Source organism: Mustela erminea, chromosome 7 (genome assembly GCF_009829155.1).
Source record: "Mustela erminea isolate mMusErm1 chromosome 7, mMusErm1.Pri, whole genome shotgun sequence".
Classification (NCBI taxonomy): domain Eukaryota; kingdom Metazoa; phylum Chordata; class Mammalia; order Carnivora; family Mustelidae; genus Mustela; species Mustela erminea.
Genome location: NC_045620.1, coordinates 115,226,220 through 115,710,086, shown reverse-complemented (window position 1 = coordinate 115,710,086; position 483,867 = coordinate 115,226,220). Strand labels below are relative to the sequence as shown.

The 483,867-nt window shown below is 40.6% G+C and overlaps 10 protein-coding genes, 1 long non-coding RNA gene and 1 pseudogene across 29 annotated transcripts; 6 read left to right on the top strand and 6 right to left on the bottom strand.

Annotated features, from left to right (window-relative positions):
• Window positions 1-21,585: 21,585 nt before the first annotated feature.
• On the top strand, window positions 21,586-22,463 carry LOC116596408 (uncharacterized protein C2orf16-like). The gene has a single exon (XM_032353708.1). The coding sequence runs from the start codon at window positions 21,603-21,605 to the stop codon at window positions 22,461-22,463; it is 861 nt and encodes a 286-aa protein (XP_032209599.1). The 5' UTR covers window positions 21,586-21,602.
• On the top strand, window positions 22,165-24,972 carry LOC116596041 (uncharacterized protein C2orf16-like). Its single transcript, XM_032353027.1, has one exon. The coding sequence runs from the start codon at window positions 22,857-22,859 to the stop codon at window positions 23,673-23,675; it is 819 nt and encodes a 272-aa protein (XP_032208918.1). The 5' UTR covers window positions 22,165-22,856; the 3' UTR covers window positions 23,676-24,972.
• A 28-nt stretch (window positions 24,973-25,000) lies between these two features.
• LOC116596048 (intraflagellar transport protein 172 homolog) lies at window positions 25,001-36,304 on the bottom strand (the record flags this gene model as incomplete). Its single annotated transcript, XM_032353038.1, is given in 22 exon segments — window positions 25,001-25,949; window positions 27,739-27,868; window positions 27,982-28,091; window positions 28,338-28,518; window positions 28,702-28,766; window positions 28,879-28,972; window positions 29,849-29,991; window positions 30,315-30,431; window positions 30,516-30,651; window positions 30,795-30,892; window positions 31,477-31,566; window positions 32,093-32,152; window positions 32,155-32,200; window positions 32,202-32,228; window positions 32,404-32,524; window positions 32,719-32,797; window positions 32,979-33,227; window positions 33,450-33,527; window positions 34,054-34,146; window positions 34,434-34,518; window positions 35,891-35,998; window positions 36,165-36,304. Coding segments are annotated over 22 exon segments (2,541 nt in total), but the record flags the coding sequence as incomplete, so codon positions are not given.
• A 4,599-nt stretch (window positions 36,305-40,903) lies between these two features.
• On the bottom strand, window positions 40,904-42,620 carry LOC116596045. 2 transcript variants are annotated; one of them, XM_032353037.1, is made up of 3 exons: window positions 42,198-42,620; window positions 41,880-42,024; window positions 40,904-41,806 (listed from the first exon to the last, which is right to left on the bottom strand). In XM_032353037.1, exons 1-3 carry the CDS (start codon window positions 42,291-42,293, stop codon window positions 41,520-41,522), a joined length of 528 nt encoding a protein of 175 aa, XP_032208928.1. In that variant the 5' UTR covers window positions 42,294-42,620; the 3' UTR covers window positions 40,904-41,519. The 2 variants fall into 2 exon arrangements, with proteins under 2 accessions (XP_032208928.1, XP_032208927.1); XM_032353036.1 differs by having other exon boundaries at window positions 40,904-41,799.
• Window positions 42,621-46,070: 3,450 nt separating this feature from the next.
• LOC116596407 (WW domain-binding protein 11-like) lies at window positions 46,071-49,914 on the bottom strand. Its single transcript, XM_032353707.1, has 3 exons — window positions 49,825-49,914; window positions 46,290-47,111; window positions 46,071-46,176 (listed from the first exon to the last, which is right to left on the bottom strand). The coding sequence occupies exons 1-2, from the start codon at window positions 49,912-49,914 to the stop codon at window positions 46,338-46,340; spliced, it is 864 nt and encodes a 287-aa protein (XP_032209598.1). The 3' UTR covers window positions 46,071-46,176; window positions 46,290-46,337.
• Window positions 46,657-78,051, top strand: EIF2AK2 (eukaryotic translation initiation factor 2 alpha kinase 2). Of its 3 annotated transcripts, XM_032353024.1 has the most exons (17): window positions 46,683-46,745; window positions 48,981-49,118; window positions 51,823-51,954; window positions 52,332-52,452; window positions 53,946-54,103; window positions 55,851-55,977; window positions 56,518-56,600; window positions 57,114-57,207; window positions 59,383-59,417; window positions 60,876-60,938; window positions 62,443-62,565; window positions 66,126-66,245; window positions 67,826-68,006; window positions 71,582-71,710; window positions 75,370-75,471; window positions 76,448-76,501; window positions 76,578-78,051. In XM_032353024.1, the coding sequence occupies exons 3-17, from the start codon at window positions 51,836-51,838 to the stop codon at window positions 76,698-76,700; spliced, it is 1,632 nt and encodes a 543-aa protein (XP_032208915.1). In that variant the 5' UTR covers window positions 46,683-46,745; window positions 48,981-49,118; window positions 51,823-51,835; the 3' UTR covers window positions 76,701-78,051. The 3 variants fall into 3 exon arrangements, with proteins under 3 accessions (XP_032208916.1, XP_032208914.1, XP_032208915.1); XM_032353025.1 differs by lacking the exon at window positions 48,981-49,118 and having other exon boundaries at window positions 46,657-46,745; window positions 76,593-78,051; XM_032353023.1 differs by lacking the exon at window positions 48,981-49,118 and having other exon boundaries at window positions 46,657-46,745.
• Window positions 78,052-86,235: 8,184 nt separating this feature from the next.
• On the bottom strand, window positions 86,236-96,403 carry GPATCH11 (G-patch domain containing 11). Of its 5 annotated transcripts, none has more exons than XM_032353029.1 (10): window positions 96,225-96,365; window positions 95,830-95,949; window positions 92,611-92,682; window positions 91,835-92,061; window positions 90,996-91,037; window positions 90,227-90,347; window positions 89,969-90,059; window positions 88,987-89,103; window positions 87,783-87,864; window positions 86,236-86,303 (listed from the first exon to the last, which is right to left on the bottom strand). In XM_032353029.1, exons 3-10 carry the CDS (start codon window positions 92,667-92,669, stop codon window positions 86,248-86,250), a joined length of 795 nt encoding a protein of 264 aa, XP_032208920.1. In that variant the 5' UTR covers window positions 92,670-92,682; window positions 95,830-95,949; window positions 96,225-96,365; the 3' UTR covers window positions 86,236-86,247. The 5 variants fall into 5 exon arrangements, with proteins under 5 accessions (XP_032208920.1, XP_032208922.1, XP_032208923.1 ...); XM_032353031.1 differs by having other exon boundaries at window positions 96,288-96,365; XM_032353032.1 differs by lacking the exon at window positions 95,830-95,949 and having other exon boundaries at window positions 96,318-96,403.
• A 40-nt stretch (window positions 96,404-96,443) lies between these two features.
• On the top strand, window positions 96,444-201,896 carry HEATR5B (HEAT repeat containing 5B). Of its 5 annotated transcripts, XM_032353019.1 has the most exons (37): window positions 96,450-96,526; window positions 97,143-97,222; window positions 97,486-97,633; window positions 100,664-100,875; window positions 103,662-103,770; window positions 105,471-105,620; window positions 109,053-109,224; window positions 110,738-110,895; window positions 111,864-112,113; window positions 115,866-116,021; window positions 116,610-116,860; window positions 118,415-118,526; window positions 120,089-120,241; window positions 121,279-121,378; window positions 121,695-121,804; window positions 123,337-123,500; window positions 124,531-124,706; window positions 127,279-127,384; window positions 129,958-130,148; window positions 139,773-139,932; window positions 143,485-143,674; window positions 145,751-145,920; window positions 153,456-153,600; window positions 156,962-157,201; window positions 157,719-157,970; window positions 163,434-163,615; window positions 166,408-166,476; window positions 173,095-173,274; window positions 179,136-179,373; window positions 180,542-180,796; window positions 182,478-182,605; window positions 185,214-185,358; window positions 186,263-186,529; window positions 187,666-187,890; window positions 194,245-194,396; window positions 195,627-195,840; window positions 200,986-201,290. In XM_032353019.1, the coding sequence occupies exons 3-37, from the start codon at window positions 97,508-97,510 to the stop codon at window positions 201,288-201,290; spliced, it is 6,213 nt and encodes a 2,070-aa protein (XP_032208910.1). In that variant the 5' UTR covers window positions 96,450-96,526; window positions 97,143-97,222; window positions 97,486-97,507. The 5 variants fall into 5 exon arrangements, with proteins under 5 accessions (XP_032208912.1, XP_032208909.1, XP_032208913.1 ...); XM_032353021.1 differs by lacking the exon at window positions 97,143-97,222 and having other exon boundaries at window positions 96,444-96,526; window positions 194,248-194,396; window positions 200,986-201,896; XM_032353018.1 differs by lacking the exon at window positions 97,143-97,222 and having other exon boundaries at window positions 96,444-96,526; window positions 200,986-201,896.
• Window positions 201,897-204,520: 2,624 nt separating this feature from the next.
• LOC116596046 lies at window positions 204,521-205,027 on the bottom strand (annotated as a pseudogene).
• A 12,646-nt stretch (window positions 205,028-217,673) lies between these two features.
• On the top strand, window positions 217,674-320,194 carry STRN (striatin). Of its 3 annotated transcripts, none has more exons than XM_032353006.1 (19): window positions 217,674-218,148; window positions 255,380-255,483; window positions 263,465-263,538; window positions 271,803-271,881; window positions 275,022-275,189; window positions 277,136-277,271; window positions 282,709-282,844; window positions 286,434-286,544; window positions 288,630-288,716; window positions 289,186-289,329; window positions 294,403-294,536; window positions 302,524-302,699; window positions 304,596-304,643; window positions 305,445-305,566; window positions 308,635-308,802; window positions 310,439-310,579; window positions 315,988-316,092; window positions 317,277-317,363; window positions 317,460-320,194. In XM_032353006.1, the coding sequence occupies exons 1-19, from the start codon at window positions 217,915-217,917 to the stop codon at window positions 317,627-317,629; spliced, it is 2,424 nt and encodes an 807-aa protein (XP_032208897.1). In that variant the 5' UTR covers window positions 217,674-217,914; the 3' UTR covers window positions 317,630-320,194. The 3 variants fall into 3 exon arrangements, with proteins under 3 accessions (XP_032208897.1, XP_032208896.1, XP_032208898.1); XM_032353005.1 differs by having other exon boundaries at window positions 217,675-218,148; window positions 294,400-294,536; XM_032353007.1 differs by lacking the exon at window positions 288,630-288,716 and having other exon boundaries at window positions 217,677-218,148; window positions 294,400-294,536.
• Window positions 320,195-330,261: 10,067 nt separating this feature from the next.
• On the top strand, window positions 330,262-366,550 carry LOC116596034. Its single transcript, XR_004287983.1, has 4 exons — window positions 330,262-333,082; window positions 333,728-333,821; window positions 354,558-354,696; window positions 360,332-366,550. It is a non-coding gene; the product is annotated as an uncharacterized LOC116596034 (long non-coding RNA).
• On the bottom strand, window positions 345,874-443,289 carry VIT (vitrin). Of its 6 annotated transcripts, none has more exons than XM_032352999.1 (16): window positions 443,202-443,289; window positions 442,734-442,839; window positions 420,680-420,749; window positions 412,750-412,815; window positions 399,359-399,515; window positions 393,930-394,063; window positions 389,245-389,322; window positions 383,969-384,160; window positions 379,026-379,082; window positions 372,288-372,332; window positions 370,763-370,825; window positions 366,932-367,079; window positions 354,630-354,733; window positions 351,281-351,507; window positions 349,258-349,771; window positions 345,875-347,907 (listed from the first exon to the last, which is right to left on the bottom strand). In XM_032352999.1, exons 3-16 carry the CDS (start codon window positions 420,729-420,731, stop codon window positions 347,729-347,731), a joined length of 2,016 nt encoding a protein of 671 aa, XP_032208890.1. In that variant the 5' UTR covers window positions 420,732-420,749; window positions 442,734-442,839; window positions 443,202-443,289; the 3' UTR covers window positions 345,875-347,728. The 6 variants fall into 6 exon arrangements, with proteins under 6 accessions (XP_032208894.1, XP_032208895.1, XP_032208892.1 ...); XM_032353000.1 differs by lacking the exon at window positions 443,202-443,289 and having other exon boundaries at window positions 345,875-347,114; window positions 347,718-347,907; window positions 442,734-442,960; XM_032352998.1 differs by lacking the exon at window positions 443,202-443,289 and having other exon boundaries at window positions 442,734-442,960.
• Window positions 443,290-483,867: the final 40,578 nt, after the last annotated feature.

The window sequence follows — 483,867 nt, the reverse complement described above, 5'->3', positions numbered from 1 at the left end:
GGCCTTGGAAAAGGCAGTAAAGACAATTGGTCTAGTGGTTAAACTCCTATGAAGTCTTCCAGTACAAATATAAACTGCTTAGATACCACTGTAGCATTAAGGCCAATATTGTCAAAGCCCGACAAATCTAGAAAGTACTATAAAAGTTTTTTGATGTCCTGTAGTTTGGTTTATGCAGGGTGAGGTGGGTGAGGGTGAGATGTTGTAGTTCGCGTGTCTTAAACTGGTGGAGAGTAAGGTTCTTGGTTGTGCCTCCTTTCCATTAGAGAAGCACACCTTGTACAATACAATAAAAAGTTTGCATTTTGTCACACTGCTTCTTCTCACTTTCCGAACTTAGACCATTGCCGACTGGGAGCCAACTGGAGCATGACCTGAGCAGCCCTATGCTCAGCAGCTCAAGTGAGGCTGGGCCCCTGGCCAGGCTGTTCTCACTGGCCATTTATTCCTTAAACTAAAGCTGATGATCTGAGTAGACAAATGTCCACAGTTGCATTTTTTTTTTTTTTAACCAGGCAATGTGCACACCTCAAATGAGTACTCTGGCATAACCTTGTGTAGATGCTGGAATAATATTTTGCTGAAACAAGCCTTGAGTCTTGGGAGGTGTGAGACTGGTTAGAAAGGCTCCAAGATGGAAACAGACCTGCCCACTGGGTCAGCTGAGACAGGTACAAAGCCAGTTGCAGACCTTGAGGGAGCAGGCAGCCGGGGTACCAGAGGACTGGTGCTTCGAGCCTGGCCCAGGTTGCTCCACGAATTCCTCCAGTCTTGGGCAAGGTGGTCAGGGCGTGGCAGAGCTTTGGGTTTATCTGGTTTCATAATACTATGAAGTTTAAAAAAAAAAAAAAAAACATTTTTTTTTAAGATTTACTTTAGAGACAGAGCATGAGCTGGGGGGAGGGACAGAGAGAGAAGGAGAGAGAATCTCAAGGAGACTCCCCGCTGAGCATGGAGCCTGATCCAAGGCTCCATCTCATGATCCTGAGATGGTGACCTGCGCTGAAGTCAAGAATTGGATGCTTGACTGGCTGAGCCACGCAGGCATCTTTATCTTTGTAAAGATAAAACTCAATAATCACTTTTCCTTACATATTTTAACTGCAATTTTTTGCTGTTGTTTTTTCCTTGGTTGTAATCTTTTGATCACCTCTTCATAGATCACAATCCTTATATTGTCCAATTATTAAATAGGAAAACAATTCATTATTCCAGCATGGTTGATTAATTTTGTTTTTTATTATTGGTGTTGGGATGCAGAACCCTAACCCTAACCTCACCACGGACATACACCCTGTTTATAGTATTCCAACAGGTTGGTGTCCCACCAACCCATAAATTCTAGGTTTCATTATTCCTATTAAAAAAAAAAAAAAAAAAACCAGGGCACCTGAGTAGCTCAGTTAGGCACGTACCTTCGGCTCAGGTCATGATCCCAGAGTCCTGAGATTGAGCCCCACATTGGGCTCTCTGCTCAGTGGACAGTCTACTTCTCTTTCTGTGTCTCTCCCCCTCCCCCTGCTCGTGCTGTCTCTCCTGCTCTCTCTCTCTCAAATAAAAAAAGGGGCGCCTGGGTGGTTCAGTGGGTTAAGCATCTGCTTTCAGCTCAGGTCATGATCTCAGGGTCCTGGGATTGAGCGCCACACCAGCTCCCTGCTCATCAGGGAGTCTGCTGCCCCTTCTGCCCCTCCCCCTGCTCATGTTCTTTCTCTCTCTCAAGTAAATAAAATTTAAAAAAAAAAAAAAAAAGGAAAAGAAAAATGGGGCACCTGGGTGGCTCAGTTGGTTGGGCGACTGACTCTTAGTTGCAGCTCAGGTCGTAATCAGGGTTATGAGATTGAGCCCTACATGGGGCTCTGCACTAAGCATGGAGCCTGGGTGAGAGTCTCTCTCCCTTTCCCCTCTCACGCTCTCACTCGTTCTCTCTCTCTCTAAAATAATTTTTTTTTTTTTAAGGAAAGACAGGTGGTTTTGTAATTCCTTCCTTCCTTTCATCTTTCCTTTCTTCCTTTTATTTATTTATTTATTGGTTAATTAAGATATTTTAATCCTTTGGCTTATTTTAATTTTCTCTCATACTGGTTTAATTTTTAAATACTTTCTTGTCAGTTAAAAAAAAAATGATTTGAGGCAGAAAAGGCTCAAAGTGTTGTATTTCTATGGACACAGTGATGAACAGATTGACTAGCCCTCCGCGCACGGTGCCCCAAGTCTGGGTGGAAGACAGACCCTAAGCACGGAATTCGAGGTGATGGATGCCTAAAGAACCGCGGGGTCGGAGCGCCTGGGTGGCCCAGTGGGTTAAGCCTCTGCCTTCGGCTCAGGTCATGGTCTCAGGGTCCTGGGATCGAGCCCCGCATCGGGCTCCCGCTCAGCGGGGAGCCTGCTTCCCCCCACGCCCCCACCTACCTCTCTGCCTACTTGTGATCTATCAAATACATAAATAAATAGATAGATAGATAGATAAATAAACAAACAAACAAACAAATAAATAAATAGATAGATAGATAGATAGATAGATAGATAGATGATAGATAGATAGATAGATAGAACTGCGGGGTCCCTGACGGGGGCCGCATTTCCTCCCTGTGGGAAACTTGGTCCAGCATCCGACCAGTCAAGTCGGTAGATCAGGGACATTGCTGATCACTGGTTGTATTCTTTTTAAACTTTTATCCAGGAATCCCTCCAGAAGAGATTGGGCACCAGACTCTGCTGGTCTCTTGAGAAAAGGTCACTGTCTGTCCAGGAAGAACCCAAGCTTCCTTTTGTGTCCGGCGGCCACGCAATGGGAGTGAGCCCAGCGCTCTTCTCAGGGACCAGAGCCTCCATCTGCTTATCAGCAGGATCCGCCGGAGCTTCTCCACCGCAGGGCACGGTCTCATCGCCCTTTCTCAGCCCTCCTCCGTCTGCCAGGCGGTCACTGAGAGCGGCGCTTACAGGTACTGCGCTGAGGGGCGCCTGGATGGCTCAGTGGGTTAAAGCCTCTGCTTTCCGCTCAGATCATGATCCCAGGGTCGTGGGATCGAGCCCTCCCTGGGGCTCTCTGCTCAGCGGGGAGTTGGCTTCCCCCTCTCTCTGCTTGCCTTTCTGCTTACTTGTGATCTCTGTCAAATAAATAAATGAAATCTTTTTTAAAAAATGGGGTTGGCTAGATAGTAAAGATTTTAGTCATTGCAGACCCCCTATGGTTGTCATTGTAACTGCTTGCTGTTGTAGCACGAGAGCAGAGACAGGAAGTAAAATGAGTGTGGCTGGGTTCCAGTAAATCTTTATTTACAAAACAGGCATGAGGCTAGCCTTGACCCACAGAACAGTTTGTCAACCCTTGTACCGAAAGAACAAAAACAGAATCGAACTTCCACATAGTAAAGGAACAAATGGAGTAATTAATTAAAAATACTTTGTTATCCAACTAAAAGGCAAGAAATGAGAGAAAAAGAAATATAAAACAGGATGAAATAGAAAGTGCCCCGTAAAAGGGTAATTTTGATCCCAATGTTTTAGTAACTGCGTTAAATAGAATGGGATGCGTAGTGGAACTGGAAATGGAGGGCGTGCCGTTTGGGGTGGGACAGTCTGTGCTGTGTGAGGGGAGGTCTTGGCTCTTGGATTCCCCACGAAAGATTTCCGTGCGGATCCGTGCTCTCATAAAGACAGCTGGGGTTGGGGCGGGGGATGGGCATTAAGGAGGACAGTGATATAATGAGCGCTGGATGTTATATGGGACTGATGATTCACTAAACTCTACCCTGAAACTAATAATACAGTGTATGTTAACTAACTTGAATTTAAATAAGGAGAGAAGAAAGCAGCAAGCACAAAGCAGTTTATTGAGGACGGTACACTCTCAAGGCGGGAGAAGGGGGAAGGCTCAGAGAAGGCAACTGCCCTGAGGCTGCAGGAGTGTGTGTGTGTGTGTGTGTGTGTGTGTGTGTGTGTGTGTGTGTGTGTGTGTGTTGGGTGGGGGGTGGAGGGGGTCTTGCATCATACTTTGGTCAGCCTCAGAGGCTGTGTCCAATCCTTTGAGAGAGTCCTCCCACAGGTTGAGAGAGGTTAGGTTTTTGTTTGTTTTTTAAGATTTTTATTTATTTATTTGACAGAGAGAGCACAAGTAGGCAGAGAGGCAGGCAGAGAGAGAGGGGGAAGCAGGCTCCCTGTTGAGCAGAGAGATGTGGGGCTCCATCCCGGGACCCTGGGATCATGACCTGAGCTGAAGGCAGAGGCTTTAACCCACTGAGCCACCCAGGCGCCCCGGGAGGTTAGTTTTTGATCCTACAAAGTTTGTCCCTGAACCATCAGGGCAGGTTTCCCCCATGGGGAGTGAGGGGCTAAAACCCCTTCACAAATATATTGTAATGAGTCTAGGGGTTACCCTGGGGCAGAGCTGGAAGAGGAGAGTGGCTTGTTCTGCACCTGTGGCTCTTGGTGGGTCAGCCCAGGGGACTTGGAAGCCACAAAGTCAGGGTGTCGTGCCCCCAGGCTTCTAATGTGTAACCTACTTACCACCATCCCTGCCTCCAGCCCCTGTCCAGCTCATTGCCTACTCTTGTCAGTGCTCCAATAAAATCTGTTTTAGACGTGTCTCTTGCCAATAGCATATATTTAGATTTTTTTATTTATCCAGTATTAAAAAGGTATAGAAAGGTTGAAAGAATGGGAAAAGATACACTATACAAGTACCAATCAAGAGAAAATCGCTATAGCAATACTAGTATCAGACAAAAGAACTAAAGGCCAAAAGTGTTGTTAGAGATAAAGAGGGTCTTCATAGTGGTACCAGACTTAATTCACCAGGAATAAGTGATGATTTTAAATAAAACTTACAAATACATAAAGCAAATATTCTCGCTATTCAAAGGAGAAATAAGCAAATCCACAATCATGATGAGAAATTTTACATACTTGTCTTAGTAATTGGTGGACAAAAAGCAGACAAAAGTTTAGGAATAGTATAGATTTGAACATGGAGATGAACAGAATTGACCAAATGGTCAAAGAGACATCCCCCCAACCCCAGACAGAAGAGGAAACTCTGAAGAGACTTTTTTTTAAAAGGTTTATTTCTTTGAGAGAGGGGAGAGAGAGAGAGAGAGAGAGAGAGCGTGCACGCACACACACACAGGTGCAGGGGGAGGGGCAGAAGCAAAGGGAGAGACTCCCAAGCGGACTCCCCACCCAGGACCCTGAGATCCTGACCTGAGCCAAAACTGGAGTCCAGCGCTTAACTGACTGATCCACCAGCTGCCCCCGGAAGGGACTATTTTCTACACCTGCAGAATTTTTAAGTGCACAGAGAATTTTTTTTTAACTGACCATAAATGGTGAATAAAGTCTTAGAACAATTTAAAGGAGTGAAATTAAAGTATATATTCTGGCCACAGTCCACCTTTGTTAGATAACTGAAAAATCCCCATATGTCTAGAAACTTAAAATGAATTACTGAATGGATGCATGGATCAAAGAAATCACCATAGAAATTAGAAAATAGTTGGAACAGAATATAAAAATTCTATGTGTCCTAACTTACAGAACGAAACTAAAGTAGTATTTAGGAGAAAATTTATACTCTCAAATACCTATATTAGGGAAAAAGGATTAAAAGTGAGTGATCTCTTGGGGTGCCTGGGTGGCTCAGTGGGTTAAGCTGCTGCCTTCGGCTCAGGTCATGATCTCGGGGTCCTGGGATTGAGTCCCGCATCGGGCTCTCTGCTCAGCAGGGAGCCTGCTTCCCTCTCTCTCTCTCTCTCTCTCTGCCTGCCTCTCCATCTACTTGTGATTTCTCTCTGTCAAATAAATAAATAAAATCTTTAAAAAAAAAAAAAGTGAGTGATCTCGACATTAATCTCAAGAAGTTAGGGAAAAAAACCCAGCAAAATAAATCCAAAGAAAGTAGAATTGTCGATTATATCTCAATAAAACGGGGGCAAAAGAGAAAGGAGAAGTGAGGAAATAATAAAGACGAAGGGAGAAATGGTTGAAATTGAAAGCAAACATACAGAAAGTTGGCTCTTTGAAATTATTAATTAAAATCTACAGAACATGGGGCACCTGGGTGGTTCCGTTGATTAAACACATGCCTCAGGCTCAGGTCCTGATCCTGGGGTCCAGGGGTGGAGCCCCACAGCGGGGTTCTCTGCTCAGCGGGGAGTCTGCTTCTTTCTCTCCCTAAGCCCCTCCCCGCCCCTACTCACTCTTTCTCTCAAATAAATACAATCTTTAAAAAAATAAAATAAAATCAACAAATCTCTAACAAGATCAAAGATAAGAGAAAAAAGAAGACTCAAATAACCAATCTCATAAAAACAAGAAGACAGTACTGCATTTGAATAATTTTATGTTAATATATTTGAAAATTTAGATTAAACAGAAAAAATTACTAGGAAATATAACTCACCAAAGAAGATTCAAAATAATTTACAAACTCTTGGGATGCCTGGGTGGCTCAGCTGGTTAAGCTGCTGTCTTCCGCTCAGGTCATGATCTCAGGGTCCTGGGATCGAGTCCCACATGGGCCTCCTTGCTCAGTGGGGAGCCTGCTTCTCCTTCTGCCTGCAGCTCCCCTGCTTGTGATCACTCTCTCTCTGATTTAAAAATAAATAATAAAGTATTTTAAAATATGTATAAATTCTCGATAGCACTATAACCTTCAAATAAATGAAATCTTTGGTCAAAAATCTTCACTCAGGGGTGCCTGGGTGGTTCAGTGGGTTAAGGCCTCTGCCTTCAGCTGGGGTCATGGTCCCGGGGTCCTGAGATCAAGCCCCGCATCGGGCTCTCTGCTCAGCAGGGAGCCTGCTTCTCCCTCTCTTTCTCTGTCTGCCTCTCTGCCTACTTGTGATCTCTGTCAAGTAAATACATAAAATCTCTAAAAAAAAAAATCTTCACTCAAAACTCCAAGCTTTGTTGACAAATTGTACCAAATGTTGAAGAATCAAATAGTTTCGATCTTTTATTTTTTAAAGATTTTTTTTATTTGGCAGAGATCACAAGTAGGCAGAGAGGCAGACAGAGAGAGAGGGGGAGGGAGGCTCCCCACTGAGCAGAGAGCCCGATGTGGGGCTCGATCCCAGGACCTGAGATCATGACCTGAGCCGAAGGCAAAGGCTTTAACCCCCTGAGTCACCTAGGTGCCCCTCAAATAGTTTCAATCTTATGCAAACTTAATCAGGCATTTAAAAAAAGAGAAAATATTTTCCAACTCATGAGTCTAGCCTGATCTTGATACCAAAAGCCTGACAAAGACAGAACAAGAGAGAACAATCACAGGATGGCCTCATTCAAGAAAGTAGGGAACAAAAATTCTAAACAAAATATTAGCAGCTGGAATGCAGCAATTAACTCATGAGATGAGTTAATGCCCGATGAGAAAAATGCCCAATTAACTCATGAAAATGTGTTCACAAGTTAGTAATTATTAGTAACCGGAGAGATTTAAGTTAAGCAATGGAATACTGTTACCACATACACCAGATTGGCTAAACGGAAACAGCCTGCCGAAACCACACGTTGGCAGGAAAATGGAGCAGGAAGAACTGCCGTTCACCACTGGGGGAGCTATTGACACGGCCACTCCGGAGAAAGCAGTTCGGCACTGTCTCCTAAAGCTTAAGTTACACATACTCTAGAACCCAACCATTCCACTCCTTTGCTGATACTATAGAGCAGGCGTCCTTAAAGTGTGGTCCTTGGTCCAACAGTACCAGCAACAGCTAGAAACATCTTAGAAATGCCAAATTCCTGCGCTTTACTGCAAACTCAATCCATCAGCAACTCTAGGGGTAGGGCCCAGCAGTCTGTGTTTTTACAAACTGTCCAGGTGATTCTGATGTATGTTAAAGCTTAAGAGCCATGGCCATAGAGAAACAAGAATATATATCCATGAAGATACAAGGACATGGATGTTTTTAACTGCATTGTTTATAACAGCCAAACATGGAAAACAAATGTCCTTCAATATCGTAATAGATAAATGAGTTATGCAATGACTGATGAACACTACATCTGAAACTTATGATGTACTATATGTTGGCTAATTGAGTTTAAATTGAAAAAGAAAAAAGTGAGTTATGCAATGGTTATACCATGCAATGAAGTAATAAAAATGAATCCCCGAGGTACAGAGTAGCGTGGATAACTCAAACATAATGGTGAGTGAATATTCAAGACACGAAGAATACATTTTTTAAAAGATTTTATTTATTTGACAGAAATCGCAAGTAGGCAGAGAGGCAGGGAGACAGGGAGGGAAGTAGGCTCCCCACTGAGCAGGGAGCCCGATGCGGGGCTCGATCCCAGGACCCTGGGATCATGACCTGAGCTGAAGGCAGAGGCTTAATCCACTGAGCCACCCAGATACCCCCAATGAATACATAAACACACAGAGAAAAAAGTGGGGCACCTGGGTGGCTCAGTTGCTTAAGCGTCTGACTTTGGCTCAGGTCACCATCCTGGGGTCCTGGGATTAAGCCCTGTGTCTGGCTCTCTGCTCAGTGGGAAGCCTGCTTCTCCCTCTCCCTTTGCCCCTCCCCCTGCTTAGAGACTCCTGTCTCTCTCACTCTCTCTCAAATAAATAAATAAAATCCTTTTTAAAACGTGTTTGTCAAACTGTACACACGTGTTCTTCGAACCAAAACTGTACCTCCACCCCTAACCTTAGAACTCCAGGCTGGCATATACTAGTAACCTGCCACGGAAGGTGTGCTCAGCCTATCAAGTATCATTCTTTTTTTTTTTTTTTAATTTTTTTTATAAACATATATTTTTAACCCCAGGGGTACAGGTCTGTGAATCGCCAGGTTTACACACTTCACAGCACTCACCATAGCACATATCCTCCCCAATGTCCATAACCCCACCCCCCTTCTCCCAACCCCCCTCCCCCCAGCAACCCTCAGTTTGTTTTGTGAGATTAAGAGTCACTTATGGTTTGTCTCCCTTCCAATCCCATCTTGTTTCATTTAGTCTTCTCCTACCCCCTTAAAACCCCCCATGTTGTATCTCCACTTCCTCATATCAGGGAGATCCTATGATAGTTGTCTTTCTTTGCTTGACTTATTTCGCTAAGCATGATACCCTCTAGTTCCATCTACATCATTGCAAGTGGCAAGATTTCATTTCTTTTGATGGCTGCATAGTATTCCATTGTGTATATATACCACATCTTCTTGATCCATTCATCTGTTAGTGGACATCTAGGTTCTTTCCATAGTTTGGCTATTGTGGACATTGCTGCTATAAACATTCGGGTGCATGTGCCCCTTCGGATCACTACGTTTGTATCTTTACAAGTATCATTCTTTATAATCTTTATAGTGACTGCAAAGTCTGTCATCATATGGACATATCATGTGTTTTTTAACCACTTCCTTGATGATGGGCTTACTGAGAATATTACTTTGGCTGCCCCAGTGGGTTGAAAATTCTGTAAGGTGAGATACTATCATTGTCTTTTTCAAAAACAGTGCCTGCTATTCAATAGTTATTTAATTGAATTGATCTTCCAAATTAACGTTCCTACAAGAAAAAAATATACCCTGGCCAGTTTTATTCATCTTTAGTATAGCATAAGTTGATTCTTTGGAAATTTTGTTACAGCGAATTAACCATAGAGAATCCAGTTAACTCTGAGTGTAATGACATAATAAATCTTCTAGAAAATGAGACTATGGATTTTGGAGTTGAGTGATCCTCTAAGAACATTTAATTTCCCTAAGTGACATCTCATCTCTGTTTCAATGCTATAGCAACTAAGAAATGTGTCAAACTTTGGAGTTAGGAAACCATATATAATCACATTTCCTGAGAGTAACTGTACTTAAAACAGCCTAGCTTTCCTAAATGTACTTGCCTCAGTATTCTAATTAGTGATTGGGAACATATGACAGCAGACCTGGACCTCTAGGGAGTGAATGGTTTCAGAGAAGATGCTTATAGGATAAGACAAGCCCTTTGGAGGGGCTGCTCCTTTGAAATCTTGCCTCCATACTCTCTATGCCAACTTGTCCAACCCAATCCTAGTAGAATGCTAAAGGAGGTCTTCCCTGAGCATTGGCTGCCAAGGCAGAGCCCATGGGCAGCTGCAGGAAGGGGCGTCTGATGGACACATCTCTGAGAAGAGACCCAAGCAGCTCACACATTGGCTGGGCCCTGTCAGGTTGACCTTGCAATGACCATTGTGATGTCATATGGAGTCACAACCTTGAGGGGTAATAGTGTTTGGCTGAGAGGGGCAGGGTGTTGAGAAATGGCACCCATCTGGGGGCTGGCCATACCTCCTCCATCATGTGTCAGCCTTCTACTACTAAGTGGTTTCCTCGTTTGGGGGCTTTGGCTGCTCTTCTCTGGGAGACAGAGCAGGGAACAGATGGCAGCCAAGAGAGCCTCAGAGGTATGTGATGCAACCTTCCCTGGAAATCCACTGCTCCCCATCCCTGCCTCTGAAGCACTGGAAACGCCTACCTCTTGGGCCAGTGGAGGAACTGGGTGGGGGAAGAGGGGAGTTGAGACAGTGCCTACGGATGTCTTCCTAGAAGTGTCAATCATGCTCAGTCATGTTCCTTTCGGTTTATTTCAGCAAACCTTGAGCTCCTATTATGTATGGTGGCGCACTAGACATTGAGGAGAAATAAAACCCCAACCCCACCCTCTAGGAGCTCTAGGTGAACCTGGGGAGAGAGATGGATATATACATAATGAAAGAGAAAATGATAAGAGTTAGTAGAAGTATAAATATTGCTGAAGAGGTTGGAGGCTGTCTTTTGAAGCAGGGGGATCTAGAAAATGCCTCTGGGGGAGCTCAGGATTGACTTGTGCTTCAGAAGAAGGGAAGGGATAGGGTGGATGGAAGAAAGTAGGAAAGACTCTCAGGTTGGAAGGAATGGATTGGGGGAAAGCAGGGGAAACTGAACAGTGCTGGATATGTTTGAAGAGAGGACACCTATGTGGTTGGAATGTATATTCATTCATTCTATATGCAATGGGAAGATGTCAGGGGGCTCCTGGGTGGCTCAGTTGGTCTGTGACTCTTGATTTAGGCTCAGGTCATAATCTCAGGATTGTGAGATCAAGCCCTGTGTCCTGCCTTGCGCTCAGCAGGGAGTCTGGCTCTCTCCCTTCCTCCTTTCTCCCTCCCCTCCCCCTGCTCCACGCTCTCTCTCTCAAATAAATAAGTAAATCTTTTTTTTTTAATAAGTACATCTTAAAAAAAAAGATGTCCAAGTTCTTTTTTTTTTTAATTTTATTTATTTATTTGACAGAGATCACAAGCAGGCAAAGAGGCAGGCAGAGATAGAGGAGGAAGCATGCTCCCTGCTGAGCAGAGAGCCTGATACAGGGCTTGATCCCAGACCGTGGGGTCATGACCTGAGCTGAAGGCAGAGGCTTAACCCACTGAGCCACCCAGGTGCCCCATCACATTTTTTTTTTAAGAAAGGAAATTTTTATCTTATTTTATTATTTTAAAATGTTAATTGCAGTATAGTTAACATACAGTGTTATATTAGTTGCAGGTGTACAGTATAGTAATTCAACAATTCTATACATCACTCAGTCCTTATCCAGTTAAGTGTACTCTTAATCCCGTTCACCCATCCCCCACCCCAACCTCTCGTAACCATGTTTGTTCTCTGTAGTTGAGAGTCTGTCTTTTGGTTTCTCTATTTTTCCTTTGTTCATTTGTTTTGTTTCTTAAATTCCACATGTGAGTGAAATCAGGAGGAATTTGTCTTTCTCTGACCAGCTTATTTCACCTCGCGTTATATTCTCTAGATCCATGCACGTTGTTGCAAATGACAAGGTTTTATTCATTTTTTTCAAGATTTCGTTCATTTTTATGACTGAATAATATTCCATTGTGTATGTGTATGTATGTATGTATGTATACATGTACATTTATACATGTGTGTATATATATATACCACATATCCTTTATTTATTCATCTATCAATGGAGGGCTTCCATAATTTGGCTATTGTAAATAATGCTACTCTGGGGACACCTGGGTGGCTTAGTTGGTTAAGTGTCCGCCTTCAGCTCAGGTTATGAATCTGGGGTCCTGGATCAAGCCACACGGCAGGCTCCCTGCTCAGGGGGAGCCTGCTTCTCTCTCTCCCTCTGTCCCTCCACCTCACTCATCCATTCTCTCTCTCTCAAATGAATAAATAAAATCTTTAAAAAAAATAATGCTGCTATATACATAGTGGTACATATATCCTTTTGAATTAGTGTTTTCAAAGTTTCTGGGTAAATACCTAATAATACAATTACTGGATAATATAATTCTATTTTAAAATTTTTAAAAGATTTTATTTATTTTAGAGAGAGAGAGAAAACACGGGTGTGGGGGAGGGGCAGAAGGAGAAGGAGAGAATCTCAAGCAGACTCAGCCCTGAGTGTGGAGCCCAATGTGGGGTTTGATCTCATGACTCTGAGATCACAACCTGAGCTGAAATAAAGAATTGGACACTTAGCTGACTGAGCCACCGAGGCACCTCTCTTCTGCCCATTTCTAATTGGATCATTTGGTTTCTAGGGTGTTGAATTGTGTAATTTCTCTCTATATTTTGGATACTAACCCTTTATCGGATATGTCATTTGCAAATATCTTCTCCCATTCAGTAAGTTGCTATTTAGTTTTGTTGGTTGCTTCCTGCACTGTGCAGAAGCTTTTTGTTTTGGTGTAGTCCTAAGAGTTTATTTCTGTTTTGCTTTCCCTTGCCTCAGGAGACATATCTAGAAAAATGTTGCTGTGGCCAATGTCAGAGATCTTACTCCCTGCGCTCTCTTCTAGGATTTTTATGGTTTCAAGTCTCACATAGAGGTCCTTTACCCATTTTGAGTTTATTTTTGTGTATGTTGTAAGAAAATGGTCCAATCTCCTCCTTTTGCATGTAGCTAGTCAGTTTTCTCAACACCATTTGTTGAAGAGACTTTTTCCCATCACATATTCTTTCCTCCTTTGTCAAATATTAATTGACCATATCATCATGGGTTTATTTCTGAGCTTTCTATTCTGTTCCATTGACCTGTGTGTCTGTTTTTGTGCCAGTACCATACTATATTGATTGTTATAGCTTTGTAGTAGTAGACCTTGAAATCTGGGATTGTGACACCTCCAGATGTGTTTTTCCTCCCCCAAGATTGTTTTGGCAGTTTGGGGTCTTTTGTTGTTCTGTACAAATTTTATGATTGTTCTACTTCTGTGAAAAATGCCGATGATTTTTTTGGAAGGGATCACATTAATCTGTAGATTGCTTTGGGTAACATGGGTATTTTAACAATATTTGTTGTTCCAAGCCAGGAGCATGGACTATCTTTCCATTTGTGTCATCTTCAGTTTTTTTCATCAGTCTTTTCTAGTTTTCTGAGTACAGGTCTTCTACCTCCTTGTTTACTCCTAGGTTAAGTTTATTTCTAGGTCTTTTATTATATTTGGCGAAGTTGTAAATGGAATTGTTTTCTTAATTTCTCTTTCTATGGCTTATTAGTGTATAGAAATGCAATGAATTTCTGTGTATTGATTTTATATACTGTTACCTTCCTGACCCAGGACTACAGTTTGAAAGTGAAACTTTAAAATCACGCCAGTACATGTCTGTGGCAGTTGTCTGGGTAGCTAAGCCAGTTGGAGACTGTTAACGAGGTAGTGGGAAGGAGGGAAAGGGAATTAAAGCTGGATTGTAGGAGAGGCGCGGATTCGGTCCTCGGATGTTGACCAGCCACCACCACCACCCTGTACAAGGCACTCCTTTAGGCTCTATGGATACAGCAGTAAATGGAAGGGACGAAAGTCTTTGCCCTCAGGGAGCTATTGAGACAAAAGTTTGGATGTGAAAAGTAAAGTAGAGAGAGAAGGGACTGAGTCTGGTTTTTTTTCCTGATCGGGCCTCAAATACAAGAGTTCATTATAAATATTATCACTGTTTTCCTACAAGGACTATATTCATCTTTGTATTCCCTACGCCTAGTATCCTGCCTGGCATTTAGTAAGTGCTCCCTCCATCTGGTCTTTTAAATGCCATTTTCTAAGGGCACCTGCCTGGCTCAGCCAGTAGAGCATGTGACTCTTGATCTTGGGATTGTAAGTTTGAGCTCCACACTGGGTGTAGAGATTATTTAAAAATAAAATCTTTTAAAAAAAGTCATTTTCTAAATTATGTCAGTACTTCAAAATAGGGTACCTGGGTGGCTCAGTTGGTTAAGCAACTGCGTTTGGCTCAGGTCATGATCCTGGAGTTCCGGGATCGAGTCCACAGCTCCACAGGGAGTCTGCTTCTCCCTCTGATCTTCCCCCTCTCTTGCTCTCTCTCACTGTCTCTATCTCAAATAAATAAATAAAATCTTTAAAGATTTTTTAAAATTCATTTATTTGACAGACAGAGATCACAAGTAGGCAGAGAGGCAGGCAGAGGGAGAGAAAGAGGAGAAGCAGGCTCCCCACCGAGCAGAGAGCCCGATGTGGGCCACCATCCCAGGATCCTGAGATCATGACTTGAGCCAAAGGCAGAGGCTTAACCCACTGAGCCACCCAGGCGCCCATAAATAAAATCTTAAAAAAAACACCTCAAAATAAAATGGACTTATCAAAAAAAAAAGGGGGGGGTTCTATATTGACCTTTTATCTAAAAATCTCGATAAATTTGCTTATCAATCCTGAAAATGGATCGGTAGATGCTTTTCCAAAAGCATATTGTGATTCCCCACACAGTCCCATTGTCTGCATATGATAACTTGATTTCTTCCTTTCTAATCCTATGACTTCTGTTTCTTTTCCTTGCTTTATTGCATGGAGTAGGATTCCCAGTACTGTGTTCAGTAGATAGTGGGGATTTTTATCTTTATGTAGACGAAGGTTTTCTTTAATTCACCATTTATGCATAATGTTTACTGTGTGGTTTTTGTATATGCTGTTTAGCAGATGAAGAAAGCTCCCTTTTACTTCTGGTTGCTAAGAATTTTAGCATGAATGGGTGTTGAATTTTATCAAGCACGTTTTCTGCCTCTACTTAGATGTTCATACGATTTTTCTTGTTTATTCTATTAAAGTACTGAATTACAATGAATTTTTAAAGTATTAAACCAACTGTGAATTCCTGAAACAAATATGTTTGCGACACTGTTCATGATCCTTTTTATATATTGTTGGATCAAGTTTGCCGATATTAAGTTTAGGAATTTTGCATCTGTTTCCATGAAAGAGACTGGCCTGTGAGTTTTCCTTTCTAGTAATGTCGTGATCAGATTGTAGAATCAAGGTTAATTCAGCCTCCTAAAGTAAAGGGAGAAGTAACTTTTCTTTTCTACCTCATTAGCATAACCAAGGCATTCCTATCGCTCAGGAAATTCCCACAGAGTTTTTGAATCTCTGTGTCAGGAGTCTGGGACAAACACCAGATGTGTTCTTTATTATAACACCACATAGACACACACACATATAGACACACACACACACACACACACACACACACACACACACACACAGTGGAGGGGGGATTGAAAAATTGGCTGATATTAATATATTTGTGGAGGCTGATAAATCCCAACTTTCTTGAGGCAGGCTGGAAACTTAGGCAGGGTTTCTATTTTCAATCATTTTTTAAAAAAATATATTAAATTATTTATTTTTAAAATATTTTATTTATTTATTTGACAGAGAGAGAGAGAGACAGTGAGAGAGGGAACACAAGCAGAGGGAGTGGGAGAGGGAGAAGCAGGCTTCCAGATGAGCAGGGAGCCAGATGTGGGGCTTGATCCCAGGACCCTGGGATCATGACCTGAGCAGAAGTCAGACGCTTGATGACTGAACCACCTAGGTAACCCTAAGCATCCAACTCTTGATCTCAGCTTAGGTCTTGATATTGATCTTTATCTTGATCTTAGGTCATGAGGTCAAGCTCTCCATTGGGCCCAGTATGGAGCCAACTAAAAGAAAAAATACAACTGATTTTTGTGTGTTGATACTGCATTCTGTAACTTTGCTAAATTCATTTATTAGTTCTAATTGGGTTTGTGTGTGTGTGTGTGTGCGCGTGTGTGTATTCTTTACGATTTTCTGTAAATAAGATTATGTCGTCTGTGAATAGAGATAGAGATTGTTTAACTTTTCCTTTCCAAAGGAAAGGATGGCTTTTACTTTTCTTACCTAATTGCTCTGGTTGGAGTTTCTAGCACAATGTTAAAGAAAAGTAGTGAAATTGAGCATCCTTGTCTGTTCACTACCCTAAAAGAAAAGCTCTCAGGCTTTCACTATTGAGAAACTATCGATGAAAAACTATTGGTTTTTCATTAATACCCCTTACTAAATTGAGGAAATTCCCTTCTATCCCTAGTTTAAGTGTTTTTATTTTTTTAATTAAATCATGAATAGGGGTTGGATTTTGGCAATCCTTTTTCTCCATCAGTTGAGATAATTGTCCAGTTTTTTTCCCCTTTGTTGTTATTGATGTGGTGTATCATATTGATTGACTTTCTTATGTTGAACCACCATTCTTGGGAGAATTTTTGCTTTTAACACTTTTATTCAACATTGTTTAGCTAAAACATTTGGCAATACTATGAATATTATGTAGGCTTTTATAATACACTCTCTGAGAATGATGTCATGATTCAAAAGGGAGAAATAAAAATTGTTTTATTTGAAATGGTAACAAATGTAATTCTGCCTTTAAAGTGACTTGGAACATGCTTGCAAAAAATTCAGGAGTTTACATTACTGATCGGAAATTCTGACCTAAAGGATAAAATAAAAATTCTATCATTTGGCAAAATCTGGCTTCCACTTCTATTTTCAGCTTTTGTCTTAGCAAATGTGCACCTGACACTCATGACTTTATAATCTTCTTGAGGATGTTGCTTTTGACTTGCCTGGAATGCTCTTTTTTCACCTAAAAACTTTCTGCTGATTCTTCAGACTCCAGTACAAATGGCCACTTCTTGAGTAACTTTTCCCATCTCTCCCAGGCAGTGAATCCCTGTCCTTTTATTCTCTAACACTTATATTTCTGTTATATATTTATTTATTAATATATCGATAAATTTTTATTTATTAATATATTTAGATGTTTCTGTTCTATATTTATTTACATAGGATTTATGTGTTCTATATTTACCACACTGTATTATAACTTAGCTGTTTAGACATCTGTTTTCCCCATTAATGTGAATTCCCAGAATACAGGGGTCATATTTATCTTTGTAGTCCTAGCACCCAAGCTAATGCCTAGAACTTAGTAAGCACTCATTAAATGATCTATGAATACATGAATGGGGTGCCAGTTGTGCTGTGGTTATGGACACCAACTGGATCAATATTTGTGTCTGTAAGAGGAAATGTGCTCTTGATTCTCTAACCCAGAACATTTTCTGATTTTATTTTTTTCTCTTTGTGCCTCTCTAGACTTCAAAGCATCATAAATTGAAAGATATCCAGAAACTCACAGGTCAGAAAGATCCTATCCTTTATTCTTCAGCTCAAGGCTAATGACAAACCAACTGTGGGTCTGCTTTAAGACTCCAGACTTTAATAACAGGTTGAGGGAGGGAATTTGAAAAAGATTATGTAAATGAAAGAAATGTGCTTACTCTTTCTAGCATCTCCAAAGATGCTAGATTCTTTTCAGCAGCTTCCAGAGAGCTGTAAACGGATTGATAATTCTTCCTATGCTTCCTTTCCCCCATGCTTTCTTGCCTAATTTTCCTTTTGTGTAGAACTCAAAGTATCAGGAAAGAAATTCGGTGAGATTAATGTTTGGTGCAGGAAGTTCCGATAACTTTTTCCCTAGGCACTGGATAGACTCCTTTGGTGGGAAAAAATATGTGTTATGAACTTTGGCTCTCTTACTCCAACTCCCTACTCGCATGATTGTTCCTGCTCTTTCCAACAGCTTCATCTACTCCATGGCGAAGGCAGCATAGTAGAGTTCAAAATATAAAAACTTGAGCCCTGGGTTAAGTCTGAGCTCTACCACTAATTAACTTAATGATCCTAGGCATGATTTCACCTTTGTTTTCTTATCTGTAAAACAAGGGGGTGGAACAAGGTAGAGGTGGTATCAACAATTAGGGTGCTAAAAGCTTCTTTATCTCTGCTCCCAGCTTCCCAGTGGGAAGAAAATCTTAGGATGAGCTGCTCGGAAGCTAATGGGACACAGTGAGTAGAGTTGACCTTCACTATCTATTCCTCCTCTCTTCAGCTTACTCTACTGATAAACTCTGTAGGAGTTAAGAGAAAGGTACCTAGTACTGTTTTACTTCCTTCAGAATGATAGCTGTTCCTTTTCTAAGTTAAGTCACTATTCTTACTGGTTTCCTTACTAGTACTTTAATATCACTTCAGTGACATTGACCTACTCTTGTATCCAGATTTTCAGGTCTCCCTATGGGATGGGCCCAGGAGTACGTACTCTGGTCAATGGAGAGAAGTCTTCAACAGATCTTCCAACATCTGGAATGTGCAAGGTCAGGGAAGGTCGTTTCTGGGAGGAGGTTGGGTGGTGGAAGTTTTTGTTTTTGTCTTAAGTAAACTCTACTTGAATTGAATTGAATTCTCGAGATCAAGAGTTGCATGCTCTACCAACCGAGCTAGCCAGATGCCCCAAAGGTGGTAAAACTTTTAAGAGGGAGGGAGGAAGAGACCGAAGAAGGGAGGTAGTAAAGAGGGAAAGAGGGAGGGAAAAAGAGAGGGAGAAGAGAGATTGTTCGTTGGTTGCTTATTTACTTAGTTTGGGCAGTGGGGACAAATTCTGGGTCCAAAGGTTTAGTCCATGAATCATTTCTGATTGGAATGGAGGCCCATACCTTCCTCTCCTCCTCGTAGAGGAATTCTTTACATAAGTAATTGAGATTGGGGAAGACAACCTCTTTTGTTGTTATTGTTCTCCCTCAGGACAAAATATTTCACATTTGAAAGAGCCATTACCTTTCCCTTTTCCTACTTTTTCCTGCCCCAAAGCAAATGGAAACTTTTCTTTATTTCCTAGATCAACTCTTAGAGAATTCTGTTTGCCTGAATCACAGGATATGATTTCTTCCTCCACCTCCTCTGTGCTTGTGGCTCACGAGCCTGTTCTACCCCATTGTGGCTGTAAGAAGGCAAAACATTCTCCTAAGGACAGCAGCTCCTCTGGATCATGATGCAACAACTCCAGCCTGTCCCACCTTCCCGTCTTTTCTAAAGGAACAACCCGGCAACTCCAGAGTCATAGTTTACCTATTTTACCCAAAAACCAGTCTTCCATGTTCAGGAACCAAGGCACAGCCCTGCCTCCTTTTCAGCTCTCAGAGTTTGGGAAATCAAAACTTTTACAGAATTTGGCAGCTCTTTCACCCTTAAGATCCCAAAACTCTTTTATCAACTCTGTGTTTGAATCCCCAGATCTCTGCCAACAAGAAAAAACAAAGAGTGGGGGAGAGAGCAAGAGTCATTTGACATTGGATCATGGACCAGATTTTATTTTCACCAAGGGAAGACCACGATTCTTGGGGTGGGCTCCAATCCTGCTCTCTCCTTTGGCTAGGTGGGAGTTAGAGGGACATATGGCTTGGAAGGTTTATACTTTGAGGGAACAAACAGTGCCTCTGCCGGTGAGGGAGTCATGGGCAATGCTGAATTATTTAACTGAGGCACAAGGAGGAGTTCCCGAACCACAGAAACCTCAAATCTAGGTATCTATGCCCATTCATCAAAGCACTGAACAAAGTCTCTACAATAAATTCCCAAACTGTCCATCATTTCAGCTCCATGTGATACTGGAGTGGAATCTGGATTAAATTGAACAGAAACAGAAATTTCACAGTCACTTATCCCAGGTAAGCAGTCACAACTTGGGGATGGCCCGCAAATCCTTGAATCCAGACCCTTAGTTACATCATTGGGCACTCCGCTTCCCAAAAGTTTAGGAGCTGACGTAATTCCAGAGAAAACCACTGGACTGCAGAAGGAGCCAAAACACGTTCTAGAACTTAATATAGAACAGAAGGTCATAGGTCTTCTGGAAAAAAGGATTCAGCAGCATAAGTCCCACATGACTCACGTTGAATTGATCCCAAAGCTACCATGTCAAGTTACAGAGAGCATAAAGGTAACTCCTTTAGCATTACTTCAAGTCATGGCTTCAATGGGGATGATCCCAGAATCACATTCAGAAGTGATAAAATCTTTGGGTTTGTTCCCACAGTCACCAAAGTTGGGAAACCAATGGAAACAACAACAACAACAACAACAAAAAAAGTGAGTGTAAGCACTATAAACCATCATATCAAGTCACTAAACCAGTGGAGGTAACATCAAGTGTTCAGCATCAAGTTATGGAATCCAAGAAGACCTCCAGACCCCTGAATCAAGTCACAGATAATGTGACGGTAACTCCTGCAGCACTGCTTCAAGTCATGGATTCTATGGGGATGGTTAATGAGGCAAAGCCATCAAATGGTGGAAACTATGGGGTCGGCTTCTGACCCCATAATCAGAAATGTGACTGAGTCAAAACAGTCACATCATCAAATAATGGAACATTTAGGGACAGTACCAAGATCACTGGGTCAAAGAACAGCATCTAAGGAAATGAGCCAAAAGCCACTGCATCAAGCCACAGAATCTGCAGTAATGACCACCACATCTCTACTTCCAGGTGCAGAATTATTAGGGGGTGAAGCCAATGCCACAACTTAAGACTGGATCTATGATGTTACCCCCAGGATTGCACAATGTAACATCTGTAGACATGATTCCAGGTTCAGTCCCACAGACGGTGAAATATGGACAGCTGATCCCAACTGTGAGCCCTAGAGAACTGGCCACAGAACTTCAACTGCAGATTGCAATATCTAATGAGTTGGCTTCTATTTCACAGCTGGAAAGTGGGATTTCTGTGCAGTTAGCCCCACGGTCTCAGCTTCAAGGTGTGAAATCTGTTCATTTTACCCTAGGAACATAACAACAAAGTGGAAAAGCTGCTGAGTTAGCCCAGGCACCACAGTTGCAAAATAGGAAATCGCTATATTTGACCCACAATTCACAGTTGCAAGGTCTGGAATATGTTCATTTGGCCCTACCACTGAAGTTTTCAGATACAAAAGCTGTGGAGCTGATCCTAAGATGACAACAGGAAGAGAAGAAATCCATGAAGTTTGCCCCAAAGCCATGGTTACAAGATGAACGATCTAAGGAGACAGCCCCAATACTATTGCTTAAAGATGTGAAATTTCCTCAAATGGTAGAATGTAGAAATGTGATTCCTGAAACACAGGTGGAAAGTATGAAATATGAGGAGCCAATCTCAGGGGCACACATTCAAGCAGTAAAATCTGCAGAGCTGAACCTCAAGCCAAATCATCAAGCCACAGAACCTGAAGGATTAACCCGATGGCATCAAGCTTTGGAATCTTCAGGAATGATCCCCGAGCCAGGATATCAAGGAGCAGAAGTAGAGTTGACTTCCGACCCTTGTCACCACAGGAAAGAATCTCTGGAGTTGACACAATCATCTTTAAGAAGTACTCCAGGGCCACTGAACCAGACTTCAGAATCTATGCAGGCGAACTCAGTGCCATTCCAAAGGGCTCTTGAGACAATGCTCCAAGGCATAAAAGCCTTGGACACTTGAATGCCTCAACACATAATACAAGAATATCCAGAGTTAGTACCAGGATCAGAGATGCAAGGAATGAATCCAGAAGTGTTGAACCCAGAGTCCCAAAGTATAAACTTTGTTCATCTGAATCTAGGACCGTATTCAGAACTTACGAACTATAAGAAATTGACCCCAGAACCTCAATTTCAAGGTGTGAAATCTGTGCCGCTGACCCCAGAACCGCAGCCCCAAAGTACAAAACCTGAGGAGTTAACTCTAGGTCCGTTAATGCATGGCAATAAAGTTGTGGATTTACTGTACCACTGGAAGTATCTAAGAGGTCGATTCTCTCCGTCATGGCCTCAAGTTAAGGACTCGGGGGAATCCTATACAAGTCCAGTGCAGGAAGTTACAGGATCTGAAGAGATGACACCAGAGCCCAAGCATCACACTCCAGAAACTATGGGGTTGACCCCCAAAGCAAGGCCAACAGAGAAGGAATTCCTTGGCATGACCCCAAAGCCAATAAGTAAAACCACTGGATATATAGAGAGCGCTCCAAGGCCCTATCCTCAAGCACTAGAATTTGCAGAGATGATCTCCGAGAAAAGACTGCAAAGGGAAGAATCAGAAGCACTGACTGCAGAGTCATTACATCATGTCCCAGAATCTTCAGAGATGACACCAAGGCTAAGATATCCAGCTCCTGAATCTGTGGGCTCAAACTCTAAGCAGTGCCTTCATAGGGAGAAATCTTTAGATTTGTCCCCAAGGCAAACAGGTCAAGCTACAGGACATGCAGAATCTGTAGAGCTCACATCTGGGACATGGCAGCAAGGGGATGGACCAATGGGGCTGACACAGTCACAGAATCAAAGTATGAAATATTCATAGATAGTTCCAGGACTACAGGGTCAAATTACAGAGCTTATGAGGATTAGTCCAAAGCCACTAGATCAAGTCACAGGATCTACAAAGACACAGCTTCAAGCTGCTCAACCAATAGGAATAACCTCAATAGGCCCCCCAAAAGTTATTGAATATGTGAAAATGACACCTGGGCCACCACTTCAGGTTGTAAAGTCTGTAGCATTAACACCAGGGGGTACCTCTCAAATGGTAGACTATGTTGAACTGACTCCAAAATTACAAGATGTGAGACCTTCTGAGTTTACCTCAGGGCTATGGTTGCAAAGTGTAAAATCAAAGGAATTAACCACAGAGCCAACACACCAGATTTTGGATAGAATGTAGTTGACAGGCTTTCAAATTGTAAAGACTGTGTTAATGCCAGGGCCACCACTTCAAATTGTAAAATCTGAGGAATTAGCACCACTACCCATTCCTCAGATTGTAGAACCAATAGGAGTCTCCTTAGGATCAGCTACTGAAGTAATGGATTGTTTGGATTTCTTCCCAAGGCCACATCTTCAAGAAATGGTAGAACCTGTAGAACTAACTATGAGGCCAAATACCGAAGAGAAATCTTCAGAATCACTCTCACAGCCAGCATTTTCTTTGGAGGAATCGACAGTGTTTACTCATGAACAAGGGCTTCAGGCTGTGAAAGGAATGGGGGTAAAAATAGGGCCTCCTCAAATCATGGAATGTGAGGATTTGAATCTAGTACAGGTATATCAGAATAGGGAATCTGAGGATTTTATGTCAAGAGAGGAGTTACAAATAGGGAATTCTTTCTCTAGACTTCTACAGAACTCTTCAAACTCACTCATCTCAAGCTCTGTCGAAGCATCTGAATTAGGAAGCCTTTGTGATCTGGAGATGCCAGAAGTGTCAAGGGCCTTGGATATAAAAAACTTTGGGACAGATATTTTGCAGTCTGAAGAATACTTTATAGACCCTACTGTGATACGAACGTCAACCCTTCCCTTGTCCCTTCACAATCAACCCTCTGATAAGATAGCTAACAGTGTAGAAATCCCACATTTTGAGATCCCAGGAGTGGGTGTCGTATCTAAGAGGACTGTTAAGAAGCAGGTGGAGAAGCTAGAGAATTCACTCCAGCGCCTATCCCAACATCCACTGCAAAGCTGGAGATCACCATCTAGGACCTTCCAGTCAGGATCAGGAACTCAGAGGCCTTAACTGGTCTGTCCTGAGCAGACAACAGAATGTCTGGGAGAATCACTCCTGGAGACAGCAACTACCCAGAAAATATCTCTCCAAGATGCTAGTGATAGGGAATGTCTTGGCTACCACTATGGAAAGGAACCTTTGTTCTCAAACATCTTTAATGGAAAGAGCCACTGCAGATATCTATCTATTCAGAATTTATTTGGGGTTCCTGCGGAACTGATGGAACTTTCCAAGAGTCTGCTAGAGAAGAGTCGAAGTATTATTTCTCAGACTTCAGTGTCCAAAAACTACATTCAGAGAGACACTTCCTATCATGGTCATGAACAAAGAATAGCCTTAAGGATGTGGACACGTAGCTCCATGTCCTCCATAATACAGCAACACTCTGGGGCTAGTGTGAAAATAAAGAAAAGTTCGAAGCTTAGTGATATATCCCAGGAAGTCATTCAGCACATGCCTGTTTCATGTACAGAGGGTCAGCCTCCTGTCCCAGTAAATTTAGAGTCTTCCTTCAATATAGTTTTCACTAGGAAAGATTCTGTTCCAATGGAAGAGAGTGAGAACTCACAGAGTTCACAGACAAGGATTTTTGAGTCCCAACACTGTCTCAAGCCAAGTTATCTTCCCCAGGCCAAGACTGACTTGTCAGAACAGTTCCAGTTGCTACAAGATCTGCAGCTAAAAATGGCAGCAAAACTGTTAAGGAGTCAAATACCCCCCAATGTACTTCTACCTCTAACTTCAGGTCTGGTTTTAAAATACACACTGCCTACAGTGTGGCCTATGTGTAGATTTTAATTGCTGTCATAAATTACAGGGCACTTTGGAGCCTTACCTTCTTACAGCTCTACCTTGTAAGCACTCCCGAAAACCACGGAGAGATTAAGGTGAGTTTTGGCTTTAGGTTGCAAACTAGGAAAAGATCCCAAGTCCCAAAGTACCACAGAAGAGACAGAACCATCACACTAAGGAGTTCTATATCACCATCACCAAGAAAAGCTAAAGTCTATACTCGAGCTTCCAAGAGTCCTACTTCTACAATGCATTTCCAGTCCGTATCTTCCCAGTCTCCTGCTCCTGTACAAGTCCACAACAGGCAAAGACAGTATAGGAGCCCTGCCCTAGCAGGAAAGATGACAATTGGAGGGCTAGGGCACTATGAGTTTACTCAAGTTCACTCTCTACCAGAGAGTGACTCTGAAAGCAGTAAGGATGAAAAATGGGCTAAAAGGAGAATCAAAAAGACCCGTAATTCAAAATACCCAAAGAAAAGAATCACTACAGGAGGCAGAACACAAAACACAAAGTTCTAAAAACGGTAGAACCACAATATGGAGTTCTTCTCAGGATTACGAGAACAGTTAAGAAGGAAGAGGAATAGAGCATCTCAGACAACTACTGCCTCTTCGAAAAGACAACCTAAGAAATCCTCCCAACCCAAATTCATTCAACGGTTTTTTCAAGGCCTAAAGCAAGCATTCCAGAGAGCACGAAGAATAATGGCTTTTGCTGGACAGAAGCCTAAGGACAGGTCAAGACCAGACCATTTGTGTTCAAGCAAAAACCACCAACCAAAACAAAAAGCCAGAGATGATTCCTCATCAAGAGATATCAAAAGAGATAGGATGTCAGTTGGTAAGCTAAAGCCAACAGACATAACCACTAAGCAGGAGAAGATGTTATGGGAAGAAATACAGCAATTCAGATCAGCTCATCAACCAAAAAGAGGTAGCTCTTTCCAACGTAGACATACCCAACGACCCAAGCCCATAGTTTCCCAAAGAAGTGCTATTTTCAAAACCACTTCAGTCGGACAGGCTGTGGTCATTGTTCAAAACGACAAGAGCAGCAAAGATAAGAGAAACTCCTACAGATGTGAAATCTCTAGCCAGGAGTCCAAGAGCTCCAAAATAGGAACCAGAGTTCAGGCCAGAGGGAGAAATCTACATGGTTCACTTAAGAGAACCTCACACAGTCACCTTACAGAGAAACTCACACCCAAGAAGCGAAACCGCCATAGCTTTGTAAGGGAGAGAACCCCAAGTAATTCCTCTGAAAGCCATTGCAGTCCCTCCGAGAGGTGCCATCGAAGTCATCCTCGGAGGAGACATCACAGTTCCTCTGAAAGGAGCCATCAGAGTCCCTGTGAGAGGAGATGTCTCTTTCAGAAAACTCATCACAGTCCCTTAGAGGTGAGAGGACACAGCCCTTCTGAGAGAAGACAGCATAGGACCTCTGAGAGGAGTGGTCGCAGTTCCTCAGAGAGAACTCACTGTAGTCCCTCTTAAAGAAGTGGACGCAGTCTGTGTGAGGGGAACAGACACAGTCATTCTGAGCAGAGCCAACAGAGCCACTTTGAAAGGGGCCAGTACAGTTGGTGTGGGAAAACCCATCTCAGTCCCTCTGTGAGAACCCATCACAGTCCCGCTAAGGAGAGACTCCAACACAGCTGCCCTAGGGAGAGGCTCAGACATGGTCTGTCTGAAGATTGCAAGGGCTCCTCAAACACGTCTCCTGGGGACCACACACAAAATACTCCAAAACAGGCCAAGTTTAGAGGCCTGAAGCTAACAGATGAGAAGAGATTCGTCCCCATTATTCACTGACTGGCTCAAGCCTTCACCAACCTGCCTCTTTTCTGGCTTCTTTCCTGCTCAGCCACTGCCTCGGATACCTGCACCCTCAGCAATCCAAGAGCCTCTGTGCCTCTCTACCTGGGGGGAGGAAGGGCGGGAATGGGTCTGTCATTTCTCTAAGATAAATAAAGGGGCGATAATTGATCTCCACCTAGAAAGCCCACTCGTCGTGCTGGAGGGGGGAACGGAGGGTGAAGGGATATTGGGTGTCGCGCAAACGGATGGAACGCGAGGAAGGGGCCCTGAAGCCACCTTTGGGGCTCTAAACCCCACCTACAGCTTCCCGGGGCGGGGTCTCAGAGGAGGGAGTCCTGTCACGTGACTCACTCCAGCCCCAGCCCCCTCGGAAGCTGCCAGGCAGAAGTAGAAGTTCAGACCTGGGATCAGAGGCTCTGACTCCACATCCCCCTCAAACTCCTAATACCATATTTCTCTGAATCAAAGATGCATCATTTACTTATTTTTTTGTTATTTTTTTGTTTTAGACAGCATGAGTGGGGAGGGGCAGAGGGAGAAGAAGAGCGAATCTAAGGCAGATTCCGCACCCAGTGCAGAGCCCACTGCAGAACTTGATCTCACAACCCTGAGATCATGTGCTGAGCCAAAAATGAAGTGTCAGATGCTTTACCCACCAAGTCACCCAGGTACCCCAGATACATCATTTAAAACTTCACATGCAGGGGCGCCTGAATGGCTCAGCGGGTTAACCCTCTGCCTTCGGCTTGGGTCATGATCTCAGGGTCCTGGGATCGAGTCCCGCATCGGGCTCTCTGCTCAGCAGGGAGCCTGCTTCCCCCTCTCTCTCTGCCTGCCTCCGCCTACTTGTGATCTATCTCTCTGTGTCAAATAAATAAATAAATAAAATCTTAAAAAAAACAAAAAACAGAAAACTTCACATGCAACCCAATTTCTAAGATAATAAAATGTGATTATATATATGTTTAGGAATTGATGAAACCTACTGACTTGGCTTAGCCGGCTAGATTCTTCTCTTTAGGAGCTTCTATGTAGAGGAGGAGACTCTGCTTTCTTCCTGGCTTCCTTCTGGCCCCAGCTCCGGCCTCTGGATTTGCCCTTCCAGCTCTGGTCCCAGGTCTGCCCCCTCCCTCACAAAGCCTCCCTCCCTCTCAGTCGAGACCTCACCCGCCTCTGAACTCCACTTCAAATCACAGCCTTTATCTTCACCGAGGTACTCAATTAGCTGAGCCACAGTGGTGTCCAGCTTCCCCCAATTTCAGGCTGTTAGGCGTTCTGCCTCAGATCCCCTTTTATAGTTTTCATAGTTCTGGCTCTAGCATCTAGCAAGCACTCAGCAGGTACCTGCCGCCTGAGCGAAAATGAGAGGCCCAGGAGGAAAAAGCAATGTCTGAGGAGGTGTGCTGGCTGTGAGGGCGGTCCGGGAAGTGGGCGGCCAGGAAGGGTGGAGCCCGCCTCACCTTCATCCAGCACTTTTCCACCAGGCTGCTGCTGCCTGAGCCCCGCACCTTGAGGTAGCAGTCGACGGCACGGCTATACTCTCCAGCCTGCTCCCACTGGCGAGCTTGGTCCACGAGCCCCTCCATGCCCCTGAGATGAGAGTACACGTGACCAGGACAGGCTGGGCAGCGTGGCCTATCCCGTGCACACCTTGTGACCCAACCTCCAGACCTGCCGACACTTGCCGCCTCCTGGCGTCATACCTGGCCCCTTTCTTGGTAGCCTCCCGCTCACACTCTTCCTGCAGAACCTCCAGCTGGCCCGGCACATAGTCCTTGCAGATCCGCAGGGCGTCGCTCCATAATCCAGCGTCCTGCTCGGATTTCCAGGTATCAGGAAGGCAGAGGCCGGCGTGACACCTTCCCACTGCCACACAGGTGCTCTATACTATGGGCCACGGATCCCTAGGTCCTTGCACCTCTCTTCTCCTCCTTGTCTCCTTCCCTCTCTCCAGTGCTAACTCTCTGGATCTTTCCCAGTAGTATTGGTTAGTGTAGTGCTCTGTGGGTTCTTACACTCTCTCCCCCTCCCCCTCATGGTCCTGAATCCGGTGCCCTACCTTATAATAATTGAGGGCCAGGCCCGGTCTCTGGGCCCGAAGCAGCAGCCCTTCTGCTTTCTGAAAGTCCTTCTCCTCCAAGGCCCCCCGGGCCTGCCCCACAAGCACCTCGGCGACAGTGTCAGGATCGTGGGCCTCGGCCACACGCTGAGCTGCCTCCCAGTCCTGGTTATGGACGAACCTGCTCCCAGAAGAGGACACAGGGGAGGCTCAGCACAGGACTGAGGCCTCAATAGTGGGAGACAGACAGCCATATCAGAGGGGGTAGAAGATTTATTGGTACTAGGTTCAGGTGAAGGTGGCCATGCCAGGTCCTGGGGCTGCGATTTGAAGGACGGGTGTAAGGAATTGATGGGTAACTCACATGAGGACTGCTTCCTTGGGCTTACCAGCCCTGATGAATTCAGCTTCGGCCTCTTCAGATTTAACCTGCAGGGACAGAAGGGCAGCCGCACACGATCAGAAGCAGATTGCCATCACGGCAGCCGGGAGACAGGAGGAGGTCCAGGTTAAAAGCAAGGGAGGAGGAGCACATCCATACCTCATCCTCCAGGTACATAGCATATCGGAGATGCATCTCAGGGGTTTTGTGCTTGAGGGCCAGCCGGGAGAGTTCAAAAGCAAATTCAAATGAGCTGAAATGGAAGGTGTAGGTAAGGTTTGCCTACTCAGTACTTTCATTTTATAAGAGGCGGAGCAGGGCAAGAGAAAACAAATAGGGTAGCGACGGGGCCAGGGGAGGGAAAGGACAGACTGAGAAGACAATCCATGTGAAGTGACACAGACACACACAGACACGTAAAGGAGGACGGGGGTCAGGGGACACTTGGAAAAGCCTGTGCTTCCTGTGACCAGTGGGCATAAAGGAATGGGATGGGCGCGAGGCAGGGGACCGCAGTGAGCCTCACAGCACTACTCTGCCTCGGGAGCGAGGGCTCCGGGTTCTCCACCACTTCCTCCTGAGCCACATTTATACTAGCAGAAAAACTCTCTCTCTAAAACATTAAGACTACTGTCAGCCATCTGACTCGATGCAGGATTATTACTGGTCTTTGTAACATTTGCTTAAGAAAAGCTCTTTTTGCATTTAACAGAAGCCCACTTCTGTTACTCAGAAGTCAATTACTGGCTTAGTGCACCTTCGCTTTAAAAGCTCTTCTCTCTGGGGCACCTGCCTGGCTCAGTCTGTAGAATGAGGGACCCTTGATCTTGGGTTGAGTTCAAGCCCCACAATGGCTATAGTAATTACTTAAAAAGGTCTTTTTGAAAAAAGAAGGAAAAAAGCTGATCACTTTCCATCTTCTTGGAAGAGCTAAACACTGTTCTGAGCCCCCGGGGAACAGGGGCAGAGCTACTGATTCATTCCTTGCCTCTCCATCACGTTCTTCCAAGGATTTCTTCACTCCTGCCCCCATTTTCAGAAACACTTCTCAGCTATACAGCCGTTTTCCTTGTCTATGTAGAGGCTCTGTCTCGAAAGGGGCCAGTGGAGAGAAGCCGTGGGGCCTCACCAGTTGTCGGCAGCGTGGTCCACGGCAGCTGCCAGGAGTCCGAGCTTAGTGAGCAGTCTCACTGCGGACGCTCCTCCCAGGCTCTTTGCCCACAGATAGGCCACGTGCTTGTGGGCATCAGCTCCTCCGTGAGCCTGGGCCACCTGTGAAGCAAAGCCATTTGGCAATCCTCCCACGCAGGGCCACAGGGCTGCTCCCTTCCCCCGCTGACCGGACTGCAGCTTTGACAAGGGTCAGGTCTTTCTACTAGAACAGGGAGAGGGCTCAGTTTTGGGGTCTGTTAGCCTTAGCCTGCTCAGGGTCCAAGGATGGACTTCGGGTAGTCCACAGACCCCTCCTACTGCATGTGAAATTTTGCCTGTCGGTATGGACATTTTTCAAAGAGACCCACGACCAGTTCAGAATGTGTCACTTGAGAGTGGGGAAGAGGCACGGGCGTGTCCCCAGAGTGACCTGGACTCCTTACCCGGTAGGCCTCCTCCCAAAGCCCATTGGACCGGTCCATGTTCACTGTTGCCTTCCACTCCTGAGCCTCGAGGTAGTGATACTCGGCCTCCTGCAGTCGGCCTTCAGCCTCCAGCTCCTGGGGAAAGGAGGGTCAGGATGGGGCGAGGGGGACGTGGGGCCTGTTCGGGGAAGAGATGGCCGAGACCGGAGAAGGGCTCACCTTGCCCAGGTGTAGGTGTGTGTCACTGAGGAGATCTGGGTGGTGCTTCCCTACTGGGCAGATCATATCATCATCCAGCTTGTGCTTTTTGAACATGGTGATGGCAAGATCAGGCTCTTCCACTGTCACGTAGAGCCTGGGGAGGGGAGAGACACCCGGGGCCTCCTCGACCCAGATTCCTGCATCACTGCCCTCTAGGCAGACGTGCGCATCCTCAGACGCATCCCTCTCCCCGCACCATCCCTCTCCCCACACGCTGCTTCTGGGGCCGTGGCTCACCTTTCAGCCTCCAGGTACTTGCCCTGCTTCTCCGTCTCCTGAGCCTGGCTGATGTACAGCACTGACACGTCTTCCGGCCTCATGCACTTCATCGCCAGCTGTGCAGACACACAGAGCCCCTGTCACCTCCAGCGCACTTCCGAGGCAGGCAGGGGGGCTGCGGGATGGCCAGGGAAGTGCGACTCGGGGGTGACCTGTGTTCCCAGCAACTCTGAACCTTCCCAACAACCACAGGGGTTTGTGTACGGATGCTTTCCTGGTCAGTCCAGGGAATTCCAAGACCATAAGGAGCAGAGTCAGGACTATATTCTGCTCAGGCAGAAAGGCCAGAGATGCCCTACGCTGGGGCACGTGTTCCCACTCCCGTGCTCCCGCCATAACCACTGGGTTCTGGGCGCCGGCAGCGAATGAAGTTGCCGCTGTGACTACAGCTTGGGGAGGGGCATTTGGGGCTCCCCAGCTCCCAAACCCTTCTGCTCGCTTCGGAATTACGGGTTTGGAACAAGGGCCTCTTCATCCTTGCCTTTCCCTGCGGCTAGGTATCCAAGCGCTCCAGACTTTTCTATCTTTTGCTTTTTCTCAGCTTTCAAGGAGGCCGGTGAAGAGGGGACATCAGAGCCCAAGGAAAGTGGGGACAGCCCAGAGAGGTGGAGCCCTCGGAGAACCGGGCCCTGCTCTCTACCTTGTGGGCTTGCTCCCAGCAGCCGGCCCGAGTGTACATGTCTACTGCATCTTCTGTTCAGTCTCCCTTAACGTAGAGCTCCTCCGCAATCTGTGCTCGAGACAGCAGATACAAAAGGCCGGGAGCAAGAGCGTTAGAGCAAGAGCATTAGAGCGGCCTGCAGGGGGAGAGCAAACCTCAGCTAGGGTGGCGTGGAGGAGACGGGTCCTTAGTCCACAACACAGAAGAAAAGAGGGCTATGGTGTCTCACACCCTCCACTGTTTTGAAAACAAAAACAAAAACAAAAAAAAAAAACAGCCAAAACCAGAATGGGGACAATACAACAGAGAGTTTAAAAGGACCGAAAAGGACCCCGTACTTCTGCAACACAGGGCAATTCCACATTGGAACAGCTCCACAGGAAGAGAGCTGGAGACTCGCTTTATAGGTCTGGGAGAGGGCTCTATGTTATGTTGGAATGAAATAAGGGAAGTAAACTGCTTTCTTCTCGCTCAGGGTGGCTGGTGCTGCTGGACCCAGAAAGAAGGATTTGGTGAGGGGCCCCACTTCCGGTTCCGGGTTCTCTTCTCATTCGGTACTGCGTTGCCTCCAGCTCCAGCAAGGGACTTTCCTCACCTCATACTCCTGCAGAGACGCATAGTGTTGGGCCCCGCGGGGATAGTATGTGGTGGTCCAACAGTGTTCCGGTCCGGTAGATCTAATACATAAATGGCCTTCTTCCAGGGCAGCTTCAATTGCCTTAATGGAGCACCTGGCAGAACTGGGAAAGGCATCCGTGCGTATGAGGCAAGAGGAAGACAGGTAGAGGTAGGGAGACATCTCAAGCCTACTCCAACCTACATGGTGCCATCTCTCTTGGAGCCTCAGTGCCCTTACTTGCCCCATCACCTTGGACCTCACACCCAGTCGCCTTTGCACCCCTCTACCTGGCTTCAATGTAGTGATGAATGGCTGCATCGAGCTGCTTCTGCTGCACCAAGTGATCCCCCCAGGCCTCTTCCAGTCTCATCACCTCCACTGGGAATGCCAACCGAGCCAGCTCCACCGCTGCCAGGGACAGAGAGGGCACTCAGCTCAGCCTTCCAGGGATGGGACTCCGGGAAATCGGGGTGTGGAAAATAGGTGACAAGTGGAGGGATGGGGAACTGAGCCGATCCACCAGAACAGGTGCACAAAATTGGTGCAGGGGGACTATTCGGGCAAGACTCTAACAGGGAAGGCTGGGTTGTCCGGGGCAGTACCTTTCATGAATGCGCTGCCTTTACAGTAGCACTCCAGGGCCCGCTCTGGGTTCCGAATCTTCTCAAAGAGATCACCCGCCTGTTGACACATACCACGTGACTACAACAACAACCCTACTACACTAAGAATCAAGTAGCAACCCCCAAAGGTGGAGACTCAGCCACCAGTTCTTGGGGGGCTATGCACTCCAGGACTCTCCTGGGTAGGAGGGAGCGCTGAGTCCTGGAGAGGAGGGACAGGAACGGGAAGCCAGCCATACCCTTTCATACAGCTCCCCCTTGATTAGGGCTGCAGTGATGTTTTCTATCAGCTCGGTGTTAGCTAGCAGTTCCTCCCGGGCCAGCACCAGTCGGGCAGCTTTGGCAGGGAGCCCGGCTTTGAGGTAGAGGCTGATGGCTGCTAGTCCATCCCCCTGGCTCTCCTGTAGCTCACCGGCTTGCTCCTCTTGCTGTGTGTCCATCAGCCACTGGTAGTAACTCCGGCGCAGCTTCTCCAGGGCTGGGTGGCCCTGGACATGCAAGAGAGGCAAGACAAGTCACCTCCCTCCTTCCTGTGCTGCTTCCCAAGCTTCTCCAATCCCACTGTAACAACGGAAAGCCTCCCGGTCACCAATGTGCCAACTCCCAGCCCAACCCTGTTCCAGCTCCTATAGCCTCCTTGGTAAGAAGAGGCTTCAGATATTGGTGGAACTGAGCTGCGAGCACCATGGAGAAGACAAAACTGCTAGTACCTTGGCCTGAGCCACAGCAATACACTCATCCCAACGGTGCAGCACATGCTACATATCTATAGCCTTCTCAACGGCACTCTAGGGGAACCCGGGCAGAGGAGAGAGGGACACCAAGAAGTGAGAGGAGCATCAGGGATCGGCAGGCTGTCCTCAGCCCGGGTATGATGCCAGCCCGGGGGGACTGAAAGCCTCACCCTTGACTCATGCACAAGCAGTGGCTGGATTTATCATGAAAGCAGAAGGAGGTTAAGCCCCAGGGCACCTCATTTGTATAGGCCCCTTCCAAGGCATTATTTCTTAAGGAGGGCTCCTCAAATTCTATCCGCTTCGGGCCCCACAAACCCTGGATTTGCCTGTGTGCACAAGCAGGGCCAGGGCAGGCTCTGGGGTAGGGGGGAGGTTGGCAGATGGGGAGGCAGCAGAGAGCTTATAAAGACATAACTGTAAGGACTAACGCAGAGCAGAGCCAGAAGGAAGGAGTGACATTTTAGCTGCATCAACCTTTCTAGAAGCTCTCCCCCGGAGCTCTCTCCTCCCCTCAGGCTGCCTCACTCCCCCTCCCGCCCAGCTCCCCTCTTGAATCTGGCCCCTCTGCTCCCATCACCTGCTCCAAGAAGATCATCTCAGCCAGCTTGTAGTTCTTCTCCAGCATGGCTAGGCGTGCTCGGACCTGGTAAAAGTCCGTTCCTTCTCCACCCTGTGGGAGAGGAAGAAGGCTCTGGTTATCCTGTCAGCACTGCAGGAGCCATTCTGACTATGTGAGCTTATTAGACAGGAAGGCCACAGAGACGACGAAGCTAAAGGACCAGAAAGCTGAAAACCTTCATGGGGCTTAAAGGATGAGGTCTGGCAAGCCATTCCAGCACGGTCTGACTCGAAGGTGGAGGCGCGCAAGCCATGGCTGGAAAGCCAGGGGTGGTGGGGCTGCGTGTGAAGAGAAATCTCAGCTTGAGAGACTGAATAATTCAGGAGGATAATACTTGCATATTCCTGAGACACTTGGTCTGCAATCTCCTTGGTCTCATGCAGGAATCGAACTTTTGCTACATGGCCCCAAGCAGAAAAGCACCTACAGGGCGGAAGCAATCATAGTAACAGCAGCATCACTGCAGGATCAGCGCGGACGCGCCGGCCCAGCAGCCGAACACTGAGCCTCGGTGAAGTGCCGCGCGCGGTTTCTGCCCCTAGAGACACAAGGGGATAGGGCGGATGAGGGCCTTGCTCTCAGGGAACTTACTTTCTGGGGGAAACAAGTAGTTAGTACGCAAACAAAGATATTCCAGAGAAAGAAGAGTGAAATGGAATAGCGTGACAGTACATATAAACTGTAACGGAGGGGGCTAGTTCAGCTGGAACTCAGAGAAGGCCTATCTGAGGAGATGACATTTGTGCCAAGACCTAAGTACAAGAAAAAGTCTGTCACGCAAGATGGGGAAAAATTATTCCAGGCAGAGGGAACAGCGCATGTAAGGTGCCATGGCAGGAATGAGTCTGAGATACTCAAAGGGCCCAAGGGGTGCCAGTGTGGCTGGAGACTAACGGGCACGTGGGTAGCTGGAAGATGAAGGGGGCAGAGGCCAAATATTGTAAGGAGTTAGGACATGCCATGGGCTGTGGATCTTATACTAAGTATAACAGTAAGCTACTGGAAGGTTTGAGCAAATAAAGGACACAATCTGATTTATGGTGTAACACATGATTTCAGCTATTGTGGGATGAATGGATGGTAGGTGTGTAAGAACAGGATCCGTGAGACTAAGAGGCTTTTGTGACACTGCAGGTAGAGGTGTGGTCTGTTCTGGGCTGGACAGTAAGAGCTTCAGGATGTGTTCTGAAGACGCTGGGTCAGGGCCCTAGGACAAGCTGGTCGTCTACCTGTGGGGCCATGGGAAAGGAAGCATCCAAGAGGACTCCTGGCAAAACAGCAGCAGCTGACATTTACTGAGCACTGAGAATTCTCCTACTTTCTTCACTGCCCCTGTGATTCTTCTTTACCACCCCAGGAGGTAAATGCTATCATTCCTCCCATTTACAGAGAGGAAATTAAGAAACCAAGGTTTGGAAAGGTTCACTTAACCCACGGCTATACAAGCTGTTAAATGGAGCCAGGTAACTCGAAAGAGTCTAAAACCTCAAGACTGTCCTACTAACTACACCCCTATGCTGCATTTGGAAATACACATCAACACCTGGACTGGAGGGCATGGGTGTTAAAACTCTGAAGGGGGACCTACATAGGGGAAGCAAAAGCAAAAAAAATCTTATAAAGTGGGATGGAAGAATGTTTGGAATAACTACCTGGAAGGTATTACTGGTTGTAAGGGCATGGGACTGGTGCCTCAGCACTGGGAGGAGCCTCTCACACACCCCGCCCCCCACACCGAAAATGGCCTCTGGCCATCCTTCCTAGCTGCCCACACCTCACTTCTGGTCTGCCTCACCTCTCCGCGATGCGGAGCTGCCTTGCCTCGAGTGCCAGTTTGCTCAAGGTGTTCCACATTGCCTCTGTTTCTGCGGTCATTTCCAGAGTCTCCAAGAAGGCTGTGGCCCTGAAGACAGAAGGAAGGAAAGCAACAGTGCAGGCGCAGCAGGGCGCAGAGGAGTACTGGCGATGGGCAGGGGTGGCGGGGCCAGTTGTCTGGCCCATCCCAGCTGCTCCAGCCTCAGAACCAGCCTCTCCCACCACCTCCCGGGGCTGTCAGCCCAGCCCCTCACCGAGTGTAGTTGCCGTCATCAATGGCCGTTCCAAACCCTATCAGGCCCTCATCCAGCGTGTAGGCAACAGTTGTCACACCTTCGGTCACCATCACCTCCGTCTTCCCCCCCTGCCCCCGCTCCGCTCCAGACCTACCACATCACCCTGTAAAATTTCAGTCCCCCCACCCCACCCGAATTCCAGGTTAGTGTCTCCACCGACTCCACTGCAGAACGGACCCGGCCTTACCCCACCCTAGCGCTTACACGCTGAGGGAATCCCAGTGGCCCTTGTTTGCCCGGCGTTTAGTTTCCTTCAAGCAGGTAAGAAGCCCTTCTCTACATGAATGCCCTCAGCTTCCTGGACACTCAGAGCTGTGCCCGCACTAATGCCTGCAGGTAAACTGACAAAGTGGGCAACCACTTCTGCTTCCAGCTTGAGTCCTGTTAAAATACAACTTTAACCTGGGCCGTACTTTTGCATACCTTCGTTGCTTAGGTCACCTGAAGAAATCACTAGGCTTGCTTCCTAGTCTCCCACGGGGAGGAAAGGAAAGGAAAAGCAGGAGGGAGGGAAGAAAAGGCGGTAAGGAGGGAAGGAAGGGAAGAAAAGGAAGGAAGGAAGAAGAGAAAGAAAAGGAGAAAAACAGAAAAGGGAAGGAAAACATAAAAAGGAAAAGGCCGGTAAGCTAAAACCCGAGCAGGAAAAAACAGGGGAGCAAGCGGAAAGGGCACAGTTGCCCTGATGCAAACACAGCAGCGGGTGAATAAAGCAGGGGTCCTCCAGCAGGATGAGGGGGCGATTCTGAGAATGTGTTAGTCATGAAATCTGGGATCCTCTCTTCAGGAAAGGGAACAAAAGTCATTAGTATGCCCGATTCCTGCAAAAGCAAACACTGATCATCTCTAGAGGAAAACATGCCCATGTTAGGCCCTTGAGATTCTAAAAATTATATCCAATGTAACGTCAGCCCCCCAATAAAAAAAGGTCCCAAAATAGAAGTTAACCACCATAAAGGAGTAAACAATAACAAGAACTACAGCACTTGTGGCCCTCCAAGGATTTCCAATATTAAAAATAACAATTACAGAAGAAACCAGTTATGGAATATGAAAGAACTGTAAAATGTTTAAAGACCTAAGAGATGGAATGAAACATTAAGCAAGAGACAAGAGACTCTAAAAAATGGCCACATTGTGTTCGCTTCAGCAGCAAATATACTAGAAAAAATGACCAGGCAGACCAGAGAAAGAACCAAATAAAACCGTATGAAAAATTCAATATTTGAAGTAAGAAAACTCAGTGGGTGATTTCAATAGCAGATGGGACGATGGTGAAAGCGAACCCCTGACTTGCAAGATGTTTTTTTTTTTAATAATCTTTTAAAAATTGTATTTATTTATTTATTTGACAGAGAGAGACAGAAACAGGCAAGGGGATGGGAGAGTGGGAGAGGGAGAAGCAGGCTTCCTGCTGAGGCTCGATCCCAGGACGCCGGGATCATGACCTGAGCCAAAGGCAGATACTTAAGGGCCAAGCCACCCAGGCACCCCTTGCAGGATGTTTCTTAAGGAATTATCCAGAATGTAGCACGGAGCGAGAAGGAGGAAGGAAGAATAAGAGGTTATAGAGGCACAAAGACAGGACAAGAAAGGGAACACATACCTAATTAGGAAAACCCCTCAGGTTGCTATTATTGTTACTCCCATTTTCCAAATGAAGCCGCTGGGTGGGCGCTCAGAGACTGTGTGCCGAGGGCTTCAGGTCAGCGGGATTGGACCATTTACTGAAAGTGCAGCTGGCACTAGGACTTGAGTGCTGGTCTCCTGGCTCCAAAACCCAGCCTCTCGTCAGCATGGTTCCTCTCCCGGTGCCCAGCCTTTTCCGAATCTGAGATCTTCACCATCAGAACGAACGTGGGAGGTTTTCCGCACTCCGTCTTGGGGGCTTTTACCTAAAGCGCTTGTTCATCCGGGCGCAGACTTAGGTTCGCTGTTTCCATGTGCGCCCAGCACGGGGCCTCGTACACAACTGATGTCAAACGAAACGGAACGAAAGCTACCGCGGTTAGCGGTCCGTCCTGCTACTGCACACTACCGACCGAGCAGAGATTCCGCATACAGTAGGCGCTCGCCATCGTGAGATTTCAGTTCCCCCACTTCTCTGGGAACGTTAAGGCTTGCGGGGGAGGGAAGAGGCACGCAACTCCTCACCTGAGGGCTCAGCAGGGTCCTCAGGTGCTTCAACTGCCAGACGAACACCTGTCTCTCCGATGCCACCAATCAGCGACAACTCCCTTGGTTACCTGGACAACCCGTAACGCTGCCGCAGCGACTGCCGCTGACACGCTGACGCGGACGCTCACGCTGACGCGAGTACAGAGAGACACACTTCGCAAAGTTACCACAGAGCTTCGGGGTGAAGCCGAGAGAACGTGCGCAGGCGCAGTGAGGTTTAGGGCGGGACCGACAGGACTCGAATCCTCTCTTCAACCAATCCTGTCGTCGCTTGCAAACTCAAGCTCAAGCCACGCCCACGAGCCTTCCGCAAACTCGAGGTCCTATGGCATCGCGGTCTTCCTCCCGCCTGGATTGTGAGTGAAGTGTGGCTGAACACTTCTTTTAATCCTTACAACCCTGGAGGAAGGCAGGGCGGTTGCTTTCATACGTTTTGCAGCAACCCGGATTGAACCCAGATAGGCTCTATGATGTGCACGGGGTATCACAAGGCTAATAATGATACCTAACCGAATACTCAGGATGCGTCTGCCAGGTACCGTGCAAAAGGTTGTAGATGCATTATCTCATTTAATCTCAAAGACAGCTTTTGAAGGGGATGGCATTATTAGTTCCATTTCACATGCCAGGAGACTCGGGATTAGAGGGGTTCCTTAACAAATGAACAGTAAAGGATGTAACTGGGATTCAACCCAGAGCTGATGCATTGAAACAGCCTTTATATTCTGAACTCGTAGCTCCCTATATCTATGCCATGCTTCTATACCCCGTGCCACTTCCATCCCAAGAGATGAGGTGTCCAGAGTCCGAGATGTGAGTGTTTCCGGGCCAGTGGCCAGTGGGAGGTACTACTGCAGAACTGGGTAGCAGTGGATCAAAGACAGCTGCCCAGATCTGGATGCTTTTGTGGTTCAAGGCAGAGGGCAAATGAGAACTGGGCTTATCTGATAGGATGAAGTTAAAGTCTTGTGATACCTGGGGTTGGAGCTTGGTGAAGTAGAAAGGATAATGACTTCTTGATCTGTTTGGGTTGGGGTCCCTTTCAGAATTACTGGTCTAAATTCTTGGAACATGCCAGGGAGACTGGGATGCGGAAAAGGAGCGTTCATACACCTCCCCTGTAAAGATCCGCAGTTGAGAAGACCTATAATTCTCCAAAGAGTATAGCATATGATGTCCAGATTCTGGGTTCTGCAGCTTTTCCCCCACAGTGGTATTTCTCTCACGGGCACCATCCCCCCACCCTTGGAATTTAGGAAACAGTAGAGGAAAGCCTCTATTTTCACAGGAAGGAAGTAGCCCCAGAGCCCAAAGTATAAGTCTTTTGACAGGGGAGTTCCAACCCCTCAGTTTTATTTCCATAATCCTCCTCTGGATATAGTGGCAGAGAGTGAATATAATAAACGCATTTACACTTTACAGTTATTATTGACTTTGACCGAATCAGCAGAGACAGAGGCAGACGAAACAAAAGGAAAAGTGAGTGCGGGGAAGACTAGAAGTACAGGAGTGCACAGGATAGGAGCACGTGGCACTGAAGGATCCATTAGTGGAGCTGCTCTTTCATTTGTCCCAAAACACTGTTCAGTCCTTTTCTGGAAATTAACTCGAGGTTGATGGAGGAGTCAGAGGAATCAATGGTAAAAGCTTGGGTGTCAATGTGGGCAGTGAACTTAAAAAGGTTACCGGCCCCTCTCACGTGGTATAACCTTCGTTTCCACGGATGCAGGAGAATTTATATCCCCCCCCCCTTCTTTCTCCCGTTCTCACTGAACAAAACAAAAGGAACTAGGGCTCTAGTTTACTACACCCATTTCTGTCCTCTCCCCACCCATTCAAGGCTACAGAATCAAAACAAACACCTTAAAACAATGTTAGTGCTCCTGTCGAGTTGGTGGTGGTGTGAGAGGCCCTTGTGGTCAGGGGAGAGACAGTAGGGAGGTGTCTTCAGCGTACTGTACAGTATCCCATAAGTCATCTCCAGTTTGTCCAAGAACGTTTATTGGAAAAATGTCCAAGGGATGAGGTCATCAGCAGCTGGGGGGGCTAGCAGGTGAGGGGGGAGCCCCTGAGGCTCCGTGGAAGACATTGGAGTAGTGCAGTGCAGCATCTGCCTCCAGACCCAGACAATTCCTTTGAGTTGCTGGGGGAGGGAGGAGTACCCAAAGAAACCCCACTGAGACCTAGAGGCAAGATGTGGGGGCAGCTGGGAATGCTGAGAGTCCTGATGCAGGTGCAGTGGGGGCCCCATCTGGGACCTAGTGGCATACAGTTGAACAAGTGTCTCTCCCCCGGACCTGGGGGATGGAAGGACATTTCCCATCTGATAGCCATTCCCCAGGTCCAGGGACACAGACCCCAAGAGACCTACCTTCTGGCCCTGCTGACAGTGGAAAGAGGATGGGTACCAGGCCTGAGATTGTGGGAGTGTCATTACCCTCTAGAAGATCACGGGATCCTTCACAGTCTTGGGCAGATCACCAACTGAGGCTCTCCCTGACCCTATCCCCATCCCCAGGGTGTTGAGAGAGTCTGGGGCCAGGGTTGCCCCTGAGAGCCCCTCTCTAGGAAGCTGTTGGTGGACAGGTAGGTAGAGACTAAAAAAGCAGGACTGTTGCAGGCAAGTATTCACGCAGATTGCGGCGGCTGGGAACAGAGGGTGGGGAAAAGGAAGCTTGAAAGCCCTTCTCCCAAATGATTCATTATCAGCCTGTTTATACCCAGTCCCCTGCCAACCTTTTCCTTTCGTTTCTTGGCAGTATGATGAATTAAGTCATCCTTTTATTCATCTAAGCTACACTGTAAACAAGAGGCTGAAGGGCAGGTAAAAAGCCAGAGAATCCAAAGCTTTCGGGAGTGGAGGATGGCTGAGCCTCTCACCTGGGCTTGAGCTGTTGGAGGGTAGCCGGTCAGAACCCTTGAGAGCTCGGAAGTGCACCCGAGGCCCTGGGGGGCTCTCTCCCCGAAGGCCGATGATGCTCCGGACTTGCACGGTGTAGTCGCTATCTTCAGCCAGTCCCCAGAGGGCACAGGCCCTGGTGGCGGTGTTCACCTCCTGGATCACACGCTGCCCAGGGCCATTCTGTCCCTGCAGGGAGATGATGGGACAGGAGGGTGGTCTCACACCAGTCCCAGGACTCAAACATCCAAGCACTCCACGGAGTAGGATGACAAGGGCAACTTGAGCCAGGGGACACCAGCTCCCTGATTCCCCCACCACGGGGAGGGGAGCTTTGGTCCCCGGTGGGGGTAATGGAAGATAGGCTCAGAGTTCCAAGGACACAGGCTGAGGGAGCAGAAGGGTGAGTCGTACTTGCTAGGAAATGGAGTAGCCGATGACGAGGGACATCCCAGTACACCGTGGCCGAGTTGGCTCTGAGGTGAGTGACTGTCACATTCACAGGAGACCGAGGCTGGTCTGTTGGCTGCCAGAGTGAATAGGTTAACAGGTCCCATGTACGGACTAGCTCTGCTCGACCCCACTACCCCTTTACTCACCTGCTCGCACAAAGCCCAGGTCACAACTGACCAGCAGGAGGACCGTAGGGCTTAAATATGGGGAGAGGGGCATCAGCGAAGCCATGGTCCCCACCGAGTCCGCTGTGAGGCACTGGGGCATCCGCTTGACATCCAGGCGGGGCTCCTGGAGGTGGCAGGAATTGTTGGGGGGGGGGGTTGTCCAGGACTGCCCAGAACGTACGCGTGGCAGCAGCTCTCCCCGGCTCCCCACCGCCCACAGCAGCCCCGGATCCCCCCGCTTCTCCCCACGCCTTCCCTGGTGTCCCCAGTGCGCAGCTCTGCCCGGCCCACGCCCACCCCCGCCGGTCCTCGCGGTGGGTCAGGCCTCGGGGGGCTGCTCGGTGCCCAGAGGGCGGCCCATCGCCCGGCTCCGTGGCGCTGCCCCTGCCCCATCCCGGCGCGGGCCTGGCGCGGCGGGCAGCGCGGGACCGAGCTGCGGGCCGAGGGCAGGTGGAGGCGCAGCGGGAGCGGGCCGCGGGGCTGCGGGGGACCCCAGAGCTCGGACGGGCTGCGTAGTCTGTCCCTGAGCGGGGGGCGGTGCCGGCGCGGCCTGGCCGCTGGCCCGAGTCCAGGTGCGGGAGGCAGTGCGGCTGCTCCGCCGGCCCCTGCAGCGGGATGTGACCGTCCCGGCTAGCTAGCCGCCGCCTTCTGCAGAGCTGGCCCCGCTCGCTCCGCCGCAGCCGAACCGGGACGTGCCGGCCCGCCCCGCCGGGGTTCTCGCCGCCGTCATCCCCCTCACCCCCACTCCCCCGACCCGGTTCTCCCGGGGCTCCTCCCACGACCCTCCCATTGGCAGCTTCCGGGTCCCCTTGCCTCTGATCCTGGCTCCGTCCAAGGGGCCTGCGGGTGGGGGTGCGTAGGGAGAGGCGCAGGTGCGAGGGTCTCGGGCACCCAAGAGGGCCCCTCCCTCCCCGGGTGGAATTAGCCAAGTTGGGAGGAGGAATCCCACTTCCCCTGCGGGAGGGGACAGAGTGGCGAGATAATTGTTCTAAAATCAGTGAGTTCAGGATTCACGGCCGCTGCTGCCAGTACTGCTGTCACCACAGATGCCCCATACCCTTGGAGAATTGACAAGGGAAACTGGAGTCCAGCTCGTGTACATACCACTGAGCACAGACGCTTCCTTGTCAGTTCGTTCGGTCACAGAAGGATGATGGCCTTTTCCTCCCTTCCATGTTCCAAGTCCTGTACCACAGTTTATCAGTCGCTGCAGAACTCAAATTATGCCCAGAATCTTAACTCCGTAGAAATCTGGAAAATGTGATTTTACCCTTCCATACATTATAACCCAGGGGATAGGGAGACATTAGAAGGGAGTGAGAATGAAAGCTAAATAAAAATTAACAATATCTAGTGCAGCCCACTGCTTTGGCTAATAAACTTTCAAGCAAACAACAGAACTATGTTCCCACTTAAGACTGCCGTTCCTTCCTTCAAATGAAAACATGCTTATCCTGCCCTCTAATCTTTACACCCATTGCGATGTGATGTTCCTTCCTCTTCTCTTTTAGTCACAAATTCCACTTTAAGACACTCTAACCTAAGGACTATCTTATAACATTAACCACCGGCAGCAAATCTCATATAGAAGGAAAGGATAAAGCAATGAAAAGAAGCTCATTAATACCCACAAAAACAAAGCAAGGAAGAAAAATGCATAGCTTCTATGGTCCTTTATTCTGCAACAGAAAATGAGACCGTAGTTGGTGTTTATTACTTCCTTATTCATTGTTCTCTTTGCCCTCAGAAATCTTCCTAGCCAGCACGGTGGCACATCCTGAAGGACTTGAGCCCCAAACAGTCCTGCCTTGTTGAACAGCTATAGATTTCCATTAACATGTAACACTGAGCAAGGAATTACTAGAAGCAACTTTGGAGGAACTCCAAAGATATGCTTGTCCCTGATTCTGTTGTATGGTTGCATCACTATTCTCCCTTATCGTTCTGCCCAGCCACTTGGGTAACCCCCTTATTTCCTTGCTGGCCTGATGACATCATGATCCTTGCAATATCCAGATGCAGTTTCAAATTTCTATTCAAAGAATTGTGTGTCCCCCTAGTGGAAACAGAGCCATATATCATAGGAACAGGAAGCACTATTTTGCAAGTACATAGCAAGGTTTATTTTTTATTTTATTTTTTAAAAGATTTTATTTATTTATTTGAAAGAGAGGGGGCATGAATGTGGGTGCACAAGCTGGGGGAAGGGGCAGAGGGAGAGGGAGAAGCAGACTCTCTACTGAGCAAGAAGCCTGACGCTGGCTGACCCCAGGACCCTGAGATCACGACCTGAGCCAAAGGCAGATGTCTAACCAATTGAACCACCCAGGAGTCCCGAACTAGGTTTAATTGTGGGACACAACCTTCTCACTTTTACTGTTTCCGGAGTTCATGTGTCCCAGCCATGAAAAAAGTAGCAATTTGGTTTAGAACATACACTACCCATGAAGGGCAGCACACCCAGCTTGGTAAGTGCTGTCTCCTACTTGGGGCTGTAGCTGAGTCTTCATTACTCTACGCTACTGTCCAATATGGCCAGTTGCTTGGGGTAATGAGGTTCATAATAAAGTCATTGACTCGCATGGCAGTCACTTTTTCCTCTGTAAAATGGGTATCTTAGTGAGGGATACCATGATGGTGAGCAAGGTATTAAGAATGTCCACCAATGTTGATGCTGGCAAAAGCACTGCTGGAAGGAAAGGCAAATCTGTATTTGCATTTAAATGTTTACCCCCCAGAGGGCAAATCCCTGCGCACTCCCTGATGGAAGGGTCCTGGCATTACCTGTCTGCCACAAAGTGGCTGGTCGGTCTCCCTTGGTGTCTGGTCTTCTCCACAGGGGCCCAGAGTTGGTCCCTGATGTGAGAATGTTGGGTGCTCAGCCCAACATCTGACTCTGATCAGTCAGATCAGCCTTGATGAGAATTTCATGTTGATAAACTCATGTACATCATATGTTCCTACTGCCACAGTCTCCTCATTCCTTGAAGAAGCACCGGTGAGGCTGGGGAAAAGACTGACCAATGTCTACAGAAGTCTTCCTGCCCACTGCTTCTCAAAAACTTCCTCAGAAGTGGATGCCTTCCATGAACATTCACAATATGCTTCTATTCTGTGTCCAACTGGTCTACCCACATCATTTTCCTCAGGTCACCTTATCACCAATCCTCTGATGTTGTTCCTTCCAAATCTCTGACTATCCAGCTAACTTGGTTTTATCCAAGCCACTAGCTTCCTCTCTTTCCACATGACAACTACTACTCAAGGTTTTGTCCATGGGGAGGATTTCCTTTCTTCCACTATACTTTAGGGCCACCTCGCAGAGGGGCTGGTGTAGTACATCAGTCCACTTTTGATGAGTGCCAGTGTACTGTGCTACGTGCAGCTTTTCGTTTCTCAGTCACCTGGTCACAGGGAACCTTCCACGAGCTCAGTGATGTGGGTTGACAGAACTTGTCTTTTCCTTTCTTTAAATGGCAACTTGTCGCTGATACTGCCATTGCTGCTGCCACAGCCACCACATACCCACAAAACCGGCAAATGGTCTCTTGCAGATTCCTGCATTGCTGGAGTTTTTGTCATCTGGAAATTCCCCAGAAAGATGGCTCTACCTCCTATCATCCTTACAAAACTTCCACCAGTACTTCACATTTGCGAAATTTAAATCATGCCCAGGACATGAGCTATAAAGAAAATAGAGTGTTGGGGCGCCTGGGTGGCTTCGTGGGTTAAAGCCTCTGCCTTAGTCTCAGGCCGTGATTCCAGGGTCCCAGGATGGAGCCCCGCATGGCATCGGGCTCCCTGCTCGGCTGGGAGGCTGCTTCCCTTCCTCTCTCTCTGCCTGCGTTTCCGCCTGCTTGTGATCTCTGTCTGTCAAATAAATAAATAAAATCATTAAAAAAAAAAAAGAAAAGAAAAGAAAGAAAGAAAATATAGTGTTTAGCCATTGATAGCCTGAAATTCCGGCGGATGTCCGCGAGAAGTGGAGAGGGACTCCTAGAACCGAAGCCAAATACTGAACAAATATCCGAGGTCTATCTCGGCACCACTGCACTCCCTCACTCTAGCTAAGACGCTGAGGGTACAGATTTCTGGTTCTAATCCTAGTTCTCCTGCTTCCTGACTGTGTTAACGGCTCTGTGCCTCAGGCCTCAGTTTTCTCGTCCGTGTCTGTTTCTTACAAATCGAGGACTACTTAGTGGGGCTTTGGTAGGCAAACTCCACGCGGTCCCACAGGGAGCAGGTGGCTGGTGCTTAGAATGGCGCTGGCAAGTACCTGTTGAATGGATGGATGGCTGGACACTGACCTAAGGAGGGCTATGTCCCCAGGGCTCTTCGCCCCGCAGCCTTGTAAAAGTGAGGAGGTAGCAGGGTGAAAAGGGGACATACTTTGGTGTTTTACAGGCGTGACCTTGAGTTGAATCCTGGCTTTGACACTTACGAGCAGCAGGACTGTGGGCGAGTTAATTTACTCAGTTTCTTTGATCGTGAAACGGAACGGATAATATCCACCTTGGCCGACCGCGGGCGCTGGGGGCCCTGGGTGTGTCCGGTTTCTTCCCGCTGACGGATCTCGCACACGGGGGCGGGGCAGAAACAGACGCGGGAGCCCGGGTCGGAGGGTAGGAAGGTCCTTGCGCGCCTGGTGGCCCCCGGACGACACGTGGGTGCCAGCGCGTCCGGCGCGAACTCCGAGCGCGGTTCCAGTTTCGCGCGGTTCCAGTTTCGCGCGATCCAGGAGCGGGAGGGGGCCGGGCGGCCGCGGCGGAAGGCGGAGCCCGCGGGGAAAACGAAAGCGAGAGTGAGCGGTCCGGACCCCGCAGGAGCTCGGCGGCGGCGGTGCGGGTGAGTAGGGATCTGGGCGTGCGGGGAGCGCGGGGGGCTTCGGGGAGAGGAGACAGCGCGGGCGCGGCCAAGGGCGAGTCCCGGCCGGGGACGTGGACGCGGGTGAGAGGCCCCCGACCCGTGGCCCGGCCGCGCGGGAGCGCTGTCCGAGGCCCGCAGCCGAGGTGCGGGGCCCTTGCCAGAGCCCGGGAGACGATCGCGCAGCGCAGTGGGGTCTGAAAGCCATTTCCCCCCCGCCCGCGAGGAATTTCTATAAGAGCAAGTAACGAATTTCCCCGGCTGGAGTGGCGGGGGATCTCGCGGAAAACATAAGTTGGGAACTGTGACAGAAGGGAAATACAGAGGCCTGGATTTCCCATAGATTGACTAAATAGGCCCTGGCTAAAAATCTCCTGCCTACACAGTTGCTGTTGTTTCCCAATTGCCCTGCCTTAGCGCACCCCATCCCACCCCTTAGCCCCGCCCCAACCTGTACCACCCTGTCCCCCATATCTTTTCTCAGCGCTGCAGCAGAGGGGATCCTTTAAATCAGAACAGGACCCTCTGCTCGGATCACCCCAATAGCTCACCATCCCATCAGAATTCGGTCAGTGAGGGTGCCAGGGTGGCTCTGTTAAGCCACGGATTCTTGGTTTCTGCTCAGGTCATGATCTGGGAGTCCTGAGATGGAGCCCAGACCCCAGTCATCTGGAGCCTCCGTGCCTCCCACCAAGTAGGGCCAGGAGCCTGCTTGAGATTCTCTCCCTCTGCCCCTCCCCCTAGCTCATGCGTGTGCTCTCTCTCAAATAAATAAATTAATCTTAAAAAAAAAAAAAAATCAGTACATGGCGCAGACCAGGCTCCTTGCTCTCTCCACTGTGACCAGACAGGCCTCGTTGTGTTTTGGGATACAGGAAAGTACATGCCTGCCTCTGGGCCTTTGAACGCCTGTTTCCCCTTCCTGGAAAGCTCTTTCTTCCCCCAGATGCCTGCATGGGTCATTCTTTTGCTTTACCCTGTACTTCTGGCAGTGACATCAAATCAGACCAGCCTTCTCTGAACAACCAGCTGTGTAAAAGAAACCCCGCCTTTCCCTGCCTGTTCACCCTTTCTCTGCTTCAGTTTCCAGCACAGTAGTTATCAGCCAGTGCCATTGTTTTATGAATTTGTCTGTATTCCTCCTCTAGTAAGTTTACAAGAGCAGGGTTTTGTGCACCGGTACCACGCCAACCCCTAGTAGTAATAGGTTCTCATTAAATATCTGTTTAATGAATGGCAATTTCTAAATTCTCTTTTGAATTAGAGAATAGTGAAACTTCCTGTTGAATTGATTTCTTTAGTACTCGAAACAGCTCCCAAAGGAGAGCTAAAAGGTAAAACTCTGCTGTCAAGAGCTTAGAATTTGGGGCAGATTATGCTCTTCTTCACTTTGCTTAGTTGAACCTGAAGATCCATAACCCTGGACCTATAGTTCATTCATTGAACAATCAAGATCCTAGTTGTATGAATGTTGTAGGCCAAGCTTTGTGCAAGACCTGGAAGGGGCGGGGTCCTCAGGGAGCTGGTAGTTGGCCAGAAGGGACAGAGGCCACAAAGTAAGATGAAGAAGGTGATTTTTGCTGGAGATTTCCTTTAGGAAAATGAGAACAGAGAATCAAAACAAGATTTATTGACAGTAGTTGAAAAGAAGCCTGATTTTTTTTTTCCAGACTTGGAAGTATTTTTTCAAACATGTTAATTCAGCACTTTCTTAGTTTGCACATATATTTTACTTAAATTTGAACTGGCTTGTCCTTCTGATGATGGGTAGTTACTTAACATTAAAAGTGCTGGGGGCTTAGAGTGGATGATAGAACTTCAGGATATAGTTGCTAAGGGTTCTTCCATGACTGCTCTTCTGATATCTGTGGTCCCCTCCCCGCCTCATGTATGGTCTCATGGTGTGACCAAAGTAAATGACACTGGTTCCTAAAAATAATGGTACAGCTAAAGATCCTTATCAATGACCCTTGGGCCAGGCATGTTCTGGTATTCAGAGAGTTTTGGATTTTAGCGAGGTAAGCCAGCGTAAATCCTGTCTCAGGAGAATTGGGGGGCAGCCCTCTAGAATAAAACCATTTATGTAGTGAAATGTATACGTGAGTAACAAAGTATCATGAAAACTATAAATAGCTCATGTCCACTCAGGTCTAGACAGGGGGCTACAAACTTATCAAAAACAAAATGAAAGAAAAAAAAATGCATCTCCGTTTTTAGAGCTTTGTGGATTTCAGAATTGCAGACCAGGAGCACCATTTGTTGAGGGGAGGACTCTGCTGGATGTTTTTTGTCTGATTTCTCCCCCACAACAACCTCTGAATCTGCTGTTTTTGTTCCTGTCTTCAGGTCACAAAGGTAAGGTTCAGAGAGAGTCTAGCCCAGAGCAGTGTGACCTCTAGTCTGACTATCTCCATGACACTGAGCAGTCACGTGACAGCTTTGCCTTTGCGCAGACTCTAGATACTCCCAGCACGTGCTTCCAGCCACCATCATCGCTCACCCAAACAATGGCAGCAGCCTCTGCTGGGGCTCCTTGCTTCTGCCTGTGCTCTGCTCCACTACCCACACCTGTCCCTGCCCCCAGACTCTACTTTTCCCATAGTGTCAGAGTCATCACCTAAAACATAAATCCACTCACATCCCCCCTCTATTTAGAAAATGTCCAGTCCAATGCAATGTCCAGGTATTGCAATCAGAATACCATCCATTGGTTCTGACCATGACCTACAAGGTCTGTGTGCATGGCACTGACCTCTCTGACACATTTCCTACTCTTTCCCCTTCATTCACTGGGCAGCAGTCCCCTTCTTTTTGTTATCCCCTCCAAGGCCATGCTGGTTCCTGAGTTACACTTCCCCCATATCTTGATATAATGGACTTTCTCATCATTCATTCTTCATTTAAAATTGCCTCCCAAGAAAGGTCTTTTGTGAACACTATGTTTAAAACCGCCTCCCCCTTATCTGTCCCTGCCTACCAACTCACCCTCCTATGCCACACCCCTATTTAATTTCATTATAACACTTCTGGCCATCGGGTCATCATATGTCCAACCTGTTACCAGTTTCTGTGCATGGTCATTTTCTGTCTTCCTCAGTGGAATGCAGGTCAGGTGTGAATTTGTCTTGTCCACATCCGGATGGATACTCATTGTCACAATAACGCCTGGCACTTGCTAGCCATCCATTGAACAAATGAAGAAAGAATGCACGGAAAGCAGCAGATGAAGAAAAGGGAGAAGACGAGGGGGTTTCGAGTAGAATATTTAATTTTAATGAGTCGTTCTTTCATTTTCCTATGCACCATCCAAGTGTTCAGCATTTCCTGCTTGCCACTAGGTATTGGTGATACAAAAGGAGTAAGACATAGAACTGCTTCCCAAATTGCTCACTGACTGGGCTGTTATGGGAGCTGGGCAAGGTGGAGTGGTGGGCCCTTGGAGGAGGACTGGCTGTCCCCCCAACATCAAAGAAAATGTGGGAGCCTCACAGATGAGTGGGAGTTGCCTCGTGGACTGAGGGTGCAGATACTGCATTCAAAAGCAAAGAGACAAGTATGTGACAAGTCATGCAGGTGGGGAAGGTCTGTAGATATTCATTCATTGATTATGGAGCCCCTATTCTAACAGCCTGGCCCCATCGCTGTTATAGGTCATGGTCTCTTTTGGAAGACAGTCAGTTATATAAGCAATTGCAGGTAAGGGGACAAGAGCTGTTGTGGAGCACGGGACCACGACCTCTTCCAGGGTGTCTGGGAAGTGACATCTGAGCTGAAACCTATAGGAAATAGGAATTGACCAGAGGAAGGCAGTGCATGGGGTATAGTCAAGAGCGTTTCAAGGAGGCAGCCTCCTGGACAGAAGCAGTTAGAGTTAAGAAGTAGTCAGAGTTAGAGGTGTTCTTTTGATAACTATCGTTGTGTAGGTGGAATTTAAAGCCTTAAGTCTAGAGGGAGTTTGTGTTAATAGAGCAGAGAGGAGATCTAAAACAGGGCCCTGGGGCACTAGACTATTTAGAAGAAATAGTCTGTTCAGGTCCTTTGCCAGATTTTTACTTGGATAGTCTTTTTATTGTTGAATTGTAAAAGTTCTTTATATATTCTGGATACTGGACTCTTATCAGATATATGAACTAAGATATCTCTTTCTTTAGATTTTCATTTTTCTCATAGTGTCCTATGTGACACAAGTGTTTTTATTTATTTTTAAGATTTTATTTATTTATTTATTTATTTATTTATTTATTTAAGAGAGAACAGAGAGATCCAGGACCCTGGGATCATGACCTGATCTGAAGGCAGACGCTTAACCACTTGAGCCACTCAGGCACCCCTGTTTTTACTTTCAATAAAGCCCAATCTCTCTGTTTTATTTTGCTGCTTGTGCTGTTGCTGTCATTGCAAAGATTCCACTGCCAAATCCAAGATTCTGAAGATTTGCCCTTATGTTTTCTTCTTAGAGTTTCATAGTTTTGGCTCCTATATTTAGATTCTATATTTTTTTAGATTTTCATTATGACTTAAATCATTGCTACCCTCTTGGTCTAATGAGACCCATAAACTAGGGTCATAATTTACCCAGGTAAATTTACCTACAATTGACTAATGCAAATTTTAAAGGGAAGATTTTTGGGATTTCATAGGGGAATCTGTTTCTGTATAGAGAAATCATTAATGATCTCCTAAACTTCACCTTACATATGTACTCCTGACCTTTTTCTTCTCAGCATGAAGAATCCTGATTCTACCCATGTAGCTCAAGCAGGTGAACAAACCCGTGTCTGACCCTCACTGGAAACAGAGAGCAGAGTAGAAGAGAAAGACCAATTTCCTTTTTTGGCCAGTTGAGTTTTAAAAGTAGAAAGTTTTGGAGAAATTCAATTGGTGTGCAAATCATGAAGGAAAAGGATTTTGTAAGAAAGTCTTCTCTGGATTTATGTGGGGCTGAGATGAGCCTTAGAAAGAAGATTCTTCTTATCCTGTTTTGTCTCCTACATTGGATTGGGAAAATCAGGTAAAATATGTTCTGTGTCACTTTTTTCAAACATCTCTTCTGTTCTAGGTTACTAGAAGAAATGGCCAATGTGCGTCCACCAAGTTTTTCTATAGAAGAACTTAATACATACTGTCAGAAGCACAACTTGGTACTTAAGTATTATGAACTGTCTAAGAAAGGACCTGCACATAACTTAAAGTAAGTTGCTATTTTTTTTTTAAAGATTTTTTAATAGTATTATCTCCACCCAATGTGGGGCTGGCTCTTAAACTCCGAGATCCAGAATTCATGCTCTACTGAGTGAGCCAGCCAGGCACCCCAAATTGCTTTTTAAAAAGGTATATCTCTATAAAATATGAACTGTAAGAATGGCAACTCTGACACAATTTTGGAGTCAATAATTTAGCTCTATAGCAAAGATGATGTGCTATTCTGCTGTTTGTGTGTCACTGCTTAAATTCTATTTTGAACCGGTTAAAATCTTCAAGGTCACAGGAGGCAGTGTGATTGGAACACTTGTCCTTAGACAATGCATGAATTTAATAACATTTTGTGAATATTGTCTTTGTAATCAGGTTTACATTTCAAGTTATCATAAATGAGAGAAAATATTCAGAAGCTGAAGGTAAATCAAAGAAGGAGGCCAAAAATGCTGCAGCCAAATTAGCTATTGAAAAACTTAACGAAGAAAGCAAGGTGAGTAAATGCCCTTTTAAACTTTACTCGGGGAGAAAACACCCACAGACAGAGTAAAGCCATTCACAGGTTCTCTTCCATTCAGAAGTTCAGTTCTTTTTCCCCCATCTCCATTTCTGTAGAGCCCTGAGTGAGAGGTTCATCTAGGAAGTAGTGGGCAAAGCCTGCCAATATCTATTTAGAGTGCCAGCAGTAGCCACTGTCTCTGAAGTTGAGTGAGTGGGAAAGGCAAAAGCGAGAAATGAGCTGGCAGGAGCCCCCCCCCGCCAACCACTGGGGAATGGAAGGACAGTGGGGAGGGTGACAGATGAGCAGGACAGGTCATGGAGATCCAACATTCGTGGAATGGGTTTCCCAGAGGCTGAGACCAGAGTAAAGAGTACAGAGAAAGCTATCTGAAGAAATTCCAGTGTAAAGTGTTTCTGAAATAAAGGAAAACCTCGATGCAGATAAAAATAACTCAACAGATACACAAAAATACAGATCTGCCAAGAATGTCAATCATTGGGAAAGTCCTGAACTCTAGGGATGATGAAAAAATCCTATAAGCATTGAGGCAGATAAAGGAAGTTATTTAAAATGTAAAAATGAAGAAAAAAATATCTTGCTGTCCACAGCATCGTTTCAAACCACAGGATAACAGAGAACTGGCAATAAAATGAGACAAGTAGTCATTTACATGTGGGACCAAAGAAGATCTTTTCTCAGATACTGAAAATCTTGAAAACATTGACTTTTAAGATACTTGCCTGAAAAGTCTTCCTCAAGGATGTCACCCTTGTGACAAAACTGGGAAAAGTAAATCTGGCAAAATTACAAACTCACAAAATGTTAATGAGCCTGAGAAGTTAGGAAAGGAACAATAGAATGCCTTCCCCCCCACCCCCCCAAAAAAAAGCAGAAGAAAGAAAATAACAGCAAGGCCAAACGTTAATGTAAAAGAAAATCAAGAAATAATAAAGAAGGTCCATAAAGCCAAAAGTTAGTTCTTTGACAAGATCAATAAAGTAGAAAAACTTTGGACAGGGTTTTGTCAGATTAGGAAAAAGGTAGAGATAAGAATGGAATGAATGGTGCTGTTATATTACTTTTTCCCAATAAGTTGTGATCCAGGATATAGCTTTACTTGTACATCGGCTATCTTGTTTTTTGAGATTTATAAAATCTAACATGAGGTAGACAGTGTTACAGTATTTTGGGTGGATAAATGAGGAAGTTGACTACTTTGTTTTTCTGTAGGAAACTATAAAAGGATGGTTCCTTTTATAGTTATAGTTATCTAGTTATAGTTATTGTTATCTTTTTTTCTCATGGGTTTTTTTCTGGTAGAAAAAGACATATACTTAGACTTTTACTCAAGAAGATAGTAGACTAGGGCAGTACATGAAATCTAAGTTGTCTTTCAAATTGTTCATAGTAATTTTATTAGAGGAAATAAAATGGTTAAATCTTTGTTTTCATCTGTATTAAACAAGATTTTTTTTTCTTTGTAGGCAGTTAGTTCTTTATCACTGACAACAACAGATACTTCAGAAGGACTAGGAATAGGATCCATTGAGAATTTCATAGGCCGCTTGAATAGGCTTGCCCAGAAGGAAAAACTATCTGTAAATTATGAACAATGTGAACTGAACAAATCTGGGCCAGAAAGGTGAGATGTAGTTCATCTTTTCCTTCTGTCTCATTGTATCTAAGCAATAGAATGGGGTTGTTTTCATGTCTAATTTTCCAGAAATATTTGTCCTCCTTTTTGGGGCCTTTTGCATGGAAGGTTTTATATGACTTACACACAATTGGTCATTTTTATAATTAAAATATTTAATTGCTGAAGATGGGACCCATATACATTAATGGATTGAATATGGGGAATCCTTTATTTCTGAGGTATATCTGGATGGTTTAGTCTACAGGAGATCTAAGAGAGAATGGGGTGCCCTGCTGGGGGAGGGGTGTGTGGAGATGGTCACAGGTCACAGGGGGAGTGGCTGTGTGACAAAGACTGGACCACAGGTGTAGGTAAAATGACTCTTTCACCATCATCAGATTAGAGAGCCATTTGTCTAGGTGTTTGTCCTTCAAATTCAGTTAAATGGTGTCACTCTCTAGACAAATATCATATCTTAAGAGAAACGGGTTTTAGCCATAGGCTGTGATTTAAGAAATATGAAGGGTGAGACGGAGGAGAGTTTCAGAATTGCCAAGACTTTGGAAGTGAGGATAAAGAATGGATAGGAACTGGTAAACGCAGAAAGTAAATGAGCCTGAAGGAAATTGCTTCTTGGCTACAACCAAAAAAAAAAAATCTAAGTGGCAAATAGTCCAAATAACCACCTCAGAACACCGGCCTCTGAATTGACTCTGAAAAGTTACGGACTTTGAAAACTCTGATGGCTTTTAGGCCAGAACCAGGAAGAGGAAAACAGAAGAGTATTCTTTGGCATGGAAGAGTCCACAGTGAATTGTGTGAGTGGATCTCAGTAAAGTAGGAGGCTGTTCTATTGTCTCAGAGCTCACCCTGTTTGCTTCCTTGGGATTAAACACTCTAATATGAGTTACCTAAAAGAGAGAAGACATCTACTTAAGGGTACCTGGGAGAATAGGGGCCGTACACACCACCCAGTCACTCAATCTAGTTCTGCCTTCAGGGTCCAGGAGGGAAGACTCACCCTGGTTGGATGTGTTTGCCTCCATGGCCAATAATACTGGAATAATTTTGAAGTAATATATAGTAACTCCCTGAGGCTTACCAGGTCCATTGCTTTTCCACCTTAACTAGAGTTCTTCTATAATTGGATCCTTGCCTCACCACAAATATTCTTACATCTCCTATGAGGAGGGCATGGACTTCATGGAGCTCTTGCACTATGGGGATTTCCTTAGGTCTGTGGACACATGAACAGGGAGCAGAAAATCCTGAAGTTAGAACCAAATCTCTGATTTGCCGATTCCCTACAAAACACTGTAACCTTATTGTTTCTCCTGTAGAAGTCCTACTTTCCCAACGTAGGCTTTTTCTTTCCATTTGAGCATCTCTGAAAAATTCCCCAGATCTCTCTTCCTTCTCTACCTCTGGATCTTTTGACCTTTGAGGAATTTTTTAAAATCCCCATCAAGTTCCTTTTTCACCAGATCTTTCGGTGAAGCAACAAAAAGAAGTTGCCTGAAAAATGCGAGCAGAGACATCAACCAGTCCTGGTTATTCTAGCAAATCGGCCAGCCGTCTTATCAAAAATTTATATGCTACAAGATAGAAACTGTAAACCTACCCATTAAGTTAGGGGGATTTTAAGATCTTTGTTCATCTGTGTTTGTTTCCAAATCCTGAGTTAGATTTACTGTTTTTGTTTGTTTGTTTGTTTTTTGATATTTGGGTGAATATTCTTTATCGTTTCTCCTAGATTTTATTATAGATGCAAGATTGGACAGAAAGAATATGCTGTTGGTGAAGGTGCTACTAAGCAGGAGGCAAAACAGATGGCCGCGAAATTTGCATATGAGCAGATAGAGTCAGAGAAGGCCTTCATGGTATGTACTGCCCTTGGATTTAACTTATAAATTTTAAGATTCTTTTTGAAGTGGATTTGACGTAAGACTGCATTTAGATGATGCCAAGACAGCCAGTCACAGAGCAAAAGGATTCCTCCATTCTGTGTTTCATCAATGAGCCACGAGCCATGGGGCCAGGAGACCCCAGAGAGCAAAGTTCTGTTGGCAACTCGGGGTTGTTGGGTGCTTTGGGTTTTTTGAAGGTTTTATTTATTTGAGAGAGTGAGAGGGAGTGAGAGAGAGAGTTTGGGGGGTGCAGAAAGAGGGCGAGAGGGAGAAGCAGACTCTCACCCTGAGCAGGGAGCCTGATGTAGGACTTGATCCCGGGACCCTGAGATCAGGACCTGAGCCGAAGGCAGACACTTAACCCACTGAGCCACCCACGTGCCCCCAGGGTCGTTTTTTAAATCTAGATCAAGCATCCATAAATAAATCTGGTAGTTAGCACACAGAGACTGAAACGTGTGGAGAAGTGATGTAATTGCTCTTAAAACTCCTAAGGGGTACTCTTTCTTTCAGAAAGAGGACTCAGCAGCATCCAGTGATTCTTGGACTACTTTGTCTAGTGACTCCGGAAACAGCACTTTGGTGAAAAACATATCGTAAGTGTGGACAAATAGTGGTGATATTTAACAAATTTAGATTGCTGCCTGAGAGGTCACATTTTTTTTTTTTTTTAAAGATTTTTTATTTATTTATTTGTCAGAGAGAGAGCGAGCGAGAGCGAGCACAGGCAGACAGAGTGGCAGGCAGAGTCAGAGGGAGAAGCAGGCTCCCTGCGGAGCAAGGAGCCCGATGTGGGACTCGATCCCAGGACGCTGGGATCATGGCCTGAGCCGAAGGCAGCTGCTTAACCAACTGAGCCACCCAGGCGTCCCGAGAGGTCACATTTTTATGAAAATGCTTAATGTTTAAGGAGAATTTAGAGAAAGAATTCTTTTTTTTTTTTTTTTATAAACATATATTTTTATCCCCAGGGGTACAGGTCTGTGAATCACCAGGTTTACACACTTCACAGCACTCATCAAAGCACATACCCTCTCCAATGTCCATAATCCTGATCAACAGAAGATAGGCAGCATTGACCAATTAATAATGATCCCCTTTTCTTCTAGTGCCTCAAAATCACCACTTGAAAATGATTCCTCACCAAATGCACCGGAAAGAAATTGTAACAGCAACAGTGTCAACACCTCTTCATCTCCTCTGGTACAGTATTAGCCTCTAGCTTCCTGATCATCTTTTTCTCTGTTGGGTTTCCTCATTTAACAATTGCCTCCAGTCCTCATCCGTCATTTTCCCACTTTTATCTCATACACTCTAGTTTCCTATTAATATGTGGCAGCATTTTGGCTTTCTCCTTTCTTTCTTTCTTTTCTTTTCTCTCTCTTTTTTTAAGATTTTATTTATTTATTTATTTGTTTGTTTGTCAGGGAGAGAGAGTGCGTGAGCACACAAGCAGGCAGAGCAGTGGGCGGAGGCACCCAATGAGAGACTCGATCCGAGGACCCTGGGGTTATGACCTGAGCCGAAGGCAGCGCCTTAACCAGACTGAGCCACTCAGACATCCCTCCTTTCTTTATTAACCCCCGCCCCTCACATGCAGAATTCTTCCACTGATCGCTTGCATCTTCCTCTCCCTACTCGCTTTTATGTTTCCATATGTTCCTGTGATCTCAGACAGTACTTCATAATGTCCTTTAATATTTAGTCTGATTTAAACAAAAGTCAGAACTAAACTTAAAAACCAGATAATTTTTGTGGTGACAGTTCATGTTGCATAAGTGCCGTATTTATAACAAACTTGAAACAAATCAATAAGAAAAAGAAGGGCAGCTCAGAAAAATGTGGAAAAGGATCTAAACAGAGCAATTCAGAGAAGAGATACCCAGATAGGCAACAAAAATATGAAAAGATGCTTTACTGCATGGTAATAGGGAAAATGCAGATCAAAACAGCAGTTAGGTACTTCTCTAAACCCATCACCGTGGCAAAATTTGAGCCTGGCGATACTAAGTGTTGCAGAGTGGTGTTCCTGATTGTAACGACCATGTGCTGTGGGTAGAAGTATAGGTTGGTACAACCATTGGGGGGAACAGTTTGGCCATATGGAGCGAAATGGAGGGTGTGGATGCCATGCCTTCAAGCAGTTCCATTCCTGGGGATGTGTCCTAGAGAAGCACTCCTACGTGTGTACAAAGAAACATATTTCTTGCAACCTCATTTGTAACAGGAAGAGACTTAAGAAACATTGTCCATTAACAGCATGGCTACATTAATATACTGTAGTCATCACACAGAGGGAAGTGTTCTGAGCTCATAAACTCAGAGTTTGATGCTCCCCCCTCCGTGTCAACATATTCAGATTGGTAATACTACAAAACCTACCAGAATAACAGTGAATATGAATAAGGTATAGCTATGTGAAATTAACTTTTGAGATTTTGAGAGTGACGATTCCTCTTTTTTTGCTAAATATTAAAATTATTAATTTGTGCTAAAAATGAAATTATTAGCATTGCCATTTTTTCTTTTTCTTTTTTTTTTCAAAAATTTTTTTTTAAGATTTTATTTATTTATTTGCCAGAGACAGAGGGAGAGAGAGCGAGCGAGCACAGGCAGACAAAGAGGCAGGCAGAGGCAGAGGGAGAAGCAGGCTCCCTGCCAAGCAAGGAGCCTGATGTGGGACTCGATCCCAGGACCCTGGGATCATGACCTGAGCCGAAGGCAGCTGCTTAACCAACTGAGCCACTTATTTGTTTGGCAGAGAGAAAGACAGCGAGAGAGGGAACACAAGCAGGGAGAGTGGGAGAGGGAGAAGCAGGCATCCCACTGATCAGGGAATCTGATGTGGGGTTCCATCCCAGGATCATGACCTGAGCTGAAGGCAGGCGTTTAATGACTGAGCCACCGAGGGGCCCCTAGCATTGCCATTTTTAACTGATAACCAGATAAGAAGCACTTGGGGAATTATTTTAGACTGGATCCCTGAGCTCCATCTGAGTCTTTAGCACTGTAGAGGACTGTGATGTACGCCTTCTTATTGACACCCACCGGCCCAGGGGGATCACCAGAGGGTCTGTGGTCTGTCCTGGGGGAATCAGTGCTTCGGCTGAACTTGCCCTGATTGCTTTTTTGTCCCCCTCCCCTACTGACTTATCTGTCTAGTTGCTATAACAGTGAGAACTTTGATCTAGCCAAGTAAACTGAGAAGCATCTAGCCAAGTAAACTGAGAAGCAGGGCTTTATGAGAATACCTAAGTTGATGAGGCTCGTTCATCTAATAAGCCAGAAATATCACAGAACCATCTAGAAGCACAGGAGGATAAAGCAAGATAACTGATTTAATCATCTCAAACTGTTTTTCATTTTCTTTTGTTCCAGAGCAATGTCAGAAGTAGTGAAAAGAAGGTGAAAAGGTGGGTATCGTGATGCAGTGCCTGTATTTGGAAATGAAGTTTTGTTTCAGACTTAGGCTGTTAACTTTATTTACTAGGTCTTCAATATTTGGAGAGTACTATATACCCTTCTTTGAGTGGAATTTCAGAAGTAGAAAGCATGGTTAAGGATCCCCCAAAAGCTTGAAATCTATAAACAAGTGATTTTACATACGTAGAGAAGTCTTCGAATTTATGTACACACTGCACTGTAGAGGAAAGGGCCTGTGGGGGTATCACTAGAGACATTGGTTAAGGGCATTATTTTGGACGAGGCTGACAGAAGTGACCCTTGGAGAGGCACTTTCCAGAGAACTGCATTATTTTGCAGATAGCAGGTAGGGTGGGGTTGGTATAATGACTTGGGTAAGAAAAGGAAAAGATCAAAGGTTCTATTCATAACGATGGATTGGCTTCTGGAACAGAAGAGAAAAACAAAGATATAACTCTGAGTCATCAGTGAGGATGGGACTGCAATAGGGGCCATAATGGGCCACCAATATATTCTGAACCAGAGGCGATGTGTCAGGGAGCGATGATTCCTGATGTGGGTGTTTGGGTGGAGGAGGCAGGAGAGGTGTGTGGAAGGTGATCCGACATCTTGGTTATCATGGCAGTGACGAGGGGTGAGGAGAATTTGCAAGACCGACTGTACGGGAAGAGAGGACAGGATTTGAGGGAATAGAGTTGCAATAACGGGGTGAAGAAGAGGCAAAGGAGAAAGGATTTGAAGATTGGTCCTTGTGGATGAGACACAGATGGGAATCATGGGCACTGATGGGGTTAAGAAAGTTCAGGACTTGAGGGCTTAGGGGGAAGATAGCAATTTGAATATGTTTAGTTTTCACTGGGGCTTGCACTTCCCAGAGCGCATGGCTCACCACCCTCCAGGAATAAAGTACAAAGACCAGGAGCAAGGAGATCTGTTTTCTTTGGTTTTGAGTCTGTAGGGGAGAAAGGAGAAGCGGGTAGATCACCAACATTGAATGTGGTAAGGCAAAAAAAAAAAAAAAGGAATCAGGAAAGGAATGAAAAATTATTAGTGGACAGAGGAGAACTGTCAGTATACTGTTTTATAAAAGAAAGGTTAACACGTTCTGCCCTGTAATTTTATTTTATTTATTATTATTACTTTTTAAAGATTTTATTTATTTATTTGACAGGCAGAGATTACAAGTAGGCAGAGAGGCAGGCAGAGAGAGAGAGAGAGGAGGAAGCAGACTCCCTGCTGAGCAGAGAGCCCGACGCGGGGCTCGATCCCAGGACCCTGGGATCATGACCTGAGCCGAAGGCAGAGGCTTTAACCCACTGAGCCACCCAGGCGCCCCTGCCCTGTAATTTTAATAGTGGATTCAGAATATAAAAAAAACTAGTGCATGACATAAAGTTCTCTTTTATTTGAGTTTTACTTGAGTTTTATATTCTTCTCTTAAATTTTAGAACTTTGGCACCTACCTTTAACTCTCCTGTGAGCAAAGAAAACAAGTACACTGTGGAAGAAAGGTAAGAGGGAAACCTGTATAAAAGATCTGTTTAAGGATATGTTTGCTCATTTGACAGATCTTCTGAAGGGACTATTGTACACCAGCCAGATTAATTCTATTTCTCTCTGAACAGTTAACTTTTTTTTTTTAGTGCAGTCAGACCCCGAAAGGATCATTGTCTCTTGGAGAAGTAATGTTTAGATGAATCCAAGTGGAGTGTGGTAAATGTAGAGCTGTGTGATGCTTACGTGAGTTTCTCTGACATCCATGGAAGTTTTTAATATTGAAGATATATATTTCTTTAAGCCAGTGATTTTTTTTTTTCCAAAAGACCCCCAAAGGAATTGAAGTAGATCCACTCGAATCTGTTTTCCATTTTCCAGCTCCATTCCAGATTTCATGTTGAAAAGAGTTTCCTCTTGTGATAGATTATGTGTTTGGGTTTAAACAAAATATCAAAAACAAACGTGAAACCTCTTTGCAACAGGAAGACACTGACCTCATATATACCTGGCACTGTGCTGGGCATTGGATCTAGAGCGGGAACAAATAGAAACAGCTTCCACCCTCACAGAGTTTTGTGGGGATGATAATTACATGAAAAATCTGTAATTATAATCTCTGGTCAGAGGTGTGAAGGGAAAGCAATGATGAGGTACAAAATGGAAATAGGACCCTTGGGTTTAGTGTGAGGGATGAGGCAAAGGCTTTCTGTGGGGTCATCCATGTGGGGGCGCCTGGAGGATGAGTTAAGCACGGGGAGATGGGGTCTGTGGCTTCACAAAAGCAGAACATGCGGAAAAGTGGAGGTAGGAGAGCTGTGTGAGTGTTCAAGGGGGAGAGGCTGTGTGCTTGGAGTGCGGTGAGCAAGGGCGCCGTGCCACCGGACAAGCTGCGGAGGGAAGCTCGAGACCCCTTGTAGGCCGTCTAAGGACTTCCTGGGGTTTGCTGAGAGCAAAAGGAGGCTGTTGGAGCGTTTAGGCAAAAACAAAGAGACATGCTCAGAATTTCTCCCCCTGCTTGCTGTGTGGCTCATGGATTGGAGTAAAGCAAGGAGAGGGAGTGGAGTGTTCGAGCCAGGACGGTTCTGAAGGAGCCTGACGGGATCTTGAACTGGTGTGAAGATGTTGGAGATGAGCAAAAGTGGGCACACACCTGTGATGTGTTTGGGGAGTAGAACTGCCAGGGCTTAATGACGGAATGTGGGGCTGGAGAGAGAGGGGAAGACCAGGTAGTTACAAACGTAGGTAGGCTCAGAGACCATGCTCATTTCTCTTATGATAGCTTGGTGGTAGCTGGGGAACCAGCATGACCATGAGATATGTTATGTTGGGAGCAGGAGCGGGAGAGAAACTAAGACTTGATGCTTGAAGAGTTTCACTCTTCTTATTTAGAAGGGAGCGCCATGTTTGTTATACAGTCTTCCTGCTGGTGACCTTAAGGGGGAGTGGAAGCGTGGGGTGGGGGCGGGGAGAGGGCCAGGACCACAGAACTCAGAGTAACAGTGGCGTTTCTCTTTTCAGGTTTGTTAATGATTTTACAGAAATAACACCGATTGGCTCAGGCGGATATGGTCATGTTTTCAAAGCAAAGCACAAAATTGTTGGGAAGATTTATGTTATTAAACGTGTTAAATATGATAAAGAGTAAGTACATGTTTGTTTCTTTGAATGAGAAGGTTTGTGAACCTGCACAATTCTTTTTTTAATGTCTCTCATCTTCGTTAGCAGATTATTTACTTTTTTCCTAGTCTTCCTTAAAAATGTCACTCTCTCATCAGGAGCTTGCCTTCCTCTAACATAATAACCCCATTTTACTGTGGTTATTTCACTGAAAAAGAAAATGAGTAGACCATTGTTCATTCCTTCAGTTCTGTCTTGATGAAAACTGAAGTTATGGAATCATCTAGGAAACGGTGACCTTTGAGATTTTCTGGTCTCCTCTCCTTACTTTACGAATTAGGAGACTGAGACCCAAAGAGGCGAACTGATTGGTCAGAGGTACAAGCTAGTTGGTACCCGTCCCATTTGTCTATTATTGCATTATACGCCATGTCAAAATGTAGTGGCTGAAAAAGAACAGGTATCATTATCTGTCACTGTCCTGTGAGTTGGATGTGTTCGTCTGGGCCATCCCCACACGGGACATGGGATCTGTTATGCATTTATAGTCAGAAGTCATCAGAAAGCTTGGGGATGCCTGAGTGTCTCAATGGGTTAAGCATCTGCCTTTGGCTCAGGTCATAATCTCAGGGTCCTGGGATCGAGCCCTGCATCGGGCTCCCTGCTCAGCAGGGAGTCTGCTTGTCCCTCTCCCTCTGACCCTCCCCCTACTCATGCTCTCTCTCTCTCTCTCACTCTCTCTCTCTCCCTCTCCCTCTTTCACAAATACATAAATAAAATCTTTTGAAAGAAAAGAGTCCTCAGAAAGCTTGGCCAGGGATGGGAAGGGGACATGGGCTAAGGCAAACGATGTGAGCAACCTAGCCATTCCTCCTCTCCGCCAAACAAACCTACTTCCTGTGCCATGGACAATGCCTTGCAGTTGAAATCCCTCCATATCCACCTGGCATCAAAACAAGACTTTTTCTTTCCACGTTGGGGTGTGTGTGTGTGTGTGTGTGTGTGTTAAGGATTTATTTATTTATTTTAGAGAGAGGGAGAGAGCGAGAGAGAGAGAGCACACATGGGTGGGGGAGTTGGGGGAGAGAGGGAGAGGGACAGAGAATCTCAAGCAGACTTCATGCCGAGCATGGAGTCTGACACAGGGCTCGATCCCATAACCTTAGCTGAAACCAAGAGTCAGTCGCTTAGCTGACTAAGCCATCCAGGTGCCCCTCTTTCCACATTGTTTTGCTTGACAGGAATGAAGTGTTATTCCGTACATTCAGTAGCATTTTTTTTTAACGGTAATACTTAACGATGATAAGGACATACTATCTTGGACATTTTTAGTGGCTTCATAAATTAGTATAACACAGTTATGAATATACTTGGAATATTTATTCACCATGACACATGGGTTTCCTGTGTGGGAATCTATTCTAAGGATATTATCCAAGTGATGGAAAAAGTTGTACAAGAGGATGTAAATCACTGTTTCACAGTGAAACATTAGAACAAATCAAATGTCAAACAATGAAGAAGTGATTAAGTATGTTCTGTTCTCTCCCCTGCTCAATGGCAAAACAGGGTGGCTCAGTGGGTTAAGCCTCTGCCTCCAGCTCAGGTCATGATCTCAGGGTCCTGGGATTGAGACCCGCATTGGGCTCTCTGCTCAGTGGGGAGCCTGCTTCCCTTCCTCTCTCTCTCTGCTTGCCTCTCTGCCTACTTGTGCTCTCTTTCTCTCTGTCAAATAAATAAATAAAATATTTTTTTAAAAAAGTGAGGCTTATATACTGAAAGTATTTACACGTGAAATGGTATGATGCTGGAATTTGCTTCAGAATAATCCAGGGAAAATGAGGAAGTGAGTCAGAGCATAGATGAAACCAGATTGGCCAGGAGTTAACAACTGTTTCATCTGGGTTATGGCTAGGTAGCAGGTCATGATACTATTTGTTCTAATTTTTTGTACTTTTGAAATCTTAATGAGAAAGTTATACATGATATGTATAGATTACATAGATTGTGTAACAAGGAAAATGTAAAGATGACCTGTTATGTGAAAAATAGGATAAAAATTATATACTAGGGACGCCTGGGTGGCTCAGTTGGTTAAGCAGCTGCCTTCGGCTCAGGTCATGATCCCAGCGTCCTGGGATCGAGTCCCACATCGGGCTCCTTGCTCAGCGGGGAGTCTGCTTCTCCCTCTGCCTCTGCCTGCCATTCTGTCTGCCTGTGCTCGCTCTCTCCCCCTCTCTCTCTCTGATAAATAAATAAAATCTTAAAAAAAATTATATACTATAATTATAAGTATATAAAAATATGTATGAAACGATCTCTCTGATATGAGGAATATGAGAGACTGGGTGGGGGGTCATGGGGGTAGGGAGGGAAAAAAATGAAACAAGATGGGATCGGGAGGGAGACAAACCATAAGAGACTCTTAATCTCACAAAACGAACTGAGGGTTCCTGGGTGGGGGTAGGGAAAGGGTAGGGAGAGGGTGGCTGGATTATGGATATGGGGGAGGGTGTGTGCTATGGTGAGTGTTATGAAATGTGTAAGCCGGATGAGTCACAGTCCCGTACCCCTGGGGCAAATAATACATTTTATGTTAATAAAAAAGTCATTAAGTTATCACCAAAAAAATGTGTATGAAGAAAGACAGTAAGAAACAAACCAAAATAATCACTGATTCTATTAGGACTATTAATTATGAGTACTTTTTCTTCCTTTAGTCTTATAAATTTTGTGACATGTAGGTATAGAACTTTTCAAGTTTAAAAAATGGGATTATAAAATGTTTGCTTACCCTCTCTCACCCTTGAAATCTCAAATTTATTAATTCCTTATAGCACAGAATTTTGCTCTTGATCCCATATCCATGTAAAGCTCCTGCAGTCTCCCTTTCTCGGCATAGGAGATCTCCTTTGTCTGTTTTTACTAAACACTGAAAATTCTGATTGGCGTTCTTCAAGTTGCCTGGGTTACCCTTGCAGCCCAAACAGGGTTGGCTTGTGAAATCCAAAGTGATTTTAACACAAGTCTAAACAAAATATGACGTGTGAATTAGTTACCAAGATTTGCATGACTGGCATTTTGAAGACCACCACGAATGACTTTTAAATTATCTGATACTTGCAATGAAGTCACCGCTTCTTCTGTTATGTTGAGAATGAGAACAGCTGTGTATGTTCTGTGGGTTCAGTCTTTCCTTTGGTGGGCTCGTGGGCTCCTGGCTTCCATTTATTTTTATTTTTATTTTAAAGATTTTATTTATTTATTTGACAGAGATCACAAGTAGGCAGAGAGGCAGGCAGAGAGAGAGAGAGGAGGGGAAGCAGGTTGCCCGCTGAGTGGAGAGCCCCAAGCGGGGCTCGATCCCAGGACCCTGGGATCACTACCTGAGTCGAAGGCAGAGGCCCAACCCACTGAGCCACCCAGGTGTTCCTCCTGGCTTCCATGTTAAACACTCAGGGTGAGTGTTAAACAACCAGGGCGACTGTTGAATAAGGAAGCACACGTAGCTGTCTTCTGTTACTGGACTTGTAGTTTTTACAGGGATGTATAATGACACTTTTCTCTTCCCTGTTTCTTTAAAGGAATAAGGTAGAGCGTGAAGTAAAAGCTTTGGCAGAGCTTCATCACCCAAATATTGTTCAGTACTGTAATTGCTGGGCTGGAGAAGATTACCATCCTGAGGACAGCGTAAATCCTTCAAGGTAACTACAAAGAATTCTCGTAGCTCTAATAGGATGGAGGAAACTGTTATTTACGAGCTGTGGGCCACCAGTTAAGGCCATTAATTAGTAATATCACAACCACAAATTCTGTTTTGGACGCTGTTATGTCTCTATTCAACAGATAAGGAAATAACTAGCAATCTTTTCGTGGCTCCTATTCCTTGCTCCCAACTTGCTTAATTTTTTTTTTTTTTTTAACTGTCCTCAGCTATTTTCAGAACCTCAATGTGAAGGCTTGCTCACGTGCCCCAACCTCAAGCCAGGCTGTAAACGCAGCTTCATGAAGAAGCTTTCAATGTGTTGTGGATGCTACAGCTGGAAGCGTGTCCTCAGCTTCTAGCACTTTCCTGTCCTTCTGGCCCCTGGTTGGTGGAGTGCAGTCAAGTGGGTGGGGAGTCTCTCTCTTTCTAAAATTTAATTTTTTTTTTAAATTTTAAATTTTAAGTAGACTCCATGCCCAACGAGGGGTTTGAACTCACAATCCTGAGATCAGGAGTCACATGCTCTCCCGACTGAGCCAGCTAGGTGCCCCAAGAAGTCTCTGTTGAATACAGTTACACCACGTATGGTGGAATGGTGGACAGTGAAAATAATTGTAAGACTATGAGCTGTGATAGGGGTACTCCACTGGGTATCACTCATGTTTTGTCTCAAGCCCTTAACAAAGGACTGGAAGGTTCTAAAAACCTGGCATGTCCCTCTGAAAGCCAGCCAGTGTTTCTTGAGGACTATCCTCACAGAAATCCCAAGGACATTGAGGTCCTGTTCATTTATTGACTCCCGACTCCAGCCCCAGCCACCCCATAGTGGAGAGGTAGTTGAGAGCTTTATCATTAGTTTCAGGAGTTACGGACCATCAGCATACAGACAGGACTTCTTCAGCTTTTAGCAAATTCTTGGCTTTCTCTTCCTATTTTCTAGCCAACATAAGTTCAAAGAATATAAGTTAATATTAAGGCCAAGCTAGTTGAGAAAGCAACATAAAAGCATGGTTAGCAGACTCAGTCCTCACAGGTATGTCATAGGAATTTATTGGCACTACTCTTTGAGAACATTTCCTTATGCTGTTTTCAATTTGTTTTGCATGTATTTCTCTCACTAAACCGTAACCCGCATGACAGCAAGGATGGCATCTAATTCATTTTTTCATCTCTAGGTGCATGTTCTAGGCCTTCCACAAAACAGAAATCAGTAGGTTGATGGTAAATTAAAATGTTCCAGAATTCTTTTATGTAGTGATGAACTTTGTTTTTCTTTAATTCCATCGCGTTTATGTTCTTATTCCTATTAGCAAAGGTGATCCAGGATCCTTTGCCATTAAAGAATGGTCAGACTCATACTTTATAGTTCACAAGTAAAGCTCTGGACATTTGGGAACTTACCATTTAAATAAAAAGATGACTTATTATATTTTGGTCAAGTTTGTTATATTTAGATTTCTGTTTTGAGACATATTTGGGGATTCTTAAGGAGATAAAGTACAATTTTAAAAAGAAAGGTTATTTTTTATGAATTTATTTTTATTGCTAATTGTAACGTACTGTGAATTTTATATCCAGGTCAAAGATCAAGTGTCTTCTCATCCAAATGGAATTCTGTGACAAGGGGACATTGGAGAAATGGATTGACGAAAGAAGAGACAAGACACCAGACAAACCTTTGTCTCTGGAATTATATGAACAAATAGCAGAAGGTGTAGAGTATATACACAGCAAAGAGCTAATTCACAGAGACCTTAAGGTAAATGGAAAATGTACTGTTCAGATTTGATAAATATGATATAGTCATTTTTAAATTTACCTTCTCTAGTTTTAGAATTGATGGGCAGTCCTGAAAAATCCTTAAATCCTTTAAAGTTAGAATGGATCTAGAACTTGCCCCAAATACCATTCCATCGCAGCACACAGAAGACCTCTAGGACAAATGAATTTATTGAGACACTCAGAATGAGCCCTATAGGCAGGAGCTCATTCACTTCTGCTGCTATCTGGCCGCTCGTCACACTCAGGGTGCAAGCACCAGTAGCTTTCGGAAGCTGAACATCAGTGTGCAGATGGTTACTGTGGCTTGCACACCAGCGGGCCGCTCTGTCCCTGCCTCTACCGCTACTCAGGCTTGTTTGGGAAGCAGAAGGGACTCCCGTGACTGGCTTTGGGAAAGTGGTTCTCCTAATTTCTTAAGTCATTACTCTTGAGGGCAGTCCCAGATACTGGGTCCAGAGTCTAGAATTTTCTTGGGATTTGGTTAGACATTTCTACCCTGCGATTGGAAAACTAGTAATCCAAAACTTGGAACACATAGCATACCTTTGTATTTTTGTTTTCTGTGGACTTCCCTCGCTTCTTTCATAGTCTAGATGAGCTGTTTTTCCATTTTACCCCTTCTCGTCAAAATGAAAGAAGGGACAGGAGAGCTTTACACGCTGTCCCCCAATCTCTCTTCCCTGTAACCTGCCTCCTCCCATTACAAACTAGCTATGCGGAATCCTAGCACTGAGGCTTTGTTCTTTGTGCTCGACCCATTTTTCTGCTTGTCTTCTTTGGTCTCAGTTTCATTACATAGCCCTTCCTGATCACTCTGGATCCCGCAGAAGCACCTCGTCTCTATGGATCTTGGCTGTCTGCTTACCCTGCTCGTCGATAAGCCAGGAATGAGGAATGAAGCAAAAAGTTTCTTGAGAAAAAGAAGCTCCTGGGTATAGAGTTGTTGGGCTTAGATGGGAATAATTGGCCCATGAAAGTGTGTCTTTGGTCTGCCCCCAGGAGCTGGAGGCTTGAGGCCTTTGTGTTGGAATCCACCTGGTTCCATCTCTTTTGCTTTCTTTCTTTTTTTGAAGATTTTATTTATTTATTTGCGAGAGAGAGGGAGAGCACAAGAGAGAAAGCATGAGCGGAGAGAGGGAGAGCAGACTCCCAACCAACTGGGGAGACTGACTCGGGGCTCCCTCCCAAGACCTCAGGATCATGACCTGAGCCGAAGGCAAATGCTTAACCGACTGAGCCACCAGGTACCCCTGGTTCCATCTTCCTTTAACAATATCTTAAAGGTACATTTTAAAGTTGGAATGTTAGAAGAACTATGTTCAAAAGAAGACATGTAGAATGGCTATATCTCCACCTTGGGATAAATCATATATATAGTTAAATAAAAAAATTAGGCAAATTAATTATAAAGTAATCTGCAAATAAATGCAGACATTTGGGCATTAAGTCCCAGGCCCGCTTCTGGATGAATCCATGAAAATGACAGGTGCTGCCTGGCTCTTCCTTTCCCTAGCATTTCCATCTCCCATGTTGCCTGTGCCCTGGTCACCGGGTGATCTTTCCTTGGGTCTGTTTGCAGACAGTGTTTGCTCCATATCTGCAATTGCTCGAAGGTCAGACTTTAATACTCCTCAGCCTTCTCACCTGCCCTAACTTTTCTAGCTTTGCTGCTACATTTGCTACTTTATCCCATCTGAGAGAAGAGGCTGACGAAGGCAGGCACCTTTCTCTGATGCTTCACACGACACCAGCTGTGGGTGGTTTTTGCCAGAGGATGGTCTTCACCCTAGGAAGTCTGTATTGCATAGAGTCTACCAGCATTTACCACCTTCTGTCAGAATCTGAAACATTAGACCATCAAATCATTACATCATATGTCGAAACTTATATGTCAGTTATACCTCAATGATAAAATATATTACAGCAAAATGGAGGTGGGGGGAACTAGTTGAACATCCTGCTGAGGGACATAGAGTTTTCTAGAGTAAAAGCTTCTGGGGGTTCTTTCCCTCTGCAGGCCCAGGCTCTTTGGTCAGCCTCGGCCTGTGGATTCAGCCCTTTTTCCCTGAACTTCCTGTATAAAGTTTACACTTTTTTTTTTTTTGCCTTATTGTTACCATAACTGATTAGACAAAATGTGACTTTATTGTTTTTATTTTTTCTTTTTAATGAACTATAACAAGCGATCTGCTATTTTTATTAGTCTCATCCAGCTTCTGGATTTAGAAGCATCGTAAATACAACCTCAGGGTTTAGACCTCTGTGGGAACAGCAGTTGCACTTGCAAACCCAAAACATTCCTGCATGGTAACTTGAATACCGCATTGGAAGGTTTTCTCTCTGCACCCACCCCACACACATCTGCAGCCTTCCATCTTTATGACTGGCACTGGATTCCAGCCTCATTGTTAATGGAGCTAATCTGACTGCTAATTTCCGCCTGAGTCTTTGTAGGAGGGCTTCTTGGAAGCTCCTCTGTCAGCCTTCCTGGCTTTATGGTCTCTTCCCTGTCAGCTCTTCCGCTAGGCCCTCTCGTGAGTATTATTACCTTCCAGATTCTGCATGTGCACGTAAAGCCTAACACTTTATTCACAGTTGCCTTTTCAAGAATGACAAAATATATATTTTTAAATATTATATTTTTAAGCAATGTCTACACCCAACATGGGGCTCGAACTTACCACCCTGAGATCAAGAGTCTCATGCTCTACCAACTGAGCCAGCCAGGCACCCCAGGAAGAGCAAAATATTAATCTCCTTATCAACAACATTCCTGTTTTCATGGTCTTTAGAATGTTGGTCAGTACCAGCTACAGAATTGTGGAATAGAATGAACAGTCCCCATTCTGTCCCCTCCCATTTTCAGTCTGCTTAGAATATTACGTACATAGACAGAAATACTTAAGTGCTAGTTATCAGCTTTCAGTTAATGTGGCCTGCCCTCAAGGACAGAAGGGGTATGTTTGTCAAGAAGATGTCAGGGGCCTGGAGAAATTGACATCAAGGAAGCCCCCAAGAGAAATTCTGCATAGGATATCTTAACAGCTTTATCGAGAAGAGACTCATTCTGAGACTCTCAAACTTAGAGATCTGAAGGGCTTCTGCTTCAATCCCCAACAGATTCCTGGACTCATATTTGCAATACTTCTACCAAGTCGATGTCCAGCCCCACTCCCTGAGATGGAGACTCTCAAATTCGCATTTTTTGGACCACACTGTTAGTATATTAGGATATCATAAGCAAGCCTTTTGGTGGTTTCTATGCTCTAGTACTGTGCAGAGTAGAATCTACCTTCCACTAAGCATCTCTTCAGATATTGGAAGGCAGTTAGGCCCGAAGCCTTCTCAGGTGACAGAAAAATCCTTATGTCCTCAGCTGGTACTTTAAATACCATTGGTATTAAGTATCCTGTTTTGGGCTACCCATGTAAGGGTAAATGCCTCATAAAGAAATATAAAAACAGCCGTTGTTAAATATGATTTGGAGATGTGACAACAGTCTGTTGAATTGGTACTTATAAATTAAATATTGGGTTGTTTTTTTTTCTGTAGCCAAGTAACATATTTATGGTAAATACAAAGCACATAAAGATTGGAGACTTTGGACTTGTGACATCCTTGAGAGATCATACAAATCGGACAAGTAATAAAGGAACTCTTCGATACATGAGCCCAGAGCAGGTGAGATCCCTTTCCTTTGTATGTATTTTTCACTTCCTTTGAATTTTTAATTCTAGAGATAATAGGTGCCTCTTGTAAAATTAAAACAACACAGAACCATGTAGAATAAAAATGGGAAATTCTCTTTAACCTTCCCTTCTACTCCTGCTCTTCTCATAGAGTCTTGTTTATCTTTTCAGATAATTTTCTCTGAATTATAAACATATATAAACACAAATATGTATGTATATAGAGACTTTTTTTTTCAAAGATTTTATGTATTTATTTGACAGAGAGAGGGAGATCGCAAGTAGGCAGAGAGGCAGGCAGAGAAAGAGATGGAGAAGCAGGCTCCCTGCTGAGCAGAGAACCTGAATCGGGGGTTGATCCCAGGACCCCGAGATCATGACCTGAGGCAAAGGCAGAGGCTTAACACACTGAGCCACCTAGGTGCCCCTAGAGACTTTTTGCATAAAGATATAAGAACACACTTTTACAAGTTACTGTAATGTTGTTTTGTGACTTAATTTTTTTCACTCAACAGTGTATCCTAATCTTTCCATCTCAGCACAGGTGGATCTGCACATTCATTTTACTAACTACATTGTATGCTGACCTGTACCATCATTAATGTAACTTTCCTTCTTAATGGGTATTTAGTTAGGCTGTTAGCAAGTTTTTACATGTTTTCCCCTTTATCTTTGACTCTAAAAACAAGTATTTCCATCATTATCTGTGATAGGTTCCTTCAAGTAAAATTATTGAGTTGAATGACATTTCTTGTTTTCTTTTTAAAGATTTTATGTATTTATTTGACAGAGAGAGCCACAGTGAGAGAGGGAACACAAGCAGGGGAAGTCGGAGAGGGAAAAACAGGCTTCCTGCTGAGCAGGGAGTCCGATGCAGGGCTCCATCCCAGGACCCTGGGGTCATGACCTGAGCCAAAGGCAGCTGCTTAATGACTGAGCCACCCAGGTGCCCATGAATAGAATGACATTTCAAGTGCATTTCAGAATTGGCCAATACTGTGAAATTGGCAGGCTCCTTCCCCTTGTTCAAGTCCTCTTTCAAGTCAGCCTTTCTGGGCAATCCTATGGTAACCGGTGACTCCCAGTCCCATAGAGGCATACAGAATATCAAAGATTTATTTCTCGCCCCCGTAATGTGTTGGCTGCAGTCCGGCTGTGGTTTGGTCCCACGTGTCTTCTTCATTCCAGAGCCCAGACTGAAGGAAGCATCCTATCCATATTATTGCTCTCCTCATAGCAGGGGGCCATGGCAGGATCTCGCGGTGTTTGGGCAGGCTCTGCCCAGGAGTGGCGTACATTACTAACCATCATGGCCCTGTGCAGATTGCATGGCCCAGCCCAAGGGGAGGAGATGGCAGGTGTCATCCTCTCACTGTCCAGCTGGGAGCAATGATAGACCTCCCCGAAGGCCATTTTTATATTCTTCAATGAAGTTTCAAAATATTTTTTTTCTCCACCAAGACCACTTATATTTTTAAAGCATTTCCCTCAATATGTATAGTGTTTTGCTGTGAAAATGGGCCTCCTTGTATCTAATTGGGCATTAACAAGGCTATTGATTCTAAGACATATTTATTTTTAATTTTGGAAAAATACACAACGTAAAATTTACCGTGTTCTCCATTTTTAAGTGCACAGTTGAGTGGCATCAAGTATATTTACATTTTAGTGCAATCACTTCTACCATCCCTCTCCAGAATTCTTTTCATCTTGCAAAGCTGAAACTCTGCACCTCTCAAATAGCTCCACATTCCCCTCTTCCCCAGCCCTGGCAACCACCATTCTGCTGTCTGTCTCTGTGAATATGTCTGCTCTAGATACCTTGTGTAAGTAGAATCATGCAGTATTTGTCCTTCTGTGACTAGCTTTTTCCATGCAGCATAATATTCTCAGTATTACCTATGCTGTAACATATGTCAGCATTCCCTTCCTTTTTAAGGCTCAACAATATCCGTACAACAAATTGTATGGATAGATCACAGCTTGTTTGTCTCTTCATCCATCAGTGGATACTTGGGTTGCTCCACCTTTCGGCTCTAGTGAAAATTGCTGTTACAGACGTGGTTGTACAGCTATTGATTGTGAACATTTGTATTCTATGTAGATTTCATTCCTCTAGGAGCTTATATATTTTGGTTGATACTTTATTATCTATTTTTCATCTTTTTGATGTTTGAGAGTCTAGATTGAAGAGCACATTCACCTGCTCTCTTTGGGGACCATGTGGCACAGAGATAAAATTTTTTGGTGGAATGTGAAAATGGAAGATAACAGGTGGCTGATGGCTCCCCTTTAACTCCCACTTTTTTTTTTAATTAATTAATTAATTTATTTATTTTTATAAACATGTATTTTTATCCCCAGGGGTACAGGTCTGTGAATCACCAGGTTTACACACTTCACAGCACCCACCAAAGCACATACCCTCCCCAATGTCCATAACCCCACCCCCCCTTCTCCCAACCCCCCCCCCCCAGCAACCCTCAGTTTGTTTTGTAAGATTAAGAGTCACTTATGGTTTGTCTCCCTCCCAATCCCACTTTTAAAAATATCTCCTGCATCCTATGTTGCAGTCCTAAATATATTTTTTAAAAATTCGTTCATCATTGTGCTTTTCTTTTTCTTTTTTTTTTTTTAAAGATTTTATTTATTTATTTGAGAGAGAGTGAGAGAGAGAGTGGGGGGAGGGTCAGAGGGAGAAGCAGACGCCCCACTGAGCAGGGAGTCTGACCTGGGACTCGATCCTGGTACTTCAGGATCATGACCTGAGCTGACGGCAGTCGTTCAACTGACTGAGCCACCCAGACTCCCTGTGCTTTTCATTTTCTTAGGGGTTTTTAAATTGAAAATCATTTTGTTAGGGGATGATTTATACCATAAAATATATATCTTAAATGTACATTTTTGACAAAGGCACATTCCTTTGAAACCCATAAGCTTATGAAAATGTAGAACCCTGTCCTCACCTGGGAAAATTCCCTCTGGCCCTTTCCAGTCCATCCCTCCTTCCCAGAGGAAATCAGTGCTCTGATTTCTGTCACCACAGATTAGTTTTCCCTGTCTTGAGCTTCATATGAATGGAATCATACTTTATGTATCTTTTTGTATTTGATTATTTCACTCGAAGTAATGTCAATTGGAGAACTTCTAGTCGTTGCTGATGCCAACAGGTTATTCCTTTTCATTACTAAGTACTATTCCGTTGCCCTGATAGACCACGATGTGTTTATCCATTCTCCCATGGATGGACATTCACATTGCTTCCAGTCAGAATTTTAGAAATACATCTCTATGAACATTTGCATGCAAGGCGCTTAGTGAGAACTGTTTTAACTATTTTACCTGCTGCATCTTATTTATTTGTTTGTTTGTTTATGGTGCATCTTATTTAACACTGTAGTTAAACTCTGAGGTTGAAACTTTTGTTATCCCCATTTTAGGGTTGAGATTATTCTACCCTTGAAAGTTAATTTACATGGTTGATGCAGCTCTTAAGTGACAACATTGAACCAGGGTAGTTGGGTGTTGCTAACAAACAATGTCTTGTTACATGATATAAGATATCTTGGTCAAATAATTTTCTTGGCTTCAGAAGACATGGATCTTTACATTGCGTGAGTAATGAGTGTAAACATATCTTGGTCTCTTTAGATTTCTTCACCAGAATACGGAAAAGAGGTGGATATCTTTGCTATGGGGCTAATTCTGGCAGAACTTCTTTATATATGTCCCACTCTTTCAGAAATGATACAGGTAAATAATCTCACAAAAGGAATTAAGCAACAAAAATTATTTGCAGTCATCTCCGAAGTGCTCTACGGTAATTACCCTCATGTGAGGATTGGCTTGAATATATTCATGTTGACTGAAAAAGAAATACAGATTTTATCTTTTCCATGTTTGGGCAACCAAAGCTTTTTGTTTAAGACAGAAACCTTTGGTCTTCTTCCAGAGGTGTGTACACCTCATAAAATGACAGCTGTTTCTTACATGAGTCAGTCAGTAAACTTTTATTGATTGCCTGGTTTGTATAAGACATTGTGCTAAGTGCTACAGGGTTATAAAAATGGATGAACCTTGCTCTAAAGGAGCTTATATTCTAGAAAGGAAAAGAGAATGCTATACATGTTTTGGGAGAAGACATGACGTTTTGTGGAGATGGCTAGGACAGAGATCTTGCTAGTTATAGGGATTTCGGTTTTATGGGGGTATTTAATCTGGGCTTTGAAGGATTGGTTCACTTCTAATGACCCCAAATAGAAAGAAGGCAAGTCCAGCCTTCAGATAGCAATGTGAAGAATGTGGGGACAGAAAGCAGTGGCGTTTTTATTGGAGTATATAAGTGACAAGGAAGGGATGGTTGGTGGCCCTGGAAAGACATGTTGGGGCTGGACGAAGGCAAGATGATGGTCTTTCTTATGGAGGCAATGGGTTGCTCCTAAAGGCATTAGGCAACTGGATAGCTTGGTCTGAGGCTCAATAAAGGGAACTTGGCTGGAGCCAACAGCCTTCTCTGTACAACTGGGTAATGAAACACCTATCACATAGGATTCCAAAAAGGATGAAGGGAGATAATGCATATGATGTCCTTAACACTTCAACATATCATGTTGTTAAGGATGGAGTAAGGTGGGGAAGGGAAGTCCTGCATGCTTCTTGGCTGAGAAGCAACTTTGGTTTTCCTCCCAAGTAAAGAATTTCCTAACGATTTTATATGTTTTATTTTCAGATTTTTAACGCGCTAAGGGATGAGAAGTTCCCAGATGTGTTTGATGCCAGAGAAGTAAGCACTTGAAAATAATCATAATTTTATTTATTGCAATGTTCTATTTCTTAGTATTGACTCATTATCATTACAGAAATTTCTTCTGCAGAAATTACTGTCACATGATCCCACAAAGCGACCTAATGCTTCTGAAATACTGGAGACTTTGAAGGAGTGGAAAAATGTTGCAGTGAAAAAGGAACGAAGCACGTATTAGAGCCCTTCTAAAAAAAGTATCCTACTTTGGATATTCAATTTTTCTGTAACTGTCTAAAATCTTCTAGGGACTACTGATGGTATTTACCTTCTATTTTAAATTTTCCCTTAATTTTTCACTACATTTTAGGAAGATTTGAATTTTTTTTAACTTCAAAAGCATTTGTACATTTGCCTTATTTTCCTGTTTTATCTCCTTATTATAAACATAGGGAATCTCTCAAATTTTTTCTATTAGTGAATCAATCAATTAATAAATGTTAAGTGTTCATTCTTTCTGGGCCAAAAAATATAAGAAGATCTTTCCCTGTCTTAGACAGCTAACCAGCTCATTAAAGAAATATGATATCCATAAAAAGATAAGTGGTTTTTTGATTTTGGAAAACAGTTTGGTCAAATTTGGTTAGGCTGAAGGTTTATATACCCTCAAAGCCATCAATTCCATTCCCATGTGCATGCCTACAAGAATGTTCATAGAAAGTCTGTTTGTAACAGCCAAAAGAACAAAAAAAATGTCCATCACAAGAAGAATGGATAAATAAATCGTATTTTTTCACACATTGTAATACTATATAGCAGTGAAAATGAATGAATGATAAGCTAAATATAGTACCATGATTTATCTCATAGGAACATAATGTTAAACAAACAGCTGGTTACAGAAAATATAGACAGAATGGTTCTTTTCACATAAAGTTCCAGAGAAGGCTAAATGAAATAATTTTGTTTAGAAATGCAAACAAGTGCTATCCAACAATAAAGGGAAAGAAAGGAATAAGAAATATTAAATCCCATAGTGATTCTCTGAGAAGGGACGGAAGTGTTGTGACCCGGGCGGTGGGGGTGTGAACTGCAAAGGTAACAATTCACCATTTTTTCTTAAACTGACTGTTGAGTTTACTACTGCTTACTGCCTAGTTATTCTTTTTTTTTTTTTAAATCTTAAATACATTTTGTATCTGTTAGAACACAGATATAAAGATACAGCTGCGCTGGAAGGCAGGAGGTAAGCACAGAAAATAGTCACTGTGGAGGGGCTCATGTGAGACTCCTTTCTACTAACGTACCATGGTGCAGGGCTTAGGCCTGGCATTCCAGTGAGACTTCAAGTAGGGGAGGGGTTTAACTGAGTAGAGAGGAACCATATGGGCAGTAGTCTGGGCAAGAGGCTTGGCTTGAGTTCTGAAGAGATACACCTGAGGAACACTGGATATACTCATTTTTTCCCTGGATTGCTGGAGGGAATAGCAGAAGATAATTTGGGTGGCATTCTGGAAGAACCTGAAAGTTGATTTAAATTTTAGAGCAACCAACTACCATTCTAAAATTGTCATATAATTTCACAGTTTTTTTTTAAAGATTTTATTTATTTGACAGACAGAGATCACAAGTAGGCAGAGAGACAGGCAGAGAGAGAGAGTGGGGAGAAGCAAGCTCCCTGCTGAGCAGAGAGCCCGAGGCGGGGCTTGATCCCAGGAGCCTGAGATCATGACCTGAGCCAAAGGCAGAGGCTTTAACCCATTGAGCCACCTGGGTGCCCCAATTTTACAGTTTTTAAAATGAGCCAAATTTAGGCTAAGCAGAAAACTATAGAGAAAATGCTTTTATAAAGGTTTATGGCTATTTAAAAAAATTTTTTTTAAAGATCTTATTTATTTGACAGAGATCACAAGTAGGCAGAGAAGCAGGCAGAGAGAGAAGAAGGGAAGCAGGCTCCCCGCAAGCAGAGAGCCCGATGTGGGGCTCGATCCCAGGACCCTGGGATCATGACCTGAGCCAAAGGCAGAGGCTTTAACCCACTGAGCCACCCAAGTGCCTGGCTTATGGCTATTTCTAAAAAGTTACTAAAAGCAGTTAATATGGTTTTCAACTCCCAAAGGAGTATGTGACAAAGGGAAGGTTTATCGATGAATGCTAAAGCTATTGGTTGAAAAGGCTTTGGGGAACAAGATCTTCACAGGAATTAAGCATAATCCCACAGATGTTATATCAGAAGGGGAAGAGGGGAAATTCACCTTTGCAATGGAAAGATCTCATCCTCTCCTCAATAACCACTTGGTTAAATCTAGCATCACTGAAGGTGGGACAAACTAATATTATGCCTCTCCTAATGTGATTGGTGTAAGAATTATACACTATCACGTATTTAGTTTTATTGCCCAAGCATTTTACTGAAATTCAATCATGAAGAAATTATTAGACAAACCCTGAATGAAGTCATTCTATAAGATAATTACTTCGGGGTTTTGAAAAAAAAAAGCCAATATCATAAAAAAAAAAAAGTAGAGGAAGTATTCTAAGTAGTAAGAGACTCTCTAGAGAGATAGCATGACCAAATACAATGCTTGAATCTTGATTGTATCTTAGATATTAAAAAAAAAACAGAACAGCATGGGCACCTGGGTGGCTCAGTCAGTTAAGCAGCTGCCTTCGGCTCAGGTCATGATCCCAGGGTCCTGGGATCGAGTCCCACATCGAGTCTCTGCTCAGCGGAGAGCCTGCCTCTCCCTCTCCCTCTGCTTGCTGCTCTGCCTGCTTGTACTCACTATCTCTCTCTCAAATAAATAAATAAATAAATAATCTTAAAAAAAAAAAACAACAAAACAAAACAGCCAATAGCTAAGTTGTTTTGGGGACAATTAAGAACATTTGGATATTGACTGCATATTAGATGGCATTATAGATGATAATTTTTGTAGGTGTGGTAATGATATTGTCTTGCAGGAAAATGTCTTATTCTTAGGTAATGCATGAGAAAGTACTTAGGGGTGAAGTACTTAGGGGTGAAGTGCATGATCATGGCAACTTTCTTTTTTTTTTTTTTTTTTTAAGATTGCTTATTTATTTATTTGAGAGAGAGAGCAGGAAGGGGGTGGGAGGGTAGTGGTGGCGGAAAGGCAGAGAGAGAAGCAGACTCCCCGCTGAGCAGGGAGCCCAACGTGGGGCTCGATCATGACCTGAGCCAAAGGCAGACACTTAACTGGCTGAGCCACCCAGGTGCCCGAATATTGGCAACTTTCAAATGTTCAGCAAAAATCAATTATGTACATGAAGAGAAGGAGAAAGCAAATGGGGTGAAATGTTAATAGCTGAACAAGTGATAAATCTCTTTGGAGGATATAGAAGTTGTTAATGCGCCTAAGTGATTTAGCTTCTATGCATATACGTGTGTGTGTGTGTGTGTGTGTGTGTGTGTCCAGATACATAATTTGTGGGACCCAGTGAAATCAAAACACAAGGACTTTGTTCAAAAATCAAGCATGGGGCACTTCTTGAACACAGAATTTTGTGCAACTGCACCAGTTCCACATCCATACGGTCAGATACATATGTGAACATAAGACATATCCATGTGCACACACATATAGGTGCACACTCACGTAACTGAGATGAAATGTTTAGAAGTCTAAATACTAGCTTCTCCAAGACTCCATTATCCAGGACACTGACTAGAAACATAAACTCACAATATCCATTCCCTACTTGAGTGTTCATAACTTGAGGTTCCTGGCATGTTCATTTTTTATTATAGAATAATGAATGATTCTAATATTATTCGTATTTTAATAAATCTTTATGTTAAAACATATGTCAAAACAGAGAATAACCGACTGGGTGGCTCAGTCGGTTAAACATTCGACTCTTCATTTTGGCTCAGGTCATGATCTCATGGTGGTGGATTGAGCCCCCAGTCAGGCTTTATGCTCCCCTCGGCAGGGAGCCTGCTTCTCACTGTCTCTTTCCCTCTGACCCAACCCCTGCTATCTTTCAAATAAATAAATAAAATCTATAAAAATAGAAAGAAAAGTAGAGCGATACTCTGTGTACCCATCACCCAGTTTCAATAACGATCAATATTCTACCTTCTTGTTATATCTGTCCCTTTTTTAAAAAAATTTTTACTGTAGTATTCTAAAATGAATGTTAGGTGTTATATAATTTCACTTGTAAATACTTAAAAGCGTATCTCTGATATAAGATCTTTTGAATTTCAACAAAACCACGATAACATTTTCATTCAACAAAATTAATAAGATTTCTTTGATCATCACACAATAATCTTAAATGTATTCAGTTTTCTTCACAAAAGAAATATTTTTACTGGTTGTTTAAATCAGGATCCATCACTGTCTCTTATCATAACACTTACCTCTGTTTTCAATGTTTTCCTCTTGCCATTCATTTGAGGAAGGAGCTGGATCACATATCCTGTAGAATTTCCTTCATTCAGGGTTTGACTGATAACATCCCATGGTGTCTAGTTAGAAGTAGAAGATTGATTTGATTCTGGTTCTGATTTTTTCCCCCAAGAATGCTGCATTGGTGAAGCTGGATACTTTTTTTGGCATCGCTTTGGGAGGAATATGTTTGGTTGTTTCATTTTGGTGATCTGAAGATTGATTGGTGGGCTCCGGGGGTGTCATGTCCTATCAGGTTTCTTACCCATCTTCCACCTAACAGTTTTGGCAACCATTGATGATTGTTGGTTGGATCCATTATTTCTTTAGGGGTTGCAAAACAGGGATTTTCGGATCCTATCAGACCTCTTTGTCATCTGTGATTCTTCTATAAAGAACTTAAATGGGACAGATGGGATATTTATTTTTAGAATGAGTTGGTGCCCTGGCAACCTCCAAAGGTGGCAAATGAGGTCTTTGTTTGCTGAGCAAGGGTGTGACCCAACCGGTTCTTTAAAACAGTATGCTCAGAATGGGTTGAAGCAGGAAGAGACTATATTTGAAAGACCAGAATGCTGAGAGGCTGTGTCGGCCTGGAAAAAATAGTGGGGTTAGGACTAAGAGGAGTTGGGAACTAATTGTGAGGATTAAGGAGAAGGTATGCAGCAGACATTGCCTCCAGGTTTGCTTGAAGGCATGTGGCTGGATTAGGATGCCATGACAGGAAATAGAGACCTCAATCATATTAACCCCTGAAGAGCCACACATACTTGAGAGCTATTTTGTCTCACACTTTTATCTATTACACAGTTTTTTGTTGGAATTTAAGCCAGTCGCGAGGCCACTGTACATTTGTCTGCACAGTGAGGTGAACACTTAAGGGAGGTAACATGGGAGCTCTCATGTGGAGATGCTGCCATGTTTGTGTTGCAGTCAGAATATTCAGGTGAAAATGTAGAGCAGACTGTAGGAAACGCACGATAGAAACACATGCAGAATGAGGTGTATGTTGTCTGGAAGCAACCCCTGCAGCTTAACTTTGAATCTAGGGGATTGCCCAGGGAGATCATATAGAGGAAGGCAGGCTGAGGGACAGAATATGACGGACAATCCATTTAGATATTTACTCTTTATGCCCAGCCAATCTGTAACGTCTGTGATTCTGTATCTGTGACTATGGCCTATCCCAAGCCTACATTTCTGCAGAAAGGTCTCAGATGGAGGCACTACAGCTGATTGATGTACAGTGGCCTCACTAATGGTTTAAACTCTGACTGAAAAGTGTGTAATAGGTAAAACTGTGAGGTAACAATCTCTCTCAAATATGTGTGTCTCTTCGGGGGTTAATTTAAGACCTGTATCAGTTTTCTATGACTGCTCTAAAAAATTACCACAAACTTGGAGGCTGAGCACAACACACATTTATTCTCTGACAGCTTTGGAGGCCAGCAGTCTGAAATGAGTTTCACTGGCTGAAATCGGGGTGTTGGCGGGGCCATACTCCTCTGGAGGGTCCCGCTTCGTGACCTACATTCACTGTTACTTGAATGAGCACCCACCACACAGGCTCGCTGTGTTACTTGAATAAGGTTTTGCACTCAGTGGCTTTCTACTACGGTTTCTATCTAATATTCACTTCAAATCTTTTTTTTAAAATAAAATTTATTAAGATATGGGGCTCCTGGGTGGCTCAGTGGGTTAATCAGCTCAGGTCATGATCCCGGAGTCCTGGGATCGAGTCCCACATCAAGCTCTTTGCTCAGCAGGGAGCCTGCTTCTCCCTCTCTCTCTGCCTGCCTCTCTGTCTGCTTATGATTTTCGTCTGTCAAATAAGTAAGTAAAATCTTAAAAAAAATAAATAAATAAAATTTACTAAGATAAAATTCACATACGGTACAATTCACCCATTTAAACCATAACAGTTCAGTGTTGTCAAGTATGTTCAGAGTCGTGCAGCCATCACAATTTTAAAACATTTTTGTCACTCGAAAAGAAAACCCAGGCCCATTAGCACTGATTCCTCATCTTCCCCCAAAGACTGATCTATCATGGATTTACTTCCCATCTCTATAGAATCGCCCACTCTGGACATTTCATTTATACGGAATCTTACAACATTTGGTCTTTTTTACTTAGTATAATATTTTCAAGGTTCATCCATGTCATGGCATGGATCAGTATTTCATTCCTTTTTATTGCCAACAATTATCCATTATATGGATAGATCACATTTTACTTATCTATTCATCAGTTGATGGACATTTGCGTTTTTTCCACTTTCCTGCTATTACGAACAATGCTACTGGGAATATTCATGGGCAAGTTTTATGTGGACTCATGTTTTTGTTTCTCTTGGGCGAATACCTGAGAGTGGAAATGCTGGGTCACATTGAAACTCTTGTAACTTTGTGTTCCCGGGTTATCGTCAGGACCAAATTCTGTGTTCCATCATCCCCACTCACAATGAAACCTCTCCCTAGTACTGCTGCTGTTCAGTATTATGCTCACCAATTTGCCTTGCAGTAATTCCTATGTGACTCTTTGTGACTTTCTGGAAAGCAGGGACAGGGTCTCTCAATTTTGTATACCCCAAGGCAGTGAGTGTACTGCCTTGCATAAAACAGAAACTCTGTATGTGCTTTTGAATTGGTGGGAAGTAAAAGTATTAAGAATTTCATGTGCTTGATCCTACAAAATGTGTCTAAAACTAAATAATGTTCACTTTATTTTTAATAAAGTGAGACCTCGCTTTATTAAATGTGTCTAAAATTAAATAATGTGTCTAAAACTAAATAATGTTCACTTTCAAATTTCAACAATTAAATGGCAAATAACACTTCAAATAAAAGTGTCTAAGGCAAACCAATTTCGTATGTTAAAGTCTGTTTATTTTGAATTATAGAAGCTCTGGTATTTTGGATTTATATTAAGAAAACGAAACACTTTAGAAATTATAGAACTTTGAAAACAAACTTAGCACAATACAAACAAAAGTAAATGACATCATGATGTGTTAAAATTTAAGTTCCAAATTTCACATAAATTTCACTGAAGCAAATTCAAATTCACTAAAGCACATTAAAAAATTCTTTTTAATGATGTGCTTCTGTTGGTTTTCATTATTGTTTTTACAAGTCAACAAAGACATATTAATAAGAATAAATTTTTACTATGTTGAAAGGCTGTATTTTTCTTTGCCAATGTTAAAGAATGGAGGGGTATTTCCCACTCTCCAAGATAGGCCTGTTTCTAGCCTTTGACCTGGAAATGCAGACCACAACTCTGGTGGAGTCACAGATTCCATCAAGGTTATTTGCACATTCTCAGCCTAATTATGCATGAACATATTAAAAATATTCTTGTCACTAGGCAGGTGGGAGCTTTTCTCCAGAGTCAGTAACAAAAAAAGAAGCTGGTGCCTAACTCTGTTTTCTGTCTAAAGCAGTCCATGTGGCTTTGAGAATGTCCGCATGAATGTCAGGATATTGGCTGAAATGACAGGAAAATATCTGACTGTAATTCCAAGGAAAGATGAACTCCTTTGTTGTGGCTATTAATTCAATTTTATTGTTTTTGAAGTGAAAAAGTAAATATTAAATAGTATTATCCAAGTGTGTAAACGCTAGTATTATATATATATATATATATATATATATATATATATATATATGTATGTATATATATATATTTTTTTTTTCATAAAAATAATGACTCATTTTCTGAAGAATGGAGGCCTAGGGCTAACTAGTGATTTGCAAGCTCTGCTGCATCGTAGAATGAAGCATAGTAATGCTCAGGCCACACTGACCAATTACATCAGAATCTCTGGAGGTACCACACTGTATTTCCTTTTTAAACTCCCCAAGCTAAACTTGAGAACAAATGAATTAGGTCATATTAGGTCAGAGGCTGATACAACTTGTATTACTGATTATCTTAACACAAATACAAGTTGGTTTTTGCTGTGTTTTTGAGTGTGTGGTTTTTTATAAGAGGAAGGAGCGTGATCTCTTGCTCAATGGTACTGAAAGGTGAGCTGTAAAATTGTACCCCAGAAGATAATAGTGCTCTACATTTAGCCTGCAGCACTAGTTCTTATCCACAGGTGCTTATCAGACTCATTCTTAACACTTCAAAATAAATACAAATATCCAGAAATTCTCCTAGACCAGCTGAATCAAAACCACTTGGGAAGCACCTGAGTTTGTGAACTTTAAAAAAAGTTCTGTGATTTTTGATGTCATATTTTGGTTGAAGATCTTTAGAGGTGTGCCACGTAGTATGTCCTTAGTTGTATTTGATTAAATTACAGGGAAGCAGATTTTAGAATAACTTTAAAAAATCACATAGAGCTACGCAGCAATGGAATGACCCATTTTAAGGCAGTCAGCCCTCTGTGTCTGGAAAAATAAAGGCAGAGGTTGGATTAACACCTGCTGGGAATGTTGTCCAAGGGCTCCCAAACAGTAAGTAGTTGGATCAACAGATAGTTAAGGTTATGCCCAGTTTTTAAGTTTCGTTGGCCAAAACCTGCAGTTGCTCACTTACAATGGGTATTCACATTTTCATGAAAAGTCATGACTTTGCCAGAAGTATCTTAATTATTTTGTTTCTAAAATTGGCTAGATCGAAGTAGCATTAACGGAATGTTGCCTCTGATAGCAGTCTTACCGAGGGAAATATCCTTCCCTCCTTCTCATGTTTGCATGGAGGGATGGAACTTTTTCTTGCTCCTTGGGAGACAGAAGTGCGGGAACAAGCTCCATGAATCCTCATTCATTCCTCTCGACAGACAGGTGTCTCATCTGATGAGCGATCTGGGAGGCAGGAAGCCAGCACGTGTGGCCCAGCCCCTGGTGTGTTCTCTCTCTTGAAACCATTCTCTTGAAAGCTGAATGGGTTTCCGAATGCAAAGGTGGGCTCTATCCCTGGCAAGGCAGAGATCTGCAGTTGTGTCCAGGCAGAGATATTTTAGGGAGCCTGATAGGAGAACAAGCCAACCTTGCCCTCTACTCCAGCTTCACTGATAATGAAGCTGACACTTTGACTCTGACTCCCATGTCTTATTTCTCAATTTGTTCCAAAGTGAAGAGGGGAATAAGAGAGGTATTCTTAAGCCCCAGAAGCATCACAATCGAGTCATGAATTGTAACTACATGTGTCTATAACACTTGTGTTCTAAAATAGCATTGTTTTTTTTAAGTCGATGAACAACTATAAAATACAAAATACTTCCCAAGTTACAAAAAGAACACAACATATAAAAGGCCCCTTTTCTTTACTGGCATAATTTGGGAATTCTAACTGCTCAATTGTCTATTTTTAGGTAAAGGCGACATTTTCCAAGTTTTTACTTTATTGAGAATAGTCTTAGTCGTGATCTGCAGAAGTTGGTCCTGGGCAATTTGAAGAGAGGTCTTCTTTATCTGTGATTTATGTGGAGAAAATGAAAGATTAGTATGACTTATATGGTAAACTATTGCAGAAAATTATGTTAACATAACGTGTTTTGTAGTTGTGTTTGCTACTTACTCCGCTAAACCAGGGAGATACAATAAGAACTAACCAGTCTTAACTGTCAAAAAGTCCTTAAATTCAAGTTAACAAAGGCAACTTGGGTGAATGTTTTAAAAGGGAATGTATGTGGCTCTATAAGACATCTGGCCAGGTTTAAACCCCTTTCTTTCCTTAAAATAGAATAAAATTTTAAAAAATGGAGTGGATTTCAAGATTCTGATTTTTGTAGTTCAGGGACAATAACTACACAAAAGCTAGTTTTAAATTTATTTATTTATTTATTTATTTGAGAGAGAGAGAGAATGAGAGAGAGAGATTAAGAGAGAGCATGAAAAGAGGGAGGGTCAGAGGGAGAAGCAGACTCCTGCTGAGCAGGGAGCTGATCCCAGGGATTCCAGGATCATGAACTGAGCAGAAAGCAGTCGCTTAACCAACTGAACCAACCAGGCCCCCAAAAAGCTAGTTTTAAATTTTTAAATAGGGGTGCCTGGGTGGCTCAGTCAGTTAAGCATCTGCCTTTAGCTCAGGTCATGATTCCAGGGTCCTGGAATCGAGTCCTGCATCAGGCTCCCTGCTCAGAGGCGAGCCTGCTTCTCCCTCTCCCTCTGCTGCTCCCCCTGCTTGTTCTCTCTCTCTCTTTCTCTCTCAAACAAAGGAATAAAAATCTTTAAAAATTTTTAAATATCTTTCAAGTACTATAGCTCAAGAAAGACTCTTTATAAATAAAGCATGAAAATAAATCATCCCCAAGACTCAAAAGTTCTTTCTTTTGAAATAGAAGACTGAAAAAATTCCCTTCTGCACATTTAGTTTCTGAAAAGTTAAAAGCATCTTTAATAAGGCCTCAGTTAATGGGATGCCTGAGTGGCTCAGGTGGTTAAGTGTCTGCCTTCAGCTCAGGTCATGATCTCAGGGTGCAGGGACTGAGCCCTCAGTCAGGATCCCTACTCAATGGGGAGGCTGCTTCTCCTCCACCACCCCAATTCATGCTCTCTCTCTCAAATAGATTTAAAAAAAAAAAAAAAAGACCTCAATTATTTCTATATCCACTATTGCTTTAAGACACTGATTCCACATTGTCGTTTGGATAGAATAAGAAATTTCCATTGTCAGGGCCGCCTGGGTGGCTCAGTTGTTAAGCATCTGCCTTCAGCTCAGGTCATGATCCCAGGTCCATGTAGGGCTCTAGGGAGCCCGCTTCTCTCTCTGCTTGTGCTCTCTTGCACGCGCTTTCTCAAATAAATAAAATCTTTAAAAAAAGAATTTCCATTGTCTTTGGGGAATGTGACTTTTTCACACACACACACACACACACACACACACAAAGTTCAAAAAAAAATTAAAGAACATTTGTGTTCAATATTTTGAAAAAGTGCCAAGTATCTTACCTTCATAGGCTGTTCCACACCAAATACAATACAGATGTTCTTCTCTTAAATAACCAGTCAATATCTGTAATTTTTCCAGTACCTAGACATAGGACACAGGCACATGAATAGTTCAAACTGAACAGAATCTTGGTTTCCTGGTCTTTTGGATCCTGCCAAATTAGCCCAAGGCCATAAATCTTCTGCTACTCTCTTAACCAGGTAGAAGTGTAAAGGGCAGAGTATATTAGAACATATCCCAGTTCATCAGCCACCCTGATATTTTCACAAGTCTGCCAGACACAAAGAGACCACTTGTTAACATTTAGAAAATGAGGCTTGGGCTGTTTTAATCAGCCTCCTTTAAAGACCCCTTCTACTTTCAAAGAATCTTCCTCCCCAGTGGGATGAGAGTGAACACTGTCTCCCTTTGTCCTTAAAGTTCTTACCAATGTTCTCCCAGCTAAGTGGAACACTGGTTTTTCAAATTAGGAATGTTTCCTACAAAATGCTCATATATAAATAACCACAGAAATAGGATTCCTTTCTTGAATAATCTCTACTTCCTTTGAACTTTTTTTTTTTTTTTTTTTTTGCTTTGTGGGTAGAGGAGAGAGGTACTCCTATAGAATCGCTTCCAGAAATTTAACAGGCAATAAGGTAGAAATTAAAATAATTTACATTTGCAGTTTATCCATCATCCAAACTAGAGCTGAGAGTGTAAACTGAAGCTAAAGGAAGAAATTATATAAAGTTTTGGTAAACTTATAATGTCATGGTTCTCAACAAGGGCTGATTATTCCCCACGGAGGTGTTTTGCAGCATCTGGAGACATTTTTGGTTGTCACGGAGAGATACAACTGGCATCTGCTGCGTGGAGGCCAGGACTGATGCTACGAGGCACAGAACAGCAGCCCTTGCCCCCAAACAATCACTGGGCTGAAAGCCTTAATGGTGCCAAGGCTGACGGGGCGCCTGGGTGGCTCAGTGGGTTAAAGCCTCTGCCTTCGGCTCAGGTCATGATCCCAGGGTCCTGGGATCGAGCCCCACATCGAGCCCCATATCAGGCTCTCTGCTCAGCAGGGAGCCTGCTTCCCCCTTTCTCTCTCTGCCTCTCTGTCTACTTCTGATCTCTGTCTGTCAAATAAATAAATAAAATCTTAAAAAAAAAAAAAAGGTGCCAAGGCTGAGACCCCCTGATCAAACAACTGGTGGCAAAACATACACTTAAGTCTTCACTCTTATATTCATCTTCCTCTGGCTCTTTTTCTTCCTCTTCCTCTTCCTCAGTCTCCTCTTCAAGCCCCAACCAGTACCACGCTTCCCTCGGAACCTGAATGTTCTGAAAATGAGAAAATTATTCCCAGTTAAACACAAATATGTTCATGTCACCATGAATTCGTATTCTTTCAATTCAACATTTTCTGAATTGCCTCGAGAGTCAAGCATTGTGCTGCATGAACCATGGGAATAAAGACCCAGTTGGAATATTGTCCCCAAGTTGCTGCCGGTCTAGTGGGGACAAGAAGCCTTGGGTATATGTAGCCTAATGGGTATAAATTAATACATATAAGCTAGAAATGTTAAGTGTCATGACACAAACACAAAATAAAATGCTATGAGAATACAGAAAAGTGAGAGATGGCTTCCAGAGATCTATTTACATATGAGGGAAATTTGACAAACGTTTTTGAGACTTCAAATGAAGTCATTTTATTTTGGTGAAAACATCAAAATAAAAAATAAGCGCAAAGCAAAATAAAAATAAAAGAAAAAACAGAATTGTAAAAACCACTGACATCTAAAATAGTAATCTACCATGATTTTACTAGTTAGGGATGCATGAGGTACTGAATATGGACTAAAAATAGGTTGTTCTGGTTAATCAAATATTCTGGTGAACAGGATTTCCACACGCATCAGCTCTGAGTTATCGATACTCAAATAAGTAGAGAACAATTAAATATAAAAACGCTATCTGAGGCTTACCGGGTAATTCAGACCACCCCAGTTCCTGCAGCGGACAAGTCATCTGAGTATCAGTCATCAAAGATCAGTAGTGCCCATTAAATGAAAGCTTTATGGGGTAGCAGGCTAGATACAGTGGGTTTGGGAGTTCTTTTCTTTCTTTTTTGGGTCTAATTAGAGGGCAAATTACACTGGGTGCAAAAAAAGTGTTCCAGTTGGAACACAGCTGAAAGGCTTGCCTTCTGAGTATCCAACTGGCGGCAGGCTCGCTGGCTTCTCCTCAGGTCTCCTTCCAGCTTCACTTCATCGTGCTTATGTTTAAATCGCAGTCTAAAAAATAAATCAAATCCAATCAAACAATCACAGTCTCACTGAAAGAAGAAAACAGTCCACGAGAGTCTGTACTCTCTTCGCCCATTCTATGTGCCCAGCTTCCAGAGAACATACCCCAGTAAAGACAAGATGAAACCCAACCCAGCACAAGTACAAGGTGTTACCGAAACTGCTCTGCAGCTGTTTCTTCAGCTTGGTTTTGCATGTGAATCTTTCTCCTGTAGCTTTCTAGTTTTTCCTCTGCTTTCCGCTTCAGCAATGCCTCGTGACCAAGACCACTTTTCCCTGTTTAAAAAGCAAACTCTGCTGAGGAGGCTGCTGGCTTCACACTTGAAAACATGGCTACTGACATATTTGTAAATGACACACAATTTCAATTGGAGGACAATCACTTAAAATCAATGAACATGAACGATAGGAGAAAATAACAGAGATTTTTTTTTCCCCCTAAACCCAAACTCACAATTTGATTTATACAAAGATCATTAGTCTGATCTCCTAAGATAGTCACGCTATATAAAATTTTTTAAATTGGGAAAACAGGATCAACTGTTATACTTTCATATAAATATAATGAACAAATAAAATATTTATTTTTCTCTTTAATTCATCCAAAGTATTAAGAAAAACACTAAATGGATAAATCTGTCTTAGAAAATTTTGACGGATTTCAATGGAGAAAAGTAGCTTGGCATTTTTAATGGTCACTACAATTTTTTCCCATATTTTTATGATTTAAATTTTATTTTACACTCAAACTTTTATTTTTTAGTTTAAAAGACTTAGAAGTTTAAGAAACATCTTACAGAGGGCTTCCTTTGACAAGAACTGTAACAGTGCTACCATAAAAAAGTATTTAGTAAGCAAATACATGTGCTAGATCTAAGTGTAAGTTATTATTACTGGTAAATATGCTCAAAAATAATTATATACCTGTTTTGACGTTGAGAGGAATTGGCTCAACAATACCATCCCCTAAGAAAAGAGAACAAAACACACAAACTACTTTAGAAATTCTTCCGCAAACTATAGGCGAACCTGGTATGCGATATTACGATGTTCTATACATACCCCTCCGGCTTACTGAATATACCCTATCATCAACTACCTCCCTGGCCTTCAAATACCTGCTCCTTAGTAAGGATGACCCACAGCCCCCTCTGCCCTGAGAAGGTAGGGTTTCCAGAAGTGAAAACACAGATACTCTATGTCCAAGAGGGCGGCAGCCTCCAGAGAAACCAAAGCCTTGCTGGGTGAGGATCAAAGCCATTATAATAAAGAAGAGAAAATGAGAAAGACAGTTTACTACAAACATCTGACCTCTCCATCTTACTAAACAGTCTCACTTTCTAGAAGGGAAGCAGGAACTGAGCTTGTCCCAGCAGGTGCTCATTGAGGCAGCTGCCACAGGTACAGAGCAAGCGGGGAGAGTCCTGCCATCCTCCTCAATGTCACTCCACTGTCCTTTGGCCCTTGCTCTCCTCAACCCTTCTCTTGTCACCATTCTTAGCTGCTGCCTTCATTCTAAGTCTTGCCCATCCCAGATGTTAGCATCTTCAAGGCTAAGCTGGGCTAATAAGTAGCTCTTGATGGCAAACGTTGTCTGAAGTGGTGAAGGAAGATGAAAGTTGTCCATATGCTTGTGAGCACCTAAGAGACTAGCTAAGTTGTTTAAAGTTCGGTGCAGCTGGATAAAGAGTCGTCTCTGGTACTCATCAGTAGATCAGCATTTGGTGGTTAGGAACACCTGCTTCTGTCTAGATGGAACTTACCACTCTTGCCAAGGGCCTGACCGCTTTTATATCCCATCTTTTGGAGCAGAGCAAACCCTTTGTTTTCACAGCCTAATGCATTCTTCAGCCCAATATCACGTCTTTCTTGTTCTTCTTCTTTTAAACTCTTCTGCCTATTTTTCAAATTAGCTTCCTGCTGCTTTTCTTCTTTTCGACGGGCTTCTCGGATCTGCCTCAGCATTGGCAATCCCGGTCTGATGTCTTGTCTGAAGAATAAGGGAAAAGGGGATTTTGGATGAGTACATGAAGTTTTCTCACAACTTTGCTACTCACTCGTTTGACACTGCTTAAAAGTTCAGTAGCACTTCTATGATCACCTTTGTTATTATTGGTTATTATTGGTATTAAAACATAATCAGTGACCTCTAGAATGGCGGTCTTAATAAAAATAATGAAGGCTGGTGCCAGATTGTAGGAAACTAAAGGAAGTAGAGAGTTGAAATAGTAATTTTACACTAATTTTTCTAGGAGGTTGGACATAATAAAGAGCAAAGCTGAATACTAATTAGAAGAGACAATAAGATAAAATAAAGCAGAAGAGAAATTTCCTTGAAAGAGAAGAGTAACAAGAACCAAGGGCAGAAGTCAATGTTTAGCATTAAAAGGGAAATAAAGGCTCCTAGTATATTTGTATGAAAATGTAGGAGATGTTCCCATAAAGCAATAGAACTAACCTTCCAACTTGCATTTAAAATCAATGCTATTACTTAGGAATCTCCTACATACTATTACATGAGGTATACATCTTTACTTACTGGACATTAATGAAGGAATCAGACATGTAGTCCTCTTCTTCTGCCATGTTCAACTTCATATGGCAAAAGTATCTACAAATCAAATAGGATAAAGTAACAATACCTATTATTTCAGTTTATGATGGAAATAGACCTTTCTCTGTAGCTCTCCCACACATTCAAGTGCCTCCCAGCAGCTTTCTGTGTGAAGCTCCCCAATAACTCATTCTCTTCTACCCCAAGCTTCTTTCATCCCCTATTATTTCCAAATGAATGTCACTACAATCTGCCCATTCCTGACCTCTTACAAACCTCTGCCAAGACTTCCTCTATAATACCCCTCATTTTTCCTATATTTAAGGCATTTCTTTCTCACCTAAACTATTACAACTACTTCCTAACTGTTCTCATTGCATTTGGCCTCTCCTCTCCCAATCTCTTTCCTACATGCTCTCCAGAGTGGTTTGTTTGTTTGTTTTAAAGACAGCTATTTTTTCAAAGCTCATTTTATTTTAGTAATCCCTACACCCAACGTGGGGCTCAAACTCACAACTCCAAGATCAAGAGTCCTGTGCTCTTCCCACTAAGCCAGCCAGGTGGCCCCAGAGTGTACTTTTTTTTTTTTTTTTTTTTTAAATAAGTCAGGTCATTTAACCTGTTTCAAATCCTTCAATAAGCTTTACTCTGTAGGCACTGGAGGACCAGTCACTTAAACACAGTAGCAGAAGGGATCCTTCATTGTCTGACCCCTGACGCTCCCTTAGGATTCAATGGTCAAGTCATAGGGGCTTCTCATTGGCCTCTGAACATACTACAGACATTTCCTTCCTTCTGGGCCTTGGCGACCCTCCTTCGGTCTGTGCTGACCATTTCAGGCATTGCTCTACAGCACTCCACGTCCAAGCTGCTCCTTTGGAACTCGATACAGTTAACGTCTCATGTATATGGAAACATTTTTTGAGGAGAGTTTCCATCCAAAACAGTTAAAATCATGTAACTATTTTCCCTTACAGGGATAACATAATTATCAAGAAAGGTGCATCTTAAACTTTATTATGTACAGGAACTGCCTCAGGAGCTTCTTAAAATCCAGAGTCTGATTGTGAGCTAGAGCCTGAAGTTTTGTATTTCCAATAAGCTCCCAGGTGATATCAATGCGGCTGGTCCAGTGGCTAGTTACAAAGGGAGTCACCGGTTACAGTGCACACATGCTGTTTTTACCTGTATCCTTTCCTTTGGGAACCTAGCCCTCTGCTCTCCATGTGGTTCTAGTGGAGGGTGGCAATCTCAGTACTCGTACCAGGGACTCCCAATTCTGGTATACTATGTCCCAGCAACAGAGGAGGTGATGAACTAACCAGGGAAGATAAGCGTCTATTTCCTTACATGATAAGAATATACAGATTTGGGGCGGGGGGAGAGATACCTTCACATACTGGTATCTTCACATACTGGAAGTATGTGAAGCTGGGCTTCAGATGGCCACCTTCCTGGCCATATGAAGAGATTCTATTCTGCAGAATGAAACCAGATAGAAAAAATGGACAAAAGTAGTCCTAAAAGCAGTGAGTCTCTAAGTCTAGTTCCTAAGACCCTGATTTTTATAGCACTTTCTTTGATGTTGGGATCTAACATTCTTCCAAGCTAGACGGACTGATAAATTTCCTCACGACTTAAACTTGGAATAGGGATTCTGTCAACTGCAACTGAGAGTCTGGACAATTACACTGGATGGGAAAACTATTACTGTACTGTTTTTGTTTGTTTTTATAGTTTCTTAATGTATTCTTCCTAACTGGGCTGTAAACCCCAAAGACAAGTTCCCTACCACTGTGGCCCAAACACCATAAATTCTAAATGTCTAGCTATGGTAAGAACAAGAAGAGTCTTTGTGATTTTGTAATAATAGAACACTTTTCTCCCTAGGTCATCATGTCTTAAAACAGATGTACAGATAATGTACTTTTATGAAACAAACACTCTTGTAACCAAGCAGTGGCCTCCAAGATGGCCCCCAATGATTCCTGCCTCTTGGTTTTCCACATCCTTGCACAGTCCCCTTCCACAGTGACCAGGATTGACCTGTAACCGATAGGGTACTGTGGAAATGATTGGTCATAAAAGATACTACAGCTCTTAGATCACTCTAACTCTGGTTAGATTACTCATTTTAAAGAAAGTCAGCTGTCATGTAGTGAGGACACTTCAGCAACTCTATGGAAAGGTCCACATAGGAAGACCTGAGGTCCCCTGTTCACAACCATTACAAAGTTGGGACATGTTTGAGACATTTTAGACATGATTGAGACATCTTAGAAACAGAGCCTCAAGTGCCAGTCAAACCTTCAAATGATTCAGCCCGGGCTACCATCTTCACTACATCTTCTTAAGAAAGTCTGACTTAAGTTAAACTACTAACAAATTCCTGACCCATAAAGCTGTGAGAGAATAAGTGATTATAGTTATTTCAAGCTGCTATATTTTGGGATAAATTATTATACCGTAATAGATAATATAATCCATCACCCATATCACGACCCTTGTCAGCTACCTAGGAGTCCTCTTTGTCCCCTACCAATTGTATAATTTTCTTACTTCTAGTTTCATCAGCCATGTGTGCATCCTTAAACATTATCATTTTTTATTTTTATTTTAATAAGGTAAAAATACATGATTATACATAGCATTTGTGGTAATTCACCCACTGTCTCTAAACTTCAACAAAATTTTCATTTTTAATAATAGTACTTTTACACATAATGGTTTAGCGCCTACCCGGTATCTCAAACATTTTTATTCCATTTAACCATTAACAACTATATAAGGTAGGAATAGTTAGTCCAGCTTATTAGTTGGAGAAACTAAGGCTCAGTATGGCCAAACACAAAAAACTCCAGGTCTCAGTGCTCTTGCTTACTGCAAACCAGGTCAGATTATTTTTAAGGGACCCATTTAGCTCTTAACTGTTAGGCAGATCTGAATGGAGGTTCCAGTTTTTTTTTTTTTTTTTTTTAACTTTCCCTTTGTGGGTACAATATACTTTAGCATCATCCATTCGCATCAAGCATAAGGACAAACTTCGTAAAGCGATAATCCAGGCACTGATGACACAGTAACAGCAGCGGAAGTGGTTTGGAGCGGTCGGATTCTGGGTATACTTTAAAGGCAAAGCTAATAGATGGGAAGCAGTGTGTCAAAGAGCGAGGTCACCGATTGCTCCAAGGCTTTTCGTCTGAATACCTGGAAGAATGGAGTTAGCCAGTTTGTTAGACCGTAGTAGGTCTGGTTCGGGTAAGGTTTGTCTTGTTTTGTTCGGCAGAGAGCGGGCAGAGAGGCGGCAACACGAAGGCTGCTTCAGACCTACGGAGAAATCCATTACACATCCAAGGGGAGAGAAGGGCTACGCAGCTGGACGTATAGCAGAGACCTAACCAGAAAAGCCTCAGTCCTCCCCATCCCCACCCCAGGGACCCGATTCCTCCCTTCTCGCGTCCATCCCAGCTGCAAGCATCCCGCAGACGCAACGACTCCCGAGCGGGTAGTCAGTGATGGTGTGACGGGGTCGTCAGAAAAAGCGCAAAGCCCAACACCTTTTACTATTCCCTCTGGGGTCCCCAGCGTCCCCACCCCCGTACCTGGCAGCTCTACTCTCGCCCGGCCAGCTCCAGCGAGCGCGCGCTGCGCATGCGCCCACCTACACCGTGCGACGTCTGAACCTCAGGTCCCACCTGAGTTTCCAACAGAGCCATCAATTGGAAACCTGTGGCAGGCAGGACTAGGAGGATGTGATTAGTACGCTTGCGCAAGACTAGGCTTCCGCGCATGCGTTCTACATTCGTTTCCTGCCGGCCGGAGCGCGGGAGGCGGGGCATCCGGGTCGTTTGGCAGATGCTTCTCGCCCCGGAACTCAGCTGTTCAGCCCCTGCCAGAGTAGGAGGTGAGGCCACCCGCGTCTGCCGCCAAAGCATGCACGGTGACATGCACACAACCCCCTGCCCCCCGTTACGTTTTCAGAGGGCTGGAGAGGAAAATCGAGTTTGTAATGAACATTTTCCTTTCTCAGTCTCCAGGCTCGGTTCCGGGCCACCGTCACCTACGGTTGACAGCCCGAATGGCCCTGTTGAGGCCTGCGGCGGGCTCTTGCATTTCCCCTAGGCCCGGTACTGAGCTACGGTGGTCCTCCGAGTAGCCGGGTTAACCCGGACCTGCAGCGCGCACAGCCTCTGCGGGCTGCATTTCTCGCAGCGCCCGGGGTTGCCACGGGGATGTGGCTCCGTCACCCCATCCCCGTAGGAAGGCTTTTGGAGACCTCCAGTTTGACATCTTTATGCTGGGAGTTTTGACGTCCTCCTGGGCCAGGGGAGGGTAAGGGTGCTGTGCACCGAGCAGTGGGCTGGAAAAGAGGAGGATGGATTGTCAGGCCCAGCTGGTGTTTGATCTTGCCGAAGTTTTACCATTTGTGGAATAAGTTAATGACATGCATTTTTCTACGCATTTTTCTTCTGGGATAATGCCTTATTTGCCATATGTATTTATATATTTTATATTTTAAGTAATCTCTATGCCGAACGAGGGACTCGAACCCACAACTCCAAGTTCAAGAGTCATAGGCTCTACTGACTCAGCCAGCCAGGTGCCCTGCTATTTACAAAATTTATTTTAACTATTCCTTTGTTCATTCTTCCTCACCACGCATGACTTTCATTTATGTTTGTTTTCGTTTTACGCTGGTCCTTTAGAATTCGGTTTTTGGGTTTAATCTCAAAGAAATTATGTAAATTTCCCCCAAATGAAGTGAAAAGTAAAGCCCTACTTTTCATTTTTTAAGTGGTTACATTCATTAAACTTGACTTTTAACATTAAAAAATCCTAACAAGTATTTTTTAATTTATTTAGGTGTGACTTTTAAACTTCAGTAATGGAGCTAGCCCACAGTTTATTGCTAAATGAAGAAGCTTTGGCTCAAATCACTGAGGCAAAGAGACCAGTTTTTATCTTTGAATGGTTGCGATTTCTTGATAAAGTCTTGGTTGCTGCCAACAAGGTATGGTATTTTTTTTTTTTTTCTTTTCCAGCTGGGTTTACATAACGAAGCATATTATATGTTCATGATTTGTGATAAAACAAACATTATGTTTTGGGAAAGTTGTGAGGTCACTTATGGAATTGAGAATGTAGCACTGGAATACAAATTGTTGTCTGTCCTTTTTCTGTCTTGTTGCAAGACCTGAATCTCATTTTAACTTTTGCCTACTTCATGTATCTGCCTGGACAACTGAATGTGACTGGAGAAAAATATGATATGACTGCTGTCATTTTATATTCATTTATCTCCAACTTCAAGTGGTCCTAAAGTGCTGCCTAGCAATCCCAGTATCTTCACTTATCTCTCTGAGGAATTATAATAGGTTTTTTTCCCCTTTCTGTTTTCTTCTGCCTACACAATCTCTTTTATCCTAGTTGCTTTTCCTTGTGTGTACATTTTATTTTCTGTCTTTAATATTAGATGCTTTCCTCAAATACCTGATGATGTTTGGCATCTGTTCAAATTTAAGAGTGAGTAGGGGGTGCCTGGGTGGCTCAGTGGGTTAAGAGTGAGTAGTAAGTTCCCTGGGCAGGATGAAGTTCATTAACTGTGCTTCACTGTAGCTAGTCCTATTGTTTGAGGAACTCCTGACATTGGTATCATAGGTTTCTCGTAGCTACTCATTCCCTGGAATGGACATTTCTACTCTAGTGTCCTAGAGTGTGTCAGCGGCTGCCTAGATTCTAGGAATTCGGGATGGCTAGGAGCTTCAACGTCCAGTATGTAAACTTCCATTTAATCCCCCTGTCTTCAGTGCAGTTTTCCCAGCTCACAGCTGTGCTGAGCTCCCTAAGTCTGGAGTGGAGGAGAGATGCAAGAGAGTCTTACAGCATCTAGACTCTCAACCATTTCCTCTAGCTCTAGGCGCAACTTCAGTCTCTCCTCCAAAAGTGCCTAGAGCTTTGAACAACAACAAAACAAACATGAGCTTTATGGGATTCTGTGATGTAAGTTGGGTCTCTTCTCAGCTTTCCCTATTTGAGATACCTGGCCTCTATATTTTCTGTTGATTATTTTACCATTTTCTTTGCTCTTGTAGATTTGGGCTCTTTTGGGGGTGGGGGCAGGTTGCCCTTTAGTATCGTTTTAGTAGTATTTCTGGAGAGACAAATTTAATGCATAGATTCATTTACAGTTCTTAGCTCAAAGTTTCTATTTTCTCTTAAACTCCTTCTAAGTGAGAATTTGTTGCCTACATTTCACTGATATGATCTTGGTTAGTCATCAGTGATCTCAGATTCTTCCAGCCAGTGGTCAGTGTTCTGTCCTAGTTGACCATCAGCAGCGTTTGATATAGTTGATCCTCTACCTTGAAACACTTACTCAATTTTTTGTTTTGTTGTGCAGTTGAAAAATACAAAAGTACTTGTAGGTATTTATTCCTTCAATGATATCATAATCTCGTGATTTTTACTGCCATCTATACAATAATAACTCCCATATACCCAACTACCTCTTCCTTAAACAGCATCTCAAAATTAAGATACTCAAAGCCAAATTCTTGATTTCCCCATCCTAAACCTGTCCCTTCCCTAGTGCTCATCTTCTCAGGAAACGACCATTTCTTCCTTCTTGTTGCTCAGGTCATAAACCTTAGAGTCATTCTTGACTTCTCTCTTCTTCTCAAACTTCACATCATGCACATCAGCAAGTCCATTGGTTCTACCCACCCAGTATGTCCAGAATTCAGTTATTGGTCATCACTGCCATTGTTCCCATCCTCATGTCTCATCTGGGAACTTCCCAAGTGCTCACCATATTCCAGCCATATACCTTGTAGAGTATTCTTTGCTCAGTATTCAGAATGTGCCTGTTAAAACGTTCTGATCGCATTCCTCTTGTGCTTCAAGTTCCTGCTTAGAATGACATAGAAAATTCTTACAGTGGTGTGTAAGGCGCTCGCTATACAGTTTGGTCCCTTCTACCCTTCCAACTTAATCTAGATCCACTACTTCCTCTCTCTGACAATGCTCCAGCCAAACTCGCCATCTTGCTGTCCTCAACTAAACATGCTTCCACCTCAGGGCCTTTGCCCTTGCTCCCTTTGCTTGGAATGTTTTTCTCGCAGATATATGCATAGCTCACACTTTCAGTTCTTTTCAGGGAGGGCTTTTCTTACTAATCTGTACAAAACAGACTTTACACTATTCATTTGTATATTTGGTAAACTCTGTCTTTCCCCACTAGACTGTAAGTTCACAGGAGCAGAGACTTTGTTGTGTTCGCTGTTCCATCCCAGTGCCTAGAAAATAGCGCATGGCATCTAATAAGTGCACAACTGGCATTTCTTGAATGAATGAGTGAACTCTCAGTATTGATTATGGTGTATCTGAATTTTTCTTTTTGTGCTGTCTATGGCTCTTGAAGTTTCTTTCAGTTTCCTTCAATGACCTATAATTTATGAACTACTGACTTTGCTTTTACAGGGCAGCATTGCTAGGTTCTAAGACTTCAGTTGTCCACATGCCCGGTATTTTACATCCTTTGTTGGTTTCTTAGTAAGTTGGTGTGGAAACTTTTTGGATCTAGAGTAGTCACTTTAATTGGTAGCTACCTTTTTGGCATTGGAGGGGAATGAAGGATAATACTTAATCTAGGAAAGAATGGTTCATTTCTTTATTTTTTTTTTTAAGATTTTATTTATTTATTTGTCAGAGAGAGAGACAGCACAAGCAGGCAGAGTGGCAGGCACAGGCAGAGGGAGAAGCAGGTTCCTTGCTGAGCAAGGAGCCCGATGCAGGACTTGATCCCAGGACCCTTGGATTATGATATGAGCCGAAGGCAGACGCTTAACAGACTGAGCCACCCAGGCATCCCAAGAATGGTTCATCTCTTGCCAAAGTGTTCCTTATCTTGAAAATTTTCATGTATGGTTTTATGCCTAATGTAATCTAGATTTTAACTGTTCAGTATTTTTTTATTTTTATTAAAAGGTAACAAAGGCATATATAAGAAAAAACTGATAATATTCTTTATGTTTTGTAACAGACTGATGTAAAGGAAAAACAGAAAAAACTTGTTGAACAATTAACTGGATTAATAAGTAGTTCGCCTGGACCACCTACACGAAAACTGTTGGCTAAAAATCTTGCAGCTCTTTATAGCATTGGGGATACTTTTACGGTTTTTCAAACGCTTGATAAATGTAATGACATTATCAGAAATAAAGATGACACTGCAGCCTACTTACCAACAAAACTGTAAGTACTTACTGTGACATTTTGTTTTTTTTAAGAATAATTTATCTTAATAAGGGACCACTGACCATAAAGATGCCCAGGTGAGTGGAACCTGCGGTGTGTTGCTTGACAATGAAAGATCTAAGTAGGTCTGGGGAAGGGGTTCTTTTTCAAGCTGTTTCATCACGCTTGGGACTTTTAGAAACGACAGAGAATTGGTATGTCAGCAATTTGCACAGAGGTCTTTTAGTAAATTTGGATGGAGAGAATATTCTTGGCTGGGATAGAAAGAAAAGTAAAGCATTTCTAGATGATGGGATTGAGGCAGGACTCAGCAAACTAGCCAGTAGGCCAAATTCAGGCTGCCGCTTATTTGGTAAATAAAGTTTAATTGGAATACAGACATGCCCATTCATTTAGGTGGTAGCTGCTATCATGCTCTAGTGGCAGAATTGAGTAGCTGAGGCAGAGACCTTTTGCTTGCAAGTTTACTGACCTTAGATTAAGGCCTTCCCAACTCCTGGCTCATACTTGTGGCTTGGGTCATGGATAGACATTTCCAGAGCAAGCCTTCAGGTTAATGGCTATAGGGTGCATCCTATGAGAGGGTCAACTAAGAAAACCAGCAGTTGTATACTGGTAAGCCTACTACTCCTAGTGAGGAGTATCGTCAAGGGGAAAATAACTCATCTGTGGCCTAAGGGGAGAACAGGGTCAAGGAGGCTTCCCAAAGAGGTATCAGCCGAAGATCAACAACAGGGAACAACACATGGTGGTTAGTCAAGTAAGTGGTTAAGATGGGAAGATGGATGTGATAGGCCAGGGATTGACAGACTTTATGAAAATGTGCCAGGTAGTAACTTTTTGGCTTTGTGGACTGTCCATCTCTGTGACAACTGTTCACCTCTGCCATAGACTGTGTGTAAATAAAAGAGCTGTGTTCCAGTGAAACTTTATTTGCAAAAACAGGTGCCAGGCTGGATGATGGGCCAGATTCGGCCTACAGGCTGTAGTTGGCTAACCTGTTTTCTAGGTGAAGGAAACTTCTCATTGGGAGCAAAAGTAGGTTCTTTATACTTTACTTACAGTGCTTTTCAGAAAGATGCAAAATGGAAGAAACAAGTCATGAGGGGAACATGAGAAGTTCAGTTCTGGGTGCACTGATTTGCAGTAGAGGAGGGAACATCCAAGGGACAGTGTGTAGTAGCTAGTTTGAAGTTGTGGTCCAGATTTCAGAGCTCTGAATTGAGAATGTAGTTTTGGCAAGTGGAGCGGAGATTAGGAACCCTTTGGTATACATAAAGTTACCTAGGAAGGTTCCTTTTGGGGACTAGAGGATGGCCAAGGACACATCTCTAGAATGCCATGCAAGGGGCCTGGACCAGTGAAATAGCTTAGAGAGGAAACGGGGAGATTATTCTGACCCTGGACACTGAGTTTTAGGTCTTTTCTCAACTGTACAGGTATGTTGTGATTAGATTTTGTGTTGTTTTGAATAGATGTAGATCTCAGAAGTTTTAGAAGAGGTTAGAGAGTCCTAGTGTTTTCCAGTTTATTTTGGAATTTGAAGCTATGTTAATACTTTGATGGTTTAGTTCTCCACCACTTAGCAAATCCACACATTACCTTCTCGTTCTGCTTAAGTAGAATTTACTATATATTCCTTATTATTCATATGTATTTCCAGTGGATTCATGGGTTTTGTTTAGGAATTCTCTAAATATTCTGGCATGTGACCTTGGTCCTTTTTAGTTTTGTTAGCAGCCTGGAGAATACTGAAAGAAGCATAGGATTTAGGGTCAACCAGGTGAAGGTTTCCCTGATTCTCCTATTTATTACATATGTGATAGTGAGGTATATGTATTTAATATCTCTGCCTCAGTAAACTTGCTCAGGATACGTAGCTATTATTAGGTGGCAGGTTCTAGGACTTAGTCGCAGATCTGCCAGACTTCTAGGATGCCACTCTTTACTTCTGTCCTGTACTCCTGCCTGTACACTAAACTCACAGCTACTCACTTCTCTGCTATTCATAGAACTGATGATGGAGTGGTTTCCTCTGTCCTGAAGAGATGGGCTTTTGTTATATTTCTTCTTCTGTGTAGCCAAATGTTCCATGAAAGCCATAAAAATAAATTTTAAGAGTAATTTTTACTATTATTTATATATTAAGAGGCAGGAACTGTGTGCGATAAAAAAATGTGTAAGATAGATTCCCTGTTTCCAGATTTTACATTTCCACTGGTAGGATAAGATATAACATTACTTATATTTATTTATATTTATTTTTTAAGTAGACTCTATGCCCAATGTTGGGGCTTGAACTCATGACCCTGAGGGGATCAAGAGTCACATGCTCTACGGACTGAGCCAGCCAGGCCCCCCAAGATATACACATTTAAATAGTCAAGTTAGAACACAGTAATTAGATTAATTTTTATCAAAATGAGTGGTTAACTTTAAACTTTATATGTAATGAGAGAAGAGGAGGAATCATTGTAGATTGACATAATTTAGGAAGTCTTCGTGAAAGGAATACTTGGGTTTCTTTCCAAAGGAAAGGTATGATTTAATATGTGAATATATATTTATTCTCTTATATTTCTAACAAGAATACAGTTTGATTAGCCATAGTTGTTGGAATTATAAAGAATAGATAAACAAGGTATTTTTGAAAGTTGAGAATTAAGGATTTGTAGCTGAAAGCATCCTCCACCAATACAAATTGATTTTTGAAAATCAAAAAGGTATTGTGAAATTGTATTATTAATCTGAACAATGACGGGTGCAAACATCACTTCTTATAGGGCTGCAGTGGCTTGTGTTGGAGCATTTTATGAAAAAATGGGGAGAATGTTAGGAAGTGCTTTTCCAGAGACAGTGAATAATCTTCTGAAATCTCTAAAAAGTGCAGAGGTAAGTTTTATAACAAATATTATTTAAATGTTTTGCTTGTGGCAGGAGTTAGATGTCAGTATTTTTTTTCTGTCACTGTGGTACTCATACTGCTTAGTAAGAAGGTAATTTAAGATTATTACTTGCACAGAGTGGCTGGGTTATGGACATTGGAGAGGGTATGTGCTGTGTTGAGTGCTGTGAATTGTGTGAGACTGATGATTCACAGACCTGTACCCCTGAAGCAAGTAATACATTATATGTTAATAAAAACAAGATTATTACTTGTAAAAGAGTTTACCTGTCCCTTCTTTAATGTATATTACCGTATATTTCAGTGAGAAGGGAAAGAATGCTTTTCCTTGGCAAAAATAGGTTTACCTATTGTTTCTTATTTAGCCCTATGGATATTTTTGCACTGCTGTTTTATTTTTGTGCCATAGCTAATGTATTAGGTTCCTAGAGTTGCCTAGGCCATAAATGACCACAGTGACTTAAAACAACAGAAATTTGTTTTCTAACAATTCTGGAAACAAAAATCCCAAATCAGGGTGTTGGTAGGGCCATGCTTCTGAAGACTCCTGGGAAGAATCCTTCCTGGCTTTCTTCACCGCTGGTGGTTGCTGGCAATCCTTGGTGTTCCTTAGTATTCCTTGATTTCTAGATGCACTTCTAATTTCTGCCTCTATTGTTACACGGTGTTTTTCCTGTGCATCTGTAGTCTGCCTCCATATTCTTCTCATCTTGTAAGGATACCAGTGATTGGATTAGGGCCCACCTGAATCGAGTATGACCTTTTCTTTATTTAATTTCTTATTTCCAAATAAAGTCACATTCACAGGTAATGGGGCTTAAGACCTGAACGAATCTTCTTGGAGGACACTTCAATCCACAGCAGCTAATACTGAGTAAAAATAGTTGTGTTTTGTCATGTCAATTTGATGTTACTTTTGAAGGTTCCTTATCAACTTGGTGTTACTAAAACTAGACCAAGCCCTGGATTCTCACAGTTCAATTCCTCCATCTCAGAAAACTGAAAATTTCTTGGACAGCATTTCTTCTGGGTACTACTTGCCTAGTCATTTATTATAAAACAGTGATTGAGGACATATTGTCAGCTAGTAAGCATAAAGACGAGCAAGACATGGTCCCTGATCTCTTAAAAGCTTTCAGTCTAGTGGAAGAGATCTGTGTTTGAATGAGTGTACTCCAAGAAATATGAACCAAGTACTGTAAGAGTATGAAAACAAATTTGAAATAGTTATAAGATGAAAGCTTACTATATCTATGTAACAGGTTTTTTAAATGTGTTGGATGGTTCTTCTTTTAGATGGTTTATATTACTACTTAACTACTTTTGGCTTACCCATTCACATCTGAAAGTTTGGACCCTTGAGATATTGATATTGAAGTTTTTGAAATTGTTTCCATGTTCTCATTAAGTTGTACTTTATGTTGTGGGAACATTAGAATATGTTTTCTTGTGGTAACCATATTTCTCAGCAAGATATTATTTAATTGAAGTTAATAATTATTCTTACCTTTCAGGTACTTTCTAGGCTACTTTATTTTATTTTGTTTTTCATTACTTACTGTTTACAGTGTAAAGGTAAGACTACAAAACCATGAAGCCCAGAAAACTTTTGTGTTTTGGTATGTTCTTTAATCATGGAACTTGTTTTACAACATAGTTTTTAGTTTTGATTTATGTTCATGTCTAGTCTCAAGGGCGAAGTGAAATCTTAATGAGCCTACAGAAAGTTCTGAATGGACTGGGAGGTGCAGCAGCTTCCTCTCATCGTGATATTTACAAGAATGCCAGGTCCCTCTTGACTGACAGGTCGATGGCTGTTCGATGTGCAGTTGCCAAGGTTAGTACTTGTCTGATTTATAAAGCTATTCCTTTTCTGGCTTCCTCTTAAACAATGACTTTTTTTTCTTTTAAAGTTTTAAAACGTGATAGCATACTTTTTGTTCCTATGGATTATATTCAGTTTGTACAATTATATACAAATGAATCATGTGGTATGGGCCCTCTTTCTTTGGTCTGGTTTCTTTTACTCAGCATATTAACCTTGAGACTCATCTATATTGTTATATGTGTTGCTAGTTCATTTCTTTTCTTTGCTGAGTAGTAGTATGTCATTGTGTGGGTGTACCACAATTAGTTTGTTCCTTCACCTGTTAAGGACATTTGAATTGCTTCCAGCATAGGCTATTGGGAAAAAAGCTATGAACATCTGTATCCAAGTTTTTGTGTGAACGTATGTATTATTCTACCTGGGTAAATACCTAGGAATGGAATAACTGGATTGTACGATAGATTCATTGTTTAACTTTTTAAAAAAATTGCCAAACTGTTTTCCAAAGTACTTGTATCACTTTAAATTTCCACCAGCAATGTATGAGGTTTCTAATTCCTCCAGATCCTCATTTGGTATTGTCTGTCTTACTCATTTTGGCCATTCTCATAGATATGTACCCATATCTCATTGTGTGTTTAGTTTATATTTCCCTAATGACCAATGATGAGCATATTTTCACATGCTTATTGCCATCCATATCTTCTTAGATGAAAAATCTATTCAAATCTTTTGCCTGTTATTTTATTGAGTTGTTCGTTTTCTTATTACTGAGTTTTGATAGTACTATATAGAGTTTTTATGTATCTCTTTATCAGATAGACGATTTGCAAATACTTTTTCTCCACTGTGGCCTATCTTTTCATTCCCTAAATAGTGCCTTTCTAAGGAAAAAAAGGGAAGTTTTGAATTTTGTCAAAGTCCAATTTACCAATTTTTTTATATAGACTGTGCTGCTTGTATTGTATCTAAGAAAATTTTCCCTAACTGAAGGTTTCTCTTATGTTTCCTTCTGGAAGTTTCATAGTTTTATACTGAGATATATGATCCATTTTGAGTTAATTTTTAAATATGGTACAAGGTATGAATTAAAGGTTTTTTTTTGTTTGTTTTGTTTTTTTTTGCACATGTATATTCACTTGTTCTAGTACCACTTTGGAAACACTGTCTTTTCTTCACATAAATTGCTTTTGCACCTTTATTGAAAGTTGGTTGTCCGTATGTGTATGGGTCTATATTTGGACTCTGTTATGTGCCATGTCCATAACATTTGATGTCCGTAACACTGTTTTAATTACTGTACCTTCATAATAAGTCTTGAAACCAGGAAGTGTTAACTTTCTAACTTTGTTCCTTTCAAAGTAATATATTCTAGGCTCTTTGCATTTCCATATGAATTTTAGAATTAACTTAGAAATTTCTAGAAAATTAGCATGCTGGGATTCTGATTCATGCTGGTATTTTACAATGAATCAGTAGATCAATTTGGGAAGAGTTGATATCTTTTTTTTTTTTTTTAATAGACAGAGAGAGATCACAAGTAGGCAGAAGGCAGGCAGAGAGAGAGGGGGAAGCAGGCTCCCTGCTGAGCAGAGAGCCCGATGTGGGTCTCGATCCCAGAACCCTGAGATCATGACCCAAGCCGAAGGCAGAGGCTTAAACCACTGAGCCACTCAGGCGCCCCGGGAAGAGTTGATATCTTAACAATACTAAATCTTCTAATCTTTGAACATGTTCTATCTTGCCATTTATTCAGGTCTTCTTTATTTTCTCTTAGCAACATTTTGTGGTTTCGATTTATAGGTCTTAGACATCTTTTGTCAGATTTATTCCTAAGTATTTAATATTTTTCAGTGCTATATTAAATCGCATTGATTTTTAAGATTTTAATTTCTAATTGTTCATTGCTAACACAGAAATCCAATTGATTTTTGTATATTGATGTTGTATATGCCGATGTTGTTAAATGGCTTACAAGTTCTGTCAGCTCTTTTAATAGATTCTATCAGATATTCTACATAAACAATCTTGTCTAAGAATAAAGACAGTTTTACTTCTTTTCCAGTATGGGTACCTTTTGCCGTGGCTAAATCCTTCAACGCAATGTTGAATTAAAAACATGAGAGCAAACATCCTTGTCTTACTCCAGATCCTTAAGGAGGAAGCATTCAGTTCTTTGCCATTTAGTGTTAAGTATTGGGGCTTTTTTTATGACTTTTATCAAGTTGAGGAAGCACCTTTATATTCCTAGGTTGCTAAGAGGTTTTATCAGGAATGGATATTGGATTTTGTTAATTGTCTTTTGTTTTAATATTTGATTTCTTATGTTGTTTTTGTTGTTGCTGTTTTCTAGTTAAATTTCTTAAAGATAGTTGTAGATTTGCTTGCAATTATGAGAAATAATGTAGAGATGTTTTTATAAACTTTTACCCAGTTCCTCCCAAAGGTAATATCTTGCAAAAGTATTATACAGTATTACAACTAGTATAATAGTGTTGACATTGCCATAGTCCATTGATCTTGTTTAGTTTTCCCCAGTTTTATTTGTGTACAAATTCAATTTTAAGATTTATTTATTTATTTGAGAGAGAGAGCACTCACATGAGTGAGTGTATAGGGTAGGGGTAGAGGGAGAAAATCTCAGGCAGACTCCCTGCTGACTGAGGAACTGTTCATGGGGGCTGCATCCCAGGACCTCCCCTTCCAAGGTCATGACCTGAGGCTAAACCAAGAGTTGGATGCTTAACCAACTGAGCCACCTAGCTGTCCCTACAAATTCAATTTTAAAAATCAATGCTGGGCTATTTAGGTTATCTTTCTTCTTTAGCGAGTTGTCTGTTTCATTTTTCAAATTTATTGGCATAAAATTGTTTATGATATTCTCTTTGTTCTTTTAATATATATTGAATCTGTAGTAATGTGACCTCTCTTATTCCTAATTTTAGTAATTGGTATCTTTTTCCTTTATCTGTCTGGCTAGAGATTTATCATATTTATTGGTCATCTCAAAGAAGCAGCTTTGGGTTTTATTTATGTTCTTCCTCAGTTCTCTATTTCAGCTCTGTTATCTTTATTATTCTCTTTTCTCCCCTGATTACTTTGTGCTAAATTTGCTCTACATCATCAGTTTCTTAAGGTAAAAGCTGAGGTTATTGATTTGAGACCTTTCTTCTTTCTAGTACAGAAGTTCAGTGTTAAGTGTCTTCTCCTAAGTACTGAAAACTCTCTAGAGGCCATAAGCTGGGACAATTAGAGTTCAGTTTGTTTCCATCTCCTAAGGATTTCTATCCTTCATTGATGTCCAGTGTCTTGAAAACTGTTGTTTGATGGATTTTAATTTTTTGGTTATTTCAGGAGACAGAGTAAATCTGATTCTTGTTGTTATATCTCTGGAAGTGGAAGTTCCCGGATGTATTTATTTATTTATTTTTTAAATTTCAGTGTCTACTAGAACTGCAGAATGAAGCTGTGTTCATGTGGACTGCTGAGTTAGAAAATATTGCCACTCACTGCTTTAAGGCTTTGGAAAATTCAAATTATGGGGTTCGAGTGGCAGTGTCTAAACTCTTAGGAACAGTCATGGCTACAGCGCTGATGCCAAAACAAGCAACAGGTATCATTTACCAATCCCTGATGTAGTCTGTAACAGGTATTTGAAGGTATATGAAATCTATCTAAATAAGCTATTTGTTATAGGTAAGTCACTTGAAAGATTTAAATTGTTAAGTGTCTTTGTCTACCTTTTCAGGGAATGGAACTACCCAAATGGTATTTTCCTTGATATAGACAAGACATTTTTTTAAACTAAATTTAATTTAATTTTTTTTCAGTGTTCCAAAATTCATTGTTTATGTATCACACCCAGTGCTCCATGCAATACAAGACATTTTTTTATGGTTATAATATACGAGATGATATATATCAAGTATACTGAATATATAAACAAGCAAATTTACATAATGGTTTTCTATAATCTTCAAGGGACTGGAATCTTTCACTTCATATGACTTTCAATCTCTGATGAGTAGATCCTTTTTATAGAACAGTATTATTTTTCTTTTCTTTTTGGCCATTACTGTAAGCAGAATCAGAGACATTTGTCATGTGGTTTCTGCTGTGTCTCATAGTTCCATAGAGATGCCTCAGTGAGGATTGTAAGTGGACCGTAAGGGAGCCCGGCCATGTCTGCTACTGTCCCCACCCCTACTCTAGCTCTGTGTAGCAGGAGAATCAGAAGTAATAGATTCAAGTCCTAGCTCTTATGGTAATTAGCTGTGAAGCCCTTTGAGCTTTAGTCTCTTTATCTTTAATGATAATTATTTCAGTCCGTGCAATTAGATGATGATGATAACAGGTAACATTTATTAAGTGCTATGTGCCAGGCACTGAATTCAGCATATAACTGAGCTGTTTTATTTAGTCCTCACAAAAGCCCTATGAATTATGAATACTATTACTATTCCCACTTTATAAACAAGGAAATTGAGGCTTATGAGATTGTGTAATTTGTGTTCTCTTAAGTGTTCTATAAGCATCAGAGCTGAAATTCAAACCCAGGCAGCCAAATTCTGATCTCTACATACTTAATCATGAGCTTGATACCTCTCCTACAGATATCTTGTGAGGATTATGTTTGCAGCTATATGTGAAAGACTTTATAAAACATTTTCTGCACAAGGGAATGTCATTTCAGCTTCAGTCCAATGACATTTTAATCTGTTGCTAACTGTTGTCTAGAGAGCGTGAACTTGACAAAGTTTCTTTGCATCTACTCTGTTGAGAATGAGGGCTGTGAGTCACTTAGTATCTGCTGTGGATGTACTTTGTCCTTGTTGTGTTACATATGTCAAGGTTAACATTATTAGATGGTGTTTGGCATAGATTTAATGAATTGATTTTAATTTTTCCCTCTTCCATTTTTCCTAATATTTTTTTTGCTTCAAAATTGAATTTATTTTTACAAGTGCATTATAAATTTAAAGACTATAAGAAAATGAAAGGACCCTATCTTTGTAGTAGTTTAAGGATCCTTAGAAATAATTACTTGAATTTTAAGCTAGAGTTATTAGAAAATGTTATCTAGTAGCAGTATATATTGCTTATGGATTTACTTTTCTTCCTGAAAGTAATGCGCCAGAACGTGAAGCGAGCGACATTTGATGAAGTCTTAGAACTCATGGCCACAGGATTTCTACGTGGAGGATCAGGTTTTTTAAAGAGTGGTGGAGAGATGTTAAAAGTCGGAGGGTCTGTTAATCGTGAAGTAAGAGTTGGAGTTACACAGGTTTGTAATGCATACTTATGAAAGAATTCTGTTCACATTGCTGGTGAAATCTCATGGAAGACTCTTGGTACACACAGATTTTTAATATTGTCTGGTGTTTTTCCAAAGTGTTTATTTTACCAAATGAATGAATTACATTCAAATTCCAAATTACACACTTATATGGAAAGATAGATTCTTAATGATGTGTAAATAAGCCCGTGTCTGCTATATTTATGTAAGTATCCAACAACATTTTCCCAAATTTTACTTGGCAGAAAATCAGATGTAAAATAATTCAGTTTTAAATTCAGTATTTAAATTCAGTATTCAAATAGCTTGAGAAATTTAGATTTACTGTTCTCCAGTGACCCTGTAGCTAACCCTGTTTGTTAATATTTCAATTGGACTTATCATTAATGAGTAATAACCAATATAATTATGAAACTAATCCTGACTTGGAGTTAAAATTACAAAATGATAATTAAGCAACTAAGGTGTTATGGTTAATGATCTAAGAATAATTAATGCATAAAAAGATAAAATGTTTCTTTGTGATCTTAGGCAAAAATCACTCCAACTGTACATTGTTCCTGAAAACAATTGTAAAATAGAAGTAAACGATTTTTATCTTACAGTCACAAGCAGGGGTTTCTAGTCCTAGGTCAGTGTTTATTTAAGATGTGAGAGTTTTCTTATTCCTATAACCTGTTACCTTCCTCTCCATCAGGATAAATTCGGCTCTTTCCCTCCCTCCACACTATCTTTTTGCATTCTTCAGGAAACTGCTAAGAATGGTTTTTAGCCAAAAATACTTCTACCAGTAAATCCTATTCTAGAAGTACTAAAAAGGTCTCAAATATTAAATTTCCTCAATTTTAATCTCAACTGTAATTTATTTTGAATGCTATGTTCATTTATTTCTGTAGTTATATCTGTAATCTCAATTCTTTTATATAATTTATCTGAAATTATATCTCTATTTATAGGCGTACGTTGTTTTTGTGACTACATTGGGTGGTCAGTGGTTGGAGCGTAGCTTTGCTACATTCTTGTCCCATGTACTTGATCTGGTGTCCCATCCTCGGGCAACGCAAACGCATGTAGAAGCTGTGTACTCAAGGCGATGTGTCTCCTTTATCCTAAGAGCTACTGTGGGCAGTCTGCTAGGTGAAAAAGCCCAGATTGCAGCTGCCAAAGAAATATGCCAAGCTATTGGAAAACAAATGAAAGCAGTAGGTAAGAGTTGATGTGTGTTGCTGATTTCCTTAGTCATTTAGCTTTATATTATTATTCTTAATAAATACTAATGGATCTGACTATTAATTCATGGCATTTTCTGGACTGCATTTTACTAGTCACTTTTATTGAGTATGCTTATTTGTTATTAAAACAACATAATTACAGTGAAATAGAATTTTTAAAGATTTGAGTAGCACGTTTGAATTCTGTTTCATTTCTAGTATCTGTACTGATGTTCTAGCTCTCTGGGTATGCAACAGCATATTGCTTTCCTATCCTTAAGGAACAACCTATTGTAATTTTTCTACTTGGGCCTTTTGTTTTATAAACACGTGTTTGTTTGTTTCCTTTCGTTAATAGGCTTAATAAGAAGACTTAGGAACAATTGCAGGTGGTTATTAGCCCACTAGAGGATATCCTGTGAAACCTCAATTAATTCTTAATTAAAAGGAATATCCATTTTATAAATTTTTCAATTTAACAAGTAGTTACTGAGCATCTGAGATTGCAAAGCAGTAATTCAGGGTTTGAATAACAAGTGAAATAAACGTTCCTGCTTTCATGGAGCTTGCATTCCAATTAGGGAACTGAACAAGGTAAAATATACATTCCATAGGACAGTTCAGTTTTCTTAACCATTTTAATCAGGCAAATTATATTGCCTAATAGTGGGCTTTAGAAATAAGAATTTAATGGGATGCCTGAGTGGCTCAGTTGATTAAGCATCCTGCTCTTGACTATGATCCAGGTCATAATCTCAGGATGGTGGGATCCAGCCCCACATTGGGCTTCACACTCAGCAGGAGGTCTCTGCCTTTCTCCTGTTTGCTCTCTTTTTCTCTTAAATAAATAAATAAGTCTTCTAAAAAAAAGAAGAATTTAATGAATAAAGCATAATCTGTAATTTATATTTAAAGAATATATATTAAATATTTTATAAAATTAGTAAAAGTAAATTCACAAATGGAATTTTCATTGTTTATAATAGCTTATAGACTATGCTAAGGCATACCATTTTTTTTAATTTAAAAAAATTTAATTAAAATTTAGTTAACATACAGTGCAGCATTGGTTTCAAGAGTAGAATTCAATGGTTCGTCACTTACATACAACACCTAGTGCTCGTCACAAGTGCCCTCCCTAATACCCATCACCCCTCTAGCCCATCTCCCATCCACCATTCCTCCTCACCCCTCAGTTTTTCTGTATCATTAAAAGTCTCTAATGATTTATTTCCCTCTCTTCTTTTTCCCTTTCTCCTTCCAATATGTTTCTGTGGCTTTTTTTCTTAAATTCCACATGTGAGTGAGGTCATATGGTATTTGTCTTTCTCTGACTGACTTATTTCATTTAGCATGATACACTCTAGATCCATCCATGTCAAGCAAACCATTTTTGTTTTTTTATTTTTTTATTTTTATTTTTATTTATTTATTTTTTTAAGAAAGATTTTATTTATTTGTCAGAGAGAGAGGAGCGAGAGTGAGCACAGGCAGACAGAGTGGCACGCAGAGGCAGAGGGAGAAGCAGGCTCCCTGCCAAGCAAGGAGCCCGATGTGGGACTCGATCCCAGGACGCCGGGATCGTGACCTGAGCTGAAGGCAGCTGCTTAACCAACTGAGCCACCCAGGCATCCCTGTTTTTTTATTTTTTAAAGATTTTTTATTTGTTTATTTGAGAGAGAGAGAGAGAGAGAATGCACATGCGGGAGGAAGAACAGAGGGAAAAAGACAAGCAGACTCTGGTGTAAGTGCAGAGACCATTGCGGTGACCCTGAGATCTTGACCTGAACTGAATTTAAGAGTTGGCTGCCTAACCAACTGAGCCACCCAGGTGCCACAAGCCAAACATTTTTAAATGCATACGGCTAACTGGAAGTTAAGAATTGTGAATTAAAGGGTGTTTAAGTTAATGAGGTACCGTTCTTTAGTTACATTAAAATGGTAATCTCTCCTAGGTTCACAACTTGAAATGTATTTGTACAGTGATGTATTAAAGAAATGTTGAAGTGCCAGAGACACTGTGCCACACTGTGGGAATAAAATAGTAAACCAGATATAGAGAGTACCTGGTCAAGGAGCTGTGGTTTAGCAGTCAAAAGATGGAGTTCAGGGGCGCCTGGGTGGCTCAGTGGGTTGAAGCCTCTGCTTTCGGCTCAGGTCATGATCCCAGGGTCCTGGGATCGAGCCCCACATCGGGCTCTCTGCTCAGCGGGGCGCCTGCTTCCTCCTCTCTCTCTGCCTCTCTGCCTACTTGTGATCTCTGTCTGTCAAGTAAATAAATAAAAAATCTTAAAAAAAAAAAAAAGATGGAGTTCATGCATTTCCAAGTCCAGAAATAGCTAAAAATCAAGAGGTCCATAATGAAAATTACAATCTGTAATATATTATTGTATTCTGTTAGTATTTATTATATATTTTTAAATTTAAATTCAATTAACACATGGTGTATTACTAGTTTCAGAGGTATTGTTTAGTGATTCATCAGTCGTATATAACATCGAGTGCTCATTAGATCAAGTGCCCTCCTTAATGCCCATCACCCAGTTACCTAATCCTCCCACCCAACCCACCCCCCAGCAACCCTTCATTTGTTCCCTATAGTAAAAGTCTCGGAGCACCTGGGTGGCTCAGTTGGTTAAGTGGCTTCCTTCAGCTCAGATCATGATCCCAGAGTCCTGGGATTGAGCCTCACATTGGCTCCCTGCTCGGCAGGAAGCCTGTTTCTCCCTTTCCCACCACCCCCCCACTTGTTCCCTTTCTCACTCTCTCTCTGTCAAATAAATAAAATCTTTAAAAAAAAAAAAAGAGTATCTTATGGTTTGTCCCCCTCTTTGATTTCATTTTATAGTCTATTAATACACAATGAATGCAAAAAAGGTAAGGAAGTTTTACTGTAATATAAGGGTTATTAATATTAGGTCATAGATTAGTCATTTGATTTTTTAAAAATCTTAAAAGCAGAATTAAATATCCATCTGGGATTTATGGGGCAGAATATATTCTCAATTAGTAACTTGACAAGGAATCTTCAGTTGTCTCATGTTAAATACATTTCTGTTCTATTGAAAGGTCAGGGAAGGGGGCAGCAAAGCTAACAGGAACTTTGAGAAACATCTCAGTAAGAAATTCTAAAGCTAGTATCCTTTTAGATCTGCTTTCTGGTCAGTAATTCAACAGTGTTGCTATGAATATATTGCAGCACTTGAGGTAGCGACAATAATAACATAACAATAATGGCTGCTGACATTGATGCGTGTGTATTGTGGGCAACATTGTGCTCTATTCTTCATGTGAATTGACTTTTTAATCACCACAGTACTCTTTGAGATAGTCCCTTAACCCCCTGAGTGGATAGAGAAATTGAGACTCTTGGGGTGGCTTGCCCAGTGTCACGCGGCTGACATGACTGGTGGAGTTGGAATTGGAACCCAGGTGCCTTTCCGGGGAGCCAGTGCTTTTGTACACTGTGGTTTGCTGCTGCTTGCTGAAGTCAGGTGTATTCCTGGAAGCAGGCAAAATCCCTCAGTGTGTATTTCAGTACTTTCGTGATGTCATTGGACAGTGTTTTAAGTCACTTCAGTGTTTAGTTACACAGGTGTTCTGCTAAGAAGTAATTACAGTCAGAGTTTTTAATACCCAGGCATCAATTGGTGGAAATATTGGTATAAAAATGTCAACTGTATACATAAAAAAAATTATGTCACAATTTAATTCACCCACATCAAACACATGATTATGTGTTTCCAGAAGCAGTAGTGAATGATACTAGTGGTGAAAACAAATCTGGAGCAGCCGACATTGCAGCAAGCCAGCATGTGATGGTGTGCGCCCTCCAAGAACTCGGGAGCCTGGTGCAGAGCCTGAATGCTACCGCATCTCCTCTTATTCAGGAAGCATCTATAGGTATGATAATTCACTTACTTGCTGGAATTCTCTTTACCATTTCAAAAAAAGTCCTAAAAGTGTGATTGATATTTAACTCCTGATTAGTTGCTTGCAGTTATAATTAGTAAGTACTAATTATAGTATTATAATTATAATACTAGTATTATAATTATATAATACTAATTATATTAGTAACTACATTAGAATTAGAAAACAACTATAATTAGTAGTTTTCAGATTACTTGTTAAAAGCTGGGTTTTATTTAAGATTCACTAGGTTTGTGAATGTTGACTCAATAGTGAAATAAAGTTTAGGGAGACAAAAGAGTTATGTAGTTTGTTTCTAATAATTGGCTAAAATTTGTTGAATAAATATTTAATTTTTACATAAACATTTTTTGGGGATATAATTATACTATTTTGTAGAAAATGTTCCTTTAAGATTCTCTACTATTTCTGAGACAATGTGTTTTTGGCAAAGTTCTGAAAGTATTTGGGTAAAACCATAATGCTTATGATTTTAATCACTGTGTTACACATATTCTCGTAGTTTACGAAATCATTTGACTTGATTAAAGAGCCATTTGTTTTTGTATTTCTCTTTAGGACTTTTGGAAACTGTGACTTCCGTGCTGCTTCATCCAAGTATGGCTGCCCGGCTTGCCGCCGCCTGGTGTTTGCGCTGCGTGGCGGTGGCATTACCATTCCAGCTGACACCGTTTCTAGACAGGTGTGCAGAACGGCTCAACAACTTGAAAACTTCACCAGAAGCTGTTAGCGGATACAGCTTTGCCATGGCTGCTTTGTTAGGCGGAGTTCATCAGTGTCCGTTGGGCATTCCTCATGCCAAGGGAAAGGTACGAAAGAGACCATGGAATTTTAAGTGCTGTCATGTGGGGTTTAGTCTTCATTGGAACGCCTTCTGTGTTTAATGTTTAGCTGGATGATCAAACAACAGTTTTATTATAGTAATACAAAAAATAGTGTTTTGCCAATAATGATATTTAATTCTGCATAGGAATAGTACATTTTATTTGGGTACAGAGTCATTTTATTTTAGAGGGAAAAAACACTTACACTAATCATGATGAAATCAGAGCTTTTCTTTCAGCTTTTAGAGAGAAAAATTCATATTGTTGTATTCAAAGATGTCAGGAGAATATGTTATTGCATTTAGCATTTTGATAATAATAGTTGAATGGTTTTTATGAGTCGGTGTTTTTTCTTTCTACTATACCTACTAATACTATTACAGTTTTTTCCTCAAGAGTATTAAGTGTATATGTAAATATTATTTTACATATGTAGATCAGGGCTAGGTTTTTAACTTCTTATTCTTTCTGGGACATTGGGACTAGATTCATTCGTTCTTAGGAGTTCCATAGCTACTACTCGAATCTCGGCTTCCATCTCGTTTTGTTCTTCGACTGCCTCCTCCTGATTATCCTGCTTGCAGTGTTTCTCCCATCTCCCCACACCACTTCCATGTCTCACATTAGCTCGGAGACACTTTGGGACCACGCAGTGCTCAGAGAATAAATATAACTTCCTCTGTCTGGAAAACCGGCACCTCTGCGGTTCGCCCTCATTCTACCCATTCGTTCTCATTTCCCACTGTTCTACTTAGACCAGTCATCTTGCTTCCTTCCCATGCCTTTTTCAGCCTTCATGCCGTTATTCACACGTTAGAATGTCATCCCCCTTCTTGGTTGCCTGTACCAAGCTTATCCGTTTGTTTAGAAGCCTAATTGAAGTGCCATTTCTTTCATGAAGTCTCCTTAGAGCTACCCCATCTAGGATAACGTCCCTTTTGCAGACCACGACTACATCTGTCTTACTGTTGTGTCATTTAATCATGTGCTGCTTGTTACTTCCCGTTTTCCCTGTGACAGATTCTCTAAGACTCTAATTGCCATAAGACTGGCTTCATGGCAGAAACATAATGGGAGTTCAACAAATCTTTGAATATAGGATAACGGTACTACCAGTAATAGCATTTATGAAGTAGTTACATGGGCCAGCACTCTTCTGAGTGCTTTGCTATATTAACTTATTCAGTCCTTGCTGGAGTGTGGTTGGCATTCCTGTTATTCCTGTTCTACCATTGAGGGAACTGAGGCAGGGAAGTTAAGTTATCCCAGGTCAGAAAGCTGGGAAATGACAAAGTTGGGATATGAACCCAGGCAATCTGGCTCTGGAGCTCTCTCTTAACCAGTGTGCTGTGTGGGGTCTCCTCAGAGACAGCCGTGCCATCTGGATTAAGCAGGTCTTGATGTTGCCTCTTTAACATGTTAAAGCAAGAACAAAAAAGGACAACTCCTTTTTTAAATTAAGCATACTATCTATATATTTTCTTATTTGATTTCTTTAACTTGTTTCAGTTAAAATCCAATTGTAAACTTCTCTTGCAGATGGTAGTTAGTATTGCTGAAGATCTCTTACGAACTGCTGCCCAAAATAGCAGGCTGTCTTTACAGCGCACCCAAGCTGGATGGCTTTTACTTGGAGCACTTATGACTTTAGGTATAGTCATATTTGAGTAGGATCTTGTCTAACTGTATGACTGTCAGTAGACGCTAAAGAAAACTTAATTTAAAAGTATTCAACTTCACATTCTAGACTTTGAATGACATGATAAAATTGGTGAAGGTGTATTTCCTCTCATTTGGGCGTAGATTTCTATTTTTGGTAATTTCTGCTTAAGTACATTTAATGACAAATTATTAATGAAGTTTCATCTTCACTATCAGAATAGCCCTGGTCTAACTAATTGGCTTGGTGTTCACCAAATGAGATGAGAGTATGGGGCCACTTGCCATCCCCAGAGTGACATGTATGACATGATTTTGGTAGGGGGATAAAATCACATTTAAATGGTTTTTGGTGCTGCTTTTCTGGGGTACCCTTCTGCATTTCACTTTCCTAAGTGATATGACAAATCTGAGATGCAGGCAGAGTTTAGCACTGTACACAGAACAGAGACATGATGTCGTGGTGAAGAGATGTGTCTACCTTTTAATTCGTACATTTAACTTCTGTAAAAAGTATGTGTGTGTGTGCATGCGCTACAGAGTCACTCACCACTTTGAGGATCTACCTTTTGGAAGTTATACTTTGACCTAGTTTTCTAAAGAAAATAAAAAGTGCTAACTTTTCCAGAAATTTATGTTAAATATGTTATGTGGTATGTTAAAGAAATTCCTTTGCAATATAAATTTTTAGTTCTAAACATACTGCCCCTCTATAAAATAAAATTAGCCATATCAGTTGCCCCCAAATGGAGGAATATATAGATGTATATGTGTGGCACTGGGTGTCTATATTTATATGCATGTGTATTAATAGGAGAGACATCGTAAGATGTGACCCAGGAGTATTTCATGATTGACAGTGCATAATCCACCATTATGAATATAGGTTGATAATATATAATTCACCATTCTGAATATAGGTAATTTCTTTTAAAATACTTGTTAGGGATTTATGTTTGACTGCTAAAAATATTGATACTTTGTAGGTGAGTGTTACTATGCTTTAATAGATACGTTATTTTACTTCCTGACTAAGAAACATTTAGAAGTGGGGGAGGAGGAAGTGCAGGCTAGTAGTGAAAAGGTATAGCCTTGCAGTTCTGAGCTGAGTAAGTACAGGGCTGTGGTATACAGCCTGGTGGCTGCGGATCACACTGCTGTGTGACAGGACAGCTGGTGAGAGAGTTAGTCCTCAGAGTTCTCATCACAAGGAGAAAATTTTTAAAAAATTGTTTTTCATGTTATTGTGTCTATATGAGATGGTGAATGTTAGCTGCATCTTTGTGGTGCTCCTTTTACAATTATTTATAACCCAAAACATCATACTGTATGCCTTAAACTTATGCGGCAGTATATTCAATTATTTATCAATCAGACTGGAAAATAAAAGATGCATGTTGAAAATCTTACTTTTACAGATAAAGATAGAGGGAAACACTAGGTGTTGTTAAAGCCTGTGCGGGGCTCTCTGACTTTTGTTTGAAACATATGTTATATATATATATATATATATGGTTTATATGTATGTTTTCGCATTCTTGTTTTCTCCAATAGGACCATCTGTTGTTCGTTATCATCTGCCCAAGATGTTGTTATTGTGGAGAAATGTTTTTCCTCGTTCTCTGAAGGAGCTGGAGGCTGAGAAGGCCCGAGGCGATTCTTTTACTTGGCAGGTAACATTGGAAGGTCGTGCCGGAGCTTTATGTGGTAAGAACTGAAAGGATTGTACTCTCAGAATATTATTTTATTACTAAAATATTTGTGAGGGGAAGGAAAATCACTGCTTCAAATTTTTATTTTAGTGTGTAATGACAAATTCATAGACTTGTAGATTTAGAGAGAAGCCTTATAAATAACCTGTGCCGGTTTGCTAATTTTGCGATGGAAATGAAGCTGAGACTCTGAGAGGACGTTAGCATCAGGGGTAAGGTGAGAGCCGGAGCCCAGGCCTTTGATTCCCAGTGATTGCAGTTGTCCACCTGCCACAGAGGCACTGGCCACCAAGTAAACAGCCTGGTGGGTATTCAAAGAAGAAACTCAGTGATCTTCAAGGTCACTGAGTTGACAGTAAGTCTTAATAATGGACACAGCTAGCATTATCAAATCTGCAAATGCTGATGCATTTTTTTTCCAGACATCATTGTTACAAAAATTATGAATAAAGTTGTTTTTGTTTAGAAGCTAGCAACTTATGGGAAAGGCTCACGTTTGGTTTCCTCTGGGAATTAGAATTACACTGGGTGATGCTATTCTTTTTTGGTTTATCTCAGAGTGAAAAGTGCTTCTTTTTCCAAGTTGTGGGAGACAGATATATGCTAAAGCATAAGGGCGGCAGGGCAAGGGCTCCTTTTTGTTCCCACACATCTAAGAGCTGTTTTTGTCTTAGTTCTGTCACTAAAGAGGCAGCAAAGATATTCCCTCTCACTGAGCTATTTTGTGCACTCTTGGTTTTATCTTGAAGGTGCATTCTTTGTAGTTATCTGAATTTAGTGATATTATAAGACCTTTGATTTCCCACTCACAGAAATCTCCCTACTAGATACCTTCCCTCCCTCCACCTTTCTTCTAGGCTCTTCTAATGATTTTTTTCTGTAGTTGCAGTTAGTTCTTCTTTTGGTTTGACCTGATTTCAGAGCCTTATATTGTATAATAATGGAGAACTATAGGTATCTTTATGTAATTCTGTAATTTTTTTATTTTCACAAAAACTGTCCTAAATCTGTTCTTCTAAAAATTTTATCTAGCAATGAGGAGTTTTGTTGCACATTGCCCCGAGCTCCTAACTGAAGATGTGATTAGAAAATTGATGACTCCTATTGAATGTGCCATGACTATGATGTCACAGTAAGTAAGCAATTAGGACAAGTTAACATCCAGTTTTACATATTTATAAACAGTCATGTCTCGTACTTCCCTATATGTATCATATATGAAATGTATAAAACTTCACTGTTCTAAAATGACCTTAAAAATTATAGTAATGGTATGGATTGAAATAAAATTGTGTTTTACAGTGTGCCAGTAAAGGCCACAGAATAAACTAAAATGAGAATGTAATACTCACCAGTGTATTTTAGCGGTTCATCGATACATTGCTGAAAATGCTTTAAGTAACACTTACTCTAGTAAGCTGTTATCAACTATACTTTTGATATTTTAGCATTCCGTCTGTAATTAAAGCCCATGGAGCTCATCTGAAAGCCAGTGCTGCAATGGTCCGTTTAAGACTTTACGATATCTTGGCTTTGTTACCTCCAAAAACTTATGAAGGTAAATAAAATTTATGGTATCTAGTAAAAATTCTTCAATTTACCTCTCCAGTTCTTCACACAGTATTATAGAGTTCTGACCAAGGCTCTCCCCTGACTTTGCAGAGGAAAACAACTATTTTACTTCTCTTCATATGAAGAAACTAACACTTGTGGGGCATTTACTGTGCTCGGGTCTGTTCTAATCCCTTTATATGTATTATCTCCTTGACTCTAACCACAACTTTATGACGTAATTCAGCTGTATTTTATAGATGAAGAGCCTTGGGTACAGAGAGGTAATGTAACTTGCCCAAGTCTGAGATCTAGTAAGCGGTAGAGCTTAGATTCAGAGCCAGCTGGTTCAGCTTTAAAGCCTATGCTTTTATTTATTTTTTAAAAGATTTTCATTTATTTGTTTGAGAGAGAGATTGGGCACAAATAGGGATGAGGCAGAGGGAGAAGCAGACACCCCACTGAGTAGGAAGCCCGTTGTGGGGCTGGATCCCAGGACCCCAGGATCATGAGCTGAAGGCAGATGTTTCACTGACTGAGCAACCTAGTCACCCCTCTGTCCACTTAATTATGATCCTGAACTGCTTCATATATATTATAATATAGACAATAATTTAGGAATCTTGACAGAGAATAATAATATACTTTACAGACATCAAATATTATATAAAATGCTAATATTAAAGTAAGCCATTGATCTGTGTTCAGTTCAGCCATACCCAAGAATTCTGATGTGTTATGGTTCAGTGTTTGCACATCATTGCGTAATTATTTTTTTTTAAAGATTTTATTTATTTGACAGACAGAGATCACAAGTAGGCAGAGAGGCAGGCAGAGAGAGAGGCTCCCTGATCATGACCTGAACCGAAGGCAGAGGCTTTCACCCATTTGAGCCTCAGGTGCCCCTCATTGGGAAATTAATAATAAACAATAATTGTGTCATAATTAATTAATTAATTAATTAATTTTTAAAAAGATTTTATTTATTTATTTGTCAGAGAGAGAGAGAGCGAGCAAAGCACAGGCAGACAGAGTGGCAGGCAGAGTCAGAGGGAGAAGCAGTCTCCCCACCGAGCAAGGAGCCCGATGTGGGACTCGATCCCACGACACTGGGATCATGACCTGAACTGAAGGCAGCTGCTTAACCAACTGAGCCATCCAGGTGTCCCTATTTAAACAGATATTTAAATTATTACAATATATTTAATATATTTAAATTTATTAAATTTAAATGTGAACATTTAATAGAAATATTTTCTCTGTTTGAGTGTTTCTGTTACTTTAAATAATTTGGGCTAAAAGGCATAATACAGTAATACACTTGATCTTAGACAAAAGGCTGAGAAGCGGTAGAAAGGCATAATACCATTATTGTAGGTTAAAATCAGCATTAAAATATTTAATACAGATCTTTTTTTAAAGGGAACAGGGACTTAATTATTTTATCCCTGTAGAACATGTTGCTTCTTTTTGTGAGCAGTGATTGTAATTTTTATAAAAATTATTCTTTCATGTCTGATCTGAAGTTCTATTTTTTAGGATCTTTCAACGCACTTCTGAGAGAACTGGTAGCAGAATTCACTTTGACTGACAATTCAGCGAACACAACTACTTCCCTCCTCAGATCCCTCTGCCATTATGATGACAGCGTTCTTCTGGGTTCCTGGCTTCAAGAAACTGATCATAAATCAATTGAAGACCAGGTAGCAAGCCATACAGGGAACTGAAATACAACTTAATCAAAAGCAGTGGTGTTATTATACATTGTCATTTAAAAAGAAAATATTGCAGACTAAAGTTTAATTTTATTTTGGCTTTCTTAGACATTTAAGGATAGCTTCCTGATGGTAGATAAGTAGTGAAAAAAGGTAAATTTCTTATGTTCTTTTAAAAAAGTTACCACAGGGGCGCCTGGGTGGCTCAGTGGGTTAAGCCGCTGCCTTCGGCTCAGGTCATGATCTCAGAGTCCTGGGATCGAGTCCCACATCGGACTCTCTGCTCAGCAGGGAGTCTGCTTCCCTCTTTTTCTCTCTGCCTGCCTCTCTACCTACCTGTGATCTCTCTCTGTCAAATAAATAAATAAAATCTTTAAAAAAAAAAATTTACGACAGCTTCTTTTAATTTTTTTTTTGGTGTGGGTTTAAGTTATTCCTGATATTGTTTTGCTTGCACTTTTTAAGGTGGGCAGTATAAAAATGTTTTAGAATAAGTAAGCATTCAGGGCGCCTGGGTGGCTCAGTGGGTTGAGCCGCTGCCTTCGGCTCAGGTCATGATCTCAGGGTCCTGGGATCGAGTCCCGCATCGGGCTCTCTGCTCAGCAGGGAGCCTGCTTCCTCCTCTCTCTCTGCCTGCCTCTCTGCCTACTTGTGTTCTCTGTCAAATAAATAAATAAAATCTTTAAAGAAAAAAAAAAAAAGAATAAGTAAGCATTCTTAAAATTACATAAGGTATAACATTATACAATTTTATGTATGTATAAAATTGTACAATTACTGATGGCTTTTTTTCTGGATAAATCATACTTTTATCTATTTAAAAATTTTGTGATTCAGTCATTCTTGTGGGGTTTTTTTTGTTGGAAATTTTCAGATTGAGTCATTCTTATTTTTTTGTTGTTGATATTGTTAACCTTTTTTTCTGCCTCACATTCTATTTTTCTTGACTAATACTCATTCAAGGAGATTTTGAATGATTTTTACGTCATTTTTTTTTTTTTTTTTTTTTTTTTTGTAGCTCCAGCCAAACAGCGCGTCTGGAAGTGGGGCTCTGGAGCATGATCCATCCTCCATTTACTTACGCATACCTGCCGGAGAAGCTGTGCCTGGTCCTCTCCCGCTTGGGGTTTCAGTCATTGATGCTTCCGTGGCCCTTTTTGGTGTAGTGTTTCCTCATGTGTCTTATAAACACCGGTTAGTATAAAGTCTAACAGGTAATTTTAGTTAAATATAAATTCTACCAGAGGAGTGGTGGTTAGCAGGGTGGATGGGTTAAGGAGGGTCATGGGGATTGATGAGGGCACTTGTTTTTATGAGCACCGGGTGTTGTATGAGCACCGGGTGTTGTATGGAAGTGTTGAATCACTAAATTGTGCACGTGAAGCTCATATTACACTGGATGTTAGTTAACTGGAATTTAAATAAAAAGTTTAAAATATAATAAATAAATTTTAAAGTATTTAACATAAATAAAGTTATCTGTTAGGAAAAAAATACATAAATCATACTCAAAGATTTTCCCATCCCATCCAGTTACCTACAATAAAGTGAATTACTACTTAAATAATAGGCTTATAAATTTAATGACCTAAGTGACACATACATGATTGAAAAAAATTGCATGAAAATCCCATATAATTTGAAGCTGTTTTTAAGATTTGGCTCTGTGTACTAGCATCCAGTACCATTGTCTTGTGGACTGTGTCTTAAACAGCAAGATTTTCATTTCAGTAGTTCATTTGCCAGTTTATAAGTAGGTTTTCACTATATCTTTAATGAGGAATCATTAAAAAGTTTGCTAATAAGTCTTTTGTTTTTGTTACTGATGAAGTTAATGAGTGAGTTATTTGCTCTGTAATAAGGTTTGTCATTCCATTTGAGTCTGGAACTTGGGAAATTAAAATAACGGTTGTTTTTCTAAAAGGAGCATGTTGGTTTGCTATATTCTTTGTACAGACACTCTTCCTAACTTTATTAGACATTTTGTCTATGTATGGTGGTTTCTCAAACGGAAGAGTGAAAATGTGTGTACCATGTTTACATATGTACATGTATAACTATAAGAGTAGTTATTTCCGGTTAGTAACTTTTTGTTACTAGTCTTCAAATTAAATGAAATGAGTATTTTATAATAAAAAACTTTTTAAAAATAAATTATTTTAAAAGATTATGTACTTAAGGTCAGTTATAGACAAATGATGCTTAACAGTAGTGTTGGAGACATGGGTCTCTTATGTGTGTGCTTGAAGGCAGTGTGAATAATGTGCTGCTTCCTCATCCACAGAAGATATACATAGCATTAAAGTGGTCAGTTTCAGCCTCCAGTAACTCTAACTGGACCTGCTACTGGAGACTAGATGATTTCTTCCTCAGTGATTTTGGAGAATGCTCTGACCTGAGACCTGTGGACTCTTTTACACTGAGCTTAAATCCTTATCCTTAAATCCTTAAATCCTTAAATCCTTAGGGGGATACTGATTTCCTGCTTTAGTTCATAGTTAACTTTAGTACTAAATCCAACTTCCCAGCATTCCTTTGCCCAACCCATTTATTTTTAGAATCTGAAATGATCTCATTCTCTTTTATCAGAATAGTCTCAAATGGCTGTGATTTTTTTTTTGCTGTCTCATTTAAATAATTTGAAATAATAAAAAAAATTCACTTCTGATTTTCTACATTAAAAAAAATTTACCACAGCTAAATCTTTTTCAAAATCTCCCAGTTAGCTTCTGAGAATAGGACACGAGATACTGTCTTCTTCCATGTGAGGTATTTTATTTTGTATTTACTTATTTATTTTTATATGTTCAGTTAGCCACTGTATGGTACATCATTAGTTTTCGATGTAGTTTTCAGTGATTCATTAGAGTATTTTAAAAGAAGAGAAAAATTATGCCACATTTTAACATTTCTAACTTAAAAGTCTTCTACATAGATGCATAATTAATGATTGTTACTCTATTCAAGAAGACTTGAGCACCTACTATATGCCAGGCACTTTGTTAGATGCTGGGGTTAACATCAAAGAACATTGAAACTGTGACCTTATTTTGTTAATTGAAACTTAATGCTTAGTTGCTAGCTTTGTTACAGTTTTTTAAATTATTATGTTCAGTTAGCCACTGCTTTTTGATGTAGTGTTCAGTGATTCATTTGTTGTGTATAACACCAAGTGCTCATCATACCACATGCCCTCCTCGATACCCACCATGCCCACTCCATCCCCAAACCCTCAGTTTGTTTCCCAGAGTCCACAGTCTCATGGTTCGTCTCCCTCTCCCTCTCTGATTTGTGCCCCTTCAGTTTTCCCTCCCTTCCCTTATGGTTCTCCGTGCTATTCCTTATGTTCCACATGTGAGTGAAACCATATGGTAAATGTCTTTCTCTTTTCTCTGCTTGACTTATTTCACCCAGCATAATCCCCTCCAGTTCCATCCATGTCTTTACAAATGGTGGGTATTCATCCTTTCTGATGGCTGAGTAATATTTCATTGTCTATATGGACCACATCTTCTTTATCCATTCATCTGTTGAGGGGCATCTCAGCTTTTTCCACAGTTTGGCTTCTGTGTTAGTTAAAAACCACATGTCCCTGTATCAATTCAGGAGGAAGAGATCTGGTTTAAATCAGCTGCAGGAATGAAATAGAAATGAAACAGCATGGGGCATTATTTGTTATACACTTAGCTGTTGCTCTTATTTCTGTTTTCTGAGCCATATATGAGTGAAAAGTATTGCTAATGTTATCTTTATTCTATGATTATAGATTACAGATGTTGGATCACTTTGCTGAATGTGTTAAACAAGCCAAAGGTGTCCGCCAGCAGGCTGTGCAGCTTAATATTTTTACTGCTGTTCTTAGTGCATTGAAGGTATTTACTTTTAAAGCATAAGTATTCTGAAATAAGATTTTAATTAATGTCTTTAATAAGACATATATATCTAGACAATTATGATAATTATATGTGTATCACTTGATAACTATGTTTTTATATTAAATTGTTAGAAACTACTTATTGGGCTCATTGTAATTAAATAAGTGTTTTCTATTTTAATAATGTTCAAGTTCATGTTTCGATGTGACCTTTCAGATTTTACAAGTGCTAATAAGTTCTTTCAGAATTTTCAAAGATGTCTAATGCAATCTGATATTCTACTGGAGGTTGACCAGACAAAACTTAAGTTCAGTTTGTGGTTAGACCATAAATCAGGAGAGGCTATGTTGTACAGCTGAAAAAGGCTGTATTGGGAGACTCTGTTCTGGTTTAGCTCTCATTAGGTTTATGTCTTGTGCAGTTCCTTTAATCTTTTAAACTTTGGTTTCTACATATATGTAGTGGAATAACGTATTTTGCCTGTCTCTCAGAGTTCAGGTACTGTTCTTTGCAGCCTCTCATGATGTATTTGAAAACTTTTTATATTGCTCAGCACTAAGCTTATTACAAAGTTTTATTTAAATAAAATGGCAGCAAGTACAAGTGTTTAAATGGGCATGAATTAAATCATGTTTTGTAAACATCATGGAAGAGGGACATAGTTACTGATTATAGTAATACAAGTTTATATCATTTGTATAACTGTTAGTATATGCCCTATTTAAAGGCCATCAGCTAAGAGACCAACATCTGAGTTTTTTAAAAAAGAATTGAGTAGTCATGATCTCCCTTAGTGTTTGGAAGACTAGTGTACCAACTGTAATATTTGTCCACAGAACACTTGTCTTCATAGATTTGCTTACTAATGCCTCTCTTGTAGTTAACATTTCCCTTGGCACCATGAGTTGGATTTTGTTATCAAGTTCCATGACAGTAAGTGTACCTAGAACAGAGATAATTGACATTTAATATGACGAACAAACTTTATCAATATTCAGTTACTGATATTTTTACCCCATTTTATCATTTTATACTTATCGAATGTACTCTTTTTTTAAAAAAATTATTTATTTGACAGAGAGAGACACAGAGAGAGAGAGGGAACACAAGCAGGGGGAGTGGGAGAGGGAGAAGCAGGCTTCCCACTGAGCATGGAGCCCAGTGTGGGCCTCGATCCCAGGACCCTGGGACCATGACCTGAGCCCCGAAGGCAGATGCTTAATGACTGAGCTTTCCAGGTGCCCTGAATGTACTCTTGATGACATAATTATCTTCTCTGAAATTTTTATATAAATGAATCAAAGTTTTTTACTCATCAGACCTTTTCCTTACTTAAAGTTCGAATGATAAATGTCAATCAGTTGAATGATAGTTGATTTAATAGTAGAGTGTCCTTGGGGCGCCCGGGTGGCTCAGTGGTTTAAGCCTCTGCCTTCGGCTCAGGTCATGATCTCAGGGTCCTGGGATCGAGCCCCGCATTGAGCTCTCTGCTCAGTGAGGAGCCTGCTTCCCCCTCTCTCTCTCTGCCTACTTATGATCACTGTCTGTCAAATAAATAAAATCTTTAAAAAAAATAGTAGAGTGTCCTTTTATATAAAAACAATTTAAGAGCATAGTCTTTGGATAGAGACACTTCTAGGGATTGTTCATTTCAGGGCCGATTGACTGCAACTATGTTATGTATCATGTTCTGAATCATGTTTAGGAAAGTGATAACCATCGATCTAATAGGTATTGATCCTAGATGTAGTATATACATATGAAAGATGGTTGAAGAGGGGAATAGGTAAAATCGGTGAAGGGGATTAAGAGATACAGATTTACAGTTATAAAATAAATAGGGCACAGAAATGTAGCATGGGGAATATAGTTAATAATAGTGTAATAATGTTGTGTAGTGACACATGGTGACTGCACTTATGATGAGTTAGCTTAAAGCACAAAATTATCCAGTCACTGTGCTGTACAGCTGAAACTGATGTTGCATGTCAACTATACCTCAGTTAAAAAAAAGATGGTTGACACATGCACCCCTTTTTATAGAGCATTATTTATAATAGCAAAGACATGGAAGCAGCCAAAGTGCCCATTAGTAGATGAATAGATAAAGAAGAGGTGGTATATATATGCAGTATTACTCAGCCATAAAAGGAATGAAATCTTGCCGTTTGCAATGACATGGATGGACTTAGAAGTACGATGCTAAGTGAAATAAATCAGAGAAAGACAAATACCATATGATTTCACTGATAACGTGGAATTTGAGAAACAAAACAAATGAGCAAAGGGAAAAAGAGTGATAAACCAAGATGCAAACTCTTTAACTATTGAGAGGAAACTGGTTATCAGAGGGGAGGTGCATGGGGGGACGGGTGACATAGATGATGGGGATTAAGGAGTGCACTTGTCATGATGGGCACTGGGTGATTAAAACAAAAACTTAAAAAAATGAAAAGGTGGTTGGAAAAAAGTGGGTGAAGAGGATATATTTACAGAGATTGCAGCACATTTTTAAAAAAATTTAATGTGAATTTTGAATTGCCTTTTTTTTTTCTTTTAAATAACTATAGGGCCTGGCTGAAAACAAAAGTACTTTAGGACCTGAGGAAGTTCGTAAATCTGCTCTGACTCTGGTTATGGGTGCTCTGGACAACCCAAACCCCATCTTACGATGTGCAGCAGGGGAAGCTCTTGGAAGAATGGCTCAGGTGGTTGGGGAAGCAACCTTCATTGCCAGAATGGCCCAGTATAGCTTTGACAAGTAAGTGGGTCTGTGTACTGACAAATACGTTTCTTATAGGGGCAAAGATGTCTTTTAAAGTAATCAGTAAATATAGTAATTGAATGATAGGTTTTCCACATGGTATAACGTATGACAAAATTTCGTGTTTTTTTAAATGATCTTAATTTTTTATTCAGTAATTGTTTAAACTCTATAATCTGGGAAAGTCATTATATTGTAGATACTTTCAGCGTGATGAGGTTTCAGCCTTTGAATGTTACATAATGGAATCAAGAGGATTGTTAATAGGACTTCTCTCAATTAGTTACATGTATTCTTCTCTGAAATGGTGCTCTGTAGTCCCTTTCTCTCTCCGCCCCCACCTCTTTTTAAATTCTATTTTATTTTTTCAGTGCTCCATGCAATATGTGCTCTCCTTAATACCTACTACCAGGTATTATCCCTTATCCCACTCCCCTCCAAAACTCTCAGTTTGTTTCTCAGAGTCCACAGTCTCTCATACTTCTTCTTCCCCTCCAATTTCCCCCAATTCACTTCTCCTTTCCTTCTCCTAATGTCCTCCATGTTATTCCTTATGCTTCACAAGTAATCATTTGATAATTGGTAGTCCCTTTCTCTTATCTCTGCTCCCCACATTATACTTCTTGTTAATTAGTCACTTTTTGGAATAAGCCATTCTTTTCCTAACTGCCAGCAAGTTTATCATCTCTTAAATCATCCCTGAAACGGGAAAGGTTAGTGTTAGGTTTTAAGGATTTCTTTGCTGTTTTAATTAAAAAGAGTGGTCTCAGAGCTCCAAATAAGTGATTAAGTTGATGCAGTTATTAATGATTCTTGGTTGTTAGGCAAGTACTTAAGTAGAGAAGTTGAAAATCAGGTGTGGTCAAGAACTGATACTTGAGTTAGGTAATAACTATTCTCAATGGTTATTTATTTTGAGTACTAATTACACTAAAATAGGACATAATCTTTTTTTTTTTAAGATTTTATTTATTTATTAGAGAGAGAGAGAGCATGCACAAGAAGGGGAGGGTTAGATGGAGAAGCAGACTCCCCACTGAGCAGAGAGCCTGATGCGGGACTTGATCCTAAGACTCCAGGATCATGACCTGAGCTGAAGGCAGTCGCTTAACCAACTGAACCACCCAGGCGCTGTAGGCCATAGTCTTTAATGAGAGGGGTGGGGGGAGACTATGGTGGTGAAGCAGTAGTCCTGAAGAAAATGTATTTTCTTTCTTGGTTATGGGAGGATGGTTTTCCCTGTTGTCAAACGTGAACAGCAGTTTGTCTGGTTATAGGATAATGCCCCAGTGTATTGTTTGAATCACTAAGGATAATACGAGCAAGCAGAAGATATCTATTCCCAGATACTTCCTCTTCTGCAGGATGACTTCTGCCATTTTCTAGCAACAGAGCAGTTTTGCTTTTCCAAGTATATGTCATTGATTCTAAAAATCGTTTTTTGTTAAAGATGTTTTTAAATACACAACTGATCTTACCTTTTAATGGTTTGTGCTCTGTTAGTAATAGGTAAAATAAGAATGTATTTGTTTGGAAAACTTAAGAGTGGTAATTTTGTTTTGTAGTTCAAGGAGTTTTAACTTTATAAGTATTTTCAATACCTGTAGGAGTATTTATTTTTTACTTATTCTGGTGAAACACAAAGACTTTCATTCATACCTGTGTGGTTAATGCTTTACAAGTATTTTCAGTGCCTAGTTTCATTAACTTTTCCAAATCATTGATTATGATTTAAAGTTAAGTATTACATGCATTTAAAGTTACCCATTTTTCGCAATTCATCTGACATTAGAATTTGTTTTAAATTCTCTGTAAAACATCATAATTAATTGGCGGCATTTTTTGTTTTTTTGGTTTTTTATTTAAATTCAATTAATTAATATACATTTTTTCTTCATTTTATATTACCATATAAAGTAATGGTATGTTTAAAAATCTGTGGTATCTTTTTTTTTTTTTAAGATTTTACTGATTTATTTGGCAGAGATCATAAGTAGGCAGAGAGGCAGGCAGAGTGAGAGGGGGGAAGCAGGCTCCCTGCTGAGGAGAGAGCCTGTTTCGGGGCTTGATCCCAGGACCCTGAGATCATGACCTGAGCCGAAGACAGAGGCTTAACCCACTGAGCCACCCAGGTGCCCCAAATCTGTGGTATCTTAGGGGCACTTGGGTGGCTCAGTGGGTTAAGCATTGGCTCTTGATCTCAGCTCAGGTCTAGATCTCAGTATCATGAGTTCAAGCCCCACATTGGGCTCTACACTGGATGTGGAGAGTACTTAAAAAAATAAATAAATAGGGGTCCTTGGGTGGCTCATTCGGTTAAGCCGTCAACTTTTGGTTTCAACTCAGGTCATAATATCAAGGTCTTGAGAACAAGCCCCTATGTGGGCTCCTTGCTCAGTGGGGAGTTAGCTCACCCCCTCTCTCTCTTTCTCCCTCTCCTTCTGTCCCTCCCCCTGCTCGTGCACTTTCTGTTTGTAAAATGAATAAATGAATCTTTGGAATAAATAAATAAATAAAAGTAAAAATAAGGATCTGTGGTATCTTAGATTAGCTTAAAAAAGTTTCAGTGTCCTCCTGTTTCGTTATAGTAGAGTGTTTTCACATACACACTATCTTTTGTTGATTTAGTATCTATGAAAAGCCAAAAGTACTTACACATACAGATCTGTCAGCTATATTTACACACTGAAGTGTTATGCCATCTTAGCAGTTAAAGAGGAATCATTCCTATAAACCGTTCTCGTTAACAGGGAGCTACTTCAACTGCTTAAGTTCAGAGGGAAATAAAATCATTACTGGTTGAATTTGTTTCCATTCAAACTGAAAATCACTTTGAGACCCCTGGGAAATATATATTCTTACAGCTTAGAATATTCGCTCTATATTGAATAGATGATTATCACTGAGAGAAGTGACCCAGCTTTTTATCTCACTGAAATGTTGCCTTTCAAAAAGTACCAACATGAAAGCAGTTTTGTAATCTATGTAATGCTTTAGAATTCACAGATTGCATTCATTCTTAACCTCTTTCATTCCCCAAAATGACTGCAATGGAGAAACTGAGTCATAGAGAGGTAGAGGTTACTTATCCAAGGACGTAATATGTTAGAAATACTGCTAAAAGCAGACATAGTTTCCTTCCTTCATCACTACATTTCTTCATATCTGTTTCATGATAGCCCTTTGGATTTTTCTTTCTTCACCATAGGCAAACTGACCAACCAGTCTTGGTGATGGATTTTTAATCTCTTGGCTTTATTTTACTTTTATGGGTTGAACAGAAATTTGGTCATCAATGACTTACTGAGAGTTATAATACAATTCTGAAAATGCAAAGAAAGTTTCTCTCTAGACATCTTTGTTATTTTAGGTGTTCTGTTTTAAACTCTCTACATTGCTACTTACATATGAATAAAATAATGAAATCTATTCTTTCAAGTAAACATTAAAAATATTTACAGGACTTGCACTGCCAGTCATGGTGGAAGAACAGGGGCTGGGTTTTTTGCTGCAGTCTTAAACAGTTGGAAAACCAGATAAAATAAATGAAAGAATGGTTTTCAGGTATTGGACAACAGCCAGCATAGAGCAGTGATCCCTGAGAAATGGGAAACAAACAAGGGGAACACTATAATTGCTCCAGATTTCTGCTTGGAAAGAGTTTCCAGGTTGAAATGCAGGGATAGGAACCCTAAACCTAACCGAGGTAAGGAGAAAGAACTTGGAGTTTTGAGAAATCAACATAGCTAGAAGGTGTGGAATAGAATATGTAAGAGGAGAGAGCTGCGCAGAAAGAGAGCTATGAGCAGAGTCATCTGAAATCTTCAGCTGAGCGCTGCTATGTGCAGGAGGAAACTGCCCAAGACCGGGAAAACAAACAAACAAACAAACAAACAAACAGAAAAGAACAGGTGAATAGGTGGACAGAGTATAAAACAATCCCCAGGACTCACACATGATTCCTACTGTCCAGATTGGAAAAACCTCCTAAAATGGAATTGTCAGAAGGATACTGCCTTAGTAGTGAAGACAATATTGACCCACTCTAAAACAATTTAAAAGCAGGCTTTGAAAGGATCAAACTAATTCTAATGAATAAGAATATTCTAGAACAAAGCCCAATAGTATTTAAAGAAACACCGCTAATGTAGCACCTACTATCGTAAAATGTATAGGACCCACTATCCAATCCAAACTAAGATGTATAAAGAAGCGGGAAAGTAAGATCTGTTACTAAGAGAGTATATCAATCATTGGAAACCGGCCCAGAAATGGAAGAGATGATGGAATTAGCAATGAAGAATACTGAAAAATATGCACCTATTTTTAAGGAAGTATAAGAAAAATCCAAGCATGATGAAAAACAAAATGAAATTCATAAAACAACCCAGGGAAAACTACAAGAACTGTAAAACACTTCAAATGAAAAAATGCAGTGGTTGGGATTATCAGAAGATTAGAAATTGTGGTAGGAAAAAAAGTGATGTTGAACAACTGGAAATAGAAACTGTTCCACAGGAACAAGAGTCTCAGTGACTTCTAGAATAATGTCAAGCTTACATTCATATAATTGAAATCTTATAAGTAAGGGTAGGTCAAAAATTATTTGAAGAAATAGTAGACAGAAATTTTCAGTTTTGATGACAACTATACATTTACAAATCCAGTGACTTCAACAAACCTCAGATGGAAGAAAGACAAAAGAAAAGCGTATCATAAACAAATTCCTTAGCCATGGTAAAGAGAACATAAAAGCAGCCAGCGGGGAAAAGACATCATGCAGAGGAACAAAAATAACAATTTCAGCAGGCTTCTGATCATAAACTGTGAAAGCAGAAGACAGTAGAATGACCTAGAACGTTATACCCAGTGAAAATGCTTTTCAAAACTGAAGTTTTAATAAAGACTTTCAGGCTGTGAAAAGTTGGGTAATTCGTTGCTTACAAGGTATACCATAAGAAATTAAAAGAAGCTTTTTGCACACATACAAAAAAAGATGATACCAGATGGAAATTTGGATGTGTATATAGGAGTGAAGAGTGCCCAAAGTGGTAGATATGTGGATGAATATAAAGATGCATTCGTTTATAAGTCTATTTTAAAATGACCTGTTATTTTTATTCTCATTTTAAATTTATTTCTTATTGTTGTTGTTTGGTTTTTATTTCATAATCACATACTTAACTGTGCAATCCAGTTAGACTTGGAGGGGAATAAGGAGAATATGGTACTCAGAGAACTGCAGCGAGAGCATAAAGATTTTAGGATATTTTGAAGAGATGAGAGTGAAGGGGTGCTCTCCTGAGCTACAGAAGTAATGGTCTGGCAGTTAAGATAAAAGACAAGTCAAATTTAATAGATTTGTCCACAATCAGCCATAGTGATCTCTTTGCTGGTCTTGCCATTCCTGGACGCAGAGCACTCTATGGCTTCCACAGTATTCATGCCTTCTTTCACTTGCTAGAGACCACGGCCTTGCCATCCAGCCGCTCACTCTTGGCAGTGCAGGTGAAAAAGCTGGGAATTGTTTGTGTTGGGTCTGGCATTTGTTATAGGCTAGATGCTGGGACCCATATGCTTCAGGATAAAATTCTCAACATCATATTTTTCCCCATAGATGGACTTGCCACCAGTGCCATTACGGCATGTGAAGTTACCACCCCGGCACAGAAATCCCCGAATAACCTGTGAAAGCAGGAAGTTGTATAACAGAATCCTTTTTCCCCAGTGCTCAGAGCATGAAAGTTTTCTGTTCTCTTTGAAACTTTGTCTGCAAAACAGCTCAGAGGAGATGTGACCCAAGGGGTCACCAACCATGGCAATGTTGTACATGGTAGGATTGACCATGACTGGGTGGCATGGGCAGCTCCTGGGCAGCACAGTCTGCAAGCTATTTTTTTTTTAAAAGATTTTATTTGTTTATTTGACAGACAGAGATCACAAGTAGGCAGAGAGGCAGGCAGAGAGTGAGAGAGGGAAGCAGGCTCCCCTCTGAGCAGAGAGCCCGATGCAGGACTCGATCCCAGGACCCCGAGATCACGACCCGAGCCGAAGGCAGCGGCTTAACCCACTGAGCCACCCAGGCGCCCTGCAAGCTATTTTTATTCTCATTCTTTTAAAATGTCTTGGAAAGATAATTGTCTCTTTAATGCAAATAGAACATATGGTTGTATTTTAATATATAGAGAAGTAAAATACCTGACAACAGCACAGAGAACGGGAAGAGGAAATGTAGTATACTCTGGTTGTGTATAATATACATGAAAGAATATGATGTTCTTTGAAGGTAGATCATAATGACTTAGTAATATACATTATAAGGGCGCCTGGATGACTCAGTCCGTTAAGTGTCTGCCTTAAGCTCAGGTCATGGTCCTGTGATTCTGGGATCCTGGGATTGAGCCCTATGTGGGAGCCGCCTCCTCCCTCTACTCCTCCTCCCTGTTTACTCTCTCTCTCACTGTCTCTCTCTTGCAAATAAATAAATAAAATCTTTTTAAAAAAAAGAAATATATAACTAATAAACCAATAGTGGAGATAAAATGGAATCATAAAAAATACTAAATCCGAAGAAGACAGAAAGAGGAAAAAGGGAACAAACCGATGTGACAAATAGAGCACAAATAATGATATGGTAGACTTAAACCCAGCCATACTGATAATTGCATTAAATGAAGTGGTCTAAACCTTAAAAGTAAAAGTTAGGGTTTGTTAGATTAAATAAAAACAAGATCAGGCTCTTGGGCATCTTAATTGGTTAAGCATCTGCCTTCAGCTCAGGTCATGATCCCAGGGTCCTGGGATCAAGTCCCACATGGGGCTTCCTGCTCAGCAAGTAGTCAGTTTCTGCCTTTCCCTCTCCCTCTGCCCCTTCCCTGGCTTGTGCTCTCTCTTGCTCACTCTCTTTCAAATAAATAAAATCTTTAAAATAAATAAAGAAATAAATAAAAACAAGATCTAGGAGCTCTTGGGTGGCTCAGTTGGTTAAGTGTCTTAACTCTTAATTTTAGCTCAGGTCATGATCTCAGGGTTTTGGGATTGAGCCGCATGGTAGGCTCCCTGCTTACCGGGGAGTGTGCTTCTCCCTCTCCTTCTACCCCTCTCCCTCCCCTTGCCCCCACTCATGCTCTCTTCCTTGCTTGCTCTCAAATAAAAAATAAAATCTAAAAAAACAAAAAAAAAACCCCAAAACAAAAAGAAGATCTAACTGTATGCTGTCTACAAGAAACCCCTTTAACTAAAACAGAGAGGTTAAAAGTAAAAGGTTAGGAATAATATACCATGAAAACACTAATCCAAAGAAAGCTGAAGTGTTTCTGTTATCAGAAAAAGTAGATTTTGTAATAAAGATTATTATCAGAATAAATGAGTGATTTCATAATGATAAAAGGATGTACTCCTCAAGAATCCATAGCAATTCTCTGTGTTTATGTATCTTATGATATAGTTTTAAAATACATGGAACAAGGAGCACCTGGGTGGCTCAGTCTGTTAAATGTCTGCCTTTAGCTGACGTGATCTCAGGGAACAGGGTTCGAGGCCGGCTCAGTCGGAAGCCTGCTTCTCCCTTTTGCTCTGCCTCGCCTGGCCAGCTCCTATTCTCTTTCTCTCTTTAAAATAAATAAATAAAATCTTTAAAAAAATAAAATAAAATACATGGAACAAAATCTAATAGAAGTGAAAGTCCATAGTTATAGCTGGAGATTCAGCATTCCTCTCTCAGTAATTGATAGATGCTTCCAAATTATTAAAAATGGATTTTGCCAATATAATCATCTAACTTGGCCTAACTGACATTTAAAGAATACTTTACCCAACAGCAGCAGAATGTACATTCTGTCTTTCTGTCTCTCCTTTTCTTAGGCAGTTGAAGGAATTATCAGTGTTAGTTTTTTTTTTTTTCCAAAAACCAGCTTTTGGTTTCATTGAGTTTCTCCATTTTTCTGTTTTCTCTTCCACTGATTTCTGCTTTACCTTTTTAACTGCTTCATGTAAGTAACCGTGATTACTTTTGGTTCAGTTTGCTTTTCTCTTTCTAGGTTCTGAAGGTGGAAGTTTAGGTAATTGATTAAAAACCTTTTTTTACTGATGTAAGAATTTTAATGCTATAAATTCACCTTAAAACAATTTAGCTTCATACCATAATTTCCATTTTTTGAAATTAGTTATCTGTCTTTATAAATGTTCTATGTAGGGGGCGCCTGGGTGGCTCAGTGGGTTAAAGCCTCTGCCTTCAGCTCAGGTCATGATCCCAGGGTCCTGGGATCGAGCCCCGCATCAGGCTGTCCGCTCCGCAGAGAGCCTGCTTCCTCCTCTCTCTCTCTCTCTCTCTGCCTGCCTTTCTGCCTACTTGTGATTTCTGTCTGTCAAATAAATAAATAAAATCTTTAAAAAAAAAAAATAAATGTTCTATGTATACTTGAAAAGAATTAAAATTGGTGAATTTTATTGTATACAAACATCTCAATAAAGCCTATTTTAAAGAGTAATATACAGTATCTCCTTTTTATATTTTTTAATTCATTGGGTAGATTTCACAGGGAAAAATGCTTGATGCATTTTAAAGAGGTTCAAATCATAATTAGAGATAATTTCTTAAGTGAAAGTTAACATTTTCTTCAGTTCTGTGACTAGAGATACATTTTTTTAATATTTTTAAAAATAGTTATAAAAGCAATTCTTTTATCTAAAACACCAATAATAGGGGTGCCTGGATGGCTCACTTGTTAAGCGTCTGTGTTTGGCTCAGGTCAGGAGCCCACAGTCCTGGGATCGAACCCCGCATCAGGCTCCCTGCTCAGTAGGAAGCCTGCTTCACCCTCTCCCACTCCCCCTGCTTGTTTTCCTACTCTTGCTATCAGTCTCTCTATCAAATAAATAAATCTTTAAAAAAGTAAAATAAAAATAAAAAAATAAAACACCAATAATAAAAATATTTTTCAAATGATTCTTGACTTTTTTTTTTTTAAAGATTTTATTTATTTATTTGACAGAGAGATAGCACAAGTAGGCAGAGCGGCAGGCAGAGGGAGAAGGAGAAGCAGGCTCCCAGCTGAGCAGGGAGCCCCATGTGGGACTCAATTCCAGGGCCCTGGGACCATGACCTGAGCTGAAGACAGCCACCTAACCGACTGAGCCACCCAGGCGCCTGATTCTTGACTTTTTAAGGAATGATGTTTAAAACTGAGAAATTGTGGGGTGCCTGGGAGGCTCAGCGGGTTAAGCCTCTGCCTTCGGCTCAGATCAGGATATCAGAGTCCTGGGATTGAGCTTCACATTGGGCTTTCTGCTCAGCAGGGAGCCTGTTTCCCCTCTCTCTCTGCCTGCTTTTGATCTCTCTCTGTCAAATAAATAAATAAATAAAATATCAAACCAAGAAGTTGCAATTCTTCCTTCAAATTTTCTCTAAAATAAAAGTAGGCTTTATGCCATGAAATACATGACTTTCACCAACCATTTTCATTAATCTTTATCTCTTGGTAGGGAGTGGAGAAAGAAGTAATCATACCTGTAGTCTTTTCTGATTTCCAGAATAAAGCCCTTTTATGGTGTGACTTATAAGCTTTTAATTGCCATAGGGAAATAGGAAAACCAATTCCTGAAGCATAACTTTTTTTTCAGGTTGAAATCAGCCCGTGATGTTGTATCCAGAACTGGCCATTCATTGGCTCTGGGTTGCTTACATCGCTATGTTGGTGGTATTGGCTCAGGACAACATCTGAAAACCAGTGTCAGCATTTTATTGGCTCTAGCACAAGATGGAACATCCTCTGAAGTTCAGGTATAATGTTGATTTTTTTCTTTATTATGAAGTTTTTAAATAATATTTTTAGAACTATTGTAAAATAGTAATGATTCTGCTGATTTGTTTAAAAAATGTATTAGAGTCTTTATCATTTTATGAGTCTTTTTAATTGTAAAAGTATAAACAGGATTTTGTATTTTAATCTAATCTTAAATCTGTCTTATTCTGGGAATTTAACCCATTCATATATATTTCTTGAAACATAGTTTCTTTTTATTACTTATTGTCTTTTGTACTTGTTTTCTCTTCTTTTGCATTTCCTTACATTTGCTAAATTGATCTAGTTTCTTTTAATAACCATTCTGTGTCTCTTCCCACTCATACACCATCCCAGCTCCAGTGTTTTTGATTGAATCTTCAAGTATCCTCCTGCAATCCTTTGTTTGTTTCTCTTTAAACATTTTAGTTATAAAGAAATACAACCACAATGAAAGGCAGGAAGTTCGCTTGTGTGAAAATATACTACACGGTTAATTTGCCATCTCACACTGATGTACCTGTGAAGGTCAGGAGTATATGAATCCAGTAGCATTCAACTTACCAGCTTTGTACTGGGACTGCAAATTGGGAAAAGAGACAAATTCACTGGCATTAGGGCCTACCATTAGTTTATTAATGAATTCGTTCCTTCACAATTAGATAAGGGACAATAAATCCATCAGAGGCTTCTAGTCTACAAGCTTATTTTGCCTTTGACTTCTTGGCAAAAGTTTCCAGCTGTGTAAAGCTCAAAATTCCCCAAAGGGATAGAAACAAAAATCAAGTAAGCTTATCCCTTAATAGGTGCTACTACTTTTTTAAAAATTCTGTTTTCACAGTAGACTAGAAGAAAACTATGCCTACAAAGTAGCTGCTTTATTTTGTACTTTAAATTTAATTTACCTTTTTTTTAGAGAGAGCATGCAAGCAGAGGCAGGGTGGGGGCAGAGGGAGAGGGAGAGAGGATCTTAAGCAGGTTCCACGCTCAGTGCAGGGCCTGACATGGAGTTTAATCTCACAACCCTGAGTCATGAAATCAAGAGTTGGACGCTTAACTGACTGAGCCACCAAGGTGCCTCTCCGCTTTCTTCTTTTATGTCAAAGAGCAGGGTGGCAGTTTTGCTTTCTTTTGTCTTCACCTTCTTCTCAGCTTTCTCTTGCTTTTAATTTCTTAAAATCATATTCCTTTAAGCGACCACTCTGCACAGTTCTTTTTGTATGACAGGACATTTTACTGTAATTTATATCAATTACATTTCCTCAGCACTACAGTATATCTGCACAAGAAGAATATAATAGATTTTCTTAAGTTTTCCCTAATGTGTCTTCTTTTTTAAGAATTCTAACTCAAAAATTGATACTTTGGGGCACCTGGGTGGCTCAGTGGGTTAAGCCTCTGCCTTCCGCTCAGGTCATGGTCTCAGGGTCCTGGGATCGAGCCCCATGTTGGGCTCTCTGCTCAGCAGGAAGCCTGCTTCCCTTCCTCTATCTCTCTGCCGGCCTCTCTGCCTACTTGTGATCTCTGTCTGTCAAATAAATAAAATCTTTAAAAAAAAAAATTGATACTTTACAGTCCTAGTATTGGCTACATCTGTTTAACTATAATCACTAGAGATTTATTTTTCAGTAACTTTTTTCTTCTTTTATCCTCAACCTCTGTCTTGAGATCTCTGTTCTTTTTTACATTTTTATTTGGTACGAAAAATTCCTTCAACAATCATTAGTTTGCATGGTATACTTTTTGAATGCTTGCGTATCTAAAACATGGCTTTATTTTGCCTTCACATTTGAGTAATATTTTAGTTGAATGTACTTTTCCCGGCCCACAGTCCTTTTCTTTCATTATTCATAAATGTTCAGTGTTTTCTGTGTTGGGTATTGCACATAAGAGGCTAATAGTAGTCTTTTTAAAAAGTTAAATTACAGTAAATACTAACATCTCAAATTTTAATCATTTATCTCTAAAAGCATTCAACTATGTTCTTTAGGAAATAAAAGGCAATATAGTAGTCATAATCAAAGCAACTGGTGTACAAATGTGTTTAAAGTTTCTCTGCAGTGTGGCTTCGAGTATCCAGAAATGAGACTTCAGTGACGAATTCATTTTCCTTTATACTGCACATGCATTTCACACTTGCAAAAGACAGTGGCTTATGTGATAAACTTCTGAATTAATAGATACTTACAGACATCACAGCAATCTGTATTCCCCATCTTTTTGTTGCTTTTGCTAAGGAATTTTTCTGAAAGATGTCTATATGTCTGTTACTTTACATTCTTGTTTGGCAGTGTCTAAGAATTTTCCTGCCTGTGAAGTTCAGGCAAGGAGCCTGATGTGGGACTCGATTCCAGGTCCCTGGGATCATGACCTGAGCTGAAGGCAGTGGCTTAACCAACTGAGCCACCCAGGCATCCCATAATTATTTTGGTTTTTAGCAATAGTTATTTTGTCCCAGTTTTCCATTGCATCTTTAATATAAATCCTGGTTTTTTAAAAAACACTTCAAGAATCTCCTTTGTGCTTTAATTATGTGGCCTAAAAAATTCTTATTATAGTTTCATTAAAGTGCTTTTTGTTTCTTACTCTTTTTTTTTTTTTTTCCAAGTAATCTCTACACCCAAGGCGGGGCTTGAACTCACAACCCTGAAATCAAATGTTGTATGCCCTACTGACTTAGCGAGCCAGGCGCCTCTGTTTCTTACATTTAATCATTTTCTCTGGAAAGTTTGCTCTAGTCTTCTCCGATAAGGTGCTATGTCCAATTATTTTTTGCTAGCTCAAGTCAGTAGATGTGGTTTCTGTACACACCTATCCAAGTCAGGTTGCTGAGTTCTCTAGGATTATTGTAGGTTCACAGGTAGTAGAAGCTGAGGTATGGATTTTTTTTTTTTTTCCTCTGTTGGCAAGTTGAGATCTCTCTGTCCTTGGCCCCGTAGTGTAGCTGCCTACAGCAGAAATTAAAGGTAAGTTCTTCTACAGCTGGATATAGGCAGTTGAAAGGACTTTTCATTTTCTCAGGCCTATGCTGATTACAGTATGCTGCTCTGGGATTAGTTTTGTAAAGGCTATTAGCCAGTAGGATTACTTTGTGTTTAGTAGGCATAAATAGGGGCTTGAAATGGTTCAGTGCACTTGAAGAGCTGATTTATGAATATCATTGCTATAGAATTGTATCTGAGTACAGAACATTGTCATGGTCATTATTTAATTTCAGGCTCGTTATTTAGCAAAACTCCACAATACAGGCAATAAAAATATATTTGATGTCCATAAGCATCCACTAAATCAAATGGTTATTATTTGAATTTATGAAATAGATGTACCTTATAGTAGAAGAAAATGAATTCATCATTGAAAATTTTGACACGCAAAGCCATGCTGCAGAGAAACTTAAACAAAACATTTGTACATCAGTTGCTTTGGTTAAAGTACTTTTAGATCATTGATTAAAAAGTAAGATGTTAGTATTTATGAACATTTAAGTTAAAAATCAATTCAGTATGCTCATATTATTCCTTATAACTAAATAAAACTATATTTCCTTCTAGACATGGTCTCTTCATTCACTTGCTCTTATAGTGGATTCTAGTGGCCCAATGTATCGCGGATATGTGGAACCAACATTATCTCTAGTTCTTACCTTGCTGTTGACTGTTCCACCTTCACATACAGAAGTTCATCAATGTTTGGGTAGATGCTTGGGTGCCATCATAACTACTGTTGGCCCTGAGCTACAAGGTGAGTAAATTCATCTTAAATTAAAGGAATTAGACATTGCTATCTTTCAATTTCCTGACTGTCACTATCAATGAAAACTTGTAATAATAATAATTACTGTGTGCTGAATGTTTCTTATTTACCAAAAGCCTACAATTTCACTTTTTTTTTTAGATTTATTTATGTATTTGAGAGAGAGTGAGAGAGAACGCACAAGCAGGGGGAGGGGCAGTCAGAGGGAGAGGGAGAGGCAGACTCCCTGCTAAGCAGGGAGCCTTTAATTCTGGGGCTTCATCCCAGCACCCTGGGACCATGACCTGAGCCAAAGGCAGGCACCTGGCAGACTGAGTCACCCAGGTGTCCCTCAGCTCTGCTTTTTATATATGCTATTTTATTTAATCCCTACAACATACCTATGACTGACTGTTACTTGAAGTTTTGAGCAGAGAAAGCTTTATTTTTCTCCTTTTCTTTCTTTCTTTCTTTCTTTCTTTCTTTCTTTCTTTTTTTTTTTTTGAGAGAGAGAGAGAGAATGTGTAAACTGAGAGGGGCAAAGAGAGGGAGACTCTTAAGTAGGCTCCACACTCAGTGCAGGGCTCAATTTCATGATCCTGAGTTCATGACCTGAGCCAAAATCAAGAGTTGGAGACTTAACCCACTGAGCCACCCAGGCGCCCCCAGAAAAGCCTTTCTAAATTGAATTTTACCTGGAGTCTCATGAAGACAAAGGTCAAAGTGGAGTTCCTTTGTCCTGGAGTACCATACACTTGTCTTCATGGACTTCTGCTTCACTGTTTTTTTGAGCTCTAAAGATCAGGAACATAAATTGAAAACGCACTCCCATAAAGGAGGTAATATTATGTAAGATTTCTGTGAGGAACCAAGCTCAGAGAAGATAAGTGACTTTGTCTGAAGTTATTTAACTAAGTGGCAGATTTATGATCCTGAGGCCCATGTTCTAACCACACAATTCCACAGATATAATTTTACTAAAGGCTGAATGAAACACAGAAGGCAGAAAATCACTGTGAATTGATCCTGAATGTATCACTCATTTTCAGTTTCCCCATTTTCCCCCTATCATTTAGTAAATGCTTTCAGTGAGTCAAAATTTTTTTACATATTATCTGTCTCATTTAATTCTAACATTATCCTCAGATAGGTGCATCTCTCCATTTTACAGATGAAACTCCAAAGCTAGGAGAGGTTAAGAGCTTTTGCACCGTTTTGTATAGCTAATGAGTGGTTGGAGCCAGAGGTGAAGCCCAAATCAGTTTCCTTTGCATGCATTCTAACCACTGTGCTGTCTTGTCTCCATCTGGACAGATATTTTAAAAAAAGAAAGAAGCCAAAAATGAAAAGATCTTAATGAAGAATGTTACAAATTGGAAAATACTTGATTTAGACATGTCTTTTTCTTACACTCAGTGTCCTCTTTGAGAAATTTGGTAGTTTTTCTTCCAGTATTATCACAGGATATGGACAAGATAAACACGTGCCTGATTAAACATAAGTGTATACCAGGTGCTTTCTGATGCAGTGATGATGAGGCCATGTGTATTTCAAACTAGAATGTGACGCTATATGACTATGATTTCCTTATTTCACATTATATGTATATAAAATTATTTTATTTTACATTTTACATTGGCAAAATTTTTAAATCACTTATATTAGGGAATTAAGATGTTTTTACAAGTATATACTACTACTGTTCTTTTTCCTGACTATCTCTGTAAAAGTTTTCATTCATCTTCTTAGGAAAATAGGATTTGAAGTATTAAATAATACAGTGATAATATTGAACATGGAATGAGGAATCTTCTGGCTCTTTCAAGTAAAATGGTGATGGCTTTAAAGGACAATATAGTTTCCTAGGTAATTTACATAAACCTAGCTAAATCTAGGAGGGATATATTATTGTCATACATAGTCATATTTTAAAGTCATTTCTATGGACTTCATAGACTTTTTTGTCTTCAAAACAATCTGAATAGTGATCAGAAAGAAGAGTTATTGAGAAGAAAATTGTGTTCTAGGAATATTTTCAGTAATACTAATAAGAGCTTTTTGCATTTTCTTTTATTTTGCTACCAGGGAATGGAGCAACAATTTCCACCATTCGTTCTTCTTGTCTGGTGGGTTGTGCAATAACCCAGGACCATTCAGATTCTCTGGTTCAGGCAGCTGCCATATCTTGCCTTCAGCAGCTTCACATGTTTGCACCACGACATGTCAATCTCTCTAGTCTTGTTCCCAGCCTGTGTGTAAGTATAAAGCTGCTTCATTCATTGATTTATTTAGGGAGCCCCACATTTGTTTCCCAAAAGATTAAACTAGATCAAAACAAAAAATGTAAGTTTTCTGGATTGTGCATTCTCAAGTTTCACTTTCAATAGTCATTTTATGACTTTTCATTTTATTTATTGGTTTCCTTTTTCACCTTTTTTTTTAACTTTGGTAGTTATATATATTTTTTTATTTTTAAGATTTTATTTATTTATTTGACACAGAGAGAGAGAAATCACAAGTAGGCAGAGAGTCAGGCGAGGGTGGAGAGAGGAAGCAGGCTCCCCGCTGAGCAGAGAGCCCGATGCGGGGCTTGATCCCAGGACCCTGGGATCATGACCTGAGCTGAAGGCAGTGGCTTAATCCACTGAGCCACCAGGTGCTCCTCCTTTTTCACCTTCTAAGAAATATTTTGATGAACTGTTTATTTCTTGAATAAAGAATGCATCATATTTTTAGTTTTTCCCATTCAGAATTTTGTGTCCTGAAGTTTGATTGTAACTTCTCAGGGTCTGTTGCTATCACCATAGTCATTAATTTGTTCACTTAATTAGTACTTATTGAGAGCGGCTATGTGTCACATACCATGCAAAGTTTTGGGAATAGATTTGTAGATGAGACAAGATGAAGCTTATGCCATAGTGAAATTTGTAGTTTACAAAGGAACAAGGTCAATAATAATTATTTACAAATAAGATTAAGTGCTAGGAGAGGCTTATAGGAAAACACGTAACAGGGGAGCCTGTCAGAATCCAGGCATTCTGCAAAGATTACCTGAAAAAATGATCTTGAAGGTGTGGTCTGCCAGATTATTAAGAGTTAGTTCAGGAGAAAGCATGATATTGCAATAGACAGAATTTATTTTTAGGCAGACAGAAAAATATGTGAAAGGCCCCAAAATGGGAAGGACCGTGACACAATTGAGAAACCATTTAGTCGTTATGATTAAGGCTGAGAGAGAAGGGGTGATGGAGCCCGGGCACAGAATGAGGCTGGACACTTAGCCAGGTGAGAGATCATGCAGACTTTCTAGATGTATTAAAACTTTAGACCTTAGGACTTTGAGAATTATGGTGGTCTAGGAGGGAGATGGTAATGTCTTGCTCTATATTGGCAGCAACGGGAATAGGGCAAGATAAATAGAATTGAGTGATACTTAAGAGGAAGAATCAGTGGGGGCACCTGGGTGGCTCAGCTGGTTAAGTGTCTGCCATCGGGTCACGTCATGATCCCGGGGTCCTGGGATCAAGTCCCATGTCGGTCGGGCTCCTTGCTCAGCAGAGAGTCTGCTTCTCACACTCCCTCTGCCCTTCCCCCTGCACTTGTGCTCTGTCTCTCGCTTTCTCTCTCTTGCAAATAAAATCTTAATTTAAGAAAAAGAGGAAAGAGGGGCGCCTGGCTGGCTCAGTAGGTTAAAGCCTCTGCCTTCGGCTCGGGTCATGATCCCAGGGTCCTGGGATCGAGCCCTGCATTGGGCTCTCTGCTCAGCGGGGAGCCTGCTTCCTCCTCTCTCTCTGTCTGCCTCTCTGCCTACTTGTGATCTCTGTCTGTCAAATAAATAAATAAAATATTAATAAATAAATAAATAAATAAATAAATTTTTAAAAAAAAGAAAAAGAGGAAAGATCAGTAGAATCTGTTGATTAATTGGCCATAAGGAAAAGAGAGAAGGATGTAATCCACATTCTGACTTGAGCATAGTAATGCAATTTCCTGAGACTGGTAATACCAGGAGAGGAAGAGGTTGGGAAGAGTGGGTATCATTAAATCAGTTTTAGATAATTGCTTAGTTTCATGGCCTGGAGCTCAGAAAAGAGAAATTTGGTTGGAAACATAAATTTGGGAGGCATAAGAATTTAGATGGAAAATAAAGACAGGAATAGTTAAGATCTCACAAGGGAGAGAATGCTAAATGAGGAACCCAGCATATAAAATTTAGGAAAAGAAAAAGAATTAGGAAAACTATGAAGCAATACAAGAGATTAAAGGAAATAAAGAGTTTGTAGTGTTCACAGAAGCCAAGTGGAGTAGACAGGAGTGGTCAGCTATGTCACACATTGTTGAGAGATCAAGATGAGAGCTGTAATGTGTTCTTTGACTTTTGTCACGTGATGTCTTTAGCAAGAGTTCATCTAGCAGAGTGGTTACAAATAAAAGCCCAAATACATTGGGCTATGAACAGAAACTTCATTCTGAAGTTGACTTTATAGGAGAGGACTGAGGTCCATAGGTCCAAGGGGTGATGGGGTCAGGCAAGACTTTTTCTCCTACAGTAGTGAGAAGTGAGGGTGTAAATGCTGAGGAGATGGAACCAGTAGGATGGGAGGTTTCGGGCAGAGAGTGGATAATTATCCAAGGTTTCTGGACACAAGTAAGGGCACAAGTAAGAGAATGTCTCTCCCAGTGCAACATGAAGAAAAGAGGAGAGGATGAGTATAGGTAGAGGTGGGTTTTTGGATTTGGTGGCTGGAAGTTGGGGAAGCTATCATCTGAAGACTTTTGCTTCTTAATCAAGTAAAAGGGAAGATAAGTTTTATGAGTGAAGGAGCAAAGAAGAGGGCCAGAAGTTTGAGGAGAGTGGATGCCGGAGATTGAATTAACTGGAGAAATAGAAGATTCTATGGTAGTTCTGAGGGTTTAGCAGAGGGTAGTGACCCTTTTTTGGATCCATTGTGTGATTCATGATGGTAGAAGTTTTCACCTTGTAAAATTTTTCTCCAGCATCTATAACCAACCATTGAGCGGCCAGATACTTTGAAACATTCATAGTTGGACTTTGGCCAATGAGATTCAAGTAAATGATAGCAGGATGAAAGAAATAAGGATTTTAACAAGACGTTGCTAAAATAGTAATGCATCATGAGGTCTCATTTGGATATAAGAGGAGGGAAAAGACAGTAGGAGCCTGATATATAGAGAGAAAGAAATCCTGTAGATGTAACCATGAGAAGATATCACCCACATAAAGGGAGGAGCAGGTTATTCAGGATGAGCTAAAGGAACTGAAAGGCCAGCATATTAGATGTTAGATCTGATGTGGTATATTTAACTTATGCAACAGGATTTTCTCTTGCTTCACCATAGACCAGGGGGAACTGAACCAGTCCTAGACCATCAAAAGAATCTGAGTATGCTGTAGGGCAGAAACCAGATGCACATAAAATGCATACAGGAAACATCCATAAAAAAAATAGTTGATGAATAGTTTACATCTGATTGTATTCTGCAGCAAGAAATGTGGCATCCTGCCAAAAAGCATGGCCTAATGCCTAACCTCTGAGGGCACTGGTGACATCTCTTGAGTAAGGTGGCTCTACATGAGCAAGCTGTTTCATGATACAGCTTAGGTAACTGACAAACGTGATGAAAACACACACACACACTCTTTAGGTTATCTGGTTCCTCCATTTTTTTTTCTCCTTAAATATAATTATACCATGGAGGTTGACCTTCTGAGATGGAACACATTTAAGAGGATCTGGTAAAGTAAATAATGTGAATTTCGTTACCTCAGTGGAGGTTATCAATAAACCATAGTCTACACAATGAGCTTCCTGTGTATTAACGTTAGAAAATGCCTCAAAACTCATTTCCTTAGCAGAATACCAAGAGTTTTATTACACAGCATGTTGGAGCCCTTTCCTGAACCCTCTCCAAAAGGCTAAGTAGTTAGATTACAGGTAGTTGGTTGGAAGGAGAGGGCATGGCAGGATAGAGATGAGAAAAGGGGCCACTCAAGGGGTTTTCTTATTTTCACATTGCTGAAAGCCCCCATGCAGTCTCTCTTACCAGATCTTTCGACAGTGAAAAATAGTCCACAATGGGTTCATCCAAATTAGTGAAATCAGTTCAGATTCTTATAAATTTCATTTTCATTTTTGCTCAATCATTGCCATCAGAAATGGCAATATTACGTGATACCATGTGTAATACCTCACACAAACGAAATGATTTTTTTTTCAGCGAATGTATTGAGAGGTGTTTCACCATAGTAATCTTTAAATGATATAAAAGTATTAAAATTTGATTTTAGATGTTAGAACATTCCAGATGTATCTTTGAAAGAAAAACAACCACTCTGAATTATTATTATTATTTTTTTTAGAAAGAATTGTGTGTGCTTGTGTGTGCACATGTATGAGTGGGGTGGGGGAGGGGCAGAGGGAGAGATAGAGACTCTTTTTTTTTTTTAACTTTTATTTATTTATTTGACAGACAGAGATCACAAGTAGGCAGAGAGGCAGGCAGAGAGGAGGAAGCAGGCTCCTTGCCGAGCAGAGAACCCATGCTGGGGTTGATCCCAGGACTCTGGGATCATGACCTGAGCCCAAGGCAGAGGCTTTAACCCATGAGCCACTGAGGCGCCCCTAGAGAGAGACTTTTAAGGTCAACTCATGCCCGTTGACCCTGAGATCATGACCTGAACCGAAATCAAGAGTCAAACACTTAATGGACCGAGCCTCCCAGGTGCCCCAGCAACTGCTTTTTATACCATGTGACCACAGTTACACGTTCTCTTGTCCTGACAGAAGTATTCTGCACATAGGCGCTTATGTCATCTAAGATAATTGTAGGAAATGTCAGTGAGAGAAAGACTTGAGCTGAATGTTCACATCATCACTGTGAGAGCAGGTGTGTCTGGTTGTCGGGGATGTGTATACAGTGGGCACAGCAGGAGATAGCAAGGTGACATACGGTGTAAAATAACAGGCATATTTACAGGAAGATGGAGCTCTACTGTAGGAGCAAGCAACACAGTGTTCCTGAGGTTTGTGGACTCTAAGAAAAACAAAGAAGCTCCTTTGGAAAACAGTTCACCATAATCTTAAATAGTTGAATATATGCATATGCTGTGACCCAGAAATTTCACTTCTAAGTAAACACCTGACAAATACATACTCATGTGTGCCAAAATACATGTGCAGGAATGTTCACTGCTGAGTTATTCATCATAGCCAAAACACAGAGCTGACCTAAATATCTACCAGTCAGCAGTGGGTAGGGTGATGTCGTTATTCAGCAGAATACTACACAGCAATGAAAATGAACAGTAAAGTCTAATCACATGGGTGAATCTCACAGACAACTTGCTGAGAAGAAGCTAGACACAGAAGAGAGCGCACAACATGGTTCCATTTATATAAAGTTCAAGAACAGGCTAAATGAAACTATAATGATGGATGTCACTATAGACTGTGATCATCCCTGAGAAGCTAAGAAGGGTCATGAGGAAGCCACATATTTTTATCAAATTTAATATGTTTGATTCTTTATTTTGTGGCTTTTACCAAAAAGTGTCAAGGGAAAGTTTTCAAGTAAATATGTCTTTATTTTCCCTGGTTTATAGTGACTCTATGACACCATCAATTATAATTTGCATCTCTAATATTAGAGATGTTAGAATGGAAAAAATATGCATCAGAATCATTAAAATGGAGTTTTTGAAAAGACTTGGTAAACTAAAGGGGTTTTTCCCCCCCTTTGGCTCTGCCAGTCAATATTCATTGAGTGTATTTTCTTAGCTAAAATTCCTTTTTTTTTTTCAGATTAAAAAATTTTTTTTCTTTTTTTTAAAAAATAGTTTCTATGCCCAACATGGGGTTTAAACTCACAACCCCCAAATCAAGAGTTCCATGCTGTGTGGACTGAGCCAGCCAGGCACCCCTCTTAGCCACAGTTCTATTCACTTGCAACTAAATTAAATTTTTATGGTGTTCTGCTTTATATATATTTGGTCATTTGATTCTTACCACAATTATTTAGGATAGAGCTGATACATAAAAACACATAAGTTTTTATGTGTACAGTGGAGATAGTATCAGCTCTATCCTAAATAATTGTGGTAAGAATAAAGAAACTAAGAAACTAAGTGACTTGTTCTTCCCCTCTCATATGACCATGCTTAAGATTTCTAAGTATAGGATATTTGAAAGTTCCAGAATGTCTCCTTTTTAAGGAGATGAAGTGAATAAAACATTTTATTGGAAAAAACTGTCAGGTTTTATTCCCTCAGTTTTATATATATATATAAATATATATATATACACACACACACATACATATATATATAAGTATGTATATATATATTAATACTTGGTATAAATTTCACAGGGTATAAATCTTATGCAAATATATCTTGAATTACAAATGCTATATTGGTAGCATAAAAATATGCTAGTCAGCATTGTGAAGAAGTGGTATATTCCATATATTTGTTCTCTCCTCTACTATTTCTGGATGACACTTTTTTTTTTAAGATTTTATTTATTTATTTGACAGAGAGAGAAGTCACAGATAGGCAGAGAGGTGGCAGAGAAAGGGGGAAGCAGGCTCCCTGCTGAACAGAGAGCCTGATGCTTTGTGGGTCTCAATCCCAGAACCCTGAGATCATGACCTGAGCCGAAGGCAGAGGCTTAATCCACTGAGCCATCCAGGTGCCCCTCTGGATGAGACTTTTTCCTAAAATATATTACTTATCTTGCTTAAAAAGCGAGTGCATGGAACATAATTTAATATTTTCTTGATGAGTCAGATTTATAGCAATAATGATAATAGCTAATATATATTGAGCAAGTGCTATGTCTCAATCACTGTTGTAGGGAAAATACTTGCATTAACTTTATTTTATTTTCACTATATTCCTGCAAAGAATCATTCTCCACGTTTGCATATGGGCAAACAAGGCACAGAGAGATTAAGTAAGTTGTCTAAGGTTACACAGGAGTCAGTGACAACCAAGATTCAAATCCAGTCTAGTAACCAGAGCCTGGGCTCTTACTCATTATGTTGTGCTGTGTCTTATACTTTACTTCATGTATTAAGGTGTACTACATTGACTCTTTCAGGAACTTTAGAGATGAAAAACAGGGCCTATTTTAGAATTCTTTCCAGATGTTTATGTTTGCTTGATTTTTTTTTTAAAGATTTTATTTATTTATTTGTCAGAGGGAGCACAAGCAAAGGGAGAGGCAAGAAGAGGAGGTAGGCAGAGAGAGAAGCAGGCTCCCCACTGAGCAGGGATCCTGATGCGGGGCTCAATCCCAGGACTCTGGGATCATGACTTGAGCCGAAGGCAGGTGCTTAACCGACTGAGCCACCCAGGCATCCCTGTTTTTTTTATTTTAATAAATACCCTTCTTAGCCTTCAATTCTTACTCTGTGCTCTGCCTCCCAACTTTTCATTGACTATATATAATCCCCATGCACTTAAAAAATTTAGATGATATTTAGTAGAACCATTTGTAAAATAAGATGTGCAAGAGATTCTTCTGGATTTTCTTGGAAATATATATATTTAGTGACCAGGTCTTGGGACAGTTATTTTGGCCACTAAAATATTCCTTGTCTACTTTAGTGGTATTATTTTTTCAAAAGTCGATTATTTGGCTATATATTTAACAACTGCTGCTGTTAAATGAAGAGTCTCTTCACAAGTAAGGTGTTAATACATATTCACTAGGCAAATGAGATTGCAGTTTTTAAAGAAACTTGTCTAATATGTTATGGTTTCCAGGTTCACTTGTGTAGCTCCCATTTGCTACTTCGCCGAGCAGCTGTGGCTTGTCTCCGGCAGCTGGCACAAAGGGAAGCAGCTGAAGTGTGTGAATATGCCATGAGCCTAGCAAAAAATGCAGGTGACAAGGAGAGCCCTGGTACTCGTAAGTTACTTAATCAGTCAGTATTCCACATTTCAAATGAGTATTACTCTTTAAATAACATTTTTGCTTTCAAGTATGGTCAATCTTCTTATTCTTTCAAGTTAAATAAAACCATTATCACTTTAAAAATTCCAGTATTGTTTTCTTGGTACTTTTACACTTTTACCTTTTTTAAGGTTTGGAGCTAAAAAGGAAAAAAGTGTAAATAGCATTTAGTGTCAAGGTACTCATGCCATTCCTTCTGGATGATTTAGCTATATAATGGATAACAAACTCTAAGGATATTGCTTTGTATCACAAGTAGATTTCTGGAAAGAGAAGTGATCTATTTTGGGGGTACCTGAAAGCTTCCAGTCTCTCATACTAGTTGACCCTTTGTGATGTAACTTTTCCTCAAGAAGGGAAAGCTAGGGTAACCAATAAAAGAAATGTCAGTAGGTGTTTGGGTACAAAAGGTAGATCTTTGCTTGCTTCCATTCTTTCTGCTTTGGTGGGGGAGTGGGGTTAAGTATAGCTTGAATTTCATAGCCGGCCTTTTGGTCTCTAGGGATAGTTTGCTTGAGAGCTTTTTCAGAGCTTAACTAACAGGTATTTCCCCTATTGTGAGAGAAAATTTTTACTTGTAAGAGCTTTCTAATGCAGAGAAGTTGCTTGGGTACTAAGAAGCAAGATAATAAAATAACTTCAATTTTAGGATAATATATGAGCTCTATTAACAAATATACTATATTGCATAATATGAAAGAAGTTACTTATACAGTAAACAGTATTGCTTTTTTTCTTTTTAAAGATTTTATTTATTTGTTTGACAGAGAGAGAGATCACAAGTAGGCAGGGGCGGGGAGGGGGGAGCAGGCTCCCCGCTGAGCAGAAAGCCTGATGTGGGACTGGATCCCAAGACCCTGAGATCATGACCTGAGCCAAAGGCAGTGGCTCAACCCACTGAGCCACCCAGGCGCCCCAACAGTATTGCTTTTAAGAGAGAAAACATAGCACCAAAAATAATTATAGAATTCTCCTGAGTACATAGAAAATTTAAAAACTTATACACATCAGTCACCAAAATCAAAATTGAAAGACAAAACTAAGAGGGGAAGTACTTGCAAATATTTTTTAATTTATTTAATTTATTGAAGTGTGCATATTTACATTTTAATGTTTTTAAAGCTTAATGTGTTGAGGGTTTTAAGACCACCCGAGGTTTGATGATGTACTTGGAGGACTTAGCAAATAGTCATGCTTATGGTTATGATTTACTATAGCAACTGGACACAAAGCAAAATGTGTAGAGGGAAAAGGCACTTGGCGTGAAGTCTGGAGCAAACCAGGTATAGATTTCCAAGAGCTCACCTGCCGGGAAGTCACACAGAAGCTGCTTGTGTCCCGACAACATATATGAAATGTCTATCACGAAAGCTTGTCAGGGGCTTGCTGCCCAAGATTTCTCTTGGGCGCTGGTTGATTAGGCATGGTCTGTCAAGCATATTCCAAAAGTCCAGACTTTCAAAGGCAAGCAGGTATTCAGCATAAACCATACCATTTGTATAGTTTTAGGCATAGTGAGCCACTTTGACCAGGAAATGGTGGGAACCGTCCTGAAACCCACTTCACTGGGAGGCTAGCTGAAGGCTAATATGAATTTCAGGCATCTCAAGCATCCTATGTTAACTCTCTTCTCCATCTATGGAAAAATCATGAGAACATAAAAAACACGTTTTATCAAAAAAGAAATATCAACTTATGAAATATTTTCAACCTCTAGTGATTAAATAAGTATAAGTCAATACAATCATAAGATAGAATTTTTCTTTTATAAAACTGACCAAATTAAAAATAATGGTTATAACCATCCCTGAGAGAGATATGAATAAAAGAGAATATCTTATACTACTGGTAGAAAGAAATGTAAAGTCGTACAAATTTTCTGGATTTTTCAGTGTTTTTTGTCAGCTTACCCTTTGACCTAGTGATTCCCCTTTTAGGAATTTTTCCTCAATGATCAAGCACAGTGTTCTCTCTCTCTCTCTCTCTCTCTTTTTTTTTAAGAGAGGGAGAGAGAAGCTGAGTGCGGCAGAGGGAGAGGGAGAGAGAAAATCTTAAGCAGGCTCCTTGCCCAGCGCAGAGCCCGACATGGCTCTCAATCTCATGACCCTGAGATCACATCAAGAGTGGGGTGCTTAACTGGCACCCTCAGTGTTTTTTTAATTCAGTGGTTTGTTGTATAGCTATGAAAATTCATGTTGTAGAAGAGTAATCCCTGATATGGAATGTACTACCAGGGCCTAAGTAAAAAATAGGCCTCTGTGCCTAACTTCTTGCTAATGTTCTCTTTCCTTGGAACTGAACCTTTTGACTTTTCCTACTATCTGAGTTCCTCTCACTGTGGCTATTTTCTGCAAACTTCCCCTTATTTTGTCTTTGGAGTGACTCAACTAAAAGAGCTGCTTTCAGTCTACACGCCTTTGTCTCACTCTCTTCAAGGTTCAAAGGGCTTCCGTCTTTGGAGCCTCAGTATTCCTTCTTAAGGTTGCCAGTTGTACAGTTTACACTGTTTCTAAGAAGGAAAAGATTTTCAGATAAAACAGGACCTTTAACTACTATTTTGTAACAGTATGACTTTTTTAATTGAAGTGTAATTGACATACAGTGTTTTATTAGTGTCAGCTGTACAATATAGTGATTCCACCGTTCTGTACTTGATGCAGTGCTCACTGTGACAGATATAGTCACCGTCTGTCGTCATATGTTCTTACGGTACTACTGACTATTCCCCATGCTGTACTTTTCAACCCTGTGATGTACCTTACAGCTTGAGGTTTGTGCCTCTTAATCCCTTCCACCTATTTTATCTATCTCCCCACTCAGTATGACTTTTTGATCGAATATTTCTTAGAAAATATTTTCCCAGTTTTTAAATGATCTTTTAGGATACAATCCATTTATAACTTGTATTCCAGCTTTATAGATTTTTAAAAACCTAAACTATAAGACTAAATAAATTCCAATTTGTTCTTCCAACAAAATAGCAATAATTCTTTTTTAGTCCATTAAATTAAATCTACTTAGAAATATGTCTCTTTCCCACACTTAATTTTTTTTGGAATGAAATATATATTTATGAGCATTCCCTGGAGATTTGTTTAAAATACTGCAGAATAATCAGTCTTAAGGATCTGAGTTTTACCCATATTGTCAGATTAAATTCTAAACCTAAGGATATATATAACCTGGAGAACATAAATTCTATGTGTAGCTAGTTTGTTTTGTTGTAATAGTGAATTTACATGTAAGTCTTGATCTTTATTACCTACAGTACACAACAAAACCCTATACAAATTCATTTGTAAAATTTGCTTTTCAGATGTCAATCCTTTTGCACCTGGAGTCAGTTCTCGAAGTGATATCCACTGCCGGCACCAAGGGGTTAATATAACAGAAACTGGTCTTGAGGGACTTCTTTTTGGAATGCTAGACCGGGAGACAGACAGAAAATTATGTTCTGATATTCATGATACTTTGGGGCATATGCTTTCATCACTGGCTGTAGAAAAACTTTCGCATTGGCTAATGCTTTGTAAAGATGTCCTGGCAGCTTCTAGTGGTATGTATTTAATATATAAAATATGTTCTTAAAATAATGACTCCTTTACCTCTGGTATATATCTGTATATGTACCTGTACATGTATGTATCTGTATATGAGAAAAGAAATATATACAGATATATATATATATATGTATTTGAGCTTACATTAAAAAATGCTAATAAATTTTAATCTATAAATCCCTGTATAAATGTTGAAGGTTAAATTATATTATAGACTAATGAGCTTTCTTTGATTTGTAGGAAATAACTAAATTCAAACTAAATTTTCATGTATAAAAACTCAGGTTACTCTGTATTCAACATAGTATGTAAAACTAGTGAAATATGTAAAAACACTTTTATGTTATCCTTTCTTTGCTTTCTGATTGACATAAAAAAGACCTGCCAGTTCTGCTGTTTCCAAAGGAGTGAGAATTTAGTCCTTTTTATTAGAAATCTTGTAACATTAATGCAAGTTCTAAAATATCATTTTGCTCTATGAGGTTGTCATAATGTGCCTTGTTTGTGTTATAGATATGAGCACTGCCACTCTCGTAAGTAGTGGAAAAGATGAGGAATCTGAGAAGAAGGATGAGATGGATGATGATACCATGTTCACCACACTAGGTGAAGAAGATAAATCAAAGCCCTTTGTGGCCCCTCGCTGGGCCACTCGGGTGTTCGCTGCAGACTGCCTGTGCCGAATCATCAATTTGTGTGAGAATGCAGACCAGGCCCACTTTGACCTTGCCATGGCACGTTCTGCTAAACTACGAAACCCTACAAGTAAATTTAAAATCAGTACTTCTTTTCCCCAGAGTATTTTTTTAGGTTTGTAATATAGGTTTGCTGCTATGGAACATGGTTTAGACTCTGCCTTTCATTTCTTACAAGTTTCTTTTACCTTTTTTTCTGTCGCCTAAGCTTACTACCTATCTTCTGACTTATATTTAGAAGATAAGTTGAAGAAAATGGTCCAAAGGTGTACTCCTTCATAAGGTAGATGTATCTTAATCATGTGCCCTAAAGATAACAATGGTAGTAATTTACACATCCTTTGTACTTTGTCCTAGTATAGCATTTAAGTATAAAAGAGATGGCAAAATGTTAAGGTACATAGGTAAAGGTTATGTAGCCCAGCTATGGAGAATATCAGAACTCGTGCATGCCATCATTTAATTCAACTCAAACTCTCAGATTTCAGAAATGCTGCTAGGTATTTTTGAAAAGCTGAAAACTCTTACTGAAACTCGACACTGTTTTTTATCTTTTGTAAGCTTTTTATATCCCATAATTCTCTGGATCAGATGTTACAGGGAGTTTACAAAGAGATCGTCAGATCCAGTATCCTCATTGTACAGATGAGGAGACCCAGAGAAGCCGAGAGCAGTGCAAGAGTAATAGACTCTCTGTCTTGTACTTTGTGGTCTCTTCATCACCCTGTCATTTTTTTTAACATATGTAAAAACAAATTGTGCGTACTAATAGTATTGAAATCTATACATTAAAACTCCTTTTAGTTTACTTGATTACAAATGCCTTTTAGTTTACTGGAACTCAAAGTTGGATTAAAAAACAAACAAAAAGGGGCACCTGAATGGCTCAGTGGGTTAAAGCCTCTGCCTTCGGCTCAGGTCATGATCTCAAGGTCCTGGGATCGAGTCCCACATCAGGCTCTCTGCTCAGCAGGGAGCCTGCTTCCCCTCCCTTTTCTATCTGACTGCCTCTCTGCCTACTTCTGATCTCTCTCTGTCAAATAAATAAATAAAATCTTAAAAAAAACAAACAAACAAAAAGTAAAACAGTGGTACTCCACATATAAAATGTGAGTCCGAATGTACAGTTGTCAGCAAAGCACAATATATCATGAACACAGTTTCCTTATTCATGCCATTGTTTATGAAATATTTACCAAACCCTATTCTTTGCTACACATTGGGGATGCAAAGAAGAAAAAAATATAGCCCATATTTTTGAAGAATTTCTAGTCTAAAAGACAGAAAGACTTTCTTTTAAACAATTATATGTCCAAATACTATTATGACAGAGTGTTTTGGAGGCATAAACAAGTAGTATGCATTTTCTGAAGAACCAAGGAAGATCTCACAGAAAAGGTGATTTTGAAACTGGATTTTAAAGGCAGACAAAAGATTTTCCAGGTAGAAGAAGCTGGTTGTATTTGTTTTCTATTGTTGCTCTAACAAATGAAGACAAATTCAGTGGCTTAAAACAATACACATTTTTTGTCTTATTGTTCTTATAGGTCAGAAAATCCAACATGAGTCTCACTGGGCTAAAATCAAGGTATCAGCAGGGCTGCATTCCTTTCTAGAGGCTTTCCAGGAGTCTTTTCTTCTCGTCTTCTTTGGCTGCCTGCATTCCTTGGTGGTGGCCTCCTCTCTCTGTCTCTTGGAGGTGGCCCCCTCAAAGCCAACACTGACTTGTCTCAGTGATCCTTCTGTAGCTGTCACGGGGCTGTGAGCACAGCCAGGAGCGGTACTCTGCTTTTCAGGATCCTGTGATTAGATTGGGCCCACTGTTAAATTTGGGATAATCTCCATTTCAGAGCCCATAACCTTAATCACAACTACAAACCCCCTTTTGCTATGTAAGTTAACATATTCACAGATTGTAGGGATTAGGGTAGAGACACATTTGAGCACCAGTGTTCTGGTGGTTTATTACAAGCAAGGAAAGTAAGATAATTTGCTTGCTTTAGATTTTATTTATTTGTTTGTTTATTTTAGAGAGAAAGAGTGTGTGTGTGTGCATGCACACCAGCAGGAATGAGGGAAGGGAGAGAGTGAGAGGGAGGGAGAATGTCGGGCAGACTCCGTGCTGAAGATGGGGCCCACCATGGGGCTCGATCTTATGGCCCTGAGATCATGACCTGAGCTGAAATCAAGAGTTGTACTAATTAAAATTAACCAACTGAGGCACCAGGCACCCCAAAAGTGAAGAGAATTTGTAGAGGCATGGAAGTATAAGTAAGCATGTGACATTTAGGGAGTAGAGCAGATCTTTAGGTTGGCTTTCCTTTCTTTGTATTTAATACTTTTTCTCTCATAATTTGTACCTTGCCTACATGAGAAGAGATCCTCACAAGTTTTTCCTTTATATCGTAATGTTTTACTGTTTTCTGCCCCCATACTGGATCTTGTCTTCTTTTGTTTTTAGTTTTCTTTTAATTTTTGTCCTTTTTCTACTTTCATTACATCATGTCCTTTTTTTTTTTAAGATTTTATTTATTTATTTGACAGAGAGAGAGATCATAAGTTGGCAGAGAGGCAGGCAGAGGGAGAGGGGGAAGCAGGCTCCCCGCTGAGCAGAGAGCCCTATGCGGGACTCGATACCAGGACCCTAAGAGCATGACCTGAGCCGAAGCAGAAGCTTAACCCACTGAGCCACCCAGGAGCCCCAGATCATACCTTTTGACTACTTATGATTTTCTGTTCTTATTCCATAGCAGCCATGATTTTTTGCATTCTATTGAAGTGCCAGGTGATTTTCTATATTTTATTCTGATTTTTATAGAAAATTATTTTTGAGATTAGCACTTTCTAAATCTTCAGAATCTTTATTTTGCCTGTATGTGTTTTCTTCATAGGCTTATTTGTTCATATATCCTTGAAAGAGGAGAGCATTCTCCATACTTGAAATTTGCTCAAAGTGTGTGTGTGGGGGGGTGGTGTGGATTGTCCATATTCTTGGTCTTTGTTTACTTCACATTGGTAGCTGGATAGTAAGCCGATATAACAGCTTTCCAACCTAGATTCCAGTATCTGACAGGCTTTGTTCTGCTGGGCTGAAACAGGATTCTTTCTACTTCCCATTGCCTGCTATTCTGGACAATCATGTCAACATGTATTTTTCAAAGTTATAGACCAAATAAATGTGCTATCCAGGCTCTTCCTGTATCATCCTTACCTCCCTTTGTATCCACTGAACTTTAGTTGTATGGAACTACTGCTTCTAGAATGTAATAAACCTCTAACAGCCCCCCAGTTCTCTCCCCATTTTAGAGTTTCTGCCTCAAGCCCCTTCCCACTCCCCTGCTTTAGAAGTTCATCTCCTTGGACTTGGAAAAAAGATATCTTGACTTTAGAAAAGTCAGAGATAGAGATTTGTGTAGAGAAGCAAAATACTTTCAGTAATAATTGCCTAGTTTTTGGTTGGTAGATTGGTATCTTTCTAGACCTTTTTAATTAGGAGGAGTAGTGGGTCTTTTTATTTACTTTTGGGTTGGCATAATATGAATAAGCTCACATTAGTCCAGTTCCATCTGCCTTGGAAATTTCCTCCCAACTTCTGGCAGTTCATTATGCCTATTTTTTTTTTTTTAAGATTTTATTTATTGGGCTCCTGGGTGGCTCAGTCTTTAAGCATCTGCCTTCGGCTCAGGTCATGATCCCAGGATCCCGGGATTGAGGCTCATATCAGGCCCCTTGCTTGGCGGGAAGCCTGCTTCTCCCTCTCCTACTCCTCCTGCTTGTGTTCCCTCTCTCCCTGTGTCTTTCTCTGTCAAATAAATAAATCTTTTTTAAAAAAGTTTTTTGTGGACCTCAGTCCCAGGACCCTGGGATCATGACCCGAGCTGAAGGCAGATGCTTAACAACTGAGCCATCCAGGAACCCCCATTATACCTAATTTTTATTGATGATGTGGTTTTGCCTCCCTTAGATGAGGAAGTATTGGGATCTTCCAGCTGAATTTTTAAGTCTCTTCTTTGTTCTTCTTCTCCAAACCAGTAGATATTCTTTTTTAAGTTTAAGATTCTAAAATTGGAATTTTAGTTAAGCACATGAAAAACTTAGAAGATACTTGTCTTATAACCTTCACAATAGCAATAGTCACAAAAACCTGTTTAAATAGGAACTGTTTGGGTATCCAGCTAAGCTACAGATTGCCGCTGCTTCAAAAAGATTTTGGGAGTCTTGCAGCCTCCTCAAGAATCTGAGAGTGCTTGAGCTTGATCATTTTTTTAATAACTTCAGTGGCTAGGTCTTTAAGGTCACCAGTATTTTCTTCTTCAGTATCTAATCACTAATAATCTTACCCAGTACATTTTTCATTTCAGGTATTTTATTTTTTTATTTCTACGAGTCTTATTTGTGACTTTATTTATAAGTTTTATTTATGATTCTCCCTGTCTTTTACTTCTCTCTTAAACATGCTAAGGTTTTTGTTTTCTGTCTTGAATATAAGCAACATATTTATGATAATTCTTCTAGACTTCCTGTCTGCTAATTTCATCACCTTTTTCATTTCTGAATCTGTTTCTGTTCACTAAGTTTGTTTTTTTTTTTCCTTGTTGCAAGTTGTATTTTCCTACTTCTTTGCATTCCTGATAGTTTTTATTACATACCAGATTTGCAAATTTTATAGTAGTAGTGCTGGATTTTGTTTTATTCCTTTAAATAGTGTTGGACTTCGTTCTGGGATGTAGTTATATTACTTGGTATCTTTTGAATCCTTTTGAGACTTGCTTTTAAGTTTTGTTTTGGCAGATCTGGAGTAGCCTTTACTCTAAAAGGAGGACGACTTCCCTTTTCTGCATCTTATCTGTATAAAAGTCTTTTCTAGTAGAAGTTGGGAAACTACTTCCTACAGTCCAAATCCAGACCGTAGCCTGTTTTTTAAAATAAACTTTTATTGGAACACAGCATACTCATTTAAATACATGTGATCTATGACTATGCTCATTCTACAAAAGAAGAGTTGAGTAGCTGTGATAGAAATTATGTGGCTGGCAAAACCAAAAGTATTTACCATCTAGGTCTTTACAGGAACAATCCGCCAGCCCTATTCTAAAAGATTACAAACTCCTTTTGGGAAATCCAGTAATGTCATCTGTATTACTATATTGTGTAAAGATTCACCAATATTCTTGAGAAATTATGATACACGAGTCTTACTGGAAGTGTATCTTCGTTATTTTAAAACATAGTGGAATTGTGAACATAAGTGCTTTTTAAAAATAAATATATATTTTATTTATTAGAGAGAGAGAGAGGGAGAGTATACAAGGAGGGGTAGCAGCAGGCAGAGGGAGAGAGAGAAGCAGGTGTGGGGCTCGATCCCAGGACCCTGAGATCATGGCCTGAGCGGAAGGCAGATGCTTAACTGACTCAGCCACCCAAGCATCCCAAACACAAGTGCTTTTTTAAAGAAGTTTATTTCATTTCATATTTTTGTGTTGTAATACTTATTTTTGGAGTTTTCCTTTTTGCCTTCTATTTCTATTTTTAGATGACCTGTTGGTACTTCATCTCTCTGACCTGATTCGCATGGCATTCATGGCTGCAACCGATCATAGTAACCAGCTGCGGATGGCTGGGCTCCAAGCACTTGAGGACATTATCAAGAAGTTTGCATCTGTGCCTGAGCCAGAATTTCCAGGCCATGTGATTCTGGAGCAATATCAAGCTAACGTGAGATACTCTGTTTTATTTTGTTTTGTTTTAAGAGATACTCTGTTTATTTAAAACTTAAAATTGTTCCTTTAAGGGAGTGAAGATTCCCTGGAGAAATGTATTTGGAACTTCAGCTGCATATCTTTATTCCCATCGTCTGTTACATAGTTGAATCCCACAGTTGAAGAAACAGTAGTATAAAACTTGTCACTATTTTTGAGTTCTGATAGTGTATTGGTGATAAAACCAAAATAGAATCGCAGCCTAGCTTTTCAGTCTTGTGTTTAGATGTTTAGCCATGCCATTTAAAAGATAAAAGGACATTCAAAGAGTGTTGTGGATTTGCTGACATTACTTTTATATGTTAAGACTTGATAAGCATTTTTAAAAATACAAAGGACAGCTTTGTAATGCTGAAGGATAACTTCTAATAACAGCAGTTAAAAATACTACTGAAAGAATTTCTTACCTTCAAAAAATATTTTATTTTATTCTGAACAGAGATACTTGTTTCCCCTGAAATTTATAACTTTATTTGTGTTCTTGAACTGAGGCACAGTAGATTTAATCCTCATAATGATGGGTTATATGAAGACAAACTTAAGTTCGCAAGGAAAGAAGATACATATGTGTGTGTGTATTATATATTCTATATATATATAAAATATATATTATACATACATAACATATATGTATAATTATGTATAATGTATATTATATAAATGTTATATATAATATATTTTAATATAAATATCATACATATATATATATATATATTTTTTTTTTTTTTTTTACTGTAGTCATACCAGAACCTTAGTTTCAGATACACAACACCTCATCTAAAAGCTATACTCAAGCATACACAAAATTAAAAAGGGTGAATAGTGTATGCTCCATTGTTTTTCCATCATAAGTACAGGTGAGGAAGTTATAGCTTCTAGCCCAGCTGCCTAAGGAACACCCATATACAATTATTTACTCCTAAATACCCAACCTGTAAGAATGAAGGTTTGTTGTTTTGTTTTGACTTTTTATTTAGGAATAGTTCTTTACTTCAGAAAAATTGAAAGAATAATTATTTAAATCTGTAGCTTTACCCTTGAATATTACAGTCTGTATTTCCAAAGAAAAAGGACATGTCTCATATAACCACAGGGCAGTTACCAACTTCAGGAAATTCAGCATTGATGTATTACTTCTATATAGTCTGTCATATTCCAGTTTTATCAGTCAACCCAGTGATCTCTTTTATAGTATATTCTCTTTCTTCTTCAGTACAGGGTCCAGCACCAGCTGTGAGATTAGTTGATGACTGTACTACCAATACTGCAATTAGCTGCCATGTGTTTTTAGTCATGGAGACGAACACTTGATTCATTTCTAAACTGCTATTGATATATCTCAGTGACCGACTCTCTTGTGCAAAGAGAGAAGTCTCAGAGTAGGAGTTGACTATATCTAACTCCTTATTCAGTTCATTCATGTTAAATCTGATATATTTAAGAATCTGTGACTGGGTTGGCTTATTAAAACTAAAGCTCACATTCCTTCACTTAATACTATGACAGTGGTACATAAACTAATATTCCTTGAGTATACTTTTGTTTTGTTTTGTTTTGTTTTGTTTTTTAAAGATTTTATTTATTTATTTGAGAGAGAGAGAGAGAGCATGGGCTTGGGGAGAGGCAGATGGAGAGTGAGAAGCAGACTCCCCACTGAGCAGGGAGCTCCATGTGGGACTCAATCCCAGGACCTCGGGACCATAACCCGAGCCGAAGGCAGGTGCTCAATGGACTGAGCCACCCAGGTGCCCCCTTGAGTATACTTTAAAAAAAAAAAAATTTAAGATTTTACTTATTTATTTGACAGAGAGAGAGAGAGCATACAAGCAGGGGTGTAGCCGGGAGAAGGAGAGGGAGAAGCAGTCTCCCTGCTGAGCAGGGAGCCTGATGCTTTCAGTCCCAGGACCCTGAGATCATGACCTGAGCTGAAGGCAGATGCTTAAGCAACTGAGCCACCTAGGCACCACCCCAAGCATCCTTCTTTTAAAGTTTTTTTTTTTTAATTTTTTAAATTTTATTTTATTTTTTCAGTGTTCCAAGATTAATTGTTTATGCACCACACCCAGTGCTCCATGCAATACGGGCCCTCCTTAATACCCACCACCAGGCCCTCCCAACGCCCCACCCTCCTCCCCTCCAAAACCCTCAGTTTTTTTTCTCAGAGTCCACAGTCTCTCATGGCTTGTCTCCCCCTCTGATTTCCCCCAACTCACTTCTCCTTTTCCTTCACCCGATGTCCTGTGTGTGTGTGTGTGTGTGTGTGTGTGTATTTTTAAGGTGAAATGGTCTCTGAGATCTTTCAGTGACTGTGAATTTTTAGTAATAGTTATTAAAGGAATTGATCCAGTTATATGAGATTCACTCATGAGGTAAATACTGTTAGAAATATATTCAGGAAAATATAGACGAAATTTTTTAAAAAAGGGTAGCAGTTTTCTGTTATGTCCAGGAACATGTGACTTTGTCAGAAAATCCTGTTTACTATTAAACAAAAACAAAAGAAAAAGAAGATTAATTTCCTGTTTTGGTATAGCATTCATATAGATTTGATAATGATATTAACCTCCTGGGAAGCAAAAGAAAAATGGTATGTTTGAGTTTATTGTAACTGAAAAGAGAGATAAAGGGATACGTGATTAAAAGGAAAATAAAAAGATGTGTTTTGTGTGTTTTCATCTCCAGAGACACAAGAGGCTTTATATTTACTACTTATCTTTAAAAATAAAATGCTCATATTCATTTTCTTAGGTGGGAGCTGCTCTAAGACCAGCCTTTTCACAAGATACCCCATCAGACATAATAGCAAAAGCTTGCCAGGTAAGAAGAAAAATAGAGTTTTCTATAGTTACCTTCTTTAAATTAAAAGATGCCTTAGAATTTCACTCCCAAGAAAGAGAGAAAAGATAAATATTTATTTTTATCTTGGAAATACAACAGTGACAGTTCCTTCTTCTATTCTGTATCAAATGATGACGTAGTAACTGTTAATTGCATCCCTTTTTTTGTCATAGCTGAGGAAATAACTTTGGGGTACATAGGTCTTTCATCAGCCAGAAGTGAATAATGGTATAAAAACCATAAGAGGGACTAAAAATAAAAAATGATTATAAAATAATTAAAGAATGCATATTAATGATGGTTGGGTAATAAAGGATTTTTTTTTATCACAGTTTGTGAAAATTTCCAAGTTTCTGGAGAATTTCACAATATGGAAATTTCATTGCAAAATTAATCCCAGAGGATTATTCTCACATGATTATATTTTTAAAAAGTCACAAAATGTTCCTACACTTTTAATAAGTTCCTCTTTTTCATGCCTCATTCTGAAAATGGACTCATGCAGTAAGCTCTCATCTTTCAGGAAACCGGATTCTTTATCTGCTTTCCTAAGGATAGAAGAGAAGCAACTCTCTACTTCCCAGTTTTCTGGAGTACCGGGCTGTGGTCCATCATTATTGCTTAGAATCCATAATCAAGCTACGTGTGGCCTCTAGACAGAGAATGTTCTGCTATTTGCAATGATAAGCGGGAAGTTCTTACTTTGTTCTCTCTCTGGCTGAATGGATTTGCCTCTTCCAGCCATTGTTAAGATTTTTCTTTTCTTTTTCTTTTTAATAGGGGGTGATGGGGTAGGGGCATTGGGAGAGGGAGAGAACCTTGAGCAGGTTCCACACTCAGCAAGGACCTAACATGGGGCTCAGTCTCACAACCCTGAGATCATGAGCTGAGCCGAGATCAAGAGTCAGGTGCTTAACTGACTGAGCCACTTGGGTGTCCCCCGTTGTTAAGATTTATTTCTCTGAAGTCTATGGTCCTAATGATGGCCTTCAGAGAAATCAACTCCTCTTACAAACAGCAGACCAGAAAGAAAAGAGGGAGTCTTGTTTAAGAAAGAGTTCTGTGGATCATGATACAAATCTCAGAGTTAGAGCAGACCATTTGGTAATGAGCTACTGATGCACAGACAATCAGAAATCATAGTCCTGTATAAATAAATGTCTTGTGATGATGTTTCAGAGCATAGTATTTAAGCAGAAAAAACTTATAAAGCTGTTCATAGAAAAGCAAAAGCTATCCGGGTTTCCTCTTGTGGATGAGTAGTATGAAAAATTCCTGTTACCGAATTTGCCTTCAACTTCTTATTCTTTATGTAGTTCTAGCTTTTTTTTAAAATTATAAGATTTTCTTCTTTTCTGCTGGAAGGCTTAAGTTTTTGACCTCCTGTCCTGTTTCTGGGAGGAAAACTAGTTTTGAAACAGATGGAACAGTAGGTTGCAAGTTCCTTTTTCCTAAAGGAAAATGAGGAGTTGGCTTTGGACAGATCATGAAACATTGCATCCCACCTTATTTGCTAGAATAGATGTTGTGTTAAACCGGAAGCTGAATCAGAGTAATTTTTGGATATTAGAGGAAGACTCTGAAGTGCAACACAACTGGAGACAGGAATCAGTGGTTTGATAAAAGAAAAATACTTTAAATCAGCTTAGGAATCATAACCATAATATATATTTTAAATATCATATTTCAGGTTAAATTGGTTAAGCGTACATTCACGTAACACTCTTGATGCAAGTCCAGGTCTTTTCTCTGAGTATGACTTTGCTGATTCAGTGCTGCTTTATCTTTTTTCATAAACCAAACTTATAATGCAGAACCTGCAGTTTCTAGTTTCATACTCTTTATCTTTTTAAAAATTTTATTTTCAAGTAATCTCCACACCCATCATGGGGCTCGAGCTCACAACCCCAAGACTAAGAGTTGCATTCTCTACTGACTGAGCCAGCCAGGCGCACCAAGTTTCAGGTTCTTTAAAGTGAGAACTTGTGATTGTGGAAGCAAGCTCACACCACCAGACTACACCTTTCTCCTCAACATTCTTCCTTTGGCTCCAGTGTCACTGCCCTGGCCTGGTTTTCCTTTTTCTCTTCTGGCATTTTCTTTTCAATTTCTTTCATTGTTGGTTCTTATTCTGCTTGTCCCTTGTAACTAAACTATCTTCCTTGTGTTCTGGTCTTATACCTTTTTTTTTTTTTTTTTTTTTTTTTTATAACTCAGTCCTTGAACAAATTTACCTGGTCCTTGAAGAAATTTACCTGGTAACATTGCTTTAGTTATTACCTGTTTATGGAGAGTTCCCAGGTCTCCCTAGTCATTGTTTTTGAAAATTTTAATTCCAGTTCAGTTATATTAGTTTTGGGTGTACAATATAGTGATTCAGCAGTTCTGTGCATTGCTCGTTCATCACAGTAAGTGTGCTCTTCATCCCCTTCACCTAGCTCCCCTCCCCTCTGGTAACCAACAGTTCTCCATAGTTCATAGTCTGTTTCTTGATTTGTCTCTTTCTTTCTTTTTTTTTCCTAAAGATTTTATTCATTTATTTGACAGACAGAGATCACAGGTAGACAGAGAGGCAGGCAGAGAGAGAGGGGGAAGCAGGCTCCCTGCTGAGCAGAGAGCCGGATGCGGGGCTCGATCCTAGGACCCTGGGATTATGACCTGAACCGGAGGCAGAGGCTTTAACCCACTGAGCCACCCAGGCGCTTTTTTCTTAACGTTTGTTCAGTTTTGCTATTTAAATTCTACATGTGAGTGAAAGTATATGGTATTTGTCTTAGTCTCTGGCTGGCTTATTTCACTTAGCATTATACTCTCTAGCTTTATCCATGTCATTGCAAATGGCAAGATTTCGTTCCTTTTCATGGCTGAGTAATATTCCATTTTGCAAATGTGTACACACACATATACATACGCACACATATATATACCACATCTTTACCCATTTATCTATTGATGGACACTTAGGTTGCCTCCATAATTTGGGTATTTTTTTTAAAAAAGAAAGTAAAAATAGAACTATTCTATGATCTAGTAATCACACAATAGGTATTTGCCCAAAGTATACAAAAATACTAAATCAAACAGATGCAAATATTCTGAAAATGTCTATGCTACGTAGAGTTATCTACATGTTTAATACAATTCCTATCAAAATACAATCAACTTTTTTCAAAGAAATGGAACAAATAATCCTAAAATTTATATGGACACCAGAAAAGACCCTGAATAGCCAGAGGAATGTTGAAAAAGAAAAGCAAAGTTTACAGCATCACAATTCCAGACTTCAGGCTCTCTGACAAAGCTGTATCATCAAGACAGTATGGTACTGGCACAAAAACAGAAATATAGATCAATGGAACAGAATAGAGAGCCCAGAAATAGACTCTCAACTTTATAGTTAACTAATCTTTGACAGAGCAGGAAATAATGTCCAATGGAAGAATGACAGTCTCTTCAACAAATGGTGCTGGGAAAATTGGACAACCACATGCAGAAAAATGAAACTGGACCATTTCCTTACACCACACACAAAAATAGACTCCAAATGGATGAAAGACCTCAATGTGAGACAAGAATCCATCAAAATCCTTGAGGAGAACACAGGCAGCAACCTCTTTGACCTCAGCTGCAGCAACTTCTTAGAAACATTGCCGAAGGCAAGAGAAGCAAGGGCAAAAATGGGATTTCATCAAGATCAATATCTTTTGCACAGCAAAGGAAATAGTCAACAAAACCAAAAGACAACTGACAGAAGCGGAGAAGATACTTGCAAATGACATATCAGATAAAGGGCTAGTATCTAAAATCTATAAAGAACTTATCAAACACGGGCACCTGGGTGGCTCAGTGGGTTAAGCTTCTACCTTTGGCTCAGGTTATGATCTCAGGGTCCTGGAATCAAGGCCTACAATCAGGCTCTCTGCTCAGCCAGGAGCCTGCTTCCCTCTCTCTCTGTCTTCCTCTCTGCCTACTTGTGATCTCAGTCTCTGTCAAATAAACAAAAATATTAAAAAAAAAAAAGAACTTATCAAACTCAACACCCAAAGAACGAATAATCCAATCAAGAAATGGGCAGAGGACATGAACAGTCATTTCTGCAAAGAAGACATCCAGATGGCCAAAGACACATGATAAAGTGCTCAACATCACTCAGCATCAGGGAAATACAAATCAAAAACCACAAAGATACCACCTCACACCAGTCAGAATGGCCAAAATTAACCAGTCAGGAAACAGCAGGTGTTGGTGAAGATGCAGAGAAAGGGGAACATACCTACACTGTTGGTGGAATGCAAGCTGGTGCAGCCACTCTGGAAAACAGTATGGAGGTTCCTCAAAAAGGTGAAAATAGAGCTGCTCTATGACTCAGCAATCACACTACTGGATATTTACCCTAAAGATACAATTGTAGTGATCCGAAGGGGCACATGCACCCGAATGTTTATAGCAGCAATGTCCACAATAGCCAAACTATGGAAAGAACCTAGATGTCTACCAACAGATGAATGGATAAAGAAGATCTGGTATATATTTACAATGGAATACTATGCAGCCATCAAAAGAAACGAAGTCTTGCCATTTGCAACGACATGGAACTAGAGGGTATTATGCTAAGTGAAATAAGTCAATCAGAGAAAGGCAATCATATGATCTCTCTGATATGAGGAATTTGAGAGGCAGGATGGGAGTTTTTGGGGGAAGAGAGAGAAAAATGAAACAAGATGGGACTGGGGAGGGAGATAAACCATAAGAGATTCTTAATCTTAGGAATCAAACTGAAGGCTGCCAGGGGTAGGGAGGGAGGGATAGAGTGGCTGGGTTATGGACATTGGGGAGGGTATGTGCGTGCTATGAATTGTGTAAAACTGATGATTCACAGACCTGTACCCCTGAAGCAAATAATACATCATGTGTTTTTTTTTAAAAAAAAAAAGACCTGAAGAAAACAATGAAAAAAGCAAAACATAACAATAAAAAAAGGGATGTATGCAACCCAGGTTTATTGCAGCATTATTTACAACAGCCTTCTGTGATTCCTGACAATTTTTCAAGTCTCTGGCCTCTCCCCTAAAAATATTTAATTGGTTTCCAAATACTGTGATTTCTGCCTCTAAGTCTTTCTCTGGTGACTCTCCCTTTTCATCCCATTCCCAGCTTGATCTCTATTGTTTCTGTCCCATAATACTGTAATAGTCACGTAACTAAACACATTGCTTACCATCTAAACATGTTCTTTCCTGGCATAAATACTGGAACAGTCTTCCTAAAGTACAGTTTTTGTTTTTTAAGATTTTATTTATTTATTTATTTATTTAGGGGTGTTGGAGGGGCAGGGGGAGAAGGAGAAAGAAAGTCCCAAGAAGACTCTGTGCTGAGCTCAGAGCCTGACATGGGGCTTGATCCCATGACTGCAAGATCATGACCTAAGCCGAAACCAAGAGTTGGACGCTTAACCAGCTGAGCCACCCAGGCACCCCAGGCACAATTCCAATTGTAATCTCCCTGTTCAGAAGCCTTGGAAACTGCCCATATAACAAAGTCTGAATTCAGTTTACATGGAATTTAAATTGTACCATAATCCCAGTTAACTTTGCTAATCTCATATCTTCTCCCATGTAACTCCTCTGTATTTATGCACACAGACCTTCCTGATAATTTAAGCATTCCCATTTCTTCTGCCGGAAGTAATCTCTCCCTTCTCTGTTTTTGAATTGTAGTATTACAGCCCTAAAATGTTCATTCAATTTGTGTTTTTTTTTCTTGAGGACAGGGACTAGATTTTTCCCCTTTATTTATTTATTTTTTAACCTCTTCCATAGCGCCCAGAATAATCCTTTGCCTGTGGTAGGCAGAAATGTTGAAGAATTATTCACAACTGAGGTGATTCAGGAAGAAACTTATTTTCTATTAAAATTTTTGTCACATTAGTCAATGGAAATACTTAAGTAAATACTGGTAGTTTTCCATGTAGGATATAATAAATTCCATCCTTGTTGTTGATTTGTTGTTAAAAAATAAAGTTGGGGGTGCCTGGGTGGCTCAGTGGGTTAAGCCGTTGCCTTCGGCTCAGGTCATGATCTCAGGGTCCTGGGATCGAGTCCCACATCGTGCTCTCTGCTCGGCAGAGAGCCTGCTTCCGCCTCTCTCTCTCTCTGCCTGCCTCTCTGCCTACTTGTGATCTTTCTCTGTCAAATAAATAAATTCTTAAAAAAAAAATAATAAATAAAGTTGGGGTGCCTGGGTGGCTCAGTGGGTTAAAGCCTCTGCTTTCAGCTCAGGTCATGGTCTCAGGGTCCTGGGATCGAGCCCCTCACTGGGCTCTCTGCTCAGCAGGGAGCCTGCATCCCTTCCTCTCTCTCTCCCTGCCTGCCTCTCTGCCTACTTGTGATCTCTGCCTGTCAAATAAATAAATAAAATCTAAAAAAAAAATAAATAAATAAATAAAAGTTGAAGCACAGCATTTGGGTTTTTTTTGTTTATTTTCTTCATTGATATTTTGTTTCTTCCCCCAAGGCGGGGAAAATCATATTTACTTCATACTCTTATAGTTAAATATTAGTTTTTTATAGAGAATTTAAAATTTCTTTCTTTGGCTAGGTGTGTAGTACATGGATTGGAAGTGGAGTTGTCAGTGATCTCAATGACCTCCGTCGAGTGCACAATCTACTTGTCTCTTCTCTGGACAAAGTGCAGGCTGGAAAAGGATCTTCGAGCCAGCTGTACCGAGAGAGCGCCACAACCATGGAAAAACTGGCTGTTCTCAAAGCGTGGGCAGAGGTAACCACAGCCTATTGTTTTTGTTGTTGTTGTTGTTGTTGTTGTTTATTAACATAAAGTGTATTATTTGCCCCAGGGTACAGGTCTGTGAATCATCAGACAGCCTATTGTTTTTGAACAATTTCTCCATCCATGAGAAAATGTTCCCCTAGTTCTGTAGGTGAAAAATTTTTGATTTTTTGCTCTTTAAAGTGACCTTTGGTATAAAATGCTTTTTGGAAATCTGTTATTTGCTCCATCTCACTGAAATATGTATATTTATGTCTCAAAGAACTCTTTTCAACCCTTTGAAAGTTATGTTTGTTTATTTTTTTAAAAAAAGATTTTATTTATTTGTTTGTCAGATAAAGAGAGCAAGCACATGAGGAGGACAACAGCAGGCAGAGGGGGTGTGGGCTCCCCGCTGAGGAAGGAGCCCGGTGCAGGACTCTATTCCAGAACCCTCCTGCAATCATGATCTGAGCTGAAGCAGACGCTTAACTGACTGAGACAACCAGGTGTCCCAAAAGTCTTTTTTAATCAGTTTTTTCAAAATTTCTATATTGAGAAAGGGCTCCCCTAACTAGTTATGTGGAAATTAGGCAGCACAAGGTTTGATGATCATATCGGTTGTCAGTCATCTAGCTCTTTGCTGACTTGCATTAATATGCTTGACTCACCTACCAGGAAGACTGGTGTAGTTTAGTATAAAAAGCATTAAATGCTGATTCAGAGGCCGTAAACAAGTTCTCTGTCTATAATTTACCATCTTCTTGACTTTGGGCAAATGGTTTGATCTCTCAGAGCCTCGGGTTTTTGGGTTTTGGGGGTTTTTTTTTATTATAATGTGGAAATAATATCATCATCTTTTTTTTTATTTTTAAATATTATTTATTATTTGACAGAGAGAGAGAGAGATCACAAGTAGGCAGAGAGGGAGGCAGAGAGAGGGGGGAAGCAGGCTCCCTGCTGAGCAGAGAGCCTGATGCGGGGCTTGATCCCAGGACCCTGAGATCATGACCTGAGCTGGAGGCAGAGGCTTAACCCACTGAGCCACCCAGATGCCCCCAAATAATATCTTCTTATAAGGCAATATTTATCAAAGGACATTGTAGCTGGCACTGAATGGAAGATAGATTATTGCTTTCAAAAAATAGATCAGGGCGCCTGGGTGGCTCAGTTGGTTAAGGAACTGCCTTCAGCTTGGGTTATGATCCTGGAGTCCCAGGATCAAGTCCTGCATTGGGCTCCCAGCTCCACGGGGAGTCTGCTTCTCCTCTGACCTTCTCCCTCTCATGCTGTCTTCCACTGTTTCTCTCTCTCAAATAGATAAATACAAATCTTTAAAAAATGAAATAAATAAGATAAAATATTAGATCAGAGTCTCACATAACTAAATTAATTATGCACATTTTTGTTGACACCTTTTTCTTTTTTAGGGTAGTTTGTACTATAATTTAAAGATGTGCACCTCATGCCTCAGCCTTGAAAGCCATCTCATAATTCTTTTACCTGTTTATCTGCCTTTCCTTCATCATGCTCTTCAGATGCCCAGCATATTCTAGATTTCTCTCCTGAAGACCTCTCTTTGCTTATACTCTTTCACTCAGAAAGCTGAGGATCTCCATTTTCCATCTCCTCAGATTTTTACTTTGAAATCTTTAGATTTACATGAGTTGGGAACTGTGCTTTCACCTGTTAGTTAATGTTAGTTAAATATGAGTGTGAAGGGGAGACTTTCTAGCTCAGTGCTATCAGTCATGCCCACTTCTGTATCTTCAGCCTCGCCCTCTATGTGCTAACTCTTCTTGCTTGTCTTCCTCCCCACCTAAGTGTGTCCTCCTCACTGCTTTCCCTCTCTCCTCTCATGTCTCAGTTCACGATGGAGTTTCAGTATCTTCACTACCTCAACTCTTGGTCACCTGCTTCTCAGTCCCCCACAATGTGGGGTCATTCTCACTGATGCAGGCTGGTTCGGCCTGAGGACCCAGAGGGGGTCCTGTAGGACCAGCCAACAGAGTCCTTGGGTTCGAGCAGGATCAAAGTCAAATGCAAGCCAGAAGGAAATGAGAGCAGAGCTTATTGAAGATGTAGAGACAGCAGATACAGACAGAGCATCTGGCAGACTTGAAAAGGAAAGGAGAGTGAATCTCGTCTTTGCTTGGGGCCTGGGATTTTTATTGAGGATGGTGGTCTGGTGTATGTGCCCTCTCAGGCATCCAGGAACTAGTCAGACAAGGAGTGCTCAGGTGTCCTGCGTAAGTCGCTTATGCGCTGGAACTATGGGTCTTGGTGTCAAGGTGTCTGGAGTCAGTGGTCTTGGAAAACTTACGTGATGGCCCCACCTGGTCATTCCTTAGGTGTTGTCTCTTGTGCTGAAAGACTCCGAAGAAGTCATTAAGTGCTTGACCTTTACAAGGAGGATATACAGCATGCTTAAGGGTGGGGTGTAGATCTCAGCAAGAAGAGAAGCAGGAAAAGGACCCAAAAAAGCAGTTTTTCATGAGGTCCCTTTGGTTTCCCTGTGTCATCACCACGCCATTGGAATCATTCTCACTAAAGTTACAAATGAGAGAATTATCTGTGTCACTGTGCACTCATCAGTCCGTGTTCCTTGGCCTCTCTGCAGCATTTGATATTGTCTCCTCTAGAAGCTCTTTGTTTTCCTTGACTTTCGTGACACTCCCCTCTTGCATCTCCTCTTTCCTTTTCATTGTTCCTTCTCAACATCGCTTGCTGGCCTCTCTTTGCCTGCCCGCTCTTTCAGTGTTGGTATTTTTCTTGTCCCTTTCCCATCTCTTCGTACTTTATGGGCAACTTTATCCATACCCATAACCTATTGCTTTAACTTGTATATTAAAGATTGTAATTCTGCTTTTCCACCCAGATCAAATTCCAATCCCATATTTTTAGATGTTTACTAGACATCTCCCCTTGGATGACCCATAAGTACCACACACCCAACAAGTCTTAAAAGAATACTGTGCTTTCTCTTACTTCTTTTATCTTCTTTATCCCAACTACTGGTTCTACCTTCTATCTTCAGGCCAGAGCCTAGTATCAATATTAACTGCTTCTTCTTCAGTCCCCTTTGTATTATATCTAGTAGGTATCTAATTCCTATGTATTTGACTTTGTTAATACTATTTTTGAAGATAATATAATTTTGTTCTGATAATATAAATACCAATTCACTGCACATATTCAAAATATAGAGAAGAGGTATTATTTAAAAAAAATCTATAATCTTATCCCTTCTGTAATCTTCTTATCATCCAGAGATAACTATTAATATTTTGGTGTATATCACTATGCATATGTGCACATGTAAGTCTTTATATGCCTTAAACTGTGTGTATCTACCTATATCTTTTTTAAAAAATGGAATTTTATTCAACATAGTGACTATTTTTTAAATTTAGCAATGGATTACATACACCTTTTGCATATCTATAAAAAAAATACTTCCTCTCTTCTGCCCCTGCCTTTCGTTTGAGTCCTCATCATCTGTTACCTGGTCTGTGCAGTTGCATCCTAATTTTCTTCTACTGTTAGTCTTCCCTGCCTCCACTGGCAGCTATTCCTGTACAGATTCTCAGCATAATCATTCTAAAATGCAAATTTTGGGCAAAGAATATGAATTGACGATTCACAGAGAGGAAACAAAGCTACACATAAACATATGGGGAGGATGAAGAAATATAGAAACATTTCCCAGCTAAATTAACATCATTTTTAGAATGATAGTAAAATTTTTCTAAAGAGTGAGGTATATCAAAACACTTACTTAATCCAGTTAATCCTAAGGAATATTAAGGATATACACAAAGCCCCTGCTGTGGTGGTGTTTATTACAATGTTTATTTTTCTCAGAAAAAATGGAAATAACTTAAATGTATGTCTTGATCCTAAGAGATGATGGAATTAAGTGACTAACGAATTTGGTTAAAAGTTATTCACGGGGGCGGTGGGGGGGCGGCGGCGCCTGGGTGGCTCAGTGGGTTAAAGCCTCTGCCTTCGGCTCAGGTCATGATCTCAGGGTCCGGGGATTGGGTCCTGCATCGGGCTCCCTGCTGGGCGGGGAGCCTGCTTCCCCCCGTATCTCTCTGCCTATCTCTCTGCCTACTTATCTTTTTCTGTCAAATAAATAAATAAAAATCTTAAAAAAAAAAAAAGTTATTCACAGGGGTGCCTCTGTGGTACAGTTGGCTGGGCATCCAACTCTTGGTTTCAACTCAGGTTGTGATCTCAGGGTCATGAGATTGAGCCCAGGGCTCCACACTCAGCGGGGAGTCTGCTTGGGATTCTCTCTCCTTCTCGCTCTGCCCTTCACTTCTGCATGCCCTCTTTCTCTCTCTGTCTCTCTCTCTCTCTCAAATAAATAAATCTTTAAACAAATTTTTAATTAAAAAAATAAAAGCTATTTACAACACAGTATTATTTAAAAGACTATGTATATACAACATGTTTAGAATGCTCATGGTATTTTCTTCAAGTTATTTACACTTCTGATTTTTCTATTTTTCTTGTGTAGTGTCTAATAAGAAAGATAAGCCAAACATTGCTTAAAAAGAAGTCTAAAAAATATATTCTCCTGTATTGCTAGTAGCAATATAAATTATAGAACCCTTCTAGAAAGGTTTTGGCAGTGTCTATTCAGAGCCATAAAAATATCTGTAGTCCCTGATGCAATAATTCCCTTCCTGGGACTTTATCCTAGGGAAAAATATCTAAAATACAGGAAGGAAATGTTTACAAAAAGCTTTACTTGGAACATTATAATGTGAAGAATTATACACCTTTTGTCTTTGAAAATTATATCTTGTTCAGATTCCCAAGGCTGAATCAAGAAACAGACGTAAATATGAAATTTCAATGTAGGGAGATTGTTAGATGTATTATGGCTTATCCCCTACAGCCATTAAGAGTAATGATTATGAAGATGGACATTCCATAGGTAGATAAAATTAAATACAAAATTCTTTGTACAACAGAATAATAATTTACAAAGATAAAATATAGTAACCTGGAAATTGGGGTAATTTTAAAAACTCATTTTCAAAACTTTTTGTGGTATCATTTTAAAATAAAATTAAAAGTTTAGGAAAAATACATAATATTTGATCTGTAAATTCTGCAGTTACCTCTTCCCTTCCCCATTGCCTGTAGAGTAAAACCTTCACCTACTTCTCCCTCATATTCTGTGCTCAGTCTATGCTAGCTGCCAAAGCCTAAATATAGGTACAAAAACAAAAATCAAAAATAACTGCAACAAAGAAAAATGTTTAAAGTTATGTTTTAGTAAGTTGCATTTATACATCTTTTTGGTCTACTAAGTGGAGAGAAAGGATACAGATAATATATATGTGACTAGTAAATTATATGCGTGGTTCAACTCTATTATAAAGGCCAGATTGCTAAGTGTCACTTAAGAGGCTAGAAGGATATTTATGGAAATCCTTTCTCTGGCCCTTCTCCCATCCCCCTCCAGCCTTTTTCTTTGAATGTGCTGTCTGATTGTGTCTAATAAGTCTGTGAAAGTAGAGGCAGTAAACAGGAAGTTATACCCTAGGACAAAAAAAGAAAAAAACACACATAAAAGGGGGCTTTGTAAAGTATAACAAGAGAAGCCAGAAACATCTCAGTGAACTCTACTAAAGGAATGTTTTGTGAGAGGAATAGTCAGCAGTCAGATCAATAAAAAAAGATTGTCTCCAAAGCAGGTGGAATTATTCTTTGGAGGTTGTCAGGAAACCATGAAGTTATAGACTTTCCAGGGTCTAAACTCAATTACTTTCAAAAATTCAGTTGTATAGCAACTTAGATTAAGTCATTTCTTAACACTATGCCTTATTATTTTCTCCTCCTGAATATCTTACTAGGTGTATGTGGTTGCTATGAATATTAAGAAGGAAGCAGAGTCAAAGCCAAAAAGAGCAATGAAAAGTACTGATGATGATGATGATGATTATGGTGCCATAGATGAACTACCACCAGATAGTTTAATAACACTTGTGCAGCCCGAACTGCCAACACTCAGTCGCCTGTGGTTGGCAGCGTTAAAAGACTATGCACTTTTGACTCTGCCGGCTGAGTTTGCTAGTCAGCTCCCCCCTGATGGTAAGTACTACATTCAGAGTTTTGCCTTTATGGACTTTAGAGTAGTAATTAAACAAAATGTAGTTGGTGGAAGCTAGCAACAATAATAATTAATAATATTATAGTGTAACTTACCCACCTTGAATTTATAAAGAGAGTAAAACCCCTTAAATTTAATTAATTATTAATAATGTAGTAATCTAGTTTAAGATGTGGCGATGACATTTTAAATTTCTGTAGATTTAAACGTGGCACTCTGTCCCTGAGAGCATGTTGTCCCTGATTCAAATGCAGCATTAAGCTCATTTGTTAACCCAAGCAAAAAGTTCTCACTGTCACAGTAATAACTGTATGAGCTAGAGTACTCTAAATAACCAGGCGTAACAAGTCATTATGCGTAACTCTGATGAAGTTGATTGCTGGGCTGGTCAATGTATGCAGGGATGGATGGGGGAGTCCTCAGTTTGGTAGTGAAAACAGGAGTTAAGGAAGAAAGGCAGAGGAAGGAGAAAGAAGAGACAGAGTTCCCTGGCTGGGGCAGGAAGAGAAGGTGACCAGGGTTTTGGGGAGTCTCTGGCAACAGTGAAGAGGAAGCCTGTGACCACCGGGTAGAGAAAGGTGGAGGATCCCCAGCGGCATCTGCAGTTGCGGAGAAAAAGCTGGAAACCCTAGCACTAGTGAGGAAGGCACAGAGGCCCTCCAGTTCTGCAGCTGCAGGAAAGACTCACTTTTGGTGGCTTTGTAATAAAGAGAATCTCTTTGGCCAGATTGCTCTTTAGTACGTGTTATGGTCTGAATTTTGTGTCCCTATTGTGATTAGCGTCAGAAGCAGGGCCTTTGGGAAGCGCTTAGGTCAGGAGGTGAAGCCCTCTGCAATGGGATTCGTACCCTTAGAGGAAAGACCCCACCCACACTGGCCACTAGCCCCTTCCACCAAGTAAAAATACAGCTATGAGTCAGAGACATGGCCCTTACCTGAGCATGGAGGCAGCCTGATCTCAGGCTTCCACCCCCTCCAGCACTGTGAGAAATAAATGTCTGCTGTTTGATAAGCCACCCAGTCAGTGGTATTTTGTTATAGCAGCCCAAATGGACTAAGAGTAAGTAATGAGGATTTTTAAGTTAGTCGTTGATGAATAGTTGACCACTTGCAATAAAAGTAATGGCTTCGATTGGCCTTGTTTTACAGGTGGAGCATTTTATACTCCTGAGACCATTGATACAGCTAGACTTCACTACCGGAATTCGTGGGCCCCGATTCTTCACGCGGTGGCACTTTGGTTAAATAGCACAGGATTTACATGTTCAGAGTCTACAGAAGCAGCAGCAATACCTGGCTTACAGAAACGTGCTACACCTGTCAATTTAAACCAGGCATCGGGAGCAATGCCTGGTTCTAAATCTTTGCCAGAAATTAACAAAGACAGAATGCATCTGATTTTAGGTAGGTGTGAACATTGATATATTTCAAGATATGTCACTTCTGAAATTCATTTCTGTAGGGAAGAAAAAATTTCCTTCTATCCTTTTAGGTTGTATGGCTGGCCTAAGAATTAAATTGACATAAGACAGATTAACAGGAGAAAAGCATACAGATTTAGTATTTTTCAATCTAAAGTAGCCAGGGTGCCTGGGTGGCTCAGTGGGTTAAGCCGCTGCCTTTGGCTCAGGTCGTGATCTCAGGGTCCTGGGATCGAGTCCCGCATCGGGCTCTCTGTTCAGCAGGGAGCCTGCTTCCCTCTCTCTCTCTGCCTGCTTCTCTGTCTACTTGTGATTTCTGTCAAATAAATAAATAAAATCTTAAAAAAAAAAAAAAGTGCTTCAATCTAAAGTAGCCATTAGGCCCCAAAACTTATATGCCATTTGACGCAAAGAACAATAAATTGTGGGGATGTGACCAGACAAAAGGGGTTTGGGCCGGGGGCAATAAATTGTGGGACAAAGATTAGGAAATATATGGGGGAAACTAATTTTAGTAGGTTTGTTTGTACAAGTCTATTTCAACATTGACTCCCAGTCTTCTCTTCCTGATAAGGAGAGGGCACATTTCTCATGAGAAATTTTGACTTGTTTTTAGGTGGAAAGGGGTCAGAGAACCCTTACTTCATCGCTGTTCATCAAGTACCTTCAGCTGAAAGTAATCAATATGTCAAAGAGGCATATTTTGGTGTGGCATGTTCTGAACTCCTTCAGATCTTCCATTTTAATGCTATAGAAAAGTTTTATATACCACAGTCCAGAGAAGGGATAAAAAGGAGAGGATTTTTTAAGCACATGTTCTAAATTGTTAACTGAATTTTTAATAGAAAAAGTTAATTATTAAAAACTATTCTAAAAATTTTAGCTGCTGTGTTCACTCACAGAGCAATAGTGAATAATTTTTAAGAAAAAAACTACATTTTTCTTTTTTCAATGGCAGATTTTCTTTTTACTTGACACTTAACAAATTGTCTATGAGGAAATAATAAAATGCAAAGTTAAAACAAATTTGAATAAATCTCAATTTATAATTGCTTTATAGATGCTCTTTTAATAATATATTATAGATTCTAATGAGGCTCTTAAGCAGTTTTATATTTTGGGGAGGGAAGAAGAACACAGTTGGTAAGGAGAAATTATAGAACTTGTCAGTAGATCTCATACATGAAAATATGAAAGACTTATAAAATAATGACCTTACCCTTATGCAAATTAAGAATAATTGTTATCCATGATATCCATTTTGTCTCTGTAGCTTGCCACTAAAAAATCCTTGTAGACATGAAAATTGTTTGACAACCATTTAATGAGAAGTAATTTTATAATTTACATAAGTTTATTTTTAATGTATTTTTTTTTAATTCCTAAAAATAAAAAATTGAGTATCTTCTTAATCAACTCCATGACCTTGGAACTGCCTCTCTCCCCCAACCTTCAACTTGATTATTAACCTAATGGCAAAGCTACAGTCTGTGTTATAAAGTTTGGCAGCTGCGTTTGGTAAGCATTTGACTCTATTTTAAGGTAGCATTAAATAGGTGTTAAAGTAATCTGTAAAAGAATAGAGGAAGAATAGAGAAAAAAATCTGATGTCAGAGCAACAAAGTGTTTTATAGTGACGTGTGTTTTTATTATGTACGTCGCAGGTGTGAGCATACAGTTCCTTTGTTCCCCCAGACCTGAGGAGCCCATTGAACATGTCACAGCATGTCTACAGGCCTTACACACCTTGCTCGATTCTCCTTATGCCCGAATCCATATTGCAGAAGATCAGGTACAGTATATTTCTATAACAGATAATAAATTATACGCTTTGTTTTCATCCTGTTTGTCTTAAGATAATTTTCTCCTGTATGAAATAAATATATGATAAGTATTTAGGATTTTGACTTTATCGTGAATGTTGGATGTCAAGGCACCACCAGCATAGAAATAGTCAGTGTATCTTCTTAGATGTGTTTATCGGTAATCAAGTAAAACTAAAAATTAAGGGATGCCTTCAACCCCAGCTAATGATTCTATTGATAAAGGCCTGAAGTAATTTATAAGGCTGTTAAATAAATTATACCACTTTTAAATGTTTGATAACGTTTTCTCTCTCATTTAATGAATTTTTTTTGCACTGGCTCAATTACTCATTAACAGTTTAATGAATTGCTTTTTCTAATTTCTATATGTAATTTTAGAGGACTTTATTCATGTTATAGAACCAAGCTTTTGGTGGATTTCTTATTCTTTTTAATTAGAAATTCTTTTCATAAGAACCATCTTTTTGGTCACCATCACACATCTACAATGTGGGGTAATTTTCCATAAAACACCAACAGATAAAGAAAGTTGAGAGCATTCATTATATCAAATTAATTGTGCACATGATGCTGACCAAAACCAAAATAAAACAAAGCACATGCTTTGTGATTACAAGATTCAGTCACTGATGAACTCTTCTTGTACCCTAGTCTTACAATCTGAAGCTGTTCCTCAGCTAAACTACAGCTTACTGCAAGAAACTTCTGGTTTTTATGAAATTTAAAACTTAATCTGTGAATGAAGAGAGAACACTATGTTTACACTCATTTTTTTTTTAACATAATATATCCCACACCCAACTACCTAGCTATTTTTTGGACTCAATAATGTTTTGTTTATCCAAGCACTGCTTTACACCTCAATGGATTATATTTTTCTTCCTGAGTTGGATCCTATAATTTCAAAATCATCAGTATTGTATTGATTTACCCAACAGCTTTCACTCTGTGCCTGTCCTGCATCAGGCACAGTTTGAGGCTATAGATATCAAAAGTACAGGTACCCCCGATCCAGGTACAGGGAGATCAGGACAGTATGACAAATGCTGAGCTAGTAAAGGTATGTAAAGTCTGAGGACAATAGAGGGAAGGAGCCCTGACTTCAAGGAAAGTAAGAAATGGCTTCTCAGAGGAGATGAGGGTTGGATTAAATCTGAAAAGAGAAATTAGTGAGGCAGCACAAAAGGGATGGGTTTTCTCCTCTGGGAGAAAAGCAAATCCAAAGACAAGGAGGTGTAAGAGAACGTGACAAGTTCAAGGACACTACTGTCATTTACTACAGCTGAGACAAATGGAGCATGTAAGAGTTGTTAGGAGACGAGGCTTCGCGACAGGGGAAAAGCCAAATCGTGAAGATTCCTGTACGGCCTGTGAAAGGGTGATAAAAATCTATCTTAAAAGTGATAGGAAATCATTAAAAAATGTTAAAATAGAGGAATGACCTGATTAAACTTGTATTTCAGAATATGGTATATATATAGAATTTGATCACTTTTATTGACCCTGTGAAATTGGTCTATAGGACATGACAAGGGAGGCAGGAAGGCCAGTTAAGAGGCTCTTTGCATTTTATTTCTAGAGAAATAGTGAGTTACACTGGCCTAGGAAAACTGAATAAAGGAAGAAAAAAGAGGGCGGGCACTGGAACGTGAGGGTGTGTTACAAATAGCAGACAAGGATGGAGATGAGGGAATAAGGAGACTACAGAGAGGCAGGAAGAGAACTAAGAGAACAGAGTTACAAGGGCAGAGGAGAGTTTCAAGGATAGACAACAGTCTCAAAAGAACCAGAATCCAGTATATGAAGACAGAAGAGGATCCAGGGAAGGTTACTAGCGATCTCGGATGGAGCATTCTATCTTAGGTGGAAGAGTGAGGGGTGAAGGAGGGGTGAAGGAACTGGAAGCCTCGGGGCTGGGACCAGAGGAAGCACAACAGAGATACAGGACATGGGGACAGAGAAGGTTCTGAGAGAATTGGGGGTTGGGGGGAGGAAATAAACAGCAAAGACCTGAGTGTTTTCCTTATACTGGGAAAGGAACAGACCTAGACAGAGAAACTGAAGACATATGGAATGCAATCAGGGTCCTTGAAGAATCAATCCCTGGGAGGTCAGATAAGATAGGACAGGAAGCAAATAAGGAAAAGATGAATCAGTCTTGGGTAGAGTCTAGACATTTGATCTTAAGGAGAGAGGTAAAGGTAGGTTTGGTTATTGTTAAGTTTTTTTCTTCCTCTTTAAAATATGAGACAGGTTCATTGGATGGTTTTGATGTGGATGATTGTAAGAGGCTTAAAGTGAATGGTGAAAGTTTGTAATAGTTGCTGAGATGAATGGGAGAGGGGCTTATGGAAAGTACCTAGTATCCACAGTAATTTGTTGAATGAAAATTTGTTGGGATAGAATATGACCAATTCTCAGGACTGTTAGATTGTTCTTACTTGTTACAGTCATATATATTAATTTTAGTTACCAAACTGATTTATTTTTATATGCATATTTTCTTAGATTGTAATATAATTTTGTTCTTTGAAATTAAGATTAATTAAATTTACCTGTATTAATTTATACTAGCTGATTGGTGTTGAGTTGCTAAGTGTTCTGCACCGCCTCCTGTTGACCTGGAACCCACCCTCTGTTCAGCTGCTGGTCACTGGGGTCGTACAACAGATAGTAAGAGCTGCTCAGGATTATCTGCAAGAAAAAAGAAACACTCTAAGTAAGCACTGGATATTATGCTAATTTGGAAGTAGATCTTGTTTGTACTCTAACTTTTTAAGTATCAGTGCCGGGAAGTTTTTAATTAAAAATGTAGTCAAAGATGTAGAAGATTGGCAATTGATTTTGCTTTCATTAGGAAAAACCAAATGAGGGGCACCTGAGTGGTGCACTCAGATAAGCATCTGACTCTTGGTTTCAGTTCAGGTCATGATCTCAGGGTCATGGGATCAAACCCTATGTCAGGCTCCAATCTCTGCTTGAGATTCTCTCTCTCTCCCTCTGCCCCTCCCACTTGTGCTCTCTCTCTCTCAAATAAATAAATAAATCTTTTTGAAAAAAAAAAGAAAAGAAGAAGGAAGGAACCAAATGAAATTGCTGCTAGTCAACTATTTTTCACCTTCAAAAGTGTCAACCTCACATGGTTCTACCTAACATATATGTCCCTCATAATATGAAATACATTCCTAATAAAAATATCCAATAAAAATTTATGAAGTAAGAAATGGATTGTCCTTTACTTTTAGAGAGAGGTCAGTAAACAGAATTATAGGGAGGCAGAGAATTATTGTGAGAAAGACATGTGTTGCCAGTTAGACATTCAGTTGTAAGTTCCTTTAAAAGAATTTCTCAGGGGCGCCTGGGTGGCTCAGTGGCTTAAAGCCTCTGCCTTCGGCTCAGGTCTTGATCCCAGGGTCATAGGATCGAGCCCCACAACGGGCTCTCTGCTGAGCAGGGAGCCTGCCTACCCCCCTCTCTCTCTGCCTGCCTCTCTGCCTACTTGTGATCTCTGTCTGTCAAATATATAAATAAATAAATAAATTTCTCAAATATACTTATAGTTTTATCTACTCAGTGCCATAATTTTTTTTCTGGAAATTTTACCAAATTTTCTTTCATCCAAGATGAAGATGATGTGGAAAAAGAGTCATGTCTTATAGTTGGAGAAGGCGGTGATAGCGGTGGTCTTGTTCCTGGAAAATCTCTTGTGTTTGCAACTATGGAGCTGTTGATGTTCATTTTAGTACGTCATATGCCACATCTCAGTACCAAGATGTCGGATTCACCCAGTCACATAGCCACCAAAACTCGACTGTCAGAAGAAAGTGCTCGTTTGGTGGCAGCCACAGTTACCATACTCTCTGACTTACCGTCCCTTTGTTCGCCTGCTGGTACGGTATTAATCAATGTTTGGAAATGCATTCTATTACAATAGACAAAGATGAGCTTGCCTTTGATTTTAAGTGCTATTATAACTTATCTTCTTCTTTAGTCTCAAGTATGGAAGGAGAAGTTAGTCTTTTATGGTGTCTTAACCTTTAGGAGCCTATAAAGATTAAGGATTCAAAAATTGAGATGCTCTTCAGATACATTTCAGACAAACTTCACAAGGGAGATAAAACCACAGCTTGAGGCAAGGCACTGGACGTTAGCAGACAGACATATGGTGGCATAACCAAACCTGTTAGTTTCTGATCTGTTTGCCACTCTTGAGTAACTGACCAACCATAAAAACGTCAGATGAGTATGATCACCAACTCTTAGGAAGAACTAAAGAGATTATAGCTACAAAGATGATAGTTGTCTGCAGATATCTGAAAAGTACTGGATGCAAATGTAGACTTTCCCTCTATTTATCTGGAAGAGAGAAATAGTATAAGGAGTATAAAGGTAAATTTCAACCCAACACGAGCCTATAGATAAGAGGTTCTCTGTTGCTGGAGCTTTGCAGGCCAAGCACAATGGCAGCCTGAGAAAGTGTTGAGCATTTTCCGTGAGGTGGGAGGTTGGATTCAATGACCTTAAAGTTCTTTCAGCTACAAATTCCAGGATTTTTTCGTTTCTTCTTTGCTTACCCATATAGTCCTTTCTTCACTTTCCCCCACTTGGTTAAGGCTGACTTGAGTACACTAAAGATTGATTACATGTCTTAGAATTGCTACCAGAGTCATCAAATTGCTCAGATAATTATCAAAGTATATATGGTAGTGCTTCCCTTCTGTTTTTCTATCTTCTTTTCTCATTTTCATTTGAAAGGCACAACATATTAAATAGGTGAAATATTAGAAATAATAAAAAACGAGGCTACTTGGAAAAAGAAAAGAAATATTTGTCTTCTTTAAAATAACTTGCTACTTTCTCACTTTCTTTTCCAAACATTGAATTATAGTAATAGTAATGCAGTAAATTTTGCATTAACAACAAGGGAAAAAATAGTATTAAATCAGAATCAATTGTAAAAACAACTGAAAGAACTGCAATAAGCGAACTGAGTAGTTATGAGGTATCTGATTTGTTTTCAATTCAGGGTGTATGACAATCCTGCCCACGATTCTATTTTTAATTGCAAGAATATTGAAAGACACAGCGATAAAGTCTGCAGATAATCAGGTTCCTCTGCCAGTCAGTGCAGCACTTCAGGGAATTAAAAGCATCGTGACACTCTCGATGGCCAAGACTGAGGACACTCAGAAACAGTGGACAGCTCTAATTCGCAGCACTCTCGCATGCATCCTGGAATATTCTCAACCAGGTAACCTAATCAGGGCTTCAAACCCATAATCTATATGTTTGTCAATAACTAATTGAATGAGCTTGTCCGAATCAACACAGAGAGGTGTTGTGTGTGTGTGTGTGTGTGTGTGTGTGTGTGTGTGTGTGTGTGTGTGTGTGTTTTAGTCACACCTTGCAGATAGGAACTTTAGTATCCCTTTCTGGGTATTCGCTGCAAGTGTCCTTGTCTCAGCACTTACATACATGTTGGATGTATCTAAAAAAGAGACAAAATTTCTGTCCAAAAAAGGACAGAAAATTTCAGAAAATATACTCAGAATCAAATTGATATGTGTTAATATATTTGTTTCATATGTTTTCTTTTTAATAAAAATAATATAATAGGAAAGTTGAAGTATCTTTCACCACCCCAGCTTATCCTCAAATGAAACCATAGTCTTGATTTTGATGTTTCATTCCAGAAATACTTATATATGTAAATAAATTACTTTCTGTATTAATAAATACAGGCATATATTAATAAATATTAAAAATACACATATATGTTAATTAAATGTATATATGAATTCTCTATCAACTGAGATAAATAACCATGAGCAATGTATATATATATATATTTTTTTTTTAAGATTTTACTTATTTATTTGACACAGAGAAGAGAACACAAGCAGAGGGAGAAGCAGGCTCCCTGCTGAACAGGGAGCCTGATGTGGGACTCGATCTGAGGACCCTGGGATCATGACCCGAGCTGAAGCAGACTCTTAACTGACTAAGCTACCCAGGCATCCCTCTTTTGTGTTTTTAAATTTACATAGGTAATGTCAGAGTATATCATTGTGCCTGCACATTCTCACTTAAGAATAAGGTTTTTTGAGCTATTAATGTACATATAAAGCCCACATATTTCCTTTTAACCTCTGTGTTGTTTCCATCACATGAAATTTTCAGATACTCATTCCCTTCTCAATTGATATTTCTGCTATTTCTGATTTTTTCCCCATTATAAAAATTGCTGCCGTGAAAATCCTTATAAATTCTTCATACATTTATACCATGAGATTTTCTGGGGTACCCCTAGAAGCTGAATTGATGGCAGATTTTAATTTTAATTTTATCAGACATGGCCAAATTACTCTCCAAAGTAGCCATATGAATTTACACATCCATTAGCAGTGTATGATAATATCTACTTTTCCACATCTCACCAATACTTGGTATTTCAGACTTTAGGTTCTGGTTGAATTTCTTCTGGTCTTTTAAATTTTGCTCTCTGATGGGTAAGATGTACTATCTTACTGTTTTAATTTGCATTTCTCATTTTCCTAATGAGTAAAAGCATTTTTCATGCTTGTGTTTAATTTGGGGGAAATGCTTTTTCACGTTTTTGTCCATTTTTCTTCTGTGTTTGACTTTTTCTTTCATTGTATTTCCATTTTAAAGAAAATGTCAGAGGACTGAAGACAAAGAATAATAATTAAAGACTTGCCATGTCACCTATCACCTATTAAAACATGTCTACTCTTAAGACTCTGGAGCAGGTCCATGAATCGAGATAGGGCAATGAAACACACAAATTACTTAAAACAGACATTCATCTACATGAGAATATAATACATGATAAGAGCACATTCATTATTCCTCAAATGGTTTCTGTCAGCTGTTTGAGATACCAATTCCAGTTAGGTCCTTACCTTCTATCATGACCCAAAATAAATACCAGAGAAATTGAAGTGGTAATGTATAGTTTTAAAACTAGTTAAAGAAAATATATGTAAAATTTTTATGTAAGAATGGCAAAGGAGTATGTAAGTGTAAGAATGGAAAATATCACATGGGAAAACTATCAATGTATTAGTCTATATAGAAATTAACTTCTACCTGTCAAAACATCTTACATTAAAAAGTAGCTGAAAAAAAAGTAGCTGAAAAATTGACAATAGTATTTATGTCAGTGTTAGTATCAATAATGCACAAATAACACCCAATAGAAGAAAGAGGAAAGGAAAGAACACACGTTGGTAAAAAGGAGATAGAGGTGACCACCACACATATAAAAAAGTCAGACACATTATTATGTAAGCAAAAAAATAAAAACAAAAACAAAGTAATATAAAATTTTTTCTTATAAAATTGATGTTTTTTCTTTTAATGTGACTGTACAGCTGGAATTGGTTCCAAGAGAACATTTTCATACTTTGCTGAAGGGAGTTTAAAAATGGTTTAAACTTTCAGGGAATCAGTTCTACAGAATGTACAAGGAGCCTTGAAGGATTCATAATGTTCAAGGTTATCTATCACAGTCTATTTTATAATAATGAAAATATGTGATAAATATAAGTACCTGGCAGTGGTAAAAATTATTAAGTATATGACTATATATTAATTTGGGTTATAAATCCATTATACTGATTTAAAATCATATTTGTAAATAACTATATATTAAAAAAAAAAAAAAACCTACCTCAGACCAGAAGAAATTCGACCAGAGCCTAAAAATTAAACTGTCACAGCGCCTGGATGGCTTAGTCTGTTGAGCATCCAACTCTTGGTTTGGCCCATGTCCTGATCTCAGGATCCTGAAATGGAGCCCTGCATCAGACTCCACACTCAGCGTGGAGTCTGAGATCCTTTCCCATCATCTCCCTCCCCTCTACTCGTCCTTGCCCCCTGCACTTGCTCTCTCCTTTTTCTTTCTCTCTCAAATAAATAAATAAATAAATTTTATTTCTAATTTCTTTAGAAATTAAACTGTCACTGGATGGTAGAATTACAAGTTTTATTTTTTTCCCTAGACTATTTTTATATTGTTAAGCAATGACCATGTGTTACTTTTATTATTTGAATTTTTTAATACTAATTATTTGGAAGAGAAAACTTTAGTTTTATTAATTCTACTGAAACTATTTTAGCTTTATCTTGAGTTAATGTTTTGCTTTTTAAAGTAGGTTTTTTTTGTTTTGTTTTGTTTTTTTAAAGATTTTATTTATTTATTTGACAGAGATCACAATTAGGCAGAGAGGCAGGCAGAGAGAGAGAAGGGGGGAAGCAGCTCCCCACTGAGCAGAGAGCCGGATGTGGGGCTTGATCCCAGGACCCTGGGATCATGACCTGAGCCGAAGGCAGAGGCTTTAACCCACTGAGCCACCCAGGCGCCCCTTAAAGTAGGTTTTTAACAAACTAAAGAAATGTTAAAAAAAATGTTAAATGCCACATTTATATGTATGTATATGTGTAAATAGGTAAATAGATACTAATAACAAAGTAAAAAAATAGTTAAGAATTTGTTTAAGAATATAAATATTGTTTTAATTGTCATGAGGCAGTTCCAAAGTCAATAATCACACATTTTTCCAATTGTCAGTTATATGGGAAGGTTTTGATATTTTATCAGTCTTGTTCGTTAATATTAAGTTAATTTAAAGGTATGATAAAATTAACTTGCATAAAATATTCTGTCCAGAACTGAATTCTCAGTAGACAGCCAGTATCAAGTGGGAGTTAAGGCCACAGGTGTTACTTGTGTAATATTTGTAAGTAAGGCAAGTAAAATCCCTTGCTTTACAAGGAAAATTTTATAATAAGGAATTTTTATTTAGGAAATCACATTTCCTAGTATGAAATCCGAGACTTCCATTTAGAAAAAATGTGCATGCATGTGTACATGAGCACAGACATATGTATATAAATCTCCTTGAAGGTAGTTTGTACTCTTTTTTTTTTTTTTTAAGATTTTATTTATTTATTTGACAGAGAGAGATCACAAGTAGGCAGAGGCAGGCAGAGAAAGAGAGAGGAGGAAGCAGGCTCCCTGCTGAGCAGAGAGCCCGATGCGGGACTCGATCCCAGGACCCTGAGATCATGACCTGAGCCGAAGGCAGCGGCTTAACCCACTGAGCCACCCAGGCGCCCCGGTAGTTTGTACTCTTAAGATTGCTGCCATTTTTCTTCATTTTTAAAAAGTTTTCAATTTTGAAATATATTTCAAACTTTTTAAAATGTGAACTACAATATACCCATCTAGATTCACCAACTGTTAACATTTTGTCACACTTTATTTCTCCATAATCTGTATGTTATTGTTAATGTCATTGTTTATTTTGCTGAGCCCTTTGAGAATACACTGAAGTCATCATGACTCTGTACTACTAAATGCTTCAGAGATGTCCTATGAACAAGGACATTCTCTTACATAACCACAGAAGAATTATCAAATGTAGGCAATTTAACATCAATACAATGCTGTTACTGTTCAGATGCAAATTTTACCAATTGTCGTAATAATGACTTTAATACAGCTTTTTATTTTATCAAAGATATAGTCCAGGATCATGCATACTTAGTTGTCATACTTAGTTATTGTAATGATTTAGTCTTCTTTAGTCTAAGGCAGTATCTTGGCTTTTTTTTTAATCTTTCATGATATAAATGTCTTAAAAGTGCAGACAGCTATTTTATAGATTGGTTTTCAATTTGGAATTGTATGTTTCTTTTTCTTGTGGTTAGATTCAGGTTATGCTTTTTTGGCAGAAATACTGTATGAGTATTGTTATGTCTTTCTCGATGCATCTTGTAAGGAGGCATATAATGTTGCTTCATCCCATTATCGGGAATATTAACTTTAATAACTTAAGATGGTATCTGCCATATTTCTCCACTACAGAGTTGATGTTTTCCCCTTTTACAACTAATAAGGAATTTGTGGGGAGATAATCTGAAACTCTATTATCTGTTCCCCATCAAGCTTTCACCCAATGGTTTTTGGGGTTTTTTGGTTTGTATTTTAAGTAAACCCTATCCCCAGCACAGGACTTGAACTCGTGACCCTGACATTGAGTCGTATGCTCTACTGACTGAGACAGTCAGGTGCCCAGTGGTTTTAACATCTGTTGTACTTGAACCAGTTATTACTGTGATGATGTCAAAATGATAATTTTCTAACTTCCTCCTTAATTTTCTTCCTTGTACATTTTTTAGCCAGCATTTCATGGGAAGAGCTTGTTCTTTGCCCTTATTTTTTATTTTCTTATGTTTGTTATTACTATCAGTACAGACATGATCCTTTTTTTAATTCAGTAGGTCCATTTTTATCATTTTAACATATTCCCATTATTTCTTGAGGACATTTTTACTTTCTTGCCCCAAAAATATAGCAGGCTTACTTTGTATTTTTCCTGTTAGTGTTCTGGTTCCATCACTTCTCCAAAACAGCCCTGGTTTCTTTTAGTAGAAAACAGTATTTAAATGGCAAATCTTAAAGTCACAATTTTAAAATAAAGTGTTAATTTTTGAATAAAAAATTGTTTACAGTGTCACAGACTCTGAGTTACAAATTGTTTTCATTTCACCTATGATAATATTCCTGCTATGGAGTTCTCAGGTTTTTAACAGGTATGACTTAGATTATTATAGATTGGCTAACTCCTTCAAATTTTATAACTTTTTTTCTTTATGTTAATAGGCATCTTTCTATTATTATTAGCTCATTCTATTTTATGTCAGTACCCTAAATACTAGATGTTAGCATATCAAATATATATGTTCATAATTTTGATAAATTACTGATTATCATTGAGTATTTGCAGTTTCCAAATTAGTCCAAATTCATACTTAAAGAATGTTAATAAGTTCAGCTGTGGAAGAAATGAGAATGGCAAAATAGTTTAGGTCTCTTACTTTATATGTTTAATAGTAGTTTTCTTTAGAATAAATATAGATATTTCTGGTATTTCTAATTATATACTGTATTTTTGTTAGGTTGTATTTATTCTCAAATAAATGATTTCAATAGAAGTTCTTTAACATTATAAGAATACTGTCTTGAAGAAATTGTGCAAAATTTTTTGATTATGGTTGTATAAAATGTGTAGGTTTCATATTTATTGAATAGAAAGGTGTTATCACTAAGAAAGTCTGCTCTGGATTTTTAAATTACTTGGAATATCTTATAATCGGTTAACTTTGTTGGAAGGAAAGTATTTGGAAATTTTTGATCCATCTTAACTACAAAGAAGTTACATAACTTTTAAGTAATTTTATATTACTATGTTATCTTTCATTCAAATTTGCTTTCCCTTAATAGAATTCTTGTTAGGACTTATGCCTGAAATTTTTTCAGTTAATATTATACCATCCAGAAAAACAAGGAAAAAAGGACTTCAATACAGGACTTATGATAAAGTATCCCTTTTTCCTCAGTAGTAATTGATTTCTATTCATACAGTTGTTTATGGATTATATTAGATTGAGGAACACACTGCTATAAATGTCACTGGGGGAGAGAGGGTTATTGTTCAAGATTGGAATTCCAAAATATGTTGGAAACAGCACATTGCTTTCCTTTTTCATGTATTTTAATATTATTCATGTATTTCAGAAGATTCCATGCCTATGCCTGATGAAGTAAGCATGCTAACAGCAATTGCACTCTTCCTGTGGTCTGCTAGTAGTGAAATAATAGGAGTCCAGTCATTACAGAATGGCTGCATGAACAGATTTAAAAATGCACTGAATTCATGTGACCCCTGGGTAAGTTACACTCAAACAGAGAGGTAAACATTCCATATCATCAGTAAAATTTCAGATCAATTCATTAAAATGGGTGAGGCATTATTTGAAAACCTAAATATTTGTTATATGGGTTTTAAGTAGAAAATCTGGAAAAGATCACTCAGTTTAAGCACTAGGAGACACGTGTATGTGTGTATTTACACCTGCAAAAAATTCTCCAGTATCTAAAATATTTGATTAACTCTTCCTTATAATGGTAGAGACTTTGCATGAGTCTATGGTTATTATCTTTCACTGTTTACTTAATGACACCAAAAGCATTAAAGAATAAATTTATATTATTACGTGTTTTGATGAACCTGTTGGAAGCCAGTTTTTCTAGAAAATAAAGTTTTTTGGCTTCACAATGTCAAAGTCTAAACTAATGATTCTCAAACCTGCTGCACATCAGAAAAAAAATACAAACAAACAGCTTAATAACATGATTCCTAGACTCTGCCACTGTCTTCCTAAATCATAAATCTGTATTTTGAAAACATTGCCCAATATTATGTCCAGTAAGGTCTGGCAACTTCTCGTCTACCAATGTGCTGAAACAGCTTTATTCCACTATTTATCCCATATAGTGATGGGCCTTCCTTTTATCTTACCTTCCTTCCTTTTTTTTTTAAATTTTTATTTGGGGTTACTATGAAGTCCTTTCATGCTAAAGTGAATGAGATTTTACTCATTTTACCAATGAGATTTTACTTTCTAGGCCTGGAAAAGTTAAATAAGCATAAGCTCATTTCCAGAGAATTCAAATGAATTTGAGTTGTCTACCGGGGGTATTTTTATAGCATTGTTTGACATCATTTAGATATTAGCCTTCCTTACTAAATATGTTAGGTTAAAATGGAAGGGACAATTTTCAAACAAAGGAAAAATTAAAAACATAAATTGGAGTTCCTGGTTTATAGCTTCTACCATACTATAGAAAGAAATGAATTATGTAAGCTTGGTAATTTGGCAGTTACCATATAAGGAATATTTATTTAATTTCTTTTCAGTTTTTTTTTAGTTAGCTTATTAGAAGTTTCGTTATTCTAACTTTATTTCTATAAATAGAAAATGGTATTAATTCATCCCACAGTTCTATTTTCATCATGCAGTATCACATCTTTTCAGCATATATTAAGTTGCAATGTGATTGTACAGCAAATGAGAACTATCACACATGTTAATTAATAAAATTATTTTCTTATATAGGTCCAAGCCAAGTGTTATCAGCTTCTCCTCTCAGTTTTCCAACATTCCAATCGTGCCCTTTCAACTCCGTATATCCATTCCTTGGCTCCAATAGTGGTTGAAAAGCTGAAAGCTGTTGAAAGAAACAGACCAGCCAGTAGCACAGAACTTTTAGCTGTTCAAGAAGGAATCAAAGTTTTGGAAACATTAGTTGCTCTTGGGGAAGAACAAAACAGTAAGTATTCTTATAAAAAGCCAGCAGTCCAAAATGAACTGTATTTTATATATATTTCATATATATATATATATCTTACTTGATATTAGATACAGGCCATTGCAACAGTAAGTTTACTAAGGAGTGGTTACTATAGAAAGCTTAATATTTTGGTTATGCTACTGACATAATATATTGAGTTATTTATATTCGTTTTTTTATGAGCAAGAAGTTAAATTACTGATGGCCTTTCAACACACTGATTTTTTTTTCTAGGAATGTACTCTTTAAAAATTAGGAAAATGTGGGTATTTAATAAGTTTATAAAAGTAATTTAGTATGGTGTTCATAATAGAAATACAGAAGCTTTATAACAAATAGAATCAGATTAGTATTAGTACCAAACATCATTATTAAAATACCTCCAATTTTTAAACTTAAATTATTTTTATTTGGGGCGCCTGGGTGGCTCAGTGGGTTAAGCCTCTGCCTTCGGCTTGGGTCATGATCCCAGGGTCCCGGGATCGAGCCCCGCATTGGGCTCTCTGCTCGGCGGGAAGCCTGCTTCCTCCTCTCTCTCTCTCTGCCTGCCTCTCTGCCTACTTGTGATCTCTCTCTCTCTATGTCAAGTAAATAAATAAAATCTTTAAAAAAAATTATTTTTATTTAATGAAAAGTTACCACATACGTCCATTTAATCAGAGACTTCCGCAGCTTAATACCTATTCCTCTTTATTCCCTTGATTTCATCATAATATAAAATTTCTTTTTAAAAAAATGACTTAATTGCAGCAGAAAGACTATATTTTTTAAGCTAATACCTTATGATTGAACATTAGGTGTTTCCAGTTTTTCAAAATCATAAATAACTGAGATGAGTATACTTGTACAGATATGTTTGCACACATTATTTATTATAGCTATCAGATAAAATACTTAATATGAAATTACTGGGGGTTGAAAGGAATGTACATTTTAAAGACTTTTACTATATATTGCTAGATTACTCTCCAGATAACAATGACATCCATTTTTTTTCTATTGTAAGTTTTTTCTTCTTCCCTTGAAAAAATTTTTACAGGAAATTGGAAAGGTAGTAGAGACTTTGAAAAGTTACTGTAAGAGCTTCACTATAAAACAACAATCCAGAGGTGCCTGGGTGGTGTCTGACTCTTGGTTTTGGCTCCATTGGTGGTCTTGGGTCCTGAAATTGAACCCTGAGTCAGGCTCTGTGCTCTGTGCTTGGAGTCTGCTTGTCCCTCTCCCTCCCCCTTTACTGTTCCCCACCAACACACACATATGTGAATGCTCTCCCTCTCAAATGAGTAAATAAAATCTTTTAAAAATAGTAATAATCCAGAACTATGATAGTGGAAAAGGAGAAATGCAGAGGTGATGATGAAAAAAAAAATTCATCTTACTTGATGAATGACTAGTTATAGGGAGCAAGAGAAAGAGAAGAGCCGAACAGGACTATGTTACGTGGAAGAAACATGGAAGCAGTGTCAGAATTGGGAAAGTCAGGAAGAAGGATTGTTTGGGAGTTGATAAGTTTAATTGAAATTAGATATTAATAGATTATTTGAATAGAAATGTTGTGACTGACATCATGGTCTATGTTTGTGGCCATGATGGCGAAAACCAAAGGTAAATGGTGGCCATCACATTATTTCGTATATGCTCATTCATTTATTCATTGATTTGACGTTACCTTCCTGACGAATGCCATCATACCCTCTTTTTTTTTTTTTTAAGATTTTATTTATTTATTTGACAGAGAGAGACCACAGTAGACAGAGAGGCAGTCAGAGAGGCAGGCAGAGAGAGAGAGAGGGAAGCAGGCTCCCTGCTGAGCAGAGAGCCCGACGCGGGACTCGATCCCAGGACCCTGAGATCATGACCTGAGCCGAAGGCAGCGGCCTAACCCACTGAGCCACCCAGGCACCCACCATCATACCCTCTTTTTTTCTTTTTTTTTTTTTTTTAAGATTTTTTTTTTTTTTAAATTTATTTGTCAGAGAGAGAGAGAGTGAGAGTGAGCACAGGCAGATAGAGTGGAAGGCAGAGTCAGAGGGAGAAGCAGGCTCCCCGCGGAGCAAGGAGGCCGATGCGGGACTCGATGCCAGGACGCTGGGATCATGACCTGAGCCGAAGGCAGCTGCTTAACCAACTGAGCCACCCAGGCGTCCCCCATCATACCCTCTTAATAGGACTCATTTACCTTTGGTTTTTGTATGCATTTGGCCTTATATTTATCTTAATTTTTTTAATGCCAATTTTATTATACTTAAAAGTCTTTCTATAATACAAAACATCTGTTGTCTCAGTGAAGCAGTCTATTAAAAAATGAAGAAACCAGAATAATGCTTATTGCTATTAAGATATGTCTGAGGTATATCTCACTAACACTTAAAATTATAATATATAGTTACGTAAAATATAGTAATGTAATTCCCAGAAGACAAATTTTCAGCTTTTAAATTTGTTTTATCACCCACCTTTCTTCACAACAGTTACAAATGCTTATTTTTTGTTTTTAACTTTATAGTATCCATTACAGAAATAGGCAATGAGTGTTTCTTCACCCAGCATGACCAGGGTGATAAGCTAAAGACATCGGAATTATATTTGAATCTTAATTCTTTTTTTTTAAGATTTTATTAATTTATTTGACAGACAGAGATCACAATTAGGCAGAGAGGCAGGAAGCAGGCTCCCTGCTGAGCAGAGAGCCTGATGTGGTGCTTGATCCCAGGACCCTGGGACCATGACCTGAGCTGAAGGCAGAGGATTTAACCCACTAAGTCACCCAGGTGCCCCTGAATCTTAATTCTTGTTCATATTCTTTATTCAATCTGTTACTCAAAACTTGTCCTATCATTTTTGGAAACTTCTCTGGGATTCAGGAGAATCTTGGTTCCTATTCTTGTACCTAATCATCTCAATTAAATAGCTCTAATAGTTTCCTAACAGTTTTCTAATAGTTTCCTAACAGGTATGTTTCTTCCTCTCATTTCTAATTACACAAACAGATTTAACCTGCATCAGATCTCATTTTTTCAAGAAATGTTGCTCAATTACTCAGCCCACTCTCATCTTTCCCTTCATACAATTTCTTTGGCAGTTATAATCAACCTTATTCTATGGCTTTGTGGTTTTAAGATAATAACTAAAACTATAAAATCCTAAAGTATTCTTCCACTTTATGAGGCTTTTGAGGAACTATATCTCAAATGTTCCCTATAGGTTTTTAGCATTTAGTTCTCTAATTGTTTGATGTGCTGGATACCCTTTTCAACTAGGCACTAACAGCTTTAAGTTGAAAGCTGTTGATGAATTATGTATTTCCTAAAATTCCTAGCACATTTCTAGATACTTGATGGGTACTTAAATAATTTATATTTTTTCCAGTTAATTAACTGTTAAAATCAAAACCTTGCTTTTCAACCTGATGTTGAAAACCTTGTCTGCTTTAGTATGCACAGTATACTGAAGATAATTTCATATTTATTTGGTGATTCATTATTATATCTTCTGTAGAAGTTCTTATTATACAATACTGTTATAATTCTGTGTGAGGGAAATTGAGTTAAGTCTAGCTAATTGGAGAATTCTTGGGACTTTTAAAATATCAGCTTGCTACCTTTCTTCTGAAACTTTGTCATGGAATAATATCCAACTGATAAAAACTTCTGAGGGGTTTTCAAGGCAAAGGATGTATGTGTTTGTTCATTCATTCAGCAAGTAGTTATTGAGTGCCTGCTGCATACCAGGTATGTTCTAGTCATGAAATAACTACACAAAGATCCCTGCTCTCATGGAGCTTATATCATAGTGCAAAAACAGAGACAGTGAACATTCCCCCCCCTTGGGTATATCTGTATCTATATTATATATAAACATAAAATTTTGTATAGATAAACATTGTCTACATATATCTATATACATAATTTTATATAGAAGTGAAAGTGGATATAGCTATATTAATTTTGGATATAGATATAATAGATGATGAATTAGGAAGATGCTATGCAGAAAAAAAACACAGCAGGGAAAGAAGATGTTGAGGGACAGAATGGGATTAGGGTTCCGGAAAGGTCTAATGATTGTTATCATTGTATTTCTTGACGTCAGTGAATGTTGTATTCCACATTCTGTATCAGATGTTTCCTGCTCCCCTGCAACCTTGGCTACTGTCATTCTACAAACGTTAACAAAAGTGGAAAAAATTATTATTCTCAGTGTTGATTATCAGATACATATGTATACATGATCACGTTTTTTAAAGAAAAATACCAGCTTTAATGAAATTTATATTCCAGGATGGAGTTGTTAATATGGGAAGACAGAGAGACTAGTAAATGGGATGGGATTAAACTTCCAAATAAATCTTGAAGGGCTTAGAGTATATGTCAACCAGACACAGGCTCTTGGGTTTTTTTAACCCTAAATTCTACATATTTGCTTCTTTTTGAGATATTTTTCCTTCACTTATTGTGGAGTTTACTGTTGGGGGGTGGTGATAAAATGGGAAATAGTTGTATTTCTATTTTTAAAAGAAGGAAATACCTAGTTTTAGTTAAATAATAGTAAATTGATGCTGTTCAGGTTTATCTTTCCTATGCTCTCCTCCCTATTCTGAAATACCCTGAAAAATGTCACGATCTTACTCTCAGAATACATTCCACCAGATGGTAGTTGTAAAGTATTTACTCCTTTTTACCCTTTTAGCCAGTATTTTTTCACTTTTTTTTTCTTTTTTTGGTAAGTAGGCATCTCACCCAGCATGGAGTCCAATGGGGGCTTAAACTCATGACCCTGAGATCAAGACCCAAGCTGGGAAAGAGTTGGACACTTAACCGACTGAGCCACCCAGGTGTCCCTAGCCAGTATTTTTTTTTTTTTAAACAAAACAAGATAAACTAAAATATGCAGTCTTAATAAACTTGGTCTCCAAGCCAAACATAGCCTGGCATTAAGTAAATATTTAATATTAATATTAATTAATATTGAATATTTAATATTAATTGTTGTTGAAGTCTAAGACAGATTCTATTTGATAATGTCTTATTGTGACCGAGACTACTGTGGTAATCACCTATCTTAAAGTTTATTGTAATTGACAGATTTGTGATGATCTTCAGACCTTATCATTGTTCCTTGCAGGAGTCCAGTTACTTGCCCTTTTAGTTCCCACTTTGATCTCTTACCTGCTGGATGAAAATTCTTTTGCCTCAGCAAGTACAGTTTCCAAAGATCTTCATGAGTTTGCACTCCAGAATTTAATGCATATTGGACCTCTGTATCCACATGCTTTCAAGACAGTAATGGGAGCGGCTCCTGAGTTGAAAGTACGTTTGGAAACTGCTGTTCGAGCAAGCCAAGCCAGCAAAGCTAAAGCAGCCACCAGGCAGCCAACCCCTGCTGTACATTCTGCACCAACAATTAAGCTAAAAACCAGTTTTTTTTAACTTGATATTCCATTCATTTTTATTTATATTGTCAACTGGCAACTAATTAGTGATCGCCATTGTACCTTTCTGGGCTATAGGTTCTACTTCATTTGTATATGAGTATTGTATGCTTCTAAGTAGGTTAAGTAAAATGATGCTCATGCCATTTTCTGATTTGAAAGGGGTAATTGTTTTTATCATGGGGTAGATGTGCTCTCCTTTTTTTCCCTGTAATATTTCTTTTTTATTAATTTATTTTTTAAATACTGAGCCATAGTCTCTTAAATTTAAGTGCTAAAAACAATTGTATCATGTTGGGCAGCCTATTGGTATTGTCAGGAAAAAATAAGTCAATATTCAACATCTGTCATGAAAAAATTTAATTGAGAAACAAGCAGAATTTAGATTTTGAAGTAACTCAAATAATGGAAAATGTTTCATGGTGTATATAATATGAATAAAGTCACACTTTCTTAGCATTTCTCAGAATGTCCTTATCTTTCTGATAGATCTTTTTACTTCCATGTTAGATAACTAAATTATGCCTGTATTTTAGGTGTTAGCTGAATTAAAGCTCTCATTGAAAGATCCATTAAAATGTTTCAAATGTGGAATAATGTTCTCCTTTTTTTTTTTTCATGGCTAAAATTTGGCCTTGGTTATGTTTTATAATTATAGAACAGAGCATTGAGTTCTGACTGTGATGGTTAGTTTCATTCATCAAATATTTATTGAGCGCCTACTGTGTATGAAGCTTCAAGCTAAGTCCTGCAGGGCATACAAAAATGTATTTGTCATAATTATGATAAGGCCAGTCTTTTGTGAATCGGAATTTAATTTTACCCTATCCAATAGATAATTGATGAGATGAGTGTTTGCCACATTGTTGAGCAACTCTTAAACACCAGGTTTTACCAGTATACCTAGACTGCAGTATCAACAGCAAGTCACCTTTTGGAATATTCCAGATGCTTACCTGTTTGTCATCTGCTGCCACCGACTCACTCTCACGCCCTCACCAGCTGGCAGCTCCCATCCCCTTGCTCCTTTTCCCAACCAAACATTTGTAGCTGGAGGAGGTTGCCCATAAAATGGTTCTGCCTTTGATAAGCTCTCTTATTTATTGTCTTTTTGGAAGGCCCGGGTGCAAAGAACCTGTCCACCCTTTCCCCTTTTGGTGGCAGAAGTATAATAGGGGGGGAGGACTGGACCAGGGGATTGTCAGTCTTTAAAACTGGGAGAGGTGCTTTCACCTGTTGTCTCACTTTCCTTTGTATCTACAGGGTTGTTTTTTCATTTCTGAGTTGCTTTGCTGAAGTTACTCTCCTTATTTCAGAGGTGGTTTTTGGGTCATAGTTGTATTGAGATGTAATTCAGACATATATATCACCCATTTAAAATGTACAATTCAGTAGTGTTCAGTTTATTCACAGGGTAGAGCAACCATCACTACCATCAATTACGAACATTTCCATTACTCCCGAAAGAAACCTCACGGGGGGCTCAGTGGAGCATCCAAGTCTTGGTTTCAGCTCAGGTCATGATCTCAGCATCGTGAGATAGAGCCACGAGTTGGGAATCCACACTCAGTGGGGAGTGTGCTTGAGATTCTTTCCATCTCCCTCTTTCTCTGCCCTTCCCCCAGCTTGCACACTCTCTCTTTCTAAAATAAATAAATCTAAAAACAAATAAACCTTAAAAAAGAAAGAAAGAAACCTCACACCCTTTACCAATCACCCCACAATCTTTCCAATTCTCCCAAGCCTTTCACTACCATGGATCTACTTTCTGTTTTCATCAATTCTTCTGTTACAACCATCTCATCTAAATGAAATCAGAGAATATGTAGTCTTTTGTAACTGGCTTCTTGACTTACTGGTTTGTTTTTTTTTTTTATTTTTTTTATTTTTTAAATTTGTTCGGGGTTTTTTTTAGCCTTCAACCTTTATTGGAGGATAAACCTAGTTCTAATGGAAAAAGCCCACCTCTGAAAAAGAGTTGTGGGTATGTAAGCCTGTCTGATGGACATTCATGACTTGTACATTCATGACTTGTACATTCATGGCTCAAAATAAAGACCCTCAAACACAAATGAGTCTAAAGCCGTTACAACCCCAAATTGTGTGATTTGTTTACATGTGCTTATCTTAGCTCTTAAAATGTAATCTATGTAAGAAGAGCTGTACCTTCCTCATGATTCACAGAAGTACGTGGCCATTAAAAGGGGGCGTGGCCCCCCAAAATGACGATTTAGAGTATAAGGTTCTCCTCTCCACACTATTCAGTCCACATATATCCAGGAGGAGAATGAAATACAATCAACGCCCAGGTGCCTCTCAGAGAGGCAAAGGTGATTTGGAAATTTTTAGCATAATAGATCTCAACTACTCTAGCTGCACATGAAGCCAGGATGCCCTACATGAGATGCAAAGGGATTCTGCCCACCACAGTCTGCCTCTAGCTCCTGTGCAAGATGCAGCTCCACTGTAGTCTGCATCATGTCACTTAGGGAAACGAGTGCCTCATTGATACCAGTCTATGGCCCTCACTGACTCAGTGGTGGGTTTTGTTTTGTTTTGTTTTGTTTGTTTGCTTTACTAAAAACATCTGAAGAGGGGCAAATGGTTGCAACTGCCATCAGGTCACAGCAATTTCAAAAGCTGAAAAGGCTCTCCATCCCCTGGTCCAGTCCTCCCCCTCCATTATACTTCTGCCACCAAAAGGGGAAAGGGTGGACAAGTTCTTTGCACCCGGGCCTTGCCAAAGACAATAAATAAGAGAGCTTGTCAAAGGTAGAACCATTTTATGGGTAACCTCCTCCAGCTGCAAATGTTTAGTTGGGAAAAGGAGCAAGGTATGTGTACAAGAAAGAGGAAGGAGGTCCTTTGTCAAGGGTTTGGTGACCCAACCCCAGATGCCCAGCTTGGTGCCAGCAGACCAGGACCTACCAAACCCACTATTCAGACAGAAATGGAAGTGAAGACACCAAAAAATTAAAGTCAGTTCTGAAATCCGCACAGTTGACATTTGTTCTTTGTAGCAGTAAGGCCTTGAATGAGAATCATGGAACTTGAGGAACACATTCTTTTCTTCGGGATTTAAAAAATTTTATCATGTACTGGAAGACTACATTCAGTGTGGGTCAAGTCTAAGAGCATTTGCTAGAACTCAGTTGTTAGGCACACCTAGCACTGGGAGGAAACTTCGTCTAAGCAGAGTGGCTGGTGGGCAGGCCAGAGGCCTCTCCTTCATTGGTCCCCAAGCTGAAAGTCCTGTCCCCAGTGGTGTCTTCTACCTCTACCATTCAGATCAGCAGCTCACCTCATGCTAGCAGGGGACACGCTGAATCCTGACATCCTCCTCTCCTGCTGGACAGCCAGCAGTACAAAAACAGGTGTGGATAGACAATGTCTTCATCCTAAGTCATTGGGTATCTGAATACGAGGAGAAATTAAAGATGTCCCACAAGATTTCCAATGAGCTCATTCATTACCGAGCCTCCCATGATATAGTTGAGTCCAAGGATAACCATGATAAATAACAGGCCTTAACTTGTGTTTCAAACCAAAATGATACAATCATGTCTCTGTTCAGCTGGGCCCAGACATAAAGTACTGACACGATCAGAGGAATCATCAGCAACTGCATGTTCGTGGCTAAGCTGGTCATCACGATGCAATTCCAGTTAAAGAGGAGCATGAGTAAATTGGTGGCTGACCTCCTATCAAAAGCTCCTGTTTCAAGTCCTGTAAAATTCTGATACAAGAAAGAGGGCACCTGGGTGGCTCAGTTGGTTAAGCAATTGCCTTCGGCTCAGGTCATGATCATGGAGTCCCAGCAACGAGTCCTGCGTGTGCCTCCCTGCTCCGCAGGAAGTCTGCTTCTCCCTCTAACCCGCTCCCCTCTCGTGCTTTCTCTCTCTCTTTTAAAGATTTTATTTATTTATTTGAGAGAGAGAGAGAGAAACTGACCAAATAAAGAAATCTAATTCCTAGACAAACAGGGAAATACAAGGTGGCAGCGATTGCCCTTCAAATCTGAAAGTGATAGAGGAAGGCTTCAGGCTAGAGGAAGAAGGAGGCGAGCTGATGAGACAAGGTTTGCCAACAAGGGCACCGCGACAGTGGTGACCAACCAACAGGGCACGATGGCCAGGATGCTCCTGAAGCAGTCCCTTATGTGGGACACCTTCACCTTTTTAGGTGGCTGGGATGTGCACAGCCGCCCAACTCCCCATCCCTGGCCTCTCACCACACTGTGACCTCTGTGAGTGAAAGGTATGGAGGAGGAGGCTGCCCAAGCTCAGGAGAAGAAGGCGGAGATCCCCAGATGTGCGCCACCATGGACTTAAAATGTTTTTCATCTTCATCCATGTGGTAACACACACATCAGTACTTCCTCCCTTTCTGTGGCTGGATACTACTCCACTGTGTGTGTACCACATTTTGTTTATCCATTCTCCAGTGGATGGACACTTGGGTTGTTTCCCCCTTTTGCCTATTAGGAATAATCCTGCTGTGAACACCTGTGTGCAGGTTTTGGGTAGACATATGTTTTCATTTCTCTTAGGTATACACCTAGGAGTGGAATGGCTCACTCAATGATGACTAACTCTTCAGCTTTCTAAAGAACTGCCAGATTGTTCTTCAATTGCTTATTTCTTGTTTTTTTGCACAGTAAACCCCTTTTCACTCACCTATTTATGACATATAAAGTTTATTTCTGCCTTGGCTACTTCCTGCCATTCCAGACTTCTCCCATCATTTCCCACCTTGAGATAGACTGCATCACGCATTAGCAATGATTCTCTTTTGTTTTCCTCCCTCTCTCCCTTCATTCCCTCTCCCCAGAACTACTCTGTACTTGCTCTAAACTCTTCTGAGCCACTGACAACCCAACTTCTAGTTTTCTATGATAATATTTATAAAAGAAGCTGTTTGAAGAATTATATTTATGAATTTGGTTCACTGCCCAATCCTTGAGATTCTTCTCAACCCAAATAATCATACTTAATTGGTTCTAAATATCCAGTATCAGGAAACTAAAAGGAATAGCATCATGACAGCTAATGGATTCTTTCTGAAGCTTAATCTGAACAGTTTTAACATTAAATAAAGTATTTTCTATTTAATTTCCAGGTTCTTGTTAATACTGTCCATTTGAATTCTGAATTCAATTAGAGAAAACTTAATGGAAGTCAGGTTTCTCTTTTCCAAATAGATTCTCCTATCAACTAGGGATAGAACTTCAGAAAACCTAACTTTTGGGGGCTTCAGTTCCCTCATCTATAAATTAGAGGAAAACTTGCTAGGTATTCTGTGATCTTCTGCAAATCTAAAAAGTACATGACTGTGGAATAATCCTCCTTATTTTTATCAAGAGAGTGAGTCTTTGGCCAGTCCTATAGTATTAACATAACATATTATTTAGTCTAATTAACAGTTTCTACATGTGTATAAAATACACTAAACAGCATAAAATACACTAAATCCAAAGAGCAGTTAAAATACAGCAGATTATCATGGTCAAGAAGAGCTGCCCTTTCTGCTGTGTACCAGGCACTGTGCTAGACACTTTATATCCATTCCTACTTTTCATTCAAACAATGCTGACTGAGGTCTGCAATTAGCCCAATTTTTGAAACACATTTAATTATATGAATCACTATGCCTCACATTTTCTTCATTCTTAATTGGAATTTTTAGGTTGTTGCCAGAAATGGCTAGAGTACAGCTATAAATAAAACTCTTGCCTTAATGTTTTTCATCACATGGATTATTATAAAACCTAATTTCATCATTAAAAACTACTTCTAAATTCATAATAATAATTATGAAATATAATTAAATAATTATGAAATTATTCTTTATGGGCTTCACAAAATTTTACTTAAAACTTCATGTCTTAATCATAATTTCTTAATCATAAGAAAAATTATCCTGAGCTAAGTTTTTGGCACTGTTGCTAAACAAATACATGAGAACCATGCATGCATAAATGACCAGTATAACTCTTTTTTCTTTACTTTCAGGAGAATTTTTCACAGTTTTCATCCCGTATCCACAATTCTCAATCTCTTTTTGCCATTGGAGTGCATGGGTTTCCATTTCAGACATTGTTTCCCTCAAACACATATTCCCAGTTTGCTCTTTCCCCCCTTGACTTTCAATGTAAGTCAAAAGAATCCATGAAAATTTAAGTAAATTGTTTGGCTTTTCCAGCTTGTAGTTTTGATTGTTCATTCTTTCTTTAAATATCTTCCTTCATTCCAACTTATTTCCATTTATATAGGAAAATACCTCTCTTATTTGTGACACAACAACAACAACAACAAAAAGGCATGACTGTAATCTTATCCAATGAACATAAATGTAGAGTTAGAGGAGGAAGGAAAATCATTTTATACATCATTGAAAATAAATTTTAATTATAAAATTTGCATTTATTAAATTTTTGGGAAAATTATCACAATTCACTACACAGACCAAATTACTGTTGATATTTTAGTCTAGTTCCTTCCACATTTGCAATCATCCTAAGGTAGAATGTTGTATCTGCTTCTGCCCACTTATTTTATAAGCATTTTCCTATAGAATTGCTCTAGTAATACTATGGGATAGATTTCATAACCATCATTTTTTATCACTACTTAATGTGGATGTACCACTATTGACTTAGCCATTACACTTTGCAGGGCGTACTTGGTTTCTAGCGCTTACATTTTCATAAATAATGCTGCATTGACTTTTAAAAAATGAAACTTTGTAGATTATTTCCTTGGGACAGATTTCTTTTCAAAGGGGTTATAAAAATATGACACATTTTAAATTTTACGACACATGGCCGAATTTTAGAAAGTGATGCTTTTTGAACTGACAGATGTGAAAATGAAACTGGGTCATTGTTTTCCAAATTCCAAGAAAATACCTGAGAATGTCATTAAATCACAAATATTTGGGTATACCTAAGCATTTTTTTATAAACGTCATTCTAGCTGACTGTACATCATTATGAAGCTAGCTTAAATCATCATGAGGCTTAATGAAATTTGGCTTCTTTTAGTAAAAATACACTAGTTAAAACAAGGAAGGTGACAGTACTACTCTATGCATTGAACAACCCAGTCTTTATGTGTGAGGTCAGGGCTGAGGGCTGGACGATTAGTTTCAGGTGCCACATACCAAGAACAATGATAGACTGGTGTGTGTCCAAGCCAGGGGATAAAGAGGAACCGAGAATCAAGAAGGGCAGGCAGCCTGGTCATTCCTCTTCAGATGGGTAGACCAGATAACTGATTGCACCAATAGGTCAATGTCTCAAGTGAGTGGTCTGCAATCAAATGTAAAATGAGAATTTCCCAAGAGAGCTGTTGAAAATGATTGCCTGATGATAGTGCATTCCTTGACGCTGGACAAGGAAAACTTGAATTCTTGTTTGTCAAAGAGTTGGTGGTAAGATAGTCTAATGCTGTCTCGTTCATTGGACATTTATGTATGAAACACCTATATGCCAGACACTGGGAATAAAAAAATGAACAGCCAAGCAAAGAATCTGCCATGATATATTTGCACCTTACCTGAGAAAAGATAAGAAATAGTCACAGGTTGTGATAAGTAGTTGGAGGGAATTTATGAAGTATGGTTTGATAAAGAATAGGCAGGGATTTCTTCCTTTTTTAAGTTTTTAAATATTTAATTAAGTAATCTCTACACCCCATGTGAAACTTGAGCTCAGAACCTTAAAATCAAGAGTCACATGCCCTTCTGACCAAACTAGCTAGGTGCGCCAAGGCAGGGATTTATTTCTCCATAAGATAGATCTACAGACTCCCATCTGCTCTTCACACCTGAAATGTGACTACCTACCACTGGTTGTCTCAGAGATTCCTCAAACTCAATTAATTTAAAATCAGATTCTTCACCTCTATATTTTATTTTATTATTTTTTTAAGATTTTATTTATTTGACAGACAGAGATCACAAGTAGGCAAAGAGGCAGGCAGAGAGAGAGAGGAGGAAGCAGGCTCCCTGCTGAGCAGAGAGCCCGATGCAGGACTCGATCCCGGGACCCTGGGATCATGACCTGACCCAAAGGCAGAGGCTTTAACCCACTGAGCCGCCCAGGCATCCCCCTTTACCTCTTTATCTACAAACTAACTTTTCAGCACTCATGATCTTCCCAAGAAATCTCACAATGATTTTATCCTGTGGTGTAAGACATAAATCTTGGTGTCTTGGTATCCTGCTTGACACTTCCCACCTCACTGTGCTTAGTTCATCACCAAGTTTCCTAAATCTCTTGTCAGATCCCTCCAAATCTTTACTGCCATCGTCACCATCCTAGTCCAGATCACCACATCTGGTTGCACCGCAGCCAAGTGGTGGGTGTGGACTGCAGGGTCAGTTTTCCTGCGTTGGAATCTGGCTCCATTACCTACAAGCTGTGTAACCTTGGGGAAGTCACCCTTCCTCTCTGTGCCTCAGTTTCCACATCTGTGAAGTGAAAATAACAATACCTATTTTATAGAGTAGCTGTGGATAAAATAAACTGATATTTGCAAATGACCTTCAAATAGTGCCTGACCCTTAGAAAACAATTTAGAAATGTCAGTTAATATTGTGTTTTCCACACAGAAACTGAGATGATCTTCATAAATTTGAATCTGATACCTTGCTGGAAACTCTCTAGTTGCTTACCTTAGCAAAAAGACCCAGTTCCTTAAGGGGGCCTGTGAGGCCCTGCATAATCTGGCCTGTGCCTACTTCACCTCCAATGACCATATGTAGTGTCCCTTACTGTCATATGAAAATAATGTTAGGAGAGCCTGGGTGGCTCAGCCAGTTAAGTGTTCCACTCTTGATTTTGGCTCAGGTTGTGATCTCAGGATTGTGGGATAGAGACCTGCTCTGAGCCCCACATCAGGTTCCACGCTCAGCATGGAGTCTGCTTGTCTTTCTCCCTCTATTCCTCCCCTGGTCATTCTCTCTCTCAAACAAATAAAATCCTTTAACAACAACAAAAAAAGAATGTTAGTACTTACTTACCTCCAAAATGCATTTTTTTAAGTAAATGCTCAATAAGTACTAGGTACAAAAATAATAAGTGTTATTACTTCTTTCAAATGCACTATGGACTTTTCTTCCGCAGGTGTTTGAATTTTGCTTAAAAAGCTCCATTTCACCTTCTGCTAACTAATTTATACTCCTGTTTTAAGCTGGTGCATTCTCATAAAAATGTTGCAGCGTTAATTTGGTTATTGCCATATCCTAAAAATGGTATTATTTGAATTATTTAAGTGATCTTTTTCTCCTGTAAAAAAAAAAATGTGTGTATTGGTCCTTTAAGCCTGAATATAATCAGCGTACCCATTATAATGTTACACATTATGATTTCATGTGAAAGTGTATATGAGCTGAGTCAGACCACTCCTCCCCTTGTTACTTCATGTCCTGCAGCTGGGGGGAAATCTGGGAAAGGAGATAACATAGATAATGGTAGAATTTTCCATTACAGCGAACAACAGCAAGTGCTAAAATTAATGTGTACTGAACAACAGTGTCATACTGAGGACCTGTAGGGACGAGGGAGAGATATTCTACATGCAAAACACATCAGATCTTGTTTGGAAAAAGTTAAGAAAATAAGGGGTCTCCAAAACCTAAACCAAAAATGTATTGGACCTCTTTAACCTCATTCATCTTTCTTGTTTTTCTGGCACAATGCCCAGATTTTTCCCTGTCACGTCTGAAAAAAAATAATGTACCACGTTTGAATTCTTTTGAGAACTGACTTAGTTTATATTTCAGGGCAATCAGCTAGGAGTTTTGGGAGGGGGGAGATGCTGTTCTAAGCAATTCAAGTTTACACGAAGACTGGATGTCTTCTTCTGAGCAAAGGCTCCACCTAGAAACCAGTACATCTCTCTTGCATGCTTGGCAGGAAAAGTGAACTTATAAGAATGTTCTCTACCTACAATGGTTATTTTTATGCAAAGAAGATACATGAATTGTTTGAAATTCCATTTCTGCCTTAGAAATGGGGGCACCATAGTTTTTTTTTTTTTTAAGATTTTATTTATTTATTTGACACAGAGAGATCACAAGTAGGCAGAGAGGTAGGCAGAGAGAGAGAGGGGGAAGCAGGCTCCCTGAGAAGGGAGCCTGATGTGGGGCTCGATCCCAGGACCCTGAGACCATGACTCGAGTCGGAGCCGAAAGCAGAGGTTTAACCCACTGAACCACCCAGGCACCCTGGGGCACCATAGTTATTAAAGAAAAGATTGGAGGAACTCAAGAACCTGTAGAGGAGAGCTTCCATTCACTGGAAATGTTAAAAAAGAAAAGGGTAGAGAGGAAAGGGATGGAGTTGATGGGGAGAAAGAAAAAGCACGTGTTCAAAAACCTGCTGATTATCGCTGAGAGAAATAGAGCCTTAAGTTGGTCACCATCAATATGCTAAGGCAAGTCTTGCTACAGCTTGCCTAGCTGTATTATCATTTTAGTCTCCCGCAGTGTTAGCTATGTAGCTAGTGAAGGCAATCCTGATTTTAGATTTTAAGTATCTCTTCCTCCATGTATCAGTCACTACAAAATTAAAATTAATTTTAATTTTAAAATGAAATCTTGGGACGCCCGGGTGGCTCAGTTGGTTAAGCGGCTGCCTTCGGCTCAGGTCATGATCCCAGCGTCATGGGATCGAGTCCCACATCGGGCTCCTTGCTCAGCAGGAAGCCTGCTTCTCCCTCTGCCTCTGCCTGCCACTTTGTCTGCCTGTGCTCACTCTCTCTGACAAAACAGATAGATAAATAAATAAATAAATAAATAAATAAAATGAAATCTTATCTAACAGTTGATTTGGTGAAAATGTGTTAAATAAAACGAAATTTCATTTTGTTTGTTTGTTTGTTTATTTATTTAAGGTTTTACTTATTTATTTGTCAGAGTCCATGCGGGACTCCATCCCAGGACCCTGGGATCATGATCTGAGCCAAAGGCAGATGCTAAGGGACTGAGCCATCCCAGCGTCCCAGAAACTTTATTTTAAAATGAAAATTAGGCAACTCTCTAATTTCAACCACACTCTTCCAAAAGTAAATAATGGTAGTAATAATAAATAACAATAGAGGCGATTTTTCCATCCCATCATGTGACTGTGATGTAGGTTTAATTCTCGGACTCCAAAAACATTGTCACATAATGGGATTCTTTCACGTCTCAACTTGTTATTGGCTGTTTTCCCAACCACCCTTCAGATCTAGGAAGAAAGTTTGGAGGCTGAGGAGAGGTAGAAGCAGGGGAGGCAGCAAGAAGTGAGGGCAATCAGGGGGTGGGCAGAGAGTACAGAGGCTGATAAACAGTGGGTTACTGCATATATCTGTTCCCCAAAGTTCTCTTCATGCCAGCAGAGGCCTAGCTTCACTCAGGCCTTCCACTCTCTGGTCTCTGCCCAGAATTCCGAAAAGAGCTATGAAGTTCAATTTGAAACCTTTTCTTGGAGCAGTTAAAAAGTCAAAGACCCCAATCACTGGTCATTTTGGAGACTTTTTTTTTTTTTTTTTTCAATTTAAAAAAATTTTAAAGTAAACTCTACACCCTACAGGCTAGAACTCAAGACTCCTGAGATCACGAGTCTGAAGAGTCACATGTTCTACCACTGAGCCAGCCAGGGAACCTGGGACAGGGGTTTTGTTTTGTTTTGTTTATTTTATTTTATTTATTTATTTTTAAAGATTTTATTATTAATTTGACAGAGATACAACAAGAATAGGAATACGAGCAAAGGAACTGGGAGAGGGAGAAGCAGGTTTCCGGCCAAGTAGGGAGCCCGATGCAGGGCTGGATCCCAGGACCCCGGGATCATGACCTGAGCAGAAGGCAGACGCCCAATGACTGAGCCACCCAGGCACCCCTGTTTTGTTTTGTTTAAAGAGCCACTCATTTTAATGAAAAATACAAAAAAAAAAAAAAAAAAAAAAAGAAGGGGAGAGAGAGAGAGAGAGAGACAATGAGAGAGAGAGAGAGAAAGCGGATGAAGAAGCCAAGAAAGAGCAGAGAAGCCAAAAAAGAGCAAATGCCAAAAGAGAAAAAAGAGCAGAGAAGCCAAAAAAGAGCAAATGCTCCAATTACCTAAATAATCGTTTAGCCTTTCACTATTTTTCACTTTTTTTTTTTTTTAAAGATTTTCTTTATTTATTTGACAGACAGAGATCACAAGTAGGCAGAGAGGCAGGCAGAGAGAGAGAGAGAGAGGGAAGCAGGCTTCCTGCGGAGCAGAGAGCCCGATGCGGGGCTCGATCCCAGGACCCTGAGATCATGACCCGAGCCGAAGGCAGCAGCCCAAACCACTGAGCCACCCAGGCGCCCCTCACTATTTTTTACTTTAAACTGGTTATACCTACACATAAAACATTTAGACAGCTGCTCTCTGTGCTTGGAAAGGAAACTTTATTTTTTTGTGTCACACGTTTTATTAATTATAAAATGAAATAATCGGGAAATCAGCAACACCTTAAAGTCTGAAGCTTAATGGCAAGACATTAATTTTTTAAATATTATTTTAACTATGCTGAATTAAAGTTCTAAAGAGGGGATGGGGATGAGAAAGAAAAAATAATTACTGAGCCCCCAATATTTATGATTCTTTTGTGTTATTCAGTTAGTCTCGTGAACTCTGTTATAATAATAGCTATCATTATTTTGTTTATGTTATATGTCACACACTATGCTAAGGGACTTAACATTTTTCCCTCATCTGATCTTTTTTTTTTTTTAAAGATTTTATTTATTTGAAAGAGAGAACACAAGCACGCACGTGCTCATTTGCACGTGCAGTGGGGAAGGGTAGAGGGAGAAGCAGACTCCTCATTGAGGAGGGAGCCTGATGGTGGGGTCTGGATCCCAGGACCCAAGGGTCATGACCTGAGCCAAAGGCAGATACTTAACAGACTGAGCCACCTCTCTCATCTAATCTTCATGGTAACTTTATTAAGTAAATATTGTTCTCATAGTAAAAATGACAGAATTAGGACTAAAAAATGTTAAGCTGTCTGTCCAAGATTCCTAGATTTGGATAATTGTAGAGTGAGGAATAAAATTGAGGCTCTTCTTTCTCAAGACTGCTGTGGCTATTTGGGGTCTTTTATTGTTCTATACAAATTTTAGGATTGTTTGTTCTATTTCTGTGAAAAGTGCCTCTAGAATTTTGATAGCGATTGCATTGAATCTGTGGATTGCTTTGGGTAGTATGGACATTTAACGATATCAATTCTTCCAAACCCTAAGCACCGAATAGCCTTCCATTTATTTATGTCTGCTTCAGTTTCTTAATATCTGATATTTTTCAGTATACAGGTCTTTCACCTCATTGGTCAAATTTATTCCTAGGTATTTTATTCTTTTTGATGCAATTGTAACTGGGATTGTTTTAATTATTTCTCTTTCTGATAGTTCGTAATTAGCATACACAAATGCGACGTATTTTTGCGTATTGATTTTGTATCCTGCAACTTTACTGGATCCATTTATTAGTTCTAATTTTTTTTTGATGGCATATTTAGGGTTTTATATATATATATGATGTCATGAAGTCTGCAAATAGTTAGAGTTTTACCTTTCTGATTTGGATGCCTTTTATATCTTTCTTGCCTAAAAGTTCTGTTTAGGATTTCCAGTACTATGTTGAATAAAACTGGTGAGAGTAGGCCTCTGCGTCTTTCTCCTGATCTTACAGGAAAAGCTTTCAGTTTTTCACCATTAAGTATAATGTTAGCTGTTGTCACATCGTAGATGGCCTTTATTATGTTGAGGTGCATTCCCTCTATATCTGCCTTTTTGAGTGTTGTTGTTTTTTTAATCATACATGGATGTTGAATTTTGTCAAATTTTGTCAACATGGTGTATCACATTTATTGATTTACAGATGTTGAACTACTCTTGAATCCCTGGAATAAATTTCACATAACCATGGTGTGTGATCCTTTTAATGTATTGTTAAATTAGGTTTGCTAATATTTTGTCAATGATTTTTTGCATCTGTGTTCATCAGGGATATTGGCTTATATATATATATATTTTTTTTTTGCTAACTTATCTGGTTTTGGTATCAGGATAATGCTAACCCCATAAAATGAGTTTGGAAAACTTCCCTTCTCTTCTATTTTTTGGAAAAGTTTGAGAGGGATTGGTAATGTTTCTTTTTAATCTTTCTTTGAATGTTTGATAGATATCACCAGTGAAGCCATCTGGTCCTGGATTTTTGTTTGTTGGGATGTTTTTGATTACTGTTTCTCCTTACTAGTGATCAGTCCATTCAGATTTTTGGTTTCTTCATGATTCAGTCTTGATAAGTTTTATGTTTCTAGGAATTTAGCGATTTTTTCTAAGCTGTGCAATTTGTTAATGTATAATTGTTTATAGTAGTCTCTTATGATCCTTTGTACTTCTGTGATAACAGTTATAGTATCTCCTCTTTCATTTCTGATTTTATTTGAGTCCTCTTTCTTTCTTGGTCATCTAGGTAAATGGCTTACAGGTTCTTAAATAGCTATCATTAAATTTAATTATGTTTTATAGTGTGTTATGAATTTATTTCAGGGAATTGTCAGACATGTCTCTATTAGAGAGAGAGGAAAAAAACAACCAAAAAAAAACCCTTTTAACATTCACAACTTGTAGGAGTTCTTAAATCTCCTGGATGAAAAAAATATGCCATTGTGGCATTATCTTCCTCTTGGTATTCTGGTAGTTCTGATAAGTAAGAAAGGAAGCAACGTGTTAATGGAAAGATCAATGAACTAGCAGTCAAGGATTCTGGTTTCTAGTTTTGGCTGTGCCATTTACTCAAAGCCTCATTGTGGACAAGTCTCAACTGCTTTGCACTTAAGTTTCTTGAGCTGTAAAATGAGAGGACTGGGCAGTGTCTCAAAGGACACTTACAGCCAAACTAATTTATGACACAGGGAATTCGGCCAAGCTTGGATCAAACTTTTATTATAATAAAGAATGAATTCATGAAGCAGAAAGATTCAATAAGTGAGAAAAGAGAGCTTGCCATCTTTATTTGCAACCAGGACAGATACAGTGTGTTTCCTGTCCTTTCCACAAGTAGCCGTGGGAAGGGAGGGGTTGTTGGGGGAAGGATAGGAACAGGATGTCCTTCCCTGACATGTCAATAACCAGCCTAAATCTTTAAATTTTTTTCACGACCATCCCATCTGATATTCCAGAAGTCCATCCCACAAAAGAATTACTAATAACTTGTTATGAGGACAAGATAAGTGCTTCATTTCACTTTCATTTGTTAAATTTTTTCAGGTGCCTTCCTTTCATTATTGTTGTAGTGTGAATTTAGAGTGGCATAACTGCAGAGACTTTGAAGGATAATATTTACGAGAAACCTTTGAAAGGACTTCGGTGTCTTTGGTAGGCTAATATTGCTGTGGGTTTGCAGGTGAACCGCGACAGCAACTGGAACTGGGACAGGTGGAAAGGGAGAAGTACCTGGATACCTAAGACTTCTGGGGAAGAGAAAGGGACTTTGTTCTTTCAGGCGGTGTTGATGTAAGGCACTGTGAGAATTGATTATATACTTGCCAATCTCCCTTTGATGACAGGAACTGTGTCATTTATCTTTATATCCCCAGCGACAGAATTAACTGACAATCAAATATTTGTTGAGTGGAACGGAGTAAAAACTACGCGGGAAGAGGTACGAAAAAGGAGACCGAAATAGCAGTCTTGGATATCTGAAAGTTCACAGGATTTGGATCTTCTGCAAGACTGACTGCAAGAGAAAGGGACTTGAGGCGTAGCAGGGTTTCAGAAGAGGTGCCAACAACCCAGAATTTAGAAGCCGAAAGGGAGAGGTGATCAGAGCTCCTTATTAGTGAAAACTGATCAGGTAACAGGTTTGAACCCCCAAGAGAAAAAGAAAGGGAGGAGCGACAGCGATAAGCAGATTGCCAAAACTCAGGGGTGCCTGTGGCCAGAGAAACACTGAAGTTGGCGCCAAAGGGAAAGGGTTGTGTTCCAACTAGCTGGAGGATCCGGGTCCAGGAGCCTAAGCGCCGAACTTCGGTTTGAGGTCGCTTCTTAACAGAGCTACCAGGAAGCCCTCAAAGATGTGCAGCTCGGGCTGGTATCTTGGCGCGACAACTTCCGTGTGTGTGTGTGTGTGTGTGTGTGCGTGTGTGCAACAGGGCGCGCCGCCCGAGAACTTCCGTGTGCGAGAGGGACTGGCGCACAGCCAGCCTGCGCCCGCCGGGCGGACGAGGAAACCCGCGCTCCCGGCCCAGCCGGCCCCCACCGCCGCGGGCAGGGGCGGGCCGGGGCGGGGCGGGGCGGGCCAGGGGGCGGAGCTGCGGCCGCGCCTTAGCTGCTGGCAGCCCCACAGGCCGCCGCGGCCGCGCTTCTCGACGCCGAGCCCCGCGACTACATTTCCCAGCAAGCCGCGGGCCGCCCGCGCGCCGCAGTTGACCCATTTCCCGGCCCGTCCCGGGCTCGGCCGGCCCCCGCGCCCAGGCGGCTGCTCCCTGCTGACTGGGGTGTGGGCGGGGAGCGGCGGAGGCAGGAGGAGGCGCTGCTGGCCGCCGCCGTTGCCTCCGCTGCTGGGCGCCTGGGCAGCTCCCGGGGTTTCTGCGGCCGCCATGGACGAGCAGGCGGGTCCCGGTGTCTTCTTCAGCAACAACCACCCGGGCGCCGGCGGTGCCAAGGGTCTCGGGCCTCTGGCGGAGGCTGCCGCGGCGGGCGACGGGGCGGCTGCGGCGGGGGCGGCGCGAGCCCAATACAGCCTCCCTGGGATCCTGCACTTCCTGCAGCATGAGTGGGCCCGCTTCGAGGTGGAGAGAGCCCAGTGGGAGGTGGAGCGGGCGGAGCTGCAGGTAAAGACCCTCCCGGCCGGGCCCTCTACATCCCGCCTCTTCGGTCCCTTCCGCCCCGCCCAGGACCCTTCCCCCTCCCCACCCTTCAGCCCCCGCTCGTCCCCTCCCCCTTTGCTCTGCCCATCCCCTCCAGAACCGCGTCCCTTTACCCCCTTCACCTTTGCCTTCCGCTGACCCCACTTCCTTGACCCGGGTTCCCACTCCCGCCCTTGAAGCGTTGTTTACCCTCCCCGCTCCTTTTCGTCTGCTCCTTCCCACTCTTAACTCCGTCTCTTTTCAACTCTTTTTGCCGTCCCACATTTTAGGTCGTCCCTTTCAGTTTACTAATAGGGCTGACAGTAGTTGTGAGAGACGTCGAGCAAATCATCCTCTGCCTTAGTAACATCGTAGGTCTAGAGATGGTCCCTGCGAAAGGTATTGGCTCCTCTCTCTGAAAGGAAGGTGATTGAGACAGAAGTTGTGTCCGTGGGGCCTTGACTTCAGGCGAGAAGCTGATGTTGGGCGAAAGTATTATTAGGAATATGAGCTCCTTTTTGATATATGTAAATGCTTTTTTCTCTTTCCTCTTCCTTACCCCCTCCCGCGTTTCTTTTAGGTATTTCAGATTCATGGACTTTGAATGAAGGACCTGGATGATCACAGTCAGGTGATGGTCCAGAGATGGTTTCCTGTTCTCAGAATCTGAAACTTACCAAGGGTTAATTTTATGTCCAGTGTTTTGGGAGATTGACTTGTACTTTGAAAGGAACTAAAAGGGACTTTAAAGTTGGTTACATTTCCTTGCATAATCTGCGAGATAAAGTATATCCAGGAAGGAGCTGTTGTGGGCACTTAGAAGAAAGTGAGGCTGATCCTTTACTAGCCATTCTGGATTGCTAAGTAGGTTTCAGCGGCTGTTCTTAAAACTTCCAAGGCACACACCAATTTCACTAGGAACTGAGTCGCTGTGCCTTTCTGTTTTACTGGCTAATCCTGTATGCTCATGAAATCTGAGTATAGTTTTGGTTGGTAAAACACTTGAAGTTAAAATGCTACCCAGTGTGTCACTTTTTTTGGTAACATGTATTTTCTTTGGCACTTAAAAAAAGAAGAGGAGAAATCTGTTAAATAGAATCATGTGCTGGAACAGGGTGCTTTGGCATAGTGGAAGTGGCTGTGGAAAGAGGGAGTAGACAGCCTTATAGTACCGCCTGTGCTTGCTGCTAGCTCTGACCTTGAGGAAATCCTTTCGCCTCTCTGAACTTCATTTTCATCTTTTATTATTCAGTACATTTATTGAGTGCCAGCTGTGTGCCTTCAGGCCCTGGGATTAACAAAACCGACAGCAACTCTGCCCTCATAGAGCTTACATTTTAGTTGGCAAACAGTTAGCAGATGCAAGTATATAATATACTGGACCATAGTGGCAACTTGGGTGAGAAAAATAAATCAGGTACAGGAATAGAGTGTGATAGGGGCAGCTATTTTATTTTAGACATGGTGTTTGAGGAAGGCCTCTGGGAGGAGTTCAGTGAAGCCAGGCGTGACCCATAGTTATTACAATTTTTTCTGCCTCTCTATTTCTATAGTTGTATGTTTATATTGTGACAACTTTTTTTATTCCTACTGCTATGTACTTCAGTATCTAGTATATAGATATTTGTAATTTTTTTCAAAATAAATCTGACCATATCTGTCTAAATAGCAAGCTTACTTAAATGCTTCATTCAGATTTATTAGTAATTCACTTTATTAGCACTGCATTCTGTAAGTAAGCTTGTGGATTTCAGACTTCAAGGAAGTGTGAAAGGCAGGCTTTAACTTTAAGGCTGTTCAAGTGTGGAGAGTGATTTTTGTATGTGACTGCTTAAATTTTAATTTCCAGTTTAGGGAAGGTGAGTCACACTAGTTTGGTCAAAAAACAGACAAGATAATGATTTTTCCCTTATTACCTGTGGAGGTTTGGGAACTTCCAACTCATCTTACCTCCTGTCGGATCTCCCAGAGCTCCCCCTCCACTCCTCCGTTTCAACTTCCAGTTTACCTGTAATTAATTGTAGTCACTCTTTAGTTTTACACACAAACACACACACGCGTTTGTGCTTTTGAATCATTTCATCAGCATCATTAAATTTGAACATATCCCTTCATTTTTCTTTTGCTGTTGGAATTTTTCTAGAAAGACGATAAGAAGTAAGAGTTGAAAGAATGACGATGAAATTTGGATCAGTTGGCATCGCCCTTTTGATTTTTGAATCACTTCTCAGTCATTAACACCGAAGTCAACAAAAATACCTTTAAGATTAAGTCTAATATGCCCCTTCAGGAACCTGTCAGTCCTGCTCTTTCAGGTTGCCAGGGCAGAGTTGGGCAAGGCTCTCATCTTCCAAGCTCTCATCTACCTGGCTTGCCTTTCTGCTTCCTCCCTTCTTCAGGTCTTGGGAAGAAGGAACCAGCTACATTGTGCTGCAAACTTGTCATCGCCCCCGCCTTGCCCATCTTGGTTTAAGTAGAATTCTCTTTATTTTTGGTAATCTCCCTCTCTCCCACCTCATTACCACTGTTCAGATGAGAATAGGTAATTCATGGGAAAAGAATGATTCGGATTATTACTGAGCTTTACATCTGTGAAAGGAAGTGGAGTTGGAATACTAATCATAACATTTGAGAAAATTTTCTATATGTGAGATTTTGAGCTAGATGACCTCAAAAGAATATGCAGTCTACTGGGAGTGATAGTATAAGCAAGATGCAGAAAAATCAGTATTTATCACATTGGGGGCTTAAATTGTTTTAGAATAGCGTAAAAGAGGAGAGCTAGCAGTGAATGGGGAGAATAGCAGTAAGAAAGAACTTCATGAGGTAATGAGAACTTATTTCAAATTTATTGACTTAATAGCAAGCACGTAAATAAAAACTAAAATTTATTGGCTCTTGATTTTGGGATGTGTGTGTAGTAGGGGAGGCTCAGCTATTCACCTGCAAATGTGAAAAAAGTGAAAAAAAAGAAAAATTTGTGAAAAAAGTGATGTAATTGAGTAGCTTAGGGCATGTTGTATAGAGACTGTATACTGAAGTGTTTATTTTATTTTTAAAAAATTATTATTTATTTATTTGACAGAGATCACAAGTAAGGCAGAGAGAGAGAGAGAGGAGGAAGCAGGCTCCCTGCTGAGCAGAGAGCCCGATGGGGGGCTCAATCCCAGGACCCTGAGATCATGACCTGAGCCGAAGGCAGAAGCTTAACCCACTGAGCCATGCAGGCGCCCCAACTGGAGTGTTTATTAATCTGGATTTTAGCATTATTGATTTATATCTTCATTCAGCAAATGTTTATCAGTCACCCGCTTTATGCTAGCTCCTATTATAGGCCCTGGAGAAACAAGAATGATTAAAATAGATCATTCCTTCATGAAGCTTAAATTCTGGAGAAAGACAGACATACATACCTATACATAAAATGTTAGATGGTAGCAGGCACCATGATAACGTGTTATAAGTGGGATATGAAATGATTGAGAAAGTGGGGAAGAAAGGCTTAACTGGTGAGGTGCCATTTGAGCAAGACTTGAAAAGGTGAAAGTAAGGAAAGAGTGTTCTAGGCTTAGAGAACAGTGCTGGGGTGGGGGGAAGAATGCTTGGAATGTTTGAGGAATAATGAGGCACATGTGGCTAGAGTGGAGGAGAAGAATAGAAGAAATGTCAGAAGTACTGGATCTTGCCCATTGTAAGGATCTTAGGTTTTACCTCCGCAGGATAGGCAACTATGGAAATGTTTCGAGCAAAGGAACACCACCATCTTTAAAAGGAACCTTTTGCAAGACTTTAGAATACAGTTAGAGGGGAAGATAAGAGTAAAAGAGTCAGGGAGCCTAGGTTGGGGGCTATTTTAATAATCTGGGCTGGAAATGAATTTAGGTGGTAGTGATGAGGTAGGTGAATATATATTTTGATTCATATTCAAAGTATCAAAATGGATTCTGAACACATTTCTGAAGGTAGAAACAATAGGATGTGCTGAAGAATAGAATGTGAGGAAAAGAGGAGTCATGTACAAATCAGTTATTTTGACTGAGTAGCTTCAAAGGACTGTTAAGATTTACTGAGCATTTAGATGAGTACAGCACTTAAAATGATGGTTTATTTTGTGTTACAACTATTATTTACAATTATGATGAGAGACAACTTGGCATAAACCTGCTTTAAACCTTTTCTCTAAGACTTACAACTTTATGGCAAACATGGCAAACAAATTCTGACCTTTGAGAATCTTAGTTTCCTGAGGTATAAGGTGAGAATAATAAACTACCTTGTGAGGGTTAAATTAGATGTTTTAAAATACCTCACAGAGGCTGGCACATAACACAAAGTAAACGCTGAATGAATAAAAGGTAGCAAATATTTGATGTTAAATTTTCAGTTTTTTTTATGTCCTTGTCTCCAGAGAAAAGCATCATCTTTAGTTGTGAACTCTTTTAAGGCTAGAGCATGTAAGTACCATCCTGGACCAGGCAGTCTAATATTCCAGGTGTGATGGTGGCGCTAAGGGACATTTCATAGGAGTGAATCGTTGCTTTCACTGTCAGCCTTACAACACTGATTATGTACTTGGTGTATATTTGCTTTCCTTATAACTCAGTGTGGGTCTGTTATCTTGGAATTTGTGTAAATTTTTCTGAGTGTGTTTATCTTAACCTTGAATGATGTCTTGGGTAACAAATCATATACATTTACTAACCACTCTATAAAACTAATCTTCGGTTTTATTCGGGTCTTTAAAAACCATTTCCTTTGAACTTGGAGCAGGTGAACCCCATTGTGGTATGGTATAATTTTGTAAACAGGATCATTTTTCACTCTATTTATAGCCTTGATAATTTTATAACCTTTAATTATATTTTAGAAAGATTGTAGAGGTTTTACTCTTTTAAAAACATATACTACTGTTTGTCACTTTAGTTCAGTATTTCTCAGCTTCACTTCAATCTGAGAATAATCTGGGGGAACTTCTAAAAGTATTCATTCCCTGGACTCTACCTCAGACCCATTAAATCATAATCTTAGAATTTAGGGCTGCTGGTATTAGTATTTTTTTGAGCTCCCGGTAGTCGTTATATGCGACAAAGATTGAGAACCACTGCTTAAGTTAGTTTCTGATTTTACATAAATAGTTTGATGATTTTCTCAAATGTGTTAGTATTCCAGATATGGATGGCTTTTTATAGAATTTGAGATATAATTTCTATTATTCTTTCTGATGATAGCTAGCATTTTATTTTTAGCCAGTAGAATATTTTAATTTGATTCACCTCCCTCTGACTGAGAGATAATTTTGAGCTGGAATGAACTTTGGAGAAAATCAGCTGCAACTTTCTTTTGCAGGTAAAGTGAAGCTCACAGAGAGGTTGAATGACCGAGAATAAAATAGGCTTTATACAAGCTGTCACTTAAATCTCCAGATACCTTTACAGTTTTTTTTTTTAAGTCCTTTCAAATACATTATTTTACTTGGTCCTTAGAACTTTCTGAGATAATCAGTCACACTAATGCTTATCATTTTCCTGTTTAAAACAACAGACATGGAGATTTTACTCTGTTTTACTGTTTTCTAGCTTATTTTATTGGCTACATTTAATACTGTGTCTTGACTTTGGTGTTCTATAGTTTTATTATGATGTATCGGGGTATAGATTTCTTTTTGTATGTGACTTTGTTAGGCTCCTTGAAAAATCTGCAAAATCCACCATCATTATCTCTTTAGATTTCTATTCTATCCAGTTAGCTTTTCTTTTGGATCTCTGATTACATGTACCCTAGACCTTCTTTATCTATTTATTCTTTTTTTTTTTTAAATATTTTTTATTTATTTATTTAACAGACAGAGATCACAAGTAGGCAGAGAGGCAGGCAGAGAGAGAGAAGGAAGCAGGCTCCCTGCTGAGCAGAAAGCCCGATGCTGGGCTCGATCCCAGGACCCTGGGATCATGACCTGAGCCGAAGGCAGAGGCTTTAACCCACTGAGCCACCCAGGCGCCCCTATCTATTTATTCTTATTTATTTTCCTATCCATTAATTTTCTCTTCAGGTGAATCTAATCTTTTAAAGCCATCCAACGAGTTTGTAATTTTGATTATTATTGAAGTTCAGTTTGGTTCCTTTTTGAATCTGCTGGATCTTTTCTTAATAGTTTCCTGCTCCGTGAAGATATTTTCAGGTTGTCTTTTACTCCTTTTTTTTTTTTTAAAGATTTTATTTATTTATTTATTTTAGAGAGAGTATGTATGTGGGTGGGGGGGAGGGGGGTGGCAGGAGAGGGGCAGAGGGAGACAGAGAGGGGAGGATCTCAAGCAGACACTGTGCTGAGCGTGGAGCCAGGCATGGGACTAGATCTCAGGACTAGTCCCTGAGATCATGACCTGAGCTGAAACCCAGAGTCAGACACTTATCTGACTGAGCCACCCAGGTTCCCCCAGTCCTCTTTTGTTCTTTAAATGTAGTAAGTATAGTTACTTCATAGTTGGTGTCTCTGTGCTTCCTATATGTGAGGTCTTAGAGGTACCTTTTTTGTGATTTCTTGTTTTTGCTGGTTCTTGTTTATGATGACTTGTTTCTTTGTATGGATAGTTACCTTTGTGTAACTGCTCACTGTCTTGAAGATGTTTAAGACGAAACTGAGGTCTCAAGTAAAGGTATCATTTTCAGAAGTTCTTTGCATTTGCTTCTGGTAGGTTTGGAGGCATCCAGAACCATTTAAAAGAAATTAAACCATTTAAAATCCAGAACCATTTAAAATAAATTCATTGCTTGAATTTGGACCACACTGCTTATGCAAATTTTGGTTGCATACATTTGAGGACCGTTGTATTTCACCTTGGCCTTGAAGGTATAAACCCCTTAGGTCTTAGCTAATTGTGGGACATATCACCTGTTAGACTTTTCACTCTGGGTGGTCCTAGTTTTTGATTTTTGCTGTTTGGGTCCTGTAAGGCTGTCCAAACTAAGGTTCAGGTTTGTTCTGATTGGCTAGTACCCAAAGGGCAAAGTGGCACTTGTTCTCTTACCTCACTCAGTATTCATTTTCCCTTCAATTTTGGCCAAATAATTCCTTACTTCTTATCAGCTTTGTCTTTTAGATGAGCGTGAAAATATTTTGTCCAGAATTTTTAGCTGTTTTTAGTAGAAGAGTTAATTCAGGACATTATTACTGGAAACTGAATTATCTTCCTTTCAAAAACTGATAAATACGAATGGCCCAGTAATTATCTGGGGAGAAATATCATTGATAATATTTTCAAGTAAGAGATGTCCTTATTTAGCCCTAAACTTTATTTACTATCTAAGTCTACTTTTCTTTGAGTTCCAATGATAGGAGAGGAGACTACAGCTTCTCTCCAAAATCTTGGTAATATAAGCAAAATTTAAAACAAACCCCTTTACTAATCAGTCTTTGAAAGGTGTTTGGAAGTCCAAATAATTTGGACTGATTTCCCTTTGTCAGCAGCTTATTATCTACTTGATGTCAGCCATACTTTCAGATTTGTGAATGTTATTAATGGTATCTAGGTTTCAATTCTGGGCCATTAGAAATAAACATGCCCTTGGGATCTTTGGAGTTTCTTGCTTTGGTGGTCCATTTCACAAAACAGTCTGTTGCCTATCATAATGTAGCTATGGGAAGTATGGGCCTTAACTTCATTTCCAGTATAATTTTTCTGGGCCTCATCTTTGTTAATTGTGAGTTCTAATATACCCACCAAACAAGACTAGTTGTAATTTTAAAATGATTAAGTATGCGAAGTATGGGACCCATAAGAGATGTCTAATAAATGGTTTGCTCTTGCTGGTTGAGATTTCTATGGAGAGAATGCTTTCAATTGTATTATTTATTTAAATCAAATTTTAGAAGCCACGATCTGGTTTAAGTGATCCATTTGGTACATAGTGGCTACTTACGTATCTTTTCTCTGTTAGTAGTGGTTTAAGGACAATGAATTGACAGTATTGGAAGTAAGGGGCTGGCCAGAGATGTGTAGTGATAGGTGGTAATAACTTGTAAGCACTGAGGACCAGACATAGGAATAGAGGAAACTTTGGAGTTCAGAAGAGAAACCTGAGGCAAGAGAGAAGCTGGGGAGGAAGGTAGAAGAAAAGAGACAGAAAAGGGAGCAGGGGGTGGGCTGAGCAGACAGAGGGGAGGGAGAAACTGCACACATGAACTTGCTCTTAGTTCCTAGAGCAGTATTATCTGTAGTCTTCATTTTAACACTTGCAGAATTCTGGAGCTGACAAGGAAAGACACACAACACACACACCCCCCGCCAATCTCCACTCTCAATTTTCTGTTCCCTTCATTAGGCTAAGAGTATTTTACCTCCTGAGGGACCTTAGAACCTCAGTAGTCTCATCCTTTGTTCTATCAGTGAGGGCCACCGGAGTGAGTTGTCTTAGATCACACTGTGAGTTGGTGGAGATTTAGTTTAGAACCCAGGAGTCCTACTTCCCTGGCCTAGGCATTGTTCTCCATACCACATCATCTCCTTTTACTGGTTCCTCACTCTGTGTAGCTGCTTCTGATTGAAGTAGCCAAGTGAGATATAATATTTAGATGATTAATAATCTAACTGTCATAATGTAAATTCTTCTGACATATTTCAAACTTTTCTTCAAGTAGAACAACCTAGTGAAATGAGTATATTTTAAGGGGTTCAGGAAAGTCTTCAACAATATGTGTTCCTTAAGAGTGTTAAACATTGTGTCACTCTAGTTTCTTTTAATAATTTTATTTTTGTATAGGGAATACTGATATAAAATATTTATTTATTTAAAAAACTTTGCAAATTTGGATCTTTTTCAGCTTGTTCTGATGGTAGCCTAATTACGTTCTCTGTGTGTGTGTGTGTGTGTTTGTATTTTTTTAAACTATATTTAGTGTTTATTGACCATATATCACCTCTTGTGTAGTGCTTTGGATTTTAGGTCATTCTCAGCCTTACATATGCTGTTCGAACAGAATAACATGTCAACCATGTATTTGCTGTTATGCGTTAAGGTATTGAAGAAATAAAATCACTTTCTTTGGCAGATGTAATGCTGTTTAACTCTTATTACAAAAGTACCTTATCTGAACAAGATGATGGAATATTATAGATGATTGATATGTAAGAAGGAAAATTTATTGTAGAGTTGCTAGAAGCAGTATGGCACAAGGCAAAATGAGTTTGTTTGTTTGTTTGTTTGTCTTAGGTAAGATTGAGAGAAAAGTAAAGGAGTGCCCTGGAATTAGGGGGAGCGTTGGGAAATATTGAATAGGGTGTGGGTGGAGTAGGTATTTTGGGTGTGGCAAATAGGTTCTTGAGGTAACTGCACTATAGAGATCCAAGGAAAGGGCCAAGGGAGTGTTAGACACAGGTTCCATTAGCACTCATTTACATGGGACAGAAATTGGATCCAATACCAGCATATCTAGTTAGGAAAAATAAACAAGATGTCAGATTCCATGAGGGTGATACCAATTTCACATGATGGAAAATTGCAGCCCAGTCTGAGACTTGTTCTCATTTTTTTTTTTTTTTAATTTGTTTGTATTTCCTAAATGAGAAGATTAAGCAGTCAGTAAAGGAGCCAAATTATATGCATAACCAAAACCTGCTCCTGAGGAATGTGGGTTTATATAAAGCTAAAAGGGAACAAGGAGGAGCCTAGAGATCTGGGTCAGTACACTTACTGAAGCTTTAAAGAGTAGTTAGCTGGGAAAGATGGTGCCATGGTCCCAGTCCTGGAACCCAGTACTTTATCTTGTTTCCTTTCCTCTTTTAACCTCCAAAAATAATAATAGTTTTGTTGTTGTTGTTGTTGAGCTCTTACCATGTGCTGGGTACAGTGCAGCACACTTTACACGTGTAATCTATTTTAATCTTCGCAAAGCTCTTTGTGGTAGGTATTAATGCTTATCCCCTAATTTATAGATGAAAGAGAATAAATAATTTCCTGGTAAGAAAAGTTTGAGTGATGGGCCTGGGCATGGCAAATGGAAGGAAATATTTTGACATTTTTCTTTTTCTTTAATGCTTCTGAGTTAATGTATAGGGTTGGGATATTTTCCCTTTCTTGTCTGTCTGGTGAATTTCTGATCCTCTTCCAAGATTCAGTTTACCTTCTTTGGGAAACCTCTCTGACCTCTAGACATAGTGAAGCTTCATGCTCCCCTAAAAGCTTGTATGTGTAAGACAGAAACACCATCCTGACCAGTTTTTGGGCAGTTAATCGGTTGAAATGATACCAACTAATTTAAGTGAAAAATATAGAAAGCTTGCTAGACCAAGCCCACCTGCCCCATTCACCTTTTTTTTTTTTTTTTTTTAAGAATGCTGATTGGAGATGTGTGTTGTCTTTCTTGAATAACCTACAATTATAATGCATTGCTTGTGATTTCTGGTTTTGCTTTTCTTCAAGTAAAGTATACAATGCAGAATCGTGGCTATTTATGACTTTTCCCTGTTCTTTTATAGTTGTTTCACTCACATTTAATTCAACAGCAGTATTTTTCATAGGTCTCCTTGTTGTCTTGTCTTCCCAAAGCATTTAACTTAGTCTTTCTTCTTCATAGAAGAAGTATTTTATTGGTTTATGTAATATTTAATTGAATCATGTAATCAAAGCAACAGCGCAACTGACATAAACAGGTTTGGGAGGAAACCAAGTTGACTCTTAGTGAGCTTATACAACTGGACTGAGATAACCGCAGTGGATGGTGAACTGTAAAGAAGAACATACTCTAGCTGTGAATATTTAATGTGCCCTGGGTGTTGGGCAGTGTTTTTACAAAGGGACTGAAGAATACTGGTTAATCCAGAGGTTTGGTTAAGAGAGGATTAGTGGTGAGACCTTCTGTGTCTCAGTTATACAGCCTATCTCATACTTTGCATATTTGTTTCCTCACTAGGTTCTGAGTCACTTAAGGGTGTTTTTATTTCCCTAAGATCCAGCAGTTACTGGCACATAGTAGCTGCTTCATAAATGGTTCTTAAATAAATGTTAGTGAATATATATTAAATATATGTGTTTGAATATGTATGTCATGTCTCTTAGCCAAAGTTTTTTGGCCATGAGGGCAGGTCCTGTGTCTGAGACATCTTTGATATTTTACAGTGATTGTCATACATTGCACGAATGTGCAATATATGGTGGTATGCAGGGGAGCAGTGTATCTGTCCCTCTTGCTGCTAGCCTTAAGACCTCCCCTGGAAAGAAGCTCTGAGAGCAAGGAGTATCTGTGTTTGGTTGTGTAGAGCATTGCCTGGGCCCTGCCAAGTCATTCTGACGGAGCTCATTTTAGGGATGCCACTGGCTTCTTAATTGCAGCTTGATGTTAGCAGCAGCAAATGGTGCCTGGGTTTTGGTAGTTGTGAGTGTAGGTTTGTTTTCTTCTCCCTTGGTGTGTTAAACACTGACTGCCAGGAAATGTCTTTGGCATCATGTCCTGAAAAGTCTTTACAATCAGCAGGGTCAGATAACATTTTTTGTTCTTTTCTAAAACCCACGCCTTCAAATTTTATACATATTCCTTATTCTTCTAAATAGAAAATGAATTGAATAGTTTTTTTTCTGTGAAGATGAATCTGGCTTTAAATAAACTATCCAGTTTTCATTATTTTGTATTCTCCCTTTCCAATTTTGTTTACAGTTGCATTACTCATATATTTTGATCTTAAACCTTTTGGAACTCTATTATTTTTAATAAAACAGAAATGCCCCAGTTTTTCAGAATTTAGAATTAAAATTCTGACTTTTTTTTATGCCCAAGCCTGCTTCTTTTCATCAAAAATTAGTTTTGTTTCCCAGATCCTTATAGCTAGTCAAGTAGGTGAGATTGAGCACAAAAAGGCTAGTGTATGGAAATACCAAAGTTGCCAAAGCCTCATAGAAAATATGTTGTGGATGAACAGTGGAAAACAAGCAGATATAGTTCGAGGTCACATGGAGCTTATAATCTAGTAATAATTCTTAACTTTAGATAGACCTGAGTCCATACCAGTGGTGGTATCCGCTGTGGCAGTGCTTTTAGCTTTTCCCATTTAAAAACCAACCAAACCAATACCGACAACAAAAGAAACCCCTTTCTCAGCTCTTTTATCTGTTGGTACTGTCATCCTATTTGTTGTCTTTCATTTCATTGTTAATTTCTCAGTACGCACCGCATTTAGTACCTTTGGTTTTCTACTAGTCTCATTTTCTTCCCTCTCAGTTTCTTTGTTCTCTTTCTCTCTTTTGGGTTACTTACTTCACCGTTCAGATACTTGTTTGTCAGATTAGATTGTTTTGTTTTTACTTTCCAGCAGTTTCTCTATGATTTGAATCTTCTCACTCTAGTTGATTCTTTTTATGTATAGATAGATGCCTTTTAAAATTACATATCTAGGTCGTGCTGATGTTTTTCTAGTTACAATTCTATGTCTAATTTCTTGCTGATGTCACCTGGATGACCTGCTATAACATGAGACTCACTAAGCCTTTCTTTCTTTTTTCTTTTTAAGGTTTTATTTATTTATTTATTTGACAGAGATCACAAGCAGGCAGAGGGAGAGAGAGGAGGAAGCAGGCTTCCCGCTGAGCAGAGAGCCCGATGTGGGGTTCAATCTCAGGACCCTGAGATCATGACCTGAGCCAAAGGGAGTGGCTTAACCCACTGAACTGCCCAGGCATCCTCAGCCTTTCTAAAATTCTTCTCCCAAACCAAGTTGCCTCTCCTCCCCTTACCCAGCCCCTAATTTACCCTTTCTAGATGTCTAGATTCAGATTTGAGTCAGTGTGTGATTCTCTCATCCTCACTCTCCCAGCCAGGTTTTGTAAACTATTTAATATCTTAGATTTATTTTTAAACATTTAATTCTTAATACTGTTGTTAACTTGGTTCAGATCCTCATCATCTCATATCTGGGTGACTGCAGTAGGGGCCTTCTTATTTTTTTACCTCTGGTCTCTCCCTTGGCCAAGGTATTATACACAGTATTTCCTCTTAAGCTTCTAAAAATAATGATTTGCTCAAGATATATATATTTTTTCTTTTTGCCTGTGGTAGGTTTCAAATCTCTTCCATGATTAGACTATTATATTTTCTACCTGTTAGAGTACTCTTTCTAAACCAACATAGTTTAATCTTGCTTTGCACATAAGTCAATGTTTACTTTTTTTTTTATCATTGCTTAGAAAGTTTTCGTCATTCTGAAATAATCTTCCACCACCTCATAATTTGTATTATTCTTTCAGATTTACATAGTCTTTATTCAAATTTAGCTTAAGTCCCATTTTCACCATGAAGAGATTTTGGTTTAGGCTTTGATTGTTACTTTTTTAATACTTGCTTTTGTCATTTAACACTTAGGGTGTTCCATCTTTTACTGTTTACTTGCTTTTTATGAATCTGTTCAGTTAATTTACAAATATTTATTGGACATCTACTACATGCAAGTGACTGTTCTAGGCTTTGGGGATATAACAGTCAATAGCATAGATAGTCTCTGTGTTGGAACTTTAGCAACTTCCTCTGTACCTTATCACTTTTTAAATTCTAACACCTATTATAGTACGTGTTAACATTATGTGTTAATAATGATAATATTAAAATTGACTTCAAATTTGCAAGAAGGAGCCCCTGACTAATAATACAGAAAAAAATCCTGTCTTGCTGCTGACCAAAAAACATTAATAATTATGGAGACAGGGATAATTATCCTGGAGGGTGAGGATATCATTTGGAAGGTGGCTTTATTGTCTTGAATTCAATGATAGATTTTTAAAAATTAGCCAAAATAATACTGCCTTGGCAGATACTAATTCAACTGTATACCATTAGTCTCCCATGCAAATAAACAGAATGCAAATAAATAGCAATTTAAAACAATACTCATTGTCTTGGGATCAGGATTTACTAAGTTTTGTTTTCCACATACCATCTTCAGTTCCATATAATCCCAGGATGTTAAACTCTTTCCCTGTATAGTTGAGGAAACTGAGGCTCAGCAAAGTTAAGTAACTATAATAGGATCACACAGATTAGTGAGAGAACCAGGAGTAGGAATTTCCCAAATCCCATATCAAAGAACATTGAATGTTTATACAATACAGTTCAGTAATTGATGTGTATGGTTCTGGTCCTGAGTTACCAAGAAAAATTATGTCCCCTGCCTTTTTTTTTTTCAAAATGAAAGCAGAAACTTACTGATCTTTAAAATTCAGTATACATCAAAGCTTAAATGATTTATCTCCATTATTTCTTATGTGTGTTTAATGAGTCTTTCCTATTTTCCCTACTTTGTGTTCTCTTGTTTACTTGTTTGAATAAAAATGATTACCTTTATATTTTGACTTAATTTTTTATTTAAAAAAATATTTGTTAATCAGGAAATGAGTGTTTTATGATGTTTAAAAATCAGGTAGTTACTAATAAGAACTTGTTCTAAGAAAGCTTGACTTTCCTAGTTAAGAAATCTCTGTTGATTTTTTTCATTAACATATAATGTCTTATTTGCCCCAGGGGTACAGGTCTGTGAATCATCAGTCTTTCACATTTCACAGCATTCACCATAGCACACACCCTCCCCAATGTCCATAACCCAGCCACACTATCCCTACCCCCGACCTCCCCACCGCAGACCTCAGTTTGTTTTGTGAGATTAAGTCTCTTATGGTTTTTCTCCTTCCTGATCCATCTTGTTTCATTTTTTCCTTCCCTACCCCCCACAACCCCGGCCCTGCCTCCGAAATTCCTCATATCAGAGAGATTATTTGTTATCTTTCTCTGATTGACTAAATTTGCTCAGCATAATACCCTCTAGTTCCATCCACGTTGTTGCAAATGGCAAGATTTCATTTCTTTTGATGGCTGCGTGGTATCCCATTGTATATATATATACCACATCTTTATCCATTCCTCTGTTGGTTGACATCCAGGTTTGACTGTTGTGGGCATTGCTGCTGTAAACATTCGGGTACACGTGCCCCTTCGGATCATTACAGTTGTATCTTTAGGGTAATTATCCAGTAGTGCGATTGCTGGGTTGTAGGGTAGCTCTATTTTCACCTTTTTGAGCAACCTCCCTACTGTTTTCCAGAGTGGCAGCACCAGTTTGTATTCCCACCAACAGTGTAGATAGGTTCCCCTTTCTCTGCATCTTCAGCAACACCTGTCGTTTCCTGACTGGTTATTTTAGCCATTCTGACTGGTGTGAGATGGTATCTCACTGTGGTTTTTGATTTGTATTTCCCCGATTCCGAGTGATGTGGAGCACTTTTTCACATGTCTCTTGGCCATCTGGATGTCTTCTTTGCAGAAGTGTCTGTTCATGCTTTCTGCCCATTTCTTGATTGGATTATTTGTTCTTTGGGTATTGAGTTTGTTAAGTTCTTTATAGATTTTAGATACTAACCCTTCATCTGATATGTCATTTGCAAATATTTTCTCCCTTTCTGTCAGTTGTTTTTGGGTTTTGTTGACTGTTTCCTTTGCTGTGCAAAAGCTTTTGATCTTGATGAAGTCCCAATAGTTCATTTTTGCCCTTGCTTCCCTTGCCTTTGGCGATGTTCCTAGGAAGATGTTGCTGCGGCTGATGTCAAAGAGGTTTCTACCTGTGTTCACCTCAAGGATTTTGATGGATTCCTGTCTCACATTGAAGTCTTTCATCCATTTGGAGTCTATTTTTGTGTGTGGTGTAAGGAAATGGTCCAGTTTCATTTTTCTGTATGTGGCTGTCCAATTTTCCTAACACCATTTGTTGAAGAGACGGTCTTTTTTTCATTGGACGTTCTTTCCTGCTCTGTCAAAGATTAGTTGACCATAGAGTTGAAGGTCTATTTCTGGGCTCTCTGTTCTGTTCCATTGATCTAGATGTCTGTTTTTGTGCCAGTACCATATTGTCTTGATGATTACAGCTTTCTCATAGAGCTTGAAATCTGGAATTGTGATGCTGCCAACTTTGGTTTTCCTTTTCAGCATTCCTCTGGCTATTCTGGGTCTTTTCTGGTTCCATCTAAATTTTAGGATTATTTGTTCCATTTCTTTGAAAAAAGTTGATCGTATTTTGATAGGGATTGCATTAAACATGTAGATTGTTCTAGGTAGCATAGACATTTTCACAATATTTTTCTTCCCAATCCATGAGCATGGAATGTTTTTCCATTTTTTGTGTTTTCCTCCATTTCTTTCATGAGTACATTATAGTTTTCTGAGTACAGATTCTTTGTCTCTTTGTTAGGTTTATTCCTACATATATTATGCTTTTGGGTGTAATTGTAAATGGGATTGACTCCTTAATTTCTCTTTCTTATGTCTTGTGTTGGTATATAGAAATGCAGCTGATTTCTGTGCATTGATTTTATACCTGACTCTTTACTGAGTTTCTGTATGTGTTCTAGCACTTTTGAAGTGGAGTCTTTTGGGTTTTCCACATAAAGTATCATATTATCTGCAAAGAGTGAGAGTTTGACTTCTTCTTTGCTGATTTGGATGCCTTTAATTTCTTTTTGTTGTCTAATTGCTGAGGCTAGGACTTCTAGTACTATGTTGAATAGCAGTGGTGATAATGGACATCCCTGCTGTGTTCCAGACCTTAGGGGAAAAGCTCTCAGTTTTTCCCCATTGAGAATGATATTCTCAGTGGGTTTTTCATAGATGGCTTTGATGATATTGAGGTATGTATCCTGTATCCCTACACTTTGTAGAGTTTTGATCAAGAAAGGATGCTGTACTTTGTCAAATGCTTTTTCAGCATCTGTTGACAGTATCATATGGTTCTTGTTCTTTCTTTTATTAATGTATTGTATTACATTAATTCATTTGCAGTTATCGAACCAACCTTGCAACCCAGTAATAAATGCCACTTGGTTGTGGTGAATAATCCTTTTAATGTATTGTTGGATCCTATTGGCTAGTATCTTGGTGAGAATTTTTGCATCTTTGTTCATTAGGGATATTGTTCTGTAATTCTCCTTTTTGATGGGAGGGGTCTTTGTCTGTTTTGAGATCAAGGTAATGCTGGCCTCGTAAAATGAGTTTGGAAGTTTTCCTTCCATTTCTATTTTTTGGAACAGTTTCAGGAGAGTAGGTATTAATTCTTCCTTAAATGTTTTGTAGAATTCTCCTTTTAAGCCGTCTGGCCCTGGGCTCTTGTTTGTTGGGAGATTTTTGATGACTGCTTCAATCTCTTTACTGGTTATGGGTCTGTTCGGGCTTTCTGTTTTTTCCTGGTTCAGTTTTGTTAGTTTATATGTCTCTAGGAATGCATCCGTTTCTTCCAGATTGTCAAATTTGCTGGCATATAGTTGCTTATAATATGTTCTTATAACTGTATTTCTTTGGTATTGGTTATGATCTCTCCTCTTTCATTTGTTTTATTGATTTGGGTCCTTTCTCTTTTCTTTTGATACATCTGGCCAGGGGTTTATCAATCTTATTAATTTCTTCAAAGAACCAGCTCCTAGTTTCATTGATTTGTTCTACAGTTCTTTTGGTTTCTATTTCATTGATTTCTCTTCTGATCTTCATTATTTCTCTTCTGCTGAGGGTTTTAGGCTTTATTTTTTGTTGTTTCTCTAGCTCCTTTAGGTGTAGGGTTAGGTTGTGTACTTGAGACCTTAGTTGTATGTTGAGAAAGACTTGTATTGCTATATACATTCCTGTCAGGACTGCCTTTTCTGTGTCCCAAAGATTTTGAATGGTTGTGTTTTCATTTTCATTTGTTTCCATGAATTTTTTTTCTTTTTATTAACATATAATGTCTTATTTGCCCCAGGGATACAGGTCTGTGTATCATCAGGCTTTCACATTTCACGGCACTCAGCATAGCACATACCCTCCCCAATGTCCATAACCCAGCCACCCTATCTCTACCCCCGCACTTCCTAGCAACCCTTACTTTGTTTTGTGAGATTAAGAGTTTCTTATGGTTTGTCTCCCTCCTGATCCCATCTTGGTTTGTTTTTTCCTTCCCTACCCCCAACAACCTCCTGCCCTGCCTCTCAAATTCCTCATGTCAGAGAGATCATATGATAATTATCTTTCTCTGATTGACTTATTTTGCTCAGCATAATACCCTCTAGTTCCATTCACATTGTTGCAAATGGCAAGATTTCATTTCTTTTGATGGCTGCATAGTATTCCATTGTATTTATATACCAGATCTTCTTTATCCATTTATCTATTGATGGAAATCTAGGTTCTTTCCATAGTTTGGCTATTGTGGTCATTGCTGCTATAAACATTGGATGCATGTGCCCCTTTGAATTTACCATTAATTTAAAAAAATTCTTTAATTTCCTGCTTGACCCTTTCATTTAATACCATTCATTTAATACTTGACCCATTTTTTTAATACTTTAATTTCCTGCTTGACCCATTCATTCTTTAGTAGGATGCTCTTTAGCCTCTGTGCATTTGAGTTCTTTCCAGCTTTCTTCTTGTGGTTGAGTTCTAGTTTCAGAGCACTGTGGTCTGAAAATATGAAGGGAATGATCCCACTCTGATGGTATTGGTTAAGACCTGATTTGTGGCCCAGTTTGTGATCTATTCTGGAGAATGTTCCATGTACACTAGAGAAGAATGTGTATTCTGTTGCTTTGGGATGGAATGTTCTGAATATATTTATGATATCCATCTGGTCCAGTGTGTCATTTAAAGCCTTTACTTCCTTGTTGATCTTTTGCTTAGATGATCTATCCATTTCAGTGAGGGGGGTGTTAAAGTCCTCCACTATTATTTTATTATTTTTGATGTATTTCTTTGATTTTGTTATTAATTGGTTTATATAATTGGCTGCTCCCATGTTAAGAGCATAGATATTTAAAATTGTTAGAGCTCCTTGTTGGACAGACCCTTTAATTATGATACAGTGTCCTTCCTTATCTCTTATTATAGTCTTTGGCTTAAAATCTAATTTACCTGATACAAGGATTGCCACCCCAGCTTTCTTTTGATGTCCATTAGTATGGTAAATTGTTTTCCACCCCCTCACTTTAAATCTGTAGATATCTTTGGTTCTAAAATGAGTTTCTTGCAGACAGCATATCGATGGGTCTTGTTTTTTTATCCATTCTGATACCCTGTGTCTTTTCATTAGGGCATTTAGCCCGTTTATATTCATGGTAATTATTGGAAGATATGAATTTAGTGCCATTGTATTGCCTGTAAGGTGACTGTTACTGTGTATTGTCTCTGTTCCTCTCTGGTCTGTTACTTTTATCCTCTCTCTTTGCTTAGAGGACCCCTTTCAAACCAGCTGTGGGGCTGGTTTGGTGTTTGCAAATTCTTTTAGTTTTTGTTTGTCTTGGAAGCTTTTTATCTCTTCTTCTATTTTCAATGACATCCAGCTGGATATAGTATTCCTGACTGCATATTTTTCTTGTTTAGTGCTCTGAATAGATCATGCCAGTCCTTTCTGGCCTGCCAGGTCCCTGTGGATAGGTCTGCTGCCAATCTAATATATCTACCATTTTATGTTAAGATCTCTTGTCCCAAGCTACTTTCAGGATTTTGTCTTTGTCAGTAAGACTTGTAAGTTTTACTATTAGATGATGAGGTGTGGACCTGTTTTTATTGATTTTGAGGGGGTTTCTCTGTGCCTCCTGGATTTTGATGATTGTTCCCTTTGCCATATTAGAGAAATTCTCTAGTATAATTTGCTCCAATATACCTTCTGCCCCCCTCTCTCTCTTTCTTTTTCTTCTGGCATCCCAATTATTCTAATATTGTTTCATTTTATGGTATCACTTATCTCTCAGATTTTTCCCTCGTGGTCCAATAGTTGTTTGTCTCTCTTTTCTCAAATTCTTTATTCTCCATCATGTGGTCTTCTATATCACAAACTCTCTTTTCTGCCTCATTTATCCTAGTAGTAAGAGCCTCCATTTTTTATTGCACCTCATTAATAGCCTTTTTGATTCCAACTTGGTTAGATTTTATTTCTTTTATTTCTCCAGAAAGGGATTCTCTGATATCTTCCATTCTTTTTTCGAGCTCAGCTAACACCTTGATAATTAGCATTCTGAACTCCAGTTCTGACATATTAATACTTTCCACATTGATTAGGTCCCTAGCCATCAGTACTGCCTTTTGTTCTTTTTTTTTTTTTTTTTTTTTTTGTGGTGAGTTTTTCCACCTTGTCATTTTTCCAGATAAGAATAGATAAGTGAGAGAACAGAATACTAAAAGGGTGGCAAAGACCCCAGAAAAATATATGCTAACCAAATCAGAAGAGACCCAAAACTAGGGGGAGAAGAAAGGGAGAAAAGAAAATGAATAGAACAGAGCCACACACTTGATTTTGGGCATATTCTGGTCTCTTAGAAGAAACTACCTCCCAAAATTTTAAAGAGGGAAAAGCATATATGTAAAATATAAAATAAGGGTAAACGATGAAGGGGTGGAATATGACTGTAAAGATGAAAATTAAAGATTCTAAAAAAGGAATTAAGATTCCTTTCTTTGTTGGAAAAAGAAAAAAGAATGTGATCAGGCTGGAGACTAGAACAAAAGCATTTGTTAGATTTAGGGTATATTTTGATCTATTAGAAGAAATTGTATCTGAAAATTTTAAAGGAATAAAAGTATATGTATACAAAAAATGAAGTTAAATACAATGAATCAATAAAATATGACTATAACAATGAAAATTTAAAAAGTTTTTTTTAGGTATTGATAAGCTAGAATAGTTAAAAAATGTTAAAATAAGAAAGAGGAAATGTTAAAAAAATACAATAAGAAAAAATAAATTAAAAAAATTTAACTTTGAAACACTAAAGGATCATGGGGAAAAAAGCCATGAATTCTAGGTGTTGCTTTCCTCTAGCTCTGGAGTTCTGCAGTTCTCATTGGTTGGTGATCTTGGCTGGATGTTCTTACTGATCTGGGGTTGGAGCCTGTTGCAGTGATTCTCAAATGTCTTTGCCCAAGGCAGAATTGCACTGCCCTTGCCAGGGTCCAAGTTAAGCAATATGTGCTCTCAGGAGCTTTTGTTCCCTGAACGCTTTCTGTACAGCTTTGGAGGACGGGAATGAAGATGGTGGGCCTCTGGCCCCTAGGAGCTGAGAGCTTGGGGTCCCTGTCCTTAGTGTGCGCTCAGTGAAAAGCAGTCAATCCCTTCCGTCTCCTTGTCTCTGTCTGTACTCCATGATCACCTGGCTTGTGACTGAGTTTTCTGTCTCTGGCGCATGATCCTGTTTGGAGTCTCCAAACCCAGCAGATTCCTGCAGCAGGCTCCTGTGCTGCTCCTCCTGAAGGAGGAAGGAGGAGGGAGCTCGGATCTGCCACTTGTGGGGTCCCTACTCCAAGAGCAGTAGCCTGACTGTGCTTCAGATCATGATTTAAGGTAACCCTGAGCTGAGAGCAGACTACTCGGCTCCAGTGTCTATAGTCGGCTTTCCTGCTCCAATACCTGGGAGTTCTGCCACACCCAGACACCCCTGGGCTTTCTGTGACCCTGTGGGACCTGAGACCACACTTTCCTCGTGAGAGCTTCACTCCCTACTTTGCCTCTGGAGCAGAGTCTCTCTGTGGAACAGATTTCTACAAGTTCTGATTTTGTGCTCTGCTGCTCTCTCACTTTCTGGTAGCCGGTCCCTCCCCACACCGTCTATCTTCCCGCCACTTTGGATTTACTTCTCCACAGTCCTACCTTCCAGAAAGTGGTTGATTTTCTGTTCCTAGAATTGCTGCTCTTCTCTTCTATCTGCTGTTGAGTTTGTAGGTGTTCGGAATGGTTTTATAACTATCTAGCTGAACTCCTGGGACCTGATGATATTTCAGTCACCCACTCCTCCACCATCTTGCTTCCTCTCCTCTATATTGATTTTTTTAAAATGTTTTTGTAGGGGTGACTGGGTGGCTTAGTCAGTTGGTTAAATGGCTGCCTTTGACTCAGGTCAGGATCTCAGGGTCCTGGTATCAGTCCCACATCCTGCTCCTTGCTCTGTGGGGTGTCTGCTTCTCCCTCTGCCCCTTCCCCCTGCATGCATGTGAGCTCTCTCTCTTTCAAATAAAAAAAACTTTAAGATGTTAAAGAAAATGTTTTAAAAAATCTTTAAAATGTTTTTATAAGTTTGCTATAACATGAATTAGAGAAGAGATTTAGAGCATGAATCACTGACTAGAAGCCACCAGTTTTTCTACAAAAAAGAAAGTTTTAATCCTTATTTAGAATTCAGAGTTAAACTTAGACTTTATTTTTAGAAACTGTCTAAATTTTACATTTAGCAGTGTTAAGGAAAACCAGAACTGGACAGTGGTTAGGGTAGTATAAGCAGATTTTAATCAGGGACTGTTGCATTAGGGGGAAAGAGACCTCGTTATAGAACTGGGCTCAATTCTGAATACAGCAAGAAAAATTAGGAGTTTATAGCCAAGGGGTAGGGGCTTAGTGGATGTAAATTATGAAGAGGAAACATCATGGGTAAGGGGATTCTAGCAAAACCGACTTGGACAGGATTCTTGCTGAAGGCAGGCCAGAGTGACCAGATTTCACCTGGGGATTGAAGGGGTAAGAAATTGATCAGATGTTCAGGGTGATGAGATACTGAAGGTGAGGGATTCTTGCCAAACTGACTTTAGTTAGATTGTTGCTAAAATTGGGGGATGTGAAGGTAGACATGGAAGTCTAAAGATCTGGCTTAGTTAAGCACTGTATTCAGAGGAGCCTAACTAAAGTTTGGTGGAATAGAGAATCTTTGTCAGAAGAAATAATATCTTTAAAATAAGAATTGGTGGGGGCGCCTGGGTGGCTCAGTTGTTTAAGTACCTGCCTTAGGCTCAGGTCATGATCCTCAGGGTCCTGGGATTGAGTTGGGCATCTGGCTCCCTGCTCAGTGGGAGTCTGCTTCTCCCTCTTCTGCCCCTCCCCCTTGCTTGTGCAGGCACCCAATCTCTCTTTCAAATACATTAAATCTTCAAAAGAAAAAAAAAAAGAATAGGTGTATATATAAAACATAAGCTATTCAGAAAGATAATGGGCAGAAAGTACCCCTTCCCCCCACTAGTCCTCACAAACCTACTGTTTGGAGGTAAATTTTAACAACTTAGTATATACCCCTCCAAAATTTTATGTATATACACACATAAACACATACACATGGGTTTTTTATTGAACTTGTATTTATCATGGCAATAATTGTTTATTGCCTCTCATTTAATCTACTTATCTATTTTAATCTCCATTCTTGTAATCTTCTTCCATTTTTCCTTATCTTTGTAAAATATTTTTTGGTACATGTGTTCTTTATTTACAAAAATCAAATTGAGTCATTTTTTTCTCTTTTTAAAAAAGATTCATATGTGATACTTTGTGTACATTAACCCCATTACTTTGAACTGTTTGAGAATTTCTTAAACACAGTAATGGTTGGGTACGTATAAACCTAATTTAGCTAAGTTGCCAGGATTTTTTTTGAAAATGACTGCCCTTGTCTACATTTACACTAGCAGTGCGTTTTCACGTATCATCCAGAATTCTACTTCTTGGTAGTCTCCTAAATATAAAATTATATCTCCTATTTTTATTAACTTGAGTTTTTCTGCTTATTACTGAGATCAAAAATCTCTTTCTAAGCTTGCTAGCCTTTTGGGTTTCCTCTTTTCTAAATTGCTTATTCATATTCTTTATGAGAGCATGGAATATCTATTTATTAAGATCATCTTCTATCTATACTTATAAGTAGAATCAGTTTTTCTTTTCTGTAATTTATTTTTGCTAGTTTTTTAGGTTAGTGTTATAGTATTAGCAGGAAACAGAATGATAGTTTTATTTGTTAAAGCTAAATAAATATAATACTTGTAAAGTAGTAAGGTGAAGTTATTGGGATTTATATTTATATTAGGAATATTACTTTACAAAATAGCAGACATTGTTTGCTAATGTTTAATATTAAATGTTTAATGTTAAAAAGGCATTTTCTGGACCTTACTCTTTAAATTAATAAAAATAATATAGACACACACAGAAGTATCTACATCTATCTATCTATCTATATATATCTACATATATATCTTTAGATACACACATACTTGTAGCTACTTTAATTGATTTGGGATGTTATGGATTTGTGTGTTTGAAAATCAAGTTTACTAAATATGTTTTTAGTCTGGAGGCTCAAGTCCTGTCTTGCCTACTGCCTACAAGGAGTGCCCACCTTAATAGTAAATCAGCAACAATTAAACTTACATTTCAGTCGTACCCTCCTTCACTATAAGCTCTCTGAATTGAACCCTCTAGCATCTGTGTTTTGTCTTCAGATCTCTGTTAGTATATACATTTATGTTTTAAATATGATTGGTTTGTACATAATTAACTATTTTGTGTTTTTTGTGTGGCAGTGAAATGAGTTAAGAAACCACTTATTTAGAAAATATAACATAGGAAGAGCTCAGTAAACGATAGCTTTCATTAATGTTGTGTATTTTCATATGTATAGTTGTATTTCCTGCACTTTCAGTAATTATGTAACCAAAACAGATGTCATTTTTGCTTATCTTTCTGTCTCTGCATACAGGAAAGTTCACAAGAAAATTCAGGAAACTGTTCACCTTGGTTAACCCTAGGTAGTGGAATTGGGTAAAGGAATGGATCTGCTGGTATTTCTTTTATATATTTACATAAAATTTGAATTTTTTCCCATTTAATGGTATTTTTTAATGAGGAAGAAGAATTTTTTTTAAAACAATCAAAATATAGCTTATTGAACTACTCTCTTAATGAGTATTTGGATGGTTCTGGAAAACTAGACAATATTATTATCTTAAAAGAAATATTCATTAAAGCAATGAATGTTTATGAGTGTTTAAAAATCAGTAACAACACCCAATGCTAGCCGAACTGTGTTAAACTTTACTCTCATACGTTGTTGTTGGTATTATCAGTTGATCAGTATCTATCAGGAAACAGACATTGACTTAATAATTCAGTTTGTTGCAGTCTTTCCCAGAGAAATAAATAATTCCCTTAAAAGTCTATATGCATGAAGGGCAGCCTACTGAATGGGAGAAGGTATTTGCAAATGACATATCCAATAAAAGATTAGTGTCCAAAATATATAAAGAACTGATACAACTCAACACTCAAAAAAAAAATCCAATTTATTATTTTTTTAAAAGATTTTGATTGTTATTTTGACAGAGAGACACAGCGAGAGAGGGAACACAAGCAGGGGAGTGGGAGAGGGACAAGCAGGCCTTCCACCAAACAGGGACCCCTGACATGTGGCTTGATCTCAGGACCCTGACATCATGACCTGAGCTGAAGGCAGGCCTGTAACTACTGAGCTACCCAGGTGCCCCACAAATAATCCAATTTAAAAAATGGGCAGAAGACTTGAATTGACATTTCTCCAAAGAAGATGTACAGGTTGCCAACAGACACATGAAAAGGTGCTCAACATCACTCATTGTCAGGGAAATGTAAATGAAAACTACAAAACTACAATGAGATATCACCTCACACCTGTCAGAATGGCTAAAATAAAAAACACAAGAAGCAACCAATGTTGGCAAGGATGCGGAGAAAAAGGAACCCTCATGCCTTGGCTAGTGGAAATGCAAATGGGTGCAGCCACTGTGGGAAACAGTGTGGAGGTCTCAGAAAGTTAAAGATAGAACTACCCTATGATCCAGTAATCACACTATTAGGTATTTACCCCCCAAATACAAAAACAGTAATTCAGAGTGATACATGGACACTTGTGTTTATTGCCGCATTATTTACTATAGTCAAATTACGGAAGCAACCTAAGTGTGCATCAATAGATGAATGGATAAAGAAGATGTGAGATATATATATGAGGCACACATAAACATACATATATACATACAGTGGACTATTATTCAGCCATAAAAAATGAAATCTGCAACAACATAGATGGGTCTAGAGTACAATGCTAAGTGAAGTCAGTCAGAGAAAGACAAATACCATATGATTTCACTCATTTGTGGAATTTAAGAAACAAACCAAATGAGCAAAGGAGAAAAAAAAAAAGACAAACCAAGAAACCAACTCTTAATTATAGAGAACAGACTGATGGTTACCAGAAGGGAGGTGTGTGAAGGTGGGTGAAATAGGTGATGGGCATTAAAGAGTACAGTTATCATGAGAAGCATCGAATAATGTGTAGAACTGTTGAATCACTATATTGTACACCTGAAACTAACATAGCGCTGTATGTTAACTATGCTGGAATTAAAATGAAAAGCTTAGAAAGTCTATATGCATGAAGAACATCATTAGCAATTTATTATGTAATAATGAAAAATTACTGTCTGAATGCCCAGCTATAGTGAAATGAGTATCAGGAATGCTTTTGGCAGCAAGTAAACCCTGTTAACACGGACATAACAAAGGTCACATTTTTTCCATAAGTCTGGTGGTGGGTAGTCCTTTTCTCTGACTTAAGCTGGTATAGTTATTCAGTGATAACATAAAGTAACTAGGCCTTTTCTATTATTCTCCTCTGCCATTCTTCATCCCCGAGTCTGCTGGCTTATTGTCTTCCTGTTACGTTATGGTTACAGGAGGGCTATAATTACAGATATCAGGACCAGAGTGGAAAGCAGCAAATAGGTTTGTTTGAATGTTTTTGGGGGTGTGTCTCTTATCTGTGAATGATAAACTTTCCCATAAGTACCTTCTCTGCATCCCCAGCTGATAGCCATATGTATTTCATTGGTTACATAGCCATGTGTGGCCACAACAGAAACTAAGAAAGTGTGAATTTTACTTTCCAGATTCTATTGTGGGACATTGCAGAGTAGAAAGAGGTTGGGAATTTGTGTTTTGAGTAGCCAGTCCACAAGATCTGTTACAATGATTAAGTAAGTTACGGCAAATTTGCTTGAATTGGTTTTTTACTCAATTATTATTATTGTTGTTTCTTCTGTAATAAACTCCATGAAAATGATGGTATAAAAACAGTAATAACACAGAAAATTAGATTAGTTAAATACTTAAACTGTGTTTAGCAGAATGCCTGGTACTCCAAAGTGCTTATTTTCTTGCTTCCTGACTGAACATTAGTTTAAGTGCCGTAAAGTAGTAAAACAGTATTTAAACATAGAGGTATTTTTCTTTAATAGAAAATAATAAGTACTCTTCAGAGTACTTCCTAGAAGGGAGGGATTACTTTAAGCTAAATAGGCTAAGAGTTGGCATTGGTAGAATTTGAAATTTCAGAAGGGCGTTTGAAGAAGGTAGTGGGGATGACGAACAGAGCGTAAGCCAAGGCCTGGGCCTGGGAGAGTTCAGGCCGTATCTGAAAACGAAAAGATGGTCTGCTTTGATTGGAGCAAGGGATATGTGAGAAGGGAATGTGGGAGACATAGCTAGACAGGTGAGTTGGGAACAGATTGTAGATAGCCTTAAATTCCATTGGGAAGAATTTGGGCTTTAGTTTCATAACACCTTAAATTTATAGGTTCTAATTCAACATATTGAATGAATGTCTTAAATATGAAAAGTGTTGCCCCTTGAAGACTGCTTCTTTAGAGATTGTATACCTATCAAAAGGTAATTTGGTTTAAAACATGTTTAGAACTCCTTTGCAGTTTTCTTTTCTTTTCTTTCTTTTTTTTTTTTTAAAGATTTTATTTATTTATTTGACAGAGAAATCACAAGTAGATGGAGAGGCAGGCAGAGAGAGAGAGAGGGAAGCAGGCTCCCTGCTGAGCAGTAGAGGCCCGATGTGGGACTCGATCCCAGGACCCTGAGATCATGACCTGAGCTGAAGGCAGCGGCCTAACCCACTGAGCCACCCAGGCGCCCTCCTTTGCAGTTTTCTTAACCATTAAGAAAATGATACACTATAGAAAACTCGTCATTTGCAAGGGATACTTTGAGACCTTTGTGCATCCTCAAATTTGCAAGGGAAACTTTGAGACCTTTGTGCATCCTCAAATTTTAAAATTAAGAGGGCTTTGTGTGGGATCCTTGCTTCCTCTGAATTATATTTCTTTGAGATTCATGTTTCTTATATATAATATTCCTATGAAGTTAATATTCTTCTTGGTATTAATGAAAGTTCTATTTCTTTTGATGAATAGATTTTGCTTAGGTTGAGCACTTGCTGAGTCAGTAATGTTTCTTTTCTTCCTTTTTTTTTTTTTTTTATATAGAACATTTGGTGGTCTTGTTCACATTCATAGTTACAAGCTGTTACCAAATTTGACACTTCCTTCTTTCCTGATTAAGAAACTGTTACTTTCTTAGTCCTTATATTTTTCTCACTTGTGCTAGCTGTTAGCTTTCTCTGGGGTTGGGAGTGGGAGACATTTTTGAATGAAGAAAACTCAGTTAAAAAAAAATAGTTATTGCTTTTGAACTTTGAGATGTGAATGCTTATTTAGGGCTCGGCTCACTCATTTTACTCTGGATCTGGCCTCTGGCTTCTTATTGTCTTAAACGGAATTTCTTCTGAGTGTCTCTCAAACAGTGATAACTGTGAATATTGAATCAGTGAATGTCAGGTTTATTATACTGCACATCCACAGCTTCTCCTCTTGATTGGTATCTTATTCTCTCACTCCACTCTATGTATGTGTATGAATATATATATATATATTTTTTCTTTTTTCCAGCTTTATTGAGGTATGTGTGACATAACATTGTGCAAGTTTATAGTGTACAATATTGATCTAATACATTTGTATATGTGTATGTGTATGTTTTTTTGTAACTGAAATTTCTTTTTCTTTGTGCAAACATTAGAAAATTTGTAAAGATTTGAGAGATAGGAGGGCATGCTCTGGGAATTGATTGGTTGGGGGCAAGAGGGAAGCTTTGTGAGGATTCAAGAAACCTGATGTATGGTTATTTATATCCTGCAATGAGTTGATAATATGCATATAATTAATTTAGTGTTTTAAGTGTGAATTTGGGCAGTGGAGAGTTTCTTGTGTAGGACAGTCTATATTTTTAATCATACATTTAGGGATGGAGGGATTGAGGTGATAGAATATACCACTATCTCCTATAGCATTTCAGACATAATGTGTCATCTAAAAAAGAATTACTCATCTTTTTTGGAAAGTAATGCTAGATGAATAAATAAAAATAATGGTACAGAATTTATGAGGACAATTTCAGGAAACTGATTTGTTGAAAGATAAAGCAAGCTGTAAAGTTAATACTAGATTAAAATGCAGTTTCTGAGATGAACAACAGTTATGTACTTGACCCCAGAGTTGAATAGGTATCTCTCACTGTATTTTGTGTCTACTTATTCTTTATTTATTTGAGAGAGAGGCAGTGAGAGAGAGCATGAGTGAGGAGAAGGTCAGAGGGAGAAGCAGACTCCCTGTGGAGCTGGGAGCCCAGTACGGGACTTGATCCCGGGACTCCAGGGTCATGACCTGAGCCAAAAGCAGTCGTCCAACCAACTGAGCAGCCCAGGTGTCCCTTATTTTTAAAGATTTTTTAAAAAAATTTTTAGAGAGAGAGAAAGGGTGGAGGAAGAGAGGGAGAGAGAGAATCTCAGATTCCCCACTGAGCTCACATCTCACCACCCTGAGATCATGTCCTGAGCCAGAATCAAGAGTTGGACACTTAACTGACTGAGACACCCAGATGCCCTTATTTTGTGTTTATTTTTATATTAGTGTTTTTGTCTATAACTGTGTTTCTGGTTCTAGTTGCATACAACATACACTACTGATCTACTTATATTTTGTTCAGCATACAGGTTTCATTCACTGGACGGTGAGCTCTGTTTTATTTTGTTGCTGTCATAGCCCCATTGTTAACTCGCTGGTGCAAAGCAGTGCTCAGTTAAATGAATAAATGTGAATATTCAATAAATTTATGATTCAAATCCTCATTTTTTGGACATCGCATTGTCTGGTCTTAGCTTTTTTTCTATACCTACGTGTTCTGGTCTTGTACTCTCCTTACATTGGAGGTGCATTGTGACTAGGAACTTAGTTTTGTCTTTCCTATATTCTTTATAGTAATTTGGACTGTGGTGGGTAGTAGGTATTCCCTAACAGTGTGATTAACCTAAATGAAAAATGGTCAGTTTTGTTTTTTTTTTAATCACGAGACTGCTAAAAATATAGTCATAAACAAGAAATTTGGAAGAGAATCAAAAAAGCTAATGTGTCCTTGTTTGTCAGCTTGAGGGCCTATATAAGACCACTTCTGTGGAGTAGAGAGCTAGGGTTCTGGGACAGCTCAGTTCCTTGTTCTTTAACGGCCTATTTGCTTTATTTTTGGCCTTCTAACTATGTCACAGATGGTGTAGGTCAGTGGTTCTCCAAGTGTTGTCCCAGAATAGCAGTATTAACATCACCTGGGTACTTGCTAGAAATGCAAATTCTTAGGCCCCACTTCAGACTGAGGGTGGGGCCTGGCTCAGGAAGTCTGTGTTTTAGTGGGTCCTCTTGGTAATTCCCCTGGTAAAGTTTAATGTCACACAGTCTTTAGGAGAGCGGGCTATCTAGAGGCAACAGTTGCATGCCAGAGAAAGCCAACTGGCAGGCTGAATTTAAGAGAATAATGTAATCCAAGGCTTTTCAGAAGGAATAGATATGTATGGTTTTTGAAGATGTTAAGATATAAAGCAAATTATTGAAACTTCATTGTATGCTATTTCTTAGCCTAAGTAAACTGTATTACTCACTTTTACTTTTCAAGTATTTCTCTGTTTGTGAGTTTGTGCTCAAATTCAAAGTGAGAAGCTTGAATTGGTCAAGTTTTCTTGTACTTTACATTTTTGTAAAAGTGAGTGCTCTTTCCCTCCCATAGCAGATGACCAAGAAACAACTGAAAAGTGTCCAACCCAAATTAATTTTTTGTGTATTTTTCTTTTTGAATATATTTTTGGTGATTTCAGTTTTAAAATTTCTTTTTTATCAGTTTCAAATTTGAGCCCTTTTTAAATTTTAGAGTACAAGGTTTCAAAATTAAGGTACAGTTAAAATAATTTGTTTTTTTAGATATTCCTGCATTATGCACATAAACCTGCTTAGATAAAACAGATTTATATTCCTTATCTATATCCTTTTGACAAATTGGAATTGAAAAATAATACAAAAATTAATTTTTGTTTACTATGTAGACTCAAATCGTAATATCTCCGGTTGTTGTTTTTATCTTTTTTCATTTTAAGATTTTATTTATTTATTTGACAGAGAGAAAGACAGCGAAAGCAGGAACACAACACAAACGGGAGTGGAAGAGGGAAAGCAGGCTTTCTGTTGAGCAGGGAGCCCGATGTGGGGCTAGATCCTAGGCCCCTGGGATCATGACCTGAGCCAGATGCTTAACGACTGAGCCTCCCAGGTCCCCCAGTCTTTTTTATTTCTTTTTTTTTTTTCTTTTTTAAAGATTTTGTTTATTTGCCAGAGAGAGAGAGTGCGTACACACAAGCAGGCAGAGAGGCAGAGACAGGCAGAGGCAGTGACAGAAGCAGGCTCCCTGCCGAGCAAGGAGCCCGATGCAGGACTCTATCCTAGGACTCTGGGATCATGACCTGAGTCAAAGGCAGCGGCTTAACCAACTAAGCCACCCAGGTGTCCCTAATCTTTTTATTTCTAATGGTTAGGAAATGAGGGCCTGATTCTAGGTATATAATGTAAAAATCTTATAAGGGGGCGCCTGGGTGGCTCAGTGGGTTAAGCCGCTGCCTTCGACTCAGGTCATGATCTCAGGGTCCTGGGATCGAGTCCCGCATCGGGCTCTCTGCTCAGCAGTTAGCCTGCTTCCTCCTCTCTCTCTGCCTACTTGTGATCTCTGTCAAATAAATAAATAAAATCTTTTACAAAATAAATAAATAAATTATTCAAAACCCCTGAATACTAATATGGAAGGATACTATTGTTTGAATTGGCTTATTTAATTGAAAAGGCAGAAAGGGGAGGAGAGACATAAGGGGAAAAAAGACTGAAAGAAAGACAGGAGGGGGAACGGAGGTGGGGGAAGGAAAGAAAGGAAAAATCAAAAGATAGTGGGCTGTATCTACACAAAGGAATGTTATGCTTTGTTACAAAGGAGACAGTTCTAGGTATATTGATATAGAATGATTCCCAAGATAGATTAAATGGAAAAACAAAAAGGCAAGACAGAGAACAAAGTATATAGTTTGCAACCATTTGGTTTAAAACAAAAAGGTAAATATACTATTATGCTTCTATGTATAAGTAATAACTCTGGAATGATTCACAAACATGCGGTCGTTCTGAACATCTCCAAAGAAAGTAACTAGATGGATGGGAGAAAGAGGAACAGGAGTTAAAACTACCTTCAAATATCCATGTCTGTCCTTACACCTTCTGAATGCTGTACCACAGGCATGTTGCTATGCATAGAAGTCTCTTCATTGAGAAATGTAAAGCCAATTACAGCAGAACAAATTCATTCACCAGATCTGGCTCCACAAGTCACCAGTTTGTAGACTTTGTCTTGGATGTTTTTTTTATTTTTTTAAAGATTTTATTTATTTATTTATTTGATAGAGATCACAAGTAGGCAGGCAGGCAGGCAGAGAGCAGGGGCGGGGGCAGGGCTCGATCCCAGGACCCTGAGACCATGACCTGAGCCGAAGGCAGAGGTCATGAGCCACCAAGGCACCCCTGTCTTGGATGTTTTAATCCAATTACATTATTTTTACAAAGGAGAAAAAACAATCACCAAGAGATTGAGTAGTTTATATCCCTAAAGAGCACAGCATTCTCACAAATGAACTAAGATGACAGTGCAAAACCATGAATGAAACACCACTTGGAAAACTCAAGACACAAAGGTAATGTAGTGGGAGTATTCAGCAACAAGGACAGGACAGAAAAATGCATGGTCCAAAGGGTCCCTTAAAGTTCTCCCTGCACATCACTACAACAGAATTCCTTCTGAAATAAGAGAGTTCTCTAGTTAGGGAACAAATCTATGCCTAGCCTCCAATACTGTTAAGTAATATGGAATAGTGATGAACTCAGTTACCTATTTATTTTATAGCTATACTTCTCTATGAACTATTGAGCTACAATTTGCCTACTTTTTAAAACTCTTGCTTCTGCCTGCACTACTGTCACCTCAACATTCTCAGAGTGAATTCTTCTGAACTTTCCAGAGTTCCAAGAACAAAAGATTAAGACATGCAATTGAAATATTGAGAAAAAAATTAGAAAAAGAAATAAACTCAATTTGATCAAGTAGATAAGGTATGAAAATAGTTTTCAAGTGTTACAAATAAAATAATTCATCTTTTAAAATTTTAAGTCATCATGCATCCATTTATCTGTACAAGGAAACCTAACAGTAATGGCTCATATATCCGAAAAGAAAACTTTGGAGTTATCTTCAGGGAAAATGAATGCTAGAACTTTCACGATGCCTTATAAGACTTTTTTTTTTTAAGATTTTATTTATTTATTTGACAGAGAGACATCACAAGTAGGCAGAGAGGCAGGCAGAGAGAGAGAGAGAGGAGGAAGCAGGCTCCCTGCTGAGCAGAGAGCCTGAAGCGGGACTCGATCCCAGGACCCTGAGATCATGACCTGAGTCGAAGGCAGCGGCTTAACCCACTGAGCCACCCAGGCACCCTGAATAATTTATTTTGCTTATTTTTTCCATGTGTACTTTAGAATTATGTGCTGTATTCTTTGCTTAGATTTTATTTTTTTCTTGGAAGTTTTATTCTAATCATCTTATTTTTGTTATTATAAATGGGATTGTTTTCTATCATTATATCTATTATTTATAGCTCCTGGGTTTTAATTTATTATTTTTATATATAGCCTTTACTCAAATTCCTCTATATTTTGTAAGACTTTATAGTCAGTTTCTTTGGATTTTCATAGTATCTACTCATATCATTTGCAAATGATGTTAATTTTATTTTCTTTTTTCAGTTTTTAAACTTTTTTCTTTCTTGACAGATGACATTAACTACTACCTCCAGGATATGGTTAAATATTTGTGGTAAAAAATGGCAATCCTTTTTTGTTCCCGATTGTCCGTATTTCTTGGGTTTTTCTATTATACATGATGCTGACTTCGAATTGAATTTTTTGTATCTTATCATATTAAGGTAGTTGGCCTAGTGTTTATTTCAAAATTAAAAAAAAAAAAAGATCTTATGTTGACAGAACAGTTGCAAGGGTAATACACAGAATTTTTTCCTTCCTGAACCATTTGAGGGTAAGTTGCCAGCCAGCCTAATAGGCTGTTGCCTCCCACCCAATACTTTAGTGTTTATTTCCTCTATACAAGTACTATCTTATGTAACCATATATAACCATCAAAATCAGGAAATTAATACTGATACATTACTACCATCTAATCTTCAGACTCCATTTATGTTTCATCACTTGTCCTAATAATATCATTTTATAGCCAAATTCAGTTCATAATCTTGTATTACATTTGGTTTTCATGTTTTTTTAGGCTCCTTCAATCTAAAACAGTCTTTCCTTGACTTTTATGACCTGACACTTTTGTACATTACAAGAAAGTTAATGTAAAATGTCCCTCAACTTGAATTTGCCTGATATTTCCTTATGATTGATTTCAGATTATGCATCTTTGGCAGAAAGAAGTATCACAGAGGTGATCTGTGATCACCAAGAAAAAAATCACTAATATTATTATTCTTTTTTATTTATCTTTCTAGGCAACTCCATCTTCTCTGTAATCTTTCTCTAAAACAGTTCTAGATCCTTTTTTTTTTTTTTTTTTTGATTTGACAGAGATCATAAGTAGGCAGAGAGAGAGAGATGAGGAAGCAGGCTCCCTGAAGAGCAGAGAGCTGGATGCTGGGCTTGATCCCAGGACCCTGGGATCATGACCTAAGCCAAAGGCAGAGGCTTTAACCCACTGAGCCACTAAGGCACCCCTAAGTCTTTTGTTTTTATTAAATATTTAGCTAATCCAATATGTGAATTGGTAGAAGGATGGGGAAGCAAGTGTACTGGGAAAACAAGGAGTTTTTAATCACAGTAAAGACTTTCCAGTATTATGGACTGAAGTTTCAGAATCATCCAGGAACCATGATGGTGGCAAAAATACAAAACTAGCCAAAGGATATAGAGAGGAAGAAATTGGTCATTGATTTTGTCATTACTTTGATTTTTATAATTATATGGCTAGGTTATTGTTTTTATTAAAGCCATATTGAAGAGTATATAGAATTCTATGCCAAAGCATTGTTTGGTCAAAGAAGTTGGGCTATCATATCCTTTTGACAAGGCTTTCATTTTTGTCAGCTTTTATTATTCCTTTTCTTTTCTTTCTTTTTTTTTTTTTAGCAGGTGGGTGTGAGGCAGATGGGGATGAGGGATAGAGGGAGAGAGAGAGAGAGAAAATTTCTCTCTCTCTCTTTTAAAAGATTTTATTTATTTGGGAGAGAGAGATAGAGAGTGAGAGAGAGAGCATGAGCAGAGAGGAGAGGGAGAAGCAGGCTCTCTGCTGAGCAGGAAGTCAGATGGGGGCCTCAGTCCCAGGACCCTGGGATCATGACTTGAGCCAAAGGCAGATGCTTAACTGACTGAGCTACCCAGGCCCCCCAGGGAGAGAGAATCTTAAGCAGGCTTCATGCCCAGTGCTGAGCCTGACTCGGGGCTCTATCTCACAATCCTGAGATCATGACCTGAGCTGAAATCAAGAGTTGAAGCTTAACTGACTGAGCCACCCCTCATTTTTATCAGCTTTAAATGCAATGTATTATTATTATGCTTACATAAAATAATGAATCTCCTTGCAGAATACATAATTTCAAAGGTTTTATGATCATTAAGTTTGGGTAGTATAGATATTTGATGTCTTCTCTTCTATGATTGTTTTTGGAGTATTTTTAATTCTGTAAGAAAAAATAACTCTTCTTTAATTGCAATTTTAAGAGCTTATTGAAATAAAAACAAAACCAGCACTACTTGTATCTTGAAAATTGTAAGATCCTGGGCGCCTGGGTGGCTCAGTGGGTTAAAGCCTCTGCCTTTGACTTGGGTCATGATCCCAGGGTCCTGGGATTGAGCCAGCCCCTCATCGGGCTCTCTGCTTAGCAGGGAGCCTGCTCTTCCTCCTCTCTCTCTGCCTGCTTCTCTGTGATCTCCATCTGTCAAATAAATAAATAAAATCTTTAAAGAAAAAAGAAAATTATAAGATCCTTGGTAAATTGGATTTTGTGTTCAATATGGTACTAAAAACATAGAAAGGAGTGTTACTCAAACAGAGTAGAAGTAAGTTTAGTGGTTCACTCACTAAACTTTAGTTGGACAATCCAGTTTCTTAAGGATGTGTTAAGGTCATCATTAAATATAAGTTCTTGCTCAATTAAATAGAAAGCACTGTGGAAATATAAATAATTGTTATCTGCATTAATGTAATAGAAATGGAGGGGGAAAGCCTATGAGAATAGTGAAATTGATGGCTATCCTTGAGGGCCCTTCAGTCCTTTCTGCCCTATTCTTAGTGGTATTCTAGTGGTGTAACTCTAGTGGTGTAACATAGTTTCAGTTCCTTAAGTGGAAGATATTATTTCAATTCTAAATGTCCTTTTAGATATTCAAGAAAGCCATTCTTGCTAGCTGTTTTACTGAAGATGAAAATTTTATGGTTTGTTTACATGTTAAAATGTAGGGTTTTTTCTTTAATTATTCCTTGAAGGGGCCAGGAACCTATAGAGGGCTGTGGTTTCTGATTTTCCTTTTTTGAACTTTTACTTTTTTCCTGCATATTAAAAAATCTCCTAAAAGGGGGTGGAGTGAAAGGTGTGGATTGAGAAAAGGCAGCTGTTTATTGTTTGTGGGGGAGGTCCAGAATAAAGTCTTTCAAAACAATTTTAAATCCATCATAAGATTTACATATGTGGTGAAGTTCTGAGAACTGTTACTTTGCAGTGGTATTACAAGAACTCAGGATTTTACCATACCCTTTCCCCATCCTCACTTTTATAAAAGAGAAGCCCCCTCAATGCCACAAACACTTGAGCAAACTGTACTGTACCCTTTGCTTAATGTCTGCATTTATATTGGTTGTTTTAGATTATAGAATCTTAGAGGATACAGTCTACCTGTTGTAATATCCCTGATCTGAAGTAAAATGCATATTTTTTTTAAAAAAACTTTTTTTTCCCTCCTTGCAATCAGTGCCGTTCTATATATTTAAATACCTTGTGACACATATGTAAAAGGAAGTGTATTTGTATCTAAGTGTCCTGTCTCCCAAAGTTTCTGTCTTCAACTGGGTTAAACAGTTTTTTACTTTGGTCTAATCTTAGCTTTGTCTTTCTTTTCCCTACTTAGGCCCAGATTGCTTTCCTTCAGGGGGAAAGAAAGGGTCAAGAAATTTTGAAGAAAGATCTTGTGAGGAGGATCAAAATGCTGGAGTACGCTCTTAAACAGGAAAGGTAATTCAGTGAAATGGAAGATGATGTTCTGTGTAAAGATTGGAGTAATTTTTCTGTCATTCCTAAAACAAATCCAAATTTTAATACTTAATACTTTCAAATTCAGGAAATAGTATCTGTATTACACATTTTAAAATGGTTATAATATGTTAATTTAATGTTCTTGTGATTGTTTAGTAATCATGACCAATAAACTGATTTATATGATTTATTTTAAAAATTTCACATTTTCCCTCTGTCCTGTCCTTTTTAAAGAAACTTATATGCTTTCTGAGCTGTCATTATCCATTTCTTTATGGAATTGAAATTGTTTTTGAGTTGTAAAGGCAATTTCTGTGATGCTTACTCCCTCATCAACTAATATTATTTAATTTGTTATGTTTTCTTTGGGAAAAAATGTAGACTGTCTGGAGAACCTTTTTATCTTTTTCTAGACTTTTCTGGTATTTTGTTCCTTTGCTATCAGCTATTCCTATCTCTCCGAAGTGAACCTTATCTTTCCATGTTGCTAGTGTCTAAGATACTCTAGTAACAAAGCTTGGATCACAAGTAAAGGACAGCAGGTCATAGATGAGAATTTTGGAAATTTTTATATGAATTACAGTGGTCTTTGGAATTTTTGTTTTTAGATAATTTTTCGTTTCTGATAATTGAGTACTTGATAGGCAATATTGAAATTCTCTATTTTGCTTGTTTTGATCACATGCTTTTCTCCTTTCTTTGAAGTTAATGGATGGGCTGTTTGCAAAACTGCCATAAAATAGCATTTAACAGAAAATATCTGTGAATACTAAGAAGCAGATTAAAGTTTATGGAACTTGTTTTCACCTTTACTTGGGATCTTTGAATGGCACAAAATAAAAAATAGATGATTCTTTTTATTCCTGGAGAGATTGATTGAAAGCTGTATTGGAGAGATGGTGGAGAGAGGGCAACTACTTTTTTAAAAAATATGCAGTTTGGGAGTATTTTAGGTTTTAAGCAATCTAATTATAGACATCATCAAAAAGAAAGTAATAACATTAATAATGGCAACTATTTATTAACTACTGTGTACCAGGCCCTGAGTTTTAAAAACGAAGTAACTTGAATAGAATTACAAAGTTGTAGGAGAGCTGTGATTCAGATCCTCAGGTCTGTCTGATTCTGAAATCTATACTCTTTACCGGTACATTATTCTATCTTTGTAATACAGAAGAATTAAAATATACCTATACTAAAGTAACTAGGGATGTGTGTGTGTGTGTGTGTGTGTGTGTGTGTATGAGTGTGTCCCTTATCATTAAACATTTCATTAATGTATCCATCCAACTTAAGTGCTGTGCTAGAGTTGAGTGTAAACATAGGCCACCGTCCTTATCCTTAAGGGCTCAGAGTAGCAAGAAACACACTTATAAACCACAAAAGTGCAGTTCACTATGATAGGTGCTATGGGAGATATCTGTACAGAGTACAGTGGGGTCACAAGGGAGTGGTTATTTGGTTCTAGAAGGTGGAGGCAGAAGCAAGGATATAATTGGAGAGGAGCTGAGACTTCAACAGCATCATAAAAATAAGGCATTTGCCAGATAGGCAAAGTTCAGGAGGTAGAGAGGATATATTTGACAGGGAACAGAGCAGTTTGGTGTGTTACAGAAATTTGCAGTCACTGTGTGGAGGGTAGGATGTAGTTGTGATTTGATAAGTGATAATGGTAGACGTGGGCAAGAGCCAGATCATGGAGAACTTAACTAAGGAGTTCAGACTTTTCTCTTCCATATAATAGGGAACACTGAAAGTTTTTCAAAACATTTTAATCTAAAATTTCTCAAGCTAACAGTAGTTGCAGGAGCTACGTGCCTTTTACCCGGATTCACCCAGTTGACAACATTTTGCTGTATTAACTGGTATGTTCACTCTGTAGGCACATTGCTTTTTTCCTGAATCCTTTGCTACTTAGATACAGACATTATACCTCTTTGCCCCTGTTTACCTCAGTATATTTCTTCTAAGAGCAAGGAGATTCCCTTATACAATTATAACTCTTTATCAAATTAAGGAAATTTAATGTTGATATAGCACTGTTATCTAATACAGCCCATATTCATATGTTCCAGTTATGATCTTAATAGAATTTTTTCCCATGAAATGTCCCAGTAATGATTTTTATAGTACTTTTATAGTACTATATTTTACAGTACTTTTTTCCTGGTGCAGGATCCAGTCTAGGGATACATATTGTATTTAGTTGTCATACAGTTGAAAGGAGCATGAAATAGTATAAAATAGATTTTGGAAAGATCACCACTCATTATGGGGGATGGAATGGAAAAATCTGTTAATAGAAGCAGGATGAGAAATTACAATATGGTAGCTGCTGGAATAGAGGAGGCTATGAAACATTTTTTTATTTTTTTAATTTTAATTTAATAATTTATTTACTTTTAAAGATTTTATTTGTCAGAGAGAAAGAGAGAGAGAGAGCGCGAGCACAGGCAGACAGAGTAGCCCACAGAGGCAGAGGGAGAAGCAGGCTCCCTGCCAAGCAAGGAGCACAATGTGGGACTCGATCCCAGGACGCTGGGATCATGACCTGAGCCAAAGGCAGCCACTTAACCAACTGAGCCACCCAGGAGTCCCGCTATGAAACATTTTAAATAGAATTCATAAAAATTAGAGAGGATTGAGTATAGAGGTATAGAAGTTTCTGGCTTGAGTGAAAGTTTTATAAGTTATATGAATTAAAGATTAAGAAGTAAGTGTTGAAAAACAGATATGGGAGTGGGACTGAGGACTAGAGGTATATACTTGGGAACGATAAATATTGTGGATAAAGTTATAGGAGTAGTTGAAGCAAGCAGAAGAAGTATTATGGGAGAAGAGAGAATCATCCGGAGCCACAGGAGATGGAAATGTTTGAGGCAGAGGGAGGAAGAGCCAGCAAAGGAATGGTTGGAGAAGGAAGAGAGAGCAGTATAGTGGAAGCAAGCTGAAGAAGGCGGGAGTTGGACAATTGCAGATGCCAAACAGACTCAAAGTAAGTAAACTGAAAAACTGAAAGCAGTCATCTATATTTGCCAGGTAGGAGCTTGCTGGACTTGCCAGAATAGTTTCAGTGAGGTAGCAGGAACATAAACCAGATCACAGGGGATTGAGGGCTGAGAAGGACAGATAAAGTAGAGACAGATACCGTCACTTATTTTTTTCAAGTAGTTTGATTTTGAAGAGCAGAAGAGATAACTGGCTGGGTCTAGGGATTTTTTTTTTTTTTTTAACTAATGGAATTCTTGAGAATAGTCACTGATTTTGTATCTTTTGAAATTTACTGAATGATTTGAGATTATTCCTGATGTTATGGCACTATTTAAGTATAATAAGAAATAAAAAAGCATTTCTTTGTGGATTAGAGCTCTTAAACATTTCAGTTCTTTAACTCTGAAGTTATTTTTCTAATGCTTTAATGCCAGGAATTTTAAAAAATTTTGGAGTTCGAGAACATTTCCATTCTTTTGATTCTGAAATTATTTTTTCTAATACTTTAAGCCAAGAATTTTTAAGGTTTCTTTTATTGAGCATAATTTGAAACATAAATGTAGAGAGACCGATATCTTTTATATACACCTCCAAGCCTCAACAGTTAATGTTCCTGTCAGTCTTGCTTCATCTTCATCTATTTTAGAACAGCGAATTCTAGACATCTTGTCATTTACCCTGACATAGCTAAGTATAAGGATCATGATTTAGAATTGCTGTGCTACAGATTTTCTAAGTAGTCCCACTTAAAAAGATCCAAAATTAAGTGAAACTGAATCTTTAACATTACAGAAAGATTACTCGCCTAGTCAGGAATTTTTCAAGGCATTCCTTAAAGTGTGATGGAATATGCAAAATGAGCAAATTTCAAAAATACGTAGTGTTTAAGATTTACTCAGGAACTTCTATACTGAAGAACCTTAAATACTATATAAGATACAATTCTGAAACATTCCATTTTTTCCCCATTTCTCTCTTTAATCTGCACTACTGTAAAAACTAAAAAATGTCCCCCTTGCCTCTGATGTTTCCATATTCTAATTGATCTTCCACATTTGTAGGATTCATTTTTTTGAAATACAGGTGTTATATCCCTGCTTAAAAATACCTAGCTAATTTCAAAGATCTTAATAAAACCTCTTACAGCCAGGGCCCTTCCTAGTTCTGTATACACACGTGCATGCGTGTGCACGCACACACACCACGTGCGCGCGCACACACACACACACACTTTTTTTTTTTTGGGCCCATGGAGTATTTTTTCCCCCACTTTTTCTTTTGACAGAAATACTCTTCTGTATTTGTCTGTATTTGTCCAAATCAGACAAATACTGAAGTTTTTTGAGGTTTAGGTAAAATCTCATATGTTATCTTTTTTTGGTAGTTCTCCTTGACACCACCTTTGACAGAATTAGATAACCTGTTATCTGAATTCCTATAACATATGATAAAACTCATAACTCTTATCACAGTTTGCTGTTGTTACTCAATTTCTATCTCTTAGGCATCTCCTTGCCTCCACCTTTAATCAATATAAATTGCAGGTTATTCCCAGCAGCCAGTACTGTGCCTGAGATGTCAGAAGAATTCAGAAACAGTTCCTTGATTTAATAAAATTATTTTTAGCATCAACATTTAAAATGTGATTCGGATGCTATGTTATATTCCTACCACATTATTTATAATAAGAGACTTGGGAACAAAACTATAATGGAACTTCTTTATTATTACACAACTTTTATGCTCTTTTATCCAATAAAGGCCAATTGGGAGGCCAAGCTATGTATTAGACATAGAGTTTATAGGCATGAGCTCTGCTATTAATTTTACAGTCACATTTAGACAAAAAGATAAGGGAGTAAGATTGTGGTAGGTAACATTGTGAGATGAAGTATTAAAACCATGGGAAACGGGGCGCTTGGGTGGCTCAGTCATTAAGCATCTGCATTCGGCTCATGATCCCAGGATCCTGGGATTGAGTCTCATATTGGGCTCCTTGCTTTCTGGGAAGCCTACTTTTCTCTCTCTTACTCACCCTGCTTGTGTTCCCTCTCTCACCGTGTCTCTCTCTGTCAAATAAATAAAATCTTAAAAAAAAATAAAACCATGGGAAACAATATGAGTGAGAAAAGTATTTGGCATGTTGGCTTCAAAAGGAATGTTACTAAGTTGAGAAATTTCTGTGAGTAAATTATTTTTCAGTGAATTTAACAGTTTAGTAGGGAGACCCTGCCTTAAGGGAATGCAGCCAGTGGTAAACGCAACAGTTCTTTACTTACTTTGTCTGTGTCTTTTTTTAATGAACTGTTAGTTCATAGTATGTTATTTTTATTACATACATTGTAAAGAATATTTTCTGTTCCCCTTTTATATAAACTCTGTTGCAGTTTTTCCCAAGACCACTAGAATGCGCTGTAGTGCAGCGTTTCATGTGTAGAAAGATTTTGTTTTTTCCTATACACACAAACACACGCACACACATTCATATATGTGTGTATATATATATATATATATATATATATATATATATGCTCCATAATATTTTATTGCTACTTTAATTCCATCCTCAGACCAGTTCCTTTCAATTGCTATTTGACTTTTAGGAGGTATTATAACTTTGTGTTGGTAGATGAAAAATCTGAAGATTGACAGTTACATTAAGAACCTTGTTTACTTTCTGGTAACTAAGTAAAATTAAGTGGCTATATTCTCTAATAATCAACATTATTACAAATACGTTGAAATAGGCTAGGAAATGTTTGATCTGGTTATGAAATCTTTGTGATTAACAGAAACATTGGGAATAGAGAAAAAGATATTCTAGTTAATTTGGAACAAAAGTATTTATTAAAATTTTTTAAAAAAGAAGAAATATATGCATGTTGTTAATTAGCCAAATAACATGGTATAGTCTTCCTTATGCATTGCATTCCCTTACCAAAGGAAATCTTGCTAATATCTTATGCATCATGTATTTTTCCAGAAATCTTCTATGCATATGAAGTATATACATATATATATGTATATATAAAAACACGTATATAAAATAAATAATCTTTTTTACTTTGAACTGTAAGAGACTCTTAATCTCACAAAACAAACTGAGGGTTGCTGGGAGGTGGGGGAGAGGGATAGGGTGGCTGGGTTATGAACATTGGGGAGAGTATGTGCTATAGTGGGTGCTGTGAAATGTGTAAACCTGATGGTTTACAGACCTGTATCCCTGGGGCAAGTAATACATTATATGTTAATAAAAAATTTTTTAAAATTCTTTTTTATTTTTAATAGGTGCATATTATTACAAAACATTTTGTACATATGCAAAACGTAAAAAGACTAATATATAATATGCTCATATACTTGCTACCTACCTTAAATAGAACACAGCTGTCTTTAATTTTCATAGGTTTTCTTAAGATTCTCCTTTATATAAACTTGATTTTTCTGTTATAGCTGCAAAATAATATGAATCCCAGTACTTTGCCCATTTGACCAAAGAATTTCTATTTCCTCTAGCCCTTTTTTGAAATACAAAAACTAATTTATGTTACATGCTCAATTAGTTTTTTATAAAAAAATTAACTTGAAATTTGGGTATATTATCCCCTCATTCCTTCTTTATCACTTTATTACTTTGGTTTTTCAAATTATTATTGTTGTTGTTATCCTAACCTTATTACATTTAATATTTATTATAAAAGTCCTCAATATTTTAGGGAAGCAAATCAGTCAAAATACATAAATGCATTATGTAAGTATGACCATTTTGGGTTGACCTTTAAAATTTTTACTTTATCTGGATTACTTTTCTGGTCTCAGATGGTTAAATCTGAAATGGTGAAATCAGGTTAGCCAGAAATAATTATATTCAGCTAGCTTTAAAAGAGAAGTAGATACGAATTTCTGTTCACAGTTCTTCCTGAAAAGGCAAAGGATATCTTGACTATTAAGAAAATTTGTTCATTCCTGTTGAAATATCTTATTCAACACTCCCTCCTTTGGGTTGTTTACTGTAATGCATACTTGATAAATCATAATTGCCTGACAAGGCACAGAGTATTATAGATTACTTAAAACATTTTTTTGAGTATAGTTGATACACAATGTTACATTAGTTTTGGGTGTCCAACACAGTGATTCAATATCTCTATATGTTATGCTATGTTTGCCATAAATGTAGCTACCATGTGTCACCATACAGTGCTATTACAGTATCATTGACTGTATTCCTTGTGCTGTACCTTTTATTCCTGTGACTTATTCATTCCATAACTCAAGCCTTTATCTCCTACTTCCTTCCCCCATTTTGCCCATTCCCCCACCACCCTTCCCTCTGGTAATTCTCTGTTCTGATTCTGCTTTTTGTTTGTTTTTTCTTTTCTTTCTTTTTTTTTTTTGTTTGTTTTTTCTTTTTTTTTTTTTTTTTAGATTCTACATATGAGTGAAACCACTTGGTATTTGTCTGTCTTAGTCTTATTTCACTTAGCATGATACCCTTTGGATCCATCTATGTTGTCACAAGTAGCAGGATCTCACTCTTTTGTTATGGCTGCATAATGTTCCATTGTATGTACATATCATTAGATGAGTTTTCTTTTTATAAATACATCAATTTTGAGAAAGGTTAGTCTTCTACAAGTTTATTTCATGATCCAAATTTATTTACTGCCTTTGATAGTAGAATTGTACTTTGGCAATCATCAAGGAAATTTGAATACTATAGAAAGTAGAATGTGATATGTAATTATAGAAAGATTTATGATTCCCAGTGTTACTCTTTTATTTGTTATAATGACACTTAATGGTGTAACAATAAAAAAAAATAATAATGATGACCACTTTGACATCGTGGAAGGCTGTTTTGAAAGGTAGCCAGGACTAATGTATACCGATGACTACTCCTGTTACATATCCTCAAGCTCATTTAAATATGTTTAAGATGGTTTGTATTTTCTTATTTCTTTGTTAGAGCCAAATACCACAAGTTGAAATATGGAACAGAATTGAATCAGGGAGATATGAAGCCGCCAAGCTATGATTCTGGTAAGCTAATTTTAAAGGAAGTTTAAATGATTAAAAAGAAGTTGACATCTAATATTTGTAGCAGCAATATTTTTAACTGCAAATTAATTTCTAATTATTTGTGTATTAGTGATTTTTTCTGACCTACTTTATTAGCGCTAATCATTTAGTGTTGTTTAGGTGATTTTCCATTACCTTCCTTTCTTTTTCCTCTTCCCCTTTCTTTTAGTTTCCCATTTTCTGCTTATGTTCTATACTTCCTGGAAGGATCAGAATTCATGGGGTAACACACTAACATAACTGTGTCTTGCTGGGTTTCCCAGTATTAATGGGAACTTCAAGATGTGCAGTACAAAGCACATGATGCCCTTGAAATCCCGAGAGAAAGAGAAGGAATGACAGAGTTCAGAGATACTTTCTCAAGTACAGGGAATTCCTAATCCCTTCAACCTAATCCCTCAATTGCAGGTGCAGAATTATTCTTGGATTTTCTTATGCACAGAAGATTCTGCAGTCAGACCATCTTTTAACAGCTGAAACATTTATTATCTTTTTGTGTTATTTCTTCTTTTTTTTTTTCTCCTACCTTCCTCTTCCCCTCTACAAAAATAGCACTTTGTAAACAATCAGATATTAAGGGTATAGATTTAATTGACTTATTAGTAGGTATAACAGTAAGAAAACTTGTTCAAAAGTTATGTTTCAAATGAGTATGTTTTGACATAATTTCAGATTAAATTTCTAGATCAAATATCTGAAGATATCAATTATTGTTTCTATCATTGGCTAAAGTATATGCCTTTTACTAGGGGTTTTATGTATGTAAACCTTAATTCTTAAAATAGTTGCTCATAAAGATGATATTGTTCTTATTTTACCTATGTGAAATTTGAACTCAGAGAAGTGGAGAAACTTGCATAAGATCACACAACTATTAAGTAATGGGAATATAGATCTGAGCCCAGGTATAATGACTCCCAACATTCATATATATTTTTAAAGTTTGTTTGTTTGTTTATGTAATCTCTACACCAGGGTGAGACTCGAACTCATAACCCTAAGATCAAGAATCACATGCTCTTCTGACTCAGCCAGCCAGCTGTCCCCAACCTATAAAAGTCCAAAATTCATATTAATCCCATTTTACCACACTGCTTCTGTGATTGACAATGTATGAAAAAAACCTTATAAAGTAAGTTCTAAATGTGCTGCTAACTTTAAAGTTCAATTCAGTGTGGTAATGTTCACATATTTCCCCAGCTGAATAATGAAGCCTTGAGATTTAGAGCAGTAACAGTTGATCATTGGCCTATTTTTTCTTTTTTTTTTAAATTGTTCTGTCTTACTTTGATGTCTCTCCTTTTGACTTGAGATGCACTTAAATGTATTAAATTTAAACTATTTGTTAAAGGCTGTCCTAAAAGTATCTTGTCTGATTCATAGAAATGATTTACTCAGAACTTCTATATAAAAAAAAGTTTGTTTCCTTATTTTTAGATATTATTTTAGGAGTATAAAAGTCTAGTTGCAATGTATGCAAATTGTTTATGTTTATAAGTAAATAGTGTGGTTCTAGAAAAAGTTTGACTCTTATGCATGTAAGTTCATCTCTGCCCTGATACTTTAAATACTTGTGGTATTAATCTTTCGGGGATTGCTCTGCTGCTTATCTGAAACTGGGAAAATAGTGGAAATAATTCACAGCTTTCAGGTTTATTTTCTTAGTATACAACACATGGTTAGTACCTAGTATGCTTTCATCTATTGATCTTTCACTGTTTATTTAAAAATACTTAATATGGGGCACCTGGGGGCTCAGTGGGTTAAAGCCTCTGCCTTCGGTTCAGGTTGTGATCCCAGGATTCTGGGATTGAGCCCCGCATCAGGCTCTCTGCTCAGTGGGGAGCCTGCTTCCTCCTGTCTCTCTGCCTGCGTGTGATCTCTGTCTGTCAAATAAATAAACAAAATCTTTAAGTAAATAAATAAATATAAATAAAAATACTAAATATGTAATGTTTGTCAGACCCAGCATCAAATTCAGTGAAAAAGATAGCAGTGAAAAAGGTAGCCCTATTGAATTTTTACAGTGAAGATTAAAAAAAAAGTGATTACAGTAAAATGACATGTATAATGGGGAAGATAATAGGTGTTATGGAGCACAATATCTGGTCCTAAGTAGTCAAATGGTGTTTAAAGTTAACATCTGAAGGACAATTAAGAATTGGCCAGGGAAAATGAATTTACTAAATATTTGCTGAATGAGAGGTGGGAGGAAGGCAGAGGGGAGAATCTGGCACATTTGAGAAATAAAATAACTGGCTAATAGAGAAAGGGAGGCAAGGAATATTTCTAGACACAGCAGGGGAAGGGGGCAGGGCAGATTATGAAGTACCTTACAGGGGTCTTGTAAAATATTTTAAGGAATTTGCATTTTATCCTAAGAATTTTGAGAAGGTATTTGAAGGATCAGCTTTCTCTTAGATCCCACAAGCAGCAGTGTAGCAGGTGGATCAGAGAGCAGCTGATTTGGTGGGGAGACTAGTGAGAGGTCTGTTGCTGCCTCCTGGCTGAATGAAGAAGGGTGCCTTGACCAGGGCACTGACTGGACGTCAAGAGACCGGGGGGAGGGGGGTGTTGTGTTGAGAAAATTCTTCCGGAGTAGAATCTGCAGGAATGAGTTCCAGTTTTGATGTAGGGGATTAAAAAAAAGGGGACATTCAAAGATGACCCCCACACTTCTAGTTCCCAAACTAGATCGGAAGTAGATTTGGAAGATTGAAAGATAAATCACTTTTGGATGTATTAGTTAGGCAATCAAGTGAAGATGGCTGGTAGATGCTGGCTCTCTGGGTCTGGAGCTCAAACTGAAAGTGTGGGTCTGATGTATGCATTGGAGAGGCGTCAGTACATGTTCCCAAAGGCACTCAGGTCATTGGAGAGGAGGAGGAGGCGCCTCCCCCAAGACCCTCCAACTCCAGACTTTATTCAGAGTGAGAGGAGGACCTGGATTGGAGCTCTGAGGACTGGTAGAAGAATAGAAAGTGGAAAAGGAAATAATAAGAATTATCTTCATGGTAGGATGGAAACCAGGAGAAGAGAGGGATTCCAGAAGTAAGGACTCTAAAGCACTATGATTAATAACCAGAGGTTCTAAAGAGTAGCTTTAAGATTTAGTGATGCATGGGTCATTACTGTGGGCAGTTCTGGAGAAAAGGGTAGAAACAAAGATATGAGTAGAATATGAAGACTAAGCCACAGTTATCTTTTCAGGAAGCTTAGATTGTGAAGGTGAAAGAGAGGGATAGCTTAAAGGGTACACGGGGTCAAGGAAAGTGTGTGTGTTGGGGGGGGGAGATGTGTTTCTTAGAAGAGGAGCAAATAAAAATGAAATAGAAAAGATAGAATCGGAAGGACAAAGAATGGTGGGAGGAGCATGTCTTTTATTCTCAAGAAAGAATGGAAACATTAGGTGATGGATTTGTAGGTTTGGACTTCACTTTGGTGGGGAGTATTTAATGTGATAGCTTTATGTGTGGGACTGGATTACCTACTTAGAGTGTATGAAAGGTTTAAGAAAAGTAGAGAAGTTTAAAATAAGAGCAGGAGAGCAAACTGATCACAAACAGTAGGATTGGGAAAAGCTAAGGATCCAGTTGAGGAGTGTGATTGTGAGTTCATATGCATGCATTGGTTTGCACCCTTGACAGCTTGGGTAAAAATTCTTGAATTCATGGAGAGACCAGACGGACAAGAAATTTGAGGACATAGACTAAAGAATAGTTGAAGTCGTAGACTGTGAACTGAAACTCGAAAGGAAAGGAAGTGAGGACAAAAGGAGGCTAATGGGTAAAAGTGAGGGGATAGGCTGTGGTCTGGAGCAGGCCAGCCAACTTTTCCTGTAAAGGGCCAGATAGTACTATTTGTGCTTTTTAGGCCATATGTGCTCTGTTGCAGCTACTCAACTCTGACATCCTAACATGAAAGTAGCCACAACACATACGTGAATGAGTACGGCAGGCCACATTTGACTTGCAGCTTGTAATTTGCTGGCCCCTGGTCTAAGGTTCCAGCTAAGGAAGGACTGGTGAGGTGGGAATATGAGCCTGCAGAAAATGCTCAGAGAAGGAGTTTGTATCTGTGCCTGTTCTTCATAGTGACAGGATCTAAGGTATGACAGCTAGAGAGGGTGGTGGTTGTGGGGAGGCTGAAGTGGATCACCCACATGAATATTAACTTTGCTTAAGATGAGGTAAACGTTTGGTTGCAGAGGAGGCATGTAAGCCTGGTTCCAAGCGTTATTGAGGGATTTGTGGGTGGCAGTGATGAGGACAGTGACTAGGAGAGGGTAGAAGGTGGTGTATCCAAGCAGGGTACACTTTAAAGAAGCAGGAATTCTTCTAGTCTTTGCTCTTTTATCCATTTACAGTATTTCTTTTTAAACTGATAATCCAGTCATTTTCTGAGACAATTTTCACAATAAAATTAATTTCCCTTCTAACTTTTTCTCCCCCCTCTACCCTAGGAAATTTTACCCCAGGTTATGTTAAAATCTATTTATCTTCCATATTTTAGCTTCTTTTATTTAATATTAGAAGCCAGGTACATAATAAAAATGAGTATTTTTATCCAGAGTGACAAATTCTGTCTTTTATTTGAGATGTTTAGACCATTTACTTTTCATGTGACTATTTATATGGTTAGATTTAAAGCTACCCATCTTGCTGTTTGTTTTCTGTTTGTTCAGTCTGTTCTTTGATACCTTTTCCTCTCCTGGATTTCTTTGGGATAATATAGTTATTGGTTTTTTTTTTTAATTATTCTATTTTATCTCTTGCTGACTTACTAGCTGTAACTCTTTGTTATTTCGGTGGTTGCCTTAGGGTTTACAGTATACTTTTTTTTTAACTTGGTGCAGTGTGTCTTTAAGTGACAATATACCACTTATAGTATGAGAGCCTTGTAAATATGGATTTCCATCTCTCTTTGGCAGTTGTTTTCACATTATTTTGCTTCTATTATGTTGTAAGTCACACACTACATTATTATTATTATTTTTTTAAGATATTATGTATTTATTTCTCAGAGTGAACACAGGCAGACAGAGTGGCAGGCAGAGGCAGAGGGAGAAGCAGGCTCCCCGCTGAGCAAGGAGCCCGATGTGGGACTTGATCCCAGGATGCTGGGATCCTGACCTGAGCCGAAGGCAGCCGCTTAACCTACTGTGCCACCCAGGCGTCCCTACATTATTATTTTTGTTAAACAGTCAATTCTCTTAAAGAGATTTAAACAATCTAAACAGTATATATTTCCAGTGCTCATCATTCTTTGTGTGGATCTATATTTTCTGATGTCACGGTCCATCTACCTCAAGGACTTTTATATATCCTATAATATGGGCTGCTGCCGGTGAATTCTTTCAGCCTTTGTGTGTCTGAAAGTCTTTCTTTTGCTTGCTTCCATTGTTTCTGATGAGAGATCTTCTATTAAGTTTATCTCCATTCTTCTGTAGGCAGAACATGACCTTTTTCTCTGGCACTTTTAAGATTTTTTATTTTGTCATTGGTTTTAAGCAATTTCATTATCGTGTGTTTTGGTGTAGTTCCCATGTGTCCCCCTTTCCAGTGTTTTCTTGTGCTTGGGGTTCATTGAGTCTCTTAGATCTGTGGATTTATAGTTTTCATGAATTACTGAATTTTTCAGCCATTATTTCCTCAGATACTGTGTTTGTATGCCACAATCTAGAAACTCTGTCAGGGTGGTAAGCTGGAATAATCAGTGTGCTGTGTGCTTCCTTTTTCTCAGGGATCATTGTCCTTTGTTGCCTGACAGCAGGTCTTAACCATGATTTCATCTATTTTGTTTCAGGGTGAATTGGATCCCTGTTACTTCCAACTTGACTGGAAGTATCAGTCAACTACTTTTATATTACCAAGCAGTTCAACTCTTACCAACTTTAAAATCCTCCCTTTTGTTTGATGCCATTTTTTTTAACTTGATAAAGTGAGAATGAATCTGATAGTTGATTGAGAGAACTGTGAATTTTAGCTTGGATAAGGAAATGTGGGGAAAATCAAGTTCACATGTATAAGAGTTTTTTTTTTCTCTTTAGACTTTTTAAAAAAAACATGTAACAGGGAGTCAGAAATCTATCTCAGTGCATGAATATACTTTTAAAGAGGGTGAAGATGCATTCTTATAGGCTTAATTTATTTTTTATTAAGATAGTATTCACATAAGTAAAATTCACTTTTTTAGTGTTTTCGCAAAAGCATATAATCTTGTTACTACTACCCTTTGTAGTCAGCCCCTTTGCCACCAGTCTAATCCCGTGGCAGCCACTCATCTGTTTTATGTTCTTATAGTTTTGCCTTTTCTAGAAAGTCATATGAATTCCAGAATCATGCAGAATATAGCCTTCTGATTCTAGCTTTGCTCACTTAGCATAATGCATTTGAGATTCGTTCCTGTTGCTGCGTATCTGTAGATAATTCCTTGTAAATAGTATTTCATTGAGTGTATGTGTTGTACTCTGGTAACATCACTAGCTGCCAAAGTAGGCACAGGCAGTGGAGTACTTCTGAGGGTGGCTTAGAGAGGCCTGTACTGATGGGAAATTAGATGACCTCAAAAGTTCCTTCACATATGAAATTTTTAGTCTTTTGGAATGCCACTATAAGTATTTACTTGGCAAGTATAGCTTACTTGACTTAAGATCTATTAGAACATACTGTAGTATATTCCTGAATGTGTGGAACCATTTGTGAACCATAGTTCTTGAATTTGTGGGTCAGTGGAAACAATATGTGCGTTGTTTTTCCTTAGTATGGGGACATCATTTTTGCCCTTTTTTTAAAAGTATACCCTCTGAGGTCATCCCAAAGTAATCTACCTTTTTGAGGTAACTTAATCTTCTTGCCGCAGTCTGGTCTACTGCTGTTTCTTTTTCTTTTCTTTCTTTCTTTATTTTTAATGTTATGTTAGTCACTGTACAATACTTCATTAGTTTTTGACGTAGTGTTCCATGATTCGTTATTTGCATATAACACCCAGTGCTTCATTTCAATACGTGCTCTCCTTAATACCCATCACTAAGCCAACCCATCCCCCCATCCCTCTCTCCTCTGAAACCCTCAGTCTGTTTCCTGGAGTCCACAGTCTCTCATGGTTCATCTCCCGCTCCAACCACTCCCCTCCTTTATTTTTCCCTTCCTTCTCTTAATGTTTCTTTGGTGTATCACAGAGCTTGGCCTGATTATTTTAGGAGGAAAATTGAAAATGGAAAATCTAATTCTTATTTATATATTTCTTTAATTTTTTATCATTGTAGTGATAGCATGTAGAGGGAAACGTGAGCGCTGGACTCAGACATGATTTCAGCACTTAATTGGAAATCATACAGTTAACTTGTAAAACTCATCTTTTTCATCTTTAAAATGGGGATAGTAATAACACTTATCTTTTCAGGTTGTAAAGATTAAAGGAGATAATGAATGTGTTTTTAACACAGCATCTGGAACATAGTAAATGCTTAACATCAAATATCATAAAATAAATTTTCTCAGTCTCTCTTACATCTCCAGTGAATAAAACTCTGTAAAAGATAACAGTTTCTTACAGTTTAATTGAGAGCTGATAGAAAGTGAGAATTTTTTGTATTTTTAAAGTTGAGTCAGAGTATAGTTTGGAAATTCTGTAGTCCAGATTTATCACAGAAGGCTCTTTTTATTTTACTATCTTCTTGAAAGCGTTCACTTTCTACTGAATGATGAATTTAAGCTTTATAAGACTTAGGTGGTTTTCATTGAAAGGATGTCTTCAAAAGAATATTTGAAGTTTTCATTTAATAACTAGTGAAGGAAATAGATTTGGATTGAAATTATTTTTTCCCTATCTACTCTTTACCAGACTGACTTTTCTGTCATCATTCCTGAATGCTTTGTTCTAGCTCTGATGTGGTGCTCCATAATACTTTCATTTGACTCTTACCGTGTGACTTGATTTGAATAGGTCTTTGTCCTGGATGAAAATTCTCAGGCTAGTAGAGATTGGGAAAATGTCTTTATTTTAGTTCTGCTAGTGCTCAGGGGAGTCTAGTAGCAATAACGAATTGATACTATTTTTGTTAAGGAAATTAGTTTAAAAATATATATTGTCCTAAAATATACCTTATAGTGTAGTTTTGCATATTCTTAATCTTATAAATTTTTATTGGGCATATTTTATGAATTGAGATGCCCTCTAATGAATGAAACAAGACACTTTTATTATGATTTAATGTTTTCCAGATGAAGGTAATGAAACAGAGGTACAGCCACAGCAAAACAGCCAGTTAATGTGGAAACAAGGTCGACAACTACTCAGACAGTAAGTATCCTGTGGTCAAACAGAAAAAAGTATGTTTTCATCAGGATATGTATGTGTTTTTTTTGCATTTTCAATTCAGTAATTTTATCTCTTCTTATTAGACTGCTGCTATGAAAAAGCTTAATTGAATTTTTGTTCCTTTTTCATAGTAAGCATTTATCCCCCTGCAGATTTTATTTTTCATTAAATATTAATAAGAATTACCAAAAATAAATTCTTTTATAATTTTAGCTTAGAGTATACCTTTAAGCTTCTAAATTTTAATATACACTTATATTTACATTTGAAAGCATTCTAGGGGCACCTTGGTGGCTCAGTCGGTTAAGTGTCTGCTTCCAGCTCAGATCATGATCCCAGGATTCTGGGATTGATGGAGCCCCTTGTTGCGTTCCCTCCTCAGCAGAGAGCCTGCTTCTCCCTCTACCTTCCCTTCTCCTGCTTCTGTATTCTATCTCTCTCTCTCAAATAAATAAATAAAATTGTTACTTTTTGCATCTTTTATACCCAAATATACATTATGTCTTGATTTAAATCTAATCTATATTTAGATGTATTTTGTGTTGCTTTTAAACTTCCTATTTTAAATAGATTGAAGAACTTTTTAAATTTCCTTAATTTGCACTAACATATACTTTCTCCTATAAAATGTGTATTTGAGACTATAAAGAGGGAACAGAGTTGGAATGAGGTTCAGATGTCAGATGGTAGGCTATAAGCCACTTAACCAGCTCACTGCCATTGCCTTGCATATCACATTTGAAATTGGTATTCTGATTTGTGGTTCATTAAAATGAAATTTACTTACATGTTTTTGAGTTTCCTGTGAGTAGTCTATACTAACGGTTTCCAGAGTGGATTTGTGCTAGCCATTCCTTTGGACTAATGGGAAAAGAATATTAAAATGTCTCCTTTTATGTATTTGGTATCTATTTAAAGTTAGAAAAAAATGAGAATTCACTAACATTTAATAAGTGGTTTTCATAGTGCCCTCACCTTGTTCTTAAATATGATGTATACATTTTTCTTTCATAAATGTGTTTTTAAAGTGCTCATTTTCTTTTTTATGGGGAGTAGTTATCGTAGTAAACTTTCTGAGAGATAATTTCAGAAACTTTAAAAGACTCATGATCTGCCCCTTTTAAATAAAGATGGGGGCATCACGTTACCTGATTTCAAGCTTTATTACAAAGCTGTGATCACCGAGACAGCATGGTACTAGCATAAAAACAGACACATAGACCAGTGGAACAGAGTAGAGAGCCCAGATATGGACCCTCAACTCTACGGTCAATTAATCTTCGACAAAACAGGAAAAAATATACAGTGGAAAAAAGACAGTCTCTGGGGCGCCTGGGTGGCTCAGTGGGTTAAGCCGCTGCCTTCGGCTCAGGTCATGATCTCGGAGTCCTGGGATCGAGTCCCACATCGGGCTCTCTGCTCAGCAGAGAGCCTGCTTCCCTCTCTCTCTCTCTGCCTGCCTCTCCATCTACTTGTGATTTCTCTCTGTCAAATAAATAAATAAAATCTTTAAAAAAAAAAAAAAAAGACAGTCTCTTCAATAAATGGTGCTGGGAAAACTGGACAGCTAGAAGAATGGATCTGCCCCCCCTTTTTTTTTTTTTTAAAGATTTTATTTATTTGACACAGAGAGAGAGAGATCACAAGTAGGCAGAGAGGCAGGCAGAGAGAGAGGAGGAAGCAGGCTCCCCGCTGAGCAGAGAGCCCCATGTGGGGCTCCATCCAAGGACCCTGAGATCATGACCTGAGCTGAAGGCAGAGGCTTAACCCACTGAGCCACCCAGGTGCCCCGGATCTGCCCCTTTTAAGATGACATTTTATCAGTGAATAAGGAAGTAACTACATAGTAAAGCCAACTTACCTATGGAAAGAGCAGTCTTTGAAACAGTTACCTGTAGTGTGATTTTGTTGCCAGAGAAAGGTATGTATCAAATATTTAGAACAGAAAAACATAGCACCTTTCTATTGGTTTTTAAGAAGAGCTGATTAAATTCAAGAAAGTTAAACATTTATTATCCCACATTTTAATCAAAACCTTTCTGTAAATATCAGATGGTATTGAAAAATGAATATCTTGATTTGGTAAGTTATATTTACTTCATTTTGGCCACATATCTTTGTGAAATATGTCTTTGAGCTATAATCTATTAATACCAGATCTTGAAATAAACCGACCTAAGACTGGTTGTATCTTGTCCACCTTTGTTTTCTGTTTAATTTCAGAGACTTGCTGCTTACTTACAGGTTCATGCCTAATATTTGTCTGTCACATTTGTTAATGACATTAGTAATGACATTTGCCTTTTTCATATTTCTTTTGGTCTTTTTTGGACATCTTTGTTGTTAATGGATATCAAGTGCCTTCTGTATGCCACCCACTGTACTAGGTGTGTCGTTTTTAGAGGGAAGAAAAGAGGTTCAGGAAAATTAAAGTCACATAGGAAGAAAGCGGCAGAAATGGGCTTTAGACCCAGATCTAGTTCTTAGTACAAACCTATTCTCTTTTTCTGTGCTGCTGCCTCTCTGTAACACACACCCCCACGTGCACACAGGCATCCCACATCCACAGTTGAATTGTGGGCTATTTTTATTTTAGAGTTGTCTCAGGATAAAAGCTTTCTTTCTGTAGAAATGACTCTTTGGAATATACTCTTCCTGTATTTTGTGGAGGAAACCAAATAAGCTAGAAATACCCTCCATAGATCTCAAACACTTGATTCGATAACACTTTATATCAGAAATGTAAAACAAAACAAAGCAAAACAAAAACAAACTACTGGTTATAATAATTACTACTGTAAGGATCTGAGAGTGAGTTTGCCTCCTAGAAGAAAGAATGCGCTATTAGGTATATTAAGGAACAGCTTCTTCTTATGGTAAATGTAATGAATGGTGTATTGTATAGTTCTTTGATTTTTTTCAGTGACCATAGAGGCTGGTACTGCAAGAGACAGCTCCATCTGCAGCTGGAAGATTATTTATTAGCAAGTCTTACTAGCATAGTACTGTACTGTTAAGTCTTATGCAGGCAGTGAATTTAAAGAAATACTTTTATTTATATATTAAGTTATAGAATACTGATTCCAGTATGACTGAATTGTAAGGATCTTCTTCACACACAGGTATCTACAGGAGGTGGGTTACACAGATACCATTCTAGATGTGAAATCTAAACGAGTACGAGCTTTGTTGGGCTTTTCAAGTGATGTCACTGACAGGGAAGATGACAAAAATCAGGATTCAGTTATAAATGGCACAGAGGCCGAAGTTAAAGAGACGGCAATGATTGGGTAAGTATTCTGTCTAGAAAGCATTTTAGCTAAAATGTTAGTGCTTATTAAATATTTTGGTTTATGGGAGACACTTGTGATACTTGGAATTTTAGATACTGCTGCAGAAATAACTTGTTGTAAAGTTTAATTTTAAAAAAAAGGTAATTTCATTTGGTAGAAGATAACCCATAGGGATTAGAGTTATTTATGATTATTTTAAGAATATTTAAAAAATATTTTTATTTGCTTGAAATTTATAGGTGTAATACAGATTTTAATATCTTGAAGCTCATCAGTCACTTACTATTAGAACTTCACAAAAGATCATCTTTGGGGAATCAGTTTAGATCTTGTAAGAATGAAATTTCATTCCTGGTGACCTAGAAATCCTATAAATTCCTCAAATTTTTTAGAAGTAAATGTTTTCTTAGCCATTTGTTTATTTAATAATAATACAACTCATCTTTCTTTTGAAAACTACCTTTTTTTTGGGAAAGCTATTTTAAGTGTATGTTTTTAATTGCTAGAATAAGTGTGAAAAATTCAGTAGCTGTTTGAAATATTTTGTTTTGCTTTTTGGATCATGTGTCACACAGTTACATATAATTCTGCTTAAAATGAACATGGATATTTAAATAAGGACATTCTTTATTGAAAAAAATTTTGGCAAATGAAAAGCCAAAGATTCTGTGAAAGTCTAAATATTGTTTTGCTTCATTTTATTGCATGTTTGGGCTATAAGAATGGTTTTAATTGAACTCTCTGTATTTTCTAGTGAGAACATAATTTCTGTTATTTGGAACATTAAAATTGTGGGATTTAGGTAAAGATTCAAAAATAGGACAGACTCCTATAAACATACTTCTATAAACAAGTGTTACTGGAGCCTTCTTAAGTATATTCATTAATATTTAAGACTACATTAACTTATTTATACAAATGTAAGATTAGTTTGTTTCTTTGTGTAGGCATAGACAATGTAGGCTTTATGCCTGGTTATAGTTTTACCTAAAGTATTATTGTAAGTCATAAAGATATTCAGAAAAGACCACTCGAGTTGTCTTGTATTTTGCCCTTGACCCGTCTTTGGAAACTGACAAGGCTATTATTCTGAATCTGATTTGTGTAGGGATAGGGAATAGGGTGGAACACCAAAAACATAGCTCTCAGCAGATTTGAAATTTAAGATTTATCTGTTTTAGAAATTTTCTCTGTAGTTGTGGCTAAATTTTCTTTAAAAATATGCCTTATCTAAAACATTTCCTGATGAACTGGAAAGAAATCATCCTGTTCTGACCATTAAGAAATTGTTTACTAAATTTATTTTGAGGGAACTAAATTAAAATCATATGTATTTGAAAAGTCAGTCATTTCAAAAGGTTAATGGTTTATTCATTAACAGGATCAAGTTCTGTAGTAATATTAATTTGACTGAGTTCTTTTTGGTAACTTTATGTGCATTTTTTTTCAACTCCTTAGCTGTTCAATAGAAATATAAGATTGTGTTGGAGAAAACTGACATATCTATTAGTTATTTTCTTAGTTCAGAAATTTATATATTAGAGGAAGAGTTGCAGAGAGGAAAAGAATAGGAAAAAAAAAGAAGTAGAGGTAATAAGAAAAATATTTTTAAAAAGAAAGACATTAAAGTTGACTTAAGTATATTGAGTCCAGAGGGGGAATTCTTTATATCGCATTAACCTAACTAGATAGGATTGCGAAGTACTTTTAAAAGAGTAAGCACTTCCTATTGTGGCTTGCCAATTAAAATGCATGGAAATATAATGGATAAGAATCTGTGTAGTTCATAATATGATTTGAGGGATCATAGTTAATAGTTAATAGTTAATGTAAATAGTTAATGTAAATAGTTAATGTAAACAGAAGTTAGTGCAACATATGGATTGATTCTTATGCTGAGTTTAATAAACTAACTGAGCAAAGTGTACATGTTTTAAAACCAGAAAATCCGAGTTAACAGATTCTGCCTCTGTGCTGGATAATTTCAAATTCCTTGAAAGTGCAGCTGCAGATTTCAGTGATGAAGATGAAGATGATGACATTGATGGAAGAGAGAAAAGCATCATTGATACTTCAACGGTGAGTCGGATACATAGATATTAATATTTTTAGGGATCATTATGCTTACTTGAAAAATAAGTGAGAAGCAAGTGAGAAAAACTTTTTAAAAAAGCCATATGCTTCAGCCTAAACCCTGAACTTTTTTTCACAAATTTGGAGAAATTTAATCTATGAGTTTTTAGTGTTGAGTTCAAATTCAATAATATTTTTAGGATGGCAGTTTTCTCTTAAAAGGTCCTTACTCTCTGGGGCATCTCGCTGGCTGTCCGTAGAGAACATGATTCTTGCTCTTGGTTGTGAGTTCAAACCCACATTGGGGAGAGATTACTTGCAAAACTTTAAACTATCTTTAAAGGTCCTCACTCTTTGACTTGTTAACTCATTAAACATTTTAGTTCAATAGGGTTGGTGAATATGGTAAGAATTTTTGTGTTATAACAATGCAGTGTTATTGGTGCTGTAAGACAATAGAACTGACAGACCCATTATGGTACCTGATGGTGATTGGCATCACCTCTAATTGGTGCAGTTTGTCTCTCTTGTCTGGGTTGCTTTGGTAGACAAATGTTACAAATTTTTAGTAACTGTTCCATTAGATTTCTTCAAACTTGTTTAAAGTTACTCTGTAGTTTTGTTTAAATCTTTATAGGTTTATTGACTTTCCCATGGTAGTTTCTTGGAATAAAAGGTGTCTCTTGCTTCTTCTTCCTTTTCTTCCCTTTTCCATTCCATCACCTTCAGTTCCTCCTGGTTTTATTATTTTTTCCTTTTTTCTCTTTTTTTTCTACCTCCTTTTTCCTCCTCTTCCTCTCTTCTCTTTCTTCTTCCTTCCCACTCCTCCTCTCTTTTTTAAGTAATAAATGAGGGCATGCTTTGTTTTGTCTAGGAACATGTTTACATTTCCTCTTTTGTGTTTATTTAAGAAGAGTAAGGAAGAAAGGAAGGTAGTGAAGCTGACTGGGCCTAGATGTGAAAGCTTTGGGTTTAAGCCCCAGTTCTGGCACTAATTTATCTGTGCTTCTTATTATTTTAGTTTGTGAAATGGGGATTATAAATACCCATCTTACCTTCAGAGGATTTTGTCAGCAATAAATGAGAAGCTATATATTAAAAGTGATATAAATGATTTCTGGGTATAACTTCTCTGTCCTTTCTGTCCTCTGCTTCCACCAGAGACTCAAATTATTACTTCCAGATTATTGTTTTCCCTGAGCCACTCTGCAGTGGGTTTCTGCTGTTACAGCCTTGCCATGGATGTTATTTGAACTTCAAGTAGTCACCCCAATTTTTTTTTTTTATCCAAACAGGTAGTAATAGCATATGTTTTAATTTACTGTAGTAAAAGAAAATGCCTAAATTTGTATGATACCTTTTCTCTGTCCTATTCATTTGGAAGTTTTGTACTGCTTTGTGATTTCTATGGCCCATTGCATTGAGATCTTATTTTCCCATCAAAATACTTTATTCATAGCTCAGTGGTAAATGCTAACTGATTATAATGCTTTAAATATTAAGTATGGTCTTAGAGATATTCCTAAGCATAAACTGGTTTCTTTTTGAGTAATCAAATTCATAAAGATCCTGTCTTACAGTTAGTATGGATTATAGCAATTCTGTGACCAAGCAGTTGAAGGCATAGTTAATAGAAACATACTTAAACCTGTTTAAGCATTGACTCAAAAATCCTTATAGTTTTTCAGGAGAAAATATCTCTAAACATATAATTGGTTTCTTTGTAACAGCTTTGTTGATTTTTAGGATATATCACATTAATCTGCACAGCTGCAGGCTAATAGCTGCAGACCAAAAGGACTTCCACAGTTTAACTCTATGTAGCAAAGAGTAAGCATGACTTAAAAGATTTATTGCAATGCTGTAGAAAGAAAGAATGGCTGAAAATCATCCTATTAAAATGTGTAGTAAAACAAACAGGTTTTTAAACTGTTATTTTATTTCTTTAATTAAAATAGTTTGGTTGATTCAACTAAGAAAATACAGAAACATAGGCTATTAGTAAATTTGTGTGTAGCCGCATATGCTCTCTTCTTGTTCTTTACCTTCTACTGGCGTTTGATTGTTCTTTGGGTTACATTCTGGATCATTTGCCTCCTCTTTATCTCCTCCTTCCTCATAATCAACCTCTTCATTTTATTTTTCTTTACCATCATTGTTTTGCATTCTCACCATAGTATCATTAGTTAAGTGTAATAATGATCTTGAAATTATACATGTGTATAAAAAATGATCAACTTTAAATTGTTTGAAGGATAACTTCACCAGCAAGATGTCGTCTCCAGAAAAGGAATGGGATTAGGAATCATTAACTATTATGCTAGTCACAGTCCTATCCCCGTTTGTGTTATGTTTCTTCTAATGGTTTCAAAGTGGCCATCTATCCCTCTTTCTAATCTTCATGGCACCCTGTGCAACCTATAACTTCTTTGTGTTTGCTGTAATTCTTAAGTTGACTTCCAGACTCATTAGAGGTAGGAGTGGAGTGGAACTCGAGATGTAAGGAAAAGTAATATGTACTTATTACAACAAACCCTACCCCTTCCCATTTACTAATCCTACTCTCCATTGGTAACCACACTTTTCTTCTGTGCCTAACCATTAAAAAACAGGGGTTTTAATTTATTTAAGTGGGAGACATGATAGACAGTGGCCTGCAACTTGCCATATCTTCATTCATGAGGCTATATGGAGGAGAGACCTAGAAACACATTTTTTCCAAAGGAGTGAGTTTTGTGACTTAATATCATAGTAATTAGAATGTGTAAAATGCATTTAGTTTTTCAATATAAGGTTCCAGCTACTTCTGTATTTTCTCTTCCCTTTTCACCAGGCATTGAGAACAAGGATTCTCTATCTTGGGATGCCTGGGTGGCTCAGTTGGTTAAGCCGTTGCCTTTGGCTCAGGTCATGATACCAGGTCCTGGGATCGAGTCCCGCATCGGGCTACTTGCTCGGTGGGGAGTCTGCTTCTCTCACTGCCTCTGTCTGCCTCTCTGCCTGCTTGTGTGTACTCTCTCTCTCTCTCTCTGGCAAATAAATAAAATCTTTAAAAAAAAAAAAAAAGAATTCTCTGTCTTTAAGGTGTTGGTGACGGCTTCTCTAAGTCATATCTGGTGTCCCATCAGGATTAGAGTAAGGGCGAAATCAAGCCTCTAAGGTAAAAGAAAGATGGATTAGACAGTGTGTTTGTGGAACAATGAAGGTCAGCATCTTCTATTGGTATAACTCTTCAGAGATACTTTTCTACCTTAGTTTGGCTGCCCAGGGAAGATTAGAAAAAATTATTAGCATTGGTTACAAAAGAATATACCTTCACCTGGGTTTTCTGTACACAGTATGACAAAATAGTCTTGCTTTAATGTTTGTTTAATAGATTTGCTAGATGGGAGATTGGGATATGCTGTAAACATAAGGGGAAATACTCCCAAGTAGTTAAAGCAGTTATTCTAGCAGCATTAAAGAGTCCTCGATTTCTCCTATTCAGTTTTTACATATACCAGGACAGTGAAGGCAGATTAGGTTTCATCTGCTGTACCAGCTTTCTGCTGATAGTGGCTTCCTGGAGTGCTACACTGAGAAGGATTTTGTTTTTAATTTAAATTCAAGTTAGTTAATATATAATATAGTATTGGTTTCAGGAATAGAATTTAGTGATTCGTCGCTTACATTTAATACCTAGTGCTCATCATTACAAGTGTCCTCCTTAATGCCCGTCACCCATTTTGCCCATCCTCCCACCTGCCTCCCCTCCAGCAACCCTCCGTTTGTTCTCTATAGTTAAGAGTCTCTTATGGTTTGCCTCCCTCTCTGTTTTTATCTTATTTCATTTTTCCTTCCCTTTCCCTATCTCCATCTGTTTTGTTTCTTAAATTCCGCAAATGAATGAAATCATATGATACTTGTCTTTGACTGACTTATTTCACTTAGCATTATATTCTCTACTCCATCCATGTTACAAATGGCAAGATTTCATTTTTTGATGACTGAGTAGTATTCCTTTGTGTGTGTGTGTGTGTGTGTGTGTGTGTGTATCACATCTTCTTTATCCATTCATTTGTCAATGGACCTTTGGGCTATTTCCATAAAGTGGCTGCTGTTCATAGTGCTGCTCTAAATATTGGGGTATATGTGCTCCTTTGAATCAGCATTTTTGTATTCTTTGGATAAATACCTGGTAGTGCAATTTTTGGGTTGTAGGGTAGTTCTATTTTTAGCTTTTTGAGGAACTTCCATACTGTTTCACTAGAAAGATTTCTGAGGCTGTATCTGATCTCAGATGAAAAGTACTGTGATTGGTAAGTGATACCAGGAACGAGTGTGAGAACAGGGTCATACAAATCAGGTATTTGTTATCTCTTAGAGTCTGTTTTTAGACTCTGTATTCTGTCCTATTGATCAGCCTGTTGAAACCTTATAATTTTAATCCACTCACAATAGCCCAGTAATAAAGTTTGATTAGATCTTGCTATTTCCATTTTGCACGAAGTGAAGAAGCTGAGACCCGGAGAAGCTGCGGTATTGAGCCCATTTTATCAAAAGAAGCTGCAAACCATTCATCCTCAATTCTTTGGGTTTCTGGTGGTGGAGGTGACTAAAAAGATAATTGATGAAGAGTTTTGATATATAGATCTCAAAGATTATCTCTGCACACATTAAGCCTAAATTTCAATCCTCCAACTGAATTTGTAATTCCAGGAATATTCCTAAATACATAACAACCCTTATCAGATTTGCTAATAAGTCTAAGTCAAGTCCAACTTGTAAAGATCAGTATTTTAGAAAAAAATTGAATATATAGTAAGTTACTAGAGAAAAATGATGCAAGGTTGGAACAGTAGAAATACTGCGGGAAACTTTTTTTCCTCCTCTAACACCATACTTTCTAACACTTGAGGCATGCATTTCTGAATTTGTAGTTTTATGATTTTAGATTTTTTTACGGGAATTATGTGGTAGAGTTAACATTTATCATGGTCATGTTCTGTGAAACTAATGTATTTTATGAATTGTTTCTCTTTTTGGTTAGATGAGAATGTCTGCCCATGGCATAGACTGCATCCAGGAAATGGGGAATATGGTTGTGGTTCTCTTAGTACAGTAGTATATCAAGGACATATTTTGTCTATTTATAACTTAAATATCTAGCTTATATTCCAGTGTTTTCAACATATAATTCCATTAGCTTATTTAAAACAAGCCACCATTGAACCAAGTTTAAATTTTTACTTTAAAATGTGTAATGTATATCTTTTTAAATTGATACCAGTTTTACATTGAATTGGTTAAGTATTATAGCTATTTAACGTAACAAAGATATGCTTTCTGAAGAAACCAATAATTGGGTTTTCTTATTCAGTGATAAAGGGATACTGTTTTCCTTTATTTAAATTAATTTCATAATATATCCTAAAATTTTAATTTAGAATGTTTTTTTCATTAGATTGTTAGGAAAAAAGCATTGCCTGATAGCAGTGAAGATCGAGATACAAAAGAAGCTCTAAAGGAGTTTGACTTCTTGGTTACATCAGAGGAAGGAGACAATGAGTCTAGAAGTGCGGGTGATGGAACAGAATGGGGTAAGGAAGCATACTGGATCCATCCAGAGGTATTAAGTAAATGAAAGAAACTAATGTTTTACTTGGAGGGCAGCATCTTGAAGAGCACTGTAAATTTCTTATAATGTTGAAATTTTGAACATCCTATGAACTTTTTACTCTTGTCATCTTATATTCAGGGTGGATGTCTGTGTGTACATGTTTAAAGAATGTTGTACAACTAGTTACCTCATTTTTTTAAAAATATAGGCAATATACTATTAAAATAATTTGAATCCATATGCAGAATGTTCTGTGTCTCCTGCCCAGATATTAGAACTTGCAAATCTAGATTTTGTGGAAATTGAGTTTGAGAATGTAATAGAAGAGTTTTTAGAGATTCATCTCTGGCATCTTCTGTGCAAAAAGAAGTATAAATTTAAAAGCTGTAGTTATTCAGTCTAGGCAGACTTCACCAGTTTGTGCAAAGCATAGAATTTTTTGGTGCAAATTGTTCTAAACAAATTTAGTATTTGAAACGTCTCATGAGGTAAAACAGGTTATTTGGGGGAAGACTTCTAAGGCATAGATTATTCTTTGGGTTTGGAAATGAAATGTTGCTTTCAGTAAGGTGGGATTGTGATGAATTCTTCAAAAGCGATGAGTTCTGTCGGGTGTGGGTGCATGTAGCATGAGTAAGGAAGACAGAGAGATAGTTATTGAGAATGAGACAAATTTTCTGTTGAGGTTAAAATTCTGGGAGACACTCAGTTGCAGTTTTATGTACTTGAAAGACAAATAGGGTTAGAGAATCAGTGTCTATCCTAGTTTTAAATTGGGGACTTCCCTTGAGTCTTTACCTTCAAGAACTCTTATGATGCCACTTCTTTTCCTTTTTTGTGGCAAATATCTGAAGGTAATGATTATATGGGTTAATTAGTCATTGAAATATATAATGGCTATAAAATGACTAATTTTTTTTTTTTTTTTTTTGCAATGGAGCAGTTTGGAAACCAAGGGGAAATTGAAGTAAAGTCTCTTTTCTCTGTTGTTACTACTGAGTTTATTATATCAGTTTATTCAGATATTTTAGGCACGAGTTCTACCAGTATAGCTAGATCCACTGTCTACACAGAAGTCTTTCTCTGAGGAGTCATACATCTGCATAAATAATAGTTGGCTTTTTCATTGCCAGTCTTATTGCAAGAGTTTTGTGATTCATTTCTCTCCAAAGACAGCTGCATTATTTCTTGTGTCACATCCTTTTCTTTATAGTGTGAGTCTTGGCCCAGAGCATTATATGATACATGTGTGTACGTTTTAATTAATCTAACCTCCTATGAAGTTACTGGTGAAAACATGAGTGAATTGTCTCCATCTTTGAGCAGTCTTACTCTTTAGTAGTGTACTGGGTATTTCTGAGTATGAGTGAATGGGATCTTTCAGTTGATTAGAGTTTAGCCTTGTGTGTTTTTATCCAGAAAATTATTGAGAAAATTTTATTCAGAAAATTTCACTCTTAAGCAATTAAAAGAACTAGATCGCAAATCCTATTTAGTTGAATGGACATTTAAAACGTTTTAAGTGCTTTATTTATTTCTCCTCTTCCCCCATAAAAATGGAGTGAATATACCTAGGTTTAGAATCTTTTTAGTTTCTGGCAAGTAAATAGATTTACCACACATCTTCCATGATCTTCCATTACTGTTGTGAGTCTAGTGAAGATTACAATAGGGTTAACTTTTAATTTAAAAAATTGAAGACACTGTAGGATCCAAAAGCTACCTGGTTTAATTTATTATTAAGACCTGATTGATGAAATATTAACATTTTTAATTGTTAGATTTTTCTGGGAAATTAGAGACCATTTTTATTATTGATAGATTATAGTTAGAGCTATAAAAATGTTGAGCTTCTAAATTTATTGTTTAATCTTTTCAGAGATCCAGTTAAGTTTTTTGAACTGTAGATTGAAGTTTAACTTATTAAAAATAAATTCCTATTTGTTCTGATTCATTTTGGTTTATTCCAGTCATTTAACAAATATTGATCAAGTGCTTTCTATGTGCCAAGTCATTTGGTGAAGACCCATATGGATCCACAGGACCCCTTGGTCCATACAGTTTACTAAGAGAATAAAACATAAATGATAGAGCATGTCAGAAGGTGATAAATGCTATGGAAAATAGAAAAAGTAGAACAGAGTAAGGGGGGTGGAGAGTGCTGGGTTTGGGGTAAAGTGGAGGAGACAAATTACAATTTAAAATTGTAGTGGGGTAGGTCCCATTAAAGGGGGTAATATTTGGACAAAAGACTCAAAATTGTTTGGTGGGTTAGCAGTATGGTATCTAGAGAAGGAATATTCAGGAAAAAGAAAGCCACAGCAAATGCCTCCAAACAGCAGCAGCCTTGATATGCTTGAGGAATTCAAGGACACCAGAATGGCTAGAGCAGAGTGATTCTAGGGGGAATATGGTAAGAAATGACCAAATCATGCAGGGCCCTTAGGCCACTGGTGAGATGGAGAACCACGGGAGGAATTTGAGCAGAATTTGCCATGATCTGACTTTGAATTAAAACATCATTCTGGCTTATTAAGAAGAGACTGCATAGAGCACCATTGTTGATAATAGTCTTGGTGTGAGGGAAGAGAGGGCAATTATTGGAGTAATTCTAGCAAGAGACAGAGTGATTAGAGGAGTAGAATATGTGCTAAATAGTCAGATTCTGGCTGTGTTTTGAAGGTAGGAAAAACAGTATTTTCTGAAATACCTGATGTGAAGTATGAAAGAAAAGGGAGATTTTGGTCTGAGCAAATGGAAGGATGATGACACACTGGATTTGGAAGATTGGGAATTTGATTTTACAGGTTTAGTTTGAGACAATGTGTTAGACTTTCTAATGGAAATTTAGAGTAAGCAGTTGGATATATGAGTCTTGAGTTCAAGTGAGATTTCTGAGCTAAAACATAATGTTATATAGTATATAATTAATTTTATACTGATATAAAATATATAACACATTCTTTAAATTTTCTTCTCCTATAATAGTGAAAATTAATGATTGAATTTACTAAGTGCTGTTTCCTGTTTAAGAATTTGTAAACTAACAAATCATTTAAATTGCTTTAAATTTTGAATGAAGGTTGATTGCTAAGTTTACAAAGTGCTATATGTATAAGGCTGTGAAAAAAATCATTAGTTGATGAACACATGCCAAAAATATAAAATTTTTATAATGAAAATATGAAAACTATTTTGTGTAATCTCTTAGTAATAATCTCTCATTACATAAATCAATAAGAAATGTTTTTTTTATGAGTCAGTCCTACTTGTAAAATGAGGGCTTCTTCTAGAGTTTTTGGGCATAATTCACTAAAAGTCACTCAAATCTTCTAGGTGTTTTTTTTTTTTTTCTATGTCTCTTTCAAGAGAAATTTCTTATTACCTAGGAAATTGAATTGTCATTTCTTAGATACTATATTTTGTATGACTTAGAATAAGCAATGACTTTTTAATATTAGTGATACAGTGAAGAAAATGGTTGTTACATCATTCAGTGACAGAACAGTGAATTGACCTACAGTATATCTTATTTAAAAAGGCTGTTTCATTTGTTTCACTCTATTTAGAAAAGGAAGACCAGTGTCTCATGCCTGAAGCCTGGAATGTGGACCAGGGAGTAATTACCAAACTCAAGGAACAATACAAAAAGGAGAGAAAGGGGAAAAAGGGGGTGAAGAGTAAGTGGAAAACATTGTATCTGTAAATCATAAATCTTGCCTCTTTTACATCCCCCAATTTTTTTTTCAATGTTTTCCTAAAACCACTTACTCTTTTTCTTTTCTGCTCCTGATCTCTTTCCTTTTCACCTGCTCTCAGGGGTTGAAATTAAATGGTTAACTATTTGAGTATGACCTTAAAAAAATAAAAACAATCATGTGTATGATTATGGAATCATACTATATCCCAGTAATACATCTAGAGCCTCATGAGAGTGTGGGACTATATATTCAAAACATAGTGATAATTTCATTTTTAAAGTATATATGCTTAATTACCACAATGATTTTTCACTGTTGACAATTTTAAATCTTATCTAGTATGACCCTCTGGCAATCCACCCAAATTATTGCATATTATTTTTGAACTTGGAGACAGAAAGTTAATTTCTACCCCTGAATATTCTATGTATTCATAACTTACAGTTCATTTGCTCTCACCACTATATGCTATACAGGGTACAGAATCAAATACACAACTTTTAAAAGTATTTATTTAAGAATTTTGGCCAATTTCATTTATAGTAATATTACCAATTAGCTTTTTTCTTTTTAATAAGATGTCTACCGTATCAAAAAATGGAAGCTAAAATTAAATTGCTAGCCCTGTGACTCATTCTCACACACACACACACACACACACACATATAAAACACTCATTATACAGATTATTAAGTTTAACAGTAGAACTAATTAAGCATGTAAGGTGGAAATACAAAGTCTTTCAAGCATCCCTGAAAACCATCTAAAACACCTTTTTTAGGAGAGGAAGGCTAAACTACCTCCTTGTGTTTCCACTCTCATTGACAATATGAACACGGGTCTCCCTTTTATGGCAGAAAGAATTGCTTCCTTTGGGATAGTAAAGTAGTATTAAGATTAAGTAAAGTAAGATTAAAATCCCGTTTAGTGAAACATGTATTTAGAAGTTAGAAAAAGTAGTGTAGTCATTACCAATAAACATTTAAATCTTTATTTAAAATATCTTAGGTGTTACAAGTGTTTAACTTGAATGGGTAAAAAGTCAGTGACTATTTTTGATGTTATCATTATACCAACTATTACATGACTGAGAGGTGATCTTATTTGATGCCTCCTCAATATAAATTAAATCATAATGAGAAAGATTAATATTAAAACATAAGAGCATTTTGTACCTTTTCTCCAAATGTATGGATAAAAATTTTAATCTTAAACAGTAAGGTTTTATAGTTAGTGACTTTTCAGAACCGTGGCAAAACGAGTTATGCTGGAATTTTAATGCAAATATCGTAAATGAGAAAGGAGAATATTTTAATTTTCAGATTGACTTAATGTTGATATTTCTTTAAGTCCTTATGCTGCAGGAATGAATGTCTTCAAATGTAAAACATCTCTCGACTGGAAGGGTATCTAGGTCTTATGTAGATTCCACCTACTATTGTATTGATTATTCAGTTCTTGTCAAATATCAAGGCATTGCTGTAGTTGGAATTTAGCACTTAAGATCTAAAATGGCACCATTTGACTGGACCAATATTCCTACTAATGGAAGCTATTGTATTTCTTGACTAGGGATTATGACCACTTTGCAGACATATAGCACATAGTTTTGTTGTATGAGGGAGAAAAATGACTGCAGGGAGAGAAATTTTAATGTTTCATTGAGGATAGAAGGACTGGAGAATGAGGCTGAGCACATTTTGTTTATCACTGTCAGTTCATACTGCCTTAATAAAATGGTGATCTGGGAACAAGTGAAGACGTAATAAAAACAGAGCTGGAGCAAAGCTCTGACTTGATATATGAAACATGGATTTATAAACCACCATAAATATATTTTTAATTGAATTAAAAATTACTCATTGGAAAAGTTTGAGTCCTTTTGATAAGATCTAGTAGCAATATTTCCAGTCAAATTGTGTACGCCAATCATATTGTCTTGAAATATATTTCTAGGTATTAGTTAAAATTGCTTAAAAGTAGTTGTATTCTTTGCTGGTATAGGAAAAAAAACATAATGGACTATGGGTAAGATTTTCCCATTCTTAATTAAACTTGTAACAGGAAAAACTACCGAAGATCTGTTTCAGCCTCTATCCTATATAAAACAGTCAAAACAGGGATGTGGGAGAATGAAGAACCAAAGCTCAGGTAAGTAATCAGTAGGGCACGAGACTTCGCCTCGGGTACCATAGTTTCAGGATGTAACGCAATGAATGCAACTTAACATAAACAGACAAAAGGGATGTTATTGTTTAATTCAATACACAGTAGCTTCACAATCCATGGTATCTGTCTGCAATTCGAGTAATATACAAGGATTATAGAGTAGTAGTATTTTTAATGGTCCAAATTGGACATGAACATTATTTTTCATGCAAATAGCAATACCATTCCATTAGCTTAATTTTTTAAAATAGATGTAAAACATAATTCTTCTCAAGAAATAAACTTTTAAAGTAATTTGAAAACTTGGAAAAATAATTTATTTTTTAGTGTTTTTAGTAGGGCAGTTTTAAAGGTGAATGTAGGTAGATGTGAATAAGGTTTATGGCACCATTTTGATGCAGTTGAATAATTCTCTTCTTTTTTGTTCTCTTCCTCCCTGTTTTTGGGCCAGGGCCCAATAGGTCAAAACTACAAGATATGCTTGCTAATTTGAGAGATGTTGATGAACTTCCCTCATTGCAGCCATCTGTGGGTTCACCTTCCAGACCCACCAGCTCCAGGCTTCCTGAACATGAAATAAATAGGGCGGATGAAGGTAAGTATGTAAGACCTCTCCGGGTGTCTTGATGGCTCAGTCAGTTAAGTTCGACTCTTGATTTTAGCGTAGGTTATGATCTCAGGGTTGTGAGATTGAGTCCCACCTGTGGTAGGCTCCACACCCAACATGAATTCTCTTGGGAGTCTTGGGATTCTCTCTCTCTCCCTCTCCCTTGGCCCCCCTTCTCTCTCTCCTCTGGGGGGGAAAAAAGGACACTCTGGAGCACAAAAAATATGGGGATTTTATATATATGTATCTCTCTAAGTTCAGTTATTTGGAAGGACTCTCTAAGGAAAGAATTTTATTTTACAGATGTTTGATCTACATAGTATCCCCAAATGTAGGCTCTCTTACATTTGAGGGGGTTTGATTCCAACTTCAATCTTTCAGACTTGAGAAAGGGTGCATAAATTTAAAGACCAACTCTAAATTCTAGTTTAGGACATCCCAAGGCTCCACAGAAGCCATGTATTTTGTATACACAGGCTGTTTTATTTATCCTATTGCCATAGTGAGAAAATTAACATAAATAGGTAGTAAATGTTTACTTCATACTTTTACTTTTTACTTTACTTTGTATTTTTTGTACTTATATACAAAACCATAAATAGGTAGTAAATGTTTACTTCGAGACTCATATAAATATTTTTAGATGTTTTATTTAAGCAATTTGTCACTGATAAATGAAAAAGGGAAAAAAGACACCAGAAGTCTAGTTGCATGTTCTGTTTTTACTTTGTTCCCTTTAGTCCTTGTCCAAATGCATATATATATATATTTTTTTACAAAGTCCCCAAGTAGAATTATTCCATTTTGTTTTATTCACTTAACATAAAGCCACAAAAATAACTTCCATAATTATAACTTCAAGATTACATATTATATTTTAGACTTGATACTTAACTGTTTCCCTGTTGAAAATTTAGGTTCCTGGTTTTTTATAGCACCATCTTATGGTATATAAATACTGTTCTTTCTGTCTTTTAGATATAAGTTCTGATTTATGTGTTTATAAATGTGTTAAATTCCTGTAGGTAGAAATTGATTGTAATATATATATTTACAGTAACTGAAAATCCAGTATGACATGAAAGTAATATTAATAATTAATAAATATTTTTCTGAATTTATTTTTAAAAATTATCTTGAATTTTTTAAAAAAGATTTTATTTATTTATTTGACAGACAGAGGTCACAAGTAGACAGAGAGGCAGGCAGAGAGAGAGGAGGAAACAGGCTCCCCGCTGAGCAGAGAGTCGGATGCGGGGCTCGATCCCAGGACCCTGGGATCATGACCTGAGCCGAAGGCAGAGGCTTTAACTCATTGAGCCACCCAGGTGCCCCTATCTTGAATATTTTTAATACTGCAATTACTTGCAGTAAATATTCCTCTTCAGATTTTTATTGATTGAACAAAACAGCCCAGGAAAAAGCCACAGAAAAATCTTAAGTGTTTTTCTTTCTTGGTTTTTAAAATTCAGTTACATTTTAAAGAGACATAAACTGATAGAAATTTGATGGACAAATTTATGGTTGGAATACTTTTTAAATAAAATTTTTGACCATAACATGGTTAGTTATTTGAGAGTTAATTATAGTATACTTGGAATTTATTATTCATACATTAAATAATGAAGATGTGTATATTACACCTTTATAGTCTAAATGTACAGTTTCTTTGATGTAGACATGTCTTTTGAATGAAAGATGTGAAGTCATGGACCTCATTAGGTATGTTTGTTATTCACTAGGCAATACATACAATGAACACTATCGATATGAGAATTTTAATCAGTTTCAATTATTCCAAGATCAGGTCTAGATGAGGAGAAAAGTTAGTTCTAATTTTATTCTGATAACTCCTAAAGAGCTTTATTAGAGATTTCATCTTACAGAATTCTAATAATAGAGGTGGGCTAAGGACTATATACTAAATGACAAATATACAAAAGCATTACATAAGCCACAGAAAGTGCCCTTGACAGAAAAAAAATATATAAGAACCTTAAAACTGAAGGGTTGAATATCTGGCTTACTGTCTGTAACATTGGTCATTCTAAGCTTTCCTCCTCAGTTAAGGTTTTCAGCAGTAGAAAATGTAAGAAATACATTGTGTCTTTAATTGTCTGTGACTGATGCTTCTTGGTCTCCAGTTTAGTTTCAGAAAACAGGTCCATAACCTATGTATGCTATAAATGTTTATTGCTTTATTTTTGTTTTAATAATTCAGAAGATAGTGCCATACTTAAGAGATGCAGTTCAATAAGTTGATTAAAGCTGATTAGAGCTAGTAATGTTTAGTTACCAGAGAGAAATGGGATGTACAGTGTGAAGTTCTAAGGCATCTTAGAGGGCACTCAGGTGAGTTCTGCTCACTCTTTTGCTCTCTCTTGGCCCTTCGGTCGGCTGGCTTATTAGCCTATGGTGTTTGGTGGATGGAGTGGCTGCCTTCCTTTGTTTTCAGGTTTTACTGGGTCATTTTTAGAGCATTATTTAAATTAGCCCAAACAATGTGTATGCTTAAGTCCCATGAATCTTAGTCTTGTTTTTTTAAGAATTATTTTTATTTCACACCTGAACAGTTGTCTGGAAATAGTAGAGATGAAAGCAAACAAAACACCTGGCTAAAGACCCAGCCTCATAGTCTTATGTGAGTCTTTCTGTTGAAATTTGGCACGAAAATTGCCATTCTAGCTTAAGCAGTCCCCACTCTTCAGTAGTAAATGTTAGAGTTGTTCAAACCCCTCAGAATACATGTAGTATGTTTGGGTAAAACCCATTTTTATTTTATTATTGCTGTTTTATTGTATGGTTGTTTAAAAATGTCATTTATAGACTCCTTTGTTCTTAAAAGGATTTCATTTTATTTTAAAGATTTTATTTATTTACTTGACAGAGAGAGAATAGGCAGAGAGGCAGGCAGAGAGGCAGGCAGAGAAAGAGGGGAAAGCAGGCTCCCTGCTGAGCAGAGAGCCCGATGCGGGGTTTGATCCTAGGACCCTGAGATCATGACGTGACCAGAAGGCAGAGGCTTAATCCACTGAGCCACCCAGGTGTCCCATCTTAAAGGATTTTAAAGAGAGGGTGTGCCTCTACTGTTTTTAAAGCACATAACTAAAAATAAATAAATAAATAATACATAACTATTCTTTTATTTCAATGAATACTTATGATTGAATCTAAACTTACATAATTGAATTAAAAGCTGTAAAAAAGCTGTAAAAAGCACCTTTAAGTCCAGTTTTTTTTGCATTAATTAACTCGGTTCTTTTTCTTGCCTTTTTTTTTTTTTTTTTAAAGGGGGAGAGTGAGGGAACAAGTGGGGAGAGAGGAAGGGGGAAAGGGAAAATCTCCAACAGGCTCCACTCCCAGCGTGGAGCCCAATATGGGGCTCGATCTCATGACCCTGAGATCGTGACCTGAGCCGAAATCAAGAGTCAGAGGACACTTAGCTGATTGAGCCACTCAGGCACCACTTGACTCGATTCTTTTAAGAAAAAGTTAATTTACCATTTTTTAACAGCCTAAGTTAGAAATAATAAATTCATGTAATCAACTTAAAATGTTTGTCGTTGGAAAAACAACCATCTCTAGAAAACTACTCAAAGACCATCTCTGACAGTTTGCTAGAATAATTTGCATTTATAAAAGTCAACAATTTACTATTAACCAAATTAAATAAAATTCCCATTTTAATTTGGCATTTTGCTTTTAACTGGTTCTTCTGTGATAGTGATTGAAGGAATTGGATTGGCATGTTCAGTGTTATAAAGATGTTTTCACTTATCACAAAGAATCTGTCCTCTTGAAGCACAGTTAGCAGCTAATGAAAATGTTCAAATGGACACTTTATTAAAAAAATTTCTTTGAAAAGAAATCCACTTACATTGAAAAAAGTTTTCTTTGAAGTAAACATTTTTAAGTGAAATACAACATACCTGCAGAAAACTGCTGAAGTCATAAGGGAAACAGGTCAGTGAATCATCACGAAGTGAACCCAGCCAAGTTACCTCTGCCTAGGTCAACAAGCAGAACATTATCAGGGCCCTGGAAGTCCTGTTTGTGCTTCAGATCACTAAATCACTGCACCTTCCCTTGTCTCCAGACATAATCCCGATTTCTAACACCGACATTGATTTGACCTCATAGAGGCACATTTTGCAGTTACCATTTTCATTTGAAATTATCTGTATTCTTCTAGGTTATAGAATTAAACAGTTTAATTTTGAATGAGACCAGCCGTGTTCAAATCACTTGTTATATATATTTAATAATCGATAGAATAACTTGAGTAATAAACAAAAAATATCAAATGAGGAAAGCCTGCCTTTTCTTTTTTTTGGTTGTATTTTTTTTGTGAAAAAGAAAGGACAGTGGTGTATTGGGTTTGTTTCATGTTGTACTTTTCTAATTAGATGATACCTTTAGTTATGGTTAAGATAAAGAAAAAGCAGCCAGTTCTGGGGTACCTGGGTGACTCAGTTGGTTAAGCATCCTACTCTTGCTTTTGGCTCAGGTTGTATTCTCAAGGTTCTGAGATCAAGCCCCTCTTTGGGCTCCTCACTCAGCAGGGAGTATGTTTCTCCCTCTGACCCTCCCCCTGCTTAAGCATGTATGTGCTCTCTCTCTCAAATAAATAAATAGAATCTTTCAAAAACAAAAAAGAGCAGCTAGTTCTTAAGAGCTTTCTGCGAACTGAATTTTATTGTGTTTAAAAGCATTTAAAAATAAATGTAGGTAGGGGTGCCTGGGTGGCTCAGTGGGTTAAGCCTCTGCCTTCAGCTCATGTCATGATCTCCGGGTCCTGGGATCGAGCCCCGCATCGAGCCCCGCATCGAGCCTTGAATCTTTGCTCATCAGGGAGCCTGTTTCCCCCTCTCTGTCTCTACCTGCCTCTCTGCCTACTTGTGATCTCTGTCTGTCAAATAAATAAATAAATAAATAAATAAATAAATAAATAAATAAAATCTTTATAAAGAAAATAAAATAAGTGTAGACATGTCTGTGGGAGTCTAATTGTTTACACTTCAGAAGTTTTTTAATATTTCTTTTGTCTTCCACCTTCAGTAGAAGCATTGACCTTTCCTCCTTCTTCTGGGAAATCCTTCATCATGGGAGCAGATGAAGCCCTTGAAAGTGAACTGGGACTTGGAGAATTGGCAGGCCTTACAGTGGCCAATGAAGCAGATTCACTAACTTATGATGTGAGTCGTGGTTTTATTTTTGTTCTTTTCTCATTTCTTAAAATAAAAAGTTAACTTTTTAGAAGAAGTGATAAAACCTCTTTACAAACATAGAATTTGGTTCCATTTTAATTGCAAACTTCAAAATTAGGAATATGTCATATAAATGATATTTTTCACATTTCTTAGAGATAAAAATTACGGGCTTTGCCTAAATCCATAAGTCATTATAGCTTGTTTATTGGTTTTAGATATGGAAAAAAATTCCCTTTCTGTTACCAAGTTTGGGTTTAGTGTTTTAGGGTACTAGTGATCAGTTAAATTCATGCTTGCCCAATGGCAACATTTATGTTTATTTGGTACATTACCAGTGGATATCCTGCCCACAAATTATTTAAGCTATTGTTAGGCAGGGATGTCCGTAAGGTGCTTTTCAGATGTTAAGGCACACTCATCAGTGATTTGGACCAAAACTGAAATCTTGATACCTTTACTTATGTATCCCTTTATTTAATCCCCAACACAGTTATTTTATAAATACATTTATAATTGTTCATGACAATAAATTGTCAGAAAAACAGTTGCTTATTTTATTAAGTATTTACAATCTGTCTTCATTAAAATCCTCTCAACTTTGATACCTCGTTATCTTTGTTGGCGAACACAGTAGAGCTCCTGACACATGGGAGATGGAGGGTGGATGCTTAAGCAGACCATGGATATGAGAAGGGAGTACTCCAAAGAGCAACCTTACCACTCATTCCTCTTCCTGAAAATCAAAAGTTCTCACTCTCCTTGCTGAGTCTATTAGTAAGTCTTTTGGGTTCTCCCTCCAAAAACAGCAGAAGTCCATAGCTTTTTTTTTTTTTTTTTTTTTTAAAACACCTCCCATCCAACTCCCCTTTCTTCTTCACCTGGAACTACTACAATAACCCAATTTAAATGGTCTCTTTGCTCCCCATTCTCCATGTGATATAGGTTTTTATAAAAATATATTTCTATTTTTCTATTTTTCTATCCTTATGTTTTACATCTGTGTACATAAGAACACCCATTTAGGGGCACCTGGGTGGCTCAGTGGGTTAAAGCCTCTGCCTTCGGCTCAGGTCATGATCCCAGGATTCCTCTCTCTCTCTCTGCCTGCCTCTCTGCCTACTTACGATCTCTGTCTGTCCAATAAATAAATAAAAATCTTAAAAAAAAAAACCCACAACACCCATTTAGTTGACTTTTGTTTTTTCATCTAATCTTGGACAGCCTTTTTTTTTTTTTTTTAAAGATTTTATTTATTTATTTGACAGAGAGAGATCACAAGTAAACAGAGAGGCAGGCAGAGAGAGAGAGAGATAGAGGGAAGCAGGCTCCCTGCTTGCAGAGAGCCCGATGCGGGACCGATCCCAGGACCCTGAGATCATGACCTGAGCCGAAGGCAGCGGCTTAACCCACTGAGCCACCCAGGCGCCCTTTGAAGCCTTTTTAATTGGAACATTGAATCCATTTCTTTTTAAAGTAATTACTGATATATTTGGATTTAAGTCTGCTATATATTTGTGCTACTTATTCTGTGTTCCTTTTTCTCCTATTTTTGCTTACATTGGGATTATTTTTTATTATTTACCCCCACCCCATTACTTGGAGATGATGCAGTCTTTCATTACCCTTTTTATTGTTACCCTAAAGATTACCAGACACATCCTTATCAAAATTTTAATGGAAAGGCCTTCAGGTCATTTCTAACTTGTAATCTCCTACCCTTGGGGCACCTAGTTTGCTCAGTTGGTTAAGTGTCTGCCTTCAGCTCAGGTCATGATCCTGGGGTCTGGGATTGGAGACTCACATCAGGGTCCCTGCTCACCGGGGAGGTTGCTTCTTCCTCTCCCTCTGCCTGCCGCTCCCCTGCTTGTGTGCACTCTCTCTCTCTGTCAAATACATAAATAAAATCTTAAAAAAAAAAAAAGACACATATGTCAAAGACTATTATACTAAATATGTAAAGAACTCTTAAAACTCAATCATAAGAAAACTCAGTGATAAGAAAAAAATGAATCACTTTAACAGACATCTCACCAAAAAAGATAGATATAGATAACAAATAAGTGTTTGAAAAGATACTCCACATCCAGTGTCATCACGACAATACAAAGTAAAACAACAGTGAAATACTGATTAGAATGGCTAAAATCTGGAACACCGGAAACACCGTATGTTAGGACATGGAGCAACAGGGACTTTCATTCACTCCTAATGAGAATGCAAAATGGTACAGCCACTTTGGAAGATAATCTGTTGGTTTCTTATGAAACATACTCTTACTGTAAAGTCCAGTAGTCACACTCCTTAGTGTTTACCAGAAGGAGTTGAAAAGATATGTCCACACAAAAACCTGCACACAGATGTTTATAGCAGCCTTATTCATCATTGCCAAAACTTGGAAGCAACCAAGATGTACTTCACTGAGTGAATGGATAAACAAGCTGTGGTGTATCCAGACAATGGAATATTATTCAGTGGTTAAAAAAAAACTGTAAAGCCTGAAAAAGCATGGAGGAAACAAGTGCATATTACTAAGTGAAAGATGCCAATTTATCCAAACACATAAAATATACAACACTCAGAGCAAACCATAATGTAAATTACAGATTTGGGGAGTTAATGATGTGTAATGTAGTTTCATCAGTTATAACAAATGTACCACTGGTGAGTGACATTGATAATGGGAGACGTTATGCATGTATAGGGACAGGTAGTATATAGGATATTTCTGTACCTTCTACTCAGTTTCACTGTGAACTAAAACAGCTCAAAAAAAAAAAAAAAAAAAAACCTAAACCAACTCCTACTCTACATATATGTCATTCTTTTTATGTATTTTCTCTGGACATTTATCTCCTACAAGGTAGTATTTTGTACACTCAGTATTCTGTTAGGATTATCCATTTTACATTATTCATTTTGCTTTATCCTGTCTCCCCCTGCACATCTGACTGTCCATCCAGGATCACTTTCCTTTTACTCTAAGAACAGTTAATATTTCTCTTGGGTGAAAGTCGCTCGTGCCCAGTGCCCTCAGTTTCTGGTTTTATTAAATTGTCTGTATTTCACCATAAACTGAGTGGTTTAACTTCTACTTCTGGTATCAAAGTCCATTTGGCAACGGTTGTTTTGTTTCCTTTTTAAGCACTCTAAATATATAATTTCATTTTCTTCCTTTGTGGTTTTCTGCTAAAGTTAACTGTCTATTACTGGTCATTCAGTGGTAGTCTGATTTTTTTTTTTCTCTCTGAGTGTTACTCTCCCTATGTCTTGAATGTCAGCCAAGGTTTAGATTTCTTTTTTAACCTTTTTGAAGTTCTTAGACCTTCTTGGCTTACTACGTTTTTATTGGTTTTGTGTAAAATTCTCAGCCATTTATCTTCAAATATTGCTATTGCACTTCTTTCTTTTCCTTCTGGAACTCTAATTGTATTGTTAGATCTTTCTGTGTCCTCTGTCTCCTACTCCCTCTCCTGTATTTTCCATCTTTTTTTCTCCATACTTCAGTCTGGGTGTTTTTATATTTTTTTAGATTTTTATTTATTTTTTTAAAGATTTTATTTATTTATTTGACAGAGATCACAGTAGGCAGAGAGGCAGGCAGAGAGAGTGGAAAGGAAGCAGGCTCCCCACTGGGCAGAGAGCCCGATGCGGGGCTTGATCCCAGGACCTTGGGATCATGACCTGAGCCGAAGGCAGAGGCTTTAACCCACTGAGCCACCCAGGCGCCCCCAGTCTAGGTGTTTTTATGACCCATCTCCTGATTTGCTAATTCTCACTTCAGTTATGTATAATGTTATTAAATCCATCTATTTAGATCTTATGTGGTTTGCTTCTGGAGTTCTTTTTTTGATTATTTATAGATTTCTTCCAGAATTTACAATGTTGTCTTTTATCTTTCTTGAACACAGTAAGCATGATTATGTATTTGTTTGTCTTCATTTATGCTGTATTATCCTGCATAGGCATGGTTATTTTTTATTATGTCCAAATAACTATACCAAAAAGTTGTCTGTAGAAATAACTTAAGGCCTAGAGTGATACCTTCCCTCAGGGAGTTACTTTAATTTGCTTCTCTCAGATGGCTGGAGCCACTAGAAATCTGGATCACCTCACTCCATTCTCAATTTTTCAGATAATCTAAAGCTGATCTACAGTCTCTGTAAGGGCTTGTATTTTTCTAGTTAACTCTTCTATCTAGAATGTGGCCCAGGGGCACCTGAGTGGCTCAGTCAGATGGGTGTTTACCTTCGGGTCGGGTCATAATCTCAGGGTCCTGGGATCCAGTCCCACATTGGGCTCCCTGCCCAACTGGGAGCCTGCTTCTCCCTCTGCTGCTCCCTCTGCTTATACTCTCTGTGTCAAATAAATACATACATGTGTGTATGTGTATGTATCTATGTATGCGTGTGTATGTGTGTATATATGTATATGTGTGTGTGTGTATACCTTTTTAAAAATGGGGGGGACAGGGGCGCCTGGGTGGCTCAGTGGGTTAAGCCGCTGCCTTTGGCTCAGGTCATGATCTCAGGGTCCTGGGATCGAGTCCCACATCAGGCTCTCTGCTCAGCAGGAAGCCTGCTTCCTCCTCTCTCTCTCTCTGCCTGCCTCTCTGCCTACTTGTGATCTCTGTCTGTCAAATAAATAAATAAAATCTTAAAAAAAAAAAATGGGGGGGACACCTCGGTGGCTCAGTTGGTTAAGCGTCTGCCTTCTGCTCAGGTCAGGATCCCAGGGTCCTGGGATCAAGCCTCGCATCAGGCTCCCTGCTCGGTGGGAGGCCTGATTCTCCATCTCTCTCTGTATCTCTGTCAAATAAATAAATAAATCTTAACAACAACAACAACAAAAAAGTATGCAGCCCTTTGAACTCAAAACCTAAAGCAAGGAGGTGCACCAAGCCCTACTTTCTTGGCAGGTGCTGGTTTGTATGTCTTTGCCCTGCACAGCTCTCCGAAGCACAGCCTGACCTCTCAGCCATCCCTTCTGGAATCAGTAAACACACTCTGAGAAAAACAAGTCCAATTATCAGACTTTTTATTCTGTCTTCCCCTGGATTCTGGTCTGCTTTTTCTTCACTGTTTTGCTGGTTTCTCATTTAAAAACTTTTAGCCCTGCTTTTTTATTAATCCTCAAGTACAGACTTGATCCTAATGATCTAGCCCACCATAGCTAGATCAGAAGCTCCCATTTGATACTTTCGTTCTCTTCATATTAACCCCACAAAGATTTAGTCCACTATGTTATGGACCAGTCATGTCTCTAGAGAAATGTCATTCTCTCTTTTCTGGTTTTTTTTTTTTTTTTTAAGTATCTGAGTTGTTTTAAAAAAATAAAAAAAGACTTAGTGTTATACCTGCATTTCTGAAAGTAGTCTCTAGTTCTTTTTTTTTTTTTTTAAAGATTTTATTTACTTATTTTAGAAAGAAGGAGAGAGCACAAGTGGAGTAAAGGGCAGAGAGGGAGGCAGACTCCCTGCTGAGCCCGGAGCCTGATGCAGGACTTGATTCCATGACTCTGGGATCATGACCTCAAGCCAAAGGCAGACACTTAACCAACTGAGCCACCTAGGCACCCTGAAAGTAATCTCTAGTTCTAATAAATATACTAGTAATCTATTGCTATGTGACAAATTGTACAATGTAATTAACAAACTGCACAATTAAAACAACGTTTGTTATATCATAGTTTCTGGGAGTCAGCAATCTGAAACAGCTTAGCTGGGTGGTTCTGGTCTCTCATGTAGTTGTAGTCAAGGTGTAGGCAAGAATTGCATTCCTAAGTGAAGACTTGATTTGGGGAAGATATGTTCCAAGCTCACTCATGTGGTTGTTGGAAGGCCTTGGTTCCTTCCTGGCCATTGGTTGGAGACTAGTTCCACACCACATGGGCCTCTCTGTGGGTTCCTCATCAGGGCAGCTGGCTTGTCCCAGTGTGAGTGCCCTTGAAAATAGAGTGAGTAAGAACACCCAAGATGCAAGGTTTTTGCTGTGTGTTACTTGTCACACAGAGCAACCCTGTGATGTACAAGGGGATTCACAAAGTGTAAATATGAGGTGGTAAAGCTGTTTGGGAACCATCTTAGTTCCTGTCTACCACATTAAGACGTTCAGAAGGAATTGAATTGTTCTTACATACAAAAATCTTTTGGCTTGTTAATAAGAGCAGACAAGAGTTAACTCAGTTAACTTCAGTGCCCCCCTGCCTCCCCCACAATGATAAACAGCCACAATTCTTATAGTAGTTCCTTGTATCCTGTGTGTTTTCTTCTTACTGATCCAATTGTGACATGCTCTATCCAGATTTTCTGCAAATTTTTAAACTTCTGGGTCCTAAGTTAAAGTTTATATTAAGAGTATAGCCTTTGGGGCGCCTGGGTGGCTCAGTGGGTTAAAGCCTCTGCCTTCGGCTCAGGTCATGATCCCAGGACCCTGGGATCGAGCCCCACATCGGGCTCTCTGCTCAGCAAGGAGCCTGCTTCCTCCTCTCTCTGTCTGCCTCTCTGCCTACTTGTGATCTCTGTCTGTCAAATAAATAAATAAAATCTTTTTTTTTTTTTTTTAAGATTTTATTTATTTATTTGTCAGAGAGAGAGCGAGAGCGAGCACAGGCAGACAGAGTGGAAGGCAGAGTCAGAGGGAGAAGCAGGCTCCCTGCGGAGCAAGGAGCCTGATGTGGGACTCGATCCCAGGACGCTGGGATCATGACCTGAGCCGAAGGCAGCTGCTTAACCAACTGAGCCACCCAGGCGTCCCAATAAATAAAATCTTAAAAAAAAAAAAAAAAAAAAAAAAAGAGTATAGCCTCTGAGGGCACCTGGGTGGTTCAGTGGATTAAAGCCTCTGCCTTTGGCTCAGGTCATGATCCCAGGGTCCTGGGATCAATTCTGGGGTAGGGCTCTCTGCTCAGCAGGGAGCCTGTTTGCCCACCCCCCCACCCCCGCCCCACCTGCCCCTCTACCTACTTGTGATCGCTGTCTGTCAAATAAATTAAAAAAAAAAAAAAAAAGAGTATAGCCTCTGAAGCCAGACTGCTTGGGTTTGAATCCTGATTCCTCTGCTTACTAGAGGGCAAGTCACTTAACTTCTCTTTTCCTTACATGTCTAGTCTGTAAAGTGGGGATAATGTTAATTCCTTCATAGAGTTGTTGTGACAATTGAGTTAATGCCTGTTAAGTTTTTGAAAAATGTACAAAGTAATGAATAATGCTTATAATAGCAGCTATTGTTACTATCATTGCTGGTTTTTGTCATTGTAAGTATGGTAATATTTCTCCAGTGTGTTAATAGTATTTGCCCCACTCTTGCTTAAACCTAGCATGATTATTAGTTGTGGAGTGTGAAGAGTTCATAGGTGGTGCTAATGTGAGGTTAACCATGAACCCCTTTGGCTTTCCCATTAGTTGGAAATGGAAAAAAAAAGCCTGGAATATGTAGAACAAAGCAACATGATGTGTTTTATAAGAGGAATCGATTATCTCTTCCAATGTTAACATTTTATGTTTCCAGTTTATAAACCTTGTTGATAATTTGATAAAGAATATGTAGCTTTTTATAGAAAGTATTGAAAAATCTTAGAAATATGATCATATTCTATAATGTTAACAGGTTTAAAGGTAACTTTAGTTATTAGCTCTTACCCCAAATTAGTTTCTATACTATAATTTAGATTGAAATTACTGGTTTGTTTTTTTAGTCATCCTAGTGAAGATCTATTTTATGTTATTTTAATATTCTTTCATGGAATTGTTACCTGCTTTCTTGTTACAGCATTCATATTTCTTCAAAGAAAACCACAGTTGATGTATTGTTAATTTTGCCTGTTAATTTGATTGTTTACATTTAGAAATTATATTGTTTTGAAAGTTGAAAATGTGATGATTTAATGACAAATCAGCAAGAATTAATGTGGAAATATAATTATTTTCCTGTCCTGCACTAAATGTATGGATATCTTTCTTTTGTTTCTTTAATAGATAGCAAACAATAAAGATGCATTAAGGAAGACATGGAACCCTAAGTTTACATTACGAAGTCACTTTGATGGCATTCGAGCCCTTGCTTTCCACCCCATTGAGCCTGTTTTGATAACAGCATCAGAGGATCACACATTAAAAATGTGGAATTTGCAGAAAACAGCCCCAGCCAAAAAGTGAGAATATTCTACTTTAACTGTATTTGAGTATTTTAATTATCAGTTTTTCAGCAGAAAAATACTTAAATTATTTGTTATTAAATCTCTCAATTTATCAAGTGTCCCCTCTAGTTCTTTCTTCTTTACCATGTCACATAATTAGAATTTTTCCCTTCATACTCAAAATCTGATACTAGGTTGGAAAACTGACCCTGAAAGAGAAATGGTATTATCTGATAGTTTCCCAGAGTTTCTGAATGCTTTTTACAGTCCCTACAGTGTTTTAAATGGTTGTCATATTTGTGGAGTCTCTTATCTATACCAAACGTTTCTCCTGTTGTTGTAAAGAGGTGTAGGCATGTTTAAAATAATCAAACCCCACCCCAACTCTGTCTTCTTGTTTATTAGGTTTTAGACTTATGATGTAGAATGGAGGGAGGGCAGGCTGATTGAGAGGGGTGAGGGACCTCTCTTTGATTTTGTCTTTTGGCCTTGACCCTTTAGTACTTTCCATACCTACCAGAATGTGTAGACAGAAGGGCACTGTTGTCACTCTCACTTAACTGCTGGTTCTTACCTTGGCCCCTTGGTTCCTCTGTAAGCATGAACAGACATGAGTTGGTATAAACTCTTTTATCAGTCACCATGCTAATCTTAGCCCCACTTGGTGAGGTACTTATTGAAGGTCCCTCTCCTTGTGTCCTTGAATCAGGTGGCTCAGAACCCAGCATGTGCCAGCAAAGGCCCTTCTCTAGTGTTAAGCACTTCGGTTATTGGAAAGGTAGAAATGAACAGGAACTGGAGGACATTAAATAAGTTTTTACTACTGTTAGAGGATATCTGTTGCCAAGTTTAAAAGAGATCAGTGACTCCTGCTGTGAGTCATACATGGACTAGATAAAATACTTGACTTACCAGTCTGCATCAGATAGCTCAACCAGATCTTGCTAAAACCAAGAGACTCGTCCTATGGCTCAGGTATCTTCAGCAGAGAAAAATTATTTCTTCATTATAAATTGTGCCTTTTGTCTTCTAGTTCTCTAGTCACAATGGGCATCTCATTAGATCAGAGAATGTGATGTCTTATATAGTTTTGACTAAAACTTAGAGAAATATTGAAAGAAGTATCTTGCTGGTGATAGCTTAGTAGTAAAACCTTCACATGTAATTACATGGCCTTTTTACCTGTGAACTTAACAAATTGGAAATGCTTGAGGAGAGAAATCATGCCTATAGAAAAACTGTAATACAGTATAAGAAATGGCAAGTAATTGACTTTAAATCGAGTTTAAATATTAGGCAGTGTAGACTATATATACATTCAGCATTCTGAATAATGAATAAACTGATGATTTGGGCAATTTTTGCAAGTATCAAGGACAGACATTATTAGCCTTGATGGAAATGCAAAGAAATTTCAGTACCATTTAGTGAAATCCTGTTACATGCATGGTTCTGTCCTAGGTTGTTTTACTTGTAGAATTTCATTTAATCCTGTGAGTATTTGGTGTTACCCCAGTTTTTTCTGTTTTGTTTTAAATAGAGAGGAATCAGAAGTTCCAAAAGAATAAATAATTTGCCTGGAATTAGCCAGTTAATTGAATCCAGAAATGTACCACCTCAAAGCCCATGATGTTCTCTGAGTGTGGCTCTCTCAAGTAGTCAAATAGACTATGACAGTGCTAAGAGCGCATAAGCAGGTATTATTACTAAACAAAGATTTTGTTTCTTGAGGCCACAAAAATATGTGATTGGTATCGGGCAAGCTTTCTTAAGTGTCCTAGGTTGAGAATTGTATATTACCACAGTGTTGGCATTTCGGAAGGCAATTTTGTGGCATATATTCATTGATACTGTTTATTACATTGAAACTGAAATGTGGAGTGGTAAAAATCATCTCTCTTTCTGATTTAGGAGTACTTCTCTTGATGTGGAGCCCATCTATACATTCAGGGCTCATAAGTAAGTATGTGCTTTTTCTCTGTTTTAAGTCAGCATCAGCATCACTGTACATCAGCCTGATTAGAGTATTTTATTTTCTTTCACTTACGTATTTGTGTTATATAGTTTTTATATTTAGTAGCGGTTTTGGGGAGGGGTTTGGATTTTGTTTTTTGGTAAATGTAAAAAAGATAGTACAGTGTTAAAGACAATTTTATCACTACTAGGGATCCTCGCTGAAATTAAATTTTATTTGGATAATGTTTAAATGTTATATATCTTGTGCTTAAAATAAGTTGATGCGGTAAGGTTTAAATATTAAAAATTGGGGCTTTCTTTTCCCTTAAACATAATCTAGATAAAAATATGAAGAATTTTTAAATTATCACATATGCATGCTTTTCATATTTCCAGGTAAGCTTAAGAAATATACTAATTCATTTGATTTAGCACAGAGATTGGCATATATTTTATATAAAGGGTCAGATAGTAAATACTTTCTCAGCTTTGCAGGTCATGTATTTTCTGTTGTATGTTCTTGTTTTTGGCTTAGTTTTATAATCCCTTAAAAAATGTAAGGACCATTCTTAGCTTGAGAACTGTATAAAAACAGACCGTTGGCTGGGATTTGGCCCACAGGCCACAGTTTACCAATCTCTGTTTTAGCAGCGGAAGAAAAATGAGCAGTGCTTTTATCCTGCTTTTATTCATCGTAGAAAGCAGAAAAATAGAGAGGCCTGTGAATAATTAAGCGTTCTTATTTCTAACAAGCCCTATTATCAGATTGATTTTTGGGAATAGAAATTGATTTTTATCTCCCAGAGGTCCAGTGCTTTGTGTGGTAATGAGCAGCGATGGTGAGCAGTGCTACAGTGGCGGCGCTGACGGGCTGATCCAGGGCTGGAATACCACCAACCCCAACATCGATCCCTATGACTCCTATGGTAGGTTTTCCCCTGAAGACATGAAAGAATAAATTGTTTTCTTTTTACATACTTTACATACCATATATAAAGATAAAATGAGATATTTTAAAAATAAATTGGCAAAAGAGAACAAGGTCTTTATTTTGTTAAAGAGGATTCTTGTATTGAGGAAACAATTTGATTCACATATGCTAAAAGAATAAAGAAAAAAATGTGTTATTCCTGAAAATCCAGTTCCTACTCCCCAAAGTTCCATTGATTGGAAATGCTGCCTAGATTGACAATTGTTTTCCTCATTTTAGGCGTCTGTACATAACTTGATACATTATTACTAATCTGTAATCATGTTTCATTGCTGTTGCTACATATTCATTACAATTCTTGACAAACAATGAAGGAAAATGAATGTTACTCATTTATTATTGGAGTGTCTAGGAGCTAATGATTTTTAAACTTTGTGACACCAAAATACTTGAAAGGTCTTAAAAATTAAGAAGTGCCCTTTTAGTCTTGGGAACAGTACCATAAAACATAAATCCACCTTAAAATCTGTCACTAGATGTTACCATAAATTCTCTTGCAAAAACTCTTTAGGAATTGACTATTTTGGTTTCCTCTTATATTAAATTCTAGAATGGTGTGGAGTGTCATATTTCTCCTAAAACCATATTTATTTTCATTTTCATTTAAATTAATTTTACCACCAAACCTAAGTGAAGATAAGAAATTCAGTACACAAAAAATTTCCCCAACATTTATTTAATAAGCATGTGACATATATTTTGTGAAAGGTAAAGCCCCTCTCTGTTTTTCCTTACTTCCTTTATCTGTCGAGAGGATCAGCTGTCTTCATTCTGTTTCAGGCCAACCACCCTTCGCCTTTTGCTCTTGACCTCATTCTCTCTTGTTTCTTTGGAGATTGCATTTCATTCTCTCTGGCTCTGTCTCATTCTCATCTTAAACCTTGCCCTCTTTTCTCTCTTTCCATCCCCTCAGCATATAAGTAAATTTAGGTGACTCCTATCCCGGGCAAGAAAAAGCCTTTCCTTAACTCCATTTTCCTCTTTGGCTTCTGTTTATTCTCTCTTTCCTTCCTCATCTGTCTCTTTGGTGGTAATGACTAGAAAACACAGTCAGGAGCTACTGCTTCCATGCCTTTCTCTTGTGCATCATCTTTCTGCATTCTGGCTATTCCACTTAACTATAATACGATTATCAGTGACTATCTAATTGGCTGATCCAATATAAAAGGGGTATTTTACAGTCCTTGTTTTACTAGATGTATTGGCATCTGAAACTGCAGACCACTCCATCCTTTTTGAAATATGACCACTATTGGCTTTTTTTTTTTTTTAAAGATTTTATTTATTTATTTGACAGACAGAGATTGTAAGTAGGCAGAGAGGCAGGCAGAGAGAGAGGAGGAAGCAGGCTCCCTGCTGAGCAGAGAGCCCGATGCGGGGCTCGATCCCAGGACCCTGGGATCATGACCCGAGCCGAAGGCAGCGGCTTAACCACTGAGCCACCCAGGCGACCCCTAAATGTCTTCTTTAAGCCTCAGATGCCTGCAGAACATTTCAGAGTGGCTGTCTCATTGTCCACAATCCCCACAAGGGCCGGGTTTCTTCTCCCATGTATTCCTTATTAGATGATGGCACCACCAGAATCACCCAAACTAGAAACCCAACAGTTAGCCTTTTGCTTTGTTCTGTTTACTATCCACACTTCATTAATTACCTACTCCTTTTGATATTACCTCATAAATATTTCTAGAATTTGCTCCTTCTGCTTTGCCCCTTTTACCACTGCCTTCTCTTGGGTCTACATCATCACTCTCCCAGTCTACTAACGCAGCCCCTTTGCCTTCATGTTGATTCTCTCCAGTCTGTTCTACACTACAGTGAGGCTACCTTATTAAATACATACGTCACCCAGCTGCTCCGGGAAAACCCTTCAGTGGTTCATTTTGCTTTCAGAATAATTTCCAAGTACCTTAGAATGTCCTAGAAATCCCACCTCAGAGTGGCTGCTCTCATCGCCTCTACCTCCTCCCTCAGACTTCACGCTTCAGTAGATTTCCTCACGTGTCATGCTTTCTGTCCTGTGATTTTATCGGTGCCAACTCCTTTGCCAGTGGTGGCTTCGTCTAGTTTTTGACTGGCCGATGCCCGTGTACTCCAGGTGTCACTCTCTCTGGGAAGCCTTCACTCACCCCAGTTACTCTCTGGAAACTGGTGTCTGTCACCATTATTATATTTACCACAGCGTCTTTTGAGACCAGGACGGTATTGTGTCTTAATTATCTGGGTGGCCCCAGCACCTGACATAGTGCTTGATACATTGTGTTCTCAATATTTTATGGTACGACAGAGAGAAGGTAGAGGACAGATCCCATTATTGACATTTTAAACTTGTGTGAGCCTCTTCAGAGTACTGCTTCGTAGAGTCACTGCACAGAGGAATAAGGAAAATTTCCACTTGGACTTGTATTATGAAACGGTGCGAAGCGATCCTCTTCCTCTTGCCTCCCTCCCTATCACGCACATCATTCACATGTCAGTTTTTGCTATTTGAGTATTTGGGGGTTCCTTTAGGTCTCCATTCCTGTCCACGCGGAATAGCAGAGGCCTGTTGCTCCCAAAAATAACTGCCATTCCGAGTGTGGAGGTCAAGGGGGAGAAGTGTCCCAAAGGAGCCAGGGGAGGAAGGGCTCTCTGTTCACTTCCTCAGGGAAGACTTGTGGCTTCTCTGAAGGTGGATGAAATTCAAATGATGTGTGTTAACATGCTTTTAAAAATCTAGACAAATTGAAAGAAAAAAGGGAGGAGAAAGGGAAATACCTAATTTTTTAAAGGAGAGAAATATATACTTAAAATTTTAAATTTATAAACCCTAGACTCTGCATTTGCCTATTTCCAAGCCTCTTTTTAGTTATTACAGCATTTCAGAAGAATAACAGAAACCAGAAAGCATGTTTTATACTGTTCTCAGGCAACTTGGTCTGTATATTTAGTTTCTCTGGGATCTAAGTACCGTTAGGGTTTGTTTCTTTTCTCTTGATTTCGCATTCTTGCTGTTTTCTATAGATCCTTCTGTTTTAAGAGGCCCTCTTCTAGGCCACACCGATGCCGTCTGGGGCTTGGCTTACAGTGCAGCACATCAGCGCTTATTGTCGTGTTCAGCAGATGGCACTCTCCGTTTATGGAGTACAACTGAGGTTGCTCCAGCCCTAAGTGTATTTAACGATAATCAAGGTACATACTTTTTAAAAATTATTCTAATGAATTTTTATAAGACATCTTATTGTAACAGTAAGCAAATAAATAAGTAAATGATTCTACAAACTGTTTAAATTTAATTTGAAGGGATGTTTTTAAGCAGCGAAAGTATATTTGCTTGAATTTCCAGCTTAATCATTTTTAAAAGCACAATATTTGGTGAAAGAGCACACATTAAAAATGTTTTTTTCCGAGATATAATTTATATACCGTAAAACCACATATTAAGGATATTTTATTAAGGATATTGAGTTTGACAAATACGTGGCTTTTGCACCGATCAAGATCTAGAACATTTCTTTCACTTCTTCAAAGTTTCTTTGTGTCTTCCCAGTCCCTCTTCCTGTTCCATTCAGAGGTATGATTTCTTTCATCATAGATAAGTTTTATCTCTTCTGAAATTTCATGTAAATGGAATCATACAGTGTGTACTCTTTTGGTATCTGACTTTTTACTTTATTATGTTTCTATGTTTCATCCATGTTCTAGTAAGTATCAATTTGTTTAGTTATGATTCATAGTATTTCATTAAATCAGTGTATGTATTTATTTACCTCTTGATGGACTTGTGGGTTATTTCCAGTTTTTGACCATTATGATCAAAGCTGCTGTGAACATTCACGTATTTTTTTTATGAGATAATAAAGAGCTGGAAGTAGAGTTGCTGGGCGTTAGAAATGGTATTGTGTATTTAACTTTATGTGAAATTACCAAGTTTTCCAAAGTGGTTGTGCCATTTTATACCACTGACAGCAGTGTATGAGAATTCCAGTTGCTCTAGATCCCTAATTATTAATACCTGGTGTCAGTCTGTTCAGTTTTAGCCATTCCGGTGGGTTCGTAGCAGTGTTTCATTTTGGTTTTTAATTTGTGTTAGTTTGGTGACTAATTATTTTGAGAGCTTATTTTGTGTGCTCATTAGACATTAATCTTACGTTCTTCTGTAATATACACATTTTTGAACTGTTTGCTTACTTTAGATTTTGAGCCAAATCAAAAGATAAGATTATATTCATGCATATCATTCTATTCTGTTTATAAATACTCTCCAAGTTTAACCAACTTTTACCCTATTCTAGATGATAGCTGAAAATACCTTCTTTATTTTTGAGCTGTCATAACTCATATCTGGGTTTTGATGAGTTACCTGCATCTAATATTTGTATGGCTCTGTATACAATCATAATAATACTAATTTGAAATTTTACTTTTTTAATTCCATATTTTTGGTGAATTAAAATTTGTTAAGGAGATGGGCTTTTAAAATAAAGAATTCCTATGATGGCAGTTTAAGCCTCAGGTTGTGTGGAAGCAACAAAACTTATAGTCCATACATGTTTTCCATTTAGTTTCCCAGTAAAGGCCTGCATTCTGCGAATCTTTTAGCTGAGTAACAGGTAGAAGACTTGCTGAACAGGTGAGAATAATAAACTAGGCTAGGGCTAAAAGTAACAGAAATAATTTCCATTGAATGCCTATGAGTTAATTTTTATTCTAATGTTGAGTCTACTTCTTAAGGAAATCTTGTGACTATTTGTTTTGCTATTTTATGTGGACAATTTCAAGTAGACCTTCTGATCACCATTCTCTGAATATGTTCTGACTCTTTTAGAGTTGGGAATCCCTGCCTCTGTGGATCTCGTGAGCAGTGATCCGAGCCATATGGTAGCATCATTCAGCAAAGGATATACAAGCATCTTTAACATGGAAACACAGCAGCGCATTCTCACTCTAGAATCTAACCTAGATTCAAGTATGTATACTAACTTTAAATACTCTTTGTTTGGATCAAACTTTTAAGCTTTATCAAAATTATAAGTACCAGAGTCAACTACAAAAATATACTTGTTATTATAAAGAGTTCTTGCTTTTTAGATCACAGAACACAGTAACTTAGAAGGATATAATGATTTACAATTGATTTTAAGATTTTGGGTTAAGTTTACACACATTTATACTATTTGGAATAGCATTTGAGCTGTTCCAAAGAGGAATCAAATTGTATTTTATACCAAATGATTGGTTTTCAATTCTATTTGAAGACAGTAAATATTTATTCTGAATATAAAATAAATCTTTTTCATTTCTCATTTTTTTTTTTTAAGATTTTATTTATTTATTTGACAGAGAGAGACACAGCAAGAGAGGAAACACAAGCAGGGGGAGTGGGAGAGGGAAAGTAGGCTTCCCACTGAGAAGGGAGCCAGCCCAGTGTGGGGCTGGATCCCAGGACCCTGGGATCATGACCTGAGCTGAAGGCAGACCCATAAAGACTGAGCTACCCAAGCACCCCGCATGATTTCATTTTTAAAACAACTTAATTTTTAATTAGTAATGTAATTTGACACAGCCTGATTAGAATGTAGATCAAGTTGTGCCTCTCAGAATCTCAAATACGAAGCTTCTTATTGGATATAGAAAGTAAGGAAATAATTTCTCAGATTGTGAAGAAGATACTACAGAATTTTAGTGGTTTTGGCTCCCTTCCCCTGCTTTTTAAAATTTATTTTGTTATTATTATTTTTTAAATTTTATTTTTTTATTAACATATAATGTATTATTAGCCCCAGGGGTACAGGTCTGTGAATCGCCAGGTTTATACTCTTCATAGCACATACCTTCCCCAATGTCCATAACCCCACCACGGTTTTGGCTTTTTAACCATTGCGTTTTATCTTTTGGCTTCATCCAGACAGTGATAATTTAGGATGCAGTTGATAAAGAAAACTGTGTAAACATATACTATTGTTTTAGTCTCAGAACTAATTCTTTTTTTTTTTTTTTAAGATTTTATTTATTTATTTGACAGAGAGTAAGATCACAAGTAGGCAGAGAGGCAGGCAGAGAGAGGGGAGGAAGCAGGCTCCCTGCCAAGCAGAGAGCCCGACATGGGGCTCGATCCCAGGACCCTGAGATCATGACCTGAGCCGAAGGCAGAGGCTTAACCCACTGAGCCACCCAGGCGCCCCAGAGAACTAATTCTTTAAAAAGAATTACCACAGGGCACCTGGGTGGCTCAGTCTTTAAGCGTCTGCCTTCAGCTCAGGTCATGATCCCAGGAATGATCCCAGGGTCCTGGGATTGAGGCCCACATCGGGCTCCCTGCTAGGCAGAAAGCCTGCTTCTCCCTCTCCCGCTCCACCTGTTTGCATTCCCTCTCTGTGTGTGTGTCTCTTTATCAAGTGAATAAATAAAATCTTAAAAAAAAAATTACCACGGTACCCTCATGTGCTTCTGTGTGTCTTTCTGTCTTTCTCTCTCTCTCCCTCTTTCCCCTCTACCCATTTCCTCTCAAAAATTTCCCTTATTCCATTTTGGCTTTCTTCATTTTCTCTTCCCAATCTGTTGGCCTTTGTTCTTTTCTGAGATCATGTGAGAATTTTTTGGGAGGTAGACATGAATAGAGTTTTGAACTATTTGGATATAAAAGAGAGAGGCAAAAAAATAAAAACTGAGATTATGGAATAGGAAAAAGAATTTTTTTTTTTTTTGGCCAAGAAATATAGGCTGTAGACTGTCAGTAAATTTAAACTCATTTAAATATGTGACCGGGGCACCTGGGTGGCTCAGTGGGTTAAGCCGCTGCCTTCGGCTCAGGTCATGATCTCAGGGTCCTGGGATCGAGTCCCGCATCGGCTCTCTGCTCAGCGGGGAGCCTGCTTCCCTCTCTCACTCTTTGCCTGCCTCTCTGCCTACTTGTGATCTCTCTCTGTCAAATAAATAAATAAAATCTTTAAAATAAATAAATAAATAAATAAATAAATAAATATGTGGCCTAAAGCTTACAGTAGTAAAATACAGAAAACAATATAAAACTAAGAAAAATGTGAACATTTTTGGAATTACCTTCGGATTTGTGGTCAGTGCTTTGAATGTCCTGAGTGGTAAATACTGATTTTTAATGACTGCTCTAAATTAATATGATGTGAAGTCTGGCAATTTCATTTTTTTCCTTAAATGTGTGACTATAAAGTCATAATAACTTTTTGCTTTATACTAGAAGCATTTTCTGAGGAGAACTGCCAAAAATGTTTTGAACAAAGCAGCATTATTAGAATAAGTAATAATTATTTGAGTTATGATAATATGTTCTGGTATTTCCTAAATTATCAGTGTGATTACTTTAAAGTTGTATGATGTAGTCTTTTATTCCTTTCTACCATGACTACCCCTACCTATTTATATTTCACTACGTTCTTCTTTTCTGGAACTTAGCAGATTTTTTTTAAGTTGAAGTTCTGACCAAAAACGTTTCAAGGTAACAACAAATTTCATACAGAATTTCATGCAGATGTCTGGGTGGCTCAGTCGGTTAAGCATCTGCCTTTGGCTCAGATCATGATCCCAGGGTCCTGGGATCAAGTCCCACATTGGGCCCCTTGCTCAGCGGGGAGCTGGCTTCTCCCTCGGCTTGCTGCTCCCCCTCTCTCTCCCACAAATAAATAAAATCTTAAAAAAAAAATTTAAAAGGATCAAGGATTTTTGTTTTAAAAATCAGAATAAACTAGCTTTCTACTAATTAATGTCAATGGTCATTTGACTGAAAAAATCAAAGGTAATTAAAGCAGGTAATTGAGTACTTGTCCATCTGGTGAAAAGTAAACCATTTCTAAGTTGCAAGCTGAATATGAACACTTGGAGGATTTAGATTTATTGTTAGAATGATGGTTGGTAGGCCTTCAATTGATTTCTGATGTTCTTTGCCTTTTGCTTACTTGTCTGATGTACCATTAAGTGGAGAACTTCTTGAAAATGTTATTATATAAAAACTCTTGCCTTCTTCCATCATTTGATTTCTATCGTAATTATTTCCTAGATCTCAGTAGAATTGAATCTATTCTCAGAAACCTCTTTCTCAGAATACACGGGATATTTTACTTAAAGTATTTCTTTTCTGTTACTTTCCTGCTAGATCTTACAGAGGGTATTGTTTGTGGTATGTTAGCTGCTGAGGGGAGGAGAATATCTGTATGCTGAATTTAAAACTAAACTCTTTGCTTAGGACCATTTAAATCAAGTATAACTGACCCAGCGCTTACTCTACATGGTCAAGTGACTTTTTGTTTTACTCTTAGATAACAGGCAGGGTGGCCCCCTGCCATTAACACTGGGAAAAAAACTACCTTCAGTTTTTGACAGGGGGAGGGAGGGAGGGAGAGAGGGAGAGAGAGACAACGAGCAAGCCAGTAGGAGGGTCAGAGAGTGAGGGAGAAGCCTACTCTCTGCTGAGCAGGGAGCCTGATGTGGGATCCCCGATCCTAAGATCCTGAGATCATGACCTGAGCTACCCAGGTCCCCCTATCGTCAGTTTTTAAGATGTCATATTTTTAGGAACTGTAAGAAAATCTAATTGAGTACACTAATGTTACAGCTATTTTCACCTATATTTATCTGTATTTTCTATTTTGAATGTAAACTCATAAAAACGATTCTGAGATTAGAAAAAATTTTAACTCTTTTTTGAAATAATTTTAAATATGCAGAAAAGTTTCAAGAATAGTACAAAAACTAGCTACCCTTCACCCAGATTCACTAGTTTTTAGCATTTTGCTACATTTGTGACATTTGCTTTATCACTGTCTATATTCTTGTATAATTTTAAATTCTGAACCACTTACAGAGACATCATAGACTTACACTTCTAGATCCTTTAGCATGTAATTGCTAAACACAGGGACATTCTCTGACATAGCATATTATCAAAATGAGTAAATTTAACAGTGACACTATGCTGTTGTCTAAGTTATTATTTATATTCAAATTTGCCAGATGTCCCAATAATGTACTTTACAAGAAGGGCATCTTTTCCTCTCCCTGAACCATGACATGATTTTTCCTTAACTTTGATGTATCTTAAGTTAGTATTACCTTTATATATAGAGAGATTTTTTTCCTTTAAAAGAAAAATAAAGCGTCTTAACAAAATTCACTAATATAAAACATATTTTATTTATTTATTTGACAGGCAGAGGTCACAAGTAGGTAGAGAGGCAGGCAGAGAGAGAGGAAGGGAAGCAGGCTCCCTGCTGAGCCGAGAGCCCGATGCAGGGCTCGATCCCAGAACCCTGGGATCATGACCTGAGCCGAAGGCAGAGGCTTTAACCCACTGAGCCACCCAGGTGCCCCTAAAAGATTTTTAAAGATTGATTTCCTTTTGATAAAGGACTTTTAGAAGGGCTTATTGTAGTTTAGGTACCATTTTTGGCAGCTGTGTGATTTGCGTGAGCCACCTAGTTAGGATAGAGGTAGAAGTTAGTATTGGTATTGGCTTTGTCACATGATTTTGGGGGAATCACAACTTTTTTTAGATCTTGGTTCATGCACTGTGGTATGGACTTAATGACATGTGGTCTGCCTGTCTCATTGTGCATATAATTGAAATTCTTTGAAAGTTACTATATAGTGCACATAGTAGTCAGGATGCTATTTTAAGATTCCAAACCTGGTAGACTATCAAATGAGGATCATTTCTATTTTTAAGTTTTTATTTATTTATTTTAGAGAGAGTGTGTGTGCACACATGTGCATGTGCCAGTTGCAAGGAGAGGCAGAAAGAGGGGGAGAGAGAGAATCTCAAGCAGACTCCATCCTGAGCACTGAGCCTGATATGGGGCTTGATCTCATGACCCTGAGGTCATGACCTGAGCTAAAATCAAGAGCCAGACACTTAACCAGCTGAGCCACCTAGATGCCTAGTGACCACTTCTTTTATGATGAAAAAGAGATTAAAGAGCTCAGAAGATCTCTTTGTCATATTTGTCTTCAGATGATAACCATGTGATAACTCTGTATCTAGAAAGAGTGACAATTTAAATTTGGGTAGCATCTACATGTAAATAATTGTAGAATTTTATTAAAGCAGCAGAAGTATTACAAGTCATCAGTGACCCTAGGCTAAGCCCTGGGTGGCACCCCGTTGCAGGTGGAAAAGAAAATTCTCATTTGTACATACCTCTAGATTTGTCAGTATGGTATTGCTCAGGAAGTTCTTCTTTCCTAACCTTGAGATTATGAAGAGTCACAGAATTAAATGAATTAAAGACAAGTTAAGGTCACATCATTTACCTTTTAAGTTTCTTGGGTGAGTATTCAGTTCTCTTGTATGAAGAGTTGGCTGTAAGCCTTAGCTACCTTGTTGCTCTTTTTTTTCCTTTTTTACAGCCAACTCTTCCTGCCAAATAAATAGAGTCATCAGCCATCCCACTCTTCCCATTAGCATCACAGCTCATGAAGACAGGCATATCAAATTCTACGATAACAATACAGGTAAGTGTTGATTACAGAGTGATCAGTGATAAAGCAAAAAAACAAAAAACAAAAACCAAACAAACAAAAAGCCCACCAAAAACCAAACCAAAAAAAACCACAAACAAACCCCATCATGAGTATCCTGATTTGGGTATTTCTTTAATGGCTGTATGTCCGGGAGTAGGCATGAAACAAATACCTTCCCAGCTCAGTTTCTCTTCATTCTGTCCAGATCTGCTAAGAACTAGTCTTCAGGATAGCATATAGCATCATCTTGGTTTATTTAATAGTAAGTAGATACTATGTTTTGGTCCTAGAGCCAAGGTTATGACTATGGACACAATGAAAAGGTCATTCAAATAGCAATAAAACTGATCTCTTGCTGTGAATACGTTGGGGGAAAGTAGAAACATGTTAGAAGTAGAGGCATATGATCATTATATTTTGTTTTAAATTGTTCAGTGTTTGAATAGTTTCAGTGTTAGAGATGGAGACCCCGGAGTCATTTGGTTTACTTGATTCAGTTTTTCATGGACTACTCTTTTCTGTATTATAATATTGACTATCTGGTGCTGATTGATTTGAATTAGGACATGTGGGCTTTCCCATTTTTTTTTTTATTGAATTGCGTTTTACTAAAGGAAAAATCCTGAAGACCTGTGTTAGGAGAAGGACACTCCATATTAGCAGCCATATTTATCTGAGTATCTGCTTTTGACTTTTGCTGACTTTGCTTAGCTGTGAGTGATGAGTAATTTAATATTTTAATCCCTTTCTATATGTTGTTTCCACGAAAATCATGGTCAGATTTTCTTTCCGTTCCTTTGTCTTTATTTCAGTCTCTTCTGTTCTTACAACCCACCTAATTTGCCTGTAGATAAAGGATGCAAAGTCGCTGATTAATAACGTCTGACTCTTAGTTAATGAACATGGCTTAAAGGAATATTTGTGTAGAAACGACTGACTTTTCTGTTGTTATTTGAAAGAAAAAAATAAAATCTGAAATTTGAGCTTTTGTTTTTCATCACCATGGCTGAAGTGGGGAGGGAGATACATTGTTTTAGCTGTTATGGAAAAAGCTACTGATGGAATAACTACACAGAGAGGTGTGACTGGAGAAATCAGTGTAACAAGGTAGCTGACATATAATCAGGGATGAGGAAAGCTATTAATAAAAAATAACAATCTCTTTTTTTCCAAAGGCAAACTCATCCACTCCATGGTAGCCCACCTAGAAGCTGTTACAAGTCTAGCAGTCGATCCTAATGGCTTGTACTTGATGTCTGGCAGTAAGTACATCAACTATAGTTTATTTATTTATCCTTATTAGTTTCATGTTAATGTAATGTTTCCTTTCATTTTTTTTTTCCTCCCTTTTGACGCAGGTCATGACTGTTCAATACGTTTATGGAACCTAGAAAGTAAGACGTGTATCCAAGAGTTCACAGCTCATCGGAAAAAATTTGAAGAATCAATTCATGATGTAGCTTTCCACCCATCCAAATGCTATATAGCCAGTGCTGGGGCTGATGCACTGGCTAAAGTCTTTGTATGACACAATGCATCATCTTCACCTTCTAGCTCTTTATAAATAATCAACTGCACAAAAAGAGATACAGAAGACCAGGGCAAGAATCAGCCTGTCTTGCCCTTTTGTTCTGCTGAAGGAGCACAGAGAACATTTGTTAAAGTATAGTTTTGCAATTCGTATACTGTTTTCTAAAACTGAGGTTTGTTCAGGTTGCTGCAAGCTCAGCTGAATCTATGAGCCTGAAAACGGTTTCAAATTTTCCCCCAAATAGGAGCTTTTATTTCTGAGTTTGTTCTAATTCGCTAGGCAGGCCTGAGCGAACATAAGTTTAGCTTGTCCCTCTTGAGTAAATAGGGCACGCTATACAGGACAATTAAAAAGCTTGATGACTGGGAATGAGTGGAGGAAGAACAGAAATTTAGACCTAGTTCTCCCCTGAGAAATCTTGTTAAACACATTAGGTAGTCAAAACAATAATCTTGACCATATCTGCTGTACTAACCCCTAAGTGCATAAGGACCAGGCAGTGTTCAAATGAGATTTTAATTTAGCTCTTCTTTCATCTGTGCACATAAAGCACCTGGCAAAGCATTTTACCTGTTAAAGAAAAAAAAATGCAATAATATGTTAAATATATTATTATTCAGAAATACAAACAAATATTTAGTTTGTAAGCAGATTTCTATATTGTATTACATTTTTGAAAATAGATTTGGTATCATTGTAAAGTTTAGCTGTCAAAATCAGTCATCATTATGAATAGTTGGTAGAGTCTGCTTTTACTAAAAGATTTAACTTATTCAGGTTTGAGATTCTGTTTATTTTTAAGGGCAAGCAGGGCATATCTTTATAATAATTTCTGTTAATTTTAAAAATTCACTTTATTCATGTGATATTTATAATACCAGAGTGGTTATCTCATATTGATGAAATCTTACCTTTCAGTGGTTTGAAAAGACAGAAGTTATCTGTGAGTACTCATTTGTCAAAACCCACATATCATGCTTCAGATGACCTCTTGCTCTTTCTTTGTCTCTCATACTCAAATTATCTGACATCTACTGAAAAGAGTTTATAATTATTATGTTTTAACAGCCCAGAGGGTTTGGTTAATGTCAGGCAGCTGCTTTTGCCGTACTAAATAAAGCCAACTATTTTGTACCCCAGAAGTCCTCCATTGATATATCCAAGAAGGGGAATCCCCCTGGAAATCTGGATGGAAGAGTTCAGTGCATAACCATAAGCTAAAGAGTTCTCTTTCTCTCTTCCTCCACCTACGCCTCCTCCATTCTTTAATTGGAATACACAGCATGTTTTAATAGGCAGTGTATCAGTGTTGTTTCTGGGGAAACAGCTATCATAAAGAACCAGGCTTCCCTGAGCTCACCTCGCCCATGGCCCACATGTGGCAGCTCTTGGGATTCCCATGACCCCACTCTTTGCACTTGATGTATAGACCTTATCCCTACAACTGTCTCCCTGTCTTTACAGTCTCTTGTTTGCCACAAATGTCAGAGACCAATGTAGAAATTAGAAATAAATACTAATGCCCGATGTTTCAGCAAAATGTATATGTAATAGTTCTCAGATTTAAAAAAATCCATATCCATAAATATTTTAACCTTTTAATATAATTCCTACATTCCTATCCCCACATATTCCATTGTCATAACAACACTTCGGATGATATGTGATCTACTCCTTGAAAATGTATTCTTGTGATATGGATATCAATTGACAATTTTTCTTTAAAATTTCTGTTTTCTGCCTCTAGAGTTTTGCAGTATACAGGCAAATTTTCTTTAAAGATGTGTGCTAGATTTGCCGATAGATATACAGATATGCTTTAATATTTTGACACAGCTACCTTGTCTTTACTCTGTGCTTTGGTTAACAGTGGGCTCAAGGGACTCCTTTGTATAATCAAATGACTTGACCTGGACTTGCGCTACCAGGTGATTGTTTATATTATTCCCATGCAGATACAGAATTCCACATTTTGTTTGGTTCATTCCTTTTTTGGTTCTTCAGTGAGTGAAAAAATGGTGTTGCTGACCTAACATTTATAGAAGGATACTGGAAAATTCCAGTCAGGTGCCCTTACTTGGAGTGTTTATGACAGATGAAGAGATTGTTCTACCAGTTACTACTTTAATTACCTCCCAAGGTCTTCAGTGCCTGCTTCACTTTTGTCACTGAGATTCTCAAAACCAAGACATTCTCTTCCCCTGCATTTTATACCTCATGGTTGAAATTTTTCTGTTAGTGAAAAATGACCCATGAGATATGTAGACTGTAGTGCAGATGATGGAACTGTTGAAAGTTCTTTAGCAAGCCAGTGCCGTGCCGTTGGAAACTGTACACAGAAACAGAGATTCTTCTCTACTAGCACTGTGTGATCTCAGCCTAGAAATGAGCCAAAGCTGTCTTCCAACCCGATAGAAGCATAGACATGTGTCTGATTTCCCCCCCAGCCTATCGAAAATTTAATGAAAATCCACAAAATGAACAAATTCAAGATTCAAACCATCATTGAAATGCTTTCATAGTGCTTGGTTTGTAAATATTTCGGATGAAATATATTGGATAGTATGAAAATCAGCAGGAGAAATAAGGTCCCTGCCTTATTTTCATATGCTGTGGATACATTTCTGGGAGCTTGCAGCACCCTTCTCAAAACCCAGCTGTCATACGGAGCTCATTTGCTACTCGAACCCTAGGCAGATATTTAACATAAGTGATATAATGACCTTCAGTATTTTTCTATTGAACAAGTTTAGCAATTTTTGCCATTAAACAGATGATTAGTTATGCAAAGTATTTAGCTTTTATAATCATTTTAGTTATGACTAAAAGGGGGGAAATTATGCTGCATCACTGATAATGAACTTTGTGAAAAATTTTTTGTTTATCTGACTTTCATTCCTTCAGTATTCTTGCTATAAATTTCTTTTGGAGATAATGATGAAGATTTATTTGAAAATGTCTAAAATGTATGTATATTTTATAAATATATATTATATATATTTTAGGAATATATATAATATATAGACTATATATATATACATATATATGTATGTGTGTGTGTGTATATATATATATATATATATATATACATATATATATATAAACCATAGGTGCATTTTACTGTTTTGTATTTTTGTTTTTAGAGGTAGTGTACACCGCAGGTAATGATGAGTATGATGAGTGTTGTGCTGTTTGCTTTTGCAGTATAATATATAGTTCTAAATGTTTAAATTACTGTATATATTATATTCATTATAGGCTAGCATGCTTGTTTTAAAGACTGTCATTCTAGTTTATTAAAATCTGAATGTAAGAAAACCTGGCTATTCAAATGTGAATTGAAAAATATTCCATTCTCAGTACTGAACTATTTCCATTGAACATTCAGGATTTTTAACAAAACAGATATCATCAAGAAGGCAATAGCTAGAGAATGAGAGGTGCCTTTAAATAAAATACAAATGCAGCCTTACAGTGAGGATGAGAGTTGAGTTGTGGGGGTGGGGGGGCTATGAGAGAGAGAGAGAGAAAGAGCACGCATGTGTGCGTGTGTGCGTGTGTGTGTGTGTGTGTGTGTGTGTGTTTGCCAATCTGTGACGGTCCTGATTTGTGACCATCAATGTCTTCAGTGTATCTGCTCAACTTCTAGGATTTCAGGGGACATTTCATGCGTTGTCTTTGTGCTCTTCTGAGCACCACATGTACTTTCCAAGGATTTTGAATGTGAATTCCTAGAAATTTCAGTAGAGAGGAAAATAACTATTCTTTTACTATTGTCAAGTTCAGGTAAAAGGAGAAATTATTGGTTCACCAAAATGATGGGATCTCTTAAATGTTGGCTAAGTAAATTAATTTTTTTAAAATGTGATTTTTAAAGGCCCTCTTTTTTGGGACTTCATATATTTCCCTCCTACACGAGAGCATGTCATGAAATTCTTATGTGATGAAGATTGAACTAGTAAAAATTATTTTTTAAACACCTGAACTAGTTAAAATACCACCTAAGAATAGTGTTTAAATGACATCTATCATATCTACCTCTTTGCCATTGCTGCCATTTTAACTAAAGCAAATCTTTATGACATCTGAAAATGATGATTGGATGCAATTTAAAAATCTATGTTGGTGCTTTTCTCAGGCTTTGTCATTTAAGTTATATCGAACAAGATGTCACAAATCAGATTGAAAGACATAAGAGTTTTGGTTTTCTTTCGAAAGAACTGCTTAAAATTTATTATCAAGGTTGATAGTGAGTGGATAGAGTTAAACTCTGTTTAGTATATGTCTGATATTTTCAACCAAGAGCCAAACTGTTACTGAATTTACATAGAGAAAGAGCTCAAAGTACAGTTTTCTTCAGCTTACTTTATTCTTTGAATGCTATTTCAAGGCTATTAAGTACATAATCATTAATTTTATTTACTCAGAAGTTGCCTTTGTTACTATGTTATTTGTCTAGTTATTTATATAATTGTAGTACTTTATGTGTTTGACACTGGGATTCAGGTTGTACAAAAGTAGTAGCTGATAGAAATTATATGTGTATTTTTGTGAAATGTATCAATTCCAGGAGTTCCTTTGAGGGTAAGGTCCAGAAAACATGTCCTTCTTTAAAAACAAGGGACAGGCCATTGATAAATGGTTCGAATCATTTTTACTTTCAGAACTGAAAGTTTTTTAATTGACTATATCTGTCATCCAGCTGGACCTCTGTGTCAGTGTCAGGGACACCAGATTGACAAAGCATTTAACAGATAACATCAGTTTTGTTTTTGTTTTTGTTCCATTTTTGGTTTTGTTCTTAATCTTAAAAAAAAAAAAAAAAAAAAAAAAAGCAAATTCAGGCCAGAGATCCCTAGATTCCACTTATTTATTCTAGCAGTATTCTTAAAGTGGTACTTAGGGGTCAGAATTTTCTGGATCTTTGCTAGTCAAGCTTTAGCTTTTATTTAACTGAGACCCCGCGCTTGTCATCCCTCTGATGCAAATTAGAAAGTTCATTTTAATTTAGATTAACTTTGATGTCTGCCTGGATTTTTAACAGGCTGTGAACCAGTGAGTGCCTTGTTAATGTAGAATGATTTTTCCCCGGTTGTTAGCTCCTTTCTGAGAATGTCTCAGAGAATGGTATTTTAGTTGACTTGTACAGATTGCTAAATTTGGTATCATCAGCAGTCAGAAAGCCTTCAGTCTACCACATACCTGCCTCCCTACTTTCTTCTCATTGTTTGGCTGAAGTTTGCCTCTTGTGAGAAACAAATACAACCCCCTCTCCACACACTTTTTTCAATTCAAAATTAAGAGATATCCCCTATACCCATCCCAACTATATGATCTAATATCTATTTTTAGGAGGAACCACTTTGTAATCCTGAAATCTACTGGTTACTTTATGTCTTCTCAACTTCCGTTTACTAGAGCTGATTTCAGGGCATCATCAGTTCAGTTTCCTAAGTAACTCCTTTTTTCCACACGCCCAATTATCCACTCCACAACTGGTGAGCCCTGGACCATATTGTTTGATCTTCAGGTATTTTTAAATTCAGTTATATCAATTAATGTAAATTAATCCAAATGCTAATTTTTGTGGTGCAAGAAGTTTCTTTTGTAAATTCAGGGTATGGATAAGCTAATTAAGATATCTTTTTTGGTGGCTCTAAGTGTATTATTTGTTTTTAAATAAAGTGTACAAATATAGCTAACGTGCTATAGGTGTCTCATGAATTGAAATATTTTGGAATCTAGTGGCTTTGCAGTTAAAATAATACATCTTGATTTTGGTTTTTGGGTGGGGGGTAGGAGAGGTGTGCAGAGAAATAAAAGGGGTATTAGACAAAGTAGATGGGAGTCCAAAGTAATGAACCAGTCTTAATTACATGAGAAAGGTAGAGAAATTTATCATTATAGAGTTTGAACCTTTAGAAAGCCAGTAAAATTAAAATACCCCGTAAGATTGGGTCAGTGATACTTTCAGGGACACATGTATTTTTTCAAGTGTCCAATTACATATTTTTTAAAAAATTATACACATGGAAATTTAATCTGTTTTTATTTTTTTGTTTGGCTACTTAACAAACAACCCTTCCCCTTACCCTTGCTTTTTCAAATCAACATTATTTTTCAAAGTCTTTTTTCTGCCCATAACTCATAGTCTCTTTGTTCTAGTCTGAAGCCATAATGTTGTGTGGAATCTAAGAGTGTCCTTGAAACTATCTGCTATCCTTTGATATTTTGTATGCTTCTATAGTAATGAGTATTACATCCTTTGTCATGGACATATTTTTCAGTAGTGTCAGAAATATCCCTTTTGTTCCTTTTAATGAGAACTGAGACACTTGTTGGAGTGATTTTAGAGTAATCCAGTTCAGAAGGTCAGGAGGATGCTCATGGATGACCCCCTGGGGTACCCCAGAGTGGTATTCTGACCTGCATTGAATTTCCCTGCACCATCCAAAGCTGTTCTGGCACCTAGGGTAGTTCCCAGGAACACCTAGGAGCGAGTCTGGTAGCGCTATTTAACCCAGGTACCGTAACCATGAAGCATCCCTCTGCTTGTTACTTCTTAGTTACACCTGTTGCTTACAATGATCAGGACACTCCAGTTTTATGGGGAAGCACTGACCTGCAGGTCTGAAAATTGAAATTCATATTTTCTGGAACACAAATTTTAATTTAGTGTATTTTGTATATTTTCAAAACCAAATAATTCAAAACCCACCATACAGAAAATGACTCACTTAGCTTCACTTAGATCCTACAACCCAAAGTCCTTTCTTAGTCCTGTTTGTTTAATTTGACTACAGGTAAATGGTGGTCTCAGTCAGACTTGAAGGATCTATTTGCATGAACAAAATCTACAATATCCTGCTAACAAGAAAGGCCTGTTTTGTAGAAAATTCTTGTCCTTGATGATTTAGCCATTCACCTTACAATGAAGTCTGGTCCACATGCTAACTCCACATTGATTTTTCCTGTGTGCCTCTTTAAAGAGATAATTAATCCAGTAATGTAAAGGAGAACCCACAGTAAAACATCTGTTAAATAGCACTTGGAGTACTAGAATTAGTATTCTTAATTCAGTGCCAAAGTTTTCTGTGCTCTCACAGGGTCCAGTATGTATACCAGCTTCTGAATCTCTAACCTCAAACCAAAGATATTTTTGAATTACCTCATATAATAGCATCATCAAATTAAAGGTACTGGTAAGGGAAAGCCATCATTCACAAATGAAATTTCCCAACCTGAAACACTTTAATTAAAAAAAAAAAAAAACTGCATGGAAAGCAAAAAAGATTTTTTAGAGATTATTTATTGAGCAAGAGTGGAGGGGGAGGGGCACGGGGAAAGGATCTCAAGCAGACTCCCTGTTGAGCAGAGAGGGCTAGGGGCTTGATCTCCTGACCCAGAGATCAGGACCTGGGCCGAAATCAAGTCAGACACTTAAACAACTGAAGCACTCAGGCACCCCAGAAAGCAAAATTTTACATTAAGTATGAGTTGTAAAAACAAGCAGCTTGTGACTTAAATGTGCTGAAATTATTAAAGTATACTGACATTTAGCTACTACTTCCTGATGGAAGTGGGACCAAGACAGTAGTATTTCATAAATATGTTAGAGCAAAAGAAGTCTCATCAGAAAGTTTACTTTGGGTGCTGGCTAACTTGAGTGAGAGTGTGGGGAAAGAAGCCCCATACCAAGAAGGAAAAGTGCCAGCTCTGCAATCTGGACCCACCACCACCAAAGGACCCATTGTCCTTTCTCTTTAAATGGCCTGGAATGATGACCTTCTAGATCTTTTGACTTATAAAAGTGAACGGTTCCAATTCTGGCTTGTATGGTCCCTATTACCTAACTTAAAAGATTTTTACATCAAAATTATCCTAGAGCCCCCTGGTAAAGTGTCAGACAACATAGTTTTTATGATATTTTAGGAAGCTGTATTAACATAGGCCCAGATAGGTTCTTCCATTTGCACATGTCAGAATGAAGACCAGACATGTTAGAAATGTTCTCATGTGGCCAAGTGATAATCTCACAGAAAGATTGGAGAATTATTTTTATAGGATGAGTTATGTTTTAAATGATTTTGACCATGCTTTTAAAAGCATGTAAATATAGATTTGCATATTTTTTCTACAGACTTTATAGCCCACATATTTCCAAATATCCTGTTGGAATAATTCCATTCAGTATGTTAGAAAAAAATTCATTGGTTTCACATCTTTTGACAGTCATTAATGAATAACACTTCTGATGCAGTACTCAACTGCTATAAAGACAGGTGGTAAATGTCTACGTATTTTGACTGCCTGGAAAAGCACGTTTGTACATAGTTTGCCGGTCAACATGGAGACTTGTGTATTTTATATATGTCAAAATTAATATGTATATCATGTAAATAATGTTCATCAGCAATATTGCAGAGCTATCAGCGTTAAGGTTAGATTCTGCCAACTGCCATTCACAAGTTTTTAAAGTATGCACATTCAGCTAAAATACCACTTAATTCATTTAAGTGGAAACTTTTTCAGTGAAACAGTACCTGTTCAGTTTCCTTGTAGATCTCAGGGTGAGAAGAAAGGCTTTCTCCCAACTCCAAAATATTCAGGCTTTCTTTTACTCATTTTGGTCTTTTTAACAAGCAAGGCAATAAGCTCCTATTTCTCATAGCCTACAATACTTGGGGATACACCTCTAATGATTCCAATTTAAAAAAATAAACCTTGAAAGCAGATTTTTCTTTCCCCCTTAGGAACATCATTGCTTTCTGGAGGCAGAAATGATTTTGCTTTTGAAATTGAAGGTTAGAGATCCATGCAGTTTTGTGTCCTTGATGTCTGCAGGTTCCATACAGCTTGCCTCTGAGGGAAACACAAATTTTATTTTGTGTGATTTTTGAAAATTATTTTGGTAGTGGAAAGACTAGCAAGGAAGTCGATAAGTTTATTTTATATATTTCAAAATCTTGTGGATTTTTTAATGGTATGGGGTGCAGTAGTGATGAGTTTTACTATGAATGCCTTCATTAACCCTCAACTCAGATTTTACATGTTAAGTATTGCTCACTATCACCTAACAAAGTAGAAACGGTTAACGATAATTTGTTTGCTTCAGTGTCTATAAGCTCATTTGTTTTTCTTATATTCCCCTTAGCACCCCTCCTGGTGCTTTACCGTATAAAAAGTTCTCAGTAACTGTTTGTTGGGTGAGTAATCAGAAAGCAGATTTTCAAAACTCATGAATCTGTCCAGATCTTCAAAGGCCAAAAAAAAAAAAAAAAAAATCATTTCTGCCAGTCCCTAGCCAATCTCAAATGTGTTTAGATCTGTGAAGTTGATTCTCAGATTGAGGTCTGCACCCTAGTTAGGGAGGAATTCGGACCTCACCTGGAAGGCGGCAACAGAACGCCAAAGGCACCAGCTATTGTGGGTTTCCAGTCCTGCCTTTATGGGAATTGAGCAAAGCATGCGTGCAATGAGGCGTGTCTGAACCCTGTTATGGTGCCCCTTCTCTTAACCTTTGCAGCACCACCCCACTGGTCTCTGCTCGCCTGTGCGGCTCCTGCTGCTGCCTTCTGGAACCTCGACCTGCCAGGACTGCCTCGGGCCCAGGCCAGGTCCACCACTCTTGCCTAACTGGCTGTTTTTTTTACCCCCCAAAGAAGTAGGAAGTTCTTCCCAGCAGAAGATTGTCAAGAAAGGCATTCCTCTGGGGAGCTTGCCTTGAATTTGAAGAATCTAGGACAAATCCCTCAGGATGTTTTCAGGGCTGCTTTTTGTCTAGAACATTTGATGGTAATTATCTAAATGTTTATTAACTCTCCCTGGAAGAGCTCTGTGTTGTCTCGGTTTGCTGCTATGTGGGGCCGGTGGCTTGAGCTGCAGAGCTTTGTCACTTCAGGAGTAAAATAGTCAACAAGTTAGAGACAGACTATTTATATATAATGATCAAATGACTTAAATCATTAATAGAATCATCAACAGAGTAGTGAATTGCTTGAGTATGAAATATTCAGTTAAATCTCAATGTTAAACCTATGTATTATGTAAGAACTATTATCTTTTTTAATTATTAAAATAATGATTCTTTTAAGGTCAGTATGGCACAAAGGAAAGAACAGGATTTTGGCCTGGACACAGGACATTTATTATAGTCAGTGAAACTTTAGTCAAGCTAATTCTTATGGGTTGGTTTCTTATCTGTGAAAAGGAGATGATAGATCTGCGTGAGAGATTGATTAGAGATAATAGATACAAAACACCTGATAAAATATTGGGCAGAAATAAACATCCAACAAGTAATTATTATTCACTCCCTAAATTCACACTTCTTGTCATGTAATTCTGTCACACTCCTGGTAACTTCTAGAATATCAAGTATTTAGGTGAGACAAGGTTAAAATGCACTTTAAGAGTAGCCCTAAAGAAGAAGTTATACATAAAATACTACTTTACTCAATATTTGAGTGCCTGCTTTGTGCCAGACCATTCTAGGCGCTGGCCTTCATTAGCAAACAGACAAAATCTTTTACGTGATGTGGCTTACGTTCCAGTTGGGGAAAGCAAATAATATAGGTGAAAAATAGAGAATATGACTGGTGAGTGCTAAAGGTAAAGAGGAAGGAGATGATATTTCTCGGAGGTAGAAGTGGATACAATTTAAATTAATACAATTAATTAAAAGAGCAACACAAAGGGGGACCTGGCTGGCTACTTTTGATCTTGGGGTCATAAGTTTGAGACTTAGATTGGCTGTAGAGATTGCCTAAAGAAATGCAAATTTAAAAAAAAGAAAGCAAAAATAAAAGGCAATAAGTAATGAAGACATAAAGCAGAAGTCATCACATCTTACCATACCATTTCACTCCCAGCCTGCCTTGTAATAACAGCATGATATAGGTATCTCTACTCTTATTCATACAAGTATGTGTACACAAATACTGCATCGAGTTTTGTCTTATTCTACATGTTCTCTGCAACTTGCTTTTAAAATTTAATATATATTTTGAGCAACTTTTAAGTCTGTACATACATAGATATCTTTTAAGTTCCTTAATATACACACATGATCTTATATAAATAAAATGAGATTTTTTTGGTGGGTCTGTTTGCTTTAAATAAATGAGGTATTACATGTCCTCTGCATCTTTTCTCATCTAACAATCTGTGATAGAAATTCCTCCAGGTCTGTCTTATAGATGTTATTTCATTCTTTTAACGATGAAAACTCTGATGATGATTTAAACTTCTTCATAATCAGTGGGCATTTACTTTGCTACCAGATTTTCACTATCAGGGTAATTATGCCTGTGCACATAGCCGTGACCATGATGGTTTCACTCTTGTGGAACAGAGTCTCTGCAGTAGGATTGCTGGGTTGAGAGATATGTAGATTTAACGTTTTTTAGTATTGACAGATTGTTTACCAAACAGGCTGGAACAATTTATATTTTCATCAGTAAATGTACAGTATAAAAATATCCTTATTCTTTATACCCACTAGCAATAGCTGCTGTAGCCTTTAAAAGAAATAGGAAAAAAAAAAAAAGGCTGGTGGTATATACAGTGATTTCTCCATATTATTTTATTTGCATTTCCCTGATTACTGTAAATCTGCATAACTTTTCATATGTTCTTTTGTTATTTGGATTTCACTCATAATTAAATTACCTTTTGTAGTCATTTTGTGTTGCTGTATAACAAATTACCACAAATTTAGCGGCTTAAAATAATACCCGTTTATTATTTCACAGTTATGTGGGTTAGAACTTCAGGTGGGCTTGCCTGGGCTCTCTGTTTAGTGTCGGTAAGGTGTGTGCCAGGCTGGGCTCTTAACTAAAGGATCTGGGGGAAGAATTTACTTCCAGGCTTATTCCTGTGGTTGGCAGAATTTCAGACCATACAGTCGTCGGACAGTTGTAGGATGGAGGTCTCTGTTTCCTTGCTGGCTATTAGCCAGACGTTCTTCTCAGCTTTTGAAAGTTACTCTTCAGTCTTTGTCTATAATGCTTACTGCCCCCCACCCCCGCCGCCATCTTCAGAGTTAGTAAGGATTCATCAGATCCTTCTCATACTTGACTCTCTGTGTTTTCTCTTCTGCTATCAACCAGAGAAAATGCTCTGCTTTTAAAGGGCTCATGTGCCTTGAGTAGGCCCACACAGATAATTTTTGTAAGTTAAGGTCTATTGGCTAGTAACCTTAAATTACTTCCACAAACTCCCTTTGCTTGGTAAATGTAGCATTATCATGGGAGTAACACCAGGGGCAAAGACCATGGGAGCCATCTTGGAATTCTGCCTACCACAAATATTCATATTTTTATTTCTATCTTTATATTTATGTCCGTGTTTCTATTGCGTTTGCCTTTTTATTTAACTACTTCATAGGAAGTTTTTGTATGTTACATGTTAAGCCTTTTTACTCTTAGTTGCAAACAGTTTTTCCAACTCTTACAAGTTGTCTATTGGCCACTAATATTAAGTCCTTTTTTCATAGAAAACTTAGTCATTTGGATTTCACTTTTAAGGTGCATTGTGTATTTGTATCTTTTAATTCACATTTAAAATTTTTATTCACTTTTATTTTTCATTCACTTCATTTTTTATTAACATTTGCCCATATGTGCACTGTCTTTTTAAGAAAAATTGTAAATGCTCTTTCTATATTATATGTAAACATTTTGTCATATTATTTGTAAATTTTCTCCAAACTGTAATTTGTCTGTTTACCATATTTATAATACCATTTCCCATTCAAAACTTTAGTATATATATGCAGGTATATTATTTTACAAAATACGGATATTTGTAAATATATAAAAATTTCAAAGTATTCTGTATTGATTAAGGCCTTCACCCCTGGTGGCATATGTACTGTCCTAGCATGGCTTATGTGTTTTATTCTTGGTTTTGTTGTTGGGGTTTTTTTATATTCATCTTTACTCCATTTGGAATTTGTTTTTTGTATAGAATGCCAGCTGTGGATCCAACTTTACTTTCTTCCGAGTGGGTTGCCAAATGTTCCAACACTTCTTATCACATTATCTTTTTCCAATGAAATGGAATGCCAACTTTGTCATATATTAATTTTTCATATATAATGAGATTTCTCAATATACTCTGTTGTTTTGCTGATAGTACTCTCTATGTATGGCAGTAGCATGTGTTTAATGACAGCGATTCTATATTTGCATACAGTGACTTCATAAAATGCTCAGGCAGAGCTTTGTCTCATCCCACACTCCTGGGCTACTGTTGTTTTTACTACTTTTCTTGGCTACTACCAGGCATTTGAAGTTTGTGATCATTTTATCCATTTAGGGCTTGAAACTGCCTTACATTTAAAGATTAATTTGGGGAAATTTGACATATGATATTGTCTTCTAAGAACTAACAAAATTGTATTACTTTGTTTGCTTAGATCTTGTCTATATCATTAGTAAGATTGAGATTTGGCACTTTTCTTCACTTAAGTCTTTTGTCTTTTTTTTTTTTTAAACTAAATGTACTCTTGTTTCTTAGTCTTTGGGTCATTATTGAGAATGGATTTTTTTCCATTTCCATTTCTAAAGGCTTATTATAAATAAAAAGTCTATTTGTGTGTTTGTGTGCTTACCTTGTATACCACACATTTATTACACATACTTACAAAATCTTATTCCAGAAGTTTTCGCTACAGTCTCTTGGGATTTTTAGAAATATAATGATGACAGTCAAAAATATAATGACACTCACACTCACAAAATCACAAAAATAACCTGTTTTTTTCCAGTGTTTGAAAGATTCTTTTCTTCTCTATAATCTTTATTGCCTAGAAACTCCATTATATAGTGTTAAGTGATAATGCTGATAGCAGTCATCTCTGAGTACTATTGATTTTAATTGAATTATTTAGCTGTTTTGGATATTTGTGTTGCTATTTGGTAAATAGTCTTACTTAAATAAATTTTTTTCTGTTTTACCAAGAGATTTTATTAGAAATAGCTGCTGAATTTTGTCAAATGCCTTTTCAGCTTCTTTTGATGTGGCTGTGTGTTTACTTTCCTTCAGTCTGGTGATTAGCTAGGTTGTTTGTGGAGCTGCTGACATTAAGCCACTCTTGTCTCCTTGGAATAAAACCTACTTGGTCATAACGTGTTATTCTTTCTTTTATAAATCAGTGTTCCAGTCGCTAATATTTTATTTAGAACTTCAACAAGCATATTCCTAAGTGAGATTGGTCTATAGGTTTCTTTAGTGGACTTTTTATTAGATATAAGAAGTTATACAGCCTGGCAAAATGTGGGACTAATCAGAAGGTTCAGCCACTGCCAGTGAGAATGCAGATTTATTCAAACATATTGGGGAAGCATTTGGATGTATCTACTTAAGTGAACATATTAAATCTACTAATTCTGTTTCTGGGCAAACACCAAGGAAAATGATGCATACATATGTACACCAAAAGATATGTTCTAGAATACTTAGAGCAACAGTATTAGTAATAGCTTCAAACCAGAAACTATCTAAAAGTCCATCTACTAGGGAATGGATAAATACATTTTGGTATTCATACAATGGAATATTATACAGCAATAAGAACGAACAGTTCATAGGTACATGCAACATATAGGTGAATCTCAGAAACATTACATTGAGCCTAAAAAGGCAGCTACAAAAGGATACTGTATGCTTTCCATTATATAAAGTACTAAAATGGGCAAAACTGATTCGTGTTAACTGTTAGAAGTCAGGAGAGTGGTTATCTTCAGTGAGAGGGAGGTAGGGGAGGAGATGGTATTGAAAGGGAGTGTGAGGGGGACTTCTGCAGTGCTGGTAATATTTTGTTTCTTTATCTGGGTGCTTGTTTATGTTGGGTTGTTTAGTTCATGAAAATTCATCTAATTTACACTTATATGTACACTCTTCTGTATGTACATTATATTTGAATAAAACTTTTAGAAAGCAGTACATGTTTCATAGAATGAATTGGGGAGCTTCTCATCTTTTCCTACACTTTAGAATTGTTTAAATAAGAGATCATTAAAATTATATGTTAAAGATTAGATGAAATTTGGATGAAATTCGGGACCTTTTGGTCCCAAGGTCTCCTTTTTTAGAGGTAGGATTTTTAATTACTTTCCTAGTATCTTTGGTTCAAAATATTCACTTCTTGGATTAATTCTGATAATTTTTATTTTGTAGGAAATATTTCATTTCTTCTAGGTTTTCACATTTATTTCTAAGTGTCTCTTGTAATTTCTTCTGTGTGTGGTATTATGCTTTTTATTCTTATTATTGAAGAATTACCTGTGTGTGTTTCTTAATTTTCAAGGAGTTCAGGCAAAGAAATACTCACCTTTTACATTCAGTTCCTCATGGCAAATTGAAGGATGAGGAAGAGAAAATGAAGATGGATCAAGAATGTGCTCAGAATCTCATCTGAAGATTTCTGCATCAGTAACTGAGGAGGTGTGTTACACAGCTTCTCCATTTCCCTTGCCTTACTGGAAAAACAGGGCACCAATTTTTTTCCCTCTGTCCTCAAGTCTTGTTCCTTGACCCAAACATCTCTTTTTTGTGTGTCACTTGGAAGAGCTGTTTGGTTTCTTATCCTGTAGTCAGTGGACAGTTTCCATCAATTTAAACAATCTTTCTAGGTACAAACATGTGAAACAAATGGCAAAGATTAGGAATGGGTCATGGATATTAGCCATCTTGCCTCTCTTATTCTCAGTGTGTTTGGTCATTATTACTGGATTAATTTGTCTTTAATGTGAAGATGAACAAAGTGTAGCCCTGCCAATTTACATTTTGCTTCTGTATCAGCAAGGAATGGAATTAGCTTTTAAGTTTGAGAAAACCCAACAAATAATGGCCTAAAAAAATAGAAGTTCACGGTAAGGGAGTTGTTAACATTGGTCCAACTGTTCAAAATGTCAAGAAGGACCCAGGCTCTTTTTATTCCTCTTCTCTTCTTAGAGGATTGAATTTTCATCTATTGTTTGGTTTCAAGATGGCTCCATTAATGCCAATCATGATATCCAAGTTCAAGGCAAGATGAAGGTAAAAAAGAAAGAAGGGTCATACTAATTAGGACTTTTTCTCTTTTGACAGCAAAGGAAATCTACCCAGTGGCCCTCCAGCAGATTTCTCCATGTATCTAACTGGCCACAACATTGCCTCCCTACATTTAATGGATGTTGAGAAAGTGAGTATCTCACTTTTCAGCTTCTATAGTAGGAGATGGCAGTGAGAAGTCAATTTTGAATGGCTTTTGGGTTAAAGACAAATGTTCTCGTTCACAAATACCCCTTTAGACAGGAATCTCTTTAATCACTCATTTCTATTTTGCATTTTCCCTCATTTCTTCTCTCTCACCCTGACTATAAAAGGTAATATATGTAATTTGTAAACACTGAGTCCTGATATCCTGACTCTTGAGAACAGTGTTCCTCAAGTCACCTTCCAAATGAGACTTTGCTTTTCTATATGATATCCCAATCATTCTAATCTTGTTTGTTCTTTCCTTGTTTTGAATTCACTCACTCTCTGAAGAATGATCAAACAACTCTCCTAAGTAGGCTTTCTTTCACACAAATCCCAAGGAACCCTGTTGTCTTAGATAGAGCCTTGAGTTTGTCTCTAATATTGCTGAAGTTTTCTCTCAGTTGATGCATGAATCTTCTTGTGTTGTTTCTACTTGAAGAGGATTATCTTTTGTACCTTGGAAGAAGTTGGTTTGTTTTTCTAAAGATGCTAAATAAAAACCTTAAGATATGTCATAAAAAATAAACATCCTTGGGCATAAATTCTTTGGCCTAACCGGTACCCTAAAAAAAACCCTGAATTTTAAACTTCCAATATAAAAAGTTTAGGCCTCCTTTGCTCTTTAAAATTAAAGACCAAATTATGCTTCTGGCCAAGTGAAGTAACATACAGATTTATCTTCCCCCTTTAAACAATAGAAGGGGAAAATACACAGTAGTTTTCAATATTGAATAACAGCACGAGGCAATAATTCCTGAGAGAGAGGAAAACAAATTGTGGCCCTAGCTTACTGCCTAGAGAGAGTGTTCTTGACATGAGGGGCAACCCAGCAGAGCCTAGAATTCTCTGTGAATTGAAGAGACAGAGTTGGGAGTTTGATGGGTCCAAGATAGCTAGAGTTTGCAGGACAGAATACTATAAGAAACCTCTGGAGCTCTGAAATGGGTCTTCCCCAAGTCTTCAGCTAAGTATTGATAACTATAAGCACATGACACATCTACCAGAGGCTGAGGAAGAGTCACCTAATAGATAGGCAGAACAATCCTCTGATATTACGCAAGATTGGGAATAGTTCATGTTTCCACCAGGCACAGTGGAATATATGATGAAGTTTGAGGCATTAGGTAAAGGATTAGGAAGGGTATTGTTGGCTCATCACTGTGTAAAAATTCAACACTAGGTTAAGTGTTGCTTTGGCTCGGTCTTAAATTTAAAAGTAAGACATGAATAGCTCAAATACACACACACATACACACACACACACACACACACACACACACACACACACACACACGAATATCTAGTTCCCAAAAAGGCAAAATTCATAATGTTGGGACCCAATAATCTGGTATGCAAAGGAAAAAGAAAACACAACCCCAAATGAGGAGAAATAATAAATTCAAATTAACATTCAGAAAACACATTTAAATTCAGAATTAACACATTTCATAAAGTTAATGTTCAGGATTCTTATACTATTTGTGAAGTAGGATAATATAAATTATAGATGTACACCATTGAATCTAAAGCAACCACTTAAACTACAGCTAATATATATATGTATATATACATATTAGCTGTAGTAGATTAGATGTAGATTTATTTATTTTAGAAAGGGGAGGGGCAGAGGGAGATGGAGGCAGAGTCTTAAGTAGACTCCACGCTGAGTGTAGAGCCTGACACAGGGCTTGATCTCACGACCCTGAGATTGTGACCTGAGCTGAAACCAAGAGTCAGATGCTTAATTGTGGCACCCAGCTGACCCCCCCAAGTAACTATAGCTACTAAGCCAATAAAGGAGACAAAGCAGAGTAATCATAAAATATTCAATTAATCCAAAAGAAGATAGGAAATGGAAAAGGAAACAAAGAACAAGTATGATAAATAGAAAATAAACACTGAGGTGACAGATTACTACATAAGTAATCACATTAAATGTAAATGGTGTAAATACCATAATTAGAAGGCAAGATTGACAAGTTATATACAAATAACGAGACTTGCCTATGTAAAATGCTACATACGAGAAATCCACTTTGAACATAATAACTCAAATAGGTTAAAAGTAAAAAGATTGAAAAAGATGCCATAAAAAAAGAAAGCCTCAGTGACTTCATTAACATCAGGCCAAATAGATTTCAGAGAGCATGGGTAAAGAGGTTTATTTCATAATGATTAAGAGGTTAATTCATCAAGAGAACATAACAATCCTAAAAGCGTATGCACCTAGTAACAGAGCTTCAAAATAAGTGGAACAATGAAGGGAGAAAGAGACAAATCTATAATTATAGTTGGAGATTTCAGTACTCCTCTCAATAACTGAGAGAAGTAGACAGGCAATCAGGATTTGGAAGAGTTGGGTAACACTACAAACCTAATTAACATTTATAGAACATTCTACCCAACAACAGCAGAAAACACTTTTTTTTTTTTAAGGTGCCAAGAACATTTACCAAGGTAGACCATATTCTGAGCCATAAAACAAGTCTCAATAAATTGAAGAGGGTCCAAATCATACAAAGTACGTTCATGGACCACAGTAAAATTAAATTAGAAGCCAATAAAAAAAGGTGTCTGGAAAATCCCCAAATATTTGGAAACTAAATAACACACTTCTTAATAACCAAAGGGTCAAAGGAAAATTAGAAAGTGTTTTGCTGGTGAGGATGTGGAACAAGAAATCTCATTCATTGATGGTAGGAATGCAAATGGTACAGCTACTTTCAGAGACAGTTTGGCAGTTTCTTACAAAACTAGACCTGCTCTTAGCATACAATCCAGCAATAATGCTCCATAGTATTTCCCCAGCTGAGTTGAAAGGTTATAGTCACAGAAAAACAGGCATATAGCAGATTTATTCATAATTGCCAAAGCTTAGAAACAACTGAGATGTCCTTTAGCAGGTGAATGGATAAATAAGTGGTGGGTACATCCAGAAAAATGGAATATTATTTAGCAATAAAAAGAAATGAATTGTCAAGCCATGAGAAGACATGGCGGAAACTTAAGATGCATATTACTAAGTGAAAGATATGATTTCAATTGTATGACTTTCTGCAGAAAGTAGTGAAAAGATCAGTAGTTTTCAGTGACTTGGCAGAGAGAGATGAATGGGCAGACCTCAGAGAATTTGGGGGGCACTGAAACTATTTGTATGATACTATAGTGGTGGATACAGGTCATTATACATTTGTGCAAACCCATAGGTGGATGTACAATATCCAGAGTGAGCTGTAATGTAGACTGTGAGCTTTGGGCAATAATGATGTGTCAATGTAGACTCATTGATTATAACAAATGTACAACCTGGCTATCAGATCTTGGTAGTGGGGGAGGCTGTGCCTCTTGTGAGGAGAATGGACTGGGCAAGGAGTATATAAGAAATTGCTGTACTTTCTCCTGCACTTTATTGTGAGCCTAAAACTGCTCTAAAAAGTAAAGTCTAGGGGCGCCTGGGTGGCTCAGTGGGTTTTTAAAGCTGCTGCCTTTGGCTCAGGTCATGATCCCAGGGTCCTGGGATCGAGCCCGGCATTGGGCTCTCTGCTCCGCAGGGAGCATGCTTCCTCCTCTCTCTCTCTCTGCCTGCCTCTCTGCCTACTTGTGATCTCTGTCTGTCAAATAAATAAATAAATAATCTTTTTAAAAAAGTAAAGTCTATTAAAAATTAAAAGTCTATATAAAAAAATACTTTGAGCTGAATGAAAACAAAAATGCAACATACCAAAATTTGTGGGATGCAACTAAAGAGAACTCAGAGGGAATTTTATAGCACTAAACTATGTAAGAAAAGAAGAAAGCTTTCAACTCAATGATCTCAGCTTCCATATTAAGAAGCGAGACAAAGAAAAGTAAAATAAGCCCTAAATCAGCTGAACAAAGGGAATGAAATAGATAAAAGCAGAAATTAATAAAATGTAAGACAAGAAGACAAAGTCAGTAAAAAGATAAGCTGTATTTTTTGGAAAACAAATAAAATGGAGGCTATTCTTTTTTTTTTTTTTTTTTAATTTATTTATTTTTTTTATTTCCAGCATAACAGTATTCATTATTTTTGCACCACACCCCGTGCTCCATGCAATCCGTGCCCTCTATAATACCCACCACCTGGTACCCCAACCTCCCACCCCCCGTCCCTTCAAAACCCTCAGATTGTTTTTCAGAGTCCATAGTCTCTCATGGTTCACCTCCCCTTCCAATTTCCCCCAACTCCTTTCTCCACTCTAAGTCCCCATGTCCTCCATGCTATTTGTTATGCTCCACAAATAAGTGAAACCATATGATAATTGACTCTCTCTGCTTGACTTATTTCACTCAGCATAATCTCTTCCAGTCCCGTCCATGTTGCTACAAAAGTTGGGTATTCATCCTTTCTGATGGAGGCATAATACTCTATCCCCAGGGGTACAGGTCTGTGAATCACCAGGTTTACACACTTCACAGCACTCACCAAAGCACATACCCTCCCCAATGTCCATAATCCCACCCCCTTCTCCCAAACCCCCTCCCCCCAGCAACCCTCAGTTTGTTTTGTGAGATTAAGAGTCACTTATGGTTTGTCTCCCTCCCAATCCCATCTTGTTTCATTTATTCTTCTCCTACCCACTTAAGCCCCCATGTTGCATCACCACTTCCTCATATCAGGGAGATCATATGATAGTTGTCTTTCTCTGCTTGACTTATTTCGCTAAGCATGATACGCTCTAGTTCCATCCATGTTGTCGCAAATGGCAAGATTTCATTTCTTTTGATGGCTGCATAGTATTCCATTGTGTATATATACCACATCTTCTTGATCCATTCATCTGTTGATGGACATCTAGGTTCTTTCCATAGTTTGGCTATTGTGGACATTGCTGCTATAAACATTCGGGTGCATGTGCCCCTTTGGATCACTACGTTTGTATCCTTAGGGTAAATACCCAATAGTGCAATTGCTGGGTCATAGGGCAGTTCTATTTTCAACATTTTGAGGAACCTCCAAAATGGAGGCTATTCTGATAGGTTCTGCCGACAAGCTCCTGTCCACATAAGTGGAGGAGGAGACTTGCAATGCCTTCTCAAGAAAATGACTTCTCAAGAAAAATGACCAAACAGGTCTCGGGGTCACGAGAAAACCCACTACCATCTTATGTGCAGGTGGCGATCTGCTTACCAAATTGAGTAAGATCTGTGTTCTTCAGTGAGGGGAAAATATAGGATTTCTTTTTTCATCCAGGAAACTTGTTCTTACCTAGTCCTTCGAGAAGTTTCTATATATACTTGCAAGCTCGATAACGGTGTTTCTTTAAATAATTCTGTATTTCTGACTTCACGTTTCAGACATCCTTCTTTCATCCTCATTCTTCTACGGAGTTTGTCGATTTGACCTTTCTTTGTAGCTTCACTTTATTGAATTCCATGGCTTTGTAGCTTATTTGTCTTCCTATTTCCTTCTATAGGTAGAAGCCTTAAATAATTGTTGTTTTCCCCCAAATACTGGTGGGTGATCTTAGTGCATTTGCTTAAATTATGTTGTATTTCCTTAAATGATTTTTTTTTTTTCCCCCTGAGACAGACTTGACTTTAAAACCTGCCGTTTATCTGATATGTGACCCCAGGGCAAGAGAGTCTTTTGAGTCTTTACTTTCTCCTCTAAAAATGGTACCTTCACGTCTGTCATCCCAATTAAGTCCTTCAAAGAAAGTGCTGGTCGTATGGAGACCCCCCAGGAAGGCCAGCCCCTCAGCCCCTTTCTCATCTCCACCCCAGCAAACATAGGGCAGCTGCTTACAGTGCCTCGCCTGCTGCAGGAAACATCCCCGTAGAGAATTCTGGACCTGGTAACCAAAAGCAACACATTACAAAGACCTCTTGGTTTAAAAACGTTCATAACCTGAATCTTTCCAGGTGATTTATTTAGAAACCTCCTTAGGAAAGGAGTCAAACTAAAAACTAATTTTCTCCATTCCTAATTTTTCCCAGAAAATGAAGAGATTTATTTAAAAGAATTTATAGGCAATGCCATATTTAGGAGGAAAAGCTGAGAGAGCTTCCTTTTAATTCCCCAAGTGTGCTTTTCAAGTTGCAGCTTTGCTCTTTAAACTATAGAGGCGAGCAGACCCCAGCTGGTAAAGCTGACCATGGCCTCATCCCTCTGCCGTGGTTGATGTCACTGATTGATTTAGCATCTCTTTTTTAAAGGGCCCTTAGCCTCAGAATCTCTCTTCGGATGCTTCTTTAGGCAGTCATTACCACTGGGGCAAAACCTATGCACCATCTCAGCCCAGGCTTTCAGGGTACCGACCCAGTGTGATGAAAGCAGTGTGACCACAGGCATTCACAGATCCCAAGAGAGACTTCTTTGTTCTGCAACTTACTCTTCAGTAAGAAAGAGTTCCTTAACCACTGGCAGATCATTTGTAGCTGGGACAGCAGACTGGGCTAGGCCTTGGCGTTTTTGTGAGTGCGTAGGATCAGGGGTGACCAGAAACCTCCTGGGAGTGATGTTGTGGTAGGAAGGGCTTTGGAGGGCATCTGGAAAAAACAGCAGCTGTCAAGAGGCTAGCAGTCCCCATGTAACAGGAGTCACCGCCATGGCCGGGTGGGCTTGCCGCCTCACAACAGGTTGGACAGGTATGTGTCAACTGACGCTGTTGGAGTAGGACAGCTGACTTCACCGGCTCTCCTGTCCCCTAGGACGTCCAAGTGAAAGGGGCCAGATGACAGTCAACATGAGGGGCAGGAGACCAGTTCCGGGGGCAGTGGGTTCCCCTTATCTGCCGCAATTCAGCCCCAAGGAGGGGCCAGGTAGGATGTAAATCTTAGGCTTGACATGGTAAATATAAACCTGCTAGTCTATATTGGTGCCACACTGGGACTTTGTCATTGATGCCTGTGATTGGCTTTAGTCTTGTCACCAGGATTTCCCTAGGCCTCCTCAGCCTACAGGAAGGCAGGCAATCTTGGGAAAAGTAACTAATTACTCAGTGGTATTGGCTTAGCCTCACTGGTGTACTGCAGGACCAAGCATCTTTGGGGTCTTGAGGTATGCCTCAGGACCGCTGCTCACGAACACACTTGTGGTCCAGCCAGGACCCTCTTGGCTCCTGCCCATGTGGGCATCCTGCCCTTGCCCCTAAGACTGCCACGGCTCCGTTGGCATTTTGTGTCCAGGATCAGAACCACTCCCAGATGAAAAGGTTGATTTTTTCACTTTGGGAGAATGCCCCCTCTCTCCAGAGGGAAACAGGCCTGTGGGTGTCCCAAGCCTTGCATTTAGGTCAGAGGAGCTGGAAAGGTCCCCCATGGTTTCCACACGATGGTTGTCTCCTGGTTCAATGAGGGTATTCTCTTAGGAGAAAACCAAATTGCACTGCCACTTTGCCCTTTAGGTAAATTTCTGTCTGCTCATTTATTTTGCTTGGTGTGTATCTTAGACAGGCATTACCACAGTGGTTTGTAGCCTTTGACTTGTCCCCATGCCCTCTTTGGCTTTAAAATGCCACACAACCCCACTATTGAGGTTGGAAAGAAACTCCCTTTCACTGGGATTTCAAGGAGAACTTGTAGAGTATTAGGATGATTGAAAAAATCGATATCGTAATATAAGGATACAGGTTTACGGATGCCTTGGGGATGTCAGACTAACAACAATTAAATTGACTTTGGGTCTTATTTGGTTTTGCGGTTTCCATGGCTCCCAGACCTTCCCCGTTTCTGTGCCCTGGGCAGTCATGTAAAGGCTCTTTGTTGAGAACCCGGATTCAAATTTGCCATTAACCTGAATACGCCCTGCTCACCTCAACCAAGTGTGAAACTAGAGGAGTCACAGAAAGAAGCTATTCAGCTGGAATTGTACTTTTTATAAGAAAGTCTCAGCTGCCAAGCCGAGTACAGCATCTGCTTCCTTGGGCAGCTTAGCGCCTGCGGGGCCCAGTTGGGGTAAGAGGGACAGCGGGGCTGCGGCTAAGCTCAGTGTTTCTCAATTACAGGACAAGAAAGGAAGGAAGGAAGGGAGCCAGGGAGAGAGAGAGACGACGGAGGGACGGAGGAGGGAAGAGAGAGGAAGGCAGGCAGCACGCCTTGAAACTGTGGTCTTTCAGCCTTTCATGCCGGTGGTTATGTGAAGAGTCCATTTCTCCTCAGTCGGGCCTTCCTCCTAAAAACAGAAGTGCGTCCCAGCAGCAGCGTCTCTGCCTCCCTGAGAGTCTGAACAGTTTTCAAAGGCTACTGGCCCAGAAATAAGTAACCGGAGGGTAGCCACCGAGGTGGAGAGAAGTGACCGTCTTAGAGAGACCGTCCCCGGTTTTCTGGGGTTAATGATCTAAACAAAGCACAGGGAGACAGCAGCGCTGGAAGACGTCTGGGCGGCCTGTGGTTGGTTTTCCCGGCGCCCTTGTGGACATGCCGTCACTAGCATTCAAGACAAGGACCTTCGAGAGGGTGGTCAGATAGAACCATGTGAGACCTGGCCCCCAACCGGCCATGTCGCCCTGGCTGCCTGGGTGGCCTGCTTGCCTGGGGGACCCTGCTGCAGGGGGTCAGTCCTTCACGGGCAGGAGGTCTCCCCGTTCTCACTCTCTGCAGGTGGTTCAACACTTTCCAGACGAAGAAGATCGTTCTGGAGGAGATAGAATGAGAGGGCTGCCTGCTGCCGCCCCCTGTGCTGTCCCTCCTCCCCTTCCCGAAGCCCTGCTGTCTTCCTGACCCTGGGGTTCACGGCTTACTCCAACTGCCTTCCAAACACTCCCGTTTACTTGAGCTGCTGTGAATGGAGTTTCTGTTACTTGCCCCTGAGAGAGCTCTAACCGCGGCCTGGCGCCTGCCTCTCTCCCCAGCTTTGTTCCCTGCCACCTCACATTTCATGCTGTCCCCGTGTCATGCCTCCTCGCCTTCGCTCCTGTGCTTCCTCTGCTGGGACGTCTACTGCGTCTTCCTGTGGCTGACGCAGACACACCCAGCTCAGGAAGCCTCCCCAGGTGTGCCTGTCACCTCTCCGATCAGTCAGATGTTCGCTGCTTATCTCTGGGTCTCCCACGCTGGCCTCTAAGCTCCTTGGACAGGGACCAGGTCTTCCCATCTCTGTACCCAGGGCCTATCACAATGCCTGGCACCTAATAGGTGTTTGTTGAAAGAAACCATGTTTGTTGAAAGAGACTCGGGAAGGTAAACAGAAAAACAGGGTTTCATTTCTGCAGAAGGTGAGGGACAGAGTTACCCTGTGGGTAGATACCCACAGAGGATTCTGGTCCTAGGAAAAGAGTGCTTGTGACATATCACAGGGAACCTCAGAGGGGCATTCTAAGGAGTGGTGCAGTGTGGATGGAAATGAGCTTCTTTTTCTCTTCCATCATAACCCTGTTTCTCTCTTCCTGAACTATCCCTGCCTCCTATTCAGCCAGTGCCAATGTTTCATTGTCTTAGGGGTTGGCACCGTTGGGTGACAGATTTAACGTTCTCATCCCCTGTGGTCATGTCCCTGATGATGTGTGTGAATGGTGTCTGCTAATAAGGGACTAAGGATGTTGCTGGGAAATGGGTGGGTCCAGACTCTGCATCCAGAGAGCCTAAGTCTCTTTGAGCAAGAAAGAGAGGGCTGCAAACAGGAGGTGGCATTTGAACTTGAAACTTGAAGGATAACTCGGAGTTTAACGAAAGGATGGGGAGCCTGATGTATTCATCAGGAGTTGCAGGGATTGTGGATAATAGGTTAAAGTCACTCATCTTAAGTGACAGCAAGGTGTGGGGCACCTAGGTGCCTCGGTCGGTTGAGCGTCTGCTTTCAACTCAGGTCATGATCTCAGGGTCCTGAGGTTGAGCCCCGCCTCGGGCTCCCTGCTCAGCGGGGAGTCTGCCTCTTCCTCTCTACCTCCCCCCAACCGGCTTGTCCTCTCACTCACTATTTCTCTCTCAAATAAAGAATGTCTTAAAAAAAAAAAGAAGAAGAAATAAATAAATAAATAAATAAATAAATAAGGGCCAGGCGGCTGTCCAGAGAATCAAGGGGAGTGATGGGGGGAAGTGCAGTGTGGCTTGGACGGGTAACAGACTCTTCACTTCGTACATTTAATAGACCCTGAGAGTACGCTTTGCAGAATTATACATATACTGTAAATCGTCAAGCGCACTAGAGAACCTTCTGTGCGGCTACCATTAACAAGAAGCAAAGTGGTTAAGTATATAGACCCTGGAGTCAGATTGTCTGGGTTTAATTCCCAGATCTGCCTCTCCTGGCTCTGTGACCTTGGGCAAGTTACTTGACACCTCCATGCCTCGGCTGCATGATCTGTAAAATGAGAACAATAGTACCTCTCTGAGCAGGTCACAGGGATAAGAAAAGTGAGTTAAGAGAAGCCCTCATAATAGTGCCCCATGTGCAGCACTCACTCACTCATTGTCGGGCACCAGTATGATTTTATTTCTCATGAGGTCGTTTGCAGTCACCAGCCATGCAATTAGAGCAGGAACCCATGATGATAATTACATGAGTTCAGCCGTTCATTTGGTGTTGTTTCCCACTAGACTGCGAATTCCTCAAAGGCATTAGTTGAATAAATGTCTCTTTCCAAAGTAATTGAATTCATGCTTTCAAGCATAGTTCCTACTTACTATATTTTTGTGCTGGTAATCTAAGGGGAGAACTTTTCTTAGGATTGTGAGGGGGAAATAAGATTATTAGTTGGAAACTCCTCCATGAAGCTGGAAAATCCTTGCACACAGAAGCATTGTCTTCTGTATAAACCCATGCCAGCCCCTTGAGACTGTTGCTGGAAAACTTGCTGCATGGAGGTTTTGTCCTGTTCAAAAGGGTTTAGAGAGCCTGGAGAAATAAATATCTGAGCCCTTGACCTTGTCCATTTGGCTGGACATTTTTAGCAGAGCCTTGTTACAAAACTTTTAGCAAAGAAAGTTCTTTCAAGGGCTGTAACTCCTGAGAGGTGGGAAAATAAAGTTGAGTGGCGTTTAGACATCTTCTGTACCCAGGGAAGCTGGCCCAGGGCTCCTTGTCTGCTTGTTTTGGTTGCCTTGGAGGGAAAAGGGCGCAGAGGAGCTTTTCTGCTGAGACCATGGAATGAAAGTTAAAGTGGCCTTTGGAGATTGACTCTGAGTCTGCAGGACCCAGAGGGCTCTGCAAAGGCTGGACCATAGCCCACAGAGGGCAGACCCAGGTGTGTGTGTGTGTGTGTGTGTGTCCAACATTGGGATGGAGGTGGGTGGGGGTTCTGATCCCCCAGGAAGGCAGTCAGAGGAGTCAACTGGAAGCCAGAGATCTGAATTGTAGTTCTGTCCTTTTGTGTCTGCGTGAGTTTCCACTGGTCTTTCCTTTTCTGCCATTGGATGATGGCAGATGTGGATTGTTTCTAAAGTTCTGTTTCCAGTGTTCAGATTCTCGCTCTGCCCTAGCACTGCCGAACACAGTTTGGGTTGAGCAAGGCAGCATTTATATCCAAATGTCCCACATCACCCATCACCACGAGGGCCCTTATATCCAAACTGCTCTGTGCAACCCTGACCTCACCCAGCCGCACCCCCCACGCCAGGCTCCGCACTGCACAGTGGGGTGCTCCTCTCTGTAGCCAGTGAGCTCCCGGAAGCTCAGCCCTGTCTTGCGTCTCCTCCACTGCAACATCCAAGGGGAGGCTGTTGATTTTCAGGCCTAGGATGGGAAAGGCCTGCTCCTTGCCCCCTTTGCCTTTCTAATCTCCCTCCTTCCTTCCACAAATTCCCCAGCTCCCGGGAAGATCTGAAATCACCCTTCATCCTTATCACCGCTGCCTTCTCCCAACTGGATCCCTTCTCATTCGCTGAAGACGGTGAAGCTGGGCTCACTTCTGCTCTCTCCATCCCGATTCCCACTGCCATCTGTGTGACTTGAACGTTCACTCAGACAACTCTGATGACCGTGCAGCCCCCGGGTGCCTCAACTACCTCGGCTCTGATGCTCCTTTCCTCCGCGCGTGCGTGTGCACGCGCGTGCGTACACACACACACACACACACACACACACACACACTCTCTCAAATATTTGCTGACACCATGTAGACAATGGGCCCATTTAGTGAGGTTTCATTTGTCTTTAAAACTATGATACCTATAACTAGAGTGACCATATAATTTATTTTCCAAACAGGGACAATTTTGTGAATGAGAGAGGACACCAAAATAATTCAGATTGTATTACTTTTGGAAATACTTATTTATGACAAATTGGCTTTTGTATTAAGGCCCTTTACTTTTTGAATATAAAGTAATTATATTCAAAAGCTATTTTCCAAAATAAACTTTCCTTCAATTAAAACATTTACATGTCTACACTCAAAAGACATTGCAAAAAACTCTTTTGTACTGATTATCTGCATATTCAAAAACATAGGCAGAATAATTTTCCTTGTACTTATTTAAGTTCTTTTGTTTATTAGCCAAATCTCTCACTAGTAGTGTGTGTCACTGGTATCTTTATAAAGAATTTCTTTTTTGAAAATAGTTTTTGTGTTTTGAGGTTTTTGAACAAAAATATTTGCAGTCGCTTTTAAAGTAAAATTTATAGTTAATGAATTTGAAATTGCTGACACCTTTAACTGATTCTTCTCTGTAGACGTCAGTATTTTGAGCTGATAATACATTCTCCAGGTACTGAGAAATTTGTCAGGCTTGAGGCAAATTCTGCTAAATGGATGATATCTTCCAATTCCTTCTGTAGATATTTTGTCCCAAGTGTTGGCAACAGATATTGTCTTTTTGCCTCCGTTCATAGCAGCATCCTTTAACACACACTTTTACAAAACGTGATTTGTCAAGGAAGTCACCTTTATTAATGATTCTTTCCAACACTCCCCCATCACACACAGATTCTGTATCCTGATAGATGAGTCCTTGGCAGAAGCTGGAAGTAAGAAGTGGTGCCCAACTAAGCCCCATCCCGGCTTATTTTAATGTAGCTATTAATGATAATATCTGGTTAACAAGTGAAAAACATGGCGCAAATGCTCAAACTTGGACCCAGGGCAGCAGGCATGGACAGGGGCTCCTCTCTCCCACTGACTGCTCAGAAGTGGCTCCGTGGGCCTCCGTCCGTGGCAGCACAGCAGTATTGCCAGACGGCTCGTCAGTCATGCCACTCTTCAGGCTCCAGCCCCACGGACCCTAATTCCACAGCTCTCGGAATGGGGCCTGGCAACCAGCAGTGTAGTCTCCCAAGGGATTCTAGGCCAGATCACCTTTGTCCTCCAGGAACGTTCCTCAGCTGCTCCTAAAGCTACAGGATGCAGGCGCACAGTGATTCAGATAATCGAGAAGAGGGAGGGAAACCAGGAGTAGAGCCGCTGCTGCTGCACTTTGCACCCCCGTGGCTGTGTCGTGCCTGTGGGTCAGGACCGAGGGCACAGCACCTGCTCTGCGGAATGGGACGAGCGGAGGGTCATCCTGCCAGAAAGCCTGTGAACACTCTCCGCAACACGGTCAGAATGTCATCTTTTAAAACAATTAAGCAACTCCTATATTGTCACCATAACAATTAAATCTGTGAGGGTTACAGAATCCTAATTAGAAATAAAAATGGGGGGGAACCCTCAGAAAAACTCTAGCTAAGCCTGTCATAAGTTCTTCACTTTATTCTATTTATTTTGAAAACCATCATCAAAATGTAAATCCCCAGCACCCTCCAAATGATGTGTCATTTTCCCTCATTCTATACACCTATGATCACCTTTCTCCCTTCAAGCTTGGAAGTACACAAAACCATGCTGGCGAATAGGAACAGCACATCTGGGCACCAAGCCCCCACGTGCCCTGCTCCCCCATAAAGTCTTGGGGGCCATCCCAGGGCCAGTAGGGCAAGCAGCATTGGCTGGTGCTTTACCTGCTCAGACTTCAGTTCCGAGGCTGTGAGTTGAACTCTGTGCAAATGTTCTGGATGACCTTGGGGACAAATTTGTGCAGGTTGTCAAACTCATCCACGAAGAAGGAGTGGTGGTTGGCAGGGTGAGTGGCGATGACTTCCAGCTCGTCCTGGGCGGCCCATGCGACACCTATTGCGTAGGTGATCACCCCTATGGGGACAGAGTTCAGATGAAGCCATTGTGCCCGAGGAGAGGCACTGTGAACGAACCACTGCCTTTCTTTGCTCTGTTGACTCTTGTGTTGGGATGCTAACAAATTCAAAATCAGAAATGTTCTCCAAAGCATAAACATCTACTCTATACCCACAGTCACAGAACGGATATAAACTATCTCATAGTAGGTTAGAATCTTTGGGAGGAAGAAACTCCAGACAAAATGGAGTAATAAATAAGATCTTCATGTCCATGGGCAGTCGAGGGGATGATATTTCAGGACCAGTGAAACTTGATGCCATGCAGATGACATCACATGGCATAGCCTGCTCTACCTGTGTGTAGAGTCAAACAAAATCTTAGAGAGTTTTATTTATATTTTTTAAAGATTTTATTTTATTTTTTAAAGGAATTTCCACACCCAATGTGGGACTCAAACTCACAACCCTGAGATCAAAAGTCTCACGCTCCACTGAGTGAGACAGCCAGGCTCCCCTCAGTTTTATTTTATTATTTTTTAAAGATTTATTTATTTGGGGGATGGGGAGGGATAGAGGGGGATGGAGAGAGAAACTCTAAGCAGACTCCATGCTGAGCGTGGAGCCCAACATGGGACCCGATCTCAAGACCTAGAGATCATCACCTGAGCGGAGACCAAGAGTCAGATAGTTAACTGACTGCATCACCCAGGCAACCCTCCCCTCAGTTTTAAATGCATCAAAAGTGATTTCAAGAACTTCCTAACTAAAACAGTGGAATCAAATTACTTTGGGCTTAAAGGTGACTTTACAACCCGTAAAAATGCAATCTCCTTTCCAGCGTATATACCCTTGCACAAGGACTGGGAGAGATGGTGACCCAGCACGGGCTCCAGCATGGATGTGAAGACAGGTTTTCGAGATAAGGGAGTGACCAACAGAGCTGAATGCTGCAGGGGGGTCACATGACATTAAAACAAATATGAGTTCGTTGGATTTAGAAAAAACGAAGACATTGGTGGCTTGGTGAGAGCAGTTTCGGGGTGTAGGTGCCAAAGAAACCAAGTGAATTGCTACGAGTTGAGAGTGAGAAGTAAATGAAGATGTGGGCACGGCACACAGAGCTAACCCTTCCTGGAAGTTTGGCTGTAAAGAGAAGGAGACAGATGGGATGTGGAGCAGACGTGAAGCAGACTTCTTCCTTCTTTGCTGCTCAGAGAGGCCGGTAGTGTTTAACAACACCCCTAGTGTGTTCCCTAGGGTGTTGGACATTATTATGTGGTAGACAAAAGCAGAGCCTAGAAACACAGCCCCTTCCTCGTCCTGCTGGCCCACCATGCCCCAGGGATGCTCAACAAAAGCAACTTACCCTTGTGATGGGCAACCATGGACGGTATGCGGACGTCGTCATAGGACCTCCCGTCAGTGATGAGGATCATTAACTTCCTCTTGTTGGGCTTGGACTTCTTGAAGAGCTGTTCCAGGGCATAGTTGATGGCAGCCCCCGTGCTGGTCCCACCGCTCCAGTAGCCCACCCTCTTGATGGCGTTGAGGATGTCGGCCTTGGTGCTGTGATCCTCAAATCCAAATTCCAGACGCTGCTCGTAGGTGTACTGCACCGCCCCGATCCGTGTATCTGTTTCTGAAATCTCAAACTCTTTGCTGATGTTGGCCACGAACTGGAGGACTGTGCGGAAGTTGCCCGTCCCCACGCTGCTGGAGCCGTCGATGACGAAGCCGATGTCGGCCGAGTTCCAGCAGGTCTTGCTGCAGGCCAGGCGGTCCGTGTCACAGATTCGCTTCAGCAGGGGCTGCACCGTCTTGTGGAGGCTGAACCAGCTCTGCACGTTGAGCGAGTAGAAGCCGTTCGTTCTGCACACAGCCTGCAAAACAGAGGGGAGGGGTACTCACCCGCTCGGGTGTCGAATTCTCCAGGCGGTCACCGTGACCCCAACCGCCAGGACAGGTGAAGAAAGAAGCAGACAGACTCTTGTTTTCTGCCCTCATCTTCCTACAGATCTTTTTCTACCTTGGTCCACCCAGTCAGATGCTTGCTGGGGTCACCCCTGGACTCACTCTTACTCCCTCGGCTGGGTCTCTGCTTTAGGGGATGCAAATCCTCAGAGAGAGGTGAATCACTGGTTTCAGCCTCATGGTCATGCCTCTCTGGGCCCCTAGGTCTGTTTGTGCTGGGAGCCGGCCATGAGATTGGCACCGGGGGCACCAGCATCTGAGAGGATTAAAGAGAGCTTCTGTTCTGCTCGGGAGAACAAGACACATGAGAAGTAGCTACAGGAATGTTTCCAGAGCAGCCCTGAGCCCCGCAACAAGGGCTCCCACACATGTGCCAGGAGTCACACTAGATGTTCTTGGAGAGCTTCTCTCGTGAATCTAACCCTACAAGGTGGACATAACACCCTCTTCAAGAAGGACTAGACAGATGGGCCAGCTGTGAAGGGACATCTGAGTCCCCAAGACTGGAGCACAGATCTCTCTGCCTTCAAAGCCCCAGCTCTGTCCTCCAGACATCCCTGCCTCCAGACAAATGAATATTTATTGACTTGTGCCCAAGTATGTTCCAGAAAAACTTAAGGCAGCTGCAATAAACATGGAGCAAACTAGCCTCTGTGCTCTCAGAAGGGACCAGGCTTGTGTTCCTGAAGTGAAGCATGTCTCCTTGCTGCTGTCTCTCTGGGGGTCACAGGGAGAGTCACAGACCTGGTGACTATACATGAAGCTGTAGAATTGACAATTTATTTTAAAACAAGAAATGACTTGAAACTGTCTTAGGAAATATTCTTAATTTCCTAGGAAATATCCTAGGAAATATTCTTAGGGCTGTAAAACCCTAAGAGGGGGGTTTATTAATCATTCCATGGCCTTGGTATTATTTGAGATGAGTGTCCTGGCTGAGCTGAGCTCTTGGGGAGTCCCACCAGGCGCCGGCTGAGGTCATTGAGGGTGTGTGCAGTGGTGCTGGGTGTGGGCAGGAGACACTGGGCGTGTCAGGACCACACATAGGGGCCCCAAGAGTAATGGGGGACCAGGGAGGGTTTGGAGCAGGGACCCCACAGGACTGGAAGAGCTCGGCATCAGTGCGAGTGGGCTTCACTGTGAAATCTACACCAAACTGGGGAGCCCCAAGAGGGAGACACACCAGAGTTGGAGCGCTAGGTTGCCCTCGGGAGGTGGCACTGGGAGCTGATGAGGTGTCCCGGGATGACTCTGGGTGACTCCAGGCTCCAGACTTACTAGCCCCTCCCTGGAGGCTTCCCTGCCTCCAAGTAAGCTCTATGCCCCTTTGAAGGCACAAGAACAGTCTCAATGGCTATCACAGCTGTGCAGAGTGAGTGGACGCTGACACCAGGCGGGTCCCTGGGGCGCTTCCGTACCTTATTCGAGAAGTTGGGCTCCGTCACGTACTGCTTCTCATTCTCAGTGGCACCTTCAACGGTGATGAAGAAAATGTTGATTCCTGACTCTCTTGCGAACCTCGAAGCCTCCTCCACCTTGTCCGTGGGCCAGCCGTCCACAATCACCACGGCCACGTTGGGAGCAGCGCCTCTGTTCCCATTGGCTTTGGAAAAGAAGTTCTTGGTCACGTAGGAGATGGCCCGGCCTGGAAGAAACAGAGAGCTCATGCTTGCAGAGACTGTGATCACCTGGATTAGAAATACAGGCAAGATCTCAGCGGCTTCCAGAGGGCCAGAAAAACCCTTTCATGCCCTTTGTGTGTTTGCTTCTCTTTTTCCTTTTTTTTTTTTTTTTTCTTAAACCACATTAACTGTTGTTGCATACAGTTCAGGGGTCCGACGCACGCTTCCAGTGTTGTACAACCGTCTCCACCATTCGTTTCCCTCCCCCTCTTCACGTCCGTCCTTTCATTTCTGATTCTCTATTATTTAAAAAAAAAGTCTTAGGGACCAGCAAACAGATGAGAAAGACTTTCATGGCAATAAGAGGGTCCCTTCGTTGCCTGGGCGCTGAAAGTGCACAAAGCCCTTTCCGGGAGTGTGGGGTAGGAGGCACTGGCGGGAGGGACAGGAGCCTCTTCTTGGCCTCCCGCCACCGGGGTTTGGCCAGCCCGGTGCTCCGGGAGCTGCGGCGTCGGGAGTCTGAAGGCCAAGTCAGTGGTGTCTTCTGTCCAGTTCCATGTGAGGGGCACGGGTCTGGCTGGCCCGTGCAGTGCTCACTGAGAACTGAGGACTGTGTTCCAGCCTTGGCTGTGTGGACCCAGGCAGGTCACTCCAGATTTCCAGTTCAGCAGAAAGCCACAGTTGGGAGGTATAAGGGAGCTGCCAACCTGGCTTTCCAAAGCACTTGTTTCACACCATCTAGGACCTCAGCAATTTTTCAATCAAGCAGGGGGAATAACTGTCCCAGTTGACTGGGTCTCTCCTAGGTTAAGTGCTGAAACCCCATATGCTCCTGGGTAAATTGGGAGGACCAGGTCACTGTAGAGTTAGCATAATTTCATATAAAAGCAGGGCTCTTAAGCCGGGTTCTCTGAACCCTTGTGAGGCATCGGGGGCAGGGGGTATATCCACAAAGCCCCTGAAATTACGTGCAGCAGTTTGTAAGTGTAATTATTTATTTAGGCTGAAGGGTACCTTTCAGGAGATTCTCAAAGGGGTCCTCAATCTAAAATCAATCTAAAGTCCTAAGACTTTAGGACTAATGTCATTACACTCAATGGTTTTTGGTTTTGGCCGGGATCCTGGCTCCGCGGGCTAGAGTAATCTTAACCTATTAACTGAGAGGATCAAATAGTTACATATGCAGGAGCTGGAGAAATGTCTTGGAGACCCCACATGACCTGGCTGCACCGAGCACACCTATTCCAGGGAAAGAGCTGAGAACTGCCCTCACAGCCAATGGATAATATCCCTGAAGGGGCAAGGCCCCCAGTAGTCCCGTCCGGCTGAATGTTAGATGCCTGTGAACAAAGCCCACCCCTAGCCTCACCCACACTTAAATCTGGAGGTCGTTGTCCATTAGTGCCCAACCCACACCCCAGCCCACCTTCCTGCATGTCCGGAAAGCGGAGATCAGAAATCTGGGAACCACATTGTTGAGACTCCCTTGCAGCTACAGCCTTGGAGTTGTGCTGATTTCATGAACTGAAGTGCAGTGCGATGAGATTTAGAAGATGGAAGCAAGGCAGAGACTCTGCTATTTCTGCTCCTGAGCCTCGGAGGGTCCTTGACCTCTCTGGGCGGTGCTGGAGGAACCCATGTCTGGTCTCTAGCTTTGTCGCCATGGAGGTGGGAGGGTACGGAACATGCATTTTGTGGTGTGAATGGAGCAGGCAAGGCCTGGTTTGGGGGATGACTGCTGTACCAGAAGCCTGCAGACTGTGGTGGCTTCCTGACTGAGTCAGATTCCTGAAGAGGCTGTGCTGGCGGAATTGATAATGTGATTTTCTGATCTTGGAAGAGACAGCAGCTCCTTGTAGGTCCGTCTCCTGCAGATAGCCGTCAGAAGTCATCTCTCAAAGTTCAGCCTCGAGCTCCTTCCTCAGCTCTTTTGATTATTCTCAAAACCATTTAGAACCTAGGAATAAATTCTTTTCTGCTTCAACCAGCTAAAATGGATCCTGTTCTCCAAACGCAAACCCTGATCAGGACAGGGCAGAGACAGAATATGTTATTTCCTGAAAAAGGTATATGATTTTAAGACACTACTCTAATCCCATCAAGGATATAGGGTGCCTTCTGAAGTTTCTGTTTTATTCCATGATCCATTACTGGAATGTCACTGATCTAAGTGTTCAATTAAAAACGAATGGGAAATCAACTCTATCATGTTTGCAACAAGGTGGTATTGATCTGGGGTCTGGAGAGCAGTGACTTGGCCGGTGTTTGGTTAGCATTTTTCAAAGGCTCTTCATTTGCCAGATACTACTATATTGGTCTACAGAAATGTACTCTGTGGCGGGGAGGGAAATAATCAGATTTACAGTAACTTCAAAGATGTTCCTTCAAAGACAGTTCTGTGTGCATTACATGCCAACCCACCGCGGCTCACTTCTCCATTTCTTTGGATGTTGATGATTCAAAGAGGTTCCCTGAGAAGTAGACAGTCCTCCCAGTGCCCCCAAAGCCAGACTACCATTTGTGAATTTGTACGTTGGCATGGGCTCATTGGCAGCCTTTAAGCTTGGTTAGTGTGAAACTGTTTCCCAGTGCCTGGTGAGCTCCTGGTGAACTGGTAAAATGGTTTCTGGACCTGCCCCACTGGGGGCTAGGCTTGGACTTCTGGTAAACCTGCCATCCCACCTCCTAGCCACCAAGGCTCAGACATCTCAGGAGACTCAGCTTGAAATGAAGAACCTGTCTCTCTTTGTACAGTTATCACTTTAACAGGAACTACTGGAAGAAGATCCCCAAGGAGCGCTGTGGAGCCTTCTGAATGGAATTGGCTATAATATTTAATGTTACGTAGTTGACAACTTCTAAATTGGTGACTCAGCAGCCAATGATGATAATAGCTGTCGTGCTTGTCCCAAAGAAAGCTGCCAAGCCAAGATACCAGGCATGCTGGAACTCTCCCGCATGTGTGTGATATTGATTCCTGCCCCTAAATTCATGATGATACTTTAGAAAAAAATATAAATATTAGGAGTCATTTCTTGATGGATTATTAGTATTCTTTCCCCCTCCTGTACAGGATGTTAGGAGACAATCACACAGAGGGAACACTGTGGAAGCAAACAGAATCATCTGAATTCGGATTGCATACCTGCATTAGAAAGCCCTCCTCGCTGGGTGATTTTCTCTATGGCGGCCTTCAGATCCCGGGAATTCACGTGAGTCCTGAGGTTAAACTGGGCAGCAGGGTTGTCTCTTAAGAGTGAGAATGAGAAATAAAAATTAGCTGGAAAGTTTTTATCTTTGGAGGAAAACAGAAATCAGATTTGATTCTTTTATATACAAATAGGAGGGAAGCTGCTTCAAAGTCCTTCAGCTGTGTTTTATAAAATGTCCCAATGTGGACAGAAGTAATGGTGTGATGGGAGGGCTGGCGTCCTTCTCAGTGTGTATAGAGGAAAGCGGTCTATTCCAGGACTCGGGGTTCTCGTTTTGATTGTGCTTCTTCCTCACTGTGTGGCCTTGGGCAGTCACTTAATTTCTCTGGGCTTCAGTTTCCTCATCGAGGTAAAAGCAAAGATCACAACACTCATATCACTAAAGAACAGGACGATTGTCCAGTGGGATTTTGCAAATGTCAGTGTCTCCCCAGACTGTCCCAGACTCTCCTCTCCAGAGAGAAAATCCCAGCTGACAGCTACTCCCTGGTTTACCCCTATGCTGGAATTTTGTCTTAACTGTGACATTTAGGAGAAGACATTCCTTTATGTTTCATTTTATTGTTCCTGTGACTGGGTGAGAATATTCAAATCTTACCTAAAAGGTTAACATCTATTAACCAAAAGTTCAGTGGGAGAGGAGGTGGAGTAAATTAAGTAGAGAAACAGAATGAGAATCCTTCTCTAGAGAAGAGTGTCTGAGGGTGAGCCGGGGGATGGGCCTGGGGGCAGCTGAGCAGGGGGTGTGGATGTGCTTTATGACCAGGTGGGACGGGGGCCGGGAGGGAGGGGGGCTCTGTCAGGGGGGACGCACAGAAAAAACACATCTCACAAAGCACTGACATTTAGCCATGGGCGAGGCTTCGAGTGAGGGTTATCTCTAGGGTCTCACGGGACCCTGCACTCCAGAAGAGCGTGCACGTGGTTCCCTGCTCTGATGCTGCCATCTTGAAATCCGTAATGTTTGAAAATAGGGCTGTGCACATTACGTAGCAGGTCATACCTGCGGGTGACTAAGCCTTCAAGGGAAGGGAGAAGCCTCTTTCTAAAAAGTAGCCTCCACACCCTGTGTGGAGTCCAATGTGGGGCTTGACCTCACCAAGCTGAGATCAAGACCTGAGCTGAGATTCAGAGTGGGCTATATCACCGACTGAGCCATCCAAGTGTCCTCACCCCCACATTTCTTTTCTTTCTTTCTTTCTTTTTCTTTTCTTTTTTTTTTTTTTTTGTGAGGGAAAAGACTTTTAAAAGCAGCCTTTCCACAAACAGCAGGAGTAGATCTTGGGAGAAGCACCTTTCCACAAACACCAGGAGTAGTCTTGGGAGAAGCACCTTTAGGCAGTTTAGGTGGCAAACCCGAGGGGACCTGCAGTGGATTCTTAGCAAGTCCTTTGGGGAACCTGGCCGTGTGGTCACCAGGAGGCCAGGTCCCTAGGACTAAGAGGAGACATCTTCTGCCTCTCTCCCCACTTCCTCCCCTGCTCCATCCCCACTTTCTGAATTTTCCGGCTATCTCCAGGTGATCTCTATGGGAATAGAACTCCTAGAAGCTGGAAGTGTGACCCCCTGTTCTCCACTTTATTAGTAAATATGAGGGACAAAGGCTGGGTCGTGGACAAAACCAAAGTGAAATGCCCAGCAGGCATGCTTATCTCTGTGAGAGGGGACTGGAACCTGCAAGGACTGGCTCCCTTCGGGGAAGACAAGGGAAGTTTAAGAGAAGCTCAGGGAGATGGGTGTTGGGGCCAAACCCAACCAGATGAAATGCTACCAGATGAAAACTAAGGATTCAACAAAGACAAACAACAATGACAAAGCCGACTACAGAATGGGGAAACGTGGGTGTGTTAGCTGAGCCTGACCTTCCCCTCAGTCTGTGAGCAGGGTAAAGCCTCATGAACAGGGGTCTCAGTCACACAACCCCTGTTCATGTCACAGGGAAGAGAAATCACAGAGAAGGAGCTCTATTGCTTTCACACTTATATTTTCTTTCCTTCCTTCTTCAAAGACTCAAGGGCTTTCAGGTTCATATTCTTTACAGATCAATATCAGTGAATGCTGAACTTGGCCCCTAGCCATCAAGGCTCAGAACCTGGAGTCCATCTTTGCTCATCCTGGGGACTCTGGGTCCTTGTAGGTCCCTCCGTCCACCATCACTTGCTTTTATCCTTCCTCTGAATGTCTGCAGTGACTCTCTGAGTTCAGGCACCCTACTCCTTGCTGTTTCTATTGTAAGAGTCTCTATTTGGTCTCTTCTAAGCCAACTGTATGCATATCTTCTAAAACACCAACAACAACTCTTCCTTGGCTCAAAAATCATCAGAGGCTCCCATTCTTTAAAAAAGTCCCATCCATAATTTAATTCCAACCCATCATGTTCATATGGTGCTGTCTCAGTCTCTCTCTCCAACCCCCTCCCAATTCTCTCAGGATAGCCTATATTCTAGGCAGAAAGAGCTGCTATCTCCTGGTTTTCTAGCTTTGTGTCCTTGATCATCAATCCCCTCACATCTGGAAGACCCAAAGTGTGCCCACCCTCCAGCTCCAGCTCCCTGTCGCCTGCCCTTCCTCCGCTGAAAGCCTCCGCACCTGACTCTGCTTCTCTAACCCACAACACCTTATACAAGTGCATAGCACCTGCAGGCTCTCAGTGAATGGTATTGAAGGAACACACATTTCTTCTTTCTTCTTCTGTGCATCTCTGCCTCTAATGCTGGCACTGCCCAGGGTGTATCTCCCTCATACCTCCCTCTTCAGTGCGTGCACTTCCATGGGAGAGCTCAGCGACTTCAGTCTCCTGGGCTTCAGAGACGCTCACATCGCCAACAGCTGTCCAGCGCACACTGGCGGGTCCTCGCTCTTGAACCCCAGATAGACGTAAAATGACTCCCATCCATCTCCAAGCGGAATGCACTGGGTAGTGCCTGGAGATGGTCCACAACCACCTCAGGTTTGATATTTCCAATACTGAAGTTGTATCTTCTAGATCGATTCCATCCAACCACCCATATTCCCTTCTGCATTCCTTCCTCACCCTGACTCACTGTCATCTCAGCAGAATGCATCCTCTGGTTGCCTTCTGAGACCTTCTTCATCATATGCCATGACCTGTCAGACCAGCCTCTTAAATATCTCTCGTCTCTCTCGCATCCTTTCCAGGATTCCATCTTTACCTTCTTGAGCTATTGCTATAGCTTCCTACATGGTCTTCCCAGAGCAGCCTGTGCAGGGGACCGTTTATTCAATAAGAGGTCATGCTGATCAGAGGCAAATTAACCTGGGAGCTAATAATACCTCTTCCAAAGGGCCTAATTTTGTATTTGTAATTTTGTGCCCTTTTTCTTAAAGGGACCCTTGAAGTACATAAGCTTCAGAGTAGCCAAAGTCTTGATCCTCCCTTGGTGACTAAGGAATATAAGCTTTTGGGGGCCTAAAAAATAAAGTATGAGTCGAGCCAAAACAAACAAAATATTATTGGCTGTAAAATAAAAAATCGCAAAATTGATATTGTTAATTGTAAGTATGTATTGTTAATAGTTATTGATATTGTTAATAGTAAGTATGTAATTGTCTACTAAACATAACACAATATCCACTTCATTCATTATAAAATATTAACTCATAAAACTTTATACATTTGAAAATGATCTGTGGGCTAGATTTTCTCCCTTGCAAGATTCCCTGAGTCTGTCTGATGATTGTGAAGAAATCATAGCTAATCATAAGGGGTTGCTCATACACAAATAACTTAAAAAACAAAAATATAATTTTTTTTCCTAAAGTTTTTCCAGAAAAATGTATTTAAATGTCGAATTTAGTCACTGAGTCACATCTGTGGCATTCTCTGGAATGCTGCTCAGAAGGCTGTCTTAATATTGATCACTTTGCAGAGCAATCGATTACCTGTCTCTTTCCTGTACTGCATATACAGCCCAGTCTCCTTATTTGCAATAGTTACGTTCTATAAAGTTGCTGCAAACATCAAATTAGCAAATACTGAGCCACTGCTCCTAGGGGAAGTACTAGCTTAGGTTCCTGTGGGCCTCCAGTCATGACATTTTCATCAGTATGTCGATATATAAACTTGTTTTACGTATATTTTTGTTGGAAGACACCTAACAATGTATATTTCTTATAAATAATCACATGCAATATTTCCGTTTAATAATACACCAGCTGAGAACGGTTTAACAGCTTTCTGAGCCTAGGTAATGTCACTATAAATTTCTTCGGCTCTTAGCCTCACAATGCCATCCATTGCGTTTTGTTTTGTTTTGTTTTTTTCACATCAGTTGTCACTTCATGAATTCATAAGTTCACCTACTTTTTTGTAGCTTCATCAGGCATTCTAGTTATTACTTTGTCACTTTCCAGAGCAGAATCACATACAGATCAGTGATTTTCCTTTCCTTTTCGGAAAGCACCGAATCATTGGTTCATTGACATTGAATTCATGCTGAAGAAAACTTACTGAGTAGGGGCCGTTTCTCCATAAGCACCTCCTAGCCTTCTTGTGCTTGTAAGACTTGAAAGCATTCCAGCAGTATACTTGGGGGCCATTTAAAATAGTGAAATCACCAATGGAAATCACAAAAATAGGGAAAACGTGGCACTAAATAGATTGCAATGAAGAGACTTGTTCCCAGTAGGGCTGCTGAAGCAGGAAGGCAGGGCATTGCCCTGTTCGACCTTGGCTGGGACCGTGGGTCAAGTAGCTCAAATCCCACCCCCTTCCTGTGCTAGTCTGCAGATGACTCTACACGTGCCTTGAGAATTTGCTTGCAAATATGGAAGCCACAAGTCATGAAGATCGACTGTTACCTATTTGAGAACAGGCTCCCTGTCTTAGTGTTTCCTATCCCTTGTATTTAGCATACAGGGGATTAAATAGGTAATTATGGGATAAATAAATGGAGAAAGCTCAAATGTCCTCTCCTTTCTTGGATCACCCTTCCTGGAGTTGAACACTCTGCTTCTCAGCTCCACACTGATCTTTGTTTTCCTTTATTACATCGCAGAGATGGATGAATCCATCTACCGAGGCAGACAGATGAGCTATTCATATACCCAATGAATAGATGCTTTTAATTTTATTTAATGTTATTTCTTTTAAAAATATTGCCTCCCTTACTAGATGGTGAAGTCCTAAAGAACACAATCTCTATCACATTTGTTGATTTATTTTTATTGGACTGAATATTTGGATCAGAGGATCTCTGAAACTCTCCTGTTGCTAAAATTATTAGGGAGGGGCAAAGCTACTGAGCCATTCATCAAGGGACTTACAGACAAATGTAATCAAACCACTTAGAAGAATTTTACATTGTATCCCCTGCAAATGACATAGAGCTTAGTGCATGGTAAACATTCAATAAATCTTTGTTAAATTGAAATTAAATCATAGGAATGAATGATACATTTGTAACTAAAAACTGGAGCAGCTCTTGGTACCAGAACACATGGGTGTGTGTATCCTTTTTCAGGGTCTAAGGGCTGGTGGCCTGACCTCGTCAGGTTCCTTTTCAGAGACAGAGACTAGTTAAAAAGTTCAGCTATATTTCTATCTAAACAAACATCTAATTTATAATTTTACTATTAGATCTCAATAAAGGAAAACCTTTTTTTTTCCCCTCAGCGATATCAGTGATTTCCTTTGCAACTAAGAGAAGAAAGCAAATGAAGTTCTATAGCTCAAGGAGAAAAGAACCAATTGTACTGTTTGATGCAACAGGAAAAGATTCCCCTGTGAGCGTTAAGAAGCAAGAAGAATGCCTGTCAGAATGGTCCCCTGTGATCCCGAGGAAGGCTCGGCACCTGGAGAACAGGGCAGGGGGACGGATGTCATTGTGTCCAGGCCTCCCTGAAGGTAAAATTCACCTGAGGCACCTGTTCAAGTCCTGAGACACCAGATCTCATCCTGGCAGCCGTTCTCATCAGTAGGTCTGTACTGGAGGTGGGCATCTTTGTTTGTTTTAAACAAGGGATCCAGGTGAATCCTATCCTTAGCAAAGTTGGGGAAGCTCTGGAGTCTGGAAGACTTCTACGGCCCCTTCAGTTAAAGCCCCAGGGGCTCCTGCGTTAGCCCAGGTACTTGGAGCCACACTGTGTGAGCCTCTCACACAAGTTCTCCGCCAACAGAGACTTACTGATGGCTCAGCTCTCCTGTAGTGCCAGCTTTTCAAAATGGTTTCCTCCCACAAGGCATCACCTGAGGTTACAATAAAATCACCTGGCTATACTGAATCTTCTCATTTTCTTAAATGCTAAAATGTGATGATTTAGGGGCTTAGTCCCTGAGATGAACCATGCCTGTGGAATCAGGAGCATGCTCTAGGGTGACCTTGGCTACCCAAGGTCATGCCAGGAGCTGCAGGCGGGGTGGCAGACACTTCCTTCAGTGCACTGCCTGGCTCAGAATGAAATGAGTTTGCCGCCAGCCCCTCAGAGGACCGAGTATCTCCATCCACCCCCGCGGCCCGGGCCAACCTGCCGGAGACTTGGTACAACTAGCCCCTTTGGAAAGGACACTGGTCCTACATTTCCTAGGACCCGAGGTGGGAAGCAGGGTCTTATAATCAAATTTTGTTTCTAGATGAATTTTTTTTTTGTAATTAATAATAAGAATTCAATGCACCCGCCAAAAAGTAGAAAATTAACCTGTATAATTTCCTGCGGGGGGGTGGGGGAATGCGGACCTGCTGTGTGGTGATCTGAGAGAGACCCTGGAACACACAGACTTGTCTGTACCCGCGTCACAGGGCTCAGAAGCCCCGCACCACGGGATGTCTGCAACAGACACCGCGGCTGGCATTTCCTGACCCCGGGCCTGGGCCCGACCACCCGGGGATAGATTGAAAATGTAGGTTCTGATTCTATAGTCAGAGTGAGGTCTGAGGGTCTGCCTTTCTAAGAACCTCCCAGTTGAAACCGTGGATCACACGTGGAGTAGCAATGCCTTGGGGCGATGCTGGAAGAATCAAGAAAATCAGCAGGGGGCTGCCAGCGATAAGAGGAGGAGGAGAACCAGTGAGAAGTCTGGACAAGGCATGAGAAAGGCTGAGAAAAGGAGGAGGAGGAGGAGGAGCCGGGAGAGGAGTCACCGGATGACAGTGCAGGCCCGTGGGAATCGCTGTGCCCACCCGCCCCGCCTGCGCGATGGGATCGCCTGGGAGCTCCAAAACTTAACGATGCCTGCGTCCCATGCTCAGAAATTCTGATTTAATCGATCTGAGGTTTGGTCTGGGAATTGGGACTTTCAAAAGTCCCTCAAGTGGTTCTAATGTGCACCGAAGTGGCCATCTGCTTTTCTAGCAGAATGATCTAGGGACCGAGGGGTGTAGAGAGAATGATCTCAGGGGAGCCCTGCGATAAGCCCAGGCAGCGGGAGGCGGAGGCGGAAGGGGAGCTGGTGAGTGGAAGCCTAGCGCAGTCCTTGTTTTATTTGTACCTCTGGGAGGACTCAGTGGGGAGGAAGAGAAAAAGCACAGGAGTTTTGGGTAAATGTTATTCATGGCTCACTCAGCCTTGAGACTGTGTGCCTGAGGAGTGTGGCTCAAGGGCTCACCTGCCCGTCTCTTTGAGCAGAGGGTAGAGGCACCACTGTCTGTGCCATTGGGCCCCAGAGAGCTGATGACAGGCAGCTGTTCTGAGATCCTGTTAGTTTCTGGAAAGGCAGTGGGGGACACAAGAAGAAGACCGGGGCAGACATTGGAGGGATCTGGGCTCTGGGAACCAACTTGTAGGAAGCTGAGCTCTCTCTTAACCTCTTGGCAACAGAAGCGAATTACACACTAAAATATCAGCTCCTGGGTATTTACCAGATACTGGTTTCATAAGTCTGGAATGGGAGCTGGGCATCAACATTTTAAAAGCTCCCTAGGTAATGCCAGTGTGAAGTCAGGACCTTATTGCTCTGAGCCCCATGGAGCTGTGTCTCAGGCTCCAGTCCTGCCCGCACCTCCTTTGCTGCAGTCTTAAGAGAATGTGCCAGAATGTATAGTTTCCTCTTTCTGCGGTAAGATATGACCATAAACCTAGTGGCTTAAACACTCATTAGCCTTACAGTTCCAGAGGTCATGTCATGTCTGTCGTAGGTCTCTCTGGAAGGGCTGTGTCCCTCCTGGAGGCTCTGGGGTAGGGGTAGGGGTGGGTCCATTTCCTCGTCTTTTCTGTCTTCTAGAGGCTGCTTGCATTCCTTGCTCATGGCTCCCTTCCTCCGTCTTCAAAGCCAGCGGTTGACTATCCCTGACCATTCTCCAGTCCGATATTTCTCCGACTGAGAGCAGGGAAAGTTTCTCTGCTTTTAAGGCCTTGTGGGATTAGATTGGGACCCTGGATAATCCATCTCAAGGTCCTTAACTTTAATCACTAGATGTGCACAGAGTCCCTTTTGCCATGTAAGGCAACGCATTCACAGGTTTCAGGGATTCAGAGGTGGGTAAGTTTGGGAGCCGCTCTTCTGCCTACATGCCTGTCCTGACACTTGTTCTTTCCTCCACTCTGACTGTCCCCCACACGGGGGCTCAGCCGATCCCCGGGAGGACTCTGGGCATCCTTCCTTCTGGGAGGGAGAGCTGCTGAGTGTCTGACTGCAGCTTCTCAGTCCAGAGCCAAGAGGTCAGTGGAGGAAGGCTGTGCGGCCCACCCCTGAGCCACTTTCCAAAGCACTGGGCAGCTGTGACAGAACCATGAGCAAAGAAAGTCAATTTCATTTTGAAATGAAGAAAAAACAACATTTTGCTTTGCTCTATAACGGTTTTCCAACTCTTGATATTCTAGGGTTGATTACAGACTTCAAAAGAATGTGTGCAATTCTATTCTATTTATCCTGACACTGGAGACTAAAACAAAATCATCTGGAAGGTCAGGGGCACTTAGCAGCCATGGCCCCTGGCGGCCGTGAAACTGCAAGCAGCTTGGCTTCATTCATTCTGCGGGCTAGAGTTCACCTAAGAGCTACTTGTTCCGCTTGTCCTTTCACTCAGCCTTTCTGTGTTCCCCTTGGTATTAAGTGCGATCACGAGCCTGTTGACTGTGTACTTCACTATTAGAGCTCCTGCGCCAGATGGGGGCGCAGTCCTTGGCTTTTTGTCTAAGGACAGCGTTTTGGTCCTCACCATGGTGGAAAGCCTCAATTATCAGAAGCTTTTTGGGCAGATGAGCCAAGTCTTCTCTTTGAAGTCAATTCTGTTTGCCATTTTAGGAATTAACCCAAGATTTAATATTTGCCCTCTCCCCAGGTCATGCATTTGGCTCTGTGTTCTTGGGAAAGTCACCCAACCTCTCTGAGGGCAGCACTGGCCTCTCCTTGAAGGTCTCATTCTTGATGGGCCGGTCATTTCTTTTAGAGCCTCACTTCCTCTCTATAACATGAGGGGGTAGAAGCAGGAGCTTTCTATGGCCCCAAGGCTCTGTGATTCTGAGAGAGCAGGGCTGATCCCCGTGATGGTAAGGTGGGCCTTGAAATCTGGTGAGAACCCAAAACACCAGAAGCATCAGATTCCCAACCGGCCATCGGCTCTTCCTGCTTTTCCTTTTCCAGAATCACAGGCCCTCCATCTGCCTCCCCTCCCCCTTCCTCCCCCTTCCTGCCCCTTCCCTTCCCGCCATGCACTAAGACCTTTTGGTAAAGAAAGGACTGGAGGGAGCCCTTCAGGGAGGAAGCCGGGCGGCTGAAATCAAAAGCACTTCCCGCGGGGCATGCAGATTTCCCCTTGTGCCTCATCACACCCTTCTTATGCCGCCCTCCGATTTATTGTGCTCCCCACATTCCACTGAAGGACGCACCACCTCCAAGCAAAACCTCATGGGTCACCCCCCAACAGGAACCAAGGCCGGAAGGAAGGGAGAAGCGGCTCACGTAGCCCCATCAGCCCAGCATTCATTCAGCGGGTGTCTCCCGAGTACAGAGCCAGTCACTGAATCAGAGGTCGTCAGGCTGGGAGAGCACTAACAGGTCATCCCGGCCACCCCCAGCATTGTACGGAGGGCAGCGCCCCCATGGAGAGGTGAAAGCTCCTGCTTCGGGTCACCCCGCAGCGCTCGGGCCAGAATTCAAGCTACGCCGCCACCAGCTCCTCGTGCTTTCCACAGCACCCTGTGGCTTAAGGAAGGTGCCGATGATAGAGTAGCTTCTATGAGCATGAATTGAAGGAGAACAGACACCATTTCTCTGAAGCGCTCCAAATTAACAGGACCCAGGATGCAGAAAAGACGAAGAGCAAGGCCTTTTTAGAAAGTGAAATTGGAAAAGCGTGGAGGTAACTCTCTCCTGCAAATGGTGATCGCATTAGGAAAATGTAGGGGAAATGCTCTTCTGGGCAGGGGAGGAGACTTTCCTGAATTGGTTTTCCTTCCTTGCAACATTGGCTCATTCATCCGCCTTCTCACTGGCACACACACTATTCTCCTGCCGTTTTTCTTTTCCTTGACAAATTTATTACCTTATTTTCATATTACACTATAAACTTTGGTATACACAGCTTTAAAAGCAGCTATTTTTAATGCAAGATGACACACCAAGCTTTGAACCCCCCAATAAAATTGACCGGGGACATCTGGTACTAAAATGCTTACATTTCCTCCCCAGAGAAGCCTACTCTCTGTTTGCTATCTTTAAAAAGTAATGTAGGAATGAAAATAGGCTGACATTTTGAAAACAAGAAAAAAAAACTTATTTTTCTACTTCAAGTTGAAGTCTCCAAGACAGAGCCTTTGACATCGAAAGTTGACATTTGTAGCAATTAGTTATTTTCGTCTCTTTGACTCTGACTATATACAAGTGCTGGGTAACTCATCCACTAATTTTTCTTCACAGGAACAGGAGGTAGTACTACATGTGTTATTGGGACTTAATGTTAAAAGTACAAATGTTATACGTTCTTATGAAAATAAAGGGTTTTTGATTATTTCTTTTGACAGTTCAAAGATCAGCGCTCTAGGTAGGGCCTTTGATAGAACGGCCTTGGTTAAAATACTGCCCCTGGAGATCCTTGGAAATTTTTTGAAGGATCTGATGGCACTCTGATTGTTGTCAGGTATACATGATTTTACTTTTTGGGAATGCGGGAGGCAAATAAGCTGGGGCTGCGGCTTCTCGGCAAGAAGCACTAAAGGGCTATGTTAGTTTCCCTTGCTAAGGTTAAGGTGAAGAAGTGTGGGGGAGGAGGGGTCGTATTGCGCTCGAGGGTCCTTTGTGGAAAGTGAGACCATTATCCTGTCCTTAATGGTTTCTGGTCAAAAGTCCACCTATCATTTGATAGATTTGAGATCTGTGCTTGTTTTCTCTTTCGATGGTTTGCTTATCATCTGTCAACATCTGTATAACTGCTTTAGGGAGAAACCTATTATTATGAAACAAGATTGACCCCCAATATGAGAAAAGGTTGAGCCTGGGTGTCAGTATGAATGTCCAATTCCTACTCTAACTAGAATAATAGGATGGACTGGGGACAGTCACCTGGTGATCAGCTGAGTGATAGAGGCCACCCCTTCCCCCGGCCCAGTCTTCCCCATTGCCTGGTGACCTTTTCCAGGACCAGCACAGAGGCCTAAGGTCATATGGAGAAAAGAGAAAGGTCAACCTACAGCACTGTATTTTCTAGGCATCTTATCTGTAGGTGGACAGAGCACAGGGTGCAGTCCACTTCTTGACCTACAGAAAAGGAAACTGAGATCAGAGAGGTGAAGCCCTCTCTCAAGGCCACATAGCTTGTTACTGGTTGAGCTAAGACTTGAATCCAGCTCTCCTCATACCCAAATAAATATTCTCTGTACCAATCATGAGTGCAAATGCCATTTACTCCCAAGTGTTCATTAAGCTGTCCTTCCTTTCTGGAAGAGTCAGTTTTCTTCCTTCCTTCCTTCCTTCCTTTCTTTTTAAAAGATTTTTGTTTATTTATTTGACAGACAGAGATCATAAATAGGCAGAGAGGCAGGCAGAGAGAGAGAGGAAGGGAAGCAGGCTCCCTGCGGAGCAGAGAGCCAGATGCGGGGCTCTATCCCAGGACCCTGAGATCATGACTTGAGCTGAAGGCAGAGGCCTTAACCCACTGAGCCACCCAGGTGCCTCGAAGAGTCAGATTTCTTAAATGGCACTGCCTTGTTTCTATTTCTTTCATTTACATTTGTATTAAGGAAGAGAATGAATTTGGGCTGTAGGCTGTGTTGGTATTATTTGTGGCATAAGATTCAGCATGGAACATCCCTCGGTTTCTGGATTAAGAACAGCACTTACCCATACTGAACAACGCCCATCAGCGGACCGCCAGGGCCGATGTCAAGAGCTTGGGCAACATCAGCCAGGAACTGCTTTTGGATTCGGAATCGACGTTTGCCAATGCTTGAGCTCCCATCAATTAAAAACGACAAGTCAACTTTGCAGTCTGAGGAATGGAAAAGGGCTCTGTTACTCTGATGATCTCTCATTGCATTAACCCGGGCGCTCTCTTCTCTCTTCCCCCGTGAGAGCCCCCTGAGACTCCAGTGCAGAGAGAGTAAAAAGTAGTGGCAAGATGCAGAGTATATTCACTTATTTAAAATCATAGCAGATTTTCACCGGGCACTTGGGCTAGCACTTAATTCTATAACGGCTTTAGAATTCTCTGTATCAGCCACACCTAGAGCCTTCAGAAGACATGGCCTCCCGGTCAAGTGTGGGAGAGCTCTGAGGATGGTTTCCTCGGCTCAGACGACATCAGTGCAGACCCTTCAATGTAGAATTCACCGAGACTGAGTCTCAGGAGCTCCTGGTCTCTTACCCTTATTTTAATTTTGTAGAATTATGTGTTGGGTTTTTATAAAGGTGTGAAAAGATCTGCAAGGCCAGTGCTGGGTCGGGGGTGGGGGAGGGGGTAGGCAGGAATGACAGAATGGTTGCCTCACTTCCCCGGGTGAGGCAACCATAGAATTACCCACATGTATCTACACATCTCAGGACTTGTCTGTAGCAGTCTTTGCATTTTTTCCTTGCTTTCAGTTGTGATAGAGACGAGGACAGTCCTTCTGGCTGGCATCTCTGGACCTCTGTGCATACATGAAGGCTATGGGGGAGGTGAGGGCTAAAGCTCTTCTCAACCTTTCAAACGCTGCTGCAGTTGGTGGAAAGCCGCATAAACTAATAGTGTCTTCTTTGTGCTCGACCGATATTATATCATCTTAATATGAAAAAGCTGACTATCCAATATGATCAGTTCTTATTGGGAGGTATATATCCCTTGGATTGGTTAAAAAAAAGGGGGGAGGTGAAATGAATCGTTGAACAACTGTCATGTGGGAGACAAAAATATTTCAAAACAGAGTTCCATGGGAGGAGAAAAAGAGAGAAGGACAGTAAAGCTAGGAATTTCTGGGCTGGAGTACCCACGAGGACACGCGGGCTAGTGTTGTCCTTCATGCTTGGGTGTGCAGCTGCCTGGACAAACCAGGATCTCTCTAGGCTGCTGCAGGATCACCCACGAGGCCACTCTTAGGCTCTCTTCTCTCCAACGCATGTTGCATTGCTTCCATGTGACCAGGGTCCTCCCGTTCCCCAGGAGGAGATCAGTAGGCAGGGAGGGATGTATGTATATATTAAACGGGAGCAAGAAACGGACATGAGTTGACCCCGTGTTATGCAGAATCTATGAGAGATATTTATGAAAGAGTGATACTACAGAATTGGCAGGTTAAGGGAAAAAATGATATCTGAGAATTTGCTTCAATCATCATCTTGCACTGGCCCATGGCAGTGAAAGCCAGAGGAGAAGTGGGCGATGACAGGGACCTCTCTGGGCCTGGCTGACTCTGCTCCATCTGGAATTAGTGCCGTGGCTTATTAGTGGATCTAGTAAACTCTTATTTCCTGTCTGCCTGGGCATTTAGTGCCTGCCAACTCTTCCTGTTCAGCTGGCTTCCCTGTGCTTTGCTGCCCCAAAACTGCCTATGCCAAAGCATGATCCTTGAGATGAAGATTGGAAGAATCAAATAAAAGCAAGAAGTGAGGCTTAAAGATACTGCAGAAGGCTGGGGAAAAGCAGAAGAGAAGCAGAACTGTTCTCAGTCTTGGATGTTGTTCCCCTCACGGGGCCTCCCCTTTTCTCCTGCGTCCGAGCTGGCAATGAGAATTATTGCCAGCAGGTGGCAGTGGTGCTCTTTGGGCCTTCCCGCTCACCGCGGCTGTGGTCTGCTAGAAATCAGGACTCCCAGGCTCTACCCAGACCTGCAGAAGAATCAGATCCCCATTCTAACAAGATCTCCTGGTGAACTGTGTGCACATGAAAGTTTGAGAAGGGCTCCTGGACAGGGGCTTTTCTTCCAGCTGTCAGCAGATTAGTTCAGTATGCCTTTTAAAATGAAAACTTTTTTTAAAAAAATAACTTAATTAGAATAAGGCCCAACGGTGATTTTCTTTGTAAATAAATAAAGCACATGGATTTTGAGTCTCTGTTTTGCTTCTTCATAGACAATTTTTTTCTTATTTCTTACATCTTGAACCGTGCTCAGGGTTGAAGTGTTCATTTGATAGCTGGGTTTTAAGAAGTTGAGATGTTCTCTGTTGGTTTGGCTCTCTTTACTCACTACCCTGATGGCTGACATTGGAATCACCTGTGCTCTCCATTTCCCAAGATGCTTTAATGATCATGGTTTCAGCTCTGCGAGTGCGCTCACTGAGACCTAGTGGCCTCCTCTTACGGAGATGAAAACATGCCGATAGGAAGATGACATCAATGCTACAGTACAGAATTGAGTCACTAAACGTTCAGCATGACCAATTTATTCTTATCACAGAGGACAGAGGTTGGAGGACAAGGAAAAAAAGGTAAGGTAGAGTACAGAAATCAATCTACCAGTTTTCTTAATTGCTTTGTTTTTCTCCAACATGATATGATTTTATAGGTGAATGCTTTGTGCTGTCCAATGCATTAGGCCAGTGTTTCTTACCCATGGACATATATGAGAGTTGCCTATGAAGCTTCAACAAAGAGGGATGCCCAGGAATCCCTCTGAGTTGTGCTTTTCAAGGTTTGATGTGCAAAGAAATCACTTGATTCGGTAGGTCTGAGAGAGAGAGAGATTTTGCATTTCTATCAAGCCCGCAGGTGATGATGATGATGTAGTCAGTGCGTACCCTGAGTAGCAAGACCTAGGGTGAGGCAGATTCAGTAGGTATGCACCAGGAACCAGGCATCTTGAGTTTTTTAAAACGTCTTCAGGTGATTCTCCTACATAGCTGGGTTGGGACTCCCAGCCCACGGGTGGCTGACCTGCCACGACTGTCTGAGGGAATCAATCTGTGGGGGACCTCCCCAGCCTGCGACCCTCAGCTGCCTCTGGGTTTTCCTCTTTTTGCCTGACCCTTCCTGGTATCTTCAGGTGCTTCTCCTCCACCTATTTAGTGCTGAAGTTCTCCAGGTGTAAGCCCTCTAGTTTCCCCAGGTCACCTTTCCTGTTTTCAAGACCTTGGTTTTGAATCCTAGCTCATCACCTTCCAACTCTGAATTCCCAGATGGGGTGCTCCTTCTCAAGTCTGCTATGGGTAGTCAACTGTCTACTAGACCGAAGGTCTTATGGGAGATGGAGGGCGGAAAGGCTCTCCCTGCCCCCACCAGCCCCACCCTACTGGTCCTCATGGCCCCGCCCATTAGCCCAGCCGCTCAAATCGTCTTCATTAGTTTCCTCTCTCACACCTCTTCCTCCAACGCTCTAGATTCTTCCTTCTCTGTCTCCTGAATCTGCCTATTTCTCCCCATTTCCACCTCCAGCTCAGAGCTCTGTCTGCCCCCCCTGTCCACTGGGGCCACTGACCCTGCCGGCAAGCGGGTCTCTTCCTGTACCCCCTCCTTTGTCTCCCCTTCCCCCCCCCCCGTTGCCATGGTGTTGTTGAAAAAAAAAAATCCGATCCTCTCCACCTCGTGCACACAGTTTAAGTCCTCCATAAGCTCCCCTTTCCCCTTAGAACCAAGTGGCAGGAGAGAGATGAATAGATCCAGGCTGGGGGAGAAGCGGGTTCAGGTGGGAGTGAGTGCCCAGAGAGGGAGGAGCTCGGATGTCACAGCCCCTATGGGTTTCCAGTCGTCAGTTCACTTACTTGGATCTCCCTGGGATACTGGCTCCAAAGACTGTGTGCTTAATTCTTCTTTTGGAACATATCCTGGAAAGAACAGTAAAACTTTTGGTGACTTACAAGAACAGGAAGCATCTGGCCTTACCCCAGGGATGGGGACATCATGGATATTCACACCCAGTTTGGGGTTGTGGGGAGGCTTGGCTTAAGGCTGACTGTGCTCTTCTCCACACTGCCCCCCACTTCAGAGGTAAGAACGAATTACTGACAGCCTACTAAGGACCCGGGACTCTCCTGGGTGCTCGGGGAGTTTGAAGTCACAAGACTTAGGTCTACTCCCTACTGCCTGTTAACTGAGTCTGTCTGAGCCTTAGTTTCCTTATCTGCAAGAAGAAACACTTGGCCAGTGTAAATTATCTCTCTGTAAAATTCTGAAGATCTTAAGGTCAGGGCATGTGTCTTGCTCATCTTGGAAACTTTCACTGTTGCCTATCACGTGTGGGTCCTTGGTCAACATTTGGTGGTTGAGTCAATGAACAAAGATAGGAGAGACACATGGAAATCTAATGGGACTGAGAGAGGACCTAAGATCCGCAGGAACGCAAACAAATAAGGGGGTCCAGAGAGTAAGCCCTCCCCTCCACAGCCTGAGATTAGAGGTAAACCTGCAAAAGGGTTTTGTGCTTTGAGAATATGTGTGTGTGTGATTTCAGGCTCGGGAGTTTTCCCTAGAGCCATTTACATGGGAGCCAAGTTCACACATGTATCATTTAAGGGATCGAAGACAATCAGTGCGAATCTTCTCAGGCTCTGGAAGGCCAGTGCATTTCTCAGGCAGCACCAGAAGTTGGTCAGTTGGTCTCCCTGTTTTCGGGAGGCCCAGGAGTGCCCTCCCAGAGGCTCTGGCAGAGGAGGAAGGTGCTGGGGGCTCCGCTCGCTCTTGGCTGTGGTGAGCTTTCTCTAGGCTTGTTAGTTTTTCCAATTTGCCGAGCACATGATTTCATCTTTCCATGAAAGGTCAGTCTGCTCATCCCACTTCCTCGCATCATTTTAAAGATTCGCTTTGGGTGTCTAACGGCATTTCTCAGCCAGGAGCCTCTCAGGGGGACGGTCCGAGGCTCCACGTTGGAGGGAGAAGGGAAGAAACGAGAGGCCCGCGTCCTTTCCTCCACCCCATCTCTCCCTACCGGTAAAATCTGCCCTCAGACCCAGAGCTGGGTTTGCTGTTGGAGTCTGGAACACTTAATTCAGTGAACAGCAAACCACACTCATTCCCACGGAGGGAAAGCTGAACACCCGTCTGCAAAGAGGGGGAACTAGGGAGTCACAGTATGCTTCGAGATGGAGTGAGACTTGGAGCCTCATTTGGGGTTGAGGAACTCCCTCACTCCCGTTGTAGAGCTTAGTCTTCATGTTTCTCATTCCCCTTTTGTTACCCAAGGGACAACACTGGCCTCTGCGCCACCCGCTGGCTTGTCAGACTCTCCTAATTCTGGCATCCTATGTGTCTCTGTCTAGTCAGGGCCAGGAGGTTGGGCTGTATAATTACCTGCATCTAAAAGGACCGATCCAGGTTGCCACAAGTCCATTTCCCCTGATTTTCAAAATTAAAAAGAAGCAAACTTGTTATTTAGGTGAAACCAGCAGAAGCTCTCAAATGAACTTCCAGGATGATAACATTTTACAGTTGTGGCAGAAAGTTCAGTAAAAGAACGTGGCACCAGGCTTTAGGATGAGGCTACCTAAAACCTTAAGGATTCTTCTCTCAGAAAGCTCTAAAAACCAAAGAGAGAAACATCTTTGCCTTTTCTTTCACTGTGCACCAAGAATCATGGAAAATAGAAATCCCAGGATTTGAGGGGACCAAAAACTCATCCAATCCAAACCAATCCCACCCAGCATGCTTCTACAACACCCCTGCCAAGTGCTGGAAGGCTGGTTCTGGAATACCTCCAGGGACAGGGAGCTCATTACACACTTCTGGGACCACTGAGATTGTTAGAAAATGTTTCCTGTATCGATCTGAAATCTTAATGCATCCCACCATCCACCCTCATAAAGCACCCACTATGAGCCCTAAGTAATTTTAGGTATATCTGACTACCCATCTGTTTATGTTCTCTTCCTTAGAACTATACAGAACGAATCTGGGCCCCTGCTGAGGTCAGGCGGTCCCCTCCTTTCCTGAGTCTCTGCTTGTCACCGTGTGCTGCCAGCAGAAGACAGCAAAGTGGTGCCTGGCCTTTCTCTCTGCAGTAAAATGTTGTATGCCCCCCACTCTCAGCTGGTCCTGAAAAAGGGGAAGGGGTGGTTGGAAGTGGGGGGATTCTTATCCCACAGTCCCTGATGGCTGTAGGGGAGTCATGGCCAGGAGGGGCTCAGAGGCAGCACAAGCGTGGGACGAAGCCTCAGAAGGACAGCAAGAAAAGCTGTTTCTCTCCCTCGGGCCCTTCTCCGCCCGCCTGCCCAGCTCGGAGAGCTGACAGCTGAGGGCCTGATGAGCCCGTCAGCGTGGCTGCATCTTGCCATGATGAACAACTCAAAGGAAGTGGTGTTTTTCTTCGTATGATGATGTGAGGCTATTCTGAAAGGCAATCTGTGTTCGTGCACATTCTGATTCAATGGTGAGAATGGGGTTTAATTTGGCTCAGCCACTAACCAGGCGTATGACCTTAGACAAGTCACAGACCCTCTGTGAACCTTGACTTCTTGCTGAAGAGCATTCGCAGGTTGGGTGAGATGATCTCGAAGTTCAGATTTATGATTTATAGGTTTTAAACCTTCTGTTTTTTTAGACTTATTTCTCTATCGCCATCTGCTGGCAAAACACACCCTTCCCTTAAAAAAAAAAAGAAAGAAAGAAAGAAAAGAAAAGAAAAAACAACCCCCAAACCAGTGCAGGTAGCATCTCTGCTTTTGCCCAAGGCTCTGGGCCCCCTTGAAGGCTACAGAGAATTACAATGCTGGGCATACTTCAGCAGGAGAGAAACAGTTTCCTGACAGCAAGGATCTCTTAGGCTCTCGCTCCTGTCCTGGGTTCTGGTCCTTCTGTTGGTGCCGTTTATATTTGTTTGGGACAAGTATGAACTGAATCGCTTTCCTCCAAACCCCGAGGGCTGACAAATATTTGGACAGCTGAGACCTGGTGATTTTGGACTTGGTGGTAATGGCAGGTCAGTCTGTGGGAACACTTCCATCCTGGCGCCGAGGAGGAACCCGGGGATGGGAGGGTGAAAGGCAGGAGAAGGCCCACCCCGTGCCCACCAAACCCCAGCCAGGAACCCCGGGGGACTCCCTGCCTTCTCACACCCTAAATTCTCTCCTGTGCAAAGCTGAGGTCCTAACCACTCGTCCTGACCTGCCTGCCACGGAGGGAAATGTGTACACAATCACCCCAAAAAGGGGAGGGCATTCTTGGAACACAAGGACTCATTTTTGTGGCCGTACTTGCTCGGTCATCTCCTCGATACCCTCCGTGTCTGAGAGAGACGCTGGCCCCGAAGGATTCCCACAGAAAAAAGGTAGAACCATTAACGCTCACTAAGAGTGTGCCCCTTGTCAGGTTCTGACCAAGCACGTCACAACGGTAAGTCCCCATAACCCCGAACGCTGGTTGACAACCATGACCCCCTTTTAGAGGTGAGGAGACCCCTGCAGAGGGAGGAGGGAGCTGAGCTGGCAGGCCTGGCTCCACAGACTGCACATAACCCCCACCTGTTTATCACTCCGGGGAGTCTCGGGCCCTGGAGCATCTCCGGGGGAAATGGGTGAGGCCCTGAAGGGACCCCGCCCTGTAACTCCACTACATGGGGCACTCGAGATCCCTGCTCCGAGACCCTGGTCATGATCTTGGCTCTGGTTCCAGCTTCTCTTCCCTGCCCACCTGGGAGCCCCCAGCACAGGACCCAAGTGGGAGCAATGACCCAGGGTCCCCAGAGATTTCCCCAGAGTGTGGGGGTGAGGAGGTGGCCGTCAGACAGGCTGCAGGCCTCCAGGGCCAGGCCAGGGCACCTGGGCTCCTCCTTCCCCACATCCAGGCTTCCTGCCTAGAGCCACACGCTTCCCTCCAATGGCTCTCTCTGGCTGAAGAGAAACAGTAGGCACAGAGAGCAGCTGGCTGTGGGCCTCCCCCTGCGGCACCCCCTGCCCTGGCATGGGGCTCTTAGAGGGGCCCAGGACAGGCCGAGTTTCCCGGGGAGCCGTCGTCCCCATGAAACATCTGCCATCCTGGGTTTCCACAAGAGTTCCACTCCCAGCTCCATGTGGGATATTGGTTTGGGACCTGGTAGCCTTTTTCTCATGCAAAAGACATGAGGTTGGGTTTCCAGGCCCGGGAAGCATATTTGATCAAACATGGTAGCATGAAACAGAATGGTTCTGAGGAGAAGTCACTGAGTTCGAACTGAAATCTTCAGAGGTACCCCTCCCTCCCCGGGGGTGGGAGCAGGAGCAGCCATGCCCAGGCAGTGGCCCCCGTGCCCACTCAGAGGGCCCGGAAGGAGGGGTAGCATCCGGCATTGGGGCCTAGAGAGGGCAGTGGCCTTGCTGATAACTGTGGGGGACTAGAGGATGGGATCCTCTACCTGTAGAGGCAAAAGTTCCCACAGCACAATTCTAGAATCTGAAAACAGCTGATTCATCTCTGTAGTTCTAACCCAAGGCACAGTGTCTGACATAGAGCATGCTCGGTAAATGGTATTCTCTAAACTGAAGAGTAGCTCCTCTGCGGTGGGTGGGGGTGGCGAAAATGGGGGATGTGGGAAGTTACCTCAGTGGGCATCAGTGGGCAGAAGGCATGGCGGGAGGGGGTTTTAAGCCTGGTGTCCCGTGGAGCAGAGGATGAAGTGCTGAGGTCAATGACAACCTCACTGGGTCCATATATAGCTGCTCATGTCTGGTAATGGGTTGCCCTAAACACAGATGAGGTATTTAGTGGGGCTCATGAGATTTGGTTCCATGTGGTGTATTTTTATCAGTGACAAGAACAGAGGCAGGTGGCATGTGCATCAATTTTGTGGATGACAGAGAAGTTGGAAGGATAGTTAATACACTAAACGACAGAATTAAGATTCAGGAAGATTGCAAGAGATGAAACTAAAAGAGAATTTCATAGCGATAAGTGTGATATTCTAAGTTGGGTTCAAAAAAAAAAACCTCAGTGGTGCAGAGACGGGATGGGTGTGATCTGCTTCCCTAGAAGTGTAAGAGAAAAAGTCCTGGTGCTTGAGTTATAGCCAGTTCAGGAGGAGATGAACTGATGGGCTGCCAGCACTTCTTCCAAATATAACTGGGGATGTTTTCATGGAGGAGCAATATTTAGGCTGAGAGAGGCAGTTCCTGGGCACACAACCCTCACGGGCTCGCGTTCTGCTCTGAGTGTCCTGCTCTGAGTCACTCATGGACCAAAGTGTAGCTAAGGGGTGTACCGTGGTCACAGAAGGACCTGTGGGAGGAACTGGAGAAATTTATCCTAGGAAAGATGGCACCTAAAGGTGGACATGAAGGCTCCTTTTGTATATTTGAAAGGCTCTCAAGTTCATGCTCTTTAAAACGACTGAAGATCCCAAAGGGCTGTTGTTTATGAGGGTCATATCTATTATTCTTATATTAAAAATTGAAATGATGCATTCTCTCATCTGAAACAGAGTATTAACTATTTCCCCACTTCACAATAGAGCTATTTTGTTTTAACAAACTTTTTATGAGAAACAGTTGCTTTTTAAAACAATTCAGTGAGAAGAGTGAAACTTTCTTCAATGTCTGGCATAAGAAAAGATGGCCCAAATCTGATATCTGTTCCTCCGTCTGTGTGATATGTTGTTTTGGTTCACGTACACAAAGAAAATTTGGCCTCATACAGTTGTGTAGTAGGAGAAGGGAGAACCTTATAAAATCCCTGGAAGTAGGGTCCTTGGACCACACTTTGAGAAGCTCCAGTTCAGAAAAATTAGGATCTGTGGGGCTGAGTTCTAGAAAGTTCTGTCAACAGTGAGGGGGCTGGGAATCCCCTAATGGCTCACTCAAAGTTCTCTGACCTAGGGCAAAAGCCTCCGTCTGGCATGCCCCCAAGGGATTCATTTCTTTGGTGGGGAATGATTGCAGAGGCACCTTATGCAATTCTTCCCAATCCCAGGTTTCCATGATTTTCTAGCCAAAGAAGTGGGTGACTTGCCTGATAGGCATGATTGTCTCTGAGGAAAGAGCCGGCAGAAGGGCATCTAAGAAACCTAAGCGTTCTGACCTGCCTTTACTCACGGTGTGCGAATGGCCTGCGTCCACCTGCAGGAGCCCCAAGGAGGCTGGGCACCCCCTAATGAGGTCCGGGCGCCCGTGGGCTAGGAGGGGCTCTTGAGGCCAGGGCTCTCCGGGAGTGGGTGGGAGGCTCAGAGCAGTGTCGGGGATGACGGCGGAGGGAGAGGAGCCACAGAAGTGAGTAGGATTTGAGGGCACAAAGGGAGCTGGGAGCATCTGTGAGGCTCGAGGAGATCGAGCATAATTGCTGGGAGCGTGAAGGAGAAGAGAAAAGAAACAGGCTCAGAGGTAGAGGACCCGAGGTGGTAAGTTTAGAGAAAAGGAGTGGGGTCAAACCCTGAGAGTAACCTGGGGTTGTTGGCAGTAAAAAGTCAGAGCTGGAGGTCAGGTAATGTGCCTTGTTGCACCGACCTCCGGGACCACATCTGATTTGCGGCGGTGTCTCTGGGTATTTGAGCTCCATCCCCGAGGCTGGTCCTGGGCTGTGCCCAGCTGGGGACCTCTCAAACCGACCCAGCCCAGGGCCGCTACTGGGTGTCCAGACGGCCAGACACTTTTCTCTCTGACACATTCAGAACAGACAAGGCAAAGAAACATTTTCTAGGGGGTAGAAACACCTTGGCCTGCCCCCAAACCCTGGGGACGTGGAGATGAGCTGCGGAGGCTAGCGACCAGTGTGTGGGGAGAAGCGTGTTTGCCGGCGTGATGGAGCAGGGATGGTAAGCAGCCAGCTGCTTCCCCAGCTTGACCTGTGCTCCGGCAGGGTTCTGGAAAACACCTTGGGGAGAATCCTGAGCTTGGATATCTGAGGGGATGACACGGCACCGGCTGACTCACGTGTCACCGGCAAACAGCTCTCCTCCCTTCCTTCGCCCCGGTTCCGCTTCTCCTTGGAGGTCAGTCGAGCTGTTTGAGGTTGGCTCTCTCTTTGGGGGTTGTGGCGGAGCCAGAGCTCCTAGCCTCGGGGACAGGAGGAGGGAGTGCCCCATGCTTGGCTGCCTGAGGGGTCCCACGGGCCTGCTGAAGACTAAGATGGCCCTGGAGCCCTTGTCTTGTCCAGCGATCTGATTCTTCAAACCCTTTGTCCAGGACAACAGCGTGTCCTTTGGCAAAAGTACAATGGTGCAGCTCCTCGATGCGAGTCCTTTCTGGGGGCCCCTGGGGAGCCCCTGCTCTGATCCAGTATCAAAGCCAAACAGAACCTACATTCTCCAGGAATCTTTTAACATGTGGGGGACAGACTAGTATCCCCTGGCAAGAAGAAGGCTTGACCTCTTTTCCTCAGGAGGTCCTGCCCTCCCCAGCCCCACCCCGCGCCCCCTTCCACTCCCATGGCAGTGCCTTGTGGCTGCAAACGGTATGGTGTCCTCCTATCAAGTGTATCCACTTCTGGCCCAAGCCCTGAGCAGAGTTTGTAGAAAGCATCCAGACTTGCTCGACTTTTCCTTTCTAATCTCTGCAGGCCTCATGGGCATTGCAGAGAAGAGAGCTTGCCTCATCCCTCTGCAATCCCAGTGTTTGGGCCAAACCTTTAAGGGATGCACCCAGAAGTGAAGAAAGGAGAGTCGGGAATGCCATAATTCATAGAATTCCTGGAGGCCAGAGAACGCGTTTCTGTTCCCTGTATCAGAGAAGTACCCAAGCAAAGTCGGCCCTGCCCTTTCCTAGACAATGCTAAAAAAGGTTCTCTTTCTTTTACCCTAGTTCCTCAAGCACAAACCCCAGAGAGTATCATTTTTCAGCTTTATAAGAGCCTAGTTACTGAATCCTTAGGAATTTCGATCACAACCGCCACAAAATTGCCTCCAGGGAATGGCAACTGGTGAAAGCCTTGCTTATTTAATGGCTCCCTGGCTTTCCTTTCAAGTTTCCTTACAAGTGGGGCCCTTGAGCAGCATCTTCTGTTGGGATCACCGGTTTAAGGCTCTCTGTCCAAATCTAAATCAAATGGATAAATCTAAATCTGGGAAGGCGAACCCGACAGACACACTCTAGACTTCCATTAGGAGCTGGACAGCTGAGTTCAGGTTCTTACCTGGATTGGCGCGAGGGCTGTGGTGGCCGCTTGCATAGGAGCTGGTGGACCAGAGATCTGTAAAAACATGGTGCTGGTCAGAGCATGAATTGAATCTGCTCTCATTCTTTCCATGATCCAACCTAGCAAGACGTTACTAACCAAGGTCAGAACAAAGGTAAAGCTTTGTCCTTGGGTGGTCTGAACCTGCCCCAAGGAGGCCTTGAAATGGAAAAAAAGAGCGGGGTGAGGTGGGGATTTAACTCAAAATACGGACTGAAAATCCTACGTAATCATAACCCCTGTATTTCACAATTGCCAAAGTATCTTTTCTAAAGGGCCATATTTTTTTACACTTCATTATTCTTACAATAATTCTCCTCACCTGTGACACTCCTGAGGCGGCTAAAGTAATCCTTCAGTATCAATGTCACTTAATGTTCCACAATTTGCTTAAATGGCGTTAACATGGTACTGATGCAAATAGCATTAGCTTTCAGTCATTTTAAAGATACACAATGGGTTATCCCTAATTACTTTGTGAGAAAAATCAAATACACTTCAGCATTCATTATTTATCAGGCAATTTCTCTGAAGCAAGGTTTTAAAAGAGAAGATGGGGAGGGGGTTTTGTAAAGAGAGATGCAAAGTCTGTTTTGGGGGGACAAGGAACCATGTGAAAATGAGCTGAGGGAAAGAACTAAATTTCACAGAAGGGAAGAGACAGAAGGTCATGGAACACTATCAGTTCCTCAGAAAACAGAATCTATCCACAGTCAATGTTTCACTCCCTTCGACTTTGTTCCAATTATTTGAATACAAACTCAAAATAGCACTGTTTTCTCTCTAATTGTAATGGGAACAGGTGCTCACTGTAAAAACACAAACCATGTGCAGGAAGAACTCACCTGCAATTCCTCTGTCCTGCAGTTACTTGTACACAACCATGGCAGAGAGTGTCGTATCCTTTTCTCTATGCCCACATTCTCACGTACAACACACAAGTACCAAAATGAGGTCGGTACCGTGCTGTTTTGTAGCCCCCTTCTTTGACTTAACAATCTGTCACAGGCCAGTCTCAGGTCAGTAAATGCACATATTCACCAAAATGTTAATGGCTGGGTGGTAATTGCTTTAACCCTTCTGATGGTGGACATTTAAACCGCTTATCTTTATTTTTTATTAGGAACAACATCTGTGATCAGGCTCCTCACTCTCAGATGATAATTACCTGAGGATACACTCCCGTAAGTGCAAATTCTGGGTCGTTTCTCCACACTCTAGACCAAACCATGTATTGTCAGTTTCTCATGTGAATCGGCGAAAAATGACATGTTGTTGCTCAATCTGCCTTGATTCGATTCCTGGCGAAGTTGAACAACTTTTGTTACGTTTATTGGTCGCTTTTAGTTCTTCTGTTCTGGCCTAACTGGTCATGACGTTCCCGCATTTTCCTATGGGAAGGTTCCTCTTTTTCTTAGTATTTGTAATATTGGATTCTAAGGGAAAAGTTCTCCAGATACCTTCAATAAGATAAACTTTCAGAGAGGAGATATAAGTTGGTGAGAAGGGAAGTCTCATGCGGAGGGACTGGGGAGTTGGAGATGCTGGTTCCCTTCCCCTCCATAGAAAGGGAAACGCCCGCAGCCATGAGCATGCCGTGCCATTAGGGGGCGCTCTGCTCCCCTCCGTCATCCACCCCTTCTCTGTGGACGGAGGAAATCAGGTCTCCTGAGGCAACTGTAGCCCTTCTTGAAAGGAAACCGACTAGGAAAATAACGCCTAGCAAAGCCACCCCACCCTTGGAAGCCTGTGGCAGATTCAGCTGACCTTGCAGCCGGCCTTTTCCAGAGCCCTTTCTTCATGTTTGTGGATCTGCTTCTATACGCTGCCCCCTCTGGCCCTGGGATGTGGCTCTGCAGCCGCCTGGCTCTTGGGCATGCCTGTGTAGTTCTTGCTATCTCCCATGATGAACAGAACAGCCTCGCTCCTGTCCCTCTGAGAGGTCTCTGTTGCTCTAGCTCTTGGCTCCCTTACCCCCAGCCTTGACTTGTTCCTTGCTATCTTGTTCGGTTGGCCCATTCTTGGGTCATCCTCCTTGTTCTTCCGACTGTATCTGCCCCTCCTCCTGGACTGGGAGAGCCCCTGTCTTTTCCGGCTATGAAGTTTCCACTTTCTACTAGACTCTCTACAAGTTCCTATGTTCTGTGAGAACGACAGTTCCTTACCACATTGTGGAGCAAAGAGGACTCACAGACCCCCCAGTGCAGATTGTTCCTGTTCTGGCTACACACTTCTAGGAGCCAAGAGCTGAAGTGACCCTTTGCAGGGATCTTGGAAGGATGTGTTCATAGGTGTAGCCCAAGATCCCAGAACAGTGCCTGACACATTGTAGGCACTCAATAAATATTTGTTGACTGAATAAATAAATTAGGTTTTACTTGGCCACCCCTCCACAACCAACTTCTAGAACCTTTGACTCCAGGCACACATAAAAAGAGAGGGAAAAGCCCTTAATAAATGCAGTAACAAAAACTCACTTGTGTATCAGCAGTAGAAGAGTTGCTCTGTTAGAACTGGCAGAACATTCTCAATTTCTTTGAAGAAGAAAAGGGATTATCTGTGTACTAAATATTATTTAAAATAGTTGGGCTAAAATATCAGAGCAACTATCTATAGCCATACATTAAGGTAGGCATTCATCAAAGTAGACGGGCAATAACCTGGGGCTAGGGAGGGATTAGTTCATGGGCACAGGGCTTCTTTTTGGGGTGACAAAAATGTTCTAGAATCAGTCATGGTGATGGTTGCACAACTTTGTGATTACTAAGAACCACTGAGTCGTGCACTTGAAATGGGTGAATTATATGCTATGTGGAAAGTATCTCAATAAACTGTTATTAACAAAAAGACACAGGCATTCAAACACCCATTTTCAGTTCTCTCCGTTCCTACACAAAATCCTTTGAACAGGCAATATAATTTTTTCTTGCCCTCTATCCCTCCTTCCTCCCCAGTTTGGCCCCTTTCTTGGCAGCGAGGGTGGATGCGGGCCGGAACGCTCATTCTGAGTGTTTGCCTGGCAGTCTGTGGGGCGGCCTGGGCGCGGGTGCTGGATGAGGTTGGGCAGGGAGGCCGATGGGCTGGGGAGGCTGCCGGCCAACGGCCCTGTGCCCCGGCCAGGAATAATGAGGCTGTGCCAGGTTGGGAGCCACAACCTGAGGTGGCTGAGGTTTCTACAAGCACAGGCCCAACGTGTCCCAGGGTGTCCAGGCTCCCAGGGTAGCCAAATAAATATGCCACGTGTTTAATTATATGTGTTATGTAAGACTTGACCTCCTCCAAGGAGGCCCCACGAGCAAACAACTTAGTCAAGTACGCCGAAGTCTTTGAAAGAATCAAGGGCTTCAAAAGTCGAGGGCCTGAAGTTCAGAAAGAGGAAAACTCCTGGCTGTGGGACTCCCCCACCCAACATCCTTCCTTCCTTCCTTCCTATGTGTCCTGCTGGCGGGCACGGTAAGCCTGTGCTCCAGTCGGCAGGGGTTACACGGCAACGGGATGGGGGGGGGCAGGTCCTACGTATTCCGGACAGTATTTTTATTTGGGGACTTTATATCATAGCTTCTTCCATGGGTCGTTCATTGAATGGCCTGATAATACTCCTCGACTGGTAGAGTTCTTAGGAACACTGACTAAAAGGGTGCTGTGCTGGCCCCGGGAAGCCTGGACTGACCTGTAGGCCATCGTTGCTGTTCCTCATCACAGTGGGAGTTGATTGTGCTTAACACCCCCGCTTCTGAGATGGCCTCATCCGCACCCGGGGTGCCGAGGATGGCAGGGGCACCTCCTGCAGGCCAGTTCCAAGAGAACCAGGCTCCCGTTGTTTTTCAGCTGTGTGAGCTGGGCCGGCTGAGCCCCACACCCCAGGCTCCTCATCAGGACAAGGGACTAGTCAAAGCAGAAGTCATCCATTCACTGCAGAGGGCTGGTCCGAGAATTTCCGAGGAGAGTGTTTGTAAGGTGCTTCAAGGAGTGTCTAGCGCCTTGCAAGTGCTGATACTATTTGTTAGAGAAAAGGATAAAATGATGGCTGGGCTCTGACACGGGACAGGGAAGGGCCATGCTGTGTGGCAGAAATGTCTGGAAGCTGGAGATGACACTGAACAGAACAAGACCCAGGCCCTTCCTCCTGGAAGGAAAAAATGGCCCCAGGAGGGAAATATTTAGAAAGGCCTGCTGAGACAAAAGTTGTCACTCCTGCTGTGGAATTTTCCAGACTCTTGCCAGAGTTGCTTAGAAGTGAGAGGGGTGCTGATTAGCTTAGGGGGGCTGGCAGAGAAGCCTGTGTTAAAAACTAGAGAGGGGGGTCCTCAGATGAACCCTTAAGGTCCTGTTTGATGTAATACCAAGATTAATTTCATAAAATAGACTATGGTAAAACCTAAAACTTGATTTAAGAGATGGATGCATAAAAAATGATCAGGAAAGGAATAAAAATGTAGCTATCTGGTGTTCCCTATAGGAGTTGTTTAGTTTTGTTTGCTTCTAATGTTTGAAGACTTCTGGGAATATACAGTGTGTCACTTAAAACCCAACAGTATTTCCACTGAACCCTACTATTCCTTCAGCTGGACTTTTGGAGAAATGAGGATTTCGCAATAGGAAACTGTTGTGTAATATCCTACCTTCCACAGTCTGACAATAGCAATCCCACTGTCAAATCTGTCTTCAGCCCCTTTGACATGGTCTGCTTAGCTCATAGCATGTCCTGAATTAGCATGAGGCTCAAGTCTACCCCTGAGTCTGGAAGGATACATCCACATACTCCTGGCCCAGGTCTCAGCATGACCCTTCACCCAGCTCAAAAGGTGGGAGATGGGCACTCCACACAAGCATTCAGACAGAGCCGTGACTCCGAAAGCCTACTTTGCTAGCACAGGACAACACATAGTCTACCTACTGACCCAACTCCCAGCTCCTGTGGCCCACGGGCTGTGGTCCGAGGCTGCTGGTGGTTGAACCTGCGGATGGGGATGGCTTTGGCAGGCTCGTAGCGGTGGCTTTGGTGGCCGTGGCTCCCGTAACCTGCATCAGGGTAACTGGCTGTGCAGTTGTTCCTGGGACTGGTGGCTTCTGGTAGGCTTTAGTGGCCTCACCTGTAAAAAAGATGAAATGACATTGGGGCCTACAAAATCATGGTAGGCTCTTGAGGACAGAAACAAAATAGATGTCTATGGAATGCTAGCTTTGAGCAAAGATCTGTGCTGGCCACTGAGGAGGATAAAATCCACCTTTCTGAAAAGAATGTACAACCTGGACGGAGCGATAAGCCAATAAACGAACTAAACACTAAATAACAATAAATTATTAAGCAATGGTTAAATACTATAGCAACACAGAGAGGGTAGAACTCAATTAACTGCCAGATTAATTTGCCAGATGCCGGAAGCAATGGTTCGTGAACTTTCTTTCTCTTTCTTCCTTTCTCCCCTTCCCCCTTGCTTCCTTCCCTCCTTCCTTCCTCTCGCTCTCTCTGTCTTCTGCTGTGTCAGTTAGCACTGACCCAGGGATGGAAGGAATTTTTGGGGTTTCGGCTACGACTAACTCTTAGAGAATACATTCTAGATGCTCTAGCTTGGATTGGTTCAAGACTAGTCAACTAACTCCTCTGGGCCCCAGATTTCTCAACTGTAAAGTGGGATAATAGAAATAACTAGATGGTAAAGATCATCTAGATTCTACTTCTAAATTGTGCTCTTCATTCACATGTAATGATTCAGGTTGTTTCTATATTAGTATTCCGGGTGCCTTGACAGTTTCTCTGAAGCTTCAGGGCAAGGGGACAAGGGGCTCCCCAGTGGCCATTGGCTATTGAATTGACAACCACAGGTCTGTGCCAGGAGGACACAAAAAATGGCCGGCAAACCAAAAGTGCCCCAGGGCTGGGAGGGAACAATAGCCACCAGTTCCATGGGTCTCCTGAGCCCCACGGCAGGGACACCAGCTTCTACACTGGTGCAGCTATAATAGCTTCCTAGGGCTGCTGTCCTAGGAAATCGCCACATATTCAGGGGCTGAAAACAACAGTAATTTATTCTCTCAGAGTTCTGGAGGCCAGAAGTCGGCAATCAGTCTCCCGGGGCTGAACTCCCTTGGGAGGCTCGAGGGCAGAATCTACTCTCTGCCTCTTCCATCGTCTGGTGGCTGCTGGCTTTCCTTGGTCATTGCCACCAAGCTTCCTCCAGCTTCACGGCCGACATCGTCAGGTGTCTCTCTGCTCCATCTTCGTATGACCTTCTCCTCCACGTGTATCAAGTCTCCCTCTGCCCCCACCACCACCCCAGATGATTCAGGATAACCTCCCCATTTAAGAACCTTAACTTAGTCCCATCCACAAAGCCCCCCTCCCTCTTTCTGTTTGTGTTTTGCCAGATACAGAAGAAGGCACAGATTCCAGGGACGAGGCCAGGGGTGTCTTTGGTGGGGGACATTTTTCAGCTTACCCACAACATCCTAGCTCTAGCTTTTAACTCTGCTTGGGGCTAATGCCTCTCTGGTGCACAGAACAGAGCCAAGAGGCTCACATGTGAGATGAGAAGGTGCTGCACCCTTCCTGTGAACTCTCCAACTTCCCCTTTGACATATACAACACGCGGGAAATGGTGTCGCCCCGTGGCCGTGGCCCAGCCATGCGGACAGACGTCTGAAGGGGCATGTAGACCCACGACCCAGAGCTAACATCTGCGCGGTTGTCACCCTGCCGCCGTTGCCTTCTGTGGGAGTCACAGCAGTGACTCAGGAGAGCAGGTCGGCCAAAGGTGCCCTGGGCACGGGTTGGAGTTTGGCCCTTCAGTCTACTCTTGTAGGCACCGGGCCATCGGGGAAGGAGACAGATCTCTCATTCACCCTGTTGTTGCTAACAGTGGGTCACCTTTAAATCTGCCTGTAGACTGTGCCAGACAAATTGCTAAAGAGCTGGCAGAGGCCTTGGGGGGGGTCAGCCAGGCTTCACGCCATCCTGGGGCAAAACCGCTTTTGTGATTTATGACATTCCCATGAATCCAAAGGAATCGAGTGTTCATAACAAGTCCTAGGGAAGTTTCTCATTTCTCCAAAGTAGTCTTCTCCTCACCCTCCGGTAAACACTACGAAGCATCAGTGCCTTGGCAGGGGGACGCAGGCCCGGATTGGACCTGCTGTATATAGGGAAAGCCATTTCATAGAATGACTTGTACATTTGATGAAATAGGCTAAAATTATTAATTTGGAAAGAAATATAAAAAGCCTACAGTACATTTTACTTGCAAATTATTAATAAAACCACAATTAAATTAAAAATAAAACTTCTAATAATAATGAATATTTTTGCCACCTGACACTTATTAGATACTGAAACTATGAATTTGCTTTCCTCATACCATTGGATAACTCTGAGATTTCTATATACCTCAGTCTTCCTTTGCAAATACAGATTGCCGGAGAGCAGATTAAATATCCCAAGGGCAGCCATTTGTGTTACCTGTTTAAAACACAGATACTTTCAAGCGCGTCATCAATTCCAACCAAAGGGGCCATCTCTTGTTTTCCATGGTCTTCCATGGGCTGTTGTTTCTGCCTACTCTCCTGCATGCAATAGAACTGTCTTTTAGACAAAGACAGAGAAAGAGCTCTACTCCAATTGCTCCCAATTCCTTCCTGAACATAAGGCCGGTGTGACCCAAAGTGAAGTCCTCATAGCACCTGGTTCCTTTTGAGGAATTTGAAATGAAACCAGTAAAATAGTTTCTCCATATAATCTCAGATACATGGAAGTTTCATGGAAATCTTTTCCAAGAGTTTCATGGGAACACATATCAAAATTTCCTGTAGGCACTAAACATATTACTCTTTGGACGAGGTTATGAAATTTTTTTTTAAGATTTTATTTATTTATTTGAGAGAAAGAGAGTGAAAGAGAGTATGAGCAGGGGCAGAGGCAGAGGGAGAAGCAGACTCCCCACTGAGCAGGGAGCCCGATGTGGGGGCTCAATCCCAGGACCCTGGGATCATGACCTGAACCAAAGGCAGATGCTTAACCATCTGAGCCACTCAGGCACCCCAAGGTCATGAAGAATTGTAGATGACTACCTTCTCAGCAGCAGTAGGAGATCCTCAGAGTTCCCTACACTTGATTCATTATTAGGCCATGAAGAAGGTGTTAAAATGCAGACCCCAGGGCCCTAATCACATAGATTTTATTTCACGCATGGTAGGTATTCAATCAATGGCAGTAGTTGACATTTATTATCATCTTATGTCACACGCCCCCTTCCCCCAATGGAAAACAGCTCTTGCAGTAGATGTCAGATGTGAGACACCACGAGAAAGACACCGAAGCCAGTTTGGCAGCAATGCCTGGAGGTCGGAGTGATGGAGAGGATTTAGCTCTTCCAGCCACTCACTCACTACGGGCCGCAGGATTATACACGAGGGCAGGAAATCTAATATTCACTGAGCATCTACTATGTGCCCAACACTGTGACAGTCTCTTTTATGTAAGACTGTACATTTGATATTAATCACAATCCTGGAAGCTAATCCAAGAATTCCCATTTTTAAGGTTAGGAATATGTTTTCCAAAAGGTCAAGAAATGTACATAAGGTCTCACAGAAATTTGGTAGCCGAGCAAGGTTTTGGACCCACATTTGTTTGATTCCAAATTCCACATTTTTCCTCTAAAGGGGAACAAAGTGGAAGGCAAGTCACAAATAACCTCAAGATTCCTGAATGTGGTTCCCATCAGAGGATGGCCCACGATGCCTCTACAGTTCCGCTGGCAACAGTGTTATTCTCAAGATAGGGGCAAGAGGTGGCCTTGGTGGGGACAAGCTGTGAGGGCAGGAGGTTCTTAGGAAGTCAGATACATTATCATAAACTTCAGCTTGATTTTCCTCCAGGGGGAGGGGCTGGGGCAATGACCAAGGGGAACCGGGAGAGGGTTCTCCTGCGGCCACTCCAGCTCAGCAACCTCTAATAAAGATTTACTTGCATGTAGCACCAGCAATGTGCCTTTTCGGGGTTGGTGAGCTTCTACAAACCAACGTTTCCCTGTTTTTATTTAGCTCAGGGTAGCCTGAGACTCGAGCCAAGTCACAGCTGCCTGCTGGTGTTGCTAACTGCCTGGGGAAACAGTGTTTAAATCTTAGAAAAGTCCATCTTCAGCAGGAGCAGCACCACGCAAATCAAGATGCTTTTGGTTTTTATCGTTTTAAGGTCTTTCTATTTTTTTCAGTGAGATATTTCCCTGTGGAAGAAGGTTATTATGCTTTGAGGGGTCATCCTGACCTGATTTACCTGTTAACTCACAGGCTTGGAGGGATTAGGAAGCCTTGTGTAGGGGCATGCCAAGACTGGCGGAACCCACGGACAGCCCTCACATCCTCACCTCCTCTGCCTCCCCCACTTTCTATAGGAATTTTATCATTTGGGTAGCCACAAGGGGGTCACCATTTTACAGTTCTCACTGGAATTTTTTTATTTGAATTGGTAAAAACTTACTCTTTAATGTAACTATAATTTTAAGGAGCGGTTCCTCTAGAAGCTGGGCGAGACCCCAAGTATCCCTTTTATGTGTATGTTGGAAAGGGACATTTATCCGTTCTGTGTGGGAAACCAAAATGCCCCCAAAGACACAGTAATGCGTAGCTCAGTTCCCGCTTTAACACAGAAACCTAGGAAAAGGCATTTTCCTGGCCTGAGATCCACCTGTACTCTGTGGTTCACAGGAAGCTGGGTTAGCACAACCTCATAAACAGTGTATCTTTGGCTTGGATTATTTCCATGAGTCGCTTTCCATGAACACATATACCACATGACCCCCTTCGCTTTCCTTCATTTCATACCTACGCAGAGACAGCCTTTCCCCTTTCAGCTGCCAGGGGACTTTTCTAGACAGAATGTCCTGCCATCTTCTAACGCAACAATACGGTACAATCGAAGGCTACAGTCATTCTGAATGCAAATGACACAAACATAGAAATGATCTTGGAGTTGCAAAAACAAAACCCCAAAACTAAAACATTACCCTTCAGCCTAGCCTTCTCAGCCCCTTGATTTCTGTGCCTGTGCTCTTGGCATCTGTTGAAATATTGCTGGAGTCAGTGGAGCTTGACCCGTTCCGATGTTAATTTCTACACTATCTCCTAAAACATGTGTTTACAAACTTGGAAGCTTTAGATGACATCACACATGAACACTTGCCTGTTTTGGCAGCCGGGCTTTTCGCTGATGAATATGTAAGAGCCGATGGGTAGGTTACACCCTTTTGGGGTTTACCTTCTGCAAGAAAGAAAAAAAAATGAAAAAAAAAAATTTCTTTCTAGAGCCAGAGGGTTTAGAAGGTTCTGTTCTGGTAAGTTGACTCCTTCCTTCCTATTTATCTCTCTGGAGTTCAATAAATCCATCAGTCTCCCCCCAGGTGAATTGTTGATTACAATAAGAAAGTCAAGCGATGTTTTGTTTTCCTGTAGAGCCTGTGTTTTATTAATATTGGAAAGGAAGCAATAAAATCTCCATGACTCAGAGTTCCCATTAGTAACCCTTATTCTGCTCATGAAGATGTGACATGGAAGCTAAGGTTTCCATACATGTGGTGTCGAATGTTTAATTAGGTCAGTAGATGGATGTAAAAACACTCCCCCTGCCTCCTCCTGGAAGCTCCAGAGCTCTGGTCACAGGCTAGCTCTGCACAATGGCTCTCTCTCCCTTTCATGGACCCTGTGGGATCCATCTGAATTCCATGGCACTAGAGAAACCTGAAAGTAGGTTTCAAATAAACATTTGTTACCCACCTAGGGAAAGAGAGTTTAGAGGCCAGGCGATGAGAAGGAATGTTAATATGTATCAGGGAAACAAAGGAGGCATAAAAAAGAAAAATGATCAGGAGATCGGGGCTGGGTACCAAGCCTGACAGAACTGCAAATTCCCCAAGAAGGCTGCCGCCCACAAAGCCTCCCTCCGTCAGGAAGTGATGCCTGACATCCCACTGCAGGAGTTTTGCTTCACAGTGGGATGGCAAGTGTCACTTGCAATACAGAAGCCTCCCCGCCCAACCCCTCCACCCCGGGGCCTCCCTCCTACCCTCCCCACCGGCCCCAGAAGGCAGGGGATCAGTCTCAATTGGTAAGTGTCGAATTGGCGCCTAGAGCAGTGTCTGCAAGGTAGGAGATCCTCAGTAAGGATTTATTGAGAGAAGGAATACCTTAATGCTTAGATCTCTGTCACAACTCAGACGGGTCTCACCTGTCATCTAATATTTACATCTGATAATGAAAGAATTTTACCTTGCAACCTAAGGAAGTTGTTTTATACGATAGGCTTGGGGTGATGGTGAGGAGTGGGGTGATGGAGACCCTCAAGGGTAGGACAGAATCTAGAACACAATTTTGCCAAAAGCCCTATTGACACAAGGGATTGTAGAGTCTTGAAGCAGATGGGATGACAGGGACTCAGAAAGGGCCTGGAATTGGGAATAAGAGCCTCAAAGTTTCTATTTGCCATTAATTAACTGCCTCAATCTTGGAGACTCTCATTTTTCTCATTTGGGAAATACAGACAATGATATGGACCGATTTTCTCCATTAAGTTATAAGGATCTAATGAAAAAAAAAGTTATACTCTTTTGGAACTATATGTTACCAGAGAGATGGGAAGATTCTATGCTGGCATTGCCTATAAATATCACTCACAGTGGCGATGAGGCAAAATGTTTGGGCTTATAGAGTTATTTCATCTCATTAAAGTTCCACGGGAACAGAGCGTGGCATTTCCAGGTCCCCTGCCCTTGTCTGGGCCTCCTCCAAATAAAAGTGATTGGGGTTATTTCGGACCCAAGGAGGGCCCCAGGGCTGTGGGACCCACTCGATCAACAGAGCACACTGCGGAGATGTGGTCTCCCTCTGTTTACTCTTTTCGCATCTGAAGTCCTCTGCTGTCTGCTTCTATTCAAGAGGAAAAGGAACATGAGCTCAGTTTTCTGAAATAAGGATCAAGAAAAAAAAAAATGGCTCTCTGACCTTGCCTCTCTGACCTTGCCTATCCCTGGACTGTCAAAAGATTGCGCTGACCAGAAATGCACAGCCCAGCTCCTGCTCCCAACCCCGCCTGCCAAAGCGAATTAACTGAAGCAGCACAGTGATGTGTGAAAATTAGAAATAAAAACCTAGAGAGAGGTCACGGAGGCACCTGAGCCCTCTGAGGAGGACTCAGACCCAGTCCAGATACACCCGAGCCTCCGGAGAGTGGGGACAAGTCTTGGCTGCCGACCAGTCAGGGCCCTTCCCCCGCAATGTGCTCTCCCCGCTCACGCACTCGGAAGAGGCACTGCAGAAGCACACACGCGTTTGTTATAATTGGCAAGAAGTGTTTTGGTTAAATGTCACTAGGTGAAATGAGGGGACGCAGAAGTTGACATTTATAGGGAATAATCTCAGCAGACTGATTTTCATTTACAAAACCCCAAACGTCGCTACTCTCTTGGAGTTAATTTTTCCTTTTACACTTCTGTTGGGATTCTTGAATTGCTGCCTATGCACCTAAGATTGAAACATTCTTACTTAGCCAGGAGTTACTGGTAAACACCTATGTAGAGATTCTATTTCTCTCTAGACCTGACACATTTGGATTCTAGATAATTCTAGATATTAGCATTTTCATACGGCCTCTATTCTGCATTCTCACCGTGCTATGCCGGATCACTTTCCACTAAGATGTAGAAACCCATTTAATTTGAACCCTGGGGGTGCAGAATTCTGCAGGCAGGAGGAAACCAGGATGGCTCAAGTTGTGAGGAATCCTAAAAGGTCTGTTTGTAGTTCTATTAAGACTCTGATCCATAGAGGACAGTAGGAGCTGGGGCTTCGGACACATAAAGGTACCAGAAAACGTCCAAAACTAGAAGACCTACTATGTTATGAAATGTTTCTCCCTTCCTTGCCACAGTTGGTCCTTGCATGGTTGCTTCCTAAGGAGAGTCGCACGGGTCCTAATCTTGTCAAGATGCCAGGAGGCTTTGTTAGAATCTATTTAAAATCCTGTGAAGGTTTTTTGGAGAAAATGGGAGATTAAAGGCCCAGAGTAAGGAAAACACAAGATGATGACAACACTGTGTTGTGCTCAAACAGCATAAGGACATGTCAAGAAAAACAAAAACAGAAACAAAATTCAAAATGCCTGAAGGGCTCTCACTGGTCAAACTTGGAAAATTTGAGTGCCAAAAAGAATAATGATGATAATGGATTATAATATATTTTCAAAAACAATCCATGAGTCCATAGTGGTACTTAAAAAAATAGGTGTGGAGAGGGGGAAATACCCCTTTTATTTTTATAAGAATACATGCTAATAAACGTGGAAGGAATAATAGAATTAGAATAATTATAATTTTTCAATATCTAGTGCAGTTCTTGCTGCTGTAAGGATCACTAATAGATGTTAAAACCATTAAGTGAATTTGTTGGGGAAGTAGCACCCTACGGATTACTTATTAATTACAACGTATCTTTCCCATGGAGAGATACTGTAAAGTAGCCAAGCAGTCAAGTGCAGCCTGTCCAACAACCAGACACACTGACATTATTGTGCCTTCTGAGATGGCCACAGTCACACAGCACAACAGAGATGCTATGATGCTACCTATGTAGTAACCCTGGAAAATATTTAACCTGAATCCAATCATGAGGAAATAGCTGGAGTTGTCTGTGGTCCACACTGTGAGGCACAGCGCTGGACAACTGGCTGGGACTTCTAGAATGTCGTTGCCATTCATGACCAAAAAAGGTAGTGCAGTAGTAGCTAGTTCTAGATGAAAAGGGAGTCAACAGAGGCGACAACTAAATGCAGTGGATGATTTTTATTAGACTGTGGAAAAGGAAGGAAGAAAGGAAGCGAGGAAAGAAGGAAGGAAGGGGAGGGAGGAAGGAGAGAGAAGGGGCGGGAGTAAGAGGAGGAACTTTCCATGAAGACCATTTTAGGATAGCTGACACAACTGAATAAGAACTATTTGTTAGATAATGTTATTGTATCAGTGTTAATTTTTTAGGTGTGGTATTGGTATTGTGGTTATTTAGGAAAATGTCCTTGTTTGTACCAGGTGCATGCTGAAGTACTGAGGGAAAAGTATCATGATGCCCGCAGCTTATTTTCACACGGATTAGAACAAAATAAAATAAACAATAGGTCGACAGATAAAGCAAATGTTGCTAGGTGAAGGGAATCTGGGTATTCATTATAGTAGTCCTTCAATTTTTCTTTCAATTAAAATTCAAGACAAAAGGTTAGGTTGGGAGAATTTCACAAAAATAGGCAAGGGCAGGTCACGATTATACAGAGATACTCGGTTACCTTTGCATGGTGAAATCGCACTAGTCATTAGCTCACTGACATCACCTCATTGGAAGAGGGAAGGAAAGAATGAAAATGATTATCTACAAAAATCCTAAGGAGCTAGAGAGCAAGAACTGACTAGTGAAACAATTAATTAAACAAAAAGAAATCTCAAAATAGTAGTTCGGTTCTCGAAGAGCCTATATCCCTATCCATTGACCAGAAATATCAAGGAATGAGGATCCAGATATGAGACACACTTGGCCTAACGAAAGGCGGAGTTAAAAAAAGCCCAAGTTATTAAATGGAATTCACTTCATTAAAAGTTTGACTGGATTTACGGATGGCTGCAGCGTGTTTAAAACGAGCAAGGGGAGCCTTTTAATATTTCCAGACTCTGTAGTGATTTATCACGGTAATTATAATTTATTGTTTCATGATCCTAATTATCGGAAGAGCTAACGCTTCAGAGTTTGATGAAATGAGTTGGGCCAGACACTGAAGCCAACAGAACGTTGAAAAGGCACATTTCATCCCGTGAGGTCACTTGAGCTCGGGCGTACCTGAGACGACGAAGGACTCTCTCCAGCGCGGCAGCGACAGCGACTGGACACCGTTGGAGTAAGACCCTTTGTAGCCAGATTGTCCAGCAACTTTCCGAACAAGTATTTTCCCTCCGGAATTATCGAGCACGCCACTGTGAAGAGAAACAAAATGGTGAAGAAAAGGAAGATCCCACTGGACGCGATGAACAGACTAGCACACCAGCCTCTGTCTTCAGTGAAAGACGGGAAAGAGGGAGATGAAGACAAGGTTTACCCCGGCTTAGTACAGGACCCGGCTGTCCCGTTAGGTGGCAATTTCTCTTTGCCACCGTGCCTCAGGCTTCTCTTGCTTGGCTTCCTCGTCCCCACGAGTTCGTTGTTTTAAGGAAAACGTCTTTCCTGACCATTTCTAATTTGGTGTCGTGACATGGCAGAATGGCTCCCGCTCTTTTGAAGGTGGCCATGACATTTTACAAAGCAAATTCTTCCTTTTATACGGGGCCAGGGGTGGGAAGTGTGCAGCTAAATGGAACTCATTAAAAAGATTCCCTCCCCAAGGACCAGAAATTGTTTCTTTAATGTCTAGGATGTTGAAGGTTTGAGATCCTGGTGTGACAGAGACAGACAGATCTACCCCTTGGCTTGTATGTGAAGCGGGGGGCTCCATGCGGGTTCCTCGGCACCCCTTCCATTGTCCTTTCTTTGCCCCGGAGCCTAAACGGGCTCCCGTGGGCATGTGTGATTTGTGGCAGCTAAAAAACGCACTTAGATTTGTTCTCATCCACACCCTCCCTGCCCTCCAGGATGAGAGCTGCCGTTTCATGCCCTCCCGCCTTCACGAGTCAAGAACTTTCAACACTCAACTGCTCAGTGACCCAGAAGGAAGGAAAGGGATAATAGTACTTGACGTATAGAGCGCTTAATTGCTTTAAAATCATCCTCCCCAGCTGCTCCTGGCCAATCTGTGAGTCGTAGAGCGAAGGCAGCGCTATGGCTCCCATTTCCCAGAATCGGGCTTGGACCACTGGAGTGACTCGGTCCAGGTTTTGTAACTAGTAAATTGCAAGGGAGGGACTCGAACCCAGGTCTGGCTGACCTGGAATCCTGGGTTTGTCCCACTTGGTCACAGTTGTCCTTCGGGAGTCCGAAAGCACAGGCACCTCCTGATGCCAATTCTTCATCGTTCCAAAAAAAATTTTTTTTTTTTTAATTCTGACCTGGAGACATTTTTATTTATTTATTTATTTATATTTTTTTGAGGCTCATCTTCCTAAATCCTTGTGACCCTGCCCTCTCTTTTCTTAGAAGCCATTCCCTCGGGTCTCTCGGCTGCAGCTGGCCTGGCCTCAGCTTCCCTGCCAGAGCGCAGAGCTTCCCCTCAACGGGCCTGTTCATGCTGCTCTTTCCCTCTGGAAAACCAGCTCCCACTTTTGCCGGAGGAACGCTGTGCTGCTCGGTGCCCAACACTTTCTTCTCCACAGAGATTCTGAAAAGACTTGGCTACATCCCTTCCTAAGGATGCCTCAGACTCTTGTCTCACAGCCAAGACTCTGATTTTGTTCAGTCTTGTGCGATTTCCTAAAAATTTCTTAAGTTGATTTTTGTCTCCCAATTAGATTAGACATTTTCTTAGGGAAAAGACAGCATTTTATCTTTGCGCGTCGGAAGGCCTGTCGGTGGTGTGTGCCTGCCGCCCACACGGGCTTACGAAAGCCAACTGTTAACATCCCCGGACTGTGAGAGTTGGATCATTTCACACGGTAGCTTGAAATCAGCCACGGGGGGAGGATTTATACCCCTGCAATTGGCAAACCAGCGCTACCCCTGCTTTGGGGGAGCTGGTCATTCAACATTTACGAGCACAGCCCTCATGTAGGCTGAAAATTCTAAGTATTTGAAAAAAAATTATCCTATGCTCCCTTTACTTATATTTACTTAAAATTTTTTCTTTCTCTCCCAAGAAATTATCCTGCCCTTGGTTTCACAGTTCATTGTATTGAGGAAATGTGTGCGCACCCTTGGTCCAAAGCGCGGTAGCTGCCACTCCCAGTGAGGGGAGGCGGGCCTGTGTTGAGCTTCTCTCGGGCTGCTGTTGGAGGAAGTGAGAAGGGCCCAGGGGCTTCTCGGCTGCTGGTGCCCCATCAGAGGCTGGTGTGAGACTCAAAACCCAGATTCTGGGGAAGGTACACAACAGAACTGTGGTGTGCTCCTGAGGTTTCCCTGTTGCGGGCAGGGGGGCTGCCTCCTCTTGAGGACTGAGTTAACTAGAGGATGTGGACCTTCTCAGAGATTCTAGAGAAGGGTAGATACTGGGGTCTGTAAATAGAAGGGTAGATACTAGGGGTCTGTAAACTTCAGGTGCCATCGGCAGTCCATGGAGGTGGAATGCACCAGAGACTCAGCCCCTGGAGGAGAAACTGGATGGAGAGCCTTCAAGAGGCTGTGGTTTCACTTAGGAAGCAGATAGGAGCCGTGGTACTTTGGAGAATTTATGGAAATGTGACCTCGTTTCTATCCTCACTCAGAGACAGGCACCTTGTACATATTATCTGAAAGAGCAAAAACCAGTTCCACTTCTTTACATCCTCAGATGTCCTGTATGATGCTGGACATAGTCTGCAGGTTCCTGTCCTCCCTGACCCTGGTCCCAGGGGACTGGGCTCAGCTGCAAGTCAGCTGCATGGTTCGGAGAAAAGAGCTGGGATTTGACCAGCTGCCATTCTCAGGGTGGGCATCTGGTCAGAAATCGGCATGAAGTGTGCTCTGCATGGGGATGGCCTCCCCATCACCCCGCTAGGGAGAAATCTTCCCCCTCCCCCGCACTTGGTCCCACTCTAAATACAGAGGCGAATTCAGGACAAGACTGAGCTAAACTATGATGCTTCAGATATGTTCATTGTCCCTATGGTTTGAAAGAATCGAGGGAATCACTCATCATAAGACATCTGATTATGATATATTGCGTGAATATTAAATCCTAAAGCTGAATCTGAATGCCAAAACCAACGTGTACTCTCTCCAGTCTCCCAGTTCTGACCGTGGGGGGCTCTGATGGACCACTGTTGGAGGCCCGCTATGTACTTTCTACTCAAGTTCTCTGTCTTAAGTCCTGCCTTCTGAAAACAGACCTGTTTTGTTTGTGAAAAACAAAACTGAGAGTGTCCCAAATTCCTATCTGTTCTCCCTTAAGACCTCTATTCATCCTCCCCACGAACAGTGACACATCCTTCCGAACAGAGTTTCCCACTAGATCAGACGCTGGTCCAGGAAGTTTCAAAGGGCACTTGGTTGCTCAAATAGCAAATCTCGGTTTTTGAAACATTCACACTCTTGTCCTCCGCCTCTCCACCCCCTCTGTTTTCTCTCCACCAGTTTCCACAGCCCAACCAAGATGCTGGGATTACTGAGCCCTGGTCTTTGTCAACCCCCTTCTTACTCTGCCCTCCCGTGGAGTCTCCATCCATCTTAATGCCTTCCCTGACTCTTACTCGTCCAAAGTCCACATCTACCTCAAGTCCTCTTTGTATATTAAGCAGCGCTGGGACGCCCCTGTTCTTACGTAAATGTGTCGCTTGGGCTCTGGACTGGAAGTCAGAGGACCTGAGCTCTAATCCGGAATGTGCAACTAACCAGCCATTGAATTAACGTCCTTATTTCTCAGCTCTTCTTTAATAAACAGCATGTTTCTGTTACCATTTATGTTAACAGCAGCCTCGTAGGGTTGAGATGGTGCTAGGAGGAACGAATCACATTGCAAGGGATTACTGTGATTATGACGGCATCTTTGTGAGGTTGAATCAACTCATGGACTCTGTCCTGCCTGGGAGACACAGAAAGGCAAGGCAGAGCCAGCAAGGGCCAGAGTAAGCAGGAGGCAACAATCCTGGATGCCCCTAGAAAAATACAGTGACCTTAAGACAGGCTCGGCCCCTCAGCAGACATCAGTATCCAAACAGACGTGGCTGAGGAGTGTCTATGGAGTGGGAGCTGTTCGGGCGTGCACACACGTGTGTAAGGATGCATGTGTGCAAGCATTCGTGTGGGAGCGGGCATGTGTTTATTCGTGCACATGCACGTATGGGTAGACTTGTGTACCTCTTTCCTTTTTGCACGGAATTTCTTTCAGAATGAAAGTAAAATATTTTTTTCCGTATTCTGGGGTTAAGAAACGGTTTGGGGTAGTTTTTTTGGACTGTTTCCCTGCTTCTCCATAATAGAGCCTTCAGAGTTCTGGTCCCCTCGGAAAATGAGTCAGCTCATCAGCCCTCCTCGGCAGCAGTGAGAAAGGACGACGGCCAACAGATTCTGCTAGAATTCTTAAATCTCAGTTTACATATAGACTTCATTCTTGCTGCTTCCCCAAATTTCTGAGAGCTACTGATGAGACACCTGAAGAGGGAATAAATTTTATATCTTTCCCCCTCTCTCTGGCAGGGAGATGACGGATCCTTCACCTGACTGGTGTGCAAGTAAAGAGAAGGAAAAAGATCCTGAAGCCTGAATACTTCAGAAACTTTGTATCTGGTGGCTGAGCATCGATTCAGGAGTCCTGTCCCAAAGCAGTCTCATAGTGGCAGTTAGGAACATGGGCAATGGATTTATGTTCGAGTCCCCACTTGGATACTTTTTAATAGTGTGGTGTTAGAAAAGCTAGTCAGCCCCTCTCCATCTGTAAGATGTGGATAACAGTAGTGGCTACGGTACAGAGAACGGTCACTTAAGGTGACATAAGTGAGGTGCTCAACACAGACACATTAGCCTTATTATCAAGGATGGGAAGTAAACGTGCATCCCCCTGGGTCTGGACTCCCAGCTGATACAAAAAGACATCTGAAGATTCTGTGAAGGTCACTTCTGCCTCTCTTCATTTAGGCAGTGACTTTGTTCAAAGCATCAAAGCATGTCCTACTTCCAGTCCTCCTTCCTGGGTCCCAAACCAACAGCGACCGAACAGAACCACTTGTCACCCTCCTCCTCACTTTTCCTGCTCCACTCACCTCCAGGCCATCGCCGCTGCTGTGACATTTCTTCTCCAAACCTCCAGGACTTTTTATTATGAAGTCTTATTATTATTATTATTTATATTATCTTATTGTTACTTATTACTTATTATTACTTCTTCTTATAACCTCTTATTTCCTCGTTCAGTAAATACAGAGAGAAAAAACAGGCTTGCGGTTACCCAGAACTTTGGTTTCTTTGTCGTGAATCTGTGGGAGCAGAATTCTCCTCTCCATCCCCTTAGGGTAGAGAGAAGTGGGTCCTTCCCACAGAACGCTGTGAACAGAGATCCGGGACCACGCGTGGCTTCTGTGTGACCCCCGGGATAGGGCTGCCACAGCAAGTACAGGATTCTCGTTACGTGTGTACAGTGTTGCTGGCTAAATCCGGGAACCTGGCCCCGGGAGCTCCCGGCCCACAGCCCAGCTACTCTCGGAGCCACCCACCTGTGAATTGCGGCGCCACACACGCTGGAGTAGGAGGCGTAGATGTCCGTGCCATAAACGTGGTATTTGGGGTCTTGGCATCCTGCTGGGCATTTTACGACGAACTCGGGATTGATTATCTTTCCAGCTTTGACATCGCAGTTGATCTGGGGCACAGCTGAGAAAGCAAAACGAGGTCAAAATGACACCTAGTGGTACCTGCTTACATATGGTGTGACTCTGTCAGGTCATAACTGCTCGTCTACTTCATCTCCAGAAGCCAGGGCCTGGGCTGACCTGGGGTTCTGTCTATATAATGAAAGCAAAGATATAATTAAGACATTCCTCAGACCAAAAGAACAACAGTGACCACCCACAGCATTTAGCCTGCTGAGGGCAGAAACAGAGGTGGACTCTTGTGCTTCTCCAGACAACTCCAGAGAACTCTGGGAAAAGACCCACCTCCAGGGGTCAGAAATGTCTCCTTGAGCCCGTGGCTGGAGAACACTGGTTTTTCAGGAGCTCTGGAGCTAGCCCAGGAAAGGAGGGACCCCTCAGACAACCGTACAGGACAAAGAGAAGGCATTTCAGGAAGGATACCTGAGGGAGCCTGGGCCTGGGGCCCAGCGACCAGGACCAGCTTGGCGGGGTGCCTCAGACCCCCTGTGCTGGAGCTGACTGAGAGGACGGGGTTAAGAGGGCTGGGCCAGGCGAGGCGGGCAACAGTTTGTGTGTTCTGAGGGGCGCAATGGAAAGGCTTTTGGACAGGGGAGACAGATCATGAGAGAGATCTTTGGTCATGGTCCCAGAGAACGGGTCCTAGATCCAGGTCACCTCCCTCAACACTTGGCGGAATGCGAGGAGCTCCCCTACAAGCGTCCAGAGGAAACTTTATTCTTTCGTGTCTCCTTTTTGTCTGTGTTGCAGCCATTGTGGACTAGCACTGTCCATCAGGCCCGTCTTCTAGAGCTGAAAGCTTGCCCGGGAACGAGGTGGCGTAGATTCTCTAGTGGCAGTACCTGAAAGGGGGCCTAGCTGTGTCTTTCCTGAAAAAATGGCCATCATAACTCCTGAAAGGAAGGCCTCCTAGAGGACACCATACTGGTGCCCTCCTAGCCAGCAATGTCTTCTGTTCTGGGCTCCATTCTTCACGGAGGAGGCCGGGGGTCTCCTTGTCTTCCCAAGCAGGACCGCTGTGTGCTGTGCCACCAGCCGGCTAAGCGAAAACGAAAGGGGAGACTTTCCACAGAGGCACATTCTGCAAAGAACTTTCTAGTGCCTGAGGTTGTCTCTGAAGGAAGGTGCGGCCTCCTGCAGCCGTGCGTGCGTGAGCGGGGAGCCTGTGGGCAGGGACTGAACAGTGGAAGAGGGGATTTCTGCGCTGGGTGGGAGGGAGAAATACAGCCCCGCCCGGTGATTACACACAGGGATCCAGGATCTCTGCCAGGCCACCCACCCTCTCACTGGGTTCCCGGGATGGTCTCAGAGCTGTTAATGACTTCCAGCTGTATCCAAAACGCACACTCTTTTTTTTTTTTTTTAACCCTGATGTACCCTACCGGAGCAGAGTCGCATTTCACTCAGACTACAGGGAGAAGTGAAGTTAGAAGTGCTGCTCTCTTCCTAAACACGCCTCCCAGCCGATCTTGGCCATGCAGGGCAGGGCTGGTGTGGAAGCCCTTCTCCTGGGGGCGTGGGGGGGCCCAGAGTCTGATCACAGGCTAAAACAATTTGCGGTCTCGGTTAAGAAGCCGAACGCTGTGCTCTGAGCAGCCTGTGGTTTTCCCCTCCCTACCACAGGTGGCCTCCTCTCCAAAGCTCTGTTCCTTTTATCTTTCATTCTTTCAGCCCTGATACTCAAGGCTGCATTTACTATTTCCAGCCTTAGAATATATATATATATATATATATATATATATATATATATATATATATATTTTTTTTTTTTTTTTTTTTTTTAAAGACAATTTGGGGCCTAAAGACACCAGTGTATTCTCTCCTGAAATTAATTGATCCCTGGGGGTAACTGGACATGCTCAGCTCCCTTCCCTTCTGCCCCCCACTTCCCCCCTCCCAAATGCGTCTGCTCCTTCACACGGACACAAGAGGGAAGGCTGCCTTCTTGGTTCTCAGGTGTTTGAGCCAGGAGGTGACTGGCTCTGTGACCTGGGATTTAATGTGGATGTGACCTTGGCTTCCAGAAGTTTTGGCTCTGCTGTCAGGTCAACCCAAATTTTTTGGAGGGGAGAAGTTAAAAGCGGGGAATCTAGAAGTTTACTGCATGAGTATTACACAGGGATACAAGGTATTGGAAAGACTTAAGGGTATTCACAGTTCATGCAAGGGGTTTTCCATGAAATAGTTGGTTTAAGAAGACAAGGGGGAAAGGTCACATGGGAATATTTCCTTCCTGCTCATCAAGTTCCCCTTTCCCTTAAGGGGTGTTTGTTTGTTTTTGTTGGGTCTGTTTTTACAAAGGCCTGATAGTACCTTTAATGAGATCTGTCTTAACGGCACCAAGTTGGATTAGTAAAATCAGTGAATTAACTCGAACCTTCGCAGGAAAAACGAAATCAAGCACATATGCTCATGTGCTTTGGAAAAACAGGGTGCAATGGCAACGTGTGGCTAAAGGTCAAATATTTGTTAAATTGGTACAGAAAATTAAGCTGGAGAGAGTGAGCTAATTAAAAGTAATTGCCAAAATCACTGGAAAGTGTAATGCCTGAATCTGGCCTCTGGAAGCAGCAGCCACTTGGTCTTTTTGGCCACTCTTCCTTGAGTGTGGAAACCAGGGTTTGGTTCTTTCCAGTATCCCCCGGTTGTTTGTGAAGGCGTTTGTTTTCTTGCAACTTCTGAGACTCTTTCCTCCATCCACGCAAGACCCCAAAGAAGTTATTTTTCGCATTTCCCCTGGACACTTTTGAACTGTTCGATCCTACAGCTTGGGTTTTCCTTTTCCTTTCTCTTGGGTTGTTTAGATTCATTTTCAGGTCTCCCTTCGCCCTTCTCTGGGCGTTCTCTCTCACAGGTGCAGAAATCAGGCTTCCGTAAGAGGACAAGTCAAAATGAAGGCAGCTCAAGAGGCATTGTGCTCAGGTCTGAAGGGAAGTAGGAAGACAGGTGGCAAATGGCCAGAGTTTGGGGGAGGGGGACACTGCGTCCCCACTGTTAACCTCAGGAGACAACTTAGTTAGAAGTCAAAAGGTTTCCAGCCAGGAACGTTTTCAAAAAGCAAGGCAAGAGCCTCTCTCATTCCTTCCTGAGTGGACAGTTGCTGTGGTAGAGAGGGAGCCCTGGGCTGAAGTCACAGAAATCCTGGGGTTGCCCAGAGCTGTTTGGATAGAACCTCTGCCCAGAGACCTGTTCTTGGCCATGTGCTCTTCTTCTCCCTCGTGGGATCCTTGCCTTCTCATGGTCGCTATCACTTTCACGACAGAGCTCAACATTAAAGCACCACATTATCTGCCAAGGATTTTTCCTGGAGGCCCTTGGCACCAGCCATAGGCAAAAGAGAACCACTTGCAACCTAGATGGTTAGAACTAAAAGATGACCTTTAGATGCTGCTCCCTGAGGTCCTGTGATTGCTGTATGGATCTCAGAGGGTTCCTGGGCAAAACTGGTACTGTCTGAGCCACTATTTCATGGAGCCCTGAAATCTTAAGAGATAGGACCTTGCATGCTTCTGCTGGGTTGGGTCTCCTGCCTGATCTAATAATGGATCAGGTGGTGGAGTATCAGACTGGGTGATGTCTCATACAATAAGCCAGTGACATAGCAGGCAATATCAAAGGGAATACTCGCTTTCCATTCATCTTTTTGCTGATCCCAGGCAAGCTATGCTGGTTTTGGAAAGCAGATTTCCTAATCATTTAAGAGAAAGCCATTGTAAGCTCCCCTCCAGGCTGCTTATGAGGAAGAATTGTTATAACATAAAAGTACTTATGCATAAGTAGTTTTGATGTGAAATTTGATTTTGTTAGACTGTGATATTGAACTAGAGCAAAATCCTATTTTAAGAGAATTATAAAAAATGTTAATTTAATGAAACAAAAATGACCATTAAATAAAATTTGGAGATGAATGTTTCCTTCTTTCTGATCCTGACACCCAGTGACCAAATCATGGTACTCTCCTTTATAGCGACTTCTTTTGCAAAAGCATTCTTTCCCATTTTTCTTAAATGGTCCTCAACCACCTTGAATCTCTGAGTTAAAAACCATCAATACCTTTTTGCTACCTGTGAAAAAATTCTAAAATCCTTAAGGCCTTTCCATAGTCCCCTCCACGGAACTTCCGGGTTTGCCAGTATCGCACCTGGTACTTCTCAAATGCGTAGTATCTTGCAAAGTTGGCTTGGATCATTTCTGACACCTGGAACACTTTTTCCTTTTATCTGTTTAAATGCTAGTACTTTTCAAGGTCCCAGTTTCACTTGTATCTTCAGTCACCTACTAGAATATATACTCCACAAAGGTAGGGATTTCTATTTTGTTTACTGCTGATCAAGAATGTCGGCTGAGGAGCGACTGAGGAGATCAGTCAGTTAAGCATCCACCTCTTGGTTTTGTCTCAGGTCATGATCTCAGGTTCATGAGATCGAACCCCACATCAGGCTTCATGCTTAGTGGGGAGTCTGCGTGAGATTCTCTCCCTCCCCATCTGTCCCTCCTCCTTACTTGCATATGTGCTCTCTCTCTTAAATAAATGAATAAAATCTAAAAAAATAAAAATAAAAAGAATGCCGAATGAGTGAATGAATGAAACCAGTTCATTAGCAAATCCTATTAGTTTTATTTCTGAAGCTTTTCCTCTCTACCTCCACATTGGTCCAAGTCACCAACATTTCCTGTCTGGACTGTTAACATAATAGCCTGGTATCTTGTCTTCTTCCTTCCATGTTGCCCTTCCCTTTGCCCTAGTCATTTCTCCACTGGGCAGCCAGTGTGATACTTAAAAAAAAAAAAAGTGATCACATTATATCAATCTCCTGCTTAAAACCCTCACTAGCTTACTATTGCCCTTAGGATGATATCCAAGGTCCTTGAGATGGTCTATAAGACCCTAAAGGATTGGTCTCTGTACTCCTGTCTACTTAATCTCCTACCACTGGTACTTTGTGATGAGAAGGTGCCAGCTAGCAAAGGCCTAGAAAAAGGACCTCCACCCTGCCCTGATAGAAAGAAGAACCAGGGCAAAAACCCTGATGTGTGAATGGGGTTGGTGGTTTGAAGAACATAAAAGAGACCAGTGTGTGCAGAGAACAGTGGATGAGAGAGAGAGAGAGAGGTCTATGATAAAGTCTAGGAGGTAAGCAGGGGCCAAATCATGTGAGGGTTAGATGAATTAATAATCCTGCTATAACCAAGATGTCAAGAACTGTTCTTGCTAACACTCTTTTCAGGACTACACATTAGATTTTCTCAGAAGAATTTTCTTGAGACGCCTACTTGGGATAGAGGCTGAACTTCAAGGGCCTGTGTATGGGCTGAATTCTTCAAAGAGGCAAGGAGAAGCATCTACCCATAAAATGGGCTTGTTAGTCGGAGAGAGCAGGTGGGGCATGAGATAGGGAGGGACGGAGGGTGAGGGCAGAATGACCAGCAGGTGGAAGAAGATTTTACACCCCACGAGGTGACCTCTTCTGTTGGTCTTAGAAAATCTGTAGTAAAGTCTCCAAAATATGATATCAGATGCAGGGAAGTTTCTTGTAGGAGTTAGTAAAGTAGCTAAGTCACAGGGCAAGGTAAAACAGGAAGGCTGTGGGAGCACAGGAGTGACTAGGTAGAGAAATCATGAGGAAGTACATTGTAGATTCTCCAGAAATCATGGAGCATGCTCCAGACTTCGGAAAAGATTATAGAATTGGTATTTACAAAGGCTTAATCTGACATTTGAGGATCCATGGCAGCCACGCTGACACTGGGATGATGAAATTATAGCGTTAGTTCATGGTGGGGCTGGGTTTGAACTCTGATGTCTGGTTCCAACACGGTCCCACGCTCTCACCTGTGCCAAGACTTGCCCAACTGTGAAGCCATGGGGGCCAAAGAAATATTTTCCTCTGGTCATGAATTTCTCAAGAACACTATATGAAGCAACAGTTGAGGGCAACATAAGACATATGATGTTAATTGTTTATAAGGACAGACCCAGTAGAGAGAGCGTGCCTCAACAAGTAACTCCAAGCTCAAGATCTAAACACTTCAAAAACTCTGTGAAGTTTGGTCCTTGTAACCAGGCTTGAGACAATACCTTTATCCATGTGCCATGGAAGGACCATGATGAAGCAGTGACTAGAGAGCAGAGGCTCATCTATCTGTGGCAACACAGCTGCAAAATTTGCGTCTCTAAAAACAACCTATTTCTAGTTCACAAAGGACTCTAACACACATTTTTTCACTTGACCCTTACAAAACCTTGAGAAGTACATTGTTTCTCTATTTCAGAGAAGTGAGCCAACTTGCTCAAGCCCAGGTACCAAGTAAGTGGCAGAAGGAGGACCTGAACTCAGGCCCTCTGGCTCTAAAGCCAAGACTCTGCCACCTCCACCTGGCTGCTGCTTCTATAGCTGAAGAGAAAGAGTTAAAGTGCTGTTCCCTACTCTCATCCTGCAGGACTTTTCTGAACTCAAAGATCACTGACAACCATCAGCAGGTCACTATTTCTTGCATGTAGGTCATGTGCATGTGCGCACACACACTGTGTGTGTGTGTGTGTGTGTGTGTGTGTGTGTGTGTGTGTATCTGTGCATTTATCCCATTGTTTTCCTGTTATTCCTGAGAACTGCCATGGTAGTTTCCTCAGCTAAAAAAAAATGTACTTCTCTTCTCAGCCCCAGAAGGAGGTCTAGAAAGTTAATCCTCTTCCTTTTTCATGGTCTGAGAAAGGGCACACACACCGATCTGTGTGGAGGACGCATGGGTGTTGGCACCAGGTGTTGGAGAAGCTAGCACACGCTGGGGATGACTTACATGTTGCTGCAGCCAACAACACGTGAACCTACTCAAGAAGTTCTGTGGATGTTAGACTCAAATCCAACAACCCCCTAAAGCTGTAGATCTCTTCATCAGTGTCCAATCACTAAATAACCAAGTCCCAGAACAATTACCTCTTCATGCCCAAGGCAGTACCGCTGGGAATCATCAACATTTCAAGGTTGATTGCAAAGATCTTTCCATGCCTTACAAGGTATTAAGGTTAACTTATTGGAGAGAGCTATGTGAATAAAAGGTTGTACATTTCACCGCAAGCTAAGACTATTTCAACAGGCTCAAACGTAGTGGAAATATTTCAGAATGTAGCTTCATTGCCTGCAGAGAATATCCTGCTGTGTTCATCTTGCTGATTGTTGTCTTCATCATGTAGAGGGCTCTGAAGACTCTGAGGGTCCCCACTGTCCAACGAATGGCCAAGAACAAAGCTTCCCTGAACGGCCTTGCCTAGTCCTAATGCACATCCCAGCTGCATCTCCCATGACTCCACCCACATTTAAACCAACCACATTGTTCACTATACCCTGACTTCATCTTCTATTTTTCCCCCAGGATGTCTGGGCTTAGTCTACCTGAAAAGCCCTCCACCAACCTCTGTCTGTAAAATTCTACTTATAGTTTACATCCTACCTCAAATGCTCTTTCGTGAAATCAGTATGAACCCTATTCATATATCCCTTGTTATTCTTATGTAATAATCACATTTTGCTTTATTTTACACTGGGTTTTGTTGTTGTTTTTGCTGTTCATTTGTCCATCCATTCAACATATACTCAATGAACAGTAATCAGGTCTTCACGTTGCTTGGTGCCGGGCTCCTTGCTCAGTGGGGAGCCTGCTTCTCCCTCTGCCTACCATTCCCCCTGTTTGTGCACATGCTCATTCTCTCTCTCTCTCCAGCAAATAAATAAAAATAATAATTTTTAAAAAAGAATGGGTGATAAGTACAGAGCAGAGGAAGGGCAGGACACACAGGAGCCATCAAAACTAGATTAATGTGTGTTCTGGCAATGGGAATTGGGTCCAGAAAGTCTCACTTTTGCATGACTTTATCTGATACCAGATGGGGTGCTAACTGAAGTCAGAGAGACTGCAGGCTGGCAAGCCGGTAACGCGTTCCATGGAGTTGATCATCCTGTGGCTCTCCCCTCATCTGAACCCACTCTGCTCTGAAGCCATTCCTTCTGAGGCTCTTCTGGCGCTTCCTGAGATTTGATAACTTAAAAGCTTTTTTTTTTCTCTATAGGCACTGACGGGCAGGGATTTTTCGAGAGTTGTTAGTGGACAGAATTTAAGGGCAAACAGAGGATGTGTTTATTTTAGTGTGGGCTGAAATATTCATGAGTTGAAGAGGAGGCCTTTTTTGAACACGTTATCTACACACATGAAGTTAATCCTTGAAATTCATAAGGCATCATGACTGTCTTCAGAGAAGAGTGTTATGAACACACCTACACCCTTCAATCATTATTTGTGGCCTCCCATAATCAAGACAAATGCAGCCATATTTTGGTCATTTGTTGAAAAATGCTCGAACAGGTCTGTACTGACTAAACCCACCACTAATGTGCCTCCAAAGGAAGGCCAGCTCCAGGGCTCCGAAACGTTAACAGGGAAGTAAGAACCTGGAAAAATCTCTAAAAATAAACTTGGTGAAAATCTCATTTTGTATAGTATGGTGAACTTTACCAGCAGGTTAATTTATTGAGACATTAACTTGGGTTTGTTTTCATTTTATTTTTTCCCTCGTACTGTTCTAAGAAGGTAGTCAGGCATTCGTCTTCAAACACCTCTGGAACTCAAGATTGCAAAAGAAAGGGCACAGTTGCCCAAAGAAAACTCTCCCTCAGGCACTGGGAATTAGTCTTTCCAGATGGCCCTTGTTTGGGCTTGATCAGCCCAAAGAGTGATGGGGAGGAAATGGTCTTCTAAGACTGGGAAGAGTGGGCAGGTAGGTCTCAGTAAGGGAAATGAGCCTGTTCCCCACCAGTGACCTTGGAGGAGCCTCATCTTGGAGCAACACCTGGTGGGGTGTCCCTCAGGGTGAAGCCTTAGGCATGGGACTTCCCCATCTTCCCCAAGATGCCAGCACTCAGAAAACAATGGTGTGCCCAACTTCTGCAAGTAACATGGGCTTGGACACGGAGCAGTGCAGGGGAACTCCCTGGGTGTTGTAGACAGCACCAGGCTTCCAGCGGCTGGGCTCGGGGAAGGAAGAAGCCTCTAGAATGATGGAATTGTAATTTCTCAGCCCCTGAAAATGGGCAGTTTGGAGTCCAACTTAATTTGATTTAGAAAATGAGGTGGTGATAAGCCAAATATGGTAGAATAACATTTTGCCCAATACAACTGTGTACGGGAAAGCTAAGTATTAGCTTGAAATGAATGGTAAGAGGGAGGAAAAGATTTGTAAGAACTTGTTCCTTCCTTTCCCTTTTCCTTCCCTTCCCTTTCTTCCTTCTTTCCTTCCTTCCTTTCTCTCTTTCCTTTTTGCTTCCCCTTTTGTAAACCTCCCCATGCCAGCTTATTTTCTGTATGTACTACCTTCTTGGTCCAAACAGCCCCCAGTGGAGCTGAGTGATCTCCATGAGGGCCTCTGGGAGGGCCACGGGCAGACCAAAAAAATGGAAAAGGGAAAGGAGATGAGAAGAAACAGGAGAAAAAAAAAAAAAAAAGAATTATGGGGGAGAGAATGTGACCATTGTCTAAAGCAAAGTGACTCTACTTGCACAACGAAACAGATAAACTTGCATGGTGTATGGCTTCGGCAAGGATGATCCCCATGCTGGTGCCTCCTTTCCTGCTATCTCCACATCTCTTCTACTCTATTTCCCTTTCGGTCATCCCCACAGCCCTCTACCTCCAGGTAGATCAACCTGCAGCCCTCTACCTCCAGGCAGCAGGACTTCATTTCTGGCTTGGTGGGAGGCACTGGGAAGAGCCTATGGGCTAGAACCTCACACAGACCTGCATTTCCAATCTGGCTCTGCCAGCTCATGGCACCGGGTCTCAGGCACTAGATCCTCAAGTGTTAAGAGCTGTGCTGCATGCCTAGTAGGGGCCAGTGTCCACGGGCCAGGGCTGGCTAGACGAGAGGTCAGAGGGCACTGAAAGAGTACCCGTGGTTTTACCTTCAGACCTGGAAGAGGCCCAGCACTCTCTCTGATGCATGGGTTTGCGGATGTCAGCAGGCACTGGAGTTCCTGGAGGGCTTGCTAAGACATGGAGGGCTGGACCCCAGCCCCAGTGCTTCTGATTCCCGCAGGCCCGGCTGGGGTTGGAGGAAGGAATCGGGCAGAAGGTCGCAGGTGCTGCCGGTACTGCCCCTCCAGGAACTGAGGGGACCGGCCCCGGCTGTTCTCACACTGAGGCCAAACTGGTTTGTTTAAAGCCTGGCTTTTATGATTTCCCTTTTCTCCTTAAAACCCATTGGCAGATCCCTGTAAGATATACTCTGAGATGTCAGCTCTTAGAGTAAAACGGTGATGTTAGCTCCAGCAGTTCAGCGACGCCCAGGCATACGGGAGACAGGCACGACCCACGTGCCTTCATCTCTCAAGGAGATAAGAGAAGACGTGATTGTTCTGTCTCCCCCTTCACGGGACACCTTTGTGGGAAATGCCATTCAGACTTGGTAGACACTCCCGCTGTACCTGTGTATGCGTGTAAATCTTCATGCTTTTTCTCACTAACAAATGGCATTGTCTCTCGTCTCTCTTCATTTGTTGGCCGTGAGGGGTTTTTTGTTGGCAGGACAGTCTTATTTCCCTAGCACAACCCTAACCAGCTTACTCTTCTCTAAGAACCACCCTGTAGCCTGGGATGATGCAATGAGTTTCTCTCTTCCAGGAATGTGGACTCCGTCCTGAGAGACACAGTGTGCACAGAGTCCGGGGTGGGGAGAGGGAGACAGGGAGGGGCAGGGAGAGGGGAGAGAGACAGTGAGGCAGACATGTGGAAAGAAGCAGAGGAACTGATTCTTGAGTTCTTTTCATCTGAGGTACAGTTCCAGTGAGTTCTAGCTGCCAATCCATGAGCCGCTCCACATCCTGCAAAAATCCCTTTTGGATTTATGCTGATTGCAACCAATATAACCTGCACGGAGATATTCCCATGGCCCTCATGAGGAAGCCCAGATTCCTGGACATGGTAACAAAGCTCTCCACGATCCGATCCGACCTGCTTATCCCTCCATCTCTTATCTCAACACATTCGCTTCCTACTCTAGATTTCAGTCATATTTGACACTTTTTAACTTGTTCCGGCCTTAGGCATGCTGTTTTCTCTCTGCTTGTAACACTCTTTCCTCCTCCTCTTTGCCTGATCTATAACTATTTGATCTTCACATTATCAGTGTGAGTGTGCCGCTTCCTCCAGGAAGCCCTCCCAGATATACAGCTTCTTCTCCATATTCTTGGAGTAACTTTAGCTGCCTGGTGACTTGTCTTTCTTTCTCCCTAGATTTTGAATTTTGCGAGGGCAAAGGTCTCAGTCGCAACTGTGTTTGGGTGTCTAGCATAGTATCTGGTACTTGGTAGGCACCCAGTACTGGTAAAAGGAATGAATGGCAGGCCTCCTTGCCATAAGTCACCTACCCCAGTGGCAGACTGACAACACTGAAAAGAAAAAATGAAAACTGCTTTGGCCTCAAGCTATAGACTGTCAGTTGGAAATATTTCCGAGGTAAAGAATCAGATACTGCCATGGTTTGGGAATATCCTATTACCTTCATTGTATCTAGCCCCCCACCCCATTTAATGATTGTGCCAGGGTTTCTAATTAGAGAAAAGACCTCATGCATTTATTGATTCAAATGTGCTGCATCACCAGGGAGATTTTGAGTGTAAGGTTAGAATTTAGCATATCAGAAACTCAATCCATTTGAGATCTCTCAAAGAGGTTTGCCCTTGGGTCATTTAGCACAGCCTTTCATAGTCACTGAAAACCGTTGTCATGGTAATCATGGAACCTTTCATGATTTTTGTATATGAGCTAATGAAGATACTGGAAACAGCCCAAAGGAATTCATACTTGGGTGTGCATTTGTCTCCATATTAACCCAGTCATTGTTTTGAACACACATCTGGCCCTGGGCTGATTCTCTTGGCTCTTGGTAATGACAGGAATAAATAAGCAACTGATTCCTTTTTAGTATTTTAGGCTTGGAGGCTGTGGCTGGCTGCCCTTTTGGTCTCACTTCAACAGGAAATCCCACATGGAGGGTTTAAAGGAGCAGAAGGAAAAAAGAATGGTGTGTGAAGCAAATATCTTTCTTATATCTCGGATTATTAATGTCGCTGATTTCAAGCATCTAAATTTAATGCCTATAAAGAAGTTTCAGTTGTAGAGAGCACAGAACATTAACTATATCTATGACATTTCTTTTATGGCCCTTTATAAATATGCTTTAACTTAAGCCTCCATCAAATCCACAAATTTAGGACCAGGTATCTCGGTGTGCTTATAGCATTTGAACGTGAGCCTTTCCATCTATGTCTCGTCCTACTAGTGATTTTCCAATATCTATTCTTCCTCCTTTCCTGTAATACAACCCCCTGCTTTTTTAGCTTAGGCATGTGGATGCTTAAAATCAAGACATTTCCTATTCTCCCTTAATACTGGCTAGTGATATTTAAGCAGAAGTGGTGTATTTGATTTCCTGGACTTCTCTTTAAAGGGACGGGTATGCATCCTTCTTCATCCCTTCCTGCCAACTGGAATATGGACATGATGGGTGGAGCTGGGGCACCCATTTTGGACAGTGAGTTGAGAGGCATGTTGCGGAGAGCAGAATTGTAAGGTAGAAAGAGTCTGGATCCCTGAAGATGGTGAAGATTCCCTAAAAGTCCAGACTGACTATGTTCATTGGAGAGAAAAAGAAAACTTCAGTCTTACTTAAGCAGTTGTTATTCTAGATTCCCTGTCATCTAATCTTAACTGATATACCATCCAAAAATGAAATTTATTTTCCTCTGTTCACTGATGAGGTGTGAAACCTTCTGGGCTTTGCTGTGAGATTTACCTTCTGATCCCAGAGCATGCCGGAAGGAGGGCAGATTTGTATGAGCTAGACAGAATTTTCTGGTATGGGGAATTGACATTTCAATGGCAAGAAAATACCTACTCAGGCTTAGCCATAAAGACATAGTGTTACCTGGTCTTTGTATGTACATTTCGAAATGCTCCAATATAATGGAACCACAGATCTCTCCCCTAAAATCAGCACTCCTCTCTCAAATGCTTTTTGGGATGAAGTAGGTGATAAGTAATAATCATTACCTATCAGTCTGAATGCAAAACAACTGAAGTAAAGTCAAAAAGTCCCCAAACCTTCCAAATTATCTGAAACAAGTAGAATAGCCCTCTACATGAGAGACACAAACCTTATGCTAATGAGGAATTGCAATTTTACTTACTGAACTTGGGCCTTTTGATCTTCTTGTTCATGTCTTTATTTGAGTGTATTCCAGTCGCCAGCAAAACTACATGGAGAAAATGAAAGAAACGCTAATCAATATCATTTTACCCAAACACTTTCTCTCTTTTGACCCTTATCATCACTTCCATCACATGTTAAAATAGTCTCATCGGTGGAACTAATGTTCCGTTAAATGAAGGTTGGGGGAATAAGATGGATGTTTGTGTACTTTTCCTGGCTGCTGCTGAGGGAGCCTTCCAAAAACACCTCCCGGGCATCTGTCCTCTGTTTTGCTGCTTTGCATTTTACCACCCGGAGTCTGCCCTCTCCGGTCGCCAAAAGAGGACATGGGGGGCCTGAGAAGTCCACTCATTCGGTTGGTGCCAGAAATAAATGATCGAGGTAGGGTGAGCACCAGGGCCTTCTTGAGCTCTCTCCTCTGCGCCACACGGAGTTTCCAAAGGGCTAATTTCAAAACTGGCTAGAGCATTGCGCATGCGTGTGTGTATATGCGTGCGCATATAGGCGCATGCGTGCGGGCTCGTGAGGGAGATAAGGAAGGTAGAGTGGAGGGGATATGTAGAAAGCCACAGGGGAGGGCTGTCTAGGAGAGGAAGACAAGGAGAGAGCGGGCTGGGGAGAAGAGGGGGCGTGGCCACAGGGGGTGAGGGGTGACCAGAGTGTCCCCTGGTGGTCCGCTGCACCAGCACTTGCTTCCCGGCCCTGTCAAGGCCAACTGCAGCTAGTTGACCTTCCTCCTCAGAAACAGGAGCAGAGCAGCTTTGGGATACTGCTCTCTTGAGGAAGTACAGCAGCAGAGGAAGAAGGGAGAGCTCTTTATCCTTTTGAGTTCAAAGTCGTATTACCAGCCTGAGCCTTGTGTTTTTAAAAAATAGCACGGACCATTTTTTTCCTTATTACCAGAATAGGACTTGTGCCTCACAGAAGAATGTAAAAAACACTAGGAACATTATAGAAAACACAGATGAACACAAAAGATACATATCTTCATGTTTTCTATATGTATACATATTCATGCAGGTGCTTTTTTTTTTTTAAGATTTTTTTATTTATTTGTCAGAGAGAGATACAGAGCGCAAGCACAGGCAGACAGAGTGGTAGGCTAGAAGCAGAGGGAGAAGCAGGCTCCCTGCCGAGCAAGGAGCCCGATGCGGGACTCGATCCCAGGACGCTGGGATCATGACCTGAGCTGAAGGCAGCCGCTTAACCAACTGAGCCACCCAGGCGTCCCCAGGTGCTTTTCTTAAACAAGCATCTTATCAAGCTCACACTGTTTGCAATGTTTTGTAACTTATTTCTACTTAAGGATATATACAGACATTTTTCCTGGTCATTAAGTGTTCCTCTCACAGTAATTTTGAGGGCCTGAAAAGTATTGTACTATAAGGATGTACCGTGATTTAGTCATCTTCTGACTTAATATAAATAGCTTCCTCTTTGCCCTGATCCGTTGTTATTTCCTTTAAATAAATTAAATAAATAGGATTTCTTGTCTGAAATATAGGCCCAGTTAGAATTTTGGTACATATTGTGAACATTTCTCATAGCATTTTTTTATTAGTAATGTCTGAAAATGCTCACGTCTCTGTACTGACGCTAGTTCTACCTGTAGATGGAAAAACAATGTTTTCCTTTAAAAAAGCTAACCAATTCTCCATTCTTCTTCCTTCCTCTCCAGGCGTCTTCTACCTTATCCACTGCTTAACATGCTTCTATTTTAGCCACTTTTTTTTTTCCTTTTTTTTAGAAACTCACTTTCTGGGTAGGGTTGGGACTCCAGGGGTAAATATAAGATGTTAGAGTAATCAAAATAGGTGTTCTACTTCATGGTGTCTGTGTGTGTGTGACAACACAAATGTTTAATTTAGATATAAATGGACCTGGGAATTCTTGATTAGCAACTACCTTTGAAGGAAAATGTCACCAGGGTTTGTTAAGAAAATTGTTATTTAGGGGCACTTCGGTGGCTCAGTGGGTTAAAGCCTCTGCCTTCAGCTCGGGTCGTGGTTCCGGGGTCCTGGGATAGAGCCCCGCGTCAGGCTCTCTGCTCAGCGGGGAGCCTGCTTCCCCTCTCTCTCTGCCTGCCTCTCTGCCTACTTGTGGTGTCTGTCTGACAAATAAATAAATAAAATCTTAAAAAAAAAAAGAAAATTGTTATTTATCCTGAGATTATCTAGCTATTCTGCACCCATGACGCAGCTCCTGAATTATCCCCAGAATTATCCCCAATTATCCTCAGCTCGTGCTACTGCTGGACAGCTGACGTAGCATGTCCTGAGAGAACAGACACATGAAAGAGAACTGAGTAGGAACCACAGGTCTAGCCAAGTGGAATGAAGGCAGACATTTTTGAGGTGTTATTTACTTCTGGGGTTTGGGTGGATGTGAGTGTCCTGGAGGTCTAATTTTTAGAGGAATCTCTGTGTCATTTAACTCTGTGCGAAGACACGTCTTCATTTTATACACAAAAACAACGAATCCTAGAATATTTTAAAGAACAAATACTAAATAAATATGGAGAAGAAAATTAAGCAAGTTCATTAGAAGGAATAATTGAAATAGTCATACATTTGGGTATCAATTCTTCGGGAAAACCAAATACTGTCCTTCTGGGCCTCTGTGCCTGTGGCAAGTGGTTTCTGAGTCTCCATATCATTAGGACTATAAATATTTCAGTAAGACCACCCCATCACTTGCATTTGCTCACCCACGACCCTCCAGGCTGAAAACATGCATAGCTGGGTTCAGTTTTACCACAGTGGTTAATAAAGTCATTATTTTCAATGGTACACATTGGCCCACTCCTCAGCTTGGAATCTTGTTAATTAAAACTCCCCAGAAACCACTCCTCAAGGGGAGGGCTGGTCAATAAGGCTGAAAATGTGCTTGTGCCCTGGAGTCTTCATTCCTTGACTGTAAGGCTTCTCTTGCTATGCTGAAGTGGTGAATTGAGTATTGAATTTGGGAAACGGAAAAATCAGTCTGGTGTCGCTTTTCTTGGGAAGCCAGGCAGAGCACAGGGATGGATGGCTGATTCTCACTTCAAAGTACAAAGTGGACCACAGGTCTGAAATCCAGTCCCTTCTGGCAACTGAGGCCATTAGTGTCTAGAAGGCTTGAGGAAATTAAATCTAGAGTCCGAAGTTCTAAGGCAATCATGGTTTATGCAATTTGCAGCAATACTTCTCAACTGTTTAAAAATCAGTGTTCTAGTTTTGAACAACATTGACTAAAGTTCCCTTCCTTTGACATCAGTGCTTGAAATTTCAAAATAAGCTGAATGTTGAAATTACTTTTTCAGATAAAAGATCTCCTTCCACTTCTCACTCTCTTCCTCTCTAGAGTAGCCATCAGTATCGTTAAGATGGCGGAGGCGTAATTGTTTTAGAATTAAATAAATGATCCCCCAGATAGCTTATAGATAAAGAAATGCAAGTGAATGAGCTTAAAACAACATTCAATCTCATTAATGATAAAAATTGCAAGCCAGAGCCAAACCCAGTGGTAGTTTCCCATATTATGTCAGTAAATACTGAAAACAAGATGATACTTAATCTTGGCATGGATTTGAGATTAGGGCATTTAGGTACACTGTTGGTGAAGTTTAAGAAGGTGGAGTCATTCTGGAAAGCCTAAAAAGAGTTATATTCTTTGTCCTAGGAAATATACCTCTAGGAATATATCCCAAATTATAATTAGAGATATAGACAAAAACTTATGTAAAAAATGTTCACTAAACATTATTTATAATGATAATCTGAAAATAATGCAATGTTGGAAATGTCCCAACAGTAGGGGTACCCTGAGCATTTACTACAAATGATGTGTTAAAAAATATTAAACAAACTGGCAAGTGCTCAGCTCTAACCTGAAGAATGATTCTGACAAAATTAGAATATATCCAGAGAGAAATAAGTGGAACAAACATACCAAAATGTTTGTAATGATGGCATTGTCGTTTCCATTTTTATTTTGTATATTTTTGCCATTTTATAGTATTTTCCATATATAAATCCCATATTTTATAAAGAATATGTTTCTTTTACAATTAAAAAAAAGACAAGATAAATTGTTTTTTTAACTGGGTTATATTGAAATCCCATAGATTTATGAAAATGAAAAGGGCTACCAAAATCATCAGTGTGGTTAATCGGCACTCATATCCCAGTCTTCTGGCCAGTCATGAATTATCATCAGAATTCACTTACTTTCAAGAAAGACATGAAGTGCCACGACATCGAATCAATGATCAAATCAAGAAGCTCTTACTGAAAACTTATTATGTGTCTACAACTTTTATAGAAATGCCTCCGTGTACCCCATAAACTCCAGGGCCCCTCAGGATACTAACTCTAGTGGTACTGACAAGGACTCTCTCCTTGACCAAACTCTAATGGGGCTCCTCCAAGCCCTCTTCCCAACTAGACTTTGACACTGGGCTTCAGTGTTCCTCCTTGTTGGTCCTGCATCACCCGGTTTTAGCAAGAATCCTATTTAGAGAGAAGCCCCCACCCTTGATAGATATCTGATCACCCTGGTCTGCCTTTAGCAAGAATCTTGTCAGATAGGTTTAGCAAGAATCCCCCACACTTGATGTCTTCTCTCAGTAATTTCCAACCACTGACCCCCTGCAACCTGCTTCTCAGATATAAATCTCTATGTCCCTTGTTATATTTGGAATTGAGCCCATTTCTACAGTGAGATCTCCTCGATTGGAGTAGTTCCTGATTAAAATCTATATTTACCACTTTAAACACTCTCCAGCTCTGCTTCTCTTTAAGTGTCCACAGTGCCTTCCTGAAAACTGATTTACAAAGCAGATCATTTTAAAGCAGTTCAAATTTCCCCCAGGCTTTTTAAAAAAATTCTTTTATTTTTTTAAAAGATTGTATTTATTTATTTGACAGAGAGAGAGCACAAGTAGGCAGAGCAGCAGGCAGAGAGAGATGGGGAAGCAGGCTCCCCGTTGAGCAGAGAACCCGGTGCGGGGCCCTATCCCAGGACCCTGAGATCATGACCTGAACCAAAGGCAGAGGCTTACCCCACTGAGCCACCCAGGCACCCCTCCCCCACGCTTTAATTTCAGATTATGTACTCAATGAAACATCTAATGTCATATAAATCAGAGCTTCATAGCAAAGACAGGACGACTTATTCTCTACAATCATGTAAATCATAAAATCATGCTTCAAATCACAGAATATTAAAGCTGGGAAGAGCTTTGTAGGTTATCCTTTTATTTTATTAAAAAAAAAAAGACGCAAAGGTCAAGGTTAACACCTTGGCTAAAGCTGCAGGTCTTTGGGGCAAAAGCTGGAACCAGATTGCAAGTTTGCTGACTACTGCCTTAGCCCATTTATTCCACTCACTCCCCATAAGCACAGTTGTTGATTATACATGGTGCTCCAAAGACAGTGGCATAAAACTCTGCTGTATCATAAATTCAAGGATGTCTTAAACATGCTAGCTCTGATATATATTGAATACTTAATTGACATTAATTAAGGGGGGATCATTGGACAGTACTGTGTGATATTTGATTTGTAGTATATATACACCCACACATTGGAATTAGGTGCACAGTTGGACTCTGATTCCTTACAAATCTAGCATCCCTAAGAATAATTTATTTTACAATATTTCTTGAGTGCCTATGAGATGTGCTCAGCATTGAAAATGCAGGACACAGCTCCTGCCAGCTGCCCTCAGTGAGTTCACAGCTCTGGGGGAGCCTGCCGAGTGGAAAGGGGAACATGACACAGCTATAATGAGAATCAATACAGGGCACCACAGAAGCCCTTAGGAAGATGGCCTGGTCAAATGGGGGAGGGGGTGGTGGAAGGAAGCTTCCCCAGGACGAGTAGGGCTTGTGGGGGGTGTGGGAGTGAGAGGAAGATCATTCCGGGCAAGGGACCCAGCATGGTCAAAGGCCTGAAGGGGGAAAATGATGTGAGCCCTGAGGGACGGAGAAGGTCAGTACTTTTCAGATCCTCGGAAGCCAGAGTGGGCTCTGTGGGGCGAAGGAGAGCAGAAGACAGCAAGGGGAGCCATATCAGGAAGGTCTGCCCAGCAAGCAAGATACTTTTAGAGTTATAGGTCCCATCCCAAAGACAAAGGGGAACCACGGAGGAGTTTAAGTCAAGAGTGGTGATCCGACGTGTTCTTTAGAGAGATTAATTGGGGTGTGGTTGAGAAGGAGTTGGAGGGGTCAGGATTTGGGGCAGGGAGGCTGTCCCAGTACTGAGGAGAGTGACAGGGAAATGGCCCTGGGATGGAGACAAGCAGATGAGTAAGAGAGATGCTGCGGAGACAGACACGTGAGCACAGAGAGGCAATTGTGTGACAGGAATCTCCTTTACTGGCTCTGATTTCTTACCTTCTGAATGTGCAGCCCTGAGGGGAGAGAGTTCTGCAGGAAGACAGGTTGTGAGAGTCTGGGGACAAGGAAGGACAGTCAAGTGTCCCTTCTTGGTTCTGTCATATGGGGGACATGCAGAGTATGAAATGGCCTCGGGGTTTGCTGGCTTTCCATGTTTTACAGCAGCTAAAGCCTTTCTATTCCTGACTCCCCACCTGCCCTACATAAGAAACACTAACCAATTGGGCAGTATTGGAGGGGAGAGCCTCTCAAAGGGCAAACTGGAAATGAAGGGGCTTGAGCTTAGCAGGTTGGCGGGTGGTCTGGACTGGAAGCCACAGGGTCTCTCCAACTCCTGGTCTAGGCTCCTTCCACCCCGTGAGAGCCCTGTTGCCTTCCCTGTGTCTCCTCTTTCTCTTCTGTTCCCCAACTCTGCTGCAGAGACCTCCTCTACACAGACCTGGAACGTTCTGACTATATTCTGCATTGAATTTTGTCCCTTCTAAATTCATTGGTTGAAGTCCCAGCCCTCAAAACCCAATGTGACCTCATTTTGAAATAGATGTAATTGTTTAAGTTCTGATGAGGTTGTACTAGAGTAGGTTGGGCTCCTAATCCCCTATGACTAGTGTTATAAGAAAAGGAAATTTGGACACAAACAGATACTCATCCAACTGAGGAAGAACGCCGTGTGAAGATGGTGGCAGAGATGCCAAGACATGCCAAAGATGGCCGCCAAACCTCCCGAAGGAGAGGGGCATGGAGCACAGGCTCCATTACAGCCCTATGAAGAAACCAACCCTGCTGACACTTTGGTTTTGGACTTCTAGCTTTCAGGACTGTGAGAGGATAAAACTGCACTGTTTCAAGCCACTCAGCCTGTGGTATTTTGTCATGGCACCCTAGCAAACGAATACAATGTCCAAAAAGTCTTCGCACCCTACCCTGGTAGGAGTAAGGCAGTGATTCCCATAGGGTTGCTCTCTCCAAAGTGGCCAGGGCACAGCGGGGGTCAAGATTAATAGATAATCACCCTTGGGCTTAATGCTAACCCCATCAATCCTTTTCTTTCCTGCAGCCCAACTGCAGCTCCTCCAGAGCCTACCTGAAATTGTGTTCTCTGCTGAAAACGGGTGTGGGTTCCGTCTGTGAGAGCATGAGTCACCAGTGTACAAATAAGGACATGTCAGTGATGAGATTTTTTTTTTAAATAAGCATTAAGATTTCTGAATTCAGAATCTGTAAATATATTCCATCTGAAACATTTGCTAGTTGCTGAAGAAGGCAAGATATGTGTGTGTATGTGTGTAACATGTACACACATGTGATACACAATTTTGCTTTATACAAGAATATATACACACGTACATCTTGAATTTGATCTACACTTAACATTCTCACTTAAACATCTCTCTAAAATGTTTATCATAAAAAGATACACTGTACTGTTTATATGCTCTGTCTTGGTTTAAGCCTCTTCTTGGCAAGATTCTTTGGACCTTAGGAAAATGTTAAAAGCGTATCCAGATACACACATAAAAGTACTTACCAAGGAACATTTCAATAACAGATGCCTTCATAGTGAGGACAACAATCCCCATAAATATCAAAATGGCACCCTGGAGAGGAAGAAACAATAACACCATCATATTTCAGCCAAGAGTTCTGAACTGACACATAGAGTGTAGGGAGGGGCCCCTTCATTTTGCTTCTTTCATTGCTCCCCGGGGTCTCCAGATTCCTCCAGCTTTCTCTAAGGAGTCCCCAGAGATGGCAGTGGCCCGACTCACTGGTAGAAATCCCAGGTAGAAATCCCATTCTAGCCATCAGCCCCCATTCTTCAGAGAAGTGAAGAATTGACTCCATAATTTTGGGAATAGGTTCAAGCCATCTTCAGATTAGGACAAAAGCTATTCTTAGGTATTGAGAGACTCTCTTTATTTTTATTTATTTATTTATTTATTTTAGATTTTATTTATTTATTTGACAGAGAGAGATCACAAGTAGGCAGAGAGGCAGGTGGGGGAGGGGGAGCAGGTTCCCCACTGAGCAGAGAGCCCGATGTGTGGCTCCATCCCAGGACCCTGGGATCATGACCTGAGCCAAAGGCAGAGGCTTTAACCCACTGAGCCACCCAGGCGCCCCGAGAGACCCTTTTTAGATTACAGATAAACAATGCATTCATCATTCATGCAATAGTTTTTATTAAACTCCCATTACATGCCAGGTATTGTTAGGGAGGGGGTGATAAAAACTGAATGAAGAACTAGTTCTTGCTCTTAAAAGATTTACAGTTTACTACAAGTGGGAAAACATATATAGACACAAATAACCTTAACATTAGGAAGTGTGCAGGCTCCATAAGGGAGTATCGGGAGAGTTTATAGACCAGTGGTTCTCAAACTTTGATGCATATTAGGATCATCTGGGAGTTCTAAAAGACCCTGGTGCACGGGCTGTACCCCAGACCAGTTGAATCAGAATCTCTTAAGGTGGGATCTAGGCGTTAAGTTTTTAAAAGCTCCCTGGGTAATTCCAATGTGCTGACAAGTGTGAGATCCAGTGATTTAGCAAAGAGTTCCTAAATCTTACATGCATAGGAATTCCCTGGGGATCTTGTTAAAATGCAGATTCTAATCCAGGAGGCCTGGGAAAGTACCAGAGAGTCCCCCCAAAGCCAGGGAATTTTACAGGAAGGAGAGATTATATCAGCCATGGGAAAAAGAGAAAGTCTCTTAGAGGGGATAGCAACTGGGTCAATTTTGAAAGGCAAACAGTTTGGACATGAAGAAACAGACGTGACCCCAAGTGGGAGGAACAGCATTGACAGGGGCTCAGGGTTTGGGAAGCAGAGTGGTTATGAAGATGCTGTTGATCTATATGGGTTTCCTCCTTCTCTTGGGGCTGGGAGAAAACCCTAAAAGTTTTGTTCATCCTACCATTACTCACTACCTAGAGCATATACTTTGTACTCTATTTGGTTTCAAGTCTTCACAACAAGACAGTGTGGTAGATTTTATGATCCCTTCAGGAAATGAAGGCTTAGAAAAGTTACATGTCACTCCCCTGGTGACCGGACAGTCAGCAGGACGAGATTGGAGGTGGGAGTGGTGGGAAAAACCTGCCCTAGCAGTTCTAAGCAATGTCAAGGATAAAGCACGCCTACCTTCTGGGGTAGATGGCTCTCATTACATCCTCTCTGTCCAATGCCACCACTGTGGGGCTGAAATCTGGCATTCATACCCTACATGTCTCTATGCCCCATAGTGTCCTGCTGAATCTGCTCTCTGGGGGAAAAAATCCCCGACTTGTAATGTTTGTTGATTTCTGTGTGTAAATCTTCCATGGTTGATTTTGAAGCTGCCAAAGTAGAGAATTTGAAACATAATCTGGTACTAGCTACGTCCAGGGCAGGCTTATAGCCAGTATTTAGTTTCAGGACTATGTAGATTTTATTAACAAAAAGCAATTATCAAATTATGGTTGAAGTAGTAAAACAAGTACCTAATGCAATTAACTTAAATAAAACTGTTTAGTATATGAAGGATTTTATCACAATTAAATTAGGCAGCAAGAGCAACCTCAGACGGAACTGATGATTTTGTTAATTTCCAGCAACAATTGCAATATGTTAAATTTCCTAATAAAGGTAGCTGACTACTGGTTACATAATAGGCAGATAATGTTTTTGTTTTCAAAAATAGAAATAAAACCATGCGTACAATCTATTTGCAATTTGATGCTTAAGTAGCTGGGTTATGTTTTAGAAATAGGATGATAACAAGTAACAATTTGTTTGTCTTTTCCTATTTTGAGACGCTTCAGAACAACTTACTTGTTTTCAGGCCTAAACAGTTACCTTTCTTCTAGGATAAATGCAGTACAGGAAATTGCCCCTCTGTCCCCCGCCTAAGCCAGCCCCACCAATCGCCTGTTACTGTTCAGCTTTGCAGATTTCAAGTCACCTTGACTTCTGCTTCTCTTTCTTCACATCTTCTCTCTCAGCCAACCCTGTTGGCTCAACACTCATACTCTATCCAGAATCTGGCCCAATCTTCTCATTTCCCCATTGCCATCTGCTCAGGCTATGCTTCCTGTCTCATGGATTACTGTAATCAGCCTCCTAACAAACGTCTCCTTCTCCCTCTGACTCCATGATCCACATAGCAGCCAGCATGACCTGGTTCAAAGTACATCAGTTCCCAGCATTCCTTAGATCAAAACTCTAACTTGGCTTCCCATCATACCCAGAATCAAAGCCAAAGTCTAGTCAAGTGGCTTATGACCCTATGTGGCTCCTGACCTCATTTCTCCCTCACCTATTCAGGTCTGGGCATACTGGTCTCCTGGCTGTTTCTAGAACACACATCTCATGGTCTCTGTATTTACTGTTTCCTCTACCCGGATGCTCTTCCCCCAGATGAGAACATGATTAACTTCCTCATTTCTTCCAAGTCTTCGCTTCAATGTTACCATCTCTTGAGATGTCCCCTTACCACTCAGCTTAAGTTTGTAATCCGTCTCCTACCCACAACCAGCTGCTACACCCTATTTTTTCTACTATTTTTTTATGTTACTATCATCATTGACATACTTTATGGTTTAGGTATTTTATTTGTTTATTGTTTGTTTTCTCCACTAGAATGCAGGCTCCATGAGGGCAGGGATTTGTACTTTATTTTTTATGTGGTCAATAGATAGACATTGAATCAATGAGTGAGTAGCTAAGGCTCTCTCTCCTTTCCCTAGGAAATAAAAAGAGGAAAGAAAACAAAGACAATCTTATGAATACACTAAAAACTAGTGCATTGTACACTTTCAATTTCTGTCATGTGATTTATCTCTCAATAAACATTATCAATAGTCAACAAGCAGAGGGAAGATGGATTGCAGAGAGAAATGCTTGCAGATCTGTCTTACAACTTTAGGAGACATAAAGTAACTGATCTTTCCATGCTGGGATGGGTGGATAAAAACAAACAGGATTCCAGGAAACACTCTAACCCTGGAGGAATTATCACCCAAATGCTGACTCGCTCCTGATGGAACAGGACCAGAATCACTCTGATTTCTTGGAGTCAGAATGTTTTCAGACCTCTTTCTCACCACTTAGTTTCTGTCCTAGCTTGGTCTAGTTTCTCATGCCTTGAAACAGAGAGGTGCCTTTTAAAATGTGTGTAAAAAAATTCAAACCCTCTCTTAACCATTACAGAGGTTGGGGATAAGGATGGCCACCACCCCTGTTAAGCAGTTGCTGCAGACTGTCCTGTGACACGAAGCTGTGGCATGCGCAGGAATGCTAGAGCCCTACATTCCCACGTGTTCACTGGGGTTTGAACAGAAACAAAATAATCAGAGTTTCCAAAAACTTGTGTTACTGATTGGTGAATTTATGGCTTGTGCCATGAGCTGTAAATATAGAGTCCCGAATATGAAGTTCTGTTGAGGCATGAGACTTGATTGTGAGATAAAAAGACATACCAATGCAAGTAGAGTAGCCAGACAATTTAATTCAGTCCTTTTTTTGCCCAGAGTTAGAAAAGAGCAAGTTGGTAATAAATAATAATATCACCTTATATTTATATGATTCTTCAGGGTTTTTTTCTCCCATTATTTTATTCGGATAAAATATACAAATGTAAAATGTACTATCTAAACCACTTTTTAAGAGTACAGTTCAACAGGATTAAATACACTAAACCACTTTTTAAGAGTACAGTTCAACAGGATTAAATACACTCTTAATGTGCCATCATTGGCGCCATCCATTTCTAGAACTTTTTGTCTTGTAAAACTGAAATTCCAACACATTAAATAAAAACTCCCCATTTCCCCTATCTCCCAAGCTCCTGGCAACCACCAGGCTGCATTCTGCCTCTAGGATTTTGACTCCTCTAAGTATTTCATTTAAGTGGAATCAAACAGTATTTGGTTTTTTGTCACTGGCCCAGGTCAAATAGAATAATGTTTTCAGGGCTCATCCATGTTGTAGCATATGTCAGAGTTTCTTTCTTTTTAAGACTGAATAATATTGCATTGCATATATAAACCATAGTTTACTTATCTGTTCATCTGCTGATGAACTCTTGGTTTGTGTCTACATTTTAGTTATTGTGAAAAATGTCGCTATAAACATGGATGTACAAATCTCTCTGAGACCCTGTTTTCTTTCTTATTTTATCTAAAGATTTCATTTACTTATTTGACAGAGAGATGCAGTGAAAGGAGGAACATAGGCAGAGGGACCAGCAGAGGGAGAGGGAGAAGCAGGCTTCCTGCCAAGCAGGGAGCCCAGTGTGGGGCTCGATCCCAGGACCCTGGGATCATGACCTGAGCCAAAGGCAGACGCTTAATGACTGAGCCACCCAGGTGCCCCGAGACCCTGCTTTCAATTCTTTTGTGATTATTATACCTCAGAAGGAAATCACTGGATTGTATGGTAGCTTTTTTTTTTTTTTAGTTTTTTGAGGAAACAGCGTACTGTTTTCAGAACAGCTGTGCCATTTTGCATTCCCACTAACAATGCTCAAGGCTTCCAGCATCAGAGTCTCACCAACACCTCCTATTTTCTGTCTCTTTTGGTAGTTGTCATTTTAACAGGTGTGGAGTGGCATCTCATTGCGGTTTTGATGTGCATTTCCCCCATAATTAGTGATGTTGAACATCTTTTTGAGTGCTTATTGGCTACTTGTCAATCTTTGGAAAAGGTCTATTCTAGTCCCTTGCCTAGTTTCACATTACGTTGTTTTCTTGTTGAATTTAAGGGTTACCTATGCTTTTTGAATATTAATCTCTTACCACATATGATTTGCAAATATTTTCTCCCATTTTTTTGTACTTTGTTTACAGTGTCTTGGATGCACAAAATTTTTAAATTTTCCTGAAGACTCATGTGCCTATTTTTCTTTTGTTGTCTATGCCCCTTGGGTGTCATATCTAAGAAATCACTGTCCACCCCAATGTCATACAGCATTTGTCCTCTGTTTTCTTCTAAGAGTTTTTTAGCTTTGGGTCTTACATTTAGATCTTTGATCCATTTGAGTTAGTACTTGTTTATGGTGTTAGGTAAGTGTCCAACTTTATTCTTTTGCATATGGATATCCTCTTCCCCCAAGACCATTTGTTGAAGAGAATATCTTTTCCTATTGAATGGTCTTGGCACTCTTGTCAAAAATCATTTGACCATAACATAAGGGTTAATTTTTGGCTCTCCATTCTATTCTGTTGGTATATACGTCTACCTCTATGCCAGACTCACACTACTTCGATTACTATAGCTTTGTAGTAAGTTTTCTAACAGGAATTGTGCCTCTTCCAGCTTGCCTCTTCTTTTTAAAGACTATTTTGGCTAATTGGTGTCCCTTGAGGTCCCATATAAATTTTTGGATGGGTTTTTCAATTTCCGCAGAAAACATCGTTGGGATTTTGATAGGTACTGTGTTGAATCTGTAGGTTGCTTTTGGTAGTATTAAGATGTTAACAATATGAAGTCTTCCAATTTATGAATATGGAATACATTTCTATTTATTTATGCCTTCTTTAGTTTCTTTCAGCAATGTTCTGTAGTTTTCATGGCACAAGTCTTTAATCTCCTTGGTTAAATTAATTCCCAAGTGTTTTATTCTTTTTGATGTTATTGTAAATGGAATTGTTGTCTTCATTTCCTTTTTAGATTGTTAGTTGTTCATGTATAGAGATGCAACTGAGTTTTTTGTGTTGATTTTGTATCCTACTACTTGACTGAATTAATTTATTTATTCTAACAACTTTTTTCCCCCATTCTAACAGTTTTGTTGTGGAAACTTTAGGATTTTCTACATATAAGGTCATATCATCTGCAAACAGAGATAATTTTACTTCCTCCTTCTATTTTGGATGTCTTTTATTTATCTCTCTTGCCTAATTCCTCTGGCTAGAACTTCCAGTGCTCTATTGAATAGCAGTGGAGAGAACAGGTAGGCATCCTTGCCTTGCTTCTGATATTAAAGGAGAAGCTTTCTGTCTTTTACTTTTGAGCCTGAGGTTTGCTGTGAGATTTCATATACGGTTTTTATTATGTTCAAGTGGTTTCCTTGTATTCCTAGTTTGTTGAGTGTTTTTATCATGGAAGGATGTTACATTTTGCCAAATGCTTTTTCTGTATCAGGTGAGATGATCATGTGTTTGTTTTTTCCCCTTTATTCTATTAGCACGGTGTATTACATTCATCGATTTTTGTGTATGTTCAAACATTGTGGCACTCCAGGAATAAATCCCATTTGGTCATGTTGTATAATTATTTTAATATGCTGCTGAATTCAATTTGCTAGTATTTTACAGAAGAGTTTTACATCAATATTTATAAGAGATATTGTATTGATAGGGGACACTATAGTTTTCTTGTAGTGCCTTTGTCTGATTTGGTATCTTGGGTAATGCTGCCCTCATAGGATGACTTAAGGAGTAGTCCGTTACCTGCATTTGGGGGGAAATGTTTGAGAAGGTTTGCTGTTAGTTCTTCTTTAAGTGTTCGTTGGAATTCACCAGAGAAACCATCAGACCCAGGGCTTTTTATTGTCAGATTTTTGATTACTGATTCAATCTCCTTACTCGTTACGGGTCTATTCAGAGTTTGCGTTTCTTCACAGTCTTGGTAGGCTTTGTGTTTCTAGAATTTGTCCACTTCAGCTAGATTATCCAATTTGTTGGCATACAATTGTCCATAGTACTCTCTTATAATTTTTTTATTTTAATAACCATGCAGTGATTGCTTTAGAGAATGAAAATTGGGTAAGTAGTGATCAAAGACAGAAGTGAGTCTGATGGTTTTGTTCTATTTCAATCTTACTCTGTGCACATATGTTAATAAGTCAGAATTAATAGAATAACTTTTTTTGAAGATTGAACATTGATAATGTTGATATCAAATAAGAAGCTACAATAATCTCCTAGCCTACTACTTGCGGTCTGCTCTCTGGGTACCAGGTCACCCTTCCCTCCCGCTGGGAGGACTAGCTTCCTAAAGCATGGGTTAGATTGTCCATTCACCGTCTCAGACTCCTTCTTCACAGTCCACTCATCCTATTCAGAACAGAGCCTGAATTCCTTGGTGAGCTGTTATGGACTCTTCCTGAAATGGCCCCACTTCCATCTCAAACCGTCACACTGCAGTTCTTTCCTATAATCCTCTCCTTGGACCCACAGGGTCCGAGAAGGGTCTTTGTCTACATGCAGCACCTCCGTGTCTTGTCCCGGACCCTTACTATTGCCCTTTCTGGAATACCTTCCCACTCCTCATCTGCTTCTCACAAGCCTATCCAGCCTATCCGAGGTTCAGCTCATGAGCCACCTCTTCCTTATAAATCTCTGCCATCTCCTAAATTCAAAATTCATCTTCATTCATGAATCCATTTCATCACTCAAAAAAAGTTGTGTGTCTGCTCTGTGCTGGGCAGAGAGGGTCCCAGGGCAGGTCCACTCACCAAGTTGCCTGGAGGCTTCTAGAAGGAGTCTGAGGCACCTTCATCATAACTAACACTGACGGAGCTCATACTAAATGTCAGGGATATTCATTTGATCTTTACAATAACCCGATGGGGTGGGGGTTCCTTCCTGCCTTAATTTTAGAGGTGGAAATGTAGAGGTATGCAGAGGGTGGGTACTTGGCCTCAGGTCCCACGGCTGGGAAGAAGGGGAACTGGACTTCGAGCCCAGACCCTTGCCTTTATAGTTCACCATTTGCTACAGCTGTTGCATAATAACCAAGGGCACTTCCCTCATCTGTTCTGATGTCATTGGTCTGGGTTGGTATTGATATTGTTTTAAAGCTCCCCAGGTGTCTCCCCTGTGCAGCCAGAGTTGAAGATTTTTGTTGAAAAGCAAACAGTGATGGCAAAAGGGGAGGTTGGGCAAATAGCCGTGAGGCGTGGGCGTCGGAAGGGTCTTGAATTAGTTGAACTGGCAGGTTGGAACACAACGAGTGGTGAGGGCAGGCCACGACCCAGGGGACAGAGCAGCTTCAGAAACTGGGAGCTGCTCCGAGGGGCCAGGAGAGGAATCAGCCTGTTGAGAGGAAAGAAGGGGCCATGTTGGCCTTGAATGTCACGCCTAAAGAATGTGCAATTGATCCTTTAGGCAATAGGGAGACATGGAAGACTTAAAAATTATTTTTACATTCATCATTTTTAATAAGCCCCCGAGAGGTTTACTTGAGCCCCTCACTTGCAGAAAATCGGCCCTAGTGGGCGTGTAAGATTTATGCAATGCTGATGTTTGTCTGATCTATGACTCTACAAGGGGGAGCACCTAACAATATTCTTTGTCCACAAGGCAGAAAGAGCCAATGTCCATCTGGAAACATTTAATAGTTATGAGAGGCTTGGGCTGTATTTCCAAAATGCCAAAAATCCCCTGAGGACTGACATCTCTGAACGGGGAGAGGCCACATCTGCAACCTTGCTTTGCCATCTCTGCCTGATGTAAAGCCTCGGCCGCTTGTCAGTGGATGTGGGTTGATCTAGCGAGATCCTAGGAGGGGCCTTTACCATGTGGAGGTGGCCTCCATCTGTATACAAACCTTCACACAGATCGTATTACTCTGGGCTGGGCCTGAAACACTGCATTTGCTGTTGCCATGACACCAGCAGCCACTACTACAATCCCCCAGGATTTTGTGGAGAGGGAGAAAGAGAAAGGGAGGGAGCCAGAAAGTGTGGTGGTTTTTCTTTCTTTCCTTATTTTCCTTCTCTTTCCAATTCCTTCCTTCTTTTATCTTTTTGGTTGAAGATTTGTTTATTTATTTTAGAGAGGGTGGGAGGGGCACAGGGAAGAGAGAGAATCTTAAGCAGGCTCCACGCCCAGCGCAGGGCACAAGGCAGGGCTCCATCTCATGACCCTGAGATCACCCACAACCCCAGCCAAAATCAAGAGTCAGACGCTTAACCGGCTGAGCCTTCTTTTACCTTAAAGAAACACCAAGAGAAAAGTGCAAGCAGAATAGTGAGGGAGGCAGGGGAGATTTTGCCTTTTCTCCGTGATGGTTCTGAAGAATGTACTAGGCTGCTTGAAGATATGCTCTCCATCAGACTGTGTGGACCGGACGCCGTTGGCTACCTAAGAAGAGCGGCTGCTTCCCCACTTCCTCTTACCCAACACAGCCCCAATTTGATAAAAAGAATAAATACACACAGATGATTCAGAGGAAGCTGCTCCATCCCAGTTCCTGGGGTGGCTCCTGGTTCCAAGTCTAAGCCAAGGTTTATTTATGTACATTCTCCCCTCTTGCTGGGGATTGCCTCAGAACCTCAGGCTTGAGCCTATCAGCATAGCATCACTCTCTGCGTGATGGCACCTAGTTCAAAAACGGGCTGTGTCCTGTGTTGTATCAGACAAACAGAATGGAAAGACTTAGTCTTGTATTCTTCAGGGAGAGAGGTTCCCTTCCTTGTTGGTGTGCTGGCAACCATCTTGTGACCATGAGACAAGTCTGTGAGAAGCAAGTCAACACCAAAAGGTGGAAAGCAGCCAATAAGTCACAGAGAAATGGAGCTGGTGCTCTGTCTGTCTTGTGCCTGGAGGCTGGGCCCACCTCTAGACCACCTGACAGGGGAGATAATGTATTTCCCTTTTGGTTGGGCTTGCAAGGAATAAAAAAGTATTCCTGACGGCTTCCTAACTAACAGTACCTGTCTTTTTAAGTGAAGTCTGTAATAATGCCAGAATCTGTAAGACACTTTCTCAACAATTCTCGCGTCTGAATCACCTAAGAACCTCTTGAGGAAGTAGAATGGACATTATTCTTCCCATAATTCAGAGCAGTGAAGTGACTTGTCTAAGGCTAGATCTCTATTTTAGTCTTGAGCTCTTGTTACGACATCAAACCTCTCACGTAGCTATTACTGTAAATCCCAAATAGTTCTGTGATTCATTATATACTATTATTCTAAAATAAGAACTCCACCCCTCATTTGTGTAATATTTTGCATGTTTAAATGCCTGGTGACATCTAGGACTTCAAACTCAAAAGACCCCTGAAATGAAGATCTCAAATATTATAGTCAGATGCAGAAATAACACTCACAGAAATTGTGCGACTCAGCTGGTCTGGCAAAAAAAAATAACCTCGGCCAATCAAGACCTCCCTTGTGATTTTAGCTTCAGGAACCTGAAAGCCTTGGAAACTGTGGGAGCCAACTTGAAGGCCATATGGGCTCCTGAATAAGATGCGGAAGGTGAAGGCAGAAAGAGAGAAGAGAAAGCCTGTGGCCCTGGGAGAAGCAGGGGGAGAGGACACTTTGGTTTCTGGCCACTTCCCAGGTCCCATTTCCAGTCTGAAGGAGGTCCAGCTGGACTCCGTCTCCTGCGCATGACATAAATGTTTCTGGGTCCTTTTACTCCAGCCAGCTGGAGTTGGTTTCTATTTCCTGAAGCTTTGGTTCAAACCCTTTTCAATTCTGTTGTTTTACTTATCTGTTTCCCTGACATGATTGGTAGGAAAATGAAAACAGTTAAAATGAAAAGGACACCTGGGGCTGCCTGTCCATTGGTAGCACCAAGCAGGGGTCTGAGAGGCTGGGTCCAACTCGGGAGTGAGGCTCCAGGAAGAGGTGTGACAGAGAATTCCATAAGCCGTGGCAACCCCTGAGAATGAGGAACACAGCCCGCACACCGGGAATGCTCTGGGAGGCAAACACGGGAGTGGGTGACCTTGAAACTCTGCCGTCAGAATGTCGCTGCGGAGTTCCCAGTATGTTGATGACCGTGGTTCACAAGTGATTACAAAATCACAAGTGATTTTGCCCCCTCCCCTGAAGTCTTGGCGACGTTTGAAGACATTTTTGGTTGTCGTAATCCGGGTGGGGCCTCTACCTCTAGTGGATAGAAGCCAGGATGCTGCGAAATGTCCTGCAGGGCACAGGGCAGCCCCACCACAAAGAACTCATTATCCATCATGACAGGGGAGAAACTGATTTGTGAGAATGTTTTTCCCCCAGTGTATTTCTAAGAACATTATGCTTACGGATGTAAATAACCTAGGAATTCCCAACCTAGGAATTTTCCATCAATATAGGGGAATTTTTTTTTTTTATAACTAAGATGTGAATACCTGAGGATCACTTTCTCCAGGACCAGGTTTTTTTTTTCCCCAGGACCACTTTTGATCACCATGTACAATCAAGTCCAGTCCTAAAGCAGCGATGTTGACTGGTGGGCAGTGGGTGGGTGAGGGAGGTTGTCCCTGTGTTTCATGACTGAGCTGTGCCGAGGCCGTGAGCTTCATCCATCCATGTGGCATGGTTTGACATGTCAGAACACCGAAAAGGGAAAGCCTTTTTTGGTGTGCATATCTCAGACCATCATTTTGTACCTCGTTAAGAACCTGACATATGGTAATGCTTACCACATCCACAGAGCCCGCGACCAATAGTGATTTCTAGCGAGCCTGCAAACAGTAATTACGTCTCTGAAGTGGTAGTTTAGATCTTATATTGCCAGTAGGGAAAAAACACTAGTTTGCAGGCATGCCCCCAAATGAGCTCTAAAGAACTCCTTCCGAGAGTTATTTATCCTCCGTAATGGAAGGGCAGTCAGTCTGGGGGAAGGGTTGAGGACCTCAGTAAAAGACGAGGCGGACCATGACCGCGCCTCTCAGTTACTCTGGAAACCGTGCGCCTTTAAAAGATTCTCATGGAGTTTTGGAAGAGGAGCTCCTCTCATCAGAAGGGTCTTTACCTAATGTGTTTGACACTGTGGAGTCGTCCTGCTGCCTCCCACTGGGTTTTCTCCCTCGGGCTTTGAGGTTTGTGGTTGCCAAGGGGCCATCCAGTGTGAGTTTGGAGCTGTGCGTCTGGAACCGTCCAGCTGCGATCCCCAGAGCCTCGACTGGCCCGAACACTCTGTGCTTTTTGGTCGGACTTCAATTCTGAGGCACAGAAAAAACATCTTGGGCTCTCACACAGCCTTCCAGCTGAGGTGGGAAGGGAGAAGAGGGTGTGTCTGTAAGGTCCATAGCATCTTCCCGTTGGCCTCTTGATAACAAGGGGTTTGTCACAGGTGACAGGGTCCCAGTGGTCCCCATGCCGGGGAGAGGCCAGTGCAGGGCTGTGGGTCAAAGCACATTCTTGAATTCCAGCTACCATAGGTGCAGTGGGGGAGGGGGAGGCGGGGAGGGTGTTAGGGGAGGAGGGGGCAGTCACTAAGGCTGAGCCATTGAAGGCATGGAGGATTAAGTCCCCGCAGTCGGCGGGAACCGGCAGAAGGAGTCATTTTTGAAGCAGGAGACCCGGGTCTCTGAAGGGAGCCATGTAGCATCAGGCTCCAAGGACGCCCTCCGGACCATCCTCAGCGCTGCCAGAGCCTTCCAGCTCTCTTTCCCGTCTCTTCTGACAATTTAGGCCCTGCTGTCCAGTGGCCTGTTACATGAGATGGGATTGTCTCTTTGTTCTTCTTGGAAAGACTTAGAAGTGTAGAGTCGCCTCCGATACCAACAGCTTCATTCGCTGAGCACTTTCCATACGCTTCCCTCGGCACAGGGGCCATCTTGTTTCACTATCATGGTGAGCCTACGGGCTAGCTACAATGATGCCCATTTCTCAGAGCAGGAAATCGAGGTTTAGAGAATTTAGTGAGCTGTCCAAGGGTGGGATGAACAGGGAGCGGCTCCAGAACTCCACCCCAGGCCTCGCATTTAACCCAACTGACTGCCCCATTCTACCACACTCCAGGATGGGTTCACCTTCCTTTTCGCCCTGACACATATTCTGAGGCTTTTTGAAATAACTCTGTTGACAGTAGTTAAGAGGCTCGCTTGGAAATACAGACGTTGTGTGATAGTTGTGTGATACAGTTGTCTTGGCTGTAAGGTCAGGAGATTTTTGGGGGTCCTATCTGGGCTTGAACTCGCATATAGCTTTCTCTCTCACACAAATGTTATTCAGGGTAAAGTGATGCCCCAGGCCTATTTTTAAGTTTAACCAGGCATAACACACCCATCTAAATAAACATTGGAGTGTATTGTAATTGACTGTGGAATGAGATGTTAAAATGGGAGGATGCTTTGTCTTAGCTTCAGCTGAGACTGCAGGAGAACTACTTCCACGTTCCCGAGTGGTCTCCCTGATGGTCCTCTCATGAACCGTGTCCCCCGGTTCCCCTCCTGCATCTGGGGAGAGGGACAAGGAGGGAACACAGCTAAAACAATTCCTGCTGTCCAGTCTCCAGCTTCCCTCTTGGCTCCTCCAACTGTGGTGTGGTCTGAAAGGAGGCGGTCAGCCAGGCATCCCGGCTCTCGGTCACTATCTTTGGAAGTCCAGCTTGGATGCCCAGTAGCCCCATTTGAGATGACTGACTGGTTGTGTCCTTGGTCTTGGGTGCACAGTGGCCTGGTGTCTGGCTCACGATTTAGACATCTACAGGAGAGGAAAGAGCTTGTGGCAAACCAGCTGCTGTGTGAGCATCAGCCTGGGGTCACTTCAGGTCCTGCCCAAGCCAGGTGCACAGAGGGCTGAGGAGGCCACAGCAGGAAGCACAGGAGAAAGAGTGGTGGGTGTTCAGAGGCTGAGCAAGGAACCCCGTAAACCTCCAGCCAGAGCTATGTAACAGCACCCGGAGTTCCCAACAAATGGGCAGCTTCTCCAAACCCACAGAGGTGCCCCCCATGAACGAGAAACCCCTGTATGTGCCGGCCAAGCCCAAGGAACCCAGGGGGCCAGCTTATGACAGTATCTGCTTACAAGGTCCTTCTGTCCCCTTACCTTTCCTCTCTGTACCCACTTCAACTCTGGACATGAAGATACTGTTGTTAGCGGCCAAGGGGAGGAGCGGGAGAGGCACAGAGCAGAGAAAGAAAGAATCCAGTCCCGCTCCCTCCCCACAGCAGCAGTTAGGCCCCGGGGGCTGGGTGAAACTTGAAACTGTGACCACCATTGTTCAGTTTTTAAGCATTACTTAAGGGTTACATTCATATTAATGATGAAACTGATTGTTTTGGGAATGTGATGTGGGCAAGGTCTTTTTAAAAATTCTGAGTGTGGCCTGAAATATTAGGGGACCTACTCAGATTTCATCCAGGGCAGAGACAAGAGTGGCATGTGAAGTGTGGGAGTGGGAAATGGGGGGCTCCTGGGGGAACTCGAGGAACATCTGGATAGTGCCCCCCACGTCGACTTGTCCAAGTACCTCCATATTACCTTTCTTCTTCATGCTGCTCTTCCAGACACTGTGGCCTGTCCAAGCCTGGTGCTACCTCAGGACCTTTGCCTTTGCTCTTTCGTCTGCCTGGATTGTTCTTCCCCTAAGTATCCACATAGGTTCCTCCATGGCTTTGCCGTCGCCTCTCTCTCTCTCTCTCTGTTTAAATGTCCATTCACCAGACACTTATCTAACGATGCCGTGCAAATCATCACTTCATCTCACTGCTCTATCTGGTCCCCTTAGTCTATAGTCTTAGGTCTTTCACAGCCCATAATACCACCAGAGCTCTCATGTGTATCTATTTATTGTGTGCTCCCCAGATTGGCACTCTTCTAGGGGAACCGAGCCTATTTTGTTCACTCTCCTTCCTGAGCGTGTAGAATTATAATGGCACATGATGGCGGCCCAATAAATACTTGTTGTTCCTGTCGTTCAGGGTTATCTCTTCTTCCCCAAATTCCTTTTACCTTTCGGACTATAGATTCACTCACTCTATTATACAAGCAAAGCCAGTCTAGGCAAGCTGACTTGCACCTTTATTTCCAAAGCCTGTTTTCTCTGGGACACAGAGGAAGCCCAAGGACAGAATTCACTTAGCATTGAGATGCCAGTGGCCTGATCTCTTGGAAAATATACATTGGGTTCCCCTGAAGGAATAGTTTCTCTCTCTCTCTCTCTTTTTTCTTTTTGAATCTGAGAAGAAAGAATGCAGAGTCCCTTCTCACTCTAGCCTGAAGGGTGGTTTTTATGATTTTTTACCACATGTCCACACAAAACTTTAGCCTTTCTCTCACTGAAGGAAGGAATTTGAGAAATTTTTACTAGACTGTTGTCAACGTAGAGACCCTTATCAGGGAACATGGTTCTCTGAAGAAGTCTGAGTCATTAGGAAACAAGTTTCCTTCTGTGCCTTGCTGCTAACTTAGCCCTGAAGTGAAGATAAAGGACAATTTGGGGGGACTGGCTACTTCTAGGGCTTGATAATGAGGTCTGCTCCTCAGCCTCCCCCTGGGAGTCAGGTCTGCCCAACACACCTGCCAAGTGTCCTTAAGTCAGGAGCTCATCTAAGAATGATGGAAATAAAACACCTTCACTCCCCTCCTTCAGGATTACTCCTGTGTCTCTACTTGCAAGAGGGAATAGTTTCTTTGGAATTTACTTGGCTTGAAAGTGATGTTTTCAAGGATGGCAAAGATTAATTTGGTGTGGTGACAGAAAAACAAGGAGCATGTGTACTCGTTGCCTGGTAGGTTAGGAACGTGAGCTTTGGAAAGAGACTGCTTGGGTTTAAGGTTGAGCTCTGTCACTTACTGGCTATGTGACCTTGGACAACTTACTCAACTTCTCAGTGTCTCAGGAGTCAGTCTGGTTACTGAGTGGTTACAACCTATCTCACAGGGTTGTTGTTAGGATTAAATAAGTGACTTCATGAAGAGGGCTTAACCCAGTGTCTGTCACACAGTGTCTGTATGGGTGTTGGCAAATATGATTTTTTATTGTTCGGTGGTGGTGAGTCATGAGTACCATCATTGTCGTCATCATTTTTGTTTCCACCCACTTGCAAATAGGGTGAGTGTAGACTCTAGTTGAATGAACTCTATGGAGTCAAGGCAACCAATTAAGTTCCTCTCAACAAGACACTGCCCAGGGTAATTGTGGCTTAATTCTGGGACTTGTTGGTGAAGGAACCACTTGGGTTTGTGATTGCCATTGGCCTCAATTCTTCTAGGGCCCCAAAATGGAGCGATTCTACACTGTGTTCCCTCCTTCTCTCTCGGAGATTTATAGGATCTTTAGCCCATTCTCATGAAAATCTTCTAGATGACTATAGGACAACTGAACCAATCAAGTGGCTGAGGAATGATAGCTAACATTTTTAAAAAGAATTGGAAAGCACGTAGTGAAAGAATAGGAAGCAGAAATGAGGTTGTGCCTTTTTAAAAATTGTAACACCAGGGGTGCCTGGATGGCTCAGTGGGTTAAAGCCTCTGTCTTCAGCTCAGGTCATGATGGGATAGAGCCTCGCATCGGGCTCTCTCCTCAGCAGGAAGCCTGCTTTTCATCCTCTCTCTCTCTCTGCCTGCCTCTCTGCCTACTTGTGATCTCTGTCTGTCAAATAAATAAATAAAATCTTAATAAATAAATAAATAAAATTGTAACCACAAAATAAAACACAAACACAAAAGTAGTTCCTAAACTGAATGTAAACCAAACTAGTGTTCCTTTTGTTCCAAAACCCGTGGCTTGTAGATTTAACTCAGAAGAGGACTTTGGCATCCCATGATCTCAGCTCACCTTTCTCCCTCAGGATATTAGCGCTGGAATGTGGCAATGGATTTCAGCCCAGCCACAACACCTGCTGCCCGGTGCAGGCTGCCACACGACGTGTAGCTCTTACAGGTCTCAGCTCGGAGCGTCACCTGGTGCCTGCTTTGTGCTGTCCCAAGGCAGCCCCAAGCACTTCAGATACACGTCTCTAAGGAGATTTCTTTAAGATTTGCGTTCTGTTGAAGTGGAAAAGTTTTCCACTTGATTAAAAACAAATTCTAAACCCCGTATCCACAACTGTTTGTGTAACAGGTGAGGTAACCGCAGAAAAATGCAATAAACAAGACCAAAATAGTCTTTGCTCCATTGTGAAGGTGGGGCTCTGGGAATCTCCTTGGATTTTGGTCTTTCACCTCCTGGTCTGCAAACAGGAACTCACCTAGGTGATCTTAGACTGATTTAAATGTGTGTGTGTGTGTGTGTGTGTGTGTGTGTGTGTGTTTGAATTAATTTAATTTTTTTTAAAGATTTTATTTATTTATTTGACAGACAGAGATCACAAGTAGGCAAGAGGCAGGCAGAGAGAGAGGAGGAAGCAGGCTCTCCGCTGAGCAGAGAGCCCGATGTGGGGCTCAATCCCAGGACCCTGAGATCATGACCTGAGCCAAAGGCAGAGGCTTTAACCCACTGAGCCACCCAGGCGCCCCTAATTTAATTTAATTTAATTTTTATGCTTCAGTTCCAAAAGTTGTTTGGTTCTTTTTTAGCTGTCTGTGTCTGTTGAACTTATTTTGTTCTTGTGTTGTTTTCCTGAATCATTAAATTCTTTAGCGCTGTACTCACTTGTGAATTCTCTGTCAGGTTGCTCATGTCTCTCCATTTCTTAGGGTCAGTTACTAGTGGTTTCCTGTGTTCCTTTGGTGACATCTTTTCTTGGTTCTTCATGACGCTCATAGCTTTGTGAAGGTGTCCAGTTACCTCTTCTAGACTTTATGGCCTGACTTCAGTGACAGAAGATTGCTTCGGTCAGGTGACCTCACTGGTGGGTCGAGGCATGCCAGGGCAGACTGTGACCCTTGGTCTAGTGGGGCTTGCAGAGGCTCCAGGTCCAGGAAGGTGTGCTGGGATCCCCAACATTGGCAACTGGGTAGTCCTGGGTGAGCACATTGGGGGTATCTGCAAGGGCTGTTTGTGTCTTAGTGATGCCTCAGCATCCCGAGGCTGGAGACCAGGGCAGGCGGTGGTGAGGGCCAGAGCTGGCGGTGTGCATTCAGGGGCTGCAGGGACCAACAGCAGGGGACTGGGTGGCTGCAGGGGCCAGGTACAGACTGACCTCAGGGCAAGGGCCAGGCCCCACTGCTGTGCACTAGCAGGTGTCGCCCCTGACTGTCCTCATGCACTCCCGTGGTCGCAGGGTCTTGCCACATAGCCTGTGCCACCAGCAGTCGAGGCTGGTGATGGGAGTTGGACCAGTGGGGTACAGGTCCGCCACTGTCGAGACTGGTTGCCAGGGAGCCCAGGGATGCAAGCAAGTGACCGGAGTTAGGGCTGGATCTGGGCTGACAGCTGGCGTTGGCGTGCACTCCTGCAACTTCATTAAAAATGAGTAACCAGCACTATATCCAATGGCTACTGCTGATGCCACGCCTCAATGTGTCCTGCTCTACTGCTCCTTTCTTTACCTCTTCTCTGCACTCGCAGAAGCTGCTCATTGCCACACGCACAAGGACCTGTCATACCGGTAAAAGGTAGCAGGTTCCCCGGGCAATTCTCTAGCTCACTCTCTGCATGCTCAGAGGGCCAGGAATTCCGCCACCTCTTGCAAACGACAGAGGGACCCATTCTTAGGCATTCTGTTGCTTATCATTTGCTGATTGATGAATTAGCTCACATCCTCTGGATGATGAAATGGCAACACATTTCTAATAATTACATTAATATCAGATAATTTCTCAAATCTGTTTGCTTCCCACAGGCACAGAGTTAATGTTTAAAAGTTTGAAGGATATTAAGATCGCTTTGTTTCACAGCCGATCAGATTTCTTCCTTCCAGACACATATAATAAAGAAAACATTTCTAACGTTTGGGTGCTGACATTGTACCAAGCACCAGTGGGAGTTTTTTGCCACAACCCTATGAGGTAGGCACTGATAACAGACACCTTTTACAGGTGAGAAAACTGAAGCCCAAGAAAGTTTAGTAACTTGCCGAAGTTAACACATTTAAGAAGGTATGGATCTGGGGTGCCTGGGTGCCTCAGTGGGGTAAGCCTCTGCCTTCGGCTGAGGTCATGATCCCAGGGTCCTGGGGTTGAGCCCTGCATCAGGCTCTCTGCTGCTTTCCTCTCTCTCTCTCTCTGCCTGCTTCTCTGCCTACTTGTGATCTCTCTCTGTCAGATAAATAAATAAAATATTTTTAAAAAGTGAGGGGGGGGCGGCGGATCCTTCTGTTGGACTCCCAGCGTATCTATACAGTGCAAGGCCTTGGCCTTGGCCTTGGATGGAAGGCCTTAAGTTCAGATATTTGATATTATCTCCACATGAGGGTTCACAGATAGTCATAGAAATGCACCAGAAAACTGAAAGAAGTCTGTTATACAATGTAGACCACACTGTCCTTAGTAACATAGATAGGTAACATATATAGTAATATATATAATAATACAGTAATATGATATATAACATGTATATACATATCTATACCATTGTGTTACATTTATATAATACGCAGTTATGCTACATTTCATTTATTTAAAATTTTTTAAAAAGATTTTATTTACTTATTTGATAGAGATCACAAGTGGGCAGAGAAGCAGGCAGAGAGAGAAGGGGAAGCAGGCTCCCCACTGAGCAGAGAGCCCCAGGGCTCGATCCCAGGACCCTGGGACCATGACCCGAGCCAAAGGCAGAGGCTTTAACCCACTGAGCCACCCAGGCGCCCCAACATTTCATTTTCATATATATCAAAAAGTTATTAGGTAAATATAAATATTTTAAATATACCACAGGGTTTGGAGCCTCTTTACTTTGTAATGTACAGAGGCCTGTCACTTCTTGATATTGGAGAGGTCCCAGTGCACGGGACCATAGCGTTAGGAGGGAAACTTAGAGACTACCTTGGCCAACTTCCTCGTTTCCCATGTGAGGAAATGGGGACACAGAGATGTGGAGTATCTTCCCCAAGGTCACACAGCTGGAATACCCTTCTATTGAGAGAGCACGTGCTGCCGGCACTCCCTGGCTTCTGCTTCCAAGGAAGCAAGGAGGTAAGTTATGCATGTGGCCACAGGTAACATCCCGGAGGCCACGAAACATTTATTTTGAGACCAGTGACTCCTTTCAGTGTAATCTGGTTTTGAATAAGGGGCCGGGGCCAGATAACATGTCTATAGAACTTGACACGTTTCAAAACCCTATTGGAGCTGGGAATCAACATTGAACCTCATGACCACCATGGGAGGGGTGCAGGCAGGCATTGCGATTTCTCCTTTTCAGATGGGGAAGCAAGTCAGGAAATGTTGCACCCCTTTCCCAGAGTGACCCAGCCAGGCAGTAAGAACCAGCACTGTACTATAGGACCGCAAGCTCGCAGTGCGCTACCCCTACAGCTTTCCTGCGTGCCTGTACGTCCGGCAGGAACCACAGGCGAGAACAGCACAAGAATTTCTGTTTTCCCGATGCTGTTCATAAACCATTTCAAACCCAGGGCCTTTTTTTTTTTCCTGAAAGAAACTATCTTCCTGTAATCAGGAACTTGGCCAAAGAGATAACTAGATCTTCTAAATGATATCCCTGGAGATAGCGCCATTTAAAGATAGATCCTAAGCATTTCCAATGTACTTTAGGTGTTTCCTTTTCAGGGTGAGGTGTAAGATATATTTAAATCAAGCTTAGTCTGGGAAACCGGCACATTGCAATTAAAAATGCAGCCCTTTAGTCTCTCAATTCTCTGTCTAAAGCCCTTTTACAAAAGAGGGTATTTTAATTCAATAAATAAAAGACAGACGCGTCCAGCTTTCCTACCGGAGGAGGCGTAGCCACCACTCGCAGCTAACACACATAAGAGAGAAAATACACAAACAAATAGTGTTTGATCTTGCTTCCCTGCAGGCTGTTTTCATCTTTCAAGAGACGGAGGGAAAAACAACCTCAGAACTTTACCACTAAAACTTCCAAATTTATTGCCATGCAACGTAATGGCAAAATGCTATTTTCTTAGCGCTCACATTTTTTGAATAACCTCCATGGCCAAGAATGCCTGGTTTTATTTTTACAATAAGCCCAAAGAAAATCTGGAATTCTGCTCTCGATCTGAGGATGGCAAAGATGCCTGGGTTTTTTCGGAACAAACCATTGAGTCTAACTATTCAATCTTACCCTCTCTGTTTAACCTGGGCTTGAGGCATGTATTTCATGTTTATGCTGGTTTGACACCAATCATGCTTAAAAGAGATTTTGTACTCTGTTTCCCTGGGCAAAGTCGAGCTACAATAGTAGACTTAACAATACCAGCCCTTTCTCGGGCTTATCGGTTAAAGAAGCATTCAGCCTAAGAAAACACTTCCAGTATAAACAAGATACAGAATTGTATAACTAGCCGCATTCCACCCAGATCTGAGTAGAGAGAAGTTCAGATCCACACTAAAATCATTTCTCTTCACTTAGCATCAATGTGTCCATTTCTCATACTGCTTTTCATATATTGTTAGAAGCAATTTGTTACATTGTTTTCATATTCCATAGAGGAAGCAAGGTACAAAAAAGGACAGTGTAACAAAGAGACTCATGTCATACTTTCTAACTTGTTTTAACCGTAATAACATTGGTTTAAAAATACAGTGAAAGATCTTGTTCTAATCTTATCGCACCACAATTCATTTATAGTTGACCTAATATATATATAATTAATATTATATATAATAATATATAATATGATCTATATATATATATAAAATATGGTCAATAGTTAATCATAATATTAGTCGTTTACATGGATGTCAAGTCCCTCCACCCCCTCCCAATTCTCCTGAGACTAAAATTTGTACAGAATGATTACTTGGTCAAGGTATGTATTGCCGTTTCTTCATGACAAATACATTTTAAGGTTTTATAATAAGGAATGGAAAGCAAACTATCTACATAGCTTAGTAATTCATCAGACATACCTTGTTTGAAGAGAGCAATTTTTTTTTTCAAAAATTTTCCACCACACAGAATGGATATCCTTTTTTCCTTAAGCTTTTCTGCATCACAAATCCCATCCAAATTATTCTAAAGAAGAAACAAGGAGAGGTCCAAGCAACTTTTCTCTTTTCTCAGAGGAGCTAATCAAACATTCCCATCAACCTCTCAGCACTTTGAAAAGCACATTTTAGCCACACACACACACACACACACACACACACACACTCACACACTGCTTCTCACACTGGTTTTAGTGCTGAATTAGGCGGTCCTCTTTCAAATTTCCACTCCCACTTGCTTTTCTTTGGGGTAAGGATTTCTAAATATTCTTTTCTAGCCTAAAGCACACATTTTCAGTAAGCAAATTCTATAATTAGAAATTCTAAAAAGTGGAAGAGAAGTGCCTCGATAAAATGGGAAATAAAACATATACTTTAAAAAGGACTTACATGGGGCAATTAAATTTTCTTTCTTTTTCAAATGCCAGTGAACAGCTGATTAAACTGCATAAGGAAAGAACGCTGCGGCACCAATACCACCACGCTGGTTCCACTGGGCTCTCACTCTTAGAGTTGAAAACACTTACTTTTCCTACATGGTAATGCTATTTTTTGGTTAACTGGCTTCGGTCCTTTCTGTGTTTTGGCAAGCTTAATGAATGACTGTAGTCGGTACTGCCAGTAACAGGACACAAGATAATAATAGTGGGAAACAAAACCTGACTCACGTTTCAAAAAACTAATGGTGATTCACGTCTTAAGTGAAATCTGCCGATTTTAGTTATTATTGGTGTCATCAATTAAATGGAGGGGATTCAGACTCAAAACATCCATGTGCAGGAGCATTTCGCACCATTAAAAAAACACAGGACACGTACATCTGGCACTCCTTGAGCGTCAGGAGGACCGAGCATCTTTTCTCTCCAGCAGGGCGGGAGGCAGCACAGAGCCATTCCTCCTCCTGCTGGGGAATGTGCACTCCCGCAGCCCGAAGCAGACTCCTCACTCCCAGCAGCTGTATCTGTGGGCACAAACATTGCTCCTTTTTTTAAGATTAAGGCTATAACACTATCTAACTTTCCCCCCTCCATTTGGTTCTGCATTTAAATTATTTTAGTCCTGTTTCTTCCTTCACAAAACCCTGAGCCTAAGACCATTTGTAGTAAAGGTGGTGTTGCCCATACGGAGGAAGTCTGATTCCACCGTCAGGGCGTCAGGGAAGGTTCAGATGAAATATACCCCCAAACTGAATTAATAATGATAATAATAATAATAATTACCATTTATTGAATACTTACTTTTGCTAGGAATGGTGATAACCCTCTACGTATATCACCTCATTTAATACTTAGAAGAACCTGGAGAGGCCAGTGCTATTATTCCCATTCCTCCGATAAGAGAACTGAGGCTCAAAGAGATAGTAACTTTTCAGGGTCACCCAGACAGAAAGGTAACAGTTGGGATTCAAATTCAAGGCTGTGTGATTCAGAGGCAACTGTGCTATTAGCTTCTATATTTCTTTGGAGCTTCTTCGCTTTCACTAATTTGTTTTCTTGTGGTAAATAAGGCAGAAATCAAATGCAAATGTATTGAAACGCATATAAAGAGATGCTCAAAGAGAAACGCAAGTTAAAAGCAACAATGTGCGGTGATGAAAACTTTTGGAACTACAGTAGTCACTGTAGTGACTCATCTCATCTGTGGGGGACATAGTGCAAGACCCCGAGTGGATGCCTGAAACTGACAGTAGTACCGAATCTTATGTTTTTTCCTATATGGACATACCTATGATAAATTTCAATTTAGAAATTAAGCACAATGGAGTGCCTGGGTAGCTCAGTGGGTTAAGCCTCAGTGGGTTAAGCCTTTGGCTCAAGTCATGATCTCAGGGTCCTGGGATCGAGCACTGCATCAGGCTCTCAGCTCGGCAGGGAGCCTGCTTCCTCCTCTCTCTCTCTCTGCCTGCCTCTCTGCCTACTTGTGATCTCTGTCTGTCAAATAAATAAATAAATAAAATCTTCTAAAAAAGAAAGAAATTAAGCACAGTAAGAGACTAACAACAATAACAAATAATAAAATAGGACAATAACAATATACTGTAATAAAGGTCCTATGAATGTGATTACTCTCTCAGAGTATCTTACAGTACTGTATTCTTCTTGTGATTGTCCAAGACAGTACACAGTGCCTGCACAGAGCGAGGTGACAGACAGAGGCACTGTGCATAGTGTTGGGCTACTGTTGGCCCTTTGGTGATTCATCAGAAGGATCATCTGCTTCCAGCCCAGGCTGACTGTGGCTAAGAGAAACTGCAGATAAGGGAGACTACTGTCCATACGGATGTTTGTACATTATGAAGGCAATTAATGCTAGTGCATTAGTGAACCTTACTAACCATCTAAAATGGTTACACTAGCAAATGTTTTGTTGTATATGTTTCATAATGAAAAGAGAGGAAGAGAAATTCTCTGTTCTTTTTTAATTTTTTTTAAGATTTATTTATTTATTAGAGAGAGACTGCACAGAGGGTAGGGGCAGAGGGACAGAGAAGCTCTGCACTGAGCACAGAGCCCTGACTCAGGGCTCAATCTTACAACCCTGAGATCATGACCTGAGCCTGAGCCAAAGCCAAAGCCAAGAGATGGATGCTCAACTGACTATGCCCCCCAGAGACCCCTAGAAATTCCCTTTTAAAAAAATGTAAATGGAGGGACATCTGGGTGGCTTGGTCAGTTAAGCATCTGCCTTCCCATATCATGATCCTGGGATCCTGGGATCGAGCCCTACATTGGATTCCCTGCTCAACAGAGAGCCTGCTTCTTCTACTGACTGCTGCCACCCCCTGCTTGTGCGCTCTCTCTTCTCTGTTAAATGAATAAATAAAATCTTTTAAAAAGTTTTCTTAAAGTAGTGAAATATTACCTTATTTTCATCAGATTGACAAAAATGAGAAAGCTGGAAAACGGCTATGGCAGACATGTGGTGGCCCCAAGAGGCTGCTGAGGATGTAGGCAAATGTGACCATTCTAGAGAGCCATCAAAGTACTTAGTCACAGTACGTGTGTGCCTAGGGACTCGGGAACTCACTGTGTGGGACATAGTCCTCAGTGAGCTTCTTGCACAGGGCCATGAGAATTCCGTCCCTGGAGAACTAAGGAGTTAAGTATGGGAAATGCACAATATGAAATAGGCAATAGGGCACCTGGGTGGCTCAGTCGGTTCAATGTCTGCATTTGGCTCAGGTCATGATCTCAGGGTCCTGGGATCGAGTCCTGCATTGGGCTCCCTGTTCAGCAGGGAGTCTGCTTCTCCCTCTCCCTCTGTCACTCTGCTTACTTGTACTCTGTGTGTGTGTGTGTGTGTGTCTGTCAAGTAAATAAATAAAATCTTAAAAAAAAATTTATGCAGCAGCCAGAAGCAAAGGACTACCTGTGGGGCTTGAGCATGGATTCCCCAGACCAGATCGCCTCAGTCTGCCTGTTGGTCTCAGCACCTGACATTTGACAAGTAACTTAACCTGTTTCTTAGTTTCTCCATCTATAAATGGGAAAAATAATAAAACCTGTATTGCAGAGTTATGACAATTAAAGGAATTAATATTTGTAAAGTTCTTGGAACCTTACCTCATGTGAGGCAAATATGATATTAGTGTTTTTTAAATAAGTACAATGTATATCCAATACTGCTGTATTCATTTTACGTTGCTGGGTAAAGTTAGGGTCTTAAGACAACAGCCGCTTAGCGGCTCACAGTTCTGTGGGTCGGAAGTCCCGGCGTGGCCTGACTGGGTTCTCGGCTCAGGGTCTCAAGAGGCTGAAATCAAAACATCCCCTGGACTGGGCTGTCCTCTAGACTCCGGGAGAGAGAATGCACCTTGAGGTGGCTCAGGTGGTTGGCGGAATTCAGCCCTTCGAAGCAGTGGATCGTTGGCTGTCAGCCAGGGGCTGTTCTAAACTCCCGAGGCCATTGCCCGCCCCCACCCTGTTACCCCACAGGTGCCTCCGTGTTTGTGCCCGTCATGGCATGCTGTATCCTTTTCATGCTTGGCTTCTCTCTGACTTTCTCTTCTGCAACAAGGCGGAGGAAACTGCTTTTACTGGGACTCTGTGAGGAGTTTAGGCCCACTGGGATGATCTTCTTATCTTAATGTCAACTGATTAGTAACTCTAATTACACCTACAATGTTGCTCCGCCCGAAACACAACATAATCGTGCCCCAGGGGCCAAGATCATGGGCCATCTTAGAACTCTGCCTACCCTAGTTATTGGTTTTAAAAACATTCCTTTGAGGGAAAGTGAGAAGCAGAATGAGAAACATAATACAATATTGAAACGGTTAATTTTATGTGTCAATTGTATGTGTCTAACTTGCTGAAGGTGGATCCTAGATTTCTCAGCCTCCATGTTATCTAATTCCTTAGAGTGAATCTCTCTCTCTCTCTCTCTCTCTGTCTCTCTCTCTCTCTCCCCCCTCTTGGTTCTGTTTCTCTGGAGAGCCCAGACTATTACAAATGCAATTATGAAAATTAAAATGATGCACATAAAACAACAACACACATTTTGCAAGGAACACTTATCAGTGAATGTATACTCAGCAGACCCAGGGTGCTTCCAAGCCTTGAGCCTTGTCCTAGCCGTTCCTGATGGCTTCTCTTGGATAGCCGCACGGATCACGTGCTCACCTTCTTCACCGCTTTGCTCACATGTCAGATCCTGAGTAAGACCCTGCTTGGACACCCTGTTTGAAATGGCCCCCACCCTCCAGCAATTCCCCTTCCTCTCCTCTGCTTTCTTTGTCTCATAGTGCATATTGCATTTAAACAATATTTACTATTTAATTTTTCATTGTGCACCCTCTGCTAGAATGGAGGCTCTGGGAAGGCAGAGGTTTTTATCTGTTTCGGTCACTGACCTATTCCTCCTAGCTCTTTGAACTGACACGTGAGAGTTATATGGTGCGTATTAGTTAAGTGGTTATAAATACGTTAGAATGCTTGCCTGGGGGAAACAGGAATGAGAATGGGGAATTAGAATTAAATGGAATAATAAAAACATTGTAGCAGGTGTCCCGGTGTCTGGTGTGGATCAGGGATGATGGTGCTGAGAATTGACTGCACCCTCCACACCCAAGGCCGGCAGGAGCCAAGCCCGAGCAAAGGTCAAGCTGGGAGCCCCAGGGAAATCTCTGAAGCTCTTTAATGAAAATGCAATCACAGCTTCCTGGTAAATGGCCTTGAGCTTGCTACATGGCATAAACTGAACTTGTAGATCATCCCCAGTTGAGAACAGAATTGGTGATGTTTGGTTTTTCCTGATTTACTGCTTGAGATTCTGTTTCGCTTATAAATCACCTACAGATGCTTGAAAGCATCAATTCTTTCCTAAATAACTGTTTGTTACTACGTAAACGTAGTATCCTGGTCTTTACTGTATCCAGGACAAAACCTCAAATCTCTCTTAGAACATTCTCTATTAAAAGATTTTATTATTGTCATAAACATTGAACTTGATGGCTCTTTAAAACACGACCTTATATATTTTTTTCCACTCTGGAGATAGAACTAGGGGAAATCAATGCCCTCTTCATATCACAAATCCATTATTTTATGTGACTTTTAAAAATGCAGGATGGCAATTTAAGACGCTAAGTAATGAGGTAGACTTTTCAGACCCTCCTGATACTTTTACTATGAGCAGGTATAAAACACAAGAGTTACGCCTTTTATAACACAAGTTCATGGAAATGTCTAAGGCTGTCTCATGTTTGATGCTACATCAATTTTTCATAGAAATATGATTTGCCTTGGACTCATTTACAGTAGTTTTGAGGCTTTTTTCTCCCTGCATTTTGGTAGAAGCTTATTGCAATAATCAGGTGTTATTTCTGTTTCCTGGACACTTTTGAACATTACTTCCAAGTCCACCTGTTCTGTGGAGTGTCAGTGTGAGAATTTGCTACCACAATTAACTTTTGTTAAATTTATGGTCTTGTTGTCTGTCGGAAGCAAAGAGGTTATTACAAGAAAAACACACCTTTCAAAAAATGGAAGGAGAAAACTGAGAGTAAGGATCACTTTTGAACAGGTAGACGACGAATTTTGCCATGGAATATAAAAAAGCCTCCAACACTGGAAGAAAGCATTCTTAAGAATATATCAGACGGAAAAATTGACTAGAAATTAGAAAGGAGTTATTGATTATGGTACAAAAGATAAACTCAGGGGCGCAAAGGCGATAGTGGACCCATGGAATTCATCTTTCTCAGCCTCTTTTTTAAAAACAGAATGTTAGAAAGATTACTACTCCCAAATGCCTCCCTAAAAGAAAGGAGCCGAAATCACTGTAGCAAGTGTTGGACAACACCCCCACTATTCTAGGCCAAATGGACAAAAAAAAAAAAAAAAATGCAGATAAATCACTGTGTTTGCATTAGCATAAAAGAGATTCAAAGACCTAAAGGATGATATTTGGAACTGGAGGCTCTAACATAGATCCTAGCATTAAAAAAGGCTGCTGGTCTGGCAGATTAGTAAAATGCAAAAGTACCTTATTCAAAACAAGGGCTCAAAATGTTTGGCAGGAGATCATAGGCCTTATATCTCCCTTTTATGCCAAGTAAGCAAATGGAGTCTAAAATAAAGGACTGGCCCATTGAACACCCGTCAGCTGGGGCTCTGTGGGTCTAAGCCGTGTTGTGCTGTGCTCTGCAGCTCTGCTTCTCACTATAAATCTGTGGGTTGGCTGGTCAACCTCTCTTCTATGTCTACTTTTTCTGGTGCCTATATTGCAGAGCAATAGCTGTACAGGGGAAGGACTTCTCGTGGCAAAAATGGCAAAGTCAGAAGAAGGCAATAGGAAATCTGTCAGGTGTCTTAAGGTCCAGTCTCAGAACTGGCTCACGGTTCTATTGTTGGCTCATTCCACTGACCAAAACAAATTTCATAAACAAGCCCCCAGTTCGGGTACAGGATATAAGACTCTGCTCATAAACAGGCTATGGCAAGGGTGTGAATGAAGAGAGGAGGGAAGACTTTCATCACTAATATGCTGCCATATTTTACCAGGGTCCGTGTTTGCCACAATGTCTTTCTTCTCATGTCTTCTGTCTGGATTCAGATTTCTTCTTGCTGATAAAAGTATTCAAGAATGCAAGAATTGATGAGTACTTTAACATAATAAAATACAGATGCCTTAGCCCTAAAATCCATCATCTTATTTAATGGGGGTACTCTAGAGGCATGCCTACTCTACCACTACATAAAGCAGGATATCTATGTAGCCTCAGAGTATCTCCCCAGAGAGGAGTATCCACGAGGACACCTACTATCTCTACAACTATTCAGCGCTGTACTAGCGATGTTACCTAATGCAATTCAATCAGAGAAATCTATTAAAAGAAAGAAAAACTAGCAAAGAAGGAGGAATGCTGTCTCTATTTACCAATACAGAAGTTTTAGATAGATGTGTGAGTGTGTGTACATACACATATGTCTTTGCTCTGCCTCCTGGGGATACCTAGAAGCAATAAAAGCCCATTGCCAACGAGCCTATGTAGAACAAGTGTTGTTCTTTTGTTGGTTTCTGAATCAACTCTTGTTGGTTTCTAAATACCATTCTTCAATAGACAGAATCAAATATCCTTAGAAAATACCTGATTCTGGGGCTGAGAAGGGGAGAGTACAAGATGTTCCAGACGGAACATTTTGGAGCCAGTAAGTGAAGAAATGATGGGAACACGTCAGAAGGCTGCAGGAGCCACCAGGAGGGAGCTCTCGGTAGCCAAATCTGGGACAATTGGAAAAACAAACTGAATAATGGTATTAAAGAATGAAAACACAAAAATACAATAATAATTTCAGGGTTTGCACTAATATAAAAAAATAAATAAATGGGGGAGTGGAACAGCTTCTCTTTACAAAAGAGTTCCAGCTAATAAATGAAGAAAGGACGATGGAAAAAGAAACCAAACCATTGAGCAAATAACAGAGCAGAATGAAATGATGATGAGATACAGGATATTTAGGTAGCCTCAGAGTATCTCCCCAGAAGATCTGTATTAATTAAGTAGGGGGAAATACTATCTCTACAGTGGAAAGACTACAAGATGTTGCCTGACCTAGCAATTGCATTTTACATCACCAGTAATTAGACAAATGATAACACGTGCCTCTTAGTATGCACTGGGAACACATCACTTCCGTGGGATCCTCACCAAAAATGCATAACTAATGTTAATCACAAGGATGCATCAGACAAACCCAAATAGAGGAACGGTCTACGAATGAACTGGCTAGTACTCTTCAAAAGTATCAAGTCATGAAAGACAGACTGAGGAATGATTACTCATTCGAGGAGAAGGAGACGTGACCATCAATGCAAGAGGTGATCGTAGATTTGATCTTGGACAAGAGAAAGGATGTTAATAGGAAAATTGGTGAAATTTATATGAAGTCCAAAGATTACATAATGATGCAGTGTCAATATTAATTTTCTGATTCTGATCATTTTATGTGAAATATTAGTACTAGGGGAAGCTGGGTAAGAAGTATACAGAAATTCTTTGTACTCTTTTTATAACGTTTTTGTAAATCTGGAATTATTTTAATATGAGGGGATACATTTTTTAAAAGGGAAAAAGATAATGTACATATGGAAAGTTGGGTTAGAAAGCGGTAAGTTTCAATAGAAATATCATATTTGTACCAGGAGACCTATATTCACGTCTTTTGGCTCTTTAGCCTCAAACAGGTCACGCGGACAGTCAGATTTGTCATTTGTAAAGTGAGGAAGATAATTGGCTTGCTCATTTTGAATATCAAATGGGATAAGTTGATTAACAAAACACCCTATAATCTGGAAATTGCACAAATCGTAATTATTAATAACAATGTTGATGGGGCCTTGGTCTGGATAAGATCAGAGTGAGTATTCAGGAATCACATCCTTTTAGTACTATTTATAACTGCTCTGGAGAAGAAGTGCATCGCACATTTTCAGGTTTTCTAGTGGCAACAATTGTGCCGGCTTGTAAATCTATGCTGATGTGAAGCCGGTGGCAGCCAGGCCGTGATGCAAGGTGCTGCACCTGGAGAGAAACTAAACTCCTGCCATGGGCTGAAAGGAAAGGCTCCGTGTACCCTGAAAACAATCTAGGAAGAGGGCCTGGGTCTCTTTTCAGGAGGACCCCAGGAATGCCTGCACAAAGCCCACGCAAGCCTTCCACAGAGGTCACACGGACCAATATGTTTGTCATAATGCTGGGTCTTAATGGGGATTACCACCTGGAAGAGCGTGGCCAGGTGATCCCTACCGGGGTGGAGGGAGCCGAGTGGTGGTAGCTCTGCTGTGGGAAGGTGGTCCCAGCATCCCCCATCAGCAGTGCAATGAAGAGAGCTTCTGTTGGAGAGAGCCAGGTCTGAGATAGGACAGGATGGCCGTGAAATCCACGAAAGAAATGACATAAAAAAAGATCCTTTGGTTTAACAGTATTACCAATAAGACTATGATATGGTCTGGAAAAAAAAAAAAAAAAAAAGCCCACACACGCACAATGAAAGAATCAAAAGACAAATGACCAAACGGGAGAAGATATTTGTAAGCAATATGACAACTGGTTAATATGTGTAAAATACAGAAATACTTAAAATCAATAAGAAGACTTCGAAAGAACCACCAAATGGAAAAGGGGCCAATGGCATAAACAGATACATACACACACACTATAAATGGGCAATAAACAGGTGTAAAAAACCCCATTTAACCCATCTGGACATTCAATAAACACAAAGTGGTACTGAAACACCATTCTCAGCCTGTCAGGTTGGCACGATTTGTTAAATATTTGGCATCAGTGTCGGTGAAGACCAGTATTCTCGTGGACTTCTCAGAGCAAGCAGGAGTACACCAAATATGTAGTAGCCATTTCAGAAAACATTTTGGCAAGCTGTTCCATGAGATGAAAAGAGTTTGTAATCTTCGACCAAGAATTCCCCTCCTAGGAATCGATGCTGAAGAGAAAACGAGAGATGTGGTTGTATCTAGGTACAAGGCAAGTAAAAAGCATAATTTATGCTGCTTTCCTGAGCTGAAGGTTACCTGGCAAACATCTGGGCTCTCACTGGGGTGGGGGTGGGGGCCTGGGCGGGGCCTTTCCAGGGTTCTTGGCACAGAGCGCATCCTTGATTCAGTGCTACCCAGCATCCTCCTGGGCATTCACTAATGTCCTGGGTGGTGCCTCAAAACCTTGCTTGATATCGGCCCAGGAACCCAGTGGAAAGCATCAGAACTCCTAATGCAACATATTATGTGTAATTTGAGAAGCTTTGCCTTTCTGTGCCTCTGGTCTTGGGAAACACTAATAATGATGATAATTACAATATTAGTAATATTTAGTGAGCATTTACTCTATACCAGGTAGAGTTCTGAGCATTTTTCATAACTGAATTCAGTTAACCTTCAAGCAACCCCAGTGAGTAGCCATCATTTTAGAAATGAGAAAACATAGGTAGAGAGAGAGTGACATGCCCAGGGCCACATAGCTGGGGAAATGGGGTCCAGGTTTAAACCCAAGCAGCCGGTCCCCTGCCCGTGCTGTTTCTATATACACTGTTATGTGAATCAGGACAGAAAAAAAGATGTAAAAGAGATTGTTTAAAATCATAAAGCAGGACTTACACGTAGGGCCTATTTATTGCTTGAAAGGTAGTAATAAAGGACATAATTTGGAGCACTTCCCCTGGCAGCATTTGCTGATAATTTCACATTTAAAAATCAAATAAAGAAATCCTGACTAGATCCAAAAATGAGTATTGAAAATCCTTTTATTTTTTTTTTGAAAACATAAGCCACTTGAGAAGGAATACCTTGCTAACTGAGAAAAATAGGGGAAAGTGTGGTTCGGAGGAGCTTATTTTTCCAATTTTCTGAATGCACCATTTAATGCAGCCTGGAGAGTGTTTTTCAGCCAAGGCAGGTTTTCTGTGGCCTGGTTTGTCTGGCTCTATTTCCACGCTGCTTTTAGGTTGAAAAAGCTTAATTCAATTTGCTAGTAAGAAAAATGTTTGCCTTCCCGTGTTTTGTGATATATTAATATCTAAAAAGATTAATTAGCTTAAAAGATTAATTACAAAGCACTTGAACTAAATGAATGCTAATTATGATGAAAGCTGAACATAACCACTTCATTAGCAGAACACGGAAAACGAAGATGGCAAGATGGAGAGATCATGACGTTCCCAACCACGTGACAGGGGAGCAACGTGCGGAAGCCTGGGGGGCATGTCCAGTGGTGGACGAGCCATGGGGCCATGGCAAGGTTCCAGAGTCCTGGGTGGGTGAACGTGACCACCAGGATTTGCTGATTTAGCAAAATCGTGTTTAGAGATACTCTCAGGAATTTTGAAACACTGAGTTGGGGCCACTGCTGGAGTCAGTGGGTGTCAGCGTGTAGATTCACCTCTTTCTGACAATTTCTTCTCATCCTCCCTGGAGGGCACCCCTCCTGTCTGTTCCTTCAACAAAACTTTCCTTCCCAGGTCTAGCCCCAGCCTCTTCTCTCTTGGCCCAGGTGCCCATCTTTGCTTGTTGGATCCACTTCAATCTATGGAAAATATATGCTGAATTCTATCAAATCCTAGTTCCCCCAGCTATGGTTCATTACCATCTTGATACTTAAGAGGCCCCTCAAACCAAATTGTCCAGAAGAGCTTGTCATCCTCCCGAATTCCCTGCCCTGGTTTGTGGGTAGCCCCACAGGACAAAATCAGAGAAGTTTTACTACTTGCTCTCATTCCAGCCTCATCGTTTTTCTTAAAAAAAAAAAAAAAAGTACATATATATATATATATATATATATATATATATATGCACCTGGGTGGCTATATATATATATATATAGGCACCTGGGTGGCTCAGTGGGTTAAAGCCTCTGCCTTCGGCTCAGGTCATGATCCCAGCCAGGGTCCTGGGACCAAGCCCCGGCAACAGGCTCTCTACTCTGCAGGGAGCCTGCCTCCCCCTCTCTCTGTGCCTGCCTCTCTGCCTACTTGGGATCTCTGTCAAATAAATAAATAAAATCTTTAAAAAATATATACATATATATATTTAAAAATTTTTTAGTGAGGTGTAATTCACATGTCATAAATTCTCCTTTTTCAAGTGTACAATCCCATGGCTTTTAGTATATTCACAGAGCTGCGCATCAATCGCTACAATCAAATCTAGAACATTTTCATCATTCCGCTTCACAAAGAGCGCTCCCTCGCCATTCTCTCAGTCTCTCCTCCTCTCAACGCCTGGAAACAACTCCTCTACCTTCTACCTCTATCCGTTTGTCAATTCTGGACGTTGCCTATGAATGGAGTTACAGAGTATGTGGCCTGTTGTGATCGGTTACTGTCATTTAGCAAAATGTTTCCAAGGTTCATCCACATCGTAGCATTTGCCAATATTTTGCCTCCTTTTATGACTAGATAATATTCCATTGTGCTCATTATTTCTTCTCTGGATGATTGTATAAATTCCTAACTTGTTCCTTTGCTTCCGGTCTGATTCATCTCCCCATTCTCTGTCTTATTGCCAGAGGCATCTGTGAGCATAAATCTCATTATATCCCGCTTAAATTTTTTTGGTGGCTCCCCACTCCTTGAGGAGGTTCAAACTCCTGGCCATGGCACGTGAGTTCTAGGATGCGTCCATTGACCTACCCAGCTCCTTTGCCAGCCCGCTGCTCCTGTATCCCAGGCATGGCCAAAAGGGACCACCTGTCCCATTTGTTCTATGGGAGGACATCTTCCTCTGTGTGTAGGTGCAGCCCTAACACCAGGAACGCCTTTCCTCCAGACACTGTCTAGCATAGTCCTGTGCATCTTACTCTATTTCCTTTCTAAAAATTTGTTTATTTTATACATATATATATTTGAGAGAGAGGGCTTGTGTGAGTGGGGGGGCGGTGCAGGTCGTACGCAGGCTCCACAACCAACATGGAGCTGACGTGGGGCTCGATTTTCATGACCCAAAGACCACGACCTGAGCTGAAATCAAGAGTCCAATGCAAACCGCCTCACCTATCCAGGCACCCCTCCTACTCTGTTTCTAGATCATCCCCTCTTCAAGTTTCCATAGGTCCTAGAAGGCAATTCTCTTGGGGTATGTGTCGCTTGCTATAATTATGTGTGAATATCGTGAACTTGAGTCCAGAAGCTAATTGTGCTCCTGTCTCTATTCTCCAGGCCTCGTACAGAGCCTGGAATAGAGGCAGAAATTGATAAATGTTTGTCAAATAAATGCTTGGAAATAGAATATAGTATTTTTCATGTTTCTGTGTGTAGTTTACAAAATAATGAAGAATGTGAATATTTTCATCTGGGCACCTGTGTAATAACTAGAGTGACCATATAGGAGACTGTTCTGTGAAAAAAGAGGCAAAGCTACCACTAAGAAGAGTAGACGTTTCATTGCTTTGGAGTGGCTTAATTTATTTATCAAAGATTCTCTAGGTACTTTGCCCACTACCCTATTTTACTCTGACACTAATAGCACAAGGATCTCAGTAAATAGCTAACTTGTAGAAAGAGTCTGGTTTTTTTTGTTTTTGTTTTTGGTTTTTTTTAAAATATTTTTATTTATTTGACAGAAATCACAAGTAAGCAGAGAGGCAGGCAGAGAGAGAGGAGGAAGCAGGCTTCCCGCTGAGCAGAGAGCCCGATGTGGGGCTCGATCCCAGGACCCCGAGATCACGACCCGAGCTGAAGGCAGAGGCTTAACCCACTGAGCCACCCAGGTGCCCCAGAAAGAGTCTGTTTTTGAACTTGAATGTGCAAAAGGGCTTTTACCCATGCACCATAAATTTTGATTATGAAATTCTTATAGAAATCTTGTAGGCATGATCATGGGGTCTGTGGGTGGCTCAGTCATTAAAGCTCTGCTTTAAACAAATACAGCTCAGGTCATGATACCAGGGTCCTGGGATCAGGCCCCTAGTCGGGCTCTCTGCTCAGCAGGGAGACTGCTTCCTCCTCTCTCTCTGTTCCTCCCCCTGCTTATGTGCTCCCTCTCTCTCAACCAAAGCAGAGCTTGTGCTCTCATGAGCTCTCTCTGCCAAATAAGTAAAATCTTTAAAACCAAAATAAAGGCTTGATCACTATATGTAAGCATGTGTTTCTACACGCTAAGTCTAAGAAGGCAAAATAGAATTTCTTCTTTTTAGGAAGTGAGTGACTGACTCGCTTAATTGATCAGTGCTCTACATGGTGTTCTGCTCCTGGAGCTAATTTCCATGGTTTGTGTTTGATATTTTTGAGGATTTCATAAAGACTTCAGTTTAATAGAGTTCTGGCTCTCTTTATTTCGTAACAACAGTAGGAGAATGTACTTTTGGAATTCTCAGTTGATGGTGGAATTGTAAAAAGCTAATCGACTTGGCAAACAGATTTGCAGGTATGTAACATTCAAAGGGAGATTGAAGCCTTGTGTGCCAAAGCACATGAAGTCTAAGTGAAGCAGGGTTCTCAAACATCAGATATGTTAAAATTAAGTTAGGTAAGCTACCCGAATAGTTCTTCTTTCTCTCGTGCCTTTCTCCTTCTCTTGGTGGAAAATTACTTGAATGAGCTAGTGGTACTCTTAGAATTCAAATTCTGATTAGTAAAATCCTACAGATTTCCCTCAGTCCCTCTCCACAGGGCCAGTCTCAGTTCTCCTAAATGTTTTTCTGGGTGAATCTATGGGATTTGATGGCTCAGAGGCTTCAAGAAGGGTAATGAGTTTCTATGAAGGGCTTTGATTTCAGTCCTAGCCAGGGCAAAGTCTCATGCACGTTATCGAGATGATCATTGCCTGACAAGATCCAGAAATCCTAGTCCTCTGGCACCTGAGCAGTAACAATGACACTCAGCTTCTGAAAAACCTGACCTTGTGCGTACTCGAGGCTAAACAGAATTTTCAAGAAAAGGGTTTGGGGATGGCATGCAACCTTAGGGTTCATTTATAAAAACATATTTGATTAAATTATTTTCTTTTCTGAACTGTTAAAGCATTGGTTGGTTTTATTATCCTGGTGTAACTAAGCTATACCTTGCCCTTTTTGTTTTCTAGTTGCCTCAAGGGTAAACCTTTTCTTTCCAACTGGATTTTAAGAATACTGAGGGCATGGGGTGCCTGGGTGGCTCAGTGGGTTAAAGCCTCTGCCTTCAGCTCAGGTCATGATCCCAGGGTCCTTAGATCGAGCCCCGCATCGGGCTCTCTGCTCAGCAGGAAGCCTGCTTCCTCCTCTCTCTCTTCCTGCCTCTCTGCCTACCTGTGATCTCTGTCTGTCAAATAAATAAATAAAATCTTAAAAAAAATACTGAGAGCAGAGTCTGGGATTTAGAATTTTCATTTTCTGGCAGTCTGACAAATACAGTCACTACTGAGCAAGACTTGTACTTGTTTTGGACTGACACTCCTACTGATTAAAATTTTAAACTCAAAAAATGTCAAAAACTACTCTTGGTCTCAACCCAAATCCCAGCAAGTTATTTTGTGGGTACTGATAAAGTTATTCAAAGCTTATATGGAGAAGGAAAAGACCCGGATAGCCAACACAATATTGAAGGAGAAGAACAAGTTTGGGGGACAAAGTACTGGACTTCAAGACTTAGTATAAAGTGGGGTACCCTGGTGGCTCACTTGGTTAAACATCAACTCTCTCTTTAAAAAAAAAAAATTTATTTATTTGTTTTTTTGACAGAGATCACAAATAGGCAGAGATGCAGACAGAGGTGGGGTGGTGAAGCAGGCTTCCTGCTGAGCAGAGACCCTGATACGGGACTCGAACCCAGGACCTTGGGATCATAACCTGAGCTGAAGGCAGAGGCTTAACCCACTGAGCCATCCAGGCGCCCCAAGCTTCCAAGTCTTGATTTTGGTTCACATCATGATCTCGGGGTTGGGCTCTGTATTGGGTTTGGGACCTGCTTAAGATTATCTCTCCCTCTCCCCTCTGCTCCTTCCCTGTCCACCAAGAAAAGAAGAAGACTTAGCGTAAAGTTATAGTCAGTGCAGTGTTGGCAAAAGCATAGACAAATAGATCAATGCATCAGAATCGAGAGTTCTGATATAGACCCACATAAAGAGCCAACTTTGATCTTTGAGAAAGGAGCAAAGACAATACCGTGGAGAAAAGTCTTTTCAATAGATGATGCTACAACTGGACCTCCACGTGGAAAAAAAAAAATGAATCTAAACTCAGACTTCATACCTTTCACAAAAATTAACTCAGAAGGAATCATAGATCTAAATGTAAAATGCAAAACTGTAAAACTCCTAGGATATAATGTAGGAGAAAATCTGGATGACCTTGGGTATGGCAGTGACTTTGAAATACAATCCAAGGCATAACTCATGGAAGAAAGACTTGATAGGCTGGTCTTCATTAAAACTGATAACTTGGGACACTTGGGTGGCTTAGTGGGTTAAAGCCTCTGCCTTTCAGCTCAGGTCATGATTTCAGGGTCCTGGGATGAAGCCCCATATCGGGGGGGGGGGGTCTCCGCTCAGCGGTGAACCTGCTTCTCCCCCACCTCTCTGCCTACTTGTGATCTCTGTCAAATAAATAAATAAAATATTTTTTAAAAATTAAAAATTTAACAAAAAAATCGATAACTTCTACTCTCAAAATTGATAACTTCTACTTTCTCTACTTGAGAAAATGAGAAGATTAGCTATAAACTGGGAGAATATATTTGTGGAAGACATAACTGATAAAGAACTATTACACTGAATATACAAAGAATTCTTAAAACTTAACAAGAAAGTGAACAACCTGATTAGAAGATGGCAAAAGACCTGAACAGACATTTCACCAAATAAGATATATGGATGTCATATAAGCATATGAAAAGATACTCCATATCACACGGCATAAGGACATCATAAGTTAAATCAATGATTAGATAGTACCATGCACCAATTAGAATGGCTAAAATCCAAAAAACTGACAACTACACATGTTGGTGAGGATGTGAGGCAACAGGAACTCTCTTATATTGTTGATGGAAATGAAAAATGGCAGAGTCACATTAGCCGATAATTTGATAATGTCTTACAAAATCAAACATACATTTATCATACAATTCAGCAGTTGCTTTCTTTGGTGTTTACCTAATTGAGTTGAAAAGTTATCACCACACAAAAATCTACGCATAAAGACTTATGGAAAATTTATTGATAAATATCAAACCTTGAAAGCAAACAAGATGTCCTATTGTGGATAAATGGATAAATAAACTGTGGTACATCCAGACAATGAAATATTATTCAGTGCTAAAAGGAAAAGAGAAAGTCTACATATTGGGTAATTCCAACAAGACGACATTCTGAAGGAGGCAAAGTTATGGAGACGGTAAAAAGTCAGGAGTCAAGGGGTAGGAAAAGAACAAATGAAACAAGATGGGATGGGGAGGGAGACAAACCATAAGAGATTCTTAATCTCACAAAATGAGGGTTGCGGGGGTGGGGGTGTGGAGAGGGTGGTGCGGTTATGGACATTGGGGAGGGTATGTGCTATGGTGAGTGCTGTGAAATGTGCAAACCTGGTGATTCACAGACCTGTACCCTTGGGGCTAATAAGACATCATATGTTAAAAAATTTTAAAAAATTTTATAAAAGTCAGGAGTCAGGGGAGAAGGAGGATGAATAGGTGGAACACAGAAGAATTTTAAGGCAGTGAAACTATTCTGTGTGATACTCTTTGTGTTTTTAATTTCTCCGTTAATGGAGCATTTTCATCAGCATACTAACATGCTCTAAAATCTTCCATCTTGAAAAATAGACCAACAAAAATTCTTTCTCCCATGGCTCAGTAATCTCATCTAGGTATGACTTCAAAGCTTTGCTCTACTTCACGTGCAAACTTCTTGAAAGTTGTCCGTATTTACAGTGCCCACTTTCTTATTCTCTCCCCCACCTTTTCTTTTCTTTTTTAAGATTTTTATTTATTTATTTGATAGAGAAAGATCACAAGTAGGCAGAGAGGCAGGCAGAGAGAGAGGAGGAAGCAGGCTCCCTGCTGAGCAGAGAGCCCAATGCAGGACTCGATCCCAGGACCCTGAGATCATGACCTGAGCCGAAGGCAGAGGCTTTAACCCACTGAGCCACCCAGGTGCCCCCCCCAACCTTTTTAATGGGACTTTGGTCTTCACGACTCTTCTGAAACTGCTCCTGCCAAGGTCACCTGTTACCTCCACAAGGTCAAGTACAGTGACCACTTTCTTGTTCACTCTTACTTGACCTTGCAGTGCATTTGACACGTCCTCTTTCTTGAAATACTCTTCTTGCAGCTACCCTAAGAGCATGACACCCTTTCTGATTTGTCCCACCTCATTACCTCCCCTCGCGATAGTCCCGCCTGACTACTCCTTCTTCTCTCCTTTGTTGGCATTTCCTTCTTTGCTTTCTCCTCTACTTGTTGGTATCCCCAAGGCTCAGTCCCAGGCCCTTTCCTCCATTTTACTCACCTCCTAGGTGAGCCATTGAGTCCCATGATTTTCTCTTTTCTTAATGCCAATAACTTCTTTTCTGCATGTGAGGGTCTCTGACTCCAAGCTCTAGACTTCTGATATCAGCATCAGGGCGGGTGGTATACACAGAGTGTGTCTCTTTTCCTTTGCCACAGCAATGACTGTCCTGCCTGGTCAGCAAATTAAGATCTGTCTGGAGAAAAAAAAAAAATAATAATAATAATAATAATGAAGTAAAATTTATGATTTGGAAAGACTATTACTTATCATTAAAGAAGATTTCTTATGGGGCGCCTGGGTGGATCAGTGGGTTAAGCCACTGCCTTCAGCTCGGGTCATGATCTCAGGGTCCTGGGATAGAGTCCCGCATTGGGCTCTCTGCTCAGCGGGGAGTCTGCTTCCTCCTCTCTCTCTCTCTGCCTGCCTCTCTGCCTACTTGTGATCTCTCTCTGTCAAATAAATAAATAAAATCTTAAAAAAATAATAAAAATTTAAAAAATTTTAAAAAAGAAGATTTCTTATGATAAGTTATTTTATTATTTCAACATAAGAAAGCTCATTTCTTACCACAATAGCCGAATGCATTGCAATTTGTTTTAGTCTCAAGCTTCCTGGCTCTAAATATAAAAGTGAACCCAAGTCAAACAGAGTGCACATTTTCTATGTGTGGCCCGCCTTCCCTCTTCCCTTAATTTTGTAGTTGGAAACACCTTAAAAGGAAAAATAGCTGCACTTTGGGCAAAGTGAAGTAAAAACGTAAACCGCATCTTGTGCGATCTTGAACAAACGTATGTTTCCCATCGCTGCGTTTCGTGGCTGGGAATAGGCTCTTGAGAGAAAATGGGGGAAAGAAATAGAAAAATATCAAAGCACATGCATAAAATCATAAAAATAGAAGAGGCGGCTGTGTGAGAGCTTTAAAAAAAAAAAAAAAGTAAACTGATCTATTTAGTTCTCATGCCAGCTGAATTTTTAGCATCTCTAAGAATAGGTTGGTAAGAATGGAAGATGGGCTTTCTCCATCAAGCTTCCCTGTCTCTGCTGAATTCAGGTTGCTATTTACTCTCCGTCTTTTCAGACAATTGATTCAAACCCTAATTCAGTCCTCCTACCCAGAGGACTTATTCCTTCAGCAAAATTTCCCTTAGCTCATCTCAGTACAATCACTACTCTGCCTCCCCAAGCAAAGGAGATATTCTCTCCCCCTGCCGCCCAACCCACACCCCCTCACCTCCAGATCTGCCCAAATGCCTAGTTAATACTCTGGAAATTCCTGCAGAAGTGCCCACACATTGAGCCTACAAACTTTAGAAGAGCTGTAATTATGAATCAATGTGGGGTTGCTAGTAGGTTTAGGAAGGAGAAGTAAAGGATATTGCTGTAAAAGTTAATTTTGGGGACAAGTGGCTGTTTTCATACTACTCTGCAAAAATGTCTCCATTATGCTTTGTTCACAATTGCAGAGGTGGGGGTGAAGAAGAGAAAGAGAGGGTGTTTCTTAAGTAAGATCATACAATACGCATTTCATTGTTTCTGAAACAACTGGCCCTATCAGTTTATTGTTCAAATTTTGTGTTTTGCAGCCATAATCTGTGAGGTTATAACCTTTAGGCTACATTCAAAGGCACAAGAACACATCATGGAAAGAAACAAACCTCCCTATCCCTGCCCTCAAAGAGTTTTGCAAGGAAGCAGGTAGCATAATGAAAACGGTTGTTAAACAATGAAAGTCTAAGGAGCATGCAGTAAATTCTTCCAGAGAGCAAATAGTGCATGATCAGAAAATACGGTAGTGAGTAAGATTGAGACCAGGCAAATCAGTGCTGAAGTTAACAGCAGGAAGAACAAAAAGAAGTTGGGGGAAAGTGAGCAGGCACTGCACTCTTCATTAGCTCTGGGAATTTGGGGGAAAGTGTCAAACTATTATTGAGCCAGAGAGAATTTGGCTTAGCCCAAGAATGGTAATTACTAGAACGCGGAGTCTGACAAGAAGAATGAGGCAAAGCTGAAGTTCAGATATTTTTTCCTTTCTCCTTAATTTTGAACAGCTTTATTGAGATGTAATTTATATACCATAAAGTTCACTTGTTTAACGTGTATAGTGATTTTTTTTTTAATCATGAAAAAACTGTATTTAGATTTAGCCAGCTGGACTTAGTTTAGATGATCCCAATTTTGTTGGCAACATCCAAAGCATCATAGTCAGGGGCCAGCCCAACGTATGCCTTCTTCTCTCCATCAGGCCTGATTTAAGGTGTTGACCTTGGCTACATCAATGTCATAGAGCTTCTTCACAGCCTGTTTGATCTGGTGCTTGTTGGCCTTGACATCCACAATGAACACAAGTGTGTTGTTGTCTTCTATTTTCTTCATGGCTGACTCAGTAGTCAGGGGGAACTTGATGATGGCATAGTGGTCAAGCTTGTTTCTCCTGGGGGTGCTCTTTCGAGGGTATTTGGGTTGCCTTCGGAGACGCAGAGTCTTGGGTCATCGGAGCGTAGGTGATGTGCGGATCTTCTTTTTTTTGTGACTGTTGGACGCATTTCAGCACCGCTTTCTTGGCTTTCAAAGCCTTTGCTTTGGCTTCAGCTTTGGGAGGGGCAGGGGCTTCCTTCTTAGCTTTCGGCACCATCTTCGTAAAAGGGCACGTGAATAGTGATTTTTACAGAGTTGTGCAATCACCAAAATCTAATTTTAGAACATTTTTGTCATCCCCAGAATAAACCCCAGACCACTTAGCAATCACTCCTCTTCTCTTCTCCACCCAGCACCTGTCTCCATGGATTTGCCTATTCTGGCCATTCCATATAAATGGAATCATATAATATATGGTCTTTTGGGACTGGCTTCTTTCACTAGGAATCAATCACAATTACAAGGTTCATTCATGAGTAACATATATAAATTCTTCATTTCTTTTTTTTTTTTTTAAAGATTTTATTTATTTATTTGACAGACAGAGAACACAAGTAGACAGAGGCAGGCAGATAGAGAGGAAGGGAAGCAGGCCTCCTGCTGAGCAGAGAGCCCGATGTGGGACTCGATCCCAGGACCCTGAGATCATGACCTGAGCCGAAGGCAGCGGCTTAACCCACTGAGCCACCCAGGCGCCCAATTCTTCATTTCTTTAAGAGACAAATAATAATCCATTGTTTGGACAGATATACCACATCCATTTATAATGTCATCAGTTGATAGACATTTTGGAGTGTTTCTACTTTGGGGCTATTATGAATGATACTACTATGAACATTCATGTACAAGTTTTTATGTGGACATTTTTTTTTTTTCATTTCTCCTGGGTAGATATCCAAGAACGAAACTGATGGGTCATTGGTAACTCTATGTTTAAGATTTTGGGGAACTGCCAAACTATTTTCCCAAGTGAGTGCATTATTTCACATTTCCACCAACAATGCATGAGAGTTTCAATTTTTCCAATCTGTGTCAACACTTGTTACTGTCTTTTGATGTTAGCTATCTGAGTGGGTGTGAAGAGGTATCTTATTGTGGTTTTGATTGGCATTTCTATAACGACTAATGAAATTGAGCATTTTCTAATGTACTCATCGGGCATTTTTCTTCTCTCTTGTTACTACACATTTATCCAGTATTCCTCAGTCTTCCATCCTCTCTTTTCTCTGGAGATCTGGCACAAAACCTGGATACATAGGACCTATATTTTCTGTGCTGAAGCTGTCTTCCAAGGAAACTCAAGGACAAGTTCATTACTATTGATTCTGGACAATTGAAATTACTAAATTTGGTTCAATTCAAGCCAACAGACTTTTATTAAGTGCTTTGGTGGCATTTGCATTCAGACTATTGAAATATTATACATTTACTGACCATAAGGCTTGAAATTTACTAGAATTTATAAACTATAGGTTAAATCCATTAGTAAGTATAAAATAAGAAAGAACTAAGTAAATATTATAAGAAAATCACAAAAGTATCTATGAGTGAAGTGAAAGCCTTCAAAATATACTTATCTTTGGTTCAATAATCCACCACTAGAAATCTACCCTAGGGAAATGATTGCATATTTCTGTAAATGGTTAGGTAAGGTGATGTTTGCTTGAGGATTATTTCTAATTGTACAAAATCAAAGAGTTTGAAAGGTAAATAAATTACAACATATTCATAGAATAATTACATATTTATTTAAAATACTTTACAAATACGTTTATTATAATATGCAGAAAGTATGGGAAATCTCCAGTGACCAGAAAAAAAAAAAAAAAATGAAAACTAGAGTAGTAAACAGGAAAGCTGGTGTTGTAGTTGGCCTGGGGAGAAGGGGTTGGGGAGGAGATGTTTTTTTGTTTCCTAGGGATTTGGGTTTTGACACTCACATGGGGACAAGAGATGAGAGCTAGGATACCTGGCTACACAGCATCCAGCTGGACTCCTTGAAAGACTACAGCCACAGGAGTGGGGGAAAATTAGGGAAAATTCTCCTCAGGAGCAGGAATGACATGGAACCATCTGGCTTGGTTAGTCTCTGGGGAGAAGCAATAAATATATTTTGAAAATTTGTAGTCATGAACCTGTAACTCCTGTAGGATTGGGGCCCACATTATACTAAGGTCAAGAGGATCCCAGGGTAGGAAATTAAAAAAAAAAAATCCTCCAAGCAGAGGCCCCAGGGTACCTGTCAGAAGACAAGAGGCATGTGCTCTGAGGACACATGTCTGCAATGCAGAATGTACCAGGTCACCAGCAGATCAAGTTCAAGGAAGAAAAACACATAATCCACAATTCAAGGTCAGTTTCTTTTCCTTCATGATTTTTTTTTTCTTGCAAGATTCTTCATTTTTCCGAAGTTTTAAAGGAAGAACCAAATTCATTTTTATCACTTTCATCTTTAAATGGTCTTTCTTGTTTCTCTCTGGCAGCCTGGAAACCCTGCCTTTGTTAAAGTATAAAATCATGACAAGTCTGTGTCAGTGAGGATGATTTCTGAGTGGAACTGAATGGGCTTTTTAAATTGGCTGAATAACAGCTTGCCACAACTATCCATCAGACGGGAACCAGTTTTCTGTTTTGCTTTTTTTTTTTTTTTTAAAATGTCCTTGCTCGTGCTTTCTTTGTTGTTGGCATTTTGTGATTACCTATTTGCTTGTGGTTGCGGGTGCTTCTAGTTGATACCCACCTGTCTGAACCGTTGTCATCTATTTGATTCACTGCGCGTCAGTCTGGCTTCGCAGATCCCCGGCACTCTATCTGTAATTGCTTTGCTTTGCAACACCCATTCAGCTCTTAGTTTCTCCTCGGTGTTTACAAGGGGGACACATTCTTTGGCTATCATTACACATCCTGCTTCAGCCATCAGTATTCTTTTAGAGGAGTTAATGTGATTTAATTCATGCCAGTCTCATTCCTGTTCCACTTAGTTTGGAACATTCTGCTCCAGGTTTCTGCTGACTTGGACTTCTTCAGTGATGGTATAACCTATTTGAACAGAAACTCCTGTTCGTTGAAGACTTGTTCGTTGCTTGAGAAACCCACCTGGCATTTTAATTCCTGTTTTATATTCTTGCGGATGATTTTACTTGTAAGTTTTAGTTTAAGCTCAGAGGTGGTGTGCTTCCCAGCAGTACCCCTCTAGATTGCAATGTGGACAGGGAGAAGCGGGGAAGTGATGTCTTGTGAGGGTCTGTTCAAGGGGACTGGAGATAGTTCACCTGAAGAACAGAACACCCAGGAAAGTCATAAGGACTGTCCCCAATATTGGGATATCCCAATATTGGGATAATGGGGGAGAGATAGGAATAATTAAGGAAGAAGTGGTAGCGTTACCATGCGGAGCAAAATGGGAACCAGACCTGCAAAACAACCTCATAGATGACTTTGCAAATGAGTGCTTTTTAACTAACCATGGGGTTTGAAAAATCAAGCACAGACTTTGAGCCCAGATGCAGGGCTTCGCTCCCCTTTCCACCTGCATAATACACAGTCCATAGTAGGAAGAAAAAAATAGGTGTATGAATTATATATGCAGTTCTCTTAAAATTTAATTGATTTAATTATGAGATGAAGCTTGGAAATAGGGTGCCATTATATTTTATGCTTTTTTGTCTCTTACCTCTAGGGGAAGAGAATTTTGTGATGTCTCAATATTCTTTTTATGATTTAAATGTCCTTACCCTTGGGGTATCGTGTGAAGAAATGAGACAGCACTTTGGACAAGTAGCTTTTATTTTCTCTTTACTCTTTGGACTAATCACTAAGATATACAAGTTAAGAAATATGAAGCGTATTTTGTTTCTAAAGTAACCTACACTATGTATGTTAATGTACTCGTCGATATGATTGGCTCCTTGCTTTTTTCAACTCTTAAAGAAATTGAGTTACAGTTTCTAAACTAGAGAAAGTTTCTCATATAAAGAGAAGCCCGTAGAAGAAAACAACACAAAACCAGGCAAAAAGAAAAAGAGCAAAACCCTGAGTAGAAGTCAGTTGTGCCATTGTTCCACAATGGGGCACTCTTGAGTTTTGCAAGTTGCCCTTTTAATGGGCAGAAAGGGAACCTTGATACAAAGGATCACTTAAAAGGTAATGCTTTGGTTTCCTGCAATGAGTTAGGTAATATGTATTTTTCTTAAGTGAGGATAACAAGTCCTCACCAAAGAACTGATTGTATATTATTTCCCTTTAGAAGTGCCACAATCTCCTAATGAATGGTATCAGTTGGGCTTGAATTCTTTGGAGATGTGAACAAGCATACAGAAATGTTTAAATTTGCAAGTGATGTGGTAGTTTAACATTTTTCCTCTAGGATTTCCATCTGTGAATACAGCAAGAGTTATTTCAGTCATTAGACTATTATGTTTCCCAAAGGCCCTGAAGTCCCACTGATTTCTGGTCTTTTCAAAAATAGTGCTGGACCAATATTAGGTTGAGGTGCTATGATACAGAATTAACCTGTGAGTTCAAATAATTCGGTGAAGTAGCCAAAAGTTGCTTGGCATCATAGACGTAGACCTAATGATTAACTTTTTGGTTCTATTTTCCTTAAAATGTCTTCTTTTGTCATCATTAATGAATATATATAAGTACATATTTTTCTTACTAGTGTTTTCATTCCTTTTGGATAAACTAGCTCTTGCATAAAAGCAATTTTGAAAAGAAAGGAGAAAAATTAATGTGTTATGGAAAACAAGCTTTTGTACCTATGTATTACTTCAGAGAGGGGAGACATGTACTCTGTGGGGATCTTGCTCTATCCATCTTAGCCTGTTGGTTAAATCACTGACCCAGAGATGAACTCATTGGAGAAACACATGTACATGGAGATAGGAGGAGAGATTGAATGGAAGTCTATACTGAGAGACAGTGTACACATTTCATAAGTCTTGGTTGCTCTCGGCTGACTCTTGGGACCCTCCCAGTCCTCCCTGATCTTACAGAAGGATGGTATTTAGAGAAGAAGTTCCAGAAAATACTCAATCCGCCCTTGCATCCAAAAGTATCCCAGAAAGAAAGACAGGTGGCTTTGGCTTACCTACAACCCTGGGGAAGACAACAATTTGCCTGCCAGGGCAGTCTCTTCCAATGGTGAATTTGGGAAGGTCTCATTACTGTGGTCTAGGAAGGGTATGTCACTGTTATGTTATTTCAGATTTGCTGGCCTCTGAGTGACCTCAGAGTTGCAGTAGCTCTCACCATCTATCTCCCTTCTGTTATGTGACCTCCTGTAAGAGAGGACAGCTCCTTAGTCATTGTCATGTCCCTATCACAATGCTTGCAGAATCATAGCTGTAAAGAAATGTTGGTTGCTGTATTAATATTTCTGGGGACTGGAATGGTTTGTGACACCAGACTGTCCACCACCGTTTTGTTACTATTCTCACCTGAGCATAATGGGTCCAGCCCTTAAAGAATATCACATGGGCACTTGGGTGGCTCATTTGGTTAAGAGTCTGCCTTTGGTTCAGGTCATGATTCTATAGTCCTGGGATCAAGTCCCACACTAGGATCCCTGCTCAGTGGGAACTCTGTTTCTCCCTCTCTGTCTGCTCCTCCCTCATTAGTATGTACTCTCTCTTTCTCAAATAAATAAAATCTTAAAGAAAAAAAAAAGAATATCACATGTACGTACCAAATAAAGCTAGTTTATTGGGTAGAAGGAGAGCCAGAGATTTTACACTTGCTAGTTAATTATTTTTCTGATCATAAAAGTAAAATTGATTCATTGGCAAATATTTGTAAAATACAGAAGAACACTGAGAACAAAATGAAACAATGTGTATTTGTATCCCACAGAAGATTTCATTCTGCATGCATGTGTATATGTACACGTGTGTGCGTGTGTATGAGCTTGTGTGTGAGTGTGTGTTTGTGCATTTGTAAATCCTGAGAATATGTCTTGTATCTCTTCTTGAATGTGCGAACCATCATCTTTTTCTCTGGGAGTCACAGAACGTGAGGCAACATAAAAAGTCCCACTTAATTTTTTATCTTCATAAAATATGTTATAATATACATTTAATATAATGGAATGATTATTTGAAACAATAATTGACTTATTTTTTTCTCCCCATACTTCCTGCTACCCCTGTAACCTTTCCTTAGATGGGTCTGGAGACAGGAAGCCTCCTTTCCAGGGAAGTTTTTTAATGTCCAAAACTATAATCCAGGTGTGACACCAATGGATCAGGGAAAAAATATGTGATGAACTCTACTCTCCTCAATACTTTTTCCTCTTTCCACAATGAATGTGAGGAAATATAACAAAATATCTTGGGGAGGATAACAAAAGAAAGATCTCAATCCAACTGTAAAAATAACAGAAATTATAAAAATTAGCTTCAAAAGAAATGTACAAGACTAACATACAGAAAATTATTATAAAAATAACTCTACTAAGGGTCTGGAAAGAAGATAGGAAATATAGAGCCCTGTCTTGTTTTTGATAAGAAGGCTTAATATTACAAAAATGTTAATGCTCCTAAAATTAATTTATAAAGTTCATGCAATCCCAAAGATAAATTTGAAGAGCAAACATGCAAGAATATTTGAGAAATTCTGAATTGGGAGGGGTGGGAAAATGTGCTCCATCAGAAATTAAAATGTAGTATGGAGCTGCAGAAACGTGTCCATCACACTCCTGGTGTGAGAACAAAAAGTCATATCAATGGAGCAGAACTGAGATCTGAAATAGAGTTCAAGGTATGTGGGAGTTCTGCTTCCCCAAATGTATGGCAGTCATTTCCCAATGTTTAAAATTTATTTATTTATTTATTTGGCAGAAAGAGATCACAAGTCGGCAGAGAGGCAGGCAGAGAGAGAGGGGGGAAGCAGGCTCGCCACCGAGCGGAGAGCCTGATGTAGGGCTTAATCCCAGGACCCTGGGATCATGACCTGAGCTGAAGGCAGAGGCCTTACTCCACTGAGCCATCCAGGCACCCCTCATTTCCCAATTTTTTAAAAAAGACTTTATTTATTGATTTGAGAGAGGGAGAGTGTGCAGTGGGAGAGGGAGAAGCAGACCCCACACTGAGCAGAGAGCCCCAGACTGGGCTTGATCCCAGAACCTGAGATCATGACCTGAGTCAAAGACAGATGCTGGACGGACTGAGCCACCCAGGCACCCCTCCCAGTTTTCTTTACTGTGGTCCTCCTCCTTCTTTTATTAGCTTCTTTCTATCCTTTCTCCTCCAACATCTGGAGTCATTGTCTAAAAACATAACTGAGTTTATGTTTTTAGGCTCCTTCCACGTGGGCTGCTTGTCCCCTGGTTCTTTGCAAGGGGGACACAATCTCATTTTTTGAACTTTGGTTTAAAATCAATGGAATTTGTTCAAGCAGTCTGTAGGAGGAAGCTACCCTGCATCTCCATCCCATCATCCTCTCTCTGTACTGTATTTGTTTCCTTCTCAGCATTTTGCAAAGTCATGCTTGCTTGTTTGACTGGTACCACACCATATACCGCCCCGTATGGCACTGCATGGCAGGGACTGTGCTCTGCTTACCTCTGCACTTCCGGCAGCTAACACAGTGCCAGCACTTGTAACTAATGTTTGTCGAGTGACAAAAGGAATGCATGTATAAATGAACAATAAAGGTAGATCTCCAAATCAGTGGGTTATTGAAAACATGAAGTTTGGGCCACAGGATAGCTCTTTGGAACAACAAAAAAAATAGCATGAACTCTTTATTTTCTTATAAATGATTTCTTAAAAATAATTGCTTAAAAATAAATTTAAGGTGAATCAAATTTTTACATTTAAATTGTAAAACTATAACAACTTGTAAAGAAAACATAATTGAATGTTTTTTGTGTTTCGTGAGCTAATACGGGAGTATGATTCTTGGTGAAGACACGAACGTGAGATATCTCAGAGATGTCTAAGAAATTGCTTCTATCTTAAATTAAAATTTAAGCATTATTCTCTCTTATGTTAAAATACATGTTTTGCATTTATATATATAAACCTATAAGCAACATCACTGTCCCTTGTCTTTCAGTGTAAGTTGTTGTAACAGAGACGACTCCAAAGGTAGTGGCTTAATCAAGATAGGAACTTATTTTGCTTTTAAAGAAGTTCCCATGCTAGGCAGTTCAAGGTTGGTAGGGTGACTGTTTATCCCAACCTGTACCTCTATCTCCTGGCCAATGGGAAGAAGGGAGGGTGAAGGGAAATATAGATCATTTTATCCTCTCATCACCTAGAAGTTAGTCACACAGACATGTGCATCTTTTTGGTTCATATCCCACTTACTTGAACCTGGTCATGCCTAGCTGCAATGGAAGCTGGGAAATGTAGTTTTTAGTTGGATAGCCCCCCCCTCAAATTCAGAAGTTTCTTTCCCAAAAGACAGGGAGAATGATCACTGATGGATATCCTGGGGTTCTTGCCACAAAGAGGCACTCGACCACAATACACCAAGTTTAGTTTTCCCCTCTCACTTGTGTTTTGCCATATGTTAGTTTTTAAATCTTGCTTTATCTGGATTTTCCTCTTTCTGAAACTCAAAATGCAAAGTTTATGTGGAGAGTAATGCTCTTCTTGCCAGTTTCACTTCCCCTGGACTTTGCAAAAGTTTTTCACTCCACCTTCTGTTAAGAAACCCATTGCCCTTGTACTAGGGACAGACTCAGCAAGCCAAACCTGATGTTTTAGCACATCTTTGCTCAGCTCTCTGTTTTCAAGATCCTTTTCCTTCTCCTAGAATCATGTCCATTAACCTGATTTTATAGAGCAGGGGTCAGCAAACGTTCCCTGTAAAGGACCAAATAATAAATGTTTTAGGCTTTGTGGGTTAAATATGGTCTCCAGGACATAATTTTTTGTTTGTTTTGTAATTGTTTAAAATATACAATTATTGTTAGCGTTCAGACTGTACAAAAACAGAGTGTTGGGCTGCCTTTTGCACACATGGTATAGTTTGCCGACCCCTCTTGTAGAGCAATGAATGGCAATATGTGTCTGTATATCTCTCTTGACCAGTGAGGGTGGCAGGTACGGTGTTCCTACACCAGATGATACATACCAAAGAGCTACAAGGAACATCTTGGTCCATCTGAGTAATGACTGTAACTTGATATAGCTATGTGTCCTGCTAAACCCTGAGCTGGATGGCCAAAAATTATGATATAGTCAGTATCATAAAGTTTTATGCTTTTTAAAAAGATTTTATTTATTTATTTTAGAGAAAAGAGAGAGAGAGAGAGCATGAGAGAGAGAGAGAGAGAGAGAGAGAGAGAAAGCATGAGCAGGAGGAGGGGGAGAAGGAGAAGGAGAGAAAAAAATCCCACACAGACTGTAGACGCTGCATGGAGCCTGACACAGGGCTGGATCCCAGGACCCTGAGATCATGACCTGAACCAAAATCACGAGACAGACGCTTAGCTGACTGAGCATCCGGATGCCCCGTAAATCTTTGTGTTCTATTTATAGCATATCACCAGATGAAAGTCAGTTTTGTTACACATATCTCAGTGCCTTTTTAAATGTTATAAACATGAACCTATCTATACATATCTTTGTTAGAAATAGGATAATATCCTAATAGCTTACAATATATAGCTGAGGAATGATTTTCTAATTCCTAACTTAAAATACCTACAGATCGCATTCTCTCTGAATACTCATTAAGCCATTCAGTATATGATTAATCCTCAAGGGTTTCTTGAACAGCGATTTCTACAAATCAGCAGGCACTGTACTAGACCTGGGACTGCAACAGCGAACAAATAAAGTCAGTCCCTACTCTCCAGTAGGGGGAGCTCACACTCTAGAGAAGAAACAGGCAGTTAATCGTAAGCACATTCATTAATGTGTAGGACACTGACAAGGGCTACGGAGAAAAAATAAAATATGGAAGTAAAGATATGGATACTGTTTGATGGAGCTATCTTAGAGTGGTCAGGAATCTCCAAAATAAGGTGAGAGTTGAACTAATTCCAGAATGCAATCAGGGAGCAAGCTATCCAAGCTTGAAGGGACCCCATGCAAAAGTACTCAGGAATGCTCAGGACCAGGAAGGGGTCAGGTGTCTGGAGTGGACAGAGTGAAAGGGAGGGTGTCATAAGGAAGGTCAGAGGGCTAATGAAGCCAGATAGCATAGCGCCTTGTAACATGGATTTCATTTTGAGTGAGATGGGAAGCCTTTCGGGGGTGTTGAGCAAAGAAGGTTTTTGATCAGACTTAGTTTTTTAAAAGGACCACTCCAGTTGCTGTGTAGGGACCAGACAAAAGGCAGGAGGAGAAACAGGGACACTGGGTGGGAGGTTATTATAACAGGGCAGGTGAGACATGACGGTGCTTGGACTGGCTGGTGGGAGGAAACGTAGCTGTTTTCACGTGGCTCAGCACCCATGAAATAGTTTTATCTTTAATTGTGTATATTTCTAATCCTGGAGGAATCCCATACCACCTAATTGTCTATCCCAGAATAGACAATTGGTAACCGAAGTCTCTTTCAATGGAAAACAGGCTAATTAAACTAGGATTTATTATGGTTTACTTATATCTCAAAATCTAGACAGTGCCATATTATTATTACTAATAAAGAGTCCGGGCTATAAATTAGGATGACTTCATGAGGCAGTGCTTCCTTTAATATTGAAAGAGTTGATGGAACGCTATTTAGAGCTGAGTTATGTAGAACACTAATCTTTCAGCAATGGCTTGATTTCCAGCCCTCTATTTACATCATTGGATTGCTCTGCAGCAATAAGGAATGAACACAAACAAATGTAACTCTATGCCTAACAATGCGAGGCAACAACTGCACATAAACAAAGCTTGGCTCACTGTGGACCTGCAATTACTTGTTGTGAACGACAACTGAATGATGACTTTGAGCATTTAAAAATTAACACATTCAAGGGCTGAGGACATCTAGGAAATTAGAGGACTCTTATACCCTCCAAATTGACATATTTACTGTCAGGAAGTAGTAGGTGCAGAGTAAATGGAAACTCCCATTTTCTGCCGTTTTTTGAAGTTCATTACAGTGACGAGTTCAGGATTTATTTTTTCCTGTCCAGCATTCCCCAAACTTACTTACTAGTTGATTTTTGGGTGGTAGCCTCTCTTAAAAAACATGAAGAGAGTATCTTATCAATGCAAATGGGTCCTTTTGTTAAGGCTAATCTTTTCTTTTTTGGACATTTGCAGCTTCTATAAAGGAAAATGTACAGATTTAAATATACTTACAGCTTGATTAATTTTCACACTTATATATACACTCATATAACTACTACCTGGGTCTAGTTATAACATATTTTCAGTATTCCTGATAATCCTGCATTTCTTCCAGTCAATACTCCACCAATGGAAATCATATTCTGACCTCTAGCTCCATAGTTTTGCCTTTTTAAAAAATTTTGTAAAATGAAAATTATATAATACGTGTTCTTTTGTATCTGGTTTCCTTTACTCAATATTATGTATATAAAATTCCTCCAAGCTGTCAGGTGTAGCAGAAGTTTTTTTTTTTTAACAGCTGTTTTGTATTTCTTTATGTAAATGTCCCACAATTTACTTATCCATTGTAGTGCTGGTAGACTTTGGTAGTCTCCAGATTGGGGCTACTATGAATAAGGCTGCTATGACTCTCATACCTGTCTGATAAGGAATATACTTACTGGTATATGTTGACTCTGTACCTGGGATAGAATGCCGTGTTAGCGGGTCTCTGCATTGCGGACTTGCATCAAGCAGTGTCTTATATTACTGGACAAAGAACAAGTTATTGCCAGAGAGACAACAGTGTTTGATGATACTGTGGAAAGAATTTGAAAGAATGCTTAATTGGATTACTTGGAGTTATTTGCTTGGGTATTATTTTTCTCTTCACAAAAATAAAAAGTGAGGAAACACACTGAGATATCACCCTACAACTGTTAGGATGTTACCAAAAAAAACTAATAAATTCAGCAGCAAGCAACTTGCCATTCAACTTTATCTACATAGAGGACAGAAACTGGGATGTCTAATTAAAATCAGAATAAGGGACACCTGGGTGGCTCAGTTGGTTAAGCGTCCAACTCTTGATTTTGGCTCAGGTCATGATTTCAGGGTTGTGAGATCGAGCCCTGTGCTGGGCTCTGTGCTGCAGCTCCTCTTTCTCCCTCTGCCTCCCCACCCCCCAAATCATTATAAAGTTTATTTCTAATTATTAAGAAAATAGTAAATAACAAGTGTTGGCCAGGATATGGAGAAGTTGGAACCCTTGTGCTCTTTTGGTGGGAATTTAAAATGGTGCCGCTGCTATGGAAATTGATATGGAGGTTCCTCAAAAAATTAAAAAAAGAATTGCATGTGATCTAGCAATTCCACTTCTGGTTATATTCCCCAAAGAATTGCAAACAGGATTTCAAAGAGATATTTACACACCACGTTTATTGCAGTATCACTCACAATAGCCCAGAGGTGGAAACAACTAAAATGTCCATTGAAAAATGCATGGAAAAAGAAAATATGGTTATCTATCTGTACAATAGAATATTACTCAGCCTTTAAAAAGAAAGAAATCCTACACCATGGAGAGACCTTGAGGATATCATGCTAAGTGAAACGAACTGGTTACAAAAACACAAATAAATTATGATTCTACTGATAAGAAGTAGTTGTGTAGAGTCAAAAATCACAGACACAGAAAACAGAACAGTAGTTGCCAGGGGCTAAGGAGAGGGGGGAAAGTGAGCTATGGTTTGGCGGATGTAGTTTCAGTTTTGCAAGGTGAGAAAGTTCTAGAGACTTAATGAAAGATGTGCCTGTAGTTCATATGACAGCACTGAACACTTAAAAATGGTTCAGAGGGTGAACATAAAAGCAAGTATATGTGCTGCCGAAGCGAGCACTGAACAAAAAAGCTGGATGTTAGAGTAACATTATCGCTTGGACTGAGAAATACTCCTCTCTGCTTTCAAGCAAACCTGTTTTCAAGAAATGAGATGCAGGACAGCGTCTACTAGATTTCCGTGGTTCCTAAGCATTGTAGAACATCAATGTATTTGGTCGCACGGGCTTCTCTGCTCCCTTGTTACCGCGTGGATAGTTTGGGGGCAAATAAGGTGCTAATATGAACAAAATTCAAAAATTAATTTTTCTGAAGGTAGTGGAGGAGATATGGCTGATTTATAGAGACTAATAATTCACGAGTACGGGATCCTTATTTTAGAGTTCTCTCTGATTAAATGAATCTGTTTTTGTACTTCTAATCTTGGCATGAAACAAAAAATTCTGAAGTTACAGCGACTCGTAAATAATCTTAGGGAAGCGTTCAGCCCATGACCTAGCAGGTTGCAGGTTGTCAGGAGACGTGATGGAGTGTGAAGGCCTCTGGACAACAGCTGTGCGTGAGCAGAGGCCCCGCCCCCCACAGAAGAGACAAGCCTCTGCAGGGAAGCCTCTGCCTGTAACTCTGGGGCCTGGGGGGCGGTGAAGGCACCAGAGATGTTGAGCAAAGCTGAGGCCTTAGCGAGACATCACGGCTTTCCCAAAAGGGTCATGAATTTAGGTAAGCCAGAGAGCATCACAGGCACGCCACTGTTGACGAGGGCAGGCTTTCCAGTCAAGAATATTATTGGCTCTTAATTATCCTAGACTCGGCTTTCTGAGTTGATCCCACTTGAAAATAGAATGGGCTATTCAGATGCTCAGAAAAAGTCACCATGTAGTACCATGGAATTTGTGAATCTGTTTTTTGTCTCTCTTGGGGCATGAGCCTCTGGGTTTGTCTTGGTACACCCTATGACCTTGGGCCACATGCTGCCCGCCTTACCCTTGCGGTGGGTGGGGCCGAGGATCTAATTTCAGAGTTAAAGATTGGAACGCTGCCTCCATTTTACTACTTCCTAAATGGACCCAGATAATAACATCGTAATGGCTAAAATAAGCAGCGTTATTTTTCTCATCAGTACTGTGATTTTCCATAAAGCAGATAATCTGCATTATAAAATTGTAATATTATACATTTTCAGTGGGATGAAATAAAGTTATTTTTATTTGGAATTTAAAAAATATCATAAGTATTTTGCATTTTTTCCCCTGAATTTATCTCTTTCCTTTACCTTCTTTCCTTCCTCTCTGTCTCCGTCTTTCTTTCTGTGTCTCCCCCCACCCCCAACTTGGACAGCAGTTGAGTCAGTTTGGAACACAATGTGAGCCCCAGATTCAGACAATCCCAATGGGTCTCTCCTTGGTTGTATAAATCTTACCCCCTCAAGCCATCTGTTTCTCCTCTCTTTTTTTTTTTTTTTAAAGATTTTATTTATTTATTTATTTGACAGAGAGAGAGAGATCACAAGCAGGCAGAGAACCAGGCAGAGAGAGAGGGGGAAGCAGGCTCCCCACCAAGCAGAGAGCCTGATGCGGGGCTCGATCCCAGGACACTAAGATCATGACCTGAGCTAAAGGCAGAGGCTGAACCCACTGAGCCACCCCGGTGCCCCCATCTCTTCCTCCTCTTATAGGATAAAGATGATAATAGTATATCCTTTAGAGTTACTCTGGTGGTCTTGACAATCACATAGACATTTTGTGCCTGGCTTATGGCAAGGACTTGATAAATGTTAGCTACTATATAGTATTAACATGCTGAGACCACATAGTATATGCAACATCAAGAACATTGATCTCGAGGGGCACCTGGGTGGCTCAGTGGGTTAAAGCCTCTCTGCCTTCAGCTCAGGTCATGATCCTAGGGTCCTTGGATCGAGCCCCACATCGGGCTCTTTGCTCGGCAGGGAGCCTGCTTCCCTTCCTCTCTTTCTGCCTGCTTCTCTGCCTACTTGTGATCTCTGTCTGTCAAATAAATAAATAAAATCTTAAAAAAAAAAACATTGATCTCGAGTAAGAAAACAAAAAGGGAAAGATCATAAGCTAAAATCAAAGCTAAATGAAAAAGCTAAAATGATGGCAAAGCTGTTGAGACGGATCTTGAAACTATAAATTAGATACACAGGAAATAAGTAAGAAGTAGGAAAAATACATACTTTTAGTCAATGAAATAACAATAAGATTGTTGCATTAAATGAACAAAAATTAGTTCAGGCCCTAAGCTAAGCAAGAGAATTTTCCTTATTGTGATCAGCATTTCCATTGGGAAGACTGTTTTAGGGGATGATACTTCTTTGGATTTTATGGGAGATGAAAAAAACTGTGAGCTTACAGATCTCCTGGTCCAACTCATTCCTTTTCCCAGGTCAAGAGACTAGGTTCCAAGAGATTAAGCATCTTGCCTCGGGTTACTCATCTCCTGATAGCAGAGCTAGATCAGAACACAGGTCCCCTGGTTGGAGCCCAGGGGGATATCCTACTGGGACACACAGGTTTCAAATTGTGACAAGATCAAAAAATCCAGAGATCTTTCATGCTGGAATGAGAACAACATTGCCTTCACATCAGGGATCATTTTTCATCCATGGAATTCAAAGCATTCTAAAGAGATATCATTATGCCCATTTTCCATAGAACAGAATGAGAGATAGGCTCTTGGTTGACTGGCTTTGCAATCCAGCCTCAGGCACCATAAATACACCCATCATGCCCATGCAAGCTGCTATTTTAACCAGCAGCAAGTCCCTGCCCTGACTCTGTGCCACCTTACAGCTTGCTTTCTATTGTCTATAGTCTAGCCATTGTCTCCTTTCTACCAAATGTAAGATTCCCAAAGGAGTATTTTCTGTTGTTCATAGATAGAACCCTAACTTCTTAAATAGTGCCCAGCATGTATTAAGCTATGAAAAAGAGTCATGCCATTTCTTGAATAAATGAACAACAACAAAAAATTGATAGTTTGGGTTTCTCTGTCTAGCCACTTGAATTGGCAGGTGAATTTTGGGCCATATGTGTAGACTCTGATTTGGAGACCTCTACTATATATTGTCCAATTCCATGTCCTGCAACCTTGGGTCAAAAGTACCTGCCCTTGGATCATACCCTGGATTCCAGGATACAACATACTGAGCACATTCCGTGCTTCTCTCAGGGCTAACAGGAAAAAAGATAAGACAGGTATACTCTAGAAGACTGGACTTGTATATTTCAGAGCTATAAAAGGGAATCCTCCAATCCCTATGCATGGTGAAAACTTTGTTGATGGTTCCTTAGTGAGGTCAGTGAAGTCTCCCCTCTGGGAGAAGGAATAAAACCTGGCGCCCATGGACACAAACCCAGCGAATCCAAACAAGTCTTCCCTCCAGTGGAATCCACCAACCACCATTATCAAGGTTAATCCCACCTTCAGATTGGATGTACAAGGTTTCCTTTAGCCTAAAGTTATACTTGATTTTCATTTGAAGCATACTCATCAGCATAAGAAGTTTGTTTAACCACTGATGCCAGAGTGGGACAGCAAAACAGCTTTAGGCTTTTGCTTTGTTTCTTTAAGCAAAACAGCTTCAGTCTCCCTGATCAAACAGTCCTTCCATCAACGACCTCCAATGTAAACAGAAAACCCTCCACACACTCTTCCTTACTGCAGAACTGTTACAACTCCTGAGTGCCTGATGTTGTCTGTAGGATTCCCCCAACAGGGCCCAAGGGTTCACAGTAACTTAACGGATGTGGTCACCTTACTAGATGGCATATTTACCCCCCAAGGCCCCTGGAACCCACCCCTTTGGGGGATTTCATGTCGTGTCAAAGGTAGGCTGAGTAAAACCTTCTTATGACACATGCCACAAGAAGATGATCAGAGGATATGACGCCTTGGACGTTAGCAAATACACTGCTTATCAAGGAAACATCTCAGAGCGGATATTGTATTTTCATTTCTCACCCAGAAAAAAAGCAACCTCCTCCTCATCAACTGCGGCTGAAATGGGCTGATCAAGATCAAAGAATTGACCATCGTTAGGCTGAGACAAACCCCACGGATCACACAGGTAACTGGTGGCACATGGTGCTCCAAGAAAGGATAGACAAGCCATCCAATGGATCTTCAAGATGGCCAACACTTCTAGGCCTTGGGGATGTTTTCAGTGTACTCTCTGCTTCAGCCTTGGTTGCTCCTGTTTTTATACTGTCTTGTGATCAACAGTAAATATGAGGTTTAGAAGGAAAGATGCTGATAAGTAAGTTGAAATGAGAAAAAAACAGCATCTGCAACATGAGCTACTCCATGCACATACCTGACCAGGTCTTCCAACAGTCAGATTCTTGCTACCCAGGCCACTTAGCAACACCTAATTGGCAGACCCTTCAAAATATCTTGTCCAATCCCCTCAAAAATTGACCTTAATTTATGACCCCAAGACATGATAATTATAAGGTTGGGAGAAACCTTTTCCTAAAGCAATGCTGGACCCCTGTTCAGCTCTAAAGATAGTTGGAATAAGTGTGAGTGGAACTGAGTTACTATAATACCTACTGTTGAAAAACACCATTTCATGGACTTGGAACATTTGTCTCTCACAAATATGTCCTTTCAAAAAAAGGAAGTCCTTCAAAAAAAAAAAAAAAAAAAAAAAGAAGTAGAGGTGGCTTTTGTGGCTTTGACAGGGTTTCATTTCATTCTATACCTGTTTCCCTGGTGAACCATTCTGCCATACACTTGTTCTTGCACTTGTTGGGGAGCCAAACTTTGTGGGTCATTGATGGGTCTTTAAAGAGAAGACCAGTATGGATCTCCCTTCTTCTGCCTGGCCCCCAAGACTAACGTGGCAAAAATTCAGATTATTCTACAGGTCATCAGGCTGTAGGCTTAAGACAGGAAGTCTCAAGAATTGTTTTTGCAAGTAGCTTATTATCAGAGGAAATGTCTGCTGAGTCAGGAGCTTTATTCTTCAGATGGACCTGGGTGTTCAGGGATTTAATTGGGGTGAATAGTTGAGTGAGACAAAGACGGTTTTTCCTTGGGGACGCATGTACTCTATAAAAGGGCCAAAATAGAAATGCTTACGCAATGACTTTCTTCCTAAAAATTCAGAGCACTTCAGAAATGCCCATTAATATATTCTCAGCTTGACTCTGAAGGTTAGTAAACTTATGACACAAATAAGTTTTCTGGGAAGTTACATATATGCCCATAACTCCTTGTATGGCAATGTATAGTTAGAAAAACTGACAAGTTTTGAGTACCATCATTAAGGACTGCAACAATAAACCTTGTGCTGGGAGAGGAGAGTTTAGAGATATTGGGAGGGCTCAGGAATAATCAGCCCATCAGGTCTACCTACAATTTCTATTTTTCAATTTCAGTGTGTAAGCACTGGGTATTTTCCTTTGTTTGGTCTTGTGTGGAGGAATTTGATGTTATTATAGTGGGTTTGCATCTTTCCATCTTTTCTGCTTTAGGAACATAGATGCTGTATTATTTGGTGGGTAGATGTTTATGATGGTCACATCTTGGAGTCTTTAATATTATAAAGCAACACTATCCAAAGCACATTCTAGGACACCCAACCACTTTCTGTGGTATCCAAAAGAACTTTTGTGATGATGGATATGGTTTCTGCACTATTTTAGTTAATTAATTAAATGAAATAAAAAATTCACGTCTTCAGTCACATTACCCACCCTTCAAACGCTCAGTGACTTGTTGCTAGCTGCTGCTGAGTTGGACAGCATGGTTATAGAGTATCTTCTTTGTCTTGCCTGATACTTTTTTGCTTGAATTCTATCTTGCCTGTTCCCCAAGACTCGACCCCTGCTTTCTTTCTGTTTGCTTTTGACTGGCACAATTTGACTAACATTTTATTTTTCACCTTTCTGGATCACTTTGTTTTAGGCAAGTTGTCTTGTACAGAGCACAGAGCCGAATTCTGTGTTTATCTTAGGTTGAGCCCATTTGCATTTATTGATATAACCTCTATGTTTGATCTTACTTTCATTTTTCCATACGTATTAGAAATACTAGTCATGCCATCTCTTTTTAGTTAATGCGTGCTGGCTTCATGCTCTGAGCTAACCAAAATTAGCTTGCATCCTCTTCCTTCTCTCATGTCTCATCCGGTTTCCAACTTTAATCAATAATATTATCTTTCGTGGTGTTTACCTTTGTAGTCTTAGGCTTCTACAGTTCAGTTTGTCAGCATTAAATGATATCCTATGACTTCCTCCAACTGCTTATGATGCAATGAACATTCTACTTAACACATTCTCTGCTCTCTTTTTCCTTCCAACATTTTATTATGAAAATTTCCAAACTGACCAGTGAAGTTAAAAGAATTTTTATAGTGAACATCAATATACCCCCAGGCCAGATGCTGTCATTAACATTTTACTATATTTGCTTTATCAGTATGTGTCCATTCATCCATCTGTCCATCTGTCCATCTGTCAGTCCCTCTCATTCTTTCCTGCACTTCAAAGTAAGTTAGTATGTTGACCCTTAAATACCTCAGTCTACATATCACTACCTAGAGTTTAAATATTTATTTAAGGTATTTTCCTTTTGGTGCAAAATGCACATGTTGTAAAGCACCTACGTCTTATGTATATCTTTGCTAGTTTGAAAACGCATACCTCAGTGTAACCTGACCTCCTAACAAGATATAAAACATTGCCATTGCCCCCAGAACATTCCCTAGTGCTCCTTTTAAGTTAATCCCCACTCATCAATTCTGACTTTTTTTCTACCATAAATTAGTTTTACCTGTTTTACAACTTCACAGAAATAGAATCAGACAGTATGTACTTTTTTGGGCTAAGGCGTCTTTCACTCAGCATAATGCCTTCGAGATTTGCTCAGGTGATTGAGTCCTATTTGTTGCTTGGTACTATTTTATTGTAAGAACATATGGCATTTTGCATATTCTCTTATTAATGCATACTTTGCTTCCATTTGGGGGGCTATTATGAGTAAAGCTTCTATGAAGATTTTTAAAAATGATTTTATTTATGTATTTGAGTGAGAGAGAGAGAGAGCAAGAGAAGGGGTGGGGCAGAGAGAGAGGGAGGAGTGGGAGAAGCCGACTCCCCACTGAGCAGGGAGCCCCATGCGGGACTCGATCCCAGGATTCTGGGATCATGACCTGAGCTGAAGGCAGATGCTTACCCGATTGAGCTGTCCAAGGGCCCCAAGCTTCTATGAACATTTCTGTATAAGTGTTTTTTTTGTCAGCTTTTGAAATTGCTCTTTGGTTGATATCTACAAAGAGAATTAACTGGGTCATATGGTATGACACAGGTGTATTTTACGTTATGAGAAACTT

Bases quoted from the DNA above. Each gene is read 5' to 3' on its own strand.
- LOC116596045 (XM_032353036.1), bottom strand. From the start codon at position 42,293: ATGGGGCAGGGGCAGCGCCACGGAGCCGGGCGATGGGCCGCCCTCTGG. The intron at 42,025-42,197 runs GTGGGCGTGGGC...TGCCACCTCCAG, and splicing joins CACCGCGAGGACCGGCGGGG to GAGCCCCGCCTGGATGTCAA. The intron at 41,800-41,879 runs GTGAGTAAAGGG...GGCAGCCAACAG, and splicing joins CCTGGGCTTTGTGCGAGCAG to ACCAGCCTCGGTCTCCTGTG.
- LOC116596407 (XM_032353707.1), bottom strand. From the start codon at position 49,914: ATGAGTATCCATCCGGATGTGGACAAGACAAATTCACACCTGACCTGC. The intron at 47,112-49,824 runs GTAACAGGTTGG...GGGCCTATTTAG, and splicing joins ATGACCATGCACAGAAACTG to TCAATCTATGGGAAATCCAG.
- EIF2AK2 (XM_032353023.1), top strand. From the start codon at position 51,836: ATGGCCAATGTGCGTCCACCAAGTTTTTCTATAGAAGAACTTAATACA. The intron at 57,208-59,382 runs GTACAGTATTAG...CTTTTGTTCCAG, and splicing joins ACACCTCTTCATCTCCTCTG to AGCAATGTCAGAAGTAGTGA. The intron at 76,502-76,577 runs GTAAGCACTTGA...TTATCATTACAG, and splicing joins ATGTGTTTGATGCCAGAGAA to AAATTTCTTCTGCAGAAATT.
- GPATCH11 (XM_032353032.1), bottom strand. From the start codon at position 92,669: ATGAAGTTGAACATGGCAGAAGAAGAGGACTACATGTCTGATTCCTTC. The intron at 92,062-92,610 runs GTAAGTAAAGAT...CTTATTCTTCAG, and splicing joins GATTCCTTCATTAATGTCCA to ACAAGACATCAGACCGGGAT. The intron at 91,038-91,834 runs GTAAGTTCCATC...CTCTTTTCTTAG, and splicing joins TCAGGCCCTTGGCAAGAGTG to GGGATGGTATTGTTGAGCCA.
- STRN (XM_032353005.1), top strand. From the start codon at position 217,915: ATGGACGAGCAGGCGGGTCCCGGTGTCTTCTTCAGCAACAACCACCCG. The intron at 294,537-302,523 runs GTGAGTCGTGGT...TTTCTTTAATAG, and splicing joins CAGATTCACTAACTTATGAT to ATAGCAAACAATAAAGATGC. The intron at 308,803-310,438 runs GTACATACTTTT...TGACTCTTTTAG, and splicing joins TGTATTTAACGATAATCAAG to AGTTGGGAATCCCTGCCTCT.
- LOC116596041 (XM_032353027.1), top strand. From the start codon at position 22,857: ATGCCAGGGCCACCACTTCAAATTGTAAAATCTGAGGAATTAGCACCA.
- HEATR5B (XM_032353018.1), top strand. From the start codon at position 97,508: ATGGAGCTAGCCCACAGTTTATTGCTAAATGAAGAAGCTTTGGCTCAA. The intron at 121,379-121,694 runs GTAAGTAAGCAA...TTGATATTTTAG, and splicing joins GCCATGACTATGATGTCACA to CATTCCGTCTGTAATTAAAG. The intron at 143,675-145,750 runs GTGAGTAAATTC...TTTTGCTACCAG, and splicing joins TGTTGGCCCTGAGCTACAAG to GGAATGGAGCAACAATTTCC.
- VIT (XM_032352999.1), bottom strand. From the start codon at position 420,731: ATGGGGATTGTTGTCCTCACTATGAAGGCATCTGTTATTGAAATGTTC. The intron at 389,323-393,929 runs GTACGCCCGAGC...TCTTTCTTGCAG, and splicing joins AGAGTCCTTCGTCGTCTCAG to AAGGTAAACCCCAAAAGGGT. The intron at 372,333-379,025 runs GTAAGAACCTGA...TTTGAAAATCAG, and splicing joins CAGCCCTCGCGCCAATCCAG to GGGAAATGGACTTGTGGCAA.
- LOC116596408 (XM_032353708.1), top strand. From the start codon at position 21,603: ATGCCTCAACACATAATACAAGAATATCCAGAGTTAGTACCAGGATCA.